The sequence below is a fragment of the Camelus bactrianus genome, chromosome 17 (assembly GCF_048773025.1).
Source record: "Camelus bactrianus isolate YW-2024 breed Bactrian camel chromosome 17, ASM4877302v1, whole genome shotgun sequence".
NCBI lineage: Eukaryota > Metazoa > Chordata > Mammalia > Artiodactyla > Camelidae > Camelus > Camelus bactrianus.
In genome coordinates, this window is record NC_133555.1 from 13,996,442 (window position 1) to 14,573,157 (window position 576,716).

At 36.5% G+C, this 576,716-nt stretch overlaps 1 protein-coding gene across 3 annotated transcripts; it reads left to right on the forward strand.

The window, feature by feature from the left end:
• Window positions 1-157,103: 157,103 nt before the first annotated feature.
• CNTN3 (contactin 3) lies at window positions 157,104-457,042 on the forward strand. 3 transcript variants are annotated; one of them, XM_010970589.3, is made up of 23 exons: window positions 157,105-157,308; window positions 232,546-232,680; window positions 256,915-257,041; window positions 268,885-269,060; window positions 320,952-321,047; window positions 365,107-365,310; window positions 366,753-366,855; window positions 367,387-367,571; window positions 369,983-370,119; window positions 371,272-371,401; window positions 374,226-374,376; window positions 395,003-395,130; window positions 397,885-398,060; window positions 422,333-422,450; window positions 423,683-423,841; window positions 423,940-424,089; window positions 425,567-425,637; window positions 426,620-426,854; window positions 430,168-430,283; window positions 441,336-441,519; window positions 452,347-452,459; window positions 453,092-453,260; window positions 455,061-457,042. In XM_010970589.3, exons 2-23 carry the CDS (start codon window positions 232,626-232,628, stop codon window positions 455,159-455,161), a joined length of 3,084 nt encoding a protein of 1,027 aa, XP_010968891.1. In that variant the 5' UTR covers window positions 157,105-157,308; window positions 232,546-232,625; the 3' UTR covers window positions 455,162-457,042. The 3 variants fall into 3 exon arrangements, with proteins under 3 accessions (XP_045363024.1, XP_045363025.1, XP_010968891.1); XM_045507068.2 differs by having other exon boundaries at window positions 157,104-157,308; window positions 453,092-457,042; XM_045507069.2 differs by lacking the exon at window positions 453,092-453,260 and having other exon boundaries at window positions 157,104-157,308.
• Window positions 457,043-576,716: the final 119,674 nt, after the last annotated feature.

Genomic DNA, 576,716 nt, shown 5'->3' on the forward strand with positions numbered 1-576,716 from the left:
CATTCTAGAATGTGAGGTCCATGAGGACAGGACCTCAGCCAATGTCTGGCATATCACAGGCGCTGTAGTCATTCTACAAATACTGACTTCTGTCTATCTTTGTTTTCCATGAGTCAGATGTAGTAGTGCAGACTCTGATTAGAGTCAGGTGGAGTAAAAGGCAACCAGGTTACTTGTGTGACTCACCACTTGGGCTGAGTGGTTTTGGAGCTGGCAGTAAGGACAACACCTTCCTGTCAGGGCTCAGGTGCAACAGCTACTTTTGGGACTCAGTACTATAATGACTTTTGAGAATCACTCCCGGAAGCTCAGAATACAGTTTGTTTCTTCAATCTTCCCGCTCATTGTATCAGCTACTGAAGCCCCGTAATGAATCCCTGGGTGCTTAATCTAGTAAGAATGTATGGATTCTGTTTCTTCAAATGAGAAGCTTGATTGATATAGTGTGATACAGGTGAAGAAAATCCTGAAGTTATTCTGTATTCACTTTAACAAGCTGTCCTACTGTTCAGTCAGGCAAATATCTAATATCTCAGGAGTGCTTACTTCTAAATATATATGTATGTATATATATATAAAATATACATATAAATTAAATACATACATATATTTATATGTAATATACACTAATAATAAGTAACAGCAAACAACAAGTTATATACATACAATTATATATTTTATAGAGAGATATAAAATTTGATATAGAGTATTTATGCTCCCAGCACCCCTAGGTGCCTTTTTAAAAAGTGTGCTAAATTTTTAAATCATGTATCCCCCAAAATGAGTAATTTACTTGTTTGTGCTAAATAACAGAATTGCTACCCGTGAGCAGCACTATTTAGTTAGTTCCAAATATCCTCTTCCTTGATTTCTGTACTAATTACCCATTGTTGCTTAACCAAGAACTATAGAATATTGTTGGTGACAATAAGCAATTATTTACTACATGTCTCTGGGTCCACTGGTTGGTGGGTGACTGATCTAAAGAGAGATTGAGTGACTCTACAACAAGCTGCAGGTCACATTGAATTTGACTCCTTACTTATGTCAACTCTTTATGAAGGGGCAACAGTTTCCCAGGGAAAGATACTTTCATCTGATTGTAGAAAAGCCAGTGGAAATATACAGGGCTTCTTAAGGCCTAGGTTCAGAACTGACCACTGTCACTTTTCCACATTCTGCTGGCTAAAGCAAGTCTCATGCTATGTACAAAGGCCAGGAAGTGGAAAGCACACCTCACCTGTTTTTGAAAGAATTGCAAAGTTTCATGGCAAAGAGCAAGAATTTGGGAAGGGATAGAAAACTGGGCCCAAAGACTCTATCATACCATCTCTAGCTTTCATATTAGGAGATTCAGAGCCATCAGAAATCAGGCTCTAATTTTATTATTAGTTTTATTACTATTAATTTTAAATAATTGATGAGATAAATAGGAACTACTGAACACCATCAGAGAGTACATTTCCCTTTTGTTTAATGAACGAATACCTTTACCTGGCATGTAGGTCAAGTCAAATTCTAAGTCTTTCAACTTCAGGAAGGCACAGAAGATGACCATACATTTATAAAATGTGACATTTTAATCAAGCCCCAAGCTGTTGGCTAATTACATTCCACTGCACTTCAAGGAAAAACAGGAGATGTCAGTTTGGTGTAGAGATGAGCACAGAATTGTCCTTAGTACTTCACTGATCATTATGAATACCACGATATCAAATTACCCAGAAAAGAGAGAGTAGTAAATCCTTCTAAAAGTCATATTTCCAATTTTCTTTTCAATTTCATTTTGGAGCAAATTTGGATACAGGTTTATTCAAAAGCTGGCATTTTCTTTCAGTACATCTTTTCTGTGCAAAAAAATATGTGTAACAGATCTACTAGTAGCATTGGAGACCATTAAGCTATGGAAGCATGAAATCAACTAGAAATTATTATTTTAATTCTATGCACTTGTGCATAACAGGATGAACACTGCCAAATAAACCTTCATCAGGACTCTACCTAGTATTCTACATGCTAATGGAGCTTGAAGTTTCGAATACAGATGTTGGGAATGCAGTCAGGGAGATGCACTCAAAATCAAGAGATTATTTGCCTATTTCCAGAGAATTATCCCTACTGAACTAAGAGCTGAGGCAAAACATATGCCACTCCTCTGTGGTCACTTGGCTTTTCTTCTTGGTGATGTAACTGAAGTAACCTGACCTGGTTTTCTAAGGACATAATATATGAAAAACTCTTTACCCTGTTCTATTAAAAGATAGTTTCACACACACACACACACACACAAAGCTGGTGATATTTACTATGTCCAAACATGCAAAGATAACTGACCAAAGATACTAGGCATTCTTTCAGCTCAAGAAAGCAAGAGATGAGTTTTTTTTTTTTTTTTCTAACATCATTCCGTTCTACATTTTTCCCACAAGGTAATCTCACTTTCCGATGAGCTATTTGCTTATATAAGTAACGATTTAAAGGGAGAAGATGGTAAAGAGCAGCAAAGTTATTATGTATTTTACTACTTTTTTGCCTCCTGGAAAGAGGGGGGGGGGAGCAGTGTAGATAGCAATGAGAATTGATAGTAAAATAAAATCACTGTGGCACTTACCACAAAGCACCTGTTAAAAGCAGGGCACGTTTATCTTCTTTAGACTTGTATCACATCCGAAAATGAAAAAATATCACAGGACTGAAAAAGGCTTTAGAAGATACCATGTCCATTCTTTTATTCTAAGACTAGACCACAAAGAAACGAGCAGGAGAGTGATTAAGACTTGAATTACAATTGGGCATCATTTTTCTCCTACATTCTAGATAGCCCTTGGATAAAGAAGTCAAATCCTGGCATTTTGTGTCACTTAAGAACTTAATGTCTCAGGAAATCTGCATCTCTAATGTCCTCAGCTTTATATCTAAAATCTGGTCACAAAGAAGATGGATTAAGAATATAAGATTATGAGATAATTATTCATCCTTTTCTTTTTCTTTTCTAGGTAGGGACTCCAGTTAACTCCTTCTTAGGGATGACAGATAGATAAACAGAAAGAAAGAAAGAAAAATATGTTTAAAATATTGCAATCAATAATTTTGATTTAAAAAACACTATTTTTTCTTTAGCCAATTGTAGCTCTTAGGATTGCCAACATACGTTCTAAAAAAGAAAATAACCTGAGAATACATGCATTTCCCAGCTCAAGGTTCTTCAAGAATGTGTGAATTTTTCCAAAAGTATGTATCTTGCTAAGACTTTTTCCTGAATGATTTTATTTAGAGAAGTAAGAGATTGCAGTGCTGTGGTTCTAGGTCCTCTAGAAAAGATGTTCAATGACCTTCTGCCTCATTTTCCAATATTTCAAGTAACATTTCTCAGCAGAAGCATTAAATTAAGATTAAAATCCTGTATATGTTGCCAACTAGCAACAAATAGGTGTGTGACCATCCTGTTAATGATAGCATGCTTTATTAAGTTACCACCAGAATTGAAGTGAGTCATGTGGGAAGGGCTACAATGAATTAAAAACGTGATTCTAAACAATAAACTTTTCCAAAGTTATAATACAGAGGACTATGAAAGTAATCTCCCAAGCTATAATTTGAGGAATTAAATTACATAGTTGCAGAATATCATTACAAATGTTATAGCAAAATAAGCTTTTACTTCCGTATCTTTGAATTCACTAATAAAACATTCTTTTTTTCCTAGAATATATGTCAGTGGTGTACGTTTGTCTAAAAATACATCAAGCTGGTATTTGTTAATTTTTTTCAGCTTTAGATTTTTATCCAATTGTTAAAGAAAACCTGTGTATTTTGCCTTAGCAATCAAATTTATTTATACTACTACTCATTATGTACTAAAAGCTACCTAAATCATGCTTAAGACTTTCAAATATCTGATCTAAAATGGAAACTGCAATTAGAGACACAAAAGAAAATTGCTGTGTTTTTAAAAATAATTTACTAAACTAAGAAAACCCAATGACCAAAACCCTTGGATACATCCTGTAAACTCAATGTGTCAAATATCAGGGGAGTTTTCTATTTCCATTTGCAAATAAATGATGCAGATCACAGTTAATCCTTGCTGTAATGACTGCATCCTTGACTTCATCAGTTATTAAAAAGCTAGGAAGACAACCAAAAGGCAGCAGTGAAAGAGCCTGGAATTATTTGGAAGAGATCTTCCATGTCATAGTCTTAGAATAAAGGCTGAATTATAAATGAACCTGTAAAACTTTGCAAGGTACTGCCTTTAAGTCCCTTGCTGTGCATAGTATGCCTGTGCAAAGGAAAGTCCCCTTTGAAGGGATTAGCAGAGGTGGTTTCTGTGTGATCACAGCAGCTGAGATGATGTGTGACTCTTCCCTAGCTTAAAGTGGATTAGTAGGATTTAAAAGATGGAAAATTGTTTTGTGCAAAGCTCACCAGCTTTTGAAAACATAAATGAAATCACAGTCTTAGGAACTTAAATCTGATTTCTAGCAGTTCAGTATGGTGAGAATTCCCTTCTAAAAGTTTAAACAAAAAAGGGATTGCAGCTTGCTAATATTCACATTGGCTAATGATTGTTACATATTTGAAAACAATTTATAAGGATTTTTAAATAGGGTTTGGGTTCATCCATGGTGATGTCTCTTTTTATGTTCTGGGAGATAGTTCTGTGAAATAGAACATTGGGTAAAAAATAAAATAATCAAATTTGGTTCCCAACTAGGCACTGTCTATCTGGGTGACCCTGACTAACACACTGAGCCTTTCTTCGCTTTTGCATTCTTATCTATTAAATAGGAGAATGTACACCCCACAGCTTTCATAGTTGTGCAGGGTATATCAATCATACTGTGTATCTAAAAGAGTTTTTAAAACAATGAAATATTCTTTAAGTTTTAGGTATTACTGTTTTTCACATCTTTGGTTGAAACTATTGACAACTTCTATTTATCACGTCATAAACCTATGAATCAAAGTATTATTTCTCTGAAAACCCTCTAATTCCATAACAAAAAAGAGGAAGATAAAGAATGAGTTATATAGGACAAAATGGATTATTAGTTGAATATTATTTTACTCCCCTTCTTCCACCAGCAAAATTTATCATTCCATCTCACCAGATAATTTAGGTTGCTTGTAAGCTATCAGACCTCACTTCATTTTTCATAGATATAAAAAATAAAAGCCATAGTGCATGTTTAAAAGTGACCCATGGACTATGTATCTTTTCATAAGAAACCCACAGTATCCCAAAAAGGCAACAGAGTCCACAAGGGACATTTATCTTCCTTTATTTTTATTTGACCTCCAGATAACCAGCATTTGGTGTTCTCTTTTTTGTCAGTTTTTTCCAAGAGCAAGATACTTTTCAGCAAATTATCAAAGCCATTAAGATTATAAATATTATAAATATGAGTCAGCCATCTGTTTTTATATCCTATTTTTCTTCATTGACTTTTGACAGGTGCTTAGAGAAAGAAATATTTCAGAGCCCTGACAGTTTTGTGAAAAATAAAGAGCCCTACTGACCAAGTACCTAGGGCACTCTGGTAAAAGATTAATCTCAGCATTTAGAATTTGGAGATTCCAAAAAATAGCACCTGGTCTGTTCTGCTCTTACTTTCCAACCACAAGTCTTTCGACCTAGAAGAAGAATCCTCAATTAAAAGCAAAATCAAATAAAAAACAAAACAAAATGCACTGCAAAGGAAGTTTAATAGAAGACAGTTACCTGTGGTGAAGAAGAATATGAGAATGAATGTATGTATGTTCCTATGTGATTGAAGTATTGTGATGTACACCAGAAATTGACACAACTTTATAAACTGACTGTATTTCAATAAAAATATGTTAAAAAAAAACTGTGAATCAAAAAAAAAAACTTTAAGAAAACACAGATGACAGCAAATAACGAGAAAAACACACGTCACTCAACCACCAACATTGTTCTAAAATTATAAACTTTTTGACCTGGTTCAGATTTGTACCTCAGATATCTGTATCAGTTACAAAGTGGACACTGAAGAATTGATACAAAGTAGAGGAATGGGCACTGGGAAGTATGGCACAAAATCTAAGCCAGAAATGAATACATATCACATTAATCCTTTTCATTCACTGTCTCAATTAGTGATTTAATCCCAATAATTTTATGTCCATTTTTCTGACAGATGATAGACAGATTTATAGGGAAATTAAGTAACAGACTAGAATTTGACTCCCAAAAGTCTGAATCCAAAGATATTTGGACTCTCATAGAATATAACATGATGAAAGAAACTAGTTGATTATTTTTACCAATCAAGATAGCTTGCAATTGTCATTAATATTTTAAACACATTTATGACATATTAAATCCAAAAATATAAGACCATAATGAAAAAAGCATGTTATTATGATGTACACATGGCAATCCTGAAATATTAGAATACAGTATATTATAGTATATAATGCTATACTTATATGATAAATGCCATAGAATAAATATATTTGCTCTTGGAAGCAAATCTCAGATGATTTAAAGAAAAAGAACGTAAGATGGTAGGAAGAGTATAGATACAATATATTATCATGAGAATAGAGGCAAAAGGAAATACAAAAATATTTTTGAAAAAAAGCAGTGGGTCGCAGGAAGAAACAGATTAATAATGATTAATTTTTCGCACATTTAGGATTAAACACTTCATCTTTGTAGCTGAAGAGAATAGGACTAAAAGGGAAAAATTCAAGGAGTAAACTTGATAGCTGTCAGAATAGTAAAACTTCCAGTCAAAATGATGCATGCCATTCTAATGTTATGTAAAAAATATTCAAATATAATCAGTCTTTAGGCCAGCTCCAGATGGAAAGAACAGAACTGGATACCCTGTATAGTGTTTTCTGCTTTGCTCCCAAGCCCCTTTCTCAGTTGTTGTGGGTTCTCACAATGATATCATCGAGGACAGACTGCTGGCCAGCAAATGCTAGAGTCTAAAGTGATTCGATGTGAATTATATCCCATGCCATTGCTGTCAAGACACATTGAAGACTAAATCTGACTCCCCATCCCCCCAAAAAACAAGTTTTTCACAAAGATTAATAAGCTCCAAATTTAGAGCTTCCTAAATGTACTTACCTGAAATCATATTCATCTTATATTGCCACATCCATTCAGTTTGCAAATTGAGCCCTCACATTTGTCTGCCAGGTTTTATCCTGCCATTTGCTATTCCATTGATGCCTCATGGTAAACCTCAAAACCCCCAAATTCTTGATAATTGTATACCAGGAAGGGAAACAGTCTTATTCTTCACTCTTCCCACTCAGTTACAACCATCATTTACTAATGGCTAAAACTGAAACTAAAGGTCTGAAATAGTGTTTACTAAACAGAAACATCAAAGTCAAATTGTTGAGGGAAAAAATTATAAACAAACTTCTTTTTATCACATCATAAACCTTATGGTGTCATCCAGACGGACATGCAGAAGCTATCCTGCATCAAGATAAAAAGCGTTTGCACTCTTGGAAATAACTTCTAATGCTATTTATCATCATTATCATATAATGATCATAATAGCCTCACATTGAACTCTGATGGCTACTGGGCACTGCTTTTAGCATTTTACATGTATTAACTTGTTAAATCTTCACAACAACCCTGTGGAGAAGTACTGGTATTATTTCTAGTTTAAAAAAGAGGAATAGTTATAGACAGATTATAAATCTTGTTAATGGTAACACAGCTATACTTCCAGTTCTGTAGCTGAACAGATCTACCATTACTCCCAAGTACCGACAAATACTCATGCAATAGGTCTCCTGGGCTCTGTGATTAGAATCCATGTGTTTTATTCAGGCTAATTCCATGTTGTATGTAGCCAGTGACCTTGATGGTAGGAACCTGAATATATCCTTTGGGCTTAGAATTGTTTAAAAAAAGAACTAAAATAAAAATTAGAGGCCAGTGTACCATATATTGAATGCTATTAATTTAGTCAGTTAAAAGTAATATCTGAAACATCATTTATATGCCAAGGTTTGTGTTTGTTTTTTTCTCTTATTAGCAACAGCCCCATTGAGCTTCTGAATACATCTCATTGTTTTTGCAAGTTACAGCCCTTGTCTATTTATGAAATCATTCTCTGTGTTGAAAGAAAAATATACATTCTCAAAAAAAGTACATATTCATAGTAGATTTAGTATAAAGGTTTGGGGCAGCTAACAGTCACATGTCTGATAACATCCAGAACACAAACCCTGATGTTGTTTTGAGCTGCCTTTACTTCTATTGGTAAAATTCTGTTATTTATAGAGACATATGAATATATGTATTTAATATATGTGAAGAAAAATTGAGTTCCAAGCAAAAGACATGTTTTTTGACTATTTAACAGTAAGCTGATAAAATTAGTCATAAACATCACTTAAATTTCAGTGTTACATGATTGAAACTGAACTGTTCCTTCTCTAAAAGCAGATAGAGAAAACTCATGCCTGCGGAAGGTTATTTGTTATAATACAGGCACTGACTTATCAACTAATTGCATATGTAACTAGTGGATATGACGATTTTGGTTTAGGAATCAATGCCTGGTGCTTCAAAAATGCTTTCTCTCATTCATTCATTCAGTGTTTACCGAGTGCCTACTATATGTCTGGTACTCATCTGGGGCTGGTGATACAACTGTGAACATAGCATTCCCAGCCAAGAGACAGGTAATTAAACAGGAGACTAACCCCCACAAGTGGAGACTGTGTTAAATGTTAAGAAGCAGAGGATGGAATGATGTGTCCACCTGCCAAGGAATGTCCAAGATTGCCAACAACCACCATAAGCTAGGAAGAAGCTAGGAAGGACCCTCGCCTGACCCTTCAAAGAGAGCCTTGCCCTGCCATCACTTGATTTGTGACTTCTACATTCCAGAACTGTGAGAGTACAAATTTCTGTTGTTTTAAGCCACTGTTTTTAGTATTTTTTAAAAGGCAGCTGTGGGAAGCTGATACAGAAGGCATGAAGGAAATAAATAGATGCATGTAACAGAAAACAGTGTGGCAGGAGCTGTTAGGACAGAGTGGTCAGGGGAAATGCATCTGCCAGAGGGTGACTTAATTAGAGATTTGAAGTATGAGTCAGCCTTGTCAAAAAACAGAGGGGAAAAGCATGCCAGCCACAGGGAATAGCAAGAACAAAGGTCAAGAATCAGAAAAGAGCTGAAGGAAGTGAAAGGAGGGCAGTGGAGCCTGGAGGACAGGCAGGTAAAGAGAGAGTTCAAAAGACTGAGATGCATGAAAAGAAGAGGAAGAAGATGTGAACATGGGATGGATGTTACCATTTCCTAGTCTCAAGGAGCACCCGTCCAGTGAGGAGCAAAACCACATTACTGATAGCTCTCATTCACAATAGGAAATAATAAAACTCTAAGGGATGTACAAGATTCACAGAGAGAAAGTGACTTTTTCCTTCTATGAGATTAGTGAAAGATTTGCTGACAAAGTCCCATTTGTCCTGGGTTTTAAACATACAACTACAATTTGTGTATTGTCTTAGGTCAGATTCCCTAAAAAGAAAGCCTGAGATGGGGATTCTCACTCTAGAAATTCATTAAAGGAGTGCTCTCTGGAGAAAGGGAAAATGTAAGTAAGGATGTGATTTCAGGTATGTCTAGCCTCAGTCTGATCCCACAAAGGAGTACGAATTGCATAGGAAATCTCTTTTGCCTAGAAGCAAATAGCTGAGCTTTTGTACATCCTGCTGAAAAGTCATTGGCTTAGGGTCAGTGAGGGGGCTTCATTCCCATGCTTCTCCCAGGGAAGCAGCTTGTCTACCTAATGACAATTCTGTAAACAAGGATCTGAGAGGGATCCTGGAAATTTGAGCAGAACAAAAGGGGCGTTAGTTAGAGACGTGCAAATATGCTCTGGTCACAGGGAGTTCAGGGAGTTAGAGTTATTAGAGGGGGAAGAATAATAAGGGCCAAGACTCTTCTATGCAAATCAACTCCAGCCGACCACTCTCATACAATGAATAAGGAAGGGACTGGCCAGACCCAGAACTGGGAGTCTCTGTAGGCAGTCCTAACTTTCCTCATCCCTGCATCACCTTCGCTACATTCAGCTTCTGTTAAAGGATAACAGGAGAAGGAGAGAGAAGAAAAGTTTCACTTCTTCCTGCAAGGTCTCAGAAGGAGGAAATCAATGACAAGATTTTAAAGGGTTTTTTTTTTGTATATATATTTTTTATTGATGTATAGTCAGTTTACAGTGTTGTGTCAATTTATAGTGTACAGCATAATGCTTCAGTCGTACATGAATATACATATATTAGTTTTCAAATACTTTTCACAAGTTACTACAAGATATTGAATATAGTTCCTTGTGCTATACAGTATGAACTTGTTGTTTCTCTATTTTATGTGTATTAGTTAGTATCTGCAAATCTCAAACTCCCAATTTATCCCTTCCTACCCCATTCCCCCTTTGTAATCGTAAGTTTGTTTTCTATGTCTGTGAGTCTGTTTCTGTTTCATTAATAAGTTAATTTGTCTTTTTTTAAGATTCTACATATAAGTGATATCATATGGTATTTTTCTTTCTCTTTCTGGCTTACTTCACTTAGAATGACAATCTCCAGGTGCATCCATGTTGCTGTAAATAGCAAAAATAAAATAGCATAAATAGCATTATTTTATTCTTTTTTATGGTTGAGTAGTATTTTATTGTATAAATATACCACAACTTCTTTATCCAGTCATCTGTTGATGGACATTTAGGTTGTTTCATGTCTTGACTATTGTAAATGGTGCTGCTATGAACATAGGGGTGCATGTATCTTTTTGAATTAAGGTTCCCTCTGGATATATGCCCAGGAGTGGGATAGCTGGATCACATGGTAAGTCTATTTTTAGTCTTTTGAAGATTCTCCATACTGTTTTCCATAATGGCCGCACCAGACTACATTCCCACCAACAGTGTAGAAGGGTTCCCTTTTCTCCACACCCTCTCCAGCATTTATCATTTGTGGACCTTTGAATGATGGCCATTCTGATTGGTGTGAGGTGATAACTCATTGTAGTTTTGATTTACATTTCTCTGATAATTAGCAATATTGAGCATTTTTTCATTTGCCTATTGGCCATTTGTATATCTTCATTGGAGAATTGCTTGTTTAGGCCTTCTGCCCATTTTTGGATTGGCTTGTTTTTCTTTGTTTTTTTTTTTTTTTTTTTATTAAGTTGTATGAGCTATTAATACATTCTGGAAATTAAGCCCTTGTCAGTCTCATCTTTTGTAAATATTTTCTCCCCTTCTGTAGGTTGTCTTTTTGTTTTGCTTATGGTTTCTTTTGCTGTGCAAAAGCTTGTAAGTTTAATTACATCCCATTTGTTTATGTTTGCTTTTATTTCTATTGCCTGCCCTCGGAGAAAACTGCTGAGATTTATGTCAGATAATGTTTTGCCTGTGTTTTCTTCTAAGAGGTTTATAGTGCCTTGTCTTACATTTAAGTCTTTAAGCCAATCTCACTTTATTTTTGTGTATAGTGTGAGGGAGTATTCTATTTTCATTAATTTACATTCAGCGGTCCAATTTTCCAAACACCATTTGCTGAAGAGACTGTCTTTATTCCATTGTATGTTCTTGCCTCCTTTGTCAAAGATTAACTGACCAAAAGTTTGTAGGTTTATTTCTGGGTCTCTATCCTGTTCCATTGATCCGTATGTTTGTTTTAATGTTGAGAGTAGATGCTGGATCAATTAACATAGTGGTTATTTCCAGACAAAATACCTACAAGAAGAAAAAGAAAAGGCAGGACACACTGTCTCTTTGTTTTGTCTCTGTCCCAAGAGACAGATGACTGATTAGTCATTCCATCCTTAGGGACTGTAATACTTGTCCCAATTTCCCTCCAATGAATCCTTGAAGTATCTATTTTTTCACTTAACTCATGGTCATTGCAATCTATTTACCACCCAGCAGACATCATCAATCCCGGGGAAGTGAGTTGCAGGAAAGTAAAGATAATTTCATTGTAGTGTTTTGCTAGCATAAGAATCTGAGTAACATTAGTCCTGATAAGAAACCAAGTCTATAATATAATGAAATAAAAATATGCCATTTTGTTTGAAGTTTTTAGCTTCCTGATATATTAATGTAGTCAAGGACATATTGAAATAACTTAGCAGTGGAATATATGATATGTGTACATATATAAACACACAGATATGTAATATATTCTATTAGCAATAATAAGATGATAGGGCTAGTTCAATTCTCAGAGATAATGACAGAAATATGTTGATTGTCAGCGTAAATACTGGTTGTTCACTAAACCCAAGAAGACTTCTGGGTTTAGATCAATAGCAAATTGGGGGAAAATCAGAATTAAGGGATTGGTTTCTTAAAGTCCCATTAGCTGTTACTGCCTTCAATGATTGCAGGGGATTGTCTGTAGCTCATGTGCTTCTTTTCCCCCATATAATGGGAGGAAACTCTCAGTGGAATAGCCAGTTATTCTTATCTTTGCATTAATATCAACAGTGATCACTGTGCTATCACTGTTGGCAGTTTTCACCTTCTAATAAATAATTTATTCTTAGTTTTATAAAAGCAGTTATAAATAACTTCTTACAGTTGAAAACTTAACAAATTATTTTAGTTTATTTTAGAATGTTCTTCAGAATAAAAAATACGATTGTAATGTTAGTGCTAACAAATCTTTTGCTAATGCATCCAGTTTTATTGGCTCTGTGTCTTTTTATGCTCCTAGCCATACATTTCAAAAATCAGTTGTAGATTATATGGAGACTTCAATAGTTTGCTTTAGTTGCAAAAAATTATTGAAGAGTATTAATAATATATCTTATATATTTCAGATGTATCCTTATAAAAATCATTTGGTGGGAGTACACCAAAATGTACATACTGAGAACATGTATAGACATAAAACACTTTCCCTGAAAACTAGGCTATTAATTCTGTAGCAAGCTAGAGAAATATGGAAATTTGGTAAATTACGTTAAATCATTATTCAAATATGTAATTCGTTTTCTTATTCTCTTCATAAAATATGTAGCACTAATCAGATAAATGTTATTTTTCAGTTTTAGAGAAACACTGGGAATATTCTGTAGCTTTACCCATATTCTTGAAGATCTTTTCAGCTCTAGCTATTCTGTTCTGGCTCAGGCTGAACTAAAAATTATACTAGTTTAATTCTCTAAAATTCATACGTAGTCTAGTCATGTAAACACTTACAATGCAGGTGTTTGTATGGCCTATCTCTCAGGTCATATAAAGAAGTCTTTAATAAATAAACTATGTAAACATTTTTCAGTTTAATTCTTCTGTTAAACCAATATTAATGAGTTTATTCAGCATCTGTTGAGAGCCAGAGTAACAGTTAAGATAGTGAGGCTAGAACCCTCAATTTCAGTTCAATTTAGTGCTCCATTACTTATTCATTCTGTCAGCTTCTTCAGGATATTTAAGTTCTCAACTTAAGCATCCTTATTCATAAGATGATGAAAATAACAGTGCCAAGTGTACATGGTTGTTATGGAGATTAAATGAAATATTGCATGTAAGGTATTTGGCCCAATACCTGGCACACAGTAAGTGCTCATTTAATGATGGCCTGTAATACAGAGCTTAACCAGTGTCTAAATACAGAACAATAAACATCTGTCTCATTAGTTAACAATCAGAAGAATGTACCTAAGTTAATAGTTTGAAAATATAAATGATCATTTTCCAGTTAAAACAATATAACAAAATAGAAATGATTCAAAATGTAAATAGCTTACTCCATCTAGAACAATAACTTGTTTATTTTTCAAATATCTTAATCTTTAAGTCTCCTATAGTCTTTTCTTGACAAGATTACCTTAACACCTTCATAAATATCCTGACACTCCTTAGATAAAACCTGTTTTCTTATGATCACCAATTACATAAGGTCTTGAAATTATCTACAGTCATGCAATTTATACATTAAACTTTTTAGTAAAGTATAACAAACATATAGACAATAGACACAGTGATGAATGTTCAACTCATTGATTTTTCTACAGAGTGAATACCTACATGTAATTACCATTCAGATCCAGAAACAGAATTTTACCAGCAGCTATCACACCACCTCCTGGTCAGTAGTCCCTTAACGTTAATCACTATTCTGACTCCTACTGTAAGAAATTAGTTTTGCATGTTTTTTAAATTTCTATAATTGGAAGCCCATATTGTTTCTGGCTTCTCTTGCTTAACATTATGCTCATGAGATTCATCCACTTTGGTTATCTTCATTTTTGTCATGAGTGGTATTTCAGTGCATGAATCCATCATGATTTATTTATTCATTCTGTTCCTCATGCAAATTTGGGCTATTTTCTGAACTTAGTATAATAATGCTGCTATGAACATTGTTACACATATTGACTAGGGGACATATATATGTACTTCTGTTGAGTTTATACCTAGGAGTGGAATTCCTGAGTTAGAGGGTCTAGGGGAATTCCTGAGTCAAACTGCATATATTTAGCTTAAGCAGATATTGTCAAAAGGAATATATTTTAACAGAAATGGGACTTAGTTATTACCCATTTTATAGATGGGAAAACAATAACATATAGTTAAGGGACTTATCAATGGGTCTAAGAAGTACCAGTCGTAAACATGGGAACAAAAGCAGAACAAATAACACGTGCCGGGGTGTTGCCAGGTGTTGGGGATAAAATGGCAAAAGAAAGCAGCCATGACCTCTGCTTTCATGGCGCGCAAAAGCCAGTTGAGGAGACAAATATTTTTTTAAAAAGTCAGAATGACAGATTTTTAATTATAGACAAGTTGAGTGCTTTAAATAAAATAAACATGATCCTGGGACATCATATAACACATAATATTATATGTTCTAAACTAGATTCCCTCAGGAAGCAGGTTGAAGGTAATTTTCAAGGAAAAAATAACAGTCATGCAGGGAAAGAGGAGGCATAAGAGAGCCTTCCAGACAAAAGAAACGGTATGTGTACAGAACCCATAAGGGTGAGGAGAATGGCTCTTATGACAAGACCTGGGAGGGAAAGTGAGCAGTAAGTCTGCAGAGACGGGAAGCGATAAGAACACACTTGACCTTTAGCCATTATTAAGGATTTGAGATTGTTTCCTAAGAATGAGAAGTTATAGAAATATTTGAATTTGGGAATGGGGAGAGGTACAGAAAAGACGATGCTGGCTGTTATTTGGCGAATAGGGCCAGCAGGAATGCAGGGTACAAAATTACAGAAGAGATGATGTTTCAAACAAGGGTGAGGCAGTGCAGATGATAAGCTGACTAATTACAGTGATATATGTAAAACCAACAGCACTGGGTAAGGAGATGGATGGGGCCATGTTGGTAAAGTACACATCAAGAATAACTCATAGCTTTCTGGTTTGCTCAGCTGGATAAATAGATAACTATTTAATTCTGGGAATAAAATCATCCTAGCCGTTGATGTCACTAAATCTAATGTAGTGTTTTTGTTTTTTTTTAAACTACATTTAAATCCTGGAATTAAATCCAAGAACAGATTGACTGAACTGTTTTTTGTCACCTTTGGAAATGCTGATTCTCCTCCTGACATGGCCCCAGATGCTGCCAGCAGCTTTCTGTCCCTGGCATCCATCTCAAGTCTTCAGTCTTTTTGAAGCTATTGATTATGGATTTCAGCAAGCAACATATTTTTGGAGGTGTTTAAAGATAACATCTGTTGTATGTGCATATGAAGTAGATCAATGGTAATCACCCACTCGCTATCTACTGATCAGTTTGAATGCTGTTGTTATGAATTTCTTCTCATTTTATCTGCTACCATTATACATACGCTATGAATTTGTTCTGAACTTAGTTTATTATCATAAGCCTAATGAAAACATTTCACCTACATGGAACTGTCACAGGGATGTCTATGCTTGTTTTATTTCAATATAACAGTAGGTAAGGGAAGTGCTTAAATGCGTATATCTTCATAAGCAAAAAAGTCTCTAAATCATACATCTGCAGTTTGGGGTTCGTTTATTACACCCTTGTCATATTTAAACTTTGAGTGATTCATATATTGCTCTAGTCAGAAATTATGTTTTGGATGACTAAAGAGTGTTTTTAAAAGCTAGACATTCTTAAGAAAAGAAGTAGGCATATATATTTTTATTTTCCTCTCCCTAACTCCATTTTTGCTTTTAAATTAATTCTGCATATCAATGCCGTATTCATTTTTGTAAAAAATACATTTTGCATCATGTCACTGAGTTACTTAAAGGCAAAAGATGCTTCCTATTACATACTACATATGATGGTTTCACTTTTAAGGTCTTCCATAAACTTTTCTTACCCTAAAAACACCACTTCATTTCTCTCTACTTCTCAGAAGGCTGGCTCTACCATATTTAACCAACTTTCTTTAATTTCCCTTTAACCTTTGAAGTTTCAACTTCTGTGCATTGCTTCCTCCCTTCCCACCCTCACCAGCTCCTGAAAAAGCTATCACCTCTCCAAATACTACCCATGCCTTAAAGCTGAGATTAAACCTAACTCTTGCATTAAAGTTTCCATCATTTTTCCATCTTACAGCAGTCATTCATTTTTTAGTTACATTGATTATACTTATAATTAGTGCTAATTGGCTTAAGCAATTAATTAATTGGCTTGCAGGGTAGCATTTACCAATAATAGATATATTCTCTAAAGGAAGGGACTTTCCTTTATATATTTTTGTTTCTTTATAAAAATGCTGCCCACATAGGGTCTCAATAAAGAGATAGTAAATTAATTAATTAATTAATTAACTGATTGAATAGAACACTCTGAGCTGTTTATTAAACACAATTTAAATACTTTTTGTACATTATTATTTTCAAAATTATAAGTACCCAGGGGATGGAAAACATCCCACTTATGTTGTCCAATCTTTCCTTGTAATTCTGACTTGTAATTTTATGATAATTGGAGAGAAAGCCAAAAATGAAACCTAAAATGAAAGTAACTGAACCATTTGGAAATTCAAAGTTATTGAAAGAAAAAGCTGCAGAGATTAGTCACACTCTTACTGCAATTCTGAAGCAGCATATGGCTGAATATTTCCTCATGAAGTTTGTTCACTGAACTCTGTAACTGAATATAAGCCCCAGAAATTCACATCAAGATGACATCCAGCAATTACCATTAACAATTTAATTGCAGGAATACATACAACTAACTTTTCAAAACTAAATATCAATTTGGAAATGTGTGTATATAAATATACATGATACACATCTTAGAAAGTGTTTATATATGATTGATACTAAGATATACATGAGATAGCCATCTATATAATATATTCATTTACTGTTTAATAATTATATATTGAGCACCTGCCATGTGACAGGAATTATACTAGTTGCTAAAGATACAATAGTGACCAAGAAAGAAAGGCATGAACTCTGGCATGATGGAGCTTACAGTACAAATGTGCAGAAAGATGAATAGTAAAGAAATACATACAAGAACGATAAATCTGGATTATTTCATTTATAGGAAGTAAACAAGTGTCATCATAGAAAGTGACAAGCAGAACCTGCAGAAAGGCCTCTGTGAGGAAATGAAATTTAACTTGATCCCTGAGGGATGGAAAGGAGCTGGCTGTGCAAAGACACCAATTTGTTATTTTCTGTACTAAATATATTACTAGTAGTTATGGTGAGATATGAAACAAAATTTTTGTTTTATGAAATCTTAACCTGCTCTTGTGGTCCCAGAGCAAAATCTGTTCAACAAGGAGATTCTATGATATGGGCAACTGATTGTTCATTATTTATCAAAGCAATTATAGATACAATTTTAAGAAGAAATGGAAGATTTTAAGAACAAGATACAAGTCATTATCCTCATAATTCTCTTTTTCTACTCAAATGGGATGTACTTTTCATTTCCTTCTGGCATGCATCTTATTTTTCTAAAAATGACCTAATGATAAAAAGATCACATTAACATGTAATAAGATTTATCAAAAATATCCAAGCTTGGAGTGAAGGTGTTTGTATTCTGGTTCAATCTTTATCATTCAATGGCTGTTGGCTCTTGAAAATCTCACTTCTTGGAAGAACTGGACCTCCTCCCTGATGAGTACCTTGTTCCTCTGAAGTCTTTCACCCACATTCCTGAAGATCCTAGTATTTCGTAGACTGCCTCAGTGACCACCCAACTGGGGAAAGAGAGAGGGGATAAGAGGGATATTGAAGTGGCACTTTGTGCCCCTTTCTCCTACTTCAATACATACAAATAATGCAATACATAAGTTCTGGTGTTATGTATTTTACCTTTTGGGATGCTGAGTGAGGTGTAATAAGAAGAATGGGTTCTGTGTCTCAAATGACTCTGTAAACCACTGGACTAGTTGATTTGAAGACTCAAAACAGCAATTTAAGAAACCGTGTTCTTCAAAACTAAGATTTTGAAGTATCAACGTTTTCTTAAGATGAGATAAAAATAAACTGGTAATGATAATCTCCAGATGGTCTAGGATGACTTGTTTAAACCACTGGTTAAATTATTTTAGTTAAATCATTAGTTTCAATCATTTTTAAGTTAATAATGTTAAATTCATTTTAAATAAATAAATTTATCTGAAAAAAAGGGGAACAATAAGGTAGAGAAAGTTCAGTTCACAAATGACTGCATATATTAAGTTATGTTTCCCGCAGGGCCTTTGTGCACCACCTACCAATTACTTCCATGCAGTGATTCTTGATGTTTTAATTGAGGCATAGTTGTTTAACAATGTTGTGTTAATTTCTGGCGTACAGCACAGTCATTCATTTATACATAGATATATATTCCTTTTCATTTTTTTTCATTATAAGCTATTACAAAGTATTGAATATAGTTCCCTGTGCTGTACAGCAGGACCTATTATTTAGCTATTAGTAGTCAGTATCTGCAAACCCCAAACTTCCAATTTATCCCTCTCCATACCCTTTCCCCCATAACCATAAGTTTGTTTTCTATGTCTGTGAGTCTGTCTCTGTTTTGTAAGTAAGTTCATTAGTGTCCTCTTTTTTTAGATTCCACATGGAAGCTATATCATATGGTATTTTTCTTTCTCCTTCTGGCTTACTTCACTTAGTATGACTGTCTCCAGGTCCATGAATGCTGCTGCAAATGGCATTTTTATGGCTGAGTAGTATTCCATTTTATACACACACACACATACATACACACACACACACACACACACACACACACACACACATACATACAACAACTTTATCCAATCATCTGCTGATGGACATTTAAGTTGCTTCCGTGTCTTGACTACTGCAAATGGTCCATGCAGTAATCCTGTTTCCATCCTGGCCATCCTAGGTATCCTTCAGGTCACCAATACCACCTCTTCAGAACACAATATTGACCCTAAACAGATCTGAAACGTAGAGTTTCACTTTGCCATTTCCATTCTCACATTTTAAAGGCTCACTCACATGAACTGTATGGTTATTTTATTTGCCATTCATGTGATGAATTAAATCTAGTTACCAAGTTGTGCACAGATTCTATGAGAACTCACTTTTTGTCAGGTATACTATAGCAGAATAGAGCAGAAATGTATCTACTTCTGATTGGAGAATTTCCGTCAGAAACAACGGAAACAGTTTGAAAGGAACCATTTCATAGCAATGAATTCTTTTCAGCAATATTAAAAATGTATACATATTTCCAATAAAATTCTTGTAAAGCAAGATTAATAGAACTTTTGAAATAAAGCAACTTTCATTCACTTTCTTTCATATCTGCTGTGAAGAATGTCTTAGTGTTACACAATGTTGAAAAGGAAGGAGGGAATAAGATAGATAGGAAAGAAAACAGGAACTGCGTATTTAAAAACTGAATTACTAAAAATGCTCTATGCCAGTTTATTCTCTGGAAAATATAGAGAAGGTACATTTTCTCTCTACCTCAAGTTATAAAATGTTCATCTGAAAAATCAGAAATGTTTTCATATTTTACATGAGCCCTTAAGAAACATTTTTTCTTCGAATGAACTCTTTCCCTGTTGGCTTTAATTAAGTTTAGAATAGTGTACCTAGATACTAAAAAATGAATGCAAATCAAATTACTATCTAGACCAACAAGTTCTAATATTCCCCTATGGCTGTATCCTGCTTTCAATGTGTTCATGAGAAGTTTCTTTTAAATCAAATTTCTGATAATCAATCATGCTTTAAATGTACTAGGAGAATTTGTTATTTAAAGGACTCTCCTTTAAGAGTGAACTGCAGAACTAATAATCCTTGGAGATAATACAAAATCTTTAGCTGCTTTATCTATTGTAGAAATTTGTCTTTACACCTGACAGATCTGCTTAAGGCACAGAGTATTTGGACAATGCTTATGGCTCAAATATCTTTAATTGTTAGCTAGGAAGATGACGTCAGTTAAAATTGTAAGAAGGGGAGGGTGTAGCTTGAGCAGTAGAGCACATGCTTAGCATACACAAGGTCCTGGATTCAATCCCCAGTACCTTCTCTAAAAATAAATGAATAAGTAAAACCGATGACCTACCCCTCCAAAAAAAAAAATTGTAAGAGAGTATTCACTCCTACCCTTATGACAAGCCAAAATCACTCACCAAAACTGACCCAAGGTATCTATCTCCTGCCAGTAGCCCCCAGCCAAAACTCACCAATATGACAGCTGCTGTTGAACAAATTAGGTTTATTATCCACAGCAATGAGAGACAATACTTACTGTGGGAACCATGGGATGACTCAGTAACAGAGTGTTAGAAAGGACTTGTTATAGAATTTGGGATTGTGTTAAGTGATTTGGGGGAGAGTTCAAGGAAGTGGGGTGTTGCTGTGGACTGGACACTCTCAGGAAGTGGGAGTAATTCTATGAATGGATATTTAATAAATCTAATGTAGAAGAAAGGAAGACAAAATCCTTCAGTTCTAATGGGTAAAAAGGCAATAGTCACTCATATCATATGGGAGAAAGAAAGTGTTTGGTATTTCACAGTTAGGACAATGCTCATGTTTAGTACATGTGTTCAGATGTGATTACAGAATGGTCTTATTTTTGTCTTGACCCATCATGTTCACGGAGTTGCAGTGTCTGATGCTGATGTTCTCTGAACCAGTTTGTGTTCAACAGGGAAACTCCAAGGCCTAACAGTGAGCATCAGAACACCATGCTCTACCTGGATGTCAGGGGGCTGCTGTTCTCTGTCTCTGTGTAAATGTGTTCAAACTTTAGCTTGTGATTTATTGTCACAATTTAAAGAAGCTTATTTTTCACCTCACCAGTCATCATAAGTAGATGACTGTTCAAAAGGAATTCCTCTCTAATCATTCTTGTTTTTCTCATTCTTAAAGTCAATCAATAAGAGAGGCATTTGGATTATTAATATGTCCTTCTTTCAAATTATAAATAACTCTGAGAACTTTATATAGAAACTGTTACTCCTATTTTTTAATATATAAATGTGTAAAGATGTACATTTTTCCTAATCAGAGATCCAAAGAGATCAGGAATTTAGATGTCTTGATCAAAATGAAAAACTTCTGTGACTCTTTTAATAATATCTTTAGTTTCTATTGCCTGTACTTGTAACATAAAGCCATTCAAAGTTGGTGTTTCTCCATTGTGGAACCTTGCGAAAGGTTTTTCTTAAGACTTTTTCCATTTCTGGATCCGGCTAGACTTAATCACCTAGTGGATACCAAATCAGTCACCTGTTTTAATTGAATCCAGCAACATAGTGTATCTAAAAGCAAGGACTCTTACCTCTGCTTCTCTCACATTCAAGTATTGAAACACTAGAGCATTATACTTGATAATACAAAAAGAGGAGCAGAATGGAATTTTAGTACACTTAGTCTGAGAGAAAAAATAGGAGACACTGGGAGACCAATGAGAATTGCCTTCCAACAGTTGCAGTAGTGTCTTCATTTCTGTTGCTTCATGAGGCAAAAACCACATGACAGTATTTTAGTTAGGCAATGGGTAGAATTCCTGCATTAGGAATTAGATTGGTGAGCTTAAATGTCTGTCCAGCGTAAGACTCTGGGTTATGGTCTGGAAACATAGATAGTGCCTAGTTTATGGCACAGTTATCCTAAGCCATTTGTGCACTCAATTCAAGCAAACATTTGTCAGGAGCTAGGCATTGTGCTAGATGCCAGTGGTGTACTAGAGACCACAATAGACAAAGTGTCTGTCCTTATGAAACCTATTTTATAGTAGACAGGCAACAGACTCTACTGGGGTAAACATATAAATTAACACAATTTAGTTATACATTGTGGTAAAAGTCATGAATGAAACAATGTGATTTAAGAAGAAGGGAAAATTAAGTCCATCATAATAATAATATTTAAACCCTCCCTGGTGGTCTAGTGGTTAGGATTCGGCACTCTCATGATCATAATAATATTTAAACCTTAACTTTGGATGGTTAGATCATAGTTTAATGAAGTAACAGGTAGATTTTCCTATTCATGTTTTGTTTTGGCTTATGTTTTGACTTTTATCTTTGATTTCTATATATAGGTCATTACCATTGTGAACCTGAGTAGAAAAGTATAGAGAAATCAATGTAAATAAGTCTTTCTTATTTAATAAAAACAGTTTAGATATCATATCTGCTGAAAAATTGTTTGATTTAGAGCATCCACTTCTAATTCAGTACAAATACTTATCACAGGATCATGATATTGCCTCCTCAGAGTTTTTTGTTTCTTAAATTCAAGAATTTTTTGCTGTTTTTTGGCAGAGAAGTTCTACTGATAATAATCATGTTTGATTCTGGTTTCTGAACAATTTCTTTCCATGGAACACCAAACAAATCTTTTACCGCATCTTTATATAATCTTAAATATGATACTTGCACCCAAAGTATAAAAGCAACTAAGCAAATTCCATATCACAAGGCAGCATGGGTAGTGGGATAAAGCAGAGGCAAATGGATAAGTCCTACTTTAATTAGGTTAAAAAATCCATCACATAAACAGGAGAGAAAAATAAAAACAGAAGAGAAAAAATATATATTATTTCTCACCAACACACAGAGGCTAGTTGTGAAATCAATTAAAAGGGGCATTTAGTCCTATGAGAACAAGATTCAACAACAACAACAACAACAAAAAACAAGATTCAACCAGAAAATCTCTGTTTTGCTTTAAATAAATGCCAATAGGATAAGGCAGGATTGTCCCATGAGTCAACCTAAGCCAAGAGCTTATGTTTAAATAACAACCATAAAAAATATTGTGCAATTTGAAGAATTCAGCTTCTCATGATGAAGCACACTAATGATATCTTCAAAAGATTCTTAGAGTTACCTCATGTAAATAACTTATAAATGTGCTTTTTTGTTATGCTTTGAAATTTCATGACCAGATTGTGCTTTTGAGAATAAGCAGTATCAAAAGAAACTGTTTACTTAAATCCTCATTATTCAAGCATCTGAATAGTTTTCATTTATTTACCTCCCACAACAAATCTAGATGAAAGGAACAGGATTTGTGGCTAATCCATGTATCTTAACAACATAAGTTCAACACTGTCATCTCAATTTATTTTACATCCAAATATTCTCATCTGCAAAATAAGTATAAATTATGTGTCCTTCCAATTGAAATATTTGCACTCAGACCAATTCACTTTTTGTTTATGTAGATTTCTTTCTCTTCATTCTAAGAGCATAATTTTCATCTTTTTTTTAAGTTTTTCTTTATTCCAGTTTATCAATATCTGTAAAATTCTTGTTGACCTTCTTTGCATTGCTGTGTATTATTTCACATCATAGAATATTTTTTCTCATCTAAAAATATTAATGACACTAAAAAGTCAGTGATATTTATCTGGAAAATGTTACATTAAGATGTGTGTCCCTGGACCATATCATGTGATCCTGAGAGCAGGGAACTTACTTATTGTTAAATCCTTAGAAATCAAGTTTCAAAATTTTGCTTCTGCAAATGAAAATGAGAGTGGATTTACAGAGGCCCATGTTAAGTTACTGATATTCTTAAAGCCTTACCTTCAGCCCTCTTTGCAATCACAGAATCTGTGTGAGTGGCTGTCTAGTATCTTCACAGAACAAGATGATGACATGCTAGAGGCTGCCAAAGCATCACTGGGCATCTACCTAAAGTTAATCAGAAAATGTGAAGCTTGACTCAAGAAAAAGCAATGTGGAGCCATCACACACAGGAAAATGGCTATAATCCACACTGCATTTTCTTATTCTTATTTAAAAATATAGGATCTGATTCTAAAAACGTATTGAAAAATATTACATTAAGATCTATTTAATTTCCTTGATACAGCCATAACTCTTTCCTAGAAAATAATTTCAACCATGTTTATCTTATGATATATATTAAAAACAGGAAGAATTTATATTATTAAAATGACTATCCTTCCAACAGAATTATTCCTATTTTAATTTAAATAACATATGGATAAAAATTATCCCACCTATTTTCTTAATGTTTAATAAAAAACATTTACTTTATATATAAAGAGTGCATACCTCAACAAATATAGAGAATCTGAATTTTACTATAGTAACTAAAAGAAAAAATAACCTACCTGTCTGTAATCATGAAATGAGAGCTCTCTTTAAGCCAAAAGATTCAAACTCATTATACTTTTCAGTTTCATGGTAAATAAGTTTAATTTGTTTTGTCACAAGGAAAGAAGGGAAAAAGGAAGGAAGAATGGAAGGAAGGAAGAATGGAAAGGAGGCTTCAACATAGTCAGCAGAGGAAGTAGAAAGGTTTTCAGACACAAAATCTTTATAGGAATATATTTAATGCAGTGTTTTTTAATATGTGTTACACATATTACTTATGCATGAACGTGAACATTTTTATTTTAATATTTGTTTATTATAATACCTATTACAAAAATGTAACTATGGGATCAAATTAGTGACTTAATATCTTTTACTTCTTACAGGGAAGCTAGAATGATTTAAGTAAAGCAAAGAGTCACATTAAGTTATTGAATAAATGATAGTTTAGTTGATATGAAAAAACATTAAGGTAGCTCACAAATGACTAAGATTTTAAAAACTTTCCTATAAATCTATTCTTCAGAACTGGAAAAAAGTAAACTGGAAAAAAATAGGGAGGAAATAGCTATCTTTGTACATTTCCAATACTACTCCTATAGTATAGGATTCACAGTGATGAGAAGAAACTACACAGTACCTACTTCTAGTTAACTGAAGGAAAGAGTTATTGTAAGTCAAATATTGTTAGAAGATAAAATGTACTGATTCTAATTCCTTGTCACCGGTGGAACTTAGGAACAATCCTGGCAAACATTTAACAGATATGTGTAGAGTAAGTTCAACAACTGAAAAGGTAGTGGGCTCAGAAGATCTTTTTCCAACCCAGAAACTGTGACTAAAACATGTATACAGTATTACTTCATTTTCCACATTTCCTAGAGATAATGATAGCAAAGGTAATTTTAATTCATAGAACTTTATTATCCAGTAAATTAAATCTTAATAAAAATAGAATGTGAGGAAACAATTTTGAGTTTTACTATTCATATTCTCTCAGATAGGAAAACTTCTAAGAATCAGCACAAATCATGGCCATTTAAGGCAAACCTTTCACAATGTTTTTTGACCCAAAAGTATAAATTTATGAAATTTGTCTTTCCATATTACAATAATCCATCATAACTTTTGGTAACAATCTCACGCCTTCTTAAACAGATGTTAAAATATTTCATGTACGTGAGCTCTATTTGTCAAGAGTTTGGGGAAGCACATTCTACCCAAAGTAATCTACAGATTTAATGTGATCCCTATCAAATTACTCAGGATATTTTTTACAGAACTAAAACAAAAAATGCTAAAATTTATATGGAATTACAAAAGACCCAGAATTGCAAAAGCAATCCTGAAGAAAAAGAACAAAGCTAGAGGCATACATTCCCAGACAATACTGCAAAGCTACAGTAATCAAAACAGTGTGGTGCCAGCACCAAAAAAGACATATGGATCACTGAAACAGAATAGAGAACCCAGAAATAAATCTACACACCTATGGTCAATTGATCTTCAACAAAGGAGGCAAGAATATACAATGGAGAAAAGACATTTGCTTTGGCAAATAGTGTTGGAAAAGCTGGACAGCCCCATGTAAATCAATGAAATTAGAACACTCTCTCACACCATACACAAAAATAAACTCAAAATGGCTTAAAGACTTAATAGGTCATGGCACCATAGAAGAGAACATAGGAAAAACATTCTCTGACACAAATCATAGCAATGTTTTCCTAGATTAGTCTAAAAAGGTAATAGGAATAAAAGCAAAAATAAACAAATGAGACCTAATTAAACGTATAAAATTTAGCAAAGCAAAGGAAACCATCAACAAAATGAAAAGACAAACTATGAGCTGGGAGAAAATATTTGCAAATGATGCACTGAAAAGGTCTTAACTTCCAGAATATACAAACAGCGCATACAACTCAGTAACAAAAAAACAAACAATCCAATCCAAAAATGGGCAGAAACCCTAAACACACATTTCTCTAATGAAGACATACGGATGGCCAATAGGCACATGTAAAGATGCTAAATATTGCTAATTATGAGACAAATGCAAATCAAGACTATTTTGAGGTATCACCTCACAAAGGTCAGAATGGCCATCATTAAAAAATCTGTAAATGATAAATGCTGGAGAGGGTGTGGAGAAAAGGGAACTCTCCACTGTTGGTGGGAATGGAATTTGGTGCAGCCACTATGGAAAACAGTATGGAGGTTCCTTAAAAAACTAAAAATAGACTTACCTTATGATCCACCAATCCCGTTCCTGGGCATCTATCCAGGGCAAACTCCCATTTGAAAAGATATATCCACTCCAGTGTTCATAGCAGCACTATTACCATAGCCAAGGCATGTAAGCAACCTAAGAGTCCATAGACAAATGACTGGATAAGGAAAATTTGGTTACTTTCTGTAATTTTTCTCTCAATTTTTAATCTCTCTGGCAGCCCCACACTGTGATAATCTAGCTATGCCGTCAAGTAAGACTGCATCTCTCACCTTAAACTCTTGTGTTCCCACACAAACTGGGGAATTCCCTCAGGGAAAAGTTGGTAAAATGTAAATCTCACCCAGTTTATTTCTCGTTTCAAGAGTTCCATTTCTTCCTATTTCTCTCTGCTTCCTCTTTAATGCCTTCAAACATTCTTTTGCTGGATAAAATCATAGGACTGCTCCTCTTTAGCCTTAGGAAAATAAATAATGTAGCTAAACTAGATCTTTATTTTTATTATATTTCCATGTAAAGAGGTGATCCAAATATCAGCTGAGTCAAAGACTTTCTAGCCAGATGTACACAGTTGATGTACTTTGGAATAAATTCCCTGAAGGTAAATATCACCAATGGATGGGCGCTCTAGGGACAAATTCAGTTCTCATTCAGAAAGTGGAAAGATATTTGAAGCAGTCAAATATGCAGCTCTGAAAACTGGAAAGAAATTTTTATGACATTTGTTTTGAAAACAAAAATTATCTGTATATCAAGAATTGTAATTTTCAAAACAGAATCAGGCCTGATTAAATAGTACTTAGGACTTACTGATAAAATTTTTAAAATGAAAATGGAATCTCTTCTGTCCTTAAAGAGATAGAAAATTATATTTTTTTCCTGTAATGTTAAAGGAAAGCCACCAGTATTTCACACACTGTTTCTTAAAATGTCATTTCTTCTGTCCATGTTCTGTCACTTTAAAACCAGTAAAATCTGTTCAATATATCAACTTCTACTAAGTGAAAGGATGCACTATTTATTGACTAAAAGATTATAAGTGAAGAAAAAGCTGAATGTTTCTAAAAAAAGATTAATTTACCCATAATGGGATCGTGCCCATTAAGTAGAAAGAAAAATAGACTGGGATTTCCTTAAAAACAAAAACAAAGCCCAATGTTTTAAAACATTCAATACATAATTTCTAATTTCAAAACATCATTAGAAATTCCTGTTCTATGTGTAGCAAGAGAAGGAATAGAAATTTGTTAGAAAAGGAGAGTGGATTCTGAACTACTTTGATTTAAATAACATCAACCTTACCAGTTGTTACCTTTCTTTCTTATTTAAAAAACTGATTGGCCAGGTTAAATCATAACCAGAATGAAAGTAAAAATAAGTCTCAACTCAGGTATGAGCATGATTCAGGACCACTATTTCTGCCTTACAGAGAGGACTTAGAGGTGATTTTCCCTCTTTTAAACTTATGCCCCCAAACTTATATACAGAAGGAACACATTCCAAAAGGAAAAACAACACAAAACCTCAGAACAAGAACTAAACAAAATGGAGATAAGCAATGTACTAGGAAAGAATCCAAAGTATTAGTCATAAAGATGCTAACCAAACTCAGGAGAAGAATGAATGGACTCAGTGAAAACGTTCACAATCAGACAGCTTCGCAGGTAATTTCTACCAGATATTTAAAAAAGATTGTACCTATCCTTCCCAAACTATTCCAAAAAGTAAAAGAGGAATGAATGCTTCCAAACTTATTTTACTAGGCCAATATTAAAACCAGATAAAGACACTACGGAAAAAGAACGTTACAGGCCAATATACCTGATGAACTAGATGCAAAAACCCTCAACAAAATACTATTTATTTTAAAAGCATACCTAGTGTGTGAAGGCCCATCTCAAGGGACAGCTTAAAAACAAATAGGAAAAAGTATAGAGCAGGGACAGGGCAGTTCTTTACACAAAGAAGTCATTCATCAATTAGTTGTTTGTAAGTTAAATAGTAACTTACTTACACACATATTTACACACACACATATACACATTCACACACGTACACACTTACATAAAGCCTCAACATGTACCTGTACACAAAAAAATTACTTCTTTTTTCCTGCATGTTTAAATATTATTCCAATATTTTAAATGTTATAAACATAGAAAATGCTTTATGTAAATATTAGTTATCTATAAATACTTATATTATTGTATAAAATTAGTACTTACCAAACAGTTTGAAAGAGAGAAAGAAAATAAATGTAAATCTCAGTATTTTATGTTGAGTAATTTTGGATACAAGATTTCTACTAGGAAAATGCATTTATCAGAAAATGGTATTGATTGTTCTTTGATAGTCTAAACAATTTGAAATAACCCTACTTTGGATACTTTAAACATTGTCATGAAACTTACACTATATTTTGGTGTTTTTTTGTTTTTGTTTTTGTTTTGTTTGTTTGTGTCCTCTTCAGAATCTTAAGTGTTGTCAAAAAGAATTAAGGCATGGTAACAACTTGATGGTAAATTGAAGGTAGATAAGTTCTATTCATTCAATTCTGCTGTGTTGAAAACACTCTAAGAAATACTTTTTTAAACTCTAAAAACAAAATAAAAGCAGACATGGCACAGACAAATCTAAAATCTAGAATATTAATTAAGGAAGACAGAAAGTGCCCAAGGCATAAATAGTTCAGTCAAAATATGTGGTTATCAACTCAAAGGTAAATCAGGATCATAGACTGGCAGGTCATTTTCCTAGTAAGAAAATATTTATTTCCCTTAGCATTCTTCATTTGTAAACAGCCTTATTTGAAGTAAGTTGCATTTTGAGGGATAACATGGATTAATGCAAAAGTCTGAAGAAAAGTTAGCACAACCTGGGCTCAGAAAGTCCAAGAGCTACATCGAGATCTAGAGAATGAGAGCTGATAGACTTTCTCAGATCAAGCTGGGGTATCTGGATTAACAGCCTCACGAAGGCTATGAGAAATGAGGAGGAACAGTTCCCTAAAGGAAAATGGAGTTGTAGCAACTGGAAAAAATGTGAAATGGATGCGTTAGAAAAAACTATTAGGTACCAGCATCAGTATTCCAAGACAGCAGGAGATCATTGCTAAGACTGTATTAAGAATAAAAAAAAGATTTTGCTTTAAAAAATACCAGCAATAGTTAAAGCAAAATATTCATCAGCATACTCATAATAGGGACAGGTAGGAAATGTCCAAATACCAGCCAATAGAAATGGATTTTCTCATCTGCTGCAACTGCAGTAAGTGGTTAACTTACTCAAGGTGGTAATATAAAGCAGGCAACATGTAGACATAGACGAAGAACAGAGAAAAATTCTACTCACCTCTGTAGCTGCGAGAAGACTCTTTTGAGTTGTCACACTTCTGAACTACAAATTGAGATTATTCTTCCTTTAATATCTTAGAGCCATTTTTCTTTGATGGTATCCAAAATAAAGGCCAAATTTCATTTCATGTTTGATGAGGTAATTTGGCCATGAAAGAAACACCACAGAAGAGTTCATTTAAACTCTTTAATTAAATATGCTAGAAATCAACTTGAGTTAACGTATAGAGATATAATGGAAATTAATTATGAGGATTCAGATGTCTTCTATATCCAAGGGAGAGGATGGAGCAAGGCCAGAGAGGATGGAAACAAGGAAGAGAAAGGTATCTGAAACACAGGAATTATTTAATCTGTATTTTAATTTCTTCTCTGAAAAAGTACCCATTCTTCCTTTTGCTTCTGATTGACAAATAAGGACTGCATCATAGCAACTTTGGAAAAAGAATATGATTGCCCAATTTAAGTCAGTCATCCTCTCGCTTGGATAGAGCCCAAAAGGCATTGTAAAAGTTACAGGTTACCTCATTCAACAGATATAAGCTGTATAGACATAAGCTAACCTCTGTCTGTATGTGTCTTTTTCATTCCCTCTTTTTTATCAGAAATTGAGTTTGAATTTAGAAAAATATAAAGAGAAAGAGAAGTGTTATAAATAGAAATATGTGATAATGGATCCCAAATTGAGAGTAGTGAGGTAAGGAACTGAAAGTCTGGCTGATGGAATTACCAGAAGAGAATCACCGTTATAAACAGTGTGGCCAGAGTGGCCTTGTAGCCATGAACAGTAAGGTTGGTCATTAAGGGTGAAGCTCAGAGGCAGTCATAACTGCCTTCAGGGTGGATTTGTAACACCAGCAATTAATGAGGTGGGGTGAAATCATCAAGACTGAGCTAAGAGACCAGACCCCAACATCACCAGCTTTAGACTATAAAAGAAGAAAGAGCTGGCTTCCCAGGAATAAAGCTCAGTTAACTGCACCTCAGCAGACACCACCAGATCCATCACCCTGGAAAGGAGACCAATAGCGGGTAAAACCCCAGACAGCTTTTCCTCCATGAAATAAAGTGAACACCTGTCACTTACATCCAGATACCATCTTGGGGAAGATTGCAGGAGAAAGGTGAGACAGCCCTGCTACAACTTTGAATTCTAACTTGACATTATTTAACAGAGAAGGTCAACTTAGAACTGAAAGGTGTCATTAAAACTGGAAGATGCTGAGTTAGTGCTGATGAACAACTTGTTTCTCCTCACTGCCTAGCAGAATAAGAGTCTATGAAAAGTTTAGGTTACTTGGATATAAAATAAGTCATAATTTTTTAGCACATCTGGCAATATGTACACTTTGACAACCCAGCTACATTGAAAAAAATCTAGCAACTTGGATCTAAAGTACAGAAAGTATGCATAATTTAAAAGAGGGGAAATTAAATAAAAGGAATAGGAAAGAACTATATAAATGTCATAGCAAAAATGAGATTTACAAGAGGAGATATGGCAGTGTCTTATATAAGAGAGACAGAGCTGAGTCCTGTCTTACATAGTCAGGTGAGATGAAAATGAAGTGTAGTCAAATTTACTCCTAAAAATCCTCAGGAAAACAACTGTGTGTTCCTGTTTTAACTCTCTATAAGGACAACCAAGGAAGTCTTACAAAGTCCTAGAATTCTTTCATCTAGAATTCCCATCCCATAGACTATCTAATACATTGTAAAGCACTCAATTTACATGCTAAATATCTTGTGATTTTTTTTTAAATGAGAAAATTTGCATTTTTTGCATTATGATAAGGTGTGGCTACAACTGACTAATTCAATTTAAATTTTTCTTTTTTTGGGTCATGCATACTCATGAATTGTTGCAAATAAAGAAAATATATTACAAAATTATTTTCAATTGTGCAAATCTATTACAAATACTAATTTTGTAGTTACAAAAGTTGAATTCATACACTTTTTAGACATTAATCCATTTGACCCATTTCAATTTTTCAACTGTCTGTAATTTGACATCAGTATATTTTATCTCAAGGGTTAAATATTTCTAGAGGGTTCTAAATAACTCCAAAGCCTGAAAACAGCTTGCTTCAACAATAAAACAGCATGGAGTCCAATGCAGCCAACATCAGGAATAAGAACAGTAACACCACCAAAATCACTGTTTTTCAGCGGAACATATCTTAAAACATTTGGTTGAGATTGCGAGCAATGCAGTAAATATATATATAATATATTCATGTACATGAAATATATGTCTTTACATGTATATCTTAAATATTGGATTACAAAGGGATGAGATGGTCAAACTAAGCTATGCATGTAAAAGACTGGGATCACCTTAGCAGCAACAGATAACCTACATCTCAGCTTACTTTGGGCTATAAATTTTGAACTGATATGGGATGACAATTTGCATACAGTCTGCCCTCTGCATCTGAAGGTTCTACGTTTGCTGATTCAACCAGTTGGATCCCCGGTTAGTTGAATTCTGAGGTCCACAGATGCAGGCCCCAGGAATCCAGAAGGAACACAAACTTGCTATGCCATTTTATATAAGGGACTTGAGCATTTGCATATTTTGGTATCTTGAGGGCATCCTGGAATCAATCCCCAACAGATTTGAAAGGACGTTTATAGTTGTGTTTTCTCCAACTTTTCTGTCATTTCTCTCTTTCCGTCTCTCCCCTATTGTATGCAATTATACTTTACACTTGGATTCCAAGGGACAATCTGAAGAGCTGTGAGAAAGGTGGGGGAAACACACACTCAAGTGGGAGATGTCAAGGACAGTTTATGAAGAAGCCACCTTTTGAGATTGGCATTAAAGGAAAAGTAAAATTTTAACAATATTGGTTTTCTTCCTAAGAGGGTTGGCATTCTTGGTGACAGAAGTGCATAAACAATGGACTAAAGGCAGCAAAGGGTAAGTATGTTAGAAGAGTAGGAGACATCAGAGTGTGTTCAGAAAAACAGCAGGAAATAATGTTAAAAAAAAAAAAAAGGAATATAACATGGAGAGGTTTTTCTAGGAAAGTCCACACTATTTGGAGGTGTGTTAAGGACAAATGTTCTTCATTACCTCTCCTGTTGTCTTCAAACCACCTCTGAATTCCTAACTTAAAGTTTGATGATTTTATTAAGGCCAGTAATTACTACTTTCTGCATTTGACATTTCACACTTCCTTTCCTTTATAGTTGCCTAATTCGTGCTAAGTCTCATTTCCACATGCCTTGCTGTACTCACTTGATGGTGTTTGCTCTAGGGCTCCTTACAACTTGCAACAGTGATGCTGGGAACTAGTAAAAATTAAGAAAAAGAGCTGTCCTTCATTGCCAGATATTTTAAAAGTAAAGTCTGAAGGCCATGTGCATACCAACAGCTGTAAATACCTCTTCAGTAATAGTGAGCCCTAAGTGTTCATCCTCATCCTTTCTAAACACCTTTACAAGGCAACATGTAATTTTATTTAGGAGGCAAGTTTCTTTTTTTTCTTTTTATAAAGTGTGTCGCTAATATTGAGTAAAATAGCAATAGTTTTTTATATTTTTCTTCTAAGCCATGTCTGCCTGGCTACTGTGTTAATGATATTTGCCTCTCTAGTCTTCCTCTCATTGAAGAAGCAGCAAAGGATCCCTTCTTACTTGACCTTTTACTTCTACAAGAACAAATAAGTATAACCTAACTTTTATTTATTGAGTCCTTATAGTGGGCCAATTGCTATATTAGATGTCTGTATGTTTAGTATTTTATTTAATCCTCATATCAACTTTATAGATTAAGTATTATTACCACCATTTTTTAAGGAGTATAGAGGTTGGGTAACTTGCCAAATGTCATACAGCTAGTAAATTTTAGAACTGTCACTCAAACTCATCATTTATAATCCCTATACTGCTGTTTATAAAAGATTCTATTCATATAAATAACAGCTGGTCTATTTTTTTTTTAATAGCACATGCATATGGCCCCATAGTCTTGTGGAAGTTCTGTGTACAATTTGTAGTGAACCTGGTATCCTGAGTAACCAATGCACACTATACCTTAATCACATTTCCAAAGACTTAGAACCATATTTTCATGAGTTTTCCCTCATCTTGGAGTTCTGAGTTTTGTATCTGCCTATCTAACAGGTTGTCGGATAAATTATGTTATGCCATACTGCATAATTATTTCTTGATTGGAACTCAAAGTCCAGTCATAATTAGTTCTAGGGAAAATTGTGATCTGCTCCATATTCATGTCTTCAAAGCATACCATAGTAAAAAATGCAGAATATATACAGAGGTGTGGCCTATGACATCTGGAACTTTACATTCATTTAATTTGGCCCAAAATTACACTTCAGTTAAATTCTCTGAGGATAGTTAATAGGTACATGTTGTGCAGATTAAAGTAAGATGGTAAAATAAAAAGAAAGAAGAATGTAGAACCAGACTGAATTCAAGGCTAAGCTTCACCATTGCTAGGTCACTTTGTGTAGATCACTTTATCCTCCTAGAGTTTGCCTCACCTATTTTGAGGATGATTTTAATGTCAGCCTCATAGATCACATCATTGACAAGTACCAAAATAATCCATTACATATGGAGTATTTTTTAAATCTGTTTTTTAACCTTAATTTTTAAAATAAAGATAATGGACTAACAACTCATCATTAACTTTCCAAATCTATTACTTTGATGAACGATTTGCTAATAAAATGCCATTAGGATATATTGTTAGTCATAAATATGCCAGTTAATTCAATGAGATATATCTGTCCTATATTGTTTAACAGAATCTTTCCCTTAAAAGGACTCCCAGAGAAAAAGATGTTTAATAACTCAGTGCTTTCTATGTATATTCAGAAAGCTTTGTATTCTGTAAAAACGTCTTTGCAAGTGGATAAAGCATATTTTGTTCCAGTACTTCATGATCTAAATTGTGTTCATTAAAAACACTGTGGAGCATCTATATATATAAAACACAGCCCCAGTGACACCCCGAAAGGTGTGCATTTAACTTTTAAAGAACTTACCACATTTGTTCTTTTTAACATTTGATTTGGCTACTGTTAGACAAGGCAAATTACTGGAAACCTGGGTTACTGTTCCTGTGAGGGGCAGTCCCCATTGTTTTACCTTGTCAGTCATCTCAGCAGTATTAGTCTGGTGGTGAGTGCTAACCAGTAGGGGAGTTAAGATCAGCATACCTTTGCAAAGCTTTAGATTGTGAATCCTGCGATGGAACTGCTCAGACAGAAAGGCCTGTTTCCAAGGCAACAGGAGCAGCTTCTATTGTTTCAGTTTGTCACTCATCACAGCAATGTTTGCCTAGGGAGACTGTGCTAAGCATTTCAAGCCACGCTTTGTTGTGGATTCAAGAGATTGGATGGAGATGCTGCTATGGTTACCAGGGTTTTTATTTTAGGGGAGATCCTAGAATAAAGTAATATTCCTCGTTCCAACAGAAATTTTAAATAACTAACTGTGGACTGAACAGAAAAGAAGTTATGATAACTAATTCCCTTCTGGGACAATGGTAACAGTCTGACAAATCTGACTTCCTTTTTGTTTCTTTTTTTTTTTTTTTTCTTTTTTTAGTGCTGTGGTGGTGGAGTAGTTGGAAATGAGAAAATGAGAAGTGAGAAAGGTTTAGGAAAATTAGAACAAGAAATAAGGAGAACATAAAATGATTATCATTTCTCTTAAAATAAAATTAAAAAACAGAAGGGCTCAAAGAAAAATGTACAGTAAATATTTATATATTCAAGGAATTTCTTTTTATCAGTCTCTATATAACTTAATTTAAATGAATTTCTCCTCAAATTTATAAAAAATAATTCATTTTTCCCAATCAGATCATGACCCCTTCTCCAGCACTGATCACTTAGGGTGATGAAGAGATGTACATAAAACAGAAAACCTTCAAGCTGACAACATTTTAAAAGATTTTATTTGTTCTTTATTCCCATTCTTCATGAGTCCCAAGATTGATGCAAGGAAAGAAACAGCCATTGAGAATTACAGAAAAGGCCACAACCAATACTGTCATCTTTTCCCATCTTATATGATTACTATTACATCCCCAGAGCATCAGACCACTGCAAACTTGACAACTATTAGCATGAATTTATTTTATAGAAAATTACTAAAAAGTACAGGAAACTATAATACAGACATTTAGAGATGAACACAATTTTTATCATTTTATTTTGATTTTATGATTTTATCTTAGTATTTTTCTTATATCAGATTCTACAATATGATAAGTATTGAATCCAAGCATTACTTGCATTGTTTCACTTCAATTTCACCAAATACTTTTTAGGAAATTATTACTATTCCTATTTTGAGAGGGATTACAGCTAGCTGGCAGAGTTTTTGAAATTAGACGCTGAATTCTACTACTATTTCTATCCTAGGATAGAACATCCTCATTTTTTAATCACCGCAAATCAGATCACACTATGTGTACTCCCTTGTTATTTCCTGAACATAAGTGACCTGCGAATTATTAAGATGTTGTCAATAGCTAGACATTATTTTAAATTTCTATAAAGAGTAATAACTTCTGCTTCATTTGTGGACTTTGACTAACCTTTTGTGTCACTAAGGTTATAGTGCATTCTTTGGATCTTAGCAAATATTTAATGAGCAACTAACTATTCTGTGATAAACTCTTTAATAGGTTATGAATGTATATAATATGCATTGTTTTCTTAGAACATTCTTTTGGAAAATACAGCATAAGATACTTGAACTATATTTAATATTTTGGCCTAGAAAGAGATGGATGCAGCCATGATTGACAGGACACAAAATACCTAGGAGACATTTGAATTCTGCCCATATGTCAGGGACTGACTGTTCACCCCAGTGAAATGGGAAGTCAGCTCTAACTCTCTAGGCACCTGTTCAACAGCGTATGTTCTCCATAACTTATATCTCTTTAATTCCAGTTCTGAAAATAAACAGTAGGAGTCTGTAAGAAAATTCAGCTTTCCTCTTTTTTATTTTCCTGCATTTTGGTCACATTGCAAGGAGGTATTTTTTAATGCTATTTTCTCCCATTAACTTTACTCCCTTCATAAGTATGTCTTGAGCTTTTAGAAGAGCTTAGCTTGAAATATAAGGCCGTTTTGCAAGATGTAGTCAAGGAATGTACAGGACAGGAGACATGGTAATTGTGGGTGTTGAAAAACAATTTCAGCCTGAATAGCTAGTTTTTTAGTTAAAGAAACTGAATGCAGGTATATGGATACATATGTGTATATACATAATTGTGTATGTGTATATGTGTGTGTAAATATACACACAGTTTATACTAAGATTTCAGAATTTAACTAGAAGTATAATGAGCCTGCATTAGTGCCTTCGTGTAAGTAGTATTCTGTAGCTCTTTTTTGAATACTTGAATGAATAAACATCAAGAGAAAAAGATGAGTATCACTGATTGCCTTACTTAAAATGGAAAGTTAATGTCTTAACTCAGAGTTTAGAATTTTCGTGATCGTTTTTCTCTATTTTATTTCTCATTTGCTTAATATTCTAGTTGCTTTTACATTTTATGATTAAAAGGTAATTATTTTGTTATACACAAGTAGTACTCAAGATCTATTTTATGCCTTACATACATACATTCTTGAGTTTGGCAAATTGTTTACTCTTTGCCTCCTATCTGGTGCCACCTTCTTGCAACATTCAGGATTTTTTATTAAAGAAATACTTGAGAGGACCTTCTCTGTACACTATGCTGAGTATTGATGGAGGGGAGAGGACGGGTGGAGTGGAGATGAATTAGTCATACATATATCTGTGAAAGTTCATCTAGAGCACAGTGATTAAAGGTCAGTGTATTTTAAATTCTTAATTGGTGAATATATTAAGATCAATCAGAAGTAAATGCCCACTTAAAAAAAATAGTCTAACTTGTAACTTCCCAGAATAAATTTGTGTCATCTGACCACCCACAAGCATTTACTAAGCATCAACTATCTGAGTGAAGCTTCACTGCAGAGAATAGAGACGAGTGAATGTCTTCCAGAACATGAATTGTTCCATGAACTGCCCAGTGCTCCATAGTCTTGAATTTTGACATTCCATCAGCATGGCAGATCATTCCTCCCCAACTCCTCTGTGTGATCTTTCCTCTATATTCAAGACCCAACTCAAAAATCACCGTCCCCTTGGTGTCTTCGGTGGCAGTTTGGTCTCCAGGAATAGGTATAGTACTCTTTCTGTGCATTTCCATAGAAATCTAACCATAACTGTATCATGGAACAGACTATGTTAGTTAATATTTTTAATTAAAATTTTATTTGTAGATAATATTAAATATATATACTGTTCTAAGAAATAATACAGAGAGAGAGATCCCATGTACCCTTTACTCAATTTCTTTCAATAATAATATCTTACTGTAGTACAGTATCACAACCAGAATACTGGCATTGATATAGTCAAGATACAGAACATTTCCATCAACAAAAGGATCACTCATATATACATCTGCACCCCTCCCACTTCTCCACTCCCCTTCTCCTTCTGTAACAACTGGCAAATACTAATCTTTTCTTCATTTCTGTAACTTTGTCTTTTCCATAATGTTATATAAACATATCATAAAGTATGTAATCTTTTGTTATTGTTTCTTACCTAAGCATAATTTCCTGAAAATTCATCCAGGTTGTTTTATGTATCAGTAATATGGATGTGTCACCATTAGTTTAATCAGTCACCTTTAATCATTCATCATTCAGATGTCAGAAGGACATCTGGGCTGGTTGTAGTTTTTGACTACTAGGAATAAAAGTGCTATAAACATTCATGTACAGGTGTTTGTGTGAACATAAATTTTCATTTCTCTGAAATAAATGCCCAAGAGTGCAATTGCTAGGTCATACAGTAGTTTTATATTTGGGCATTCAAAAACTTACCAAGTTATTTTCCAGAGTGACTGTACCATTTTACATCCCTAATAGCAAGGCATCAATGATCCATTTTCTTCCCATTCTCCCTAGCATTTGGTGTTGGTAGTTTGTTTCTTGTTTTAATCATTCTGACTAACAAATGTAAACAGGCTACCACAATACAGTACGAGAAATGCTTTAAGAAAACATGTAGAAAAAGCTCCAATCAATCTTAGGTGGAGATTTAAAGAAATCTGTTGATAGATGAAGCTAATTAAGGTAGAATATGAAGGATGAACTTTCCCCTTCCAGGAAAAAAAGGGGGAAAATCTTGTGAGAGGAAGAAGTCATATATGTCAACCCCAGGGATAAGAGAAAGCACCAGGCAAATTGGGAAAATGCAAATAGCTTGGGAGGATAACAGGCAATGAGGAATTTGAGGAAAAGTAGATGCAAAGTTAAGCAGAAATTAAACAACAAAGAGCCTTATATGCCACTGAGACTTGGCCTTCATACAGAGGATGAAGAGGATAAAGGCTTGAGAGAGAAAATGATAGTCCCATTTTGATAAACATCTGCTTCCTGCTCCCAAATGGCACTCTCTTAATTTATACAATTAATATGTGAGCAATGAAACAAAACTGAGTGAAGGATATAGAGGAGGAGTGATCAATGACAGGAGATGAGTCCTTTGTAGCCAGAAAACTAAAGGATATGGAATGAAATGGGAAGCTAATGTGGAGTTTAGAATAGGGATCACCAAATCCAGCCCACTGCTTGCTACTGTAAATAAAGTATTATTGGAACACAGCCACTTCATTCATTAATGTACTATCTATGACCATTTTTACATATGATGACAGAGTTGAGTAACTGAGACAGACACTATCTCACAAAATCAAAAATATTTACTGTCTGTCTCTTTAAAGAAAATGTTTGCCAGTTGTTTTTTTAAAGCAAGGAGTAGCTGATTAAGAAAAGCACTGCCAAGCATCCTTTGGATTTAACAGCAAGTAGGTTTTGGGTGACTCTGTGAGAGCAGTTTTTAGTAAAATGGTTGAAGTTAAATATATAAAAAAAAGTGGATAAAAAAGAAGTGGAGAGAGTAAATGCACCACGAACTCACTCCCAACCCAGTCCCACCAATAAAATGTATTATCTCAGTTGACAGGTGAGGAATCAGAGATTCAGAGATTTTGAGTAACTTAGCTAAAGTTGCACAGCAAGGACTTAGGAGTCAGAACAGAATCCAATTCTGTTTATCAAAACCCACTTTTTTTTTTTTGCTAGTTTGGATAGTCCCCTAGAATTTAAGTTTGAGGGACCAGAATTCAAGTCTCAAGAACTTATTTAGAATCTAGTAATTGAGAACTTGGAAGACAAAATATTTTGCAGAAAAAATGAAATCTTCAAGCCTTGTCTGTCATCCCTGCCAACAGGCACACTAAAGGAGTGACATAGTTTAATAACTATGTTCAATTAATCCAAAATCATTCTCTCTCCAAATGCAAAAACACTTATTCCCCAGGCCCATCTAATTTACAGAGAACACCTACTCAGAGTAGGTTTTCATAGACATAATGGGAACCACTTACAACAGCATCTATTCTAAAATATTCTGCACAGCAAAGAAAATGAATTAATGCAATCTTTTAAATTAATAGCCATTAAGGGAACAATAATAACAATGATAACAATGGGAGAGAGGCATTTCTAATGAAAGAGAAACCTGGTAGACCAGAACCTTATTATTCTATAAAGGTCTACATGAAAAACCTGAATAAGAGAATATAAACTTTTTTTTCCTAATATGTAATTTACTATTGTCCAAATTCATAGATGTATGCTAAATAACACACAGCTTCATTTTCCTCTCATTCCTTTATCAATTTTCAGGCCAACAGTTTTAAGTAAGATAGGTTAGAGGAGGGTTGCCATAGTATGTCACCATTCATTAGAAATCACTTTAAAGCAATATCACTCAAAGGGAGCAGATTTGCCCTTCTGGGGACATTTAGAAATGTCTGGAGACATTTTGGGTTGACACAACCTGGGGTAGGCAAAAGCACTACTGGCATCTAGTGGGTAGAGGCCAGGGATACTATTAAACATCCCTCAATGCACAAGACAGCCTCCCGCAACAAATAACCTTCTGGCCCAGAAGGTCAGTAGTGCCCAGGATGAGATATCCTGCTTCAGAGGACACCATGGTGGCACAATGGCATCTCAGTTAATGATACAGTCACCAACATTTCAAACACACTAGTTACACATAGGCAACTATTACTTGCAAAGTCATGAAATACAACCCTTAAACGTTCACAGTGGAAAGGATAGCCTAAAATGGAGAATTACATAGGTATAATTGAAATATTAAAAATAATGTATCAGTAATACCATGTATAAGTTTTAATAAGTATTGGCCTTCCTCTTCAGAGATGGTATTATACACATATGTAGCTGTATACATATACCCTTTGGACAAGCAGCCCATAGCTACATAAAAACAGTACAATAAAGACCTATATGAGGCATATTTCCAATAAATCTACAGAGAGAGAAATGTATGACTGAAAAAGTACTTGTTGAACACAAGCAGCTGTGTACAACTAACACCTAATTACTCAACTAGAACATATCCATCAGGCAGAACAAAGGTGGATAATTTGCTATCATCTACTGAGATGATTTACCAAATTACTGCATAAAAATACACTTAGCTCATATTAAAATTGTGACAGTAACCAATCAAACACAAGTATATTCAGAATTAATGGCTATTTGACCTAACTTTCCTTTGTGGGTTTTAGAAAATATACTCCAAGGGAATAAATCAAAGGTAGTATAAAAATCTCAACTGGAAACTTGAAATTGACTTCTGAATTCTTCCATAACTATTATAAAGATTTCAATAAAGTTTGGTACACAAAAACTAATAATAATATGAGATAATATAATATCAGAAATAATATAATAATATGGGAATAATTTAAAACAGTAATAGGAGATAATATAATATGGGAAAATGTCAGCAATGCTTAAAAATAAATTATATCTGTTATTGCTTTGGTTACTTATTTATTATAAAACAAATTATATAGAGATATTAGCATATAATTTAATTGAAACAGAAATGTGATGAATATTACCCTCTTGGATCTTAATAATAAATTCTACAAAGACCTGAATTGAAGAAAAATCTTCTGAGAGCTGACTTTGTCATCAAGTGAGCACTAGAAACATCCTCTGGTAAATTGGTTCATTGCTCACAATTTCTCACTCCTGTCCTGTATTAGAATTACAGACCCCATGCCCTTTGTCACATGACTTCGCATTACCTTCCACTAAGTGCAAAGAGTATGTTTTCTCACTCAGTTAATATTGAGTTTAGCCTCATGACATGTTTGCCCAATAGCATGTGGGCTGAAGTGATGGGCCCTAGACACAAGTTAACCTTCAGAGGCATTTCATAATTCTGCTTACCATTTTTTTGCTTTCATGTAATTTACCGTCAGAGTAGCATGTCTCATATGGCTATTAACAAATTAGAGAAATACAGTGATGACCCACAAATTCGTAGCAAGGAATATATTTGTCATTGGAAGCCAATGAGATTTTTGAGGCTGTTTGTTAAATAGCGAAAACTACTTTTCACTTACTATAGGCTTTTCCAATTATATTTATACTATGGATGCTTGATGTCTACCACCCCAGCACTTGTTCCCCTGGTTTTTAATTGAAGATCCACCTTCACTTCATATATTTAGGAAGATGTGCTGGAGTAAACCGAGTCTTGACATTCCTCTGGTCACAGTAATTTGATTTGTTTATGGACACAAGATTTCAGTTGGACCAATTATACTACATTTGAGGACTTCTGGAAAAACTACCAGAAAATAATTTCACTGTTTCCTCCTAGTCTCTTACTAGAAGAATGGGAAATTTAAGCTGCTACAGATATCTTCCTGACACAAAAATAAATCTAGCACTACCTAGACTTAAGCCAACAAAGTTGAAACTGGAGTTGAGAGATAGAAAGAAGACAATTCTGACAATGTGACCCAGTCTCTGAACCCAGCTAAACCTGAGAATTAATGTTGCTCTGAATTTGTATATGTGTGCTTACTTTCTTTCATTCCTTAATTTAATTTTAATTGAGTTATTGGTCATTATTGGTCACTGAGAACAGATAGATTCATAAGGGATACAACAGCTATGATGACAAGTTAAAGGATAGAAAATAGAGGAAATATTTTTTAGTCTGGCTTTTTAAAAATTAATTAATTAATTTGTATTGAAGTAACCTTGATTTATAACATTTATATGAGTTTCACTATAGCATTATTTTTCTATACCCTGAAATATGCTCACAAAACAAGAAATAAACATTGCTGAGGATGAGGTTGGTGTGAATGTAAATTGGTGCAGCCACGATGGAAGATAGTTTACTATTGATGACCCAGCTATCCCACTTGAGGGTATTTATCCAGAGAAAATATTCTTTTTAAACACTGTTTTCCTTTATTTGAACTGAAACTCAGTTATTCTGTAATGTGTATAGAAAGAATTTACTGCAGAAAGAGAACATTTATAAGAGCATATGCAAAATACATGCTTAAATCTCCTCCTATTCATATAATGTTCTTGTAAAAGTATCATTATGACATAATTATAGTTTAACCAAATTCTAATGTGAAATTAACATTTCAAAGATATAATAGAATTATAATATTTTTCCTAAAAGACAAAATATTTTATCAATTCAGACTAAATTTAAAATCTTCCAAACTTCACATGAAATATGGACTATCTAAAATTCTACTAAATTTAAAATGAGCAGGTTTAATCCCAGGTTTACAAGCAAGATACAAAAACACTTTTGATGACAGAAAGAATAAACTCTATCTATCCTAAAGTCAAGTCTGCATAAATCTATTTTTTTCTAGATAATACAGGTAAAGTGTTTTTTTTCCCCTGTAATTGAGTAAAGGAAACTTACTTCAATTAGTTAATCAGATTGCTTCCACTCAGTGAAAAGTTTTCCTAGGTGACCATCAGTAAAGTGACCAAGTATTTGATAATTATATTGTCAGATGTTAATTTTTCACTTCTGGTTGCTTAACTACCACCTATATTTTAGAAAATAATACTCTGTTTCTCTGACTATAAATGTGATAACATATTACTTTATATTATTTGGAAAATACTGAAATGTACAGAGGAAATAAAAGCCTGCCATGTTCCAAATACAAACTACTGTTCACTGCCCCTCCCACCAAAAGAAAACCAAAATACACTTAAACTTAGCCATCCTCTAGGACTACCTAGAACATGATTTCTCAAAGTAGAACTCACAGACAATATGTGTATCAGAGGTAGCTTGAGTGCTTGTTAAAAATGAGGACTGCTGTGCCCCATCCTAACATTTTAGTGATTTGAAATTTGAGGAGGCAGGACAAAGAAGTTTGCATTTTTAGCAAGTACCCCAGGTAATCCGTGTGTGTACTGACATGTACATCAAACATTACTCAGCAAACAAATGTTCAGCACCTACTCTGTGCCATTTCCTATGCTGATTCCTGGGAATATAGTGATAAACAGAAAGAGCTATAATCTCTGTCCTCACAGAATTTCAGCCTAGTAACGAGCCAGATATTACTAAATGACCACACAAACAAATACAGACTCCGAACTGGGACAAGGGCAATGATGGAGAGAAGTTCAGAAATATGGACATTTGGCCTTGCCAGGAATTTCAAGGAAAGCATCTCTGAACTGAAACCCAAAGCTAAGCATAAATGAATTAAGGAAGGAGGGGAGAGGAGGTTGTGTTCCAGGCAAAAGGAAAATGATGTCATAAATCACGTGGATGGAAAGGAGCAAGGAAAGAAAAGAAATAATTCACAAAGCCCATGATGTGATGGCGACAGGGCAGGGGGAGCAGATTGTGAGACGCTAGAGAGGCAGCAGCTGAGTCTTGTAGACTAACTCTGCCTTCACTCTACAAATGCATAGAATTTAATAGGGGAGAGGACACTGGCAGGGTTATAGTTGAGATAAGTCCTACTGATGCTAGAGCTATACTGTCCAGTAGGGTAACCACTAGCCGCATGTGGTTATTTACATTTAAACATAATAAAATTAGAAGTTCAATTCCTCAATCACACTAACTACATTTCAAGTGTGTAGTAGCCATATGTTGCTGATAGTTACCTATTAGACAGCATAGGTATAGAATATCCACTGTCACAGAAAGTTCTATTAGCAGAGCTGCTCAAAGTGTGGTCTGCAGACCATAGTACAGTGGACATTCCTTGAGAGCTAGTTAGAAATGCACAATGTCAAGTCCCAGCCTGCATTTGAAGATGATTCTTAGATGACCTATATGCATATTAAAGTCTAAGACGTATAATTCTAAAAACTAACTGACCTTTTAAATGGAATCCAATTAATAATTCGCTACTCTGAAAGGGGCAAAAAGCACCGAGAAAATTCCGATGTAGAGAATGACTGAAAAGATGGGGATATTGCCAAGTACCAATTTGGACATCAATTTCATGACATCTCCTCAAATCCCTTTAGGAACTCAGTGAAATATGCACACCACCTCGTTCCAATCAAATACTTCACATTGAGAAAAAAAAAGATTGCCTTACAGTTCTTTGCAAGCATGATTTCGAGGTATCCCCCCGCTGTCTTCCCTTCCCATCCAGTCCCCTGTTCTATCCCTCACTAATGTCTTACTGTTGTGAGCAGGATTGCTGCATATCATACCAATAGAATACAGGCTGTGACACAAACAGCTGAATTTTTTTTTTAGGGTTCCCAGTGGAAGGCTATAACGTATGAAATGTTATTTGTCGGATCGTTAAAAGAAACTAATGAACTCACTGACTTCCTGAAATGGTAGTTCTATTTTTCAGGAGTATGGTTGCCTATTTATTTTTAACTGTACTATTATCATAAAAATAGATCAACTTGTGGTTGTTACCCATTTCAGACACGCACTCCACTCCACTTTTATTGCACAGTCTGTTACATGACAAAATACCTGAGGAAGCTCACCAAACTCATAGACTTGTAAACAAAGCATTACAGCATATGTTAGGACAGGAAAAAAAAACTTCTAAATAGCTAACCTAGGCTAAGATTTAATTCTAAGCTAAAGAGAGAATATAATAACAAAATGATAATAATCTTAAAATGAACACTAATCTATAATGAACACTTACTAATCATTAAGGACTGAATGTTTGTATCCTTTCAAAATTCATATGTTGAAGCCCTAAACTTCAATGTAACAGTATTAGAATAGTGCTTTTGGGAGATATTAGGGTTAGATTAGTTCATGAGATTTGACAAAGTGCCTCTCTTTGATCCCACTTTAGTCAGGCTCCTCTGAGTCCTCTTCCCTCTTCCTCTTAGACCTCAACTTTTGTCCTACGCTTTCGCCCTCTGCATGGCAAGAGTCCTGCTAAGTCAATTTAGCCAGAATTCCCCACCCACAATATCTGGTCACCCTCAATATCTGGTCACCCTCAATATCTAATTGGGTTCCTTATCCCCCTCTCCCCGCAGGTGATATCTGATCTCCTGGGCCCCTTCGGCAAGAATACTTGTTGTGTTGATTTAATTAGAATCCCCTCTTATCCCTGATGTTTCTTCTTAGCAATTTCCCATCCACTGACCCTCATCCTGATCCTTCACTACAAATTTCCACCATTCCTTGCCATATTTGGATTTGAGCCCAGTCTCTCTTACTTCAAGAACCCCATTGCAGTAGCCCCTATACCTATCTGATAGTCCTGAAAAAAGTCTTCCTTACCCCTTTAACAAGTGTCATAATAATTTTTGTCTTTAATAGGGTGGGAGTCTCATAATGGAATTAGTGGTATAATGAGAAGATCTCTCTCTTGCGCGCGCACACGTGCATTCTTTCTCTCTCTACAGACGCATGGAGGAAAGGCCATGTGAGGACAGAGTGAGAAGACAGCCATCTTTAAGCCAGGAAGAAAGCTTTCACCAGAAACCAGTCTGACTGGCATCTTGATATTGGACTTTCCAGCCTGTAGAACTGAGAGAAATAAATTTCTGTTGTTTAAGCCACACCCGAGCAGACTAAGAAACTATGTGCCATGCCCAGTGCTACATACTTCACAGATTTTGTCTCATTTCATCTTTACTTACATTACCAAGCTAAAGTTACTAATATAAATACTTTGCAGATGAGGAAACTGAGGCTCACTGAGGTTAGTAACTTCCCAAGTTCACTCTTATTATTCCAAAGTCATCTCCTATTTACTTTTAGTCTGAGTCCAAAGATACCCAATGTAAAGCTTTAAGCAATACATATGTTAGAGTAGCAGCTCTAGAGCCATCCAAAGCACTCCAAGTCCTTGTAACCACTAACAAGTTTTGACAGCTATGTTAAGCTACTACTGCATTTAAACAGATGCTATTATTTTTACGGTACCATTAGGTTGTGTGTACAAAGCAAATACATCTGTATATATCCCTTGTTTTTAATCCAAGAAATTTTACTCATTTAGACTCATGTAACACAGACAAGCTGGCCTGCTAAACATACAAAAGCACATCAAAAGGGAAGTCCCATATGGATAGGAAACCTGAATTCTAATCCGTTTTTGTAACTAACTATGGTACCTTGGGCAGATCTCTTTAGGACAAATCTCTTAGGACAAAGTGTTCCCCTATGGGAAAAGGGGGCTGCTGATCTTTAACATTCTCCCCAGAGTTAACACCCTCTGCTTTTTGTTCTCAAAGAAAGTCTTATCAAGAAATCCATTATCTCAGCTGGCAAAATAAAATGTTTGATCTTTATAAAAGGTTTAGGTCTTGTCACTCGATTACTCTGAATTTTGATCTCTAGGGTCAAAAAATAAGAAAGAGGAAAGGATAAAAGGGAGGAAGGAAAGAAGGGAGGAAGATTAATCATATGTGCTAGTCTTAAAAAACAACTAAAAAAAAAGTTCAGCCATTGATTAGCTAATAGAATTTGTACTGCTAGCAAACGTAAAATAATTAGTTGTACTGGTTAGGACTCATTCAGTTACAAGTGACAGAAACCTATTTTAAAAAGGATAAAGCAAACAACAACAACAAAAGTTAATGACTCATACAAATACAAAGTTCATGTATAGTATGGCTTCAGGCAGATATTTTTTTGCCAGCAGCTCTAGGCTTACATACTCTCAACTTCTCTTTCTGAAAAAAGCCCCAGAATTAAACTTCATTGGCCAAAAATGGCCATGTATCATATCTGAATCAGTCCCATGGCCAAGATAGGTCATATGCCTATGCTTCAAACCAAAGATGAGGGCAGCCTCACTCCTAAGCACCTAGAAACCACAAGGCAAATCCAGTAAAATTACTGTAAAAATAGAGAATGAATACTTGGCAAGCAAAAATTAGTAGCCATCCACCTTCTCAAGAAAGATAATAGTAGTAAAGACATAATGGTGAGTACTGAGTGGTTTCCCCATCTAACTAAGGATAATATAATAATAGCTGTAAATTATTGAGCATTTTCTATACAGCAGGGATTGTACTAAATGTTTTATAAGGATTGTCTACTTTATCTTACATACAGATGAAGAAACAGAGGCTCAAAGAAGTTGTCATTTGCCCAGAATCCCAAAAGCTAGTAAGAGGCTGAGCTAAAATACAATATGGATTTATCTCATGTCCCAGTTCATGTTAAGAGTCTTAACCACTACGCTGCTTCCGTAAGAACTAACTTGATATCTTATTTTCAGAAAGTAGAAGAAAATAGGAGCTGCAAAGTAAAATAACTTCATTATGTGGTTTCAAAAAACAAAGGTTGTTTGTAACAACAAAAGAGTACAATAGAATTTAGTTTACTGACAATGTCCAGAACAGATCTGTGACATAATCAGTATCATAGTGTTTTAAATAATTCACTTACCTTACTTCCAAAATAGAATGGTGTTCCAAAAGTGATTTTCATAATATATGTGTATATGTATGGATGTATGTGTGTGTATACACAGAAAAGTAGAACTTAGTGTTCCTCAAAACGTTAACAATCAGGAGAACCAGCCACAACTTATACTAGTTATATAAAAATCACTAGTTATACCAGTTACTTACTAGTGATACCAGAATTATCCCAAGTCATACTGGGACATCACTAACCAGTCATTTGAAACTTGGTTGTTCATATGCCTGCAACCCAACAACCTCTATAGTCAGTCAGTAAGTTTCCACTAAACTAAACAATTTTCTATAATGATGGTTGGCAAATGATGGTCTATGGGTCAAATTCAGGCTGCTTCCTGTTTTTCTAAACGAAGTTTTATTAGAACATAACACAGCCAGGCACATAATGCATATTGCTTATCACTGTTTTTGCACGGCAATGGCAGAGTTAAACAATTGCTACAGGGACTGTTTCTCCCCAGAGGTTGAAAATATTTACTATGTAGTCCTTTACAGAAAGAGCTCTCAACCTGTGTTCTAGAACATGGCATATACATGGCATACTCCTTGAAGTATGTAAATAAAAATTCCTAAACCCTGAAATTTTTCTCCCATTTTTTTAAATCACCAGGAAGGAAACTAATCTTTTACAAATACATGTTACCAAGCCCAAACTCCTGCTCACTGCAGGACAGGCCAGTAAATTGGCAGACAAGGTGTTGGGGCAAGGAATGATGACTTTATTCAGAAGGTCAGCAGACCATGAAGATAGGGGACTAATGTCCTAGACAGCCACCTTACCTAAGTCAGCATTTAAGCTCCTTATATACTAAAAAGAGGAGGGGATGCGGTTGCTGTCAGAATCCTTTGTTCTTGCAGCTGTCTGCGTAGGTCAGGTCATGATGTTCCTGTAAACCTCCAACAAGACAAATGTTATTCTCTCTTTTTCAATTTTTATCTCTATATGTATGGAAAAGTATTATCTCCTCAAAGGTCAGAGCCTTGAAAATGGGCTATCCTGTCTATTTCAGGCTATACGCAACATTCTTTTACAAAAGATGCAGAACCAGCATGACTAAGCACAGAAAACAGAGCACAGGATTAAAGCTGAAGGAACAGATCTAATATGGAGTCAGATTTGTTCTTCCCTATTACATCCACATTGAATTTCTAATGCCATAATAAGAACATCATACCACACCTCAAACTGACCTTTGAAGATGCTGAAGTGTAAATGAAGTGTTTACCAGGCAAGCTGCTCTAGAACAATTGAGAGTTCACCCAGTAATACCAGGAGTGTCCTTGCCTGCTTTAGGGCATCTTACTTTGTACTATTTGTCTTTAAGCCTTTTTTAAAAAAGGGGGAGTTAAAGAACTGGAATCTCTACATTTGCTCTATTTGGGACAATTTGTCAGTTGAAGGCTGTGACACGACTTCTTTCTTGAAAAGTTTCCTTAAAATCTTAAACCTTAAAAGCTTCCTTAACAGTCTCCCTTGCATTGGTTTATACAAACCGTATCTTGTTTCCTTCCCACTAAATCATGTTGACCCTGCAGTCATATATAATTTAGACACATTGAACCCTTAACAGGCATTCACGCACAATGTGGCTACTGAGAGACTTGTCCTTTGAAAGATTAACTGGGTACTTGGCCTTTATTTGTCCGTACTTGGAATTATTGTATTTCATCTGCTTTCCTTAATTAAGCAGCTTGGGCTCTGGATGACCCACTTTCAATAAAGAAGGCTATTTGCTTAACCACAGAGCATACGGTATTTTCCCTGATTCTGAATTAAACTCTAGGGATAATATTTCCGTTTTCTACACACAGACTGATTACTCCAACTTCATCTGATTGAATGGGAAGAGGATATTTTAGATGTGAAAATCAAGTCCTGATCCTTTATCTTCAACTCTAGACTGCACAGGGAATCCCTGATCAAATTTTTAGCAGTTACATGCAATGTTTTAGGCATTAAGGTATACCACTGAGAAGTATATCTAATGGTTTGCAAGCTGCAGCAGACATTTCACTTGTGCTATTTAAATAAACTAGTCATGTTTCATTGTGCACCATGTTTCACTGTTGGCCACACAAATCTTAAGAATTTTCATATTTTCAACAAATTCAAGAGTAAAGACATGAATTTGAAAATGTGCAAGAAGTGTTCACCCCAAGCCTGAACAGAATATAATCCCCCTCAAAGGAAGAACACATTTTTGGTTGTAAAGAAACCATATGGCTACCAGAAAAGCAAAACAAACTACAATCCTTAGAATATTTTAAAATCAGCACAAGAAAGCTGTTGACAAGAAAAACAGGATTGCAATGTGGGTGAGAAAATCATATCTCCAAGTTAAAATCATACTAAGAACAATTCATTCATTGCTACATGCTGCTCCACTTACAGAAAATTGCCCCCCACTCTAAACTCCATCTACTCCAAAAGAGCATTTGCATCAGCCTTCCTATCTGTAAATTCCACTACTGAAATGTCAGTTCTCTGGTGCTGAAACTGCTAAAATGCAAATAGAAATGCTTTCACTAATCCTAAGGTTACATACATCTTGATACAACTGCCTTAAGACTTGTTTGAAAATACACTGTGTTCAATGTATGTTTTTTTTTCCCCCTACCAAGCATCCATCCAAGGAGAAGATTGTGTCAGCATGAGGTGGTGATCTGTTCTAGTAGTCAGCATGGGATCAAGAAACCAGCTGGACTCAAGAACCCCAGGTCTTTCTTTACAACTCTTAGAAGAGATGCAGTCTCTTTCCACTGAGGATGCCCAGCTGCTCACAGGTAACCCTGAAGCATTAAGCATACTTGCTCCAAAAAGGCAAAGTCTGTCTGAGAGTACAATCACCACAGAGAGCAGTTAGAGGACTCAGAAAGATAAATCCCAAATGGTACCATTTAATTCCAAGAGTGAATTGCTACATAATGGAAGAATTACCATAACTTTTCAGTTAGTTGAAATTAATAAATTAATGTTTTGCTTAAGCCATTTAGAGATGGGTTACTGTAGAGAATAGTCACAAATACAAAGTATTTTTTACAAATGCTCAAAACGTAATAAAAACTCTACTATGATATGTTTATCAGACAGAAATTTTGAAGAAATACACTACAGAGATTTGCAGTGAAAATTACAGTCAGTATAAAATAATATATGAAAATTATCGATGTGCCACCATAATACAGTAGGTACTAATTAAATTATAGTTGCTGTATTTTCTATAAACACATTTTACATTTGTTTGCTAATTACATTTGCATTTCTCTGTAAATGGAAATTAATTTTCCCCCCCAAAAAATACGTGAAACAATCTATAAAAGGAAAAGTCTTGGTTTTTCAGAATCCTATATTGTTGTCTTGTTTTAAATACTGGAGTTTCAGAAGAAAAATGCTTAGAATCATGTAAATATCTAATTAACTCATCCTCTTAATCTGGTAATTTATTATAAAGCAATTATTCACACTGAAATTATCAAATGGCATAGAACAAAATTGGATTTGAGCAACAATTTGAGGCAATGGTGCCTTTATGAGTAAATAATATGCATAAAGGAAACAGACTAATAATCTACTTAAATTATGGCTTTTTAAGAGCCTGTTTATGTCCTAATTTTGAAAATGTATATGTTAACCATGCTGTTTAACAGTGCAATCATAAAGGTCAGCGTACTTTACAAAAGCTGATGGGGTCTAACAGACTTGAGAAAGTTATTAGCCTCCCCAGAAAGCTAGCATTGGAAGTCAATGAAAAACCTGCAGAGTTGTGAAAGCGAATACAGAAAGAAGTGCAGGAGGGTAGCATTTGGAAGTTAATGAAAAACCTGCAAAGTTGTGAAAGCAAATACAGAAGGAAATGCCTATGCGTAAAATGTTCAGCAATAAGGTAATATGGCATTGGTCAACTTTAAAAAGTGTAATGCAGAGTGTATATGGAAGAGAAAAAAAAATTTCAGTGGGCTAAAGATTTGTGACTTTATTCTTTATCAATGAACAAAAGTATAAAGAAGATATCCTACTTTTCTGATAATGGAAATGGAGATTAAATATAAAGTCCATTCTTCTTGTCCAAGCCTCCTTTTCCTCTTTATCTCAAATCCACAGGACAACCTGTAACCTCTCTAGGTTATAATGCACTTTCTGAAATTGAAATAAAACATACAAACAGAAAAATGCACATATAAATTTATAATCATTTTTGAAGCTTATAAAAAAGGACTCACACATATGTATTCGTTCCTTTGGGTTTCTTTTACAAAATATTATGATTATGAGAATTTTTTCCTTGTTGTTACACGTAGTGGTAATTTTCATTGCTGTAATGTTATAGATCACAAGTTTTGCCATTAAAATAGTACTGTTATAAAGAGACTGGACCAGCCTTTTCTACTCACTTACTTTTGGAATATACCTAGGAGTGGAATTGCTGGGTCAAAGCTTTGTGAATCTCATCCTTTAGTTTTCCAAACTGGTAGTGCTAACTTATCTGATTGCAAGCACTGCTTGGATGTTTCCATGGGTTCATAAACCCTCAGTACTTAGTATTACCACGTTAACTTCGTTTTTAATTTTAGCCATTTTTATATGTAGTAACATCTTATTGAGTTTCTTTTTTATTCAGATATACTATACATGCAACAAAATGCACGTATCTTAAGTGTCAATGGGTTTTGACAAATTTGTTTACCCATACAACTACTACCCAGAGTAAAATACAGTCTGGGACATTTTCATCATCCCAGGAGGTATTCTCTTGCCTTTTTCCATTCAGTTCCATACTCCCACCTGAAGTATCACTGTCCTGATTTCTATCACTATAGTTCTCTTCCTGGACTTAAAATAAGTAAATTCCTACAGCATATAATCACTTATGTCTGGCTTCTTTTGCTCAATGTTGTATGTTCAACATTGTGTGTTCAACATTGTGTTTATAATATTCATCAGGGCATGTGTCAATATTATTAATTTCCTTTTTATTGTCAAGCAATATTGCATTGTATGAATATACCACAGATTGTTTATTCCATTCTCCTGGTAATGAGCATTTGAGTTATTTCAAATTAGGTTACAGTGAACATTTTCCAAATCTTTCTGTGGACATAGGTTTTTATTTATTTTGGGTAAATACCTAGAAAGGAATTTTCAGGGTGTGGGATAGAATGTACATTTAAATTTTAGAAGGAAATGCCAGACAAACAGTTATTCAAAGTATTTGTACAAGTTAACATTCTTACCAGTATTTAAGAGTTATAGTAGCTTCACATCTTTGCCAACAATTAGCACTGTCACTCTTAATTTTATCCACTGTAGTAGGTGTAAAAATGATATATGATTGTGGTTTTAATTTGCATTTCTCTAATGATTAATGGTGTTGAACTTTTTTTACGTGCTTGTGTTTATTGGTCATTCTTATATCTCCTTGTGGGACGTATGTTCAAAAGTTTTACCCTTTTTTATTGAGTCACTTGTCTTTATAACACTTATGAGTAGAAGTTCTTTATATATTCTAGAAAAAAGTCCTTTGTCAGATTTATGCGTTGTAAATATCTTGTTTCAGTCTGTGGCTTGCCTATTCATTTTCCTATTTTTTTGATAAGTAGAAACTTTATTTTTAATATTGATAAAGTCCATATTATCAATTTTTGTAATGACAAGTGCTTTTTTGTGTTTTGTCCAGTAAATCTTTGCCTACTGAAAATGAAAAAGACATTTTCCTATGGAAGATTTATTATGGTTGTAGATTTTATATGTAGGCCTTTGATCTGTCTTGAATTAATTTAATTTTGGAGTGGGATATGGAATTGATTCAGCATTATTTGTTTAAAAAGGCTTTCCTTTCCCATGGATTTCATTTAGCATCTTGGTTTCAAATAGTTGGATGAATATATAGGTCTATATCTCAACTCAGTTTGTCTTACTGATCTATTTGCCATTCCTTATACCAATACTACAGTCTTAATGCAGCTTTATAGTGGTTCTCAAAAGCAACTAATGTATGTCTTTCAACTCTGTTCATTAAGGTGTGTGTGTGTGTGTGTGTGTGTGTGTGTGTGTGTGTGTGTGTGCATCCTTTGCAATTGCATTTTAATTTCAGAATAAGTTCATGAATTTCTTCAAAAATTATTGCTGGACTTTTGATTGGGACTGAGCTGGATCTACAGATTTCTGACTGCTTTTGTGATTTATTATTTATCTTTTGTTTTCAGCAACATAATATATCTCAGTACATTTTTCTTTTATCTATGCTTCTTGGGTTTTACATTACCTCTTGATACTCTGCCTTGAATTTTCTAATTAGTTTTTTAACATTCTTAGTTGCAATATTCCCAACTATTGCTTCTGCTCAATTGACTCTTTGGTCCACTTTTAAGATTCCAGTTTCGTATTTGTTAGATATTTGTACTATAGTCTAAATATCCATTATATTCTCAACATTCTCTATCCTTTTGGAGCTCGTTACTTCAGTTTGAATATTTTCTTTTGACCTATTTTCCAAATTCTTTATTCAGCTGCATCTGATATGTGATGAAACCAACCACTTCGTTTAATAAAATCTCCACTGTTGACATTTAACCACTTATTTATTCTTAAGTTCTAGAATTTCTGTTTTAAAAAATTTTTCAGTTTTCTGCCAAAATTCTCCATCTTGTCACAATTTCTGAGCACATGAATTAAAGTTATGTGGTTATAACTAATTTCATATCTTAAAATCGATATTCTTCTAAACATTTTCCTAGCTTTTATTCATTGTTCTCAGCAAAAAGGCCATTTTGAAACCTCCTAGTTAGTCACTGCTAGAAACAGAATTTCTCTTAAAAGATAAATGTTTATGGAAGTTAATGGACCAGCTTTCAAAAAATATTATCCTCTCTGATAAATCTAAGAGACAAGGTTTTCCTAATGTAGAATCAGTTCACTGATACCCAAAAATTTTAGCTGAGATATGTCAGTCTTTAACTGGTAATTTATGATATTGCTTGATGATAAGGAAAAATGCAATTCATGAGTGTAACTTATTGAGAATAAAGCAAGATGCTCTAATTAAATCACGCTCAGCTTTACCTCTGAAACATGTATGCACGAAACACAACCAAAGCAGCATAGCAAAAGTTGAAAGAACTGAGCTGAAATTTAAACCACCACTAACAAAAGATAAAACCATATCTTACAGTCCAGATGTATCCAGATTGATAGTCTCCTAAAACAAATCCATCCACACTCCCAAGAGGATTATATAGAAACTAGAATGTATAACATATAACATTAATAATGACCAACATACAACCCAAAATTGACATGGAAAGACTTAGGAAAATGTGACTCTTTATAAGTGAAAAGACAACAGATGCCAAGTTCAAGATGACCCAGATTTTGTAATTATCAGACAAGAGCTTTATAGCAGCTATTGTAACTATTACTATTTGTTATAACTTTCATAACAAATACACTGAAATGAACATAAAGATGGGAAATATCAACAGAGAAATAAAACTATAAAAATAAATGAAAATTTTAAAAGTGAAAAAGTAAAGTATCTTACCAAAAATGTTCACTAGATAGTCTCAATAATAATATATATAACAGAGGAGAGTGTCAGTAATCTTGAATATAGATCAATAGAAATTAATCAGTCTTAAGAACAGAAAAGAAAAAAAGATTGATAAAGACTGAACAAGACTTAGGAACTTGTGCAACAATAGTGAAAAGTCTAAAATAAGTTGCATTGTTGTCCCAGAAGGAAAGGAAAAAGAGATTAGGGCAGAAGTGTATTTGAAGAAATAACATTTGAAAATATGCTAAATTTGGTGAGATACATAAATTAATAGAATCTAGAAGCTCAGTAAATTCCAAATAGGATAAATTCTAAGAAAACCATACATAGATACATAATAATCAAACTGCAAAAAAACAAAGACATTACAAAAATGTTAAATACAGAAGGGTAACAGTTTAACTCACTGGGTTTCTCTTCAGAAATCCATGAAGAAGAGTAGTTAGTGAAAAAATATCTTTAAAGTGCTGACAGGAAAAACAAAAACATAAGAACTTTCAACTCAGATTATATATCTAGCAAAGATATCCTTAAGGAATGAAAGAGAAATAAAGACATTGTCAAATCAAGGAACAACAGTTTGTTGCCAGCCAAGCTAAAGTGCAATAAAAAATTTAAAGAACTTTTTAAGGCTGATGGAAAATAATACTGGAGAAAACAATTACTCCAGGAATGAATGAATGACTGAGAAAATTGTAGCAAAATGTATATAAAAAAAAGAATTGGACACTCTGACTTTGATAGCTAGATACAAGTATCAAAGCCTTAAATTAAATTTTTGCCCCTAATTATTGAGATTAATCAAATGTTATTTTAATTTCAATTATAAATGAAACCATCAATTCACTAGATACATGTAGTAGAAGCTGTGTTGTGCTACCCTGATGCTTCCTTTTAGGACAAAAGTACTCATTTCCTCATTTGCCAGGACTTGTTGGCTACTAAAGCTCACAGGAGAGATGTGAGTCGTTCTCATTCACAGGGAGCTCCCTTATCCTCATTGAGTCTCTTTCCCAGGGGGCCCCCACAATCAGTGACTGGTCTGTTTTGGACATAAAAGTCCAACTGCCTTGCCCAATTCAAGACAAGTCTGAAAGTTCATTGCAGCTCCACAGCTTCTCACAGAATCAGCCTTCGTTCTCACCACATCACAGTACCCAATTTCTCTCTGCATGATCTTACTTCATCCCTCCCTTGTAGATGCTGTTTGAAAGGCACTCCCCAACAAACCTTGTGCGTGCAAACCTCTATCTCCTAGTCTGTTTCCTGGGCAACCTGACCTAAGAGAATTTACCATACACAGAACCCTTCTATAGTTGAGTCCTTTGGGAAAAAACCCCAGAAAACAAAAAACAACAACAAAAACAAACTGTGAAAGATGAGGGGTGAGAAAAGAACAAACATCACAGTAACTTTCAGTTGAATATAATTATTTAGGTTGTTTCTCTCACTGTGACTGGCTAAATAAAACATATTCATGGGACCCAGTTGAAAGGCAAATGACAGTGTTGAGACCCACTTTCCATCCAGGCTCTACCAACTCTAAGATCCATGTATCGGTTCCGTCTACCACCAGTCTGCAATGCCAAAGATAAAATAATAGAACACAATTAGAAATGTATGAAAAAATGAGAAAATGCTTTCTTAAGCCATAAAATGTGTAGAGAAATGGGTGTTCAGTTATCATAAGGAACCATAGTTATTCACTGGCATTCACAGCAAACAGACCAAATCTTCCTTAAGAGGCAATGACAGATTTATGCTGGAAAAACCATCTCACATTTTTTTTTCTTGGGTCATGCACATTTTAAAAAATTGCATAATCATTCTCAAAACTCTAAAATGCTGGGGATTAAAGGTGTTTTGGTTGAGATTTTTGCTTATCGTATTTCTTCCATTTGAAACAAGAAATCCAGTCATCTTAATAATCCCTTTCATTATATAGCTCCCTAGAGTTTACGGTACACTATTGTATATAGTACCTCATTTATATTTTTGTTATTGCCCACACAGTACATAATAATTGTAAAATTACTGAGAAATACAGAGAAGCAAAAAGTAGATAACAGAGTATAGGAAATCCTAGTAACAAGATAAAAAGTATGTTGCAGAAGGCATATTTTATTTTGCTTTCTTAGTATTCCATTCTCCCAGAGAGCCCACCATTTTTCTTCTAGGAAGCTCCAGTCTCTTCTCTGCAATTCAATCCAAGTGTGAGTCTGACTTTCCCTACCCTTTACTAAAAAAAAAAAAAAAAAAAAAAAAAAAAAAAAAAAAATGTGCTTGTCTCAGGCCTAACTAATCAAATCTCGAAATGATTGGTTCAGGGAACAGTACATGAGGCAAGACAGGCCAATGATTGCTGGGCCATTTGAGGGAGCAATTAAGGATTTTTTTTTTTTTTTCTAGCTGGGGATGCTACTCTGGTAGGAAATGGATTTGCATATGGCCATCTTGGCCAACATATGTGGTGGTCCTACCTGAGGCTAAAGCTAACACAATGGAAGCAGAGTAAAGGTGAAGCCTTAGAGCTCATGATGTTTAAGCCTTTGAATCTGGTTGCACTTGAATTTCTTTTGAACTTTTCAGTTTGTGGCAGCTAATATAGTCCCTTTTTTCTCAAGCCTATTTGAACTTCATTTGCATTACTTACAATTAATTGAAAGAGCTCTAGTAATACATAATACATAATTGTTCATGATTTGTTTATTATTTTTCCCTGGCTATATATAGGTAGATAAACAAGTTTAACAGATAACAAAAACAACAGAACTTGAAAGTATTCTGTTTTATACATAAAACCATCCAGCATGGCAGGCAAGGCAAATATTATTAGTTCCATTTTAAAGATAAATAAACAGGGAACAAAGGACAAAGTTCGTAAGTCAGATTTTGGACTAGAATCCGTGTCTTGTTAACATCTAGTATTTTTTTTAATATATATATATTAGATGGCATTGCCCTTCAACTGTCTCAAAATCCTAAAAGTTCATTTCCTGAATATTAATTACCTACCATGTGAGAATAAAAGTGCAGGCAGATAGTATGAGTTTATAAAGAACTTGATCCTTAAAATAAGAAGTCTAGAAAAATAATGACATTGCAAAGAGAGCTAGGACCTCCAAGATTATGGATGGAGGTTTCAAAATATCTATTCCTTCATTCAGCAGATGTATGTTCTGTGCCTTCTTCATGCCAGGGTTGGTGTCAGAACACTGGAAATGCAACTAAGATCAAACCCTAATTAGTCTCTGTCCTTACAGAGTTAACAGAAGGAGACAGAACACATCCAAGTATGTACACAAATGATATGAAAATTCCAACTCTGACATGTACTTTGTAAGGGAGATATTTTGCTGCTAAAAGAGTTCATCACAGGGCAATTTGATGTAATGAGAGTTAAGGAATGTACAAAGAGGGAATGATACTTGAATTGAGATCTTCAGGATAAGTAGACATAAAAGGTGATGGAAAAGTTTTCTAAATGGATGCAATAGCATGTGCAAATATCCTGTAAAGATGAGAGGGTCGATGAAGAATATATAGGATCAGGAGGAGGTCTGTGGGTCTGGACTAGTTAGAGTAAATGGTACCGTGACTAAAGCTATTGTCTGGCTTTCGTTTATTCAGGACTTAGATTTATAAGATTGGTTTATCAGTTTTTTAATGGATTTAGTCCATTCTCTCCCAACATCTGAGACAAATATTTTCTCCCACACAAATTAGCTTCCTATTGTTAAAAAAATCCATAAAGAAATTATTTCAGAAGAATATAACTGAGTTATCTTTTTTTTTTTTTTGCTTTGCAATGTGTAGCCTTTTTCTTTCTTCAATTTAAGCTATTTTAAGCTAATACCTTCTCTGTGCTAACGTTTCCTAGAATTACACAATTTAGATGTGGAAGAGATCTTACAGATATTCTAAAATAGTCCCTTAATTTCACGAATGGAGAAACTATACCCCCCAAATCTCCCAATGTGATTTACACAATGTCACCGTATTAAAATGGCACGAATTCCTCCAAAAATGATTTTTGCCAAACTAAATCCCAGTTTCTATACCCAACCATTATCTTGTCAATTCTTTAATCCTTTTCATTGACTCTCTATTTTCTTCATATCTTTTGTTAAGCTGTAGAGCTCAAAGCATGTCACATAGTACATAATAACAGCCAGCATACCAAAATGAAACACAGTAGGTTAGATTCCTGCAGTTTTTCACATTATATCCCTAAAATATTTTTGCCTAAATATTACAAATGTTTGATATCACTATCTGAATAAGTCTATAAACATTATTACAAATATGTAGAAAGCTCTGTCATAATACAACTACAACTGACTGCAGACTCGTATATTAGGAAGTATAGATTATTCCAATAATTTATTTTTAATAGGAAATTATCTAAACAGTACATTTGAAAAGAGATCATAAATAAGACAGCAGCAAAGATAAGATTTGTAACTAGAGCGTGAAAACCATCTGTTATTAAAGTTGTTTACTTTAGTAATATACAGTAAAGTATTGTTGAAATTTTATTTTTCTTCTAAATAAGTTAAATATTTCACAGTGAATTGCCTAATAATTAACAGATTTATTGGCAGCCTGGGAATTCACATTTGTTATAAACTTATTCAGTCATTTCCCCTTGCCCTTAAATATTTTTCACAATGAGTTTTAGAGTTTAAGTCTGCCTTGGTTTTTCCCTTTACCTTTTCATTATTTCTTTTGATAATAAAATGGATTAAAAATTTTGAGCAATTATAAATGGAGCCATCCTCCACCTATCATGAAATAATGATGCCTAGAAAAATGTTGCTTTTGAATAAAGTGTCACATAGCAGATAAAGTAACATAAAAAGCAAGCAATTGCTTCTCCATATCATACATAAATTAATGTATTCATTGTAGTAATACAGGGAAATGACAAAATTAAAGAGTACATAAAATGTATAATGAAAAACAACCACCCTCCAAACTACACGATTTATATCATTTTTTGGTAAATTTGAATAACATTTTTATAGCTCTATTTCTTGTGTCATTAACCTCAGTCAGTATAACAGTTCTGTGAAGGCAAGATGGAGACATCATCACCTTTGCCCTTCCATTCCATCTTCTGCCACTACTTTTCACCTTCTACTTTTCCTCAAATATTTCATTGTTTACATATTTTTAAGGTTAAAATTAACATTATATCCTATATTCTTAAATTTAGCTGAGCTTGTTTACAGATTTATTAATAAAGTTGAAAATCAATAGGCTTTATCAATATTATGAATGTCTTAATCTCATATAAGCCTTTGCCAGATTGATAACTTTTTACTTTACTGTATCTTATTTTGATCCTTGAGTAGCTCCAAGGAGTAAGCCAAATAAAATAACTTTTCTTTTACTCCTTTGCTTCAAAGCATTTCATGTATTAGTTTGCTTCATATTTGGATCATGATTTTCCTATATAAAATTTGATTTTTCCTGAACAATCTAATTCCTTTTCCTTTTTCTTCTTGACCAAAAGCTAAAACAACAAAAAGCTTCACCATAACTCCAATTTATCACATACCTATTGATAATAGTATCATATATTATATAAGGTCTTTTCCTCCAAATATACGAATTCTAAAGTGCTATCATCTTCTCCAATCTTTGAGTAACCTGGTCAAAAGCTGTTAACCTAGAACTTCTCCAATCTCCTATGTTATAGCTGTACTTTACTGGATCTCATAAGCTTCTTTTTTTCTTGGTTTTCTTCCTATTGTTGGTAGAGTATTTCAAGAAAATCCTAAGAAAAGATACACAAATGGTAAATGTTGAGAGTCTGGAACATTTTATATGCTTGAATTGATTGATATTTTGGATGAATACAGAATTGTGGGTTTAATATTTTTTGTCAGAACTTTAAAGGCATTGCCTCATTAACTTTTATCATTCCATGTTATTGATACCTGTCTGCTTATCTTTACTTTTTACATATCCTATCTTGTGTTTTAGTATTTTTCAACTTAGTTTCAGGATCTTCTCATCATTTATGATCTCACATAAATGTGACAAGGTGTAGCTCTTTTCACGTTCATCAATGAATCCTTTCATTTTAAAGATTCATAGTTCCCTTCCACTGCAGAAGATTTTCTTGTGTAATTTCTTTAACTATTTTCTCTTCTCTGTTTTCTTAACTCCTTTTCCAGGGCTATAATTCTGATGATGATTGTTCTATACTAGTTACTTGTTTTGCAAGTTTTTTCAGATATTTTCAAAGTCTGATTTTTTTGCTCTTCATCCTGGGATATTTTATTTACATTAATTTCCAAATCTTCAGCTGATTTAAAAAGTTTTTTGTAATCATATTTTAAATTTATAGCAGTTACTTTCATACTCCATAATGCTTTATATCACATAGCTTACTCTTCATGAATTTTATGAATGCAATCATTTACCACTCAGGAAGGGTAAATTTGGTTTTCTGGTTTTGTTTTATTCTGTTTTGAAGATACCTGTTTTATTTTTAAGAGATAATTTTAAAGATTTATTTCTGTATCTTAAGGGGGAGTCAGCTTTTCTTCAGTTTAGGCTTATCTTTTTCATACTGATAGCTTTCTTCATAATTCAGGTGATATTTAACAACCATTTCTTATTTAAGAATAAAGAGCTGAGATGACTTATCTTAGGGAGCTAGCAAGAGTTTCTTTCTTTTTTTTTTTTTTTTAATAAATTTGGCTTTTTTCTAGTAGATTTTTTCTCAGAGTGGCAAGCCAGATTAAGAAGTCTACTGTTAATTACAAAGCTTCATTTTAAGATGATCAGGCAAGAAAATGCTATCAGGCCAACCATGGTTCTATTAAAGGACAGAATTAAGGTTTTATTCCAAGGCACCATAACATGAACCAAATGTATTAGTTCTCCCAAGAGACCAACCTATCTGATTTCTTTATAGAAGATCCTCTTGGGTTGGTAGTAGCTGTTTATAGTGGGTTAATTGTTTCCTAGTTGAGAACAGATTGGCACGAATCTTTCCTTTACAGATCATCAGTTAATCCCCCAAATCCTACTTTCATTCTCATGACTTCTCTCTTTCCTTTCTTCCAATGCCAATTTGAGCATATTTCTGAAGTTTTATTTTGCATACCAAATCCTACCTCCGCAAGAGTTCTCTAGGGCCATATTCTGGGCAACAGCTTCCAAGAATCTGAAATACATTGATTGTTCAAACAACAGACTTTATAGCTTCCAGAAATGTGTTGAGATCTCACATGTGTTAATTCTTTTTGTCATTCTGGGTTTATAATTAGCTGCACTTCAACACCATGAACATAATGGGATCTCTGAGGAAAGAAAGGTAAACGATATGTATCCCAACCTCCAAAATTGCGCTAGAAGCTAAACTTAAGTTAATATGTTCAGTAAATTTTCATCCCTTTTGTAATGTTATAGCTGAATTTCTTCCTTCTGTATCATTGGCTGTGATTTCTGGAATGTGCTTTATCATATTGTTGTTACACATTACTCTTGAGTAGTTTGTTATAACCTTTGCATTTTAAGTGTCACTTGAGAGAAATAAAAGCACACATTAAGCCAAATACTTGAGTAAAATTGGTAAACCCTTATTATTTATAAATTAGTAGGTTTTTTTAGAATGTACTGGGGTTTACTATAAATTATGTGGGCATTAAAAATTTTTATTCTTTCCTGAGATATAGTATAATGATATGCTTTAACATATAATTTTAAAACTATTTATTTTTTTATTTGGCTACCATATTACTGTATCACCATTGCACATGACAGCAAATCAGTGGAAAATTAATCTGCCTGTAATAGATGCTGTCCAGGGCCCTGCCCATTTCACCACTACTAATTCAGTGTTCACTGGTGCATCTTCCAACTTCCAGCACCTATACATGAAAGTTTTCTCTGGCAGAAAGAAGCCTGCTTTTCTGACTGTGCAACAGGTTAAAAGTGCTGAGGATTAACAACCTCAGGAATAGCACTCAGAACAATAACTGGCAGCTGTTTCAGGTATAAATACCCCCTGCTCTCTCCTTTCTCAGGTGGTGTAACTGAGAAGTGGCTTTCAGAGCTTCTCCAACTAATAATGTGAATATCTGCCTTGAAAAGGAAGCACTGATAATGTCTTTCTCTGCTGATTTCTCCTCTTCTGCACCTGGAGTTACCTCTCCAATAAACTATCTGCAGTCAACTCTTGTCTCAAATTCTTCTAGGGGAACCCAAATTAAGACACTATGTGACACAGAAACAAAGTTTAATTGGTTCATGTATTAATAGTCTTTGGCAATTAATAGTGGCTACAAGAGACAAACCACTTGCTTTCTAACACTGATCTCATCTTCTAGAAGCACCACTAATGAATTAACAAAATCCCATTATTACTCGCTATTAATGACTCCAAAAATCTGGAATGAAGCACCTGAGTCAATATCCCCCTTATTTTTTCCTTTTTATACTGAGGAGTATCAGAGTCTGAAGGTAAACAGAAGGAATATAACAAAAGAAATGACTCAATCAACTAAAGTCTCCAGGACTACATATTAGGTTGAGGAAAAAGCCCAAGGGTAAGCCAGAAATCCCCGCCATGAGAAAAATATCAGCCCTCAAATTAGACAGAGTGAAACCTGCTCCAAGACCTTAACCGGAAGCTCAACAGTGTGAGAACTCCACTAAGTTCTCATGCGCCTCTCCTTCACATTCTTCATCCTACCATCCCATCTCAATCTGCAGAAACGTGGTTAATGTATACAATCCTCAGCCCCTACCTCTACCTTGGAAGGGAAAACAAACTAGTGTCAAGAGGAGAGTCAGGATTCATTCACTCTATACACAAGCAAAAGAACTTATAGGCAGAATAGCCTAAGCTTAAACAAGATGAAAGAAACAACATGACAGTGATGCAGATATACTGCAAAAGGGGGAAAGAAGGAAGCAGGGGAGAAGGGAAGGAAAGGATAGAGGAAGGGAAGAGGGAGAGAGAAATAAAAAAGAAAGAGGGGAAATAAGGTGTAACAGGAAAACAAGACATTCAAATCAGAAAAAATTAAAATGTGAAGGAAAAGAATATAATTCCTCAACTGCTTTTCACAACAGAGGGAAATCAATAAGAACAAGAATTTGGTCAAAACAACAATAAAATAAATAATAGTATGAAATGAAAATCAGATTGGAGACCCCCCCAAAAAAAAAAACACATTGAAGGACAAAATGGCATCATTACTACAGAGCTAAGAAATAAGTTAAAAAATTAGAAGGGACCAAATAGAAGCCACACTAAAAAATGAATTGCTGATATAAAAGGAAGACTTAAGACAAGCAAAGTGAATCCAAATGAAAAAGTCAAAAGGGTTAAAATTATACAGACCTGACTTGATATAAAACAAAACAAGCCAGAAATGTGATAGAATTAAATATTTTCCTTTAAATGAAGGAAAACTACAGGTTGAAATACCTATCCTGTTTCCAAAAAAAAAAGTTGATGTAGACCTTCCACACATAGAAATAACCTAGTTCGTACCTCAAAGATAAAGAAGAGATTATTTAAACACCAAGAAAGAAAAACAGAGAACTTGTACAGGAGAAATACCACACCCTGGCAGTCCTCACCTTCGTGGCAAGGTTCAATGCCAGAATATAACTGACATCTACTAATGTCTGAGAGAAAAAAATATAAATCGAGAATATTATCCACATTGGAAATGTCAATCAGTTACTTAAAACAAAAATAAAAACAAACGTGTTGTTGGGGAGGAGACCTGCGAGAATGCCCATATTTGAACTGTTCATGATAGAGAAATCCAAGCTAAAGAATATGAATCCAGCAACCTAGTGCATTTTATAATCACTTTTTTGAAACTAAAGGTCATTTATGAAATGTTTCTTGAAAACAAAGAAATATTTACTTGATGTTCATTCAAGTAAATTTAATTCAAAAATTAAATTTAATACTATCAAATTTTAAAATAGCAGTAATTATATGACCTCTTTTTATATGTCTGTGTGTCTACCTACCTATCATTCTATTTACCCTTCTACCACATGTAAATAGGAAATGATAATCACCTACCATTCATAGTGATGGGTGGGCTTTGGAGTTTATTTTATTGCCTTTTTTTGGTCTTAACAATAACTTTATAATTGTTGGATTATTTCATTATTTATTCTATGCAAATATAATTCTAACAAAATCAGTAGAGTAAGAAGTTGAGAGAGACAGAGAATGAGAGAGAGGTAGAAAGAGGGAGAGAGAGAAGAAGAAGAGGAGGAGGAGGGTTGGGGGATAAGGATGAAGAGAAGAAGAATGGAGGTAAAGAAGGCAAGCAAAGAGGCTTAGACTTTCACAGCAATGGAAAATATGGATGAGTACTATTTTATTTTATGTACTTTTCTTAATTTTGTAAATATTCAGAAATACTTTTTAATAAAATAAAATCAACATTTTGGAAACTCTACTTTCAGCAGCAAATTGTTCCTGCCATTAAGCCTTTAAGAAGTACAAGAACGAGTCACATATTTACAAAAATACAGTGTGTCACTGAGCTAACCTAATTTATAGCTAGGAAAGTAGTCAGAAGAAAGAAAAGGAATTTGCAATTTTGTCCTCCAAACATTTTCATCACAAAACTGATTAAGGATGTGTTGTATGTTAATTAAACAGCAATTTCCAATATCACAGACATGTCAGCCTTCTCACCTGCCCAGACTGAGTCTGGTTTGCCCTCACATGGACTAAGACATGGAATGCAGTCCCTTCAGTAGCTTCCATAAGAAGTCTAAAGATGTCAGATTGTTTTTGAGAATTTTATGGCCTTTACTGAGATTTGGGAGTGAGTACATATCCTCATATTACAGTGCAATATTTTGTTTGAAAAACAGCATTTCATCTTTTCTCCTCTCCAAAGTTCCTTCATCCCATGCTCTTGGCAGCAATTCTCTTTTGTTTTGTGTGTGTGTGTGTGTGTGTGTGTGTGTGTGTGTGTGTGTGTGTGGTTTGGGATGCATTTTATCTTTCTTTTTTTTTATTGAAGTATAGTCAGTTTACAAAGTGTCAGTTTCTGGTGTACAGCACAATGCTTCAGCCATATATGAACATACATATATTTGTTTTCATATTCTTTTTCACCATAAGTTACTACAAGATATTGAGTATAGTTCCCTATGCTATACAGTATGAACTTGTTGTTCATACTCTTTCTCATTATGGTTTACTACAAGATATTGAATACAGTTCCCTGTGCTATAGAGAAGAAATTTACTGTTTATTTATTTTATATATAGAAGTTAATATTTGCAAATCTCAAACTCCCAATTTATCCCTTCCCACCCTGTTTCTCTCCAGTAACCGTAAGTATGTTTACTTTGTCTGTGAATCTGTTTCTGTTTTGTAGATAAGTTCATTAGTACATAAAAGTAAACTCAAAATGGCTTAAAGACTTAAATATAAGAGAAGACACTAAAAACTCCTTAGAAGAAAACATAGGAAAAACACTTTCTGAATAAGCTTTAGCAATGTTCTCCTAGGGCAGTCTACCCAGGCAATAGAAATAAAAGCAAATGTAAACATATGGGGCCTAATTAAATTTATAAGCTCTTGCATAGCAAAGGAAACCATAAGCAAAACAAAAATACAACCTATGGTAGGGGAGAAAATATTTGCAAATGATGTGACTGACAAAAGCTTAATTTCCACAATATATAAACAGCTCATACAACTTAATAACAAAAACCAAACAACCCAATCCAAAAATGGGCAGAAGACCTAAACAAGCAATTCTCTGATGAAGACAAACAAATGGCCAATAGGCACATGAAAAAATGCTCAGTATCACTAATGATCAGAGAAATGCAAATCAAAACTACCATGAGGTATCACCTCACACCAGTCAGAATGGCCATCATTCAAACGTCCACAAATGAGAAATGCTGGAGAGGCTGTGGAGAAACGGGAACCCCCCTACACTGTTGGTGGGAAGGTAGTTTGGTGCAACCATTATGGAAAACAGTATGGAGAGTCTCCTCAAAAGACTGAAAATAGACTTACCATACGATCTAGCAATCCCACTCTTGGGCATATATCCAGAGCGAACCTTAATTCTGAAAGATACATGCACCCCAATGTTTGTAGCAATACTATTTACAATAGCCAAGATATAGAAACAACCTAAATGTCCATGGACATATGACTGGATAAGGCAATAATAGCAAACAATATCTAACAATATGTAAAAAGATAATAAATCATAAGCATGTAGACCTTATCCCAGGAATGTAAGGTTAATTTAACATTAGAAAATCAGCCAATATTAGAATGTTTACAGATAAAAGGAGAATGAAAAATATACCATCATTCTAATAACTGGATAATAAAAGCCTTTAGCAGACTAGAAACAGAAAGAAACTTCTTTGATATGATAAAAAAAAACACTGATAAAAAAACCCCTAAACTACTACTTAATGATGAAATGTTGAAGGCTTTGCCCCTGCATAACAAATGAGATAAGGATGCTTTCTCCCACCATTTCTATCAACATTGTACTAGAAGTCTTAATCACTTAAACACTTAAACAAGAAACAATAACAAAAAAAGAAAAAGCATATATAGTGGAATGAGAAATTAAAATTTTTATGATTTCTTGATGACATATAGTATATATAGAAAATATCAATAATTTTTAAAAAATACACTAGAATTAGTGAATTTTGGAGAGCCAAAGGATATAAAGTCAATAACCAAAATTCAATCCTACTTCTGTATCTTGTTAATGAACAGTGGGAAAGTAAAATTTTAACAAAACCATTTGCATGACAAAATACCAAATACCTAGGGATAAACAGGATAAGTTCTTTACAATAAAAACTGAAGAACAATGTTGAAAGAAACCAGAGATTATCTAAATAAATGGAAAAATGTACCATGATATGGATTAGAAGACATAAATATCTCCTCTCACCCAAACCAATAATTGGTGGAACTAAATCTCAATCAATATCCTAACAGAATTTTTAGAGAAACAGACAAACTGGTTCTAAAATTTAAAATGAAATGCCAACAATCTACTCTACTTAAAGTATCTTGAAAGAGAAAAATAAAGTTGAAAGCTTTACTATCTTACTTCAAGACTGTGTATAAAGCTACAATAATGAAGACAGCATTGTATTGGTTTTAAGTATAGGTAAATATATACATGAAACAAAATAGAGAGTATGAAGCTATCCACACATATTTTGCCAACTGACTGTTGGCAAAGTTCCAAATTCTTTTTTTTAAGAAAATAATCTTTTAAGGAATGTTGCGGAAAAGATGAATATCTGAATATCTGTTTCGATCTATTTAGGTTTTTAAAATTTTTTAAAAATAATTGCTCAAACTGAAAAAATTAAAAGTGGTTACCTCAAGGATGGTATGTTATATATATTTTTAGTATCATTATGATCTACCTGAATATGTTTTGCTTTATCATATGCAAGTTTTATTTTTAATTTTAAAATTGCATATATATATTTATAAATAGAACCTAAATATCAACTTTTTTTCCTTGAATGAGAAATCCACATTCATCTCAGAGTTGTCTTTACTCCAGAGGTTGGCATCAACAGTTACAATTGTACTCATTTAGTTATGAGCAATAATTACAGTTTTAATTTCCTGAGCAGTGGCTAGGTACCCCATTCTCTTCCAAGCCAGCACAATTTAGTATTATCTCAGGGTTTCCCCAAGTACAATAGTATGTGTATCATTGAAGATACATAAACATTTTTATATTAATATGTATGCATTTATTTCCATGTGAAATAGAGAAATACTGCTTCTATTTGTAGATTTCTTTTTAAATACAAAGGTCAAAATATGGGTACATTTATAGAAGCATTAAGTAAGTAATAGGTGATATGTAAATATGGCAACAATTTTCAAAGTATACAGGGGAAAATAATATTTGAGATAAACTGTTTTTTACCACTCAGTCATCAAAATAGTGCCATAATGAAGCAGCTGTTATCTCTGAGGGTCAGAGAATTTCTGTAACTCCCCTAAGACCCTACAGTTTGTATGTCCAGAGCTAACATTTAAACCCAGAGCTGATCCCTAAATCAGTGTCCTTAATCTTTTCTTATATTTTCTTCTGAATTTCTAGTTTTATACTTCCCCAAAAGATATACAGTTGACCTTTGAACAACACATGTTTGAACTGAATGGTTCACTCATGGATTTTTTTCAATATAAATATTATAGTAGACAAGATCCAAGGTTTGTTGAATCTGTGGATATGAGGAATCACGTATACGAAGGGCCAGATATAAGTTATACATGGATTTTTAGGCTGCATGGAGGGTCAGTGCTCCTAACCCCCATACTGTTCCAGGGTCAACCTTTCATGTGTATATGAAATATATTTTATATATATATATAGTTAATTATTATATATTTATATTATACATATATGCACACACACACATATCATTAACAGGATAATTTATAACTTTTCCAAATTTTAATCCATTTCAATCACATTACTTTGTACTCTGTGAATATTATTTTAAATATCCTTTCTATCATTATGCCTGGGTTAAACTTTTTGAAAAGCTTTTCATATTATAATGTATATTTCTATAAATTAGGATTGTGTCTGCTTACTTATGCTGTGAAATAAAATTAGTATATAATATGCTATATGCAGACAGTATTTGGTTTGGGCAGTATGTATATATATATACACACACATATACATATATACATATACATGTATATATATGTATAAGAATCCTTAAATAGGACCAAATTGGTGGCATATAGTGCTCTAGTAAGCCAAAAAAAAAAAAAAATACCAGATAGCATTTTCCTTGGGAGTGGGCAGTTTTTGATAAATGCATTGATTCTATTCATTGCAACCTAGGAATAAAGTGTTGGAAGAGAAAAATTATGTTTCCTGTCTATGAGGAGTTTTCCATTAGTGAAAGAGTAAATGAAAGTTATAACACAATTATAAGTAAACTGTGTGAGTAAATGTATGTGTGAGTGCTGCATGTGTGCCTGTGTTTTGTATGTATGTGCACATCTACTACTCAGAGAGATAAGGGTAAAGGGAAAAAGGGAGGAAAGAATGAATCAGTATTAGAATTTAGACTCTCTACGGAAGAGCAATAACTTGCTCACACTGTTAGTGATTTAGAGATGCAGAATTCTGTGGTGAGCAAAAAGAGTAAGTAATTGGCATAGTGAACTTGGAGAGCAGACATGGGACTTCAGGCTTTCATTACTTATTTATTGCATTTACTTGCTTATTCAACAAATGCATAATGAATACCACTACAGTATGTGCAAAGTGCATTGGGAAGTGCTAGAATATAAATAAATCCATGTCTAGAGTAAAACAGAACAGCTTGCAATGGTAGAAAGATCTTTGGAGAAATAGAAATGGTGGTGATCTTGATTACAAAGAAATACTGATATACAAAAGAATTAGAAACAGGGAAAATATCTGTCCCCACAAAATGTTGATGTCAGTAACTATGAAAGTGATAATAAATAAAAGATTGTGAGGTAAACTTCATATTTCTAATATGAGCCTTTGAAATCTCAAATGGACACTGAAAGTAATTTTAACAGAGAAATGTTTTTCACACTCCCAAATAAGCCTCTAGCTTTAGCTTTTAACGTTACTCTTTCAGGAATATCCTAAATCATACATATTAAATTCACAATTTTTTTTAAAGAGAAAGTAGCATTTATTTGTACTTTTCTGGGATGAACCTAAGTTCATATCCTTATAAGCATATAATCTTTCTAAGCATTTAGATCCTTATGTGAAGTGAGTATGATGATACTACCTACATTTTTTATCTTCTCATCAGTAATATCAGTACAATAATAACACCTGCCTTTAAAGACACCTTAGTTTCAATAAAATAAACTATATAAACAATCTAGCTCAGCACCTGACACATATTAAGGGCTCTATAAATATTAGCTAATGTTAGTGTTATCCCAGTTAACCTCAATTTATTTTTTTTTGTTAATTTTGAATGTATGCTGAGAAATTTGGGGGAAAGAAATTGATCCATTGCCAAGTAATTGAATAGTTAAAAAAACAGTATTATTATTTTAATGTGCATAGAATTAAGAAAATACCTTCAAGAACAACATTGAAAGGAAACGAAACTTCTTTACAACTTATCTAATAAAACCCTATAAAATTAAGGTTATTTTGTGATCCCAGAGTCTCCAATAATTTGGTAGTTTATATGACAGAAATTCAATGACATGGAAGTATAATTCAGAACTTTCGCTTCTGACTATGAAAGAGCAGCTGGTATGAAACTTGCCTTCTTGAAATAAATATTTAGAAAATTTGGCTGAATGTAGGAAACAATTGGTTCCATACATTTGAACAAGGAGTGCAGGACTGTGATCCCTGAAGAAAGAGAAAGAAGTTGTGCACCTTAAAAACTGCCACAGCTTCTAACCGGGAGCCAATTGCAGAACAATGGCACTGGAAGGACAAACTTGAGCAGAGAACAGAGATCTTGATAAGATGAAGAGACACTAATTGGAGTTTGGGGAAACTAAATCAGTTGTAATTTATGGGACAGAGTACTGAATGGGAGGGAGCTATTTAAAAAAAAAAAAAAAAAAAAAAAAGGAGGAGGCTCCAGTAGTCTGCATAGGGTTTGATGAGTTTTCAGCTGAATACTAGTCATCATTTTCAAAGGGAAGTATTTCATCAGCTGAAACAAAACAAAGCTGGAAATCTAAATGTGGAAACTTCCAAAACTCACTGGAAATGAGATCTTGAACACTGAAGCAATCAGTAGAGGTGCCACCTAAATAGTAAGACCAAACTAGCCTTAGTGTAAAGGTTACTGTAAATATGCTCTAACAAAGCTTAAAAAGAAGGCTTTTAAGAAGTAAAAGGAAAAAGATAAGCTGGCCAGTAAATAACTGAACTGCTTGACTAAAGAAACTTCTATAGTAGATGTACAAAAGAGTAACATACACCATGACCCGTATCACAAGGAAAACAGTCAATAAAAATAAACCACGAAATGGCAAAGAAAATGGAAACAGCAGAGAAGGAATTTGAAACAGCAATTTAAAGTAGCCTGTATAGCACAGGGAAATATATTCAAGATCTTGTAGTAGCTCATTCCAGAAAAAGAATATGAAAACGAATATATGTATATTCATGTATGACTGAAAAATTGTGCTGTACACCAGAAATTGACACAACATTGTAAACTGACTATAACTCAATTAAAAAAATGCAAAAAAAAAAAATTAAGTATCCTAAATATGCTCAAGGATGTAAATAAAAGTATTACCATAATGAGGAAAAAAAGAGAAGGTATAGTAAAGAACCAAATGGAAATTCTGCAAATGAAAAACACACTATTGTGTATTTAAAATGAAATAGGTAAATAACAAGTTTATACTGTATAGCACAGGGAACTATATTCAATATCTTGTAGTAACCTATGATGAAAAATAATATGAAAATAGAAAAACAAAAGTATTGGATAACATGTTACTCCTCAACTGAACCAGTTCTGAATACCTGTGTCTTTATATGTACTATGAACAATTAAATAATGTATTTAAATATCATAAATAAATAAACCATAGGATGGCTTAACATCATATAAAATACTAAAGAAGAGATAAACAGACTTGAAGTTAAAATCATAGAAACTACCTGAATAAAAATACAGACAGAAAAAGACTAAAAAATAAATGCACAGACTTTGTTTCAGTTCTGACATATAAAGAGCTTGGAGCTCATCACTCATGTCCTTATAATTAGAAAAAGCTAAAAACTGAAAATCAATGAATTTTCTTGGACTCATCGGTTAACCAAGCTTGAGAACAAACTACTACTCCTTAATCTAGAGAGAAAGGAGAGTAATAGGAATCACAGCCAAGATTTAACTGAGGCAGAAGACATAACCTAGTAGGAACACTTAAGTGATACATTTAAAGAATTGTTGGAGAAACTCCTGGGGCCTTACTCAGGGATCCCTGACACTTCAATGGGCTTTACCTCCAGGAACCCAACTGGTGAAGATCAGAGAAAGACTCTCTCATATTTCTGAAAAGCAGAAGGAAAGATAAATCACTGTAAAATGTGCCTAGAGCATTCTTCATAACAAATGCTGGTCGCCAAGGGAAAAGACCTTATCAGAGCCTCCTAGCTGGTAGAAAGTCATTCTGGCCCCCTCTAGTCTTCCTGCATCCCTCTAAAGGGAGGAAAAAGGCTATACCACTGGAGAAACACGTTTGAAGGTCAAAGTTCAACCCAGAAACACAGGTCCACTACAAGACACATTTAATCGTAAGATTATACAATGCTTCCCCTCCCCCCACATTACTACCACACCAGCAGGGCTCCATATAATAACTGGATTACAGTAGAAAGAACAGAAAGACACAGCGTCTCTGAGTAGTATGTAGAAAAGCCAGATAACAAAGGAGTCAAAAATAGCAGTGGAGAAATTTGAACCCTGTATAATCTATAGCTTCAGGTAACATTAAACACAGCCCATGTCCTAGCCAGATTAAAATAAATCCACATTAAAAGCCTGCTTATCTTTTTTAATTTTTTTTTTTTTGGTATCTATACAAAAGGATGGAATTTAATTAAATTTGTTGTGGTGATCATTTTGCAATATATGTAAGACAAGTCTTTATGCTGTAAACCTTAAACTTACATAGTGCTATATGTCAATTATATCTAAATAAAACTGAAAGAAAAAATCATTACACATGAAAAAAATCTGTTTACCTCACTTCTTATCATATGATAAAACATATCCAGTATTCAACAAAAAATTACAGATATGCAAAGAGGAAAACATAGTCTGAATAGACAAAGCAAACTACAGAATGAGACTCAAATACAACACACATGTTGGAATTATCAGAGGATAAATTTAAAATACTATGATTAATATGTCAAGGGCTCTACTGGAAAAGTGAACAACACGCAGAAACAGACAAGCAAGACTTTTGGGGTAACGTCAGCAAAAAAAAGTAAGGAACTTCAAATATTTGCCCCTATGTAAAAGCAACAACAACAACGAAAACTGGCAAAAGCTGTCAAAATCAGCTTTTTTTTCAGAACTCTCAAAATGAATGAAATGCTTGCAGTTTATTCAGGAGTGCTTATTTAACTCAGTGAATTTCAATAAGAACAGTCAACTTTGTAATGTTTTAACTTACCCTATTCCCACCTACCACTGGATCCCCCAAACCCACCCCAGTGCCCCAGCTCAGTAGTAACTTTAAAAATAGCTTGCATTCTAGGTACTAGAATGTTCCAAAGAGCAAAACTTTCTTCATTTGCAAAGATTGGTACTTGGTTGATCTGTCTGGTGGCTTCCTGGGAGACTGTCTCAAAGGTCTGTTTTATCTTACTTTAGTCAGAACTTGCTCAATGCTAAAGCCATCCAGAAGGCATCTGTGGAAAAATTTCTGGTAAATGTTTTAATATTTGTTGCCTGAAGCAAAAGATAACAGTGAGACAGAGAAACAACTAACTACCTAAACATAACATGAAGAAAAGCTGGGAAATGAGATGTTTGCAGAAGAAGGGCCTTGAAAATTTGAGGCAACAGGGAGACCAAATGCATTTTTAGGGCTGGGTGCACATTCAGAGAAGGCCTGAAAAAGCTTTTAAGTCTCATGTCTGGATGATGTTCAGGAACTGCACAAGCAGGAACTTAATGTTAATACAGAATTGGAAACTGCCTGAGTGTTCAAGATGTGCCCTTACACATATGGAGCAGATCTGCAAAACTGGAAGTTTTTTTTGACACCAGGAATTTAAAGAAATCCCTCTCCAAACATTAGCTGACTGGCAGGGTAACAGAACAGACTTGATTAGCTACAAAGAGCAAAAAACACAGACTTTAAAAATTCAGATTAGTCACTAAAACAAACTCCACCAACCAGAAGTGACAACAAATTTTGGGAAGGGGGAAGAAACTTATTTCAAGAATTACCACCTTATAATGTTCAAAATGTTCGGTTTTCAACAAAAAAAAAAAAAAAAAAATTGAGGCTTGTAAAGAACCTAGAAAGTATAGCCCATGCACAGGAAAAAAGTAATCAACAGAAACTCCTTGAGAAAATCCAGATGTTGTACTTATGAGACAAATAGTTTAAATCAGCTATTTAGAACACTTTCAAAAAGCTAAGAAAACTGTCAAAAGGACTGAAGGCATGAGAATTACAGCTCATTAAATAGAGAGTATCAATAAAGAGATTGAAATTTGAAAAAGAAAACACAGAAATTCTAGGATTGAAAAGTGTAATAACAGATGAAAAATTCACTAGAAGGACTCAAAAGCATTTCTGAGGAGACAAAAGAATCAGCAAACTTGAAGATGGACTGACTGAAATTATTCAGTTTGAGGAACAAAAGAGATAAAGATTAAAGATAAATGAACAGAGCCAAAGAGACCAGTGGACACAATTAAGTATACCAAGCTACACATTAACAGGAGCACCAGGAGAGAAAAATAAGGTGAAAGAAAGAATATTTGAAGAAATAATGACCAAAAATTCCAAAATTTGATGAAAATAGATACACATGAGCAGATTCAACAAAACCCAAGTAAATTAAACTCAAAGAGTCCACACTGAGACACATTATAATCAAATTGTCGAAAATCAAGGACAATGACAGAATACTGAGCAAAGCAAGAGGGAAACAATTCCTCTATAAAAGGAATCCTCAGATTAACAACAAATATTTATCAGAAACTATAGAGACCATGTATATAACTATATAGGTATACATGAAAGGCAGTATTAATGCATTCTGTATGTAACTCATATTTTTGATTTAAAATGATTTAAAACACAACTGCATAAATAAATACAACTATATATTGATGAACACAAAATATATAAAGATTAAATTTGTAACAGTAACACTATAAAAACGATGAGAAACAGAACCATAAGAGCTGATTTTGTATACTATTGAACTAAGTTTGTATTTGTCTTCACTAGAATGTTATAAATCAAGATGTCAGTTACAATCCTCAGACAACCATTAAGAAAGTAACTAAAAATATGATACAAGAAATGATAATAGAATTAAAATGGTACACTACAAAATAACTATTTTACACAAAAGAAGGCAATAGTGAAAGAACTGAGAAACAAAAATATGTAAGACTTACAGAAAACAAGTAACAAAGTAGCAGAAGTCCTTCCTTATCAGTAATTACGTTAAATGTACACGAATTAAACTAACTGATTAAAAAGCAGAAATTAAGATGATAGGTATAAAATAATGATACAACTATATGCTGTCTACAAGAGGTTCACTTTAGATTCAAAACATAAATATGCTGGAAGTAAATCAAAGGAAAAGATATTCCATGTAAACAGTAATCGAAAGAGTAGCGATATTAATATCAAACAAAAAAGAATTTAAGACAAAAATCATTGCAGGTATTCCTCATTTATCATGCTCTGCTCTATTGCACTTCACTTTATGGTGTTTCACAGATAATGTGTATTTCACAAATGAAAAGTTTGTGTTAACAATGACTTTGCAAGATTATGGTTATCATTTTAAGAAACAAAGTATTTTTAATTAAAATATGTACGTTGTGTTTTGCAGTCATAATGCTATTGCACAGTTAGACTGCAGTTTGGTGTAAACGTAACTTAACAGACTGCAGTATAGTGTAAACATAACTTTTATATGCACTGTGAAACCAAAAAAAAAAATTTTGCATGACTCCCTTTATTGCAATAATCACTTTATTGCAGTGTTCTGGAACGAAGACTGCAATATCTCTAAAGTATGCCTGTGCTTCTATTCAACACTGTACTAGAATTTCTAGCCAGAAGAACAATGCCAGAAGTCTACTATCTTCACTTCCAGTCAACATTGTACTAAAAGTCCTCGTCACTGCAAGAACACAAGAAAAAAAAATGTTTATAGACTAGAAAGGTTGAAAAAGGAAACAAAAATGTCATTTTTCCCAGAAGATATGATCATGTGCATAGAAAACCTGAAAGAATACACACAAAAAATTCATACTACTAGAAATAATAAGTAAATTCAGTATAGCTGCCAGATACAAGATCACTATACCGAAAAATCAAACTTTAATGTCTTATCAAGGAACTATTAGAAAATAGATTTTTGAATATCATTTATATATGCATTAAAAAAGACCAACTTCCTGGGAATGAATGTAATGGAAATTGAGCAATATCTCTACAATGAAAACTGCAACTTTTAGAGAAATTAAAGAAGACCTATATATATATATATATACATACATAGGTATACTTCTCATGTTTTAGAAGACTCAGTAATATTAAGATAGCAGTTTTTCCCAAACTGATGTCTAGTTTCAGTGCAGTCATTTTCAAAATGTTCCCATCTTTTTTAGTACAACTTGATAAATTACTGCTAAAATTTATATGGAAATATCAAAGATCTAGAATAGTCAAAAATTTTGGAAAAAAGTCAAGTTCAAAAGAAGAGCAAAATTCACACTTGACTGCAAGACCTTCTATAAAGCTATAGTAATCAAGACAGTGTAGTTTTGTCATGAGAGATTAGACAATTAAATCAAAGGAATAGAACAGAGAATCCTGAAATAGACCCATAGTATACAGCCAACTGAAATTTTGACAAAGGTGCCAATCTAGTTTAGTGTGAAAAGGGAAAAACTTTTTTAACAAATGACTCTGGAATAACTGAATATCCACATGAGAAAAAATCAACATATTTCACTTCATATCCTTTCTATACAAAGATAATTTTATGATAGCTTCTAAATCATATAAAAAAGTGAATTTGGCTGAATGTCAAAAATATTATGGAGAGCTAAATAAGCCAGATGCAAGAGTACAGACTGTGTGATTCCATTTATGTGAAGCTGTAAAAGAGGCAATACTGATCTACAGTGTCAGAATCCAAATAAGTGGCTGGCTGGAGGTGGAAACAAGAGAAACGCTGCAAACGGGTACCAGAAAACTTTGTAAAGTGATGGAGATGGTTTATACCTTTATTCATGGTAAATTAACAAGGGCACACATATGACAAATGTAATTAAGCTATCTATATAATTAGATAGGTTCATTTTATTGTATATAAATTATACCTTAATGAGGTTGTTAAAAAATATTATTCAGTGTCTAAAATTACAATAAAGTGGGTAAACAAATTATATTTCAATCATGAGTTACTATACAGACAACTCATTTTTTATTAAATCAGAGAGTTTCCAGGACATGGAGGAAAATTTTGATACAAATTTATCTCTTTGATACCTGAAAAACTGCCTTGTCTTCTCAGATGACCTACAAAAGTTCAATGCTAAAGATAGATGCACTTTCCAGTAGATTGACATGTTCAATCCTATACTGCAGATATGTATTTAAAGAGTTTATATAATATTTCAGTGATTCATCCTTACCATAGTCCAATTTATGAATGTTAATGCTGAAATTCATATATGGGCTGGTGTTAAAAGAGAGAAAAAAAGTGAGGGAGGGAGAAATAACACTTTAAAAAACAGTGGAAATTAGACATTACTACTGTATGTTGATTTTTAATCTCTGTCACAACTCAAGGTGAACGTAGCATTCTGTGTACTGATCTTTCATGTAATGTCCACCCTAAGTCTCAGGTATAGATTAAAGGAAACTAGCATTCAAAAGAAACTTTGGAGGAAGGGAGCTAATACGACATTTAAAAAAATTCCCAAGCACATTTGACTCATTCATTTAATAATGTCAATGCTTAGCCCTGAGTCTGGCATGTAGGAAGTGCTTAATTAATGTTAGCTCTGTGGTGATGGTAAAGATGGCAATATTATGTAGTATGGTACTCTTTCTACCTCTCAAAGAGGAAGATACAGACAAAACCAAACAACTTCTGTTTTCACTATAACTTACTCTCTAATAGCATGAAAATGGTGACAAGTTACAAAGAAAACAAAATTGCTTTGTTTTTAAAGGACAGTTAGACTTCACATGAAAGTATTTGTTTCTTTTCGGGGAGGAAGTTTGGAGAGTTTCAGAAAGTGGTGGCCTTTCAGCTGAAAACTAGACTTCTAAAATAGGGAAGAGAGACCTTCCCAGAAGATAGGAATAGTATGGATAAAAGCACTTCAGAGAGAGGACAGGATGCATCTAGAAAACATGAAGTACTGAACTTCGTCGGTGGCATGAGGTTCAAGAAAGATATTCCTGCTACTGTGATATCTGATAGCTACAAATTCCTGGCATCATTTATTAATTAAGTGCTTTACCTGCATTACTTCATTTGACCCCTTCTCTGTTAACTAACCCAAATTCTAAAGCAAGTAAGAAGCAGAGTTAGAATCTGATGTCTATATGACTTTAAACTCCCCATTGGAAGGCTTAAAATGTTAAAGAATGTCAAGGTTGGTGCGAACTCAAAGATTTGGGACAAAATTGAGGGTATGTTTATTTCTGGGCTAGATCATGCACAATTAAGTCAGTAAGAAATTGTGGCTTGTACCAGCTTTTAAGAGGGAAAACACAGAAAATTATGTTCTGTTTTAAGTAACTACTAATTTATATGCTATTTCAAAATGTATGTAATATTAAAGCACATGTGGTGGATGTAAAATCTTCCAAAGACAACTGAAAAGTCAAGGACTTTTTCTTACCACACCTGCCAATTAGCAGAAGTTTAACGTGTCCTTTGCTTTCTGACATTTAACTCTTGCCCTACAAAATGCCCCATTAGAGCTAAAAGTTGCTCCCTGATGGTAGTGGTCAAATTGTCCATTTAGACTCATGGTTCTTTTAAAATATTGGGTACCAAAATCCCTTTGAAGTTAATAGCTTTAAAATACAGGCTGTTAACCAGACTAGCATGCACTGCTGGTGGGAGTGTAAAATGACATAACCACTTTAGAAGTGAGCTCAGTGAATTTTCAAAAAATTAACTAGACACTAACTCTATAAGACATTGCTTATACTTCTTTTTAAGTATTTATCCCCTTCCAATAAAGAAAGCATACAGGAACAAAAATGACTTATATAAAAATGATTATAAATACTTACTCATAATAACCCCAAATTAGAACTAACACAAATATCCATCAAAGGGGGAATGGAGAAACAAACTGTAATATAGTCTGACAATCAAATATTAGTCAGCAATAAAAAGAAACGTAGTACTGATATGTGTAGAAGTTCAAAAACATATTGGTAAGCCAAAGAGACTAGATATGGTGTGCAAACAGTTTGAGTCTGTATGATGTCTTAGAACAGACAAAACTAACCTATGGTAAAAGAAATCAGAACAGTTGCCACAGGTATTCACTGAGAAAGGTCATAAGGGAAGTTTCTAGGAAGTTGAGAAAATTCTGTGTCTAGATAGGACTGTGGATCACATGTGTATGCATTTGTTGAGATCCACTGAATTTAAAATATATGCTTTGTGATTTATACATAAGTTTAAAATGTTTAAAATATTTGCTCTAACATCCCTTTGAAATTAACAACTTTAAAATGTTAACTACTTAAAAATCCCTCTGTAATATACTTTGCATGAGACGTATGCTTTAAAATTGGCCAAGTGAATTTGGATCTGGGCATAGTCTTACTGATGTTTCAAATATGTCTAAAATACTTAAGTGAAGATCAAGTTGCAAATTTCATGTGTGTGTATCTACTTTGTAAATTTACTCATTTATACCCAAAATCTTCAGTAAATGAATGAATAAAATCTGAAATGATACACAGCAAAGTACAAGTGTGAGCTTCCAATTGTGAAGTCTTATTTGAGCAGTGGATATTAGGAGGCAAGGACGGATAAGAAAGGAGCAAGTATTTTGTACTGTTCAAATATTTCTAAGAGATTGTACTTATTTGTATCAATATTAAAATTTTTAAGAAAGGGAACTTTTCAATGTTTATAGCAAACAGATTACACATTTTTAGATTACTTAGAAATAAGGATAAATATTTCTTCACTCACACACATACTCACACACTCACATGTAATCACCGAAATTTAATGACTTGGAACACTTTTGAACAATGCTGTCATATTTTACTTTCAGTTAATTTCACAGTTCTTCAGGAATTAATTCTTAACAAGACTTCTTTTGTTCTCAAATACATAGATGTACTACTGTTTCTTCAAAATATATACCAACTTTGTATTTTGGATATAGAAATGTTCCTTCTGCGTATAAGCAGGTAGTATTTAAAAATCACTTTTATTGAAATATAAATTACATACAATTTAATGCTCCCATTATATATGTACAATTAGCGAGTTTTGGCAAATATATGCATTCATGTAACTCCCATCAATTCAAGACATAGTATGCCCATCACCTCTAAAAGTCCTGTCTATCCCTTCCCAATCAATGCCCCACCCGACACCCAGCGCTATTCCACCACTATTGTTTTTTGTCACTATTATAGATCATGGACCTGAGTTTGCAATGTCCATAAAACACCAGGCATCTCTCATCTCCATTTTAATCAAGTTAAATGATTTCAACTGATAAGAGGTAAGATGTAATTCAGAAAAGACTTTCTTCTATTTCACCTTTTCAAGACACTAGTCCCATCTGTGTGTCCCTCCTCTATGCAGAAACGTAGCAAAGGAAAGGCACAGCAGCTGAATCTGCACACAGCATATATTAGTACACCTGCACACTCTTTACTCTGTTCACAGTTCTTCAGCCTGTGATGTATATCCAAATATACTATACACTTCTATGCATTCATCCAGAATGTACAAATAAAGTAAGCATTTTCATCTCCAGTTATTAGAAATGTCCTGTTGAGTTAGTTTGCTGTTGGATGGTAAAGACTCAGGAGGTGACAGAAGAGTTTAAGCTAATATTTAATTGTTACATTTTGTGCAGAGAGATTTGCTTGCAGCTTCACTGAAGATCTTTCAACAATCCAGACACACAAAAACATAAGGTTCTTTTCACCAATTCAATTCTCAAAAGCAGTTGATATAGAACCTAGGCAAACAAGAGAAACTGAAAATATTTTCTTAGCCCTTCAAAAAGTTAATGTCAGAATCCTGCTACATGGATGCTACATGGATCCTAAAGGATATGCAAGCAACTGATAGTACACACACATCATCACCACTTGTACTGACAGTCACTTGTTTTGAAAAGCCTACCGATTTACTTTGTACTGAATCTGCACTTTGCTCTGGGGATTCATCTCTGTTCTTAATCAAATATTTGTAAGGAAAAAAGCTTTCCTGAGTTAAGTAAGCAAATGACAGTTACTAACACATACAAGGCCAATGCATATGGTTGTAGAATTCTTCATGTGCACAACATTCTCCAGAGATCATAATATAAATGGTATCCATCAGAGTTGTGCAGTGCACAACTTGAACTACCACATGTGGTGACTATGTCCATATCATCAGCGTTTTGAAATAGAAAATGATCCACTAATGACTGCCGATTCTCCATTCTCCTTTATAGGGGCTACTATACTCTACATTGCCTTCACATTTCCCTTGGCTATACTACAACTTTATGCAGACACTGTATAGAATATAAAAAGCATTGTATATCCCATGAAGCCTTCCAAAGTAGGGTATTCACACATTCACTGTTGAAGCAATCTCTACCCATGTAGAGCAGACAATTGTGAGCTGCAGTGACATGGCATGACCTGGCTGGTGCAGCGGAAAAACTTCAAATATTAAGCCAGTTTCTATAGCTCTTCTGGTGATGCTGTGCTGCACTGTAAAGTGTCATGACTCACATGAAATGCTGACCACACTGTACATTTGTCTGTTATTTTAGAGTTCTTGAAAAATAGCATGTTTACTATTTTTCATTATGTTTTTATTTATGCCATATGCATATACTATTGCCCTCCCATTCAAGCTGTAAACTCCTTGAAAATATTTATTACACTTTTCAGAATTCCCTATAATTTCTAACTTCCCTGAGTACATTTTTGGATGACTAATTAATTGAGGCATGGATCAAAGTACCTATATTTTAGTACCCCATTGATTAAATGAGTCATTATCTTATTGTACTAAAATAATGCATTACTACAAAATGAATTACTAAATACCGTTCACCTCAAACTCACAAAATACTTCAACTCACTTTTAAAGGAGAGAGACAAATGTAGAAGCATGTGAAAAAATACTCTATTTTAGATCTGACAACTGAATTATTAATAACTTAAAACAGTCATTTCTGGAAAACAGCCTCAAAGCCTGTACTGCTTTTTGGTTTTGTGTATAAGGATACCAACAGACATTGAAAGTTCTATTACTTTTTAGCTTTCAAAATGTCCTGTATATTATCTTTGATATTAGACAGCATATGTCAGGGCAGGTAAGAGATTTAAAAATATTATGTTAAAATTAAAGTGGGTTACATGTAGTAATCAGAAGTAATGAAGATTTCCCTGCATGTAACTGAACCCTGCTCTACGCATCATTTTAAGTTCTAAAAGATAAACTTCTGTTTATACAAATTCATTTTAGACAGTAAGTTTCTAGATAGTAAAAAATCAAATCCATTCAATATCACTCCCAGTTTTTTCTCCAGCACAGTGGCAATACTCAGAGAAACAAAACCTAAGCCTCCTGGCTACATTCTGAAGATTTTTCCATATGGGGCTAAGTTAGTTTGCATAGTGTGGAAGATGGATTATTCAGAGAAATATATATAAAAGAAAAGATCATGCTGGTTTTTTCACTTGTGATTCTGACATGTAATCCTGACTTCTCCAAAAAATACATCTGTAAATTCCTGTTTGTTCCTACATTTCATATGTAAATATAACATAGCTACTCAGAAAATATATGTATAAGATCTAAACATTTATCAAGTGTTTCCTATAGGCCAGGTATATTTAAGTGCTTTAAATGCATTTCCTCATTCAATCTTCTCCGAAGGTCTATAAATATCCCCAACCCCTCTCATTTTATAGATGAGGAAAATGAAATCCAGGAATTAAGCTTGACTTGCCCTGTGACCCACAATTAAAGGCAAAGGCACTGAGGCTTGACCTAAGTTAGTGTAACTCCAGAGTCAGCCTTTTAGCCTTTACATTATACTGCTATTTGAAAGAGCTCATATATCCCATAACATTGTCTCTTGCTTTAAAAATATAAGTGCTTTGAAATTTTGTAGGAGATGGGAAGTCACAGAAAAAGAGAGACACAGGCCTGATTCATAACATTATTTTACATATTTTCACATCTCATAATTAGGAGATTCCAAAAATTATGTTTTAACTGGGAAATAAATGTGTAATTGGGAAGAAAGGCATACTTTAGCAATTACACAACAGGTAAAGCTTAAACAAAAGATGCATCGACTTGGTGACGTTATTTGGCCAGAATACACTTCACCATGAAACCTGGGTCCTTGTTATATTAGACACTAATGGTAAAACCTCTAAGTTATGGACTTTTTTATTATTTTGGTGACTTCACCCAAATAGATTGGGATAGTACAGAGATGTGTCAATCACACAGAAGATAAATTTCAAATTTTTAAGAAAGTGCTTTCAATTCCAACTTCTTATCTCCAGGAATCATGTAAATTATAATCTATAATAACTAACCATTTTCTTTCCAGATGAATGTCAGATTTGATTTTTTTATCTACTCATTAGCCATATTGTTGGCACAGCAGTCTCAGACATTAGATCAGATACAAACTTTGGCAACAACATATAGTATCCTTCATAAAATATTGTTATGTGTCCAAGTGCCATGTTATGTAAAATTGGAATAGAGAATTTGCATTTTGGTAAGCTAATAAAGTTGGTATCCAGAGGCTCTCATTTTTATTACAGGAACAATGTGTGTATTTAGCACTTGGACAGCAGGCATTGCCAGTATTCTGACACGGTTTCAAAAAAGAAGGAATAGAAAACCCTACCAATAAATTTAGACAAGAAGAACTAAAGAAGGGATGTTAATCCAAACAAGAATTTGCTTTTGTTGATAGCTATCAGTCCAATCTGGAATGTATGAAAGCCAGAATCTGAAAAAAAATAAGTAACAAAGATAAAAGAAAAGAAGATGGAGAAAGGAAAAAAAAAGATAAAAATAGAAAAAAAGAAGCCAATGGATGTAATAAATCTGATAGTCCTGGCCAGTAGAGATGTAGAGGGACTAGGAAAAAATGACTTGAATATAAAAGAGGTGAAAGAGATGGTCATAAGCAGAAAAAATTAATAAAAGTATTTTTATATGCTAATTAGCTTCCCCTTAATAGCTCCCCCTTAAATTCAATTATAATTGCCATTCAAGAATCAGTGTTACTAAAGATGACCCTGATTTTTGGGTCCTGTCAAATAAAGTTAAGTATGTTCTATGTCTTAAAGTAGACCAGAATATACTGCATTTAAAGAAAAAAAAATGCATCCAAGTGGATAAAATCTACAGTTATGCCAAATAAAGAGAAAATGCTCATTCATCTAAACTTTCATTTTTCTACAATACCTAGTAAATTTGGCACACCAAAGAACTAATACATCACAGTATAATCTTGTTGCTGAGATATGGGTCTCATATTGCATCATTTAGATTTTCTATAATTTCACCAATATCCTCGATGACAAAAGGAAATTATGTAATTTAAAATGAGAAATGTCTATCAATAACTTTAGAAAGAAATTACAGTGGAAATGTTAGTGATATCTTACCATTTGGTATGTAAACCATGTATTTTATCAATGATATTTTTAACACAAATAATAATGTACATAAATGATAGATTCTCATACATTTCCTAAAATGACATTAGCTCCCAAAGCAGAAAAGTACTACATTCTTAAATCAAAAAACAGTAATGGAAAGTCCAGATTTTATCTGATGTTTTAAATGACTTACCATCTGTCAATAGCTAAACTTTCTTTTTCACCAGAATTGATCAAAACTCTCTAAAAATAGTAGCCACTGGGTATTATGTGAGGAGCATCAGGAAGAATCCCAACATACCAAAAAATGTACAGCAAAAACCTGGCTGTTCCCTACCATTTTGTTTTTCAGATAAAAACATATTACTCACTGTGTATATGACTTGGCATGGAACAAAAGGAGGAAGTAGGGTAATAACCGAAGACCAGGAACCCAAAAGGTTGAAGAGAGATTGAAATTGTGATATTTACCAAACAGGAATTGAGGTGTGCACTCAATTCTGTACCACCTTGCCATTTATCTCCAAGCATGCTGTTAGACAATCAATTGTGCTTAATCCTCATGATAATAGTGGTTGAAAATTCTGAGGCTGCCTGCTAGGTATGCACAACAGAGCAACAGCTATACACACATAATTGAATTTACAAAGAATACTGCATCATTGTTATAAATCAACTTGAATACATTTTTAAAAAATCAGAGGGGTGGAGATGAAAAAATTCTAAATTATGCTAAAATGCATCTTTTGAAATATCCTGATCTTCAAAAACCTGACTGAATATTCTGAATGTCAAAAAGAGCTAATACATTGGCTTTTGATTTTCCTGCTGAGAGTTTATAGGGATTATTCAGTCATTTGAATGAAACTTTCCATGTTTAATTGCAGCAGATGGTCTCAGTCTTTTTTAACCTGCTGATCATGGAATGTTCATGTGTAAACATCCAAAGAGATGATCTTTTCTGTGATAGTTTTCAAATATAAGGAAAATTTTTTCCTCATTTGAGAATAATTACTTCCATGAATAAAAGTGAAAATCCAGCTATTGATTATACAATTATTATATCTGATAAAATTTGACACCATTAATAGTAAGATAAACCAATAACTTATGTTCCACAGAAAAAAAGAAAGAAGTTGCCAATTTGATGAATTATACATTCAAACAACCTGAAATTTCTATTTAAAAATACTGCAGAGATGTTTTAGACTTAGCTAACATCTTTAACATTACTGTGAGTATACATAAAAAGGGAAATATAAACCAAATAAATTGTATAGAGTGCTCTCAAAACATTTTCATATTCAAAGCACCATTCTCCTGAGTTCTTTTTTCACTCAGAGTCATATCTATGTCCATGTTCTTTTTTATTCCCACAATATCATCCCCTGTGCCATCGATACAGGGGTGATACAGCATTTCTCAAAAGACTGCTCCCCTGTTGTCTCCAGTTTTTCCTTCTAAGCTTCTGACATACCTTCTGTAAGTTTGTATTCAGCACTTTCTTGACTTTTCACAAAGAATTAATTGAAGGTGTCAGACCACAACTAGCAATCATATTCTTTCTTTAATGTGTTCTCACATGGTATGTTAATGGAAAGGTCAAGGGAGAGTTGTTTACCATCATGTCATCATGAATGCAATTCAGGTTGGTGCGTGTAGAGCACGTGACAATTTGCATTCCACCTGCTGCCCTTTGACAATGATTGTTACATCCTATTAACTGATACACTCCCTTTTTAGAGTCACGAACTATGTAAACATATGTGTATCTTAGCAGCAATAAGATGTGAAATTTGGGGAAGTCAACCTAGAAATTATTTCATATTTTTCTAATATACTTGAATATTCAACATGAATAATTTGAGTTAAATATTTTTAATTGTCCCAAAGATATCCCTTTACCAGGATGTAAGTTTATTTGCTTTGAAGAGGGAAAATGGATAATCAAGTATTGCATACTACGTAATTTACTTATTTATGATACTTTCAATTTGCTTTTCTTTTCTCCCACTAGCATGTTAGCCTCACCAGGAGAGGAATTTTATCTGTTTGTTCATTGGCGTATCTCCAGTGTTTTGAATAAGACCTGGTACATGGTAAGTACTCAAGAAATATGTGTTGAAAAAAAAGGATCACAAAGGATTTTGATGATTTGTTCTTTATTGGAATTCACAGTTGTGCCATTACTGCTTTCCTTTTTTATTCCTTCATCATGACTCTTATATTATAGATTGTGATTATTTGAATAAGAAGTTCTGAGGTCAGTAATGGTGTCTTCCTGGTATCTTTATAAACAAATTATCATAGTTTATTGAAATGCTATGCTAAATATTTTTTTAGTTGACCAAATTAAGAATTGATTTAGAGAAAACAGGATTCATCAATGAAACCAAGATATTAAACATGTAACTTTATCAAAAATTCAATATCTAGACTAGATTTTGAAAAAGTCTGAATCTCCACTACTGAATCATCCAATTACAGTGGGGACCCCCCCAGCCACCATACTGGAGTGATTCCAACTCAAAGGACATTCAGATGCACCATCTGGTATCTGCCAGTTTTTCCAACTGATTGGTTTCCTAGCCAGCACCTCCCTCCCGCCTTTCCCATAATTCATGACATCAAAACACCAGCTTTTCCCCTTTTTCCTTGAGACTCAGGAAGGCCAAAGCAACAGCCTTTTTTTTTCTCTCTCTCCCTTACCAAGGGTTGAAGGAAGGATCCAACCTTATTGTTCAGATTAATTTTGTGCACATTGGATTTTTACATTATAAACTCTTAGGTAACTATGTTTCATATTCAGAGAATTACTTTGTATGGTGTTAAATGGCAGGGAAGCAAATTTTCTATTTAAAAGAGTATATGTAGCTATGTATTGAACCTCCTGCAACAATAATAAAACAAAAACCGTAACAACAGCTCCAGAAATGAGTTTAGCCTGGCCAGCACATTAAGTTTTTTTTTTCAATGTTTATAGGCAACATGACTCATAGAAAAGTGTAAAACTATTACATTATAACTCTAAACATTCTTAAAAGATGTAAGACCTCTTTATAAAATTTTGCAATTAGTAATTACACAATTTTCTCTATTACACATAAAAGATTCCCAAGACTCTGTTACATATCAAAGATTCCCAAGGCTCAAGCTTCCCAGTCTTCTCCATAGCCACTTAGAAGGTAATGTTGATCCCTCCTGCTTATACCGTCCATCTGGATTTGCAAAGAGTATTTACTATATGATGCAAAGAGTGTGTTATTGAAGAGTGAAAAGGGCTAGTTAAAATAGAAAACACCAAATATTTATGCTTTAGACTCTGTTTCAGATAAGATACTCAGACAGTGTCTAAGAGGGAAGCATACTTGAGTTGTTTTAAATTATCCTCTAAAGAGGCAGTATGTGGTGAAGTTTGGCACATGATTTGCCTATAGGACCTGATCTTGAGGCACAGTGGTTATTAACAATGGAAAGAAATGCATTCCAGTATTGTAATTCCTCAAAGTGAAAGGAGACTAAATATATATATTTTGAACTGCATAATGTCAGTTTCAATTGAATAGCATGTTTAAAAATAAAGCTACCTCCTTCAGAATAGCTGCGTTTTATCAAAATGTTGCCTACAGCCAAAAGTGGTATAATTAGTTATATTAAATAATAATGTTTAAGAGCCATAGCTCCAGTAAAGAAAGCTAAAAATTGACAAGTGAGTGTTTCATTAGAACTTGTCAAAAAACTGCAATCGACTGAATATAATTATATACAGTACACAGGAAATATGTTGTACAGAATAGATGATCAGGATACAAAATATAACTTAAAATGTACAAAATGTGAGTTCCTGCAGTAACTATTTTTTTAATGATACAACTAAGTTGCACTTTGAAATTCAAAGGACAAGCACCAAAGGGTGAAACATTCTGGACTGCCTTTCTTTCATGGATGATCAGAAGTTTAGAAGATTGATTTAAGTGTATAAAATTTTGAAGGTTCTTTGCCACTTTCTAATACTGCTGAAACTTTACTCATTCTGAGGTGCAGAGAGTGAGAAGAAAGAATCAAATCAAAAAAGACTATATTAAAGAAAAAATTGTGATCATATTTGGCAGTGTATCAGCCCAATATAAAAGGAAGCAAAACTGCAATTTATGAAAATCTGTGCAGGAGAATGCAAATAGTCAGTGACTAGTTCAGTCAGGGATCATTGAAGGAAAACACAAACATTTTGTGCACTAAGTAGCTCTCAGATAGTCCAAGACCAAATTCTGCCGCCCTCCTTTCTTCCCACCTGGAGTGGTTAGCCTCTCTGTTCTGCCTACTGATAAATTATGAGTTTCCTGAGCTGACTAGAACCTGAAAAGAAAAATAAAAGTCTTGTATTCTTGAAGGCACAAGTAAAGCCCAGGTTCATTCCTTGAAAATGAATTCATCCACCCTCCTGTGCCTCTCATGTACTGTGCTTTGCCATAAATGTCTCAGATCCATTTTTGATACTGCAAAGCAGCATATTTTTATGAAACATGTGATAAGTTCACACATTTGAGATTAGAATTTGGCTGATTGTCCTTTCACACGCTAAATAAAAACCAGGTTGATTGCTATAGCACTTTGTCAAAGATAACAAATGAAATTCATATATCAAAATGGAACTAGGGCAAACTCATTCCAGATTCACTGTAAATATATAAATTAATTCTTCAAGAAACATCTTTCTGTAAAACACCATTAAAACCAGTGTCTTTCACAGTGTTAAAATCTCTTCTACAACATGATTTTCATAAAACATTTGAAAAATAGTTCCAGTAGCATGATCTAAAGGATTTAAATAGCATTTTCTATGTGTTTAATGGTACCAAACTTTTCATTTTAGATCATCCGTCTATAAAATATTTATAAAATAGCATCTAAAATGTGCAAAAAGTCTTCAGTGTTCTTGCCCTTTGTTAACTCTCTACAGAGTGATATAACTAACAGTAGTCAATAAAATGTGAGATAAATATAGCTGCACAAAATTTGTATTGCATCTAATCAGAGTTTGAAGAAAAATAAATTTAAGTGAAAAATAATTTATGGCATGGCAGTAAACTGTTGTAACTATCATACAATCATTCATATTGATATTCTTTCCTAAAATTAAGTTTAAAATGAATCGAAGTGGGGTTTTTTTGTTTTTTGTTGGTTTGTTTGGTTTTTGCTTTTGGGGCTTTTTTGGTAATGGCTTTTGAGAAGTTGTTGTAGACAGTTTATTTTTGTTTTTTGAGACTGAAAAAAAAGGCCTGTAAGAACACAAAAAGTGCATTGATGTTGAAAATCTCAGCAGCCAGACTTTTCCTGTTCAAGATTTGTCAAATCAAAGGACATCACTAAAGTATCTGATATACCTTTCTAGAAAAGTTATAACCTATCAGCAGTTATTCAAATAGGGTAGAAAGTGGTCTTTACCTGATTGGATAATATAAATCTTGAGATGATGGTAGAAAAATGACTGAGGAGTAGACATAAATCTTTCAGTGATCCCATAAATCATGCAGAAGAGCTTTGAACCCGTATGTTTCAGGGTTAAATTTACACATTTTAGCACACTTTAATATAATGTGTGGACAGAGATGAATATTACATAGAGGGTTGATTTATACTAGTTTTAGAAGTTTCTATAAAACTAATTTTGTGTTTCCTTATAAATTAGTATCACACACGTATTGGAATGAGTATTTAATGGAAAGTTTGCGTTAATATTTAAACTATAAGTGTACAATAAAATACAAAGACCTTCAAACAGCCACCATTTTCTACGTAAAATTTTGCCAATTCTTTTGAGTTTAATATCTCTCCCCAATAATAAATCAAGTATTAATGTCAAGGCATTTCTAAAAATAGATGTAGATGTCATGGAGAGTCTGACATTACTTAGTCCATAATGAAAAGTGAAAACACAAAGGAAAACAGACTATTTCTTATTCGATATCAGTTTAATTAATCAAGTAGTTAGACAGTAGTAGTACATAAATGCTGAAACAGAAGCTAAACATCCATTGGTTCAAGTTATGGAGGAAGGAAGCTGGTGAGATACACTGAAAGGCTTCATAAATCAAAGATTCTAAAATATCACGAGGATAATAATATGATTAAGGGCCAAAGAGTACTAAGTTGCCAAAAAGAAAAGGAAGAGTTTGGTTAAAAAAAAACTCACTGTAAACAATTTTTGTTATGCAGTTTCCCCACGTGAACTCATATTTGGTCATAAACCTGCCATATCAGAATGCAGTAGCTTCTGTCTTTGGGTGCCATAGACTCTCAACAGTTACCTTGTCACTCCAAGCTTCTTAATATTAACACCCAGAACTCTCAGCCTAAGGTCTTTATCTATACTCAGCCTGTGTGGAAGACAAGCCAGAAATCCTTGAGAGTTAAGACCCCTGCAAAAAGCCTTCAGCCAGTGACAAAAGGGAGTCAGTGGATATTTACCCCAGCATCCTTACCCCTCAGTCAGAATGACTTGGAGCTGTACTCTACCCCGTCTCCCAGAGTTCTCTAGAAGTATTTAGCTCAAGTTGCCCACAGTGGTAAATATTTTGAGGATGCTACACCACTGACTGACTTCCTATTTTCCCTACCTCAATCCCCTTCTTCCCACTGGTGTCTCAGAGGTCACCTCCCAATTAAACTACTTGTATAGGACTCCTTGCTGGTGTTGGACTGGCTTCTAGTGAAACCCAAACTCAAGGCAGACATTAACTCTAGAATGAATCACAGAACTTTATGTGTGAGACAGCCACACCAAAAAACAAATTAAAATCCCCAACTTGGTGGTTATTGAGTAAAAGGGCATTTTATAAAGCGTAAATAGAATATGTGAATGACCAAACACTGCTAGGTATTACAGCAGGGTTAGAGAGCCTTGCCACTGTTGACATTTTGAGATGGATAATTGTAAGATGTTTAGAAGCATCCCTGGCCTCTGCCCACTGGATGCCTGTAGCACCCTCCATCCTGTTGTGACAACTAAAAATCTCTCTAGACATTGACAAATGACCCAGGGAGGGCAGGACATGGAAAGACAAAATCATCTCCTATTATCTCCTTTTAAAACTACTGAATTATAGAAATGACTTAATTTAATGTACCCAATGAAATTCACTCATCCAACTACATATAGAATGAACACTATGTACCAGGAATTGTGTTAGGAGACAGTGAAAAACACATATAGTTTCTGATTTCACAGAGTTTATATTCTGGTCAGAGGAAAATAATTAAAACAAACTTACCTCATATTGAGAAACAGCCCATAATTCTGAGGCATTTTCCAATGGATACTGTAAAATGAATCATTTCTTTCCAAAATGAAAAGACATACATATATATATAATTTCAAGTGTGAGTGCATGTCTGCAAACTGTATATGATTTTAATTCTGATGAAGCAAAAGACTGTTAATTTTCACAGTACAAGTTCTGCCTGGTGGGAGTAAAGAATGAGAATTTGCCCTTGGTTCTCGCTTCATGCTGAAATACTGTGGGAGACTGAGCTGAAATACTGTGCTGAAATACTGTGGGAGACTGAGCACATTTTGCTTTCTTTCACTACTGCAATTTTACTCTTTCTTTCTTCATTACATGTACTTAGCCAGTACCTTCCACCTACCTTCTCCCTAATTTTTTTTTAACGGACATACACACTTCTGTTGAAGAAAATCTAAATGATTATGATAACAGCAAAAATGTAAGAAGCACTGGAAGATGATTTTTGTTTATTTTTAGTCTTGTTTTCTTAGAATTTCTATGAGATCTTCCCTCCTAACTTCATATAACTTCCTTTTTATGAATCATACAAAACTCATCTTAACCATGCCCTGATATGACAGTTGCAGGTAGCACAGTTGGTCTCCCCAGTAGATCTTTGTGTTCATCAGTCTTTGGGTGTGGAAGGCTATATCCTATGATCAGTGAGACTCTCTACCTGAGGGCTACTTCTTGTCCTGTTGAGCTGTGCATGAGATTAACAAAAAGTGGAAAGTGCAGAGGCATTAATGCCTCCAAAGCAGCCCAAGGTCAGTGACAGATGAGAGCTAGAGAATAATTATTCAAGCTTCTGGGCTGTTTCCCACCTTTTCTTCCAGAGTTTTCCAGAGGTAATGAGCCACTGCACCTACTTATTGGCTTTCTTCCCTTTATTGTCTCAATTCCTCTTGCCCCTATGATCACTTCACTAAGAAAGCATTCCAAAGCATCCTGCATTGGAATAATGGGCCAAAAGAAAGGTCAGCACTTTCTAGAGTTTACAATCTACAGTGAATAGTGGAAATTATTATTAATGTACAAAACACTACTATTCTCTTAGACACTAATAGGGTCAGGAGTTGAAGGAAGAAACCAGGATTGGGATATAAATTTACAATGTATCTGCATATTTTCTCCATATTGGCTTTAATTTTTTTTTCTTTTCTCCCATTTTCTTGTTTTGTTTTGCTGGGGTGGAGGACAATAATGTTACAATAGTGTTAAATAAATTCCTTTGATATTTTGACCTGTATTTTAATATCTTAGATATTTTCTAATGCCGTACTGGTCTCTTGAAAATCAGAATTCTGATAATCATTTCTCAGGGAGGCAGGTAAGAAAAAACATAATTTGTTCAGCAGGAACATAATCCTTCATATTCATGCTCTGATCTGATGAAAGCTACATTAGTACAGAATATCATTACACTGATAGTTCCAAAGACTCAGAGAAGCATCTGGTATATCTAGAGTGCTTGCATTTTTGCACAAACTCAGAGCTGACATTAAGATTAAAATGCTGCCTTCCTGGTACTCCAACATATAGAAGACATAAATTGGACAGTTGCAGCAAATAGCAACTATCTTTTATTGAAGTAATAGACTCTAAAAATCTGGATATTGTATTTAAAATCTTATAATTGAATGTTTTATCCAAGTTTTGAAAACTCCTATTGTGTGTGATTTATACAGTGCTATTTTGCTATTTTCAAGTCTATGTAAATATATTGGTGGGTGTAATAAATTCTTAATACATAATTTTAAAATGTTTTGTGCTCCTTTTAGCTAAGTGTGATAAAAGATAAAGTGTGCATACAATTTTGTTTGTGAGAAGGGTGTTTTTAAGAAAAGAAACATTGACTAGAGGAATAATTTTGCAATTGGAAGATAAATATTTCCAATATATTTTCTTCCACTAAAATTAAAAGATTATATGACAGCATAATATTGACATGTACATTGTTTTGAACTAATAAGTACTTTCTTTAGATAAAAGTACATTGTTTTAGAGTAATATTTGTTGTTTTTATTTCTTGTTTCCTTTTTCTTTCACCAAGATGGCTTTCAGAATAATTTGTTAACCTCATGAACTAAAATATACAGAATTACAAAGAAAACACATTATTCTGAAATACAATTATCAAAATGTTAATAGTACATATTTGGAATATACCAATACATGCACTTCTTTAATAACATATTAAATAACACAGTCTAGCAGTGGGTTTAACAATTACCATAATTTCGAAGTAAAGAGCAAAATTTCAAGATATCTGCAAAACATGTAATATGATACAAAAATTACCTATAATTTCTATTAGTTAATACTAATACTAGAGTGGTTTGTTCCCTACAATCATAATTAAAGGACATGCTAAAAGCAAAGATGCAATAGATTATATTTTCCCACTCAAATTCATAAACCTCCTGAGTTCTATCCAGGACCACTGGATGAGAATTCTTGTTTTTTAGTAACAATATGACATTGATAAATATTGCTAAAAGAACCCTGAGGATGTTCTAACCCAAACTTGTTTTAACAAAGAAATGACTAGAAGTTTCTAATGTTCCCACAAAAATAAGCTTTCATTTTTCAACTCTTAAGAGCTGTGGTAGCAACTCAAATATTTGCAGGAAATGCAAATTAATAAAATGGGTCAATAGGAACATAGCAGTTGTGAAGAATATGGTAAGCTGGAAGGCACAGGCTCTTTCTAAAAGAAATCACATATAAAGACAAATAAAATGTTTTAGGGGTCAATTAGTCCAAGGGCCAACAATCTGTAATCTCTGATAAAATGTGCAAAGCAAACAGATAGTTTTAAATATGTTTTATTTTTGAAAGTTATTTGCAAGTAGTGCCTTATAACTTTACTGTCTACCTATATTGCTCAGGTAAACAGATAATATTGTTTCTGTTTCAAAACAGAAAAGCAGATGAAGAACAACCTGTCATATAGCTAGTTAGAAAATCTATGCATAATAGCCAATATTCCACTTTCCTATAAAGAATAAGTCATTACTGAGACCTTGTGTTGGTGAGACATATTTAGAAAAAAAAAGTCAAATTTAACTTATGGCATTAGCAAACAGTATAACTTAGCTTGTAAATGAATGCATAAGATGGTAAGTCCCTGTGTGCTGAGCTGTCTACTACATGCATTGTGCCCAATTCTTGACACGTGTGTATTTCTAGTCTTCACGGCAATTCTGCAAAGTAGTTGTTGGCATCAATTTTAGATACCTGGATTAGGGTTAGACAAAAAGGGCGTTCAGTTAGGAAAATCTTAGGTGTCTGATGGCGTCACATAGGCGAAATAGCATCATAACTGTTCTCTCACATATCCACGTCCATACTGGCATAAACTGAATCTTCCAAAACAGATGCCAAGATGGAAAGAATCTTTTAATGAGAATGTTACTATATCCAGCTTTGTTGGGTCAACATTTCAGAGAATGTTTTAACCTCTGTATCTCTGTTGACTCTAAGAGTGTCAATTTGTATAGGTTAACTTTATGAATTTTTAAGTTGAAATTATGCAATCCATATTTTATGAAAGAGAAAAGCAAACCTATGACAAAACTCAATTTTGATAAAAAGGTTTGATTATTGTTTGTTTAGTCAACTGAACATAAAATTTAAATAGATACATCTAAACATCAATATCAATTGAAAAAAATCCCTAATTCTGTTAATAAACACTATTGGAAATTTTGATCCTGTTTTTACAGAAACAAATTTTTATTGATGATACAATTAGTACAACATTTCTAATTCTCTCTTTATATCAAAAAGTTTTCCAAAGTTTTCCATCTCCATATAGTTAGAATTGATGGTATACTATGTTTCATTCTTATTTAAACTCAGATTTAATGATAATATGTTTTATAGTAAATATTATGTCCCAGCATGTCTTTTCACTGGCCAGGGATTCCAGTACAACGTAGATCAGTAGTGGTGAGTGGACAACTATATTAATTGTATATTGCAACAAACAAATTGCTACAAACTAATAACCTGCTACGTTTCTGTGTGTCACGAGTCTAAGCGTGGCTTAACTAGGTTCTCTACAAGGGTCTCACAAGTCTGAAATCAAGATGTTAGCTGTGTTCTCTTCTGAAAATGTGAGGATCCTCTTCTAAGTTCATACAAATTATTGGCAAAATTCAGTTCTTTGCCCTTGTAGGATTCAGAGTAGGTCCCCATCTTCCTGCTAGCTGATGGCTGGGGTTGGTCTCAGAAACTAGAAGCCACTGGCATGGCAGCATACTTCATCAAAGCCAACAGGATGATCTCGGTGCAGCTTTTAAGACAGACTCTCATATACTCTACTATTATTTTGGAAGTTACAATTAACCTTTAACATTAACCTAATCAAGAGAGTGACTACCTAACTATGTTCACAAGTCCTGCCCGTCCTCAATGAATGGATCTCATATAGGATATTTACACTACAGTGTGGCAATTTTGGGACCGTCTCCAAATTCTGCCTACCACAAAATCCTTGCCTCGTCCTTAATCTTAGAGTGTAAGCTTTAAGTCTTTCAACATTAAGATATTTGCCGTAGGTTTGATTTAGATTCCTTTTGTTACGATGAGAACATTGTTCTAATTGCATCCTTTCATCCCACTGGTGAGGGAGGGATTCCTGCCCTTGGGTTATGAGAATAGCTGAACCCAGGATAGTCAACAATGGACAAATGAGATCAAGGGCAGTTTATTAGTCACGTATATTCACAGCATCAGGGAGAAGGACACTGTACACCATGCAGGGCCACAGGAATTTGAGCTTGGAAACAGTATAATCAAGAAGAGGCAGCGGGAGACAGGGTTTGTAGTAATAAGAGGGTGGAGTGACGGAAGAATGGTTCCCTTGAAGATAAGATTGCCTTGTTTGAATAATTCCATGAACTGGCAAGGAATTGAAACCCATTGCTCAGGGATAAGAAAGAAATGTCCCTAATCCCCTTGATAAAGACAAATGTTTGGCTGGGGGACTTTGTCCAGAAAAGCAAAGGAGAGAAGGAAACTTGTGCTTAGGCTACTCAAGGCCCTCCCAGTTTCACCAGATGACAAGGCAGCACATAACACTGGATCTTACTCAACAGAAGTTATAAGAATATTCTTAGTTTGCTAAGAGTTTCTTTTAAATGCATATTGAATTTTGTCAGTTGCTTTTTCTGCATCAACTGAAATACTCATGTAGCTTTTCTTCTTTTGACTATTACAGTATGATTAATTTTATTGATTGCTGTTCTAATATTTCAAAGCCTTGAAATTCTAGGAAAAATCTCACTTGGTCATGGTATAGTATTCATTTTATGTTGTTGGGTTTAATTTGCTAATGGGAAGGAGTTTTAATTCCAGGCTCATGAGGAATATAGGTCTGTAGTTTTCTTCCTCCATATTTTCTTTGTCTGGCTTTGGAATCAGGGTAATGCCAGCCTCAAAACACAAATTGGATGTATTCTGCATGTTCTATTTTCTGAAAGAGATTGTATAGAATTGGTGTTATTTCTTCTTTAACTGTTTGGTAGAATTCACCAGTAAAATTGTTTGAGCCTGGTTATTTCTTTTTTTAAAGGTAATAGCAACAAATTCAGCTTCTCTAATACATCTAGCAGTACTAAGGTTACCAAACCCATCTGGGATAAATTTTGGTAGTTTGTGATTTTTAAGAAATGGAACAATTTTATTGAAGTTGGAAAATTAATGTTCATAGTATTTTTGTAGTATTCCCTATTATCATTTTTATGTCTGTAGGGATGGTCTTTCTTTCCTGATATTACTAATTTGTGTCTTTTCTCCTTTTATAGTCTTGGGAGAGCTTTATTAATGTCATTGATCGTTTCAAAGAGTCATAGTTTGTTTATTGATTATTCTCTATTATTCTATTTTAAATTTCATTTATTTCTGCTTGTGTTCTGCTTGTGTTGATTTATTTTACTTTTTATTTCCTAGTTCCTTATGGTGGAATCCTACAGTGTTGAACTGAAATCTTTTTCTTTTGTAATATAAGCATTTAATGCTATAAATTTTCCACCAAGCACAGTAATAGCTGCATAACACAAAATTTTGGTATATGGTGCTTCAATTTCCATTCACTTTGAAATATTTTCTAAATTCCCTTGAAACTTCCTGTTTGACCCATGGGTTATTAGGAAGCGTATTGTTCAGTTTTCTTGTGGATTAAGAGTTTTCCTATTTTCTTTCTCTTAATGATGTCTAGTCTAATTCCATTATGATTTATGTATAGATTTTGTATATATAGTCTATTTTGATTATTTTGAATTTGCTTTATGATCCATGATTAGGGCTATCTTGGTGAATGTTACAGTGTATACTTCAAAAGAATTTGCATTCAGCTGATGATATAAATTAGGTATGTTAACTAGATCCAGCTGATTGATGCTGTTTTCTAGTTGTTCTCTAACTTTGTAATCTTTTGTCTACTAGCTTTATTGATTAATGAGAAAAAAATTAAAATCTACAAACATTTTTGTTCCTCCTTTCAGTTGTTAGTTTTTGCTTCATATGTTTTAATATACCATTGTTTGGTGCACATATATTTAGAATGCTATATCTTCTTAGTGAATAATAAATTGAACTTTATCATTATCTCTGCAAATTATTTTTGCTCTAAAGTAGCTTCAAAGCACTATAATCAGTCAGTTGAGCTTCCTTTGATTTCTGCTTGCATGGTGTATCTTTTTACTTTTAATTAATCTATATAACTATATTTAAAGTGAATTTCTTGTGGGCAGCATATACTTAGGTCATGTGTTTTATATATTCTGTGGTTTTTAATTATTGTGTTTAGAACGTTTATATATTATGTAATTGCTGATGTATTTGGATCTATCTCTACCATTATTAGTTTTTGATGGCTCTGTTTTTGTTTCCCCCTTTTTTTTTTCCTGCCATCTTTTGGGTTGTTTGAACATATTTTGGTATGTCATCTTAATATATCTATTTTGTTAAGTGGTTACTTAACTTTCCATAGTTTCCTTCTAATCAATAGTTTGCCCCTTCCAGAGAAAGTATACAAACCTTGCCATGATATAATTATCTTTATTTTTATCCCTTTTATGTTGTAGTTGTGTTATGTATTTTGTCTACAAATATTGAAAGTTTCATCAGAAAATCTTATTTTGTTTCCAGCCATCTAATATATTTTAGAGACTGTGATAATCGAATAACTGTCTATTACATTTACTCAGATATGCACCATTTATTTTCTTCTTTCCTCAATCTTGTATTATTTTTCTTTTGTCTGATAAATTTGCTTTAGCAATTTTGGGGGGAACAGATCTGCTGAGAAGTTCTATTTTCCATCAGCTGAGAATGTCTGTATTTCACCATCATTCCTGAAGGACACTTTGGCTGGATATAGCATTCTGTCTTGACAGTTCTTTCCTTTCATCACCTTAAATATGGTATGCCTCCGTAGTTTTTGATGAGAACTCAGCAAATTATAGTTATACTGCAAGCAGTGTGTAATTTATCAGTTTGCTCTCTCCAACTATTCAATAGTTTTAATAGTTAACTAATTTAATTAATACTTAGATTTTTATGCATTTGGAAGAAGATTTGTTTGGGTTTATCCTGTTTGAAGTATGTTTGTACTTCTGTAGGATTATGTCACCACATTTTGGAAGTTTTAGTTTTTTAATCTTTTTTTCTCCCTGCCACACTCTTTCTAATCTCCTTATGTAACAACAATGACATGTACATCTAGTCTCTTTAATACTATCTTACATGTTTCTGAGGATTGGCTCAATTTTTTAGAAATATTTATATTTTCTCTCTATTGTTCAGATTGGATCATCTTATTGATCTATCTTAAAGTTCAATGATTATTTTCTCTGGCATTTATATTATGTTTTGGGGCCTATTTAGTAAGTTTTAAATCTTTCTGTTATATTTTTTCATTTTTAAAATTTCAGTTTGTTTTTTCATATCCTTTATTTTCTAACTGACACTGTCATTCGATTTCTCTTAAAAGTATTCACGCTCAACTGTTGAAATATTTTTATAACAGCTGATTTAAAATCTTTGTCAGATAATATCAACATGTGTCTTCTTGTCATCAGCATTTATTAATTTTCTTTTCCAAATGAGTTGAAATTTTTCTCATTCTTCACATGACACACTGGATTATATCCTGGACATTTTTAATATATAGTATGAGACTCTGGGTGTTGTATAAATCCAATGGGGAATGTTTATAATTTTCTTTTGAAAGGTAATGTACCTGGTCAGGTTCAGTTTTCAATTTCCAAAGAGCCTTCTTTAGGATGTGGTTCCAGCGTCAGTTTTGCTTTCAAAGCTTTTGTTGTGCTATTTGGATCTGTCCATGTCTGCACTAATGAGTATTCATTCTGGGATCTGTGCAGCGATCTACCACATAGATAAGATCTCAAACTCTCTGTATGCTCTGTAGGGTCAAACCCAGACCTCCACGCTTAAGGATGAATGCAAGAGTCCACAAACAAGTTTAAGACTTTGCTTTCCCAATTTCTTCTCTCTTTGTAATCTCTGTAATGCTTCCAGGTTCCATGAGTCCTTTTTGATCTTGTCAGCAAAAACCTGGGCTTTCAGTTATCTTACTCTACCATGTGTTGACAATTCTTGCATCAGGCCAAGCAATGGGAAGGGAGTGAGAAAAAGGGAGAATCAACAGAGGTCTCCCCACCTCTTGAGGCACCATTTCCTCAGATTAAAGAGAGATATTACCATCCTTCAGAGTTTTGACTCCTGCAGGCTCCTGCTGCTGCTATTGCTTCTGTGGGCTCATAGGATTGTTTAGGGGTTGAACATATACATCAGAGACAAAGAATAAACATGGAGATTTTCCTTGCTTTGAGAGTTAGGATTTCCCTTTTCTGCTCCTTGAGCCAGAACTAGAAAACTTCTCCTAGAGCTCTGTCTCACTCTATCAATGCTCATTTTGGGTTGAGCTTCATGGAGTTCAAGTGAGAGAGATACCAGAAAGGGGAAAGATAGTAACTGTTCTTCTTTCCCAATCTGCCCAGTACTATTTACCTTTTCTTTAACAGCGTGGTAAAATACACACATAATTTACCATCTGCATTAGTCTGTGGGGGCTATCATAAATACTACAGACTTCATGGAGGCTGGAGATCCAAGATCAACACGTCAGCACATTTGGTTTCTCTGGAGGCCTTTTCCGTGGCTCTGTCTTCATTTGGCTTTTTCTGTTTACACACACAACTCTGGAGTCTGTTCTTTTTATAAGGACACCAGTCCTATTGGATTAGGGCCCCGTTTAACTTAAACTTCTTTTTTTAAAGACCCTATCATTTAATACAGTCATATTGTAAGGTACTGGTGATTAGGACTTCAACCTGTGAATGGGGGAGAGCATAATTCAGTCTATCATACCATTATAACCAAATTTAACTGTACTGTAACATAGTGTTAAGTGCATTTTAATTGTTTTAAAATCATCACAACCATCCATCTCCAGAACGCTTTTCATCTTGCAAAGCTGAAATTCTGAACCCATCTAATAATAACTCCCTATTCTCCCCTTGACAATTTTCTGCCTCTATGAATTTGATTATTCTAGATAATTTAAGTAGAATCCCATGACTTTCTGTAACTGACTAATTTCACTTAACATAATTTCTTCAAGATTCATCCATGTTACAGCATAGCACATGTCAGAATAATCTTCCTTTTTAAAGCTGAGCAATATTCCATTGCATGTGTTTATCCATTCATCCATCAATGGTAATTTGGGCTGTTTCCACCTTTTGACTATTGTAAATATGTTTACTTTTAAGAGACCTCAAAAAACTCATGAGTCATGTGTGCTGTCCAGGTTTTACAGTTACTTTCAATAGGAGACACTGAAACCCAAATAACGGTAGAGTGTCCTTATTCTGTATTATCCATAACTAGGGCCCACTAAATTTCATTTTAATATGCAACCAGGATACTCAATATAAGCATAACAGAAATTGTCCTTCAATATTTGAGTCGAAAGATAGCATTCATCCAAATACATCTCCCACTTGTACTACTATCTAGAGATGCTTTGTTTAAATTAAAATATCCCCACTTTTAGACATTGTGTTTGAAGATGGGAACAACCTTGGAAAGAATAATACAAAATTTGTTGTATAATATTAGTCACTGATATTTTAATATGATTTATTTTATGGGTTCTTTCTTCTTTATAATTAGTTGAAAAGTGGGGCGTTGAGCAGCTTATGAATAAATAACAACTCAATATGCAAAAACATAATGTTTCTACTCCCTCTCCTTATTGCCTCCCATTATCCTCCAATAACATGTATTAACTGTCTGTTTTATTTGAGATAATTATATATGATAATAAAAATTCCTTATGAAAAGAATATTTCTATCAAGAGAACCCCTTAACTCCCACCATCATGCTGAGGGAACTCAGAGAATCTTTTAGGTTTTCTTTAGGCCTTATTTAAATTTTCACAAAATAATCTCAAGCTAGAAATTTTCCATAGATGTTCCCTGATGATTCTGAATTGGCGATTACGCTCATAAGACCACAGACATGACTGACCATCCCAGTAAATGCATTCTAGTTACTAGTGAGTAGTCAATCCAATTACCTTGGACCTAAGAAGTTCAAATTAAGCCTCTTCTAATTTGGGGAAGGTTTCAATTGCTAATAGGATAATTGTACCTGATTTCAAAGTACAGGCTGTGGTTTTCCATTTTTAAAAACTTATTTTCAGAAATAGAGCAATTCCCTCAAAGGAAGGATGATGAAAACAGTAGCTGAGTTTTCCCTGATGCCTGAATTTACTGCTGTATCTCATACTGACATAATTAATAATAAACAGACAAGTCTTTTTTCTTTTTTTATTTTCATATGTTCCCATATTGTCTCACCATATTATGATTATATTAGCAATTAGTAAAGGAGGAATTAGCACTGCATCTACTTATTACCATCAACCTATTAATTTACATTGGAAATTCCCTCTATGCTTCGACATTCTGTGCTGTTCTGTGTTGAGCCATCTGAAATTTCAAAGAGAGCTCCCATTATCAAAGTAATTCTGAAAGAAGTGAGCTTTTGCCCTACCCACTTTTTTTCAGGAGAGACCTACTAACAGATGTTCTTTTATGTTATAAACATATCTCTGTTACTCACTTGATGGGGGGTGGGAGAGCGGCAGTGCATGATTATCTGCTTTGTATGATGCAAATGAAGTGAGAATTTGAAAAAATGGTGTCATGGACTTCTTTGTACTTACTTTCTTAACCTTTTAAATGTTAATAGAAAGTTACCTTTTTCTTATTTTATGTTTAATTAAATCTCCCCTACTCTCTAAAGAAAACCATTCTTTTTTCTCTTCATAAGGTAAACTTGAGACTGCTATTGAACCTTTCTTCTCAGTCAATAGTTCTCTAATATTCTTTTTTTCAATCAGCAAATATAGAGCCTGACAAAAAGCTGCATTTATTGGATAAATGCTTATCATGTGTTTAGTGTGAAAATGACTGTGTGAAAATATCAAAAGATATTCTATAAAGTTTATCTTCAGATTAAAAGTTTACATTTATTTAGATTTTATTTGAATATAAACTAGAGTACAATTTTAAAGAGATGAAATTTTTTTAAATCATTTTTAAATGGCTTCTGTAATTTAGACAAAATACTCCAATATAGAAAACAAAAGTTATTTGCTACTCTGGTTGAAAGAGTCCCGCTATTCTTTAAGGAATCAAAATCTGCCATTTATTTCAGATATGTAGCATTATGAAACTTTCACAACATTTCTGGTTCTGCTCAGAAAGCGTTTCAAAGATCTACAATTTTACTGATGTTAAAATGTTAGAATGTTTTTACTCCCATAAATACAATTCTCTAATAGTATTCGCTCCAAAGAATAAAGCAGGTGTTTCGAATTTTCTTATGATTTGAAGCTAACAACAGAAACTGAACTATCACATCACATTTTCAGTAACTAACCATAGTCCTCAGTAATCGTTTTACCCTCTTTGCCAGAGTCTACGCTTTACACCCTAACTTTTAAGGATAATTAAGAATATTTTGGGTATCTTTTATGGTATTGCTTTGCAATGGAGACAAATCTAACAGATCAAATAGGTCATGTAAAATCATTCACTCATTCAGCAAACATTTATTCAGCTCCTACTGTATCCCGAGCACTGTTCTAGGTAATTAAAATACATCCATGAGGCATTCAGAAAAATATTCCTGTCCTTATAGGGGTTACACTCTAGCACGGGAGTTAAGAAATATAGAGGAAGTATAATAAATAAGTAAATAATCTAGGGTATAGGGTGATGAGTGCTATGGGTAAAAGAAAAAGACAACTAGTATGAGAGGAACTAGGAGTTTGCGGTTGGGGCGGGAATGTATGTTCCAGAATTCAGTAATTGGTCAGGGTGGGTCTTTGAAGACATACTGGAAGGTGGTGAGGGAGTTAGCCCCGTAGATTCTTGGTAAGAGCATTCCAGGCATCAGATGGTTGAGGAGGATGTTAAGGAATGGTTGAGGAAGGGAAAAGAAGTCATAGGATTTAAGCAAGAAAAGCAAGAAGGGGAAAACATCAGGTCCCCCAGGAGGTTAAAGTGCTGAGAAAAGGGCTTGATTGCTGAGCAGAAAGTGCAAACTCCCCTCATTTCCAACTCTCAGCTTTAAAAAAATTTTCCATAAGTCTTTTGTAAATTAATACTAGAATTGAATATTTAGATTAACCAGAATTATTTATGACTCATTTAAGAAAATAAAATTGGGTAAGATTGCATCATTACAAAGTAATGAATCAGATATGTTCTTCCTATTTGGGGGGAAAAGAAGACATCTGCAACAATCATCCCCTTTTGATCGCAACACCTTATTGTGATAGATGCTGCCTTGGTGAAGAAGGCTCTGAGAGTCAATTAACATCTTAAGAGTTTTACTACTGAGAAAGTTACCCAAAGTGGGATCTGAAAGCCAAGCTCCAGCCCTAACATACAAATAATCATAGAAAGAAAGACTATATCAGATGTTTTTCTCCAATTTCTAATGAAAAGAAAGGAAGGAAATTAGGAAAGAGGAAGAGGGGGAGGGAAGGGATTCGGTGGGAAGCCTGCACAGCAGTTGAATAAGCCAGATGCAAAATGAAGTATGGTCTAAAATTTTGACAAGTTATGTGCACCATTTCAATATGGAAATTAGATCTATTAAGAAAAATAATATGAAATAAGCAACTGGAAAAAAACGCATTTGTTTCTTCCACAGTTTGACTAACTGCTCATAGTGTACTAGAAACTATTATGTTAAGATGAAACGCCCCTGGTGGTTTTCAGGCAATAGAGGGTATTTTAATTGATGACACATTTAAAAAGCACAACACACTGAACCTAGACGATTCAAACTAAAACCATTTACTTGCCAACATAGAAATGACCCAGTCAGCTATTCCTGTCCTACCATAACATCAATATATTTTGTAAAGAACTACACTTACCTGGTTTACTGTCATTTGAGAGTTTAACTGTTGTTACTCCTCTTTCATCAGGCCTAGGAAGAAGTCTACTTATTTTATATTAAAAATTATATAACCGTCCAAATTTTAACTAAGTGTTCTATTATTTGAAAAGCATCAACAGACTTGAATATAATCAAAACTTTGAATTATCTGAAGTTTGAAGTCAAATAGTTGAAACCTTTATCCTAATTAAACTCCTTCATTACTAACTTAGAAACATGCATCAAATTAAAACTATTAGAAACTAAAGAACGTTGTTCACCATCTGGTTCTACAAGTTACTGCAGTCACTAACCTGCAGTACACCCTGAAAGGACTCCAAGGGCAAAGATCAATAATGAGGCACTCCGTATTTTGGGAAAACAGACACAACAGACCCTCAGATAGTTTTTTAGCAGAAATTTTTATGAACCCAAATTCTTGCATCTTCTTATACTTAAAAAAAGCACTAAAACCATGAGCTGAGATATCTGTTCCTCCTGACTAACAGTAAATGCCTACCAAGAGTATGCTTGATTGCAGATACCCCTTTGCCAGTACCACATAAATACTGCCCCTCACCCTTTTGGAACAGTTCCTCAGAGCTATCTGAGAGGCTGTCTCCCACGCTTTAGTCCTCAGTAAGATACTGAATAAACTCAGCTCACAGCTCTTACATTGTGCGTTTTTTCCCCAGTCAACACTATTTTTATTGAATGTAATAAAACCACAAAACTTACCTACTATTATCCATAACAGATTATTCATAACAGCTCAGGTCCTCTATTATATAAACAGGGTATTTTTATTATATCAATATAATCTGTTTACTTACATTTAAACCTGTCAAAGAGAAAAATGTTTATATATTCGCTAAGCTTACACTTTGTTTGGCTTCCTACACAAAGATTAATTCTCATGCACAGAACTCCAAAGCACAACAAGTTCAAAAAAATCCATAACTCTAATCACTTATTACAACTTTTTAAAAAACTGCAATAAATACTACCCTTCAAGGACACTGATAATTATGGGGTTGAACAGGCTCATTGCTAAGAAGATGATTCTCACCTCTAATTATAGCAATGGCAAGTGTGTGCATAAATTAATATAGTTGTTTTATAGATTATCCTCTGCTTGATATCTGGGGTAATTCTCTTCCTTCTAGCTTCTACAATAAAGCACTGACCCTCTACTACAGTATATCCTGTGGCCTGTAAAAATCTCATCATTAGGAAAACATAGTGTCAAATCTACAAAAAAGCACTATCAATAGAGTTGGCTGCCCTGATTTGACAATTGTCCACAGTTGGCATTTCTGTAATTTCCCTACACTCTTTGTCATAATCAAGTGAAATCTGCATTTTTCTCTTCAGAAATTCAATATAAATCATAGGTTGAATCCACTAACACAAAAAGGTATTCCAAGTAACTGACAACTATTATCTTTCCAGAACAGAAATAAAGAAATTTTTTGCCAAAACAGCAAACATGACTTACTCTGTTTATCATAGAACCATGGCATTTACAGTACACTCTATTTTGTGATACTGATTTACCTCTGCAGATTTCACTATAAATCACATGCATTTAATAGGGACAATGAAAAAAAATACAAAAGATAGTTGTAGGTTTGAAAATCGGCAGGAAAGAGATATCTAGTGACATTCAGCATAGAAGCTGATACTCTCTCTTATCGATTTCTTTTCAACTCAGATGTTTATATATAGAAAAATTACATACATATATATATAGGAGATGACAAAATAAATATATTTGGTGGAGCTTGCAATGTAACAGAATTCAGGAAAATAAAAAGATAATTCAATGGTGAGAAAAGAAGAGAAGGAAGTGTGATGGAAGCAGATAGTAAATCTCAAGTTTACTAAATAATACAATACAGAAGATAAATTTTTTGGAAATAAATCAGTATCTTCTGGAACATTAAGAATTCTAACATTTAATAAATTACGATCTTAATAACCGCGATACAAGTTTCCACCCTGTTCCCTTCTCTGGAGACCTGTTCTACTCCTAACATATCTAGTTTATTGTCCCCTCAGATTCTCAGCTCTCTCAGCACTTTATCATTCCCGATATAGCTGTTCAGTCCACATTTTTCATGGGTATCACTTATAGTGAATGTAATGGGGTATTTTTGGACATTTACCAGAAGTAGGCAGTATAATCTTATTTACCTTTGCAATTTCCATTTGAAAGTTATGGCCAAAGCACATTATCACAATAGTCTGCCTTAACCATAATCCACAGATACTGGCGAAGTGAAGTCACAATAGCAATGATTCAACATTTCAGCTATTCCCTGTGATTCTATAAAAGAAGCAGTGGGCTACAGAATTCTGTGACTTGTGATCTCTATTCCCCTGAGTTAGCTACATTGGTGGTTGACACCAGAGATTATTAACAAGGGACTAAGTAGTTTCAGTCAGGGTATATAAAGGTGTGTAGGTATATTTACACACTATTAGACCTTATAAAGTTTATCACTGAAGCCCCAAGTTGTCCATGAACTTGAGGTTAAGAACCCTGCCAGCAAGAAATCCTTAAGAGCATTCTCTGCCTACTTCCTCTGCCATCAATCACCACTCAGAGCAGAAGCAGGCAGCTGTGGTGAGAGTTGCTTTTCACTGTGTCTACACAGAGAGAATAATTGGCTCCAGCCCTTTCAAGAAACTGGGAGGTGTTTTTGTTCTAGAAGTTTTTGTTTTTGTTTTGTTTTGTTCTGCTGTAAGTCAGTGAATAATATTTTCTCAATTTTTTTTAATGTATAAGAACTTAATGCTTACATTCAGGATTATGGAGAGAAATCAAAAATAAAAATAAGAATTCTGAAATATTTATATTCTCAGGAATGGGCTCAAAGCATAATTGCACATCAAAACCCCTGGTATCTCATACAAGTGAATAGTGTCTTTATAGACTGATTTCTACTGGAAGATTTGCACTTTTAAAATTGGGTTTATCATTAAAAGCATGTGTTTCCTAACCAAATATTCTGCATTGTGTTAGGAATTCCAAAGAGGAACCAAATAGACAGGAAACTAACCATATACAGACTTTCATTTTGCTGTATCAGCAGAACATATTATTTTGATATTGTGTCCTATATAGGAACATTTTTCTGCTTTTGCTACATTTGCTTTGGGATTTGAATTGTTCCTGTCTCCCAGTATTATAAAGCACTGTTATGCTTACAACAAAGTTAACACTTGTCAACTGACTGGAGAGTTGATGGCAAAAGGCACAATTTTCATCCCAAGTTAAAAACTATTCATTGCACAATGGCCTGGCCAAGCAGTCTTGAAAGTCACAACCAGCTGATGTGGTAGGAAGTACATTGAATCTGGAGTCCAAGGACAAGGTTCCTACCCTCCTTACAGGTGACTGTAGCTGAATGACCTTGGACAGTTAACTTAACCTATCTCAGGCTAGTTCTCATTTTTAAATTGACTATAATTATACCTGTCCTATATACCACACAGGGATATTTTGAAGCTCAAATTAAATGATGAGCTAGATCTCTTGTCCCAGATATGAAGGAAAGAAAGACAAGAATAAAAAGCATGGGAGAGCGGATAAGGTGAGTTAGAAATCTTTTCTCAATTACTACTTTTATGTTGGTTAGAGATTACCATTGGAGGAAATGAAGGCCAATGAATATTAAACGAGGTCATCAAGAATGCATCATTAAAGATGTGTGTTCTCTTTTACAAACTAATTCTGCTTCCTGCACCTCCATTCTCTGACCTACTTGATCGAGGGGAAAATTTGTTGTCTCTGAAATGCTACAGTCTAGACTATGACTCTACCCCATTTTTAAAAGTGCAACTAATTTCACTGTATGCATGGCAAATGATTTTAGCAGATTATATGTAGTCAGTTCACATTCTAAGAAATCTCCTCTCTAGTAATTTTGATAATTTTCAAAACTTACATAAATTTTTGTTTTGTTTCCAAGTAATAATAAGAGAATCACCACACTAATAGATACTGTACTATGTACCAGGTACTAAGCTAAGTTCTTCATATATTTTGTTATGAAACCCAATAGTTGTCTATGATCTTGGTATTTTTATTACTCGAAAAGTATACATGAAAAAAATGGAGCTTATTCTTAAGTATCAGAACCTAGATTTGAATTTATATGTGAACCCATGTCTTTCTGACCACAAAGCCTCATTAATTCTAAATGCTAATAGTCATTAGAAAACAAATGTAGGTGAGATAAAACCTTTGTTCCTTAGAAGGCTTACAATATAGATGAGGAAATTAAATGAGTACACAACTGATAAAACAAAAACAACCCTAAAAGGAGAGTAATACAAGCTAATACTTATTTTTCCAGCTTTATTCAGATATAATTAACATACAACATTGTATAAGTTGAAGATAAATAATGTGATGGTTTGATTCACGTTATCTTTTGTGAAATATTTACCACAATGAGATTAGTTAACACATACTTTACTTCATATAATTGCCAATTTGCTGTTTTGTTGTTATGGTGAAAACATTAAACTTTCCCATGGCAACTTTCAAGTGCACAATACAGTATTGTTACCTGTAGTCACCATGCTATCCATTAGATCCCTGGACCTTCTTCAGCTTTTAACTGAAAATTTATACTCTTTGACTAGCATCACCCTTCAGTCTTTGGCAACCGCCATTCTACTCTGTTTATATGAGTTAAATGGTCTAGATTCTATATAAAAGTGAGATCATACCATATTTATATTTCTCTGTCTGACTTATTTCACTTAGCATAAGGTCCTCAAGGTCCACCCTTGATGCAAATGGCAGGATTTCCTTCTTTCTTATGGCTAAATTATATATATATATGTGTATACACACACACACACACACACACACACACACACACACACACACACACACACACTACATTTTCTTTAAGAGTTAATATGTAATGACTGTTCACATGATGTCAGTCCTGTACTAGGCACTCAACATCTCTCAGAAATCCTATGAGATCAGTGTAATTACTGTCTCCATTTTACAGATGGCAAGAATGAAATTTCAGAAAGGTTATGTAATTTGTTCTAAATCACACATCTAGGGAATAACAGTTTGGGGAAAATTGCAGGCAAAAAGACTCCAGGGGCACCTTGCTAACTAATAAAAGTAGCACAAAGTCAATGGAAAGCAGATAGTGTGAGTTAATGAATGTCCATTTAGGGAGGTAGAGACATAAAAAATATATTATTTAAATGTATATAGATATACATATTCATTGTGATATTGTGATATAATACAAAATAGATATTTTGGTGTTCATCACCAACTCCTGACCAGAGTTCCTAAAATCTTTATAATTTCCTAGGTGATAAAGGTGCTGAAAGCTGCTTTTGTTCTAGTATTTCATCTTTGACCCCAATTTCTGACACAGAGCTCCTAAATCCCTTGGAATTTCCTTGGTGGTAGGAACATATTTTGTTCTAATGAGGCAACTCTTGGTGAGCTCCTGGGTAGATTCAGAATGCAGGCTGGTCACCAAAAAGCCCAAGCCACAATTAGAAGCTTGGAACTTCAAGTTTCATCCCCCATCCTCTGGGGAGGAAATGGAGATTGAATTAATTATCAATCATACTTATGTGATGAAGCCTCCAAAAAATCCCTGAGCTAGGAAGTCCAGAAGGCTTCCAGGTTGGTGAACGCGTCCATATCTGGGAGGCTGTTGCTCCCCAACTCTGAGAGGATAGAGGCTCTGGTGCTTGGACCCTTCTAGACCTTGCCCCACATACCTCTTTATCAGGCTGTTGATTTGTGTCCTTTAAAATACCTTTTGTAATAAGTCAGCAATATATAAGTAAACTGTATTTCCTGGGTTCTGTGAGCTGCTCTAACAAATTATCAAACTTTAGAAGGGGGTTAGGGGGACCTCCCATTTGTTGCCAAGTCAGACAGAAATTGTGGGTGACCTTGGGACCTGCTACTTATGACTGGTGTCTGAAGTAGGGGGCAGTCTTGTGGGACTGATCCTTAATTGTGGGGTCTACCCTAACTTCAGGCAGTTAATGTCAGGATTGTTTGATCTAGAAAACCCACACATCTGGTGTCAGAAGTGTTTAAGTATGAGAGTAAAGGAAAAAAAACTGAGTTTGTTCTACAGATGCACATTCACGCATAATAACATAGGCATATGTATAAAAATAACTTGAAATTTTGACTTCTTATCTGGGAATTATCTATCCAAAACTCCTGAAGAGATGTCAAAGAAATCATTGACTTTAAGCTGCCAAAATCTTAAGTCTGGATTTTGTAAACAGGAAATGAGTTAGAAAACATGACTAAAACATGAACCACAGCTCATAGTACTTGATCCTCCCACAAATACCAAATCATCATTCAGACCTCCTGGCACTGTCAATCTGTAAGAAACAGGGTCAGTTTTCTTTTGTTCAAATTTACTTTATACCTCTGACTTCATACACGCACCATCAGTGCTTTGATCTCTACTAAGTCTTGAGAATTAAAGGTCAATGCCATCAAGGATAAAGGAAAATGAGCTAGCCCTAATTTGGAAGGTTTTCAGAACCAAGTTTAGGATATTAAAACATTCAGTCATGCCATATTAAAATGAAGTTGCTGAAGTCTTACAAAAATGATCCATATTAAAGAAAATTCAGAGAAGCATGGAAGGTATGTGAACATGGACATGTGTGCTTACTGAGGCTGCAAGCAACAGGTTGCAGTGTTACAGTTAATGATTTTTAACAATATCAGACATAAATTTAGGTCCAACTGAGTCCAAGAATACACACATACAACATAAGCAAATTAAACCTGAAGAAGTCAGCAAAAACAAGAAACAATTCCTTTATTTGCCACCTGCACCTACCACCTTCAACCTCTTCCTCAGGGCACATGTTAGCCTCCAATAACCCAGATCGTAAATGCAGAGAAACAAAACAAGCTAGTTTACAATTCTTAAACCTTGACAGCCCTGGTCCTAGCCATTCAGTTATTTAGTGCTAACTTACTCCCTAAGTAAGCTATAGCTCCATTGTACATATATTCATACTTTTCATGATTCCAAAACTTCCATCATAGTATGTCACTACTGTGTAAAAACAATTAGACTCCCCTTAGGATGCTATATCTGGATATAAGTTCAAATATCTTCATTAGTTACATAATTTCTATTTATGCTGAATAATCTAAGCAACAATGGGATGGTTGGACTAAAATAATTTAAGGCTCCTTCCAAACCTTGTTTTCGGTGATGCTAACAGAGGTGATATTTATAAATCAGCATGTACCTAAGAGAAGTTATTTGTCTCTCAATTTAGTTATTCAAAGTCTAATAGGAATGGAATCTTACAGAGATAAATCGGATGTGTAGGGCATTTTATTTTTATAAACTCTATTAACATACGGTTTCCTTTTGTTCTTATCCTATGAAGGAAATAATACAGATATTGCAAGAACCCTTCCATGTAGAGCCTCTTTCCTGTTCATAAAGGTGATTAATGGTGGACAGGAGAGAAACCCCCATACTTCCTAAATACAATTTATATATTCTTCTTTTAGAATATGCTGTCATTCTCATCTGTGCTACTATCAGCAACTTTATGATCTCAGTCATCTCTCTGTGACACATTAATCAAAGACAAAGAAAGAAGCCACTCAGAGGAGAGAAGACTATGAGGGTGGAATATTGGGTAAAGTTAGAATAAAAAAGAAAGTAGGAGTTGAATTCTGTGGCTATACCCATAAGGTACAAAGTGAAATGATCAGACGTTGGTCCTCTCAATGTGACCATTATAGTCAGCCAAAGTCAGTGCCTTCCTGTGGAAGGTAACCTTGACCAGACAGCAATACCTGGGTTCCAGTCCAGTCTCCAGGACCTCTAGCCTGTGTCTGTCTACAAATCATTTCTCTTCTTATCCAAGGCCAAACACCAAATGAGTTACAATACATATCTCTTGACTCCCCATCTATGGCCATTGCCATTATTTAACACAGGATTCTTAGTTTAGATGTGGGGTCAATTAAGTGGATCTGTGGAATACATTGTGATGCTTACATCACAAGTGACCTTACCCCATGGCTCCTTCTACTCTGTATCCCTTAATTTCTCCAGCTATTAAATGAGGAAAATAATTAATAACTGCAAAGTATCTGAAAGCCCTACATTGTTTTTCCCCATCATGACAAGCTAAGCCTTAGTAACTTCAGCAGTCATGTGTTTATCAGACTTGTTCCTCTTATGTCATGGTTTTTGTTGAGGTGATTTGTCCTAATGACTGAAGGTACTGTGTAAATTACGGAGCACTCTATTAACTATTTTCAGAACTTAGGGATTTGATTTGGCTGTTGATATTGACTTTAAAATCTGAATAATCTTCAAATTTATGCTTCTGTTCACGCACCTGTTGCCAACATTTACCTCACTCCAAAAAAATTAAAAATTGACTAGCTATCTCTCAGTCTCCTATTTTAACACACTCATGTTTAAAGGCATTCTAAGGGTTATATTCAAATTATGGATTTGAGCAGTGGTGATTTCAAAGGCATTGATGAAAAGTGGTTCATGTGTTTTAATGAATTCAGTGGATTCAACAAGTTGAATTGATTAAATTTAATGAATTATACCTTGTTCCTCTTCATAGACTTCAATTTGCTTCTGAGAAATAACTGAAGTTATATTTTTAATTTGTACCTAAATTACAGGTATATATGTTAATAAAATAGACTGACAATTTATTATTTTAAGATGTATATGAATATTCCTTATGGCAATTAGCAGAAAAAAACTAAATTTAAACTTATTAATGTCAAGTAACTAGATTCATAAAAAGGAGTATGTTAAAATAAAGTAATATTTTTCTATAAGAATCAAGGATCAAAATTTATGATCTCCCCAAAACTTTGTAGCCTTATTTTTTATTGCCCTCAACTTAAAAAGCAGTATTTCTTTCCTATAAGAATGAAAGGAATGTGATGTTAATGTTCTTCTGGGTATATCACCTACCTTAATGACAAGAAGACTCTTTGAAATGTTTGCAAACAAAGCTTTAATTTTAACTGTCTTTCCTGATGGTACTATATTTAGTTTAAATTTCCATTCAGTAAATATATCAATAGACTTATGCCCATAAATTATTACCTGATACAGATCTATTTAACTAGAAATTAAAAGATTAATTCTGAAATAAAAAAGAATCATCTTTTAATATAATTAAAAGATTTGTTTTTTTTATTTTTGCCATAGAGGCTTAAGTCTATTTTCTCTCCTTTTCTGCTGCTTATATCTGCCATCTTTCTCTTCATCTCTCCTAAACAGCAGCCTGCTTCCCTCTGATAAGCACTCTCCTCTAATAAATCCCATATCAACTTCTCCATGTGATACTGAATGTCATGTGTCCTACAAGCCTGGAAATGCATGATGGTGAGATTACTCCCAGGATTCAAAGTAGAGGTAGCCATGGGTTAAGGCCACTTGTGATGTAAGCATCACAATGTGTTCCACAGATCCACTTAATTGACCTCACATCTAAACTAAGAATCACGTGTTATATAATAGGAATGGCCATGGATTGAGAGTCAAGAGAGAGTCATTACAACTCATTCAGTGTGTGACCTTGGATAAGTCATCTAGCCTCTCTGTACTTCTATTTGTCTGTCTACTGTTTAGCACTCCTTCTTTCTTAAATTTCAGACCACTAAAGCGTCACTTGTTCAAAATAGAGATTTTTCGGGCTCTACTCCCAAAATAATCTAACTCAAAATACTTGATATAGCCGGCTAAATTAACAAGCAGGTAATTCTGGTGCAGGGAGTACAGTGGGTGTTTTTGTTTGTTTGTTTGTTTTTAAATTGATATATAAATGTATAATGGCCTGCCCTTGGCTTCTTATAAACAGAATCACTCACATAATTGGTGGGGGAGGGGGAGTCTAACTTCTTGCACTCAACACAACAGTTTTAGTATAGGTCCATGATATTATACTGATAGTTATTTTTGTTCAAATCCTGTTTTATTATATGTAAAGTCTGTTTCTTATAAACAGCACAGAGTTGAATCTTGCTTTTTCATCCAGTCAGAGAATACCAGATTTTTAATTGGGAGTGTTAGACCATAACATTTTGAACCAAACAAAATTTAAAAGTTGTGTCCCTGTAATCAAATTTTGGTAAATGTATGAAAATATGCCAAGACCACATCCAGTTGCCTGTACATTCTCCACCTTTTCTGACCATATTTACACGTCAACTTAGCAGTCTTTGCAGCTGTTAAGAAGACATCACTAATGTGTAAATATAAATTGGGGTTGACTTTACACTATGGTTTCATAGGTGTCACTATGAAGTGCAAACACATAAAAACTTCAAAACATTTTTTTAAAAGAATAGAAAACACTCACCAAACTACAAAGTGTGTAAGTCAAATGAATAGAACAGTTGTCAAACTAAACTCTAAGTATTTTATTAAAAAAGAAAACAGAAAAAGATTTTAATAAACTAAAACAGCACAAGGTAAGAGATCCAAATGAAGAGAGAAGAGAAAAGAATTAAGTTATTGCCAGTGGAAAAGTTTTAACTAAGAGGAAAAGGTAATGGTTGGGGTAACACAACAGAAATGACTTTTGGGAAGTTATGATAACAGACTCTATTTTCTTGGAGTAGTTATTAACTATCTACCAGAATTAGTGATTAATTATACATATAGGATTATGTTTAAATCCTTTGTCTAATATGTTAAATCTTTAGTCTGAAAATGGAAATATTCCATTTTCTTTAGGAGTCTAATTTACTAAGTATCAGTACGAGACTTCTATTATCCAGTATGTTCAATAATATTTGCAAACTGTTTTTCTAAATCCTCAATATCTTTGGTTGTTATAAACAAAGAAAGCCTTTGACGGGGATTAGAAATATATGAGGGAATTACCATTTAAATAAAGTTGATTCAGCCCAGAAGGGACAATAGAAAAGCTTTCAGTCTCAGTAAATCCACTTTAATGTCAGTAAACAAATGGCCCAAAGTAGTTTTATCTGGTTCCGGCTGTTAAGGGTGACATGCAAGAGGCAAGACTGGGAAAACAGTCTTTTCTGTATTGCAGCCAGCAAGAGAGAACTGCCTTTGATTCTTTGATTGTGTGCCAGTGTGCTCTCAGCTCCTTAGTTTAAATGTAATCTGTTTATATAATCTCATAATAATTTGTCCATCTATTTTAATGTCTTTAAATGTAGTTTTCACACATGGCCTCAATTTCTCTTTAAGATGGTCATAATAAACATCCCCAAACTGGTATTACAAATAACTACCATGGAAGTTTAAATCGTTATGATTTCAAGATCCAAAATATATTACTCTTCTTAATGATTTATGTTCTAGCAAATGATCACACTGTTGAATGATTTGTACAGTGGCAGGACCATGCAACATTTTTCCTTCAAATATCCCAAAGTTTCACCTCTGCAGAAAGACAAACTGAAATTTATTTATTTTGAAATATAAAGGTTATGAGACCGAAGTTATATATATGTACACATGTGTGAATATATGTTAAAATTTACAGTTGATATAATTAATGCAAGGGTAGTTGTAGTAGTGCTAATAATACCAAATTGATGTGTCTGATCCTTATAATAACAACATAATACCTAACATGTGTTTCATCATGTGGCTCATGGCCATGTGTCGACTGTTGAATGTAAACTGTCACCTTACTTTCCACAACTCTATAAAGCTAATTACTATTCTTATCATGCACATTTTACAGTGAAATAAGCTAAGGTACAAAAATAGTTCAATTATTTGAAGAAAATTGATTATTTGAGCTCAGATAGCCAGTCTCTAGAGCACATACTATATATAATGTAGGTGTATGGCTATTTATTTCTAGCTCCTGACACAAAGTGGGACCTCAAAAATTATTTTGTATGATTAAAATATTTTAAAAGTTTTTTTTCCCTTAATTTCCAAGTTAATCTAGTATTTCTCATTTTGGAGCATCTAGACTAAAGTCAGCCAATTGTATCTAGGATTATTCCATTACATTGGTTCTGCTACTTTCAGTTAATCATTGACTTTTGGATATAAAAGTGTCTGCCCTGAGGCAATGTTTCTCTCTTTATTTAATAAAACTTTTTTATGTTGGAATAATTTTAGATTTACAGGAAATTTGCAAAGATAGTACAGAGAATTCCCATACACCCTTTGTCCTGTTTCCCCAAGACCATCTCACGTAACCTTGGTGCACTTGTCAAAACTAAGGTTCAACATTGAGCCTTAACGTTGGTTCAACACTATTAACTGAATAACATCCATTACTTAGATGTCATAGTGTTTTCATGAATACCCTCTTTGTGCACTAGGATCCAATCCAGAATACCACATTGCCTTGTTATTCTTTGATCTGTGATCATTTGTCAATCTGTTCTCTTTTCCATGGCCTTGATATTTTTTTAAAGATACTGATCAGGTATGTTGTAGTATGTTCTTCAATTTGGTTTGTCTGATGTCTTGTCAGGATTAGACTAGGGTTATGGGTTTGAGGGGAGAATAACAGAGAAGTGACGTGCCCTACACATGACACCAAATCAAAGGGTACGTGATAACAACATGAGTTGTCAGGAAAGATGTTAACCTTGGTTAAGGTCGCGTCTGCTAAGTTTCTCCACTGCAAAGGTATTTTTCCCTGTCCATACCCTATTCTTTGGAGGTAAGACACTAAGTCTAGTCTGTACTCAAGTGAAGTAGAATTAATTTCTCCTTCCTGAAAGGGAGAATATCTATATACATTATATAAAATTCTTCTGCAAGGAAGATTTCTCATTTTTAAAGAATGCTTCATTTACATCTGAAAGAGAATGAGAGAAATCAAGACAATAGAAGAGGAAATCATTATTGGTCATGAATATATAAATCTAATCCATCACTAGGATCAATTTGGAAATTTGGCCTTGCTCTTGAAGTAGCCCTTTCCATCATTTAGCCATTGAGCAGATTTTCCACTCAGCTCTCTGTCCCCAAGAACCTGAAAAAAAAAAATCTATCATGTCACCCTCCTCCAGATTATTTATTGCCTTCTAAGATCAATTATAAAGGAAAGCCTTCCTAAAAGCCTTGCATCTCTGATATGGGTAAGATATGTAAAGGAGAGAAGCAAGAATAGGGCAGAGAAAGGAGATAAGCAAGGATGTGGGATATTGCTTTATTTAAGTCTAACCTTGTCTGATTCACAGGGGACTTGGGAACATAAGTTGTACCACAGAGATGAATCACCTTGAGGTAAGGTGATGGTCCATGAGACCCCAAGTTCAGTGATTCACTGTGTGACTTTTTGGGTGACATGTCTCCTATCAGCTGAAGCTAACTCTTTGAAGAAGGGGTGCCAATTCCTGGGAGTAGCAAGCCACTAGCTGCCGTCATTCACAACAGCTGATGAATGGCCACAATGGGCTGGAAAAGCAGGATCTGGGAGGGGAACCAACAGTGTCTATTACATTGTATACCTTACCTCTCCATTCAAATGACCAAATATTTATGAAGAATAAATTACAGTCCATATACAAGATTATAATGGCTATTGTGCATGTGCTTTTAAAACGTCATTGATGCATGGTTTCAAAACTAAAGAAGGGATATGCTTGATATACTACACATTAATAAGAGCCTTCCTTTTCTTTGTTTTTTCAAAAAAACTTAGATTTTAGTTTGGAGAATAGTTTGCTTTTTTTTTTTTTTTTTAACCTTGCAGAAGACAGGCAGATATCTATTTTGAATAGCTATGGTCAAAATAATAAGACAGCATCTTAGAAAGTAGATTAAGATTTAATGATTTCCAGAGAAAAAGCCTCCAAAGCAATAGGGTACATTTTCACAATCTCTGGAGCACTAAGAACAATATGTAATTCTTTATGTGAAAAGCAAATGCCATGCTTTTCCTGTGTAAATGGCATGAAATTACCCTTATAAATAGGGTATATGAGAGTAAAAGGGAGTCAAGTTTGCTTAAACCGAGCATTCAAGATAGATGGCTCCGCATTAAAAGAATTCAGAAAGCAAGGTCTTCAAACAACAAGTGCATGAACAGCCACCAGTGCATATCTTGTGACTGAAGAAATGTATAAAGATCTGTTGTGCAATAATAAATCAACCCTCTGGAGAAAAAGAGGAGGTGTCAGAGACTGTAACTGGGTCAGATATGGAATATAAAGTATATCACTTCTGTGTTAGTGGTTCAAGTCCAGAAAACCCTACAACACAGAAATGGGCAGAGGGTCTCAGAAGACTTGCTAAGAGTAAAATGTTAAGCAGCCTAACAAAACTGTAGTGACACTGTCCATCCTAAAGAAGCATTTGTGGTCTTCTGAGCACAGAGAAAAAAAAAAACAATTTTATAGAAGAAAGGTGCTAGCATCAACTAGCATTTATTTTAAAGTCTCCAAAGCTTCAAGGATAGAAAATGTGTCAACGTTTTAAAAAGGAAATTTATGCCACAGTTAATAACATTCCCCATAAGTGTAGAGACCATATCTGGTTAGAGTCATGTCCTTATGACCTATCCAAGGACTAGAAATGTAGCATATTCTCCACTATATGCTGAGCAAATTAATGTGTGAATAAATGAATGAAAATATATCAGGTAGCTGTAGAATCATCATCCTTTCCCCTGCCCCTGTAAATGTAAACAGCCAGTGCTCAGCAGGCCTGGGTCTCCATCCGGCCACTGCTAATAGCTACCTGTGTGACCTTAATCAACAGCCTTAACCTCATGTAGCCATCTTGTTCCATCTGTAAGATGTTATTCAGAAAGAGATTAAAGGTCTTCAGCAAATCTCACTTTCTAAAAATTTCCTCCTTAATTATAGCCATTATCTTAGTGCCTAGAAGGGAAAACATAAGGAAGCAATGAAGAACAGTATTCTGAAGTCACCAAGTACATGGACTTGGAATTCAGATGGTGAGACAGACATGATTTCAGCCTCATTCATGTCCACCACCTTCTAGCCTTATGATCTTCGGCCAGCTATTTAACAGCTCTATCTGTAAAATTCTGATGTGATGAAAATTAAATAATTTAATTATAACAGACTTACTAGTATACCAGGCATATAGTGAGCATTCTCAACTATTGTTAGTATAGCTGTTGTCAGAGTTTAAAAAATCAAGTCTTTTTCCTCAACAGCATTATTGTCCCCCTTGTCTTCCTAAGACCAGATTATTTTTCCTTTTATCTTATCAAACTGTTATTGTCATATGAAATCAGTGTTCTGAGAGCAAAAACAAATCATTTACTGTCCTCAAGTAAAATTACACACAAGTAACAAAGCCCACCAATTCTTGTCACCAACCCCCTGCCACCCCAGCATCATTTCTATCTGTCTTTCTCACATGCACACACACAAGAAAAGTTTGTTACCTTCTTGGATGGTGTGACCATTCCAGATCAAAAATGATGACTTTTATGTCCAAGAAAAAAGGAGAAATCACAAATATTTTACTTTTACCAAGGGGAAAACATTTTAACTATTACACGGTTTTTAATTTTGCTTTTATAGAAAAGGCCTGTTGGTTGGTGTGGCTGTCGTTAGTCTAGTTCACCAAATATTTCTTGGTTTCTACTTCTAATCATATAGTACGTTTATTAGTCAGTGTTCTCTAGAGAAACAGAATCAGTAAGACATATAGATACATTTATAAAAGACATAAATATACATGTACAGAAGAATATTTATTATAAGGTATTGACTCACATGATTATAAAAGAAGTCCTTCAATCTGCCTTCTGCAAATTGGAGCCCCAGGAAAGCCAGTGGTGTAGCATAAGGCTTGAGGACCAGAGAGCGGAGGGTAGATTCCAGTCCAGAACTGAAGGCCTGAGAGCCAGGAGCACCAACGGCAAGAGAAGACCAGTGTGGTCAGGTAGAGGGCAAATTCAGCCTGCCTCTATTACCTTCTTGTTTTATGCAGGCCCTCAGTGGATTGTATGTGGCCCTCCCACAGTGGGGAGAGCTCTGTGCTTTACTCAGTCCACCAATTGAAATGCTAATTTCTTCCAGAAACACCCTCACAGACACACCCAGAAATAATGTTTAACCATATATTTGGGCATCTTATGGCCCAGTCAAACTGACATAAAACTAGCCATCAGAGCAGTCTTAAATCTCCTGACCCTCTTGAGGCTGGGTGGGACCATGAAATTTGGTAGGGTCATTATTGTTGGCAGAGGAGATTGATGTATGTCACTTCTCAGTTACAGCGTTTAATTGCCAGCTTAAGACACCTCAGAGCTCTCTTTTCTTCTGCCATAGTGATCAGCAATAGATCAGTACTGTCTAGCAGAATTTTTTGCCAAGATGGAAATGTTCTCTGTATTGTCCAATATATTACCCGTTAGCCACAGTACACTGGGCTACTGAGTACTTAAAACATGGCTGGTGTTACTGAGGAGCTATATACTTTATTTTATTTTGTTTTATTTTATTTTACTTTAACTAAGTTAAAGTTAAACAGCCACATATGGCCAAATGGTATTATATTGGACAGCAAATTGCTAAGTACCGAGTACATTGCTAAGCAATGTCCCAGCATTGGCCCTAGAGCTGGGACAATGCAGAGCAGAGCCTCTAGGCGGTCAGCAATGGATGTGATGAAAGCAAGAAGCAAGTCTTGTTTGAGTCACTGGGACTTTGGAGTTGTTACCACTGCATCACTTAGCTTTTTCTGATAAATGTGGGTGGTCTTCCAGCTCTTTCAGCTGCTATAAGCCACTTAAGCTACCCACCAGGGTAGACTCTCAGCAAACATGCTACTTAATGAGTGATACTACCTTTGGCTATGGCTGATTGGTCCAAAGGGAGATAACAAATCCAAACTGGGCTAACTAGATTCTCCTTCCTGAAAATTTAAAGACAGAGAGACTGGGCACTATTGGCAGCTAAATCATTATGTGGAAGCTCTTGAAGTTGGTCTTATTCTTGTCCTTCCTTGTCGATTTTTCCCCCTTCGGATTCAGTGAGTTAAGCTAGTATCTTTCTAATAGACTCTCCTCTTTCTACCCTAAAAATAATAATTAACACCAAGGAGCACAGATTTATATGTCTGCAATGAGGAAAACAATCACTGGGAAATAAATTAGAAAAAAGATTTGCTAATGTTTCTCAGAATGTTAAGAAAAGAAGAGGGGAGCAGAAGCTTCACAATGGCCTAGTGATTTAATGTCCTCTCTGATATATATATATATTTTTTTTTTAATTCAGTAAATATATATTTAGTGTTTGTTATATTCTGGACTCTATGCTAGATACTAGAGATTCAGTGGAAAACAGAACAGATATGGTCTCAGTCCCCATGGCATGTATATAATACAAATAGGTTTGAGTACTTCATTGGAGTCAGATGTCTTTCACATCTAAAGTCTGTGTGTGGAGCTCCACTGATGGGTTGGGAGCTACTCTATTAGAGTCCAGGTGGTTGAAATAACAGCAAATGCTACCTTCCCCCATCGCCCCCACCCACTCTCATTTTCTGTGCTTAAGAAAATGCCAGCGAGTTCTACTGGAGGTTGGGATTTAGAATTTGCTTATAAAAATGAAAATCTGCTAATATACTTTGTTCTTACTAGCTTCCACCAGGCATTCACAGGTAACTAATTATTATCTTAAAAGATCAAAATGGTGTCATTCCCTGATTAAGAAACCATCTTACCAGCAGGAGACAACAACAGTAACAACTACAACACAGTAACAGCAGTACCATTAACTGTTCCCTGATTTTTAGCCAGACAGTATACTAAGGGCTTGGATATATTTGTCATTTAATCCTTACAACAACCCTATGGAGTAGCTATTACTGTCTCCATTCTATAAATCAGGACATTGATCAAGGCTAGAAGGAGGGGGACACAGGACCCAAACTTAATTATATCTGACATCAAAGCCTCTGCTTCTAATCACAGTATCCCTCCTGAAAAAGAAAGGCTCAACAATCAAAGGGTAATGACACCACATAGACCTCCAACTTCTAGTATGCGGGAGGCTTTAAACTTTTTGAAATAAAAATTTTCCAGTTTTTCATGCTGATTCTGTAATTGATGTTCTTTAACATATTGATGTGTTTTTAAGGTTGCTAAACACAGAAGTTTTACTATAATCAGTCCTCTTTCTTGGTATTTTCACTGAAGCCTGGGATTGATCTAGAATCAATACTTGAAAACCAAATTACTTCAGTGGTTATACTCACAGAGAAAAGTTTTGGGTAGAATGGAAAATAATCAACCACCACAATCTCCAAAGTGTTTGCTTGTTTTTATCTATTTAAAGCATGGTCAAAGCCTGTAAAAGCAGCTTCCTATATGTTACCAGTTTCAGCTCAGTAAGTTAACTTTAAATAGTTAGAAATAAAATTCCAGATGGAAAATATTAGAGAACGTGACATAGAAATAGAAACACAAATGCTACCCAATGACTGGAAATAGTGTCAACCATTGCCTTCTTTTATAGATGATAAGTACAGTGTGCTATTAAACATTAGTGAAAATAATTAAGTCTTTCTGAAGACTTACTATAAAATTCACCCCTTAGAAAATAATAAGTACATAATCAATTGGGAGGATTATAATGTGGAAAATTATAATATGGAAGAAATTAATTTGCCCACATTACTGACAGCTGATCAAAACTTGGGACATTTTACTGCTTAGACAAAATAAAGAATACCCTTTCTGGTAAAGCAAATATAGAAATGTTAGTTGAAAAAAGATACTTAAAAACTCCAATGGAGTATAATACCACTAATAGTACATGATGCCGTCTTCTCAAAGATGAATTCAGAATCAGTAAATTCTTTTGACTTGAAGAAAATTATACTTTTAATGAATAAATGGAAAAATAAAATTAATTTCCATATTATTCTGATAATTATCTGTTTGTTAGGTACACATGGAAACAGGTTTAAATTTGAAAAGTTTTCCAGAAAACTCTTTAAGAATTCAATATTATAAAGTAGAAAAAAGTAAATGAAACTAGTTTCCTTTAAAACCATAAGGGACATTGTATGATAACATATTTTTACTGTTAAAATCTGTATCTAAATATCCATAACCCTATACAATACAATATACTTTCATTCTGTCAAATTCACTAATATATTTGAAAGTATATATTTATATCTAGCTTCAAAAACACTTCAAAGTTGCTTGTATGTTACTCTAATAAGATTGTATTTTGCCTTAAGAAGATTCAGCCTAATCTTGAACACTGTTTTTAATCGCTTCCAAGTACCCCATCTCTTATCATAGCAACATTTCAATGATGAAGAAATACCCCCTAGAGTGGTAAAAATCTCTTGATGGAGTAGGAACCTGGTTAAAATGTGATCAATCTCATTTAGGTAACATTTAGAGAAATGTCAGTCATGACAAGACTAACCACACTAGATAATGTCTTCCTATGGAATATATCAAATAAAATATGCTTTATTAGATGAATATATTCACTTTTAAAAACATACATTCACTATGCACAGCAGTCCAGTAGAGTTCAAAAGAATGATGGATTTCTGAGAACATTTCTCAAATATGCCAGCAAAAAATCCTCTGCTTTAAGCCACCCTAATCACTGCCACTCTACTCTCTCATTAAATCACACTCAAAATATTCAGAAGGGAACCATCACAAAAAGTAATGGAAAATATATGAAAATATTTTCAGAAAATAAAAATCCTCCATCTAGTATATTGCACCAATAAGTTGCAATATGTTGTTGGAGAGAGAAGAGTTTACGTTTTTTCTTTATGGCCATTCTTTAAATCTTATTCTAAAATACTGCTTGGCAGTGAAAGTAAAAATGATTGCTCTTGTCATATATGTCCTACATAAAAAGTTTACTATCATAACAATAAGAGGTTGGCCTTTGCTAGGGAACCAGCTAAGTGTGGTAAAACACAGACCTGAGGAAGGGTACCCATCCCTACCTTTTTTCTGATGCTAAGTTGTGTAGCTGGATTCCTGTTTTGTTTGTTTTGTTTTGCTTTTTATCCCCTCATTGTTCTCAGGTGAGTTTTATTGTGATTTGGAATCTATTTTTTAAAAAATAGTCTAGGCACACAGAATAAAGAAAGATTGGGTTTTCTGGAGGAAAAGGAATTGATCATCCAAAAGATGCCATCAGTCTTGATTCTGATAAAAAGAAACATTCACTTCTGATGTTTCCATCAAAAAAAGTGTGTGTGTGTGTGTATGTGTGTGTGTGTGTGTGTGTGTGTGGTTAAAGAACAAAGCAAGTAAATTTAAGATGTTTCAAACTAATATATTCAAGTTATATCTCACTTTCCTTAATCTTTCAGCAATATCCTATATTCCTGAAGACCTGAACATCTCTGTATTTGTTCCCTGCTTTTAAACCAAAGTGTTTTTCAGAAACTTACCTGAAAACTAGGAGGTGGAAAAAACAAATGACCTCCCTGAGGTGGATTCATTTAATATCTCATTTTTGATGCTTTCTTTATTCTAACAATCTCATTGACACAGAGAAAGGAAGTCAGTTCTACCACTGGGCTTCCCAAGACATTAATCAATAAATTCTTTTTTTTTTTTTTTTTTTTACTTAAGATAATTTGAGTTAGGTCTGTCACTAAGGAAAGTATCCTAAATAATATATACTCATTCTGAAAGCTAAGTAGGATAAAGACAGAACTCAAGTTGGATGAACTCAATATATATTGGCTCGGCACAGAAATTCTCTGGCATCAGGAGTCGAGGATGGTAACAGGAGAGAGTTACTATTGACGATGACCCTGCAGATGGCACAGCAAAAAGTAGGCATTCACTGGTCAGAGGCTTTGCAAAAATATCTGGGTCCTGAGTAAGGCTAGAAGACAGAGCCTGTATTAGGAGAGCCTGGAGAGTAGCAATCAGGTTTTGTTCCGGTTGGTATGACCGAGCCTTCTTAGCATTGTGTCTTTGAAACAGTAAGGGGATGAATATGTTCTTTTAAGTGCCCATGATAATATGCATATCTGGGAGAAAACTATCTTTGCCCAGAAACATTCCCAAATGGGTACAATTACTTAAGAAGGGAAGTCTCCTGGGTTCTGGCTGGACAGCTTTGAGGTAGAAAAGGTGATCAGTAAACTGTTCTCCACAGAAGACTAAGGTTTGGGTTAGTGGGGGCGTGAGTGAGGAGAAACAGAAGAAATGAGACTCCAGCATAGAGAGAGAAGGATTGCGGGTCTAAGAAGCACATCAGCAAGAGAAAGCAAGGCAATGAGACGTGCCTGGCGTGTAGCAACTTAAAAACGGGGATGGCTCATAGTTCATTTCTTATTCAGTTCATAAATTCATAATTTATAAATGTCACTTGCTAGGCAGAACTGGGGTGGAAACTCTAATTCCCTCCCACAATGCTCCGTTACACACAGCACTGAACTGTAGGAATGATGTCAGGAGTGTGGTCACAGGGATGGGAGTCCACAGGTGCAGTGTGAGAGGGGGAAGTGTGGATGGAGCAAGAAATCAGAATAGAAGAGTAACCACAAAGCTGTGTTCCTTGAGTTTCAGACAGCTCAGAGGGAATGTTACATTTCCCAGAGACAGCAAGGGAGGTTTGAACTAATTTTATTTGCATCTCAAAGGACACAGTGAGTGACCTTAGTTGTTATCTGAGTTATACCTAGAACATAACCAGCCCTCAGGAATTTTTCCTGAATGACCTACTTGTAAATGGATACTATGAAAGTTTGAAAATCTACTTGCTTTTTACACTAAAAATTTGCCCAGAGTATTCTGTCAGGCACTTCAAGTGTCACTAAATGTGGAATCTGAGAGACAGAAGGATATCATTTTGCACCCATCATTTGGGGAACCTTTCATGATAATGAAATTTATTTTAATTACCTAGTTTTATCTGGGGTAAGAGAAAATAGTTTCCTTATTAAACTGGCATGGTGAAAACTTTCTGGAAGGCAGTTCTACAAAATCTATCAAAATCCTTCAAAATATGAGTTCTTACCAAGAAATTTCACTTCTAAGGATTTGCTATTAAAAAAAATGCTCAGATATATATATACTGCAAAAATTCCTGTGATGGCTTGGGAAAAATTTTTATACAGTATGATCAAAAAGCCATAATGTATATTATGACCTTTATTTTGTAAACATATACATAGTCATATGTAAGAACAAGAAATATATAAATATGTATATATAACTTTAATTTTTAAAATATCTCTAAAAGACTATACCTAATAATTTTTAACATTAGCTACCTGTAAGTGATGCAATAGTGAGTGATCTTTGTGCTTTTTTTTGCAATTAATGTATGAAGTATGTGTGCACAGTAGCTTTGTCATCAGAATTTCCTCACATGTAATATGTAATGCACATAAAATGAAATAAAAATAACATAAAAGTTAGAAATAAGTACATCATTTTAAAGTGGAGAGGTAATAAGTTCCCAAAACCTGGACTTGAGTTCAGGTGATATTCCAGGTTCCTGAGTTAGCAAAGACCTTGTTAAGCCCAAGACTCAGCACCCTCTTTGTTTGAAAATGAAATGAACTCCCTTTTATCTCATTAATTTAAGTATGTTTTCATTACAAAGTAAGAAAAAAATTTTTTTTTGATGCTGAAGAGCTGTGTTTAATAAACTGAGAAACAACTGAGAAACAACAGCCTGTCTATCCAGGTTGACAAACCAACAGATTTCACCAATAAATGTCATGCAGTAACATCTGTAAAGTTTTAAATGATAGTGAATTTCAAGAATAACTTCTCTGCTGCCAAAAAAAAAAAAAAAAAAAAAAAACAAAACCTGCCACAAACAAGCAAAGAGCAGGACATTTAAGGTGGTATCATCATATCTGGAAACAAGGATCTGTCTTGGAGGAACTGTGATGGTATCCTCAACTGATGTGCCCCATCAATGACTAGCTCAGTAGGTTTTACCTCTCTTGATGTATATACAGATTCTGATTCTAAAGCATTAACAAAACATAGAAATATAACAGATTCTAATGTGAATGTCTCAATTCTACCTAATCTTCTAACCCATCTCCTTAATACACACACTAACACATACACCACCTTTTCTCCTCCTCTGAGATAATCAATGCTATTGACATGTATGAATTTAACTTTCTATGTATATTTAATTATGTGTATGCAATTAATTTAAAATATAAATTGAAAATGCTATTTTTTCAGTGACTTAATCTTAGTCTGTATTCATATATAGAGACCATCTTATTGTAAAATGTCTGCATTTATTTAATGTAAGTTTTATGTGACATGAGAGCCTTCAATAGGAAATTAAGATCCTAAGTAACAGTTGCACCTGAGTAGGTTTGATGAAGTTGTGGCGGAATATGACAGGTAAAAGAGTATAAGGTTACGTGTAGTAAACAGGTGAAACAGCAAAGGCCTGCTTATTAGAGTTCTTCTTGGTGTCCATTTGTCTTTAAAGATAAGGATGCTCCTTTCTTCTGGGTATAGGGAGGGTAGCTCTCATATGAGAGTTTGATGGCCTGTTTCAAGGGAGATGGGTGGCAGAGAGATCAAAGCAAACTTCCTACTTCTGCCATTTTCTCAAACTCGTTCAACTTAAAATATTCAATATGCCCAGGGATTATATTTTAGGGTGGTGTCTCTTTAAACAAACGACAGAAACCTTTTATCACATTTTCTTATCTGTGGCCTTTGCCTTTTTCTTCCCCAAAATATTGTCTGGAAACTTGTGCATTTTGGCTAGATAGCATTCACTTATTTTTACGTCTCTTCTATACAATTTATGTCCCCCATTTCCTTCCTGTTTTTTATTCCTGTCTTTTCTTCTTTTTCTATCTCAGACCTGACTTTCATGTTCACATGTATGTAAAATTTTTCCTGTGCAGCAATATTTAGATTTAACTGTAAGGAAGTTTTTACTGGGCTCTTTGCCTATCACAATTTCCTGTAACCAAGCTTCTATTTTCTTTTTCTTTTTTTCTTTTATCTATCTATTTATTGGTGTTACATATCCTGAGTAATTCTTTTAGACAAAGACATAAAGATAAAATTCAAAGTCCTTCCAAGATAAAAATGATTATACACTTGAATCCAGAGGAAATTCTGGATTTTAAATTATTTTCTTCTCACTGTTCTCTTACATTCATTGTTACTGAAAATAACCCTGATGTCATCTGAATTTTCATTTACTTGTAGGTAATTTGTTCTACTTTGTACTGGTTCTTATTACTCATTGTGTGCCTTTTTTTCCTCCTTGGAATTTCACTGAAGTGGCTGAAAAATGAATTGTTTTTTGTTTCATTCATTCTGTTTGCTGCCCGTTAAGGAATTTTTCCTTCATTATTTTCTCTCATCATCTCTTCATCTCATGGAAGCTTCCAGATGCATCCTCTCATTCCTACTACCTTTTAGTCCTTGCTACCCATCTCTTCCATCTTTTGCAGTCTGAAAATCCCTGGGCTTCCTTTTCTAAATTTCCTAAATTTCCTCTGTAGTTGTATCCATTCATATTCAGCAAAACTTTATTATTATTAATCATTTCACAAGAGTTTCTTAAAAAATTTTTTTAAAGTCTTCAATAGGTTACTTTTCCAGCCTGTGGTTGAGATTAGGATGCTAATCCTCCCTGATGACTCGGAGACCACTTAATATAAAGCACTTCCTGAATCCTCTGCTAACTCTTCCCCCGAAACCCCTCAGCCCAGCGCTAGTGCCTCTCTCCCCTTGTGTTGAGTTTTCCTTAGATACGTGAAAATTGTCTGTTATCACACTGTAACTGAGAAGCTGACTGTGATTACAAGTGTGTGCCCTTGGCAGTCTGGAGAAAGGAGCAGAACATGCTATATATGTGTGTGTGTATATATAAATATATACACACGCACATACACATATAGACATATTTTTCTCTTATTTCAAGGGATTTGGAACAGAAGGGAATGTTAGCGACACGTGTTCGTCTTGTCATCTGAATCCAAATTTCTCAGTATTTTGCATATATTTTCACCCTGGGATTATTGCCAAGATTGCCTCACTTACTTCTCTGTTTCTAAATGATACAATGGGTATCATTTTAAAACCATTACAATTCATTCCCAGAAACAGATGTAATAGAAAGAAATACATAATATTAAACATATGAAACATAGGCCCACATCCTCCTCACAAGGTATTTAATGAGCATTAAATAGGACAGTGTATAAAAGAATCGTATAAAATATAGAATGCTATATAAATATTATGATTAAAATAATAACAATCATTTTGAGTTTTTAGGAAACATGAACCATGTTTTAATTCCCTATTTTACAGTAAGCCCCTATCTATTCAATTGATTGATGAATCACATTTTGCTGAATGAATAAACTTGTCCATATCACATTTCATTTCCAAAACATATCATGAGAAGAATATCATACTTTATATGCACACTAAAAGCACCTATCTATGAAAACAGAAAATACACACCAGTTTACATTTAGTCTACACTTAAGATCATATGAGATAATTGTTCTAGGCTAAAGTGTGGCCCCTCACGTTCATCTGTTGAAGCCTTAACTCCCGGTACCTCAGAATGTAACCTTATTCGGAGGTAAGGTCTTTCAAGATGTAATTAAGTTAAATGAGGTATTTAAAAGGGTGGGCTCTTTCATGACTCATATCCTTAGAAGAAGAGGAAATCTGGACATAGACCTGTGCACAGAAGAAAAACCACATGAGGACACAGGAAGAAGGTGGCATCTATAAGCCACGGAGGGAGGCCTCAGAAAAAAACCCAAAATTGCCAACACCTTGATCTTGGACTTCTAGCCTCTAGAACTCTGAGAAAATAAGTTTTTTTTTTTTTAAGCTTCCCAGTCTTTGTTATTTTGTTATGACAGCCCTAGCAAATGAATACAGATACCCTGCTGTGCTTGAAGAACAAGATCTCTTTGAAACATCAAAACAGCACGACTGAAGTAGATGCATTGATCCCACCCGATTTATAGATGCAGTAACTCAAGTTTAGAGTTACTTACTCCAGAGTTAGGAGTGCCCTGGGGTACGTAATTGAGCAAGGTTTGTCTGACACCCCTGTCAGCACTTTTAAATACTATGCTATGCTTTTCAACTTTATATAGCTTTAGAATGGTCAAAAACAATTTGACCTTTTTAAGAAAATTGTGGTAAAACAAAACACACATAACAAAAAATTTACCATCTTAACCATGCATAAGTGTACAGTTTAGTAGTGTGAAGTACATTCACATTGTTATGCAATCAACCTCCAGAACTCTTTTCATCTTGAAAAACTGAAATGCGATACTCACTGAAAATTGTCTGCCCACTGCCTCCTACCCTAAGTCTGTAGAAACCTCTATTCTACCTCATGTCTCTATAAATCTGACTACCTTAGCTACCTCACATAAGTGAAATCAAGCAGTACTTATCTTTTTGTGACTGATTTATTTCACTTAGCATTATGTGCTCAGGCTTTATCTATGTTGTAGCATGTGTCAGAATTTCTTTCCTTTTTAAGGCTGAATGATATCCCATTGTACATATATATTTAATTTTATTTATCCATTCATTTGTCAGTGGATACTTAGGTTGCTTCCACCTCTTGGCTATTGTGAATAATGCTTCTGTGAACATGGATGTACAAATATCTCTTTGAGACCCTGTTTTCAATTATTTTAAATATACACCCAGAAGTGGGTTTGCTAGATCATATGGTAATTCTGTTTAATCTTTTTGAGGAAATATCATACTGTCTTCCATAGCAGCTGGACCATTTACATTCCCCAACAGTGCACAAGGGTTATAACTTCTATACATCCTCACCAATGCTTGTTATTTTTCTGTTTTTTACCAGCAAGTTGGTGGGATGTGAGTCACTTTCGTGGTAACAATTTACATTTAGATATGTTCTACTATTTACAATATTATTATTTTTTCCTTCTTTAAATCTTCACTATAAATCTATGGGTATATTACTATCCTCAGGTTATAAACAAGGAAACTGACATTCTTCAGTATAACTAACTAACCCAAGACTTTGTGACCAATGAGCAGAAAAACTGGACTGTGATTCCAAGATTCAAACTGCAATGTATCATCTTTTCCCATGACTCTATGTTGCCACCTTCACTATTTATTCAGGCTTTTAAAATGAAGAAAACATTTTATAACAATGTAATACTTGAAAGTAGGCAGAAAACATAAAAAGTAAGAGTATGAAGCCTTTCGTCATAAGTGTGATAACAAAATGCCAAAAACTTACATATTAATGTAAGGCCCTGATGTCAGGTTTGAAGAACAGTTAAAGAACAATAACAACAAAACTACACAGTAAAAGATTTAAAACAAAAAGGTTGACCAGAAATTGACACAACACTGTAAACTGACTATAACTCAATTAAAAAAAAAGGTTGAAAATATTTGATGCATTAATTAAGATGGATGACTTAAAAATGTCAAAATTCATAATCCATATGCCCCAGGAACCTAAACTGAGGCCAAGATAACATATCTATTTAGGCTTATTATTAAGGTTCAAATAGGGTAATTAAGGAGTTGTGTTTATAATAGGTAGATGCTAAATAATTGTCCTGCTGTTCCAGAACAGGCATCTGAGATTGGCCAGTGAATATTCACATTATGGTGGCCCTGCATTAGTATCAGTAATAGTAATAGTAAAGAAAAAAATTTATTAAGCAATGAATATATATCATTAGAGCAACTCTCTGATCAAGGTTATGGTCCACATTTTAAAGATGAGAAAATGAGGCTTAGATAGTTGCCCAAGCTCACAGATGCAGGAATTAAACAGTTAAGATTAGGGTCACCTGGTGAGACACAAAACTGTGTCATTAACCATTGTACCACAACACATACGACGTGATGGAGGATGACCAAACCATCATACAAACCCAGCACACATCCTATCAGACTATCCAAGTCATTTTTCATTGATCATGACTCCAGGTGCAATGTAAAAGTGATGTTATTAAACTGCCTCTCTCCTTGAATAGATTTAGATGCAGATATTGTGTCATGTACTAGTTAGTATTGACAAAGTCTAAAGGGAGAAAAGAGTGATAATTCCATTATTAAAAAATATATGCCTAAGTTATGTGAATATCATTCAGAATGACTCATTTTGATAGGACTAATAGTATTTGTTTTTTTTTAATAACTTTCAAAGAGCTATTTGTCTGTAGGAGAAAATTAAGAAAAAAGTTGCTTCAAAAATTCATTACTAAATCTTATGATTAATTGGAAGAAGGTGTTTACATTATGCTAATGAAAATATGATCCTTTTGTGTGGTATCTTACTGAAAATCAGCTCCCCAATTCTGCTAGTGGAAAAAAAAAAGAGATTGAAACAGAATATATTCTCATGAAAGAAAAAAGGGAAAAAGTGTAAGATCAACAGAATAAGAAATAAAGGCAGATGGGAACTAAATTAACCTTCAGGTTCATTGCAGCATGATAAAGGGAGATAGAACTGAAAGTTGCATTCAACATTTCATTCCAGATGTGAGGAAACATTCTAGCTGTAACCACTCTTAAGGTGATTTGTTACCAGTAATGAAATGATTATATTTAGACTCTAGGTTTGAGGTAGAATAAATCATTGTTCCACAGTTAATCAGTGAAATGTTCATTCATGTAAGATTTCACAAGGGGAGGTTCAAAACATATCTTGCAGAATATTAAATAACTACATTTATTTAGAAGTTTCATCTATTTTTTTAAAATGAGTTTATTGGCAATCTGGCTACAACATCTGTAATATTAAAGGATACATTTAAGAAAAAATGATGTTGGCCCTTTAGTCAGTCTTCTAAAGAATCTTAAACAGAAGGGCACATTTTGGGAAAAATTAGCTCAGTTGTGATTTCATATTAATAAACAAACTACCTCCTTCTAAATTCCCTCTTTAAGTCAAAAGTTCCAGGAACAGAATGTGAAGGACTGATGTGGGTCAAATTACACACACACACACACACAAAACAGTCCTCTCCTTTCACGCACAATTGAAGCATTTGCTTCACCAAAGCCCACCAAATTGCAGCAAGTGTGCTGCTGTTTTTGGCCCTTTCCCCTGCAAAATCCCTCTGATTCCCCAGGTTTTAGGAGATACTTCCTTCCTTCCAGGGAGTTCCTGTTGCAATGACCTGAATAAAATCCCATGCCCTTACAGTGTAAGTCTCAGAGAATTTTGAGAGTTCAAAACAAATTATTAAAAATGACATCTTTTTAAAGAAATAAAATGTCATAATGTCCAATATTTCATATTATTGAAATGAGTCCTTAGATCTCTATGTATTTTAATATAGCATTACTATGAAAAATAGAAACTAGAGGAATTGGAATATCTTAGAAAAAAATGCATTTATGGTAGAGATACTTGGCATCTGTACTTCTCTATGGCAAAACAGAGAAAGCTTCCCCAGTAGTATATAATAAAACTAGTGTTTATTTGATTTTAACACTATAAATTCAAGATGAAAAATCCACTCATATAGAATAGAAGTTCTTTTTTTGCAAAGTAATGTATTATTATCCCTATGAAAGTAATCAAATGATATTTTTGCACCTAGTCACAGATGGTAACCAAACATTAATAATATTCTCATATGTTCTTCCTCATTAAAAATCACACTAAAAGTTAATGTGACTGTATTCAGTCAAATCTCTAGCTTAAAATCTTTAAAAGGCGAAATCATATTTTTTCCATTATTTCCTCCGAATTGTTGAGGAGTTAAAAAACATAGTGTTAGGTCTGGGAATTGATTTTTACACTGCTTACAAGCTAGTGTGACCCTGTTACTGTTCCTGGATGCTGGGTAAGACACAAGCTTCCTGGCTCAGAGACAAATTACTTTATTGCTCACAGGACAGCCAGCAGCATGAACATCAACATATCTGCCTTAGTTACCCCTGCTCCCAAGTCCTGCAGGGGGCATTGTGTTTGATGCTACACACACAGTGGATCTGTGTCATAGCTGAGTGCTGGGGAAATCCGTCATTTTTATAGCAAACCATAAGCAAGCCTGCTCTTTGTCCAGACAAGATGCAAGCTCATCTCTCAAGGTTACTGGCTGAATAAATAACACTGAGAAATACCTGAGAAGGGCTGTAAAAGCTTGTAGTTTTTGCACAGCCAGCCAGAAACAGAGGAGATCAAGAGGCCCAAGGAGGCTAGGCCTCCTCAAACACAGACCTGATAATAAAGAAGAATCAAGGAAGAGAAAGAAAACTCTTCTTGGTAAAAACAAGCCTAATCTTTATCCTCAAAACATTAGTTGCTCTCCCCAATGTCCCTGCTCACTGCATTCCACTGCAGCCATTCTGGCTTCCATTCACTACATCTTGATGTTTTTAACTTCTTATTCAGGGTCTTTGTATATTCTTTTTTTTCTTTTTTTTTTTTTTTTTTGGTGGAATGTTCTTCTCTTAAATCTCTGAATATCTCCCTTTCATCATTCAGGTCACAGCCTAAATGTAACCTCTGAGAATACACTCCTCACCTCTCTATTTCAATTGGTTGGCCCATATTTCTTCCATATCCCTCAATTTAAAAGACTTCTGAAGATATATCCTTTTATAGGCTCCTAAATAAATAAACACTCATTTTCTAATACAGAATAGTGACTTTGTATAAGAAGATATAAAACATTTCAGAATATGGTTCTCAATTAGTTAAGAACTGGGTATGAAATGCTTAGTATGTTAAGAAATTTAGCATATGAAACATGATCATTATGAGTAAAATCCACTTTAGTATAAGAAAAAAATATATATATATATATAAATTTATATATATGAATTTACTCACAGCACAGCCAGCAGCATGAACATCATCTATATATACATATATAAACACACACATATAACTGCCTCTACCATTCTAATTAAGACTACCAGAGCCTTTCAGATGCTTGGAAATAGAACTGGTGACCTGCAAAATAACTTCATATTTGAAAAGATCAGATTTGAAAAGATCAGGTTTGTGTTGCTCCAGGTGTATTTCCATGGTTCAAGTCCTCATATAATAAAGATTATATTACTGGCCTTAAGTTGTTGAAATATATAAAATATTTTATTGGAGCTATATAGTAACTGATTTTTCAGCTCTCTGGTCATTTTCTCATCCTTCTTCAGTTCACAGTAAAAGCCCACCTCACCCCAAGGGTAGCCTGTGACCCTGGCCTGATCATTTTTCAGTTGAACCATAAGAAACTGCCCATACTTGACTATTTAGAACCCACAGAAACAGAAATTATATGTGATTCATAGTTTTTTAAACTCACGCAACTGTGATTAGTTCAAGAGGTGAACATGTGAATCAAAGCAGGGCCCATCGATGCCTTCCCCAGATGACCAGACAGTGAGAACCTGGATCTTTGTTGGTTTTGAAATTGGTGTTTTAAGCAGCCATGATCTTCACTACATGGAAAGAGCTTTGCTGAGCTATACAGGAAGAGGCCCATATAGAGAGATGCAGATATGGAAGATACACATACAGACAGTATCTGGGAAGCACTGAGATTCGTTTTCAGTACCTAAGTCCTTAGATCTCTTCCTTTCATTCTGAGAACTACTCTGTATCATTCCCTGCTACATCATGAATAAATCAACTCCTTTTTTTTTCTTTTTGTCTTGATCTAGTTTGACTGTGTTTTCTGTTACATGCAACTGAAAGAGTCCTCAGTTTCACAGGGGGTGGGAGTGTTCATGGAAAAGCACTAGTGCAAGAATGAAGATGAGACAGACTCTAAAGTCTTTCTCTACGTAGTAAGAAAATGGATTGAGAAATCAACACAACGAGTGTTACTGATGGACCGAAGTGTTTTCCCCACCTCAGGAGAAAACTGCAATGGGGATCTGGATCCAAAAGCATAAAGGTTCATCAACTCTATCCAAATTTGTGTTGAAAGGACATATATGTGACATAATTAATTAATTAATTGGAATTCATTAAATAATTCATTAGATCAGTCCTAGCCTTAGGAAAAAATATCACTTTATGCTGACATTTTTGAAAAAGATTTTTATGGTTAATTATTGTAGATAAGCTGGAGATAATGTGAAGAAGTAGAAATGAAAAGGGAAGATACTCTGGAAAGGTTATAACACATGAATAACTGAACAAGGATAGCATTTTGAAAATGCTATTAAGGGCACAGGGTCTACTAAAACAGCATTATGTTGCAAAACATGAAAGAGAAAGCTGAAAAGGAAAGACTGGGTTATATGAAATCTTTACATAACATCAACCTGTGGAAAATACAATTAAGTGAACTTTAAGCTTCTTTTCCCCGTATTCCCATACATGGCACAGTTTAGAAGGGCTGTATTTACAAAGGTTACTTGTATGCCTCCTGTACCACTTAAAGACTAGCAACAAAATCAGGACTTGTCATTTTACTCATATTACTATTTTACATTTTGATATATGATTTCAATTTTTTTGTAAGTGTGTGGCTTTATGAAAAAGACAGAAATAGAGAGATGGAGAGAGAAATAAGAGAGAGAGGAAGGAAGAGAAAGGCTGTGATCAGAATTTACCATTTTGCCCTCAAGGTCGCTTCCTGGGAAGTAAACCATTCTATTTTTGATTTACAATCTAAGAATACATGTTTTACTTATCAAATGATGTCAGACTGGCTTACTAAGTGCTAGTAGATGTGATTCAGAGAGCAACAGACAAGGTCTCTGAAAACCTGCTTACGAACTTGTTACAAGTTGAGGCGAAAATTGAAGTCATAAAGATAATGATCAATAGATGTGCTACCATTCTAATTAAGAACACCAAGGACTGTCAGATATTTGGAAATAGAATTGATGACCAAAAAAAATAACCTCAGATTAGAAAACACCAGGTTTGTGTTGCTCCAGAGGCTACTGAGACAGCCGTGTCAGCTGAAATAGTCTTTCAAGAGTGAATTATAGAAGGGTGGGAAATGGATAGTTCTGACCACTTTCAACAATACATTAGTGCATTCAGCATAAACTGGGAGAGTCACACAGATGTGTGTACAGGTATAAGGCTTTATAAAGAAATAGATCCGTCAGAATCTCATATATTTCCATTTAAAACATTTGTCATTCTAAGTGATCATTTCACTCTGATGAAACTGTTCACCTGTTAAGAATAAGAGGTGGCGAATGGTTCAGACATAGCTACTTTCTTCCATCTTATGAAAGACTTTATGACATTCAGATTTATTTTATGTTTAAAACTAACAGGAAGAAATTTTAGGCTGTCTTTGCCATTATGTGGAGACCTTTAAATTAAAGTTCATGCCGGTGGATGTTGCCATTAGCATTCTTAGTAATTCACTGTAAGAGGTTACAGCATTTAAACTTACTTCTGAAACAAAAAGGTATTTGTTTCCTTATAATTCAAGTACTGCATAAGCTGACAACCTCTTTTGTGGAATGCAGAACAGAAAATTACTAGCTTGTGGATTTCTTAATGGAAAGTACCATTTAAGTCTCAGTTTTTCAGATATTTAGTATTTCCTTTTCTTGATAGTTTGGGCTTTATCAATGGGATTTAACCTCAATATATTCCAAAATGCACCCATAGGGAAGGCTTGAAAGGGGTTTTTTCAGATCTCTGCATCCCATAAATCATAAGCTTGGATATTTTTAGGTTAATGTTCATGAATTTAAATTTCATAATATATTGTTTATGCAAGGAGAGTTATAGAAACATATTCTCAAACTAATTACAAAATGAAAGACTTTTATGGGCCAAGGGTTCTTCTAATCCAAGGCTTTTACTTCATGTTCTAAATCACTTGCTTTTCCACATCTGCTATAATTCTCTTTGTGTTTTTTTTTCCCCAGCAGAGGGTGCAAAATATTAAACCTTGAAACTACTGCATAAACTTGTATTAAAATCATACTCATTTACAAATTCAAAAAAATCCTTAACTGTTAATGGAGTCTGACTTGATTATGAGGAAGAAAGCAATTAAATAACATTGTCTCTCTGAAGAGAGGGTCATGATTGTTAGTAATCATTAAGGAGGTGACTTCACTGAGGTGGGGGTGGATTTCAAAACTTCAAAACGAAGGTCATAATAAGGACAAAAATCTAGTCATGATAGAAACTAACCTTCGATTTAGTAGGCACAGAACAGCAACATTTTGATATCCATAAATGTATACAATTTGTATTGTGAATGCAGTAAAGACAACTCTATGCATCAACTCAGGAGATCTTCAAATATGACTTAAAGTAGAATCATCCTTAGGTATCTTGGATGGCAACCATAGATAAATCCCAGAACAGCAATGGCTAAATTAAACTATCCACTCTAGGGTATTTCTTTCATGAATCTTCTTTATAACCTGAGATGCCAGATGGGAATGTTGGCCACAGTTCTTCACCCCTGCCTGTACTTACTCATGCCCCTTGCTCCAAGATTGTTGAGTTCTTCTCGTAGACTCAAAGTGTACTCACTCACCCATTGGCTTTAGGCTTTGCCATTTCTTTTTTTTTTTTTTTTTTTTTTTTTACCAACGTGATACTATTATTTTTAATTGAAGTATAAATGATTTACAATATTACATTAGTCTCAGGTGTACAATATAGTGATTCAATATTTTTAAAGATTATACTCCATTTAATGTTATTACAAAATAATGGCTATATTTCCCAATGCTGTACAATATATCCTTGTTTCTTACTATTACCAACTTGGTATCAGTATCATGATGCAAGCAAAGGTTTGGAATGATTATGCAGTAGGACTTCTTCCTCTGCACTATTGCCGGCACCAGGAGAAGGGTTTCCCTGGGTAAACATATGTGGTATAGACTGAGCCCAGTCTGTGGTGAGGAGCCTAGTCCAGCTGGACCCACACTTGGAAGCACAGATAGATCAGCCAAACCACAGACACATGGGCAGGAATAAATGACTGTTATCATAAGCCACCAAATCTTGGGATAGTTTGTTATGAAGTATTATCATGTCGACAGTTAACTGTTACACCTCTGAAGGAATTATCTTAATTGTCTTATGTTCATTAGGTCATCCTATTTAATATAACATGAAAAATAATTATAGACCAAAACTTATGATTTAGGTGCTGAGGATACAGAAATGAAAAAAAAAAAACATAGTTCTTGTCTTTTGAAGGGCTCACAGAATAAGAAAGTGCGACAAACACATCAACTAATACATGCAACATGATAGAAGCAAACACATGGTGAAGTGGAAGATCTATGGAATGAGCCAAAGGTAAGTGATCAGTTCTGTCTGATTGAGAGTTAGCAGTGTTGGTAAGAACTACTTCTCAGAGGGACAACCCTTTATAAATTCACAGGAGCAAGACAAATATGGATTTCATTACCAGCTACAATCTAGAGAATGAGGATACAAGGAGATAGAGACCTTTCTAATGTAAATGTGGACTGAGATGCATGGCATCTCAATGACTATGAATTGTGTACTGACTCTGTATACAGAGTCCTGGGCCAGGCTCTTACTAGATACATACATAAATGGAACACAGGTTCTGTCCTCCAGGTGACCATGACACTATTGGAAGACTTGAATAAGTACATCATAAAAAATATAAATATCGCATAGGCAAGGTACAAACAGGCCTTGAACTCAAAAGGTTACTATCTAGGGCTTGGACACAACAACTAATTCAAAGCAGAGAATAATGAAGACTCAGTGAAAAGTTTAGAACTTGCTATGAGGGTTTAGAGGAAAGTGGCATCTGGAAAGTTTATATAAAAAGAGTGTATAATTTTAAAGGTGTTTGGAACAGAAGGCCAGAGGCTGCTTCCCTTTTTTGAGGCTCCCAGGACATTAAAAAAAATGTAATGCCAAAAGTAGGTTACGAAATTTGTGGTAATTTTTTTATGTTTTAATGTTTTTGTATCCTATTTACTATTGGGGATCTACTGCCTAGCAGACTTACACCTTTCAGAAATGGCCTCTGGATAGACCAATGGGGAGGTAACTGGAGGGATTCACTGAGATAACAATTTGACCACTACACTACTGCGAGAGTCTGAGGGGCTTAATTCAATTTTGGAGGTCCCAGGTGTCTGAACAATTAACCTACCATCCTCGCTATGCAATGTGCAGTAAATGACTCAACCTATATTGACTGTATAATTAAACATCTCAAAGAGGTTACCACCATGAAAACTCTGAGCCAAATTTAAGCCTTTGTCTTAACAGAGACCCAGTTTGGGAACGAGGCATGGTTTCAAGGCTAGGTTTTGGATTAAGAACTGGTAGAAAGATTTCCTGGAAATCTTATATGGCTGACTGCAGCCTCTTGGGAAGAAGACTATAGCTTCCTAAGACCATGCCTGGTACTCATGGCCTCCAGTGAGACAAAGAATCTCCACTGCCATCCCCCTCTGCAGTAGCTGAGACAACCAGGAAGGTCTCCACAACATGTTGTTTTAAGGAAATAGATGAAGATAAGAAATGTAGGCTGTGGTTTCTGATAAATGCCTATTGTTAGTTCGTGCCCAGACTCAATTCTCCATTCATCTGTCTACAGGACCTTACTTCTCCTATGAGAATCACAGTCCATGTGGTTGAGGGGAACTGACACTCTGTCTAGTTCCAAGGGTGGGAATACAACTCAAGCCCATCAATCAGAGCATCATCTCCTCTGGTCCAGAGACTGGATTAAGGATAAGCAAGAAACCTAAGCTAGGCCAGTAAGTGCAGTGAGACTTCATTCTATCTAGGGCTTGCACACAACAACAGTTCTTTTGTAACTGTTAGGATGAAGAGCGGTCGTATTCAGATGGACTCAAACTGTAAGGATGTAGGCCTGGAGCTGCCAGGAATCGCCAAATGGTGAAAACAGGTTTGACACTGAATTTAATGCTAAGGATAGTACAGGCCAAAGGAAACAGAGAGCCTGAGTGCTGGGGAGATGATTTAAGGCTCTGGATCTAGCTTAGTCTAAAGCTAGCCCTGGATTTTTTAGTTCTATGAACAAACATATTTTCCTTTTCATTTGAGTATCTGTTATTTGGTACCCAAAGCATGGTAGAGAGTACCAATGAGAAGAAGCAGGATGTAAAGTTGAGGAATTTATATTTAATTTAATAGGCAGTTGCAAGTTTCTTGAATTGAAGGTAGAGATGGTTGAGGAAAAGATGACAGATTATGAAATTAATTTGCTCTAAGTCAGTTTATTTAAAAAAAAAGAAAAAGACAGAGAGAGGTGGATAATAAGAGTGTTAAATAGTCCGTGGGCTTACTTCACGTATATATTAAAATACTTAGAGTCTTCTGAGTCTCTCTTAGAGTTTAATCCTGTAGATACATGGCGTGTGTGGAGAGGGCAAGTACATCACACAAGCAGAGGTGCCCTGTTTGTAGTACATACCTACAAAATCGTTTATATTTGCATGGGTTTCAGAACAGAGAGCTGATCACATTTAAGACAGATTCAGAAACACAACACTGCTTTCCAAATATCTAATCTACAAAACACTGCAACAGATGCAGGAGGTTGGAGGCTTGGACAATTCTATTTAACAAGCAGTAAAGGGAGAAATAAGGAAGGAGAGACACATATCCCCCCCGCTATCCCAGATTTAATGTCCAGGATACTTTCTGACTCATTGTAGCCCATATGCCTCTACCCACTCTATGTTTTAAGTCCAAATAGTTTATTCTCAAATTGAGGGTAGTTGAACCAAGTGGTTTTCCAGTTTTTAGGATGAAATGTTTACCACAAGCCAGAAAACATTTAAAAAAATCACCTACTGCCTTCCCATGAGTCCTGCAAGCCAACAGATGTGCTATACAGAGAAAATGCATGTATCTTACTGCCGTCTGTGGCATCTGAACACACAATTATCCAAGTAGAAGAGAAAACAATGGTATATGGGGACAATAGGTGTTTGAAACAGATAAATATATATTTAAAAATCGATATTTAATCAGGAAGGGAGAAAATAAGTGATATGTGGAATATAACAGAGACATCTCTAAACTGAAATAATTGTTCTCATAATACTACTCTTAGCTGTATTTTACAAACATGTTTCATTTATTTTGTTTTTGGAAATGGGGTTTTGTTTTTGCATTGATGGGTCTCAGTCAATGATGAGATTCCCTATGACTATTCATTACTTGTTACAGCTCAGTCTCTGGTGAGGTGTGAATATTTATGAAGGCTGTTCCTTTTTTGATTGGCTCTGATCCTTTTAGCCTTATTAAGAATAAGGTTTTCAGTAGATTTGCACTCTTGGTAAGCAGGCCAGCATACCAAATACAGCGTAGAGTTGGAGTGTTTTCAACAAAAGCAGCACCTGGGAGTGTTAAAACTTGGAAGAGTATGTGTAGCCCCCAGGCTGCTTTCCTGTAACGTATGCCAGTTTTGAGATTCTGCTATTTCTTGCTTAAAGTTAATGATCTAAATTTTAAATGCAAGAACTCTCTAAAAAGGAGTGGTGGCAAAAATAGATGAACAATGCAGAAAACGCAGATTTACCCTCAAAGGCTCTACCAATGAATCACAAAGCCACACATCTAAGAAATCTATCATCACTTTTTAAACGTGAAGGTATAAAAGTTATTCCCTAAGAAAAAGACACCAGAATCAATGATTATACTAATTTAAAAAACCCAAAAAACTCAATACATATAAATGTGTGCAGAAGAGGAAGGGTGTGACTGCTTGTGGAATTACATTGTTCTCTACTAAATACTAACTGCCTGTGCCTTGTTAGATCACTTGGAGCTCCAGAGTATTGAGTGTGGGTAGTTCCTAGCAGCAAATTTCCAACATAAGTCCAGGAAAGGACATTAGCAAAATAAAGAAAAAGAGAGGGAGGGAAGGAGGAAGGGAGGAAGGGAAGAATATACTCAGGGACCTAGTGCTTAGCTATTTCATACAAGGAAATAATCGATTTTTAATGAGTCTAAATTTCAATAGGAGAGCTAAAAAATAAACTTATTTTTTAATACAGCTCATGTAACCTATTGGATTGAATGTCTTTAGCTACTACCCCAAACTTACATATAAATCCAGAATGTTATATGCTAGTGGAAGGACACAGTTAAATTTGAAAATTATAATTTTAGACTTAATAATAGCTTTGCCCAGGGGGTTTCATGGTGATGTGACCTGTGTAGTTGTCCTGCTCTTGGTTTAATGCTATGTCATGCTTGCTTTGAAATTCTTAACAATAATTTTATCTTTGGACTTGTGTATTGTTAATGAAATCCATTGGACAACAGAGTATGTGCTTAAGCAGGGGAGACAAGTACAGTCCTCGCATCTGACAGTCCTTGTGCCATTCATAAAGAGCGTTCTGGAAGGTCTATCAGCACAGACTTCCAGTGCACTCATCCTGCCTGGGAATTCAGCAAGATTCAAACTGAGTAAAAAGTAAGCTGGTTACATCCACAACTGAGTAAGCAAGGTGTTGATAGCCCTGAGAGGCCACATTTTCCATTGGAATCAGAATTTTGCTTCCAATGCAGAAAGAGGGCAATGGCATGCTGAGAAATAGTAACAACCGAAGAACCCTATTACATCCTTTCTTATTCACTGTTATTCTGTGGACTAGTCCACCATGAATGTGAAAATTGTGGCACAGAAGGAAACTGAAAGAGCAATCCATGTTTCCTTTTCCTTCCAGTCCTTCCTCATTCATCAGTAAGCCCAAAATAGGCAGTATTGGTAGAACGCGTGTGTATCAGATATACTAACAACAGCTGAGTTGGCTTTCTCCAGCATTTCCATTGTGCTGGGAAGAACAAAATTCATACGCAAGTAGAAGCTACAAACTACAAATTGTGTAATTTCGGTGATACCACATATGAGTTAAATGCTCTTATATTTGCATTTAAAATCAGCATTACACAACATAAATATGCATGGTAAAATTCATGCTAAAATTTAACATTTTTAATTCTCCTTTACTTAGAACATTAAACAGCAAATAAAAAACATCACGACAACACTTTTTTCTTGTGTTTTGAACAAGGGGTCCCAGATTTTTACTTCACACTGGGTGCCACAAATTATTTTGTAGGCCATCAGCTCTGTATGAAATACATCAGCGGTCACAGGGAGAGAGATCGTTCCTCTCCAGTCATGTGAGTAGTATTACTGTAATCCTCCACCTTCCTTTTATTATGCATGTTTTCCCTGCTAAGGATCCTGAGGATGTAAAAGCCAGAAATAGCCCCAGAGAAATTTGCCTAGTGGTCAAAATAGGACTAGCCGAAATACCAGGAATGCTTATTTCAAGAAACTTGCAATCTTTGATAACAGGAGTCAGAAGCCCTCTCTCTCCACCAGCGGTATTTCTATTCATGGGACTCACCAAACCTTAATTGTTAAGTTACCTCTATTTTGTGTATTTAACTCTCGTAAAACATCTCACTTGATAACTCTCCCAATGCTTTTGTAATTGCATAACTGCATTTGTAGATCTAGTTTGTGTTGGCCGGGTGTCAGATACATAACAATCATCTTAGGGATTATCATTTATAAGCTTCCAGACCTGCTCTGAAGTTTTACACACATTCATGCTATAACCAGAATATCACCTCATTAGCAGGAGTCACACTGGCAGTTACTTATTTAATCATCTAGAACAGCTGAGTGGGAAGACGGTTGCTTTATCAGCTTTTAATTACTAGGTTGTTTGCACTCATGTCCAAAACATGCCTATACTTATCTTCCCCATGATTGAGATAATTGTGATAATAGTTTGAAAATGATTGCGAGTCAGCTAAAGTCTCTTTGAATCACATCTTTAAAATAGTTTGTGGCGTAGGGTCATTTCATAATTAATGAATAAACAATTAGAAGAGATGATTTTATGGGAAAATATATTTGGGAACCTATCACCTTGGCCAAGAGATTCTAGAAGAAGAAAGCCATTTCCTTTCCATAGTTTTCAAATTATAAAATGTTTCGGTTATACTGATGGAATCCTGCAACCCTAGACTTGGCTAAAAGAGAGGACACTGGAGTCACTTGACTCACACGGTATTTTATGGACCATGTTAGAAAGCGTGTAAGCAAACAAATGCCTGGACTAACAAGTGGCAAAGCCGAATCCCTAAAACTATAATGATCCAAAGAAATGATGTTTCATCCAAATAAGTGCTTTGAATTTTCCTGCCTGGCTTAATGGCCAAGGTGGGGCGCGAGGGGGGAACAGGAGGAGGCAGAATATCTGCTCTGGCACAGTCAGTGAAAACACCTCTCCATTTAGAACCCGCCCACCAATTCAGCTGGATGACTAAGTGAGATGAAAAGGAGGAATCACAAACTGCAAGCCAGCCTCGTCCTTGGATCCACTAAGAAGCGCTGTATTCATTTGCTAGGGCCGCCAAATTACTACAACCTCAGTAGCTTAAAATAATAGAAATGTATTCTCTCACAGTTCAGGAGGCTAACTGTCCAAAATCGCAGTTATCAGCAGTGTCAGTTCCTTCTTGGTGGCTCAGATGGAGCAACTGTCCCAAGCCTCTCTTCTTACTTCCTGTGGTTTCTGGAAATCCTTGGTGTTTCATGGCTTACAGCTATACAATGCCAATCTCAGCCTCCACCTTCACATGGCTGTCTTCCTTCTGTCCTTGTCTGTCTCTGTGTCTTTTCAGGGCATTCTCCTGTCCCTGTATGTCTAAATACCCCTCCTCGTAAAAGGACACCAGTCATTGGATTAGGGCCCACCCTAATTCTGTTAAACCTCCTTTTAATTTAACTAATTCCCTTTGCAAAAAAAACTGTTTCCAAATAAGGTCATATTCACAGGTACCTGGGGTTAGGACTTCAACACATCTTTTGAGGGGACACATTTCAACCCACAGTGCTTCTCAGACTTGGCTGCACAGTTGAATTATGTGGGCGGTTAAAAAAATACTGATACCTGGGTATTGCACCCCAGAGATTTCAAACTAATCAGTAAAAGGTGAAACCAGGGCACCCAGATTTTAAGTTCCCTAAGTGATTCTAATATGTAGCAAAAGTCTCAGAACCACTAGGCTAAAAGACTGTAGTTATCAGTTTCTGGAAAGTATATTTTAGCATAATGAAGTGTGTGTTTCAATGAGGAAAATCTCTTTCCCTTTAATCATATTGACAAAAATAAAAAAAAATCGAAAAGAGGTCATCAAAATAAATAGCATGTAATCAAGAAGAATTTTAGAAATTTACCACTTAACACATACTCATTCAGTGAAGATTTTACTCTATGCTGTGTGGTGAGCCATGGGAGAGGTCCAAATGTGGTCATTAGAGTGTTAGAAATCAGCTGCTTTTCCTCCAACCTCTGGAGGAAAGAAATGGTTCTTTGTGTTTCAGCCAGTTGTGACCAAGTATAGAAATTATTCCTTCCCCAAGACACTGCTAGGTTATTAGCAAATAGTGGAAACAGGTCTCTTTTTATTTTTATAGCTCAAGTGGCTACAGTGAGACGTTCCACAATTAGGACAGAATTAATTACTTAGTGCTGATTTATACCTATGGTTACCCGTATTAATGCTACATTAAGTTATTTTAAATAAAGCATTTCAGTGGGGTAAACTGGCTAAAATGTAAAATTGTTTCTTATGTTCCTTTTTTCATAACTAAAAGATCCATTTTGTAGAGATGTCTATAAATCTTGTGAAAATATTTTTCATCATTCTACCTTGTAGACTCATTAGGATCTGATGATGGCAATCAAACCAACAAACTTGTTCTCCTTTCTTGTCTCTTGGTCTTCCTTTCAGTGTTTTTTATCTAGCATAGTATTTACCTCAACTTACTTTGTGTCATTGTTATGGACTGAATGTGTCCCCCCAAAATTCATATGTTGAAATCCTAACCCCCAATGTGATGGTATTGTGGAACTAAAGCAACCTCAGCTAAAATTGGAGTCTGGGCAGGCCTGTTGGGGTAGCTCTCATGTCTGCCATGCAAAGTCATTTACTACAAATAGGAAGAGACATCTCATCTCAGACAGGAAGGCCTTGCCTACTTTATTATCTACGAGCAGGGAGGAGAAAACATTAGTCTGCCCTATGACAGCCCAGCCAATCAGACTGCAGCAGCTCAACCAGTGAGAAACCTCCATGCTTTGTACTCTCAGCTTCCTTCAGTGGACTCTTTGGTTATTACAGCCCCTAGAACCAAACCCAAACCACCACCACCCCCGCCCTGCCCCATAAAAGCAAGTCCTCCTTCCTTGTTCTCTGGACTTGCCTATGCTCCATCATAGTTTGCGTATCCTGAATTACAGTTCCTCTGGCTATTCCTGAATAAACTCACTTTCATTGGTAAAATAACTGGCTATAATATGATTAAATTCAACAGTATTAAGAGGTAGAGCCTTTGGGAGGTGTTTAGGTCATGAGGGTGGCACTCTCATGAATGGGATTTGTGTCCGTGCATGAACTGACCAGAGAACTTGCTCTCTCTTTCTCTGCTGTCTTCCATATAAAGATACAAGAAAAAGCTATCTGCAAACCACGAAGAGGGCTTTCACCAGAACCGAACCAGTCTAGCCATGCTGGCACGCTCATCTCACATTTCCAGCATCCAGAAGTCTAAGAAATAAATGTCAGTTGCTTAAGCCAGCCAGTCTATGGTAATTTGTTTTAGCAGCCAGAGCTGACTAAACCAATCTTTCTTTTCATTCTTTATCCCTCATCCAAGATACTTTTTCAGCTAATACTAGTCATCCTCTATTCATAAAGAAACAGCTTTTGTTTTTCATTCTCAAACTCCCCTGTGAAGAACTTTATTTTGCCTTCAGTTTAGAAAAACACCTTTTGCCTCAACATATCAGCTAAGATTTTTTTTAGACACATAAAGCATTTCAAAGACACACACAGAACAGAAGCTCAATTTTAACAACAATATATTTACTACTGTCAAAAAATTTGCATCCTAATAACAGTATGAGCAGAATTAAAATATAAATATATAAAGAATATTTTATATTAAATAAAGTAATCTTCATTTTTTCCCAAGAAATTTTGGCAGTCTTGGGGAAAACATTTTAGAGAGACAGACTGATAAGATATTTGTTGAGACCAAATGTAAAAAAAGAAATTGTTGAGGTAACTTAATGAAAGGCAGTCACTTTGTGCAAAAGCCCATATTTTCAATGAAGTGATGTATGTATATAACCTTTTTTCCAAAACATGATCATATTTAAGTATGAAAGACAGTGTTAGTCTCATTTATATTGGGGCAAAAAAAAAAGAATCCCATAAATAGAATTACTGAATGGGAAACTTCCACTTGTGTATACTCACACACCCGGGGGAAGGACTGTTATACACAGTAGTCTTTAGCATGCTATGTAATAGGTTCTCAATTCAAGAGCTCTGAACTTCAAAAGGCCTCATTTCTTCCTCAGTTTGCAACAGTCTCATCCCTATCAAAGTTCAGTTGCTAACTACACATGGGCATACCCTGTTTACCAACTCTCTTAACCTTGTCAGTCTGTTGCCATTTCAAATTTCCATGAAATCTACTTTTAAAACACTGATCTATAGGAGCCAGTGCTTTCTGATCAAAAAGAGGACAGGTATCAGGTGGTCACCATCTCAGCTCTGCCAGCAATTAACTGGGAAAAGTTATGTAATCTTTCTGTGCCTCAGTTTCTTCTTTTGTAGAGGAAATTAATATTTATTAACATTTTACCTTGAACTAGTCACTATAAACATAGAAGAAATAATTCTAAGTCGAATTCTATGATTTCATAACTGTATAAGTGATTCCAATATTGTTTTTAACTTCCATTAATTTCCATCCCTGAAGTTTGGGATGTGCCAGCTGGACTGTATGTTAGCATGAAAACATAGTTCGTCCAAGTCTGATTTCTGGACCAGCAGCACCAGCCAGCATCATCTGGGAGCTTGCTAGAGATGCAGAGCCTCACCCCAGAGCTGCTAAATCAGAATCTGCATTTTAACCGCATTCCCAGTTGCAGGCACATTAAAGTTTTACAAGTGCTGGACTACCTAGGGAGCAAAGTCCACTTAACCTCACAGAGGATGTACAGAGAGCAGAGTCTAACATTAGACCCCGAATTCAAGACCAAGCCTTGCTCTTACAGTTTCTGTCAAAGAGTAGAGCTTCCAAATAGCTGAGTTCACTTCTCTCTGTCTTAGTTCCTTCATCTATAAAAAGATGGTAAGACAATAGCTACCTTGTAGAATAGTTTTAAGAGTTGCAGAGTACTGGGTATAAGCAATGAACACAGTGCCTGACACATTGAAATGGAAGCTCTTTCAATCATTAAACAACCATTTACAGTACAGGTATCAGGTGTGGGTCAGATATGTGCTAGGGGCTGTGAATGCAGCAATAAACAAACAAGCAAAAAATGTCCCTAGTTTCCTGAAGCTTACATTCTAGTGAGAGATTCTGGCAACAAAAAACATATGTAAAAAAAGTATCACATAGGGAAGTATCACATCTGTGAAGTAAAGAGAATGACAGCAGGGCTATTCCAGGCAGTAAGTTTGGCAGTCATCTTCAGAGGAGAAAACAAGTGAGTAGATGCCTGATTTAGTTATAGTTGATTGGTACCCAAAGCTAAGTTCCAGGCACAGTGCTAAGCATTTCGTATGCCTTCATGTTTCCAGAATCCTCCAGTCTGACCCTCTTACTAGAAAAATGGAGAACTTGCTTGAATAGGGTATTCAATGGACAGACATTTATGGTAAAAGTTTCATGGAAGAATTTTTGCCACTATTATCCAGTTATTATAAAAATCTCAATTTTTACTCCAGTTTGGATGCTGAAACCTTACTATTACTCCTTAGTCAGACTCACGGAACCTCTCAGAACCACCCACCCCAGCAGGAGAGATGACCATTCTGCAATCTCTACAGCTAGATACACACTTGGGGACGGTAACACAGCAAAGTCCATTAGGACTTGTCTTTCCACCCACAGGAACTACAAGACTCCTCACCAAAGCCTTTTTCTAGAAATGGGTATGTTTAACTTAGTAACTTGGCTACAGTCCAATTTATACTTTAACCTAAGAATGTCAGTCTGTGGGTTTAGCAGGTATTTTTCTCCATTTCCTTCTGCTACACAATAAACAGGCAAACAAATAACTGTTATGTGGTGTCAGTGGCATGAAATAGCTTCTATATTCCAACACAGATGGGGTCTCTTAATAATGGGAAGATGATCTCACACTTTAAAGTGCTTTGATATAAAAGGTGCCATATAAAAAGGAAGTTATTCTTCTTAGTTATAATACCCTAAAAAAAAAAAAAAAGGATTTGCCATCTAAATGGCTGCTGAAACTTAACTGCAGAATTGCTTATAATGCTACAATCAGTTGAGGCCAAATTCAATAAAAACTCCATCCGGCATTCACACTGAGAAGACCCACATGTGCCTTTAATTTTTTTTTTTTAATTTCCTGGGCTTCCGGCCCAGAAATTGGATGGAAATTTTATTTAAACCTGCTCTTGTGTATCAACTTTCAGTAAATATCAGGTTTTCAGTTGACTCACATTATGCTTTACATTTGGAGCAAAGGGAGAAAATAAAATGATGCATATCTCTCCATATACATATATTTACACAGCTCTTACCTGTTCTAGGAAACTGGGGCTCACACTAAAGTCTCATCATTACTCCTACAAATTTAGGATGTCCCCCCTTCTGCTGCAACCATAGATTTGAAATTCCATTAAATCCCTTTCCAGCACTAATCAGCTTTTGCTAGCACGGGCAATGTAATCTGAGTTTGAAAATGACTAATTATTTGGAGATGGCAGTGGGAGGTTCAGGTTAAGATTTCTCTCCCTCTAATTTAAGGAAACTTCTCTCCTGTCTTTTCTCTGTCATTTTGCTGCCTGGGGCTGGCTCCCCCTCCTCGATGAAAATGCTCTTTCCTTTCCCATTACACAGGGTCTATATGTATGTGTGTATTAGAAGGAGCATACATTATGAGACATCAACCTGAAAATATTAAGAGAAGAGGCACTCCTGTGATGGATGTGGGCCTGGCAGTAATTGCACCTGCTAGGTGCAAGGCATATGCATAATTTGCATGGAAAGTTTTCTCAGCTCCTTCCAGAATACAACAGTTCTACCCAATAAAACATTTTGTCACACTCAGGGGGTTTGCCAACATGTTCCCAGATTGCAAGCAAAAAGAATATTTACAGTAACCAATAACAATGGAAACGATCATAAACAACCTTTCGTACCTGTGCTTTTTTTTTTTTTTTTGCTAAGTAGAGAGACTGTAAGGAGCCCAAATTTACTGCAATTTAATTCTGGTGGGAAAAAGCACATTATTTTTATTTAAAGTAGTGAGCTCTATCTATCCTTGTCTCCCCCGTTTTAAAACATAAATAACCCCAGCTTTTTTTTTTTTTTAATCCAGCAATTACTTTTACAGGGAAGAACAGTTTCCTGATAAAATGGGAGACAGGGACGAAAGTGGCCAAGATGAGACATTTACCCAGCATGTAAGCCAGGCCCCTGCCCTGTGCTTCTGGGAAAAGAAGGCATCACTGCTGAAATAGTTCTGGTGGGAACCCCTCCTCACCCGAACCTTTGAAGCAGTTTCTTTCTGCCAGCAGGACAGACTGGGGCCCTATATGTGGGCTTCACCATAGGGAGCAGAGCCCTGCCTCTTATTGGCCTGGATTCTACCTGTGGTCTTTTAAACCTCCTGAAGGGGAGTTTTTTCAAAAGTTTAAATTCCATTCTGAGATGTAGGAGACTAAGCAGGTGAACTTATTTCTGGGAAAAATGAGCAAAAATGAGAAAGAACAGTCATTTCCCTTAAACTCCCTTTCAGGTCTTTTCAGTCCAGGATGCTGCCCCAGATGAGGCAGATGAGGTTGTGTACCTCTGACAGTAGGGATTAGAGAGAGGAAAGAGAAGAGGGGGCAGGTCTGAAACACTTGTTGAAGTCTAATTAAACAAACATGAGTAGTTTTTCACTATAAAGGGAAAGCAAACTTATGCTACATTCTAAAAACAGTGTCAAAAAATTATAAAATGCAGTCCCAATTTCAGTTTTACTCACAAGGACTATCGTTAACAGTATCCTTGGACATCCTTCTAGAAATGGTGAATGCATAAATCTGCATGCACACATGTATACAAGCACAAAAACTGTAAATCCTTTTCCTGAATTTTCTTTCTCCTAATAATACCTCTTGAAGGTCATTTCATGCCAGTGCTAGTAGATGTCCTCCCTCTCTGTAGCGGCTGCATTATGTTCCACCGTATGTCTCCACCATATTTTAATCATCTACTCTCCTAATGATGGACAGATAGACTGTTTCCAATTGTTTTTCGATTAGAAATAAAGGCTCACTGAAAGACCTTTGCAAGGTACGGGAAGGAAGTCTAGCCGACGTATTCAAAGCATGGAGTTAGGATTTCAAAAGGCTTTCATTCAAGGCCAGCTTCTCCAACCAACCATTGCCTGTATGTATTTAAGAAAATAAAGGTGATAAAATCTACCTCATAGGGTCCTTGTAAAAAGAAAAAAAAAATGTGATTATTCTCATACCTGACTCATTGAGGCCTTAGGCAAATTGATTTCTTCATCACTAAATCAGGGAATAATAAGAGATCCGGGGTGCTCTGGGGACAATCAAGAACTAATTCACTTAAATTGCGCAGTCCACTACCTGCACATAGCAAACCCTTAATAAATACCAGCTTTAATACGAAAATTGTCTATCTTTGCGCACTTGTGGGAGCGCAGGTGCAGGAAGCTTTCCTAAAAGTGAAATCCCTACCTTTAACCCCGTGCTCCCCGGGGGCCAACTGTGCGCGCACGAGGCCACCCAGCGGTGACACGCTGACCGCCGCCCCACTCTGACGCCGCGCCCGGGGCCCTGCGGAGGCCGGACGCACGTGGGCGCACGCGGCCTGAGCGCAGGGCTACGCGGGGTCCGGCCGGGCGCGGAGGCGTGGGGGGGGGGCGGCCGAGGCGCGAGGCGCAGAGCCCTGTTGGCTGCTCCGTCGCGCTCTCCGCCCCTCCCTTCAGCCCGCCCGCCCGCCTCCCCTCCCTCCGGTGCCCGCGCGGGAGCGGCAGAGGCGCAGGCATCGCTCGCTCGGCGCCGGCAGCGGCCACAGCAGCTTGGCGCGCGGCGGCGGCGGCGGCGGCGGCGGCTGGCCGGCGGGCGGGCGTTGCAGGCTCGGCCGGGAACGGCGCGGACCAGGACGCTGTGGACGCGGCGGCTCGCGCGGGCGCGCACGGCTGCCCAGCGAGTCCCGGCGATCAGGGGCTGGCCGGCCGGTGGAGTGGGCACTTGGTGAGCTCGCTGCAGGGACCAGGTAGGTCGGGGATGTCTGGCTTGTCGCGCTGGCCCGGTTACTGGGATAAGCCATCTGCCAGGGCAAACTTTCTGCAGTGGCTTCACGGCTCCTCAGCCCCAAAGTTTGTTTGCGGGTAAATGCACCCGAAGGGTGGAGAAAAAAAACTGCCTTTCCGGGTCGATTTGCTTCGGGAAGATTATTTTTTTCCCTTCACGGGCAAGGATTGGCTTCTGGGTGGGGAGGCTCCACATCCTCGGTAGAAGCGTGGGGAAATGCGAGGTGGGTTTCGCTGGCTTGTCCTTAGCGCAGCGGATTTGTGCAATGAAAGTTGGGGGAGGGGGGCGGGGAGGAAAGTTGTGAACTGCAAGGGTATAGAGGAAGAATCCCAGGTCTATGGTGCTGAAGGTGGAAATGGGATAGCTTTTATTTTTTTAAATGTTTTGTCAGAAACCTCTTTCCTGGCCTCAGCTCTGAGGAAGCCAGTGTAGAGGATGCTTAGATTAGCGATCAAGTTTTCCGAGCTGCATTTTCTCTCCACTTTCAAACCTGCATTCTTGGATGAAATCCCCGGTCACGTTTATTTGCCAGGATTGTATCTGATGGACTGTGGTCCAGGTTTATTGAAATCGCCGGACCCTAGTCTTGGCTGCTTCTTGGTTCTCTAAGGAGCCCTGCAAAACAACCAAGCAGGTACCAGAATGTTGAGATCAGAAAACCAAAAGTGACAACTGGGCACTCCAAGTTACAGCACCTTGGAGAATATTTTTTGGTTTGCTTGAAATGAACGATCAGCTTCTGGTCTCTGCTTGTGCGGAGCTCCCCACGGCTCGCCAGTCCTTGTGTCCTTCCCTGTATTGCATTTGCTTATTGATTTACAGCACGGAGATGAGCCCAGAGGAATGATTTAATAACAAACGGTGCCCGCTGTGGTGAGGAGAGCAAATCTCTGTTCTGAGCCAAAGGGAGGGGAACAGAGATCTGCGAAAGGGGTAGCCAGTCTGTTCACCTCAAACCAAGATATGGGGGAAGCAGAGCTAGAGAAAGCAACGGACAAGAGATGTGTGATGTGCAGGGAGGGAGGTCAGAAACCCCAGTTCCTATGAAGACTAGGTAAATCCAGAAATAATTTTAAAATGATTAAGCAAGAATAACTGAAAAAAAAAGTAGGAAGACTGTACGTGTTGCTGTTTCTGTCTGCCCCCACAGAGATGAATATCACACCAGCTGAAAAAGAATCTTGATCTGTAAATAGATTAAAAATGGGAATTAACCAGAACAATGAATCAGAGCCCTTCAGAGATTGAAAGGGGGAGTAATTGCTTTTGAAAGAGCTATTACGTCTCAATATTGAAGTCAAATATGTTACTTTTGCCTTGTTAACTGTGTTTACTAACTGTAACAGGACTTTGGCTGGGATAACCTGGCATCTGACTCTGTGGTTTTAACCCTTTGTGGGCTATAGTAGTAGGGAAGAAATTGACTGCAGGTTAATATTCATATCCAGTTGAGCAGCATCAGCAAGGTGCTTAATGTGCTCCAGTCACTGGGTGCAGTAAGACGGGTTCTTGTAAGTCTTGTTCATAAAACATGTCTGATAGGATTCCACCTCCTTCATGCAGAGACTATGCAAATTATAAAAGTAGTGGCTTCAGGAATTACTGGTGTTTGAATGCTTGCTTGAAGTTAGTTGAGAGCCAACATGTGGTTTGAGTATCCCGGAAAGGATCCATATCCACTAGGGAAATAGAGCAAATTGGTGCACATTGTTTTAGATGAATGGTGAGGCTGAATACACATGTGTGGCCCTCCTGTCTAAAGATGGGATATCAGAGGGAGGCACTGAGTGGCTAATTGATTTTCGGGGGAATAGATTCAGGCAGTGGCTGCCTCAGACAATAACATTCAGCTCCATGTCCTACTTGCTGTCTGTATATCATTAATGTCAGCCTGAAGACACGAAGGCATTAAGTTTATTTCTCCAGGAGAACTCTAACTTTGAAATATCCTTTTCAACACAGCCAGATAGCCCAAGTGTTCCTTAAAATGACAACAAAACATTTAATAGGACCAAAGTGCTGAGCAATTTCAACTGGAGCAAATATTAGCTGCGGACAAGCTGCAGCCTTTCCATTGCTGATTTATGCTCAATTTTATCACTGTCACATTTCATATATGCCTAGTTATTACAAACTAATAGCCTCTTTGCTCTGCTAGCAAAATATGTCTTTCTCTTTTATAAGTTCCTAATTCTTCATACATTCAGCACACATCTTCCAGCTTTGTTTTTACTGCATAATTTAAGTGTCCAAGTTGAAGTTCTCATTAACTCTTAATATGTTTTGTGCTGAAATAGTACATAAATATAATTGCCCCTTTCAAACTGCCAGATCTGTATATATCACTATATTGTTGCAGAGCCACCAAACAGAGAAGCATATGACTGGTTCAGTGTTCTGTGTTTTCCAGTCACTGTTTAGTAAGTTGTTAGCTGTAAAATAATGTTGATTTTATGCACTGGGAGATGTTCAGATGGCAAGAGGATTTGTTGATGCTGTGCATGATTGCTTGCCATCTCTGATTTAGCCATCACCACCAAAAGGCTTTAATAAGCCTTTTGATCTTAGGGAGTTACTTTGTCTCTCTGAAGGTGAGCTTCTCTCAGGCTCTCCTGTGGTTTTAATTAGCATGTATTAGTCAGTTTGTGCTGGTGGGCTGTTTCCTTTCTCATGCTATGTAATAGTGCATTAGATAATACCCTTTTTGCAAAGATGTTTGGCAATAATTAGCATGTTGGGGCCACAGAATATTTTAAGGTAAAACATTTCTTTGAAGTTGATGGATTACATATCTCAGAGAGGAGAGAGAAGAGAGCTAATTTATATAAAAAATTCAGAATGGATCATGTGTACTAAATGGTTTTTGTGTCCCTTCCCCTCAAGTGTCCTTCCCCCAAGTACCCTTCCCCACCACTGTCTGTCTCCTGAACACTATGGGACATTCCTTTTGGAAATTTGCTGTAGGAGAAATGCACTTTCTTGTTGAAACTTTGTATGCCAAGTTTCAATCCATAGTATGGTTTTATTTCCCCCCTTTTTATGTACATGTTATAAACAAGAAATAAAGGTTTGTAATAGAAGTGCTGGCAGAACTTTATAGCATCTCAAACAGCTCTGCTACTTGGAATGTAAATATTTGTAGAATCTTTACTGTGCAAGAAGCTGCCTTGCAAAAAAGTGAGAAAAAATGACTATTTTGTTAAGTAGGATAAAATAATTCAGAAGGTATGAGTATTCCTTATTGCAAATATATTGACATTTTAAGAAATAGATTATGTATGGTACAGCAATTCCATAGCACTCTCTTAGGTGCCTTTGGAACACAGACTGTAAATTTTCTATGTTCTAAAACAAGAGAACGAATTTGCCCCGTTTGTTTTTCTATCTTGACTTTGAGTGCCTTTCAAATGTTAACTGATGAGCTCTGTCATTCCAAAACCACTTTGATTATATTGCTGATAAATGAGCCTGACAGAATACTATTTTTAATAGGATAAAGAATTCTTGGGCTCATTATAATACTTTAAAAACTCTTATTTGGGGAACTAGTGCAACTCGTATTTCATGTGTCCTTTTGATTCTGACTCTGAAATGTGTGTCACATTTGCCCACTTCTCTCCAAATCCACTGACATCATCCTACTCCAGGTTACCATCTTCTCTCCTGGGACCACTGCACTGGCTTCCCTGCCTCCTTTCTTGTTTCTTTCCCCAAATCATTCTCTGCACAGCAGTCAGGGCAGTATTTTTCTTTTCTTTAATGTAGGTTAAGTTAGTACTCCTCCCATCAAAGCACTTAAATGGCTTTATGTTGCATTCAGAACTATTAAATATTACCTGGACAGCCATGTAAGATTTAAACCCTGCCTTTTACTCCAGCATCATTTCGTGTCATGCTTTTGGGAACAAGAACTTACTAGGCTTTTTTTTCATGTCTATGGTATGGTTAACCTCTTTCCTACCTTAGGGCTTATTCTGTCCCTTTGCTTGGTAGCTCCCTTCACTCTTTACCCCCAAACACACATACATACAGGCACAAGCTTGTGCGCATCTGCTTACAGACAGACACACACAAATGTTGACTGCTGTTCATTGCTTAGTTGATAATTTAAATATGATTTACTAAGAGAGGGATGGCTCTCATTTCCTTTCTCCTCTAAATTAGGGCACCTCCGTTAGGCTCTTTTTTGTTCATATCTTCCAAAGCATTTACCATACCTTGGAATTATTTCCTTATTTGATTCTTTGTTTACTATTCTCTAAGCCATCTTGTAAGCAGTTACCACATCTGTTTTGCTCACTACTGCAAAGCAGCTCCTATCCCAGTACCTGGTTTGCAGTGGAGTTTGGTACACCCATGAGAACTATGCTTTTGGGGGTGCTGAGTTTGCAATATGTGACTGAGCACCCTTGTGACCAGAAATTCCCGTCAGGAATGCCCTGTTCAGCAGAAGTCTGCAGCTGACTTCACAGACTGCCCTTCCTGTTGGATTCCCCACAGTCTCTTAGATTGCTTGAATATCTGCTGCTTCAAACCTAATTTGTCAAAATGGGGTTCATCATTTTTCTCCCAAGCTGGTTCTGGCTTAGATGATCTCTTCTTTCTTTGACTCTCATCGTGATCCTCAAGGCGTGTGGCACCGGTGGTCTTTGGCACCATCCTCTTTCTTTGTCCCTATAACCAGTCAACTGATTAGAAATACAAGAACGTTGAGTCGGGTTATTATGCACCAGCTTAGGGTTCAAGCACTTTATCCCCTTTACACTTCTTACCTAAATGTGGCAGATTAAGAAATGGTCTTCCTCCCTCCGCTCCCTTTCTTATCCCAGTCTTTCTAACACATGGTGCTGTATTAATCCATGAGCCAGACATTTTGGGTCACTGAATACCCACTGGCTAAAGAAAAAGTGCCACTGATGCAGCCTATCTGTATAAGACTTCTTCCTCCTAATTCTCCTACAGGTGCCATCTTTAACTTTCTTGACAACTTTGTATGACACTTACAGCTTCAGGGTCCTTGCACCCATGGCTTCCACCCCAAACCCCCAGTCCTATTTTAGCGCATCTCCACCCTTAATTAGCTGTTACTTCTGCCAGGAAAGCTCTTTACTTCCATTTGTCCATTGATACCCATGCTTCTATTCCTCCAAGAAGCCTTTATTGTCCTCCCAGACTAGGTTTGAGCCCCAAGCTGTCTCTTTCTTTAGAGGGAGAATGGATTAGAATTAAATTAATACTGTACAGTTGTTTAATATCTGCCTTTCCTGATAGTGTCCAGGTGGAGTGAAACACAGGTATTAGGATTTTGGTCAAAGTTTGTGGAATAAAAGATAGTCTGATCTATTTTATTCACATGAAATTCCACCTAGTTATGTTGGGCTTCTTTTTTGGACTTAAAATTGTTTTAGTGTATATTTAAAGATTTTATTTTATTTTGCATAACTTCTGGGTGACAAATCATTCATTGATAACAAATGAGTATCTTGATATGATCTGAATTTAGAAAATTCTGTGACAGACCTATGCCCTAAAAGAAGCATAAGCTAAAGGTTGTCAGTATCAAGGATACATCTTTGTTGTAATCGTTTTTGTTTTTTTTTTTTAGTGCAAGGGGGGTAATTTGGAATTCTCAAAATTCATCATTTTATTAGAATAAAACATTGGCATATTAAAGAAATAAGTGAATGACTCTATCACAGCAAATTAAAAGCACATATTCCTTAACTACAAATAATTACTTTAAAATGGAGGAAAGCCTTATGGGCATTAAACAATTTTACTAACCATTCTTCAAACAGAAAGCCCCTCTTATAGTGCTGAAAATACTCTATTTCTCTTTCACTGATTTGCAATTTATAATTTTTCTAGAAATATGAACAGTTCTCTTGAAATAATGGAAATTCCTTGGCCCTTATAGGACTTGCTGAGTTATCTGTGAGAGTGAGACTTAGTAACTTACATTTAAAAAAATTTTTTGTTTAAAAATAATTATACTCACCGGAAGTTACAAAAATAGTAGAGAGAATTCTGTATACCCTTCATCCAGCCTTCCCCGATAGTGACATTGCATATAGCTATAGTATAATTCCACAACCAGGAAATTGATCCTGGAGCATGACTTAACTAGACAACAGATCTTATTAGGGTGTCACTGTTTTTTTTTTAACCTGATTGCAAGAATATGTGTATAGCTCCATGTCGTTTTATCGCATATATAGATCCATATGTTTAGATTTTTAATTTAAAGAACAGTTATCCTGAGAGCTTTAGTTTCCTTGTAAGCATACACTGATGTAATATTTTTGCAAGTGTCTTTGAGGTTTCAGAAGTTCCACTTCCATAGACCTTTTTTCCTACAAATCTTTGTCTTGTTCTTAAATATCATGCCCTTCTTTACTTTGGAGTTACCTGTATGTAAAAGTTGCTCTGGAAATGCAAGTCTTGGCATTTTATAAACCAGGATTTGACATTTGGGTAGTTCTCTGTGGTCATCAGCTTGGGAAACTATGTTGACTTTCCATACTACTTTTAAAAAGTTCTGCAGGTAAGCATTTGTTTATCAGTGTAATGAGTCTTCTGCAGTATTTTTATGGCACCAGGACAAAGACTCAACTGAATACTTCCGTGTATTTTCTAACAGAAACATAGTCCATTTTTATCTCTTACATAGAAATAGTCACTCTTTAAAATAACTTAACACATTGCAGAAAACGGTAATGACCCTTTTCAGGCGATTAAAATCATCCCGAACAATATAGCTAGTGATCTAATCTGATGCCTGCTACTCAATCGGGCTGGCCGCCTCTGTGAATGTAAAGCAGCAGAAAGTTGCTGATTACCATTCCTTGTTACTAATTCCGATGATTGTTCTGAAGGCTCTGAATACAGATAAGGCACATTTATACTGAAATCGGTACATGCAACGTTAGACAGTACCTACCTTACCCCTGCCCATTCCCTCTAACTACAAAGGCTTTTTTATATTTGTATATATTAGACAATTTGTTGTTTTTCTCAGCTCTTCTTAGTGACGCTTTAGTAGGACTTGTTTTAATTTTGCTGAGGAAGACCAGCTAAGAACTGTGTGTATCTGCTGTGCAATTTGGAAATTTGAGCCTTGTGGGTCAAAGGTTTTCTCATACCATTACTTAAAAATTTTCTCATATGCAGTGGGAAGATATACATGTTTATATTTAGTACTAATTTACTGGACAGTTATTTTACCAATAGTAAGCAGCAATTGCCCCTGAGGATTTGGTTCTTTAGTACTTAGTAGCAATATTAGTTAAAAAAAAAAGTGTCTCAATATATGGGTTTTGTTATATCATGAAAGAAACCACGTATTCTGTGAAGATGCTTATAAAGTGGAGGGCATATTTCCATCTAATAGGAAATTCTAGAATATAAGCATTATCTTTTTAATCTAATAGGGTCATAATTGTCTGTTGCTGTAAATAATTTGGCATTATGATTTGCTTAGAAATAACTTTTGTCATTTTTCTAGAAATTTCTTTGAGGTTTTCCTCCTGAATCTTGATATTTTATTCTTCCATCTGATTATTAATAATCTGACTATTCCTTTGTTATTCTTCCCACCCACTTTGATCTCTCCCTCATTCTTACACACACACACACACAAAACACAGTACCCAAGACAGATTAAAATAGGGAATAGAATTAAAACCAAATCATAAAATTTATAGGGTAAGGAGTACAGACATTTTGTAAGCATTGAAGCAGAAGAGAATACAATCAAATGATGGGGAGGCATTTGCAATTGGAGATAGAATTAACGTGCTCCTGTTATTTTAAAAAAAAATTTTTGAGATGGAAGTAATTAGGTTTATTTATTTAACTTCTTTATTTTTTAATGGAGGTACTGGGGACTGACCCCAGGACCTTGTGCATACTAAGCATGCACCCCACCATTGAGCTATACCCTCCCCCCTCCTCCTGTTATTTAAAGTTAGTTTCTTCTTCCACCTCCTGCTCTTTTTTATCTCTCTTCTTCCTCTCTCCTCTTCCTTTTCTTAGTTTTCTTTCTTTAGGGTCGTATTTTTGAATTGACTCTTCTGTACTGACCCCTAGTGGGTAAATGTTTTCAATTGCCTCTAATTGAAAAGATTACACATATTTGTTTGCAGGGTTCTTCCCCTCAACCTCCTCCAGGGGTGGGAAAGGCAGCTCTAAAAATGTATCAGGTTTGATCTTCAGAGAAAAAAAACTTCAAGTAAAGGTAAAGCACACATCAGCCCAGTGGGAGACTGATTGCAAAGATGGCTGCAAGAACACCGTTCTTGGTGCTCTGCCCAGTAACTTGCTCTTTCTTCCCTTTAAGCAATGAATCTGTTTCCCTGGGAATCTAGGCTAGCCTATGGAATTTGAGCATTAAAATACGGATGGAGCGAAGCAGTGTTGTGAATGCTGAGCCTTAGCCTTAAGCCACTGGAGAGGTTCCATTCTTATACTCATCCTGCCCTGAGACCAGCACATAAAGAAGCCCAGGCAAGCCTTTTTAAGAGTGAGAGGCCAGGTAAAGACAGAGACAAAGCCAAAGCCAGCCAATAGCCAGAACTGGTAGTCATGTGAGTGAGGCCATCCAGTATCAGTTAAGCCATCAGAAGACTGGCAATACAAGAGTGACCCCAGGCAGAACTGGCAAATAAACTGCTCAGCTGAGCTCAGGTCAAATGCAGACTCATCAGCAAATAAATGGTGGTTAAGTGGTTCCATTTAGGGGTAGTTTATGGAGCAGTAACACACACAAACACATAATCTAATTTAAAAGGTGTATTTTAAAGAGTATAAGTAAATATTTTTAAAATGTGAGGTCTTACATCTTTTTTTGTTATTTTGTAACTATATTAGTAAGCGTTTCTTTGGTAACAAACAATCTGAAAATCTCAGGGACTCCTAACGACAGATTATCTTCAACTGTATTACCTGTAAGCCCAGGCTTGACTCTAGGACAGCATGGTTCCCGTCCACGCTGTAGACTGACTGTGCACCTGCTCCATGTGACTTGTCATTCTGGGGTCCAGGTGGAAAGCACAGCTGTGTAGTGGATTCTGTAGCTCCGTCTAGCTCCACTAATTTAGGGCTGACATATCTACCCATGTCCGTGTGGAATCTCAGCTGCCTGTGGCCCGTAGGTTCATCCCTCACCTGAGAATTTCCTTTTGTGTGGGGAAATGTCTCAGCCAAGGTTATACCTTTCCTCGGGGGTGGCTCAGGCCAGTGACTGGCTGATACGTGGCAAAGAAACCTGGTCCCCTGGCCTTAATTTAGGACAACTCTGAAGGGTCATTCCAGCCCCAGAAGCCCTTTAAGACAAACTGATCTTTCAGTTACAACTACTTTTAAGTTTCAGGGTCCCCGTCTTCCTGTCCATGCTTTTTTTTTTTTAATACTTCTTTGTACCTGTTTTTTTCCAAGAACATTTCTCTATAAACCTTCTTTAGCACAGATTTTGTTTCTAGAGAGTCCAAGTTAAAAAAAGTCCCTTATATGGGACACGTTCTCATGGCAGAGGGTAGGAACCCACACACAAAGTACAGTTTTACTCACATGTACACAAATTCCTCCCTCCACGAGAACTACACCTCAGAAGTTTTATCTGAACATGTCATCAGGCCAGAAGTCTGAGATTTTATTAAAGTCTCAACATCTCATGGCCAAAGGGCCGAAAGCTGAACCAAGCCATTGCTAGCACGTTATAGTTTCTGCCAGGTCCTGGCGTATGTCTGGTATCTCGGTCCACTGTTGACAAGCTGCGCACCCGAGACAGTGGGCAGAAACGTAGTCTGTGTGTAGGTCTAGGGGTGAAGGAGGAATATTTGTGAATAAGAATACAGTTTATCTGTAGGATTTAGCTGTTACCACAGTGCTTCTACAAAGAAAGCAACTAGAAATTTTCAAGAGCCTCAAACAAGAGGAATTTCTCTAGTTCTCGCTATTACAGATCTACTGGAGTAACTGCTGAGCTCGGCTGGGTGAACTGAATTGGCCGTTCTTGACTGGGCCTGGCTGGGGTGCTTTGCTCAAGCTGCAGGTCTGTCTGGTTCAGGTATTTCCACCTCGTGTTCTGGGGTGTAGGCTGAAGGAGAAGCTCCCGGGTGGAAACTCTTCTTATGCCAGTTGCACTGGTGCAAAAGGATAAGTGGAAACTTTTAAGGCCTGTTATGATCTTGGCTTGCACCTGTCATGGTATCACTTCTGTGTAGCATTCTGTGGGCCATAACAAGAACCATGGACAAATTCAAAGTCAGGAGAGGGGAACTATCCAATGCCACTTCAGTGAGAGGAACTGTAAAGTCACATGGCCAAGGGCATAGTTACAGGAAGGGGTGAAGAATTTGGGCCAATGAGGCAGTCTGTCATACCACAAGACCCCATATCCATTAAGCATTGTAAATGCTCTCTAGATTTTAGTTGCCTTTCAAATAAGAAACAGGAAATGTAAATGTCACTTTATTGCCTATGAATGAATTATAACTCTCTAATTGCTGCCTAAGTAGAGGAGTCTTATAGGAGGCCCAGTAATCCAGAGAGACAGAAAATATAATGAAAGCTCTCAGCAAATGTACTGTCTAATGGGAAGAACTGACAGGGGTTTAGAAACCTAGTGAACAGTACTATGAAGTTGTGCCTAGTCGTCAAGTCTGTGCTTTTTAATCTGGCACACTTTGTCTACCCCATAATAGTTTGCGGCCTTGGCTACATTAATTGACTTTCTTCAGCCTCAGTTTCTTCTGTAAAGTTGGAGTAATGGTTCCTACTGTGTAGATTTGTTGTAATACATGCATGAAGTGAGGCCAGGCCTTTAGGAAAACTCAATAGTTTTGCTACCTATTGATGTTTGTGTTCATATTAGTGTTGGGTGTCCTTATTACTCACTATTACATTTTACATATATTCATAGAATAGTGGAGATAGTGATATATGCTAAAAGATGAGAGGGTTGAGAAGAAAAGGAAACTGAGGAAACTCAGAAGATGATCAGGGAAGGCTTCATGTGAATCTAGGATTGAGCTGAATCTTTAGTGCTTGGAGGGCAGAAGTCAAAGCATAGGATTTCTGGTTGATAAGAGCCGCCCTGCAAGTTCTTGAACCAGTGAGTCATTTCCATGCTTGTTGTAGGTGAGAGCATGTTGAGGGGTTACTTGACAAGTGGCCCGTTGTGACAATAAAAGACCTTGCTTTGGGCGGGGTGTCAGATTTAGAGCATCGAGGTAGATTGGAGGCCGTGTCCTATTGTGAATCTAAGGTAATAGGAGACCGAAGATGGTGTGGACTTAGGTAAAATCTTTCTATAAGTAGCTTTTATTTTTTGTCCAAAAATCCTTATAAAGCATAGCATCTTAGAGTACATTCTACTGGTGAGGCTAAAAAGATTCATAGAATACCTTAGGTCAAATAACAGGTTAATGACCTAACCAGAAATGGAAACCGTATTTCCCATGTCTGGAAGCAATATATTTTTTCACTCCAGAACAACCTCCACTTATAAGAAAAAATTTATATAACTGTAAATGGGAGCTATTGCCTTGTCTTCCATAGTGATTGTGAATGAACTTTTCTACTCATCTCAGACCCCAAGTGGACCCATTTTTCTCTCTCTATATATATGTAGGATTTCATCTCTAGGACTGAAATGACTACTTTTCAGAACCTCTTTCAGCTTCCCTTTCCAGCTTAACCCTCTCTCTTCCCTTCTTTGCACAGTTGTCCCCACTCTGCTCTTTTGGTCATGGAGTCTTTAATTGGCTATTTTGCCTTCTCCCTCCTATGAATCATTATTCATTTTTGCCTTCTTTTCCTCTTCATCTCAAAGAGAGGAACACAGAATCTCACAAAAAACTTCCATCTACCAGCGTTGCTTTCCTTTCCCTTGTCGCATGTTAACATCTGGGATCCTCTCAGTGGTTTTTCTTCACATCTGTCAAAATCATACCCATCTTTTAAAAAATTCAACTGAACACCTCTTTTCTCTCTTTAGATATAGACAGCTTTCTTCAAAGATCTAAACCTGTTGGTCCTTTTTTTTTTTTCCACTTTATTACTGTTCAGAAACTATTGATACTCACTTACCCCTCCTTGGGAGAGGGTGATTCTTTCCCATCCCTTTGCTGATGGCAGGCTTAGTCATTTGACTTGCTTTGGCCACTGGAATGTGAGCATTTCACATTTAGTCACTTCCTGCTGGGGCTCTAGGAGCCATTACATGGTTCTGTGTGTTCTCATCTGCTTCTGCAGCTGCAGAAGCCCATGTTAAAATGGAGTTGCCATGAGCCTGGGACCTGAGTCGCTGACGTGAGCAGAACCCTCTGTTGACCGGCAGTAGACATCAGATAATGAAAGTGAGGTAAACTTCATTGTCTCCATCCCCAGAGAGTTACAAGTTGTTATTTAGTACTGCATAATCTGGCTTATGCTGACCAATATATACCTTCTCCTTGGTTGTTTCAAAGCCCTTCAGCTTTAATATGGATAGAACAGAGCTCATCAACATCTTTGCCAAAGTTACCTTTCTACCAGCATTCTCCACTCTCTCCACAAGAAAGCAACACCAGGACCAAATCAGTTCCTCAACCCATAAACCTGAGATTTCTTGCTGACTTCTTCCTTTCAGGTCCATATTGAATTAGGAACAAGTCTTGTCTTTCCTACATCCAAAATATCTGCTGAAACTGCCCAGTTCTCTCTGCCTTTAATTCCAACAGCTTCAACTAAACCACCGTCACTGTTTTTCTCAATTATTATAGAAGCATCCAGTCTGGTTTCTCCTGTCTCTGATATCTATTCTTGACTATTTCAGTTCTATTTCCACTCTGCAGCCAGTGTTTTCTTTTAAATATGCAACCCTGTTGAAATCATTACAAAACTTGAGTAAACTTCAGTTGACCATAGAGTCAAGTCCAGGTTACTTGACATGGCTCCTAAGGGCTCTTTGTGGTCTCATCCCCACTGCCCTCAGTGGCCTCCCCATGGGGAACACCTACCTGTGTTTTCTGATTCTAGCAATGATGAACGTCTTCCTTGAGCAGGACTTTGCATATGCTGTGACCCCTGGCTGGGGTGCACTCCCCCACCCCTGTCATGCACGCGTTCATACGCACATTCACCCAGCAGCCATGGTCTGGCTCACTCCTGCTCCTCTTACAAGGGTTAAATAGCACTTCCTGAACAGATGACAGTCTTTTGCTCTACCTTTCCGTATCTCTCATCATTCTTATTTGATGTCTGTTTTCCAGATTGAGTAGTTGAGGGAAGGAAACTTGTCTTTCTTGGCTTCTCCTGTTGTAGCCCCAGCACCTGGCAGAGAGTAGGGTTTCAAATACATTGAACCAATTAGATAAAATCTCCCCTCAAAATCTGCAAAGCACTCATGAGCTTTCCCTGTTTGAATTCTTGTTAACTCTTTGTATGGTTGAAGTTTTCCAGCATCATTTAATGTGGATTAATTGTGTGCCAAGTGCTGTGCTGACCACTTCACTGAATCCTGACAACAAATGAGGAGTGCAGCTACTTTCTTTCTTTTTGTTTTCCCCTGGAGATTCAACACAGATTTTTAAAAAAATTTAACACATTTATTATAGTATGGTTCCTGCACAGTAAACTACACATATTTTAGGTGTACAATTTGATGAATTTTGATAGAAGTACACATCCATGAAACCACCACCACAATCAAGATAGCTAACACTTCCATCGTTCCCCCAAGTGATGGAATTCGCAGTTTATCCCTTCTCACCCTCTTTATCCCCTGGTAACCATAATCTTGTTCTCTATGTCTGTGAGTCTGTTTCTGTTTTGTAGGTAAGTTCATTTGTGCCCTTTTTTTTTGTAGATTCCACATATGAGTGATATCATATGGCATTTTTTTCTTTCTCCTCTGGCTTACTTCACTTAGAATGACAATCTCCAGGTCTGTCCATGTTGCTGTAAATGGCATCATTTGCAGTGAGCTACTTTCTTATGATGCTTCTTATACTGTTTTGACAGATTTATTTCTAGATTTAGAAAAAAATTCCACATCTAGATTTTTAACTCTTTGTTATGATAGCAGTTATTATACTATATTGTAATTGCCTTTTACTTACCTTTATAACGCCTCTTAACTGTACAGTTTTTTCTGAGTGCTGGTCACCTGTGCCTAGCATACTACCTGTATCTTAGTAGGCATTCTATATTCATTTGATGAATTAATAATCATGCTTAAACTCAAGTTAACCTGTTGATATTACTATTATTAATTTTATCTCTGTGCCTTACAACTAGTAGATGCCTCCCTGGAAGAAAGTATTTGTTCATGGATTTTTTATAGGATTAATCCGAGTTGCTTACAGTATTAAGGAAAGTTGTATAACTATGGAGACCACATGACATTGAGTTCAACTATGAATGTGTTGGTTACTTTTTGTAGGGTAACAAACCGTCCCCAAATTCAATGGTAAAAAAACATTCATCTTATCTTTTACAGTTCTGTGGGTGTGGGTTAGGAATTTGAACAGGACTATTCAGGGGCAGCACATCTTTAATCCATGTGATGTTGGCTGGGATGGCTTGACTGAGCCTGGAAAATTCGGAGACACCTTCACAAGCTTGGGCCTCTGCTGCGGTTACTGGAGTGAGTGCAACGGGGAAGGTGCCCCCGCTCACTTGTCATCGTTCGGTAAACTGGGCTTGCTCCGCTTTCCGTCCTTCACAGTCCATGAGAGTCTAAGCCTGCAATTGACAGACCCTCCCTCTGCTGCATCCTGTTGGGGAAAGCGTGTCACAAGGCCAGTCCGGAATCAGGTGTTGGGGAAACAGACTTGATGGGAGGAAGCAGCATGCTGGATAGCAGGAAGAGGGATTGTTGACTGCTGTATTTACACTCTTCCAGTCTAAGGGAGCTCTATATTTTAGAAGTTTTCTTCTAGAGGTTTCCAGGATACCCTTAATTGATATGAGGAGTAGGAAGTCTATTCTGTTAAATCTAATGTCTTGTGATTTACTAATAGTTAACATGATTTGTAAAACTTGAAGTAATTTCTAAAACTCCTAAATGACTTACCCATCCTGTTTTCCTCATCATTACCACATTTATTTTTAATATTGCTAGAGGTATCTAATTTTTATGATTAAGAACAATAAACAAATTAATGCTAATGAGTGAATTAGTCTGAAAAGTGTCACCTGCAAGGATGGCTTTTAGCATTGTAAGCGTGTTTGAAACAGGTTGTGATGATATTTGATTGGCTTTAAAATTTACATATGCCAAGTACAAATCCTTGAAAAAGAAACTCCTAGGTCCACAGGAATGCACGTTTGCAAGAAGTTTTCTTCCCCTCTGAGTGCTGCTCTAACTTTATCTGTTTTTAAAAATAAATGTGCTGATCAATGTCATGAATAATTAAGTGAAAGGAGTTGTGGGATTTCGGGCTGTTTTCTTTTTAGTAATTGTAAATTCCATTTCACAAAGCCACAGTTCAGTTGCTAGGAGGAACAAAGTCTGGATTATTCCTTATTCATAAAAAAAAAAATCTCCCTGATAAAATGTAGTTCTAGAAAGATTTTTGCTTAAGAGTACAGAGATTTTTCATATATGGTATTAAGTCATATGAAGAGGTTTAAATATCTAATGAAATCATTCTTCCAAGGATAATGATAAAGTCTTTCTTTCTGAAATGATTATAAAGGGTGGTTTTCTGGTTCAGGACCAAACCTAGCCTAAGTCTGATTTACGGAAGCTTGTCTACAATCAATCTACATTGACGGATTCCTGTGTCAAACCTCTGAACTGATGGAATGGTGGATGGAACACTTTCCCCCTTCCCATTACTTTGCTGCCTTAGAATGTTATGTAAATGGAGTGGATGGTGTATTGAAATTGCCTGCTTCTCCTGCCAGTGTACTCAGGAGGTTGGGAGGGAGCTCAGTTCCAGGGCAACTGGTCATGCTTCACTCTAAGGGAAAAAGATTAATCCCAGCTCATTTGCTGTCCTCAAGGCACATGTTGATGCCATGCTGAAGACATTGAACTCTACCTCACAAACCATAATACCCTCTAGTGACAGAATTAGACCCTTTCTAACTAGAAGGACCCTTGGTGCACAAGTCCATCACACTTTTTTATTTTACACTCATTGATTTGCTCAGGGAATAAGATCCATAGATTTCAATGGTAATACATTGTGGTTTGTTTCTGGTTTTGTATACATTGTTTAATAGGAAATAGGAAATGCTGTTTGGAATATGTAACTGTAATACTATGTGTTTAATGTAAGTGCAAGGACTGATGGAATTGTCCCCTGCAAACAGCCCTATAGTCTCACACACCCACGTGGAGTGCACTAGGAAATTTCCAACAAACTGGCTCCTTACCAACTATTGAGAATCTGCCTACTTGCTCAGCTCACCCTTATCCACTGGGCATGTAACTTGGAGAATAAAATGTTCCCTTTGGAGTTTCATCTCTCCTCTTACAGGTTCTGTAGGTCTTTTCTCCTCTCTCTCCCAGTCAAAGTGTCATCTCTCTGTCTCCTCTAGAGAGTGAGTTGTCAGCCATTCTCTTCCGAGTTACTCAGCTACTGTGGCTTGGTGGTGGGAGGGGTTTGGGGGAAGAGATATATATTTGATCATTCTATTCTGTAAGAATTTTTAGGTCAGTTATATGTCCCTTACTCTCAAGGGCTTCTTAGCAGATGCTAAAAAATCACAGAAGCAGCAGCTAATATCGATCCCATTTTAAAAACAAGACCAACCAGTGAACAGGGCTAAAGTGAGGTTTTTACATAGCTTCATACACACACACACACACACACACACACACACACACACACACACACAACATATAACACATATAACACACATATAACATACACACACACACAAAAACAAAAACCCAATGTATTTTATATATATATATGTATATATACACATAACTACATACATACACACATTGAAAGTTAAACTGAGCTTGTTTTCTCATGCATAAAGTCAACTTGTCAAAATCAAAAATGATAGTTTCTGGCACAGAGATACTCAGTCATTGGTAGTTGTAATTATTTTTGCAAATAGCAGTAGTGCTTTCTTAGCCTTTATGAAAATATTTTCTCTTCCTGTGAGCACATAGAGTTTATAACACTATTGTGGATTCTAGGCTAGGATGATGTATTTTTGGAAATTTAAAGTCACATATAGTAATCTTTCAGCCTTCCATGTCTATCTTTGATGTTCAATAGCAAATCTCCTTTGCACCAGAAAGTTACTACAAAAAAGAAGAGAAAATACAGTTTCTATTCTTTCAACTACATACATGCATTGAAATTTGAGAGAGATGATTCAGTAGAATCTGAGGTGAAGCTATCACAGAGCTCATGTTTTATGCATGTCAGACCACAGAAAAGTCATTAATTACCCACAATGCGTTTTAGGCTCCTTATCATAAATTGTTCTAAAGTGAAAACAAATTTGCCAAGCTATAAAACTCTCAGCTGACCTGTTAGTCAGAATTTGTGTGACATCTTCTAAAAAAAAAATGAAAACAGAAACTCAGCATCTAATGGTAAATGTTAGAATTTGAGTCAGTTTACATGTTTATTTACATTTTAGAAAGTTAAATTTATTTTAAAGCTATATTTGTACCAAAAACATACTAGCTACTCAATGGCTGCTAGTTTTAGAAAGTAATCAAAGGTAACGATTGTTGCCTTAGTAAATTGTATATATTTTATTCTGTAATCTTACCGAAAAAAGAGATTTCCTGGAGAGAATTATGATCAGTGAGACATATAGATCCAGAGTTTTGCTTAAGCTCCTTAAAAAATAAGTTGGTTAAGAACACTAGAGGTGAATCTCCAGTTAGATGTGACCCACAGTCGTTTGTTGTGAAGAAAATTTATATTAAGAATCTGTGGTTTATCCTCATTTTCATTTGGGAAAACAGTGACCCAGCACATCAGCTTCATAGCCAAGCTACATGGGATGGCCACACCCTAAAGTCTAGGGACTTAGAGAAAGTATGTGTGTTACTTTCTTTAATTTCTTAAAGTAAGAATCCTTGGATGCAGTACACACACACACACACACACACGTATATAATTTGTTTTTCTTTTTGCCAAGTGATGTGTTGTGGAGTAGATATATATTTTTCCCCAGCTCTCAATTCTAGTTTAAAATCCCTGTCTGTACGAATCAAGGTATCTTTTCATGTTCCATAGAGGAGTCAGTAGTCAGTGACATGTGGTTTCTAACTGTTGCCCTCTCTTCCGTGGCTGAGCTTCTCCAACAGATGGCCTATACCTGCCCCCTTGATTTCATATCCTCTCTTGGTTTGGGTGGCCTTCCTGCCTGCCTGATCTCACCCCTGTATAAGTGGCATTCCTGAGATCACAAGCAGCTTCCTCAGGTCAAGTTCAGTGGTTGTGTCTCAGGCCTTGTTCCCAAGCTCTTAATGCATTAATCTTTGCTGCCGCTCTCCACCATCGCTTTACCCCATTTGACTTTCATACCACTGAACTTCTGGGGTTCCTTTATATATCTGCTCTGTCTGGCTGATTATGATCCTTCTCCCCTTACTGGAGTATAGATGTTTTTTGAGCTGCAGCCCTTGACTGTCTTTTCTTTTTCTTGCCCTCTTTCTTCCATTAGAGGGTTCCTCCATCCTTTCTAGAACTCTGTTACTTCTGAGTCCTGACTATGTAACTTGTCAGACTAGTCCTAGTTTGCCAACCGCTGTCCACCATTTCCATCTGAATATCTTACTGTTGGTTGAAACTCGAGTATGTCTGAACTTGAACCCTTGGGTATGGCTTCTTGACTCCCACTTCCCTGTTGCTATCTCTGGACTATCAGCCTTCCCTGTCGGGGGAAGCTGAACTCTTGGAGTTCTTGCTGATTCTTTCCTCACATCCCAAACCAGGCACTTCCCTTGCTGGCATCTTCTTTGCATTGCTCCTCAGGTCCATCTCCCCAGCCACTCCTCTGGTTCAGGCCTTAGTATCATGTTACCATGGTCACGGCTGCTGTGTCCCCATTTCTACTCTCCTCCTGCCCCCTCATAGTACCACATCAGTTAGCTTCAAACACAGCTTTCTTACTGCATGACTTTAAATCTTCCTGCTGCTCGTAGGAACTTTTTTTAAAGCTGTTAACCTGTCATTCAAGGCTTCCTACCTTTTAACAGTAGTGTTATTCTCTCAGTCACATTCCTCAAAGTCAGTGGTTCTTGAAGATCATGCATATAAACTAGTATTTTGTAACATCCCCTTTATATACTGAAATGTCATGTATCATTAATACAACAAAATTATTCACATGATTTCAAAAAGACCCACATAAGACCTTAAGTATAATAAAAGGAGAACTACAAGGAAATTAATTCATAATTTAATAAGTTGTTTTAATCTTTTAATGCTTAGTTATGACCATCCCAGAAGATGAGTTTGCTTGTGCTTATATATACTTAAGATAATTAAGTTTGGATCAAAGAGAAATTGGACGGTAGTTAACTAAACATTAGAATCAGTTTTCTTCTGTTTGACATTGAACATGTTAGCGAAGCATGTCTATGTGAATATATTCATAAAATCACTGTGGATGTGGTGGCTATGGCTGCAGACCAGTTTCCTGTGAGTTAAGATTTTTGGCCGGGTTCCCATTATGGGTGTCGCCAGTGGTGATGTAATTTTTCTGACAAGATGGACAGCTCATGGTATCATCTGAACATTCATTGCAAATTCAGTCTCCCTTAGATTTGCATAGGAGTTTCATCCTTATATATTAAGACCATGTAGATAATTATTTGTGATCTCAGATAATGATAAATGGATTTTTTCCTCACTTAACCTTCCCAGTTGAAAGCCCTGCGGGAATTGCTTTGCAGGAAATCGAGCCTCCAGGGCCTCTGCTTTCTAAAGACGCTGCTATTCCCCAGTGAGCAAAGTAACATGTCCCCAGATATTTCCCCCAGTGTCCACACAGTAGGGCAGGGGACAGCTCCAAGAGCCACTGCTATGAGCGCTGCAGAGGCATGACTGCCTCTGTGCTGTGCACTCCCCTTAACTGTTCACACCCTTCTTCTCCCCGGGAAAGTCCAAACTCATCTGGTTGTTTCTCAAACTAGAATCTATGGCTCAAGCTTACCCTTTGATTTCCATCTGCTTAAAAGTATCCTGTGGTAACTTAGCAGCTGTATTGTAGTTGTATATGTTCATTTTTTCCCTGCATGAGTATTAACCCTTTTTGTAGTGAAAGGTATACTTTTGGTTTCATATGTCAGATATGCAACTCAAACTGGCTCAAGCCTCTCTCCTCTTCTCCACCTAAGTGCGTTGGCTCTCTTTACTGAAAAGTCCAGGAGAGTTTCACTGGGCAGAGTGAGACTAGTTCATCAGTGGTTATTGGCCAGCTCTGCCTGTATCTTCCTCTTTTCTTTTTGCTCATGTATCTGTCAGGCAGGCTAAGACCTCAAAATCACTGTAGCTTAATACAATTACAGCTTATTTCTTGCTCATGCTATAGATCAAACCTATGTGGCGGGTAGAGTCTGCTCATCCTAGTTGTTCAGGGACCCAGGTTTTGACGGGCGACTCCATTTTCGCAGTGATGTGGAAAATCGAACACGGCGAAATGTGCCGTTGTCTCCGAGCTTCTGCCCGCAGGAGACACAAGCCACTTCCGCTCACATCTCATTGACCAGAAACAGTCAGGTGGCCAACCTCATGTCCATAGAGGGATGAGTCCTATCCTCTGCCTGAACTGAAAGGAGAAACGTGACATCTTTGAACAAATGAGCCCTGATGTTGAACACACTTGGGTTTCCTTTGTGTCATCATTATCTGCCAGCGCTATCCCAGCACCCATGCCCCCTCCCCTGTGCTTTACCTGACTCCATGATTATGTGTTTAATGCTTTTTGATTCCTCCATGGAAAAAGAGATCATTTTCTTGCTGATAGAGACCCAGTTCTGAAATTGATTTTTTTAGTCCAGGTCTGGGCCATGTACGTATCCTTGAATCTTTGAGAGAACAGGGAGGAGTGCGAAATGCCCACCTGAATTATGTGAGGGGAGCGTAGCTGAGCAGGGTAGTTCCTCCCAGTCAACTCAAGGCAGAACAGATGTGAGGCAGAGGCAAGCAGATGTCACAGACACTCCTATGTTCCCTATTAGATGAGACACTACTTGAGAAAAGAGACCTAGTACTTTTTTTGTATGCCATAGGGAGTATTTAAGAGCATCTTGCTTGAGTTGTTTCTTTATTCATTCATTCATTTATAATACAATTATACTATTATTAAGTAACCTGTATTGTAATATTTATTGCAGTATGTATCATGTACTTTTTAAATGCCTTACACATATGAATTATTTGAATCCCACACACACCCCATCAAATAGACACTATTATTAACCCATTTAATCAGAGGGGAAGGAAAAGGCTCAGAGAAGTGAAATAATTCAGCCGACTTCTCAGGACTACAGAGTTTTGTGCCAGGGATTTGAATCCATCTGATCCAGCCCTGTGCTCCAGCATGATAATTATTTACCAAGCAGTAAATATATTGAAATATTTTCTTAATACGTTTTGCTTCTCACTGCACAGTATACCCCTCACTGGTAATGTGGGTTGACAGACAGGGAAGGGGTGTTAATTCCACAAGAACCAGGAGAGTGTTGCTGGCTGTCAGTCCAGGTGGAGTCCAGGTAAGGAAGTCAATGGGGGGATATATTTTAGCATTCTCCCTCCAGTCTCCCACTTTATTAATGACTTTATGTGTTTTCTTGATGAAATACCCATTATGTGTTTGATTGAAAACCTCCTCTATCACTGTAGAAGAACAAATATTTTGGTAAGTGCTTTTCTCAGATCTGGAATCTCTATAGAGAAATCATAGCCCAAGGCTACACGCCCTACTTTGTTTGCTGTCTTGTCCTTTGCCAGCCAAGATAAGGATATTTTGCTTTTCTTTGTAGTTTGAAGACATCTAGCAGCTTGTCACAACTCCCAAAATCTTTGAGGAAATGAAGTCTGAATACCAAGACAGTAATTTTACCATTATCCCAGTGGGTCGGTATTCTACTTGATACATTGTAATTTTAACAAGGAAGTTACAAGAAAAGAATTTCATACTGTGCCTCTGTAGAAAGGTGAAATAAAATAGAATGCAATTCCCGTTTGTTCTCCTGTATCTCATTTTGACAGCTAAGGAGACTCTTAAATGGACGCAATAGATTCCTTTTTAATCTGTGTTTATCTGACATTAAAATTACATTTTTAATGTTGTTTATTTGAAAGGATACAATCATTAGATTTTGTTAAGATAGCCATTTCGTATTTCAAGATGATAGACTCAAAGATTTTGCAAGGTTAAGAGTTTTAATTTTCCAATGTGCTTTAAAATGTACATATACTTAATATTTAATGATCAAGTTAGCATGAAATTTTTTTCGTATGTTCTACAAAAAGCCAATATTTTTCCATAAGAGACTTTGGGTCAATTGCATATACAACATTTAATTCAGTTTATTATACTATAAAGGATGTTCAGTTATTTGTAGTGTTCTTCTTGTCTAAAACCTGATTTCAAAATAAGAAATCTAATGCAATTTAAACCCACACATGTCAGTAAATGATTAATTCTGTAGTTTGCAAGGACTAGATTCCCACAGTTCTTTTGCAGAAAATCCATAGAGTTTAAACTTATATACCATTATTCTTTAGCATTGAAAGTCATGTGAATTAGATACTCCAGCTTCTGTTTCAATCATACATAAAAGCAGTCCGGAATTTACAACTTCTGATTTGATTCTCCCAGTCTCTCTAGCTTGGATTCATTTGTACAGGTCCCGGCTTGTGACTTGTGAATACTGACCCATCAGAATCCTTCAGTCTAATGACTCTCCATGCCTGTAAAAATCTCGGCTACAATTTTTCATTAAAGCAAGATATGTCACTTCCTCCTTTTTTTTCAAAGGAATTTTAAAAGAGAAGAAACACTCCTTGTATCAGTTATTCAACTTGTTGGATTAAAAAGGGACAAAGCAGAAGTACCCTCCTTTTTCCTCCTGGACTTTGGGCTCTCTGTAGATGTGATGCCTGATCAAGGAAGACCTTGTAGTCAGGAGGGGATTAGCTGATTTACTGAGGCCATCAGGATGGAATGATGGAAAGAACCAGAGTTCTTAATGATTAGGTTGAAATCCTGGCTCTATGCCTTATTCATCTGCCATCTTTGAACTTGGTGCTTGTCTAAGCCTAAATTTCCTCAGCTGTCAAGTGGGAATAATAATAGTATCTATTTAATAGGCATGCAGTGAGGATCATACGCAATAATATATGTAGAGCACATTGTAAGTGCAATGCCACAGTTCACACCTTTTGAGAAAAAGGATTATATAATGAGATGTTAATTTCCTATATATTATCTCACTTGGGTGTCAACAACTGTATGAGATATCACATTTTATTGTAAAGAATAAAATGAAAAAATTTACGTATTACATATAACAATTATATGTTACAATTATATTACATATAATTGTCCATCTTGGAGACCTGTTTGATGTAGATTTTAACCATAGAATCATTCATTTTAGTTTTGCTGTGATTACTGTTATGGATACATGGCTCACCTATATTGTGATGTTGCCAGAAAGTTTATGTAAGTAAGAAGTAGGTATTGTTAGCCCCATTTTTTTCAGGTGAAAAAGTTGAGGCTTTGAGAGGATAAGTACCTGGGTAAAAGTCACAAGGATTTTGGGATGAGAACCAAGGACAAGAGATAGGACTGTAAGTTAGGACTGTCTGTAAAACCTGTGCTTAGAGTGACTAATTAATTGTCAGTTGTCTCTTATTGGACTCTTGAGTAAAGGATAAATGTGAAAAGTGAGCAGAAAAAATAAAAATAGCATTTCTGTGCTTCACATGTATAATCTTCCTTAACATCTTTTTCATTGTAAAAAGTTGAAATATAGTTAATGTACAAGTGAATGCACAGATACATGTTCAGTTTGATGCATTTTGACAATTGATTACCAGATAGCCTCAGATGGGCACCCACAACAAGCTGTAAAACATTTCCATTCCCCTGGAAATTTCCCTCCTGGCCTTTTCCAGTCAATCCCAGCCCCCTAACCCCCAAGGCAACCACTTCTAATCCCCCCCCCCTTTTTTTTTAATTGCTAGGAAGTATTCTTTTATTACAGGGGTATACCACAGATCTTTTATTCATTTGTCTCCTGAAGGACATTTGGGTTGTTTTCCACTCTTGGGCTGTTCTTATTCTAATTGTGTTTTCTTAGATTCTGTGTTTGTCTCTTTGGCATCCATTAATTACAGGGCCAAACTACTGGCCAGAGTTGTTTTCATCTCCCCTGTGATCTGGAGTCCGTACTCTGAACCAGCTCCGTTATCTCCCTCTCACACACCAAGCCAGTGTTTCCCCTGCCCTAGATCAATCCAGAACCAGGGACCAGACAGCTGGGAAAAGCCCTTATGCTCCAGAGCCCTCTGTAATTATTCACAGCAGCCACCCCTAAGCTGTTTATGCAGCCCTGCCTTGCCTTTTCTCCAGTAAAGGCTTTGGCTTATGCCTTCCCCTCCCTCCTACTTCTGCTTCGTCTCCCAAACTGTGCTTCCCCACGTGGCCCTGTGTGGCTGGCATGGCATGCCCCCTTCTCTTAGGAATGCGAGCAGTGACTCCCTTTTCAGTAGTGTTACCCTTTCCATGTCATCACTCAGTCACCTCCATGATTTAAATCCCACAGGTACAGATGAGACAATTATCAATATGGATTATATAAACATTTGTTTACCATTCATTTTATGGACATGCTTTTACTTCTCTGGGCTAAATGCCTAAGAATACAGCTTCTGTATCCTAGGGTCTCACACACACACACACACACACACAGTAGTTATCTAAATGGCTGTACCATTTTACATTCCCACCAGCAATGTTTGGAGGTTTCTTTACAATTCTTGTGTGGAGATATCTCTGCTAACATTTGTCAGTCTTTTTTATTTTAAGGCAATTTTTGAAAGTTAAGGTATAATCAGTTCACAATGCGTCAATTTTGGGGGTACAGCACAATTTTTCAGTCGTATATGAATATACATATATTCATTTTCATATTCTTTTTCACTGTGAGCTACTACAAGATATTGAATATATTTCCCTGTGCCATACAGTATAAGCTTGTTTATCTTATTTTAGCCATTCTAGTAAGTGAGAAAGTGTATAGTAATATGGTTTTAATTTGCATGACTAATGCAACTAAGCCTCTTTTCGTATGTTAATTTATCATTTATACATCTTTTGGGATGTGTTTGTTCAAGTCTTTTGCCCATTTTTATAGCTTTATATTGTTTACTTTCAGATTCAACATTCATGTGTACTGTTATTAGTTTTCCTAGACAGGCTTGTCTATTTATATTCTTAATGATACTTTTGATGAGAAATTTTTAATTTTGGAGAGATTCAGTTTATCATTTTTGAACTTGTCAAATATTTTGTGTGTCTTGCTTACGATAACAAAAAATATTCTATATGATCTTCTGGAAGTTTTCTGGTTTGCTATTTTACATTTAGGTCTATAAGCCATGTCAAATAAGTGTTTGTTGATATTTTTACATAGGTATTGGGGGTTTTTTTTAATATGTAGTTATCCAGATTTACAGTAACATTTATTAAAAACACTTACCCCCCCCATGAACCACCTTGGTGCCTTGGTTTAAAAACAAAAAACATGTACACCAGAGCTTGACACAGCATTGTAAACTGACTATAACTCAGTAAATTTAAAAAAATAAATAAAAACGAAAAACAAAAACATTGACATAATATTTGCTATTTCTGAACTCTATCTTCTGTTCCAATGATCTGTTTGTCTACTATCTCTGCAAATCCATCACTATCTTAATTGTTGTAGGTTGAAATCAATTAGTGTCTTTTAAATGTGTTCTTTCAAATTTATTTTGACACTTCTAGATCCTTTGCAGTTCTGTGTAAATTTTAGGGTCATCTTATCTATTTCTTCAAAAGGGCCTGCTGGAATTTTAAAAGGAATTGTATTGAATCTATAAGGCAATTTAGAATGAATGGACCTCTTAATGATATTGAATCTTTGAATTATTGAGCATTGCATAGCCTTTTATTTATGTCATCTTTATTTAACTCACCGATATTGTGGTTTCCAGTGTAGAAATATTGCACATGTTAGATTTCTTCCCAGACATTTTATGTTTTTACATGCTATCATAAGTATAATTTTAAACTTTCATTTCGAATTTGTCATTGTTATATTTAGAAATTCAACTGATTTTACTGTATTGATCTTGTATTCTGCAACATTGCTAATTCACGTTATAATCTAAGCAGTTGTGTGTGATTTTTTTTTTTGGTAGATTTTATGGAGTTTTATAATACATAATCATATCATCTGTGAATAATGAGCTTTTCATTTTTTCCATGTGAATGCCTTTTATTTTTTATTTTCTCTGCTTGCCTTATTACACTATCCAGGATCTCTAGTACAATGGCGAATAGAAGTAGTGACAGGACTTCCTTGCCTTCTTCCTGATGGTACTGGGAATAGGTTTACTTTTTACCATTAAGAAAGATGTTAGCTATTGGATTTTTTTGTTGTTTTTTTGTGTGTGTGTGTTTTTTGTTTGTTTTAGGGCAGGGAAGTAATTAGGTTTATTTACTTATTTTAATGGTGGTCTTGGGGATTGAACCCAGGACCTTGGGCATGCTAGGCACAAACTCTACCACTGAGCTATACCCTCCCTGCCCCTGGATTTTTTTGTTGTTGATACTTCTTAGCATGTTGAAGCAGTTTCTTTGTATTCCTACTTTGTTGAGAGTTTTACCATGAAGGTCATGACTCTTGTCATATGCATTTTCTTCATCTATTCAGAATGATTATGTTTTCATTCTCTTATGTTTTGTTAACAGGGCATATTACACTGATTGGTATTTTGAATGTGAAACCAATCCTTATATTCTGATATAAACCAAATTTTTTATGATGTATTACATTTTTTATGTTTTGGTTTCTTTGACTTACTAATACTTTTAAGGATTTTTTTATTAGGATTTTAAGTGATTTTTAATTTTTTCATGAGAAAATGTTGGTCTGTAATTTCTTGTAATATTTGTCAGATATTTTTAGTATCATGATAATGCTGCCTCAAAATGATAATATAATAATAGTATCATGATAATGCTGCCTCATAATAATCTTCCCCTATATTCTTAAACAGTTTGTGTAAAATAAGTATTATTTTCTTGATATTGGAATTCACTAATGAAGTTATCAGGCCTGAAGCCTACTTTATGGGAAGAGTTTTGATTTCAAGTTCGGTTTCTTTAATACATATAGGGTAACTTTGATTTTCCACTTCACCTTGCATCAACTATGGTAATTTCTGTTTTTGAAGCAATGTGCCCTTTTCATCAAATTTCATCAAATTCTATGAATTTATGGCATTAATGTTGTTTACTATATATATATATATATATACACATATATATGTATTTTTACTTTTTTATGGAAGTACAGTCAGTTTACAATGTGTCAATTTCTGGTGTACAGCACAATGCTTCAGTCATACGTGAATATACAATACATTTTCTTATTATCATTTTAATGTTTGCTGTGTCTGCTGTAATCTGTTCTTTTCATTTCCTGATGTTAGATTTTGTATTTTCTCTCTTTTTTTCCCCTGTGCAGAATTGTTAGTGGTTGATCAATTTTATTCATATATTTAAAGAAATAACACTTAAGTTTGTTGATGTTTCCAGTTGTTTATGCTTTAAAATTTCTTCTATTTATTCTCTTTTAAAAATACTTTTGTTACATTTATTTTGAACTTCAATTGCTCATCTATTTTTGCTTCTTAAAGTAGGATCTCAGATCATTAATTTTAAACCTTTCTTCTTCTCTAATCAGATTTAAAACTGTTAACTTATAAGAACTGCATTCTCTGCAATGCACAATTTTAATAGGTTGGTTTTCATTTTTATTTCAAAATATTTTTATTTATATTTAATTTCTTATTTAATGTTTGATTTCTTTAAAAGTATATTGTCTTTTCTAGTGTCTAGATTTATCAATTTGTCCTTTGTTATATCAATTTCTAATTTAATACTTTTATTTTCAAAGAAGATACTATGTATTATTTCAATTCTTTGATGTTTTCAAAACTTACTTTACAGAGCAACATGTAGTCTGTCTCCATAAATGTTCAAAGTGCTCTTGAAAATAATGTGTTTTCTGTTGTTATTCTATTAGTGGTATATACATGCTGGTTAGGTACAATGGGCTGATTCTGGTTTTCAAATATTCTATATCTCTACTGAATTTGGAGCGGGGCGGTGGGGGTGGTTATGGCAGGGTCTACTTGTTCTATCCATAACTGAGAAAGTGCATTTAAAATCTTCAACTATTATTATAGATTTTTCTATTTCTCTCTTTGATTTGTCAGTTTGTGCTTTTTGTAGTTTGAACCTCTGTTGTTAAATGTTTATATATTTAGGATTGTTATCTGTTTCTAATGATATGACCCTTTAACATTATGAAAATGTTCTTTCTATTTTTAGTCATGTTCTTTGACTTAAAGTCTATTTTGTTTGCTATTGGTATATAACACTAGCTTTCGTACATTTAGAGTTTGCATGGTAAATATTTTTTAACCTATTTCCTTTCAACCTATTACCTGTATTTAAAGTGTATTTCTCATAGGGAGTATATAGTTGCTTTTTTTTTAATTTAGTTGATAGTCTCTGCCTCTTAATTGCAGCAAGTAGTCTGTTTACCTTTAATTCAGCTGTTGATGTGTTAAGGTGTAAGTGTCACATATTGATATACATGACTTCACTCTTGACCCCTGCTGATGAAGGGAACAAGTTCACTGTTTTAATTTTTATTTATTTACTTATTCAAGATAATCAACAAACATGGGATTTTTCTGTTAATGCCAGGTAAAATTTTTAAGTCTTTTGTAACTAGTGATTAAAACATTGTGATTTTGTCCCCTTCCCTACATCCTTTCCAGAACACATGGTAAATGTAATAAGTCATGGAGCTGTTTATGTCACTTCAGCCTTTCTGGAACATGCCACTTTAGCCAACTATAAATTGTTCATGATTCTTGATTTCTTGATGGAATACTCTAAGGGTTAATGAATGTACTTGTAAATGAATTTGCAGCACGGGCTTGTCGAGAACAGATGTCCATATTTCACTGTATGGAAGAGCAGTCCTTTTATTTAACTCTAGGTGATCTAGCAGTATTTCACAGAACGTGATTTTATTAACTCACTAATGGAAGTGATACACTGCATGAAGATCTCCTTAAGTTTTGTGTTATTTGTAATTTTTTTACATGAATTTCTGACAATGGAGAAACTCTTGACTGTGGCATCTGTTAGTATATTGCTAGATTTTATTTTATGCAACTCTTTACTGTAGTGTTTTTATAGTTTCAACTTTTTCTTTTACATTTTAAAACCAGAGTCTGGTTCCAGGGTTGTTTAATATTCCACTTCTGTTGATAACTTATTTTAAAAAAAGGTAATTCTAAGTATAGTCATTTAAGCTTTCTTTAATAGGGAGTTAATAAAAAACATTAACTTAACCTTGTAAGCAAGTCGATATTTTCAATGTTTAATTTGCAAATTGGTAAGTAATTAACAGAAGTTTATTGTAATGGAACTATGGAACATTTAGAATAAATATACCTTTCTTTAAAATCTAAAATGAAATTTCCATCAGTTAGACATTCATGAGTTCATTTAACAAGTATGTATAGAATGCCTGCCTTGTGCCAGACACGTTTCAAGATTCTGTAAACTGCATATGTATCAGTAATGTAATTAATATTAAAGTATCTAATCATAGGTTTCTGTCAGTGATATCCATCATTGTTTCAAGAAAAAACTTTTGGCTAAAATTAATGCTAGTATGTGACCCAAGTTTTTAGCTTTTGCCAATATTACAATGATTATGTTTTGAAATACTCAACCTTCTTTCATTTTAAATAAAGGTGATAGGTTGCAAATGCTACTAATCAAAAATGGAAATGGCTTTTCTTTTTTGGGTGAGTGAGAACATATGGATGTTACTGGGAAGGAGTGATCATGAATAATTTAGAATAACTTGATACCTTGTGTGGTAGTAAAAATGAAATATGCATTGGTTAAATGAGAGAGAACTATGTTATTTGGGTTTGAGGTCATTTCAGTAACATACACGTACTATCATTCTTTTTTTTTTCCTTCACTCTTGAAAACGTATAATAGAATAAGTAATGCTGTGAAGCCAATCGAGGAATGAAGCCAGATGCATTTTAATGCAATCACTTGGGAAGTCTGAGCAGTTAGAAATCACAACTTTCAGGAAAGAAACTGCTGATATCATTTGGATTAATGACCTGTTTTAGTGAAGTATCTCTTCATTTTTATAGCACATGAAAGCATTTGATACTCATTTGATTTTAGTTTATCCATTCATCTAAAACATTTTTGGCATGGCTCCCTGAGCAGTGTTTCCCCTGACTTTAGATCTTGAGGACTTGACTTTGTATCTGGGTATAGAAACTGGATCATTCTCTAGGGAGAGGTGTATGTTTTGTTTTCTTTCCTGAATGAAGCACAGATACCATAAACTCTGGGGAGGTGTTTATTAACATTACTCAGATGTAGTAGGAAGACTGCTTATAAATTCTCTGCTGCGTTTCCTTAGAAGGCCAAGAATGATCACTAAGATTCTTCAGGAATCATTGATTAATCTGAGAAGTAAAATCAGCTTAAAAGTGGAAATGTGAGTCCAGAAAATAAACACTGTATGTTTCCAGTAGGGAACTAGGATTTAAGGCTTTCTTTGAATTTGTTTCTCTAAGAACATGCAGTTTTTTTTTTTAAGTACATAGGAGCACTTCTTGTCTTCTCTAAATAGAAAAAAAAATTATTAGGCATCAGGGTATGTGTTCCATCCCCCATTTTTCACTTAGTATAATTTTTAAATTATAATATGAGAAACGTAGTAACTTTTCTAAAGAATAGATACAATTTAAGGTTATTTTTTAAAAGAATAATGTGCGATCACTCTGATTCTTATCTCAGCCATAAAAAGAACTTCTTTGTAGTTTACATATAAATGATTAATGTAATTTCAATTTTAATCGATTTCTGAAATTATTTCCTCCTTGCTTGTGACTAGGTTAAGGATTATTTTTATCTACACAAGAAATTGTGTGTAGCCTCGTCAGGTTTGGGGAATTAATTTCTCTTGTTCCATTTTAACTGGACATATTATATATAATATTGATTTTTTTTTCTTTTGTAATGGAAAGGAAGGGGCTAGGGAGAGTAGCTCTCCAACTTCTTTCTTTTATCAATAAAAATATTGGAAGTTTATTTAATATGCTCAGATAAAAGACCTGTATTTGTTTTCACATGAATGCATGACAGGAGAGTTTCTGAAGATACAAATCTGTGTGATTTCCTACTGTATTCCTTTGTACTATCTTCCAGAGAATATTTGAGACTCTAAATTTAAGAGAAGAAAAGAAGAATGGGAGGGGGATGAGGAGGGAGGGGAATATGTTGATAAGAGGCAAAAAAAAACCCCAAACATTAGAAGGAGGTGAAGTTCTGGGATGTTGGAAGGAGCAGTGTCTGCGGGCAACCCTCCACAGGTGGTAGAATCTTCCTGGGCAGTGGGGAAGGTTTGGTTGGGCAGGAGGATGTATGGGGGACCTAGGGAAGTTGAGCCCTGGATACTAGAGTGGGCAACTAGGAACAGTTTACCCAGGCTTGGCTCTGAAAAAGTAGAGGTGCTGGGTTCCCAGAACCTCTTCCATATTTCCATAGTAACTCAATGAGCTGAGAAACCTCTCAGAAGGATTTCACGTGATTTTAGATAGGGATACCCAAAAATGAATGAGATTTAGGGGGGAAAAGCCAGATGTTGAGATATGCCCCCCTAAATCAGGGAACCACAAAAGATTTGGTTATACATTTTGAAACATTGTGTGTGTGTGTGTTTGTGTATGTGTTGTGGCAGAGACTGAAGAAGCAGTGAATCACAATTATGTATCTTAAAAATCAATCATTTTATTTTTTGAGAAAAGCATGTATTTTCTTTTCCATCACAATGAGCAGTATGCTCTTAAATCTCATATTCACTTTCTCACCAACAGGTTTAATGTTTTCAGGGGTAGGACAAAGTATAAGGAGGTAATATAGATCCTTAAGGAAATATCTGATAGAAGCTGATTTTTCCAAGAATCTTACAAAGATAGATTAATTCAGTTTGGTAACATCTTATTCCAAAGGTGATTGGTGCAATTTGAAGGATTGAAAACATAGGTATGACAGTGGGGGAAAAAAAAAGCTAGTTAGAAAAAATAACATGAATTCTATGGGAAAATCCTTAAATTTGAAAGCAAACCTAAATGGCTTTGGTTTAGTCATAATGAGGCATAGTCAGAGATTGAAGAAGTTCAATTTAATTTTTTAAAAAAAATGTTCTAAGTAGTTTCTTTTCTTTTAGGGTGATTAAAATATTCTGGAATTGTATAGTAGTAACAGTTGCACAACTTTTTGAATATACTGAAACCCACTGAATTGTATATTTTAAAATAGTGAATTAAATGATGTTAAAATATATCTGTCACATATATTCAAACCATTTGCTATTCAGTGATCCATGTGGCATAGTAAATAGCATGATATTTTAAGTAAGATAAATATTTTATTCTCATTTAATGTAGATATAAACATTATTAACATTTGACAGATGAGGAAAACTGAGGTACAGAGAAGTTAAGTAAATTTCCCAAAGTCACATAGCTAAAAAGTAGCCAAGCCAGAGATTGAACATTAATGATCTGGCTTGAAAGTCCATGCTCCTAACAACTGTGCTATTCAAATAAGCAAAGGGAGGAAATAAAAAGTACGCAATAACAGTAGTTGGTTTGTCTTTTCCGTTGTTTCTCTATCGTTGAATTTTGATACATACATACATATATGGTTTTGTGTATATGAGCTATTTCTGTATCAGCATAGATTATGTATAAGTCTACATACTTTTTCAAAATTGGAAAATGTTCCACTGACTTGAGCTTTTTCTGCCATTTAATGGCAGTTCTTGAATAATGGTAATATTAATAAAAACTGTTGTTGTTTATTGAGCACTCACTAAGTCCCAAGTACCCTTTCAAGGGGTGTGTGTATGTGTGTATGTCTGTATAAATTTAATTCTCACAAGTCCCTATAAGTCAGATGCTTTATAGTACTGAGACACAGCTTAAAAGCCTTGCTAAAGTCTTATCTAAGAGTCTTGGTAGCAGACGTGCTAAAGCTTCCACAGATCACAAATGATACATCCTAGGCTCAATCCCAGAATGTCTGCTCCAGGTCACCCCTTCTTGCCTCTGTTGGGCAGTTTCCTATGTTGAGCAAGGTATTTCTGCACTACCCCTTTAATAGGAGCGTGATCCAGAAGTAGGCATACCATATCAGTTCCTAGTGGTTGGATATTTGGGTTGGGTATAATTTTAATGTGTCCTGAACCTATGAAAACGTTTTCATGTATAGGTAGACCATGACTGCTTGGCTTTAATATGATTATATAGAACACTGACTGCTCTAAACTTTCACTCCTACAGTAACTTACGTTCTATGATCAGAATACCAGTGGTGATTGTGAATTATCATATAGATTCTGAAATACGAATGCAGAGGAAATGCATTGAGCTTACTCTGTGGCAGCCTGGTGTTTTGGAGCTGGTGCTCATGAGGCTAGCACAATTAAAGAGTCTTTCCTTTCTTAAACCTGTGCCATCTCTCACCCCATCTCATGCCACACAGAGACACAGTCTGCTGAGACAGTCTATTTCCTTCCCCTGAGGCTTGCGGTATCCTTCAAGTTGAGTATGTCCTTCCCAGCTCACTGGGATCATGTTGATCCCTTCTGTTGATTTGGGTACAAGGCATGCAGCTCTGGGCTTCGGACATATAGGCAGGGCATCAGGTGCCCTGTGGAAACTTCCATCCCACTTGCTTCAGTTGCACTGGCTTTGAAGACAAAAAAGTGACTTCCATTGTCTTCACCGCATCCAATCACTAACTATATCCCAACATGGTGAATTAAAGATGGCACTTGCGGTCCCTTCAGGTACTCGCATAGAACTACATGAAAGATGGGTGAATTCAGACCTTCCTCATTTTCTAGATTACAGTTATCCTCCCATGCAGGCAGGCAGGGCTTCTGCTGGTTTCTCGTAAAACTTCTCATTTATTACCAGGTTGTCTGCTGCAAGGGGAGGAGCAAAATAGATTTCAGCTCTTCTTATTTTAGAAATTGGAATTTTATAAACAAATATTTAATTGCATAAGTAATTAATAAATGTATCCTTCAATAAAATGCAAATAGTATAGGTAAGATTTCCCACTATTCTAGAGAGAGTCAAATTTAAGAGTTTCAATTGTGTGTTGTGGGCCCTTTACACACACACATGTACACACACACACAGAAAGTGTTGCGTATTGTTTTACAAAAGTAATATTGTAATGTATGATTTTGCATCATCTTTTTATCACTTAACTTTTTGTTGTAAATAGATTAAACTCTTTTTTTATCCCATGGTGGGATATCACAGTTTGATTAGCCTTTCCCCTTCTGATAAATGTTTTTATTGGTCCCAGATTTTTGTTATTAGACAAGGCTGCATTGAATAGCATGGGCTATGCCTCCTTCTTCAAACGTGGGAAGATTTCTTCCAAATCAGATATTCAGTGTTAATTGTCGGTTCATCAGTAAGCGTATGGAGCCCCAAGATAAGTCCATTTTAAGTGTTGATAATTTCCAGTTGCCTTCCAAAGTGGTAGCGCTAATTTCATTCCCTCCAGCAGTGCAGGAGAGTACTCATTTGCCTACTTTCTACCAATGTTTGATGTTATCAGGTTTTACAGTGTTTGTTAACCTGATGGGTAAAGAGTGGCATTTTTTTTTCTTTTAACTTACTTATCCTTGAAGACCCAGAGAACTGAAATGTGTTATGTGCACACACTGATGACCTTTGGGTGTAAGCAGTTCTTAGTGAGGGTAGATTAAAAGCAAGGCAGGCTGCTTTATTTTATTCAGAATTAACTCAGAAACATAGAAGAAGCTGACAAGAAGATTTTCAAAGGCTTGGAGCCTGTGGCAGGTGGAGGGCAGATGGTGGGACAGTTAAGACGAAGGTCAGTATGTGACCAAAAGCCACCAATGAAACATCTGATATTATACCCTAATTGACAGCTGTGAAAGATTGAAAAGCCAAAAAGAGAAAAGGTGAGCTTGGGCAACTAATAGTTGAACAGGAAGAAAGTTACAAAATATGTTAACATGCAGTTCATAACTGATGTTAATCAAAGGCAGACCTCAAATTCTAAGTTTTGTTTCCTAGTTTCAGAGTGTAAAATGATGGTTTCTAAGAAATGTTATCTAGATAAATGACACGATTATTTTGACAAAAACAATCAATAAACATTAGTCCATGTTTCCTGTTGTTGCAGGGTTTTAATATGTCTGAATAATAGCTACCACTTTGTGAACAATTAGGACAGGCACTTGGCTAAGTGCTTTATATATACTGAGCCATTGAAGCCTCTTAGTAATCCTATGAAAGCAGGCAATAAAATAATTCCCATATTACAGATGTGGGGGGCTGAAGTCCTGAAAAGTGAAGTGACTTGTCCAGGGTGACACAACAGTGAAAGACCGAGTTGTAGGTCTGTATCACTAAGCTAATCACCATCTTCATAAAAGCCCAGGCCTCATCCCGGGCCGATCACTTTAGAATCTGGGCATGTAGGGTTGGGGTGAGGAGGTAAGCATCCTCAGATTGTTTAGTATTCCCCAGATGATCCAGTATTCAACCCAGGGTGAGAGCTACTGATGATAGGAACACTGTTTAAAATACAGTGATATTTATCATGTGCCAAAGACCACATTAAACACTTCCAATATGTGAAATGGTTTTCAAGCTGCTTTTATGGCAATCTACAGTTTGAAATATATTTTATATTGTAACCAAGTACAAATATACAGACATATGTAATTCAGAAATTACAATTTCATGTAAAAGCACTTATCTAGGCAGATGTGACACACTATGATTCTGTTCTGTTGTGTTCTGTATTGTATTATGTTAGAAATGCCTTAAACTAAATATGAATAATGAATAGTCCATTATTGTATACCCAAGGAAAATATACAGTCTAAAAAGTAGATTTCTCCTCAGAAGTTAACTAGCAAATACATTCAAGCTCAAAGAAATTAAAGCCTGCTGTCCAATTCCTTGTCTTTCCATTACAACTTCAGAAGTTTAAGTAGCAGTAGAAGTCTGTTCCCTCCAGTTTATTCTAAGTGATGCCTCAGGAATTGGTGATCCTGGAGCCCCTGCTGTCTAAGAAAGACCTCAGAAATTGAGGCCAAGACTCTGATGCCTTTTACTTTTAAAGAGCCAAAGAGTTAATAGGACACAGGATTATCACACAACATTGGCTCCACTACAACATAATCTGAGTTTTGTTGTTTTTTGTTTTTTTTTTTTAAGCCTGTGTTTACTCTCCAGAGCAGTTGTCCCAGGCAGTATTGCATTCGCAGAACCAAGCATTTAATGTTGCCAGAGACCCAGTGCTATAGACCAAGGGGAGTTGATACAGGGCATCTTGATTTCAGCTTCACTTGCAGAATCCTACCCATGAAGAGAAGCTCTGTCTCTTAATGAGACGTTAAAGCTGACACTGGCCAGTTGACCTGGTAGAAAAATCCACCTTTGCATTACTGTTTTTCTAACTCAGAGAATGGTATTTGAGGTAGCACTGTTGCTCTGCTGAGCATGATAAGCAGGATTGTATGGTGGCCCCAAGACTCCTGAGCACCTGGTATACATGTCTTGTCTAATCTAACTGAATATGAGTGGAACTCTGTGCATGTAATGAGATCTCACTCTACTTATACCCGTACCTTAGATGACAAAAGAGATTATCCAGGGAGGCTGATTTAATCAGATACGACTTCTAAAAGCAGAGTGTTTTCCCCTCTGGTTGCAGAGGAGGATGTTGGAGGGATGAGTTTCCTTTGGCTTCAGAGTTGTGGACTGCCTTGGGTGCCTGTGTGGTAAGGACATGCGTCTGAACTCGTAAGATAATGTGGACCCAGACCTACAGCTTCAAGGAGCCAAATTCTGCCAATAACCCGAGTCACCGTGGAAGAAGACCTCGAGTCTCAAGTGAGATCAACTCCCCCGCTGATGACTTGATGTCCACCCAGTGAGACTGAGCAGAGGATGCAGCCAAGATGTGCCCAGGCTCCTGGCCCACAGAAACTGTGAGAGCGTAAATGTGTGTGGTTTTCACCATTGAGTGTGTAGTAATTTGTTATACAGCAACAAAAAAATTAATATGCAAAATTAAAAAAACTGCAGTGGGCGTAGCTCTAATTAGCAGGTCTTATTTAAATTATTTTTCTATCTTGTCTGGTAGCTCCCTTTCCATTTTCACTCCATCCAGCTCTGAGTTGAGTGTGGGCTTTCTCTTCTGAGGCAGCACTTCTCCTGGCACTGGACATTTTCACTTCTGTGCCCCAACAGCCGTCCTGCTCCCTTTCTGTCTCCTGGGGAATGTTTCTCCCACATCTTCTCCTGTGCTTCAGCTGCAGACTCCCTCTTGGCTCATCCTGGGACTGGAGGCTGCTGTTGGTGTGACTGAAGCTTCTGTCCCAGGAACTATTGAAGACCAGAGCTTCTGTTTTAGGACTCATTTGAACTCAGTTTATTTCCCCATCATGTTCCCTCAGGGCCCAGACCTATTCCCCTGCCTTTCAGATCATACTTTAAAGTCACTGAGTAATTTCTGAGCTTTCCAATCTTGAACCCATGGACAAGCAAAAGGACTTCAGCATTAGTCTAACCTCATCTTCCTGCCTTTAACCTGGAAGGTAGAATTGCTCCTAGGGCTCTTGACTGAGCTTTCTTAGACCTGGTGCTCCAGTTCTGAGTGGCAAGAGGAGAAACGCTATTAAAAGCAGCAAAAATGCTTATGCCTACCAAAGCCTACAAATGCTCTCTTTCTCTGCAACAAAATCTTGTCCCTAGTCTTGTCTGCCCAGGAACAGCGGTGTCTCCTTAGTCAACTGCAGCAGCCGATCCTTGACCTGGTTGGAGCTGTCCTGCATCCTCCTCAGCCCCTTCCCTCCTGCCTGGCTTGGGCTTCCCTGCCTTTTCCCTTGTGCTTCAGGCCCGAGTTGTGCTTTAGTTCCTGTCTCTGTAAAAACAGCTTCTCACCTGGGGCAGAGCTCTAGTGTCTCTCTCTTGGGTTGGATTCTCCCATCGTGGCCCCTGGGGAGGGGGGACGTTTGTGCTAGGGAGTCCTCGAGGAAGCGGTCTTAGGAGAGACTGGTAGGAAAGCAGGGGCAGGACAGGAAAGAGGAAGAAGCTGAGCAGTGGGCAGATTCGGGCCAAGTCCTGGCTGATCTTGATCCTGCAGGCAGCTCTGGAATATAAATTACCCCCCGGGTCTGTTCCACTTTAAGGGAAGGGAGCTGATCTTTCATCCTCCTGCACCATTCAGCTGTTGGGTCTGGGTCACACCAGGAAATGTAGTTCCAGGCATTTTCTGTTTTGTGCTTGTAAAGGTGATGCATCTCCAGTCATACAAGACAGGCCTTTAATAGAGGTTACAGGTAACAGGTATGAATGTTTAGATGCTAAGCGTATATAAACTGGGAGCCAGACATACAGAACCTGTCAAATGGATCCCCATGGACTTTGGTTGAATAACAACAGTAGTCACTACTAATGAGACTTTTGTCCTCCAAGTTCAGAATATGATGGCCCCAGGCTTGAATCCTCTTGCTCGAGGCAGGGCTGTTAAACCCTCCTGGCCTCATGTAAGGTTTATCTGTCACCGTTCATTTCCTTTGCCCACACACTGAAGTCCAGGACTAGAAGCCACAGATCTTAGTGTGATAAGAGCACCATTTGCTTCACCAGTTTTGACACTTTGATGTGTATTTCATACACCATGAGATGGCTCACTAAAGCTTAAAGCCTTTGAGAGGGCACCAAATCAGTAGAACCCCTTTGCCCACTTAAATTCTAAATCAGTGGAAAATAAAGCAGAGAAGAGGCTATGGAAGCCAAATTGTTACCTTTGTTACTGCTAGAGGCCAAGTTCAAGAGGAGAGTTTTAGTTCTTTTGGCTAAGTGGACTTGTTAAAGCTGAACTCTAGAATAAGCAGTTGCGTCTACCCTCTTACAGGCAGAGATGCACAAGGTAGGCCTCACTGTACAATCTCTGTTCCAGAAGAGCAGTGGAGCAAGATTAGAATCAAGGCAGAGAAGTGTGGCTGGCGGGCGCGGTTCATTGTTTCCAACTGTACCAGGGAGTTAGTCCTCCCACATCCCCTGGAGCAGAGGAAGAAGAAGGTGCAGTCCTAAGCTAAAGAGGTTTTGTCCACATGGAAGGAGTGAAGGAAATTGTTTTCTCCAAACACATACACACATGCTCACATTCAAGTGCAAACACGTGTATTTAGAGTCGGCATTAAGCTTTCTTTACATACAAATGAGAACATTTCCATTTACCTTCATTAAATCATTTAGGAATCCCTGCTCAAATGTCATATGCAATTTTTAAGATGTTATTAAACACATGAGTTTCTATTTGAACAGCACCAGTATAATGTTATCTTTCAAAAGTAGGCAGTCGACATTGATGACTTCTAAAATGCTTAAGAATTTCTTTCTATTCTGGATTAGGAACTTTAGGGACTGCCATTAGGAATGTTTTTGAAAATAATCTCCAAGTGGACCTCACTTAGTAACCCAGTTTACAGAGAACAATCCACAGTTGTTCCAGTCTCACTAACTCAGATATTCCTGTAGTTACTTTTCATAGATTACCAATTTTTCAAGGAGAAGGAACCCGGGAAATTGTAAACAACAGTGTATTGAACCCAGCTAACTGCTCCCTCGTTTGCATTCTCTTAGCTCTTTTACATACTCTTAAAACTCTCATCAAATTGTTTTTGTTTAGCTATGTGTTTCCTCTGTACAACTCTGAGCATCTTGAAAACAAATACCCAGAAGCAGTCATCAGGTTGTCAGCAAAGGAAATGATCATGTGAAAGAGGCCTTCACCCATTATCTTCTCAAGATTAAGAAGGTCCTCCCTCTTGGAAGATAACACGGGTGCCTTCTGTTCCCCACCAGCTAAGTCACTGTAGGTGCCGTATTTCAGGTTTTGTAGTTGCCCTAGTGCTCAACCTGATATGTATTGCACAGCAGGAACTCAGACATGTTGAATTGATTTCTCCTGTCTGATGTTCATCTATCAAGGATTCAGAAGCCAGTTGAGGTGTCGTGTTCATGAGGATCCCTGTGGCAGGGACATTAAGTGTCCCCTAGTGTGGATTCTGTTTTCATTTCCACGTCAGTTCTCCAGCCCTCTCCATCCAGCCTGCTCTGTGCCATAGGAGGCTGACTTCTGTAGATTTCTATAATAGACTTGCTTGCTGCTCAGCCCCCAATTCTAGCTGAGATCAGCCAGTGGATGGCAGGATGTCTGAGGGTGAGGAGCCTGCAATCACAGTAGTTATTCCATCAGCTGCTTCCAAGCTGGGTTGTCGTAAATAGGCAGTGGGCTGGTACTGGAGGCCCCAGCTTCTCATAAGCAGTCCTCTCTTAAGCTAGAACCCCTGTCCAGTGCCTGGCAACCTCTCCTTATGTTGTGGGTTGGATTATGTTCCCCTGAAAGGTATATTAAAGTCCTCATTCCCTGTACCTGTGAATGTGACCTTATTAGGAAATAGGATCTTTGCAGAATCAAGTTAAGATGAGGTCATACTGGGTTAGGGTGGGCCCTAAATAAACCTGGTAGCTGACGTCCAGTGTCCTTATAAGGACAGAGAGAGATTTAAAGGCCAGAGGAGACGCAGGAAAGAGGACCTGGTGATCGTGGAGGCAGGGATTGCAGTTAGGCTGCCACAAACCAAAGAAGGCCAAGGATTGCCAGCAGCAAGCAGAAGCTGGAAGAGGCAAGGGGGGATTCTTCCCTGGAGCCTTTGGAGGGAGGCTGGCCCTGCCAACACCATCATTTTAGACTTCTCTCCTCCAAAACAATGACAGGATAAATTTGTTTTAAGTCACCTGGTTCATGGTACTTTGTTATGGCAACGGTAGGAGACAGATATACCTCCCCCTGCCCCTCTGGGCCTATGAGTGGTCAGAGCTCTTGGCTGCTGATAATTTAAGATAATATCTGATGATAATTTCCCTTAACCTTATGCATACATTTTGTGAATAGTCCCTTTATTGAACTCACCTCAGCTACCCCGTTTGAATGTGCCATCTGTTTCCTGATGGGGCAGCCCCAATGGACACCCCCAGTTTCCATTCTTCTCGTCTTCCTTTCAGTTACAGAAAACTTTGCCCTTTACCATTGTCTTTGAGTTTTGGCCAAGCACATGTTCACAAGGTTGTCTGAAATTCCCAGGCTCCCTTGTGGCTGGGGTAGCTATGTGGTTAATTTCAGGTTGGTGAGACATGAGTGAAAATGATAGGTTCTGCTTCTGGGTTCCATTCTGTGGTTGATTGAATGATGGTCCCTCATGTATGTCCATGTCTTCATCACTGGAACCCATGAATGTGTGTGCTACCTTCTGTGGTAAAAGAGACTTTCTATAGCCAATTAATTTTAGGATCTTTCAGAGGCATCCTGGATTATCCAGGTGGTCCCAGTGTAACGACAAAAATCCCTCTAAGTGGGAGGCAGAGAATCAGGGTCCTGGAGATGTGTTGATGGAGGCAAAGATTAGAGTGTTGGCTTTGAAGGTGGAGGAAGGGGCTATAAGCCAAGGAATGAAGGCAGTCTCCAGAAACTGGAAAAAGCATGGGAAAAAAATTCTCACCTAGAGCCTCCAAAAGAAACACTTTGGACACCTTGATTTTAGCTCATAAGATCCACTTTAGATGTCTGACCTCCAGAATTGCAAGATAATAAATTTATAATGTTCTAAGCCACAAAGCTTGTGGATTTTTTTTTTACTACAGCAGCAGTAGGAAAAATGCAAAAGAGAAAACTGCTTGTACTCCACTCAACTTTTTCTTTTTCCTCTGAGTTGAAATGTGAAAATGGGGATGCTAAATTGGACCTTGCAGAAGAGGACAATGGAAGAAGCTCTAAGGAACCTAGATCCAAGTCTGGATTATTAAGCAAGAGAAAAATCAGCTCCTGTCTTATTTGGGTCGGTGTATGATGTGTTCCTTTGTTCCAGCCTATAACAGTCACATATCATTGTTCTATTCTGGCCGTATTTGTGAGGACTCTTAATTTCTAAGAAATAGAAACTGACTCTATCTGTTTCATCACAGAGGGCATTTATTTTAAAAATGTTTAATAAATCAAGGAGAAAATACCTATGAAGGTCAGAGAGCCAAGCCCAGAATTTATACAGCCAAGAATACCAAAACCATGATGGACCTCACAGCTTGTGTCATGAATACCATGGCCAACATAAGATCCAAGTGCTAGAGTCACTCTGTGTGTCCTCTGGGAAACGAATGGCATTGCCACCGTTGCTGTTCCTCTCCTCCGAGCTGAATGCTGTCAGTCCCTGGGAGTCTGTGCTGTAAGCGTCCCAAAGTCTGAGGAGGGTGCATTTACTTGTCAGAGCCTAGCTGTTGGGCTGCCTTATAGCTGCAAGGGAGCATGGGAAGAAAGGTTTCTGGTAACTGGGAGATTGCTGCCTCAGAATTTGGAGGGAGTACTCATGTAGGGGATGAGGATGGTGGCTGCCCAGACCAAAGAGCAAAAGTCCACTCCCCCTGCCACTCCCTGCTGTGACGGGAACGTGAGGGTGACTGTAAAATAGATTCCATTATTACTCAGCAGTAGCATCAGGGCACTTGGCGCTTGCAGATGTAACCTTTTCAGTAGGCAGTGATATGTCTTTTTAGCTCCCACAATTTAAGGAGCTAATGTGGATTTCTTTTTTCCTCATTGAGTTTATTTGGTTTCAAATGAAAAAGGTATTTTGAAGAGGGGAAATGAGAAGGCAGAAACATCTGCAGCTTGGCAACCAAAAGAAGCAGGAGGAAGAGGTGGGCTGAGTAGTGGAATGTGTAGAAACGAATCGTTGGGTACCCAGCAGCTGTAGTGGTTGTGCTGTTTAAAGACATTCCCCCAGAAGAGGAACAGGGGGGCAGCCGGTTATTGAGTTGCATGAGGCATTGGAACTTGGAGCTAATCAGGCGATCTAATTGACTGAACATCTGCAGCCGCTTTATCCTTATTCTCAAATGCACATTCCCTCTTTGCGTGCCCGGGATGCCTCCTTGTCTCCTAGCCGTTCTAATAGAAGCTCACTGTGGGGTTTACATTTTGACTGCTTTTAGTTGCACTGAAATTCAAGTGATCAGCTTTGAAGTCAAAAATAGTAAATTTTTCCCCCTCTCCTTTCTTTTCTCTAAATTGCTTTGAAGGAGAGGGTTGGAAAAGTGTCTAAGAGGGCGAGGTACTCCAGGTGACATGAGTGACAGTGCTCTGAGACTGTGTTCACTTAGACCGTCCAGGCCAAGTTCAGTGCTGAGCTGGGGTTGCAAAGGGAGAGACAGAGAGGAAAAACCATGTGCAGCCGGTGTTTCCAAGAGCATAGGTGCCTTCACCAGCTTACCTTGAACTCATTTCCAAGCAAAAGGCTTTACCTTCACAGGCCCATCGTTTTCCGTTTTGAGTTTATTACCTGGATATAATTTGCATTAGTGCCTAAGTCCTAATTATTGTCAATAATCATTTTCTAGCTGCTGTTGCCATAGCATCTAATTCTTTGGCAAATAGAGAAGAAATAACAATGAGGTGTGTGCTTTCCCTTTAGACACTGAAAGAAAGATTTAGAAGGGGAAGAAAACACACAAAAATGAAACATTTAAAAGGAAAGAAAACAGTATTGTTTGGGGAAGTTATGAAAATAACACCAGATGCAACAAAAGCAGGTCTTAATTTACTTTTACTTGGATCTGACTGTGTAAAACTCTGAATGTGTTTATTTTCACAGCTAGTCATATATGCTAGAATCCATTACCTGCAAATATGTTAACAATTTTTTGTTTTGTGTGTCAGTCGTTTCTGCTGGGAATGAGAATAAAAAATGATGTAGCTGGTAGAAATATGGGGAAAATGCCAAGAGGCTTATAGGATCTCAGTCCCATGGGTTTCGGTGAATTACTGTCCTGGATGAGTCAGGTTTGTGAAAATAGCTATTTTGTGTCTTCTGGGACCGTTTTCTAAGGATCATGCAGAGCGACATTTTGAATGCTAAATCCAGTTCAGTCTTTCTTATTCGTGAAATGTGTGGTCAGTAGAAATAACAATGAAATGTATTTCTGTAAAAAATATGATTATATGTTCTCCTGGCACATGAGAATTCATTTCTTCTGTAAAAAAAAAGATTTCAAGAAATCATTCATTTCCAAAAATAAAGGAAGAAATGATTCATTTACGAAGTACCTAGTGAGTTTTAACTGCACCTGAAGTCTTATAGAACGTGCCAAGGATGTGATGGCCATGCCCAACCCCTTTCTCATGGAGCTCTCAGGCTGGTGGGAAGCAGATGGGCACTAAATGTAAAAATAAATGAAGATCATAAATCCAGGGAGTGCAAATGGATATAAAGACAGTACAACAAGGCTTCATAAAGGGCGAGGCAAGGGAAGGAGAACTCTTCTGTAAGGAGGGTTCTCCTGAGTAAAGACCAGAAACGTGAGAAGAAAAGCCAGCCATGGGAGGTTGGGGCAGAAGGAAGATTTGCAGACCACCTTTGGCAAGTGCAAATGCCCTGAGGTAAGGATAAACTGGATTTATTAAAAGAACAGAAAGGAGGCCACTGTGACTGGAGTACAGTGCAGGAGCCTGAGGGTCAAAGAAGAGGTGAGAGGGAGAGAGAGGGAACAGACATGGAAGGCTTGTGGCCCATGATCAGGAGTCTGGATTTTATTCCATGGACAATGGGAAACCATTAGTGAGTTTTAAAAAGGGGACTAGGTATTGATTTAGGTTTTGGACTTTGGCTCCTGGGAAGAAAATGAGAAGGAGGAGGTTGAGGGTAGAAGTTGACTAGTTAAATGTCAATTTCAGTAATCCTGTTAAGAGATGAAGATAGTTTGGACTGGGGTGATAGAGAGCCTGGAGATGAGAGGCATTGATAGATTATATCTCAGTTTCAATAAATATGTGTTTGCATGTAAGTGTACACATAAATGTGTGTATGCACATATAAATCTCATTATAAATATTGTTTCAAATGTAAAATTTTAACTTGTAAGGCATTAATAGGAAAATAAGGCTGTGAGTCATGTATAAATAGTATCTGAGTTCTGTTGAGGTTATCATCATAACATCATCCATAATAAGCATTAACCCTTATGAGGCAATCACCCTTCACTAGCCACTTTAGTGCTAGTAGGTACTAGTGCTTTGTAGGTACTAGCTTGTCTAATTCTAAAGATGAACCAGTTAATACCTTTGTGATTTTTCCTGTTCTAGAGGAGGAACTGATGGTAGCTGGCCAGTAAGGGCACTGCTGGGATTTGTACCCCAGGTTTTCCGGCTTCAGAGCCTGGGTGGTGCTGACACTGTGTCCTGGCATCCAGTCCACTTGGGTGGCAAGAAAAATAACATGCCTGTTGAGTTGTCTCTCTTTGAATGAATGATACGAAATCTTACTCCCCTTGGAGATACATGTTCTGGACTAGGAGAATTAGTTTGGACTTACAGATAATTCTAGTGCCCCGGTGTCTCAGACATTAAATTCCCTCAGAACTGAGCAGTTGGCTCCATGATTCTGGTAATGGGTCCCTGAAATCCACTTTGGGGAGCCACAGAGTCTGTGTATTATTATATTAAGCAATTGTGTAGTGTGGTCAGGAAGCCATCTAAAGAGAAGGAAAAAATCAAAGTGAGATAGGGTGGCTGCACCTTCACTTTCTCTAAGGAGGCAGACTTTGTTCTTCCTTTTCTTTATGCTCCTTCGAGCGCTGCACAAGTGCTAAAATATTGCTGTGTTGATTCCCCCCATCCTGGTCCAGGTTGGTTGTGAGTGTCTTTGTTTATTTCAGTCTTCTGTGTTTACCCTCCAGTTCTGTCAGGACTGACTGCCAGCCACAAAGCTTCCTGCTGGTTGAGATAGGCTGAGTAACAACCACACAAGGTACCCACAGCGTCGGCCACACACCGAAGTCCCTGATAACATGGAATTCTCGGAGCTGCTGGGGAGCAGGGCTCTAATGAGGCCCCAGAGGAGCAGGGGTGGCCAGTGCCTCTCCTCGCTGCCAAGGAATCAGAAGCATCCCTGGGGTTGTTAATACCAGAAAACCCACTGGTGCAAATCATTTGGGTCCCTGTATCTAAAGAATCAGGTTTTTTTGAGCAAAAAATCAACTTAGCCACTTTTCACCTGCTTTATTCATTTTGCTGGTGAGGAAACTGAGGTGTAGGCTAGTCAGCGAAACTTGGTAAAGTTTTAGCAGTGTCAGAACTGGGGCTTCAACCCACTTCTATGAGTTTTTTTTCTAGTAGTTTCAATTATGAAAATAATAGCTACTGTTTGTTTAGCTCTGTGCTTGACTTTTTGTGCCTTAGGTTATTTAGTTCTTAAGATGACTCACCAAACACAGTTCCTATTACTTAACCCCATATGGCAGATGAAGAAGATAGTGTATATATGAGATGTTAAGTATTTACTTAAAGTCAAGGAGACCATAAATAGAAGATAAAGGACTCACATCCAAATGCATCATACAGGAGACTACACATATTATCTCTATGCTATTCTTTTCTTCATTTGACTCTTGATATGATATGTATCTTTTTTTTTTAAGCATGAGGGCTCTTCATGCCACTGATTATCATTTTTAATATATGGCCTAGGGATACACGGATGTCTCATGAACAGTTGTTGAGGAGTGTTGCAAAGATTCACTCCTAAAAGTGGAAGGTATCTTAGATTGTATTCTTTGGGAGACCAACTTTGAGACAACTTTGAGAGCGCTGTATATAGGAAGTTCATTTTAGAGTTCTCTCAGGATCAACTCTGGTGAGAGAGTAAAAGAAAGAGGACTGGACCAAGGAAGGCGTTCAGCTGTGATGCAGTTACATCAAAGGCCCAGCCCCTCTTATGGGGAGATCTGGGCTGGGCTGGCCCTTAATGATTGCCTCTTTGGCTCCATAAAGGCATGAGACTGGATCTTTCAGGCTGTCCCTAAGGAGGGAGGAACAGCTTTGAATAAGGTGATTCTTTTAAGCTGAAGGCAGTTCCTGTAAGAGGACTTAGTCAACTGCATTTCCAGCAGGTGGAGTCATGAATGCCTCATTCTGAAGGGATCACTGCAATCCAGTCCTTGTGTTGAACACATCTACTTGCTTTGTGTAATAGGTTTTGGAAACAGCTTCTTCAAGATTCTCATTGGCCACTCTCTCTCTCTCTCTCTCTTTTTTTTTTTTTTTTTTTGAGAAACTTACCAAAATATTTTGTCCTATTAGGGAACAGCTAATAGGACAAAATATGTTATTCACCTCTGCATTTGGTTTCCAGGTGCAAAATCTGTATATCATTATACAGATAGCATATAAAAAATACTGTATAAATAAGTGTTTGTCACAACACTTACTGTCTTTCTACTTTACTATCCATTCTAGATTCTCTTTGGCTGGAACTTCCTTTCCCCCTTTATTTGTTTATTGCTCTTCTAGCATGAGGACCCTGGAGTGACAGACAAGGTACACACTATAACTTAAAGTTCAATGGGACTCTGGCTGTGTCCCCTGGTGGAAATGTTCTGTCTCTGGGAACAAATATTAAATTAACAGTTTCAGCAAATATAAAGGAGAAAATTGCAGTGCAGATCAATGAGAGTCATAAGTGAGGCCACTTCTGCTTTTACTCCCTGGTTCCTGAAAGTATGTGTTCTACTTGGTCATTAATTGAGGGTATGTTCTATGCACTAGAGATGGGTACCTCATTCTTACAGGGAATCCTCTCCAAGATGATGCCTCACTATTCCTTTGAAATGTCATTACAATGCTGGGATAGCTGGGTATCCACACACAAAAGAAGTTAGACCACTTCCTCTCACAACAGGCCAAGTTATTTCAAAATAGGTGATATGCATAACTATAAGAGCTTAAATTATAAAACTCCTAGAAGAAAAGTGTAAATCTTTGTGACTTTGGACTAGGCAATGGTTTGTTAGATACATCATCTAAGTGTCAAAAAAAAGAGTCACAAATTGGACTTTGTCAAAATGATGCATATTTGGGCTTCAAAGGACACCAATGAGAAAGTGAAAAGACAGCCAATAGAATAATATAAAATATTTTAAAGTCACATGCCTGATAAGAGACATGTATCCATGTGTAAATAACTTTTAGAAGGCAACAATAAGAAGACAGATAACCCAGTTTTTTAAATGGGCAAAGGATTTGAACAGACAGTTCTCTAAAGATATAGAAATGTCCACTAAGCACATGAAAACATACTCGAGATAATTAGAAGATAAGCCACAGACTTGGAGAAAATATTATAAAAGACATTTCTGATAAAGGACTGTTATCCAAAATATACAAAGAGCTCTTAAAATTCAACAATAAGAAAACAAAAAATCTGACTGAAAAATGAGCCAAAGATCTTAACAGATACCTCACCAAAGAAGATATACAGATGGCAAATAAGTATATAAAAAGATGTTCCAGATGATATGTCATCAGGGAAATGCAAATAAAAATAATGAAATACCACTCCACACCTAGCAGAATGGTCAAAATCCAGAACACTAACAACAAATACTGGTCAGGATGTGGGACAACAATAACTCTCATTTATTCCTAGTGGGCATACAAAATGCTGTACAGTTGGGAGCCAGTTTGACAGTTTATTACAAAAATAAGCATATTCTTACCATACTATCTAGCAGCCATACTCCTTGATCTTTACCCAAAGGACTTGAAAACTTATGGCCACACAAACACCTGCGCGTGGATGTTTATGGCAGCTTTATTAATAACTGCCAAAACACGAAGTCAACTGACTCGATTATTTGGTGCCTGTCTGGTATGTGTTAACTTGTAATACTAAGGTCTTCGCATTGTGTTCTCACTCCTGTATCCCTGTTCAGGTATGTTCAGGTACGTATTCCTGTACAGGTACATGCCTGTTCCCCAGGTTACCCTGTCCCTGATCTACCAGTCTTATTTTAGACTCCTGACCAACTAGCCAAGCTATTTACTGCCACCCGTCAGTCCATTTATTTATTCTTATCTTGGGATACTTCTCTTGTAACAGAAAACTGATGCTCTGCCCATTGTGAAGGTTTACCTGCACTGCTGTCTCTCAGGGTCATCTCTGAAGATGTGGTGCAGTGGTTTATTTTTGATTTACACCCACATACACGGTTGGCTACTCTGGCCCTGCTCGTGCCTGATCCCAGAAATACCATTTTCATGTTATGATGGATTTCTGAGGCCTGCCTGATCATATGATTTGGAAGGTCTAACTGAACCTGGGTTACGATGGATGGTTCTGTCTGGATGGTCATAAAATGCCCCATATAATGTCAGGCATCTCCCTTTACCAGGGTTCAGTAGCACTACAGAGGCTGTTTTTCAAGTGGTATACTTCTCTGCAGAGGCATGTACTTGCTCCAGAACCCTGAGAGGGTCTCTGTGATTCTCTTATTGGGCTTGCCAGAAACTTTACCCACCACTGAAACCTCTAAAACCCTAGGATCTGCCTGGTCATATGGCACTAGGAGAAAGGCCACTTGCATTCCCGCCTTGGTCTGCTGCAGAGTCTTTTCCTGCTATGGACCCACTCAACACTGGCAGCCTTTGTACCACATGATGAACAGCCCAGGGAAGTATTCAGAAAAGGAAGAGGCCTAAGTTGTGGTGGGAGGTATAATGTGCAGTAGTTTGTCCTTCACTTTGGTAAGAATGTCGCCATGTGCCCCCAATCATGAGACCATCAGAAAAAAAAAAAGTTCAGCTATGAGGCAGACCACTGGATGTTGGTTGGATTTTCCTCCCACCTTCTGGAACACATGTATCGTATCAGGCCTTCTAAAATCCTTGATATACTATATTGCTCATTTGGTCTGACTAACATGGTGCTATTGCTATAGCATCATCTTCTGCAGAGTGTACACACTGTCTAGTTCCCTTGAAATTATATCGTATCAATGAGTGGAAGTTGCCGTATCCTCAGGGCAAGGCCATAAATGTGTACTGTTGTTTATCCCAAGCAAATGCCCTAGAAAAATATAGAAAGTTCAACAATTCATATTATGAATCCTACATAATTTTAATGTCAAAAGCTGATATGGTATATAAAAAGGAAATGACCAATATACATGTGATTTTAGGAAAAATAATTCTAACTAAAATGTAAAAATTTAACTAAAATATGAATAGTTGGCATTCAGGAATGTATTAAGAGGATAATAATTTTGACCAAGAAAGGTTTGTGCCCAGGAATTAAGAGTATTTTACTACATCATCAGAGGCAACAAGTCATTTTGGAAAAACCATATGACCATAAGTAAATACACGCTGAAAAACCGTCTGATCAGGTTCAGTTGCTATTTCTCATTTAATACATAGATAAAACAGCAACAGAGAGTATTTAGAGGTGATACGATCTGTGTAGCAAAAACTATCAAAGCCACATGTGTCAGGCTAAATGGCCAACCACTAATATTGAACTAAGAAATAGATGAACATGCCATTATTTCCAAAAACATGTTATAACCAAATCTACATCATTTGGCATAAGAATAGACAAATAGATTGGTAGACTAGAATATAGAAGCAGAAATACATTCTAGTATGTGTAGGAACTTAATGTGTACCAAAGATGGCATTTCAATTTAATGGTAAATGGATGATTCATTTAAGAAGTGGTGCTGACACAAATGAATATTCATGCAGAGTAAAATTAAGGTGGGGCCCTTCCCTTACTCTATCTAAATAACTATAATATGGTTTCTATATGGATTTAGGATTTAAATGTGAACAAATGAAATTTTAGAAGGACGTTTAAGAGGCAACATACTTAATTTAGTGGTGAAAAAACTATTCTAAATCAAGATAGCAACCCAGAAAATATGAGTAAAATATGGACATATTTTCTGTGTATAACTTAGTGGAAACTAACTCCATGGAAAATATTAGCATAAAGAGAATCAGTGGAAAATATATTGAAGAAAATTTCCAAAGTAGATGACAGGCACAACGGGTTAATGTCCATGATATACAAAGGGTTCCTACAAATTGACATCTGTAAATTTTATGTCTTTATAAGCAGTTCAATAGAAAAATGAACAAAGAAACAAACCCGCAATGCATTGAATAGTAAAACCAAGGAGCTGGCAAATAATATAAAAAGATGCTTAAATTCATGAGAGGTCAGAAGTGAAAAAGTGACAGCATTTGCTTGCCTGGTAGAATTATGGATTTTTTCACACTTTTAGTAAAGCAATCTGGTATTGCCTATTAAAATTTTTTAAATTACATTTTACATGTATTTTTATTTTTGGTAGTCTATTTCATGTAAATGAAAGTGTGTGTGTGTGGGTGTGTTACATGAGGGCTCTCAAAGTGTGGAAAAGGGTTGAAAACATTTTGATAACATCTCATTGTATACTACATAACTATTAAAAATGATATGTTAGAGCTATGCCACTGACTTGGAGAAATTTTTATGAGGTGTTACTAAGAATAGCAAGTTGAGGAAAAAACAATATAAATTTTACAAATCAATGACAAATGCTTAATGTGTAAGTATATATGTGTGCATAAATATGTATATATGAATGTATACACGTATGTTTAAATAAAATTAAATTAATAAATATGAGGGAAACTATGGAAGAATACCTGTTCTGCTGGCTTTTAACCTGAAAGTAGTGAGGTGGGAATGACAGAGTTATGTGTGTGGATCAAGAAAGGAGTGAAATGGAGAAAAGAAGTAATGAAAGAAAAAGTAATTTTATTAAATTAACAAAATTTAAACAAATAAAATAAACAGAATAAACAGAAATTTTAAAATTGTTTTGGATGCTTGTGAATGTAGGTATTTATTGACTGACTGCTTGAAGTATCAAGGAATAAAACCAGATCAAGAAGAACTTTACTAAGAGGCAGTGCAGTTGAGTGATTAAGGACAGAGATTGGACCCAGTTCTCAACTCTGTCCTTTACCTCCTGTGGATGGTGTGTAAAGTACAGGCTACAGTAAAATCAAGACAGCTTTATTGATGTTGTGATTTAAGTGGTTCTTTTTTGTTTGTTTGTTTGATTATTTTTGGTTATCAGGGTTTTTTTGGTAGCAGATCACACCCTGAATTTGTATTTATTTGCTTTATCACTTGGTATCCCTAAAGAGTTGAATTTCATGTTTAAAGGTTCTATATGTTTTGTCAGGAAAAAAGAAAAATAAAAAACTTGACCTTGAAATGCAATTTAAATAAAAGAGCTTTCCCTTGAGCTTAATGAATTTGTAGTATAAATTAATACAGCTACCAAATCTGTGAATGTATAAATAAAATAATTACATTGGTGCCTCTGAATAGACAGGTGGGGTTTTATGGACACTTCAGATGTGCTGGTGGCATCTGAATCTCGGAAAACATACCAAATAGATTTCAAGTTATTGAAGTAGGATAGAGGGGATTCCAAAAGGATGGTTTTCACAAAGCCTCAACTGAGTAAGGCGGTGGTCAGATAGCATCCACATCTTCAGAAAATTACTTTGACAAGATTGAAGAGTCTAAACTGAAAGCCCATCAGAGAGTAGATAAATGTTTAGGACAGCTTGCTGTTCAGAAAATTTATAGCAAATAATAGGCATTCTAGTTTTAGTTTGGGGTAATAGCCACTAATTGCTATGAGTTAACTAGTGGGTATTTGAAACAGTAGCCCTGCAGGACAGACAACCCAACACTTCTCTTGGAACTTTCATCATATTGTATATGGTGTTTTGGAAAAATGTTGAGGTTTTTAAGATTGCTTGTTCTTTATGTAAAATTGTTTTTTGAAGATTGAGTTTTCCATTACTTCTCAACCACATTGTACCAGAGAATCACCTAGGCTATACGTATAAAATATGCCTCTCTTGATCTCACATTGGTGTCTTCCTTCAATTAATCTAAGAGTAGGGAGCTGGCTGTATAATTGCTTTTTAAAATAAGCACCCACAGGATTCTGGAGATGGTTCAAGCCATATCTTTCTAGCACTCATAGAGGCTTTATTTTAGAGTAGAATATTGTCTGTATTCATCCTCTAAACTTTAGGAAGTTTGTTATGGACTTTTAAATAGCAGTTCTTAGACAAAATGAAGATAACTGTTTATCATTAAATGACTTTTAGTGTTCATGAAACTGTACTGCAAATGTTAGATTGGAACCAAACATTCTGACATATGTCCAGTGAAGAATGATCTGAAAAAATGATCTGGAAATAGATAAAGACTTCTTAAACGACCAAGTTTCTCAAAGTCAGCCAAGTTATGCTCTTGAACTAGTCAATGTATATTGTTATATCATAAGGTTGTGAGTTCATATCATAATTTATGAAGAAGAAATTCTCATAATGCTTTTCCCCTTTCCATGCCAGCCTGACCTCCATGTCAGTTTCTCCAATTTATTTCCTACCTTGTGGTCTGTGATCAATATAGAAAAATCAGCTGGTGTTCTTTCTGATTCTCGCATTCCTGGAGTTGCTGATTAATCTATCCTCAATGACTCTACAAAATCCAGCACTGCAAGTTGAAAGTTTAACTTGAACTTGTCAGTCAAATATGATGAAAAACCATTTTCAAAGAAGTGATAATGTTCTTTTGTGTTCTTTGAGCTATCTTTGTACTTGACCTTCCTTTCCAACGGAAAAACTCTTAATTTGAGGACTTGGTTGGATGATTACCACATCGCTGGCCTGTCCAGTTTCATTTTCCATACTGTCTCAGTTATTCTGCCCAACTTTGGCATTTTTGTGATCTTCTGATTGGAAAAGTGGGGCTATCAAGTTTATGTCTATGGTCCACTCACAAGTTTGACTCTACATTGCCCATGCTTGTGCAGTTGCTATGATGAAAGTGTCCCTCTGTTGTTTTGTTTTGAGAGAAGGTGGAGGAGAAAAATTAATATCTCTGCATAAGATACGACTGTTAAAAATATGTTGTAGATAACATTAGGTAACAGTATTAAAGGTCTAATATGTGATACCTGTGACCTTCTGCTGAATTAATTTATATCATTAGACCTGGAAAATACTTTAGCTTATTCATATTAATTCACATTTTCTATGAATGAATATTTTTATTTTTCTACATTTGGATCTCAGAGTATTATCATTTTAATATCCTTTTTGTAGAAAAACAATGTGTCATAAACCAACACTCTGCCAGGAGCATTTAATCCAAAAAGCCTTAGCTTGGCTACATCTTTTTTGAAATGTTCTTAGAAGATCTGTTACCACCAGAGATTATTGTTCCCAAGCAGTAAAATATATATGCTAATTTTAAACCTTTTCTCTGGTCATATTATCTTCTTAAATGCCCATCTATTCTCTTTTATCTTGAAGACTGTGTTCCAGTTTTCCACACATTCCATGTATTTTCTGCCTGTTGAATACTCTGAAACTTAACACACTATTTTTAACTATTAGGTCACTTTGGGTAACCCTGGAACTGTATTCTTTTTATCAGTACTTTTTATGTTATAAAGAAAATATATAAAGTCATAAGATAACTTTTTGATTGTAAAGTAGAAATATATAAACAGAATCAAACTTAGCGCATCTTTTGAACACTGTTTAGACAGTATGTATGATTGACAAATTTATGCTGTTAACTGTAGTCAAGGCTGTGTGATTACTGCTGATTCACGTCAGATTGGAACAATCATTGTTTCTGATTCATCCAGCTATCTAATACCACTTAGTGCATTTTAGCGGAATAATCAATGACTGACTTAGTGATTCTCAAATAGCTGTGTGGATCAGAATTGCATTAAGAACTTTTTCAAATATGTACATTCCCAAGCCTCAGATTTTTCTTGGATAGAGCAAAGACACACAGGTTTTGAAAACTCTCCCTCACAGTAATCCACAGTTTTAATGATCTGGTTTATCTTATTATAATTTTGTAAGTTGCTACCAGGCAAATTTCCCTACATCATTTCTTTACATACATCTTTATTCCAAAACCTGATGCTTCCTCATATTTCTAAAATGAAATTCACATCTTTTAGCGTCTCATTAAGTACTCATCACCCTACAGAAGGCTGGGACATGCTACAAAAACAGCCTTAATTCTAACTTACATCCTGCACCAGAAGTCCGTATCACAAAGCACTAGAGTCAAGGTGGGTTCCTCTTGAACCTATGGCGGGCATTGGCAGTCAAGCATGATATTCCTTCCAGGTGAACTCAGTTTGGTCTGAGCACGCTTATTTAACATAGTTTTTCAGGAAGCTACAACCAGTGAGCTGACATGTAAAGTAAAACCAATTTGCCGTCATATTCTGCCTGAACTCTTTGTTCTTGTCTCCCTCTTTATAGTACTTAGGGAAAAAAAACCCTATACTGTTTGCTTTCATAGTGAGACATTTCACACATAAAAAAGAGTATATGTTGCATATATATATATATATATACACACAATTTATAAAGGACAAAATAAACTCTCGTGGGCTCACTACACAATTTAAGAAATAGAACATTATCAGTGGCTTTGAAGGCTATTTCACGTTCCTTTCTAACCCAGCCTCTCTCCTTATTTTAGAGGTTGGCACCATTTGAATTTTGCATTTATCATGTTCTTGCCTTTTTAGTTTTACTAGGTATTCATGTACCTCTGTACAATTGTTAAATTTTTTTTTGATTTCACATACATGGAATTCTACTCTAGTCTTCTGCAGTGTGCTTTTTCAAAAATTCATTATATTGTTGAGATTTGGTTATGTGGATGTGTGTAAGTATACTTCAATTAATTCTCTCTGCCCTGGAGTATTCCATCGATTAAATCTACCATAGTTCATTTATCCAATACTTGTTGAAGGACATTGGTTTGTTTTATGTTTTTGCTATTACCCATAATGCTACTGGAATCATCTTTGTACATCTTGAATGGTGTACGCTCACAGGAGTGTCTATAGCGTTTACACCCAGGAGAGGAACTTCTGTCCTTCGATTTACCAAATGATGTCTCCTTATTGTCCAGAGTGGTCAGTATGTACCTTCACTCCCACAGTCAGGGTATAAGAGTTCTTTTTGTTTCATCAGCTTACCGACACTTGATATTCTCCAACTTCTTAATTTTAGCCCGTGGTTTTATCTAGATTATGTGATTTTTGGTAATGTTTGATACTCTTCTTTTTGACTTTTTGTACTTTACACAGTAAATGTATATTACTTATTAAATGAAATCAAAAGTTTATAAAATTTGAATGTAAAAAATAGACTGTAGAACAATGTGTATGTATGATTGCAAACATGTAAATAAAATACACCAGCTGTGTGTATGTGTGTATACATGTATATATGTGTAGAAAATCAATGAATGATTGCTTAGTTTAAATTACTTGGTTCAGTGAGACCACTTGGAAGTGTCATTTTTCTTTTTTTGTATATTTGTTGACTTAGGAATTAATGATGTAGTTGGGTAGTGAGAAGCAGAAGAAAGTTTAGCAGGTAGGAGGCAGTATAGAGGAGTGGGGGTAGGGAGGTAGAGATTGGGGGGTCTTCTATCCACCATGTCACTACTTAGTTAAGTGAAAACAGCTTCATCTCTCCAACTCAAATTCCTCGAAACACAAACTCAAATTCCTTAGTGTAAGAGCAGTGCCTACACTCTGTGTTTGTGTGAAGTTTAGTTGGTATAACCCATGTAAAACATTATGTATAGAACATGGCATTTAATAAGTGCTCAGCAAACTTGAGTAGCCATCTGCTTGGAGAAACAGGACTACAGAAAAAAAATAGCAATATAGGAAACATGTGCTAAATGCCAAAGTCAGCCCAGTGCATCATTTATAATCAAATCAATGTTCACATAAACTTGATAAACTTGTCTTGTTTTAAGGATAGAAATAACTGGCCGATAAGCAGTACATGTGGGAAATCCCCCAAACCTGAGCATCTAAAACTGTTCCTTATTATGTGTCTATCCAAACTTCTCCACATTCCCTACCCCTTTTATTGAAGAACAGATGAGGGGAATCTATGAAGAAAATCTGAGAAAAAAAGTATGAACAAAAATAAACAAACAACAAGGTCCTACTTTATAGCACAAGGAACTATATTCAATAGCTTGTAATAACGTATAATGAAAAAGAACATGAAAAAGATTATATATAAATGTATAACTGAATCACTACACTATACACAGAAACTAGCATGGTACTGTAAAGCAACAATATTTCAGTAAAATAATAAAGAAAGCAATAAAAGTATAAACAGAAATAGAAACCAGAGAGGAGTCACGATGTTCAGAGACCTGGCTTTCTATTTCAAGAATATACTTCTTTGAACGTGGATGGCTGCCAGCCCTCCAAGAGGGAAGTGTTTTGCTAGCCATGCACTTTCCTAGTTCTTAGAAACATCATCCCCTGGAGTGGTAACCTTGTAGAAGGTGAGCTACCCTAATAGATTGTGCTTGCATGACAGGCCATGCAGGTCTGAATTTTGTGTGTGAGGTTCTGGAAGGCTCTCTGCCAGGTCATTCTGTCATCTCTTATAGCACACAGAGCCTACTTTCTGAACAAATCCAGTGCAGATGTGGGGAGTGAAGCCTTGATGTTCAGACTGTTGTGAGGGACTTTGCGTTGTATCCACACATTCCTTTCTTCCTACTCACTTCCAGCCTTAGTTCTTTACCCACCTACTCCATCCCTTCCTCAGAGTCTCAAAGGAGCAAGGAAAGTACAAATATGTTGGTCAACTCAAATGTAAAAATAAAAAGAAGTAATAGCCAGTAACTAACAGAAAAGCAGCCCCGGAATTCTGTGGTGGAATTATCCTTGTAGGGGCTGCCTGGATGATGTGTTACATGACCATTTTGTTGTTGTTCTATCCCAGAAGGAATGGATGTTTTGAACTGATGAAAGAGACACATGGATATTTCAGGAGGTGGAGATACAGCAGCTCCAGTCCTCAGATTCCATTGTAATGGACTCTAAACCACTGTTCAGTAGCTGGGTGATGACATATTACTTCACTTTTTTAAGCCTTAGTTTCCTCCTCCAGAAATGGGAGTAGTCAGAGTACTTCCCTCAGAGGGCTGTTGGGAGGATTTTGATAAGCTCAGTGCTAGGCACAAGACAGTCAGTAAATGACAGGAATTACCATTACTATTTGCCCTTAATACTTAGAAACATTTCTGAGCACCACTGTTCGGTACTAAATACTTGCAGTAAATCGAATCCTGAAGTTTCAAAGTGACAGTCCTTCCCCCAGGGGCACATTAAATAGTTGGATCTCATTGCCATCATCCATCCTGTGCTAGATATGTGTTCTTTTATGTCATGCCTGTGTCCACAGGAGACCACGTGCTGAGAGGAAGATATCTTAGCACACATTGAAATTAATGGGCAGCTTTCTTTTTAAAGCACTAGAAAAAAAGGTCATTTATAAACTCCTGTATAATGTGAAAAAATCCACTAAAGTATTATTCTCAAGGTACCAAGGGTGATCGTCAAAATATTAGGAAGGACACAGCATTGCCCAATTAGAATGGATGACCGCTGTGCATAATTGCCCTGGCTCTGCCATGTACACTTGAACTAAGTATCAACCTTGAGTGTGGCTAAGAGAATTTGGGTTGTGGCTGCAAATCTTCAGCCATTTCCCACCTTTTAGTGGTTAGTCCCTACAGAGCCAGCAGCTTTGTTTTTGATTTCTTTCCTCTGTTCCTGCACCAAGGAAGTGTATCTCACAAAAAACACACCACCTCCCAATGACCTGAATATCCACATGTCCTTTGTATCCTCTATATTATAAAATATGAAGTTTTCAAAATGCCCAGATGACAATAAACTATCTATTCAAATACACATGCTCTAATAAAATAGAGCATCTCTCAAATGAACATTAAACAGGAAGATTTCATTATGATAAACCAGAATCGGTCTTTTTTGTTGTTTCTTGAAAATACATTTCAAAGCACCAGTTTTGCTAAATAAAATAATTGATGTCTGACCCTACAATTAATTGGGCTCAGGAGAAATTCATGGGGAGACAATTTTTCACTGAAGTTCAGCATTCTCGGCTTTCTTGTGATAAAACCTTCAGTCAGCTTTCAAAGTGCAAAATTTGTAGATTATGTAACCAAAATAGGGAACATTCTTATTGTACCCACCAAAGTGTTTCACAGTTACTAATTAATCTGCACAAAATCCTTTCAAGTAAGTATCACCTCCAAGTTTATATAAAAAGCCTTACTGTAAATGGGGGCTAGGGGGTGGAATTGGGACCCTTCCCACATTCAGATGGCACAAGAAATTCCGATTCCTATACTTCTATAACTCTGCTTAGGTCTTTTTGTTTGTTTGTTTTTTATGGCAAATCTTCTTTCTGCCTCCTCATGTCCTATTTTATTTCCCAGAGTCTTCACAGAGCCTGTGAATTGTAAAGCAAGTGGTAATCAGCAAGGCTTGGAGGGATGGATCACAGACCATTTATCCATCCAGATTATCTCTATCCATGTGCCCTTCCAGTCAGGCTACCTGTCCTGGCTTCTGTTTCTTGGAATCTGTTCCAAGTCCATCTCCCTGAGAACTCTAGGTAACCATTCTTCTCTTCAGTCTGGTCACCCCTCTGGACATCCAGACCCTTCTCTGTTAATCTGTTTCCAGCTGAGGCCTTTGTTGAATCTCCTCAGTGTTTTCTTGGAAACAACCTGTGCTTTTGGAAGCAGCTCATTAGGGGAATAACTAACTTTCCATTCTGCCTCGTCCTTCCCTGTTACAAGGAATCACAGAGCTAGCAAAACGGGAATATTCAGGGAAAACTTAACCAAGTTAAAAATGTTTAAAAAAAAAAAAAAAGCCACAGAGGTGAAGATGCCTTTAGGCTTATCACCGACAGCTGGGACTAGAATTTGGCGGCTCACTGTGTCCTTAGCCAGCGGTTCCCATGTGCATCAATGACTCTGCAGCAGAATTACTTTGGAAAGTTTAAAAAAAAAAAAAAAAAAGGAACAATTCTGGGCTTGGTGCCTGGAAGTTCTGATGTGGTGAGGCCAGGGGATCAGTGTTTCTGCATTACTCCCCCAGATGGTCTTCTGTGGAGCCAAGTGTGGCAGCTATGGCCCTAAATCTGATGTTCATTAATTCCACACATATTGTTTTGAGTGTCAACTGTGGGCCGAGCACCACAGTAGGCTTTTGGGCATACAGTGGAGATGTGCACGGAAATGTCTAGGCAGAAAGTGAGCACAGCAGCAGAGCTTATGTCTATTTGAAGAAGAGTATCTCCCTACAGAGGATTTTTGTTATTGTTATTGTTCTGTTCTCGTTTGTACGTATATATTCAGAGACCTCAAATTCCTGGCCCATAGGCCACATTGTGTCTACAAGCAAGTTTTGTTATGCCAGCCCTGTGTTTAAAAAAAAAAAGAATTGCCAACATGAAAAACAAAAAGACATACTAACAACTTTTAATTTTCTAAAATGGAGAAGTGGCTGTCCCTTTTGATAGGAGAGCCATTCTGCAGCGCCATGCCATCCCCACCTGGCACTCTTGATATGATGTCTGCTTGGTTCTTTAATATCCTCCTATTCTGAGTGTATTAAGAAATACATACTGTGTATGTATTCATGAAACATGTGACTGTTCGCAAAAACTATCACTTGTTTTTGTTATTTTGAAATGTGAAGGTCCAACAATCAGAACTTATTCTGGATCTACAAAATGAAATATGTCTTCAAGTGTTACTTTGTCTGGAGAGTCTTGAGCAGGAGGAAGTAAGCAGAATCTGTGCTCTGAACAGGCCAGAAATCTCAGAAGTCCATTCCCAGAAGCATATGTATCATAAATGTGTTCATCCAGGCAAAGTTCTAGGTGCTGGAGAAGCAGCCCTGGTATTTAGAATTGGACCTTTACCTACAAATCTGCAGGTAGCTTTTTGGTAAATTCACTTTCATCCCCTAAATCAGTCTAACTATGAAGAAGTGAAACCAAATTGATTACTGTTGTGTGAACTGAAATGTATCAGCTCGTAGCTGCACCTCAAAGTCTTCATTAAGGTCTTCAAACTTCTCCTGCCAGTAGTTACAAATGCTCTCCTAATATTTCGCACCCGGATGGCATGCACAGAGATGTTAATATCTGTATGGTGTGCCTGGGTAGAGACAGGAGGCTCTTTGTGGCGCAAAGCAGCCTGTGTGCACAGAGCTGAGGAAATCTCCAGTCTGGGCACAGTCTTTGGAACCCTCTGAACTTGGCTTGAAAAGTTTTGGTTCTTAGGCATGAGCTCATTAGTGGATGAATGAGGACTATTTCATTGAATAAAATGTAGTAACTTCTACATAATAAAGATCTCCTCTGATGAAAAGTAGAGGGGATGCATCCTCTCCTCCACTGTTACCCTTCCCCCAGTGGAAAGATGAAACAAAATTTGAAAAAATTGTATTCCTGATTAGAAAAGTTACTGAAGTGGTTTTAGGATGCAATGTTGTCAATTTCTCTAGGAGCAACAGAGTGATCAGTTACGCTTTTCAGAATTTTAAGCAGGAGGATGCATTTTGGTCAGTGGTTTCAAGATGGATTGTACCTAAATTGCAGGCATATTTTGTTTGGTCCACACAAATGTTTTGATGTTGTGGTTTTAAATAGTGGCTTGCTAACATGTGAAAGCTAGGAGATCCCATCTCAAACTCTGTAGGTCCAGGGCTCTCAGAGCATCATGTGGACAAGCCCCAGAGGCTGTTAGATGGGCAGACAGGCTGCTGTTATCAGGCTCCAGGCCTCCATGTAGTTCTGTGTCCGAACATTTCAGAGTATTCCGTACAGGCAGGCAGTTTGATGTCCGCCGCCACCACCATTGTGGATTACGGGCTTCGTCTGAACCATTATATATTTGTATGAAAAACAGAGGTTTGTTGCAGTAGGGGAGGGGACCCAGGGTACTCTTCTCTCTCTGTCTTCTCTGTTGAATTTTATACTGTGGATATAAATTCAAGCTGCTATCACAGTTTGCCTCAATTTAGATTTACACTTCTGTGTTGATAGAGTGAATGTTTTATACACCTAGATATAGCTCCTAATAGGTGTGAATGCTAAGCAGATAACTATTCATAGCCACGATTAACATTTCCAAAGGGTGTCAAAATCGCTCCCATTCATTGTGATAAAGCAACTTTAAAAAACACAGTTAAGCAGAACAAGTGTTTTAGTTTAAAAAAAGATGTAAGCAGTCTCTGAGCTGTTAATGTCTCTTTAAAATGAGTTAGAGATGTATGTTTGAGTTAGTACTTAGGTCTTTGGTTTATGAATTTTTTTGAAATAATAGTAACTGTCATGTCCTGGATACCAGAGAGTTAGCTCATCAAATAATCACAATCATATTAAATTCTTACAGTCAATGAATTGCATATACACTTACCAGCCCCATTTTACAGATGCAAAATTCAAGGGCAAAAGGGATTTAAGTAACAAGTAACTTCCCCAAGGAGATACAATTGTGTGTGTGTATACATGTACCCATATGTTTATGCCACATATATAAGTGTGCACATGCTTCATATACATATATACCGTGTTTAACCACAGTTCATTCTGCTTCTCATGTTTTTAAACTATTTTTGCCCACTCTTCATAGTAAGAAATACTAGTTATTTCAGGGCTTAATACTTAATATGCTAGCACTTCTATAGTATCAGCATAGAAACCAGTACTAAACCTCAGTTAAATTTGGTACATTTTGATCATTTCTATTCTATTTGATTTCATTCTGTTCTATTCTGTTATTTCACTTGCCCCCCTAAACACAAGTAAATTAAAAAAAAAAAAACCCTATGCATTGCCCTCTAAATAGGGCACAACCTGAAGTATGAAAAAAACACTGACTTAGAAGCTGGATGTCAGAGAAACCATTTCTGGTGGAGCGTGTGGGAGAGACTGAGGAGGCGAGGTACTTCCAAAATGAGACCACAACACAAGGGCATTGGCTGTCCAGAAATTGATGAAGACAACCTTTGTCTTTGTATTCATGTTTTCCTTGCAATAGAAAGATCTTTGTTTTACAATAAAAATGATTCTTCAAAATTTTGTATTAAAAATTACACAGTGGTTTTCATGTATGCAAATTATACCTTAAATAATTAAAAAATAATAATCAGGTGGGAAGTGGGATAAATGGAGCTATAAAAAAAAAAACAAGAATGGCAGATATTTGATATCTGCTGAAGTCAGTGGCAGGGATATGGGAGACCATTATCTTGTTCTGTTCACTTTGTCTGTGATTGGAATTTTTTTGTAACAAAAAGTTATTTTTAAAAAGTAGGAGGGCCACCATGATCTTTTGTTCTTTTTTTCCCACAAGGCTGGGGTGGTCTGAGAGCAGGACATGTGAAGGCTGAAGTGTGGCCTTTCTTCTGTGAGGTTGTGGACAATAAGTAGCCTACACAGACAGGAGCTGCTTTTAGAGTCTTCTGATTCCAAATTGCTCTGAAGTCAGGTTTCCTACTTCAACACAATTGACATTCGGGGGTGGATAATTCTTTGTTGTGGGGGAATGTGCTGTGCATTGTCGAATTGTAGTGCACCACCCCCATCTGCCTCCATTCTCTAGATGCCACTGGTACATCCACGTCCCTTTCCTCCCCAGTTGTGACTACCAAAAACCTCCTCAGACATGGACACATGTCCCCTGAGGAGCAGAATCTCTCCTGGTTGAGAACCACTGCCCTGGAGACTGCGTACATTACCTCACCTTGTGTGTTAAGTCTAGCTAAGCTTTGAACAGAGATATGGGCTTCAGAGAAGCACATTCTACTTGTGTTTTAGGGTAAATGAAGGCTAGATCAGGCAGAATAATCATAACTAGGGACTGACTTAGAAATACCAGACTCAGGGAGGGTCACCTGTGTGAAATCGGGTACGTTGGTTAACTTTTCTCTACCTTAGTTACTGCATGTGTAATGCTGAAAAATGGGAATGGTGGCATTACCTTTTTTGGGACATTGCATGGGTTTGTATTTATAAAGCACTTCAAATCTTGCCTGGCACACATTAAGTACTCAGGGTTTGCTATTATAACCTACCTAGAACCTGTTGTGCCGGATTTGTGGTTTGGATACTTGAGGGATACAGCGGTTCTCTAAAGTACTATATTAGTATCATGTTTAGTTATTAGTGTTCTCAATGTATCTGAGTGCTTTGAGAATGTTTAGTCTTGAGTATGCTGACTGAGTAATTCCAGATTTTTTTTATCGAAGTAGGGTTAGTTACAGTGTGTCAATTTCTGGTGCACAGCACAATGTCCCCGTCATGCATATACATACATATATTCATTTTCATAGTCTTTTTCATTAAAGGTTATTATAAGATATTGAATATAATTCCCTGTGCTATGCAGAAGAAGTTTTTAAAAATCTGTTTTTATATATAGTGACTAACATTTACAAATCTCAAACTCCCAAATTTATCCCCTCCCACCCACTTTTCTCCAGTAACCATAAGATTGTTTGCTATGTCTATGAGTCTGTTTCTGTTTTGTAAATGAGTTCATTAGTGTCCACTTTTTTCTTTTTTTAGATTCCACATATGAGTGATATCATATGGCATTTTTATTTCTCTTTTTCTGAGCTTACTTCACTTAGAATGAAGGTCTCTAGGGCCATCCATGTTGCTGCAAATGACATTATTTTATTCTGTTTTATGGCTGAATATTCCATTGTATAAATATACCACAGCAGTTTTATCTAGTCATCTGTCAGTAGACATTTAGTTTGCTTCCAGGTCTTAGCTATTGTATATAGTGCTTCTATGAACATTAGGGTACATGTATCTTTTTGAATTAGAGTTTCCTCCAAATAGTTCCAGATTTAAAAGGAGAAAGTATGGTGGATTCCAGAGCTCCTCAAAATGGAGTGACTCCATAAGATGAAATCATGGTTTCTAAATTAATTTAGCTCTGAAAATAAAAATAAAACAGGCAGACAGGACATGCTGAGACTCTGGTCCCTGGCCAGGTATCAATGTTTCTGTGATCCACTGGAGACACTCAGAAGGAGCCACAGAGACCAGTCTGAAATACTCCAGAAAGAGACCAGCCTGAGAGAATTCCAGAAAAGGTCTCCACCCCCAGAGTCCATCTTTTCTCTTTTACATTGAATAGTAGTGAATCACAGCTGTTTCCTTTTCAGCTCATACTTTTAATCTTGCTCCTGTGATTTTGCCTGAGGCATAGTCATTACCATACCAGTTCCCTCCAGGAAGATTGTCTCCTCTATTAAAATATACCTTTTGTTTCCTGGAGTTTGAGTTCTTCCCTTTAGTCTATAAATATGCCCAAGAAGTTTCCAACTTAAAAATACCCTTCATTGACTCTGTATCGACCGTCCACCCATCTCTAACCACGATCCCATCACTCTCATTCTGAATTATTGAAAGAGTATCTGACTCTAGCTGTTCCCACTTCCTCACCCTCTATTCACACTTCCACCCACCACAATGAGGCTGATGCCTCCCAGCAATTCCACTGAAACGGCATGATGACATCACCAAAGGCATTTGCACGCCTTAATTTACAGTCTGTCTTTCTTTTTTTTTTTTCCTTTCTCTCCTTCTTGTTCTTTGTTGCTCTCCTTCTCTTCTTCCTTCTTTCTCTCTTTATTTCTGCCATTTTAAAAAGGTAGCTCTCTTGAGGTAAAATTTACATAACATAAAATACCTTCCTATTAGTGTACAACTCAGCGATTTCAGTAAGTTTGCAGAGTTGTGCAACCATCCTCACAGCCCAATTTTAGAATACTTTGATCACCTGGAAAGAGCCCTCCTGCCCATGTTCAGTCACTCCCCATTCCCACTCCCAGCCCCAAGCAGTCTCCATCACCCCCTTGCAAGACTAAACCCTCTACATGTACCCTTACTTTTCATAACCTGGTCACACATGAGTGGCACTGGACCCCTAGGCATGTTCATTTTCTGTCATCCTCAAGGAGTGGATCTTCCTTTGCTCACACCCTAGACACTGGGCTTCTCCATCCTTCTGTCTCAGCGCAGGGCTCTCTGGACTTTCTGTGAGTCATTTCACTCACTCCCATGAATCACCTGTGGTGCTAGATTTTGCCAGTATTGTTGGCTCCTTTGTTTTCTCCTGGGTACATCTTCCGCTTTTAAGAATTACCCCGGATGCCATCTGTACTAGAATGTTCAATGGAGTGTCCCCATTTTCTAACCACTGTTCATGCTTCTTGTCTTCAACTGTACGTTAAAGAGATGCAGCTCTTGAGCTGTGACCCTCAGGCAATGTCGTTGCCTCTCTTTGCCCCTTTGTATTCTTTCTGTGAATTTGTTCTCTTAGTCCTCTCCTGCCCCTGGAAGAAAACCCAAGTAGCCCTGTCCACTGCATATTTGATGATACTTAGGTCATCAAATCCAATCTCATTTCAATCAACAAATTAAAATACTCTGTCCTGTGTAATAGTTTAAAATTAGAACTTGATTTAAAGAGAAGACAAATCTCCCTCCCCAGTGCTAAGCTGCTGCAGCGGGGAAGTCTGCAATCAGAGAAAGGGTATCTTGGCTTTTTTTCTGCTTAGCATGTCTACACCTCTTCCCGCTAGTTGGCTATTTCCAGTTCAGCGACCGTGTTGCACAGGAAGAGAAGAGAGGGGCCAGCAAGTTTTACGTGGTTAGTTCCATTGTAGTGATTTAGGATCATGGCACTTTGATCTTACCAGGAGTGTTAGAAGTGGTATTTTCTTTCAGCAGTTCTTTCACGGGTTCATTAGATACCCTACCTTTTCTCTGGAAAGTCGTCCCCTGCCCCAGCCTGGTGGTTCTCCTGCTCTGGGTTTTGACAGTTACGTTCCCCTAGGCACTCCTCAGGGTGTGTCTGAAACACTATGAATTCTGTGCCTCTAACACCTCTGAGGATCCATTCCCTTCATAAATTGCAGTCTTCTATTCTGCTCAGCCTACTCTATTTCCTTAGTGTGGTCCTAGACCACCACACCCCTCTAAATACAGCTCTCCGGGGGCTCCTTAAAGCCCACGCTCACCCAGGGGTTTCAAGAAATATCTACCTTCCTCCCCGAGTGGGTGGAAGTCAGCAGAATTTTCTCCAAAAAGGAGCTTTTCTCAAATCCTCTGCTCAGGTTCCAGACACCTCTGATGTGAGCAAGGGTCTCAGAGGCAGACAAATGGTTTTGCGGTCTCTCCTTTGAAAATGTGTTCCTTTCTGTTCTGGCACTTCCCTTACCTTTAGGATATAACACCTGCTGTGTCTTGTGACTGAAGAAGGAACTTCATATTAACAACCTGTTACAGACCTCTCTCCTCCGGTCTGGAATCTTACATTACAATGTTTCTGGGTCAGAATGCTTCTTGAGAGTGTAAGTACCTGGAGGTCAAAGATGATGATTTATTTTAAAATATTCTCTCTGTGCCTGTACCTGGCGTGCCGTAGGCGCTCAGCGATGGGCGTTTTCTCACCAGGATCATTCTCCTTCATCCAAAATTACAAGGTTAAAAAAAAAAAAAAAAGAATGGCCTTGCTTAGTGTGCGAAGCTAGTCTTCCTGCTGAGTCCTGTTTAATCCAGGCTGAAAAGCACTTTTTAGCATTTTTCAACCTCTTTGTCCTGTTCTACTTGACTCTCACAGCACAATTATTTACATGTTTTTGAACCTATGATCCTGTTAGCAATGAAGTGGGACTTTTTTTCCCTTTTTCAAAGCATTGGTAATATGAGAAATCAATATGTGTACATTGTAGAAAATTGAAAATATAGAAAAGAATGTAGAGAGAAAAGGGTTTTATCTCAATTTTCTGTTCCTAAGAGCACAGGTCTTCTCCCCATAGACAACGGCTTTCTCCAGTTCTTGTATATTCTTTCAGACAACTCTGTGCGCTGGTAAATGTATATAGGTGTCTGTTTCTTTTTTGTCTCCACACAAAAAGCATCACACTTCACACATTGTGTTGGACCTTAACTTTGTGGGTTAGTGTGTCTTCGAGATATCTTGATTTAATCCCAAGTAGAGTTGCTTCATTCTTCCTAATTCTTGCCTACGAGAGAGGTGGTGCGTTATCACAATGTATATGCTTGAAATCCAGCAGGACAGTTATTTATTTAAATAATCCAGGACTTTCCCTTTATAAAAGAAGTTTAATTTGTTTATAATGTAGTGAAATTCAGTGCATTTTCACTGCTATAACTAGTTTCAATTGCCAACTATATGAATACAAACCTTTACAAATCTATAAAAGATCAGGTTATATTATACAGTTCCCTAACAGTCTGACTGCTTAAGCATCCCACTTGACACATACTGTGTGAAAAAACAGTGAAAATACGGAGCTTCTGTCTTTATTTCTCTTGGACAAATGTTTTACCCCCTGTGCATCTCTGTTTCTGTATCTGAAAGGGGGGTGATAATGGGGTGAGCCTCGTGGTTTGTTGTGAGGATGAAGTGGGTTAATGTACGAAGCAGTACCCGGCAAATAAACACTCAGTAGCAGGCATGGTTAGTATATCATGATTCATTTTCCCTACTAATATTTGGAAAATTGTCTTTGTAAGAAAAGATTTTCATCATATGAATTAAGCTTTTTTTTTTTTAAGCTTTTAAAAAAAATTCTAAATAAACTGTAGTGGCAAGGACTGTTGTGATGCAGACTTAGGAAAGGTACATTGCTTGTCCTCACCATGGCATGAGGTCTGCAGTCATTTCCCATTTGGTAAGAAGGAAGGAAAACCCATGCAGCATTTATAATTATAGAAATTTGTTCATTTTGTTCTTTGTTTAATTTGGGAAATGTCAAGGATAAGTGTGTGACACAGATCTTGCTTATCGTTTAGTTTTCCTCTTGTCATTAAATGTTGTAGGACCTAAAAGTCTTAAAAACCTTACTTAGGGCAAGGTTCTTTTCACTGGAAGCATTTAAAAAAGAAAAAAAAAAAAGAGCACTTCCGCTCTCACCACCTCGGAAAAACATTAGACACTGCCAGTCTTTTTTAGGAATGAAGATTCCGTTAGAAAATCCTGTAAGTTTACTGAAACTTGGACTTGCTACAAAACACAACCTGCTACCAGGGCCATTGCTGCATGCCAAGTAGTAGTCACCCATGATTGGAGAGGTGTTTGTAAAACATTGTGGCCTGGAAATGGACACATTTAGTTTGAGGCTTAAAGTAAGGCAAGAAAACGGAAGTACACCCTCTGTCAAATATACTTAAAGTACTGACATTTTGTCTAATATTCTGAAGCAGGAAATAAGTTGGCGTGATTTGGTAGCTGTGTCTTATCTCTCCAGCTTGCACTTGGATGGAACTAGGGGAACCAATTGAAAAAATGGAATTGTCATTTTTTTCTGAGGTGGTTTCAGTGAAAATGTCTTTGAATTGAGGACAGAGAGAGCTCTTAAGTTACAAGAGATGACCTCTTTGAGTTGAGGACCAAGTAAAAGAGGCTCTGAAATCCATGGAAGGCATCTCAGAGAGTTCTGGCAATATTTTTATGTGGCTGATTCAACAACTGCCACGTATACCCACCGAGAGCTCCCATTCATTCTCTTTGCTGCTGCCTGTGTACACTACTTGCTAAAAGATCAAAAGAAAAAACCTAACTGGATGTCAGAAATGACATTCCTCCCCATACCAAAAACAGTCTCATAGTTTCAACTTCTTTGTCAGGCCTTTCAACAGTAGCCTTCTCAGGAACATTTATTTTTTTAAATAAATTTATTTATTTAACAGAATTATTTTTCTTTTCAATCTGCGTAATTTATATTTAATTCCATCTTGGTGAAGTTCTCATTAATTTCTGCGTGAAAAAAGAAAGAAGAAATAAATCTCCAAATACACAAACAGATGCATATATATAAACACACACATATATATAATATACACACACATATATATATAATATCAACATGAAAAATTATTTTGCAGTGTAATAAAACAAATAGTTTACAAGAAAGAAGTTAGCTTATGTCACTCTGTGTATTTTGGAGTAGAGAGGTAAGTGGGTCCATAGATTTGGCTGATTCTCAAAAGGGACCTCAACCCCTGAAAGGTTATGAGTCTCTGTTTTGTTTTGCTTTTGCAGATTGTACTCAAGTTGGAGAGAAACGCCATGGTCTAAATAACCGTAATGAAAGGTGTTGAAAGTGTTGAGGGTCGGAGGAAGGATGATGAAGGGCTGTAGGTCTCCGCAGGAGTGTGAGATGACTGCTAGCTGGCATTTGCCTTATTTGCTGACTGTGCTGCTGTAAACACAGAACCGTTGGTGTGAAGATCACATCAAACAGGGCATATTACATTCCTCCCTCTTCTTAGCTGCCGAACACTTGTAAACTGTAGGAAGGATGCGTGTGGAGCTGTCAAGCCCAGTGTTCATGTAAATTTCATCCCCTGCCCATTCAGTTTCAGCAGGAAAGGAACAGGTTTAGTATGCAGAGTGGATCAGCTCCATTTCTGGAGGATGTGCAGATCCTGAATGAAGGAATGATTATAATTATGATATGACTGAAAACAGAGTGGGTATATGATGCCTGATTTCTGAACTGACAGGATGTGCAGTCTCATCAAGCCATTCAACTCATTTATTCATTGACTACCATGGTATTTTGGTTGCATACCATGATGGTGAGTTAATATAGGCTCCAGAAGACTCAAAATACAATACCCGTAGGCATTGAACTTTCATGCTTTAATGATTAAAAATTTTACTATACTGGAAGTCTCTAATCTGTTCAAGTTTTATGTGGGGACTTTTGGTAGGGGTTGGGAACAAAGTATATTCATGAGTAGGATTTGTTGCTCAGATATCGAAGTTGGGGGTGACTTTTTTTGGATGTGAGAGATGTGTTAAACCATCCTGCTCAACAAAGTTGCTGTAGGGTTTGTCTCTTCAAAAAAGAGAATGCTCGTTTGGTACTTGTTACTCTGATAGAAATGAAGCCAAATTATTCTCACATCTAAATTTTCCTCTGCGTAAAGAAACTTAACTCTGAGCATTTGCCAAGACTGCATTCAAAGTTGTCTATAAACATTTAATATTATAAATATATATCAATATTTCATGATCCACAATTTTGGAAAGTATATGACAAAAGCCACAAATGGTCTCTTCTTTTAGAAAGCAACCAGGAACAACTATTTACAGCATTTTTGGTTTTGAGTCCGAGGTCTAGCATTTTTTTAGTTCAGCTGACATTAAGAATAGATAGTACAGTTGTCAATATGTACTAAATTTGGGGGCTATTTAAAGAATAGCCATGAGAAACGTGCTGTGAATATATTAAGCTTTAGCCCCCAAATGCAAACGTCTATTAGCAGAGAAAATTCTAAAGGGCATGCAGTTTTTCTTTGATTTAAAACGTTTTCTGTGAATAGTAGGATATTTTTATTGTAGCAGATGACATTTTGATTTGTATTTGTCTTGTTTCAGTAGCTTCCTTTGTATTTATTTTAGCTTGGTGATTTCAGAAGTGGGGTGAGCTTTTATATGTCCCTTCATTCTGTAACAATACTTGGCAGTGCTGAGAAGTCAGGTCATGATTGTATTAATTACTTTCACTATTTATAAAGTCAGTGCTTTACTTTAGCATGGATTAAAAATGAGCGGCATGATTTTTAAAAATAACATTCCTGAATGTGGTTTCCTTTTATCTTCAAACTTTAGACAGTGTATTCCTGTGTGTGTGCATATATAAGAATATTACAATGGACATATTTCTTCTCTTAAATCAGATAGTTTGGTTAATATTGTCTAACCTCTGGTTTCTGTGAATTTGAAGGCAAGAATGAAATTAGTGTGTTGCAAAATGTGTTGCCTTTTCATCCTTTTAAGCCTAATACAGATTAAAATATATCTGATTTGAATGTTCATTGCAAATCAGGTCAAAAAGACTTTAGAACTTCTTTGAATACATTTACACTTTGTGATTGTAACTGATATGCATGTTACTTTGAGAATGCATTATTGGGAAGATAACATTTTTTTTAAGTTGTCATCTTCTTAACGCCTCCTTACACATTTTCCTGAAATAATTTTCAAATGGTGGCTGGATATCATGCTATAACTTACCTTTTCTTTGCACTAGAAATGCTTCTCACTCACTTGATGTCCAATGAAATCATTTAATTTCCCAAATTGACTTATTCCTGTTCTTAAAGCTCAGTAAGAAAAATTACTTGAAAGCCTAAAATTATGTACAGAGTGTTGGGAACATTGGAGCAACCAGTGATGGAGAAGATGTGGTCCCACCTTCAGAGGTATATTGGTCTAGTAATTTTCTCCTTATCCTATTTGTGTTTATAATATTTTGTTTCCCTCTTGCAGTATTGGAACATAGACCGTTTATTTTGCTTTCTGTATGGCATAGAGCAAAGCCTCTCACATATTTATTTGGGTGCTTTTTAATGATTGTGATGATGTGACTACTGGACCTTTTGCTAAAGTTTGTCCTTTTTACCTGAAAATTCCAGCAACCTGTGGTTTTTAAGTTTATTATTTTGTTACTACCAAATTCTTTCCAAGTATATTTAATGTATAAACTGGGTTGCTTTTACTCTTCAAAGAAAGAGATGCCAGTTCGATCAGTGTTATACTCCTCAAGCCTTTCCTGTGTTTGAGACTCACCCAATGTCTTCAGACTTTAATATACCTTCTTAACTTTTCATGAATATTGGACACTTTGTGTATCATACCATTGCATTTGATGCTTCCAGTGCTTTTTATGACTAATTATCATTGTATTTTATTTGGAAAGTTTTTTTTAAATGTTTGCTTTTCTACTATGTGTGTGTGTTGTGTGTGTGTGTATGTCATTCTCATGATTTCTGGACTACCGTTTCCTCACATGCATGATTAGAGGGAAGTTATGGTGGTTATGGCTGTCAGATTGAAGTTTAATCAGAGTGATTTCAGTTATCATTCAAGTTACTAGTTGAAAATAATAATGGACACAAAATATCTCACAGATTGAGCAGAAATACAGCAAGGAAGGCTAGGTATCAGAAGCCTTTGGTCCAAGTGGAGGAAATCAAGTACTGGGAAGGCTTGAGAAGTATAATGATTGAATGAGGTAGAAGGTGTGTCCTCCCTTGTATACTTAAAGCATTTCATGTTTCTGGCCATAAGTCTCCTGGGACCTGATGCTATTGAAATAGCTTCAAACAGTCTCAGTTTCATATGCACAGTGTAACAAACACTACATGCGCCTCATTCATATCCTCTTGCCTTTGTTACTTCAGTGCACGATTGAAGCAATTGTCACCATATGCAATTTTGGCCTCAGGAGACACTTTGTTGCACCAGTGAGAGGCTAGAAGCGCTGGGTAATTAATATTCACTGAAAAAAGCCTCCAAACAATGACTAATGGAAGTTGATATATAAATACTCCAGCTCCCTTACCTCTTGGTAAGGATAAGTGGACAACTCAAGGATAACTCAAGGATCACCCTGAGGCATACCTTCCACACAGACTGGACTTCCAGGGTTTCCCCAGCAGGAGTAAGTTCTGCGTACACACAGGGGTTGATGGATTTATATCTTACCCTTCATTGGCTGCCTTCCTTTCTCCCTCTCACCTCCCCACACCCTGTGTTTTGTTTTGTTTGTTCATCTCTCAAATAACCTGCTTTCACTTGAATTCATTTTGCTGTATTTGCATTAAGGGGAACCCAAACTAAGACACATGCAGTTTGTAGTAATGAGGCTAGTGAGAAATGGTCGCAGACCCCTTGGTGGTGTAAGTTGCTAACCTGCAGTTCTTAGAGGAGTAGTTCTTAACTGTATTTCCACCTGTTCCAGATTCCCATGGACCAAGTCCGAGTTATGCCTAAATCCTGGAATTCTAGCTGCAATTCCATCTCTTACTCCTCCCCTTGACAAAAACATATTATATTGCAAGTGAACAGGAACAACATTACTGTAAGAATATCTGATTTAATATATTAGGTACTTAGTTTGCAAGATGTTGCATTTTCACTCTTGAAATTATTATTATTTGGGACACACTTAATTCTAATTTAATACCTCACATCACATGACAGGACTCCATAGCTGAGAACCACTGAGATTTCTTTCCTTTGCTCAAGGACAGGTAAGACAGCCTAGTCCACAGCAGCTGCTGACTGACACCTTCTCTGCCAAAATGGCTGATGGTAAAGTCGTTAATCCCCTGTGTGGAACCAGCAATCAAAAAAAGATTCTATGATTTTAGGTGTGTGCATCTAGCCTACTTTGATTACTAACCTTACAGTTTAACTAGTTTCAAATGGCCACTGAAAATGACACAGAATATTCACACAATTATTTACTCATTCAAGTCGATGAAAACTCAAGAAAGCAAAAAACAAAATAGTTTCATTTGCAAGATTCTCAGACTGCACAGTTTCATCATTAGCATTTTTTATCTGTTTGATGCAACATATGTAATTGGATGCTTTCTGCAATTTGTCTCTGAAAAAATAGGTTTAAGATGAACATTGATAATGCTGTTTATTGTGTATATGCCTTATGAGGGATTCAGAGACTATGAAAAGTGGTGCTTCAAGATATCTGCTGATTTGACCCTTTTAGTTTTATTAAAATGTTATCACGAGAGGAAATGAGAAAAGTTAGAATTTCAGGGTAATATTTTATTTGTTGTAATTACTATCTAGCAGTACTTCATTATTTAATATACTAATATTGAGTATTTTAGTATTGTTCAACATTTCTGATTTTGTGAAGTTGCTTCCACCTGCATATTAGTTACATAAAGCATTTTTTAAAGTGTGTACATTTCATACATCCTTTTTGCATCAAAAATATTCACTTTGAGGGTTTTGAGTGGCTGTGAATGGTAGTTTATGAAAAGAACACAATCTACTTTTTAAAGCAGTTTGTTTTTTCAAGTCTGACTTCTTTGTAAATATATTTTACAGATTAAAGGATTTACCTGAAGACAAAGCAGTCTATTCATCAGAGACTGGACAAGAGTTACTCTTGCTTTTGGCAATTAAAGATGATGTTGTCATGGAAACAGCTGATCCTGCTTTCATTCATTGGCTGCCTAGGAGGTAACAATAGGCTGTATTTTCTAAGTTGAGGTTAGAACTATACTTGAGTCATATGTTAAGTAATTTTTAAATGTTGAAGTTATACTCTACCAGTAGCAAAGACAATTTTTTCCCAGAAAGAAAATTCTAGTGTTATCTTCTGCTAATTGGATTCTCATTTCACTCCTAAATTTTTGCAAGCCATTTTATTTTCATAGCAAATATAATGGAACTTAATATTACAGAACTACTGTAGTATTACGAATTTAACAATTAATCAGAATTTAAGAATGTTAATCTGTGACTTTTTTCCAAAATGGCTAAATGTTGTAATCTTTAGTGTAAATGGAGAATATAAATTTTAAAGAATGTTGATATTTTCATGTCTAATCTTAAAAACAATACTATTTCTCTTTAAGCAAATAATTTATTTAAGGGACCAAAAATAAAGATAGGATTTTTTTTTAATTTGAAAGTTTGAAGTTTAGAACAAAACAAAGATAAAGGAATAATTCGCGCATATCCATCATACAAAAGCAACTCTAAAAAATTATTTGATGTATTTCCTTTTGTTCATTTTGTTTTGTTTCCTGGAGGAGTGGAAGAGTAAGATAAGGATTCTTATAAATGAAATAGTTTATTTTATCTTACTGTTTTCTTTCTGTTTATTTTAAAAAATTCTCTGGCACCTAAAAAGTTGAAAGAATAGCACAATGAATATTCACATATGCACCATTTAGATTTAACTATTGTACAGTTTTACTATATTTGTTCTGTCTATTTACATATGGGTATGTATTGTTTTTGATTGATTGACTATACCACTTGAAAGTACATTATAGAAGTTATCATCTTTTACCCCTAAAAATTTCAGCATCCATCTCCTGAGAAGACCAATTTTCTAGATAATCATGAGTTCTTTATGATACATAAGAAAATTAACAAAAAATGTGGCCTGTCATTTTTCTTTATATGAGGAGGAAATTGGTGTCGAATAAGGCCAAATACACTGTCAGGTAAAACACATGTTATTTGAAGACATGTTTATGTTGGAGTAGACGTCTAAGCCCTTAAGTCAAACTTTAAACAGCCTTCAAATATTTAAATGATATTAAAACCGTCAACTGTTTTTAAAACCGTCAACAATTTTTCAAAAAGCATGAAAAATTATTTAATGACAGTACTCTTGAAATTACACGTCTGTAAAGAGTATCACAGTAATATCATGATGAATTTTGTTTCTGGGGAACAATCTAACACAGAAAGACTCACTTGATAAGCAGTTGGAGAAAAACCTCCAACTTTGAAAATAAAGTTTTTTGAAACAGGTTTTCCCCTGTGATGCCTCAGTTTTGTTTCCTAAAATATTTTCTTTGCTACTAACCTAGCACTGAGGGAAAAACGAGTAATTATTTATAAATGCCTGCCTTTTTAAATAGTCTTGCAGAAAGACCAATATGGATATCAAAATACATTTGTTTTTCTTGGTTTATTTTATTCATTTACAAAATTTTAAATTTGAGTTTTGTTGTTGTAGAGGGAGCAAAATGAAGAGAATATACTACAGCAGTATTATTATTCACAATACCAATTTTCATAGAAACAACCCTGAAATTTTCCAATTAATTGGAAACAGGGAGAAACACTCAGAAAGTAGATATGCAGCTAAAGAAAATGAGATTAGTTTTTCAAAAGTTTAAAATTTTAAGTTGTAATTTTACACTATGTGCGAATTGTGTTGATTGTTCTTCAGCATTTATTAGAAATGCTCTACATATTTATGAACAGACTTATGGAAAAAGCAGTATCCATTTTTCTAAAATGTTAAGACATTATTAAAAATTGTAAAAGTCAACCTGATTTTCTGGATATGTTGGTGAAAAAGCTGTAAGGGTTGATAAAGGAGAATTGGATTAATTGATATATGATAAACTATATGTAGGATATTACTTAGAGATTTGGTCATCTTTACAAGTAAAATATGGAAAAGAATTTGGCTCTAGTCAATTTGCTAAGGAGTATTAATTGTATACAATTCTTCATATACTGAATGTTGGTACTGCTTTTGGATTGATATCAAATTTAGATTAAAAGATCCGCTTGTAAATGTTATATTCTGTTACCCAATATTGGGTCATTTTTAAGTAAAGTTAAAAATCTGTTCATAATATAAGGAAGATCTCTAAATAAATGCCAAGTAAAAACACATTGTTTGAATTCACTTGCTTTGAGTTTAGCCACAGACGTAAACTCAATAAATGCAGTAAATGCTTGATAATTTGTGTTTTCTATTTTCTCAAGTTTAAGGTTTTTGTTATTCATTATTCTGTGCATTTTTCTCCATGCTCTTCTGTTGTTGTGTCTCTGCATGTTTCTCTCTGCAGCAGAGAGGCAAATAGTCATTTTTAGCCGGGAGTTTTTCCTAAGATGAACTTGATTTTGTTTTTCCTCAAAAAAAAATTTAAGATTCATTCATTCTTTAAAAAATATTTTTTAAGCATCTATTATGTGTCATGCGTTGTTTCTGATGAAGAAAATGGACAGGGACCTGTGTCTCTATGGTATTTAAATTCCATCATGTTGGGTTGAAAATGACTTAGAGTTAGTTGATATAGAAATGATAGTGTTATGAAGGAAAAAAAGCAGAATAAGATGAGAGTGTGGGGGGCTGGCATGTGGGTTACCATTTTAAGTGACGTCATCCAGTTCATCTTCATTGAGAAGGTGACATTTGAGCAAAGACTTACAGGCGAATGAGTTGATCTTGTGGCTATTTAGGGAAGAGAGCTCTGGGCAGAGTCGGCAATCCATGCAAGGTTTTAATATATGACATGCTGAGTATTTCTAGAAACAGCAGAAAAGTTAGCATGGTTGAACAGGGAGGTATTATAGGAAAGAAGTAGTAGATGAAAGCCAAGAGGTAAGATGGAGTTGGTTGCAGCGAAGAATGGAAGGCCTTGTGTATCACTGAAAATATTTAGAGCTTATACCCTGAATGTCTTAAGGAGCATTGGTTTGGTCAGAGACTTTTTTTTTTTCCCTCAAGAATCTCACTGGATGTCACGTTGTGGATTGATTGTAAAGGGGCAGGTGAGCAGGCAGGGGCACCTGTGAGAAGTTAATGCAATACTCAGGCAAGGGCTCATGGTGACGACTCCAGGGGGCAAGCAGGGATGGTGGTCAAATTTGGGTTATTATTTTGAAGGTAGATCCATGAGGATTTGTGGATGGAATGTATGTGATGTATGTGGGGTATGAGAGAGAAGGAAGGGTCGAGGATCACCTCAAGGCTCTGTGTCACCTTATGTATACATCACCCTTGTGTGTGAAATGAAAACTCAGCACAAAAAAGGGATGAGAGTTTTCCAAACTGAAGTTCACTACCAAATAGTGGATTAAAAAATCAATTCTGTGGATCATAGCCAGCATTTTTTATTAGAATAAATGAATTAAAATTAAAATAAGAATAGAGTATACTATATCAGCATGTATTGCCCGCTTGGTAAATATTGTCTACTGGGCACTTCTGGGCATTTGGGATATAGCAGTGAACAAAACAATGTCCCAGGCCTCATGAGCTGTCCTTTCAGTACATGTGTATTGGGTCGTGATCTTACATACATTTCTTACTGAGCTGCTGTGAAAAAAGTTTAAGAGCCACAGACCTAGGTAGAGAATAGAGAGCTAGAGACAAGAACTCTCCAGAATTCTGAGAAGAAACCAGGAAAAGAAGGGAGACTCAAATCAGGAAAACAATAGTGATAACAGTAAAATTAATAATACCAGCAATATTAATAAAGGGAAGCTCAGTCACTGTATACCAGGCACAATGAAAATGCTTTACTTAGGTCACCTAATTAACAAAAATACAATAAGATAGATATTATTTCTATTTTGGAGACAAGGAAACTGTCTCTAAGAGTTTAAGTAATTTGTCTAGTCTATTTAGTCGTCTCAAAATTTCTGTTTATGTCTAAAATCAAAGTAGAGCTCCCTAGTCACTAGTATTTACCACTTCGATGGTTTCTCTTCTGGAATAAAGTCAGAGGTATAGGCCATGGGCTAAAAGTCATCAGGGATCCCAGGAGATTGTCGTCTTGCTTCTTAATTACCTATCAGTTCGTTGCTTAACTGCATTCGATACTTCAGATGTTCACTATCCTGTATGGGAGCCACTAGCCACACGTGGCTGTGGAGTTTTTGGAACGCAGCTAGTCCTAGTTGAGATGTGCTGTAATTGTAAAATGCACAGAGAATTTTAAAGAAGTTACCAAAAATATTGAGTTTAAATAAATTATTTAAATATCTCAGTAATTTTATATTGATTAGATGCTGCACTGATAAAAATTTAGTTATATTTGTTCAAGTAAAAATGTTGTTAAAATTAATTTTGCTTGTTTCTTTTAACCTTTTTTAACATAGTTACTAGAATTTTTAAAATATATGTGTGACTTGGATTATATTTCTCTTGGGTGGCATGACTCTAGATATTTATGAAATAGAAAGCTGTAATTTTGCAGAGGTTTTCTAATATTTAATAGCCCAAAGGGGATCCAAATTGTGGAAGCTAATGAGAACTTTTTGATTTCATATGAAAATTTGTAAATATTTCCTGAATGTGTATTAGCAGCAAATCCTGACTCCTCTGTCAGATGAGTTCATGTTTCAGGCATCATTGCTTAATGAATGTTGACAAATTCTCAATCAATGCAAGTGTTTTGGTTTTAGTTTTAATCTTTTGGTGGTACCAGCAAGGTAAATGTAAGTCTTTTGGAAAGAGAAATTTCTTTGGATAGCTAAAATGGTTGTCAAAGCCTAGTTAAAAACATCATCATGGAAAATATCCTACTTCTGTAAAAGTTCTAAAGTTTTCTTATTTTATCAAATTATTTTCTTAAAGTTGTAGTGAACAATCAACATATTGGAATCTATTGTTATTTTGGTAGTACCCAGAAATTACTTGTGAATGTAGGTAGCCATTGATTTTGGAAGGGATTAGTCCTCAGAGGGAAGATGATTCTTAGTTGTCCTTAACTTTCTTTTTGTGTATATTGTGTTGGTATCTCCAGTGTCTACTGTTTACCGCAGCCATGAAGCAGCCGTGAGGCCTGAGAGAGGCTGACCCTGGGCAGAGCTCCACAGATGGATTCATCTCCTTTGTCCCAGTGATTGGTCTAAGCCAGTGAGCTCATGGCTTTTTTCCTTTTTTTTTTTTTTTTGGCCTTAAGATTTAATTGATTCAAAGACTTTTGTTCAAACTTTGTGGAAAATGTCCTTTCTCCTAGTGCATCTGAATGAGGAATCTCAGAACCCTGGTTGCTGTAGGTGGCCAGCCTACAATCATCAGGGAAGCTAGCCTGAGGGAAAAGCTGATTCAGTGCATTCAGGTCAGAGAAATAAGAAGACACCAGCTCCTCCCTGATGTCATGTTGACATGCCCCCTTCTGGCTTAAACTCTTCAAAAGCAGTAAATACCTCACCTGTAGATCCTGTGACCTGTCATCCTTATTCCACAGAGCTTCAGTGACCTATGAAATTTACCTTTGCCTCTTTGGGGAGTTACCAAGGCAGTAAAGGCCTGTGTCCTCTCATAGGTATCTCTAAATGTATTATAACCGTGACCACAGGTCAGCTTTAGGAGATGATTTAGATCACCTTGATAAAATCATTTAAAAATTCTTAGTATTATAATTAAGGATAAAATGTGTGATCACCAAACATGAACCTTGGCTTCCTTTAACAGTGTAGATTTAGTGATAGACAACATGGACAAACAGAATCACTTGCTTGGGCTGCATTTGCAAATCATAAACTCTGCTTGTTTTAAAGCCATTAGTTTGTGTGCGAATAGAACCAAACCTACTAATGCACCTTCGAGTGCCTTCCATTATAGCCTCTGTCCTATATTTTGTCATCTTAATGTGAATAACTTTCCATGCTAGGCTTTCATCCAAATAGTGATTAAGGAAAGCTTTGAAAGCAAAATAAACTTTCCAAGTTCTCCCTGAGATAATTGAGGAATATTTTTCAATTGGTTTTAATCCTGCCACCCTTGTAATCACTGAGAAAATGAGTTTGTGGCATTGGATGTGGCACTTGAAGTAAATGGTTGCTATAAACTCAAATGACTGTCATTTTTTCTGTGGTATTTGTGTGCAGTGTGATATGACTTGATAACATTCGTACTGGTGAAATGGAGATGTCGCTGATCTCTCCTTATAAATCTTGACATCCTCCATGTTTTTACCAGTAAACTTATTTCAAATCATTTCCTCAATTGCAACACCCTAAATCTTGAATTGCTTTTCATTTATTCCATTTAAATCTTGACAGTTTATCAGAGTATGCATGTAAAACTCAGGGGGGGGGGGAAAGCAAACATTGTTAGTGTGTTTTGTTCCTATAACCTTGATCTCCTCATATCTGATTTTTCTAAGCTTGATGGAGGCTTTTGGGGGACTTAAAAAATAATATGTATTGGAAATGCTGTTAGAGTTCAACAAAAATAGAAGGCTAAATAAAACCCACAATTTTATTTAGCTCTTTAAATAGCTATTATTGTCTCAAAAGTATCTGTTGATCAGTTCACTGACTCCTGCAAATAAGGTGCTCATTCAAACCAGTTTCATAGACTATTGCCTAAGTGTTCAGCGGTCTTAAAGCACTCATCATATAAAAGTGTTTTTAAGTACCCCTGTGCAATTATGTTTTCCCACGAATTGTGGTAGCAGAGCTAAATGGACTGGGTTCTTGGTATGTAAGGGTGCATTCCTAAGTATTAACTCATGACTCGTGGTGAACTTTGAGTATAAGATACACACACACACATTTATGCATGCATTTATTCAAGCCACAACAAAAGGAACCTTGATGCTAGTCATCAACATATATTTTACATGTGTTTTGCATGCAATGTATATTTAATACATGCTAACATGTATTTTGCAAATACTCTTGTAAGCAAGGAGAAGGCAGTAGTTACACTGTTATGGTTTATACTTCCTCATCATTGTCCCCTATTCTCACCCCATCCCTGTTCCCACTTCCAGGATACCATTCCATAGGCAGCTCAGGTCTTTAGTATCTCTTATCTTCACTCGTGCCCCAGCCTTGCTCCTCCTCCCTCTGCCTGCTCTTCCTTCCTCTCTGCAGTGCATCTTATATGTTGCAACCAGAGTTCTCTTTTTGAGCAGCCATTCAGCAGGCATTTACGGAGCATCTGCTTTGTGTGAGGCATTGTCATAAGTGCCATGGAGGAGTCCAAGATGAATCAGCTGTCTGTCTAGGAAGGAAAGAGGGCATGTGCAAACAATGGCAGGAAGAAAAAGGCTAAGATTTAAGATCCTATGTAAGAAAAATATGAAAAGACTGGCATTAAGTTCTAAGAGAGATCTTATAGAAAGGAAGATAGAAAATATTTGTGGCAAGAAGCACATTTGAGCCGGGTCTTAAAATAATAATAATTAAAGTGAACATGCAGTGAGTGCTTACTTTATACCAAGCACAGAGCTAAGGGCCTTGCCTGAATTCTGTCCTCTGAGCCTTGTGTTATTGTGACCCCTATTTTATAAATGAGGGCTGGAGGTCCTGACAGTTTAAGGACTTTTCTAAAATTCACACAGTTAATAAGGGAATTCAAACAGCAGTATTTAAAACAGCCTCACTCCACTGCCCATGGAAATAACCATTTTGTTAAAATTGGACATAATCTAAGAGAACATAATCAAGAGAAGCAGGTTTTAGTCTGCTCAGATTGCTATAACAAAATACCATTGACTGGGTGGCTTAAACAACAGAAATTTACTTCTCATAATTCTGGAGACTGAAAAGTCCAAGGTCAAGGTGCTGACTGATTCGGTTCCTGGTGGGGACACCCTTCGTAATTTTCAGATGGCTGTCTTCTTGCTGTGTCCTCATGTGGCAGGAAAAGAGGAAAAGCAAGCTGTCTGGTCCCTTCTTTAAGGGCTCTAATCCCAACATGAGGACTGCACCTTCATGATTTCATTTAATCCTAATTACCTCCCAAAGGCCCTTCCTCTTATTCTCATCATGTTGGGGGTTGAAGCTTTAACATACGAGTTTTGTGGGGGACACAGACATTCAGTCTATAACAGACAGGAGCAGTCATTCAAGTTTAGAGAAAAGTGTAACATAGAGTTGGTTCCTAGTTTTATATTTATATTTATATTTATATTTATATTTATATTTATATTTATATTTATATTTATATTTATATTTATATTTATATTTATATGGCATGCATGGAATAGCTTTGATAATGTCAACCCCAGCTTGAGCAATCTATTTGTGTTAATTTATTTAATATAATTCTCCCAGTAACTTTAGATATTAATTTACATGAGGAAACTGAGGTACAGAGAGATTATTACTTTGCTTAAAGTCACAGGCAGTTAAGTGGAGCCAGGTTTCAAACCCAGACTGTATTTCTCTAGATGTGCACTATCCAGTCTGGTGGCTACATGTGCCTGTGGATCGCTTGAAGCATGGCTAATCCAAGGCAAGAGTTGTCATAAGTTTAAAATATACACTGGATTACAAAGGCATAAGAAAGGACAGAAAATATTCCATTTATAGTTATATTTATTGCATATTAGAATAATATTTTGATATATTGGGATATACACAATATATGAATAGATTAATTTTACCTGCTTCATCTTCCTTTTTTATTACTAGAAAATGTAGACTTATGTATGTGTTGTGTATCTTTATTTTGTGAGAACATGTAAGTTCTGCTCTCTTAGCAGACTTCCCTTGTACAATACAGTGTTATAAACTATAGTTTTAGTTCCATTGGAAATTACAGGTCTAAACTATATGCCTGTCACACACTTGAAGACAAGTGGTAGGGAGAAGACTAGGGGAAAAAAAGGTTGTGTCTAGAGGTTGTCAAGTGAGGAATGTTGGCATCTTAGTTTTGCTGTATAAGACCTTTGAGCCCATAGGAGGTTTGTAGGGTAGCTTGGAAGGAATAAAAACAAAGAAAGAAGATCTGCTTGGAGGATATTGTAATACATCAAGTGAGGGGTAACTTATGCTCAAACTAGGACAATGGGAGTAAAAAAAGATAAGATTGGAGATGAGAAGAGGGGCAGGTATAGTTCAGTGGTAGAGCACGTACTTAGCATGCCCAAGGTCCTGGGTTCAATCCCCAGTACCTCTTCTAAAAATAAATAAATAAATAAAAATCTAATTACCTACCCCTACCCCCCAAAAGAAAGATTGGAGATAAGAGAAATGACAGATCCATGATTGAAAGGATGGTGGGTGTGACAGGTGAGAGAGAGGAGATTGTGAACAGGGACTTTCAGGCTTCTGAATTTGAGTGGGAAGATAATGAGGCAATTAACAGAAATAAGAAACATAGAAGGAGGCAGGGATTTTGGTGTTTGGGGCATATGGAGTTTTGAGGTGTTTGAAGAGCGTCTGGGTGGTATGAGCCGGTAGTCTGTTGAAACCAAAGGATTAGAACTCAGTGTGTGGGGCTGAGGTAGGTTTCAGAGCAAGAGATCAAGATTAAGGGGAGGTGTCTTCAGAGTGATACCACCCAGTGAGACTGTTCAAGGATAAAACGTGGAGAGTTCAATGCAAGGGGGTAGACCTGCACCCAGGGCCGGGGTGTGACAGGTGAAGGCAGAGCGGAGATGTGTAAGGTTCTCCAAGCCAGCAGGATATGGTGAACATTGAGGAAGCATTTCAGGGAAAAGGAGATGGGGAAGCAGATGTGGTCTGAGGAAAAACTCCTGAGGCTTGTGAACAGGAAGTGCAAATTGTGAAGGAAGTAATCTTTGGTAAGAAAGGAAGAAAATACACTGGTAACAGTCATCTTTGGTAAAACTGAGTTGTATTTTATGCACATGCACATCCATATGCTTTTGTACATATTTTTGTGTATTTCAGACTTTCCTCACACTATAAATGAGAACAGGGTGGTTTAGAGCATTTCTGGGACTTGCTCACTGTCACACAGCCGGTTATTGAGTTACTGGCCGAGGGAGTGCCTGAATTTCTGTCTGTGGAGCCTCCAGCTGAACTGAGACTTTGCTGAGTATGATGGGTTGTAGATCCTTTTAAGAACCAGATGGTTCCTCCTTGAGGCTGGGTAAGGGACAATTTTGATCCTTACCCCAATGTTTGAGAGACAGATGTGTATGAGGCTGGGTGTGCACTGACAGGAGTTGTGTCCTGAGAACATCTTCATGTGTTTTCAACTTCTTCTACTTGCTCTCCAGGTGAATAGCCTCAAGTGAATGTGCATAAACCATTGTCCCAGGGAGGCTGGACTCCTGCAAGGAAAATGGTTCCTGTGAGATAGAGCCGCCTCTAAGTCAGAAAACGTGAGGTTCAGTTGGTATTAAGTGACTCGAAATTACCTTGGTGAACCAAGTGGCTTAGGGATCAGATTTCCATTCATAGTACAATGGGCTTGGTGTTTGGTAAATTCTAGTCCTAGCATCTGTGTTTATCTGCTTTGTCTTTCCCTCTTGAGGACTGAAAAGTGCTTTCCTGGAAGGAATTGTGTGTTTCAAGCCTCTCTCATTCCCTACCCCGGTCTCCATTTCTGCAAATTCACAGCTGAGACATAGAAAAATGTCCATTCACAAGGGCCATTTCAGCATCCATATGACTTTCAAAGGGAAACTCTTACTTGAGAATGGCTGCGTATGTTAATTTGAGAAGTGGCAGGGCTCCCTCTTCTTGTTTTGCTAGTGAGCCCGAAGGTGCCACATGCCTTTTTCTTCCACATAAGTGAGACATGCAGGTACAATTGTGTTCACTTCTGCATGTTCCTTTTTTTGAACATTAACCCAGCCTTTAAGGTTGAGACAATGACAAGTGACAGAACTCTGAGATTAGATACGCAACACTGGATGCTATTTTAGAGAAAGATATTTTAAATTTAAAATTATTTTATGAGAATAACATGCAATAGGGAATAATCAAATTATGTATGCATCATTACATATTTAAGTATCTGTGTGTCTAATTTGAAGAAACTAGGAGAAGATAGTCATTTTCTCTGTTGTGATATGGCTTTCCTTAATTTTAAAGCAGTATCACATTATTGAACAACTTTCAGAGTTTTTATTTGCTAACCGTGGCAAGGAGGGATTTAACCAAGGTATTTTACTATGGTTATTAGTTGTCCAGTGATTGGCAGTTTTCTTTTGTTTTCTTCTGAAGCCTAACTAATAATGCCCACAAGAAACTCCATATTAATTTCTTTGAAGTGTGTCAGAGAAAATGAAAAGGCACATGACTTCTAGAAAGAGATGAAATGTTAGAATTCATTTGTCTATCAGTAAATAAATACATAAATGAAAATTATCCAACATTTTATTTATTATATTTTTTGTCTTTCAAATCAATGACATGATATTTGGAGCCTGAAATAACCACCACTGCATTAGAAATTCAATTGTGCAATTTTGCATCATGGTGATACTACTACTTATAAAATTCCATGTTAGATGGTTAAGATTCAAATATCGCTGATAATAGAATGTTTACTCAACATTGTGCTCATTGTGAAAAGCATCTTTTGAGTGTGAACACTGCTTTTTGGCCATGCTGCATCATTGGCAATTATTGCTTAAAAAGAAGAAAAACAACAAACTTTATCTCGGCAAAAAAAAGACAAAAACCTGTACCCCTACCTGGCCACTGGATTTATCCATGTGCTTCCTCTTTCAACTTCTGCTTGGCAGCTGAGTAAGCTCTTATCTTGGTATTTGACTTACTACTATCTCTTTATACAACTTGGGTTTACTTGTCTTATTTATAAGACTGCTGGAGACAAAGGTAATATTCCCACCTGTCACTTAAACAGGAGGCAATTTGTTCCTTTTAACTAAAAAAAACAGTTTAAAAAACAAAAAAAGGAGTACTGCTTCAGGTAGACCTGAGACCCAGCTTGTGACAAGTGACCTTGGGAGACTGTTTCAAGGAAGAAGCAGCTCTTTTCTTGGACCTATTGAGTAGTCATGGAAAATCTATCATTGGTTGTGGAAGATAGTCAAGAAAGAAAACTCAAGGGATGGTGTGTGATGGTGTAGTGACTCACAAATCCATGTTCTTTAAATCTATAATTATTCAGTTTTTTTTTTTTAACATAAACATCTTTGTGGTATCTGTTGACCTGAGAGAGTAGAATTTGTAGGCTGCCATTTTCAATGGTTCTGGTGACTTATTCATTGTTTATTCCAACCACAGAGGGGTGGTGAAGGCTGCCATTGCCTGGACTTAACACCTCCAGGCAACTCTGGGATCGGGTGTTGCCATTGTGACATTGATTGGTGTCACCCATGAACCTGACACTAGCAAGTTTCAGCAGCTATTCAAGGGACACTTGAATTCTGGTTCATGAATAGGGTTTCCCTGTTCTACCTTGTTCATGGTGGCATCATACACTCTCTTGTTCTGAGAACCTGTACAACTTAAGGGCCTATCTGATGTGCCACCCAGGGATTTTTAGGACAGATGGCAATTTGCATGTCTTTTGTGTGTTTTTATATTAGCCTTAGGTTTTTGTAGCAGGGCTCCTGGAATTTTAGTCTCTGAGTAAGATTTTTCACTACTAAGTGTTCTTTTGTAGGATTTTAAAATACTTTGTATGATTTTAGACCATAGGAAAACAGCTTTTCATTCTAATCCCACGAGTATGTGTGTGCGTGTTTGTGTGCACTCCCACACATACTTGTGCATGGTATTTAAACTGGAACATATGTACTGGAAATATAGAGAAGTCATATTCAGAGCATAATTGTGTAGATAATTATGAAGTATTGGCTGTTGAATGATGTACCACATGTGTTTCTGGGTGACCATCCATCTTTTAGTTAAGAAATAATATTTACTGCAGCATACACAATGCTGCAAATGCCTTTTTGTGTGTGCTTGATTACACAGCAGAGTAAATTGAGAATCCTCAGTGCTCTGGCTATTATTCCTATTACGGAAGAATAGGGAAAATAAACATTCAGCTAATGACAGTATAAAAGAATCTCATGTTTTTTCTGCTTCATGGGGTTTTTGAAAGCTCTTTGCTGCTTATTTTGAGTTTTCCATTGATACTGCTTTGGTGAGTAATTATTGGAAGAGAGAGTGGAGAGTAAATACTTGGAGAATTGTTTCCTTAAAGAGCTGAGTGGGCCGTAGAGAAGACCCCCCCCCTTTTTTTTTAGCTATTTGAAGTTATCACTCTCCACAGATTAATAAGCACCTTTTGTCTTAGACATAATACTTGAAATTATTTGCTCAAACCAGATAAGTGAACACAGGTGTCAGTGTTCACAACCACTATGAAGATTAGGACAGTTCCATCCTATTTTTCATGCCATGTAGATATGAGGTTCTAATGAATGAAGTCATTAGACTACCTTCTCATAAATTAGTAGTCCTCAGTCACATGTAATTAAAAGTTTGATACAAGGGCAAAGCAAAAATATGCAATAATAATGCCATTTGTGGCACTGCTGCTGTATTAAAATTTTTTTGCCTATCCTTGTATCAAAACTGTATATATAGTGTTGGTATCATTTCCATATAACAGTAGAGAACTCAGGGGCTCTGAGAGCCTAAATGACTTGCCTAAAGCTTGATGAAGGTATTAGAGAAAAAATCTTCTTCATCACAAGGCAGAGTCATTGTTCTGCTAGTAGGCATGCTTCTTCCTAAAGCAGCAATCAGCAAACTTTTCCATAAAGTATTCAGATAGTAAATGTTTTTTGCTTGGCCCCCCCCATATGGTCTCTGTCATAACTACCCATCTCTGCCATTGTGATGCTAAAGCAGCCATGGACAGTACATTAACAAGTGAGATTGACTGTGTTCTAATGGAACTTTATTCATGGACACTGAATTTGAATTTCATGTAATTTTCATGTGTCATAGAATAATATGTTTTTGATTCATGGGTCATGCAAAAACAGGTGTCAGTCGAATTTGGCCCATGGGCCATAGTTCTCTGATTCCTGTCCTACAGCATAAATAAGGGTTTTTTTAGATCATGTTTTATCAAACCCTTATCATGCTATCATGTGCAAGGTCTTTTTCAGTGTGCTGTATGGGAATCAAAAAAGGCCAGAGGTTGAAGGAAAAAGAGGAAACATACACACAAATTACTGAAATACAGATGCTTTGGGAGAGGTATAATCCATACACTAAACTGAATTGCTGAGAAAGTGGGAATTCATTTTGGCTAGACTATCAAAAGAGACTCAATGTCTTGAAAGATCAACTGGGAAAGCCTTCCAGGAAGAAGAATGGCATCAGTCAGTTTGAGGGAACTTCTCTGGCAAACAGTTATTTCGTACATAATTACAGGTGAAGTTCTTACTGACAGCCCAGCAGTCTCACTCCCTGTAGGGCTGCCTTCTGGGAAAACTAAGAATGTGCTCTCTCTGTATGACGGTGCCCAGATGAAGGATTGCCAGAGGGAAAGAAAGCTCAGTATTGCTAGACTTAGTGATTTTTAAAGGTGAAGTTTCACTTGATGCCTAGTACATTTGGATTTTTAAACGAGGCCAACCCAGAGTTTCCAAATATATATGATAGGTCACGTCATACACGTTTCATATAATTTAAGAATCTCTTTTCACAGTCCTAGAAAGACAGCCTAGTTCAGGTTCTATCTGAAAAGTGAACACAGCGTCCTAAGTAGAGCTCAAATCCTGTGGTAAAGAGTTCAGGCAGTCAACAGGTGCCTGACACATCCTAACATTACAGCCTAACCTTAAAAGATTTAGACTAAAGTAAGAATTGCACGCTGGTTACATTGGTAAGTAAATTCATGGTTCACATAAATGATTTATCATGATTTGGGGATATTTTGCAAAGAGAGCCATTCCATGTAATGATAAGACCTGATGTTTTGAAACCCTCTTGAAAACCCTCTCGAAGATAACTTTGAGCCCAGTCAACTTTCTTAGAGGTCTGTTTAGTAAGCAGCCCACCAAAAGCGCAACTTTTTTTTTTAAATGACTTTGGTGGCTGTTACATTCAGGCAAGTCATTAAAATCCAGAAATGGGGCTTGGCTTCAGCGCTCATAGTTATGCAAGAGACTACTAATAAAGCACTGTTGCTTTTCAAAAGTGCTGTTCATATGTGGCTTTAGGGAAGCAACTCCTGTATAGTACCTGTATTTTCAGTGGCCAGAGAGTGTGGCTGAAGTGTAGTGGCCAAGCTCCTGCAAATTACCCAGATAGAAAAAGCCCCCAAATAATAGCAAATACCTCTACTGTGAGAACACAGCAGGGTATTGTTAGTCATCGATGCAGTTATTCAGTTAGCTTCTATAAGTTCATATGTTCATATAATAAATGATTTTGTCATTGGACATACATATTCCAGTTGGAGATAGAATATCTGCTTATGGTGTTCTGAAATGACCAATTTTTTTCTTTTGATCAGCTGTAAGATTTTGTGAATTAAAATCATTTGCAGTGAAGCATGAATGCATGCATTTCCATTCAAATGTTAATGTACCAAGTTTTCTAGTATATACAGTAAGAGAGGTATGCCTAGGTGGTAGAAATGTGTGTTACATGTAGTCACTATCTTCTATAAGTTTAAAGACTGGGGATGAAGGAGGTATCAGTTAAAAACAAGTAAAGATAATGTATAATATACAAAAATTGTTTTAAGAATTCAGAATGGGGAAAGATTGCTACTAAATGGTTATATAGAGGGAGAACTAATGAAATAATCTATCAGAGTTTCTTTAGACTTCCAGCATGACTATAGCTTCTCTTATATACCACCAAAAAGTTCTCCAGAATGGTGGTACCAAACAGAGAGAGAGAGCATCCACTGTAACTCATCCTCACCAGTCCTGAGGATTATTATTTTTAACATGTGCCAGTATTAGCTAAAGCAGTACCATTCAAATGAGTACCATTTTTTATTCAGTTTTAATATTCACTTAGAACTAAGTGACTTGGTGGATGCATAGCATCTAGTACAGGGCCTGGTAGTGAATGTTTATTTTTTCTGAGTTGACATTTGAGACTGTGCATGTGTTTGTAAAGTATGTATAATGAGTGATGTTGCTCCATACTGTACAGAACTGGGGAACAATGTTTTTCAGAATAGAAGAAAATGTTTCCTTAATTGCCAAAGCTACAAGTAGTACACAATATTATTTGTTCTCCCCAAGACTACAGAGGATATAGCAGTTCATCTGATTTGGGGATGGCTCTCTTGTCATCAGTAGATCTTGGGACCACAAATACTCTTTCTATTTTGAATATGGTTGGTTCTTCTCCTTCATTGCCAAGGTTGGTATTATTGCTAAGTGAAGGAAATGAAAGAAATACCTTACATTCCTTGCAGTTCTACCCCTCTTCAAAAAATAATAATCTAAGACATCGGGATCAAGGAAGGATGCTACTAGACCATGGATTATCAAATTAGAGGTAGAAAATCATTGATGGGTAATGATATTAATAGAATAGTTTATGCTTACATATGCAAAAATGAGTAGGACAAAACAGATTGAATGGAATGGAATAGAATAGAATAAAATAGAATAGAATAGAAAAGAAAAATATTATGATTCAGCATGCTGTAAGAATTTTTAATCAGTTGTATGTGTGAGTGTGCACACTGTGTCTATAATAGATCATGGGGAAAAATAAATCTTAATTGTGGATCAAATGAAAAATAATTAAAAAAATTTTTTAACTATTCAAGTTTCTGCAACTCTGAAACTCCCCCATCCACAAATCATAGTTCCAGATACAGTTTGGGGAGTGGTTGTTCTTTGTCCTATTTCCTCTGACCTGCATACCTACCCCACAACCCAGCTTAGTTCCCCTCAATGGTCTAGAGATATAAAAGCAGGATCCTTGTTTGGGAAAAGTGGGAAGAGGGAGCTAGATGGTATCTTACATACTCAGGTATCTACAAACACAATGCTGGCTTCTGCTTACCGAGGTGCAGGTGGGAAAGATTATGCTCTCTTCTACATTATGAGATTACAGCTACAAAAATACGACAAAATGCTATCACCAGTTCACATTATTTCTTAATAGCTTCTCCATTACAACCATTTTATAATAGGAATTCTTTATTGTATAATTTTTTTTCATAGAAACAATAGCCTTCAACTAGAGTTTGATAGAAAATACTCTTATGAAAATACACGAAGGGAATCATGCCTGAGCCCCAGAAAACCTTGACCAAGTCTCTCTGGTAAAGAATAGAAACCACAAATATAATCAACTCTATTAAAATCTTTGAGAGAAGAAATGCTAAAGAAATGTTTTTAAAAGAGTTGATTAATGAAGTCTTTTCAATTCAATATCATTGGTGAGAACCTTGTGAATTTACACCCTTCAAAGATGTTCAGTGAAAGTTGGTAGAATGGAAAGTGAGGATGTTAGGTGTTTTTTCTTTTCAAATAAATGTCATGGGTTGGATTGTATTGTAGCACTGCACACTGCATCTAACAATAGCATTGTAATATTTTTTTAATCATGTGGAGTTGCTATTAAACCATCTAGCAAGAAAGGTAACGTTACGGGCTGGGAATTATGGTATGGAAAGATGTCAGGCAGGTTCAAAAGCACTAGATAGAACTCACCTTCATAAAAAGACAATAACATGGGTTTAAATAAAGAAATTGACAAGGTATTATGAAAATGTTTTAATCTACAAAACTTCATCCCATCTCCTCTCAGCTTGTTTTCCCTCCAGTACATTATTTCCTGCAATATGTAAATTGGTTGAACACACTCAATTGTAAAGAATATTTCACAAATAAGAAGTACAGCTGTTGGATTAAACACACCAAGACGATATATTAGGCACCCTCAGAATTACTCCCAAGTTTTCTTATTTTACTCAGCTATAGTACAAATTAAATATTAATCAATCCAGTTAAGTAAATGATAACTTTTATCAAAATCTGTAATCGGTTTACCAAAGTGCTAAAATCCAGAGATACAACCATAGACACGAATGTTGTGTACATAACGTGTGTATGGGTGTGAGCATTCTTGTGCTTTTTTTAAGCAGGTTACAATGAGAGGAAAAATAGAATTCTTGGTTAAAAAAAAAAATTATCATGCTTTGAAAGAGCTTGGCCACTCCAGGGAAAACTTAAACAGACCCTTTCTGGTCTAATTCCCTAGCTATTGAATATTTCTTTCTATGAAGTTACTCTATTTCTATTTATGGACAAAGTATGAAGTAAAGATGGAGCAAATCATGTAGTGGACTATCAATTTAGCAATTTAAAGAATTTTTATCACTTTTTATGGGCCTTTGTCATGCTTTGACAGAGGTGTTTGTCACACTTCAACACTTTTTCTTTTAACCTCATGGCTTGATAAGATTTCCAAATGCGGGAAATGGATAAATTAGTTATTCCTGGTAAGCATTTTATTTTTTTCTCATCTAAAGTATGCTATATTGTCTTTTCCCTTTTTTAGCATGTAGGTTACAGTAGATTCAGCTGCAGGTAACAACAATGTATTAGAGGGTATTTTTCTAACATACGATGTTTAGAGTTAATGTAGTTCATGTTGATTTAAGAACTCAAAGATGTGAGGGCTCTGGGCTTGCTTTTCTGTGACATGTGTGTGTGTATATATGTGTGTGTATGTATACCTGTATATTTATTCCATCTCATGGTGTCTAGATGACCCCAGTATGTCCCAGCATTCCTTCCTTCTTCACATGACAATTTCCATATCATAAAGGAAGAGAAGCAAGATCAACATTTCCTTCATTTTCCCCCTAAAATCCAGGTAGAGGCTCTTTCCCAGAAGCTCCTAGCAGATTTTCCCATGCTTCTTGTAATGAGTTGAATTGTATCTCCTCGATATTTGTGTTTCAGTGTCCCAATCCCCAGGACCTCAGATTGTGACCTTGTTTGGACATAGGGTCATTGCAGATGTAATTAGTTCAGATGAGGTCATTAGGGCGGTGTCCTCATTAAAAGGGGAAACTTGGACATAAAGACGCACGTATAAGGTGGATGAGGTGAAGAGACATAGGGAGAAGACAGCCATTTACAAGTTAGGGAGACAAGCCTGGAATAGATCCTTACCTCAGAGCCCTCAGGAGAAATCAGCCATGCCCACACCTTGTTTTGAGAATTCTAGCTCCCAAACTGTGAGACAAGTTAGGTTCTGTTGCTTAAACAGCCCAGTTTGTGGTACTCTATTATGGCAGAGCTAGCAAACTAAAACACTTGTCTTTGGGTGTGGTTGGTCTCATAACCCAGGCTCCCCTGTCTACACTATTGCCCAGTAAAAACCCTTTAACAAAGAGTTCTCGAAGGGTAATACATCTGGTGCTTTCAGTACCTCTGGTGAGAGGCAAGTTCTGAAGGCAAGGCGAACAATCAGAAGAACTGTTGAGCAGACAACCAGCAGTGTCTGCCAGGGCTTATTTTTCACATGCTGCATGTGTCTGGCATTCAAATATCTGTTAAAGAAATGAATTATCTTAAGATTGAATTCTTCAGCCTCTCCTGACTTTGGAGGAATATAAATGGAATTTTATTTTAGCTGTTCCTTGTCTCTTTTAGCATTTTCTAGCTGTAAACCGTCAATGCCAAAAAAGAAAAAAAAAAAAAAAAGATGACGTCCCACTGCTTCAAAATGTTTCCATCTTAAATTGTCTTTCCTGTGGAGTAATACAGCCTAGAATACAGATCTCACCTCATCAGCGACATGCTATTTTACATTCTCTGGCCCTGAGATAGAGATCATTCTGTTTGGATTGGATATCTCTTAATTAAATACATTAAGAGAACGTTGAGTATCTTTCTAGATTTCACCTTCTCTTCAGTTCTGCCTGAAATAGTGCTGCCCACCTTAGCTGTCTTTTGGGATTTACATTCTTCGTTTTAAAATCTGCTCCTGTTTTGTGTCTTGTAGATAGGATGTAAATCAGCAAGGGAAAATGGGATATGCTTTCCTTTACTGTAGGAATTTCAGAGATAACGTTGTCTTTTAGGAATTTCATTTATTTTAGTAAAAGTAACACAACTGCCTGTAATCCTTTGTCTGTTTCTCTTTGTCATTCTTCATAAAAATTGTATAGAGTACGACCATTAGAATTGATTGGCCACAGTTTGATCTTTTAGTGACATTACCTTAGGAGCTCATAAAGCTTGTACTTACATTCCAAGGCAGTTACTCCTAGTAGCCTCTGGGTGTTTGGAGGGGGAAAATCACCTCAGGATTGGACTTTTGGACTTATTAATCCTGTTCGGAAATGTTATATGCCCTTTATTTTAGGTTGTAAACTTAAAATTGAGCTCAGGAGCCAGGCCAGCATATCAAAAAAATACCCCTGTCACAAAAAGTAAAGTTTAGCATCAATCTAAATGTTACATTGAATCCATTTAGTTAAGCGTATCCCCTTCTGTTTTCTGCCAAGCTGCTTTTTCACTAGTTATGAATATCTTTGTGAATAGTAAAGGTTTTGTCCTTTGGAGGATCAAAATGTGTTTTGAAGAAACTGTTGGATAATTTCCTTTAGATTAGTGAAGACTTCAGAATTTTTTTCCTTTTAAGCTTATATTGCTAGCAGGAGACTAGAATTTTATACCCTAGAATCTCTCATCACCTGTTTCATTCCAGGGAAACAAGATTGAGTGGCCTTTGTCCCTTTTTCTGAGGAGGAAGCATGGATCAACCTGTCATGTTTGATTATTAATTCGTACTTATATTTTAAGAGTCGTAGGGCTGCTGATGTTCTGAAAAGCCTTTAGGAGCCTTAAATTTCAGAAATGGTGGGTATATGTCTCACAGGCTGTTAACTCCAGTGTCATCAGGAAATACTGAAGTTGAAAAAAACAAGCTGATGGTTAATTTTCACCTTTGATCATATTTAGAACAGCGTGGTTTAATGGAAAGGGAAACAAACCAAGAATATGAGCAACAGGGTCTGATCCTAAAAGTTTTTGGTCTCTCACCAAAAAACGGTTTTAGTATGATTGGTTATTTAACTTCTCTGGGTCTCATTTCTTCTGGGGAGGCCAGACAACTACAAGGTAATAATATAAGCTCTGAAATTAAAATCATACCTTTATCAATCACCAGCTGTAGAGTAGTATCTGCCTTTATATTGAATTATTGTGAGAATTTTTTCATTCATCTTAATCATCCATTCAGCAGACAGATATTGAATATCTGCCTTGTTCCAGGAGTTGAGGATGCAGCAATGAATTAGGTAGAAATAAATAACAAACATATATATAAACATGTATAATGTTTATTGATAGCAAGTTACAGTGAGATGTGCTTTGATATATCTGTGACTTGTGAAAGTGAGGGGTAATGATTTTAGATGGTGGGAGGGGAAGTCACATTTAAGCTGAGAAGGTGGCATTTATGCTGAGTTCTGAATGACAAAAGGAAACAAGAGCACAAGAATATCAAAGAAGTCAGCCCAAAACTCAGCATGTCTGAGAGTCAAGGACAGTGGTGCAGCTGGACCTCAGAAGGTAGGGGCTGGGTCAGAGGCAGCTTGGGAATAAGGGAAGAAAGGCTTGTAAATGGCTAACTATAGTGCCTGGTACATAAATGTTAGCAAATTAGCTATTATCATCACTCAAAAGGGTCTCAGAAAAATGTGCTTCTAGCTTTTTAATACCGGCATCTGAAATTAATAGTGGTCTCTAGAGAAGAGTTAGAACAGCATTTGGGATTTGACTTTTCTTAGATGATGATGGATATTTGACTTTTCATGGTGGTCACTTGTAAGAAAGTTTTCAAAACACCTCTCTGAGTCTTTTTTATTGAAATCATTCTCTTCTAATCTAGACCTAATTTTCTTCTGTTGTTTCCTTCTCCAACTTACCTGTTATTTTCAAACATATACCATTATGTTATTATATTATTGCTTTCAAGCGCTACATACATCAGTTTGTCAGGACAGTGATGCTATACCATCTCATAAATGAGTGAAATGTGTTTAAGTCACTCAAAATAAATCAGAAGCCATAGCACTAGGAAGAATGCTATGAAATATCCACCCTCTTAGCCAGTGTTTACAAACAGACATTAGAAGTATATTCAAATTTCTAAGACAATAAATTTGATTAATGAAACACTGCTGTTTTTGTATTTATTTTTATGCAGTAAACTATTTGAAGGGAAAAAATTCAAGAAAATGACAAAATTGGTTCTTTTTGATTAGAGGCTGTTTGATTAGTAGCTATTTCAAAATCCCTTTCTCCCAGAGGTTGTCCTTTTTAGCAAAGGAAAAGTGAGATTTTTTTCCTTGTGACATTTTCCCCTTGTAGGTAAATAAAAACCAGGGATGATGGAGGATATCACGCTGCTTTCTTAAATCATGATCGGCAGTATAAGGGTTAATTGAGTGGTGATGTGTTAGTGGAAAGTGCCCAGAGTTAGCCAAACATTGAAGTTTGAGTGCACATTCCCAGACTGCCCTCATTTCTAACACGAACTGCAAGTTCTGGGTTTGACAATTCACTGGAAGGACTGACAGTAGTCACTGGAAGCTGTTATACTCATGATTATGGCTTATTACAGGGAAAAGAGCCATATTAAAATCATCCAAAGGAAGAGAAGCATAGGGCAGAATCTGGAAGAGTCCTAAATGCTAAGCTTTTATTGTTCTTTGGATGTACTTCCCTTCTGGTGTTGACATGTGATGATACATGAGTAGTGTCGCCAACCCGAAAGCTCATCACGCCTCAGCGTCCAGAGTTTTCTTGATGCTTTATTATCAGTCATGGTGGACTGAGTGCACACGTGGCTGAGCTCAGTTTCCAAGTCAGCTCGTACCATGTGACCCAGATCTCCCACTGTCAGTCAGGTGGTTGGTCTTTCTGGTGTGGACAGCCCCCATCCAAGCTGATCAGGTGTTGACAGTCCCACCATCAGACCCAGGGTGGCAGTCCTCACAGTAAACAAATTACCTGTCAGTCTGGACACAGATTACCTGTCAAAGGCCAGATCCAGTGGCAAGGCCAAGTTCATTGGGCAAAAGGTCGTAGGGTGTCTGGCCCCTAGAGCCAAATCATCTACAGCGTATCCATTTCAGAATGGACAGCATTCTAAAATGCTCTGTGAACTTGTTCACGTCACCTCACAGCTCTTAGACTCAACACTTCACTTCTGCACATTGGGAATAGTTATGGTACTTACCTCTCAGGGCAGTGAAGATTAGAGAACAGATGTGGGCACGTAGGATTCACATGGTGGCTTTAGCTGTTGCATTTCTCATCATTTCAATGATTATTCTCAGTATTGTGTCTGCCCTATTACTATGGGAAATATTTTTTATTAATGTTATAATGTTATTACTACTTCAGTAGCAGGTTAGTTTCTGGGCTTTTGGGGTGCTTTTCCATGTCATTTTCTTTGTCATCTGTCCGTGGTTCCTCTTTGTGTCTTAGTCTGGTTATTCATGAAGTTTTACTCAGCATTTCAAGATGGGAGAGTAAAGAGGTGTTTTTTTTTTCCCCCTGTGAATATGTTTGTTTTCCGAAATGCTCTGGCAATGATTATACAATTGCAGTAGCTTAAGCAGTTGGTGATGGCATTATCTCATTCCTTTTTACATTCATAGTACAAAGACACAGTTTTTAGTTTTTTGTGTGCATATGTGGAAATTCTCAGAACGTTCAAGTTCTCTTAACCAAATTGCAAACACTTTCTAAAAGACATTTATTCAGTGCTGTATCCTTCTCTTCAATTTGCTAGTAATAAAATAGAAATCCCACCAACTATTGAGCGTTTTGGGGTCAAAAGACAAAATAACATTGTCAGCCTTCAGATTTGTAGACATGGCAGATTTCATGAGAAAGACAGTACTCAGGGTTTCCACTGATTTTACAGCTTTGGTTTTGTAAAGAGACTTAGGACAGAAGGACTTCCTGGAGTAGATAATTCACCAGTGATAATTTTGGTAGAGCTTATGTTATAAAATGTAATTAGTACAGCCTTATTTGTTCTTTTAAGTAATCTTATTAATATGGCAGTGGTTTTGATAGTAATTTTCATTCTCTGAGAAGTGTTACTAGGCTGTTAAGGACAGCTTAATTGATGCTCATAAACAAAGCAGGATCTACAGAGCATCTTTGTGGACAAGGGAAGAAGCAATGCTGCTTTTTCTTTCCTTTTTTTTTTTTTTTTAAAGAGCAGACACTAGTTGCTTGCTTTTATTCTTCAATTCTAGAGTACAGCTTATGCAGTACCTTTCACTTATGATGGTTATTTTTTGGATGTCTCCCACCCATATAGGTGAGCTGCTCTTACAAGGCCCAGTGTTTATCAAAGAGCCCAGCAACAGCATTTTTCCTGTTGATTCAGAGGATAAAAAAATAACTTTAAATTGTGAAGCACGAGGCAACCCTTCACCTCATTACAGGTACAGTGGAAAGTTTGAAAATCCAAATTAAGAAAAAATGATGTGGCAATTGTGAATTTTTTTTTTTGCTTCAGTGTATTTATACCATCAGTAAGGAATAATACATGAAGCTAAAGTTGTCTGCTATATTCAACAGAGCTAATCTGTACACATTTGGATCCATATTGTGTATGTTTGATTATTCACTTTACAGGAAGGTTTATTGATTAATGAAAAACATAGTAGAGTCTCTTAAGCAATGTTTTTTCATTGTTTTGTGGTAGAACTTAATGTATAAACTTGGATTTACATGCATTCATTGAGAACATATCCATTGTGGGGATGAAATTACATTTGTTGTAAAGGTATGTAGCAATCATAGTTTTAGAAAAAGATACTTCAGCATCTGTCCTTCCTTTTTTATTTTACTGGGTACATGTTAGAAGGTTCATTAAATATAGAAGAATAAAATACATTCTTACTAAAGTCATTTTAATTATTCTTGAAGAGAAAATAAATGTATTAGATTTTTTTCACGTAAAGGTATGTAATTTTCAGGTTATATAAATAATACTTGTTCACTGAAAACCTTCAAACAACACAGAGAGGTATAAGGAAGAAAGAAAAAAAAATACCTCGACTTCCATCACCTTAAAAAAAAATTAGCATTTGGAGGAGGATGGTGGATTATTTGGATAGGATGGATATTTACTTTATTAAATAATACAAGATTAACAATTTTTTTTACTCTTAGGGGTGCTTAGGAGACCCACTTAAATGAAGAGATGAATTATTTATAAATAGCATATGCTGCTTTCATATAAATGGTGATGAGAAGGTACTTGAAGCACCTTGAAGGCAACATGCTCTATTGAGTACTGTGAGCATTTGTCTCGAAAACTCTGTTTACAATATTAGTTCGCTTGGCAAAACCTTCTCTATAACTCGCAGAACAAGCCGACTTTAGCCTGTTATTAATGACATTCTAAATTTTTTGATGTAGCAATGTAGATCTTACTGAACTTCTGTTGTTCTCTTAACCCGTGCAGATAATAGAAGCCAACAGGCCAACAGTCAGTTAAATTGAGTCAGTGTTAGGTAAGAAGGTAGACCTTTGTATTTTTGCATCTAGAAGTCATCAAGGTCTATCTCTTTCAACATTGTTCAACAACATATTTATTGAACACCTGCTGTGTGTTTTCAGCAAAATAAATGTAATGATTCCAGGTTACTGGTCAGAATTGGCACAGGTGATAGGAAGTTTTCTCTCTGCCTCTTCCTCACCCCATAGAAATAAGAGAACTATAACATGATTAAAAAAAAAAAAAACTAAAACCTACGTTTTATGAGCCTGTTCAAATTAATCAGATATTAGCACATACAACATTTGGAAATATTTTCTCCTTTTGGGGAAAGAGGAACAGATAAACTTAAGATATTATTTTGTAAACATTTATTTTCCCAGCATTTTTGTAGGACTTTCTCACACTTTCTTAGTGCATCTGTTTGTTTCTCCCTGAAATGGAAAATCATCCTTTTACATATTACTGTAAATATTATAAAGAATCCATGTGAATGACTCATGGGTGGGCTGCTTTTTTTGTTGTTGCTGTCAGTAAATTTATTTCCTGGCATTTATCTTGTGAATAATTTGGTGATAAATGTGTTTAGCTGAAAAACTATCAAGATACAAGATACAGTCATACAGGAGTGTGTGTCTAAATGAATAGATTAATTACGTTTGTAAGGTTTAATCAAACAGCAAGAAGTCTTGAGCTTAGAAATCCAGAAATAGCTTTTTGTTGTAATTATTTCTTTATATATCAGGTACTTATTTTAATACTAGAGTAATACATTTAAAATAATACCAGATATTTACACAATACCATTTTATAAACACAATGTATGTGTTTAAACATACTGATAACCTGTATAACATTTTGATAAAGTTCTGCAATTTGTAGAGTAGTTCCTATGTTTTATTTTGTGTCCTGACATAGTATATGTTGCAATTTTTACAAAAATCTGTACCTGAGACTGAGAATTGTGTGAATTAAGTTGATTTACTCCTTTTAGTTCTGATAAATGAAAAAATTTAACACGCTAGGTATTGTTTCAAAGTATTTGGTTTGTAGCCAAACAGAGCAGATGCTTTCACTATAGCTCCAAAGATTTTCTAAAGTTGAGACTCCTAACTAGCGTAAAATGTCACTTTATAGTGACTGGAAATTGAGACCTTGTAAAAGCACGAGGGAACCTCTTTTCATTGTGAAAATATTAGGCTTTCCTATAATAAGAAACAACTCCCCATTGTCCGTGTTATCTGTGTAAGTGATGGATGATGGTGATGGAGTAAGTGAGGGTATAGACTCATGTGAGTTGTGACCATAACTACCTACTTAGACAACATCTTCATCTATGGCCTGATTTTTTTCCCATAGCTTTTGACTTTAATAGTCAACCAGGTAATATTCCATATTATTCTTTAAATGTTCTAGAAGAAACTATGCTTGTTTATTCTTATTTGTCTTGCTCTCACTTAAAAATTACAAATAGTGTAAGTATGTAGTTACATTGCTGACATAAAAAATAACATAATTAAAAAAATTAAGTCTGAGGAAGAATAGGTTTTTATCAGTATTTTTAAACATAAGTGGACAGATAAATAGTTAAGCAGGTGAAAGAAAGAAAGAAAAGAAAACAACAAGGAGAAAAATTAACAGTCCATGTGAATCTGTAAGTTAAAAGCAACCCAAACATATTTCTCAAGATACAGATTAAAGTTGAAGAGTCTTGTAAAAGTATGTTCTTTGAAAGCCCGGGGCCTGTCTTGTAGACTGAGGCAAACTCGTCTGATGAGAGATCTTGTCTTTGTTATTATCCCACTGGGTAAAAAGAACTCTTAATTGGCCATATTAGAAATCCAAAAGTTCAGAAATTCTCAAGAGAAATAACACGTCTTAGGATTTAACTGAGAATTTTATTCTTTCTTTTGCATCTCCCTGCCTGAGCCCCAAAGCCTGTATTTAAAGGTTAATTAATATTCGGTCTCATCGTAATTGCTGACAATGCTAAAAGAGGTTACCCTGAGGAAGTATTAATAACTTTTTTTAAATGGGAAGGATTTCCTCTGACTTTTCGTAGGGTTAGAAATACCCAGCATTTGCTAAGATGAAAGACCCCCAAATCGGAGGTTCCCTGGTCGCTTCTACTGCTGCTGTTCAGCCTTACAAGAGACCACATGTTTGGACTAGCCTGGGGCATAATATGCAAATACCAGTGGGCACTGGGCAAATAACAAAACTGAAAAAGGTGGCCCTTACAAACATGTGGGCACATTCAATAATTCCTGAAAACTGTCCCACATGCAGCTGTAGGTACATCCAGTGATCACGACTGCATCTCAGCACTGGCCAGTTGTCACCAGCCAGGACTCCTGGTCTCATATTACAAAACCTTTTCAAGAGATGTTTAAAGCTGAGAAATTTTCTTTTTGGAATCTCTCTATTTCTCGGGTTGACTCTGTTTTTGTTTTTTGTTTTTTTTTAAACGTAATGTAGGCTAAAGGAGATAAATCTTAAAGGTGCATGTGGTCCATGTGGGCTTTGGGTTTTCAACGTTTCGTCTGGCCCCAGATTTACTTGTGCTTGTCCAGTATGGTAGCCAATAGCCAAATGTGACCATGTACGTTTAAATGAGTTCAATTAAAACTTCACTTCCGCCGTCAAAGCGGCCTCATTTCAAGTGCTCATAGCCGCATGTAGCTGGCAGCTACCACATTGGACAGCACAGATGAACAGTTCTGTGCTTGCAGGAAATTCTCTTGGACAGCACTGCTCTACTCTGACCCTTGGATCCACAACTCTTTTCTATAATGCTCTTTTCTATAAATGCTCTTCTGTTTTTCTGTTTTTTTGTTTTTCTCATTACAAGGAAGCAAGCAGAACATCATTCTCTCCCAGCTTTATATAACAAGTAAACAATTTTAATAAAGTTCAGTGTCTGGCATCTTGGATATACACATTGTAAGGACTACGTATCTTTGCAAAATGCAGCTCTCTCCTGGTGACTATTCTCCCTTTTAAGTATGCTTTCCTATCATGGAGTTACATCCTACATGTTTAATTTACTCAAAGTTCACTAAATTCATTCAGTATAAGAAAGAGGAAAAAATAATGGACCAATTTCTGCTCACCATTTATTCAAGGAGCAAAATTCTCTTGGCCCTAAGGAAATATAGTCCATTATGCTACATTACTAGGCCCAATTCTCTCTGTTTATCCTCAAATTCAACTCCTTTTAACACCCTGACTTTTCTAGCTGATGAGCTGTGGTCCCCACTCCCACAGTCAGCCATTGAGAGCAATGAAATGTTTACATAGTTGGAATCATTGCAAACTATAAAAAAGAAAGAATATCTATAGTGCCTGAGGCAAGTAGAGGCAGACAACATCTCTTACAGGGCATTTTAGACTTGGCTGCACTGCTGTCTCTCCCAGAGGCTTCTTTGTATTCTCAGTGCTGGTTCCGTCCTCCAACCATGTACTTACTGCTCATTGCACCCATACCTTCCTGAATGCTTCTCACAGTGAGGCGTGACTGCCCTGGTTAGATGTAAGTCCCATAAAGGATACATTCAAAATGCTTAGCAAAAAGCTAAATGCTTAGTGAAAGCTGAATTGGTGACATGAAAAAAAAATGGACTGAAGTTAACAGAGGGGAAAATCAAACAGAGGAAATCTGGTATTAGATCATGATTCGGGAGTCAGGAGTGTCATGAAGGATCTTGGGATCAGAAGTGATCCAGAGTTTATTCTATAAGATATTATTGAGTTTGGATTGAGTCCCCTTTTTTGGCTCTTATTTCAAGACAGATTGCCCTTGAGGTGACAAAGATGACTGCTTAGAATGCCAGGTCCACTTATATCCTCCCCAGAATATTACCTGGAGAAAGAGGGCATCTTTCCTATTCATGTCATCAAAAGCTCCAAATGGTGTCAGAAAAACATGAAATGAAAACATAGCGAATACTGCCAGCAATCAAAACCCAGGTGAAATGTGGAGGTTAGAGTTGAGATATTAAAGATGGCAGTTTAAAAAAAATGAACATCTTTTGGTTGTTGTTGTCCTTCTAATATTTTTGCAGTGGGGTAAGGAGGAAGGAGAACACATACTGATCAGACACAAGATAAATAAATTGGGTCACAGTTGTGCTCTTAACCAATCACTAAGCCCTGAGACATGGACTGTTCTCAGTGGCCAGGCCTGGGTCCTGGGAGGGGTGCCCTGTTCAAAGGAGGATGAGAAAGACGGTACCAGAAAAAGCTAAAATGGGTGCAGGGAAGGCAGAAATAGTAGCCGTCTTCTATGATGCTCCTCAGAATGATTTTGAGACAATCACAGATCAATCTGGACTAGGCTATAACAATGTAAACTGAACAGTTGTTTTTAATGCCAGTGTAGCTCTATTCTCTGTTGCTTTTTTTTTTTTAATATATATGCTTAAAATTCATCAGTGAGTGAAAAATGGGAATCTGTGTAATAAAACACATTAAAAAAACTTGATTTCTAAAAACATAGCATCACAATTTAACTCATTTGTATCTTCAGCAATTATTGCTGAAGCCTAACTAGTTATTTTTGGATAAAGTATTGAATATGCAAATTCAGACATTCATTCTTTCAAGGGCTGCAATTATTCTCATCACTTCAGTAAACATATTAACAAACATTGCATTTGAACACAAATGTATTTGCTTATTAACTTGAAAGCTGCATCTAAAACCACAAATTGCTTCTGTGATTAAATTCCTAATTTTCCTGTCAGACCCCAAGTAAAGTATTGCCTATTGATTTAACAAATATTTAGTATGAGCATATTTTCCAAACCCTGGCCCATCCCCCTTAAGATTTTAGTAAATTATTTTGTTCTTTTTGCTTGGTTTTGTATCAAAGTCTAACACATGACATTTGTTTTTCTTCAGAATATTGTTTATATTTCCATTTTCCTGACCAGATTTTAGCTATCTTGAAGGAAAATAACTTTGTACAATCAACCATGAAGTGAATTACATCCTGGGATTATTTTGAGACAACCTGATGTCACTCAATTTATTGTCACTCAGTTTTGTTAGTTTCAACTTCAAAAGGTGACACTCCCTAACCTTGTTAAAGAATTCTAGTGGAAGACCAGTTTAGGACTGGGTGCCTTAATTATACTGACAACACGATATATCTATGTTTATCTTCATTATTCTCATTCCATTGTAGTGCCGTTTTGCGTGAGAGATCATCATATCCAGTAATAGCTAATATGGTCGATAAATTATAGCTGGTATGGTAAATGAAAATATCTATGCATTTATTCCCCATCTTTGAGACGCTTGTTAATAACATGGAGAGTTGGGGTTAGGGTTAGGGATGACTATATGGAGGTTAATAATAGCTAGATTAGAGGCTAAAGTAAAATTATTCAGGAAACTTCTATGAGTACCTACCATGCATCCTGTATTATAGCTGATGGTGGGAATTCAACAGTGATTGAAACAGTCATCATCCAATGCTTTTTATGTTTTAAAAAGCACCTTTCAACACTGAGGATATAGGCTTTTAAAATGGATTTAACTCATTATTATATAAATTTGTGTTTACCCAGAGACACACACACACAATCATATACAGAGTTTGTTCTTTGTATTGGAAGGCAGTGATGCATATACTCTTAATTATTGAAAACAATGATAGTTTTCATCATTTAGAAGTAATAACTACCAGTTGAAATATCTCTCATGTCAGACACCTTATATTTTCTGTTCAAGATTCAAAAACTGTTAACCTGAGGGCCTGCACAATATTTTAAAGAAACTGTATTCAAATTTTTTAGCGGAAAATTGCCATAGACTTCACCATTCTGTTGTGGTGGGGTTGGCCTTGTTTTTCTCAGTCACTTTACCTGCCTAGCCTCTCTCCAGTGAGGTTCAAACCAGTGTCCTGTTCTGTAGAAGGTGTAAAGGAGGTTTAGAAGTGGATTGATCAGATTGCTGCCTCGGGTCACCCAGCAGGCTGAGCAGCCCAGGACTGCTTCCTACACCCCATCCTCTAGTTATTGGCCTACAAACCAATTCACATATAGCCTCCACACCAAGCAGTTAGAGAGGATGAGAGCTCATTGCTGGAGAATGTGACTTGTAAAATGTGAATAATGAACCGTTTCTCACTTGGGGATTCTGAAAGCAAATCCTAATTCATGTAGAATGAACGTTTGAACACTGAAAGCTGACACTGAACTTACAAGATCATTCAAGAGTGTTAGAAGATGGTGATTATGCAGAGGCGCTTAATCTTGCGACATTTACCACTAACCTAAAGCTACAAGCTTAGTCTGTTTCTAGAGTGCAATGTAAATGTTATATGATTGAAATGCTGGTGTATGTAGCCCCAAGAGCCACAGGGCTGTCGTCTTTTGCTCCAGATCACTGCATTAAGCCTTTTTGGAATGGAATTTGGGTATGCAAATGTTACTTTTATGAAGTTTTCAATAATTTCCATATTGCAAAAAGATTTCATCCTGAGACATGAGAGTTCCTCAAAAATTTCAGAATTTCTTCATAAGAGTAGACATCTGTAACTTTTACAAAGGATTGTAAATGTGCAAAACTAAAAGGCAGTGTCTACTTCTAAAAGCTTCCTGAATTTATGACCTGAATGTGCCATTTTCATGTCACAGTCATACTACTATGCAGTCTGTTCATGAACTCTGAATAGTGGGATTACAAGTTACTGCAAAGGAAATTAGTCTAATTTGTAAATTTACTGGAAGGAGTATGTGTGTGTGCCTTCAGTTTTCCTGAATATTTCTTACACTGAAGAAAATATTGTAAATATTTAGAAATCAGGCCCAAACATGAATATTTTGCATTAGGAGCTTAACTACACACTTTTCTCAGGGTAAAATCACGTTTGGATGCTTAGGCCCAGATATTGCTTACACATTGCTGAGTATAAACCAAGACAACTCTTCTGAATTCACGTATTTTCAGCAAAAGGGAGAACAATCAATATTTAGTAAGATATTAAGAAATTTTATATCACTTGGGGATGAGTTCCATTTAATGATGAATAGTGTTAAGAAGGAGAGAAATAATTATATTGCTTTGACAAAACATTCTTCACTGTATCTCAAGTGTATCTTCGCTCTGAAGAGTTTGCTAAAACAAATGCTCTCATACTTTTGGTGTAGCAGACAAGTGTAAAAGAGAATAATTTTTGCTTCTTCGCATAGTGAAATAATCTCGAGATTGTGTCTGTATGACAAAGACTGAGCTAAAAGAAATAAGAAACATTTATGCATGATAGAAATCTTTTCCACTTTTGAGTCTTCAGTCAGAACTTTGAGATGAAAGCTTTTAGATCTTAGATGCTTACTGAAATAAGGGATTTTCCCACATACTTTATGGTCTCTTAAATATCTCCAACTATTAAATAGGCAAGAAGAAGTGCTTCTCCATATTTTTATTTATCTTTACAATTTTCCAGATAGCCATTGTACCTGTATTATTCATCAGTTAAATACAAAAACAGAATTTTCAAATGAAACCATCAGTCATGCCTTGTCAGGCCATAAACATTCCAGATTCCAGAACTGAAATCTTTTCTTCCCATATGAACTGTTCTTTGTAGGTAACAAAGCCACAAGGACCCTTTGTCATGAGAGTCTTCTATTCAAAAAGAACGTGAAAGTCACAGCATCTTTCCTCCTTTGCATTTAGAGGTGTTTTCCCCCCAGGCAAGCATTAAGTCACTTAGTAACTGACAAACCCTTTGCAGCTTAAAAATTCAATCCACCCACTTGTGAATTACTGTCAGATTCATCCTTTGAAGATCAAGCCCAGCATGTGTCTCGTCCCATGTTCCACTGACTTCTCAGGCAGGTACAAATGCAGACAGACCATTTGTGGAAGACACAGTCCGTTCCACATGAGAGATGACCAAAAGCACTGAGTCAAATAGGTTACGTATAACCAACATCTACTTGAAGAGGATGGAAGGAAAACAAAGCAGACAGGTCTGCAGCCTTTATGGAGTCTCTTCCCACACTAACAGTGGCGCTCACCCATTTGTTTGATGGCTGCCATAAGCTGCAAGCTGCAAGCTTTCCATACAGTGTCTGAATAACTTGATAGAAAAGCCCAGTGGGAAAGATGGCATTCTCTTTATTTTGCATGTTAAAAACTTAGGTCTAAAGGAGTTAAACAGTTGGCCCCTGGTCACACTGCTGGTGAGAGATGAGTCCAACCCACTCACCAAGGAGCACTTGGTTCTGAATCTCATTTCTGTTCATTCTGCTGTTACATGGTAGGATCTGCTAGGACCCGGAGACTAGACAAGGATGCAGAGACAAGACCTAGGAAACAGTAAAAATGTCTCCACAAAAAAGTAAGGTCCATGAAGGCAGGAACCTTTTTCTCCATATCCTTAGAACCTAGAAAATTGCTTGACATTTAGGGACTTAATAAATTTTTTTTTCCCCACAAGGAAGGCAGGAAGAGAGGAAGGGAGGAAGGAAGGAAGGAAAGTAGGTTGACTTTTCTAATTCTAATTGTTGAATATAAAATATGCTAAGTCAAGAGCAAGGAATTCTTATCTGCTATGCCTCTATGGTTGCTTCTTGGGGATAGTATATAGACCAGTTCTTCTCAAATTTAAATGTGCATATTAAGCACTTGCAGATCTATTTTAAGATGCTGATTCTGGTTCAGTAGATCTTGGCTAGAGCCCAGGATTCTGCATTCCCAGCGAACTCTCAGATGATGAGGAGGATGATCTTGGTCTGCAGACCACCTCGTGTATCAGGAGTGCAGAGTATTCAAACAGGATGTTGATGGACAGTTGTCCTTGATTTCATTGCCTTTTGTGAACTTCTGTAGTTCTAGGATTTGAGCAGGAATAGGATGAAGGAGTCTTAATAAGTGTTCATGTTTTGACTTAACAAACTCCAAGGGCAAGATTAAAGTCTGAACAGAAGAAAGTGACCTCAACTGCACATGCAAATATGCACTTGCCCTGAGAAGGATCAAAAAAAGGTTACTCTACAAACAAAGCAAAATCAAACCAATAGCTGAAATCTGCCCCAAGTGAGAAAACAGTTACAGCCTTTTCTATTTCTTTGTAATTTTGCTCTTTTAAGTTCAAAAGAAAAGACATGAGGCCTCCAGTTTTTCCTCTTAATTTTATTTTGGTTTTTCAGAAGAAGTGTTGCTTTAGACCTGGGAGACTTGTGTGGGAAGATGGAAAAAACTCAATAAAGTCTTGATTTTGAAAATGAGCAAATGATAAAATATTACTTTAAGCAATAGGAACTGGACTTCTAAATTTATTCGTTTTCTGTGGCCTCTGTCATTACAATTATGTTATTCATTATTTCAAATATAGAAAATGAAGTAAACATACAATCAAGTATAATGACGAACATCCATATACCCACTACTCACTTTAATAAAACCAAGAAAGCTAAATTTCCCAATGTTTGCCCCAAAATGTATCCCTCTTTCCTCTCCATGCGAGCTTTAAAGTCTCTTAAACTTGAGGTTTTTTTATTTTCATACATTTTAAAAGATGTTTAATACATTCCTAATACTGCTTTATGTGTTTTAAACTTTTATACATGGTATCAAACTGCATTTAAAAATGTTTTTATCATTATTGGCAAGATTTTTCCATGTTTACAAAAGTTCATACATTTTCACAGCTGTATAGTATTTCATTTAACTTTACGCACTTTCATTTGTGATAATGCTCACATTTCCTCTCTTTGTATGCTTTCACAGTGTATACCATTTCCAGGTTAAATATTTGACATATGAATACAACAATTTTTATATGGCCCATGACAGGATGAAAGATCTCTGGACTAGAATTCAAATGGATACTGTTTCTGATCCAGCAATTAATAGTTTGGGAAGAGTTGACATCCTCATCTATAAAATGGGCATTTTATTACTCATTTTCTCAAACTTACTATAAAGAGAAGTCACAATACCCTAAAGTTTATAGAACTGATAGCAGTGTAATTTTAATATAAAAACCAAATCTTCTGGGAGGTAGCTGGCTTGATTTATACAGTGGATGTGTTCTTGATATTTTGGGATATTTAATAAGTTTTTAAAGGCGATACCTACTTTGATGTCAGGTGTACTTTCTATTAAAAATATTCTGATTTTTCCATTTAAAAACCAGCTTTCTTTTTTTTTTTTTCTTCTTTTTATTTTGGCTTCCCAGTGATAAATATGGCTCTGGGGTTAGTGTCTTTACTGTTTCAGACCCCCTAGGTGGCATTTAGGGTCTTTTACCACAGTGTACCATTTAGGAAATAACACTGTGATGGCTTGGAAGAGTGGAGAGAGCCTCTGGGACAGGTATTTACCCAGACAAATTGAAATGGATAGTTGAGCACTTTGCCAATTAATTTATTAAATGTGCTCAGTCAGTCTGGATAAATCAAAGAAATGAGGTTTTTCTCACCTTGATCGGCAATATGAGATTGGCCTGAAGTGCATGAGATAATTACCTCAATTTTCTACTTCGCCTATACAGACCTAGCCTAATTTTTCCCCTAGTGAACAAACTGAATTATTCTCACCTCTTCACAAAATCTTTAACTTTTAGATGCTCTTCTGTTCTGCTTTCTAGTATAATTTAACCTTTTGTTTCTGTTAAAAAAAACTTGGGCATATTTGATCTTCAGTTATGTAACAATTCAGTGATATATTCGTTGCCTTTCATTGATAAGAGAGCTGATGTTTAAAATGGATAAAAATTTTTTAATATACTGAAAAGGGGAAAAATCCTGGATATTTGTTTTACAGATGGCAGCTGAATGGAAGCGATATTAACCTGAGTATGGAGTATCGTTACAAGTTAAACGGAGGAAATCTTGTGGTCATTAACCCCAACAGAAATTGGGATACAGGAAGTTATCAATGTTTTGCAACAAATTCACTTGGAACAATTGTCAGCAGAGAAGCTAAACTCCAGTTTGCTTGTAAGTGTCATGTTCACACATCTAGCCAGTCCAAGATTTAAAAATATATTACTGATTTTATAGTCATTTTGGATTTCAGAAACTAGACATAGATTTTATTAAGTAAGTTGAGAAAACAATTCAGTATGATTTTTTGGAACTCTAACGACTGTGCAAATCAGAGCTTAAAATGTGTGTATGTATGTGCGGGTGGGTGTATGTGTGTGTGCATGTTTTCTGTTTTACTATTTTGTAAGGATTCTGTTGAGGGGAGGAGGAAGAATATAGTTAAGGATGTGTTTATTCATTAGTTACTCTGTGCTTTGTTCTGTGTTGGAACTGAAAAGAATACGAACGAATTGTCAGGCATGACCTTTGCTCAGGAAGAGCATGAAGATTAGAGTATTACATCTAACAAATCTGAAAATATTAAGGCACAAAGAGTGTGAGAAAGAAAAGAATGTGACATACCTTTGACCTCCATTGCCTGGCTCAGGATGACCTTCAGCACAACCCTCATGGAGGCCTGGCTCTGGGAGCCAAGTTTGTATTAATTGGAGCAGGGTGAATCCATGTCCCAACCTGAGAAAATCACATGCTTTCAGCAGGGAATTTAGAATTGGGACCAGAGATTGCATTTAGTGTTTGTCTTCCTATTTTGTACGTTTTGTTTCTTCTCTCTAGTCTCTCTTCCTTTATTTTTTGGTGCGTATTTCATATACAGTGAGTATCAGCGTTACCTTGGTTCTGCAGTTTCTTTTAGTTCTTTACACCTCAATAATTCTAAAATTAGATTGCATGTGTTCTTATAATGGTAGCAGTCTCCCCCCCCCGCCATTGCCACAAACCATTTATAAATTGATGAGGTGTCATTTAATGCATGGCTTATTCTATTGCTTTCTGTTTTTGATAATGGCAATGGTTGGTTTTATTCCTGCCATTATATTCTGTGTGTTCTGCCTTTCATACTTCCTTGCTCTTCCTTTTGATTCTCTGTTTTTTTTCTTTTTTCCCCCCTCTATGAACATTTTTTTTTACCCTGAATTTTCCCTGAGTATTTTAAAAGCTATATATCATATTTATATTACATAAGGTTAAGTTTACCTTTTAATTTATGGAAGTACCTTTTAGTTTATAAAAGTTTGCTTTTCTAGTAGCCAGAATTTTAAATTTAAATTATTTTTTCAAAGTCTCCTCCTTTTGAACAATGAGTTTAGCTCCTTTTTTTGTCCTACTGTACACTTTACATTCATAGTGACTCACATATTAGTGATTTACATTGGTATGATGTCATTTTAATATATATATAAAATCTGTGTGAACATATATGATACTATTTATATATGCAAATATGTGTTTATATATAGTAAATATAAATGATATTCTCCTTACAAATAATTTTATATGTATATATTATCTTTAACTAGGATTTTGCCAAAATTTATGATACATCTATGTTTTACCTGGCTGCAGTGTCAGCCACAAGATTTTCCTGTCTTTTCAGAATTTCTCAATTTTTAGATATTTGGAATATTTCATAAATTACATTGAAAAACATAACTATATTTCATCGTATTGCATTTTAAAGAATTTTATTATATTGCTTTAAATATGAAGACACCTGATTGGTACAAATGTTGGATGTAAAAACTGTTTATCAGAGAATCCTAAGTGTGTTGTTCTGTTGCCTTCTGGAATTTGTGTTACTGAACAGAAGTCCAGGACTAATTTCTGTTTCTTGGGAACTTACTGCTATCTCCTTTTTTGTTGTTATTTTTTTTGTTTGTTTCAGCTGGTTGTATTTTTTGCTTCAATTGGTTTTATCAGTGAGATAATTTTTTCTCCATCCTTTTAGTTAAAAAACAAATACATATATGGAAATACATATATGTGTTTGTGTATGTGTGTGTGTGTATATATATCTCCAGCATATAGCTAGGTTTAGATCTCTTAATTTACTTTACTTAGAACTTGAAAAAATTATTATTATTCTTACACATCTTATACACAATTCAGGAAATTTTCCTATATCTTTTAGTTGTATGTTTGATTTGATTATATTTTTAAAGGATTTATTTTTTTGTCCCATTTCTTGAAATACTTTTTATTTCAGGCTGTGCTTTCCTATGAATTTCTGTTTCTGATTTATTATATTATTCTGAGGATAGAGTCAGTGTTCTGAAATGCTGTTTTGGATCTTAGAGGCAGTCTTCTCTTGTACTTCCATTTGATGTTTCCATTCTTAGGTTTAATATCTTGAATAGGTTGTGAAGCAAATTTTGTCCAATCTAAGGCTTTATCAACAGATGTTAATGGACTGCCCTGGCTCTGCTGTCTTTGCCACATGCAGTGACCAGATTCTCTTCTCTGATCCACAGGGGAATACGCAGTTCCCAGTCTAATTCCCTATTTCCAGGAATCTTTCACAAAACACATTATTCCTCTTAATATTTTTCTACTGCAGGTTCTTGATACCCCATAATAACTGAAGAAGTATTATTGACTTACAAGTTTTTCCCCCTGTACAGTCTATCCTTCCTAAAGAGTGTGGCTTGTTTGGAAACACTTCTAAAATTATATCATGTCTCTTGCAGTCTGCCTCTACTCCCTGGCCAGTACTTTATCAGCAAACTAGGATAAAATTATTGAGTCTGAGATTTTATTGTACCGTACTTTCAAACTAATAAGCTAGCCTGCTACTATTCAATGGATGGTGGCAGATGATGTGATATTCCTGGGTCAGTAACAAATTATTACTCACAGCATAGCAAGCAGTGTGCTCTTGCTGTCAACCCCGAGTCCCATGGAGGTGATACGATTTGGGCAGGACAGATGCTGCAAGTGCAGCTGAGGAACACTGAGATTAGAGAATCCACCTCTTTTCTAGCAAGCAGTAAGCAAGCCTGCTCTTTGTCCTAGTGGGAGAGTTTGTCTTACCCCTCCTGGTTGCTCTCTGAAAACACATCCCTGAGAGTCACTGGGCCTTTCATTCTTGGCACACCCAAAAAACTTTCAAAGAAGCTAAGAGCACATAGTGAGTGGATTGCCTCTCCCAACAAGTTTTTTTTTTTTTTTTTTTTTTTTGGTACTATCCTTGAGTTTCTACATTGGGTGCACCCTATGAGGATACATGTGGTGGGTAAGGTACACAATGTCTTCCTACCTTTGCTGTAAATTTTCTCTTTCATAAGGAAAACCTAGAATGTACCATTTAGTCCCTTGGGTTTCCCCACAGTCTATCCACATCGGCCTGATAAGTTTTATTTACTCCTGTGCTTGCTGTTAGATTGCTTTTGCAGTCTTGATGACAGTGAGATTCTATTGTTTTGTTTGTCATTTTTTTTTTTTTTTGGTGTTGTCTTAAGTGGTTTTTGGAAGTTACAAAAAGCAATATGGGGTATTCTTAACTTGATGCCACATTGGACTAGAAAGGTAAAAAATGAACTTTTGAATTCATATGGTTGAGATAAAGGTTTCTGGTAAAGAAACCAAAGAAGTTGACAGAAGTGGAGGATATTTAATACATCAGGGATTCCAAATTACTAGGTATAAGAGAGCATTGCTTTTACTTGACAGCCGTGAAGGGAAGTAATACAGTAACTGAAAGAAGGGGCTAGCTAATAAGGAGACCCTTGTACTACTACATGCAAGTCCTATGATCCTCTTGACTCCAGTTCAGGGGAATCGTGACTGCCTTTGCCGCAGGTAAATGGTCAGTAAAGTGTCACTGAAAAATGTTCTGATTATTCTATAGTTAGTTACACTATAGTTACATCTCCTCTTGACTATATTGTATGTTTGCATGCTTAGTAATACTTGTTTCTGTCAGCCATGCAGAAAGTACTAAAAATGTGCTTCCTGGAGAAATGAGTAAATGATAGTATTCTCAATGCACCACTTTTTTTTAAATCTATTTTTATATATCGTGGCTAACTAACATTTGTAAATCTCAAACTCCCAAGCGCACCACTTTTAACACTAGTGAAAACACAATGAAATTTTGTTAATTTTCAAGTTGGTTAAAAATAATATTTGTAATAAAATGAAAATGAAAAGCCTATTTGTAGTTTAAGAAGCCTGCTTTCGGTAGGTATTCTCTATTTTTTTTAATAGATTCTTTGTGGAGCAGTCACAAAACTTAGGGAGGGGAAAAAATACCTAAAACGATGCAGTGTTTGAGTTGCAGACATTTTCACAATTATTTGCTGTTACGTTATATGTGTATAATTCTTGAAGCTTGTTTAATACATTTGAAAATCTTTTTTTTAGATTCTTAATTCTAACCCCAAAAGGTCAGGATAGTACCTCCAAAACCCCAAATATTTTTGCTTAATTAATACTTAGTTTTACTTTTCTTATTCTTGAATTTCTTGTCAGTCTTTATAAAAATTTTTTCTTTTAACCATTTTTGAGGTACAGTATATTTTTCATCATAAATTAGACATACAAGTGGTTTTGGAGGAAAGTCTGTCTGTGTAGCCACAACTTAAGATTTAAAGATTCAAAGTATAATTAAACCTACCTGATAAGTCACCTGATGACTTTTCCTTCTCTCTTAAGCCCCCTCTGCATTAGGTATTCACTGTTTGGAATTGAATGTGTTTTCTTTATCCTTTGAATACATATGTATGTGCTTCTATACAATGTGGAAACCTGGTTTACCTTCTTAATTTCTTAAACTTTTATATAACGGCATCATACTGTACTCCTACATCTACAACTTTTTTTCCCTCAACATTATATTTGTATCTGTTGATCTGCATACTTGCCAACCCTTGTTATTGTTCTGTATTTTAATTTGTGCAAATCTGGTGAATTTCAAGTTGTATTTTACTTTTTAATTTGCATGTTCATTTTTAACTTAAAATTTAATTTTGGTTTTAATTTGCATTTCTATAATTATAGTGAAATTAAGCTCTTTTTTCTTTTTCATATATTTGTTGACCATTTATGTTTCTGTTATCTAGATACTTTTCACTGTATGGTAGTCTTTTTTTTTTTTTTTAAACTTACAGTTCTTTGTATACTCTGAATTAATCCTGTCAGATATAAGAATATTTTCTTTTTAGTGGCTACTTTTTTTCCTGATGCTGTCAAATGATGAACAGATGTTCTTAATTTTACATAAAGTATTGATTTTTCTTGTAGCTTATGTTCTCTCATGAGTTGTTTAAAGTTTTTTTCTTCCTTGTCCTGAATGGTAAAGACATTCTCCTAAATGTACTTATAAAAACTTAATATTCTCCTGTTTACATGTAAGTCTCTAATTACCTGGAGTTGACTTTGTATATCATGTGAGGTAGAGGTACCCATTTATTTTATCCCAGGATGGGAAGTCAATTCTACTAGTTCAATTATATGGAGGCCAATTATCAAGCAGCCAAAATGCAGTGTCTGATCATCACCTCTGGTTTCTCTGGGCTTTTGTGTTTGGAGAATCATATTATCTGCAAACAATGAGAGTTTTGTTTGCTCCTTTAGTGTCTTCTATATGAGCGCACTTTCTCTTGTCCAATACAGTGTTGAATAGGTGTTTTGAGCTTGGATAACTTCATCCCTATCTTGCTCCTGATTTTAAAGAATGAATAAGATTAACATTTCACCATTTGATATGATGTTTTCTGTAGATTTTATAGATACTTTTAAACAAGTTAAGGTAGTTCTTCTCTAAGTTAGTTTGTATCACGAATACTTTATTTTTGTACTTTTCCTGGGATGGTCATGCTGTTTTTCTCCTTGAACCTGTTAATGCCGTGAACAATTTTTAGTATTAGCCAACTTTCTAGTCCTGAATTAGTTTCAACTTGGCTTTTATGTAAGTTTTTTAATACTTAGATGTTATCTGTCAGTTTTTTAGCATTTTGCATGTATATCAATATAGAAGATTTTATTTTCTGTTCTCATACTATCCTTTTTTTGACTTTAGTATCAAAGTTATATTCATCTCTATAAATAAGATGGAGAGTACTCTTTATTTTTATATTCCCTATAAAATCTATAAAATTTTGAGAAATATTGGAATTATCTACTCCTTGAATAAGAAGTAACACTTATAAATAAAACTGTCTGGACCTGGAGTTTTCAGTAGGGAAGTATTTTAAATATTGATTGAATAATTTGAATCATTATAGGACTAACCATATTGACTCCTTCTTTATGGTCAATTTTATTTTTTTTAGGAATTCCATCCATTTTGTTTATGTTTTCTAATGCATTAGCAGAAAGTTGTTTCAGAACATTTTCTTTTATTATCCTTCTTGTCTGTGCTTTATCTACACGTACATTCCTATTTCATTCAAAGTTTTATTTTAGTATCAAACTTGTCAGAACTTGATGTTGTTATTCCTTACTTTTGAATCTTTATATTATATTTCATTCATTTTACTCTTACGTTTATTGTTCTTTCCAGCTTCTTGGATTATTTTCTTGTTCTGTTTTTAACCACTTAGTTGTATGGTCAACTCATTACCTTTCGACCTTTCTTCTGTTCTAATTTAAATATGTATGGATTTAAATTTCCTCAAAAGCACAGTTTTAGCTGTAAACCAGGGTTTTGACATAGAGCATATTTATTATGGTTCAGTTCTATAAATGTTATGATTTCATCATAATTTTCTCTTGGACCCATGAGTTATCAAAATATGTTTCTAAAATTTCCAAACATAGGAATTTTTCTAGTCATCTTTGGTTACTGATTTCTAACCTAGTGGTCCAATGACCAGAGAGGTTTCCTCCATATGTTCTTTGGGTCAAGGTTGGTAATTGTGTTGCTCACATCATATATTTTCATTAATGATACTTTGTCCAATTAACCTATCAATTTCTGTCATGGTGATGGTGAATTTCTCAGTTTATCCTGGTATTTTTGACTAATTTTCTTTATTAATTTACCAATTACAAATTATTTATAATTAGTAAATTATTGATATCTAAGAATTGATAATGGGTATACTTTTGGTCAATATGAGGTGACACCCTGTCTCTAATAAAGCATTTTGCCTTACTGTTTGGATATTAATATAGTAATATAAAAATGTTCGTATTTGTGTTCTTCTCTTTGGACTGATTGAAAATTTATTTCCACCTCAGTAACATTGAAAGTTATACACTCTATTTATTTTCTTATATTAATTGCCCTAGAAATTTTAGTACACATCTTTAACAAAGTCTAAAGTTAGTATCTCCAACAGTAGAGGACTTGGCAATATTTTAAACTTTTTTCCCTCCTCCAGGATACTGTGTTATTGTTGTCCAGTAATTTTGTTGAATTTTTTAACACCATGTATTAGGTATTATTGCCACTGTTCCTTTAATTTTCTAGTTTTCCTTTTATGTATAAAATAATGTAAACATATGCAAAGTTCTACATAGTTTTGGGGTTTTTTGTTTGTTTTTAGAAAAAGTTTTCAAGACTTCTGCCCAATCCTTTTTATTTCTCCTTTCCTAGAGGAACCAACTTCCAACTTTTGGACTGGCTCTTGATGTTTATCTCAGCATTTTTTGTGTTTTTTTTTTTAATTACTTGCTTATACTGCTGCTGCTTGATTTTTTCTGTTTTAAGCATTACTGTTGGCCATCAAACATTCTGGTACCCTTGGCACCTCAGAAATGTGAGGTTGCCTTTTTATGAGGTTTATGGGAAAAAAAAAAGCATTTTTAGTCGTAGCTTTTACAAAAGCATAAAATTAAAAATAGGGAAGTCCACACTATATTTTCACTTCTTGTACTCTGGATAGAGTCCAAGTGATCACAAGCCAGTTAGTTTCCCAACCCTGTCCCCATCCAAACCTCCACAGAGAGTAAACATTTTCACCTGCCTCTGTTTGACACTGGGGGGCTGGGAAGAAGCCAGTTGCCAATTGATTAATATTTGAATATGCATTAATTCTGGGCATGTTATTGCAGGATTTTATTGGGTCAAAATTTGAATTAGGTCAACATTCAGTGTTTACATTATTATGACTTTGTAAATGATATTCAGAGCTGACTTTGTGGCAGACCATAATAATGATTGTTTTTTCCTTCTTTGCCTAATTTTTCTTTTCCTGCAATTCAGTAATCTTATTTTTTGATTTCTTAATTTTCTGTGATCTTATGTCAGCCAAAGTTTTGGCCAGTTTTCTTGATGTCCTCTCAGATTGTGAGAGGTGTCAGATGTTCTGTCAGTTTTACCTTCGGGGAGAAATCTGTCTTGAAAGTTTTTGTATGTTTCAGTTTACACTGATTTTCCTGAACATCGGGGGCAAAACTGTCTTCCCAGGATCTCCCTTCAGCAGTATTCCACCTCCACCTCTTCCTCGATCTTGATGTTCGTTGTTTTAAAGAACCATGTCCTCAAGTTTTCTAGCTTCCAAAATTTTATTGCACTTGGCTTTTTCTGTTTTCCTGTCTTCATGGGTTTGTGTCTCAAAAAGTATCTGTTTACTTCAAGCAAGTCTTAGTTTGGGGAACATCTCATAGAAAGAGAAAAAGTATATGTGTGTGTTTTGCCTAGGAGATTTACTCTTATTTCATATAATCAGTATTTTTTCAGATTTACCTACATGTTTACTGTTTCCTTTGTGCACCCTCCTTCTTGAATCCTGTCGGGGGTTGGAGATCTGCATCTTTTAGAAATCCATTTAGTAAGTTTTTCTTTATAGTCAGTACTGTTTTGTTTTTCTTCTCTTTTCTCCTTTGGTCTGAGAGTGTGTTACTTGCCCTTATTCTTCAAAAAATAATTCTGCTGTAAAATGTACTGTTCAAGACACAGAGACTCGAGCCAGGCTGCCTGGGTTTGAACCCCACCTCCACCACTTAGCAGCCATGTGACTTTGGACAAATCCTGAACCTCTCTTTGTTTCCAACTCTTCATCTGTAAATCAAAGATAACAGTAGAACTTACTTCATCAGGTGTGAGAATCAAATGAGCTAAAACACGTCAAGCATCTGGACCAGTGCCTGGTACACAGTGTGTGCTGTGCAAGGGTAAGCTGTTATCTTTTATTAAACCATTCTAGAATATGATTCCTAAGTCTTGAAATATACATCTTATGGAAATTCTGAAAATTTTACAGCTGTTACCTCTTCCAGGGTTGTTTATCCCCATGCCTGCTGTTTACTCCTTCTGCATGTAATTTTAAATGTCTCATTCTCACGATCTCTGTCAACCTGTCTGTCATGTTTTCTGTCTCCACTTACTTAGTTCTAGTCTGTAATTCACTAATTTCGTTTCATCTCCGTCTCATTTACTATTAAACTATCCTTTACATTGTTAATTCCATTGACTATTTTTTCATGTCTAGACATTCTCGCTGGCTCTTTTTTCATGTATTCCTGTTCTCACTTCAGAGCATCCTATTTTTTCTGGTGGTTTGACACCAACCACATTTAAAAAAAAATTTAATTGTTTAAAGTCTTCAGTATTGAGATATTCTTTCATAATGCTGTTCTGTTAGCTCAGGATATTGTTGATGTTAACCTATCATTTGTTGGTCTGTTGGCTCTCATTTGTAGTAAGTATTACCTTTTTTGGGGGGTAATTTTTCAGGTGAATTTGATCTTTTGGAGAATTTCCCCCTCCCATGCCAACATAAGATTCTTGTTAGCCTTGGTTTAAGAAATGCCCATACCCAGCAGTTTTCATTGCTTTTGCCTGGAATCTCAGGGATATACCCAACTTGGGAGCTGTTTTGTGTTAATGTATTGGCTTAATGTAGCCCACTGTGTATAGTCAATTTTTATTATTCATGGTCATTATCTTCTATAAAGTCACTGATAAACCTGAATTAGCAAATACTGCACCATCACTTCTAGAAAATACAGGATTAGATTCCTACAAACCTTGGTCGTAACGTCTTCGTCAACCAGTTGGTACATAACCTTGTTTTATGAATGTTTCTATTTAAAGGCATCTTATGTAATATACATTGTTGATTCACTAACATTAAACTAATAGTCAAGAGCTCTCAAAATTATACCTGAACGAAGCTTATCTAACACATGTTTTCTTCAGAAGGCACAGCTTCCTGGTGCCTGAGAAAATTAGATAGCATTTCTATGCTTGGGGTCTGCTTTAAATAGCGAAGTTCACAAAAAGCACAAAAATGCAACAGCAACAAAAAGCACTAAATACATAGCAAAAAGGTCCCTAATTTGCAGTCTGAGAGCTGAAACAAGAAGGCAGAGCATTGCTTTATTCAACTTCTGCTGGGAACATGTGCGTGGATTGAGTCAAATTTTTCACCACTTTGAGCGTATCTGAAAATGACCTTTTATCTGCCCCATATATGGATTAGGTGCTTTACAAATAGTTTAGGGAGTAGGTAAATTCACAAATAAATTCACAAATAATGAAGATCAATTATCTGTTAAATACATGTGAAGCCCCAAATCCTGTGAAGTATAGACCCCACCTAGTGAATCCTTTATTAGAATATCTGCTCCCTCCAAGCCCTCTGACTTCACCACAACCTCAGTCCAAGGAGGAAAAGATGGACAGGTTACTCCCTAGTCCTCTCCCTGGGTCCATGGGTGGGTTTAAATGTGAGTGCAGCCCTTCAAGCATGCAGCTGGGTGCAAAAGGGCTCATTTCTAAATGGCCAGTTCCTGAGTTCCTCATCATCTACTGTTTCCACGTGGACAATTCAGCCTCAGCTACCAGATTGCCAAGACTGATTCTCCCATTCCCTATGCCCTCATTCTGCTACCCCAGCAGCTGCAGCACCAGCTCTAGAATTATTGCTCTGCTTTTCAGCCTACTTTGCTTGCTTAGCTATGCATTCAACTTAATTTGTATTTTAACCAACATTGCAGAACAATTTGTAGCACTAGAAGTCTTCTACCATTTCTTGTGCTTCTTTATATTTCTATTTGGTTTGATTACTTAGGAAGATAACGTTAATAAGCAAAGCCACTCTGTGTAAGCCGTAAGGAGCAATGAGATCTGGGGTGGACCAGATGGCATGATCTTCCTGTAGGGGGCACCCACTCTCAGCTGCCCAATATTTACTCCTAGAAGTCACTCTTGCAGCTTTGAGCTATCCCCGAAACTTAAGGTTCAAATAACCACCTGCCAGTTCTCCTCTGGATATCAGTAGACATCTCACACTTAGATTTCGAAACCATGATCTTAATTTTCCCCGTAAATCTGCTTCTCTCCAGAGGCATCCTTGAACGCAGTCTCTCTCATATTCACTCCCCACGTCTATCCACCAGTCAGTCCTGTTCGTTCCACCTTCAAAATGTACCAAGAAGCAGATCCGTTCTCAGCCCCTCCACTGCTACCATTTGAATGGGAATCGCATTCAAGCCTCATCTCACATACTGCAACAGCCTAATGTAGCCTTTTTTTTTTTTTTAATGGGAGGTACTAGGGATGGAACCCAGGACCTCACGCATGCTAAGCATGCACTCTACCACTGAGCTATACCCTCTCCCCAACATAGTCTTTTTAAAATTTATTTCTTTTATTTTTTATTTGTGTTGAAGTGTAATTGATTTACAATGTTCTGTTAGTTTCTGATGTATAGCGTAGTGATTCAATTATACATATATAGATTATTTTTCATATTCTTTTTCACTATAGGTTATTATAAGATACTGAATATAGTTCCTTGCACTATACAGGAGGCCCTTGTTATGTCTCTATTTATATACAGTAGTTCGTATATGCTAATCCCAAATTCCTAATTTACCCTTCCCCCCTTATCCCCTTTGGTAACCATAAGTTTGTTTTCTATAACATAGACTTTTAATTCTTCTCTTTTCCTAGTACCACTCCCCACCTTTCTCCTCCTCTCCCTGGCACTGCCCACAATTTTCTGTTCTCCACTCAACAAGCAGAATGATTCCTTGAATTTTATACTTGCCAGATCAGTCCCTTTCTGCTCAAAACCTCCAGTGGTTTCCATAAGAATAAGAACAAATCTCACTCATTACATTCGCTTCTGGTTCTCAACCTGTCCTGCCTCCCGTACATGGTCTCCTCACACTTCCCCTTCCTCTTTCCTCACCACCAGCCCCACTGACCTAGCCTTTTCTCACTCTGCGAGGAAGGCCTTCACCTCGGGGCCTTCTGTCAGATCTGTACAGCTTGCTTACTTCATCCAGGTCACTGCTTTAATGAAGTCCTAAAAAAGACAAGTGAGAAGCAGATCACTATCCTCTATATCTTTCCCGTAGCCTTGGTCCTTACCTGACATTTTACATCTTTTTACTTGTGTATTTTTACTTGTGTCTCTCTTATGCAACTGATAGATTGTGTTGTTCACTGTTTCAATAGTTATTCAATGAGTGAAATGATGAATGAGAAAATTCAGGAGTAGTGTTACCAAAGCTAAAGCTAATCACTTTCAGGATAAACCAAAATCCATTCTTTACATGCAATGTCTTGACGTTTTTACTAAATTTAATTTTTATGAAAACACTGTGTGGGCCAACCCTGTTGGCATCAAACAAGTCTGAAGGCCAGGTATCGCCCATGGGTCATCATTAGTGACCTCTAACCTAGATGTTGAGAGCACATAGACTATGAATTTAAAAGGATTTCATTGGATATGAATGGTCCTACCTCCTTCTCTCAAAAAAGATATGTAAGGCAGCACATCTGTTGAGCCCAAAGTTGCTTTTTCTTTTTTTGTTCCTTCCTTTTTTGCTGCTGTCCATTTGCAATCTTCATGTAAAGCAGAAGTTGACCATGTTGCCCCTACAAAGGGTTACTCCCTCCTTTACCAGCAGAGGGGGTAGAACATTATTCACTTTAATTAGATTATAATCTTTAAAAGAACATAGAGACTTAGAAAAATAAGTTTGACGAAAGATTAAAGAAATACAGAAATTTCTTTGGATGAATCCCGGAGTGGCTGGTTGTATCTGAAAATAAAAATGTTAAAGACTAATTAACTAAAATTGTTGTGTTATAATTAGTAGGAGCTTAGTTTGCTGTGAGTTATAGGCAGTCCTGTTTCTCATAACTAAATAATACAGCTAAAACCACAAATTTCATCTTTGAATATAATGACTTTGATGAAGTTCAAAGCTGCTTTGCTCTGATGGTCTAAAAACAAGTTGACTTTCAAACAAAAGGTTATAACTTTATCAGTACACTATTCATTCCATATAAATTTGAAAAACAAAACCAAACTTTTCAGTCAAACACAATACTTTTTTAACCCAGTCACATAAGAAGGTTGTGATATTTAAAGCTAAGATTCTATAGAAGACAACATTGTTTTAGTAACTTCTCAGTATGTGTTTTTTTTTTGCTTTTCAGTATAAGTGGAATATATTTGTTGCTTGCCTTTTGAATCATAAAAATGTTTTAGTTTGTAAAATGTCTGCAATTATCTTAAGATATTCATTATATGACAATATTATTTTAGCTCTGCCTTTTGGGGAAAAAGTTGATGGTGGAGATTCCATTGACAAGTATCTTAGTCTAAATTTCCATTGAGTTTGCTGTGTTTACCCACTGATTTTCTTGTTTTTGAAATGTTTATATGTGAATGAGTGGGATGGAGCTGGCGGAACACATATGACAAACATACCTGATTTAATCAAAATGTTGCCCTGTCCATTTTCTCCTAAAAACATTGATATGAATTTCCATCCCAGGACATTCCATTGTGTTGGAATACTGGAGAGTACAGTATTATCTACACCTTTGAGGTTGAGTTGCAGTTGAAATCTTCATCATCAAGATCTGCATTGTATAAGCATACCGTGATTCAATTAGTTGGCCCAATCATGATAACATAGTTTCCAAATATAAACAAAGCTTTTTCACTGTAAAGTTTATCATGGTAAGAGTCAGTCACCAAAGGAAGTAACAGACTCCACAGCTGGAGTTCTTCATTTATTCAGTAAGCATTTATTGAGTATTTGCTGTTAATGAGACATTTTACAGGAGGCTGGGCATTCAGGGAAAGATCTTATTTTCATGGAACTGAGGGTCTCGTGGAGAATAGAATGTCATCAAATTAATGCAAAAATACGTACTAACCACCTAATATGAAGGAAAACAAAAGCCTACCTTTTCCCATAATCTTTGTTTGTTACCTGAAATTCTCCACTTCAGTCTTCATTCTTTAGCTTCAAAGAACATAAGGTGGGAAAGAGCTCAGTATGATCTAGACTTGAATGAAGGTCAGTTCAGTGTAGCCAGTGAAGGGAAGAATGGCATGAGATGATGCACAGAAGTATTCACAGGCTAGATCATTCAAGTTCACGTAAACTATCCTAGTCCAAGCATTAGAGGCTGATAAACAGGGTGACATGTTTTGATTTATAAGGATCAAATTGCTGGCTGTTCTGTGGCAGTAGATCAAAGGGTATCAAGAATGCAAACAAGGAGACCCATAGGAAACGAGTCCCTGTGTTTAGACAGCTGATGAGTATTAAAGGGGAGATAACATTTTGAAAGCTTGAGACAAAAATGATATAACTTGGTAAGCAGTTGGACATGGGGACTGTGGAATATTTTTCTCATAGACGTGAATGGAGGGTGGAACAGTTCATGAAGATAAGCAACATTAGAGGACCAGTATATTTTGTGGGGTAGGGGTTGATAGGAGGAGTTGTCGGCTCCGTGGAAATCATGTATTTGTTATTAAGCAGACTAATCTGATGACATCATATATAAGTAACCTGAAAAGCATCTCTTCCATCTGGTTTGTTAATAACAGAGGGATATATCAGTCAGCACCACCATGTGTGTTTGTTCAGGCTCCTTGATGAGTTCCAGCCAAGAGTTCTTTTTCTGCCTGCCCTGGTTCTAGCTGGGTCGGCATGGAGAAGGAGGTGACTTTCTAATTGTCTTGCCCAGAGAAAGCAGCTTTGTATAATTTTCACACAGGCACTATATGTGCTAACAATGGTTCTGCCAATAACTAGGGGCATAGTGAGTCGAGACAAGGGACAGGTTCAGATGATATTCTTTTATGACAGCTTGATTGAGATATAATGCACATTACCATATGATTCCCCATGTAAAGAATGTAACTCAGTGATTTATAGTATATTCACAGAGTTGTAAGTATACTAATGCACTCTTGTATATTGCATATAATTTACAACTCCACCACCAGCGCAGCCAATTTTAGAACATTTTCATCATCCCCCGAAGAAACTCTACCCCATTAGCAGTCATTCTCCATTTCCTCCCAAGCGTCCCCTCACCTCAGCTACTGGAAATCAGTAATACAGTTTCTATCTCCATGGTTTTTTCTGTTTTGAACTTTTCATATAAGTGGAATAAGATAATATATAGCCATTTTTGATTGACTTATTATGCATAATGTTTTGGAGATTCATCTATAATGTCATATATCAATATTTCATTACTTTTTTATTGCTGAATAATATTCCATTATATGGTTATACCAAGTGCTGTTTATTTCTTCATTAGTTGATGGTCATTAGGGTTGTTTTCACTTTTTGACTATTATGAATAATGCTGCTATAAACATTTGTGTACAAGTGTTCACGTAGACCTAGGTTTTCATTTCTGCTCGGTTTATACCTAAGACTGAAATTGCTGGGTTATGTGAGAACTCTATATTTAACTTTTTGAGGAAATGCCATACTGTTTTACAAAGTCACTGCAGCACTTAACAGTTCCACCAGCAGTACATGAGGGTTCAAATTTTTCCCTTGTTAGACAACATTTGTTATTATTTGTCCTTTTGATTACAACCATCCTAGTGGGTATGCAGTGATATCTCATTGTGGTTTTGATTTGCATCTCCCTGATGGCTAATGATGTTGAACATGCTTTGAAGTATTTATCGACTATTTTTCTCTCTGCTTGGGAGAAAGGTCTATTTATATCCTTTGCTCATTTTCTATTTAGGTTATTTGTCTTTTTTTGATTAAGTTGTAAGAATTCTTTATACAGTATAGATACAAGTCCTTTGCCAGATACATGCAAATGTTTCCTAACATTCTGTCAGATGAGTTTTTGAATCACCTCTTTAAATCTGTGGGGTCAGTGGTAGAAATCTGTGATTAGTAGGCTGAAAAGCCTGAGAGTCAATTACAGGGTTAAAATGAAAATACTCTCCTTTTTACCATTGTATTATTCTAAGTTTAAAAATAAAGCTGAATTGAATGAACCTAGGTTTCCTTTCAAGGCAAAGATCCTAACTTCAAGACTTTGAAACAACTAAGAGCTTTGGATGGAATATTTCCCCTTTTGTTTTTGCTGAAAATTCTCCAGATATCAGAGGACAATGGTCCTTAGAATCCTCTCACCTTTTTCTCTTCAAGGGAGTACTTGTTGAAACTAACAACTAAATGGCAGGTTTATAAATTCTGTTTCTAGAAAATGATGTAATTCAGTTTGGAGAGTAAAAACTCCTCAAAAATCTCATCTGAAAGAGGTTCATCTGTCACATGGATGGTGATCACTGAAAGTGGCTCTCATTTGCTATAACCACACGGTTGTTACTCTGGAGAGTCTAGAAGCCTCCTTATTCCAGTGTTGAAATGTGGTAGCATTCATGGAAACCCAGTTAATTGTTAATGTGTTTGTTTGTTTTTGGTTTTTTGAGGTTGTTTTGTTTGTTTATTTATGTATTTATTTATTTTGCTTTTTATCTGGCTGTAGTTTGTGTTATCCAATTAGGCTTGGCTAATTCTATCATTAAAATTGATTAATTTTAAGAATTCAATTAGGGCATCTCACTCAGACATGTTGGTATTAGAATGGAATCGCCTCCATCAATATGGGCCAAACACAGGGTATTATATGAAATTCATTAAGTTAGACTCTTTGGTAATGATGACAGTATGTCTCAGGTCTGAGCATCTAAAAGATTTCTGATCTCTTAATTACATGTACATTTTAGTGTTTACTCCATTTCATTAAAAAAAAAATTAGATCTCCTTTGATGTTAAACCTTGGCTGGATTTTAGCTCCCTCCCCTTTTCTGTCAGTTAGCAGTCATGGGAAACTTCTAGACCCAAGATTTCACTTGAGCAGTAATAATATCTTATTAACTTCCTATAAATATTCTTTAATACAAAACATGTGTATATCACTGTAGGGATCAAAGAAAAGTGCTGGGGGAAGATATAGCTCAAGTGGTAGAGCACATGCTTAGCATACACGAGGTCCTAGGTTCAACCCCCAGTACCTCCTCTAAAAATAAATAAATAAACGTAATTACCTGCCCCCCCAAAAAAAAGTAAAAAAATGCTGCTTATTCTTTTATGAAACTGATTCTGACTGCTTTCAAATTGAATGCAATTATATACATATATAATGCACATGAAATCCTGTCTAATCAAAATCCAGTGTCTGAGACTTGAAAATTTCCCAAAGTTGGCAACATCATCAGCCTTTTTTGGCCCTTTGATTAACTGGCGTTCTTCCATATGGATTTTCTTCTGTTCCAATACAATGCCATTACAGTAGTAGATTGGATACTTCTCAGGATAGATCAGTTTTATTTCCTTGAACCTCAGAAAAGTTCTTGCCTCGAAATCATCTGCCTGTTGTTTTGTTTTACTTTCCCTCTTTGGTCACTGTAGGAGTGTTCCTTTATTGATGCTCTCCTGGGATTTTTTTCTTTTTTATCATTTCTTCTTAAGAACTCTAAAAGCAATTTCTTGTCTATAGGAGAACTGTTATGGCTTGTCTGTGAAAGAAAGTGTTGCCTGGTGAAGGAAGCAGCTGCTTGGGTGGTATATTTAAAGTTAAAACCAAATGGCCTGTGAAAAGGCTGGAATTGAACTCAACCCTTTAATTTAGGCTAAGGCACTATTATACGTATGGTATTTTATAGTGTATCATGTACCATAATTTTTAGGCTGTTGTGTTCTCCTGCTGCAGCATGCTAAAAATATTCTGTAATTTCTTCTACGGGAGCATCTATTTAATTGAGTCCTGGTTTAAAGCTCATCCATTATATTGCAGTGATTCCATTTTGCAAATGTTGGAAAATGTCTTTAAAATCATACCTGAAATCCTATAACTTTCAGAGTAATGATCTCTTTCAGAGGATTTTTTTCTCTCTCTCTCTTCTTCCCCTTCTCCCTTATTTGTGTTCAATTTGGAGTTATGGCTTTAAAAATCAAAATAGCTTTTATATGCTTTACATCTTTTCACATATACACTGTACATCTTTTCATAGTTCTACATTTGGCAAGGTATGTTTTGTTTGTCAGTTTTAGAATGATGTGATTTGCAAAAGACATATGAATACTACCGTTTCTTTTCCTTTTGTGAATTGTCTGCCCTGATCCTTCTGTGATAAAGCCAAGAATTTGCTACTCAAGAGTACAGTATGTCTTTTTAAAAAAATTCTTTTTTACTATAAATTATTCTTCAGAACTTCAATTTCAAAATCTCAAAGGACAGTGCTTTATAAAATAGAATATTTCATTACTTTGGTTATTTGATTTGGTAAACTTAATGATAAAAATTTTGTACCATGAACACTAATCAGTTTTTCTTCTATATATGTACAGACTATAACTAACAATGTTGTCACTTTCCCACTAAATTTGTATTCCTTTCTTCTCAAATACACTTACATAATGATTTTAAATCAATAGACAACATTTATTTCTTTCACATTTCTTTTTTTATCCTAATATCTTGATTATGACTTTGATGATCAAATTCACATTTTTTGTGGTAACTGCCTTCTCAAATTATTAAGTTTGTTTTAATGTGTACACTGGAAATGTTTCCTAAAAATCTATCTTTAGCTCCAGGTTGTCTAGTAGACAATTTATTAATAAAATGTCTCACTCAACCCAGAGTTTGTAGACAAATTTTCCTCCGTGACAACTAGTCTTCAAGCTCCTATTAGAATAGATATTAATGATAAGGCATATAATTATACATATTCTTATTTTTCTTACTATCAAAATAGTTATGTCTCCTAATGCATAATAGTAGTTTTTACAGCATAAGTTTTAGGAATTGATCTCAATTTCATTATTTTTCTTTCTTTTTTGACTATGAATAGCTTTGTTATTAATATTTTAATCATTTTTTTTTCTAAGACTGTTTTGTTGCTGTCAGCAATTCAAAATCCTTTTGTCTCGACCATGCCCTGAGTTCCTTTGCAAGGAATTCAGTGTCCAGTAAGACTAGTATTATGCCACCTAACATTTTTATCTTCTCCCATTTCTATTACTACCTCCTACCTGGCCTCTGCTCCAGCTGGGAGTCACTCGCCCTCCCACCAAGCTCCCTGGTGTTCATCTTTCTTTCCTGCTGGTAGCATCTTTCCGTATTTGTGCAGGCGCCACTTCTTTTAGTTTAGACTCTTTCAGTGACAAGTGATAGAAACTCAAGTAAGAACTGGCTTAAGCGCCAAAGAGAATTTTTAGCTCCTGCAGCTGAAAGGTCCTAGGTAAACTGGCTATAGTCAAGACTGTATCCAAGGGTTCCAGTGATGCCCCAGGCCTTGGTTTCTCTGATCCCTATTTTCCTCTCTGTCGGCCTTACTCTGGGTCATCCTCTGTCTGCTCCTTATCAGGATCACTGCCAAAATCCCAAGCTTAGCAATCTCAGGAGAAAGGAACTTGCTTCTCCTTTAGGGCTCAGACATGGCTCCCAGGTGTAAGCCTTACCACCTGGAATAGGAGACCTACCTTTCCTGGACCAACTCTGACCAAGTAGCTGGAATACAGCAATTGGTAAGCTTCATTCAGTCTTTTTACACTGAGGGATGTTGGGCAGGGTTAAATGACCTGAAAGGAAATTAAAGTTTCTGTTACCAAAAGTGATGGATCCTACCTGAACAAAAATAAGTATTCCACCGTAACCATTTTCTTGGCCAGAGAGATATATTTTGTGTATGCAAAGATGACTCCTGGACAAGGATAAGGAAGTATTTAATGCCCTTGGAAACAAGCGCTACTTTACAGTGCTTTCTAGATTCTTTCTTTTAGAGAAGCAGCAGGGGAAACCATTTCAGAGGTAGTTGGCTAATTGAGGTTGTGGTCCAACTGTTTGCTTTTATTTTTTTACTATTACAACTTTTTACTATCTGGTTATATTTTTTTCTTTATTAAATGGTGTACCAATCACCATCCCCCTTAACTGACTTGTGAGCCTAATAATAATGTTAATGACCTTTATTTTTTGTGCTTTTTGTCTATATGTACAATACCTAGCACCCTTTGTGGGATCATTTTATATACTTTCTGTCCCCAGAATGGTACACAGTGCGTGACAGAAAATATTTTTGGTAGCTAGCTGTTACCTATAGCCTCCTATATACCAGCTGCTTTCCTGAGTATTTTGGAAAGCATTTAAGGATCAGCTGGGTTTAATAGGTAACTGAGATTGTCAGGGGATTCTTAGAGAATATCTGTTTACTAATTTCATGTGAATTACAGAATCACATGTAATAAAAACAGTAAAACCTGTTACCTATAGTCTTGGCTGGAAATCACCATTTCTTTTCTTTGTGGATTTTGTTTAATATGGATTTACTATATAAAATAGTTTTTTTTACCTGAGTTGGCACATTTCACATGCTGTCCCCTGGGTTCAGTAGCTCTTCAGTAAGTGTTTTTGATAGGCCTCCTCTGGACTGGGATGTAAGTACTATGGTCTTTGGCAGCTAGTTTTTAAGCTGTCAGCATGTTCTACTGTCATTCTCTCCTTTAAATCCCTCTTCTTAGGTCTGTCTTAGCACTGTTTTTCTACACTCTTGCTCTTATATCTGCATATACTGTCAAGTATTTCAGCAAAGAAGAAATCAGACTACATCAGCTTGGGTCCTATAACCAAGTTTATCTGGAGGTCAATACATTCACCTGAGAATTTTAAGTGCTGCTTAAAAGAAGCACAGATTTTATGATTTTTTGCATGTATATATTTGAGATCTAGAAATGATAAATACTATCTGTTAAGCATTTATTATGGCCCTGCACAGTGCTAATAAAGTCATATATGTAGTCATCTCATTTAATCTTTATAACAGTTCCATGAAGTCACACAGCTTCACCCACACTGAAGCATAATATTTTTCATCCAAAGTCCATGCTTTAACCACTACTTAGATTTTGACTCTAGAGGAAAAGAATTATGGAAAACATTTAAGGCCCAGGTAGATTTAATGGGAAACTGACATTGTCAAGGGATTCTTAGAGAACATTTATTTACAAATTTCAATTGGATCAAATGTAATAAAAACAAAACAAAAAAAAAAAACAGGCATCTCCACCCTTGTCTGGGAACCACTGTTTCATGTCCCTGTGGATTTTTGGTTTTAGACTCAACAGTTGTGTAATATGGAATGATTTAAAGATGCTGGTAGACACGACAGAAGATTATTTAGACAACAGCATCATTTCATTTGAGAGAAAGTGAAGGGTGTGAGTAAGATGCGCTGGCCCCCCAGGAGAAGTTGACCTGAGAACAGAACAACAACACAGACATGTTTTTCAGGTTTCCCTAAATGACTGACCAGGAAACCAGCCAGAACAGTGTTAAACTGAAAACATGTAATGTTTCTGAGGTAGTCTGGTCCCTGCTGTGAGATATGTCTGCACGAGGTGCAAACTCATTTGACATCTTGTGGAGGAAATCTGGAATCCAGAAAACCAATTAGTTCCTCATCGTGGCATTCACGAAGGGAGTCGGCTTCATAATGAGAGAAAGAACCATGGATTCTAACAGCAGGAGGCTAGAGTAGGTATGCCTCACTCCCTCTCCAGGCTGCCCAGAATCCTACATAGCAAGCTTTTAACCATCTACTTTTACTTACTAACTAAATTTGTGTCTATTCATATTGATGTTATCGATTATTTGCAGATATTCGTAGCTATTAAGCATTATGGGAGAGAAAAGAGGGACAGGCTCATGTGGTTTCCAGTCTTTTGCAGAAAAGAGACATACACAAAATGCAAACTTAGCTGAGTCTAGACATCGTAGAATCAAACACTTAATGGATCAAAGCTTTTACAGACCTTCATTGAACCAGTGATTACTTGAGCACATTTAATGCTTTATTTAAATTAATATTCTTTATTAGCAAGTTCTATGTGCCAGTCTTTATGCTAAATATGGGAGATATAAAGACATACTCCCATGCCTTTAATTAACCCATAGCTTACCAGGAAAGACAGACTGATTTACAGATAACAATTTGAAGAAATCATTGAAGTGCAAGGTAGGGAGAGATTAGATTAACAACTTCAGGAAGGATATGAAAAATTGTACTTTGGAGATGCCAATTACTCTTGAACTTCAAAAACTTATAGGTCTTACTTAGATAAATAAAAGAATGGCTTTATTCTAGGTAGAGTAAGGACATTAAAGATGAACCTGGGAGCTCTGGACCTCAGGAAGTTTACAGACTAAAAGGGGAAATGACATATGCTATTACTATTGAAAAGGAACTGATTTGGTCCTTACTTTAACATCTAAACAGGACTACTGGAGTGCAGAGGAATCAATAGAAATATTGCAAAGGAAGGAGCCTAGCACATACTTTTCTAAAGAAAGCTAAGGCTTTGTAATAGGACTGCTGTAAAACCTGTACCGACTAGTAAGATTTATCGGCTGATAGTCTATTTGTTGGTACCCATGTCATATAGCTCATCAAAAACTTTGAATATTGACACTGTTTTCAATTTTTAGAGATGATATTCTAGGCAGTCATCCTTTTAAACAAAATAAAGACGTATGGCCACAAAGGAATAGTTTTTTTGTTGAGTACACAAAGGAGAGTGGTGAGAAATAAGATTGGATGACATAGGTCTCATATGATATTGTGTGGAATTAGAAACCTACCTTCTGGGATATGGAGAGATATTAAAAGTCAGAGTTGACATGGTGACCAGATTTGTGTTTTAGGATGTTTAATCTGGCAGGATTGTATGATGGTTTGGATGTGAAGTAATTAGAAAAAGAAAAGCTAATTAGAGGATGTGGATAGAGGCAATAGGAAAAGAATAAACATGTTCAACATAGTCTTGAGTAGACTTGGGTAATGAATAAATAAGCAAGATGACTCTGAAAATGATTCTTAGCTTTTTTTTAATTTTAATTCTTAGCTTTCTGTAAGATTGAATAGTGCTGTGATAGAGAAGACTGGGTTAAAAAGGGTTTTGTTCTTTGAGAAGTTTACTATATAATTCAACAGCCAATATTTTAGTTGTTATGTACTAGGGGAGAGAAAAGTTTACATGTAGTATAAGGAAAGGACACGTTGTTGCCTGCCTCAGTATATTCTAAATTAGAAGGATGAATTATAATGGAGGAGCATGGGAGATAGGTCATTTAAGGGATAAGATGCCTTCTTAATATACAAGTAGTCATTATCTGATTCCTTATAGTTGTGAAGTACAATTGGGTAACAAAGTGATTTTTGACAAGAAAATATTCATTAATGAATTGACCATTTATAAAAGCATTTCACATTGAAATATCCCTCCTTAGTAATATCCCTAGTGTCAACTATGTCCACTCCTAATTTTTTTTGTCAAGCCATCTCAGTGATTGATAATTTAAGTATCCAATAATATGATGCAAGTTAGATGCAAATAAATTGAAAAGTGAAATTGCAACTTTACCAAAACTCCAAATTAATGGAGCTTAATGTGCCCAGGTGGGGAAACATAATACTTCAACCTGGTAGTCAATTTTAACATCACCAAGAAAGAGGCAACCAGAATTAGATGCCTCTTGATTTGATGCCATAGAAAATATACAGCAACACCTATGAACAATGGTTAATGTAAATAAATAAATAAATAATAACTTTAATCAAGTATATAAGGCAAACTCCAGTTTAGGAGATAAAAGTTCAAATTTAAAAAACCACAGAGATGTGGTTAGTTCATATTGTAATCAGTTCAACAGCACAAATGACTGATTTTATTCAGCAAATAAATGACATGAAAAAAGAGAAGGAGTAGGAAGAGTAGGAAAAAAAACATCAGTTTTTGTTTTTTGGTTTTTTTTTTGGAAACAAAAAGCTTGTTGTCTTGGTCCATTTGGGTCAATTTGGGTTGCTATAGCAAATATCACAGACTGGGAGCTTGTAAACAACAGATATTTATTTCTCACAGTTCTGGTGGCTGAAAGTTGAAGATCTGAGAGCTGGCATGGTAAGATGAGGGCTCATTTCTGGGTCACAGACTTCTCCTTACATCCTTATATGGGGGAAGGGGTGAAACCAATCAGTATAGTACATCATACCTACATGCTACAGAAGAAAAATCATATGGCCATGTCAATTGACACAGAAAAAGCATTTAAAACAAATATAGCACTTATACATGATAAAATCTCAAGTCATGCATAATAAAAATCTCAAGGATACAAGGGTATTATTACCTCACTAGTAGGTAACATTATATTTAATGGTGAGACTCTATGCTTTCCCCATAAAATCAGAAATAAGGCAAAGATGTCCATTCTCACCTTTCTTATTCAACATAGTACTGGAAATGTAGCCACTGCAATAAGGCATGGAAAAGAAATAAAAAGTATACATATTGGAAAGTAAAAAGAAAAAACTGTATTTGCAGATATATCTAAAATCTGAAGGAATCTCTAAAAATCTTAGAACTAAGTTCAGCAAGATCAGAGAAAACAAGTCTGCCCCAAAAATAATAATGTTTTTACATGATAACAAGTGAACTCACTGAAACCAAAATTACAAACACAATATCAGTTGCAGGTGCCCCAAAGAAAATGAAATCCTACGGTATACACTTTACAAAATATATTCATCACCTTTATGGTGAAAGTTGATGAAAGAAAACAAAGAATATCTAAATTAATGGAGTGACTTACCATGTTCATAAACTGGAATACCAACATTATGAAGATGTCAGTTCTCCTCAAATTGATAAGTTTAATGTAATTCCAAACAAAATCCCAACAAGGTTTACTTTGGTTTGTTTTGTTATACTAGGCACAGACTCTAAAATATGTAAAGTAATCTTGACATAGAAGAATAAAGTGTGAGGAATCACTGTACCTGATATTAAGGATTACTATTTAGCTATAGTAATGAAGACTGTTACATTGGAGGATGGATAGACACAAAGATCAAGGAATAGAATAGAAGATCCAGATATAGACCCACACATATATTCTAAACTGATTTTTGACCAAGATGCAGAGGCAATTCAAGAGAGAGAGGATAGCTTTTTCAACAAATGGTGTTAGAGCAATTGGATATGCATAAGAAAAACAATGAATCTTGACCTGAACCTCGTACTTTATACAAAAGTTGACTCAAAATTAATCATGAACTTAAATGTGAAATATGAAACTGTAAAACTTCTAAAAACTAGGAAAAAATTCATGAGAACTAAGACTAGATAAAGTGTCCCTAGACTGGACCCCAGAAGTATTATTCATAAAAGGGAAAAATCTATAAATTCGGCCTCATCAAAATTAAGAAAAAAAATTTGGTTTTTTTTGCTCCATGAAACAACATGGGAAGAGGATGAAAAGATATCCTACAGACTGGAAGAGAACATTGCAAACACTGTGTGGTAGTGGCAAAGCTGTTTTGTTAAGTGAATTTAAAAAAGGTCCTAGCTATCAGAAATAACACTGCAGTTCAATTGTCCCTCTGTATCCCAAGGGGACTGTTTCCAAGACACTACCCCAAAATACCCCCTTTCCAACCCAAATGCTCAAGTCTCTTATATAAAACAGGGTAGTATTTGGGTATAACCTATGCACACCCTCTTGTATACTTTAAATCACCTCTAGATTACTTATAATACCTAATACAGTATAAAATGCTATGTAAATAGTTGCCAGCTCGAGGCAACTTCAAGTTTTGCTTTTTGGAACTTTGTAGACCTTCTTTTTTTTTTTTTTTTTTAATATTCTTCATCTGTGCTTGGTTGTATCCCAGGATGCAGATCCCATGGATACAGAGAGCTGACTTTATTTAAAGTAAAATAATGAGCTGTTTGGATTTGCTTTAAAGTACTACAGGAAAAATATAAAAGTAGAATTTATAAAACCTACTAAAAGTCTGATTGGAAGTAGTGAAAGACAGGTATAATTATGTTTGGGAACATTCAGGCAAGCTACTTTCAAGGTTAAAGACAGCTTTAAAGTGAGAACTCATGGATGAGTAGGGGCTGGAAGAGGAAAGTGAAAAGGTGAGGAAGAGTCAAGCAGAGGGAGCAGCACGTGTAAAGGTTTAGTGGTTGTGAAAGCGGCAAGCATAGGACATTCAAGGACATGAGGGAAGTTTGATGGTTGAACCCTATTATTTACAGAGATTAGTGGAAAAGATGAGGCTGAGGAAGCAGGCAGGTAGAAATCTTGCAAGCCTTGTCAAGAAGTCAGGTCAGTGAGAAGAAATTGGAAAGATTTAAGCCGGGCATTAGGGGAGCGAGATTTGCCCTTGGATGATTGTGGGGACTCTTTGGTAGAATGCATTGATCATGGTGGCCTACATAAGGATTTTAGCCCTGGAAATGAAGAGGAAAGGCTCAGGAGGTATTTAGAGATAGAAGTATCACAACTTTTTGATAGATTGTTAGAAGGATGAGTCAGCAGTGCTAGTGAGATCCCCCTGGGTCTGGGAGAACGAGGAGAGCATGAAGAGGTAACAGGGAGTAAAGACAGCCAGCACCCTGGAGGAAACTTTGCACAAACATCCTGATACAAGCTGACGATCCAAGGAGCCCTGAGGAGTCCAGTCAGTGTAGGATTTATGGAGCATTAGATCAGTCAAGTGGAGAAAGGCTTTGGCTCATCTTCACACAAGGCAGATGAGTTTAGCAATGTTGAACTGAATAAAATACAGCTCCTGTATTGAAAGATACCTGAATTGAGACAGGAGATTTTCAGCTGGTCAGTAGCTTCCAGCTGGTAGAAAACAGCACTGGTAAGAGACAAAGCTGTGCTCTATTGAGTGTGCATTGAGTGTCTATTGAGTGTGTCCAGCCAAATGTTTGTCTTCTTGATGATTTTTAGAAAGCTCAGAATGAAATTTAAGACTCTAGTTTAAGGAAGTGGGACTTTATAGCAGTTCCTGGCTCTATTTTATATGTTGTATATCACTGCTTTTACTTTTTAAGTTTCTTAGATCCTTCTGGTTTGCATGTTGTCATGCTTTATCTGCCCTTCTGAGTCTTGCAAAATGTTTTCTTAAACAAGGCAAGGCATTAAAAAGTTAATGAATTTTATGTTCTATCAGACTTTCTTTATAAACATTGAAAGTAAAAGATTTATTGTTTTTAATAATGAGTAAAAGGAGCAATGTTTTTTAATTAACCTAATTATTTTAAAAGGGCAATAGGAATAATTCCACAACATCTCTTACCCTCTATGCTGCAAATAATGTTTTAAATTTGAATAGTAGGTGTTTTTTGTTGTTGTTGTTGTTGTTTTTGGTTGGGGTTGTTTCTGGGAGGGGTATCTTACTTAATTTGGTTGAAATAAATGATATTATTCTATTATTCCTCTTTTACTGATGAGAATACTGAGACTCAAAAGAGTTTAGGTGATCTGCCTTAGGCACACAGTTGATGATGAAGTAGAAATGCAAACCTTGGCTACTTACCTGTAAATGAAAGCCTGTTAATCTATGCATATCTGACTTGTAAAATTCTGTCCTAATGCCGAGTTATTTTCTGAAAACTATTACCCATTTGGAATACATTAAACATTTGCAAACAATCAAAACACTTTTTAATTTTTTCACTCTTACGTTAAATGGTGACTTTTTTCCCACCTAAGTGAATTATATAATCTTGTTTATCACAGACTTCTACAAAATAATCAGATTTTAATAATCATAAAATTAAATAGATTATTACCTCCTGGAATATTAATGTCATCATAGAAATTTACAAAATATAGTATTTAATAACATTAAAACAAATTCTGTCACTAACATGTAACATGTTTGTAGAAGGAGTTTTAAAACTTTAGTGTTTATTGGCCCTAACAATTATTTGCTCTATTTATGTAGTATGCAAAGTACATAAAAAAATTTCTTGGTACATTTTATTTTTCCTTTGCATGTACTCTGAGTAATTTGCTATTTCAACACAAAAGGAACATTTTAAACTCTCAGCTAGAAATGAACACCACATGTTCATCTGCCAGAAAAGTTTAACCTAAGTCATAACAAGGAAAATTCGGAAAGTTTTGTGTTTCTTTAAATTGCCAATGCAAAATTACCTGCAATGAAACTTCCTACCAGTCGTTGGCTTCCTTTTAGAGAAATGTTCAATAACCCAACTGTTTTTGACAATTTACTTTCCACCTCTGAAACCTGTATGAATATCAGGTGCTTTTACCAGCACATACCGCCTAATGGTAAATGAGCAGATTATCTCTTTCTGTGTTTTCATCTGTTCCTACATGCTGACATTGTGTTACTATTTTAGTATTGTGCTTTACTGCTCTAAAAGAAACACATCATTTTTCATATTCATACCCCTCATTCTGAGCCCATTAATGCAACATGATTCTAATACGTTGCCAAGAAAATGTATAAGTGGAGCTAGCTTTAGGATTCTCTAGATTTCAAATTTTATGCTACTGCAGTACTTTTGAAGTAAGACGCTCCTGGGCAGGGAAGGTGATATGGGGTTTTGTAAGTCAGTTGAGAAGTAATTAAAGTTGAACATTGTTAAGTCGCTTTTTGTTCAGTAAATAGATTTTCATTTAAAAAATAATATATATGCATATAAAAATGGAAACTGACTCACAGACAAGGAAGACAAACTTATGGTTACAGGGGAGGGTGAAGGGGATGGTAAGGGATAAATTGGGAGTTCAAGATTTACAAATACTAACATATATATATATATAAAATAGTTAAACAACAAGTTTATACTGTATAGCACAGGGAATATATTCAATATCTTGTAACTTATAATGAAAAAGAATATGAAAATAAATATATGTATGTATATGTATGACTGAAACATTATGCTGTACACCAGAAATTTATACATTTTTAAACTGATTATATGTAAATAAAAAATAAAAAAATAATTGATTGAAGAAAAAATGTTACTAAGACCAATGTAAAAAATAGTATATGTGCATGTAAATCTTTAAAGATACATAATGAAGAGGATGCTTCCTTCCCACCCCCATTCACTTGGTTGCCAGGCAGCAATTCCTATTTACTATTCAAGCATATATAGGTATATAGAGTCTTTAAAGCAGTAACACCAAACAGGCTGTTCAGCACCTTACAATTCCCATTCATTATATTTTGGACATTGTTCCATATCAGAATATATAGCTCTTTTCTCTCCCCCACAGCTGTGTGTGTCCATACCCTAGACCAGAAGATTCCAAGGGTGGTTACTTAAAATCAGTAGCATCAGCTTCACCTGGGAACTTATTACAAATCCAGATTCTTAGGCCCTACCTCAGACCTACTGCATCATACACTTTTGGGTGGGACCTAAGAACCAGTGTTTAAACAAAGATCTTAGGTGATTCTGATGTCCACTATAGCTTGAGAATCAGGACTTCAGATGAAACCATCTTCTTTATAATCATGTCTGTTAAGAATCATTTATATTTTCTTCTAACCTTTTTCTTTTATAAGTAGTGCTACAATGAAGATCTTTGTATGTAGACCTTATAAAGAGATTGATGGAAATTTGTCAAACTGCTTTCTCAAGTTATACCAATTTAACAGTTCCATCAGTGATATGTGAGATTTTCTGTAGTATTCCTGAAGTAATGTTTCTTGATTTCTTCTATTTTTTGTAGCTTTTAAAAATTAATGTTTGTAAGAAGTGGATGGCAAAGAAGACTAGATTGAGGATCTGTGAGGGAGAAAAAAACCTTCAAAAAAGACTGGGCAGAAATGATCCTAGAGGTAGGTAGGTGATTACAGTAGGAGAGAATTAAAAGGGGGCTGTGGTAGGTTGTGTTTTTCAGGATGGCCATCGTACAATGTGATGTTGAGAATCCTCCCATAGAGAGGTTGGGGTCTGTGCTCCCTTCTTGAATCTGGGCAGGCCCATAACTATGGCAGAAGGGACTCGATATGATTTCCAAAGATGAGGTCAGGAAAGGCAACACTCCTGATCTTCGTTTGAAACCCCCTCTTGGAACCCAGCAACTATGGCAAGAGGAAGCCTAAGCCACCCATTGAGAGAACCAAGGCTGCTGGCTCTCAGGTCTGGCTGTACTCCCTGCTGACAGTTGGCCTCAACTTACTCTCTTGGAAGAAAACCTTCCAGTCCCAAGTAGCCGCTCCACCTGATGTCACCTGGAGCGGAGATTAGATTTCCCTGCTGAGCTCTGTCTGCATTGCATATTTGTGAAGAAAAATATATTGTTTTAATTTTAAGCCATTAATTTATTGGGGTTGGTTGTTACGCAGTAGTGGACAACTAAAACAAGGGCTGATCAAGATCTATTAGGCATCTAGCACTCGCAAAGCAGTGGAGGTAGAGACAGTTGCTTAAGAATAATAAGTTTAAAGTTAAGTATTTTGTGTTCTGAGTTCTCCAGTCAAACCAACTGGGAACTGAGCTACTTAGAATGAGCAAGTCCTCACATTCAGGATAATTTATAGACTGCACATGTGTGTAATTAGTCTAAAATATTAAGTCCCTGGTGTGCTCAGAAAATTGAATACCTGGGGTATGTCTATATTCTTATAACTGAAAGATTCAAAGCCTTTCTTTTAAATTTTAACTGTTTCAAAAAACTGTATATATGTAAACTGTATTTCAAATAATTACAAAGCATAATATAAAACCCTCCCTACCAAAGCACAAGATGCTTATAGCTACTATTTACTAAAAGTCTGTACTATGTTTTAGAAACTTGGGTCACTCAATTTTCATGAGCTTGCAAGCAAAGGACTATTTTCATCTTTTAGATAAGGGGTGAGGGGAATAGACTCAGTGTAATTCATTCTCTTGGCACTAAATGATTATGTAACTACATATGATCACAAAAAATTATTATAAAAATAGCAAATGTACTTTAACATGCTCTTTTCAGAAACATGAAATTATATTGCCTTATGTCCAGAATTTTCAAACTACTTCTCTTGTTTAATGACAGTTTTCCAAGGATATTCCTCTGGATCTTAGGGTCCTGGGTAAATATGTTTTTTACTTACTCTGTAATGGAGTGGGCAGCTATTCTCCTGAATATTTGGGAAAAGACCAATTAATGCTAAATGGCTTTTGGTAAATGTTAGAATCAAAATGACTTCAGTCAACACAAGCTTACCTTTTAATGAAGGATAAAGTATGTCAGATGGTTTTACAGCCTATCAGGTAGACTACCCCTTGGTGCGAAATATTAAAATGTGTAGGCCTCAGATCATTAGCCAGACTTATCTATTCTATATTTGTATTTTATGTGTGTTTCATATCTAATAAGTCCAAAGCCCTTCCCCCACCTGCAGAATCAGAATCTTTAGAGTTGGGGCGTAGAAATGTTCACTTTAAATGTGCTTCCCTGCTGATTTACAAACCAAAGTGGATTTTATTCTTCTCGCTATTAAAAATGATGGCTGGCTTTCTTTTTAATTGAGCAAAGATGACTAAAGAGATTAGTGTTCTAAAAGAGCATATAAATAATTCAGATTTAAACTCTTTACTATAATGGTGTGATTTACTTAAGACTCAGAACCTCATCTGAAATGATTAATTTAATTTTCAGCCCTTTTCTCTTACTTTGTCTTTCTTGTGGTAGGATGTCAGCTGGCAGCGAAATGGCCCCAGAGCAGGCACAATAAGAAGCCACAGTGAATCTCCATTAGATTTTATTATATAATACATAGATATTTCTTTATGATTTATACTTAATGGCTTCTGAAAAGACTTGAATTGGCTTACAGAAGGAAATTAATATAATATAGGTCAGTCACAGATAAAAATTGAAGGAGGCCATTTAAAAGAATTAGAGGCACCGGGGAGATGTTGATTCTAACAGCTGGGAAGTATCCTGATAGCTACAACCAAATGAAGCATGTTGGTTTATAAATTTTTCATCTTTGATATAGAATTTACATATGATGATCAGAAGAGGCTACATTTTTTCCTTGAACTAAGTAAGCAAGGATGAATGTGGGATGTCTAGTGGATGGATATTGCAAAACAAAGAAAATGAGGAATGTTTTGCCAAAGATAGAGAAAAATGTTTGTGTACCATTCTGGTAGACTCTGAGGGCCTTTCATTAAATGTAGCCATGAAAGACACTTCTGGTTGGGCTGATACCTTATAATAACCGGTAGTATTTATGTTTGTCCTGCCCCTGTATTTGGTATCTCATTTAATCTTCACCAGAAAATCCAGAAATGTATTCCTTGTTTTACAGCTGAGAACCTTAAGTGTGTATAGGAAAGTTAAGCAACTTGCGTTGCTCAGGTCAGCAAGTGGCACCTTGACTTCAGAGCCTGTTATTACATTTTATACTTTCATACTTGTCGGATTCGTCCACGTGGTTTGCTTGCTGATGCCCTAAACTAACATGATAAATTGCACAGAAGGGACAAAAAGGATGACTAGAGAGTTAGCAGTTACATTATCGCAGTCTTTAATTTTCTAGGTCAAGGCAAATGTCTTAATCTGTTTATCTAGTGTCTTGAGATGAAACTAGTATCTAGTGGTTGTGTGGTTATTCTGTGTTGTTGGTTAAAAGAAGCCTGTCTGCTTATTTGTCTTACATGGCCATGTACACAGCAAAAATGTGGGTTTGGAAGGCATATAAACAACAAGGAAGGAAGACGAAGTTTCCTCTTATTCTCACCTAGATACTGGGCTATCGCACGTCAGTGTGGATGTGTATGATGGAATTCCTGAAATAGCATACAAAGGTTCTCTGTCCATAGAAGATCCATGAATCATATTAAGCATGTGGTTAATGAAGTTGGTTAAAAACTCTAGAGTTCTGTCCCATGTAGCATCAAAGACAAGGCTTAATGCAGGTATTCCCAGCTGAGCGCCTTGTCCCTAAAATGAGATCAGGCAGCCGGCTATAGTGGATCATTGAGTTTTAAGCTGGGCTGTGTCCTGACCGATCTGCCAGAATGAGTTATTCCCCAGGGAGCTGAAAAAATTCACCGATAGAGATTATTTTCACCTCTTCATTTTAAAAGGGTTCATGTTTTTCAAATAGAGCAATTTAATTTGGGGTCCAAAACATCCATTCTCTTGCTTTGAGAAACTTGGAGCTGTGTAATGTCTTATGAAATCTTCACCTAAGGGATAATAACGTCCATAACACCAGATCATTCATTCTGAAAGAGAAAGTCGATGGTAAATCTGGAACTTGAACATAGGACAGATGGTGAGAATATTATGACATCACTGGAGACAAAAGTGCCAGTTTCTTCAACTAAATTCAGTTAAAAATGGGGAAGTTTCTTAGTATGTCTTCTTTTCCATGTAATTACTGATCCCTTTATTCACTTCACTGACAAGAAAACAATGAAAAAGATAAGCTGTGCTCGATGTCTTCCATCTGTCCTTCCAGATCTGCCTTCCACCATGTTGGTCGGCCCCCGGAGACCCACATAGAGTGCGTCCGAGGGTTCTCTTGCCGTCTGGCTTTTGGGTGGTTTTGGCAATGAGAGGCAATGGTAGGCGGTTGTGGAGTGGGAAGAGGAAAGGTCAGGGAATTTACTTGCCCAGCTCTCTGCCTTCCAGGTCACGATGTTGTCTGGGAGTCCTCCTACCACAGGCCACCACTCCTGACAGCACCCTCTCCTTAATAGCTCCCTTCTCTGGGTTCTGGAAACCTCCTGTCCCCTCACCCTTCAGGCCCAAGTACATTCTGGTTCCCCACTGTCACTAGCCCCGCAGTCCTGCTCCATCCTTTGTTGGCTTCCTTGTCCCCTGCTCTTTGTCATTCTCTCCTCCAGTTACCCCACTGAGGTGTGCCGCCTGCATCCTGCTAGAAGCCTTGTAAATACACATTTATGAAATAATTGTAAATGGAACAAATGAAGGAAAAAAATGTCTTTGGAACTTTCTAACTCCTTGAATTATATTCACTTATAGTATGACCTGGTATGGAATATTTGTACAGAAGATATTAGAGTGAAATTTATCAGCATGCCCTATAATGCAAATCTTTCTGTCTAAAGGTCAAAACCATACCTTCTGACCCCCAGTCTCTGGAAAGGTATGTACTAGAATTTTGGCTTCCAGAGGCAAAATACTCTTAAGACAACACCATCCAGTAAAAATATAACTTATGTCACATTTGTAGTTTAAAATGTTCTGATAGCCACATTTATAAAAACAAAAAAAAAGGTGAAATTAATTTTAATAACATATTTTATTTAACACGGGATATCCTAAGTTTTGTTTTCAACATGTCTTCAGTATAAAAATTATTAGTGAAATATTTTACATTTTTTACACCAAGTCTTTGAAATCCAGTTGCACCACATCCCGATCCAGAGCAGTCACATTTCTAAGGCGCAGTAGCCACATGTGGGGAGTGGCTATGGTATTGGATTGCATTAGTTCATGCTTGTGAAACACTTAGAGCAGTGCCTGGTGCATGGTAAAACTTCACATATGTTATTTTTGTTGCTGGTTGTCATACAGACTTTCTGAAGTAGTCCAGGTGAGAATTCCTATTCTACAGATGAGGAAACTGAGTCACAGAAAGAATAAGCAGCTAGCCCAGAGGTACAGAGCTGTTAAGTAACAGATCATGGACTCATATCCAGTCCTTCTGGCTCTAAAACCAATGCACTAGAAGTCAGAGATGAGTCCTATAGGTCTGACAGGGAGGGGCGGGGGTTGACCCTTAGGGGTTGACGGTAGGAAGGAGAGAAATTCAGATCTGGCATTTACTTGCCTTTGCCCTAGGCCACAGCACTGTGAGTTGGTGCAGTGTGGTGTAAAGATCAGGACCGTGGAGACTTGGCATTTAAGCAGAACTTCTTTGTGTGATTGACAGTTGAGCCCAGCACACACCCTCAGGGCGCCAGTCACATCATATCCATGTGAAAGATGCTCACTTGAGTTACACAGTACACAACCATAGGTGGCATAGGTGGCAGCCCTGACCTCAGGTCCATGTGGGCCCCAGACCAGTAAGCACAGGCAAATTACTAAACTCTCTCCTGCTTTTTTCTAACCTACGTGAAGAATATATGCTGATGCCATCACAGAGGCCCTGTCTTGTCCTGTGATTCCTAATGGCAGGGAGCACATCTTTCTCCACGAGCTTTGCTCATTTTTGGTACCCTTGCTTTGGCAGTACACATTAAGAAGCTGCATAAAATGTACTGCTTTCCAAGTGCATGCCTTACTAGCGCTACTTTTGCTTGCTGTCATAGTTAAATACATATCTTATTAAAGCATTTCTCTTTAATTTCATTGAGCCTAGTAGAAGGCACTCATAAAACAAGAGTAGTTTTTAATGTTCCCGTACGTTACTGTCAGAAGACTGTGACATTCTATAAAGTGTTGCATTGCAAACATCAGTTAACCTCGTAACTAACATAAATCATTAGTGCATTAAATATTATGAATGCCATTTGTGGCATCAAGCATGCTGAAAGGCAGTATTTATCATGGAGTAATAATGCAGTAGACATTTAAACACTACATACTTTATTGAAGCTATTCTGTTTGCCGACTTCAGGAAAGATAACTGTATTTAATTCCTTCTGTGTGTAGTTTTCTATCATCTTTCTGTGTTAGCCTATGTGGCATCATGAGTAAGATATCTTGGTAGTATGTAAAAATATTCAGAATCATTTATGTTCGACATTACCTAGTTTTAACCATTTGTGGATTTCAATTAAGATTAATTTTTTATGTTGGCAGTGTCCCTTAATTGAGCAGTAAAGAAACAGGTCATATTCAGCTAGTTCTTCACAGGTTTTATATATATGAATATATATATATATGTATATATATATTATAATTGAGAAAATTTATTTTTTTGCTAAAAGTACCTGAATTAAAATGGTTTTCTTAGAAGTATATCAAGATTTAGTTAAAGTGGTAATTAAAAATAATTTAAGAGAAGATATGACGCATTTAGTTTTAAAATGCCCATTGGGTTGGTAGTAGGTGACACCAAGAAAAAGAATATTTACTGAAAACTCAGATATACCTCTGCTGGATGTAAGAAGAATCTAAAGAAATATGTCATGATCTTGCATGTGAATAAACAGGCTCAGTTGTCTGCAGGTGAAAATTTCTGGGACAAGATGTAGGAAGTGTGACTTTCAGTAGGATGCTGCTCAGCATTCTGTCACCCATGTAGGTAGTGTGAGAAATGCTTGAGTTTGTATTCTTAAATTTGCCTTTTGCCCCAGACATGACACTTTCACTTGCTTTATTCATACTATTATTCGCTACCTGTTGTGGGTTGAATTGTGTCCTCCCAAAAATGACATGTGAAAGTCCTAACCCAGTACTTCAGAATATGCCCTTTTGTGGAAATAGGGTCGTTGTAGGTGTAAATAGTTAAGATGAGGTCATGTTGGAGTAAAGTAGGCCCCTAATCCAATGTGAGCAGTGTACTTATAAGAAGACGTCCATATAAAGATGGAGACACACAGGGAGAGTGCATGTGACAACAAAGGTAGAGATTGGAGTGATGTGTGTACAAGCCAAGAAATGCCACAGATGGCCATTAGGAACATGAAAAGATGCTCAGCATCACTAATTATTAAAGAAATGCAAATCAAATCCACAATGAGGTATCACTTCATACCAGTCAGAATATCCATTATCAAAAAGTCCACAAATAATAAATGCTAGAGAGAATGTGGAGGAAAGGAAACCTCCTACACTGTTGGTGCGAATGTAAACTTGTGCAGCAACTGTGAAGAACAATATGGATGTTTCTTTAAAAACTAAAAATAGAATTACTCTATGATCCAGCAATCCCACTCCTGGGCATACCTCTGGAGAAAACTCTGATTTTAAAGATATATGCACCCCAGAGTTCATAGCAGCACTATTTATGATAGCCAAAACGTGGAAGCAGCCTAAATGTCCACCAACAGATGACTCAGTAAAGAAGATGTGGTATATATATACAAAGGAATACTACTCAGCCATTAAAAAGAATTAAATAATGCCATGTACTGCAACATGGATGGACCTAGGGATTATCATACTAAGTGAAATAAGTCAGACAGAGAAAGACACATAGCATATGATATCACTTATATGTGGAATCTAAAAAAATGACACAAATGAGTTTATTTACAAAATAGAAACAGACTCACAGACATAGAAAATAAACTTATATTTACCAAAGTGGAAAGAGGGGTGGGAGGGATAAATTTGGAATTTGGTATTAACAGATACACACTACTATATATAAAATAGACAATAAACAAGGACCTACTGTATAGCACAGGGAACTATATTCATTCTCTTATAATAACCAATAATGGAAAAGAATCTAGAAAAGAACATATTTGTGACTGTGTGTGTGTGTGTGTGTGTGTGTGTGTAAGTGAGTCACTTTGCTGTACAACTGAAACACTGTAGGTCAACTATACTTCAATAAAAAAAAATTCTTTTTAAAAAGAAATATTGCCAGCAAGCCGCCAGAGCTAGGAAGAGGCAAGGGAGGACTCCCCTACAGATGTCAAAGGGAACATGGCCCTGCCAACACTTTGATCTTAGACTTCAAACCTCCACAACTGTGAGACAATAAGTTTCTGTGGTTTTAAGCCACCCAATTGGTGGTATTTTTTAGGACAGCCCTGGGAAACGAATACAGCACCTATTAAGTGCTGAGTCTTGACCAAGAGTTCCCTCCCTCCTGAAGCTGACATGGTACATAGTAGGTCAAACCCTTATGATAAGGAACCTGTAACAAAGACCTCCTGGGTGGGGCACAGTGTCTCAGCGGAGACTGAGGGGGTGAATGGTAGTTAGCCACGGGGAGGGAGTAGAAGGAAGGCTTGATCAGGAGGAAGTCATGTGCCTTCCACTTAGAGAAAGGAATTCCATCTGTCTAAAGTGTGGAGTGGGCCGCGGGCAGTGGGGCGGCGGTGCAGGAGACCAACAGGGTTCAGGTGCCCCTGGCCCACAGAAGCCACGCAGAGGAATTTGGGTTTTCCTCTAGCACTTTTTTTTGGTTTCAGTATTTCCACACAGTATCAATTATCTAACTTTACCTCTCAGAGGTGTTCCTGAAATTTCTCTTTCTATCTAGTTTCTACAGTCTTAATTTGGACCTGTTTGCCAACTCATCTGTTTTACTGTCACAGCCTCCTACCTGCTTATGTAATCATGAAGCAAGAAATGCAATTGAATAGGAGTATCGAAGTCTTGTGTTGAAAAATTCAAGCTTATAGAATATATACTTAGGGGAAGTATTTTCTGTGAGAACAGTAGCCTAATTTACTGTGTCAGTTAAAAGCAAAAGAGAATGTATTTATGGAAAGAAACATCATACGCGGGTTTTTTTTTTTTTTAACATTTTTTTATTGCGTTATAGTCAGTTTACAATGTTGTGTGTAATACGCAGAGTTGATGGAGTACGTCTCCTACCAGCTTCATGAGTTCTGCCACTTTGAATAAACAGGTCCAAAGGATAATATAACCCATTTGATAAGTTGGCACATTTATTCTAACAATAATATATTTACATTTGTTCCATTTTCACTTTATTTTACCCTTTGCCTCAGAACATTTGCCCTAATTGCTTTCTAATTTGTATACATGCTTGTGCTTAAAAAATTTAAACCAAGAAACATTTTACAAAGGCTCTTTAAGTACTGGAGTGTGGGGAGTCTACAAGACTAATGGAGCCGCGTGTCACCTAGCATCATGTGTAATGCATTTCCGTAGCACAAAATCGCACTCTTGTTCTTTGCTTATTCAGGAACTCAGATATAACTTATAAAGAAAACAAGTAGTGTGAATTTGTGCTTATTTTCTTAGCCAGAGAAACACAGGCAAATACATGTTCAGAGGTCTACTGATGGTGATGTTTCCATGGCAACAAACAGGCTATCATAACATTTATAACCATCTATTACATGTTAGTTTATTTTAGGGTATGGTGTTAAAATGACAAAATAATATACACGTTTATCTTCTTAAATAATTTTACCTTAGGTTGATTTTTTTTCTGGGTTAAATATTTTTAAAGACCTCATAAAATGTAGACTTTTATTGTTCTCCATTGGTTTTAAGTTATTTACATGTGTTTGTTTGTTTATAAAAGTTTTGAAATTGATGTACATGACACAGTAAGTCTCACCAAGTATTAAAGTTGGGGAGAAATACACTCATACACATTTCTTTAGATTTCACAATTATATTTTGTGGGAGATTTTTTTTTCTATAGCTGTTTTGCTTTGTAAGCTTTAAGTTCATAATTCAAGAGATCTGCAGCAGAACTACAGAAATCAACTGTGCACAAGGTAGTGATCTAAGATATTACCAATCTTCCACCAAAAGACAGAAATTAGTTGTTTTGTGTTGTTAATATAGGGGCAGAAGAGAGTGATCTTTTACTGAAATCATGGTAACATCTGTTTATATACTTAACAGATAATGTATGTAAAACACTGTTCTGTGTTCCCAGGATGTAAGAGTGAAGCAGAAGAAAGACTATAATCTTATGAAGCTTACTTCTAGTGAGGATGGGGTGTGGGTGGGTACTAAATCAATAAACAGTAAACACATTCTGCAATATTGTATCATGACTAGGAAGAAACATAAAACTGCATAAGACTGTAGAGAATGATGACAAATAGGAGCCTTCATGACTAAATGTGGTATTGTCGTGTATACTTTGAAAGCTCTGTTTCACTGATCATTGCCTTTGATCGTTATATCAAATCCTAAGGGATTCCTGGGCAGGTGTTATCCTTCCTGGTTGAGAAAGAGGAAGCCAAGGCACCGTGTGGTTAAGGAACGCATAGGCAAATTTCAGAAGGGCAAACACATCCTCTCACTCAGGCTTGTTGGCACTTAGTAACATTTGTTGAATAATTGAATGAATGATTGAAAGAATGAACAGATACCTTAAATATGACTTGCAAATTATTCGTTTCAGTTTTCTAAGGTAGAATGTCTAAAGACTGAGAAGGTGTCAGAAGCTTAAACTTTAATTTGGATGTGATGTTTTTCCTTTTTCTCCAAGTTAGAAATCAAAGAATGTCATCAACCTGGCTCTGACACTTAATTAACAGTGTGATTTTGGGCAAAATATAACCTCTCGTGAACCTGGTTTAGCTCTTGTTAAAATTACGAATAATAATATATATCTACTAATATATATAGCCTATCTCACAGATTGTTTTTGAGAATCATATGAGATAAAATATGACAATCTCAAGATGTTCTTACATATATAAATTATTTTGATGCTTTAGAAAGTAACCTCCATTTAACTTGCATTAGGTAAGTATTTTTTTCATGCAATCCATAAATAATCTTTGATATCTCTCTTTGTCTTTCACACACATATTTTGATGAAAATTTTCAGTATGAAGTGGTCATGTAATTAAAGAAAAATAAAACTAATTTGCTTCTTTCTGTGTGACAAGGGTGATCTTTGAATGCCAGACCATAGGAGTTCTCATCACCTGTGAGCCAGGCTGTTAGTCTACAAGTGTGCTGCTGAGTGAGTCATTAAAATTAAACTATTTGTAAGTAAGGATAAGGATTCAATATTTGGTATTTCTTTTTGTAGTGTGGAGGATTATTGCATTATGCTAATTTATTTTTATTTTTCATTATTTCTATGTTAGATAGAAGTAAGCATATAGTTAACACCATATATTCATTGCTAAAATTATGTGTCTTAGTGACAACTCTCCTATGAAATTTATAAACAGCCTCAGTGACTGATACACTCAACCAGTGTAGCAAATATCAGGGGCTTTGAAAACTCCCTTCATGTGTTGAATTTCAACAAATGTTACTTAGAAACTACTCTACTAATTGCAGGGGGAAAACAAGAGGAATTATGATGTTCCTGGGAAGAGAGACATGTCTATAAAAAGCAAGAGGCTAAATATAAATAAACTGGAGTAGTTATTGAAGGCTTCGAAGGAGAAAGAAAACTCAGCTGGTCTTGAATGACACAGCTCCAGATAGATGAAGATAGAGAGACATGTGAGCTTATCCTTGCCCGGGAGAGGGGAAAGCTTCCCAATACTTACTGAGCACCTAATACCGTCAAGAATGCTGCATTTATATTCTCGTGGAATCCTCTCAGCGGGTTTCTGACGCAAGTCATATTATGTGCGTTTTTCAGAAGAATCTGCATATCAAAGAGTCGGAGAAAATTGTCTAAAACCATAGAGCTAGTTTTAGAAGCAGGTACTCTCACTACAATCTAACTTCAGATTCTTTGCTCAAGAAGCCACTGGGACATTTTAATCTAGATTTTTAAAAGCTTTTTTAAAATGTTTGAGAGTATAATTAAGATAACTGCATTGAAGTGGTATGATTTGTTAACATATCCAGAATATTGTCAGTTTGTGTGATCTTTTTATTTCCAAATTGGCAAGTAGATGTTTCTAAGTAAAAAGACTTAAGTATATCTTTGTATAATTCATCATTAGAACTTTGTGACATACCTAGTGAAGGTTAGTTTTTGAAATATAATGTCCTTAAATAGTCTTGAAAAAGATTTTCTATATTTGGTAGTATTTGGTATAAGAATGCTTGCTCTTTCCATGGCCGTATTTAATCAAATTGACTTTTAAAATTTGGTTTTCATGCAGATTTGCTGAATTATCTCAAACTTCTGGTATACCTGGAGATCCTAATTTCAAAGAAAAGGAAAATGATTTGTAGTATTGCCACATCCATTTTTTTAAATGTGGTTTTAATGACAAAACTAGCTTTTTTAAAATATACATGAAGTATAAGAGGAAAAAGTTCTCAGAAAGATTTATATTACTCTTCAGTTTACATTAAACTGTTCATGTTTTGAAATTTAATGTTACAGATGAAATTATCAAATGGGAAGATTTTGTGTTCGTTTCTTTTTCCTAGACTTAACATGCTAGGAGAGCAAATCTGCCAGTATCAGAAACCTTATTCTTAATTTACCTTGTTTGAATCCTGTATTTATTTTTTCCAAATATGTAAGGGAATTTTTTTTTTGAAATAGTCTGGACCAGCAATAATAACTGAAAAATTTTCTAAAAACAGGTAATAATTTTTTAAAAAAGTACCTATGTATTCTAAAAATTTTATTTTTGCTTCAGATATGAAACTGTATGTGTCTTCTGCTTTTTGTGTTTTTTTTGTTGTTGTTGTTTTTCAGTGTAGGGCCAAGCACTCTTTTTTGAGGGAAGGTTATTATATATTTTTTTTAAATTTGAATGATAATTTGAAAATATTTCTGGAGCAACCTGGGTACAGAAATAGTCTAGAGATTTTTATTTTTGTGTTTGTAAGCCTTTATGATATGTTGCCCTGTCTGTCCCACCTATTTTAGCCTTAGTTTTGGGGAAAGAGTGAATTTCCTTTACTGAGGTTTTCAAAAATCTTCAAATTTATCTTTTATAAACAACTGTTCCCTTTCTTATCATACACATATTTCATCAACTTTTTTAGTATTTCTCTAGTAATTTAATTTTAACAAAAACATGTAACAGGAGTGTTCAGTTCTGTTAACAAACACAAGGAATTCAACTGATGGAAGCTGAAGGAGGTGCTGGAGAGTGGCCAGGAGGCACAAGCTTTCTGGGTGCTCTGGAAGCTTACGGCATCTTTTATAGAGGAATGAATCATATTGCTTGAGTTGAAGCCATTTGTACTGGAGAGGTGTTTTTTGAGGTCTGTGGAGGGCAAAAAGAGGAGATGGAGGTGGGCCCAGCTCTCAGCCTTGGTCTTGTGATACAGCCTAATCTAAAACACAGTGACCATACAGTTCAGAATTATCGGAGAATTTTTCCTTCAAAAAAGATGACCGTTTTTAACTAGTCCTTGAGATATGTGAACTTAAGTTGAAAGGGGAAGGGTGAAGCGTAAGTAAAGTTTTAGAAGCAGAAATACTCAAAATGACAGTCCATACTCTCTTGTCCCAATACTTGGAACCAGAGGTACATATATCACACATATATGCATGTGCATGTGCATGTACAAATACATACACAGCTGTTGAATGAATGACTTAATGTTAGGACAAGAAAGTGGACTTCATCATCTAGAAAATGAGAAATTCTTGTAAATTTTTGATCAGGCATTGAAAACTAGAAGTGTGTTTTATGGGGAAAAAAAACTGAACTCAACTTTATGGGTACAGAATAGATGGATTGGATGGGAGTGGGGAGACCACAGGTGGAGAGACCAGCCCAAAGGCTGGATGGACTTAGCACATAGTATAAAGATAAAAAGAGCTGGACTTGAAATCAGTGGAACTGACACCATCACTTACTGTGTCACTTTTATCAAAGTCCATAATTGCATTGAGCCACAGCTTTCTTGGAAAATGGAAAAAATATTACCTCTATAAGAGAGCTTTTATGAACATTAAATGAGATAAATTCCAGGAAATTCTATCACAGAGCCTAGCAAATCCATTCATCCATTAAGTCCTGCATATATCAATTTAGTCAGTGTTGATAAAGCATATTCTTATGACACTGGGGATGCTGAGATATAAAGACAGACAAGCATACTGGAGCCATATGCTTAATACATGCCAGATGAATTTGCATCATAAAATTGTTCCAGTAAAATTAAAATGGTGGTAGTGAGAAATCAGAGAGAAATGGAGAGAGAGAGGCTGAACTTCGCAAAGCAATTAACATGATACAATTGAATGAAATGAACAAATGCAGGAATGAGAAGTGACAGATTAGACATGGGAATCTTGGAGATGAACATCACAACAATGGAAATGGTAGGGCTTTGTAAGGGCCACTGTAAGCGTACGAAAATGAAATACTGAGTATGAGATGGCAACTGGAAATCCAAAATACATTCAGAAGGCATGCAGAAAATGCATATATTGAATCAGAATTTTGATGGATACATCATTGGTATAGACACAGTGGTAGAAGCTCCAGACTTGGCGAGGTTTCTTAGAGAATGTAAAGAAAAATGATAACTGTGTTTATTGAACACTTATAGATTAGACACTGTTTTAAGTAATGGTGTAGATTATCTTATTTCTTCCTCACAACAGTAGCAAAGATAATTGATATTATTATCCTGAATTGACAGATGATGAAACTGTGGATCAACAAGTGAAGTATCTGCCCTGGGTCTGATAGTTAGTGTCATGAAGGGGATTTGTAGCTGGGTTTGTCTGACTCCAGAGGACAGAGACATGAGCTCAACCCAGGTTAAAAAGTGGAGTGAAACAGAGGTGGTCGGGGGGAGGGGATGCTGGTTTAAGAAAAGTGGAGCCTGCAAGTTATTGGAAGTTGTGTTTTACTTTTTAGATGAGGTGATCTCTGCATGTTTCAAACCATAAAGGACAGATGAGAGAGACTGAAGGAGAGTTGTAAAATCAGAGATTCAGAAGAAATAAAGGACCTTGTGCGCCTATAATTCTTATTTTTCAAAGGGCTTGTAGATCTGTGATGCTAGAGCTCCTCTCTCAGAAACTCCTGTGAGGCTCAGAGGGCAGGGGTTGTCCTCACTTTCCAAATGAAAAGCAGGGAGGCACAAACCAATCAAGTGGTATCTCCTCCACTCGTGCAGGTCTGGATTATTGTGGAGCAAAGATGGGACTCCTGGTATGCCCATTCCTGTGTTCTTTTCCTAAATCTCACTGGTAGGAAGTTAGGAAATCTGCAACCCAGGCACAGAGGATTTAACTTTGGTGGGGAAACCCACTATAGAAATTCCAAGGAAAATGATAGGATGGTTGCAAAGATAATTTAACTCATTTCAGACGTCTATTGATGACCCCTGCAATGCCAAAAAATATGTTATAATATAGAAATATAAAGATGGAAATGACAATGCTGTAATCTTGGTGGAGCCCTCAGATTAGAAGAAAAATGGAAAAATATGAAAGTATAGAAAACACAGACGTGAAAGGATGGAGGTAATTTCAAGAATTTTAAGAAGGAGCTGTGGATGGAGCTGGTTTGGAAGATGAATAAGAGTGTGCAGTGTCATTGAAGGAGTGGGAACACTGTTGCATGATTGGACCAGCTGGAGGGAATCCAAGTGTTTGTTATTGTTTGAGTGTGTGTGGCTGAGAGTTGGGGGTGCTAGAGCAACAGGGTGATGGGAGACAGGGAGGAAGCAGAACTGTGGGTTACTCATGTGGAAGGGCCTTGTCAAGTATGCTTAGATGCTCAGAGGTCACCTATTGCACCCATATTTCAAATGTGTTTAAAGAACAAAAACAAAAACAGTTCCTGTAGATGTTAACATACTAAATGCTTCCCTGTTTCCTAAATAATTTTAGAAAATACAGAATACTTAACTCTGCTTGGAAGCTTCCAATACAAACCTGTTTTAAAACCTTGAAAAAGACCAGGTTTTAAGTAGGATATCTGTTTGCAGTAGACATTTTTGGTACCCCCCAAATTTATTATATCCCCTCTGCCCACCTCTGATTGATGTGCAGTGGAGGGTACACAGTTCCAGGAAAGTTCACAGTCAGGGCACTGGTGAGTATGGAGGTATTGTTGCCTCCAGGGAAAACCCTCCACTGTTAAGGTTGGGAGCCTGGATACAAATGCCCCAGAGTCCCATCTTTGCTGATTCTGTACACTTATCGGAGGTTCATGCAGAGTCTAGCCCTCATTGGCCACAGTAGCAGCTTCAGTAATGCACGCAGATGATGGTTTTTCTTCCATCCCTCTTTTACTTGCCTCAGCCCCTCCCTCCTACCTCCTGAGATCACCTGCCGTATAAACTAAGTCACCCAAGTCCTTTCTGAGGCTCTGCATTTGGGGAAAAAAAACTAAGATACCGTTGACCTTTGTTGAACAAGCCGTTGTTTTTACATAAGGGGACATTCTAATTTTCCTAAGATGCACCTATTGCCTGCCATGGTAGAACTTTCCGTTAGAAACTACATTGTTGATTAAATGTTTTGAGAACTGGACTGACATGTTAAGTAGGAAAAGGAACAAAATAAGAGGAGACAGTTTGAATTTGGGGGTTGGAATATAGAGCAGGAAATGATAGTTAAATTTAAGTCTTGCTGATACTGAAGATGATTAAGACTCAACTGGCTATGTGTTATATTCCAATTCGAGATAACCTTCCAGAAGCTTCAGCTGTGTCAGAAAAAAGGAAAAGCTATGATCATCCACTGAACCAAAGTTTTGTTTTTGTTTTCTTTTTGTAGTAGGACATGCTTTAATGTGCAACTAATTGAAATTTTACCTCTTGATCATGGTAGCTGGATCACTGTGTGGGATTCTTTTTTTTTTTAATAACATCTGGTCTGAGGGAGATTCAGATGAAAACCTTAACCAAACTGCAGTCTTGATTTTTATGGTCTTTTTGGGTGTGTTCATTGGGGTTTTTTTCTAACCTTTTTTTTATAGAAGTGCACAAGTTTCTGTTACTGGAAGCTCTCTGATTTGTTCAGAGTCAGTCTTGTCATTTACACTATTTGGATAATGATTTAATTTGCTAACTACAAACCACTAAGCATTTTAACATTAAACATTAAAGACACTTAAGGCATGATGCATGGGAGACTATTACATTGCTTATTTCTGGGTCCATTTACAGTATATTTACTATCTCTAGTGGGCAATACTTTGCATTTTAACTGAAAAGGTAGCACATCACCTCACAGCATGAAACAGGGTTGTGTTACCAAAGTAGTAAAGCTTACATGCAATTTTCAGTGATAATGATTTTATTAGTTCCTCAGTCGAATTGTAAGTGATCTCAAGGTGTTTTTAGACTGAGCTCTAAATTTTTAAACTTTGGGACCATTTAGTCAGCTGACCACAATTTCAGACCTATTGCCACTTTTGTGTGCCATTTTAATTCTCTTAGGGGTATATTTTTATTTTACTTTGCAAACTCTTATTGTCATCTTTTTTATATTTATGACATACCCAATTGCACATGTGTACCAAATCCAACATATGCCCATTGCCAGCATTTCTTATAAAATGACCTACACAGAATTCTTTGGTCAAAAATGTTCAGGCCATTTTGGAACATCCATCCCACCTTAGTAGACCTTATCAGCATGTGTTATATTTTGGGTCTCTGGCCTATTCTACATAAAGACTCTCACTTTGCTTAGCTTAACACAGTGTTTCCCAAACTGACTTGTTGGGAAATAGTAGTCGTTCTTTGGCTGATTTTAAGTCATACAGAGTAGACTTGTGCGTGACAGCTCTGCAGCTATACTGCGTGACATTTCACACCCCCTGCTTGATAGCCTACCTGGATCAATCCACATGGAGAAACCAATGCCAGCAATATGTAGCCAGTGGAATCAGATTCCCAACTGAGCACGTGAGCGTCAGAGGGAATCAGGCTCCTGTCTCTTTACTCTGTGTGCAGTGCTACATTCTTATCCTCATTCTTCCCCCTGGGGGAGGTAATAGTGCTGCACTCTTATTTACTTATAAGGACAGTCTTCCCATCTGTGGGGTTACATGCTTGGATTTGGGTTACATACATAATCTGCCAGGATATTTCAGTAATGTGAGACTTTCAAGATATTGATACCTGAAAGTGATGTGCTTGAACAGCCCATAGAAACTTGGCCCAATATGGAAAAATCAACAGACAAGTGTCAAGGTAGAGTGTTTTATACACCAGGAATGGTCCATGTTTATGTTCACAGGGAAAACAGTCAGAATAAGTAATGTATTTCTCTCTTAGCTCTTTATGCCTCTCTTTGATGTCACTTTGGGAAATCCTGTCCCCCAGATGTGGCTAGTGTTCTGGGATATCTTAGAGGATCACAGCATAGCTGGTGGCCAGAAGGGCAGTAGGGGGTGTGGAGGAAGAGGAAGGAAAGTAAAAGCGTGTGGAGAGCTGGATTTTATCTTTGTTTTTTAATTCAGATTTCCCCAGTTGTATATGTACTTATTTGTGTGTGTGTGTGTGTGTGTGTGTGTGTGTGTATTTAGTTCTATACAAGTGTATTACGTGTATCCACCCTATGGTCAAGACCCCTCCAAGTGCCCTTTTATAACCACACCTCTATGCCTGCTGCCAAATTCCCTAAACACTGGCAACCACTAATTTATTCTCTATTTCTGAAATTCTGTAATTTAAAATCTATTATATACATGGAGTCATGAAGCATGGAAGCTTCCAGGATTGCTTTTTTCATGTAGCATCATTTCCTGAAGTTTCCTCAGGTTGTGGGGTGTATCACTAGTCCACTGCTTTTGATTGCTGAGTGGCATTCAACAGTATATAAACTCCACTGTTGGTTAACTGTTCATCCACTGAAGGACAGCTTGGTTGTTCCCAGTCCAGGGCTATTATGAATAAAGCTGTACAGACTTTTTGTACAGGTTTTCTTGACAGTATATGTTTTCATTTCCCTGGGATGCATACCCAAGCATGCAGTTGCTGGGACGGATGTGTATTTGTGTGTTTAAAGCAGTTTAAAGAAACTGCTCAACTGGTTTCCAGAGTGGCTGTAAAATGCTGTACACTCCCACAGCCACCAACAAGGTGTGAGTGACCATATTTCTCCATATCCTTCCTTTCCCGGCTTTAGTGTTGTCCCTGTATTTTACTTTAAAAACTACTCTAATGGGGGTACAGTGATACCTGGTTGCAGTTTTAATTTGCATTTCCCTATTGGCTAATGACATTCAACATCTTTTTATGTCTTTATTTGCCATCTCTGTATCTTCTTAAGTGAAATGCCTGGTTTTTTTTTGTTTGTTTGTTTGTTTTTTTGCCCAATTTCAAAATGGATAGTTTTGGTTTTTACTATTGAGTTTTAAGAGTACTTATTCCAGATTCTCTTCCTTTACTGGGTAGGTGGATTGAAAATATTTTCTCCTGATCTGTTGCCTGTCTTTACATTGTCTTCCATGGACTTTCATAAGGCAAAAGTTTTAAATTTTGATGAGGTCCAATTTATTATTGTTAAGCCTAATAACTTTTTGCCTAACCCTAGATCCCAAAGATGTGCTCCTATCTTTTTCTCTTAAAGTTCTATAATATTTCTTTATTTTTATGTTTTGCACTTAAGTTCATGATCCATTTCTGAGTTAATTTTCATATAGGAGTGAGGTTGAGGACAGGGTTCCTTTTTTTTTTTTTTTTGCCTATGGTTGCCCAACTGCTCTGGTACCATTTCTTGAAAGACTGTCTTTCTTCTATTGAATTGCTTTTTGCACATCTGTCAAAGACCAGTTGAGCATTTTTGTGTAGGGCTGTTTCTGGGTTCTCTGTTTTGTTCCACTGATCTCTGTGTCTGTCCTTCTACCAGTCCCACGCTGTCTCACTCACTGTGACTACATAATAAGCCTTAATATTAGGCAGAGTGATTCTCCCACTTTTTTCTTCTTAGTCAAGATTATCTTAGCTATTCTAGGGTCTGTGCTTTTATTTATAAATTTTCGGATAAGCCTGTCTGTATCTACAAAAAACCAAAAAACGAAACAGAACAAAAAACCCGCTGCTCTCTCCCTACAGGACCAATCCCGCACCGATTTTTTCTTTTTTCTTTCTTTTTTTTTCTCTTACCGGGTTTTGTGAGGACCCTCCTGCATTTTGAAGCAAGAGACACCCTGCCAGAGTTCAGTAGGTGTTCTGTGCAATTCATTGGGTTTGTAGATGTAATTCTTGGTGTACTTGTGGGAGAGGGCGAGCTGTGAGTGTCTCTACTCCGTCATCTTGGCACCTCCCCTTTTGTGTTTTTAATTTTGGTTTCTGCATGTGTTGTTGCTATCTAGAAATTGTATCCTGTGACCTTTTTAACTCACTTTGTAGTGGAAGTTCTTTCTTTGCTTTTTGTTTTTTGTAGATTCTCTCTGATTTTCTGTTTAAACAATCATATCATCAGCAAACAATGATATATGGGTAGTCTTATTTTCTTCCTTTCAGAACTGTATGCTTCTTATTTTGTTTTCTTTCATTATTGCAGTGATTAGAACTTCTGTTGTGATGTTGAGTATCAGTGGCAGGAATGAACATCGCTGTATTCCTGATGTTGGGGGATGCAGTCAGTCTTTCACCATCAAACGGTACTAGTTGTAGTTCTTTGTAGATGCTCTTCATCACATTGTTTTTTTTTTTTCCTAACGTCTGACTAATTAGAGGTTCCAGAATAATATCAGAGCTTGCAAGAATCAGAGAGGAGACAGAAAAATCTGAGAAGTTTCTACCAAATAATACCTGGAATGACTTCTTAATTATTTTGACTCCTAAACAGGGCTTGTTCTAATATAGTTCTTACCAAGATTGGACCATGTGCAGTGTTGACTTGGATTTGGGTTACATGTATAATCTGCCAGGGTATGTCGGTAATCTGAAACTTTTTAGATATTGATACTACTTTCATCTCTGTTGTCCTTAGTGTTCAACAGAAAAAGCCCTGAAAAACACTTAAGTCCACTACAGTGATTTTTCTTTGCTATTCCTGATTCGTATGTTCTATAAACTGGCCACATTGTATATCCAAAAAAGAATGTTCCTTGCCCTTATATACTGTAGAGACAGTATCAATGCAAGTGTCTTGAGCAGTGGGCAAACCTGTGACCGACAATATTAGTGTTTGGACAAAAGAGATTTGCATCTCTGGAAGAGAGGAGACATTATTAGTTTCCTTAGAAATTATTTTTATCCTTTTTTTGCATATTCTAGGTAAAATCAATGATAAGTATCTTCTATGGTGTGAAGTTATGTAATGGGAGAAAACAAGGAATTGGATAGGAAATCAGTAATTATGATATGTACTTGGTTGTCAAAAAATACTAATTTCAAATTAATTTTTCCATGGATGGGCTACATTCTGATATAATGTACTCCTCCATTTAGTCTTTGGGAAACATTTGGATGATATAGTTTGCAGTTCCGACTCAGTTGCCCTTCAAGGGCCTTAATGTTTTGATAATGTTCATTTTGGTTACAGATTGAAGATGTTATAATGCTATGTTGTATCATTTTGGTCGGGTAACTTGTGGATAAAATAATAAGCACAACTTTTTTTTCTTTTGCAGTTGCACATTTGTGAGTTTTGCTGATTTGCTTTTACTCCATGCTTATAACCTAACAATTTAATACTATTTTTCAGTAACTATAAAATGAAACATGTAGACCTTCTTATTTCCCTCTGATGTATTGATTTATGGTGCTTAGAATGTTCTTGTGTCTGCAGTTTGTAGTTTTATGAATCTGAAGATGATGATTTTGGTTTTTGCATTTTTCAAAGCAAACTTGAAATTTTTCAAGTTGTCTTCTAAAATGCATACACTGCCTTCGCTTTTTACAGGCAATTTGTATCAACCCTTAAAAGCTATGAAATGAGTATATCCTTTCACAAAATGACAGTGCAATTGTTCTGATATGGAAAGTGACACCACTCAGTATTTTAACTATGGAATTTACAATATTTTTTTTAAAATCAGAGTTCAGAGAAACAGTAGATTTTTCTTTTTTCTTTCCCCATAGTCTTAAGCTTTGTTCAAAATGAAGCCAATAGAATTTTCCCCATGCTAAATTTAAGCTGGAGAGTGTGAATTGTAATTAGCTGTCCTGGGATTGTTATTGGAAGAAATTAAATTTTTTTTAAGTAAGTATCGGTGATCAAAATCGTGTTTGCCTTGATTACTTTATCAAACACTTGAAAAAATTTGGGGGGCAAAAATAAAAGCAGTTTGTATTTTTTCACAGCTACAGATAAAAAAGAATATGTAGATTTAATTTACCAGATTAGTGTGTGTGTATTTTAATTCTATTGCTGAATTTCTAGAAGCCTTCATAAAGAAGTCAAAATTCTACTTTTCCTTCTCAAAACAAATGTTGAATATTCTCCCCCTGAAGTTCCTGAGAAGGGATTTTAAGAAAATTGTTCTACAAAATAATGTCTCTGTGTGAACATTTTAAATGTATGGTCCTTTCTGAAATTCTGTTTTGTTTTGTTTTTGAATCAGATCTTGAAAATTTTAAGACCAAAATGAGAAGTACAGTGTCAGTCCGTGAAGGCCAGGGAGTCGTCCTGCTCTGCGGCCCCCCACCACACTCTGGAGGTAAAAAGTGCTCTGTTTTGGCTTTTTGTATTTATTAAATAAGTTTCAGGGCAAGAGCCACAGCATATATACTGTTATTGCTTCCATAAATTACCCCGAGAAACTTGATAACCCAAGCATTGGATTCTGTCAGCTGAGCTGCAATATGAGAAACTCTACAAAAAATAGTCTATCCAGAGAAATATATAAACATAATTTACCCATTCCAACAAGGAAGGTTCTAAAGGCAGGCAAGTTCAAGTTCATTTCAATTACCTAATGGTGCTAAACAATGCTTTATCCTTACATTGTTATCATTTATCATTTAGTTGTAGGCTATGACATAGGATGGAGTCTTTGTGGCTTCTCTCTCACTCTCTCTCCCCCTCCCTCTCTCATACACACAATCTTACACATGCTTATTGCTATATGCTGTTGGACCCCTTGATATATGTATAATATATATTGAAAATTATATATGTATGTATATTCCATCATTTTTATTGAGTTTTTGGAATTGCAAATTTTGTGCCTCATTGGTATAAATTGAAATATGGCTGGAAATTCAGAAGCTTAACAAAATAGCTACTAAGAGTGAAAATGAACTTCTGCACACATGAAAATAATTTAATAAGCGCCACTCCCCAGGAAGAGCCTGGAGTGCTGGTTTGATTTTCCTCTCATGCTCAGTATTGTGAACTTCATCACTTGTAGGAACAAAGAGGGGCGTTATTAGTGTACGAATCACTGTTCTCAGAGAAGCAAAATCATTCTGTTATGGAGAGGATGAGAATTACTGAGAGATAAGTAGGTTAGAGAGGATCCTTCTGACCAGAGGCAAAACTGAGTTTTCTTCCCACCATAGTAAAGTTTATTCAGATGAAAATGTGCTGGACTTTATTTGTTCTCTGGACAAACCAGAATCCTTTTCCCCCAGAGACTTGGTAGTTTTAATCACAAAGCCCTCAGCCCAGTAAAATCAACATTTCCCATCTTCAGTATCTGATCACTTGGAATGTCTGAGCCAGCTGCACACTGCAGATTTGGGACTGGATCATCAGCCATGATTGCCCTTGTGTTGGTGGGTATGGGTATAAATTGGGATCCCCAGTCTACTTCAGTAGTGCATGTGTTGCTGAAATCTTAAAGTTCCAGAGGAACTTTCACTTTGAAGGGAACCATAGACTCTCTTGATTAGAAATTAAAATAACTGAGCTCAAACTGGCTTGAAGAAAACAGGGAGTTTCTAGGCTCACATAGCTGGGGTGATCACGTGGTTTCTACTAGAGCTGTATGGTGGACACAGAGATGTGCCACCCAGGGGGACTCGCCACCTCACTGTGGGTACAGGGTCAGAAGGTGGCCTGCAGCCCCCAACTCGTTCCCCATTTGCCTTGGCTGCAGAGAGCCACTTGCCTGTGGTCTTACCCTTCCAGGGGCTGCCCACATCTGGTGACTGAGCAAGGTGGTGACATAAGGGACCAGCCCTTTTTCTCCAACACTGGACAGTTCTGGTGGACAGTACTCAGTCCAGAGCTTCCTGCCAGGATGACCAAGGCTTTGTTGGATCACATCACATTTTGACTTCTTTTTTGTCTCAAATCCTGCTTCTGCCTCCTTGCTTTCACAGGTTTTGATCATAATCATTGATAAAATCTTTGATTCTAAACTCTAATATTTTCTCCCTGAGAACCCTGTCTACTGGACTCAGTGGTTCAACCAATTTCATAAGCAACTGGTCTTTCTTGGTGTTTCTTGGCTCTGCTTCCCACCTTGTTGATTCCACTGTCTTGTGGACTCCTGTGGTGGCACAGGTGGCCCCTGGCAACTCCAGGCTCTTATGGTCCTTAGTCCTAAAGATCCTAATGGACCTGTTGCTTAGTGGCTCCTGATTTTAATTGGATCAGCTTTGCTTATGAGGTTTTCCCTGCAGCAAAGGACGAGAGTCAGCTCCATCTACAGACAAGCACTGGGATGAGAAAGACGGAGTTTCCAAAAGAAAAGAAGGGTTTTTATTATGAGGGAAAAAAAGAGGGAGTGATATATTAGATAGAAACTAGTAATGGTTAGAACTACACCTAGTAGGAGGCATCAAAATAACTAATATTTTACAAATCAACATAAAATAATAGCTGGACAGTCTTGTCTATGATGAGTTTTGAAAATGTTGATCCAATTTAAGAGTCTGACTAAGGGATCTTCTTTAAACATTTTTATGATTAGATTTATTCACTGGACCTTTTAGTTGACTGGACATGCACACAGTGAGAATGCTTAAAAAGCTGTCAGATAAAACATGTTCCAAAAGATTAATCTTTTCTATTCTCATGAAATTGGAGAACTGTTGGCCAATCACAGCTTTCCTAAGTAATGACATCCTGATCTACCTCTGCCCTTGGGGACTTCATATAGTTCTCTTTTCATTTTTAAAGCTCATAGTATGGGTTGACCATGGAAGTCAAGTAGAATTATAGGTGAAGAAGGGAAGAAATCTCCCCAGATATGGCACGTTAGCTTTTAAGAACGTGGTGCATGCACCGGAGAGCAAATAACTGAACAAAAGCATCCTTTCCTTAGTGCCAGATTGTGCAAGAAAATGATCAGGGCCAGAACATCAGGCTGAGATGCTGAAGATATGATTCTCATTGATCCAAGTCTACCTAGAGAGAGTCAAAATTTACATCCTCTGCCCTGACTCCTTGGCTTGGGAGCTTCTTGAGGATAGAGCCTAGGTCCCTGTTTGCTCTGCACCCAAGTGCCCAGCACAAAGCTGATTTGTAGCAAGCAGTCGGTAAATATCAGTTGAACAAATGAACACATTCATGAAGTGAATAAAGGAATCCTTTTTAGATTTGACCAGTTATAAATGCTTTTTGAGAATGCACTGCAAACTCTGTTTCTGGAGGTAGAAGCATTTAACAGCCAGTATGCCCTGGATGCCAAGCAAACAGGTGCAGATACTGACAGATCACAGTGAACTCTGACCACAGCAGCTGGTACCAACCCTGCTTCAACCCCTTGTTGACTGAAGAACTTTTAAATCAGTGGAGGATGTGGGTCACAGAGCAGGTGAAGCCGTGACTGCAGGGTTTATTGGTACGTGCGATATGTGGCACTCCCAACCCACGCTGTGATCCGTTTTGTCCTCTTCTCACAAAGTCCCACCATCCCTGCAGGACATGACCTGTCCTTCTCTATCTTCACCACTGTATTTCTTTTATTCACTTTGTCACGTTTCTCCAGTTCTACTTCGTCCCTTCTCAGTGGTTGGAAATTTTTAATTTTGTTTTTATTTTCTGATTATTGAAGACACCATCATGTGTCATTCATCCAGCATATTTTTGAACAAAGTCACAGAGTAGACACAAGGGCAAAATAATAATAATAATAGCAAATAATAATAATAGTGCCTTCTATTTATTGAGTGTTGCTTAGATGCTAAGCAGTGGGCTGGCAGAAATAAATCATCTGCTAGGAGATTCTTTCAATTAAAAGTATGGGAGGGAACTGATAAGTGACAAGGGGGACGTGCAAGGAAAGAGTCTATATAGAAGTCCCAAGCATGAAAACTGCCTATGTTATCCATACTCCCTTAACTAACTTGTCTATGCAGATTATTTATAAGGAAGTAGCAGCAACCTGGGGCTGCTTTGCTTAAGAGCAGTCGCCATTTATTTGATGCTGTAAAACAGAAAAATTGTTTCATGGTGGGTGACAATTAGAAATGTTTCCTGGGAGTCCCAATAACTCCTAAGCAAAACAGGTTGTTGTCATCGGAGAGCAGTCTTGTCTCCCACTCATTCTGTGACATTTTCTGCCTCTTCCTTTTCATCGTCTTCCCTGCAGAATAATCCAGCACCTCTCTAAGGCAAAAGGAATTAGCATCCTCTTGAAAATTAGCTGGAAAACCAGAAATTGACAAGCCAAAAATAAGGTACCAGGCACGGATTCTCTGTAGCTTAATTATTAATCGAATTACCAGTAGTGTGGAAATCTGGGAATTTGAGTAATTACCACACAGTTGGTGACATCACTACAAGATCGTTAGAAATCAAGGTGCACAAGAAAAATTACCGCATATAAATAAGGACACAAGACTAGTCTGTGGGCCCTGCGTGATAGATACTAATTAGATAGGGATTCGTAAATGAATCAGGTTATTGAAGACACACATGATAATAGATTTGGTTTTTGTCCAAGGATGGCTGCTGAGATTCACTCTGAGTAAGAATGGTCCTGAGTGTTTCCCAGTGCCTCATAAGCCAACAACTTTAGTCTCAGCTCCTGTGCATACTCTTCTGGCAATGACAGCCCTGGACACGGCCATCCACTTAGAACAACATAGCCTTTGGGATGTGGAAAGGAGAATGTGAGAGGCCAAACAGCAGGTAGTAGAGGAGGAAGCGACTTCATGCTAAAAATTGCTTTGTAAATCCCGGTGTGACAAAGGTGAGAACTGTTAGCATCATAACCAGATGGCATGGGATTTACACCCACTGTATCAACATCTTTTTTGTTTGTTTTTTTTCCTTTCCCTAAGACCAAAAAACAAAAGTCATCTCAGGTAGCCAAGATGGGGGAACCTGAAGAAAAGGTGCTAAGTAGGAATGTTCTAGAAAGACTTGTCCAGTTGCTAGACCTTTCGTCAAGGTGACGAGACATTAGCTAGTGTTCTTGGATGTGGTTTTGACTCAAAACAATAATTTCCCCAAATAATGTATAAGCTTAGTACCGTCTTGTCTTAGGCACTCATTTTTACTTGAACTACACTCCTCTCCTGTTCACGTTTGTAATTTGGTCAAACCTAAAACAGTAGCTTTTTACAATACTTCAAAGTAAAGAATACGTAATGTGTTCATGGGCAGAATGTGCTTTATGGCTCTCATGATACTTGCACCACTGGTTTCCCCTTCCCTAAAGCAGAGTATCTGAAATTTGCATCGTAGCAGGAGTTTATATCATCACAAATTGTAAGAAAGGTAAAGCGGGTGGGTTGCTGAGGAATAAGCATCCCTCTGCACTACAGGATTTTGCTCCTAATTTATCGCTCCTAATTTATTGCTCCTGACCTTAGGAGTCGGGGGTATGTTAACATGTCGTGGCAGAGAGTTAGAGAATCCATCTACAGACTCAATGAATAATATATCACAATTGTAAAACTTTTTTTTTGAATACATGCCGGTGCTGATATGACTGTTGACATTTACAAGACTCCAGAATATTAACAGATTCATAGTAGCATTCAGACAGGTATGTTCTGAATCAATTGACACATACACCTCAGCTGCTACTGTGTGGATAACATCAAAATATTTTGATCTCTAAAGGAAGTATCTGTTGGAGTGAATAATCTTAATTGTTGAACATCCATTTTGTAGTTGGAAATGGAAATGAAGAATTCAAAGTTTCTCCAAAGTCCTTGAATGTGGAAACCATGAATTTAAAATATTTACTGAGTTGAGTTTGCCCTCCTTCCTTCCTTGCTTTCTTCTTTCATCCATCCATCCATCCTTTGATCCACCCACTTTATTCCTGTTTTGATTTACTCATGCATCCATCAAATATCAGTTGATGTGTAGAAGATGTTTTACATCTTATAATTCTATTTCACTGTAATATAAGCATGGCCCTTTACTTGCATGATCTTAGTATTTAATAGAGAAAAAACTGAGAACATTGCTGATAAACTTGATAGGAATGTATTCAAATCATTATTTTTTAAACCCCACCCAAAGTGCTCCCCAAGTGAAATGCACTTCCCTCAGGGTGCAGGAGATAGAAAGGTAAATAGGAATCCCTCTGTCCTCAGGGGCGTGGTCCCACAGGAAGTGAGAAAGGAGGGCTTGCAGGTGAGTGGTTAACCCTGTGATGTGCCATTATTCATCTGGACACTGGGTTTATTACTCATACCATCATGGAAGGGAGTATCATTCTCATTCAGCCTTGACAAGCTGAGGCTCAGAGTGGTTAGGTAATTTGTCCAAAGACACACATGCACCAGTAAACTTGGGCTTTAGACCTAGATCTGTTGCTTTTTGATGAAAAATTTTCTCTTGCTTACAAAAATTATAGGCTTCAGTTTTTTGATTTACACATTTTCTGCATTCTAGGACAGTGTTCTCCAAATCCTCTGGTAGATGCACTGGTACAGTTAAAACATTTTTAAGCACCAGCACCCTACACACACCCAGGTGCACACACTCAAACATACCTGGGAGGCATAGTGAGTATAAGCCAGGCATCTAGGAACTAGACTGAGTTCCAGTTCTAAATGACAGTACTGCAAACTTTGGGCAAGTTGCCTAACCTCTGAATCTCTATTTCTTATGTGTAAATAGGGAATATCACAGAACTTATCCCTAAAGGATGGTTGTGAGGATTTAAGAAGGTAATATATGTGAATTGTCTGAAATGTTTGATTTTTATATAGATAAAAATATATGTTCCTAATATGTTTACTAGGTAGAAAAATTTTAAATACATAAATAAATCTGTAAGGAGGGTTTATTATATTTTCTTCATGTACCCAAGGGTACAATTTGTCCATTTGCCTGGAATATTTGTACCCCATTTTAGAAAACATGGTTCTAAAAAACATTTGGGTTTCCTTCCTCCAACCATAATGGTTGAATTATCTGTGATTGGGGATTTAAGAACTTGACTACTTTTTGTTTAACAACAGTTAACAACAGTTACCCTTAGAGATAGAGGTGCCGGTCCTGTACAAGCATCAGTGATGGCCTGTCCTTGGGAAAATCCCTCCCCTCCACAGGCGGGACCCACACACGTAGGCAGTTCCAGCTGGCCTCAGCTGATTGGCCCAAGGAGGGCCCCTGACATGAGCTGGTCCAATGAGATGCTCTCTATGGGAAATTTGCTAATTGACCTGACAGGCTACATTTTCGAGTTTGGGAGTTTGAGGTAGACCCCTTCTGTCATGCCAAGAAAGCTGGTGCGCGTGGAGCAGAGAAATGGCCCTGCAGAGACTGAAAACAGACCGGGCAGAGAGTAACGACTGATGACTGCCCGGCCGCAGGCTCTCCACCCTTCTCCCTTGGCAGCTGCTTTCTTGCCCTTGGGTGCTATGCAACAGCCCTAGGATGTGGATGTATATTCTGTAACCTTCTTTATTTTAAACTGAATCTGGTGGTTTCTGTTTCCAACAACCAAAGCCTCATAGCTACTGCAAAGGACTTTATTGTTAGAGCTACACCAGTAGGGGTGGGTGGTGGGGTCAGGGGGAAAGTAACATAACTGATGTAAGGAGAATAGGAAATTTAATATAAAAAAGTAAAGGAACAGAGGCTGCAGGTCTCAACAAGTGTCCCTGGGCTGTTCCGGCATCTTTTTATGATTGGAGTCAGCAATGAACACGGCACAAATAGCCCTGCAAGGAGGTAGGGTCACAGAAGACAATTTGAAGAAACTGTGCATTCATGACTACTTACATATTCAGCCTGGGAGTGTGAGTTACTCCAGAATTTCAAGGCTACCACCGACCACCCCACAAATATTTCATCCCAGCGGTGTGGCTTCCTGCTCACCCCTCCCATTTTCTCCTCAGATCCCATAAATGGTCTGCCGTAGTTTGGTGAGAAAATCATTTTCTCCCACTCTAAAGACCGCCGAGTTTTCCTTGCTGTGATTCCATCCACCCACAGACAGAAGTCAGAAGGAGCCTTAGGCTCATCCAAAAAAAAAAAAACATTTATATGCGTAAGCTGAAAGTTTAAATCCACTGTTACAGCAATAGTACTTCAACAAGAGTTGACTTAAACATAGCAGAGCTCTAACTGATGTTTTCTGCTGTAAGTAAAAATTGCATTGTTAATTTAGTACAAATTAAGGGTGGTAAAGGCTTTGATTCCTAACATCTTAAACAGAAATTAAGGATGATTATTAGTTGGTGCTTTTTATTTGGGAAAAAACAAAACACCATAGTAGCACTAGGTGAAACCTAAGAATCAATTCCTCCGCTTGCAAGAGGAACAGTTAAACATTCATTGCTTTGCCATACAAATGCATTTACGTATTCTTAGTTTTAATTAAGATTGCATGAGCTACTGTAACAAAGAAACCTGAAAATATATTAGCTTAAACCAAACTGTGTTTCTTGCTCAAAGTCCAAACTAAGTGTTTTTGATCATAGGTCTTGGCTCCATCCATGAAAATGCCTCTTCATTTCAGCATCTAAAATCCATGGTCACTGCCTCTGTCTTAGTCAAGCTGGCCGAGAAAAAAGGGGGAGAGAAGTCACCTGGGTGGTTTTCATGGACTTGTCACCTTTGTGCACACTCTGCTGATTGGTCATCAGTCGCATGTCACACCAAGAGCAGAGGAGGTCCACTCTGTGCCAAGGGAGAAGTGGGGGGATGGACTGGGAGTATAGCTGGCGTGCTCTGCCATGCTTAGGTAGACCTTTGCTTTTGAAAATAAGCACAAGCACGTTAGGACCGGAGACTTAAGACAGTGTGTCTAAAGGGGCAATGTTTGTGAGCAACTGGACTTGTTAGAAATGTATATTCCACAATCTCACTCTCAGAGACTCTGGTTCTGTAGTGTGGGGTTTTTCCTGGGAATCCACACTCTTTATAGATGAACCAGGGGATTTTCAACCCAGCTGGGCCTCGAGCCACACTTTGATACACACTGTCATCAAGTGATATAAATTTAAATGTGTTAAAGAAATGTTTCAAGGAATAGAGAAATGTCACTTATTATGGAGCCAGTATAAGTGTTCAAATATTTCAGTGTTGCATTTTATTAAGTAGGACATTTGGGTCTGTAACAGGGAAGTGGAACTCAGCTTCTGTGGGACATTGATGTTCATTTATTTACAAGCCAGGCAGTTCCTATCTCCACTGAATTTTTTCTTCATTAACATTAGCTGCCCTAGGGGGCATGGTTGCTGGTGTTCCTAGGTGTACAGCTCAGTTCCTGGTGCTCACCCACCCTCCCAGGTGTCGAGTAGTTAGTTTGATGGGTTCTTGGCAGTCAGCTGGGCTTGTGGATAATCACAGGGACTGAGCACGGGTTACGTTTGTACAGCTTTTAATCCTCCGGGCACTGCTTGACATCTCATCCCTGAGTAGTTTGGACTTGTTTATTGTTGTCACTGTGTCTGTGTGCTTGTGTGTGTGTTCATCTCAAGAGGGTGTGCCTCTCTGGAGTAAAACACAGATGGATCGCGTAGATGGGAGTTTCAAAACCCATCACTTTCTCTTTTCCCTTTGAGTCCTCGCTCTTGTTTAAAATCTCCTTTTCCCTATTAACTTTAGGAAGTTGGGCTTTGAAATGATACCAGGATTTAAAACTAAGACATTATGAAATGAATCATCTGAAGTTTTCAGTAAGATTACAGGAATCAGTTTCTAAACGCATCCATGGATTCATCCCAGTGATCACCTTTCCATTTCCTCCGAGGTCTGCAGAGGCCAGCCAAGTGATTCAGAGAAATGAGCAGGGCCAGTTTTGAGACGGGCAATTTATTCTCCCAGTAACATAGTTAAAGCGCTTAACAGCATCATTTACTTTGTATGCATTTTTTAAAACATAGAAAATACAGTTCTTTACTGAGTTTATTAAGAGTTTTGTCACACATATTTTCCATTTGCTGGTTACAGTTCTTACTGTGGCTTTTTTCCTGTTGTCCTCTTAAGTTAAACTCATTAGATGCAGACACATTCTGCATATTAAACACACAGAGCTATTTTTCACTATTTATATGAAATTTGCTCCTTATCAGTCAGATTTTACTAGGTTCTGTTGCGGTAACAAATGACTCCAAAGTCTCAATGGCTTTTAATAATGAGGATTTATTTCCAATTTGGTAGGCTCTAGGCTATGGGTTGGCTGCAGCTATATTCCACATGACTTCTTTATTTGGGGAAAAAGCAGCCCCTCTCTGGGATATGCCATTTGCACGGCAGGAAGGAAATTGTCGGAACCATTCAGTCTTTTCACAGGTGGTATATACATCATTTCTGCTTTCATTCTATTTTGCAAAGCATGCTTTACAGCCAGCGCTGATCAGATGGCCAGAAACCATTATGTCACGGAGAGGAGCAACAAAGGATCTTAATAATTAAGATGACTGACTCTATATTCTCTCTCATTTTTCTCTTTAGCCATTTGGCCTTTGTAGTCTTTCTTTGGATTTCCCCATTTTGATAGAAATCTGGATGCAATAAGTAGTTTACATTATCTCAACTCTTCCAACAAGAAAACATGAGAACGACAATATATCATGATGAAAAATGGTACTCCCAAAGTGCTACCACCTAAAGGGTTCAAATGCTACTCAGTCCCTGCTGATTATACCATGGAGAAAGCAAGAAAAGCTAGAAACTACGTGTTGTCAAAATCTTCCAAAATGTTAACAATGTGGGTCAAACAGAACATGGTTTGAGGGTGACCTTTAGCCTGTGGGCCATAGTTAGAAGTTTCTTCTTCAAGGACATTTAATTAATGCTAATCTGAAAAAAAAAAAGCCTCATTCACTCAACAGTCTAAGTGAATACAAATCTGAGAGACAGTTAAGAGTATTGTTTATAGCCTTTAAAAGTTCACGTTTATTAAGTTCAGGAATACATAAAATAATTCTAATCAAACCTAATTAAAACCGCTAGTTGTGGGCTTCTGGAGGCCTGCAGTTTTTGAAAGTGGCATCTCAATCCTTCTGGAAACAGTTTTCCAAATACATTTTACATCTGTTTTCTGAAGTAATTAAGCATGCTCCCTTTCTTGTCCAGTTTACATTATTACTTTTCTTAGCAAATGTTTTATGCCCCCAAAGCCAGAGTAAACCAATCAACTAAACACAACAAAGTCATGTGGGTGTCTCACGTGTGAGATTTTATTATATGTTAGTACAAACTCCCTAATTTTTGAGACCGCATTCGATTTTATCTGGAAAAGAATGGACTCAGAAGGTCAGTGATAGGTGTCAGCTAAAGCCCGATTCCCATGAAGAAGCATTGCATTCCCAAGAGGAAGGAAGCGCAGTAATTAGACAGAAACATAACCGATTCTTTTATTGTAGCTGTAAGTAAATAATTTGTTGTTCCTAATGTAAATTTTTATGTAAATCTAGAAATTCAAGGATTTTTTTCTTATTTTCCTAACATAATCTTAATTTGTTCAGTGACATTATTATATTTGGAAGTATTATGCATTTTGCAACCCACTGCTGTTATTCCTTTTAATTTCCCCTTCGATTTTCACACAACATGCCTCGTACTCTCTGCACTGGCTAGTAATGATCACTGTCCACCAATAAGGGACCTTACTGTGCACTGTCTCCCTGCCAAGACCGGCTAATACATGGGTTAGTACATTAAATATAGTTGGTAAAGGTAAAGTCTGTGTTCCTACCACAGACTCCTGATTTTCCCTTTTACTTTTACTCACAGACCATTTGTGTGACACTGAGCAACATTTTTCACTATGTGTTCTTTTGAAATAGTAATAGGCATCATGCAAAAGAGTTAGATTTTGTTTTGTTTTGTTTTGTTTTGTTTTGTTTTGTTTTGTTTTGTTTTTTAAGCAAAACACTTTTTCAAAAATGCTGGGTAAAGCCAAAAAAAGCATCTTTTTTTTTTTTTAAATTTCTCAGAGCTTTGACTAGTACAGTATTAGTTTTATGTATCCTAGAGGAGGGGTCTAATGTGCAGCTTTCTCCCAAATTTACCTGACAAGAGGACCCTTTGTCTCTGTCTCATCTTGCAGGACCAAGTGTTCTGAGAAGTACACTTCAGGAAATGCTAACCTAGGTTGAAAATCATGCACACCAGTAATTTTCAAAAAATCCTCTACCATATGGTCCAAGAGTTTGTGATAGGGGACAGCTTAGTGTACAGACCTTGAATTTCCCCAACTTCCTCTTCAAGTAGAACAGTTCTGTTTTTACATAATTTAAATGTTGTCATCCTATATGAATATTCTTTAAAGATAGGATTCTGTACTGACAAATTATAAAGATAAAGGAAGGAAAGGAAGGAGGGAGGAAGGGGAAGAGATAGAGGACAAGTATATCTTATTTTGTCAGTGAACAAGTGGAGTCATTTCCATGAATTTGCTCAGATTCATCTTGGCTGTAGAATTCTGGATGTGTTAGGGAGTGGTTTCTTCATTATATCACCATGAAAACTGGGGAAGAAAATTAAGGGATGCTTTGACTAGTTAATATACTTCTGGCATTTTATAAATTCAATTAATTATGTGTGGATCACATTACATCTGTTATAGTAATAACAACAGGCTGGTGTTTTCTGGTAAGGAAACTAGTCCATCAATCAGCTTACAATCATTGATCTTCAGACAAGGGACCCATGGTGCCTGGCTTATAGTAACCAGAGTATGCTTTCAACACTGTTGCCAAAATATATCATATTCCACACATCTCTTAAGAAGGCCTCTTCTGTTTCCACTTGAGATGTGAAATGACAGCTGAAGTGGTGATATATGTAGACTTAAAGCAATCTTTTTCAATCATTATAACCTTTAAGCACCACTAGCATCTCCCAGGATTCTTTGACCTTTTCTCTCTGTATTATGCTTTTTGACAGCCCAGAGAGAGGAGTGGTATGCCTGACATCTGGTATAAACATGAAATGTTAATTCTTGGCACATACTTAATATTGCCAACCCCTTACAGATGCTCATGTGATATATTTTGTATTTCCCATGGCTATAACACAGAATCTTTATGAGTTTTCTTAATCCAGTGCAGGTAAGCAGGATAAATTGTTTTGTGGTTTTCCATAACTGTGGTTGTGAATCTTGGATTCCTCACCATAGATTAGGCAGGAGATCAAGTTTCAACAGTCCTTAGCCACGCAGTGAGACGATTTTGTCCTCTATAGTACCAGAGTAGAGAATAAGGAAAGTTAAAGGACTATTAGAACAAGATACAAACACATAAGGAGAATTGTAACATCCAGAGGGTAAAATTAAGGCTTTATTAATCTTTCTATTATTGAAGAATAGCAGAAGCAGAATCCCGTATCTCCAAAAGGCGTTGGAAGGTATCAAAACATCCATGACTTCTTTCTGATTCTTAGTGAAGTTATATTTGGAGGTATGTATTCCAAGCTATGAGACATCATTAAGAATTCTCAACTAAATTGAAAGAAATGCTGGCTTGCTAAAACCAAGTCATTATGATCAGAACATCATAATACAGTGAAGGAAATCTCCAGGAAGTAAAAGGAGTCGATGAAATGCAAGACTTGCTGGATATGCAGATATCTCCAAGTTGGGAGAACTTGAAAACAAGTCTAGAATTGACTTCCTCATCAAAGGAAGCAAGCCTTAAACAGACAGGCTGGAAATTTCAGTTGAGAGGATTATGTAGAGAAAATGTGGAACCGAAAATGTGGGAGGGTTCTGCCCAAAGAACAGGATCTACGTATATCTTTTCGTTACATTTGTGAACCTCCAGGTCTTACGCGCATGATTAGAAACTGATTCCTTGAATCTATTTTAATAGGAATTGGGACAGCTAGTAATGGGGTTATTAGGGCTTTGATAAGACATCCTGATAGGAGACATAACATACAACCCTTACACATATGCAAAATTCTTGAACTATTTGTGTCATGGAAAACTGCTGCTTCTAAGCTGTGTGTAGTATGTTGGCAGAAGGACTTGAGAACCTTTCCATTTGGAATTGAATAAAATATAATAGAGTTGATAAGTGTATAGACAATCATTATTCTATTTTAGTGCTAGCAGAATACTAGTAAGACTTAAGGAAGCAACCTTCAAATGATCTCTGGAACAGTGGGAGGCTTCACTGGGAGACAGAAGGGCAGGCGAATTCTATGAACATTCTTTTGGAATTACAGGGTAATTTTCCTGAAGAAGAGAAAGGAATTCTTGAACAAAGTTGCATAAAGATTCCACATGGAAAACAGGGGACATTTTCTGAAGAATTCCAAGTCAGTTTACAAAGTTTCAGCATAATCTCTGCTAAGATTGAGGGGGTTGGATGTGAATGAATATGAGAATGTCTCCAGCAATCTGGTCCAGTTTGGAAATACATCAAGAGACATTCAAATTGCAAGCCAGCTTCAGGCCTCAGTCATGTCCTTTCCAAGAACAGGGACAACTTCCAAATCCAAGTGCAGTTGAAGGAATCAAAACATGTACTGCCCCCTGAGTATGCCCTATTCTTGTCTTTCTTATTTCCGTGATACCTTTTAAAAACCAACCAGTTACTGTACTAGGGAGATAATCCAGGGATAAGATTTACTCAGCACAAACCTTTTATTAAAGGCCTACAGTGCTGTGTTCTGGAGAATTTTGTTTTCCTTTGTTTAAACGCCAGTTAGATCAGATTTTCAAAAGCACATCAGAAATATTCCTAGTCTTAAATCCAGGGATTTATACAACACAGAGTTGCAAGACCAATGGGAAATTAATTTCCTTTGAAGCACATGAGCTTGAAGTTTGCAGCCTCCCACCGTGGAGCAGAATTTGTTCAAGCATTTCTAATGACCTCTTAAGGTCCTTTCTACCCCAAGTTATAAGTTGACTGCAGGAAATCAGTGATTGCCTGGACCATTCTGGCTAAGCTGGAAAATACCTGATCAAAGAAAGATTAGCTAGAGGCTCATCATGTTGCTCACGACCATCAACCTTCATTGGAGAACATCCCATGTTTGTATGGCCTCTGTGATATGCGCCTTCTCCAAACAGGACAGAGAAAATGGTTTCTTTAAATGTCAACAAGGTGTTATATTTTATCACACTGAGGTATCGTTGCATGCCTGCAATGTAGTGTGATGTTTTACCATCAAGTATTTATTTACCAGTACATTCTAAACTTGCTGTTTAAGATGCTTCTGTAGGGGCAAAAATAAAACAAAACAAAAAAAATGCTGGATCTTCTGCGAAGAACATTTGCCACACTTATATTTCACTCCCACCTTTATATTTTCTCAGTTATGATTCTTCTACTACCACTAAGATTATGTATTCCTCAGTTCATTGTGTCTCTAAAGTTCCACATTGCTTTCTCTTGGACATTACATAGAAAAATACAACAAATCCCAGTTGAATACTAAAACCAAAAGACAACTTCAGTGTTCACTTGTCAGGGAGAATACAGGACCCCTTCGATTCTGCCACATCACTCTTCCAAACCTCTGGTCTAAGAATTGGATGCTGAGAAAGAGAACTTTCATTGTTCTTTTAGTCCTTTGTATAGTTTTAAAGATACAGTGTAACAAATGAGGTGGTGGTGTCATTTTAGCCCTGAAAAGAATGAATAAGTACATGTTCACAGCTGAAAGTCTCCTGTGTATCTTTCCTTTATTGCCTTCTTCCTCTGGCAGAAACAAATAATTATTAGCAATGAGGAATAATGTAGCTGTTGTATTTTAGGAATTTATTTCCAATGCACATATATGCACAAGTGTAGCTTCTTTTGCTTTTGGCAAAATTATAGATTTACTAAGGAAGACAACTGTTTGGACGTAGGAGAATTGCACACATGGAGAAAGGAGGTATTTATTGGCACACAGTCTCCGTATATAGTTAAACTGAGGAACATATAAAAAGTTAAGATTTCAAAATGAAGCCAAGCTTTTCCCTTGAAGGTACTTTAAAATAAAAAAGAATTTGTGGTGTTTTGCTTTTTTTTTTTTTTTACAGATGATAAAAGCAATGATGCTTATTATAGAGCATGTAGAAAACTTAGCTGGTTTAACTCACAAAGGTAGAATCACCCATAGTACCACTTTGCCAAACTAGCCATCATTTTAGTCTGTGTATTCTGCCCGATTTTTTGGTTACTCATTCTTTTTTTTTTCATAATTGATAGCTACTCTACAGACAGATTTGTCTTTTTTTTTCTATTAATGTTACAGTGTAAGCATCTCCCTGTTAATAAAGACCCCAGAAATAATCTTTTTTGTAAGAAAAAAGAACTTTAACTATAAAAACAGTGCCTTTAAATCATTCCTTATATTTTTAAGATGGTTAGCATTTTGTTTGTTATACATGGCACATTTTTTTTCTAATTTGTTACCTTTTGTTACTTTATTTAGTGGACTTCATTTATGTTAGTTTATTTTGCCTTATTAGAGAATTAAAATTTTATATAGTAAAATCTCTGATTTTTATATATACTTTTCTGCCTGGTCATTATTAAAAAAGTCTTCAATTAAAAATATGTTCAACTGTATTTTTCTTTTAGTATCTCTGTGATATTTTTAAATTTTAATTTTAATTCATCTGGAGTTTGATGTAAAATGCAAGATAGGGATATGACATCATTTTTGTCATATGGATACCTAGTTATCCCAACACTCTTGAGTGGATAATCCATTCTTTCCCTACTTCTTTGAAATGCCACCTCAATCATATATTAATCATACAGATTTATTCATATAAACATAAATACATACATATATACACGCATGGGTCAGTTTATGAACTCTTTATCTTGTGTTATTCTTCTATTCCTACAGTGCCACTATGATACTTTAAATGCTATACCGAGTTTAATTCCATAATGTTTTAACAATTTGTAGGACAAGTCCCCCATTATACAACTCATTTTGCCAAAAAAGAAAAATGTATGTATTTTTTCAAATACACTCATTCTTCTGAATGCACATCAAAATCTCAGAGTCTTCACATTTTAAAAAAATTTAAGAATTTGATTGAAATTATCTGACATTTGCATGTTATTTTGAGAAAACTGATATCTTTAAAATATTGAGATTTCACATTTACAAATATGTTATATATCTTCAGCATTGCAAATCACAGTGTTTTGCAGTATATTTCTGTTTCTTTCTGCACAAATGAACTCCACATATCTTTTTAAATTGTGTTGCTGTTTAGCCATTTACATATTATTTTTTAAACATGGTGATTAGATACAAGAATACCTAGTTTTCTACATTTATTTGCAAGTTTTCTAGTGTCAGTAGATTCTTGGGTGACACTCAAGTGTTCCCAGAAGATATATAATCACAAGAGCCATTTTTGAAATACACCTGAGGAGAATTTCATTGGTCTCGTGGAACTAAAGTTACTATTCTCTGTAGTTCTGATAGGTAATCATTATCATGTTGAAGGAAGAACCCCTTTATTCTTCGTTATTTTTTCCTTTGGTCGTTTAGATTGCTTGGACTAATGCTGTTAAAATGCTATGATGAATGTCTTTGAGTGTAGAGTTCAGTTCATTGCTGGGTTATCGTGAAAGGCTTTTCTCTGTTTGAAATCTCTTTTAAGAGCACAGACAAGTAGTGTGGACTATTGATAACATTTCTGTAGTTGGAATATGACTTTTATCTAACTCATCTTTTTTCCGGTTGTTTTCCCCTACTTTAAAAATGTTCCTACAGAAAATAAACAAAATCAGTATCTTGGGCAAACTCCATTGTTTTATAACTGTGTCAGTGTTTTGCAGTAGTGTGCTGGGCATGAAACACACTGTGGAGAAATCTAATTTCATTTCTTTATTTTACAGATGAGGAAACTGAGACCTCAAAGTCTGATTTGAGCAAAATCATGTGGTATACGGCAGGACTGTACTGAGACCAGGTTTCCTAGTGACTCTAATCCTTCTTTTCACTAGAGCATGCTATTTTCTAGGTTATTTTAAGAACATGTTGAGTTCTGCAAGGAAAATACTTTTTTAAAGCTCTTCTTAAAAAGAAGCAGACTTCAGTTTCAGTTGGGAAGAAGAGGTGAGGTTATAGTCAAAGAAAGACAGATGTGGAAATGATTTATCATATTCAAGGCCTCCTAGTTTGAGAAACCTGAGTAACGGACATTGAGAAGACTTGGCCATCCTCTTTTTCTCCTATTTGTCCAATGTGTACAACACCCCTAACACATTTGGAAAGGCTTATAAATAGTTATTGAATTAACAAATGTTTATAACTTCACTTTCACCAAATAGAAATTAAAAAGAAAATCCCTGATTCCTTGGCATCTTTTCTAAAGTAGAATGTTCACCTTAGCCTCACAGTTTAGGTAATTGTTCATTTTGTATAGATTTATTTTATACCTGCTGTACTAGGGGTGGGGGTTCTATCAAAGAGGTAAATCAGAAGCAGTTTGTGGTGTGTAAGACTAGACTTTGATCTAAATAAGGAAAGAATAGAGAATGGTGAATCCCACAAGAGCCAAATGAATGAAAGTATTATAAACGTAGAAAAGGGAAGACTTCATGGAGGAGGCAGCTTGTGAAAGATTGTTTTACATAATAAATAGGAGTTTCCTGGCAGAGGAAACCTCTAAAGTCAGAGTATGGAGTATCAATAAATCTAGAGAAAAGAAAATCAGAGGAGAACTAATTTAACTCCCTTTATTAATGAGTTTTATGGCCACACAATGGATAAGGAGGTCAGAATGTTTCTAAACGTCCAGAAAGTTCTGTTTGGTTTCATGATCACCTTGAACAGGCCCCAGTTTCCTGTAGCATTTTTATGAGTATATACTCTTGAAAACAAACAAACAAAAAACTGAAATTTTAAAATATTGTGGTGGGGGAATGTTGTAGAGGGGCATCAAACACCCGGTTAGGCAGGTCAGATTCAACCTTCAGCCTCTTACGTTTCGCCTTGCCTTTCTGAAGTACTGGAGTTCCCTAAGCGATCAGTTGACATTGCAGAGTTTGTGGGGTGGAGTCCAGATTCTGGTCTCCGTCCTGATACTAAGTGTGCCCCTGAGTCCTCAGGCTGTAAGGAAGAGCGCAGGTGGGAATGCGTGTGAGGCAAGCTGTGTTCTTCGCTTTCCTTTGTTTTCTGTCAGCAGCTCCACTCAGCAAACTCTCCCACAGTTTTGCAATTCTCTAAATCTTGTCCCGGTCATGGTGCTTTCCCAGTTCCTCTCTAGCCTCTCCCTACAATCATTGTCCCCATCCTAGCCAGTTATGGCTTTAAAATGTATGTTCCATCACCTCACTCCCTTGCTTAAAGCACTTTAGCAGTTGCTTATCACAGATAAAATCAAATCCAAATTCCTGATCCTGCTCCCGAGTCCCAGAGCATCTGGCATCAGCCCAGCTCAGGATCCCCCCTCATTCCACTCTCCCAGCCTCTCCTTCCCCAAGACTTGTTGTCCTCTTGCTCCTCCCAGAAGCCCTAGCACTTAGGGCAGTGGCACTGCTGTCCTGTCTGCCTCAAGTGTTCCCCCCCGAATCTTTTCATGGCTGACATCTTATTTCTATTGACAACTTTGCTGAGGTGACCTCTGTCCTGACCACTGCATCTAAAGCAACCTCCTCTCCCTGTCACTCTCATATCACCCAGATTTATTTTCTTCATAACATTTATCATTGTCTTCCATTTTACTGCTCATTTATTTTGTATATTTAAAAAATTGTTTCCCCTTTGCCAAAACAGTGAGAATCTACTTCCAAGGGAGTTAGGACTTCGCTAAGTTTTTTCACCCTGTACCCTCAGAGCCAAGAATAAAACTTAGTATATAGCACGCCCCCAATAAACAGGTACCCAATACTGCTGGGGCACTGGAAATGTTATTTACCACCTACTAATTCAAGGTCATGTGCTCTAGGAAGTTTGTATCACACAGATTAACCAGATACAGTTTGTGATATAAAAGAAGGAGAAACAAGCGTGGCTCTAAATAAGGCAGGGTAGAAAGTGGTCAGTTCCAAACATTTTTCTGAACTTAGATGAGGCTTCCTTTGGTGCGCTGTTATTTAAAAAAGTAAAAAGTCATCATTAAAGACCCCACCCAGCTAGATTACCAGAAACTTCATCTTATGATACAATTCCGTATCCATGCCTTCAGCAGTGCCTCTGTATTTTTTTTCCCGGGAATTGGAGAGAAAAATCACAGACCTCTGGGGTTCTGGGACATAACCATGGGAGACTAACTATCAGCCCAAGAACCCTTTGAAGTTTTCACATGTTACTTTGAAGATTCTTGCAGTTGGCGCCTTCTACCCCATAGCACGTGCACGTGGTAAAATGAATGGCCTTGAAAGATGTGTGCTGTGCACCCCAGGGCCTCACGTATCCTCAGCACCCAGGCTTCTGCTCTGGGGAAGCATACCCTCCAGTCCAAGAAACATGAAAGAGCTGGTATCTTTTACAAAGTTTACTCTTAGGAGAAGATGGGCTTCTTTCCTAAGAGCTTCCCAGCCAAAGCCTATTGCTTAAAGCTAGGTATAAAATCTTGCCGCTGTAAAAGCTTAGTTATTGGAGAGAGATGAGGGTGGTTGGAAGACTGGGCTGTTCTGGAAAAATGACTCGCTGAGGAGCAGAGACCTAGGGTATGTGGAGGGAACAGAATGAGGGAGAGAAGGGATTGGGGAGCAGTCATCACAGAATCGTCATCTTCATCCCTGTGGCTTCCCTGGATTATCTCTTGGCATCAGTTTATTAACTTACGTTGCCTCATGCTGCTTATGCTGAAAATGTTAAATTATGTTTCTCAGATACAATGTATTAAGAGATAGAAGTGTCATACATTTTAGAATGGTTCTTATGAATACCATTTTTTAATGTTTAACGAGACCCCTAAATCAACTTGTTTCAGATAACTGGGAAGGGGCGTGGTGGGGGGAAGGATGCATGAAAATATGAATAAAGCATTCAAATTCACCTAGAGGGATTGAAGACCTGCAGTTTAGAAGTGAATTGGCTAAAAAAAAAAAAGTTTCTGTAAATACTGACTTCCTATTATCTTTTTTATCTTGAGTTCATGCTTTTATGAAAACTAATTTGGTTACAGTAAGGACAGTTTGAATTTCTTTTTTAGTATGAACAATTAAGAAGTTGTGGTTAAAGAAAAACTCGTCTTGTGTAATGATTGAGCTTCAAGAGTAAATTAAGTTGAATCTTTTTACATAGTAGAACTTGTTGATGAAAAATTAATCAATGTAAGAAAGAAATGGAAATTTCTATTTGAGCCAAATTTGAGGATTGTAACCCGTAAAGAGCCTCTCAGAAAGCTCTGAGAACTGTTCCACCGGTTATAAATCAAGGCAAAGTTTTTTGAGACAGAGGTCTGTACATCAAATGAAGTATTATTGACAGTTTACATAATCCAGATCTAAGCATCATCCTGGTGGGCCATGTGACCCCTTACGAGATCAAGAAGGACTGTTATCTTTTAAGGAGTTGCTTTGTGGTTGCTGGGAGAATGATGCTCTTTACGGCTGAGCAGGTATCCCTGCTGATGAGGGAGGTTTGGTTGATGCATAATGCAGATAAACACTGCACAGTCAGGGGACAAAGTAGGCCAAAGGGCAGAGAGAATTTTTTTATGTTTAAGTTTTTCTTACCTTGTCATAAAATATGAATTTTATTTCACAAGCCAAATGTATTAAACTGTTTTTTTGATATTTTCATTAATAATTAAGTTGAGTCTCCTCGTATTCCCGCACGTATAACTTGTCGGTTAAGATGCATTTTTCTATTACAAGGTCACCAGTTAATCCCTCTTGAGTTTTTCTTTCCTCCCCTTCTTACATAAACATTAATTTATCTTTGAAAGAAGTAGTGAAAGTCATGAATGTCTTTTTATTTGGAAATTCAAGTTAGAGGGAATCCTTCACTTTGATCTCAGTACTGATATTAAACACTGGTCCACAAACTTAGGGAAACAAATACTGCATTAAAGTTTCCTTGGGTATGCAAACCAGTTCTTAAAATGTCATAATTGTTGCTGGATTCCCATAAATGGTTCCCAGGAGCTGAAATGTTCATGTACACCCACGTAGCCCAAAGTAATCACCAGCACTCATTAACCAAGCTGAGTACCCAGAGCTTTTATCTTATCCTTTGTAAAGGTCACCCAGTACAGGCTGCCTGGTAATCTTAATTCTCTAATTCCTTAAAAGTAAACAGCTAGAAAGGGGCACATTGTGTTGCCATGGTTGCAGAGAATTGTTGATCACAATTACACTTTTAAACCTGAAATGGCATGGTGATTTTCACAATGGTCTGCAATTGCAAGTTCGTATAAAACTTGCCAAAATAAGTCTCTCTCAAATAGAAATTTTCCACACTGGAGCTCTACAAAGGATGATTATTTTGCAGGCTAAAGAAAATGTGTTAATTACTAGGAAGCAGATTCTAATTGAAAGAGTAATGGAGGATGCAGGACTTCTATCATGACCCCAGCTGGGATGGTGGTCTTATTTGAGAAAGCAATTTCACAGCAGCTCTGAACTTCAGTGTTCCCATCTGTTAAATGGAGATGATCATGAGCACCTCCTGTTTGAAGATAAACAAATGGGAGAGTTAAAAGAAAAAGTAATGGGGTCTTTGAAGGAGAAAAGAAGAGCCTTATGTTAATTTGGAGAGTCTTTTCTTTGTGTAAAATTTGCTGACAAATTTTAATTAGACACATCTTTCAGAAATTTATTTTTAACCATTTAAGACCCAGTTATACATCTCTATCCAAAGCGGTTGAACTTTTTGATTTATATGACACAGCCAGGCACAAGCAGACTGGTCATGAGTTTTTGAGATTCTTCCAGTGAAACTTGTTCATTTAACTCAGCAAGCGTTTATTTTACTCCATGCTGTGCTCAAAGGATATTAAAATAAATAAGACATCTCTGTTGCATTGATACTGCTCATGGTCTGTTGAGGGAGAAGCATATAATAGGCCATAAGCCATATGATAAGCAATAAATGGAGGCTTATACAAACTGCTCTGGGGGTAAACAGGTGGGAACCACAGGTTAGCAAGGTACTTCACCTTTACTTAACAATCTCTCACACCTTTCTTTTTGTATGTCTTTGCATCATCAAAACTTACTATATCAAAAGTAAGCTATTTAAGAATAAAGTTTGAGACACACATTAAAACAGTTGAGCTAAATCAGTTTTAAATGTGTAGACCAGAGCGTGGAGAAAATGAAGTAAGGTTTTTTGAACACCTGCGTGCTAAATACTTTTCTATTCATTTTCACATTTACTCCTGACAAAGACCCTGTGAAACAGGAAGTATTCTATTTTTCAGATAAAGAAACCCAGGCTCAGAGCAGTAAAGTAAGTTTTCCAGGATTGACAAGGTAATAGCCAGCATAGATATGACCTAGATTGGTTTTTGGGTTTTGTTTTTAATAAATCGAGCACTTACGTAACCCTTAGTAAATGCCAGACACTGTCATAAATGTTTCATAAATATGTACTTATTAGGATTGAGACTCAAGTCTGTCTTGCTCTAATTTCACGGTTTTTCTAACGTGTGTGTGTGTGTGTGTGTGTGTGTGTGTGTAAAGATACAGCAGGCAATGGTGAATGCTTAGCACACTGATGGTTACAGATGACCTGAATCAAGCCAATCTATTACCCAAAAGCTGGGTTTCCCTCTTGGTGGGTGTTGAGCCAAAAGACACAACCAAGCCAATGATCAAGAGAAGGAGGAGTTATTATTGGCAGCAAATACGGGGAATGCTGGGGCTCTTTCCCAAAACAATATCTCCCCATCAGCAAAACGGAAAATTTTAAGCTAAGGGTACACGCACAGTTATGAAGGGGCTTGGGTGGTCCACAGAGTCCAAGCTTTACTTGAGTGACATCACGAGGGTCAGAAAAGGTCAACATCATCATCCTTTAGGTTCCATTTGATCTAGTGGTTGAGCTAATCTTTACCATTGATACAGAACTGGAGGTCTTTACAACTGATGTATTATTTGCTATTTTTACTCTTCCTGCCTGATAACAATGTTTCTGCATTCTTTTGTTCCCTTAAAATCATTTATTACTGAGACCTGTTCAAGAACAAGCATTTTTGCCAGACTTAGATCACAAAATTGCTGAGGCCAAAATTGGCTTCTCTTATGTCAGGAAAGCCATGCCTGATTCTTTTTCTCTGGGGACCCCCTACCCCTTTTGCTTACAAAGCTTGATTTTTATTCGCTGAAGCATGTGGGTTTCCCATGGTTGCTGATTAGGTGTGGTGGTTCAGGTACATGGATTCATACATTTCCTGACCTATTACACCATCCCACACTCTGGAGACACAGAGGTGAAATTATATTCCTGCTGTGAGATGCTTACAGTCCAGTAGGAGAAACAAAAAAGAATATAAACAGTTTTCAGGGAAACAGTGAACATTATAGGTGTGTGCAAGCAAGTCTGTCTAATCGAGACTTCTCAGGTGACTCAGTGAATTACAGTTGTTTTAATCATTGTATCAATTTTTATTATTTGCACTTTTATCTTAATACTTTAACATATATTTCATTTTCATTGCACATTAAACATTTCCATATATTTATTTATTTTAAAGAATGAGAGTTCTTTATATACAGACTATTTCTTTCTATGAGTTCAAAGTCCTTCCATGCATATCAAATTTCTTATCAACACAGCCGAGTACCAAGGAGTGATTTAAATGAGAACTTCTTTTAAAATTAGAAGCCACTGATACAGAATAGAGGGGAATCAAAGGTTTTCTTAATTGCGATGGTTATTTTAACAGTTCTTGCAAAAGCTTGGAAACTAGCTTCACCCTTGCTTTGTTATTCTACACCATCTTTTCAAATCATGACTGAAAAAAGAGATTAATTTTCCTTTTAATGTTTGAAAAACCTTATTTATCTCTAGATAAATATAAATACACTTTCCTCAGTGTTTACTGTTCTTTTTTTTTTTTTTTTTAACCACACTCATTATCATTTTCTTGATGACTTTTTACTGTTGGCCAAACAGACAAATTGAAGTTGGGTATCATGTGTCACAATCAAATGCACACCATGGTGCCACTCAAACAAGAGATCCTTTGTCATTTTGCTCTGTACTGGTTTAAAACACTACGTCTTCTATTTCTGTTCTCCAAGAGCCTTAAAATATATTGCTTTAGAATCACATTATTTTTGTATTGCTACATACTTAATTAACATCTGAAAAGTTTATGTATTTTATTAAAACTCTCTATATAATGTTCCCTTTAATCAGCTGCAGGCTTTTTTTTTTTCTTTCTTTCTATTTTATAGCTATTAACTGACTACCTTTTGACTATTTACTTAATAAATGAGAACAGTTTGTCCTTAAATTTAAATTGTAAAATTCCTTACCTTGTGTAGACTCATTTCTATAGTAATTTGGGATGAACATCTCCACAGACTGGTCTAATGAAACAAGTATATTACTATTATTATCCTTTTTGGTTTTTCCCATGAGGAGTAAGCAATCTTCTGAGCTCTCTCAGTGATGTGTCTTATTCTGCTGCACAAATTCTCCTCTAGTATGTAATCTTTTACCTCTTTGTTATTGAATTTTTTTATAGAATGTACTTTTATGATATTCTAAGTGCTTTGAATCACAATTGTTGATCTACTTTCATTACTGTTAAACTCTCAGAGGCATATCAGCTACAATTGTGCTTGTCATTCTCCATTCATTGATGGCTGGTAAGAGGTCAGGTTCAACGTTAAAAATTCTGTAGATCGAACAGGAAGACTCTGCACTGCCTGGCAGATTTTGAACCACAGAGTTGTTTCCAGCCCTTCCTCCCTCTCTGACCTCATCTGTACTTTTGCCCTCTTTCACACCATGTTGCAGCCACACTGGTGGTCTACACACAGCCTCCATCCTGCCTGGGGGCCATTGTCCTGGCTGTTCCATCTGCCTGGTACTCCGTGATCTTTGCAAGGTCTGCTCCTTTCTCTTAATCACATCTCAGCTTCTGTTACCTCCTTAACAACACTCCTCTTGCAAGTGATCAAGAAAGGGACAGCCATTCACTTTGAAAAATGTGCCGAGGGAAGGACCAGTGAATATAAGAAAAAGAAATTCAGAAGTTAGAATTGTGTGAAAAGATTTCCTGAAGTATGAGATGTCAGAGCATGTGAATTTAAACAACAGTCAGAAGTGCACTGCTGGGGGGACCACAGAGCGGTGCACGTTCTGGAAAGCAGTCTGTAAGTCAAATTAATTTTCTCATAGACTCAAATGATGACTTTCTGCTTCTACATGTGAACTGAAAAAAAAAGAAGTCATATAGCTCAGTAAGGATTCATGTTTGAGGATGTTCGTTTCAGCATTCTTTAGACCTCTAGGATGTTGGAAGCAACCTTAGAGCCTTTGCTAGATTAGAGGATAAGTAAAAATGTGGGTGATGCACATTGCAGGGTATGTGCAGAGGTTGGAAGCCATGTTTTAAATTAGTGCCTGGTGAAAAAAATTAAGAGAATTAAATATATAACACAGTGTCATTTAGGAAAAAGTAAAATGCATGAACCAAATCTCTGGGAACATTCTAGACTTTCATCTGGGTGATAATTTGCACAGGTATAGACGTATGTCAGAACTCACCAAGTTGTGTGCTTAAAATGTTGCACTCTGTGTATGAATTGCACAATTTAATTCTAGAATTAGAGAAATAAGCCCTGTTTCTGACTACCCTGCGCAATGGAGTGCTCTCAAATCCATGTCTACTGCATCATCCTTCTAACACTTTCTTCATGGCAGCTCCCATCAAATGATATTATTCTGACAGAGTTACTGAGAACAGAGAATTCCTCTAACTTGTTAGTGACTGTCCACTCACACGTGTTCATGCTGAATTCTATCTTGATAAGCTGTGCAGTATCCTCTCTCCCTGACATCTAATCTTTTGACTTTTGTCATTGGGGTTTATATGGTAGAATGCACTTTTATGATGTTCTAAGTGTTTAATGATTCCTGAATAAATGTTTGTTGGATGAAAGAAGGAAGGAGATAAGGAAGGAGAGAAGGAGTGTGGGGGGGGAGGGTAGGATAGAAGCAGAAAGGAAAAAAGGAAAGAACAAATAAGAAAGGAGGAAAAGGAAGCAGAGGGCGAAGGGGGAGAAGGAAAGTGAAGGAGAACAAGTGGAGCCCTGGACCTCCTCCCTCGCTTTGTCACCTCTAATTCTATCCACCAATAACCCTCCTTTGCCTAAGCATAGCCCCTCTACTGGGGTAATGGTCTTTAGTGAATCCCCCTTAATTAATACTCTCTATTCCTAGACCCTGGTTTAGACTCTGCCCTTTTTCCTCCCTCCTCTCCTTCCTTCACTTCCCCCTTCCTCTTCCTGCCTCTTCATCTCCTTGTCCATTCCTTCTCATCTTTCTTTGTCATTTCACCTCCAGTCTCTACTTACATGAGTAAAGTCACATAACAACCCTCACTGAAATTAGAAGGCACTGTCTTACGAATCTAAGTATGAGATTATGCAAAAAAATACAGTAACAAACTATACTGATAACCAACATTTATTGAGCTTTTAATATGTGCCACAGAGATCATATTAAGTTATTTAATCTTTCCAAGGACCTCATATAGGTCAAGGGTATTATTTTCTCCATTTCACAGTGAGGACAGTGGAGCTGTAAGTAACTTGCTCACGGTCATGTTGTTGATGGGCAATAGAGTCAGACCAGCGTTGATGCTCTTGAGCACAACTTAATACTGCCTCCCATCCAAGGAAACAAATATTTACTGTTTACGGAATGTCCGCCTTCTTAGCGGTTTTATGTCTATGATATGACCTGCCTTCCTGTCTTCTTTAATCTGAACCCGTATCATGGTAAGGAGGAAGCATGCAGTTAGGCAAGCGTAGATTACTCACATGGAGCCTGTTTCCATTAAGCAGGGCTGCTAACTTCAGCGTAAATCCCAAGATGATCATAATGTTTTATTGGGCTGCCAAACTCAAAGTTATTAAAACACCTTCATTCATATCACAGGCTGTTACGTGTTTAATTCCTCTGGTAAGACCCATCTCCGGTAATTCATGACCATGAATGGGTTCTTATTATCCTTTGATAAATAGAGTCGTGGCAGAGAGACTAATAAATGGGAGAGAAAATACTTTCAGAGCATACACAGTGCCTTTATAATTCTACCTTTTCGCCTAAATTAACCTTTGTATCATAACTCTGATTGCTTAGTGACGTTTACCCATTTGTCTGAATACCTAAATCTGACTTTTATTGTTATTCCATTACCACCTGTATAATGGTGTAATTTGTATTGGGAAAGCATCTGCCGGTGTTAAGTAGTACCTGAAGAATGTGTGAGTGTGTGGATGCTGTAGATGAGGAGGAGAAGCTTTGGGCTGGGCTTACCCGGCCTCCTGTCAGGCTTAGGCTGCTTGGATCATTGCAAGGATCCTGTGCAGTTCTCTGAGGAAGGACTCCTTTCCTTCTGTGACTTCTGCTTTGCTTCCCATGTGCCTAACTTTCAGACGGTGCTATGGGGCTCCTAGAATGGGCTGAGTCTATTTCCTGATTTTTATTTTTTTTCCCCAACGCAGCTCAAAGCTTTCTGGGGCCTCATGGAAGGAAGAACATTGACATAGAAAACTGTGGAATCAGAAACAATTATTCTGTCATGAAATAGCCTTTTCTTCAAAAAGAACAGACTCTCAGCAGAGAGATAAAGTATAAAACGGCACCTTTTTAGGGCTGTTTAACATTTTTCTATTTAGTCAAAGCCGTTAACAAAAGCGGGCGTTCTGGGTCTCAGTCCCCCCAGGTCAAATACTGCAGGATTTGGGAATCCAGCTCTGTTAGAGCTCGAAGCCCACGGTCGGAGTAATGCCCCTTAATGAGATTGCTTGGCTAATAAATGACAGTTTTGTTCTCAGTACCTCACAGAGTACTTTTTGAAGATCATTGCATGTAATTCCCAGCATTGTTTGGCTACAGGGAGAGGTGAGGGAGACATGGGGCTGGGGAATCCATTTAAAAGAAGACATTGAAGAAAGGCAGGGGTGGGTGTGGACTCCTACGAGTTATTATCATGCTTATTCCCCAGAATCTTAATTATATCTGTCAGCAGCTCATTATTTATTTCAGAGAGAATAATAAGGCTTCCTTCCAAGTTGTTAGGCCTGGGATCTAAATTTTAAGCCTTCAGTTTCTCTCTTTTATCTCCAGCATATGGAACAGATCTTGTGTTAAAGAGTGGGGAGGCAGTAATAATGGCAAGTCTGAGTTGGTGGGGTCGAAACTGCTTAGTCAGAGCCAGGACTTAGGAACTAGGCTAGATTCAGCTTTGCTTCCTCTCTTCCTACATATGTGAGATCTCAGTTAACCTTAATGGGCCTCAATACTCCCATCAGTAAAATGGGACTGAAATTATTGTAAGATACTCTTCTCACAGATACCATACTTCTCAAAGTGAACATAAAGCACAGAAATAATGCCATGGTCCTTTTGTGAGTTATTTTTATCTATTAAAAAATTTATAACTGTGAGTTTGTAAAAAGTTTTTAAATAGACTTTGTAAGAGGCAGACATATGCTTCCCATGAGAAAGGGGTGATACCTATTTTCTCTCAGGGAGCTTGCAAATCCTTACTTTATTGAGCAGTGTGTGAATTTCCAAAATTAATCTAACCTGTTAATTCAGTGACAGCATCAGGGTGATTTGCTGTCGTTTAGTCTTTCTACAAATACAGAAAGCCAGTGTAACTGCGTAAGTTTGTCTGTAAATTATCTACTCTAACTTATAGGATTTGAGTGATAAGGGTCTTTAGTTTTAATAACTAAAATTATATTTTAAATGCCTTCATTTCTTCTGTCAGTAACTTGCGTACAAAGTTGGTTGAAGCTGCATGTTGACAGAGTGAATCCAAAGTAAAAAACTATTCGGTTGTTTGGGACAAATGTCTGGAGTACATATAGTGATCTCTAAAAAGGAAAACAGTGGAAATTAGCTTTGGTAATTGAATTAAAACTTGGTAACCAACCTAAGAGATGAAAAAAAGAAGATGAGTTGGACTTGCCATCCTTTTCTCTGAAGTAAGTCTAAGTAAAGGATAAATCCTTATAAACTCTGATTTCCCTGATTTTATCCAGGACTTTATACCATGTGGCCTACAAGAGTGCTTTCTTTGTTTAGTTGGAAAGGACACTCTTCTCTTGCCTGTGGGCCTGTGGGCAATTTTGTGAGATGTTCTGTGAGGAAAAATGGGTAGACGTCTTTGTGTATCCAAAGACGATTTTAGCTGCCCCTTAGAATGTAACTTATCAAGAAATACTTGTCAAAATGAGTGTGATGATTAAAATTTATTTTATAGCTTTTTGGGGAGTAGGAAAGTTTTTAATAAACTTTTTATTAACTGTAAAAACTATTTTCTGGGTACCTTTGCTTCTTTTTTTAACAATTACAAAACATCTCTGAGTATTCATATGTTATAATTTTTCTGGCACTGATTGTTTGAGTCATATTTAAAATACTTGAAATTCTAAAATCAATGATTTGACAGCTGCTGAATTTGAGTGTATCTGATCATAAAAATTATGGAATTATACTTCCAAGGTGCTTTATATACTTAATAAACTTCTAACATGTGAAGTTTTCATAAATATTTGCAGCATCGACTTTTATTTAGATTCATATTCCTTTTTGAATTTGTCAGTATTATTTGTTTTTACAGTCTGTTAGGTGCCCACCTTTTGAGAAACACAATGATAATTTTAATTCACTGAATTGGTTTTTATCACAAACTCCTGGCCCTGGGATGAACTATTTTCTGGCTGTTCAGGGAGCCTGGAATAAACCTTTCTGACTCAGCCATCAGCCAGGACAGCTACTTTGGGCTGATCATCTGCATTTAAACATTCTCCTTTTAACCCTAGGATGACAACTTATCAACTAAAGAAAAGTAGAGAACATTCTTAATTACCAGGGTTCCATTTTATGTGTATGATATTAGAATGTTGAATATAAATTAAGTTTCTTTTCCTACCTCTTGTCATTATGTCATCATTAAGGTTCAGAAGTTAAGTGGGATGGGAATCTGTTCTTCTTTTCGTTTAATATCTGTATACCTCCCAAAACAATGGCACAGAGGTGAGCATTTAATTAACAGCCCTTCTGATTTTAAAGGCAATGCCTTCTCTCAATATACTCATAGAGATATGGGAGTTATTTCTGTGCCTTAAGATCACAGATAGTCAAATGACATTTAGAAATGATTATTCCAATTTGGAAACATTTCCAAGAGCAAGTTAGAAATAGAACTCCAAATCATTGCTAGCTTTCAGCTCTGTGTGGAGCCTCATACCCAACTCCCCAGCATGCTTGGCACCACATGTACTGTGAACCCCTGCTTTTGTGCAAACTTCAGCTCATCTGATTAATTTAGCCAGAAGGATGCTGCGTTTTGTCATGCCCGCATTTTGAATATTTCTCAGAGTCATTGTTCGGTCCTATTAGCTTTCTGTTCAAGTGAGACCAGATGATTTGTTTCAGAACACTTTTCTTGACTTACATTTTCTCATAAGAATAGAATTTTAATCCTAGTTGTGCTATATAATGATTTTGTTCTGCCCTGTTCAGTTCTCTCAGTTGTTTTTGTTTAAGGAAAACATACTCTTGCCAAGTTTCCCTTCTGTTTTGTATATATAATTGTCATTATATATCCAGAAGTATATATCTCAGTATCTCCTGATAGTACACCAAAACCCTGTCAAAAAGCATCGCCCACCACTCAGCTGAGCTGGTTTTAGGAGTCAAATGTCTTCATGCACATCATTCCTTCTCACAGTCAACAAAGCATGGAAACCTGTTTGACGCCTGTTTGCCATGCCCTCCGCTACCAGCATCTTAAGCTCCTCCAGTTGGTTTGGTCTTCTCCGCAGATCAGCCAGTGAAAAGTGTATCTTTACTACTTGAATCAAGGTGGGCTGGTTCACTGCAGTGTCTGTATCATGCAGCCCTGCTTCTGCTTCCTCCACAAAATCTGCATTTCACATATTTAACGTCTTTGTAGCACAGAGGACAGAGGACAATCAAACAAGAGCAAAACAACAGAAACAATGACCAGACCACAAATATTTACTGAACACTCACTAATTGTCATGCATGCCTGTAAATACTTTGCATGTATGTATTATGTAATCCACACACCAAACCTAAGGGGAAGGTACTATTAATATCTTTATTTTACAAATGAGGAAACTGAGGCATGAAAACAACCTTGCCCGAGGTTACATAACTGTAGGTACCAGGACCAGGGATGGATCCTAGTCAAGGCTGATTGTTGATGTTTATTTCCTTTTTACCAGTCATTTTTGTTTTTAACCACTACCCGAGGCTGTCTTTTGTTAAGAAGTGAAACTTGTAAAAGAGAGTCAGTATTTTTAGGGATAAAAGAATCTGACCCACCAGTATTCTTCAACGCTTTTGAATTTGTGGATTCATCTTAACTGTCGAAATTTTACTATCGCTCACGTAATTGAGAAGCTACACAGAGAAGGCAGCCCTGTGTCATGGGTTAGGCTCTGTTCCACATTGCCTGCATTCCAATCCTTTGCACACTCTTTGTTACTTCGGACTTCCTTAATTGTCTTTGTTGTCTTGTCTGTGTAAAAGGTATGAAAATAGCACCTGCCTCATAGACTTTTGTGAGGATTAAATCAGGTAATACGTTTAAGTTTCTGAGATCAGTGTCTGGCTCACAGTACGAACTCAGTCGTTTTGATTGCTTTTTGTATTTTTGAGAGAGAAAATACATGATGTCCAAGAGTCACGGTGAATTCAGTAACACTTCTGAATTGAATATATAGTTTTGTTCATCACAGTGTAGCTCACATTTTAAATAGTAGGACCTGTGTATACATTTTGTAACATAAATTATACAGTCTCTCCATCAAGTAGAGCCTGCAGATGGATTCTAATCTTAACGGCGATCTCACAATCCCAGAGAATGTACATCCTATAGATTAGCAACCAGGGCAATCTCATACAGCCCACAGGTCAGCAACTAGGGCCATCTTATGCAATTCTCTTATTTTTCAGGTAAGAGAAGCTGTGACCAGAGATTTTCAAATTCACTTTAAGTGAATTTACCCAAAACACATACCTAGAATGAGACAGAGTCAACTTTAAATCTCAAAACCCATGAGTCCAGTGCAGAAATCCTTCTTCTTTCCAAAGATGCCCCCAAAAGCTTATTCCAGGTTGTTTTTACAGTCAGAGCTTGGTCCAACACTGTTCTATCCTTAAACAGTACTTCAAGCCCTCCTAGTTTCTGTTATCCACATTATCTTTGCTGTTTCTCCCTGTTAAGTGGTAGAGAAGCTTCTCTTTGTATCTTCATATATCAGAGGCTGAAAGGAAATTTGGAGAAAGGATGCAACAGGTTCCATGTTCTGTCTGACTGCCACTGTGAGAAGTCATCTGGCACCGAGGGGTCAATGACCAAATCTTTAATGCTAAGACTGATCTCACTGCCTTTTTGCATTCCCTTTGGTGAACAAGTAGCGCAAAAACAGCTTCTCTAACTGGAATTCGAACATCTTTCTCTAAAGAGAAGTGATAAAATGTATTAATTCTGCCAGAGCCCAAATATAGTGTCTGTGAGTGACAGAAATAAAATATAGCTGTGAGGTTGCTCCATCTGAAACATGGCACGCTAAACACTCTTTGATTTAACACATTCAAATGGGAAGCTAGAAAATCCCTTCCTTGCATGCCTGCTGAAGGTCAGCTAATTGAATTAATAAAATAAAGGGATGAAAAAAGGAAACATGCTTGTAAATTTCCCAGATGTGTTGTTGGAATAAAATGTGGCATAAAACAAATCTGAGCAGTTTCAGTAATTCCCAGAGCCTTATACAACATATGGCCTCAAAAAAGATAGAAAAACTGTAGAAACGGAGGACTAGAGTCCCACAGGGTAGCTAAAATAGATGCATTACTTTTGCTTATAACAGAATATTAACTGCTGAAATGTATTTGACAGACGAGATCTTTCTATCACCCCAGGTAATGTGAAGGGAACAGAATCAAAATAAGCAGGGTAAATCGGCAGGACAACTTGTTTAATATGAATCTATTCTGAAAATAAAAGTGCAATAGTGTTACTGAGAATAAATAGAAGATGTAATATTGAATTAGAAGTTGAAGGAACGAAGTTCAGTATCCCTCCTGTTGAAAGAGGATCAATGAGCATTTATATCAGACAGATTAAAATTTCTACATAAGTTTATTCTTGATTTTGATCAGGGCCCGATCTGGTGCTTGCATACTGCAGATCTACATATTAGCTTCTTGGGAAGAAAAGCTTTTCATCATGTTGACTGAAGAATACTCATGTGATTGCTGTTACTTTTCAAAAGGAAACCCATCTCCTTTATTATAGAGCTTTATAGAGAAATGGTTGAAAGAGTGAGCAGGTGGTGGCTTTGTTTTGCATTTCTTTGTATTATTTCGGGGATAAATACATTTGGAGCCAAAAAACAAGAGCCCGTGCTCTTAAAGTTTACATTATAACTGTTTATTGTTTGAAAAAATGCAAAAGGAAAGAAAGAAATTAAAGGAGTAAACATAAAATTTACTAAATTTTAGGGACAACTGTCAGTCAGTAGATTGTCATAGAGGCAGACCTCAGAGATATTGTGGGTTTGGTCCAAACCACCACAGTAAAGCAGCTATTGTAATAAAGCAAATCACACCATTTTTTTTGGTTTCCCAGTGCATATAAAAGTTATGTTTACACTAGACTGTCATTTATTAAGTGTGCAATAGCATTATTTCTTTAAAAAAAGTTTAACCTTAATTTTAAAATATTTTACTGCTGAAAAAATACTAACCATCAACATCACCTTCAGCAAGCTGCAGTCTTTTTGCTGGTGGGGTGCCTTGCCTTGATATTTATGGCTACTGATTGATCACAGTGGTGGTTGCTAAGGGTTGGGGTGGCTGTGGCAATTTCTTTAAATAAGGCAACAATGACTTTTGCCCCATCGATTGGCTTTTCCTTTCAAAGATGATTTCTCTGTAGCATGCAATGCTGTTTGATAGCATTTTTACCCACAGTAGAACTTCTTTCGAAATTAGAGTCAATCTTCTCAAAGATTATTTTATCAACTAAGTTTATATAATATTCTAAATCTTTTGCTGTTGTTTCAACAATTTCACAGTATCTTCACCAGGAGTAGATTTCATCTCAAGAAACCACTTTCTTTGCTCATCCCTAAGATAAAGTTTCCCGTCTGTTAAAGCTTTATCATGAGATCACAGCAGTTCAGCTCCACTTCTAATTCTAGTTCTCTTGCTGTTTGCACCACATCTGCTTACTTCCTTCACTGAAGTCTTGAATCCCTCCAAGTCATCCATGAGGTTGGGATCCCCGTCTTCCCAACTTTTGTTTATGTTGATGTTTTGACCTCTTCACATGAATCATGAGTGTTCTTAATGACATCTAGAATGGTGAATTCTTTACAGAAAGTTTTCAGTGGACTTTGTCCAGATCCATCAGAGACATCTCTATTATGGAAACTGTAGCATTACAGAATATATTTCTGAAATAATAAAACTTGAAAGTTGAAATTACTCCTTGATCCATGGGCTGCAGAATGAACATTGTGTTATTAGGCATGAAAACAACCTGAATCTCGTTGTCCATCTCTATCAGATCTCCTGAATGTATTGTCGATGAGTGGTACTATTTTGAAAGGAATCTTTGTTTCTGAGCAGTAGGTCTCAACCATGGGCTTGAAATATTCAGTCAACCATGTTGTAAACAGATGTGCTGTCATCCAGGCTTTGTTGTCCCATTTATAAAGCATAAGCAGAGTAGACTGAGTATAATTATTAAGGGCCGTAGGATTTCAAAATGGTAAATGAGCCCTGCCTTCAACCTAATGTCACCAGATGCATTAGCCCCTCACAAGAGGGTCAGCTTGTCCTATGAAAATTTGAAGCCAGGCGTTGACTTCTCCTCTCTAACTGTGAAAGTCCTAGATGGCATGTTCTTCTAATATAAGGCTGTTTCATCTACACTGAAAATCTGTTCTTTGGTGGAGCCACCTTCATTCGTTACCCTGGCGAGATCTTCTGGAGAACTTGCTGCAACTTTTACATCAGCACTTGCTGCTTCACTTTGCACTTTTGTGCTATGGAGACACCTTCTTTTATTAAACTTCCTGGAACAACCTGTGCTACCTTCAGACTTCTTCTGCAGCCTCCTCACCTAAATGGGACCTAAGAAGTGGCCAAAGTGGGCAGCTTTCATACTTTTTAGAAAAAGAAACCATACGTTTGTGAGGAATTGACAGGACAAAGAAACTTTGGCTTGGATGGTTAATTAATGAAGGATCTAAACAAAGTTTGGGCTTGGGGTAGTAAAATAAAGAAGTTGCACGGTTTCTGTATGTAGGCTTCTTGGCCTGACTTCCCTCTCTCCAGCGATAGGGTGTACTTCTACCTCCAGATGCAGGGGGTGTATCTTTCACATGAGAAATTGATTTCTTGCTTTCAGGAGAAAGAAAGGAGGGCCAGAGTACACCTCTTGCCTTGGCCATTTAGGTAACTAACTGGAAATAATCAATATGCTATTGAGGTGTATTTTGGGATGAACTGCCCTGGGCCCCAACAGTTTGTCATCTTATATATGTGCCCCAAAACAATGATAGTAATGACACCAATGATCACAGATCATGATAGTAAATATAATAGTAATAAAAAGTTTGAAATGTTGTAAGAATTACTGAAATGTGACACAGAGACATGAAGTGAAGAGATGCTACTAGAAAAATGGCACCAGTAGACTCAAGGTAGGGTTGCCACAGACTTTCAATTTGGAAAAAATGGAATATCTGTGAAACAAAATAAAGAGAAACTAAATAAAATGATGTATGCCTTTATATATGTGTTATTAGCATAGCAAGCAGGGCAATGTGAGTTAGTCTAAAAGCTATTTTTCTGACTCTATGATCTATCACTTTTCAAAAAGCCTGCAAACTACTCTCTATACTTGACTTGCACCTGAGGCTGCCATGAAATCTCCAGAGCATATCGTTCAGCACCTAAAGAAATCGGCACGTGTAGAGCCCTTCAGATTTGAAGGAAGGGAATTACTTTTGATGATTAGTTTCTTTGGGCATTGTTTTTTGTTATCATGTTTATTTCAGATATTCAGGCATAACTGCACATCCTGCCATAACCAAATATTTATTTGATTTGGATTCATTTGATTTTGGTTTGATTTATTTGATTTGTTTTTTCAGTCAGGTGAGTTAGGCTATTTTAATAGTATAATTTATAACAAAATCATCCCTTTTTAAAATCTGTTGTTCAGAAAAGCTAAATCAGAAAGGGTAAAGATTTGTTTTAAAAGAAGTTTTTAAATGATGTTTAACTCTATTTTGATGAACAGTTACATTTGTTACTAATGGTAAGTAATAGTACTGTGTGTGTGTGTGTGTGTGTGTGTGTATGTGATTAAGTGTGAGTTTGAGTGTGTATTTGAGAGACAGAGAGAGAGAAACATTAATTTCTCCAGCTTCCTGAGAATTCATTTATTGTCCCCAGTAAGAATACCCTTGTGATTTGATAGGATGACTTCATCTTCTGCTAATAACCTCGTTTCTATTTACCAGTGAAAATGAACATTTATTCTGCTTTAGAAAATCACCCACGTGGCAAGAAGAGAAATATCAAGTCCCCAGTGACTTTCCTTAAGGAAATAATTTTAATTTTCAAAAAAGCAAATGAGACCTAATGAGGAATGGACACTTATTGTGATGCTGCTCCTTTATTCACTAGCCCTTAATTATTTCATGTATTTTATTGCACGTTTTCCCCATCCATAGTCTTCTTTTGTATCATTTGCAACTCAGTGAAGTCCCTCTCTGGAATTAGCTTCTGAGAGTTGATGTGGGAAGTATAACCCAAAAGCACCACCTTTAGATTCATTAAAGGGTGGGCCTCCTGTAGTTAGCTCATACTGAAGAAAATTTCCATTTTGCAAGGGCAGTGTAAATTTTGCGTATCATTTTAATAAGCAAGGCAGGTCAATCAAATTATAATTGGCTCCAATTAGCACTCCCATGAGCTATAGGATTCTCTGTCTTCTCCTGACTGCACTTGAAAAGAAAATGTTATTTACTGTCACTGAAGTCATAAAAAAGGTCCATTATTCTGTGTAAGTGATGAAGGAAGTACAAATCTGGCCAGAGGGATTTGGCATATATTTAAGATCTGTGCACCAAAATGTACATTGTATCAAGCATAGCATTGTGCAAAATGTGCTTGTTACAAAGCACTTTCTTCTAGATGCAGGTCTTGGCATTGAAGCTTCTAGTGTTGGCTGCATTGGAGTTTTGAGCTAATCTGAAAGTTCCTTTCTAACATTTTCAGGGTCTCTGAACTCCTTTGAAAAAGTACATCTTTATAATAAAAACAAGGAAGCCTAGGAGAAATGTGTTGTATTTCCAAAGTCTCTTCTGTCTTAAGTTCTGACTCTGCCATTTTGGGGCCCTCTTCCTGAGCCTCATCACTACACCAGCAGGTCCATATACAATACTGGGGGATGAGTAACTGCCATTTGGGTCTGTGGCATGAAGTTCTTGTCATGTCTTCATAAAACATCACAGTAACTCCATTCTGTCCTCATTAGAGCTCATCTTTTCTAGTGAAATTCGGAACCACTTTCTGTGGCAATGTTCTGCTCTGTACCCCCCTTGCAAAGGAAGTATGGCGATAAATGCCTTGCCAGTGTTTTTGCTAGTCTGCCTCCTGCATTACCCCAAATCATTGCAGGGCATCGGGTATTGAGTGTCATTGAAATCAGCGCCCATCTGTATTTCCTCATCCTGAGATTTCCTTGCAGCAAGGAGACAATCCCACTAAAATAACTCAAACTAAGATTGGGAGAGGGGAGGTTCATTGGAAAAATAAATAAAAGTTCTTCTTGAGAAAAAGGAAGAATGCATATATACTAGTGAAAATACAACATAACCTCTAGAGGGTGCTCTGCATTTCTGCATCAACAAATACGGAAGAAAGAACTTCACTTTGGCCCCATGTCAGTTTTAGCAGCCAAGGTACCAGGAAAGAGGTGAAGGCACTTGTGAGGAGAGGGGCTGCCCTGGCAGAAGCACTAAAAATGAAGACAAGGATGGCAGTGCCTAGTCAATTCCGAATGTGATGGAAGATGCAGGTGCCCACTAAAGATAGTCCAGTTTCTGAAAGAAAATAGTAGAACCAAAAGGGGTGGTCACAGAGCTGCATTATTTCTTGGACACTTCTATTAGGCAATGGGAGTGGCTCACATGTGCTCCCTAATGGTAGTGAATAAAGGGAGAGAAACAAAGAAATGCGGAGTATGGAAGGCTAACGGGCTCGTGTAAGCTTTATGAAATATTTTTTCACAAAGGCAGGACAGCATGACAGCCCTATAAACAAGAGTCTAAATAAGTAAGATGGCTAAGGGATCACCAAACTTGTAATTCGGTCTAGAGATAATACTAACCTAGACCAGGAGTCAACAAACTTTTTCTTGAAAAGGTCAGATAAACATTTCAGGTTTCTGGAGCCCTGTAGTCTTTGTTGCAGCTGCTCAGTCTGCTCTTACAGCGTGAAAATGGCCGAAGACAAGAGCAGTTGAGTGGGCATGAGTCTGTTCCAAAAGATGTAGTTTGCAAAGCAGGCAGCAGTCTGGGCTTGACCCCTTAACCATTCCTTGCTGATCCCTGGCCCTTCAAGTCTAAAAGGAGGAAATAAATGTCCTCTTTAGTGTTTTCCCTCCCTGATCACTGGTCTCTTAATCTTAGGACCTTCACAAGCCAGGCATGTTAGGATTCCACATCAGGAGAGATTAGGCAGACACGTATGGGCTAAACGAGGAAACTTACATAAGTAATGTTGTCACCAAAGCAACAACTTACAAAATAGCTTTTGAAAGACAAGACGCTGAAATGTTGGAGGTGGTGATAGATGCCTTCTGCTCTGAGGTACAGACTTTTCAATCTTAACCATTGATCTGTTATTCTTTGAAAACTTAAATTGTCTTCAGTTTTCTACATTACTTTAGATTTTTGAATATGTACTGTGTCCCAGACCCTCCATCAACGTGGTGTCATGTGTAAACCCCATAGCAAAACCTCCTTCCCAACTGTATGAATCAGTGATAAAAATCTTGAGTGACATCAGGCAAGCTCTCACACCCTTTTAAATATGTTTCATTTTAAAGTAGATCAAACTTTCCACTTGGCACCACAGAAAGTCACCAAAGTTACTTGCACAAATTTGCCCAACTGCTATTTTCTTTGACAGAATTTCTTCTAGAAAAAGCCTATACAAAGGATTAAATCTCCCTCATAATAGAATTTTATACTGGAACTAGAAATAAACCCTTAAATGTCAGTAGTATGTGTATTAATGTATCTCCAGGTAAACACTAAAGTGACATATTTCATATTAAATTGACTGGCCTTGCACTGAAGTGACCCAGGAAAGGGATGTGGCTGGAGGAGTGATGTCATTTATCAAACATTATTTTTTAGAAAGCAGAGTTTCAGGACTCCATTTTGTTAATTTATAGCTTTGATTGGCAAAACCTCTTTGTTCTTTAATAAAAAATATTTCACATTCTTAATGTTCACATAGCATTGTTAATAGAAAGCCCAACAGCGAAGAAATTTTGGCATAATATGCTTGTGATTTATACAAGAGGCTGTGAAAGGTTTTGTAAAGCCTAGCTCGTTTGAGTATATAAAATTATCATTTTATTATAGCTTTGTATTTATCATCATGCATAACATGATGTTGAATAATCTCCAAAGAATGCTGATTTGATATATATTTTACTTGGCAGTATGCAATTAACATTTATTGCAAATGCAGATTTTTATGGTGAAGAAACTCTGATAGTATTACAGCAGGTATTTTTTACTTTATTCAGAATGTGATAAATCACATAATTCTCTAATGTTTTCAATCAGAGTGATGCTGTATATATTTTAACATAGACATGCAGGCAATAAATGAAATAATGCAAATCTTTTCTCTCCTCTCCCTAAGACGTAAAAGTTATATTTTGTTCCATCTCAACGAGAAAGTCTGTAAAGAAAGTTAGATCAGTACTACAAAATTCTGTGTACCCCTCATGACAGCATATACCATAGTAAATACAGTTTGATTTCTTTCCTTGAGTCTTTTGTACAAAACAATCAAACGCTGATTCATTTGCTTTGGGGTTTTGGTTGTTGTTTGACATCTCTTTTGGAATTACCCCTCCCTGAAACTGTATTGATCTTATAAACAGATTATATAAAATCTGATTCTTCCTTAGGCATTCTAAGTGCAGGCTTTCTCCACTTCTGTCTCTGGATGTTTGTTTTTCTTTGAAAATTGTGTCTACAGTACTTAGTACTGTTACCGAACTCAGGTTTGCCTACTCACCACTCAAAAGCCAATACCCCAGAGGCTGCTGTTGGTTGGAAAGAAAAGGTTGCTTTATTCAGGAGGCCAGCAACCTGGGGAGAAAGCCAACTCATGTCTAAAAACCAACTCCAATGATTCTGCTCACTGGCGAAAGTTTTTAAAGGGAGAATCATTTGGGGAAAGTCAGGGTCTTCCTTATCTTCCACTGTGTGCAGACTTTCTTCTGATTGGCTGGTGGTGAGGTAACAGGGTGGTGCTACAGGAATCTTGTGCTCAGCCTGAAGTTGCCATCCTCCACCTGCATGGGAGGCCTTAGTTCCTGCAGAAGAACTCAAAAGTATTGTCATGTATGTTCCTTGAGGAGGAACCAGGACCCTGTCCCATTGCTGCACTATTGTTTTGTGACTGCTCCTCCTTTGTTTATGCATTTCCTCCCTTCCCTGATTACCCACTGTTTGAATCTGCTCTTTGGAACTCAGGGAAGGTCAAAGAGACTGAATGAAGCCAATTTCCTACAAACAAGAAATGGGGAGTGTGGGAAGGATTTATACTCACTTGGGCGGGGGGAGGCACAGTGTCCTGCTAGATTGCAGTTTTGTACCTGACATATAGTGAACCCTTCACTGTTAGCTGTCATCATCATTTGTATTAGTTTCCTGTTGCCACTGTGACAAATCACCTCAAATTTAGTGCCTCAAAACAACACAAAAATATTGTCTTCCAGTTTTCAGGTCAGAAGTCTATGGAGGAGGAAAAATAATGTTCCCTCTACCCTTCCAGGCTCTTGGCTGAGACCTCTCCTGTAATAAAAGACAGATTAACAGGAGAAAAACAAACAGAATTTGAATAACATTTATATCTCATATATACATAGCAGATACCCAGGAAAACAGCTTAACTCCCTGAAATGTCCCAAGGCACCACCTTAAATAACATCTCCAGCTAAAGAGAAGAAAATGTTGGGTTTGAGGGAGGGGGCCCATGTGCGAGGGCTGTTGTGGGAGCTGATCAGGAAAAGTACAGTAAACCAGGGTAAGGTGATTGTGGAGATTTAAGACCTTGTCTTCCTCACTGATAAGAGTTTGTAGAGTTTTAGTCATCCTTAGCCTGAAGGACTATTGTTTCAATAGCTGTCAGTTTTAACAACTGCAGAACAAAGTAACCTTTCCATATCAGCATTCTTTAACTGTGTGCTTTATTTAATACTAGTGCTGTTGCACCATCAGGGTAGGCATGAGGCCACATGTGGAGTGGATGTTTGAGATACATATTTTTCATAGCATCCAACAAGCAACTTTATAGACTTCACGACCTATCAAATGACTGACTGGAATGTCATGAAATGCTCTACCTTTATAAGCATGACAAACATCAGTTTGACATTACAAATCAATGTTTTTGAACGTCTGCACAATATGCCGTGGACTTGCTAACCTTGGAATCATCAGACATTCGCATTTGCTTTGAAGGTGAAAGGAAGAGTCACGTTTCATTTCCACCAGGTGCTTAGCATGCTCTTCACTCCACCTGGAGTACTCATCCCTGTGTGTCAGAATGACCTCCTGTCCCTTAAGGCTTGTTCTTCAGTCATGAGAATATCCCCTCTCCTTCTTCTGAAACCTGTAGTCACTCTCACCCAGTCCTGACACATTGTCCATTGTTATTTGGAGACTGACTTACTGTCCCCCTCTACTGAATGGAGAGACCCTTCACTATTGGAATTGTGCCTTAAGTATAATATTGAACTTGTTATTCATTAAATTGATCTTTATTACCTATGTTTTCTAAAAATTCTTTTGGAGAAGCATTATGAGATGAATCAGTGCAATAAGATTATTGAAAATGTAAAAAAAAAAATAAGAAAGCCACAGAAAGAGGAAATCAAATACACCACAGTAACTATATGTAAATAACAAGTTGCTTCTGAAAAATACATGCATCTAGAACAAAGCAGCATAATCGTACTTAGCCATCATTATCACAGAGGAGAACAACAACAATTCCTTGGGGAAAGTTGATTTACTTGGATCCTTGGATCCTAAAGTTCAAGAAAACACTAATATTAGAATTTACATAGAAGATAGCATAATTTTATCTTAATTAACTCAATAAATATTTATCTAGGGCTATTAAATGTTCTTGGATGTTTCAGTTTACTAATTTAGGGAGGGGCAGACAGGCAGGATAAAAAAAATGACATCACTTGTTTACCAAGTGGTGGGAGGACAGGTAAGTAAATGGATCATTACATAAAAAGTGCTAAGTATGTTAAGTAATGTAAGTGTAGACTTGCTTATATAGAAGCTCTTACTCAGTAGACAGGGTTAAGAAAGACTTCTCTGAGGAGGTAATTCCTGGTTTTCAAACCAAGCTTTGAGAAACATTTGGAAGTTATTATGACAGAATGGGGTTTGATGTTGAAAGGGGAAGAACCAATGAGTGGACAGAGTAAAATGGACATTGCAAGCTCTAAAAGCAGCATATGGTAAGTCCCAGATGCAAAAGAGAGGATTGGGCTTCTCAGATGCTAAAACTCTTTTAAACTGGGGTTTAACCACGCAAGGTTTCATTTTCAAGTTAGTCAGTTTTGCATCATTCCAGAGGCTACGGAGAATTGCTGGAAGTGTTATGTCGGGAGTTGACATGATGAGATTGGTAATTTTGAAAGATCGTAGACCATGTAGTATGGAGATACAAATTAAAAGGGAGCAAGACTGAAACCAGAGAGACTTATTAGGAGGTATCTGGAGTAGTGATAATGATGACAGTAATAATATTACTCCCACAAGAGGGCTAATCAGCAGTGTCCTCCATAATAATGCAGAATGAACACAGAGTCATTTCACACAGCCATTTCTCTTCATGACCTGCAATAAAAACACCCAGCATTGCTTTGCACTGAAGGTGATTTTGTATATTTTAATATACTGTGGAAAACTTTCCTTCATGATGGAATTTCTTTTCTCTAAAAATTTTATTAGAACTATCATATGCTTGGATCTTCAATGAGTATCCATCCTTTGTGGAAGAAGATAGTCGGAGATTTGTCTCTCAAGAGACCGGCCACCTCTACATAGCGAAGGTGGAGCCATCTGATGTGGGAAATTACACTTGTGTGGTGACAAGTACGGTGACAAACGCCAGAGTACTGGGCTCCCCAACTCCTTTGGTGCTACGTTCTGATGGTAGGAAATGTTTCAAGGGGCAATTCTAAGTGGACATGGTGTTGTGAATACAAGAAGAAAGAAACAGGGGGAAGTGAAAAGTATATCCTGAAGAATTACCATTTTTTTTCAGAACAAGAAATATTTATAAGTATGGTAACTAAAATGATTCCATCAACTATAGGTCCATGTACATAATTCTTACTCAAGACCGGCTTCATAATTTGTAGGAACCAGTGCAAAATGAAAATGAGGAGCCACTTGTTCAAAAAGTATGCAGAATTTCAAGATGGTGGCCATAGGCCATTAAAGCAAGCGTGAAGCCCTCTGACCCTGGGGTTCTCGTTGCCTTCCCATGAAGTCACCTGTCCTGACTTTTGCCAGCTTGAGGTTATTAAAGTTCTGGATATTTTGTTATAGGCTATAAAGCATTTCTAAATAAAATATTCATCTTATAATTGAAAGCTTGTGTAATTTGACCAACATTCTCCCCTTTTCCCCTACCCCCACCAGCATGGTAATTATAGTAACACTATGTTGTATACTTGAAACTTGCTTAGAGAATAAATTTTAAGTGTCCACGCTACGAAACAAACTTAATTTAAAAATTAAAAATGGTAACAATATTAGATATCAGATATGTTAACTTGACTAATGTAATCATTTCACAATGTGTGTGCGTGTTTAATCATCACACTGTTCACCCTAAAAAAGTCACATTGTACAACCTAAATATATGCAATTTTTATTTATCACTCATATCTCAATAAAGCTGGAAGGGGAAAAAAAGGGAAAATACCTGTTTCTTCAGCCCCTTGATGGCTGTTTCAAGGGAGCCCATGAACTGCAGAGGAAGCATATTTGTCAGCCAGGGTAACTGTCCCACTTACACAAAACCATGTCTGATACAACACAATGCCATGAATGCACAGTATCTAAGCACTGCTTTCCAGTCAGTTGTAATTGAATTTGTCCTCTCCCATTTATTAAGTTAGCATTTCTTGTCTCCAGGGAGCCATTTAATAAGTTTGAGATTGGTGTCTGTGCTACCAGGATACCATTAAGTAAATTTCCTCCCATAATTTTTGCTCTTTAGGATATTTTAAGAAATCATAATACATTGTATATTTCAATATGACTAGAAATGTCCAAATTGAATACAGAATAAAAAAGGCTCCCATTTTATATAATGTAAAAGGCCTAGTGGTTTTCTCAGAACTGCTCTGTAAGCGGTAAGTTATGAATCCCGGAATCCAAATTTCTTGAATGTTTATTAATGTTGCATGTTTGGCCCAAGGTAGCACTACTCCTAAAAGTACCTACCAAATGGCTAGTTAGTAATTTAAATCATTAGGACGAGCTAGTTCAAAATGGAACAAAGGAAAAAAAAGTTTTATTTAAAAAAAATGGAGCAATTCCAAAGGAAACGTTGAAATTATTAATTTTGTATTGTGGATTTACAGGTGTGATGGGTGAATACGAACCGAAAATAGAAGTTCAGTTTCCAGAAACTCTTCCAGCAGCTAAAGGTTCAACTGTGAAATTGGAATGTTTTGCCCTTGGAAAGTACGTTTCATAACGTTTACTCCAATGTGCTGAAATATTAGGTTGCCGTAAGAGATCAAGATAGCTTTTGACAGACTCTTCTTTTCCTTATTTTCTAAAATTTTCTTTCAGTTAGAAGCAAAAGAAAAGTAAAATACAGGGGAAATGCACATATATAATTTAGTTTGAAACTTTAAAGGCAATTTGCAGAAAATGACTGTGCCTGCCTAATTTCATAAACTAAATTGGTGCTATTCTTTTGTTTGTTCGTTTGTTGTGCTATAATATGGTGGGTATGATTCAGAGTTCTTTCTCTAAATCATGAATTAACTCGAGAAAATGCATAGTTTATTTTATTAAAATACCAACTTCAAGAGATGAATCTTTGCATCAGGTTTATGTAATAAACAGACAAGTAGAGGTATTGTTCTGCATGTGAAAACTTGTGCCCTTTTTGCTCCATCCTAACAAAAGTTTCATTTTTTTTTCAAGCCTAAAAGGCTTCCAGACATCTGTTTACATGAGCAAATAACTTGGCAGTTTTCTTCTTAGTCCTGTACCTCAGATTAATTGGAGAAGAAGTGATGGACTGCCTTTCTCCAGTAAAATTAAATTGAGGAAGTTCAGTGGTGTGCTTGAAATCCCCACCTTCCAACAGGAAGATGCCGGTTCCTATGAATGCATCGCTGAGAATTCACGAGGAAGAAATGTCGCCAGGGGGCGTCTTACCTACTATGGTGAGCCTTCACTTTGGGTATATTGGATTTTTTACTTACTTTTTTTACAAAGTAAAAAATAAATTATTGTTACAATAAATTATTGTTACGCTCTCTATAAATTATTGTTACTGGGGTTGGGGAAGTGGTTAGAAGATTTTTAGCAGAATTCCAATGTCTGACTTGTTCTGTTCTACATTTTGTTAAATGAAGATAAATAATTATCATAAAAGGAATAAAAAAATACAATTTTACAATGAAGTTGGAGGCATAATCTATTCTTCCTGCATTTTAAGCTGATTCATATGATAATGAAATATTTCACTTTTTTCCCCTCTAAGAATGCACTTACCCACTTAATCATATCAAGGAGAGATCTCCTTTCTGTCTGCCCACACCTCTAGAAAATGGGATTTTGTATCTTTCTTTATGATCTTTATTAAGCAGAAGGAAACTTGTCTACTGGGAAAATTTGCAATTACTTCATTAGACAAACCACATAAACTCAGGCTCAGTTGACTTCTTCAGTGTTATTCTTCCTTTCCAATAATGTAAGTGTACTGTGTCTGCTGTCTCTAATTTGTAATCATATTTATTTGATGGATGCTCAATTCGGATAAGGAGAGATTAATAACTTTACCTTTGTTTACAGTCTATTTGTAGGAAATTTAGGTTATCTCTTCTTTCAAAATTTGTTTTCAGATCCCTTTTATTTAAAAAATTAGGTTTTTAAAGCATGATTTAGAAAGTATAAATAAATGGTTTTACAAAATGTACTATAAAGTATGTCAAGATGTAAGCCCAGTAAATATATATTTGCAGTTTCATCATGAGAAACATTGTAAGATAAGTGGGAATTGGCCACTTGTGAAAGGCAAATTGCAACATATTCTATTTATTTTAGAAACTGGAAATGGAAGTATTTGGCAATGCAAACTTGAAGAGCATACATCAATGTTGCAGGGAGGAAAACGTTTGCAAAGACAAATATTAAAATTATAAAGCTTATTATGATCCCCCTCAAAAAAAGGTGAAGTTTACGAATGCGTTGCCTTTGATTAAATTAACACTTACTTTGTTGGAAGGTTATAAGATCTGTTAGGAACAAAGTGGAGGCCTGGCTTAATAGCATGAGTCATTCTGTGTTGTAACTCTCCCCATCTGGTTACATTATTAGGTTAGAATACGTAACACCAAGTTGAAGTTTCCCGGCCAGTGGACATTTTTTGCTAGAAACTTGAGTCTCAGTCAAGGGATCATGTGTGAGACTGTTTGCGGTCTCATTGCACCTAGGCTGATAATTACTGAAAGAAGAAAAAAATCTGTTTTGATAGAGAGAGAAGTGATTTTGGACTGAACTACACTTCAGACTGGGCAGGTTGCTGATGTTTTTTAAAAAAACGAAATAAGGTAAAACTTAGTTGGGTGTATTTTCTCTAAAAGCTAAATAGCTATATTTTCATTTCAATTTCATTTATTTAAAAAAAGCAATTTTGTGAAATAGAAAGGGAGAGACAAATCTTCCCATGGCTGAAATTAAATAGAAATAGATCAACTGTTTCTCCATATGGAGGATGCAAATGTGAGCCCCGCGGTACACATCACATGCATAATGCAATGTGAAGCTAGGAAGACATCTCACCTCTTAGTCTCAGATCTAAAACACAAGCTGAGACTCGGCCAAATACACTGCGAGCTTTGAGTGTCTTTCGTTGTAAGTGGTATGTTGCTTTCATCTGTAAAAGAACTTTCCAAGTATCTTCTAAAATGTAAGTGAAAATGGTAAGTCTACTTGATGCAACTGATTTGCATGCATAATTTAAGGTTGCCTGAGTTACTTCTTTTTCATAAAAAATCATATGATTCAAATTGAACCAATTTATCCATCTTTTGCTGCTTTCATTTTAATTCGCACAGAGGTTTATAAGATGCTCACTGGTTTGTATTTAATTAAGAGTTATTTCTAACTTGAAGGAAATATTTTTTTCCTCTGCTATAGAAGTTTCTCTTCTATGGATGGTAAGTTTTAGTGCATAATTAAGACTAGTATTTGCTGTCATTCACTTATTAGGTTATCATCAATTGTGATCTTATAATTCAAAAATGCACTTGGACAAGAAAACCTATTTTGTGTACCTGCATTCCTCTCTACTAATAGACATCTGAAGAATGAAATACAGTGCCCAGAAATTTGAAAACAGAGAAAACGTAATGAGTTTGGCTTAGGAAAGGGCAGATTGCAACATCCATCCTCAAATCTAGAAATGTTTCATATATCCACTTAGTAAATGTTTAGGGAATTAAATACAATTTTAGCCACTATGCTTATATTAATCTATTGCTCATAGTCATATCCATTTATATTTATGTGGATAAAGTATTTGTTTTTTACTTGTGGAGTGGTTTGATTTTTTTTTTTTTTTTTATTGTAGCAAAGCCTCATTGGGTTCAACTCATAAAAGATGTGGAAATAGCAGTGGAGGACAATCTTTATTGGGAATGCCGGGCCAGCGGTAAGCCCAAACCCTCCTACCGATGGTTGAAAAACGGAGAAGCCCTTGTGCTGGAGGTGAGATAGTGTGCCTGATTTATTTAGCCTCCCTCTCCCCACTTTGTGGTAAATAAATGCCTTCCGTAGTACCTAGAGCCAAAGTAAACTGTTGCATTTGCACACAGTCATCTGAACAGTTCATACCACATTCATCTAAGAAGTGGTAAGGAAGAAAAAGGCATAAGTTTGCCAAGGAGGAAGTATTTTCATCATTGAATTTCATTGGGAAAAGGTGATTTTATGAATTTAGTCCATAAAATTATATACAATTAACCCTTGAACAATGCAGGAGTTAATTGTCATATAATTTACAGTCAGTCCTCTGTGTCCTGGGTTCTTCTGCATCCTTGGATGCTGCCAATCAGGGACTGTGTAGTACTTTAGTATTTGCTATTGAAAAACTATCTGCAAATAAGTGTACCCCAGCAGCAGTTTGAACCTGTATTGTGTAAGGGTCATCTGAACTTTTTTTTTTTTTTTTTTTTGAAATTAGAGAAGGCCTTACTTTAATTTAAATTTTAAAAGATAATTTCCTTTTTCCTGTTCGATAGCTTGGATGGCCTCTGGAGGATACATGTATTGATTACCTGTTTACCTTGTTATTTGAGTACTTATTTTCTCAATCACTTCTCTTCTTCAGCCATGTGATTTTGGCTCTTTTTAAAAATTGTGTACTGAGTCAATTATGTTCCTTCAAATTTCTACACATAACCTTTCGTACTATCTACAAACCCTTAATAAATGTGTGTTTCCCAGAACCCTTTTTAATACACAGAATTTATAATGTCTTTAATTTACATGATTTTTAGAAATGGTGAAAACCCCTTTCTAGTTCATGGTGGGGAAAGCATAGTACATCTTTTTTTAAGTCTACAAATTTATCTACAGCAAAAAATGCAATGGTTGCAGAAAGTACATCTTGCTTTGTTATTTATTTTACAGATATACTTTTTGACTGAAGGGTGTTTATTAGCATTTCCAATGTCTTTTATGTAGAATCAGTCTCATAGTTGCAAATAAGGGAAAAGTTTAAATTTTAAGTTAGATTGCCTAATATGTAGAGGGAAACTAAGAAGGTTTGTGTATGTTTGAAATAACATTCAGTGGTTATCACTTGTCTTCTGAAATGGTATGTATGTTTATATGCAAGACGTTTTTGTTATCATCTAGGAGAGAATACAGATAGAAAATGGAGCCCTTACAATATCAAACCTAAATGTGACTGATTCTGGCATGTTCCAGTGCATAGCAGAAAACAAACATGGTCTTGTCTATTCCAGTGCTGAGCTCAAGGTTGTGGGTAAGACTCACTTTCTCCTTTTAATTTTTTATTTTCTTAAATCCCCCACTTTTTCCAGAAGCTGAAATATTTACTTTTTATATTAGATTCCTACATCTAATAACATCTACAGTATTACAGCAGAATCATGCAAGGTTTCTAATCAAGGCATACATATGAATGATTTCTAAGGAAAGGCAAGAATTATGGCCAGAATTCAGCCCCAGAGTTTGAAGTAGAGAAATCATAGGGAGAAAGTGTTGACCTAAGACATCCTCATCCAACTCCAATAGTACAAACCAAGCAATACCATTTAAGAGAATAAGTGACTCTGCTGTTCTCTTTTGCTGGTCTATGAAAGTGAATATCAGAATTCAAATCAATAGTTTATTGATCCAAAAGGAGTTGTCTTTGTCTTAAATAACCCTGCAAGCACCCAGCACTGGACACACTGAAGCTCTAATTAACCAAGGCTCAACTCCTTGAAATTATTAATTATCTTCTTCTTTTTGTACTTTAGGTATAGGAGAAGAAAGAAAATGTTATATCATGTTCAGGGCAATTGTCCAGAAAAACACTTTAAGGAGCAAGTGACTGAAAGTCCAACCAAAATTGTCAGAGTATAACATAATATATAGAAAGAAAGAGAGGGAGGGAGGGAGGGAGGAAGGAAGGAAGGAAGAAAGAAAGAAAGAGGAAGGATGGAAGGAAGGAAGAAAGGAAGGAAGGAGGAAGGGAAGGATGTAAGAAGAGAGGGAAAGAAGAGAGAAGGGGAGGAAATTTATTGCTCAATGTAATTAAAATGGAAAATTTGGATTTCAGTCTGACCTGACCCAGGGTTCAAACATCATCACCACCATGAGGCGTGATATGATGGTCCCAGCACATTCAGTTTTCATGACCACTGTCAACATAGTGCAGGAAGGATGGCTTTCTTATTTGCTCAAATAGAAGTCACAGTCCTACATGTCATTGGTCCCATGTAGCCTGATTTGGGTCACATACCCATGGCTCATCCAACCCAAATGGCCAGAAGGATGAAAGGCCGTGATTGTTCTAACTCAGTGTTCCTCAACTGAGGACAATTTTGCCCCCAGGAAATAGTGGGAAATGTCTGGAAACATTTTTGGCTGTCATAGTCTAAGGAGAGGAAGGGGAAGGAGTAAGCCAGCATGTGCTCCTGGCATCTTGTGGGCAGATACCAGGGAGCTGCTAAATTTCCTGCAGTGCAAAAGAGAGCCTGTCAGGACAAATGACCATCTAGCTCAAAATGTCAAGTGTTCTAATCAGAAAACACTGATGTAAGTAAAAGAGGTCTCTCTTGGTGCATGGAAGTTAGAGACACATCATCTGCACTAGGAAGACTGAACCTTTGGGAGGGTAGATCATTGGCTGAAAATCTGATTAGTATTTTCCAAGACAGAGTAGTAGGGTGTTTTGACCGAGAGGAGTGGAATTTGCATATATATTAAGTTAAAGCACTGCTGTACTTGTATTAAATTACCCTTACGAGCCATTATTAATTTTTAGAATGGATGGATCGCTACCCCATGTTTCATGGGGTGTTTGTATGGAAGAAAATTTGACTTACATTTAAAAAAATTTTTGTTCAAATATAAACCTATTTTGGGGATTAACAGATACACCTTACTATATAGACAACAGATAAACATCAAGGACCTACTGTATAGCACAGGGAACTATATTCAATTTCTTGTAATAACATAATGGAAAATAATCTGAAATGTATATTTATATATATACATACACATACACACACACATATATACATATATACATATATATATCAATCACATTGCTGTACACCTGAAACTAACATTGTAAATTAACTACATTTCAATTAAAAAACTTAAAAAATTAAAATATACATATATATGAACTTTTTTTATATTTCTTTTAGTAAGAATTATTCTCTTAGGATCTTAATTCTTCAGACCAGCAACCTCTGGACACCGTGTCTTCTTTATCTTCAATTATATATGTAGTCTAACTCATTGTACGACCTCCACTGATAAAAAAAAATTATATTCACTGGGATATGCCAAAAGACAGAGGATTAGATATTTGGGGAAATGCACTCAATTCTTACCTTTTTTCCACATTTGTAGTGAAAAGAAGGATAATTTTCAGATTAATATATAGTTTCATTCAAAGCATACATTATTACGTATCTTGAATATCAACTACTGTTTCAAGATCAGCGTTCCATGCATTATTAGCAAACATAGTGTTTTCTACATATTATATTTTATGTAATATTGTAACAGTGTAATAATGCATGTTATAATATATTTGGCCAACTTGGAAGTTAAACCTAACCACATGAAAATTTTATAATAGATCTTGATCACTTTTATACAAGCAAATAAGAATTCAATACTCAGCCTTTATTCTAAAAACGTCACTGAGCACGTACTGAGTGCCAGGCACGTGCCAGCTGCAGTGTCCTAGAAGTCACAAGAGAGACTGGCTCTACTATTCCTTCATGGAACTAACTTTCAAGAACATTCTATGATAAATATTTTTAGTTTTAATAATCTCATGATTGAGCTATTTTAAAACTTCATAGTAAACTTTTTAAATCCCTGTATAAATTGTCTCGAGAATTAGAACTTGGCAGAAAACACAGTAAGTAGGGATTACTTTTTGGGCATTGAAGTCGTCCTGTATGTGGTGCCCAGTCAATGGAATAAATCAAATACTGATACCTTATGTGTCAAGAAACTTAAAAAAAAATCATTATAAAGTCAACCTTTGAAATTTATGGGAATTTAAAGAAAATGAAATGTCTATTTCTCATTCTTTATCCTTTCTTTCCTTTCAGCTTCTCCTCCGGATTTTTCAAAGACTCCAATGAAAAGGTTGATTCAGGTGCAGGTGGGCAGCAACGTCAGCTTGGATTGTAAACCCAGAGCCTCCCCCAGGGCGCTCTCTTCCTGGAAGAAAGGAGATATGCTCGTTCAGGAGAATGAAAGGTACTGTGTTGTCCAAAAAGGTGGTGATTTATTTGCTCTTGCTTTCTATAGTGATGCCGAAGTAGGTTTTCGGTATGAAATGAAAATGCAGTTGCATTTCAATAAAATGCAAGGTGTTCAAAGACCACAATAGCAGTGTTTTTGTTCTGTAATACTCTCAAAATGATATTAAAAATAGGGATATGTTTCGCCTCTTCCAACATAGAATACTTTATTTGAGGAAAGATTTTCCTCCCCACTTGCCTGGTAAGCCTCCCACTGGAATGATAAAGGAAAGTCAGCCCTGGACTTCGTCAGCACCTGGTGGCCCAGCATCTCAGTGCAGAGAGAAGATGTGATGACAGCATTTGCCAGATGAATACCAACACTGCTGTCGCCCTCTATTGAAATAATTTAGCATTACTGGTATTAGCTTAAGCAAAAGCTTTCTTGATTTCCTGGCTGTTATAATAACATTTAAAATGAAGCAGTAGAATGGGGCCTAGCAGCAGATTCTGGAGCCAGGCTGCCTAGGTTCAAATCTTTATTCTTCTACAGCTCAATGAAGTGACTTACTCTTTGTGTGTTTCCTGTCCTCATTTGTTAATGAGGATGATGGTACTAGCACACGCTTCATGTGATGAAGGTTGGTATGTGGATAAAACATAGAACTGCTTCTACAGCAGTAGGTCAGTACCTGGCAGAGAGTAAACATAAGTATTGGCTGTTCTTGTTATTTATTGAGTACTTACCACGTGCTGGGACACTGTGCTGAGAGCTCGTGGTAAGCAGAATCATGGCCCCAAAGATGTCCCTGTCCTTGTTCTGGAGACATATGACATGTTATGTTACATGACAGAAGGTAATTAAAGTTGGAGATGAAACTGAGATTGCTACCCAGCTAACCCTGAAATAGGGAGATTATCCTGGATTATTTGGAGGGACTGAAAGAATCACCTGAGCACTTGGAAGGGGAAGATAAAGAGGAGGACAGAAGTGTTTGAAAGGTGTCTGAGAATGAAAGAGGAGGCAGGAGGGATTTCAAGCATGAGGGGGACCCTGATCTGGATTGCTGGCTTTGAAGATGGTGGAAGGGGGCCAGTGAGCGAAGGAATTTCAGACTCCTCTCCACAGTGGAAAAATCTTCACCTGACAGTCAGCAAGGAAATAGAGACATCAGTCCCGTAACTGCAATGAACTAATTCTTCCAACAACCTGAAGGAGCAGGAAATGATTCTAGAGCCTTCCAAAGGAACACAAGCCTGACTACACCTTGGTATCAACCCACTGAGACCTATACTGGACTTCTGACCTTCAGATTTGTAAGATAATACATTTGTGTTATTTTAGGCCACTAATTTTATAGTAATTTGTTATTAAAGAAAAATTAAACTAATACAGGGCTCTACACGCATTATCTCCTTTAAAGGTCTCCACAACTCTGTGTTGTTTAGATCATATTATTATCTCCATTTTACTAATGAGAAAACTAAAGCTTAGAGGAATTATGTAATTTGCCTAAAATCACATAGCCAGAATTAGTCACATAGCGAGGGCATGACCATGAAGCTTTTTCAATGCCACATTTTACAGGGAGCCTAGAATCTGAGGGTGGTCTCAGCCTTTGAAGTCATGGAATTCAAATTATTCTTTTTGGAGGTGGAGGGAAAACAAAACAAACAATAAAACCTTAGACCAAGAAATGTGGATTTCCTGTTCCAAAATTTCAAAGTCTTATTGCAGATCGACAACCAGTTGAACTGCTTTTAGGTTATAGGCCCAAAGTTATTTTTATGAGTTGTTTATAACAACACAATCTATTCCTCCAAAATTGTACAGGAGATACCTCCTTAAAAGGCATCCACAGCAAGGTGACAACGCAACGTTGTGGACTGAGTGGTTGCAAAACACAATCCAACCAAGTGCTAGGCCACACAGAATAGGTTTCTGGAACAAGAAATAAATCAGTGATTTGGAGTTTAATTGTGGAAGCCAGTTTAAAGAAGTATAGTTAATTTTGTCTATGCTGGAAGTTAAATCTTCCTATTTAACTGCTGACTCCTTTGTTGTCAAAAACATTTTAAGTAGTTTTGTTTGTATATGTAAATTAAACAGTGATTATATTCCAAGGACTTCAGTGCTTTGCACAATAATAAGCCCACTTGGCCTCACAGTAGTTCCTATAGTAGGCAGAGGTTTTTAATCTTAATTTTAAAAGGGAATAAAAGATTAAGAGATTAGGTGAAGGCACACAAGGAGAGATTTACTCCCACATTAGAGAGTGGTTGGGGTAATACAGGAAAAAAATTTAAATTGTAGATTCTCACCCGGGATTTCTGACTTGGCCACATACTACCTTGTTATCATTAGGTCAGTTACGTAACCCCTCTGAACATTAGTTTCCTCATCTGTGAAACAGAGATAATAATTCCTACCTTCTACAGTTGCTATGAAGTAAGCAATTTACATGAGTGAAGTAATTTACATGATGTCTGATATTTGTAGAAGTGCTGTTCTGTAAGAATGAGGTTATGTTATAAATAAAATGTTGGAAGTAACAGTGACTAGAAGAGACAGAAGCCTTTTGTCTGTTGGTTGGGTGGCTCATTGGCTGGTTGGTCTCTCTGAAGGTAGGCAGTCAAGGTTGCCTGGAGTCCACAATCATCAGGGACACAGACCCCTTTTACCTTTCTGCTCCTCTGTCCTCACATTATGAAGCAGGATGATTGCTAGGGCTTCAGCCTCGCAAAGACATCCTTCCCAATGTGACTGCAATGTCATCTACCGATTGCGGGAAGGAGGAAGGTAAAAATCAGGGTACACTTCCTCCCTTTTAAGAAACTTCCCAGAAGTCCTATACAGTGATTTTCCTTATACCTTACTGGTCAGAAATTAGTTAGTTCCCCACTCAACTCAGCGGAAAGAGAGGTTGGGAATATGGACTTTTTTCGTAGGTGAAAATGCGCCCAATGAGAAATTGGGATTATGTTTTAAGAAGAAAGGGGGAAAAATGGTTGTTACTCCAGCAATGTCTCATGTTCATAAATGATATTTCTTTAACCCTTTCAATCCTACTGATCCTCTACTTTGTATTAAATATTTCTAGCATCTCCCCTATGAATAAGGAAGCTTTCGAGTATAAAAATAGGGTTAAGAAGAGAAAGCATATTTAAGGAGAGGGTCCACAGAGTTACAGTCCTTCCTAGGTATCTTAGTTCAAGGTTTTATAACAAAATACCATAAACCGCGTGGCTTAACCAGTAGAAATTTATTTCATGCTGTTCTGTATCGTGGAAACCTGGGATCAGGATGCCAGCATGGCTGAGTTCTGCTTAAGGCCCTCTTCTGAGTTGCAGACAACTGCCTTCTCATTATATTCTCTACATGGTAGAAAGAGAGATGGCTCTCCAGGGTCTCTTCTGTAAGGCACTAATTCCCTTCATGAAGGTCCTACCCTCATGACCTAATCACTTCCTAAAGGCTCTTCCTCCAAATGCCTTCACATGGGGGATTAGGACTTCACATATAAATTTGGGAGGGCTCAGATATTCAGTACATGGCACCAAGTCTGGTGGTTTGGATTTTGCTTTTATCTCTTTGGACAGTCAAAGCACTGATGAGCCAGGGCCTTGATGCTTAGGGGAAAATCTGCTAGAAGCAATTACAGAGCAAGTTACAGAGTTGAATCTTCTCCAAGTTCATGTGAAATCAGAGTGGGTCTGAGCCATCACTTGGCAACAAAAGCCCCATGTCTGTCCCTCTCGGTCTGCAGACTTAAGCCAAATTGGGAAAGCACTTTAAATGATAGATTTATTGTGGTTGTTCGATCATCAGCTATTCCAACTTAAAACATGCAGATTCAAATCTCATCTTGGGGACAAGTGAATTCATTGATGCATTTGAAAACATAAGAGAAGGCAAACATTTTTCATGGGGTATTTATGGCAAGATTTAAAATCTATAATTTTTTTCATTAGTTTTTTTTTGTTTGTGTTTTGGTTTTTGTTTTATTTTGTTTGTTTTTGGTAGATCAATGTGGGTTTGTCATTGAATAAGAAACATGACAAACAGGAAAACTTTCTCTAGCCTAGCATAGGGGTTGTTGATGGTTGCACTTTTGATTAAGCCTATATGTATAGTAGGCTATAGATACAGATGTAATACATAGATATCTGTATGTAATACATAGATATCTTATATATTTACATAAATTATATAGTGTCATTCAAAGCCTAAAATAGAAAAACAAATTCAAAAATTAAGTATGTCTTTTAAAAATTACGTAAGTTGATAAATATGTCTACTATGTAAACCACACGGTACATTTGAGTGGTCTTAGTCTACCTGATTTGTAAGTTTTTATATCAGCACAATTACAGTTTTGTAATTTTGCATCAGCAATAGTCATGTGGCTCTAAGTCAGTGAGACACCTCAATTACAGAAAAGTTTTGAAGACATCAGTGTTACTGCTTTCAAGCAGAGAGAGCATTTCAAGCTAAGGTAATAAAAGGATTACTTTCCGACAAAGGTCTTAGGAAAGCTGCTCTGAAGAGATAACAAGGGCTTCCAATGCAAATAGTATTCCTGGGCTCTTAAAATGACGTGCTCATTCGTTCATTTAAAAATATTTTGTACACCTACTATGTGCTAGGCATTAGGTATTTAATTTTCATCAGAGAAGCCCATCCCGTTATTTGTAACTTTTCATGGTATACAGACAGGTAACATAAGACAGTTATAATAAAACCCAACTGGCAAAGTACAGGATGTTGCGTGATTACCTGAGCAGACCCCATCTGCAGATTAGGGTGCAGAGCAGGCTTCCTAGAGAATGTAGTATCTATAGCAAGACTTGAAGGATGACTAGGATTCACTGGAAAAGAGAGCTCCAGGCAGAGGAACAGCATGTGCAAGGGCACAGAGGCAAGGACAGTGCAGGCATTTGAGTAACTAAATGTTCAGTGCATTTCATGTGTAAAGTACCTTAGGAGGAAGGGTTGCTAAGAGAGTTGGGCCATAGAGGTATACTGTGAATGACTTGGTAAGCCAAATTAAATGAAGAGTTTGGACTTAATTCTACAGGCGCTGGAAAGCAACAAAATAAAGTAGCAGAGTTAAAAGATCAAATTGATGTTTAACAAAAAAAATCATAATGGTGACTGTCAAGCCCATGAATTGGAGTGGTCGGAACTTGAGGCAAGACCCCCAGTCTGCACAAGAGAGGGTTATTGTCCAAACAAAACAAATAGCAATGAGAATAGAGAGAAGTAGTGAGGGGTTTGTGAAAAAGTTTAATCAGCAAGACAGAGTTGATTAAAGATTTGAAGAGAAGATGCAAGTCAAGGCAGAATCCTAAATTTCCCGTTCAGGCATCAGGAGTGTGGTAGACCTGTCCTGTGAGATGGGGAACATTACAGAAGGAGCAGGGATCAGGGCACGTATGTTAAGTTCCGTTTGGAATTGTTTCAGTGTGAAGAACTTGTTGACAAACCAACTGGATATATCTGTGTATATATAGAGGTTGACTCTATGAATCTAGAAATCAGGAGAAAGGCCTGAGCTACAGATAGAAATGTAATGTGGGTGTTATGAGTATATATATATGGAAGCTGAAACTGTAACAGTGCATGAAATTCTCTAGAAAGGTATATATCATTAAATGGCAAATCACTGAATTAAAAAGAGGTCTGTATCTTATCTCTGAAGCTGATGGAAACTTAAATGTAAGTAGAGGGTGCCTTTTTGTACAGTATCATTTAAGTGACTGACAGTCACAATGAATAAGTAATTGATTTATTAAGTAAAAGTCAACTCAAGTCACCTGGAATACAGATACTTTAACCTTTGAAATTACTAGCATTCATGTTGAGTAAAGGTTTTTTTTTCCTTTTTTTGTTTTATCTTTGTATCAGGCACTGAATGTAGAGAACAATTGTGCTTTCCCTCCTGCAGAAATTAGGTGTTTCTGTTTCAACAGAAATGCTCTACCCTTTTGAGCATCCAATGGCATTTCACTAAGTGTCAACATTTTAGTGCTGTTGCATTCATTCACTTAAACCCACATGTTTTCAAAGGACTTGAATTAAAGTGAGATATTTTGTCTCCTTTAAGCCAAGGAAAATTCTTTAAAATCCTAGAGAATGGAGTCAGGCATGGTATGCAAAAAAAAAAAAAAAAAGGTAGTTGGCATATTTTAAAGAATGTTTAGCTTTTCTGTAACACTTAGTGGTACTTAAAATGCATTAGCCAATTATCTTTAAAAATGGGGCTTTCACTGGAATGCTACTGCTTGTAATAGTAAATATTTTATTACAATAGCCTCAATTCAGAAGAGAGTCAAAGAATGGCCCATTACTTCTAATTAAACACATTAAAATTGTTTCAGAGATTCTATGCAGCATTTAATGCTATAGAAATTTAAATGCTTTTTAAAGAAGTAAAGATTTTTTCCCCAAATGTTAATAGTCATAACCCAGACGATCTTTTTAAAGTGTAGTAACCAATTCTTAATGTATTTTTTTTTGCATACAGTTAGAAGCTGGCTTTAAAGTGCAATAGGCATTGTGTGCTGAAAGATTCCATTTATAATAACAACATGCATGATAAAGGCACGCTTTCCTGACATAAAACATTGATCGCTGTTTGCTAGGGGCTGGGAGTAGGTGGAGAAGTTGACTATTTAGGGACATGGAGGAGTTCTGGAAGGTGAGAGAATTGTTCTAGATCATAATTATGACAGTGGTTACATGACTACATTTACTTACTAAAACCTGAAGAACTGTACCCAGAAATGTGAATTATTCTGTCTATGAATTATACCTTAACTTTTTAAACAAAATTTTACATGCAATGTTACATTCATCTCCTACTTTCATGAGTAGCTTCATAGAGGAGTTCAAAAGCTCAAGAAATGCCCCCCAACAGGTCATTTTTGCCTCTTCTGGAGCACTGAGTAATTTGACGACAGTACTTTGAAGCAGAATCTAAAGTTTGGCCAGTGAACAGGGTAACTCTGTCTGAGCAGGAACCACTTGGCATTTCTGCCATTGCTGCTGCTAGCCTCCGCAGTCTTGCTTTGTAAAGATGTGTCTGGGAACTCTTGCTAACCGGCAAATCTGTTAGGTGGTATTTCCCTTGGCTTGAGCTCTTAGAGGAAGAACAAAGATTCCTTCGCCAAAATGTTTCTGTCTCCATCCCTTCCCCATTTCCTCACATTTCTTGGCTCCTCTCTCTCTTCTCACTGTGAAGTTGATTTTTCTTCATACTGTTCAAACTGCTGCTCTCTCCCTGCCTACCCTGGTTCCTTTCACCAAAAAGCCAGGTTGGATTATCTTCCCCGTCCTCCGTGGTCTCTGCGTCTCCACAACTGTCCCCTGGCCACGATTGGATAGGCATGGAAGCTCAGAGTTTCAGTTCATCTCCCCTTGGGCACACAGTCCAGATCTCTGCTAATCCTCTACTCCTGTACCCTTCACTCCAAATTAATCTCTCACTGGTATATTTACAAGAACAAAGGAGAATTTTATTTAATAAGTATGATGTTGCCAAATTCAGGACCTGAATATTAGTTGCATAGAGATTGATGTCCTGGCTTTCTGGCTGCAGGGAAGGTACTCAGGCTGTTCACTGGTTTATTATCTTTATTCCACACTGGGGGCTGTGCCCAGGAATACATAGATGAATACGAAACAGCAGGAGCCCTCAAGGAGTCCACACATTCTGTTTAGAATGTGGAAAACCTAGCCATCAATTACTCTGGGATAGACAGTATGATTAAGGTGACCATATATAATTTATTCTATAATTTGAGATATTTTGAAAGAGAAAGGGGACACCGTTAGTAATTCCCACCAAGACAGCACGTATAAACCAAGACCAGCCCAAGGAAATGGGACATTGCTGCCCTGTCTATCATGGAAGTGTTTATACACCAGTAAGAAGCACAGAGAAGTGATGCTGTCTCAGCCCTGAGGTGAAGAAGATGCATTTTGAAGAATCTGTGAAACCAAGCAAAGCAAAAAAGTAGGGAAAGCACCATCTAAGCAAAATGATTGCATAGACAGGAGATGAAACTGGTTATGTATTCTGGTTGTGTCCATGGTAAAGGTCCCATATGATCAGGAAAATAAGAGTGTCTAACCTGAGTTCTTCCCCAGGTAGAGAACCATCTCTCCCCTTTAAAGGAGGTGAACACTGGAGGAAGATCATTTTCCTTGAAGGGGAGATTGAGATACCTAGATAAATACTCAAGAATCTCAGAGAAAACAGACGCCTTCTCCATCTGCATCCCCCATACCTGTGCCTCCATTTCTCTCATGCTTCTGGCTGGAAAGAGAAGAGGAAAGGGTGCACTTGCCCCATAATCCCAACACCTTGTGAGAGGATTCAGCTAATATTTAAGAGAAGAGTGAAGATAATCAAGAGAGGTGTCAATGCAGTTCAAGACTTCAGGTTTGGAACGGGCTCATGGGAGATCATGATAATCACTTCTCCTCCATTCTCCATTCTCTAGCCACCAACACATACGTACAGATCTTCCCCTCTTAACCACAGGCCACTTAAGTTTCTGCATATTTGTATCATTATCTCCATGTGTCACTTACACCGGATGGACATGCAGTATCCTCATTACTGTGCACTTTATTCACTGTGTCAGATGAAGTTAAATGAGAGTTTTATTTACTTCTTGATTTAATCTTAGCACATGGAAAGAGCAGAGCATCCAAGTTAAAAAGATGGGTTAAATCTTGGCTCTGCCAGTTACCATCTAGGTGCGATGTTAGGCAAGTTACTTAGTCCCTGAATCTTGGATTCTTTATTTATGCAACAGGGCCAGAAATTCTCACCTTGCAGGGTTAAGTGGCATTTGGTTAGTGGCATAGCCAATTCTTAGAAAGAGGTTGGCTAAAGAAAACTGGTCTTCCCTGACAGGCAGAGAAGCCACAAAGTTTCCTTTGGACAAATTCCTTCCATCTCTGTCCTGTCCCATTTCTCTCACCTTCTGAAATGCCTTTCTTTCTCTCAGTAGACCCCGAGTTGCAAAGGTAAAAATAATAAAGTGTATGAAGCATTTACTATGGGAGGTTCTACGTAGCCTCTCAGAAGAAGGTACCTGCTGCTGTCTGCTTTGAATGTTAATTTCTTTCATGATGTTGCTCATATACATTAAGAGTAACAAGACTGCTTACTCTTTACTGGGTTAAAAAGAAAGGTGAGTAAAAACCTTTCTTACGATAATCAGTTGAGTTTTACCTTATTTAAACTTTCTTAAATCAATAAATTCTACCCAAATATTATTAAAGAATTTGCAGCTTTTGAATGATTTCTAAAATTAAATCAACTAGATTTTGCAAATGACCATGTGGTTCTTAAATGCATATTTTAAATTTGATTTTTTTATGGGTTATAAAAGTTAAGACCCCTTTAAAAATGATTTGTTAAGTGTTAGGATTTTGGTAGGGAAACCAGGTGAATGAATTTGAGTGTGCTGGGCACTGGAATCCACTTCAAGCCAGTTCCATGTTAGAACTGGATACATTAATTCACATCCACGCTCAACATCACTGTTTTATTTACTGGGTGTTGCTCCCCATACCACACCCGTTTGATCATATAGAATTTCTCAGTCAAGCCCAAAAAACCCATGTGGATTATCATGTAGCCCAATCAATGCTCTGTACCACTGCTCTCATTGAAAAGTCAAAGAAAAAAAATTCTATTATAGATTTTGTAACGTCATTACACACTGCCTTAGCACTTCTTCTGGCAGTAATGTTGAAGGTAGGAAAAAACAGGAGCTTTCTCTCAAAGTAAGAATACTGATTCCCTTAGCATTATCTGCTGTATGTACCTTTGCCTTTTGAGTAATTCCTTAAAAAGAGGAGAACGAAACCAAATTCTCATTGCGCTCTGCATTTATTCTCTTGTGATTTCCTCTGGCCGAAATACCGTTTCTTCTCAACCAAGAAAACCCCTACTGATCACTCAAGGTCCAGTTTATTGTTAGTCACCGAGGGAAGCCTTCCCCAAGCCCAGCAGGCGAGATTAATTGCTCTTTCTTCTGCTTTGCCCTTGTGGTTTCTTTAGGCCCAACTCTTATCATTTAACACAGAGTATTCCGGCTAGTTGTGCAGAAGGCCATCTGACCTGGATTCTCACCATATTGATCTTTGCAGCCTTGGTCTCTGTTCCAGACATGGTATTTATTTCACCATTCATTTACTTATCACATGTTGATTCAGCACCTACTCTTCCCATTGACCAATTCTGCATAACAGATCACCCTAAAACTTAACAGTGTAGAACAAACCAATCACTTTATTATCTCTCATGGTTTCCATGGGTCCAGAATTGGGGAGAGGGTTGGCTGGACACCATTTGCTCAGAGTGTCTTGTGTAATTGCAGTCAGACAGGTGCTGGGGCTGGAGCAGCTGGGAGCTGTCTGTCACTCCTTTCTCTTTGACAGTCCCATGACCTCTCCATGTGGTCTCTCCATATGGGATGGTTTGGGTTCCCTTAAAACATGGTGGCCTCAGGGGGAGTTGAATTGCTTATATGGCAGCTAAAGGCTTTAGGAGGAAATATTCAAGCAAGGAAGGTGTAAGTTGAAATGCTAGACTCAGAAGACACAAGACCTTACTTTCCTTGGATTCTTTTTTTACCAGTGAATCACTCACCCAACCAGATTCAGGAGGAGGAGAGTCTGACTCTGTGTCTCAATGGGAGAGGCAAGGTTCTAGGGGCGCATTTGGGATGGGAAATCTTATTGTGGCCACCCTTGGGAAATGTGGTCTGACACCCCACTCCACATGCCCTGCATTATGCTGGGCTCAGAAGAAACCACAGTGAACAGACAGATGTGGTCCTTTCCTTGTGGAGCTTGCAGAAGAGAGAGACAGAATACAAATAAATTGAAAAGATAATTTGTTTAGCCACAAAAGAAAAAAAAGGATAATTATATAAGGAATTTCAAGGAAGGCCTCATTAAGGAAGTAACTTTTGAACAGAGAATTGAATAGTAAGAAGCAGTGGGTCATGCCAAGAATGGGAAGATGTGCCTTCCAGGATTTGGCCCCAATAAGAACAAGGTCTTGGAGATGGGGATAAAATTGACTTATTTGAGAATCGGGAGCAAAGCCCATGTGACTGAAGTGTCATGCTTAGAAAGGGACCATAATAAAATATGAGGTCCTAGAGATGGGCCAAGTCCAGAAACGGGGTCCTTGAAGATCGGGATAAAAATGTTGGATTTTCTTTTAAATGGAATAAGAAGTCATTGGGTATTTTAAAGCAAGGGTGTGACATAATCTGGTTAAAAGATAACTCTTGACTGTCATGTGGTTAGTGGGTGGAGGAGAGAAAGAAGGAAAACAATGAATCTGGTTAGGAGGCAGCTTGGAGTTGTTAGGGCCAGATTTGCTGGATGCTTGACATAGAGCAACAGTGGACAAAATGGAGAAAAGGATACTGTGTCTTTTGAGGTAGAGCTGGATGAATTTGTACCCCAGATACAAAATTCCATACCAGATCATCACATTTTATCATGAGTTGTGCATGAAGTTTATGAATCCCCCTTGGCCATTAGACTGTTAAGTCTCTGAAGGCTGGGGGCTAGTTCTTACTCATACTTATATTTTTCAAGACTGTTAGTGCATAGTAAGTACTCAACAAATCTTTATGGAAGTGAATTTCATTCTTTTTTGGATGGTTTTCCATGTCTTACAAGTACCTATAATATTCTTATTTAATGTATTGCACCAATTTCTTAGAAATGTATAAAATTGATTTTTTTATAGATTTCTACTTGAGGCTTCCTATTAAAATATGAAAAGTGCTATATTTTAGTTTATTCTTCACCCTCCCTGAAGCCTTTAACAGAAATAGGAGTGGATGGATGGATGGATGGTTGACTGGGTGATCAGGTGAGGTGCTACTGAACTTCTGTGAAAAAGGAATAAAAATGTGCATTGCTGTTGATGATTGCTGCCTCCCACATTGTGATGGTGGAAAGGAATTATTCATAATTTATGATCTGTTATATTCTTTCTAATGAGTCAGTACACTGAATTAAATTTCTTTCTGCCTAACAAACTAAAAAAAAAATCATTTTGTACTTTCACCTGTTTTCTACTTCCTAATCTTATTTGTGATATTTTATCATTCTGACTTAATGCAGATTTTCATTGCTAGAACAGTTTCTGTTGGGGGACGAGAGTGTTTGATCCTTTGTGAGTCTTGTAATCCTGAAAAAAAAAATCTATAATGGAGGTTGAATATATGAAAGTCTTATCTTGTTTGGGAGAAAAAGGATGTTCTGATTTTTTACACTCAAATGCTAAAGAAGGAAGTACCTCTAACTTAAAGATTTTCTTAGGTGTTTAATTTTCTGCAGTATTTATAATTTACTTAACTGAGAAAATCGTAGTTTGTGAAGCTTGATATAAATTACACATTTTCCTAGTTTAAGTCCTTGAAACACCATATAGCTCGCTAAATGTATTATTTATTATTTTCTTATTACTCTAGCCTCATTTTAATAACTTTGTATCTTTTAGTTTATTTCATTTAGTTACATCATGCCTCATTCCAAAAGGAACTTGAAGACAGTTAACCAAAGGCACACCAGGTTAACACTGAAGCAAAAAAAAAATACGCCAGAGTTCCAATTGCCTAGAATGTAATTTTCATTAGCACAGAATAAATTCTTACCAGTGAATCCTTTTTGCTTATTACAGAGCATGGTTTATAGTACATGTTCCATAAATACTTGTAGAATGATTGTCTTAAGTTACTTTACAAAATATACACCAACAGATCCATTCACTTAGTTGTCCACAGTTTTGGTTCAGAGCTTTCAACAAATGAGCAGAGAAAAATACTGCTAATTACACAGTCCACACTGCCTATAAGATTAAATGAAGCCATTTGATAAAGAGCTGTGCAACTCTTCCTGAGCAAAAGTATGCAAATAGGTATGTCCAAATTCAATTGATTGTGATGGCTAACAGTCAGTGTCCTTAAAATAAAGTATGAGTGTTAATGTTTTATTCTTTCCCTTAATCCAAGGGTAACTTTGAATTTAAGACTTAAGACTTTTGAGGAATAGATAGGCATTGTTTTTAGCTAATCTTCCATGAATATCATTTCTCACATGTATGTTTTAATAAGCTTGGAAATAGAAACTATTTTGAGGTTATGTTCGGTGTCAAGAATTTGGGGTAAAGAGAAGGCACTGTTATGAAAATGCAGAGTCAAATGCTTAAAGAGTCAAATGAAGTAGTGTTTAAGTATATATCATCTTATTAAAGGGGCGGTGCATCACCAGACTCTGTGTCTGAATAGATGATGATAATTACATGTCTGCATGGAGATGGGACAAGAAAGTTCATATTATTGGGGCTGAGTTTTTTTCTCAGAAAACCATGGGACTCACTCCAGGGTATGGATGAATGTATCAACTAAGACTCTACATTCTTGAGCTATGCAATATCACCACTCAATTTTTGTGCAAAATAATTTTTAAGGAGCCAGTCATCAAATGTACACAGTCATCATAAAAGAAAACTCAATAAAGCATGTCTGAAAAGGCTCATCCTGAAGCATCCAAGACAGTGAGATTCCAGACGCACTCCTGTGTCATCGGATGAGTTAATTGCTAGCAGGAGTTGCTAACCTGGTGTCCACAGAACCTTAGATAATTCATCTTGAATCGTATCAGATCTCTTGTTATTGTCATGGGTGTCTGTGTGTGTATTTGTTCTGCACACATAGTCCTCATACTTTTCAAATATTCAAAGAGCTTCATGACACAGAAAAGTTAGAAACACTGCCTAAGGTTGCAGTTGAGCCATTTAAATATTGACAGACATCTGTCAAAGAGGATGACCTGGGGTTGGAGTAGTGGGCCCCAAACCATTCTATTTTGCAAGACTCTACCATCAGGGCAGGTGTGTTTTGGGCCATTCTTGATCTGCAGTAAAACCTTGTCCTCTCTATATAGAAAACTGTCTCTGAACCCTTCATACTGATTGAGACAACAAATATTTATTGAACAAATACTATGTACAAGGTACCAGCTTTTAGTAGCTTGTATCCTATAGGGGTTGGGGCCCTCTCGTTGAGAAGAAATTCAAGGATATTGCACAAACTTACTACATGAGCTGCAGAAACTGACTTAGGAAAGGACGGGACTGGAGGGCTTCTGGAATCCCAGCAGCAGGATTGCACCATCTTGTCAGGGCAAGTGCTGAAATGAATGAACTAACCATTATTTCCGTCCTTGTGTCACTGATCAAAGTCTGAAGAGGGAGAATCCAAAGGACGTAGCTTAATTACTGATTTTCGAAGTGTAATCTCTGTATCAGCGGCATCAGAATCACCTGGGAACTTGTTAGAACTGTAAGTCCTTGGGCCCCATCCCAGACGTAATCTGGTGGTGGGCCCAGCAACGGGTATTTGAGGAAGTGAGTCCTCCCGGGAACTGGTGCACAGAACAGCTGGAGAAACACTGCCCTGTGTCCCGTATTTCCTCCTCGTCTAGGATAGGATGGGGGCCTAGACTCATATGCTTACCAAGACCGCATCCAGTAGTGCAAGAGAATTCTCCAAAGGAAGGTCAATGTTGGGTACCGAAGAAATGGAGGTAGATTGTGGGCAGCTAAAAAATCCAGCACCTTCTACGTCTCTTGAGTGAATGAAATTTCCCTTTTGCAGACAAAGTAAGTATCTGGCTCTTTAGCGCTATTGTTGGAGGTGAGCCCCAATCCAGGCCTGTTAGTCTCTAGGAAGAAGGTGCCCATTTGGGTAACACTGTGTCTCTCTTCAGCCCCTCCCCGGAGGAAGAGTCTGACCTCTGGAATTGGCTGGAAGACCTTGGCATTGTAGCTCAGCCCTCTCCCTTTTTCTCTTCAATGTCTGCCCGCCTACAGAGAAGGAATGTGTTCTGCTGTTCTGCCTTTCAGTAAGGGAGCTTGTGCTTGTCGACCTGTGCCAGGAGGCTTAGGTCTGCCTAATTCTGGGATGAAGTGTCAGGAAATCATTATTGCTTCACCTGTGCAGTTTTGCATCACCTTTCCCTGTAATATAAGTAATAGAACAGGCATCTTGATTTTCACTGATTTGACTCGTGAGTCTATGTCTCAGGCAGAGGAGAAGAATGTCAAGTGCGAGGCCCCTTTGCATTTTATTAAGTATTCCTTTCGAGGAGTTCTTTGACTCCACGAGCCATCAGAGAATTGTTGATTTGTCATATTCACTTGTTTGTTTTACTGACTCACTCATCTGAACACTTACAATTTTTGCAGATACTGTATTGTATGAGGATTTAACTGTTTCAAATGGATGCTTGTCTGGGCTTCATGAATTACTTAAGTAGTTTTATATAATCGTTCAAACAGGAAACCTACTTTTAAGGGCCTTTTTGTTCTATAGATTTGAGTCTATTTTAGAAGGAAAGACTGTTGAGTCCCCGTCATAACAGTAAATGTAGCTCTAGATATATTTGTCATGGTGGATATGCATTTGAAAAGGTATTATAAATGTGATGAAAATGTTCCTTTATTGTTGATTCTCTTCTTATGAATATGAGGAAATATAAATTGATATGAAAAATGTGTATTTATCTTGGCGGTAAAGTGGAGCCACACCCTATTTCACTAGGACCTCAGGTGCCTGTTTCATGTATTCTGTGTCCAACAAAATAATGGAGCCACATAGTATTAGCCTGGTGCTTAGTCAAAGATATGATAATTAACTGCTGAATCTTCTCTAACTCTGCCTCTCTTATCCTTGGAGATTTTCTAACCAATAAATCACTAAGCTAACACTGTTGAATTTATAAGATGAAAGTTCAAAATGATAAAGCTGAAAGAATGAAAATTCTAATATTATTTTCCCAAATACTATTTGTAGGTTATCTTTGAACTCAAGGGGGAGAAGTTATTTCACCAAGCATATGGGAGATTGCTTGTAAATGAAAACATACAATATATGCTCTTTGTCTCTGACATTTATTTCCTCATGCATTTTCATCAATTTATATTTGCTTTTCTTCACCATCATTATTTATCCTGTAATATATGCATTGTGAGTACTTTTTCTTACAGCTAATTGTGAGCATCCATCTCTTACAATATGTACTCGGAAAGTGAAGTCCAAAATAGCCTTGTTATTTTCTATAGAACAGTTTAATCATTACAGTCTCATGTGATCTCATCTCCACTGAGATGAGCTTCCTGAGAAAATGTAGAGTTGGCAGTGTGTTTGTTAAAATTCAAACTTGAATAAATTACTGTGATATTCGGGGCATAGGCAGGGGAAAAACAATGTTTTCAGAAATTCTACCTTGCATGCATAATACTCCACACTTCCCCCATTCTAAAACACAGTGTGTTATTATGGATGCTTAAATGTCATCATACAGTACAGGTCAATGTTGCCTAGACAACAGTCTACTTTCTGAGCAAAGAGTTGTAAATTCAATGCCATCTCTGAATTACAGCATAGACCATTAGAGCAGCTTAGAGCAATTAAGTTATTCATCCCAAACTAACCATAGACTGCACAAAGTTAAGTGAAATAATTAACCTCTTTTACTACAAAAGGCAAAACCAGTAAGAGGGTACATATAAAGGTGTATTTATACAACAAATCGAGGAGTTTAAAATGCCACAGTGATTAAAATTGCACATTTCTCAAAGCAAAATGGAGCACCACATTTCTGAATGCTAATCTCATAAATCTTCATTTAATTTTTTGTGCCAAGACTAAAGTCACCCATTGTTATCTACATTTTCAGCTCTACCTATTTGCAGAAGAATGTGTTCCCAGAAAGTGCAGAAAGCAATTTCATTTATGGTGAAGTGGTATAAAATTTTCACTTCGGATCTCTGTAGGGAAGCATAGGTTATTGAAGGTTTTCTGTTGAGAAACAATTACTCCATCCATTTGCTGAATATTGTTTATTTTTATGTTGTGTGAAATGCCCTGTGGGCATCTTAGAACTTACTGGAAGAACCAATTTAGGAAGAAAATATCCAATTAGCTCAAAATTTTACAGTGTACAGAGTTTGCATTCTTTGAGCGTCACTATGTTTGTTTTGGCGTCTTTGTGTGATTCCTGAGGTGTTAGCTTTGCCTTTGAAACTTATCCTATGCCTTATGCCTTATCTCAACTTAGTCATGAGGTTAGGCCTGCTCTTTTAGAATCATTAAACTTCAGGCACTAAAGGATTTCTAGTTCTTCCAACATTCTTAATAGTTTTATGTTTTAGTGAAAGGTTAGCTGTTACACTAATTCATACCTTGGGAAGATATCTGAAATTGCCCGCTTCTGCTTTGTGGCCCCCAGATCAGAAGCTCTAAGCTTAAACTGAGTATTTGTTCCGTCAACAAGAGACATTTTCACTGTGTTTTATTGCTTACTAATCTCAGAAGTGGCTGATTGCACAGCCTCCTGGAGTTTCCAATTCTATTTCCACCTGATAACGCAGAGCAGATAAGGTTGCCTCACCATTTAAATGTCTTCAAGACCTTTGGTTACCATCTTCCAGCTTGCTTTCTTTACATATGAAAACCCCCAGCAAACCTGCACTTCTTTTTAACAGCAGTGGTAGGTAAAATTTACTGAGCAATAATGCTGTGGGTCAAGGACTATGTTCTTTGGGGATCAGGACCAAAAATTTTACAAGTAGTATTAGCAATCAGAATGGGTCAGGAGCTCTGCCCTTGTCTGTACCCTTCCTCCTCTGAGACTTCCCTCAACCAGTTTTCTCTGTTAGTCTCTTTCCCTCCCTCCCTCCACTCCTCTCTCTGTCCCTTATCTTCATTTCCTCCCCATCACTGACTTCTTCCTTACTAGTACGAATGTACTTGCAGTCCTCTTATCCTAGGAATTTCTAAATTCTCTTCGAGTCCTCTACTGCCTCATCTTTCTTTGTTCCACATATATATTAATGTACATATGTATTTAAATATGTGGAAATACAGAGTGATCTGCACACTTTCTGAATTTACTTCCTTATAATTTGTAAAGTGCCTTGCAACCTTCCTTCACCAACCCGATCTCGTCTATAGTGACTCTCTAGGGCGTACGATCATTTACTCATTCAACAAGCATTATTTTTTTTAGCATCTCCTCTATGCTAGGATCTGTTGAAGGCTTCAGGAATTTAGTGGTGAGTAATCCAGACACTATCCAGACACTCTCCCTGCCTTTCCAGAGAGCTCACAGTCTCTGAGCTTACTAGAGGAAAAAAGTATTATCAGATAAGCAAAAATAGGGTACATAATCAGCCAGTTGGCACATGCTATGACAGAAGCAAAGATCTTGTAAAATCAGTTCAGGAAGACATAATCCAACCCATGGGTTCAGGGAAGTGACCAAAATCTGAAAGTGGAGTAGACATAGAAAAACAGGTTTAATAAAGGCCCTAAGATAGGAAGAAGCATAAAAGCAATTAAAAGAAGGCTTGTATGATCAGAGAAAAGGAAACGAAGGGTAGAATTCAGGAGACCTCGTGTAGTTAGAGAGGCAAGGTCCTGATGGGAGAATGTGGCTAAGGCTTAGGATACAGGCTTTGTCCTCCAGGTAGTGCTAGGGAAGGGGGTCTAAGCACAGGATGGGCAGGAGGGAGTGAGCAGGATTAGTGATCAAATTTCTGTTTCTTTACACTAACTCCCCATGTTTCTGAAAAGCGTCTTCATCTCCTAAGTTCTCATTCATGTGCACCTCTCTGCAGGCTTTCCTCTTTTGTTTATCATCACACACGATTAGAGAAAAATCTCTGTTCTCTGATAAGGTAAGATCTAAAGAGATTTTTTTTTTTTGATCATCTATTTGTGAAAAGTGATCAGATTACATTTCACACCCAACAAAGTAGTCAGGGTTCCATGAAGGAAACCAGGCATAACACCTTTTTTTCTTTTTTTTTTTTTACATCTTCCTAGGAAAGTTCTTAGGCTTTTTAACCCTTCAGCTTAGTTCCTCAAGTTGAAATACAGTGGTGTGTTTTCTTATTAGCTGTCTAGGACATTGTTCTCAAACCCTTGTGTTTTAAATATACTTTGACATGTTAGAAAAAAACACACACATGAGCAGCTAACATTCATGGATAGCTCTGTCTAGCATCATGAACAGGTCCCTGTGTGCTAGCTCTCATTCCACTGCAACTTTCTCACTCAAGGAAACGTAACCAGGATGCATGTGAAAGTGGATGGATCACAAGCTATGGAAAACCCGCACGCGTGCACACACACACACACACACATTCACACATATACATGTAACATAAAATTCATATCTTCTGTATTGTTGATACATAAACTTGTACTAGTAATCACATTTTTGACACACACCTAAAAATCTTGTAGCATATAGGATAGTATTTAGAGACTGAGTCGAGATCCTCCAAGTCTATTCTGATGTCCTCAGCATCTTTTCTGTCTCCTCTACCATACGGCCCAAAAGTTGGAGGCATTTATTGACACATGTCATGTCATGCTGACCCTGGAGTTGCAAACATTTTCAGAAGTTTACCATCCATTTAGATAGATGCTAAACTCACCTGTCAAACATATGAACCATAAAAGATAAAAGGCATCCTAAGCATTAAATGCATGGTATGGATAATGAAGATTTTAGGAATTCGAAGAAAAGAGAAATAATGCTGAGTAGACAAGAATGGCAGTCACGATTCCTGTATCAGACTAAGGACAGGCCAACTCTTTCTCATTCTTCTTTCTCAGTTCAAATGGCACCTTTTCTAAGAGGCAACTTTTTTGAAGCACCTCATCATGGAGGCACTCCCTGTAGCCTTTGCTTTTGTTGTATTACCTTGTCTGTATCCTTCTAATTACTTCTCAAAAATCTGAACTTATTGTATTTACCTACTTAATCACTTACTGTCTGTGCCACTCACTACACCATCCTTTTCACGAAGGTGGGGACTTTCTTGCTCACCCAGTACTCTCAAGGACTCTACTAGCGTCTAGCACATATAAGACACTCATTTGTATTCCCCTTAGTTAATTAGTTAGATGCAAAAGCTTTAAGTACTTTTGATGTATGTTTAGAAACTCTAATATGATGTGCATTTGTGTTGCCCAGATTCTTTGCTGTAGCTCATGGGTGACCATGCGTACGTTCTGTTGCAAACTTTGGATTTATGCTACGTTAAATGTGACTCTCTCTGGTTCATAATGAGAGGCCAGTGAGTTTCTTATTTCTCATATGCTGTTTCAGATTTAGGGGAAACAGTGTCATGTCTGCTTTTTTTTTTCCTCCAAATTGATAAGGCTAACCCATGAGTAATCTACTTCACCATGTGCTTTTGGAAGACATTTCACAGTTATTTGATAAAGGCATCTCCCGTATCAGGTGTACTGTTAAGTAATGCTGTGAAGTAAAGCTGTGTGAAAATGTCAAGAAGCATTAGTAAATTGGTAAAGCGTCTTATTTAAGTCAGCTATGTGCATGTGTGTACAAGTTTTCTTTTAATTTGCTCTATTCCCAAGAAGTCTAAGGGCTGGTTTATCTAGCCTTAAAAATAAAAGCTTAAGGCAATACTTCTGTTAATTTTTTTCTATGCATTTTGAAAAAAAAAAAGTGATGACTCTACATTTATTAGTCCCATTTGTATTTCCTTTAGGATTTCTTTTTTAAAAGATGGTGGATTCAAAATTACCAATGTGACCAAAGCTGATGCTGGAATTTATACCTGCATAGCAGAAAACCAGTTTGGGAAAGCAAATGGTACAACACACCTGGTGGTTACAGGTAGGTGCAGCTCTTAAAGATTGCCTTACGTAGGGATGCACTGGGTGCTATGTTCCTAACATCACAAAGCAAAATATTTTTCACAACATGCAGTGCACCAAGAAGGTAGGACTTGTATTTACACTTGTGTTATTTTTAACAAGTGAAAGTCAAGAGACGATTCTTGATATTTCTTTATATACCACAGTGTGCACCAGGGAACACACGAGTTAAACCTCTGCAGGCCTAACGGGCAATAGAATTACAAATAGTACATGCTGCTGGTCTGCTTTTAGCTTATGCTATTCTTTTATGTCACATCTTTTGGGTACACTTTTTTCTTATTTCTTGTCTTTGCTATTTCCTGGAGATGTTTAAGCCCATGGAATAATCCTTGCTACTATAAGAGTCACTTAGAGTTGTGGATATATTTTGTTCATTCGTTCATTCAAAGAAATTGAGCACCTACCACGTGCCAGGTACTTGGGTTAATCAGTAAACAGAGGTACAAAGATGCTGTCTATGTGAAGCTTACCTTCTACCAGAGGTAGAAGGGAAATAAGCAGTAGGAATAAAAAGCAAGGAAACTATTAGGAGGGAAAAAGTTGCCAATAATTAGAAAATACAGAGGAGTGTATGGGAGACATAAACATGAAACAGAGTGATGAGAATCAGCCTTGTTGAGAAGGAGAGGTGTGAACAAAAACTTCTCAGACATGAAGGAGTTAATAGATTCCTTGGGGACAGTCCTGTAGAGGTTTCGTAGACCTTATTAGGACTTCAGGTTTTAGCTGAAGTAGAAGCTGGTGCCAAGTTTTAAGCAGAGGAGTGAAAAGATGGGAAATACATTTTTAAAGGATTGCTCTGGCTGCTCTGTTTAGAAGAGACTGTGGAGAGTCAAGGGTGGAAGCAGGGCGATCTCAGGAGACCATCACAGTAACCCAGGCAGGAGTGCTAATGGCGTGAATGCGGGTGGCAGCAGAGCAGTTGTTGGGAAGGTATATGATCCTGCATCTGTTCTGCAGGCAGAGTCAGTGGGAGTTGCTAACAAATTGGATGTGAGGTCAGAGAGACTGAAAGAGAGGGATGCCTGCAGGGAAGAATAACAGTCAAAACAACTGAGATGGGCAAGGCCGAAGTTGTACAGGTTTGGGAGGTGGAGGAGGGTCAGATTTGTCTGCATGTGTTGCATGTAAAGTTTTTATTAGCCTCTATCTGTAAGTCGGACCACAGTATTCGGCAATAGTAAATAAATCCAAGATAGTGGGTTAAAATAGCAAAGATTTACTTTTTGCTAATGCTCCAAGTCCATGGGGGATCAGCTCTGCTGTCTTTATTCAGGAAAGAAGTGTCCCAGTGCCTCCACCATCTGGCACCTTGCCCATCATCATGGAAGAGGAGAGAAGATGTGTCAAATTGCCCATTAGTCCTTCCAGGCTTCTGCCTACCAGTGCCAAATAGCACTCTACTTACATTTCATTGGCCAAAGCATAGCATTTGGCTATGCCTGAGTTCAGAAGCATTGAGAATTTAATCCTACTGTGTGCTCTGAAAGGAATAATGGTGAACAGTAAGGTCTATCATAACACCTGAGTGAAGGTGCCAAGTAGCTAGTTGGATAAATGAATCTGAATCTGGGGAGAGAGATGGAGGATGGATGTATATATTTGGGTGCTGTTAGCATATGGTTAGGTACTTGACTTGAAGAGACTCGGTAACATCACCAAGACAGTGAGTGAAGTTAAAGAATATGAAAAATCAAGGGCTGAGCTTGAGACAGTCCAACACTGAGAGATTTAGGAAAAGAAAAGGGACTCAAGAAGAGACAGAAATGGAGAGTCCTGCATGGTAGGAGAAATTGAAGAGAGTTTGGTGTCCCAGAGACCAAGCAAAGATAGTGTACCAAGGAGAAGATAATGAAAAACGGTCGCAGATGCTGCTAAAAGGTCAGTAAAGTAAGAGGAGGTCAAAACATTTACCACTGGATTTCGCAGCAAAGTGATCACTGAGGACCTTGATGAAAGCAGACGGGATGGGGGTACTAAAGCCTGCCAAGAATGAGTTAAAGAAGAAATTAAGTAGAGAAACTGTAGACAACATAAAAAATGACTTTTTTTGAAGACCTTGTTGCAACATGGAGCAAAGAAATGGGGAGTAGCAATGGAGAAGAGGAATCAAGAGAAGTTTAACTCACAAAGGATGGAAGGGCTGTGGTGATGATGGGGAAAGAAATGGGCATGTGGACATTTGCATTGGGGGAAAAAACAAGTCAATTTACATTCTAACTTACCATTCCTCTCATTGTACCTATTCTAAACGTCTTCCATGTAGTCTTTCAGAAGTCTGAGTCTATTTAAATTTTGGTAGTGATGCACTTTCCAGTCATTCAAAGTTGGTGAAAATATGGTGGTTTCTATTTCTACTCCTGTATTTCATGATGCAGTAACACTAACATGAAATTGATTTTGTAGTGGTATTATAACTCTTGTTTACAGGTGACTTCAAGTTTTAGACTTATATATCCCATAAATTTAGATAACCTAATTCTTTTAACAAGAATTTGTGGATCCAATGAAATATGTTATGGGTCTGCATCAAAATGTCTTTTTTAATCTTGAAGGCCTTTAATTATGTAGAGGTATATATATACACACACATATAGATATCTCTACAAACTTAAAATACTGTAATTTAGATGAACAATCTGTGAAAATTGCTTTCATCGAAATAAAAAATGCTGAAGTTGTGCTTAAAACTTTGTTATTTCCCCAATAGAACCAACGAGAATAACTTTGGCACCATCTAATATGGATGTATCGGTGGGCGAAAGTGTCATTTTGCCCTGTCAGGTGCAACACGACCCCCTTTTAGACATCATGTTTACCTGGTACTTCAATGGTGCCCTCACAGATTTTAAGAAAGATGGATCTCACTTTGAGAAAGTCGGTGGGGTAAGTTGTGACGCTTTCCTCATGCTTTTCACACGTGTCTTTGATATATTGTCCCTAAAGAAACATCTGGCACGTATGTGATACTCTAGTAATGTTTGTTCTATGAGTGAATCGAGGTTTTTGATTCTGTTGTGATCTAATTTTATTATCGTAATTACCAGAAAAAGCACATTTACTTCAACCTATAAATTACAATTTTATTTAAAATTGATGTTTGCTGTGTTTATATTAAATATTTTGCACAATATTTTTGTTGTTAGGATTCCATAGAAGGAAAATATTCTCTACAGGTGGTTATTTTCAACATGACGTGTTAATGAAGTTGAATGAAGTCACATTTGCTAAGTGCCTCCTATGTGTCAGGCCAGGCCCTTCATCCTAGTTAATCCTTACAATTGCCCAGGATGTTAGTGGTAAGAATTGTCATTTTCCATGTGCATAAACTAAGGATTTGTAGAGTTTGTTAACTCGCCCAGGGTTGCTGAGCTAGTTAGTGATGGAATTTACATTCAAACTGAGATCTGTGAGTCCTCAAATAAATACTTCCTATTGTTCCATTCTGTCTCCTCATTAGTGATGGTTCCACGTGAGGAAGAATTACATATTTGAAGGAAAAGTGGACACCTTGAGGAGAACTGTTAAGAAGTGACACTCAATGACCACACAGACTAACAGTAGGCCTCAGACCTGGTCACATGTCTGTGACCCCAGAATCACAGGGCCAGTTTCCCTTGTAGGCCTGTTTGCACTGATGCAGAGTTAGCTTCATTCATTTTGGCTAAGATGTCAGTGGTGCATCACAGGAGAGTCTGGGTTTTCTTCTTAAGGACACAGTGGCGTGATGGTCAACTCTGCTATATTCATTTGATACATATTTCTTATTAAATGTATGTATGTGTATACATAGGGCTATCAATGTACAAGGAATGTGTGCAGCTTAAAAGGGTGGTGTCAGAACTTGAATGATGTCCCCTCAAAAGATATGTTCAAATCCAAATGCCTAGTTGTGAAATATTAGACTCTATTAGTCTCTGCTTCTGGTACCTGGCAGAGCGTTCCTAAAACCCTTGGAGTTTCCTGGGTGATAAAATATCTTTTGTTCTAATGGGCTCCTGGATAGCTTCAGGATGCTCACGGGAATGACCAAGCCAAGATAGGAGGTTGGAGGCTTCAGCACCGCCCATCCTACCCCATCCTCCAGGAAGAGGAGAGCAACTGGGGACTGAGTTAACTCGGATGAGGCCTCTGTGATGAATCTTCCATAAAAATCCCCAAAATAGAGAACTTTTCATCACGAGAGCTTTCGGTTTGGTGAACACATCTACGTGCTGGATGAGTGATGCACCCAACTTAGAAGCACTTGGATCCCTAGCCACAAATAAGTGCACTTTCAGTGCCAGCTCTATTTTCTGTCATCTAGCTTATTCCACTTTCAAAATTCTAGTTTTCTGTGTTGTTCTCACTGATGGAAGGCTTTCAAGAACTTCACCAATTGCTACAACCCATTAACATTTCTTTCACTATTGCTTTAAATGTTTGGTTTTTTTTTAAGTCACTTATTTCTTCTATCAGAACAGGCTAGGGCATATGCCAGTATTCTCAGCCAACTCTTTTCTCCATACTTAGGGTTTATCATTTGCCTTTCCTTGGAGAGAAAGCAAGGGAAGGCAGAAAAGTCTAGAACGTTACTTTCATAAACGATTCTTATCCCATCGGGGAAAGACTCCTTCTGTAACCCAGCTCTTGTCCCAACTTTAATCCATGAGGAATTTGATTTGAAACATTAGTTACCTTTGCTGTTAAATGTAGATAACTGTATCTCATTGATCTCCTGGATTTTAAATTCTTGATAGTATCTAATCCAATACAATGTCCTCACTCTGAGCTAATGCTAAAGAAATATATGTTGAAAGACTGAAAACCCAAAGTAGTTTGATTTTAGTATGCATTAAACATCCTTAAAGAAACATTAGTTAAAACTGAGCTAGATGGCTGCTTTCTGTAAGAGGATCTTGGAATTAAGAATATTCAGGATTATAATGTAACTTAACTGCTTCTGCACTACTGATAGGTTCTACATAAGGTCAGTCATCTCTACGGAAGTCACATATTGCAACATGAAATTTCATGAATTAACCCTGTCACTTGCCAATTCTGTTCTTTTTCTAACATGCTGTTTCATGGCCTATGAATTTTTTTATTGACTTGTGTCATGAGTAACAATATTCTCTCATCAGTATGAAACAGTAAGCCATGCAAGATGACATTACCCTTAAGCACAGGCAATTAAGTAAATTGGTTTTCTGTTGCATAAGGAGGGAATCTTAGAACAACTCTTATCCTCTGATTGTGTATTCATTGCAGCATTCACTTGATACCTAGAGAGTCTGCGTTTCTTTTATCCCAGGATGTTCATAGATGTAGCCCCTGATTTCAAAAGCAGCAAAATGTGAGGAGGAGCCAGGAAGTGGGCAAGTTGCCTAGAAAGCTGGGTAGTGTAAGAGCCAGGTTTAAAGGGGGAGGGGTAGTTCAGAAAATGGAAAATCCGACTTACAGCTTTCAGCTGTTTCAGCCACTTGTCATTGAGAGTACTCTGCATATTCAGTACTCATTCATTCATTGAAAAAACGTTTTGGGGGGAAAATCCAAAAAGCTCAAGAAGCTCCAACAATTTAGATCAGATCTATTGTGAGGACCTGTACATCACGCCAGGAGTGTGGCGGCAGTGTTACAGGAGGGGGAAATGTCACATCCCAGGACCCGTGCAAGTCCGCTACCAAGGGACACACTACCAAGTCAGGGGCCTTGGCTTCACACAGGAAGGAATTCAAGAGCGAGCCAAGGTAAAGTGAGAGCAAGTTTATTTAGAGAGAGAAACATTAAGTGGGGTGAATGCGGACCTTCTTAGATAAAGTGGGCGTGGCCCCAGGACATGGGGTTGTTGGTTTTAATGAGCTGAGTAATTTCATACGCTAAGGAGTAGGAGGAATATTCTTGCTATTTCAGGAAAGGGTGGGCGTCTTCAGGAATTGGGCCACTGCCCACTTTTTGGCCTTTTATGGTTCGCCCCGGAGCTGTCATGGCATAAGGGGGAGTGATTTTTAGTATTATAATGAGGGTGTAAGGAGCTAAGGGTCAATGACCAGACTGTTCTCAGTGTTCTTGGTTTCAGCCAGTTCCAGCCATTTTTTATCACATCCTCACGGCTGAGCCCCTTCTTCATTTATCTGACAGTTGTGTCCTGCCCTTTTCCCTCCTGTCTCAACAGCAGTTACAGGTTTCTGCCCAGTCAGAACGCGTAACATTCAGAAAAGCTTATTAAACCAACTGTCTAAAGCAAATTGACACATCACAGAGGCGAAGTGTGGGTCAGACAGGCCGGTTTCCGTGGGACAAATCAAAGTTGTTTAAATAAGGCAGCAGTAAAAGGCTTCCACTTAGGTCTACTGTCAAGCAAATCATGCTTATAGGCACCGTGTGGTTTAATCAGAGAAGCAGGGGATTTGTGTTCAGATACACATGAGCTCTAGATTCTCTTGTTTGCTAGATGATGTCCTCGTGTGAGTCACTGCACTTTCTGTTCCCCATTTTCTGGTTTCTTTTCACCTCAGTTTCTAGTATTTGCCATGTTCCCTCTCACCACAAGATTCTGCCCGTACTGGTCCCTCTTCCAGGAACAGTATTCTCTTTCCTTTCGGCCTGTGTCTAGATATCTTCATATGTAGTTGTGCATATGTAGGTAAGAATGTATGTACTTACATGTATGCACTTTTATTTCAAACATGCACAGTAATAGGAAGTGACACAGTCCCAATAATACATATACAGTGGCATTCTAACATAGCCTTATTTAACCGACAGAATTCCACTCCATGCACTCAGCCAAAAAAAAAAAAAAAAGAGAGAGAGAGACAGAGAAAGAGATTGCATCACTCACCTGGTACCCAATATAACATCTTTCTCTGCTTTTAAATATACCTAAGCTTCCACTGACAGGAAAGAGGAGATAATAGCCCAAAATTCAAGAGAAATGAAAGAACATTATGATTTGGTACCTGAGGATCTAAGGGCTTGGCAGTTGAAGTATGCTTTTAAGAACATTCAGGAATAATTTGACTTGCCTTGATGAGCTAACTTTTGGACTTAGACATATTATATAATGGAGAGTCAGTGTAGATAAAAACTTTTGAACCAAAACACACCAGGTGTTCCCTGTATATTGTAAGGTTGTTTAAATGGATATGCTTTGATAAGCCTAATGTGGGGCAGATACTTTAGAAATGAAGCATGTATAGAGCCAAGCTGAACAGCTTCACAGACGTTTTATGGAATTGGATCTATGATGAATTAGAATGTGTGTGGATAAAAGTCACAGGAAGCAGTAAGAGGTTTAGCAGTGACAACCAATCTGCTATTCATTGGACTGGCTGACTTCAGCATGATTTATCTCCCACAGGCCACAATCTCACTCCAGCTACAGCAGCTACATGTGAGCTTGAGGCTTGATGTCTTTCCCAGCTCTTTGTGGTGGAAAAGAATATCTTTGAAAGAAATCGTTTGTGTGTAATAATACAATCTGGTCACTTTGATTGGATTTATTTCGTAGAATTATTTGGATATGAGGACTAAAAGTCTGAAAATAACAGCTATTTTTACAGCACAAAATTCTGTAAAAGTTCTTTATGTGCATTTTAAATACAGATCTGGGGTGAAAGCAGTCTCCAAACACTACATGCGGCGATACGCCACCTTTCTAAACAGCTCCCACTTACAGTGTCTTATAAATGTTATATCTTGTCCAAATTCAAAACATCAACTGATTTCGAAGGATCATTAAGAGAGTATATCCAGTAATAAGCCCATAAAAATTAGGGATTAGACCAGAAGAATTATTATTCATCTTGTGCCTACATCCCTGAAGCCCAGCCCCTCCCAAAAGCTATTTGGAGATTAAAAAAACAAGGATACTCCAATGTCTGTTGGAAAAAGGGAAATGCACAAAGTAGTTGAAGTAGAGTTTATTTCCCTAACTGATTATTTGCTCAGCCAGGCATAGAGAGGCTCGGTTCCTACTTAAAGTATGATTGGTATCCCAGGGCTGTGTTTATTAAATACAATGTTTATTAAGATAAATGGGCCAGATCCACCCCTAATGGAAACCCTGTAAGCTTTAAATTTATAAGACTAGCAGAAGTCAAACCAAGTAACACATAACTTGAACTAAAACCCATAAAACAACAGAGCTACAATAAAAACTGAGGCTGTAAATGAAAAGATGTGCAAGTATTTATCAGTCAAATTCAATAAAAAGAAAGAGTGGCAATTGTTAATTAAAAAAATTTAATTCAAGACAAACATCAAAAGTAAAAAGGGTAAATTTATTTTGGAAAAGTTTGCTCTGCCATGAAGGTAAAACAATCATATAATACTCTAATTGGTGTACCATTAAAATATATTAAGTCAAAAGCAGAGAAAAATGAGAAACAAAATTGTCATGTAGTCTGAGACCTCCTCTTTCAACCATCAACAGATTAGTTTACCAAAAATTAGAAAAAGACAATTTTAGTACTATATTGTAATGGAAGTAAAAGATACACACAAAAATTTTGCCCTAAAAATAGAAACTACCTTTCTTTTTTATTCTTTTCACACTCTTATGAATTTTAGGAAAGAAAAATAACAAAACATGATATAGAAAGGAGATGGAAAAAGAAATAGATGGATGGATGGAATGTCCAAAAGTAAAAGAAAAGCTCTGGGAATTATTAAGCAAGAATAAAAGTTAAAATAACTAAAATTAGAAGTGAGAAAGAGAGTATAACAGATAACAAAGAATTAAAAAAAAAATAAGGAGTATACCATGTTAAGTCATATATATGAAAATTTGGGGGTTAAAATAAATTATCAAGATTAACAAGCATCAGGAAACCTTAGTAGATCCATAAGTATGAGAAACTATAAATCAAACCACCTTCCCCCAAAAGAGGATTCTAGGGTTAGAATTTTACTGGTAAATTTTTTCAAGTTTTTAGGAAACAAATAAGTTGTTATATAAACTATCTGATGATATAAAAAGTTAAAAATATTTTAACTTATTTTGTAAGTCAAACAGATTCCTGAGAAGAAAACCTGGCAAGATAGCAAATAATTAGTAAATCTAAATCGATATCATGAATATTGTATGAAAACCTAAATTAAATTTTAGCAAAAATGACTGAACATCATATTAAAAGGATAACCTTTCATAAGTACTAGGTGATATTCTGGGAAATATGCATGCACCATACCAATAAATATAATAAAATAGACCACTATATTCTCTCTGGGCACTTAAAAAACATTCGGTAAAATTAATGACCAACTGCAGGAACAGAAAACTACTTCCACCATGTCTCAAAAATATCTTTAAAGGGAATACCAAGAATATTTTTAATCAGCAACAAGACAGGATACAAACAAGTACCATTACGGTAAAACCATTTGGAGGTGTTTGAGCCATTTCAGTAAGGTATGAACAAGAATAAAAAGTCTAGTTTTAGAAATGGGAAACAGAATTACCATTACTTGAGGATGAAATGGTATTAGGGCTACTCAAAACCCAGGAGTATCAACTCTAAATTTTTTTTTTTAAATATCAGTGTTAAGGCAACTGCTTGGGTACAAGATAAATTTAAATAAAGTAATAACTTACTTATATATCAAAAGTAACCAATAGAAAAGTATAATGGGGCAAAAAGATTCCTCAAAAGATAGGTAAAATACATGTTAATAATTTGCACAAGTACGTATGGCTTAATAAAGACAACTACAGTACTCTCAGGATGGATGGGTGAATGGATGGATGGAAGGGTGGGTAGATGGAGAGAGAGAAGGGGAAAGATTATAAAAATTCAGTGCTCCTAAATGAAATAAAACAGCTGTATATTGTAAGACTTTTAATTTTTCTTATATTTTTTCCATGGTTTTAAAATGACTCACAATCTGATTCCACTTCAAACAGTTCTGAGAGTGCTTAGAGTAAGAAACCAGGTAAGGAAAAGGTTAGGTAAAAGTATTTTGAAAAAAGAATAATGACACCTTGTCATTAATTCTGAGGGAGTTTTCTGGGGATATTGCTCAGGTATGGAATTGCTGGATAAGATTTCAATTACACATATAGTTGCAGCATTAAAACATCTGAACTCAGAATTTCAGCTTTTGAAAGCTGTTTCATTCTCTTATGCACTGTTGATGTTTATCTCTTTGTCTCAGTTTTCTTATCTGTAAAACTGACACAATCATAGTACTTTATTCTGAGGTATATATAAAATAATTAGAACAGCACATGTTAGCTGCTGCTGTTTTTGTTGTTATTATTATTACGGTTACTCCTACTGTCACTAGTGGTAGGGTTGTTTCTAAAGTGTTCTCCAGGAAAGCTGCAGCAATTTATGTGCCCATCCACAGAACAGGAGGGCGTCTGTTTCTTTGGAAATTCTTTTCCACACATTATTTTTTTTAAAATACTTTGTCAAACAGATGGTTGAGAAGTGGTATCTCATAATCACCAGTTTCTCATTTCTCAGATTAATAGTAAAATGACAATCTCTCCATTTTGCTTATTAATAAATTAGATACTTAAGAAATGAGTCAGAATTATAACTGACTCCTCCAAATCAAGAAAATTAGGGGCTTAATACTGACTTATGAAATGCAAGATTACTTTTGTAGAAAATAGAAAAAAATTGCCTAATTTCTACCTAGAGAAATTCACAAAAGCCCAGCTGCCTGTATTGTTGTACAGAAGGATATTCAACAAATTATTTTAAATCTGCCAATAGAGAATGACTTCAAAAAGCTTCAGTGACAAAGCACACACAGCTTCAAGACAGCCATTGGCCAGATAAGACCTATTTTATTTTTTCTAGAAACAACGTAATGAAATTTACATTTACGTATAGTAGATTTTCATCTCATCTATTTCTTGTGTCCGTTGGACAGTATTCTCCTTAAGATCACAACTTGAAATCCATCACTTACATACAAATTCACATTGTGTACTGGCCATATCCAGCAAATGCAAATTTGTATTCTCTGCTCATTTCTTCCATCAGAATTCAGAACTTTGTATTGCTTTACAGATTTACAGTAGATCTTTATGTAGTCAAGCTATTAATTATATCTTAGTTAATTCGCTGGAAATATCTTCTTTTAATATGTCACTTTTGTGTTAACTGGTCTATTATATCATTCGTAGAATAAAAGTTTTCATTTTCACATAGTCAAAAAAATCTATCTTCTTTTCCTAAGAGTTTTCATAACTTTGGTTGAATGGGATATTCAAGCTGTGGGAATTTTAAGAGAGTTACGGAGATTTTAGAACTAGTGTTCCAGGGGGTTACATAAGAACATTTGGAAATGTTAGAGAGGCTGGTGCCACTGGGAAAGAAACTTTGGGAGAGATGCAGATATTTAAGGAGAAATTCAGGGAGATTTTGCCATGAATTTCATCTTCTTTTCCCACAAAACTTCCATAAAATTATATCACTCCAGTTCTTAGGAGTTGACTTTTTTCCTGAGGTGGGGGTGTCAGTTGTTTGCTGTTGATCTTAGGACATGCTGGGATTCCACCATTGCAGCCACCCTCCTGTTAGCCAGTTGAAAACTGTAAGCTACCTCGAAAGAGACATTAACATGTATGTTTGTGTACCTGACAATATGTTTGTATGCATACCAGCACATGAAAATCCACAGTTACTTGCACAGATACTTGAAAAAAAATCTCTAAAGAAAGTTCTGAGAGTCACTAATAATTCATTCGGTATTGCTTACAATTCCTTCAGATCCTCCACACTATTAATTTCCATAACACATACTTACCTGCATCTGTGATTTGCAGATTTGAAACGTCTCATCTCTGGAGGGGGAGGAAAGAACTAGCAGCTTTTAATTTCGGTTTTGTTTTGTTTGGCAAAGGAGGGTGGGGCTAAGGCTCATGAATACATTCTGAAAAAGAGGACTTGTCAAAAAGAGGCTTAAATCTAGTAAGTCCAATAAATGAACAAACCAATCAAACCAAATGAAGCAAATGGTATCTGCTAATCATAGCATTATTTTTACTCATGACGGCTAATTTTTAACAACTTGATTGTGAAATAATTTACATAATTCAATTATTTCAAGTGTAAAATTAAATAGCTTTTAGTATGTTCAAAGAGATATGCATCCATCAACATCATCAATTTTAAAATATTTTAATTACTTCAAAAAGAGACCTCATACCCACTAGCCATAATCCCCCAACTCCTCTACCTCCCCCACTCCCAGCCATAGGCAACCACTAATCCACTTTCTGTCTCTCTGTATTTGCTTAACCTGGACATTTTATATAATGGAATTATGCAGTGTGTGGTCCTTTGTGACTTTTAAAATTTATATTAATTTATTTTTATCTGTTATTAATTATTCATAATAAGTATTTAATTAACTTATTTTTATTAATGCATTTTATGTTTAGAGGAGTTTTACACTCACAGAAAATTTGAGTGGAAAGTACAAAAAGTTGTTCCCATTCAAACCCTGTCTTCACACATGCACAATCTACCCCCTTATCAGCATCCTGCATCTCAGTGGTAGATTTGTTACAATCCATGAACCTACACTGACACAACTTTATCACCCAGGGTTCATAGTTTACATTAGGGTTCTCTAGGTGTTGTACGTTCATTGGGTTTTGACAAATGTATGATGACATGTATCCACCATTTCAGTATCGTACAGAATAGTTTTACTGCCCTAAAAATCCTCTGTACCCCACCTATTCATTTCTTCTCCCCCCCTAGCCTTGGGAGCCAGTTATCTTTACTAGCTGCATAGCTTTGCCTTTTCCCATAATGTCCTATAGTTGGAATCATGTAGTACATTGCCATATAGCCTTTTCAGATTGGCTTCTTTCACTTAGAACTATACAATTACGTTTCCTCCATATCTTTTAATGACTTGATAGCTCAGTTTTTTTTTAAGCACTGAAAACTGTTCCGTTGACCAGATGTAGTATAATTTGTCCACTGACCTACTGAAGGCCACTTTGGTTATTTCCCATATTTTGCAATGATGACTAAAGCTACTGTAAACATCTATGTGCAGGTTTTGTGTGGACATGTTTTCAATTAATTTGAGTAGATATCAAGGAGTGAGGGTGCTGGGTCATATGGCTAGAGTATTTTTAATTTTGTAAGAAACCACCAAACTGTCTTCTAATGTGATTGTACTATTTTGCTTTCCTCTAGCAGTGAATGAGAATTCCTAGTGTTCCACATCCTTGTAAGTACTTGGTGGTGTCACTATTCTGGATTTTGGCCAGTCTAGTAGGTGTGAAGTTATTTCATCATTGTTTTAATTTGAAATGCTCTAATGACACATGATGTTGAACATATTTTTCATTTACTTATTTGTGAGCTATGTATCTTCTTTCACGAGGTGTCTGTTCAGGTCTTCTGTCCTGTTTTCTAATAACCTGATTTCTAGTCAGGTTATTAATTTTCTTACTGTTGAGTTTTAAAAGTTCCTTATGTATTTTGGATAATAATCCTTAATCAGTTGTGTCTTTTGCAAATATTTTCTCCCAGCCTGTGGCATGTCTTCTCAGTCTCTTGACCTTGGTTTTTACAGAGTAGACATTTTTAATGGTTTCTTTCATGGAATGTACCTTTGATGTTGTAATCTAAAAAGCCATTGCTGTATCCAAGGCCATCCAGATTTTCTCCTATGTTATCTTCTAGAAGTTTTATATCTTGCTGTGTACATTTTGGCCTATGATCCATTTGAAGTATTATTTGTGAAGGGTGTAAAGTTTGTGTCTAGATTTTTTTTCTTTTTTGTTTGGTGATGACTAGTTCCAGGAAAATTTGTAGAAAAGTCCATCTTTGTTCCATTGAATCATTTTTATATCACTGTCAGTTGACTATATTGATTTGCATGTTTCTGGCTTCTCTATTCTGACCTGTTTGTCTGTCCTTTCGTCAATAGCACACTGTCTTGATTACTATGCCTTTATAGTAAATCTTCAGTGAGAAAGTGCCAGTCTAAGTTTGTTCTTCTCCTTCAGTATTGAGTTAGATATTCTGGGTCTTTTGCCTCTCTTTGTAAATTTTAGATTCAGTTTGTCAGTATTCATGAACTAACTTGCTGGGATTTTGACTGGGATTGCATTGACTCTTGTACATCATGTTGGGAAGAACTGACATCTTGACAGTACTGAGTCATTATATCCGTCAATATGGACTCTCCATTTATTTAGTTCTTTGATATCTTTCATCAGAGTTTTGTGGGGTTTTTTCACATAGTTCTTATATGTATTTTGTTGGATTTACACCAAATTATTTCATTTTGGATGATGTTAATGTAAATAGCAATGTGTTTTGAATTTCAAATTCCACTTGTTTATGGCTGGCATATAGGAAAGCCATTGGCTTCTACGACCTTGCTATAATCATTTATTAGGAACTATTTTGTTGATTCAGATTTTCTAAGTAGATGATCATATTGTCTGAGAAAAAAAGGACAGTTTTATTTCCTTTTCTCTTCCATTGTAGTATAATTGACCTACAGCACTGTGTTAGTTCCAGGTGCACAACGTAGTGATTTGACACTCCTATACATTATGAGATGATAACCATAATAAGTCTAGTTACCATCTGTTGATGTACAAAGTTATTCCAATATTTTTGACTATATTCCCCATGCTGTACATTTCATCCCCATGACTCATTTATTTTATAACTGGAAGTTTTTACCTTCTAATTTTTGTCATCTATTTCCTTTACCACCACACACTACCCTCCTCCCCTCTGGCAACCACCTGTTTGTTCTCTGTATTTATGAGTCTATTTATATTTTGTTCTGTTTGTTCATTTGTTTTATTTTTTAAATTTCACATATGAGAGAAATCATATGATTTCTTTCTCGATCTGACTTCTTTCACTTAGCATGATACACTCTAGATCCATCCATGTTGTCCACAAATGGCAAGATTCCATTCTTTTTTTATGGCTGAGTAATATCTATTGTATGTGTACCACATCTTTGTATCCATTTACCCATCAGTGACCACTTAGGTTGTTTACATATCTTGGCTATTGTAAATAATACTGCAACGAAGGTGGGGGTGTGTATATCTTTTTAAATTAGTGTTTTTGTTTTCTTTGAGAAAATACCCAGAAGTGGAATTGCTGGATCATATGGTAGTTCTATTTTTAATTTTTTGAGGAACCTCAATACTGTTTACCATAGTGGCTGTAGCAATTTTCATTCCTACCAACAGTGTACAAGTGTTCTCTTTTCTCCACATCCTCACCAACACCTGTTTTTTATTGTCTTTTTGAGCATAGCCATTCTAACAGGTGTGAACTTGTATCGCGTTGTGGTTGTATTTGCATTTCCCTGATGATTAGTGATTCTGAGCATCTTTTCATGTACTTATTGCCCATCTTTATGTCTTTGGAAAAATGTCTATTCAGATCTTCTGCCCAATTTTTAATTGGGTGGTTTATTTATTTTTGCTATTGAGTTGTATGAGTTCTTTATATATTTTAGATATTAACCCCTAATCAGATATGATTTGCAGTTATTTGCTCCCATTTAGTGAATTGCCTTTTCATTTTGTTGATGGGTTCCTTTGCTGTGCGGAAACTTTTTACGTGGATGTAGTTCCACTTGTTAATTTTTGCTTTCATTACTTTTTGCATGTTTTGCCACTTTGTGTTAGGTATGTATACATTAAGGATTTTTATGTCTTCTTAGACCTAAAAAGGTCCCTTTATCATTGAATAATGCTTCCTTTATCCTCAATAGTTTTCTTTATTTTAAAATCAGATCTGTCTGAAATTAATATAGCTACTCATACTTTCTTTTGTTTTTTGTTAGCATGGTACCTTTCTCCATCCATTTACTTTTAATCTATATATGCTCTTATATTTATGTGTGTCTTTTGTAGATTATATATAGTTCTTATTTTCTGATCAACAATGATAATCTCTTTTTAATTGGTGTATTTACCATTGACATTTAAGATGATTACTGATGTAGTTGGATTAATACCTACCATATTTCTTCTCTTTTTTATTTGTTGCCCTTCTTTGTTCCTGTTTTTGCTTCCCTACATTATTTTGCCTTTTATGGTTTTAACTGAGCCTTTTTTTATAATTCTGTCTTTCTTTCTTAGCATATCATTTTTTAAAGCTTTTTAGTAGTTACCCTAGAGTTCACAGTATATTTTTACAGCTAATCCAAGTCCACTTTCAGATATCCCTGTACTGTTTTACAGGTAGTGTGAGTACAACATAATAACAAAATATTAGTAATTTCTCCCTCTCATCCTTTGTATAATTGTTGTCTTTCATTTCATTTACATGTATCCATACACACACACACACACACACACACATAATAAAATACATTGTTGATGTTTTAAACAAACTGTAATTTATTAGAAGAATAAGAAAGATAAAAGTTTTTATTTTACTTTGACTTATTTATTTTCTGATGCTCTTCCTTTCTTTATGCAAATCCATGTTTCTGACCTGTATCATGTTCCTTCTCTCTGGAGAACTTCTAACATGTCTTGCAAGGCATGTCTGCTGGAAACAAATTTCCTTAATAGTTTTAAGAATGTGTGTATTTCTCTTTCACTTTTGAAGGACAGTTTCTCAGGGTACAGAATTCTAGATTAGTGGGATTTTTTTCTCACACCACTTTAAATATTTTATCCTGCATGATTTCTGCGAAGTCAAATGTAATTCTGATCTTTGTTCCTCTATAAGTAAGGTGTTTTATCCCCTGCCTCTGGCTTATTTCAGGAGGTTTTCTTTACCTTAGATTTTTTGAAGTTTGACTGTGATGTACCTGGGTATAATTTTTATGGCATTTATTCTGCTTGTCTTTTTTATGAGCTTATTGGACCTGTGGTGTCATTTCTGATATAAATTTGGAGAAATTCTTGGTCACTACTGCTTCAGATAATACTTCGGTTCCCTTTTTCTCTTTCTCCTTGTTCTCATATCACTATTACATAGTTCTTAGGTATTTTGTTCTTTAAGTCTTTTCATCTCTGATTTTCACCTTCGGAAGTTTTGATTGTCATATGTTCACACTTAGAGATTGTTTTCTCAGCATGTCTAGTCTACTAATGAGCCCATCAAAGCCATTATTTACCTTTTTTTTCCTTTAGAATTTCCATCCCTCTGCTTACATTACCCTCTATTTTTGTAAATTGTCTACATTTTCCATTAAATCCCTTAGCCTATTAATCGTAGTTCTTTCAAATTTCTGATCTGATAATTCTTGTCATATCTGATGCCTTTTCTGATGTGTATTCAGCATCTTAACACTGTGCTTTTTGCCTTTTAGTATGCCTTATCATTCTTCTGCTGAAGGACAGACAGGACATACCAGGTGAAAAGAACGGGCCTTTACTAGTACGGTGGTAAGGTGTCGGGGTGGGGGAGTATTCTCTAGTCCACTAACGAGGTCTCGTTGTTGTGGTGAGCCTCTGCCTCTGGACTGTGAAACTCACCCATGCTTCCGTGTCTCCCCCTTACCAGTCTGGTGAGACAGGATGACTGGAGGTACTGGAGCTGTAAGTTTTCCTTCCTCCATGTGTGAAGCTAGAGGGATCTGGATTGGGGTATTTTTCCTTGGAAGAAGTGTTAGGCTCTTATAAAACCCCAGCAGGTTAGACAATAGTGAAACAGTTTCTCCTGAAGGCAACCTTTGTTAAAAAGAAAAGAATGCTCTGCCTTATTTCATAATGGTTCCTTTTCTCGTCCCCTGCCAGAAAAATGAGGGGATTTTCGTCTACCATTCACAGTGAGGGCCTGGTAGAGGTGCTGGATGTGAAACTCACAAAAGTGTGGGGGGCTACCTATGTCTGAAGTCCCTGGAGTGTTCACTCTCAGACTTGTCCACTCTGAGCCTCCGACAATTCATCACTCACGGTTCAGGTTTCTCTACCCCTGGACTGGCTCCCCTGGAAGTTTCTGCAGGTGGGTTTCTGCTCTAGTAAGCTGTGGCCCTCTGTATTTACCTGTTTGTGTCTCCAATTTTGGAAGCAGTCGGTTTCTCTGGGATCCCACTTCTCTGTCAGATCTAAGAAGAGTCGTTTATTTTTCAGTTTGTTCAGCTTTTTGCTTGTTGTCAGAACGGAATGGTGACAGCTAAAATTCTTAAACACAGACCAAAAACCAGAAGTCAGAGTGAATGGCCCATTTTTAACTTGGTTATATGCCTTTTTATTATTAGTTGTAATTGTCCATAGTCACTTAGATTTTATGCTCTAGTTTCAGAAAGAAAATTATTCTACTTTACAAGACATGATATTTAATTATACCATTTAATTGAGCTGGACATGAATAAGTAAGTGAAGAATAAATGGGTCATTTAGGACAATTTAAAATTTTAGACCTGAAACTCACGAATTTCAGCTGTTTTTATTATTATTATTACTACTATTATTATTTTTTATTATTATTACAGTAAACACTCTGATTTTATAAACCATTTTTTAGCACTGACTTTAAAATTTTATATCATGCTCTTGACCAGAAAAATAGTCTAATGGTAGTCACATTTGACGTCCAGCATACTGTTTTTGGCAACTTCTTTTAATAAGATTTTGAGATTTAAAAAAAAAAAATCTGTGCTTCTGGAATGTCAGGAAAAGTGTTGAAATACATTGGTCTGCAGCTGTAATAAAGTTAGTGTGATCTCCTTGGGAGCTTATACTGTCCTGGGAGAGAGTATAATTTTATTCTCTCAGACTGCTTGTGTGTCCCTTCTCTGGTTCACATACAAACTACTGGTATGAAAGAAAGGGTGATCTAGACCAGAGTTACTGGGGTTTTTAAAAATCTACATTGGGTTCTTGGCACAGTCAGCTTAAAATAATCCTACAAAGGTGCATCTTGATTACTAAATACCGCAGACTGTTCTCCCTCTCTCCCTCCTGATGGGAGGAACCCGAGGAAAAGATAGAAGGGAAGGAAACCCATTGTGTATAGTTCATATGGGTCAGCTACCCACAAAAGAGACAGTGTGACAGGAACAGGATGGATCTGGAGGGCTGTGGCGCCTGCTGTTTTCCAAAGACGGCTGCAACAACACGCTTTGCCCAACATGCTCTTCTTTCAGTATGACTGACACTCTTCTCCATCAAGTGGAAAAATGTATGCCTCTCCCTTTGACCCTAGTAGGCCTTTGTGACGGCCCTGACCAGTGAAGACCAGCAGGAGTGATGCTCTGTGATTGCTGAGGCTAGCTCATAAAAATGCCTGCACTTCCACCTTGTTCCACTGGTGCAATTTCTCTTCGAATCCAGCCACCATAACATGAAGAAGCCCAAGTAGACTGTGCAGAGGTCTACCTCCAGAGGAACTAAGGTCCCCAGCCCGTAGGTGTGGCTGAACTCCCAGTCAGTAGCCAACACTGCTCTCCAGTCATGTAGATTGGCTGGCTTGTCCCAAATCACGCTGCACCAGCTGATGACGTTCACAACAGAGATGAGCTGTTCTCCCTGAGCTCTGCTCAGATTGTGCATTCCTGAGCAGAATAAATGATCATCATTTTTTTAAGCTACGAAGTCTTGGAGTAATTTGTTACATACCAAGAGTAATTGGGACTAAAAGTAAACATAAGACATTTAGGACAACTTGGTCAAGTTTCAACAAGGCTTTTTATTCCTTTGTATCAGTGGACTTTCTTTTTCATATACTAGCCTTATCATTCTACAAGGGACAAATCTACCCCAGGTATATTTTAAACCTCTAGTATGAGGGTAAAAACAAAACAAAACAAAATTACATTTGATCTATGAGTTAAATTGTTACTCGGGATAGGTTCTTGGGACTTGAAATAGTTTCATTCTATGTCAGAATTGTTAGATCAATTCAGAATAACCCTTGGGTGATTCACATTGACTAATGATGAATCTATATGAACCTATAGAAATCTATCACCATGTTGAATTATTTCAATGACTATTGTTTTTAAATGACAAGTACATCAGGGCCGTCTAATATCACGGAAATGAGCCTTGTGCTTGACATGTAGTACCTGTTTCCCAAATATTAGTTTTCTTACACATCTTCGAGAATGAAAATATACACAGGAGTGCTGTTCTCAGCTTATAAAGCCAGCACTAAACAGCCTAACTTAATGATAATGTTATGCATTTATTAACTGCAGAATTTTAGAGTTAGGGAAGATCTGAGTGATTATCTTGAACCTTGTATTTTCAAGAGTGAAGATGAAGAATATAAAATCTCAGAAGGTTTAAAGATTTTTATTCCTAATTGATCATTAGTATCAGCTAAAGGGTCTCCTCTTTCTAGTCCATTCTGATTTAATTGTTCTGTGAAGCAAACTAGGCATTTCTGGTTTGTTTGTTTTTTTTAAAGACTCTCCAGCTGAATTTGCTGTACAGTGAACACTCAGAGCTACTGGGTTTAGTGAACTGGGTCACCTTGCGTTTTTCAAAGCACTGACTAGGTATTCAATAGGCAGTATTAAATAAGGCAGAATGAGACCTATTCTATTTCCAATTTTGTTTCAGTCTTTTAGGTTAAATCAAGGAGAGTAATTCAGTATGGTGTTAGGTTTATCACTAATGATTCTCTAATTATTGCTAATCTCCTTTTTTAATTAAAAGAAGGCAAAGGTTCCAGTCTCAGAGACTTTGACAGCATCCAGCTAGTGTCCATTTATGTTATTTTGGACAGTGTCCATTTGCATTATTTTTTACTCACTGTATTCATTCTGACAGTTAACAGTTAGCAGTTTTCTGTGCTAGGTAAAAGTACACATTTTCTGTATTGACTTACATATAATTTAAGTTTAAGAAAGTTAATCAGCTTAGGAAAGAATTAAGTAAATAATAGAGCATTTAGTACTGGAATATAGCAAAAAAAAAAAAAATACAGAGGTGTATCTCTAATGACTGATGTTTAGAAAACACTGAGGTCCCATCACTGTGGAAACAAGCACTGGGTATCCTGAAATCACCAGCTTCCAGTAAGATGCTCCACAAACACTGCACTGGCTGGAAAAAAATAAATCCCAAAGTTGTTAATATGAACTTGATGTTAAAATAGAAAAGCTCATACCTTTAAGGTAACTTGGGCATTTGATACAATTTTAAATATGCATGAAGGATCTTTGACCAAATTTTTATCTTTCATGCATCACTTTCGAAACAGTTATGGCAAAACAAGCTGGGCCCTAAATCTTGTAGTGGAACAGTTATTCCAGCTTGTTGGGATCAAAGAAAGTCAAAAACTTTTGATGTGAACAGGTTACATATAAACTGTGTTAGCCATCACCTGTTCGGACAACTAGGCCTCAGACAGTTTCAGATAAAATTATTATTTTTTTTACATTTTTTATTGATTTATAATCATTTTACAATGTTGTGTCAAATTCCAGTGTAGAGCACAATTTTTCAGTTATACACGAACATATATATATTCATTATCACATTTTTTTCTCTGTGAGCTACCATAAGATCTTGTATATATTTCCCTGTGCTATACAGTATAATCTTGTTTATCTATTCTACAATTTTGAAATCCCATCTATCTCTTCCCACCCCCCCCACCCCATTGGCAACCACAAGTTCGTGTTCTATGTCTGTGAGTCTATTTCTGTTTTGTATTTATGCTTTGTTTGTTTGTTTTTTTAGATTCCACATATGAGCGATCTCATGTGGTATTTTTCTTTCTCTTTCTGGCTTACTTCACTTAGAATGACATTCTCCAGGAGCATCCATGTTGCTGCAAATGGCATTATGTTGTTGGTTTTTATGGCTGAGTAGTATTCCATTGTATAAATATACCACATCTTCTTTATCTAGTCTTCTGTTGATGGGCATTTAGGCTGTTTCCATATCTTGGCTATTGTAAATAATGCTGCTATGAACATTGGGGTGCAGGTGTCATCCTGAAGTAGGGTTCCTTCTGGATATATGCCCAGGAGCGGGATTCCTGGGTCATACGGTAAGTCTATTCCTAGTCTTTTGAGGAATCTCCATACTGTTTTCCACAGTGGCTGCACCAAACTGCATTCCCACCAGCAGTGCAGGAGGGTTCCCTTTTCTCCACAGCCTCTCCAGCATTTGTCATTTGTGGATTTTTGAATGATGGCCATTCTGACTGGTGTGAGGTGATACCTCATTGTAGTTTTGATAAAATTATTGATCAGTCAGAAAAATTAAAACTGTTCCCAAGGTGAGGTCCCATTTTCATGTTTCAGCGGTTGCCAGTCATTTCTGTTGCTTGGGCACGCTGTGTACATTTGTAACATAGGTGGTCTTGTTGCAGCCATTTGCATTTGGTGGGGGGCAAGGTTTCACTTGGTTGGTCAGAAATACAGAGGTGAGTCATGTCTACCACCAGTTTCTTCAGGAAACTTCACAGAGAAAAACACCACTCAGGTTCCAGAAGTTACCTGTGTGTTCGACTGTTTGCAAGGCTGTGTATGATTTACATGCAGTGTCAGGGCTTGGAAGGCAACCTGGTGTTGGGATGAATAATTAATATTGGAATCTATACAATAACAGGCTGTGAAAAGTGATTTTAAAAAAAAGGGGGGGAGAACCTTCTGTTCTACCTTGCCTTCCAAATAGTTGTCAAAATGTCTCCACCCCCCCTTAAACTGGAAAAATGATGCTTCTTGGCAGCCCAGCAGTAGCATTTACATCAAGAGTGCTTCCTAGGAAACTGGTTTCTGCCAGTGGTTTGTGATATTGAACGTTCATGCTACATTTGCACTGTTCAAGAAGTTTCTGTGGGTTCCAGGGTTTATGTTATACCTTGATTTTTAGCATATTGTAGATATCACTTGTGCTTTCTTCTTACCTGTAATTAGTAATGATCCATCTGCTTACTGATTTTCACCTGGCTTGGGTTAGCACATCATGTAGTGTTTTTCTTTCAATGCACAGCGGTTTTTAAATTACATCAAAAATTCTATTAGCATCATCACCTAAGAAAATACAGGGAAAAGCTAATAAGCTCCTCTTCTATTTCATTTCATGCACACTGGATTTTCCTTTGCCATTTTTTCAAATCTGGATTTGATTTACAAATCCATATACTGTTTATACCTGTAACATGGTCTGGAAATGTGATCTTTTCTAGGAGAAATCTATATGATTAGATGAAAAAATAATTAGACAATTAAGTAATTCTAGCAAAGCTTAAAAATATTTTCAAATATAAGAGAAATTACTGTTGTGAAGATGTGAATATGAACCTCTAGTGTAGACCATTTTCTTCTTACCCTCTGTTGCTCAGTAGCTTATACCCATATTGCAAATCTTAGCGCAACTATCAATACATTGAGATGCCAGAAAATCATAGATTCCTCTATGTACTCTGAACTTGCATTACATTGTAATTTTACTTTGATTTGTTGTAGTCATTTGATTAATGGCTGTCTTTCAGCTGTAAGATCCATGAACATAAAGACGGTTTTCTTCCAACACCATTGTATCCCCAGATATAGCCGTTGCTTAAAAAAATAATTTTGAATGAATGATCCTATTTAAAAAGATAGCACTACTTTTGAGAAAGAGCTAAAATTCATACGACATAGGGAATGTCTTCCTCTTCTTAAACCTGTGTTTAAGTCATAGGAATAGGCTTCTCCCACTGCCAAAAGCTCTATTTTCAAATAATTCTGTGAACAGAAATAGAATAGAATAGAAATAGAATAGAAGAAAGCCTTTCTTTCTGGAAAGACTGGGAATTACTCTGCTGCACTTTGAGGGGGACTTTTTAAGAGAAAGGGAGACAGGGAAGTACAGAAAACGAAGCTTTGCCTCTGCGTCTTCCCAGTTCTAGTCTGTTGTATTTGAGGGAACAGGGAGAAAGGTGGATGTAGGAAAACAGTACAAAGACTAACTAGTTTAATGGACAATAAAGTAGAAGCTATTTTTATTCAGAGTTATTAGTGTTCCTAAGAATTTATTCGAAGATTATTCATGTTGGTAATGTCCATACATTTTTTTATGTGAATTCTGTTTATACTGTAAACAATGACAAGCATGCCTCTAATTATATGTAAATAATAGATGCAATTTTACTGATAAATGTATTGAAAAATTATCAAGTACTGTTTACCACATTTAGACTAATTTTACTTGTATTTTTTTTGGACATTCCTGTCCTATCCCCTTTATCATAATTAATCAGTAATGAACTATTTTCTAACCTTTAACAGTGAAAATTGATGGGGACAGAAACTGGTTTGATGTAAGTGAAAATTCCCTCTGGAATTTCCTTTTCATTTTTTTAACTTTTATTAAATGCTTAGGCTTAATCAATTGCATCTTAATAAGAAATTATAGAATGTTCTAATTAATAGCACTTCTATTGTTATTAAACATTTAATTCTTCTGGAAGAAATTGAAGTTTATAACCACAGTCGCGTTATTTGATCACTTCAGCCTACGGTCCTATTTAAAGAGAAGCAGTTAGAGCTATAGTTGTAAAGAATAATGACTGCATTTTGAGAGTCATTATATCCTACCAAACAACACAAATCATAAGTCTACAGCCCAGTGAATTTTCACAAAATGAACACACTCAAGTAACCAACACTAAATCAGAAGCAACATGACCCATATTCCAGAAGTCCCCAATGTGCCTCATTGCAGGGCACTGTCCGTCCAAAGGTAGCTACAGTCTAGGTTTGTTGTATAATCGATTAGTATCATTGTACTGTTTTCTATCTGATTTATATCTTTTATGTTGCGACTTAGCCATGTTGACATATGTAGTTATAGTACATTGATTTTCATGGCCTAACAGTATTTCCTTAAGTGAGTGTTCCACTACTTATTAATCTATTGTGATGGACATTAGGCTGTTTCCATTCAGTAGCTATTATGGACAGTCCTGCTATAAACGTTCTTGTAAATGTCTTTGATAAATGCATGCACATATCTCTGCAAAGTATATACTTAGGAATGGAATTGCCAGGTTGTAGATTATACATATCCTGCCTTAGTAGGTATTTTTTAAACAAGATTCTAAGGTAGTTGCGCCAGTCTACACTGGCATTAGAATGATAAGAGTTCGGTTGTTACATGTCCTCATCAGGACTGGAAATTTCCTGCTTCTTTCATTGTATACATATGGTGTGTGCCATGTGATTTTATTTAACCTTTATTAAATAAACTTATTTTAAATTTGTAAAAATAACTTGTTCCCCATGTATATCTATTACCCTGACGGGTATACATCGAAAGAGCAGAGATCGTGTATAAAACACTTCTCTACGCTCAAGTGAATCTCATACGGCAAGTGTTCAATGACCTTTTGTTAAGATGCATCTTGATTCTATATATTGTTCCATTAAACAGCAGTAGATAGGGTGAGAGCAAAAAAGCACTTAGAAGAGAAACAACATGAATATATTCTATTGAGAGAGACAATAATTAAGGACAAGTTCCTTCTTAATTTTTGTTATTTTCCTTAAATGTATTGATCCACTCTACTTCATGTTGGTACAGAAAAAAAATCAGTGGTTCCTACTGTCTACATGTTCATTGCTTCCTTTTTCACCCTACAGTGTAAAAAATAATTAAAAATTATATTTCCCCTGATGGTGAGCCTAGCTGCATTCCTTCAGGAAGATGGTTTGGTTATTACACAGTGTAGCTAAGTTATGTCTCTCTTCACCCATCAATACCAGAGTGAACAGAAGTAACAAGTCCAACATTAATCTCTTCCTCACCCCTTCAGGAGGCAAAAACCAGCTTATATGCCTAAAAGCTATATGCATGTGTCTAAGGACATAAAGAAAGTCCAGGTTCCAATTCTCTTTTTTACCCAACTGCTTTCAGAATAAGCAAATAAATGCAGGGAAGGATAATAACTCACCCCACTGCCTTGATGGAATTTAATAGTAACCATTCTTACTTCACTGAAAATAAGAGATTTCTATAGAAATGATAATCAACCTCCTGTGAGTATATGGAGCTCATAAAACCTGAAGAGTTTCTAAAGGTCAGCGAGCATTGAAGGTTTTGTCCTGGGGATAAATTTGTAAATAGCCCTGAGGAAAAAGAGAGAGAGGGAGGGGAAGGAAAAAGTTTAACTTGATGAAAGTAAAATGTGCAAGCTTAACAGTTTCTGGATTATCATTTAATTACAGCCATCAATCACCTCACATCTGCCTTTTCCCAGTACACAGGAAGTTTAAGCTAAAGCCATACAATCCAACCAACAGAGAATAGATACCCCATTAAGAATCCTATGGATGGGAAGCAATATTTAAGAAATTACCCTATAGGAGATCTTAGGAAATGACCTAAAAGCATGATAGGAGAATCTATCTTTCAACAAATACTTGGAAAACCCAAGACTAAAACTATCCTTTTAATTAATAAAACAAATCACTGATCACTTCCTCTGCTGTACCAGTTTAGAGATTTTCCAGTAAGTGATCATTTCCCAAGGGCTTTGCTTTCCAAATCATTTTATTTCAATCCATACTTTTACTAATGCATGACACTGGCCTGCAGTTAGTCATTTTATGAGTGTGATTTTACATTCTTTTAAAACGAGGACCATTTGAAGTTGAGCTTTTAGAAATACATTTGCTTCATTAATTGGCTTTGTGGAGCACCCACCAATGTCTTTATGGACAGCTATTATTTTTTGGTTTAAAATGTTTTAATTTATTTTTTATTGAGGGGTTCATACTGACTGTCCCTAAATTCTATAGCAAAGGAATTAAATAGCATTAGTCTTTTTAAATGCTCCAGTGTGTTCAGAAAAGTGTTTCAACCGTGATAATCCCCTTGTCGGGCCGCGTTTATCTCCCAGCAGATACCTAAATGCTTCCCTCTTCTTCTCAGGCAGATAATTGCAAGGAGGTTGGAACCAGAGAAAAAAGTCGAGCTGGTGCTGAGCAGTGGATATAAAAAGAACTGTCACCCTGGTGGAAGTAAATGACTCTGAGACTGTAATCTCTGCCCTTATTTATTTTTGAAACCATAAATGCCCAGGGGAAAGCGTGCCATTTATTTAGCTACAGAAGTCCGTGTCTGCAGTCATGTATGGCTTTTAATGTGTTTCTGTGTCTGTCCTTTCCATTGTTGCAGTCTTCTGCCTTATAACCACCTTGGTCTTCTCTCTAAATATAGCTTTTATCCCAATGGTGTTATTGGCCATAGCCTTCAAGATTTTTTGTATTTTCAATATAGTGATATGTTCATTACCTGTTTTTTCCAACAGAGTTCATCAGGCGATTTAATGATCAGAAACATTCAGTTGAAACACAGTGGAAAATATGTTTGTATGGTGCAGACGGGGGTAGACAGTGTTTCATCTGCCGCCGACCTCATAGTTAGAGGTAAATATTAACGGCTTGATGTGTTTTTTTTTTTAATTTTGCATCTTAACTGATCATTTCTTACGGAAGGAAAGACCATGATGAGATAGCTTATGAGCATGCGAGTTACAGTATTGCTTTGATTCCCATCCCCCACTATAGACCAGAAGACGTGACAATACGGATGGCTAATTCAAAGAAATAAAAATCTCAACTTTGCCATTCAAATAGCTCACACTGTAATAAGCATCCCACAGCTGCTGCCAAGCTCATGTGTTTTTGAGCATGCCATTAATTCAGCGATGTTTAGTATGAAGGAGAATTGTGATATTGTGTGTGTGTGTCTCCTTCCAAAGAAACCAGAATCATCCAGGATGCCTGAGAAAATTTGCCAATCTGAGCTCCTGTCCAGAGTACTGATTTGCTGCTGGGCTGAAAAATGACCAGAGTGCATCATAGAATAAAACAGCTTTAGATAACAGAATAGGAACTACAGAGATGTACCAGTATATGAATGCAAAAGGCATCAAGCCAAAAGTAAAGCATGTTGAATTTGGAAAGGTGCAGGAATCCTGCTGAACAGAGGACTCAAAAAGCAGATGTCATTTGCAATTGTGGAGTATTAGGATTTTGGAATCCCTGACTCACATCCAGGTTTAATATCTAACAACAGAAATGTGAAAGTTAAAAAGTAGTAGCTTTCTTGCAGGGTAAATGTCCTTTTTTTCCTAAGTTTTTTTTCCTGTGTTTTAGTCTCCTCTAACTATATTCAAGTGCCTAAAAGTAAGACTGTACAAATCTCAAATTTATTTTTACGTCATTGTGTAATCCTAACGAAAGGGCTGCCCCTCGTCTCTTCCTCTTGGCTCATGTTGATAAAGAGCCTCCATTCACCTGCTGGCCAGGTTTCCCTGTGTCAGGCACCCTGCACAGCTGTGCCCAGTGGCCCTCACCAAGGTCAGAACTTGACTGTGGTGGTGGTTTCACTGGGGTATCCATCTATCAAAATTCATCAAATTGTACAAAAAAAAATTTATTAAACACTATAGGCTATGGTTTTATTTTCTGTACTATTTCAGACACACTTTTTTATTTCTTTGAGCTCTGGCTTTAAATCTGGATTTGTTCCCTAAGTGTTTTTGAAATTGGGATCCATTGGCGATGTTAAAGTGTCACGTGACTTGTTCTCCACTTTGATAGAGGATGACATTTATGGCATTGCTCACCGTGGTTTGCATTATCACCTTTCTCAGGTTCACCTGGACCACCGGAAAACGTGAAGGTAGATGAAATTACAGATACAACAGCTCAACTATCTTGGAAAGAAGGTACAGACAACCATAGCCCGGTTATCGCCTATTCTGTCCAGGCGCGGACACCCTTCTCTGTGGGTTGGCAGACGGCCTCAACAGGTAAAGGGGGAGATACAGATGCCACCAGTACTATAAACGGATTTCAGGTCAGTGCTCAGACATACAGACTTTCACCTCTGTGAAATACTCCTTTGTAGTGCCTGAGGTCATTGATGGGAAAACGCACACAGCTACGGTGGTCGAGTTAAATCCGTGGGTGGAATATGAATTTCGAATTGTGGCCAGTAACAAAATCGGAGGTGGAGAACCCAGTTTACCCTCAGAAAAAGTAAGGACTGAAGAGGCAGGTTAGTGTTTTTGTTTCCTGAGTAATGGTTTCATAGGTTTTCCTGAGTATGTGTTTCCACTTCCCCTGGCCTTGGTCTCCAGGTCAGCAGGGGTTCAGCCTCAAATGACCCACTGTTGCAATTATCTGACCCATCTAATGGCAGACTGGCCATCTGGCATTTGTCAACAGACTCATATGTAAGTGATTCTGATGTAGCAGGACATTTGCAGGAGTTCAGTGTATCATCAGCATTCATTAGTGCATGTGGAGTGAATATGTTTTTGTCACTTAAGGTTATAATTACTCTCTGACATAGTCACCCTGTTAACAGGGGAAGCGTTGTTTTCATTTACAACAAGCATTGACAGATTGGTAGGATAATGACATTTGGGAGTTCTACTGCTAGGAAATCTCATTCTGCTACCAAGCACAGTGAACGAGCTTCAGCGATTGATGAATAGGTATATTTTGGCCCCTCACATATTAAAATAGGAGAGAATCATTGTTGAAACTTTCCGTGTGGGGCAACTATTAATATTAACCATTAGAGTCTTTGTAATGCTAAAAATATCCTAATGTTAAAACTGAAAAGTAGAAAGTATACATGCTATCACATTATTGAGGTATCAGAGAAGATCTGAAGACTTTCCTTTTCAGAATCTGTAGTATCAACTAAGTGACTAGAATTGTGTTTGAAATACAGCCAGTACGTCACTTTAGGAATGAAGCCAAGATAGAGTTATGGAGTACATTTCAATAACTTTAGTGATGCTTTTACTCAGGACCATGCATATAATGCCTATGTCAGGTATTGTGAGAAGTTGGAGAACCATGTCTGTCTTGGTTCTTTGCTCATTTATTCACAGAACACATATTTAGGGAGCATCTGCTGTGTGCTGAGCACTTTCTAGGTGTGATGGATACAGCTGTGAATACAACAAAGACCAGCCTTCAGGGAACATGTCTTCTAGGTGTGCCGTGGGATTTACCTAGCATAAAGTTCTCAGTGTCAGTGAGAAGTCTGATGCCTCTGCAAGATTCATAGAGAATATCTCATAACAGGACTTGAAGATTTGAGTCTGGGTCATTTTTATATACAGTCAATAATGTTCTGAGATTTAGATCTCTACTTGGAATAATCACAAGTTACATGTTCATGCTGGCTTGATTTACCATCACTTCTGGTGACTCGCTTTTTCTTATTTTATTAACCTTCGTACTGAGTCATTTTTTTCTTACTATTTGAGATACTTTGAATCTTTAAAAATTTTATGCAAATAGAAATGTGATGATCTCCCCAAAAGATATATATATATATATACACACACATATATATTGCATATATATGTACCTGTGCACACACACACTTAACACATGTGTAATCTGCCAATGATCAAATTACTTCAGATTTTAAAAGTAAGCCGCACTGAGTCTTCTTTCAGACAAGCATTACCAAATGCAAATCGGGTTTCATCTCTTCTCTCTAACCTATACAGTTCCAGAAGTGCCTCCTTCAGAAGTCAGTGGAGGAGGTGGAAGCCGGTCTGAACTGGTGATAACCTGGGATGTAAGTGTCTGGGCAGAGTCTTCCCCCTCAGGGTGATGCTCTTCCCACAGTCTTGGCTTCCTGTTGGTGCTAGTGGTGCTGACGGTGGTGGCGGTACCAGAGGCTAATATTTTGGAACGTTCACTCTGTGTTAATCACTGTTCCCAGCATTTTGCTTATTTTTTTCACTTCATTCTTGCAACATTTTTTAGATGAAAACGTTAAGGCATAGAGATATTAAATAATTCACCCAAGTTCATGTAAATAATAAACGTGGGGTGAGAGTCAAGTCCTGGCTCTTTACTCGGGAGCTGCCCTCAGGGCTCTCCCTGCAGCTGCACCCCCGCTGATGGTGTACACCCCTCTTTTCCAGCAGGTGCTGTTTCCTGGCCATTGTTTCAGCCCTTGCTTTACATCATAATTAGGAAGAATGTTAATTAACACAGTCAGAAGGCACTGGTTTTATTTATTTTATCTGAAAATGTCGAGGAAAAAAATTTAAAAATCAATAGATCATGATGGTGGGTCAGTAGTAATTTCTGACACGATGCAAATACAGTTTTGAGTTTAATACATTGTTTTTACTTCCTCTTTTTAAGTTTCACTCTTTTGCACTTAATCATCATATCAATGTGTGATTTTTTGCCCCATGAAGTCAACACTAGGGATTAGATGATTTTTATTTGATTTAGAGATGCAATATATTCAACTGAAAGTGTATCTTTATTACTCACAACTCAAATGGGGGCTGCAGGACGCTCAAAAAATCTGAATAATTTTGGAGAATTTCAGTTAGTTATCTGGATGGCTATGAAAGAGTGCCATGTGTCTATTTAAAAGCAGCTGACTGTTCCTCTGACCTTTTTCTCTTTTTTTAATCTAACCACTTAATAAAACATAGACTGTTATTCGATGGCTTTTACAAAAGATTTTGTTTTACAGCTGCATTTATTTTGGTCTTTCCTCAGGGGTAAGCGTGATTTAATGTATCTTTGCTTTACAGCCAGTCCCTGAAGAACTACAGAATGGTGAAGGTTTTGGTTATGTTGTTGCTTTCCGCCCACTTGGAGTTACCAACTGGATCCAGACAGTGGTCACATCTCCTGAGACCCCGAGATATGTCTTCAGGAATGAAAGCATCCTGCCCTTTTCACTGTATGAAGTTAAAGTGGGTGTTTATAACAACAAAGGTGAAGGACCGTTTAGCCCAGTGACCACAGTATTCTCTGCAGAAGAAGGTACAGAAACGTTACAATTATACAGATGGTCTTCGACTTAAGATTTTTCAACTTTACAGTGACGCGCACGTGACCCACCCATTCACAAGAAACTGTACTTCGAGTTTTGAATTTTAATCTTGTCCTAGCGACATGTAGTAAAATAATCTCTCGTGATGCTGGTAGCAGCAGCCACAGCTCCGAGTCAGGCAGGCAATCACAAGGGTAAATGATGGATACACTTAGGACCATTCTGTACCATTCAGCTATTCTGCTTTTCACCTTCAATACAGTATTCAGTAAATTATAGGAGATATTCAACACTTTATTGTAAAATAAACCTTGTATTGGATGATTTCACCCCACTGTAGGCCAATGCCAATGTTCAGAGCATGTGTAAGGTAAGCTAGGCTAAGCTATGCTGTTTTGGTAAGTTAGATTTTTTAGCATTTTTGACTTATGCTATTTCCAACTTATGATGGGCTTATCGAGCTGTAACCCCTTCATAAGTTGAGGAAGATCTGTATATCAGCTCCAAACTAATAAGCCCATTGGGCTCCAAAAACCAATTTGGAAGTTCTTTGTGACTTCAGATACATTTCTTCAAAAGAAGAATGAAGTCATAGTTAGATTCCTTGTCCAGGTAATGAAGATCAACCATGCCTGCTTGAGACTCAGTGGATAGTTGAAGGACATAACAATTAGTTAAAAAGCTGTTTGTGAGGAACACATTGAGTCCCAGCCTGTGAAGCAGGGACAACATGGCCTTCCACAGCTTTCTTCTTGGAGATAAGATTAAGATATCTTTGAAGTGCCCTAGTCTCAAGCTTTATCATGGTTTCTATCCCTGAGTAAATGGTTGTAACAGGATGGAGAGGGAGGACTAGAAGTGTGACACTGGAGAATGTGGAATGTGCATGTTTGAGAATGTGTCTTCCCAGTTCCAGATGCTGTAAATTCGTACCAACTCCACTCTGGACTCTCTCCATTTCTCTGCCTTTTTTTTTATACCTCTCCCAGATATTGTATTTCTTTATTTTATTTTATTTTTAAAAAATTTGTATTGATTTATAATCATTTTACAATGTTGTATCAAATTCCAGTGTAGAGCACAATTTTTCAGTCATACATGATCATATATATATTCACTGAGACATTTTTTTCTCTGTGAGCTACCATAAGATCTTGTGCATATTTCCCTGTGCTATACAGTATAATCTTGTTTATCTATTCTACAATTTTGAAATCTCATCTATCCCTTCCCACCCTCCACCCCCTTGGCAACCACAAGTTTGTATTCTATGTCTATGAGTCTATTTCTGTTTTGTATTTATGCTTTGTTTTTGTTGTTTTTGTTTTTCGATTCCACATATGAGCGATCTCATATATTTTTCTTTCTCTTTCTGGCTTACTTCACTTAGAATGACATTCTCCAGGTGCATCCATGTTGCATTTCTTTATAAGATAACAACGTTAGGACAATCCTATGAAACTGCCGTTTTCTAGCTCAAGAGCAGCTGAATATCGGCTATCTCATGTGGTTCTACCTAATTAGAATGGCAGGAGCTAACATGTATTGAATGCTTACGATCAGCCAGACATTACCTAATATGAATCTTCCAAGGAGGAGTGCCATAGAGATACTATTGTTATTTCCCATTTACACAAATGGAAAGAAAATGGAAGCTTGATGAAAAAAAATTAATGAACTTGCCAAAATCCATACAGACTCATATTGAGCTAGTATTTTTAACGCAGGGCCTTTGCTCTTGACACATTTGAGCTCATGAAATATGACCTCACAGTATCTCCTCTACCCTCCAAACCTTACAGGAAATTGCAAACACTGGCATACAATTCTCATTCCTAAAAACAACGAGACTCAGTTTTTCTTATTACCCTCTCCCTCTATTTCTATTCTTTTTCCACTGAGTTCTGAGAGAAAAAGGAACAGGCATTATAAAAATTTTTGCAAAAGAAAGAACTTTTATATTCATAGCCAGACGCCATTTGCAAGAGTTGCCAGGCAGATTTTCATTACACAGGCAGTTCAGGGGTCTGGGGAGTGATCGCAATTAACCAAGGAGTTTTCAGGCACTGCCTTCACTGTGCATCCTGAATGCGGAGGACCGGCAGTGGGGGAGGGAGGGACAGCCAGAGCCTTTTACTCTTCTTGCCTCCTGCACTTTCCTTCTCCTGTTGCCATTCCTGCCTCCACTGATGAGTTGGTTAAAGGTCTTTCTGTTCCAAATGTCAAAAAATGATTTGACTTGTCTTTGAAAAAAGTGAGGGCATTATTGGAAATGTACTCAGACCTTTTGTTGAATCAAAGGAGAAGTAAACAACGAACCTCATGAAGAGCCTTAGTCAGAGAAGCTCTGGGCCCTCAGAAACCTAGAGCCTCTCTAGGGCAGCAGAGCTGGACTGACTGGCCCCAAGTCTTCCTTGTTTCTCCAAACCAATTGCCAAATTCTCAGGAGAAAAAAAAATCTAATAGACCCATCCTTGGAGCTGGCGTCAATCAGCCATGGCTAGGGCATCATTTATCACAGAGATGGATAATAGGGGAGGAGGCATCTCTGCTCAGAGCAGTGCCCTGAGAGGGGAGAATCACTGTGAGCCCCAAGAGTTGTCCATTACAAAGGGGATCTTTTTAAAATTTGTTGTTGTTGTTGTTGTTGTTGTTGTTGTTGGGGGAGGTAATTAGATTGATTTATTGATTGATTGAATGAAGGCACTGGGGACTGAACCCAGGACTCGTACATGCTAGGCATGCACTCTACCACTGAGCTATACCCTCCCCCGGCAAAGGGGATCTTTTTACTGTGCAGAAAGCTATGTGCATGATTATCTACTTCACAAGAGTACAGGGTCTCATTTAACCTTGCCCCTCCTGTGGCCCTAGCTAGACAGGATAATCACTAAATGCTTATTGAATAAATGAACTCTGTAGACCTTGACCTTTGTTTGGCAAGACAAAAAAAGTAGCATTTGTGGGCATAGGATTTCCCATGGGGCTGTGGGAAGGAGAGGAGAGAAATAATGATAGGGAGGAAAGAACAAAGGGAAAAAGAGAGGGAAAGTGGGAGTCCCAGAAGGAAGTGCAGGAGAGGGAAGTAGAGTTGCTCTGACTGTTCACAAGTAAACGCTCATGGCTGTGATACCGTCTCTTCCTGAGAAATGGAAAGTGACCGAGACATGGTTCATGATGTCAAATACTTTTACAGAATATCTTATAATACTTTCAAATGTGTTAAAATGCTTTTTTAAACAATAAAATTTTTTAATTAACTGTAAAAATTATAATTGTATTTCACTTTCTGTTCCCAAATAGAGCCTACAGTAGCTCCATCTCAAGTCTCCGCAAATAGCCTGTCTTCCTCAGAAATTGAGGTTTCCTGGAACGCCGTTCCTTGGAAGTTGAGCAATGGACGTTTACTTGGCTATGAGGTGATTTCTTCTGCAATTAATTGACTCATGTTTCTATGTTGCTGTGATGCCTTTTCTCTTAAAAGTCTTTTTAACAATGATATCCTAGCTGAAGTCTGACTTCAGTTCTTAGGATATTTCTGCCAGTAGTGCCAATAGTAAATCACTTTCTTCCTGCTTTGTCTTATTTTTTTGGTGGCCTTGTTACTTCGAGACTCTGGAGAAGTCAGCTGTGTCTAATGTAATTCTTGCCTTCCAAGAATTCTCTTTGGTGACATAAGATGAAAGATCTAAAACAGGATAACACAAGACCAAATGTAACGAAGGTCAAAATTGGTCACACAGATAATGGTTAAAGGATGAGCGATCTTGAAAGGTGTCATAAGGGTAGTAAGGCTTAACAGGACTTTAAATAAAAAGTACGTAAATGTAGAGAACGTGGAAACATTGCAGATGGGACATGGTACATTGGAGGAGTAGAAGGAGTAGAATCCAGCTGCAGAAGGTGGTTCCTGTAGGAGAGGTGACGGCAGAAAGGTACAGCAGGGCAGGTCACAGGCAGCTTTGAATGTTACAAAGAACCATTTGACTGGACCTCATGTTTCATAGGGAGCAGTCGGAGAGAACTGGGAGCAGCTGAGCTGAGAACTGACAAGATAAAAAGTAGAGTCTTAAGAAGATTCCTCTGATGATGATATTGTAGTAGCCAGAGGTGTGATTTCACCCCCACCCACAGCCATGTTCTTAGGAAACTCCCCTCCTGACTCAGTGGCAGGCTTGCACAGGCACATTTGCAATGTGGGACCCTGTACCCCGCCACGTGTCAACATAACCTCCAGTGACTGCACCAGGGTGGCCACTGGAGCAAAGGCAGCTGACTCATGGACAGTTAAATTGAGCAAGTCAGATTCTTGTTTGTTGTGTTGAAGTAAGCAATATAGAGAGTGTATTTAGTGAGTGCAGTGCCATTATATGTCAAATGTAGGATTTATTTCAGACTTCGCAAGCAAAGGCTGTGGGCGGACAGGACAAAGCTCGTCTGCAGAGATGAGAATGGAGGGGACATACTCTCATGCAGCCCTGAAGAATGGAGGAGACAAGGCCATGGAGTCTTTAACGAGCAAAACAGAACAGCTCTTCAACTGTTGCCCTATTCTCAAGTGGACTGTCTATGTTCTTTATGTTACCTTGTCTTCCTTTTCAGTCAACTCTCTTTACATTTGAACTTAAGAGTGTTTCTGGTCTTTGTAACCAAATAAGCAGAGACTTGAATAAATATTAATGACAAAATAAAGAAAGGATAAGATAGAGCAGTGATGCTCAAAGGATGCACCATGGGCCACGTTCCCCACAATTACCTGAATTTTTGCTAAAGATGAGCCCTCAGAATCCTCCCTGGACCCACTGAACCCAAACATCTAGATGTGGGTGTTGTTAACACACGTTTTCACTGAGTACCTATAGAGAAACGTCTTCCTGCACACTGATGTATAGGTAGCACTGGTCTTGACACAGAGACACTTGATCATGGACAGAGCTGTCCAGACATAAGGAAAGCGAAGTGGTATTGAAGGAGTGAAACACCACATACATAAAGCAGAGCCAATTGATCAGCATCTCAAAGGAAGCCAAGCCCATTTGGATGGAAAATGCCTTTAATTCTATGCCAGTGAATGAAAGCAATGAAAGATGGTAGGCAACCCATAGTAGTTTCCCAGTCATTGGAGAAACACAGGTGGGATAGGAGGAACACAGATGTGAAGGAGCCTAGTTCTGAAGTCAAACCTAGGCCACATCTCAACTCTGCCACCCACTATGCTGGACAAGTTACATCAATTTTGTGAGCCTCATTTTCCTCACCTGCAGAGTGGGAACACTTAGAGGGCTAAGTGAATTAGGATTTTGAAAGGATTGAATGAGATTAGATACTTAATGTGCTTCTCACAGTTTCTGGCTCATAATAATAAGCAATGAATAAGGGTGAGCCGTGTCTCCAAAGAATTTTTGAGATATTAGTTTATAGATTTCTCCCTAGGAAATATTTTCAAGCACTTCCTCATCTTCAAGCTCCTTTGCCTCACAAGAGCTGGTGACAGCTATCAAAGGGAGTCATCTGCAGGATCCCTTCCTTCCTCATTTTGTTTCCAAAACTTAAGCCTTTGTTCCATGTATCCTGGAGGGTAAGAACAGAGAAAAGGCCACAGAGGAAAAAATAAAAGAGAAACTTCGGGTGACATTGGAGGAAACAAAGATTTGAGGCTGACAAAATTCTCCTGGACCCCACACCTTTCTCCCTGGCAGTGCCCAGGTTGGGGGCAAGACCGCAGATGGGGACAGCAGTGCTTCCTATGCTCAGCAGTGACGTCTCCTTCCCCAAGTGTGGCAGAATGGCCCAGACCAAAGGGATTAGATCAGTGTCAAAGTGAATTCCTTCAGCAGGGCTTTGGGAAGGGAGCCCCAGGAGTGACTCAAGTCATATTTTCCCATTAGGTGAGCAGTATATGGAATTTAATGCTAAATCAAATTCGCTGAATAAAAATGAATGAACACATTTTGCATTCCTCAGACAGTAGAGTGAGATCAGCTCCTCCCCCATTCATAACTTGGTCCTTTACAAACCATGTGACAGGATCATAATTCCTGGCCTGGTTGTAGCTTGTGACGTAGGTAAGAGAAATAAACAAGAGGCTGTGTACGAATGGGCTTTGTGGGTTCCAGGTACCACAGGAAGATTGCCAGTCACTGCACTGGTGATTGTTTGAAAACACGAGGGTGGGTAGATGTTGATTTTAGAATGTAACAGTTTAAGCCAATAAGGAGTCATCCACATAAGCACACTGTTTAAGAAAGTAGAATTACACCCCTCTGGGAAAGAGACGTTGATTGAATAAGAGAGACAACCAAAGAATCTAAGTAGAATTAAGCCAGCATAATGTCTAGTTTAGTCCACACCATTTTTGAATTAAACAAACCTGTCCTCAAATCCACTAGGATAGAATATAAGCTCCACCAGGGACAGGGACTCTGCCTGTTTGTTTATTGATGTCTCCCCAGTGCCAAAAGCAGTATCTGGCACACTGGAGGCACGCCAAAAATACATGATTGAATAAATGCAGCTTTGGCTCCATTTTCTTACTGCTGTGTGGCCTTGAGCATGTTCTGAAAGCTGTCCAAGGCTCAGTTAAAATAAAAACGATAGCAGTAAATAACTCACAGCATCACTGGAGAATTAAGTGAGATAAGGCAGCCATTGTCAAAATGGCCCAGAGAGACTTTGGGAGCTTCTATTTGTCTCTATTTTGAATATTGGTCGTTGGGAAGAGATTTCGTTGGAAGGAAAATTGTGAAATCCAGTGAAGAAATGTAGAAACAACACAATCTGAGTATGTGACTCAGCATTTTGTTTGTGTTGCTGTTGATGTTGCCATTAGGTGAGAGGCAAAAAGATGAGGGGGCAGTGAGCAAATGGGACTTTCCTTGAAATTAATTGTGGTTTAGAATGCATGGTATCTTGCCTATCTATGAAAGGAGTGGCAAACTTCACATCCAAAGGGAGCCTGAATACAGTATTGAAAGGAAGCAGCTAGTGAAAATTTCTTACACGAGTGCTTCGTAAGCATGAAGAGAAGGAAAACAAGGGAATATTACTGATTTGGTAGTCTGGCCCCACACCAGGGTCCTAGCCCAGAGCCCCAGACTGGAACAGCACAAGCTTTATTCAATGGCCAAAGAATGGAGAAGTGGGAACTCAGTTCACCAACCAACTTCTCACCCTGCCTCTGGCTGAGACACCATATATATAAGAGGGTGGAGGTACAAGGGAGGGAAAGAGTAAAGAGAGGGAGGAATATTCATGGCTTATCCAAGAACTAGAGTGTGGTTTGGACTTAGAACAAGTTAACACTCCTTTTCAGTCCTTGTAGGGCCCTTCTGGTTGTTGCCATGACAACTATCAAGGGACCAGGCATCGGTGGGTGTGTCATTTAGCATGGTAATGTATTAAAGTGAGCTTATAATAAGGCTCAAGGTCTACTGGAGGTCAGGTTCTCAGCCACCTTGGACTCAGCTAATTCTAACCCGTTCTTGTCTCTTTGCAGCTTCCTCCTTCTGTGACTGAGCCTAAAACTCAGAAAAGGGCAGTTGGTTTCCATTCAGGGGAGGGGCAGGAGTATGATTCTGGGGTAATTGCCTTGGTAACATTAAGAAAAGATGTGCTAATTGGAGCAATCTTAAGAAATAATTTATATGATTATACCAAAATAAAAATACATGTTTTCATGATTTAAACACTAACCTGGAAGAATAAATGACTGAGCAGAGAATTTAATTAGCAGTCTTGTGGCTAACTTTCAGGGTTGCAGTTTCCCCAACATGGCTTTAAAATTGTTAATAGCTTCTGCTTTTCTCTTATCTCAGTGAGGGTTGAACAGGTGCCACGTGGCGTGCTGAGCACGCATCATCATTAGCATCTCGACTAATTTCCTTTCTGATTTGACCAAGGAGTCGTCAAGGAGCTCATGTCCCTGGGCTCCAATTTATTTCATCTTCTCAGCCATTAACGCTCAGGCTCAGATCTTTTCTTGTGCCCTTTGAATAGGAACAAGAGATACAGACAAGATGAAGAGGCTGCAGATGGCTTAAGTTCGTGGGTAGTGAGTCTAAAGCTCCAAAGTTCTAGTATGGGACATACAGTTTCTTTAAAGTCTTTATGTGTCTTGAGAAAATTAAACTTAGGAGAATGACCTTGATAAGTGATGGAAACAAAAATCTGTACTTGTGAAATAATACCAATTAGCATATGGGGGGATTCTGGATTTTTTTTCATGTTTGGCAGGGGAACGTAACTAAAAATGTGTATGGAAGAAGGATATGAAAATGAATATGTGTATGTGTGTGTGTCTATATATATATATATATGAATGACTGGGACATGATGCTGTCCCAGTCACCAGAAATTGACACGTTGTAACTGACTGTACTTCAATTAAAAAAAAAAAAGCAGAAAAAAATGTGTACAGGAGGCCAGACTACATCTTCATTGGTATCTTCTTCCAGCCTCCTGTTCTAAACAGCTGTACAGCATGTGTGTAGTTTCTCACATTTTAGTTAGAATGGAAAAAGATGTCAAATATTTGAATACTGTTTTTGAGAATATGAAAATTCTACTGGAAAAAGACAAAGACACGGAGAGAGAGAATCAAAATCCTTACTCTCAGGCAAAGAATTAACTTCATTCTACCACAAGTCGCATATACATAGGAAAATTGGATAGAGGCAGTTCAGGCACATGCAAATACATAGAAAGCAGGTAAAAATGAATTGAGTGAATAAAATGCAGACTTTTTAGAGGTGGAAGCATCTGTTCTGCTGGAGACAGCAGTGAGTATGTGTGTGAGTGAGAGTTGCCCAAACAAAGATGTCGTTTGTTGTTAAGCAAAGATAGTCCCCACCAGACCGTGGCTCAGCTTTGAGGGATACAGGGCAAGACATACCCCAGCCTCTCTCTCCACCCACTGGCACATCTCCTGGCTTCTCCATCCAGTGTGAAGCCAGAGGCTCAGGGAGCCTGGCATGGAGTTCACACGGCTCAGCCCTCCCGGGATGAGAGCCCAGTAAAGAAGAGGAGAAGGTAGATCTGGTTGTTTTCCAAAACACCGTTGAATGCATTTGCTTGCCTGATGTTTATTAAGATGTGTTTCGTCTAGCAGCTAAGGTGAAATATTTGCCTCCCTGAAAACGTCTAAGTATAAATGAAATTATCTTCGTCTATTAAAATAGCATTTCTGACTTAATACCTGTACTTTAATGGCTTAAAAAGGTGCCATTTTTCAGTACGCTGTTTTTACAAACTGCGTTACGTTTTAAGGTTAAGTGAAATCTGTGAAGCTGTGATATTAAGGACTCCTCACAGCAGGGACATTAGTTTTTGGAATAACCAAGTTACTGGCAGAAATGGAGATAGCATTTTAAATCCTGACATTCCTCAAGTTTGTTTTCTGTTTACTTGCCAAGATAAAAAATATATTGGCTTGTGAAATGGTGTTATGGTTCTGAAGGAAAAAAAAATTATATTACCTCATCAAGAAATTGGAGTTCCAGTGTTTTAGAGACACATAGAATATTATGACCTGATTAACTAGCTTGGTGAATAAAAGGAAAAAAAATTTTTCTTCCTCTCTATGCTATCCATAAAACACTTTTGACATCAAACTTGTGGGGGTTTTTTCTCTACATGGACCAGTTCTCGGACACTAGGTGGGTGTCCTAAAGTTCAGTTCAATTCTGACACTCTATACCTGGAGTTCAGTTCAGATCCTACAAATTAAGTGTTCAGTCCCACAAGACTGCCTCCCTACCACACGCACGCGCACACACACACACTCACACACAATTCAGATGTCAGTCACAAGTCCAGGCCTCCCGTACTCCGATCAATTGGCTGTACATCAGAAGTTCCCACAACCCCCTTCTTGGTTTTGATTATTTACTAGAATGGCTCACAAAACTCAGGCAAGCACTTTACTTACTATTATCCATTTGTTATAAAGGATACAACTAAAGAGCAGCTAAGCAAAAGAGATGCATAGAGCAAAGTACATGAGAAGGGGCACAGAGCTTCGATGCCCTCTCCGGCGCCCCCACTCTCCTGATCACCTACTTGGAAGCCCTTCAGACCTCTCCAGGTGGAGTTTTCTATGGAGGTTTCATTGCATAGGCAGGATTGATTAAATCCACCTCCAGCCTTTTGTCAGAAGGTGGAGCTGAAGATTCCAACCCTCTAATCACCTGGTTGGTTACCCTGGCAACCAGCCCCCATCCGGAAGCTACGCAGATGCCACCAGATGTCTCATTAGCATGCAAAAGATTCCAGGGTCTTGGAGGCGCTGTATGTTAGGAAACCCTGGGAGAGACCAAATATTTGTGTCTTATTACGTCACAGGGAACCTCTGTGGTGGGAAGGAGGGAGGCATTTTTAAACAGTGTGTGTTTGAGTCATTCAAGAATTCAGCAGCACTGGGTGCTTAGTGTGTACAGGCTTTGTCCTGAGTGGCAGAGCCCTGATGGTGACCAAGACAGACCCACGTCAGGGGTGTGATTCCACCTTAGCATCTGCCCCTCCTGCTCTCTGCTGGGCCAATGAATGCAGTTGATTTCACAGGTGCACCCGCCACCACTCTAGCAAACCAAGCCTAGTGACCCACTACTGATGGAGGGAGTGGCCTGTATCTTTCAGGAGATGAAAAAATGTTGAGAGCCACAAATTAGTCTTAATCACCCTCTCCTTTGGATTTGCATTTTATCCCCCCCCCACCCCAACCTCAGAGTGAATCTACAACATGAACATTTCTGTGTTTCTTCCATACTGGAAAATTCTCAGGCGTTTTCACTTTTACTGTTGCCTTTTTCTTATTATCGTGTTGTTACCTCTTCTTCTGGAACTGGTTGGAAAATTTCATTTCATCCTCAGTGTTTCTTAACTTGGCTTCCATAATTTTTATGTCTTCCTGCATGTTCTGGATTTATTAATTCTCTCTTCTCCCTTCCAGCCTTCACCTTAATTCTGTCTCTGATTTCTTATTTTTTAATATTGTATTTTTCACGTGTCGGAATTCTGCTTGATATTTTTCAGAATCGCCCCATCTTTTTTCTTTATCTCCTATTCTCGCATTATAAATTCAGTCCCTTCTTTAGTAAAGGTGGACATTTTAAATAGACTTATTTTAAGATCCATTGCAGATAAGTGTATTTTACCTAGTCTCCTGTGGTCCAGTCTGCTGACTCTTTCTTGTTAGCGGGGTTCTTCTTGTGCTTTGTAATATTTCTCTCTCTGCTCACCTTGTGTAGATGCTGCCTTCATGTTCTGTCAATGTGGTATGAACTCTTCTCTGCACAATTATACTTTCAGAGTTTGTTCCTTCTGTCTAGACACATTTCCTTTCTTCATCCTTGTTTTGTGGTTGTGCCTATAAAATCCAAATTAGTGTGGAGTTATATTCTGTTCTCTCAGGTGGGGAACTTTTACCATTTAAACCCAGAGCACAGCTGAGAGGAAAAATGGTGTCTTTTTATTCTTAACTTTCCCATCATTTTTTTTAATATCCTTATGTAAATATTTTTGAGCAAAATTTTATAGAACATAACTGATATTACATATAGAAAATAACTGATTCATTACTTGTAGAAAATTGGAACTATTCATGTCACTGCTTTGTTACCTTATGTTTTAGGTATATGCATATTTATTCAATTTTTTTAAAGAAAGTTATTTTAAAAGATTACACAATCCATTCTAAGTAATATCATGCTCAATTTTGGCACAAATTTTCTCTATGTTTACATACTTTTAATATCTGTGAGCAATGGATAGCTAAAAATAAATCTCTCATTCTGATACATGGAGATTGATTAGAGTACTTCAGAAACAAACTGCTAGCAAGAACCTTCAAGCACCTTCTGTGAAATGATTTATACAAGATAATCCGTATGCCAATCAAAAGTTATTTTTATTTCTTCTTTAAATCAGTCTCCTAAGGAATGATTTCTTAGGCAACTTATATTGAGGTGATTTGGATACAAAAGGAATGACACCTGGATTGGAACCTAGCAAGAGGCCAGTGTGTATCACAGATGATCCTGAGTTACTTAACTACCCCCTGCCTCTGTCACTCCCTCTGCTAAGTGACAGTTACTATAACTTGTAATGATGTGATCTTTTCCCCAATCTCTGCTATATCCCAGGCCACAAGTTTTCAGGTTGTCTATAACATTTTATTGTAATTATTGATTATGTGTCATTCTTTGTTAATACCTAGACAGTGCTTTCAAGGGCAGGGAGAGTGTCATCATTTTTGAGTCATCTAAACCTAGCAGCAACTGCCCCTCCATGTTTACAACTGGTGAATTTAAAATATATATGTGAGTTTTTCAGTATCCAGTAACAATTTGCTTAGCTGTGGCTTTATAAAAGACAATTTGGCATTTTAATCTTTAGTTAATGAATAAAATCTATGTGGTTTTTTTTGATAATACTAAATGGAGTCTGTCGGTTATATGGATTTTTTTTTTTTGCTAAAATGTTATCAAGTTTTAGTGTTAATTTGATGCTTTAAAGCTGTAGGGCCTGCATATTTAATTTGTCCTAATAATTTGAGTTCACATCCTCCTTTTGAGGTTCTATAAAAACCAATCCGTTTTTATAAAAAATTAGTAACTCTCCTCCAGGAAAAATGCACATCCACACATATATGAATCCAGCATTTTGCATGAACTTAAAGGGGCCTATATGTAAGTATAAATATATGTAAATGTACATGCATACACATATATATGTACATATAGAGGGAAAATATTGATCTGGTATAATATTAGTGCACTAATTTCAGATCATTATGCAAAAATCTGAGATTTTACATTTTGCTACTTATTTTTTTTAAAGAAATAATTTTATAGTTGCTCATTTTCCCCAAAAAACAGTAATTTCTAGTGTATTTTTCTCAGACGACTGAAGCAGGTTGACCTGGTGCATCCCATGAACACATTTTGTTTGGCCCACACATTGTCTTTAAAAAATGAAACCAACTCTAAATTTGGGGCATTTCACATTAAAATCAGGGTTTCTTCTTTCTTCTTAAAAAAGACCTGTAATTGCTGGGTCCACCTTCCCCGCCGTCAACAAGAGCTGAACAGAGGCGCCATTACTAAGATGGAACTTGGCCGTCTACTTTGCTGCAGTCCCCACAAGTCTCTGTGGTCTTCCTGACTCTGAAGGCTAAGGACTGGTTGCCATTTTCATTGTGCTCAAGCAGCTATTTACTTAACACAAACTATAGAAATGGTTTCCTGATTTGTATTTTGCTATCAAAGTACAAAAATGAAAGTCAAATCAGGGTGGAGAGGGAGGGCATAGCTCAAGTGGTAGAGCATATGCTTAGCATGCACAAGGTCTGGGGTTCAATCCCCAGTACTTCCTCTGAAAATAAATAAACCAAATACCACCCCCACCAAAAAAGGGCTAAAAGTAAAAAAAAAAAAAAGAAAGTGAAACTAAAAGGGCACATGTTACCAGGAAAACAGGAAAATGCCTATTTATTTATTAAAGTAAAAAATATATACTCAGTCTCCTTTACATATTTATGTTAGTGTCTAACTCCTGTTTTGGATGGTCAGATGGTGATACCTGGTCCCAACACAAGAAACAGTTGGACTTCTCATGAGCCATTTTTGTTTGGTTGTTTTGTTGCTCATGTTGGTTTTGTTTCTGTTTTTACTTTATGAACAATCCAAACTTTCTAGTGAAGTGTAGCAGAACTTTATACCGTAAATTGGAGTTCATTGGTGAACATGTCTTATTATTGCATTTTTTCTACCCTTATTTCTTTTTATTATCAAATACTATCTTATTTTTATATTTTAAACTGTGTATGTATATATCTTTATAAGAAGTCTCAGATCATTTTGCACGATTTGTATGAAATACAAATAAAACATTTCAATATGTAGGTATATTTACCCATGTTACCTGCTTTCCTGTTCTGTGCAGCAGCTGTGCGTGCACAGGTGGGCTTGGTGACACTTGGCCATCGCTGTAGGACAGCCCAGTGGCTAGCTGGCTTTTTGATGGTCCTTGCTCTGACAGCTCACTTTCTTCACAGGAGGAATCTTCACGATCCATCCGTGTTTGAGCATTGCTGCCAGCCTCCTGGATTTGAGCTTGGGCTGCGAGATTAGAATCTGAGAAGGAGGGAGCAGATCACTTCATTAGATATGCAGATTTCTCCTTCATTTTCCCATTTAGAAGACCATGGTCTAGTAGCATTTAGCACTTAGTCTCTTTGAGTTCATCTGATTTATTTATATACTTGTCTATTATCTCTTTTTTCCTGGAGTCCATTTTCTTTCACCTCTGTGGCACAGAGCCTAATGTAGCACCCAGCACACAGTGGGTCCTTAAGAATTACTTGTTGAAGAAATCAGATAAATAAAAATTACAGTGCCCATCTCAAAGAAAATCACTTAATGTAGAGGATGCTATTTTGTCAGCCCTTTGCATCTTTTATGTTTTCTGTCCACCAGGTACGGTACTGGACTAATGGAGAAGAGGAATCATCCAGCAAAGTGAAAGTGGCAGGAAATGTGACGTCGGCCAGACTCCGCAGCTTGAAGAGCAACTTGGCCTATTTCACTGCTGTCCGGGCTTACAACAGCGCTGGTGCTGGTCCCTTTAGCGCCACGGTTAATGCAACCACCAAGAAAACTCGTATGTATATTCTGATATTTTAAATGGCAAAAAGAAAAAAAAAAGCTTTGCATTGAAAATAATGGCCTTCTTTATCATTTTAAGTGGGCAACCCAAGTCATTAAGCCCACGATTGACGTAAATCCAACTCCAAACCCTCATAAACTCAGAGGCAAACATACATGTCTTCCCAACGTCTCTGAATTTTTAGGTAGAAACCCCATGTGAAAATGGGCACCATTTGAAAAATCTTAGTGTGGGGTGTTTAAGTCAATTCTATCCACTTGGCTTTTAAATGTGATCAACTTAATTGGTTTATTTTGTGTATTTTTAGTTCTCCAAACCTTGACAGTTTTTGATAAGCATGAGAAAGTTAAAGTTCAGGCCAATGAATCAAGAGGGTTTTTTTTCTTCTTTTATTTCCTACATTATTCAAAAGAAGGCCATGTACAATAAAACATTACCATCCAAAGATGTTTGTCCACAGTAATATATTGATACTTTAAAAAATCTGACCAGAGATGTCAGTCAGTGTTGCCTTCAAAGCAGAGTCTTTGCTTAAATAAATAATAATAAATTCACAAGCACCAGTTATGAGCTAAGCATTCCTATACATTCACTTGGCTTTTAAATTTGCCTACAAGAAAAATCAGTGATTTGCCATTTTGTTGTCTCTTACGTATATTTCCATGAAACTGATAGGACCAGTATATATTTAGCCATTGTGTTGTGTTGCTGCCTTCTTACAGTGCAGTCATTTGAATTGGCATTGTCATGGTCATTATCATAGCTAGTAGCATACCTGTCTCATATGCTGTATGTGTTTTCCCACATTCAAATTTCATAACTTCTGCATGACGTAGGTACCATTCTTATTTCTTTTCTGAAAGTGAAGAATGTGGGAGCGTGAAGGGATTAGCTTTAATTTTAATATAATGATGCATTACTTTGACTTGCAGAAAATTTTTCTTCTTATTTTCAAAATTAATTCAATAATAATGTTTTCTTAACTGGCTTTATATGGAAATGAGACAGTTATTTTGCTTGATTTCCAGTTTCATTAATGCCTTTCTATTTCCGTGTATAATCCCCAAATTTTTATGAAAACATACATTGGCTGTGTAAAATTCCTAAGAACAACAATAGTATAAAATTGAATATTGTTGGCTAGTGTTGTGGGTAAGTTAAAGTCTCTATAAAACATAATTCTACCATTTTGGATTTTAATTAACCAGTGTTAGTTTGATCAGGGAATTTCCCATGTTTACCTTTTCATTATCTATAGAAAAGAGAGTTTGGTTACCAACTTAGTAGTGTAATAAGTTGGCGGAGCAAACTTTTAACAATGAACTATTTTAATCCCTTTAGTAGTACACATTTACAAGCAACCAACTAATGTGGTAATTAGATTTTATCCTTCACTAATTAGTAGAGGAAGCTTGACCCAATCTCTTTTTCATAACACTTGTTTGGGGTTAGACCAAGGAGCATGTAGGTTTGGCAATAAACTGAAAATATTCTGTATTTAGAACTTCTGACTAAATGTCTCTGGTATTCCCAGTAACAATTCTGAATTAATAAGATTTAATTATGCATCATTATTTATATATTCAAAGCACAGCATCAATCAAAATTTCTGATTGCAGAAGTATATGCAAACGTGAATCTGGCTTTTTCCTCTGACTTAATAATTGATGTGATTACTTGCTAGGAAGTTATGATTGTAGAAGCCCCTGTGACATCATCATGGAATCAGTGAAGGACTCAGTGAATTGGTTAAGTGGAAGGGAGAGATTGATTAGAAGTCAATAGGAGTATTGTAGTAATGTCAACTAAAATAAAATTTTAAAAAGCAGCAAAACCCCTTTATAATTTAGGGATAGCATATCAATGCCCAATCTAAAGTAGAAATTTGAGGTTACGATGATGATGGTGATTTTAATGGATAACATACTTATGGAGCAATTTCCAGTCACTGTTCTAAGTGTGTTTCATGTATTGATTCTTTTTTAAAAAAATTTTATTGAGGCATAGTTGATTTACAATGTGTTAATTTCTGGTGCACAGCGTAGTGATTCATTTATATATACGTTTTTTTGTATTCTTTTTCATTATAGGTTACTACAAGGTATTGAATATAGTTCCCTGTGCTGTACAGTAGGACCGTGTTGTTTATCTGTTTTATATATAGTAGTTAGTATTTACAAATCCCAAACTCCCAATTTATCCCTTCACACCCTATTTCCCCCTGTAACCATAAGTTTGTTTTCTATGTCTGAGTTTGTCTCTATTTTGTAAATAAGTTCATTTCTGTCCTCTTTTTTTGGATTCCACATATAAGTGATATCACATGGAATTTTTCTTTTTCTTTCTGGCTTACTTCACTTAGTATGACCATCTCCAGGGCCATCCATGTTGCTGCAAATGGCATTACTTTCTTTTTTATGGCTGAATAGTATTCCATTTTATAAATATACCACAGCTTCTTTATCCAGTCATCTGTCCATGGACATTTAGGTTGATTCTTAATTCTCACAGCAACACCATGACTTGGAAGCTATTAGTAGTCTCACTTTAGAGATAAGAATGCTGAGGCACATGGAAGTTCCCTGAGATTACAGAGTAAGTAGCAAGAGAGCTGTACAAACCCAGACATTGTCTGAACCACTGTACTAGCCTCACTTTCACCCATATAATTAGAATATTCATGTTTTATTTAACACCAGTATTTACTGGGTTTTACTCTGTGTTTAGGAACCAAGTAAGATTGTTCAAGACGGAAAGGATCTCTGTGCTCAGAGAGCCAGAGTGATGGGAATCCCCAAAATTGAATAAAATCCCCCTGAAAATGATGCATTTCTTTTGCCATGATTTAACTGGAGTCTGTATGTGGGGCTGTACGTGTTACTGAAGAAAGGTTTCCTACGTTAATTGGAAAATTCACAAAAAAAATTAAAACCCCTAATTATTCAAACATTGTATATAAAGAACATTGTTAATTTTTAAATTTTTAATAGTTTTTCAAACATACCAAAATACAAGTAAGATAGTCTTTTAAGACTATTTCTAATATTTTTCCTGGCAGCTCTTAATAGTCATCCTAACCTTTAACGTGGTGTTAGCTTCAAATCCTATTTAGGAATTTTGATAAGGCTTTTGTGATTATAGCTTCAAAGAGAATTATTGTCGTGCCTCAGACATAAAGACCTAAAATAACATCTCTGAATCCTTCCTTGCTATCTTTCTTCCCCTCTAGATTATAATCTTTATGGGGAAGAAGTTCTTCTGTGTCTTGTTCACCCAGCCCCTGTGCCCAGCATGGCACTGGGAGCCCCTCATTAAATATTGAGAGGGTAGCTAAATGGATGAATGAAAGCTAAAGGAGCAGGCCAGCCTGAAGAACTGTATTAATCAGGTGTACTGCCTCTTGACTGAACATGGTGAATTCAGAACACTTACTGTAGTCCTTCACCATCTTGCTTAAAATGCGCCAGTTTCATGTACTTATAATCATGAAATTCTGTATGCAAGTCTTTGCATCCATACAGATCTTGGGTGATATTTTTGATTAATGTAAATAATACAAGGATTCTCAAGTTAAGTACTGTAGCTTCCATTAAACACTTAATTTTTGATATCTAAATACTTGTGTTTTTTTTAAAGCATTTCGAAGTTAAACACTAATTAGCCTCTTGAAATAATCTAAGATGGATTTTTGTTACTTTCAACCCAAAGAGAGCTAATTCTTAAGAACATCTTTTATCTAAAGGCACTGATGAGGAAAAATTGCAGATGGCATTTAATGACGAAATGTGATGGCTTCTAAAAGGAAATATGTTGAGACGTTTATGTTCGGAGACTGCAAAAAAGAATGTAGAAGGCAAATATTCTGCTTTGTATAACTGAAAAGTCAAGTGGTAATTCGGGCTTTCAATATAGATAGATTTAGCACTCAACATCCTCAAGAATCATCTAACATCTTGAATTGAATATTTCTAAGACTAAAGTTCTTGATTGCCTTATCTACCCCATTTAAAACCCATCTCAGTAAATTTAATCCCATTATTTCACTTGCTTAGGCCCCAAAATCTTGGGGTCACCCTCAACTCCTCTCTCTTATACCCTCCACCTGATCCAGAATCTGACTTCTCCAAGAATCTCCCTCTTCTTGCAGCATTCACTGCAGTCGCCCTGGTACAAGCTGGTACAACCCTCACATGGGTCAGGTCAGTGGCCTTTTATCCTTCAGCCCATCAGCCTTTGCCTCCCTTAGGCCAGAGTGGTTCTAATGATGTCACTTCTCTGCTCAGAACCTTCCAGTCACTTCTCATTTCACTCCAGATAAATGCTAAGTCCTTAAAATGCCTAGCAAAGCCTATACAATCCATCCTCCAAATCCCACTTAGACTACTTTCCTACTATTTTCATTCCACTTTCCTTTTAGGGTGTGTACCTGGGCTGTTCCTTCTACACAGAAGGGTCTTCCTCCAGACGTCCATGTGGCACACTCCCCCATGCTCAGATATGACCTCAACACCACCTGACCGCCATATTTAAAAGTACAACACCTCATCCCCCTACACTCCGTCTCCTTCCCTGCTTTATTCTGGGGCCTTGCACTTGGAGCCACCACATATGCTTTATATAACATGTTCTTATTTATTTTATTGTTGTCTCACCAGCCTGCTTTGACTGGAGGACAGACTCCTTTAGGGCAGAGATGTTGCCTCTTCTGATCATTACTCTATCTCCAGAGCTCTGTCTTCAGTGTCTGAGTCATCAGAGTTGGTGCCATACAAGTATTTGTTGAGCAAGGAAGACTCTCGCCATCTCATGGCTCTGTCCTTGGCAGCATTGTGCTCACCAGCTTCTGTCTTCACAAGTAGCAGTATTGCCATGAAGCACCTCATGGCCTCCTTCTCTCAACCAAACTTGCTGGGAAAACTTGCTCCTTCCTGCTTACTCCACTCAGAGCCAAGTAGGGTTCTTGGCTCATCCAGAACCAATTGTTATGGCCAGTTGGTGGAAAACGTTGATTTGCCTGGCCTGAATCCCATGCCAAGACTCTCCCCTAGAACAAGGGATCCTATTTTTTTTGTGCCTTCACATATGATTTTACATGTGTGTCTGTTGAGAAAACAGTAATACTGAACAGTGAAATCAGTTTCTCACTGGATTATTTGCTTTTCCAAATTGAATGCTCATGCATGTATGGTGAGCCAACATTAATTACCTGAGTTTAAGGAAACCAGTTAAGCATATCCTCCGGAAAAGACAAGGAAATGTGAGTAAAATAAGCACTAGAGAATATTTCAGAGGTTTTCAATAAAATGAATATTCCTGCTTCAAACACATAATTTGGAAGTTCTAGGTTTTTCATATGTACAATTTAATTAAATTATCATCCACTCTAACTTATAACTCAGGATACATACTAATGCATGGTTTCCCAAATTTTATGTGATCTGCCTTCTCAGTTTTTGCCATCTCTGTGAGCCTTCTCTAGTAATACATACCTAATTTTTTTTTCTTAAAAGCTAACTTACTACTTCTACTTAAATCAACTTAGAAAAAATGGAAACTGATTTTCAGAGTATGGAAACCATTATCATTGAGATAAATAGCTGTTAACAAAATAGTAAACAGTTAACAATGACAACAGTAATAAATACAATGAAAAAATAAGCTATTCTCCATTTTAAATACTACCAACATAGTCTTGTCTGTTCAAACATCTGAACCTGCTCCCTCTTCGTGCTGTTAGCATTGAAGGGATATTAAAGACCTAGTAGCCCCCGTATCCAGCTATAGCTTCAAACTAATGGGAAGACTGAAAGGGAATTCCTTCCTAGGTGACTGAATGTTATTTGTTACCTTTTCTGTGTGTCACATATCACATTATGTATGCCACCTACTCCTATCTGGCTATGATATGCCGCAAATCACACAATCAACACTAGAATACACTGTTTATTAATAATGTGCATTTCTTAGATTTAGGGTTTTTTTTTTTTTCCCTGTCTATGGGCTTCAACAAAGTAACTCCTGATTTTGTAAGCTCTGAAGCAAGATAGCAATATAATATTAAATTTGACCAGAATTCAATCAGGAAGTTTCAGCTAATATAGAATCAAGTAATTCCTCTTGCCAAATGTATAACTCTGATGAACTTTACTTGTAGGAGCTTTGGCACTTTTTTGAAAATCTGTCCAACTTACCCATGAGTTCTCTAGAAACTTGTAAGTGTTCTGATTATAGTTTATGAATTTTCATAGTTTTATTACCCCAAGTAGGAGAGATTTTGGTCAAGGAAATTACCAGGCACTTAAAGCAAAGAAAGACTTTTTTCACTGACATTCTAGATTAGACTGTCAAGTACAGTCTTTTCCTGAGTTTCTGATGAGTTAAGAAGCAGGCTTTTTTGCTGTGTTTTTTAAAACTTTGAGTCAATTTCCTATAATGAATTAATTTACTTATAATAATTACAGTGATACCAAGACATATATATCTCATTATTTGGGAGAAACTGGCTTTTGGTGACTTGTTTTCTACACAGTGTCACATGTTTAAGCAGTTTAATTATAAATGCCGATGTCTGACTCAAGTGAAGTCCAGATGGAAAGTCTACCTTCATGCTACCACTTATCACATGAGTCATCTCATTACCATCATGTAGTCAAGAAATCTGTTGAGTTTTGCATAATTAGTCACAGCAAGATTGTATTCCTAAAATTCCGTATTTTGAAAGTAAATGCCAATTTCACCATCACCACTCTGAAGATATCATCACTGAAAATTCTGGACGGTAATATTCTCAATTTTATCAATCTCTATTTTTTATATATAAAGGAAAATATATTTATTGTTGAAACTTTGGGGGGCAAATAGAAGAAAGTAAAAAGTGCCCATAATCCTATGATTCAGAAATGCCATCATTAAAATTGTTGGTCTTTCTTTCTAGATTTATGTTCTATAAAATGTTTCTCTTAGACAGTGGAGGTTATGCCGTATATTTAGTTACCTGATGTCAAAACTTTCCCTAATGACATTTAATCATGATTAAATATTATTAATAATTTTTCATAAATGTGTTAGTGTAGATATAACATTCTGTTGTGATAATGCACCATAATTTAGCCATTTTCCTATCAGTAGACATGTCTTATAGTCCCAACTTTGTCCAATCAACAGCCTTTGGGTAAACACTTATTTGCAGTCAAGTGGCTGTGGACTTCACAGAGTCTATAAAGCTGATGTTCAGGAGTCTTATAATCAAATACACAGAGCATATCAGGATAGGTGCTGAAAGAACGATAATAATAATAAAAACCTTTGATGTAATATTATTTTTGCCACATAACATTTGAAATTGTTGAAATAATGTTATAGCCTGTCAGTTAGTGTTGTGCCATTAATACAGTGATATACCACTATTCCACTGGAATTAAATTAGTTTTTATCTTTTTTTTTTCTGTTTTAGCATACTGTCAATACAGCAGAAGTTGAGTTGACAGAGAAAAAAATCTGTAGGGTATGAAAGTTGAGATATGATTTACAAAAAACTTCACAATGTAGACCAAATATTAAGTTAGTTCTAATAAAGTGTGGAAGTCAGTCAGCATTCCCTGTTGGGTTTCCAACAGGATAGAACATGAAAAATGAAATCGGAAATCCTAAGAGATAAGCTATCAACTCTCTCCTGCCCATTTCCACTCCAGTACTTGACCCAGTGCTTTTATAAAAATGTATTGTATTGCATAAGAGCTATTTAGGCTGCTGGTTAAAAGCTGTATCAGTCAGATTGGGCCAGCTTGGGCTAGAGTAGAGTAGAGGCCAAAGTATCCAAAACCTCCAAACCTCAGAGGAGAGAGCTACGAGTGTTTCCTTCTCATTCACACTTCGTGTCCATCATGAGTGAGACTCGGTTTGATCTAGTCCGTCTTCACTCCAGGACCCAGAATGAAGCAGCAGCCACTCTCATACATGGAAAGAGGCCCTGTTGCACTTTAGTTTGAGAAGTCAGGAAAAGCATTCCTGGGAAAGTGAAAGTTGAATTTATTTTGAGATGTACATGTTTCTTACTCATTTTTATGACATGTACAAATTTGTTGTCAACTGTTCAAGAGTTAAATAAGGTCACAGGTAGTTAGCACAATGTAACCGGAGCTGGTTTGAATCCACATGATACCTCTTACCAGTTGTGCATCTTAGCACGTTCTTTGCTTTTAATTTTTAATTGTGATAAAAATACACATGACATATTTCCATCTTACCCATTTTTAAATGTAAAATTCAACAGTGTTAAGATTTATTATTCTGCAGCCAATCAACCAAACCCTTTCCACCTTACAGAACTGAAACTCTGTACCTATTAAATGACATCTTCCCAATCCCCCCTCCCCTACCCCTGGCAACCACCATTCTACCTTCTATCTTTATGGTTTTGACTATTCTAGCTACCTCATATAAGTGGAATCATATAAATTTTTCTTTCTATGACTAGCTTATTTCACTTTGCATAACTTCCTCAAGGTACACCCATGGTATAGCATATGTCAGAATTTCCTTCCTATTTAAGGCTGAATAGTGTTCCAGTGTATGGATATACCACATTCTGATTACCCATTCATCTGCTGATGGACCCTTGAGTTGCTTCCACCTTTTGTCTATTGTGAATGATGCTGCTATGAATATGAGTGTACAATCTTTTTTTTTAAGTTCTGTATCTAGATTACCCATGTACCAAAATGGGCATTATAAATAAAGTGTAATGAGGATTAAGTAAATTCTATTATATAAAAGCACATTCTCCCATGCCTGACATATTATAGGTTTTAATAAGCATTTGTTGCTAACAATAATAGAATTTTGAATGTGGAAGGAAGGTTTATCTGGTCTAGGATTTTCCAGATGTTATTTTTACCAGTAGTAGTAAAGGATGATTTTAGAGTGGTCCACAAATATATATATTTTTAATTTTTAATGCTTCGTTTATTATAGAGTATCATAAGAATGTTAACTAGCACATCAAGCTCATGACTGTATGAATATTAGTGTTTAGGACAAGACTAAAGTTGATGTTTGTGTGTGTGTGTGTATATATATATATAAACAGATATATAAAAACATATATATATGTTTTTAAATCCAGTTCATTTTGTTTTTAATATGAAAAATGGTGAAAATGGGACGTGACTATCTGATGCTTGGAAACACCGATGAGGAAAATGAGTGTAATCAGCCCCTGGAACAAAGCTTTTATTTTCCCCTTCTTTCTCTTTTCCAGTTTTTTTTTTCTTTCTTTTTCTCCATTCTAAAAGTATTCAATTCAGCCTGGACTCATTCAACTCATCTATTTTGGGACTCATACAAAATAAACCCCAGTGTTAAACTTGCAGTCACTGCTTCTGTGGAACTAATGTTGGAATAAATGATTCAACCAAAATCACTCAAATTTTCTATAATCTACAAGCGCACATCTTTTGGCAGGACAAACCATGCTGAAGTATGTCATCTGAGCTGCATCAAATGGAACCTGTCCTTTTATAGTGCTGCCAGGCCACAGGAAATCACAGACTTTGGGACAATGTTCTAACGATTTTGCATTTATAGCATTTGGATTGAGCCACCAGCACATGGTCATTAGTATTTCACCCCTAAGCAATGGCTGTTATATATTTTTGGTTATCAAAGCATTGCAGCTTGAAGGCTTTGAGCTGACCTAAACTCGTTGTTAATACCAGATCACAAATGTTAAAGGCAATGTAGAATCGTATTAAAGACCAAACAGTGAGCAAAAGAATCTGCAGGGAACACAGTCTTGTTTAGTGTCATTAGTCACATAAGTGTTATCTGAGAGCTCTTCCCATCTGTAAGTCCAGCCGTCTTTCCCTCATGGCAACAGTCAGTCAATAATGTTTAGAAATTTCGCAGCATAGCCAATCTTTAATATCATTTTCCCGTTACCAATTCAGTTAGCCACATCACATTCTGTGGCTAACTCTGCAAGTGCAACATATTTCAGCACTGTTTTGGGCAATTGTAATGCTGTTGCCAAATGGATAGTATTATGTCTGTTGTTTTGGGATTGATGAGAAACTGAATTTTCTGTGTCCGATGTTGCTACTGATAAATGCTATTGAACCCCCTTCCTCCAGCATCCAGTGTTCATGAGAAGTAAACCATGAATCCAAGTATTTAAACCTCAGAGGGATTCATTAATTATCTAATGGAATTCTCATTAACGTTTTAGTGTTTTGCTTGATTTTTCTCAAAAATTGATTTAAACTTGCAAAACGAAGACTAAAATATAGACTCTCTGCTGCAATTTTTCATGTGCGTAGCTATTACTTCATGGGAATACATCAAAGTAATCCTTATTTTTGACTGCCTCCCATTTTGCTCATCTCATCATACATGGCTGGCTTAAAAATCATCTACACTTCATTTCCTGCCACTCTGATCTGCTCAGTTGGCAATTTATCTGTATGTGTCAAAACAGGGCATGCTGCCTGCCTTTCCTGGTCCATCAACAGTTATTCCTCTAGTGGTGGAGAAAGGAATTTCTTTCTCTCCACTATCAACTTGTTTTCCAAACCATTGTAATAAGTAAGAAATGCCCTAATGTATGTGATGAATACGATAAATTCTCACAATGTAATGGAAAAGCCTTTTTCAAAGCAAATTTAGCTACTGGGTTATTTTTTCTGATTCAACCTATAGACTACGTGTTACCAAAGAGATTCCTTTTTCTATTTCTGCTGCTTTCTATGATCCTCCTTTATCTGTTCTATGTAAAATATCGCTCCACGCTCAAATCTATTTTAATTTCTCATTTTGCATCTCAAGCTCCCAGTCAGCCACCAGGAAATGTTGTTTGGAATGCTACAGACACGAAAGTGTTACTTAATTGGGAGCAAGTTAAAGCCATGGAGAATGAATCAGAAGTAACAGGATATAAAGTAAGTTGTATCATTTGCAGTGCTTTCTTTTCCTACTTCTGGCAGTACTTTTCAAGGGAAGCTAGATTTGAACAGCTTCTCTAAACACTGATGACGTGGTTTCTATAAACTACATTTGACATACAGATATCAAGCTATTTACAAAAAGGGTGTTTTTTTCCCAAAATGTCTGATGCCTTAAATATAAATTGAAGTGAAATAATTCTGCTCATGTGAGAATTTTAGACAAAATGTTGGTAAATTGTTCTATATGTTAGTTTCTGATTTCCAATATTCACCTGTATACCACGTAAAAAACAACTCACAGTATTGGCTCTGATTCTTTGGTCTGGTTCAAGATCCGTACAGTAGGGCCTCGCCCCATTTCTCCAGCCTTATGAATTTCTAACCAGCTGAACCCTTCCATGGAAGAAGTTCACTCTTTCCCATGTCCTTGATTTTAAGAACCTGACGATTGTACCATGTGCTGATCCCCAGCCTAGTCTCAGATCTATGAGAAAGCTATGCATGCAGCATACATTCTAGTGGGTACAGGAAACCAAATGATAGACATGAAGTAACATCAGAATAATAAGTTCCATGAAAAAATAAAAGGGCGATATAAAACAAATTTATTTGTTCATGCATTTTAGGTTTTTTATAGGACTAGCAGTCAAAATAATGTGCAAGTGCTGAACACAAATAAAACTTCAGCTGAACTTTTGCTGCCCATTAAAGAGGACTACATTATTGAAGTTAAGGCCACAACGGATGGAGGGGATGGGACCAGTAGTGAACAGATCAGGATTCCAAGAATAACCAGTAAGTTGGTTGAAGTCCACACTTTCCTTAATTCCCAGCATCGGTGTGATGAGCCCCCAAGAGGGAGTCAATCAGTGACGCCTCTCCACTGTTTTTTTCCCACCATATCTTTCATCTGAATGCTGAGAAGGTTTTAGAGTCTGAGAGATGAGGGCAGGAGGGATTCCTCACTAGTGGTGCAAAATAAGGAGACTGGTAAGAGCTGAAAAGACCAAAAAGACATGGAGAAATATTTAGCAAACTTCATTAATTTTATTTTTTCCTCCTTCTGAGCTATGCATAAATTTGCCTTTAGATTGTCATAAAAACAGAATTCCTTAAGCATTTCTCAAGGGCAGTATTGAACCCACAAACTGTTTTTAAGATCTCTACTATTCCAGTTGTTTGCCTCTTAGAAATTTTAGATGAATCTTAACAATTCTTTACCAAGTAGAAAATTTAACACTATTAAGGTCATAACCCAATTGGCCAAACTAAAAGAAAATGTAAAATATATGTATCTTATTTTCTGATTTCAAAGGAGGTTCACACTAACTTTTCCTTTCAAAATCCAAATGAAGCCTATTTCATGATAGAAATTTTACTTTTAGAGTTAAGGAAAACAGATTTTTCATACATATTTTATCAGTGACTCTGGTAGAAAAAACTTTATCTTTTCTTTTAAATCTCAAGTCTGGAGTTTTAGGGCCTCAATTTAAGTACTACAAAAGCAATCTTGTCTTCATATTCTAATGTCTGGTTTAGGTTATTTAAAACCTAAGTAACTTTGTTTCCTGTTTCTTTTCATTGAGCTTGGCCTAGTCTACAGTCCTGGGCAGTCAAGATTAAACATTTTATCAGTAATCTTGGGAAACAAAATGAGGGACATCATTAGCAAGTAAAGAGAAGGGGAGATGTGGAAACTTGGGGGAATTTTATCTTTTCATAAAATCGTCAAGATGGCAATACTTAGAAAGTATCTGTATGGAGAAAATTGGAAATAGTTATCTCCTAACTGAGTACTACAATGTAAAAATCTATAACAGCCATTCAGGGCTACAGACATAACTGTATGCACTTAAATAAAGCAAAACCAGGAGTTAATTGAAACATTATTATTATTATTATTATTTAGGTTTTAAAATTGACATGCTGTCTTGTTCCTACGGTAGTGCAAGGTACAGAGTTAACATTACAATATGGCCAAAATGGAGCTGTTAAAAGGAGTACTATGCTTTTGCGGAAGCAGACACAATTTTAATATTTGAGGGCTGCTGAATCTAGAGTAGCCTTTTCCTCTGACATCTGTCGTCTTGCTGAGCTTGCAAAGATTGTTGCAGACAAGTCCACCTCTAGGAAGATGGAGCTTTTACTGATTGCTTTTTTAGGATGATGTGTTATATTATGCATAATAATTTGTATCTAGAAATGCACAAAAGAGAAACAAACACAGATTTCCTGAGTCTGTCTCCAATGAAGCTTTCTTTAATTAAGCCATTGAATTATCTCAAAGTTCTCTGTAATGGAATATAATTGTTCTGAGAATGATTAAGTTGTTTTTCCAATTTCAATTAATGTTAAATAGTACTAGATGAACAAGGCCCAGAATTACTTAAGAAGCCTAAGTACATCAGAGTTTTTATAGACCCTCTTGGCACATAATATATGCTACACTGATAAATAAAATGAGGGCTGATGGTAACTTGAGATAGTGGGTTAGGCTCATGAGATGATTTGATGGTGATAAAGAAACGTTGCTTTTGCCCTGATTACTGAAAGTGGTACCATCCTTACTAACAAGCTGTTTATCATCTTTGACAGATGTGGATGCAAGAGGTTGCACTTCCGCCCTCCCCAATGTCCACCCTGTGTCAAGTTATATCTCTATAGTACTGTTCTTTATTGTAAACGCCCTGTGGTGATACTAACTTTTTTTTTATTATTATTTACTAGAAAATCAATGGGTTACAAAAAAAGTGCTTTCATGAAATGCAGTGATTATGCATGTTTTTTTCCAACTCTGTATTTTTAACTTTCTACGTAGGTGAAATATGAATAGAATTTAAAAAACCCATAAATCCTTTTAGGAGACTCTGAAATGCCTTAATATTTACTTGATAAACCAAAGGAATTTACATATTACATACTTCAGATTTTTGATATAGACATTCTTAAGCTATGGTTTTAAGCACTGCCTATGGATAAAGACTCACATGGTCCCACATGTACACACTCACACACACGTGCACATGTACTTTTCTTTTTGTTAATGCAGAAAAACTCATTTAATCTAAATGCTGTGTTCCCATTAGAACATCACTGTTTGGAAGACGCAAGGAGTATTATTTTGAAATGTTCATTTGAAATCCTCAAGGGTGAAAAATACATTTTGAAAATTACCCTGTTTGAGAGAGAGTGCATGTGATTCAAAAGAGTGTTGTTGGAAGATGTTACACTGGAGTTGGGAAGAGGCCGTTTTGTTCAGACAAACTGCTGAATCGTTGTGAGGTTCTTGACAAATCACTTTGCTCCCTCTACTTCTCAATTATTCGTCCATAAAATGTGGACATAATAATACCCGTCTCATCTGCCTCAGCCCCAGGAATTACTTGCTAAAAGTTAAAGAAGGAAACATGAAAGTCCTTTGTTACCCCCAGTGTGCTCGATCTGTACAAAATAATAGTATGGATTTATTTAATATAAAAGTCCTGAGGATCACCATGTTTTTAAAGTTTCCACTCCATTCTAGGGAATGCTTTCTTTTTCATTCAATGATATTATATCATTGAAACGATCACGTTTTATCCCTTCTCAAAAGTTTTAAAAAGGAAAGTAACATAAAAAGGAATAGTTTTCTTCAAACCTATGAACGAGCATTCAGGTTTTATTAAGACATGGTGGAGAAAGTAAAGAACAACCTGAATCTTAACCCAAATTCACATGATCCTTCATTTCCAATTTCTGATTCTATTAAGTGACTGGCTCTTTTTCGGATGGGGGAGATGGGTTTTTAATGAAATCCACCTGTCAATCAGAGTGAGGCTGGCAGGCTTTTCCGTTCCTGAGTTATATCTGGAGAAGAATCATGGTGATGCTGCTGACTTCGATATGTATGACTCATTCTCTCCGTGTGTGCTGTTCAAAGAGTTGCCCAAGACATGACTTCATAGCAATATGTAAAGAATGTATGAAAACTGGCAGATTGAGTGTTACAGACATTGCAAAATCCATTTTTTAACCTCTTTCCTCCCAATTTCACATTTTGCAGGAACTTGTTCTTCTTTGCCAAGATATCTGAATTTGAAACCAACAGTTCAGATATCAAAGAAGAATACATTAGCAAAATTCTGATAATCACCATAAAGTGTTACTTTACATTGAGAGATTACTTTTAAGATCAAGTCATTAGACACAAAGGAGAAAAATATTTATAACTTTCTCTGCAAGGACTGTACATACTGTATATATATATATAGAAAAATTCTGAATGACAAGTAGATTTCATATGACCATTGTTATTTCTGGTCAAAAATTGGAGAAACATTTTCTCCAAAACCTGTATTTTATGCTACATGTAATGGAGTGGTACCTTTTTATGATTTAGTGATTCCTATAATATGTTCCTATACTTTTTATTTTCAAGACAATTACTCTATTGTTTCATGGCATTTCTAAAAATATATCTCCATGAGATATGTACTTTGTTTCATATTGAAAAGTATAAAATTTATCTTTAAATTCCTGTGTGTGTATCCTATGGTTATCTGTATGTATTATTTTTTATTATTCTAATAAAATGTATAAAAATCAAATGCCTATGCACGATTAATTGTGTTATGGTCAAAAAGAATATTTTAAGGGGGAAATAAGAGGGCACCATCATAGTTTTCCTGATGCTATTATTTCTTATATACTTCAGCCTACTTTCAGTCTTTCCAATTCTTACCCTATGATTTTTTTATACCCTACTGACTGAAGACTGAGTAAAATGAGCAGTTTGAGGCAATGTCCTTTATATTAAAGATATTTCATGTCTGGGGAGTGGGGGGGCAGGAAAGAGGGGCAGAAAATTCCCTTTATAGAATTATGGTATCTAGTTTCTTCTGACTTTATTTGGTTGCTCTGGCTACTCCCACATTTTTGACACGTATTTTCTGAAGATTAATATCGACTTAACTCTTTCATTGACTTTCTCCTTGGTACCAATGTTAGAGACTCGCTTTTAAACAATCCTTGTGGTATGATATAGCCTAAATATTTGCAAACATATGCTATAAAAAGACTAGTTTTTAATTTGTAAAGAGTTTTAAATGTTATTGTTGGTGTAAGGAAAATTAGAGCTAAAATAGTAATTCATTTTCTTACATGAAAATTCACAGATACATTTAGAGGCAGGAGAATTAAGTGGGAAAAGTGTGTGTAGGGGTTGCACCAGCAGGTGTGAATGTGTGTGTGGGGGTAATGTGAAATTTAAGTACAGTCGTACGAGGTGCAGCAGTGTGCCCTAATGAAGGACAAAGAGCTGCAAATACGCGGAAACTGATTATACCACCCAAACCAGCCCAGTGTCCTCTCCCCAAGAGCCAGGGCTATTTGACATGGCAGAATCAGGTCAGCCATGACGCTCTGCCTTGATCTGAATAGCACCTTCACCAATTAGTGGTCATGTGGTCTTGCTCAAGTTCCATAACTTCTCTTAAGTCTCTGTTTCTCTGTCTGTGGAATGGGACCATGGTGGTATTTCCCTCATAGAGCTGTCAGATCTTCAGTGACTGCTAAACTCCCCTGTGCTGATGTTTCCTCTTCTATGGACATTGAGGTAATTGGTGCTTCTCACTTAAAGGACTGGCAGTTAGTATATAAGCTGATGTGTGTGAGTGCGTAGAACCCTGCTCTTGGCATTAGTCTTCCCATCAGTAGGTAAGTATATGACACTGGACAACAGAAGACAATATCTGAAGGTGGCTTTGCTTTGTATGTTTAGATCTCCACTTTGATCTTATTCTACTAACAAGAAAGGTAAATGATTCTCAAAGTTCCTAGAGGAGAGGGTAAAATGATCCTGGTATCAGATTATGTTTCATAGGAAAGTAACATAATTTTACCCTCCATGTGCCAGACTCTGAGTTAAGCACTTTGCCTTTGCTAAATTAATCTTCACAGCAGTCATTATTAGTTGGGTACTATTATCAAGCCCATTCTACAGATGAGGAAACCAAGGCTCAGGAAGATAAGGACACTATACAAGGTCACCCTAGCAAGGGTATAGTCAAAGGGTATTCTAACACAGGCAATCTGGATGCAGCTTCTGAGTCTGAGGCAGGATTGGGTTTTTAATCCCTCTCAAAATCAGATCCATTAGACTTAGAGATTGTGAATAAGCATCTCTAATGGCAATTTGTAGTATCATTTGTTCTACCTCTATTATTGGTCATAATTCAAATTGGAGAACCAAACACCTGAGAAGCCTTTTGGCTATGGTAAATTTTGATACTCTCTAATTCTTACATGGGAAGCTTTCTAAGTTAAAACTGACCCAGCTTCAGAGTTCTTTATGTAAAAATTATAAAAGTATTTGTTTTGAAAATATTTTTTAGGCTTTATGCTTGATTTTCACCATACCTTTTTTTTTTTTTAACTTTGAAGATGGTTTCTGTTGATTTTCAGTGATGTTACCAGGTTTCTGTTGATTTTCAGTGATTTTACCACGTTCAATGAAAACCTAACAGTATAATTCAATTAAAAAAAGAAAAATGATTAGAACATCACTAGTTCTTTTTTTCCAATTAAAATCACCCCTGCCATTTCATGTTCTTATAATGCCATCTCTTTTTAAGTTTAAAATTAATCTTAATTGAATTCATTTTTTTCAGAAGTATTTTACCCTTTTCAAAAATGAAAATTGTACTGATATTCATTATAATTTGGATACACTTCAGTAAATATTGTAGGTAAAAATCACAGCAGCAATTACAAATTTGGCAATTAGTAAATGGTACCATTCTTTTGGAAGAAAATATGTAAATAGGAATATGATTCATTTACATAGTTAGGTTTTTCTGCTGTTGTTTACATTTGAACCCTGTGCCCTAATTTAATATCTTGCTTTACATACTGGTGATAATTACCTCTTGAGCTCACACAAGAAATAAATGCAATTATACAGATTTAAATTTGTAAGAAAGGGTGTTTCTATTATTTGTCAATGTTTATTCTTATTCTTTACTCCTAACCTGCCTGCTGAAATTATTTTAGAGCCTGATGATTCTACCCTGATCATCATTAATACTATGGGGAAGAGAAAGAATTATATCCTGTATAATTGGATGTTACCTGGAAAAAAACAGGGGGAAAAAAAACCAAAACAGGAATGAATGATAAGAACAGCAAATTAGCAGTTAGTTTGCCATCTGACAGTAGAATGGGAGAGACTACTGTAAATGACAATACTGATGTAAAATATCTATCTAGACTGGCTAATACGGAAGTGACAGGTCCATTCAGGGTGATCATGGTATTAGCCTTTCCAAAGCATCCCAAGGATGGCTGCCCTTCCAAGACTACATTTCAAGATTACATATGGAAATGCTCATTGGGACCATAAACTCTGGCACAGTAAGTACACTTACTCTGTGTGGCTCCTGTGTATCTGTTCAGTACATATTTGTCGAAAGAAAGCTATGAATTATTCACCATTTTGTCTTACCCTCTCCTATTTTGCTTGCTTACTTTTTGCTCCTGTGCTGCCTCTAGAGATTTTAAGATATGATAGTTAGGAGAATAATGGATATTTCAAAATGTGTTTGAAATAATCATAAGCAGTAGGTCATCTGTATTGGGAAAGTTCACCAAATTGGGAAGAAGACAGTATAGCGTAGTGGTTAAGGATGTTTGTTCCCAGTCATGGATCTGGGTTGGAATTCTAGCCATATCCCTAAATAACAGTGTAACCTTGGACAAGCAGGTTAATCCTTCTAAGACACAGTGCGTATCTCTAACAAGGCACCCATGTAAGGACCTGTCTTGAAAGATTGTCATGGTAGAGGACATGATATAATCATAGAAAGCTTTTATCATAGTTTGGCTAATGGGTACTCAATAACAGAGACTAATAAATTATTATTATTATTATTATGTTTTAAATGCTGAATTATTCTTCAAGGGTTATGTGTAAAATACACATACATAATAATAGTATTAAACCTCAAAGGGTCGTTCATTAATTCATCCAGTTTCAGATGCTGATCTTGGGGCAAGAGATAGAAGACAAGATGTCTCCTCTCAAGGAGCTGAGAGGCAAGTAGTGAAGCAAAGGAAGGGACTAGAGAGTAATTTGAGGATGAAAAAGATGTTTTAGAATATATGCTCAAGTAACTGTGAGAACCAAGGTCACGCCTATAGAGCTTGCAGCACAATACTGGGCACACTCAAGGCCCTCAGCCTCTGCTGGTTGCAATCCTTATTCTCTCAAAACAAGATCCATCCACATGGCAAATAGCTCAGAGCGTCACCGCAATCAAAGCCAGAAATACTATTCAGAGGGTGTTATTCAGAAAGATAGTAAATCTCAGACTAACAGCTTTACAGCTTCTGCCATAAGTCAGTATAGCCTATTTATAACTTCACACTTGTTCCTCATGAATTAACGGTAATTAAGTTGAAACCAGTGTCCCTTGATTTGGTAGAGCTCGTCTGGGCTACAGAGAAGGTTCTAGACGTTAGTCTGAAGAACATGAGGGGCTGAGGAATTTTTAGAGCGCCTGGGCAGAGAAATGTGTTGAGTAAAAGGAAAGAAACCATGTTAAGAGTGTCCAAGAGCCCCGTTTCGAGAACAGTACTTAGTTTAGCGTTCTTATCTAGAGCAGGTTACCACCAACTGCCACGACCGCTGCTCCTGAGTGACAATCCAAGTCCTGCTGGGGCTGGAAGCGCCAAAGGAGATTTCTCTCGCTATTGCTACACGTGAAGAAAAGCTTTCTTCCTCCAAGAAGGAAGCACGTTGTTCTTCATTTGTAACCCGGGACTGGGCCCTTTCAGTAGGAAAGAAAGCCACTCTCTGGGTTTCCCCACTTCTGTTAAGAGCAGATGCTAAGCAATGCAGAACCGGGAAACAATAAATTCTACTTGCCTCATGCCATAGCTCGGGAGATGCATCGTGTAGTAATGAAATAATCTTTAAGAGAGAGAAAACAGTAGATGTAGGTCAAGATTTGAGTCTAAACAGAGGGCAAAGGGGAGAGTCAGTGGTGGGTATATTTTCCAATGTAATGCCAGCTGAAAACATTTTAACTTACTTTGACGGACATGCACCTTTCCCTGAAAGATCGTTCAATACCTCAATGAGAATTTTCTTTAAAATGACACATACCCATACTTGCACCCAGAGATGTGTTAAGCTCTGTGGCCAGCGTTCTGCCTATGGCGCCCGTACTGAGGAATAGGCAACAGCTGCGTTTCAATGCGCATGAGCCCCAGCTGTTGAGGAAACAAGCAGGAGCTTAGAACCTTCGCGAGAAACCGGAAGTGGCTCGGGCGGCGGGGGGCGGAGCCCGAGGCTGCGCGGGCCGCTGGCGGGAAGGGAGCGACGCAGCGCTGCGAGCTGAGGCGCTGAGGGGAGACGTGCCTTCCGCCCGTGGGCGAGAACTAAGCGAAATAGTAATAGTATGTGGTGAGGACGCCACCTCAGGAAGGAAGCCCTCAACACGCCAGACTCCAAAACTCTGCTCTTCTCCCGTCCCAGACACGGCAGGAATGAGGTGAGTGGCCATTTCTTAATTCTTGAAATTTTATCCCATGGTTGATAGTGTTCATGGATCCCGTTTGAAGGCTTGTTTGCCGCTCAAGGCGAAAACTGACGACGAAAACGCCATGTTGAAAGGAGATGCCGTAGCGTTTTCTTGCGTTCAAAAGGAAGCCCCAAAAGGGAAGAGTGGCCTTCTTTCCTCTACTGGTTCAGCACACTTTCCCAATATGTAAATAATTTGAGGGCCCGGTGTCCCTAGGCATTCGACTTCAATTATGTTTCTTGAAACTGAGTGGTATTTTTAAGGGAAAAATTACCTCAAAAATATCAATTTTTTTCCCTCTTCTCTAATAGCGTATTTCCACCTCAGTGTTTTGGTTGTCTTAAAGCCTTCCTATCAAGTTTAAAAAACAAACAAACAAACAAAAAAACAAGATAAAACAAAACAAAAAAACCGACTCTTAGATACCTTCAGATATTTATGAGTTTAACGTGCGTGACATCCTGGACTATCTTTGGCCTCAGTCATATTTATGGGATGTTTTTAAGAATTTGAATAAGACTCTAACATGAAAACCAATGAGTTTGGGTGATTTTAAGAAGTCTCTTAATTAAACCTATTAAGATGGATATTTTTCTTTTTCATCGACAAATCACTTGTCGCTTCCTAAAAGATTAGTCACTTTCCTCAGAGCAGAAAAATCCCAGGAAGTTTTTCAGCCACTAAACTTGGGATAGAAAATCTTGGAGGGCCTTCACTTCAGTATCTACTAGGGATTCTCTTCTTGGCTTTTTCTTGAAAACATCGTGTTTCTTAGGCCGAGATAGACGCTGTGCACAGCTGTTTGTGATTTGTAGATAATCTTGATACGGAGTTTTAGAGATACCAGCATGCCTCGCAGTTTTCCGTACTGGAACATCAGAGGTTATTTTCTAGATGCTGCTGCCATGGTAGAGCATGGGGTATGCATGGAAATAATGTATCCTGAGAATTTTCTTTAAGAAAAATTTAATTGAAGAAGGAGGAGTTTGTTTTTAGGTCTTCTTTCTCTATTAGAGTTTTTCAAACCGAAGTATCAAAATTGGGCTTCTCCCCAGCTGTCTTGAGTCAGTCTCTCAGGATGAGGCAAGTAATCTACAGATTTTCATCTGATGAACTGATTAAAACGAACAATCAGATTTCGTATCCAATGTTCTAAAGTATGAAAGAATAAAAAATAACTGCTGCAGGACAAAACCATTTCTTAGTAAGATAAATAAGGTGTAAAGTAAAATCAGACATCATGATTAAGACCTATGAAAGAATGAATCTAATTAAAACACCATCTTTTAGACTTAAGAATTTATAAACTGAGATTTACATCAAAATTCTTTGTTCGTAGTGTAAGAAGGAATTGTTGTCTGTGAAGGAGAAAAATATTAAGAACAATTTAAATGTCCACCAGAGGAAAAGATTAAATATGATAAATAGATGCTAGGGATTAGCATGCAGTACTTGAAAAGAAATTTGCAAGTAAAAAATATGAAGGGCAGGTTGTTGCTTCAAAACCTCCCCAAGAGCTTCCTGGGTGTGATCTGAAACAGGTTCCTGTAAGTGGAGGGCAGGAGAGATCTAAGGAAAGGGCAGAGGACTCCAGGTTGCTAGATTGCAGGTTTAATGAGCAAGAGAATGTGCTTAGAGGAAGGTTGTCTTGGGCTGCTGCAAGAGGAGTGTATCTCCACTCCCACCAGCCAAAGGGAAAATGTTTATATAGAGCCCTTAACTGGACTTAGTCACGTACCCAGTCCAGATAGCCTGAACACCACATCCCCTTTCAAGGCTGTATCCTTGGTGCAGCTTCTCAGAGCAGGGAACGCAAGCTGAACACATACTCAAAGGACAGGGAGGTGAGAGGGTGGCAGGCGGGAGCCTTCAATTGCCTGGATTCATCTCAGCCTGGATCTAGCTGAAAGTTAACTGGCAGTCACTCTTTCTTGATTACCTCCTCCAACATGGGTTTTTGAATGTTACAGGCAAATATAACATGAGAAAATGAATTTGTTTCTATTTATTTGAAAATTTAAATTATATTTTTCATGGGTATACCTTCATTTTTAAAAGCCTAGGACTGGAAGAAAATGCGTTGAATCCGTGATAGTCGTTACTTCTGGAATAAAATGGCAGTGCTGGGATTAAGAGTTGTAGTCAGAGTTATATATAGCCTTTCCTATGCTATTTCTATTAAGATACTCACCTTAATTAAAGTAATGCATTGCGTACTTTATAATTTGCTGAGGTATATGTGAAAAACAAAGTGGTGAAATTGTGTAATTGTGTTGTAAAGTGGTGGATGAGCAAGCCTCAGGGGTTACAACTGTAAAGGATCTTCTTGTCTTACCATCTTTGTATTTTTTACCAGTTTTATTGAGATACAATTGACATAAAACACAGTGTATGTTTAAGGGGTACAGCACAATGATTTGACTCATTCCATGAAATGATTACAAGTTTAGTTAGCATTCATCATCTCATATAAATACCAAAAAAAAAAAAGAAAAATTTGTTTCTTATGATGAGTACTCTAAACAGCGTTCATATATACCATAGAGCAGTGTTAACTATAGTGATCATGTGGTACTTTACATCCCTAGTACTTATTTATCTTATACCTGAAGTTTGTGTCTTTTTACCACCTTTGTCCAATTTCTCTCCCCCACCCCCATACTTCATCTTCTCTAACCACAAATCTGGTCTCTTTCTTTTTTTCTTAGATTCTACATATAAGTGAGATCATACAGTATTTGTCTTTCTCTGACTTACGGCACATAGCATGATGCCCTCACGATCCACCCATGTTGTTGCAGATGGCAGGATTTCCTCGCTTTTTATAACTCAATATTTCATTGTGTGTGTGTGTGTATATATATACATACCACATTTTTATCCTTTCACCTGTTTATGGACACTTGGTTGTTTCTACATCTTGGCTACTGTGAGTAACACTGCTGTGAACATCTCTGCAACATGATGTTTTTGTTTCCTGTAGATTTATTACCAGAATTGAAATTGCTGAATCATATGGTAAATCGTATTTTTATTTCTTTGAAGAAATTCTGCACTGTTTCCTATAGTGGCTGCACCAGTTTGGAAACCCACTAATGAAACACAGTTTCCCTTTTCTCCAGATCCTCACATCATTTGCTGTCTCTTATCTTTCTGATGATAGCCGTTCTAATAGGCTCATCACCCTTTTAAGTATCTTATGATGCTGTTTTTTCCTCTACTCCTGAATATGATTTATATCAGGTCCAATGACATGTCAGAACATTTTCATGTTTTTTTTTTTAATTCTCTGTTCAGTAATTAACCTTTCCTGCCTAAATCAATCCAAACAAAACAATATAAAATTGTCCCCTTTCTTGTCTCCTGTCTACTGCAGCCTATCGGCTTCAAAGGAAGAAGTGGACACAGCTTCTCTCTTTCCTTTCCCTGGAACTTCTTTCTCTGCTTTCTCACGAACCATGGCCTCTGATCAGAGAAAAACCTAAGGAGGCAGGAAGGGACTTGGTGTGTCACCACCTACTTGGCGTTCATGTCCTCAGTTTGACTGTGGGTAGATTAAAGATGGCTGCAAATTTGTGACACACCCCCATCAGGAGATGGGGTCTCTTTCCCTTCCTCTTCCATCTGAATTGGCAGGTAACTGCTTTAACCAGTGGAATATAACAGACATGACACTGGGCCAATTCTGGGCCTTTACTGTAAGAGGACTGGCACTTTCCACTGTGGTTTCCTGGACCTTTGTATTCCCATCTAAGAAATGACTGTCCTCAGAGGCAGCATGCTGTGAGGATCCCAAGGTCCAAGAAGAGTTTATTGAGGTCACTTTCCTGGGTTTTTGGGAGACATTATTTCCACCCACCTCCCCATCCTCAGGAATCCTTAATAAATACCTTGACTAAGGAGCTTCAAGCCCCCATATTTCTCATAACACTAGACATTTTGGATCTGTTGCCAGCTTGTTTTTGCTGAGCTACGCTGGCTCCCCAGGTGGCATCTGGGGACAGGATTAAAGGCACCAAGTGTTCTCTCACATGCTGCACATCTTATCCAAGTAATTGTGAACACTTGGGCATTGACTGACCTGACAAACTCCAGATTTATGAGCTATACCAATGCAGCAGTGAAGTCTTTTATTTAATTCCAGCTCAGAAAGGCAGGCTGGACAACTTGCCCTTCACATAGTTGTGTATAGGAAACATGTTACCGAACCAAACTTGGTCCACTTGTCCATGCACAGTAAAGCCAATCTGCCAGCACCAGGTTGTGGTGAAGAAAAGTGCAGTGTTTATGGTAGGCACCATACAAGGCGTCCAGGCAGCTCATGCTCTAAAAACCTGAACTCCCCATTGGGTTTCAGGGCAGCATTTTTAAAAGCAAGGTGAAGGGAGAGGAGTCATAGGGTAAATTGTGCACAATTCTCTGATTGGTTGATGGTCATATAACAAGGTGGTATCACAGGGGTTAACATAATCTGGCTCCAGCCAGTTTGGGGGCTATGTGCTCATGGTCCTCAAGTAGTTAACTTCTTCCATTTGGTTGGGATTTTAGTGCCTTGAGTAAAACAACTCAAGAGTATGCATCAGATACAGTTCTCTGTGTATTTCAGGGAGGAAATAAAGATTCTGTGACGCCTTATGGCTAATTTAGTGTTTAAATTCTTACCATTTCCCTGGCCCAACTGCCAGGTCTCCTTGGAGCCTCTCTCATAAACTGAGATAAAGAGGAAGAAATCATTTTCTTCCCACTTCATGGGAATGAGTAGTTATGATAGTAAGACCCTAAACCCTCTTCAGAAAGTCTTGTAAGGACTTTTATGGAATGTACTCTATACAAATACTGAATTACTGTTTGCACACCTGAAACTTACATTGTAAGTCAGCTATAAATAAACTTAATTATTTGTGAAAAATCTTTCTCTGCTTCCCCCTCTAAACTTCCTATGTGTATTTGAGTCAGGGGTTTGAATCGTGAAACTTGTTTTGCCCCATTCTGTTTTGCAAGTCTCAAATGGTGGTTGAGCACCACACTCTAGAATGTGGCTTCTGTTGTCCTCAGGCCTCATCTCAGATTTATGTTTCAGATTCGGTTACCGTAGCATTGTCTTATCAAGGGTGGCTGGAGCGTGTATTCTTTTATGGGCTACAGGACTGGCAGTGGGTGCAATAACGCAAATCCATGCGAGAGTCTTAAGGGAGAACGCCCACTGTTCTCTCGTCCTGAGAGCCAGCAAGGTGGACTGAGCTAAGATTTAAAATGCAGGTTTTCCTCCTTGATTCACCCAGACAAATGTTTGAGGATGTAAGTGGAAAGTTTTCCTTTTCTAACCTTAAATCATTCTTGGAGCCAAATAAATAGGACAGTGATGGACTTGGAATCTGAATAACAATAAAGTGCAGGCCAAATTTGCATCTCTAGGCAAAGTTGGGGCAGGGAAGTGGCGAATGGAGGAGTTCCTCATGCAGAGATTGGGTGATTAATCAGAAGTAGTGAGAGAAGTTTGTGAATTGCTTGCTTGGGAAGAGGTTCTGAAATTAAATTAAGGTTACTAGATAGAGCCTGAGGTTAGGTGTGTTTTACAAAATCTCGGTGTTGTAGATACACCTTTCTGTTTTACTTTTCTTTCTCTAAAGAATATATAGATACATATAATATTATATAATATACATGGTATATATCTTATCATGTATGTATTATATAATATGTATATTCTTTAACCTTTAGAACTTTAATCTCTGAAAATCTAGAATAACATAAAAAATAGCATAGCTGGAAAAGAAGAGAATATTGCAAACTGAACATAGAGATTATAATAAAATTTGACTAAAATTTTTAAGTGTGGGAGTATATAATAATTAGTGTTACACAAATGTAAAGAAGAGAAATAGATATGAATAAAGGGTAAGAAAGGAAATAAACTGTAAATGTCTTAAGTAAAAACAAAAAATATTTCATGAATGGAAATGCTTTTGTCAAGTATTTGTGTTTACAATAATGTGTGTATACTTCCAGCAATGTCAATTTGAAAAGATGCTTTCAATTTGACTTGTCGGTGTACAGATATCACTTGGATTGCAAGACAATTGACTGTCAAAAATATTGCATAGATAAGCTGCATGTTTTACAGCTATCTCGTCTAAACACTAATTTTATACATAAGAATTATTGGAAATCAACTTTAGATAGTTTTCTTGAAAAGGGTAAACTTGAGGTCTCTTCATTGTGAGAATGGAAAAGTTGAAACCATCTGTTGGGCAGTGGCACTTAGGAATTAACTTCAGGCAATCAAGGATAAAGTTTTGCATGAGAGCATGCATTAATTTGACTGCTTTATGTCTAAAATAAAGAACAGTATGATTTGGGGGAGTGGGATAGGTTTATAAACAAACATTAAGAAAATATATTCTCTTATTTCACAGTAACATGAATTTTTCTATTTTCTCCTGAAAGAATTTTTTCTGTTATATGTCTATATACTAAGATGTGTATATACAGTTAATTATTTATTTAATGAATTTTGATTTCATTGTTTCTCTACTGTCTCAAAAGCATCTGACACTGGCTTGTCTGGCAGTTTCATTTACTCAGAAGTTAGCTATATATTTAACTCTTGAGGTTCCATAAATACCAACTATTAGAGAAGTTTTCACACTGTAGTTTCTTTACTGGTTTACTTCTCTACTCAGATGACAATAACTGGGTCTAAGGCAGGGAATGCGTTTATTCGTCTTTGTATATCGGGCATATAGCACTTTTCTGGGTAATTGATAGACAATCAATAAATAAAAGAATTCATGAAATAATTTAATAAAAGAGTTCTGGAACATTCTCTCTTGTCTTAAAGTCAGATGTAATCTTCCCATTCCTGTTGCTTCCTTTGCCAGTCTCTGATAACTGACATTTCTGCATGAACCATGGGGGAAAACATGAAATGTCTTTTCTCTTAATTAACTGAGCATTCCACAATCTCTCGATTCTTCAGCAAGAGACAGAAGTTAAACTAAGATTCATAAATGATTAAGCACAGCGGTAAAATCTGTAGTGCCTTTTTTCCTATAAGCCTTGCAGATGACTTGCTATTCTTATTTCTGTGGCCCGTTGAGATAAGAGATTCGAGATTCCCTACTCTGCAAAATGAGGATGGTGGTCCCAGCATCTCAATAAAGTTGTTGTGAGGATTGACCTAGGACACACTTAAAGCTCAGTGCATAGTCTGGTACAGTTAGGAATGTGATAAGTACCTGTCATTTACTGAGACTTGACATTTTGATAGAGGGATGCTTCAGGTCAGGCTCCTATTGAATTTTGGGACAGAAAATCAGTTGCATAAACAAAAGCATTCTGTTTTGAAGCTTTCTTGTTCTTTTTCAGCATAAACAAAAGGGTTTTTAAAATGTTCTGACCGTAACATTTTCCTACCTGGTCTATCCACATTTAATCTCCTATTGTAATTAGAATATTTTCAAGAAATGCCTAGTAAGGACTTGAGGCTTTAATGATAAAACATCTTGTATGTGTGTTTTACTTAAATTGTTATAATTTTATTCTTGAAGCTGCAGAACGTTCATGTTTCATGTTTGTCTCATTAATTAGTATCTGATTATCTGTTCTGAGTGGGCCTTCTTTTTAGATACTGGGATATCTAAAGATATTTATTTGGTGATGTATAAAAAATATGTAATTTAACAAAACTGCAGATGTTTCAAATCCCTGTTGTTTTCTTTAGATTATTTTTGTTCTAGAAAAAGATAGGCTTCATCAAATTAATTCTAAAATATTAATAGCTAATAATGATGCCACTCATGGAAATATTTTAGACATCTGCAATCATAGAGTAAAATGGAGGAAAAGCTTTATCTAAGATTGTCTATAGATGAGTCAGTTCTCCAGTTTTTGACAGAAAATCTACACTGGTTAATTGTTGAACCACCATTATATATAACAATTTTGGTCAAATCCTTGACATTTTTAATGCATACTTGAAAAGAAATATATCCATGACATTGACATTTTAGCAATAGTTTTATCTGGTGGTGTCTAGGAAGAAGGCCAGCTTATATTGTACTACATTCAGTTTTAACTTGGCTAAATACCACAAAAGCTCCCAGAGCTGGTGCTATAGTAAAAGTCAGCTTGTTGCCCTTTTACTTCTGCATACCACAATATCAACAACATTTTGTCTGCCAATATGTGATTCCAGTGACCTTTGACATTTTTGAGCATATCTTCTCATGCATCATTAGAAGTTTCGTGCCAAACCAATAACACACTTCTCTGTTGTTTTCAAATGTCTCCTAAAGCAAAAGGTTAATGATCAATAAAATGCACTGAAATGGTTCTTTTTGCTACCATACCTCATCTATTTCTCTTTTCACTCAATTGCCCCTTGCTTTTAATATTTCCTGAGTAGCTTTTGTTTTTTCATTTAATGAAGAGTAACTAATGTGCTATTCTCTCTTTATAAATTAAAACTCTCTCCAGTGGATTTCTATCCATGGGGACCAGTTCTATTCTAGATGCCTTTCATTTGCCCTACAACTGTGTTTAACTCATCATTCGACAGTTGTATGCCTTTAAAAATTAAAAGTCTGCCTGAAATCTCCAATTGGCATGAGTTTGCACAAGGTTATATAAATTCATGTAAATGCTGTCTGGGTTAGGGGGCTGGGAACTAGCATTGGATACTAAAAAGTGATCTGAAACAGGGCTCAGCAGACAGGACCCTTGGGTGAAGTCTGACCCACAGCCCGTTTTTGTCAATAAAGTTTTATTGGGACACATCCATTCCTATTTGTTTACATATTGCCTTGGGCTCCTTTCATGCTTCAGTGGCAGAGCTGAGTCATTGCCGCAGAGACCATATGGCCCTCAAAGTTAAAAATATCATCTGGCCCTATAGGGAGAAGATTGCTGACTTCTGATATAAATAAAATTGTCTCTTTTTGAAGCTATGTAATCACAAGAATATATACTAGTTGACCTTATGTACTTTGTTAAATTCAAGATGTTTGTCATATCATTTGAGGGGTTGTAGAAGGCACAGCTTGCAAAGCAAAACATGGACTGCTGTCCCTTTTAAAAATATAAAGCCTGCTCTTAGTCAGCAGTTGGATATACTTCAAAAAATACACCAAGCTTAATAAATGGTTATACTTGTGGAGGAAAGGAAGGAATTTTGACCTTTTAACTGTATTATTTCAGAATTTTTCTGTAATAAGCACGTGATATATTAGTATAGTTTTAAAAATAGATTTATTACTAGAGACTTTCTACTTTAATAGATAGCCCTGTCACAGTCCACTGTAATTATCATATTAGACACATACCTCAATGAAAAATTTTCAGGATTTCTGTTAAAATACAATTATTAAATAATACTACTTTATAATTATGTGAAACACAGAGGCTGTTGTTGCAAAATTTCCCTTGAGCTTCATTTCAACCCAATAAAATGGAGACACTATTTTAACTACTTCTTAGACGAGGATATGATGCTTGGAGTATATAACACCTATGTGCATATAGAGATGATGATGGTGATGACCATTCACTATGCCTCTGATGTTGGGATAATTGCTTAAAACAGTGGAATGAGGTTAGTGCTGTTATCCCTGATTTACAAAAAGAAACAAAAGAAAAGCAGGTTTGGCGTGGTTAAGAGTTTGCAGCCTAGATGAGAATCTGAATGTTTGACACAAACCACCAGTGCTGGCCCTCAACCACGACATTGTGGTGCTTCCCAGCAGGTTGTGTGAGTACATTTGGGGTAGAATGAATTGACCAAGGATACTTATTGAAGTTCTCTGTACAAGATGTTGTGTCAGGTTCTGTGCTTTTGAAAAATTCGTTAAACTGAATTTTATTTTGCTCCTGCTAGATACAGTTGACCCTAGATCAGTGTGGTTTTGAACTGCAGGGATCCATTTATACAGGGATTTTTTTCGATAGTAAATACTACAGTACTACACGATCCTCAGTTGGTTGAATCAGAACCTAAAATTCGGAGAAACTGAGGATCCAGAAGTACCTCCGTATTTGGTTAAAGGTTATACATGGATATTCAACTGGGTGGAGGGTAGGCGTCCCAACCCTTGTGTTATTCAAGTGTCAGCTGAATATCAAACCTGTCCTAGATTCTGGAACTAAAATTTTTAGAGAAACTTTTTGAATGGTCACTTCAGTGTAATCCTAAAAATGGAGTAAAGCTAGCCATTTGCTTTTTTCTCCTTATTACAAGTGTCACTTTTATAAGTATCCTGGCTAATTTGTGTGCGTGTTTATAGGCTTGTCTTGTAGAAATGAAAGTGTAAGTTCCAAAGATAAATATATTTAATAATAGAAGATACTGCCAAATGACCTACCAAAATGGTGTATCAAAATGTTCCCAGTAACATTTTACCAGGATAGCCATTTACCCACAGTTTAATTTTTCTTAGGGGGTTCCTTAGTTTGAATCACTAGCATATCAGTTAATAAATATTTCACCCATCAGTACATGCAAGACCTACATCTTAGTTCTTTACTACATGGATGGTTTTAACATGTTATAATATGTACTTTTATATGCAAAATTAAAATGTAGCTAATTAATGAATCCAGCTAACACTTATTCAGTAACCGTATTGGGGGACAGGTAGGTTCTCATTCTGTGAGGAATTGTCTTCTGAGATGGCTGTCAGAAAACGTGGGTGTCTATTCCAACTTCTGACTTCTTGCCTTACCTCTTTTAGTCCCAGACAAGCCAATTCACTTCTTTGGTCTTAGGTGTCTCATCTGTCAAATGAATGTTGAAATTAGGTCAACCCTAAGTGCTCTTCTAGGTTTAAGTTTTCATTGATATGTAAATATGGATATGCTGAATGATGTATTAATCACTGTTAGCTTTTTAATTTTTTTTGCTTTGTTTTATTTTGTTTAATTATCTAATTATTTGTGATTTAATCTTTTTAGAAGGAAACACTAATCAGAGGGCTGGATCTCTAATTTTCCCCTGCTTGAGTGAAAGCTCTTAAGGGCATGTAGCTTGTTCAGCAACACATTGTGCTTGCAGTTCACCCTAGGTTTTTTTTTTCCTCTTTTCTTTTTCTTTTTTCTTTTTTTTTTTTATTAAAGTATAGTTGATTTACATTAGTTTCAGATGTACAGCAAGGTGATTCAGTTATACACATACATAAATATTTTTTCAGATTCTTTTCCATTATATGTTACCACAAGAAATTGAGTATAATTCCCTGTGCTTTACAGTAGGTCCTTGTTGTTTATCTATTTTCTATATAGTAATGTGTATCTGTTAATCCCAAACTCCCAATTTATCCTTCTCCTGCCCTTTCCCCTTTGGTAACCACAGTTTGTTTTCTGTGTCTGTGAATCTATTTTTGCTTTGTAAATAAAATTTGTATCTTTGTTTTAGATTCCACATATAAGTAATATCATGTAATATTTGTCTTTCTCTGTCTGCCTTACTTAATATGATAATCACTAGGTCCATCCATGTTGCTGCAAATGGCATTTTTTCATTTTTTTAACAGCTGAGTAATGTTCCATTATCACTCTAGGTTTTGATGGATAAATGAAATAAATTGTGTGACTCAGCTTGGCTCTCACATCTGAAACCATTTCATAGAGCAAACCAGAAGATTATTATTTAAGTTTTGATTTCAAATCTGAATATAATATCACAGATACTATAAATAATTTTTCACTTGGCCACATTCTTCCTATTTTTTACTAAACACCAGCAAGATTTTCAAAAATTATGATAGGTCATTTAAAAATAACTTCAGGTATTTCTGAACTTAATTAGTAAGGGCCTTTTCAAAATCTGAGCACATAAAAGAACTCTCACATAAAATTTAAAATGTATATAACTTGGTATTTTTGAGGATACATTCTCTACTTTGAGTTTATTAATAATTATAATGATAGATCACTTAATTGTTGAAATAAAACCAATGTCTAGCTCTACTTTTTTTAAGAAAGCAATTTTTATTTGAATTTTAACTCATTTATTCAACAAACTTTGACCATCTTTTGTAATCCAAGTGCCACTCTAGAAATATATCCAGTGCACAAGGCAAAAAAAAAAAAAAAAAAAAATTCCTGCTCTTGAGGAGTTTACACTCCTGTGAGGTTTTGTTGTATCAGGAAGTGCAGTGATTGAACCTAATAATGCTTTTGTTCTTTTAAAATCCCAAGATGTGGCTACATCAGAGTATTTTTTTTTTTCCTGTTCTATTAAAAGAGCATTGTGTTGATTAGAGACATACCTTGATCCAAAATAATACATCCACTTCTGTATAAGATAGTGATATTGAACCTTTTTTCATTTTAGACAGTGTAAGGATCTTCTGGAAGCAGTGATCCTTTCCCCAGGAGGGAACAATACATTTAGGCCATTAACTCATAATTTTGCACATAATTTCCAAAAGCACTGGGACCCTCTTGAGTCCATCCATGGAGCTAAGAGCCCTGACTTAGACCAGCTATTTGACGAGTTGATAGGATTAATGGTAACGTGGTATTAGATATTTATGAGCAATTTTGAATATATAAATCTATTATACAGTTTATTCATTCAGTGATTGATTTATCCCACACATATTTTACCAAATACTAATGCTCCTTTGCACCAGACATTGTGCCAGGAAACACTATTATTCTAAAAACAATGTTTTTTGATATGATTACTTAACATGTGGGTTTTGTTGTAAAACCAATCAATCGAGCATCTTTGCTGAACCTACTTCAACAGTCATAAAATTCATAAGCAAACATTTGTGCATTCGCTAAGCATCACCCCTTCTAGTTTTTATCATAACTTAACAAGAGGAAAATTGTTTCTGACTTTTATCAGGACTGAAACAAGAGAATTTGCCTATGTGATTATTAAAAACCTATATTTCATAAAAAATAAGTAGATATAAAAATAAACTGAGATTCCAGTGTGCTTCGCTTGTGAAGAGATTGTACATAAGATGAGAAGAAGCAGCTTCACTCACTGAATTCTAAGACAAGTCATTGAAGCCCTTGTACACCTGTCAAGAATCTGTAATAATTGGAAGCACCGTATTAAATACTGCATATTTTAATTAACTAACATAGTTAAATTTTTCCAAGTGGCATTAACAAGTTTTAATGTAATAAGCATTACCAACTTTAGATCAGGTCTTGTGAGACCGTATGACACCAGAATTATAAGTAGAGAGTGTCTGATATGAAATTATACATTGATTTAAAATCAACACACTCAGGGATCTTATGGTTACAAATGAGATTTTAGTCCCAGAACAGCCCCTTTGTGACTTAATCTTTACATCCAGGTATTACTCTTGTCCATGATTAAGTACTGCAGGAAACACAAAACTTTCCTTTTGAGGTTACTAACTTTGCAACTGTAGTCTAGAGAGATTATGTCACTTACCAAATAATGCAGCTTTTTTAGTATGGAAGCTAGTGCAAGTCTCTGTGGGTGTGTCAGTAAATCATTATCACTTAAAATATTGAAAGAAAATTATTGATCTTCAATAAAAAGAAAAGCAATCCAGTAACGGGGAAGATTAAAATATGTCAATTTTTTGCTTTAAATTTAAAGTTGGGAGATAATCCATGTCATCTGAAATGGTTTTTCCCCCAGATGAATTTTAGCAGTACGTATCCTTGAACTCTGAAGTTTAAATAACTGAATAAATAATGAAAACCTTGCTCTCTGGGTTCTGTTTCTAGCAATGTAGCAGATGAGGATTTAAGACCAATCTTTCTTCTGAGAACAATAAACAAAATGGTGAAGAAAGAAATGTACATGTAGTCGAGCAAGAAAGTGAAGAATTTAGAGCAAGAGCTAAATAAGGCAAGAAATTGAAAATAATTGGCACAGTGCTGCCCACTTTGACCTTGAGGGCACATGAGAACCACAGTTTTACTGAGTACCATTTTTTGATATTTCCCAGGACTGGTGTAGGTGCTAGTACAGACAGAAATATCCTAAGGCTGAGCCAAAATGGGAAAGTCAAAGCAGGGGTCCTCTTTTCTTACAGCTGGGACTCACAAGTGCTATACTCGCCATCTAAAGGTGAGTTAGAAATAGCTGTGTACCAACATGAGAATGGGGAAGTTTCCTATCTGCAGACTTGGTACTGACTGAAGGAGTAAATTATCTCACCTGAAAATACGTAAGCAGAAGCTGACATTTGAACAAGTCCTCAATGTAAATTCATACTATGTGGTCAGTCCCAAAACACTTCAAGCCAGGAGTTTAGATACAAGTGTTTCCCATGTCCTAGTACATTTAAGACCTGTGCCAGAACCAGATGGCAGATCCTCCCAGGAGGTACCCACCTGTGGCTCAAAGAAGTTTCATATGTAAGTTTACAAATAAAATGGGTAGCAAGCAGTTAAAAAATCAATAAACACATAAGAAAATAAGGCACCATGAGTAAAGGCCAGTAGAAATAAGAGAAACAATAATTAAACTCGCCTTTCATATAAAATGTATAAATTGTCACCATTGGGATAAAATCAGTAAATCATTACCTTAGAAAACACTTAATTATCTTACAGCCATAAACATTTCATCACAATTTTCCCTTTAGAATATACAAGGCTAGTGTATACTGATAAGGTATTTATTGTAACATTTATTAAAGTTTGGGAATGATGCAACATCAGAAAGGCTACTGTATCTGGGAGAGGACTTTTCTTTTTAAGGTGGAAGTAAAAAGCTAAAAATATAGGCTCAAAATCGGACTAAGATCTTTGACCCATTAATATCCTTGCTCAAGGTCCCAACTAGCAGTATATTTAAATTTGAAGCTTTGCGCTGTTCATTTGCAAAATAGTCGTACAATATTCATAGTCCCAGTATTCATAGTGAGTTGAGAGAATTGAGATGAAACTTACAAAGCATGGATCATAGTTCAGCATATGCTAATGTCTTGGTTCCGGCATTACCCATTCCTCCTTTTCCTGCGCTGGTCCCAGGAGACCCACGGTAACTTGCTCTTCTATGTCTTATGGATGAGAAGCATCTCCTGTCCCCACCATTATCAAGTTTAAGGCTCCTCAGTCTCTAGGTGGGTAAATTGGACCCTTAATTCATGCCTTTAAGCCTATGATACATAATTATGCACTGGGTCTCAGGAAAGTCTAAGGATTCATCTGAGACTCATCTGTCAGCTAACAGTGTTGTTTCACTGACTCGAGTAATCAGATACCAGAACTTCTCAAGTGCTTCCTTATTGCCTTCTTAAAAAAGGGATTCCGTGGACACCCTCTTCGTCTCTATGGCATTTTGGTGTCTCCATTCTCTGACAAGGAGAACACCAGCTTCCATGTCCTTTAAAGGATTTACTTATTTGACCACTCTCCCTGAGTGTAACCAAGAGAGCACTGCCAACTAAAACACTCGCTGCACCTCCTCTCCCCGTCCGTGTCCCTGTACCTTGTACTGAGCGCAGCACCCCCCTCCACCACCTCACTTGTTCTCCCCCTGCAAGGATGCCTTCGTCACCCAGAAAAGGCCCTGACACCCTGAGCCAAGCTTCTTTCCCACATGCATGACACCTTCACTCTGCTTGAGCTCAGATAAAACTCTGTGATAAAGTCTTCCATGTGGATGACCTCTGAACCTGTCCTGGGCTCTCACACCCCACACCAGGTAGCCTGCCATTACCCTGCCTGTACTCTGACACACTACAGCAGGCTGCCTCCTCCATCCCATCCCACACTCACTCATGAAGACCCCTCCTCATCTCTGATCATCTTTTCTCTGGTTACCTCCCATCCATCCCCTGAACCCCACCTGGACACTTAGCCTGCTCACCCCCACCTAATGAGTTTAGGCCTGAATTGTTTGAGGAAGGAGTACCATGTTAACATTTAAACATGAGAAAAGTGAGACCATTCAGCAGATCTTGGAAACAAAATGAAAGGACCTTTGTATTTTGAATTCTAGAATATACCATCTTCTGTTTAAGTTTCCCAAATATTGCCCGAGTATTGAAGTCTCCTTTGTCTCTGTGGATGTTAGTAAAAGTCAGAATTTACAAAAGTGAATACAATACGATGTGCAGAGTTCATTCACACAAATACACATAAACCACACTCTTAAAATCCCAAATTTTTGAAAATTAATTTCCACTTCAGTGATATATACAATTTCTTATTAGAAAGAACTGCAAGGTGGAATTATAGGGTTCACTTAACAGTACTGATACTTGAGATTTGCTGGCTTATTTATCTGAGAAATGATTTACCTCATAACACTTTTCACTTGAGCAACACCCTAAGATCTAAAGATTATGTGAGTAATTAAGATTTTGCTAGACTATGTCCCTAGAATGAGCTTTGAAGATGAAGCTCTTTAGAACTTAAGTGGACAGTATTCTAGGTGGTGTAAGGAAGGACTTTTAAAATGTTTCAACATACTTACTTTGGGACATAGGATCAAGATTAAGTAAAGGAAGGTGACTCCCAAGAAGAAGGTGAAATCACTGTGTGTCAGACAAAATAAATGATACCCTTTAGGAATATTTCTGGTGTTTTACATAAAAAAGAAAAAAACCTAACCATCCTTAGCTTGTCCACATAAAGTAAGAAACAAATCTAAGTAAAAATATTATCTTCTCCCTCTTCCAACTTCTGAGAACAACATTTTAAACTAGACTGTATTTCTGTGAAATTTTCATTTGTAGCCAAGGCTGTTCAGTCCAGATATAGTAGCTGTTAATATCCAGGGTTTTAGTGAATTACATACTTCACTTCTTGGATAGAAAAGAAACCTTATACAAACCCAGTTCATTACATTACATAATTCTACTTGAAGTTTCTAGTATAATTCTCTTTTTATTACTTAGAACTCATTAAGGAAGACGTGTGCATTAAAACAATAGACATACAGCGAGTGGTATGGTTTTCAGATTAAAATAAGTAGACACCTACTTGAAACCTTTTATACCATTGGTTTAACATCCCCATTGGCTTACAAATATGTAAGTTAGACTCTTAATCAGTTTCATTTACATACCAAAAAAACTTCTTTTTGAATATTTCCTATTTTTGGAAATATAATTCCAGTACTTTAATGTAAGTTTTCAGCAGCTTTGCTATATTTTGGCTCAAAAGAAGAAGATGGAAATTTTTTCACATTCTCATGTCAATGTACTGTCTTGAGAAACAGTCCATAGGATTTATTAGAACTGCATAGGTGATACCTTTCCTAAATAATTTACAGTTGGAAAATGAACTGAATGTCTGGGAGAACTGATCATTTTTAAAGACAAGTATTTCACTGCTAGTAAATGCTGCTGCAGAAAAAGTGGCTGTAATTCTTCGTTGGATTTAGTCTGAGAAAATGATTCTTTCTTTGGAGACTCAGCTGTGTATGTCTCAAAACACTGAGGATCATACACAAAAGCTTTTGTGAAGGTGGTCTTGCAGCTTTTGGTATTTAACTCAAATCTTTAATTTCATTGAGATATGCAGTGCCATGAGTAGTGTGAAATCACACAAGTAAGTGAATTCTGAAAGTATGAGCTTTTTAGTGGTCAAGAACTCAGTCTCTTCAGCAAATGGTGTTGGGAAAACAGGACAGCTGCATGTAAATCAATGAAATTAGAACACTCCCTCGCACCATACACAAAAATAAACTCTAAATGGCTTAAAGACTTAAATATAAGACAAGACACGATAAACCTCTTAGAAGAAGACAGAGGCAAAACATTATCTTACATAAATCTCAGCCATGTTCTCCTAGAGCAGTCTATCCAGACATTAGAAATAAAAGCAAAAATAAACAAATGGGACTTAAACTTATAAGCTTTTGCACAGCAAAGGAAACCATAAGCAGAACAACAAAAACAACCTACAGAATGGGAAAAAAATTTTGCAAGAGACTGACAACAGCTTAATTTCCAGAATATATAAACAACTCATACAATTTAATAAGAAAAAAGTAAACAACCCAATCCAAAAATGGGCAGGAGACCTAAACAAGTAATTCTCCAATGAAGACATACAAATGGCAAACAGGCACATAAAAAATGCTGAATATTGCTAGTGTAGAGAAAAGGGAACCCTCCTACACTGCTGGTGGGAATGTAGTTTGGTGCAGCCATTAGGGGAAACAGTATGGAGATTCCTCAAAAGAATAGAAATATACTTACCATATGATCCAGCAATCCCACTCCTGGGCATATATCCACAGGGAACTCTAATTTGAAAAGATACATGCACTCCAATGTTCATAGCAGCAGTATTTACAGTAGCCAAGACATGGAAACAACCTAACTGTCCATCAACAGATGACTAGATAAAGAAGCTGTGGTATATTTATACAATGGAATACTACTCAGCCATAAAAAGAATAAAATAATGCTGTTTGCAGCAACATGGATGGACCTGGTGATTGTCATTCTAAGTTAAGTAAGCCAAAAAGAGAAAGAAAAATACCATATGATAGCACTTATATGTGGAATCTTAAAAAAAAGAAAGTTTGAGATTTGCAGATAATTAACTACTATATATAAAATAGATAAACAAGTTTATACTGTATATCACAGGGAACTTACTCAATATCTTGTAGTAACCTATAATGAAAAAGAATATGAAAACATGTATATATTTGTATGACTGAACTATTATGCTGTACACCAGAAATTGACACATTGTAAGCTGACTGTACATCAGTAGAAATAAATGAATAGTGCTTAAAAAAAAGAACAACTCATGAACCACACTTTCTAAGGTTCAATCTTAGAATTGCTATCTAATAAGCTGGATAACTGCAGCATTTCACTTGAGCATAAACTAACAGCTTGTTTGAGTGTAATAAATAAATTAAGTAAGTAAATGTATATTGGGTATGTTTGTAATATAAAAGTAATATATATGTCTATCTGTAGATATAGGTAGATATAAAATGTAGATATAGATATACCTTGCCTCCCCAAGTGTTTGAGGATTAAGTTGTAATGCACTGCAAAGAATGTACCATAATGGGTTGTAAATATAAAGTAATTTCTCAGTAAAGTGTAGGTCTGACAAGTGACAAGGCAGAAGACAGAGTGAGTTCTTCCAATCAGGGATTAAAGTAGAAGAAAAATTATCATGTTAGAGAAACTTTTTTTTTTTTTTTTTTTTTACTAATTATGGCCAATTTAGCAATTTCTATTAAGGTACTCTATTCTAAATGTGACTTTGCTATGAAATTATACTCTCCTTTAGCAAAGGGAGAGAATTTCCCAGGCTGGTACAGGGGAAAGCAAGATCTATCTACAAATATGAGACGTGTATTGATTTTCTTTGCTTAGAATGGATACTTTTGGGCGCTGAGTTAATATTCTGAGAATTTTGCTTATTGCTTCAGCCTGAAATGAAATGTATATTTCAGAAACAGGACTCACCAGCTCTGCTGATGACATCTGAGCAAACAGATTGGTGCAGGAATTATTACAGAGTTGATTGTTGCTAGAATCAGTGCTATTTGTCATAGAGTTTATAATCCCATAGAAATCACTAACTAGGGTGCCAAGCAATTAGAGTTAAAAAACAAAATATATAAAGAATTCTCCAGAGCAAGACAGAGCTACTGTTTGTTTTGATTATTGATCCCTTTGAGTTTACCCTCTTTAGCCAGCCTCTGGTCAGTCGGAGCAGAGCCAAATGGAAATCCATTATGTTTCTTTTGTTTTCAAGATAAAGACTAAGTCAACCATAAGATCAAATTTACTATTATTGTGTGGATAATCATGGATTGGAGCCAGAAAGCCATTAAAAAAAAAAATGCAGTTCCTAGACTAGCTCAAAGTCTTTTCTAGGAATTCAGGTTCTCTTTGGTTCTGCCCCCCAAGCCTCTGAACCCAAAGCCTAAACTAACCACTATGCTATATTGCTTCTACCGGTATTAATGACCAACATGATTAATTTTTCTGAACTCCAGACATATAATTAGATCCGCTTACCAGTGAGATCTCCTTGAGAATGCTGATAGGCATCTCAAACTGAGAATGAACCCTTGGTCTCCCCTGTCACTGAACATGGAGGAAGGGCCACCACTGTTCATAACCCTTATAATTCCCTCTGCCATAATTCCTCATATTCACATCGTCACAAAATTATCGTTTTTATATACATTAGATCTATGCACATTTTCCTGTACTCACTAACATCATTTTAGCTCAGGCCACCATCTTGTCTGGCATGAAATAACTTCAAAAGTTGGTTGTCTCCACACTGTTGCCCAAGATATCTTTTTTGACATGGAAACTGCTTATGACACCTCTAATGTGTAAGTCTTCAGATTATTTCTACTGTTCTTAAATCTTCACAAGCTCATGAATTCTGTGTCCTCAATGCCCTTCCCCCACCTTGCCCACTCTCCCCCAGCCACGCTGCCCCGCACCTCCATTACACAAAATAGTGTCCCAAGTCAAGGTTTTCTCATGCTTTTTTTCCCCCCATATGATTCTACAGTTCAAATCTGACCCACTCTTATGTCCTCTCCTGAATACCTGTCGTTTCCCACATATTTTGTGTTGGTCCTGAGGACAACAGGTATATTTCATTCATGTATAGCCCTGGCTCCCAGCCTAGTTCCTGCTATAGGTGCTTAATGATTTGAATAAGTGAGAAAGAAAAGAGAAGGTGATAGAAATGTGTAGATTACTAGCTTCAGATTTAGAAAGCTTTCTCTGAGGTACATCAGTTGTTGCTCTAAGGACCAAAGGAAGAAAGTGATTAAATTTAAACTAGAGTAGTTTACACATGAAGAACTTAGCCAACAGAGACAGGAGGAAAATATGTCAAAGATTTGACTAAGACATTCCCCTGGATATCTGTTTTAGTGCTGCTTCAGAACATCTTGAAACTCAATGATTATATAAAAACATATGGTGATGATAAATTCTTATGCATTCATGATTTTGTCGTATGTTTATGTATGAGACAACTTTCAAATTATCATTGACATTTTCATCTAGTTGAATCGCTCCATCCCATATCAGAATCCTAATCTGTCACCACTCCAGCTCTCTAAAGGTACAGAGAGCACCCTGGAATGTGAAGCACTCCTCTTACTGGTGGAGTTCTCTTAGATTCCTTTCTGGTCTTTGACACAATTGAACAAGCCTGGGTTATTTGAGAACTTCAAGAATTCACAGATACTTGAAATTATTCCATGGTAAAAAGCCGCCGTGACAGAACAAGTATAAACAAACTTGCCAACTCTTCTGTAATCAAAAAGAATTCATTGTATGTCTCCAAGTTGCCTACCTATCTCCTGAGAAGGTGAGGTCTGATTGGTTTTGGACAAAGGAAAGGTTCTGGTTCCTGTTACGTTTTGTTTTCTAAAACCAAGGGTGATAACCCATTGGAAGGTTTGAGGAGGTCTTCTGCGATGCTAGGTATTAACATCTGATTGCTAAGTTCATGGGTAGGTTGAAGGGAATAGTGTGTGTAGGGAAGGGAAGAACTTACACTTGCTTCAGTGAAGTGACTCTTTAACACCCCGTACAGAAGTGTTTTTATATTTTGCCAACCAGTATAGATAGTGTTACCAGCAAAATATCAGCTCTGACTCAGTTGTAATTATCTGGTATAACAAACTGTATTTATAAAACTACTGCTATTGGGGGGAAATTCAATTTAAACATTTTTTTCTTAGTGATAAAATGGATAATATCCTTTAGATCAATGGCATCACCTTGAAACTCTTGGAATGCATTAACAATGCACATTTTCAGTTGCCAACTTAGACATACTGGGGTGGCCAGAAATTTGTGTTTTAAGTCCTCTGGATGAGTCTTACGCATCCGATGTTTTGAGAGTCATTGTGTGAGATCATAAGCCCACTCCTCACATGTCAGAGTGCGGTCACCTCTGGCAGTTTTAAGCAGCTTGGATTAGGGTTTACATTAACGCAGATAGATGTTTGTGAGGTACTCAGCTGCTGGGCAGTGAGTCACTATCTAAGTGACTTGTTCTTGAGCATCTACCTCCTGGCAGGCAATTCAAATGCAGAACTCCAGAAAATTACAAATTACTCCATGTCATAGACATTGATAGTCACTGCTAATTGTCAAAATCATAAAATACAAATCTGGGAATACCAGTGGTCTACTGTATTCACTGTAACTGTTAAAATTTAGGATGGTGAAAATGGATTTTAGAGGTGTAATAATGAGTAAGATCTGTGATTACATTCATATTGAATTATTAAAAGTAGATAAAATGGTACTGCTCTATTTAAAGGCACTTTAGAAATCAGATTATTATTCTACCTGGGAAGGACATATCTACAAAAAAACCTCAGGGTCATTATATTGTCCTCAAAAGGTGCTTACTTGAAAAATTATACTTAGAGGGTAAAGATTAGATTCCAAATCCTTTTCAAAGAAGAAAGATAAATATAGTTTTTCAGATCATTTTTTAAATTCAGTGAGACTTGAACCATCTCTATCCAATGAGGGGTCCCAATTCAAACATCAACACTTGCAGCAGCAGAGAAACGTTCAGAGTGTTTGGTACTGATCCCTGCTCAAGCTCAAACTTTGTTTTGATGTAAAGCTCTTATTACATATTCCTTTGTCTTCTTGAAAGATATTCTGATTATATTTCACCTGTTCTTTAGTATGTGCATAGAAATTATGGTTTAGCAATAGAAATAGAAAGTTCAAGGCTAGAGATCCAAGCCTTTATTTGTTGAGAAAAAACAAGCAAGGACCAAGTTTTGGATAAATACTCTCATCTCAAGCTATTAATCGCACAGTCCAACTACACAATGGGTGTAAGAACTCTGGAGTGTTTTTAAAGAGCCTTTGTTCCTTTAAGCAATTTTCTTTTCACCTATAACTATATTCATCTCTATTGTGTTATGCCTTGGTGAATTTCTATCTTCGTGCCTGTTCACCTATTGCCTTCTGAAGGGAAACTGAAGAGTGTTCTGCCTTCTTCATTTTTGAGTAGATTCTGTTACTGCTTTTAACTAAAGGCCCAGTTCCAGCCCTGGATGCAGCCATTGCTGAATTCAGTCTGTGGCATTGGATGTGGACTCTGTATGTTGTCTGCCCAGAGCCTTACTATCTGCAGAAAATCACCCCCTTACTGTCTGCAGAAAATCACCTCCTCCTCCTTCCATGTGCTTTGCTAGCACTGTCACTCGAGGGCCTGGCCCACCCTTGTGGATTTGCAGTTTAGACAAGGGTGAAATGCAGCCTGAGCTCCTGGCTCCAAGCCCTGGCCCCATGGGCCTGTAGGAAGAGCAACCTTTTGAAGGCATTTGCCCAGAGAAGGAGCTTCCTTGTAATTATCTGCCCATAGAGAGGGCTTTTAAAATTATTATTATTATTTGCACCAAAGGACTTGGCAGGGCCTTCCTCCCTGTTAAAGCAACAGGACAAAAATGAAAACGTTAAGCCTTTAATCACTTTCTGTGATAGTAACAGTGGAAGCCTAAAACCAGAGGCAGCAGCCCCTCCCCCTGTTCCATTTCTCCTTGTGGAGCTGAGTACCCCTGAAAAGTCAGGCGATCAGCACCAAGGAGGGGTCGTGGGCCCTCTCCCTGCTGAGGGAGCCTGGAACCGAAGGCTCTGGCAGTTTTATGGACCCTGCAGTTGAGGGGAGTGGGAGACGGAAGATCTGGGAGTAGAAAAATGCTGGGGACTGAGTCTCAGGGAGCTGACCCGTCCATAAAATGGGGCCTCGGCAGGCGAGGTGCCTGAGGAAGGCTTGTGCATGAGACCTCAGCTGAAGAGACCCAGGAATGAAGGCTCTGGGACTAGAAGTAAAGAGCATGACCACCCAGGGATCTTGAGTCCTTGACTGCACCTCTTCGGAGACCTCATTGGCTCTGCCCAGATCTGCTGCCAGAGGGCAGCTTTCTGCTTGAGATCGGCCAGCGGAAGCCTCGCAATCTCCTGTCAGGCCTGAAAAATCACACTCGGGCTTTTAACCTTGAGCCAGACTCCTTGCTAATCCTGTCCTCTTCTTCCTGCCCCTTAATATTCTGTCATGCGTCTTGAAAGCTGCAATCTGATGGGCCACGCTTGAATTTTCATTTTAATTCATTCTTACCTCATTTTAGGTGTTCTTTAGGGAATCTTCCCGTTCCCTAAGGGAGGATAGCCTTTTTGTCAGTTATCACCGAAACATTCCTTTTTTTTTTTTTTTTTATCTTGCCGATTGATTGTGCTCCAGTCTTGGCTGCTGGTATTTTGTGAGAATAACCTCAGCATAAACCTATTGTGTTGTAGTGTCAGTGAGGAACCTGCCCTCCTCTGTTTCTGAGAGGAAGGCGCTGTCCAGGCTCCTTAGTTGGACGTGAGCACTGCTACTGCTGTTGTGCTGGGTGTGCATTATCTGGTCCAAAAATGTGTTGACTTAAATAAAGATGACTCCTTTAAAAAAAAAAAGAAGAAGCTGACATTTCAGAGTGGAGTAAAAGAAAGCTAGATGAAACACTAAGCTATACAGAAAAGTGTCATTACCTGTGCTGTAAGTTAGGAATCCACAGAGCGAACAAGAACATTATCAGACCCTGTTAGTAGTGAAACACCTTACGGAGCTGGCCATTAAGAAGGAGACACAGATGTAGTTTGTATTGTCCAGTGTCTTTACTTTCTTTTGTACACTAAGGGGGAGGTTACAGAAAGAAAACCACATGAAGGAGATAGTTGGATGTGAGGGGAAGAAGTGTGGGGAGGTAGGCAAAGACGAAGGGTTTCAAGCCTCATCTTAACTAGATGTTGATTCTGTTAATGTTGAACTCTTACTCTGCTACCAGTCATTGCTGTGCATAATGGAAACCAGCAAAGAAAGGAGTCTATGCACTGGAAATAGAGATTACACAGCTGGCATTCAGCATGCTAGATTTTAGGTCAAAGTGAGAAGTGGTGGAAACAGCCAACAGGCAGTTTGAGGTGTTTGTTCAAATTAAGAAGACAGTTCAGAGATGTTGATATGGGTGATTATCCATATAATGAGTATCATTAAATTGGTAAACACACACAATAAAACAACCACCACCACCAAAAAAAAAGAGATTAAATCAGTAGGGGGAAGTATCTATACAGTCCAATTTAACCTCCACATAAAAAGTGGAAGTATATCAGTAATAATGGGGACAATCATAGAGATACTGTTTCATAAGAATTCTACACTAACACTTAATCTACAGAGCAGTGCACTTAGATAAAGACTGTAAATATGTTTCTAATTTTGGCTTTGAGTCATGTGCAAATCTGACTTGCTATTACATCCTAAAACAGAGTCAATTTCCAAGGAAGGACAATATCAATGAGAAAACATAGTATTTGGAAGTAAGCACAATCAGGTAGAGGGGGGAAAAACAAGCTGTTATATTACAGACTGGCTATGTTTCACTGTCTTGTAAAAGAATATTTCACATTGGAGAATGCTTGGAATTTGTTGATTTAAGAGGGCAAACATAAAATTGAAAAGAAAAGTACTCTTTCTCTGTAATAGAAAATATATTCTCTTGATCATTTTGTTGCTGAAGGATAAACATACTCTTGTGTATTTCTTTCAGTTAAATACTAAGTTTGTTGCATTGAAGGTGTTTTAACCTCTTAGCTTTATGTGGAATTGATAGATTAAACTTGTGTCAGTACAGGTCATTGTGTCTCTGGGAGGGGTTAACTCCTCCCTCTACATACACACCCAAATTATGATGTCTTACCACTGAATCATTGCATCCCTTGTGGTCAGGAGAACTTACCACCTATGTCAACCAAATGTTATCCCTGCTCTCCCTGACATTATAAGCTTCACCCACTCAGATTGTAGGAACAATTATTTTTCTCTCTTTGGAATTTAGGTTGCTCCCCATACAGCCCAGGGGTGATTGATAGGTGTGATATGTGTTTATGGTACATCGTTTGAATCTTGAGTCTGTAAGTCTCCTTGTTTATCTCTTCTTTCTCATCGACCTGTGGTTTAGAGCTTTCATTAGAAGGGTCAAATGAAATGAACAACCTAGAGAATTCCCTTGGACTCACTTTCCTGTCTTCCAGAGAAGGATTGCTCGACTGTACTTAGGATATGATTGGCTTTCTAGAAACGGAGGATGTGGGGATATCAAGCCTCCACTTTTCATACTCTCTCTTTAACTTCTTTTCATCTCCAGTATGTCCTATCAGGCACAAGACTCCCCAGTCACTCATCAGTACCTGTTCTCAGGGTTGACGCCTATCACAGTCACACCAAAAGTTCACTGAAGTCAAGATGTAAACTCTTCCAAGGCTATTGAAATTTTAAGTCTTCTCTTCAAAGTAAAAATGAAAAATTTTGCCCCTCTCATGGGAATTTCCAGATTATGTGCTCCATAATGACATGGTAGTGTCATTAAACTTACATTTCAGGCACCAGAGAAGGGCCACAGAACTGCCTATAGAAAAGTTGAAATCCTCTCTCCTTCCTACTTGTCCTGGTTAAAAAAAAAAAAAAAAGGGGGAACATTGAAGGTTCATTCTTTGATATTCTCAAAGTACATCTCTTTGTGAAAAATGAATAATATTTCCAGCTATAGAGACTTAAATCTGCCTGTTTACAAGTTTTGAATGATCAACTGTAACAAAGAGATTCTGTATGCACAAAGCATCTTGTTTGTGTAATTATTATAATATAAAGGCGATACTTCAAGTATATTAGTACAGATGGATTTATTTTTAGAATAAATAATACTTGACCACTTGAGGGAAAAAAACAAGTTGAGATTTCTACTTCACGAAGTGTATCTAAGTGCCAAATGGAAAAAATACTAAATCATCAAATATATACTTTAACTATGTAGTATTTAATAATACATGAATAAGGAGAGAAATGTATGTAAATAGGTAACAGATATATGGAAAGAGTTTTTCCTAAGTAGAAAGACAAAAAAAGAAAAAGTTATATATATAACTATATAAAATATATATGTATCTTAGTAAAGGTTAACATCTTTTAATATGATAAATATTAGACAAAACCAGAAAAACTTTGGCATATATATTGTACAATAAAGTTAATATCTGTAATGTATAAAGAATTCTTAGTAATAATAACAAATGACTCTTGAAAAATGAGCCAAAGACATGAATAGAATATTTTCACAGGACTAATAAATGTAAAAGTAACAAGGCCAACTCCACTACTGTTCTGAGAAATATAAACTAAAAGAGAAAAATGCAGTGTTTTGCCTGTCAAGTTGGCAAGCTCTTTCCATCACCTGGTGCTTAACTAAAGAAAAAGATGGTCTATTTCAACCCAGTTGGAAAAACTCACTGGGTTTGAACTTCTAAAAAGATGACGTGTTAAGACTTTCTTCAGCTTACTTCCTAACGGAAGAGATTTTTAAGAACAGCTGTGTGTGTGTGTGTGTGTGTGTGTGTGTGTGTATAAATAAATAAATATATAAATATAAACATATATATATAAATATACGTATTTTACAGTTTTATTTCTTTTTTCCAACCTGTATATTTTTAACTACTCCATTAAGGTATTATTAGTATACAAAAAGATGTACCTATTTAATGTAGATAACTTGTTGAGTACTTTTAATAAAAGTTTTCAAGCATAAAAAATACAGAGATGAATACAGCGAATCTCTCTATATTCAATTAACTATATTCAACATTTATCAAGATTCGAAAGCAATTTTGATCAAAAACATTTTTTAAAAATTTTATGACCTAATCTTGGATATGACGCAAGTGTATGGTACGTATCAAAAGACTTATAATGTTCAAAAATTGAACCCTGCACTTCAGCCTGTAAGGTATTCTAAAACAGTAACCTAGGATTTGAATATGACTTATTTTTCAAATGTTAAGATCAACAGAAAATGGCATACAAATGTACTTTTGTTAAATGAACCTTTATACGAGTTATGAAATCAGGCAGAAAAGTTACTCTGCTTAAATGATTTGGATTCAGTCCAGATCATTAGACTCCGTAAGCCCTGCTCTTTTCACAACTTCTAGAAATTAACAGGTCTCAATCTCATAGATGAGTCAGACACAGCGCTCAGTGATTTAACACAAAAACTTGCATCCTTATGAAAGCTCTAAACTTGATCCTGTGGTCACTCCCCTTCTCCAGATGAGGATGAGTTAGTGGAAAATATTAACACATCGAGGTCACGTTAGCATCTGGGCTTCAAGGATCCAGAGCTTCCGTGTTAAAGCACTAAACAGTGACTACAATGCTAAAATTGGAAAATGGAACCACTTTAAAAAATGAGTCAATAACAGTTGAGTCCAAACTGATGAGTCCTAAAAACATATCCAATACTTATTTTTCTTTGTTTTTTAAATTAATGTATTCATTTTTCTTTTTAATTTGACTTTCATATTTTTCTGGTAAAGCAGATGCCTTAGATATGTTTGCAAAGAGCCTAGTGTGTAATAAAGCTAATATTTCAGCTCTTGGGTAGAACCAAAGTCTCCTACCAGACTTTTCCTTGTTGTAGTTTATATATTTTTATAGTAAAATAAAATACATTTACAGAAAATTCACACAAAGCAAGTGTATGCCTTGATGAAGTATTTGATGGCAACTACCACCAGGCTAAGAAATAGAACTTTGCCATCAACCCCAGTTCCTTCCCTGTACTTCTTCCCAATCACAACTCCTTGCCTCTCTCATAAGTAGCCATTACCTTGACTTCACAGTAAACATTTTTAATGGTTTTTTTTAATCACTCAGATGGGCAGCCTAGACACTTCAGTTAGTCTTGCCTCTTTATTTTAATACCATAAGTCTCTCTTAATCTATGGGTTCTCTCTCTGTCCTCCTTCTCCCTTACATTTTATCAGCACAGTATTATTTTTAAAGCCATCCTTTACAGGTAGTGACATGCTTTTCCTGCTAATAAATTCAGCCACTAAACAAGACTAGTGACCTGTTTTCTAAGATGCTGAATCACTCTTTCAACCTCCACAAATGATTCTTCAGGGTTTCCCAATGTGAATATTCCTCACTGTTTATTTTCATTCTACTTCAAGGAAGGAAATTGTTTAGAAATTAAAGTTTGTTTTAAGAAATAAAATTGAATAGGTAAAGTGGGGCTTTCTGGGGTCTGCTTGTAGCAGGTAGCGAAAGTCCACTCAGGTTAGCTGAAAGACAAAAGACAAAGGGTATAGGTTATAGTGACAGAAAAGTATTGCTGGGTATCAAAGTTTTGACTTATAGGCTGTCAGCGATAGGGTACTCTAAGGCCGTGTGTCAGAAATTACTGTGCATTTAAATAAATCATCTGAGGATTTTCTGGAAGTTCAGACTTTGATTTACGGTAGGGTAAGAGATTGTGGGTTTCTAATGATCTCTCAAATGAAGTCAATATCCTGGTCCATGGAACACTCCAGCAGCAGGAGCCCACTCACCAAGTATGGCCAGCTGGGTGCTGTCATGCTTATTAGCATGGAAGCTGCTACTGTACTTACGTGTCCAGGTAGAGGGAAATGAAGTCTGTATGCAGGTGAGCTGGCATGTGCATAACATACCAGGTACCCACTGCAGGACACCAAGACGGAAGCCCCAAAGATGCTTTGTTTCTGTTGAGCACAGGGAAATGGGCTTTCAGACCTCAGAAGAAATCATACCTGGAAATTATCAGCTTTTCCCTCCCGACTCCACATAGTGTCTTTCCTATATCCCTGTTCACCCTCTTCATCCCTAAATCTGCTCTGCCATTGTCTGAAATGTAGTTCATAATTGCCATTAGACTCTGCCTTGAGGGAACAGATAAATCTATTCTATGGCTTTCCCTGTAAATAGAATTATCATTCCTTAAATTTTGTGGATGAGGTAGAAAGTTAAAAGCATAGAGCATGCTGGGCTGTCTTGGGTTTATTATTTAATCTTAACTTGGTCTCCTAATTAAGCATGTATTGTTAAATGAAGTAACACCCAGGCTTAGAAATTACCAAGCAGGTGTTTAAAAGACATCAGTAAGCATTTCTGCAATAGTCTAATTATTGTTCTAATATATTTCCCACTGCACAGTCATCATTATTTCTTCTTCATTAGTTGCTGCTGTGTTGTATAATGCATCTTATAAAAATGTTTCAAACAAGTTTCAGAAAATATGACTACACCCAAGGAGGAAATGCTACAAATGTGTGTTCTTGTAAACACATAAATAAAATATATATATATTTTAAAAAGCTTATAATCTAGGCATAGTTACTTGTATATGATAAAATACACTTGTTAAATATTTATATTTGTGCAAGTCTATTTACTCTGTATTGCAAAACAGTACTTTATAGAATTAGGAGAATGAGCCATAGTCCTTGTCATTTTTACGTCAGAAACGACTGAGCAATTAAATGAGGTATTATCCTCTCTCTCTCTCCATCTTGCCCCGCTTCCTCCCAAACACACACCACCACACACCACCACCACATACACTGTCCTGGGTAAAAATTCAGCCATAATTAGCTATCCTCTAGCACATGTATTCTTTTTTTAAATGAGATACAAATTGCATCATGTAAGTTTAAGGGGTAGAATGTGATAATTCAATACACATACATTGCAAAATGATTACCACCGTAAGCTCAGTTAACACTTCCATCACCTCACATGATTACCATATATATAGGTTACATAGTATGTTTGTGTGTGTGTGGTGAGAACATTTAATGTTTACTTTTTTAGCAATATTCAAGAGTATAATACAGCATTGTTAACTGCTGTACCTTATATGCCTTGAGCTTAGTCCTCTTACAACTAGAAACTTACACTCTTTGACCAACATCTCTCAATTTCATTGCCTCCTCAGTCCCTGGCAACCTTCTTTGTACTCTGTTTCTACATATAAGTGAGGTCACAGAATATTTGTCTTTCTTTGACTGATTTCACTTAGCATAATGCCTTCAAGGTCCATCCATCTGTGTTGTCACAAATAACAAAATTTCATTCTTTTTTATGGGTCAATAATATCTCATTGTCTACATACACATGTTTTTTTTTTTAATCCATTTATCCTTCGTTGGTCACTTAGATTGCTTCCATGTCTTGGATATTGTGAATAACACTGCAGTGAACATGGGGGCTAGCTAGCGTATGTATTTTTAATGGAGATGGTGAAGATACTGCATTCAAAAGGACAATCTCACCTTAGGGAGAAATTAAATTGAAGTCAATTAAGTTAATCAATTTTAAATAAATTTAAATGTGATAAAATTTTTCTCTTGAAGTGGAGGGGGGAGTTGATAGTGAAAAAGATTTAGAAACACTGCTCTAGTAGATAATAGGTTTAAAGAGCTGAAATTGTGAGTTAAAATTGCAAATTGCAAATTTAGAAAGTTATTTGTTAGGTACCTGTCAAGTCTGGAGTAGTGTATTGAGTACGTGGGGAAGTCTTAAAGAGAATAGACTTGTCCTTCTAAATTATTTAGCATGCTTTGATTTTTCCTTATATAACTTTAATAAAAATTGGTTAAAAATAAGGACATTTATTACCACATCTCCAGTGATATGTCCAGTGATATGTCAGCTCCAAGTAAAACAGTTTCAGTAGATCAATAGCATCATCAAGGACCTAGGTTGTTCCATCTTTCTTTTCTTTCATGAGGCTTATCACTCTAATCCTGTAAACTCTGTTCTGTAATACAGATTAAGTTAATTGTAAACACATGAATAATCACAAGTTTATTTATCATAGTCAAATGAAGTTTGTGAGTTTTGGCTTTCACTGATCTCATATTTGCTGCTGCTGCCCAGATACTGGGGTAGAGAAAGGAAACCTGTACCTTTCCTAGTGCCTCTTTTTGAGCAGAGAAAAACCTTTCCCCAAGCCCCACTAGCCCCTCCCCACATGTTACCTTAGTCAAAAGTGGGATCACCAGTATTTTTCTGCATCAATCATTATCAAAGAGAGTGAAGTTTCCACAACTGAATTAAACAAATCATGTCAGGGATGCTCTCTGTTTTAATAGCTTTTAACTTTGTGGTTATATACCTAGTGAGATGACTTGACGGGTTTATGTACAAAAATTATAGAAGGAAAAATATTTGGGATTTTATCAAATAAATTATGTAACACATGGCTTATATTTGTCATCCAAAGAAGTAGTAATCAATAAAAATAGAAAATGTTTTAGATGACTCATAGGGAACATGTATGAAATGATCAGATTATATAATAAGAATAAAAAGCACCTGAATATTGTATTTTTTATTTTTTAGTTTGCCCTTCGTTCACTCATGAAATGAAGTGCTTTAATAGATGCTCAGACTCATACTGTTAATGATTTTATGTTTTTTTAAAGTATTTTATTCCAGGTTTTTACTTAGCTTATTTTGAAAAAAAATTTGCAATAAATTGTTGACATAAAGACAAAATCAAGGGAACAGAACAATGAACAAAGCTCATTTAGAGAAAGAAAGGAAATTAATTTTATTGGAAACCTGGGGTTATTTTTTCAGGAGCTAAAGTTTTATTTTTCAACTTCCTTGTAACTGATTTTAGCAGTGTCTAACAGTGGAATCATAGATGGTCCTGTGAGGTGAAAATTCCAAAATTAGTGGATTTTTAAACTGGAAACAGTAGAAACTTCAAAATTGTTGAGTTTTCAAGGATGGCCAAAAGCTTGTCATTTTTTAAAAAGTAATTTTTAATATATTACAACATACATAAGATAAAGTACACAGATTATCTCCTGCAGTTCAGTTTATTTTCCATAAAATGAGCCCAGCCATGTAACAAGCACCTAGAATATATCATCAGCTGCTAGTGACCTTGACACTCTGCTAGTCACAATGCTAATTACCCTTCTAACCTCCAACACCATAGATGATCTTTGTGTTTTGAACTTTGCATAAACAAAATTTGGTATCATATACTCTTTTGTTTCTGGCCTCTTTGATTTAGTATTATGTTTATGAGTTTCATCCTCGCACATTATTTAGTTTGCTTGTTCTCACTACTGTATAGTATTACATAAATGTGATGCATAATAAAACAGGTAAAGTATTATTTATTTAATGATGGGGAGTATTTGGGTTTTCAGTTTTTTGACTGTTCTGAAAAATGCTGCTATGAGTAATCTTGCACATATCTTTTGGAGAACATATGGACACATTTGCTTAGGTATGACCCTAGGTATGGATTCCTAGGTAGAAAGGAGGACATATATTCATCTCTCATTGATACTGTCAAGCAGTTTTCCTGAGTGGTTGAACAAATTTACAATCTAAACAATTTACAGTGAGAGATCCAGTTGCTCTGCATCCTCACCAACATTTGGTTTTGTCAAAGTTTTGCATTTTAGCCATTAGTCTCTCATCGTGGTTTTAATTTGTACTACCCTGATGGCTAATGAAGTTGAGTCTTGTTGCAGAGGTGTGTTGGCTATTTTCATACCCTCTTTTGTGAAGTGCCTGCTCAAGTCTTGGGTGACAATGAGTTTACATTTCATATCCTCAAAATAAACCCTTGTTTGCTCCTCTCTTGTGCCCTATCATTGAATGTATTTGTGAGATTTTGCTAGGATTCATTTGGAAAGAGGTCTAGATTAGACAGGCGATTTCTGCTCTTGGGTGGGTGAGAGAAGATGTCATGCGTTTGCAAATGTTAATATGGATTGTTAAAAAGAAAGAAGGAAAAAAATAATAATAAAAAAATACTTCCCATTGAAAGATTATTTAAAATTTTTAGAAAAGCATATTCAGTGATACTAAAAAGTTGAGATGATGTTAAAATTGGCCTCCTCGTGTTGCTTAAAAAGTGCTTTTTTGGCAGCCAATAGGACTGTGATTGCCCTTCCGTAATATTTTAATAGAAATATGCTGTCATAAAAGTATAGGGTAGAAACCGTGTCTTATTCATGTTTTTCCTACTCCCTGGTGTAGCATCTGGAAAATTTGTGGGTCCTCAGATATTTTTTGAATGAGTAAAATGCAGCAACAAGATATGGAATATTAAGGTCAGTTTACCTCCTGGGTAGAGAGTTTTAAATGACCAGAACAGTTCTGCCAATTTCTGTCAATTTGTTGATGTGTAACCTTTGGCCTTAACCTTAGCACCTTTTCAAAATGCATGACTCAGTTTTAATGCTAGAACGCTAAATGAGAATTATTATTCCAACAAATAATAATACACACTCAATTCTGAAGAAGAACTTTAAAAAGCATTCCCTGAAATGATGGTTGTCACATTAAAGTTATGAAGACAAATACCCAACCCATACATAAAACCTAAAATGTCCAGTAAGAAACTTTCATAAACCTCAGCCAACCTGCCTCCTCTCTTGAATTTCTCAGCTACACCTCTTTATTTCCTAATATAGATACTTTGGAATCAGTCTCTTGTCCTGTAATTCCTTTTCAACTTCACATTTAAGTAGCCACCAATTTCTTTCATGAAATTTCTTTCAAGTGTGTCCACTGTTTTCTGACCTAACGTCACTGTGTTCATTCATGGCTTTTTTCCAACTTACATAGATTTACACAAGTTCATTGTCATTTATTCTTAACATTGCTTTGTCCCTTCAGTGGGTTTTCCATAATATTGTTAAGAATAGTATTATATTATTAGAAGAACCTAGAGGTGCTTCTGTTGTACACAGGCTGTGCTGGCACGGCCCAGGCCTGAGACCTAGTGGCTGATGACATTGTTTCTGTTCATCATGATGCATGAAGCTGTTGGGACCTCAGATCACCCAATACATCCTGTATTTCCTTATTATCAGCTGACAGCATTCTCCATGCACTGCAGCACACCCTCTTCCCTGCCCACTGGCCTTCCCTTCTCCTCTTCTACTGCTCTCCCCATGCTCAGTCTCCATCTGCATTGAGCTTCTTGTGAGTCCTTTCCAAGCCAGTTACTCTATTATTCATTTGCTCTTGTTCCTAATATTCCCTTGGATATTGACATGGCTCCCTTCTGCATTATTTCCCAGTTTCTGCTGAAGTGTTACCTGGTCTAAAAGGCCTTCTCAAATGATCCCATATTGAACAGATCTCTGCATTCACTTTTTATTCTTACCTGTTATCAGCAGGCATCTGATATATCATGTGATTGTTTTCTCCTTTTTCCCATTAAAATAGAAGTTGAATGAGAGCAGGGTTTGTTATGTGCACTGCTGTATTTCTAGCATTTTTAAAAGGTCTGATCACATAGTAGTTATTCAACACATGTTTATCAGGTGAATGAACCAATGAATTTATTGGCCCTGATGGTGAAGATGAGATGCTCATTACAGTATTGATTACATGTTGGTAAGGTGATGAATGGCAGAATAAAGGAACGGAGTCCTCATATTTTAACTAGGTATTTAATAGTGTCTCACATCGATAAATCTAGAAATATCATTGTAAGTGTACTATTCAGGATTTGGTAGTAATCATTAAAATACCTAATATCAAATGTTTAGAAGTGGTTGATTTTGTGGTTGGAGATAGGGTGGAGAATGTGGTAGAGCTGGACACCTCAGCTTCATTTTTAATACTTTGATTTCTTAACATGTGAGTTGTTTTCACATGATTTTTTAAAGAATGTTCTCCAGAATTCATATACCCGCTTTTTCTCTTCTTAACACCTTGACCTACTTGCAAAAATAATATATAAGAAATATGGGGAAGGCAAAGACATTACCTAAAATATCCAAAAGACCCTATGTTAACAAAAGGGAGACTATAAAATCCTTAAAGGAAAAAAGGGAAATTTTGATGTAACTGAGTATCTTTCATATTAACTTTTGCAAAGTGCACTCCAAGAGAGAATAAATGAACACAGATATTCACACTAAATTGGTAAAGTAGTTTTGACTTACCCACTGTAAGGCTTTGGCATTGAAGTTGAGTGCCTGGCATAGATCCATCTATAATTCAGTTTTTGAATCTCTTCCTTTATAAGCCTCCACTCTGTCTATAAAGCAGTTTACAAGGATAACTTTTAAATAATCCCAGTTATTTTCAATTATCCCCAGACATAATCTTGTCAATGTATATTAACAATTCATAAAGCTGTAGCTATGGTGAAAAAAAAAAAAACAAGTTACATAGAAATATAAACTGAGGTTCATGAAAGCAGGAACTTGAAGACAGGGTCTAGTCTAGTACCAGTGGTGCAGAAGATAATAAAGCAATTTAGTAGATGAGGCATGACAGTCTGTCTTATGAAATTGTTTGGAATGGATCTCTGGGTTTGACAAGTTGTTAAAAATAGGCAGGGGAACAATGGAGCTAATATTCGGTCTTGAGGGTCATCATTCCAGGAAGCTAAGTCGATAAGTAAAAGCATGACACCATATAGAAATGTCACTCAGTGAAAACTAGAACTGAAATAGCCATTCATTTTGACATATGTTAGACACTAAAGAGTAACACTTGTTTGTTCAGTGTGCAACACGTTATTGAATGATGTCAAACAGTATAATATCAGAGTCGAATGCCAGCAAACCTCTTGACAGACTTTTGATTATCAGGGAAGGAATTCAAGTACGTTTATGTGGTGTAGTACATCTTTTTAAAAAAGAGCCACATTAACTTGAAACCAAAATAATATTGTGCTGTGGGGCAGTAGGAAAACAGTGCAGAAAAATGAGTGTTCCATATTGAGAATTAGCTCCCATAATAAACATATTTGAGAGGAAGGTTTAACTGGTTGGATATGCAAAATGACTTCTTACCCTCTGTCTCTCAAAATGTCAGAAGTGTCAAAACATTCTTAATGGGAACATTGTGACATGTAGACAGTCTCATATAGGTGATAATAGTTTAATGCGTGGACATTATTTTTGAGTTGACATTTTGGGCATCCCATATACAATTAGTTGTGTATGAGTTTCAGTTTGTGCTTATCTTGGATGTTGTTGACTCTGTAAAGGAAGCTGATTGACCTATTTATCAACTAAGTGTAGGAAAGCTATTATGCTTTATGACCTCTGAAGTGATGTCCATCCATGTTAATGAACCATGAAGGAAGGTTTAAAAACCCATTAAAGTTTCAGTGTATTGCATACCTGATGACTCCTGAATGACAAGGGCTATTCTGTAATAAATGACTAAGACCCCAGATATTGAAAATTCCTGTCTACAGTCCAAAATAGCTTGAAGATAAACTTTAGCTGTCATAAACAACCAGGTTAACATCTGAAGCTCATTATTTTATGCGAACTACTCTTACCAAATATTTAGAACTGCATGTTTTTAGATTTATAGATTACCCAGTTCAAGCCCATTCATTTTACCAAATTAAAACTCAGTAGAGTATGAGTAACTTTCTAAAGGTGGAACAGACACCCACCCCACAACCCTGCTCGAAACACCTCTCTCCTAGGGAGAGGTGAACATTACGTCATATCTTCTTTTCCTTACCCACCTTCTCTCAAGCCTCAGATGAAGCTGAGGCCTTCAATAGTCTTGGCCCCTTGGAACTCGTGTTGAGCTTTCTCTCTGCCATTAGTTATTTTACCTTCAGGATCTTTGATGAAACCTGAAGGTGCAGAGTGTAGTGATGAAGGAAGATTAGCATCGAGTTCTTAGCTAGGGTGTCCCCTACCCTTTATGAGAATTTTAGCAAGGTGAAAGTAACCCATGGTTCTGCTGCCCTCGTGGGAAGACTCACCTGGTATGTTCATTGCCTCTTTCAACCTAGAGAACATGTGTTTTGTTTTGTTTTGTTTTCACCACAAAAGAGGCATGCTTTTGCATTGAAAAATCAAGAAAAGTATAAAAACGCAAAATCAAGAATATCATTTCCTCTTAGAGAAAAGATGTAGGATAATGTCCCAGGCCTTGACTTCCCACTCCCAACCCCTAGAGTTGGCACTAACACTCAGATTCCTACTCTGAGACCTGGTCCCCTTGGTTACCATGCATTGCACCAGGATAGATATGTGACCCATAGTAGACCAATGAGATGCTCATATTATTTTGAATTCAGGGGTACTAGTCATCCATCCCTAGTTGCTTGAAGTGAGAATATGTGAACTTGGATAAGGTGGGGTGTTCAGCTTCTGCCATGTGCACACAGAAGCAAAGAAAGCCAGTCTAAAGAGGAAAATAAAACAGATGTTCAACGGAGCAGAAGATATTGACCAGGAAGTCTTGAGGAAAAAGAGAGATTCCAAGCAAGCCATTGCCTTGTTTTGCAACAGTTCTCCAGTGCTCAAATCCCATCTCTCCTGAAGCCCAACTGTACTTCTACCCTTGGTTTCATTTAGACGCCCCTGGATCCTTATGATAAATTCACCTTTTTCACTTAAGCTAGATCCAGTAGTTTTCTACTCCTTGCAATCACAACAGCCTTTGCAGAGAAATTCCCAGGATCCTTTTATTCGGTGATAACTGAAAATTTCCCTGTGTATATATTAAGATAGAACTAAAGAGTCACATTATACACAATGTTTAGTGTCTTGCTTTGTTTTGTATATTGTAGACATTTTTCATTTTGTTATATATTATTCTGTGAAAACATTTTTAATGGCTTCTAAGTATTGCATTGTGTAATGAAGCAATAATTGATTTACCCAATTCTCCTTTGGACATTCAGTTGCATTCCAATGTTTTACTATTCTAAGTTACATTGAAATGTAACAAATTGATCACATTCAGCCATCTAGAAAATATTCCTAGAATTAACCTTGCTCTTTTAAACAGTACAAGAACTTTTAAACCTTTGTGACACACTGTCACATGCTTTAGAAAAGTAGAATCTAGACACTGTTTTTGTTTGTTGGAGAGGGGACCTGATATGAGAGAGGTCAGTAATAAACTCTAAATATGTGAAACAGATTCAGTTTGAGCTTACAGATTTTTAAAAAACCCTCAGTATGAAAACTGAAATAATATGAATATAATCAAGATATATCGATAGGTAGGACAAGGGCTGGCAGTAGAAAAAAAAGATGTTGGTTTAACTCAGATGACTTAGATTTGAATCCAGCCCAGCAAATTAATGCTATACCTCTGCCTATTGACTTGAAAATGGGATTGGATTATGCCTACCTGAAAAAGTCCTTGTGGAGATTTAGTGAGAAAATTATGCAATAAGCCTAGAACAGAGACTGGCCCATTGTCAAAGTTCAATTGTAGAAGAATTTACATTTGTATGTATTATTGATAGTTATTTTATTTAGGGATTTAAATCTTCTTTAATAATTCTTGTGTTTTAGAACTCAACTTGTTACTTATATTCTAGTTAAATTTCATCCCTAGATTTAATTAAACAACAATTTTGCTAAAGATAAAAAAATTAAGAGGCTTAATAGAGACCCTCTCCAGAGAATCACCAAGATTGTAGTGGAAGTGGAGGCCTTCAGCTAGCTGATTTGGGCTTGGTTTTAAGTGAAGACCTTTTGTGAATTTAATTTCTGAGCAGTGTCAGGCATCATTTACTGAGCGTTCACTCTATTAAAATTGTATTAGTTATGAGGCTTATGAGCAAGTGTCTGACTTAGTTTTGCTACATTAGTTACTTTATCACACAATGGTTTTGTTGTCCATATGTCTATATATTCCCCTCAAATTTTTGCTAAATTTCAGTGATTTGCTTTCAGTGGTAATAAATTATTATAGTAACCCTGAAAATTCATCTTCTAGGGTTTATATTTGTAGTGGCAAGAATAAAAGTATTTCTTAGAAGTCTCAGAAGGGTGTTACTTATTGGGTTACATGCACATACTTAGACAGTTGCCAAGGCTAAGAAAATGTGATGCTCTGATTGGCTTAGGCCAGACTCACGTGATCTATGCTTGCGCTAAGTGAGGAAAGAGTTGGATACTGAGAGAAAAATCTAGGTACACTTACCAGAAGAAAATTGCATTAAAGCTGGAAAGGAGAAGCATATGCCCATTAGCTTGTACTACTTGGAATCCCAGAATTGCCCTGATTTATCTTTGTGTGGAGAAGTCATTCTTCTTTTGATTATGTGAATCATCCTATTTTCTTCCAATTTATGTATATGTGTGTGTGTATACATGTCCATGCACCTGTTGGCTGGAGTCTCCTGTTGTTTGCAGTCAAGTAAGTCACATGAATTTGTTTTCCTTCCAGTGACTGTTTATTCCTCAGTTCTTCCTGTATGATCAGCAACCCTTGTTTTTGCTCTTCTACATTTAAGTCAAAAACCAAAGGCAACAGAAAGGTCTGATAAAATACACAGGGATCCATCAAAATGACCTGGTTTTACTGTATATGTATTTTTTCCTAAATTTCAGATTCATTGTTCAAAAATACAAGGACCTATCTAGGGCATCTCTGATGTCTCAGGTGTAAATTTAGATTTTTAAATTTTGGAGCACGTGATGCTTTTCTTTCAGGTCATTGTCAATACACCATTCAGACTTTGAAAATCAAGTACAACATATTTAAAACTCGGTATGAAGTTGTTGATTTAAATCCTATTTAAAAAAAAATAAAGATGACACAAACCAAAATTCTCAGCTATAAAAGGAAAAGTTCTATCTTATGACTTCTAAAATTCTACTTCAGATACTAACTTAAAAATGCACTCATCAGAAAATAACACTACCACCTAGTGTGAAATACAGTTATGGTTTGGGGCCAGTTTTACTCTATGAAGTTTTAAGGTTTACAGCCTTCCTAGTGTGTGGCCATTTCTCCTGAGAATCAGTTATCAGATGCCTGTTCAGCTTATTTTGAAATAATAATTAAACAGGCATTTTTCCCTTGAAAGACAAATTTGACCCCCCCCCAACCATGATTTTGAAATATCCCTTTCCCTGGGTGGAGTTGTTTAACTAGAAAAACCAGTACCAGCAGTATAATCCTTAGAATCTAATAGAGATTCCATCAGTATAAAATTGTCATCCTTAGGCAGAAAGAGAGCCAATTCAGTTATGATGTTGGTTGAAAAATTGAAAGGCTTTTTACCTTGAGGGTGGAAAAGTTGTAGTACATATTAAAATGGTTAGTACAAAATTCGTGCATCTAGGCTAACAAATGCTGATATGTTCTTTTGTTACCCTCTAATTTATATGATTCATGTAAGCCTCCAGCCAGCGAAACTTGTACTAAATTTCATGTGCATTAAAAAATTAAAGCAATGAATTGTGAAGTTATTAACATTCGTGTCTACTTGCATTATTAAGCCGTACACATCAAATCTGGTAGTACAAGGAGAGAGAAATGTCATAATGAAGTACAACAGCATTTAATCAGAAGAATTTTTAAAGGTCATCAAAGCACCATATGATATCCATTCAAGCATAACTGCAATCTGAAACAAATATCCAGTAGAACCTGTTCGATGTCCTGTTCCTGTTAATGAAGGGATTTACCATTCTAATGTTGGAGATAAAACTGATTCTAGTCCCAAATCATATATGCTTCTCCCTTAATTAATTACAGATTAACAAGGAGATAAGTGAGCACAAACACAAAGGAGATTAGTCTACTTATTTATCTTCTACCAGTGAGTAGGTGACTGGCCAGCCCAACATAAGAGCCCTTTGACTTTCACCATCTAGGGGAACCACAAACTGCACAATTCAACTGATAATTTATTAATATTTTCTAACTTGTAATAATGCTCTATGTGCTTCAGGACAACTATTCACATTTTCATACTTAACAGCTGCAAACATGTGACCTTTCTAAATATTTTACATTACCATTCTATGGAAGGACTAATGTGCTTTCTCACTTTGTTATGAGCCATTAGTGGGGGAACAGAGCAAATACCCCTATAACTCCTGGGCTCTGGATAGTCGTATATCTAATTTTTAATATTTAGAGATTGTGCAGTGGCTTTAAAGGCAGTTATAGTTTGTGCAGTTGTAAAGACCAACAGGAACAGAACATGTTTAAGATGGTTACTGTGGATTTGTGCCTGGAACCACTGTTTACTGCAAGTGTCACTGTTTACTGCAAGTGTCACGTTTTATCACTGCCCTTCACACTTGAATTTGACCCCACAGTCATAGCAAAGACAGCCTCCTTCACTCCTTTATAGACTCATGCCTGAATGAGCTATCTTTATTTCTTGAGAGCCCGATAAGTAAATGGGCTCCAGAATTTTCTTATAGATGTTCATTTGGTATACCTGTTTCCTGCACCTCACTGCTCCCATCCCCCCAAAACATTGTCCTGTTTACTGATAAGACTGGCACATGTGTACTTTCTACCCTTTTCCCACATCCAAGCCAGAAAAGTGCAATTCTTAGCTTACTTTACTTAAAGATTATAAAATGTCAACTTAAATAATTGGAGAGCTAAATATATAAAGTTGGGTGTCCAAACCAGTGTTTTTGATGAAATAAGACAATGTTGAATTGTTGAATCCTTTTGATATATGTTTGTTGAATAGCTACTCTCTTCAGTGGTCAGTTCATTATATTATTCGATTTTTTCAAAAATTTTTTTCAAAGTGTAATATACATACAAAAAAGTGTACATATTATAAGTTAAGAACACAATGAGTTTTCTCAAAATAAAAACACCTGTGTGTTCAACACCCATAGTTTTTTTTAAAAAGAACATTTCAGTGTCCTTAAAAGCCTTCTCATTCTCTCTTCTAGTCACCTGGCAGACCAAGGATAAACACTAGTCTAACTGAACAGCTTAGATTGGTTTGCCTCTGTTTCTATTTATATGTGGATTCATACAGTACATACTCTTTTGTGTCTGATTTATTTTACAAACATATGGTGGATTCATCCACATTGTGTGTAGTTGTAGACCATTTATTCTCCTTGCTGTATACCATTCCATTATATGAGTCTACCACAGATTATATATCCATTTTAGTACAGAAAGGCATTTTGCTGTTTTCTAGTATGAAGGTGTTGTGAATGATGTTGCTGTGGACTTTTGACTATCCTTTTATTAAACGTGTTAACATGTGGATATAATGGGTGTAATCCTAAAAGTGGGATTCCTGAGTTGTGGGCTATGTGGTAGATACAAAGCAGAGATAACTTTAACAGAAGCATCTGGGCTAAGTCCCCTTAATGGCAATGTGATGTGTGAACTTATATAAAATGGCAACTGGGAAAATATCAAAGTAGAATGTAGTTACATTGTTTATTTCAATTGTTGGGAAATAGTCTGAGATTCTGGTAAAATTAGGTCTAGAATTAGACTGACTGGGTTCAAATCTTGGCCCTCCAAGTTTAGGAAAGTTATTGATTGCTCTGTGCTTCATTTTCCTTATTTACAAAATGGAAACAATTAGAGTTTACCTGATAAGCATGTTGTGAGGATTAAATAACATCTGTAAAGTGGTAGGAATAATTCTCGGGTTGTAGTAAGTGCTCAGATGTTGGCCATTATTCTTATTATAAATGTGAATTCCAAAAGGTTATTTCTCAGAACTTCAGACTCAAACAATACAAAACAAAAAAATTTAGTTATAATATAACTCATAATTATGGTGTGATATAATCTAATTACCAAATTCTCTAAGAATTATGTTATATCTGAGAAATGGTAGAATTACAGGTGAGTTAATCAAATTTCAGATGAGGAAGTAAAATCATATCTTTTGTTTCTGGATTAAATCTCCTTAGTATGTTCTACCTAAGTGACCTTATATATGCATCTTGGAAATCTCCTCTTCAGTGAATCCCTTGTTAAACCCTAGGCCCCCATCCCCACTTCCACTTCTTTTTTCTACATAATCTCTAACTTGTATCCAGTCTGTTGTTATTCTTATCTCACTTTATTGCAATTATTTATAGTTTTATTTGCTTCCTGTTTTAAGCTGTGATCAGCTAGAGTGTAGTATCCCTGTGTTCAAAATAGAGTAGGTATTTAATAAGTTTGAACTGAATTAAAAAGGTAACAAAACTTTTCAATATCCAGTAGCATGATCTTTTTCTACATTATGTTACTGGTGAAATTCTTGATTCCAGTTTTACCACTGAATTATCACCGTTAAGGAATTGAAGTCTTTCTCCCAAAAATTTTAAATATATTTGATAAAAGTTATACAATTAGTGGTTGATTATAGTTGAAATAATGCTGTGTAGTTTAGCTATATATAATATATATTATGAGTTAGAGCTGTATAGATTATAGAAAGAACCTATAATGATAAAGTGAAAAATGCATTTCAGCATACAGACAATTGCCTTAAAATTGAATATCTAGGATGTAATTTATTTATAACCATTTCTGATTGACTGTATGCGACCGAAAATAATCTTAATTTGAATGGAATTTGGGGAATAAATTTATATACGTTAGTGTTTTTGCTTGTTGATTGGTTTTGCTTTTTATATCACTTTATTTCAACCTGAGCACGTTAATATAAAACTGACTGGTGAACTGTTTTCCTTGCTAATTCTGAATTACTATAAATGTACAAGTTTCACTAGCAGTTCAACACTTAACTAGATTAATCATCTCTGACACATAGTAGATTTCATGTAATGAAAATACCTAAAACAATTAGTGCAGTACACTAAACTGATCAAAAGAAAATACAATTTAAGAAATAAACCTGAAAGATTGTTACTAAGATATTACAACAGTTAAATTGCAAGTTACTGGCACATTTTTTGTTGTGGTTCTAACTAGTGTAGGAACAACCGGAATCCTCTTCCTTTCAAAGGGGGAGAGGTGGAAAAAATTAGCTGTTTTATTACTGTGCACTTTGTATACTTTTAAGCAACTCTTAAATATTCCTAAAAAGCAACAAACACATATGAAGACTGCTATGCAGTTCCCTATACAGTATAGCTGAAGACTGAGTTTAAAATGACCAAACTTGAATATACATGATTGTTAGTGCATCACCTATAGTATTATGTCTGAAGGAACCAAAATTCCCCCTCTGCTCACAAAACAATAAAACTTATGTAATGGCCAGCAGTCATTAGACAGAAATGCCTGTTACCTGATTTATTTGACTCTTGTTGCAGACCTCACAAGTTTGAAGGGAGCATTATCCATTAAGATGCATTGATCAATCTTCATATTCCTACAGCATGGGGTTACATGTGATTTTTTTTTACCCCATTTAAAAAATAACATGACTGGCTATAATTTATGAAAATATGGTGAGATCCAAGATGTCTGAGAAAGGTGGTAAGCCATTACTCAGTAGTGTTTAATTTTTTGAGGTGGGCCTCTGCTGGTGTACCTGCATTTGTACACACTCTAGGCCCCAGAATGAGCAGACTCAGATCTCAGTCACTTTGGGTCAACAGTATTAAAGACAGTGGAACTGGCAGATTCAGCATGTTTGTAGTTGATTTACTCTGGGGCACTCAGTATGGATTAATGACATAATACATCTTTTTGAGACTAACTTTCCTCTGTGAACATACCATCGTGAAATGAGAGGTACAGGCATGAGTAGCAGTGATGAGATGTCTGTCAAATAAGATAAGTTGGTCTGGACTCATGACTGATGAAGAAGTGCTTTGGGGAAGTTGCCTACTTGCTTTCCCTCAACCTTACGCTATAAAATTTTCTTTCAAAACCACCCTTAGATGCTTCTATTAGTTTCTGTTGCATTTATTTAGATATGAAATTTTCTACTGTGTCTGTATAATCTTAGGCAACAAATTCAGAAGGTTGATACTGTAAATATATTTCTATTCATTCTAGGACTCTTAGTTTTAACTCCATGATATTAAAAGGATGAAAAGTATGGATGAAAATTTAGGAAGATAGACACTGAATTTTTGCTTCTGTCTTTTACCAAGTTGTGTGACTTTGAACCAAATCTTGGTTTTCTCATCTACAAAATGGGATTCTGCCACCATATGGTAACTAAGGGTTAATTGTTATAAGGTATAAGGTATCACGTACAGTGCCTAATACATGATAAAGTTTCATTGCTTAAGAGAGACGTTTACCCTTCTCAGTGAAGGGAACAATTTCTCCCACCAACATTCATTCATCTATCATTCCTGAAATAACCTTTCATATTCCGAACACTGAGGTAGCTACCAGATATATATGTGTTGAAGGGATATTGAAAGTGGAAAAACTCTTTTATTATAGACTGTAATATGTTAATTCTCTATAGTCTGTATATCAATTATTGCATAATAAAACAAATTGATTATAAAGTGTGTATTTATAGAAGGGCTTGAGGCCAGATAGTTGGAAGTTAAAAAACGACCTATGACCTACTCCTGTCCCTCAAAGAACTTAAGACTACAGCAGTAGTTCTTAATCAGACGTAATGTTCCCCCATGGGTACTTAGCAATGTTTGGTGACATTTTTGGTTGTCACACTAGGAGAGGGAATGTGCTCCAGATGTGTAGTAATCTGGAATGCCCATAAACATTCTACAGTGCAAAAGACAGCCACCAACAACCCAAAATTATCCATCCCAAAATGCTAGTAGTGCCTAGGTTGAGAAACCCTGGGCTACATGAGGGAATAAAGCAAATGCACTCAGAATTAGGCCACAAGGTACGTTAACGTTATGTAGCAGCTATTTACAAAGGCCCAGACAAGGTTCGGTTGTGACCATAGTGCTCTTATCTGCCTTTATGTCTTAACTCATTTAATTCTCTATATAACTCTGTCATGTGGGGGTATGATGATTATATTTATTCCACAGATGAGGAAACTGAGTTCCTGGGAGATGGAATTATGTTGAAGTTGCAAAGTTAGTATGAGGTAGAGCCATAATTTGTATCTGGAAGTCAGCCTCAAAAGTGTACCATCTTAACCATGGTGCGAGTTCCTGTTGCGACCTCTCTTAATAAGAACAGCAGTTTTTATCAGAGGAGGAGTTTGAGAATCTGGGTTATAGTTTCACTGTAGCTGTAATATCTCTGAGCTTCAACTTCCAAAAGCAGAGATTGAGATTTGGCCAATTGTACTGTCCTTTTAAGGTTCTTCTTTAGCTTAAAAATTGTATTCTTCTTTTGGTCAACTAATCTTCGACAAAGGAGGCAAGAACATACAATGGAATAAAGACAGTCTCTTCAGCAAATGGTGTTGGGAAAACTGGATGTCAGCATGTAAATCAGTGAAGCTAGAACACTCCCTTACACCATACACAAAAATAAACTCAAAATGGATCAAAGACTTAAACATAAGACAAGATACAATAAACCTCCTAGAAGAAAATATAGGCAAAACATCATCTCACATATATCTCAAAAATGTTTTCCTAGGGCAGTCTACTCAAGCAACAGAAATAAAAGCAAGAATAAACAAATGGAACCTAATGAAACTTACAAGCTCCTGTACAATAAAGGAAACTATAAGTAAAACAAAATGACAACCTGCAGAATGGGAGCAAAGTTTTGCAAATGAAACTGACAAAGGCTTCATCTCCAGAATATATAAGCAGCTCATACGACTTAATAAGAAAAAACCAAACAACTCAATCCAAAAATGGGCAGAAGACATACAACTAAATGATCAATAGGCACGTGAAAAAATGCTCAATATCACTAATTATCAGAGAAATGCAAATCAAAACTACAATGAGGTATCACCTCACACCAGTCAGAATGGCCGTCATTCAAAAATCCACAAATGACAAATGCTGGAGAGGCTGTGGAGAAAGGGGAACCCTCCTACACTGCTGGTGGGAATGCAGTTTGGTGCAGCCACTATGGAAAACAGTGTGGAGATTCCTCAAAAGACTAGGAATAGACTTACCATATGACCCAGGAATCCCACTCCTGGGCTTGTATCCAGAAGGAAATCTACTTCAGGATGACACCTGCACCCCAATGTTCATAGCAGCACTATTTACAATAGCCAAAATATGGAAACAGCCTAAATGTCCATCAACAGGTGACTGGATAAAGAAGGTGTGGTATATTTATACAATGGAATACTACTCAGCCATAAAAACCGACAACATAATGCCATTTGCAGCAACATGGATGCTCCTGGAGAATGTCATTCTAAGTGAAGTAAGCCAGAAAGAGAAAGAAAAATACCGTATGAGATCGCTCATATGTGGAATCTAAAAAACAAAAACAAACAAACAAAAACAAAGTGTAAATAAAGGACAGAAATAGACTCACAGACAGAGAATACAGACTTGTGGTTACCAGGGGGGTGGAGGGTGGGAAGGGATAGACTGGGATTTCAAAATTGTAGAATAGACCACTGTATAGCACAGGGAATTATACGCAAAATGTTATGATAACTCACAGAGAAAAAAATGTGACAATGAGTGTGTATATGTCCATGAATAACTGAAAAATTGTGCTGAACACTGGAATTTGACACAACGTTGTAAAATGATTATAAATCAATAAAAAATGTTAAAAAAATTAGTAAGAAAAAACCAAACAACTCAACCCAAAAATGGGCAGAAGACATACAACTAAATGATCAATAGGCACATGAAAAAATGCTCAATATCACTAATTATCAGAGAAATGCAAATCAAAACTACAATGAGGTATCACCTTACACCAGTCAGAATGGCTGTCATTCAAAAGTCCACAAATGACAAATGCTGGAGAGGCTGTGGAGAAAAGGGAACCCTCCTACACTGCTGGTGGGAATGCAGTTTGGTGCAGCCACTGTGGAAAACAGTATGGAGATTCATCAAAAGACTAGGAATAGACTTACCATATGACCCAGGAATCCCGCTCCTGGGCTTGTATCCAGAGGGAACCCTACTTCAAAGTGACACCTGCACCCCAGTGTTCATAGCAGCACTATTTGCAATAGCCAGGACGTGGAAACAGCCTAAATGTCCATCAGCAGATGACTGGATAAAGAAGGTGTGGTATATTTCTACAATGGAATACTACTCAGCCATAAAAACCGACAACATAATGCCATTTGCAGCAACATGGATGCTCCTGGAGAATGTCATTCTAAATGAAGTAAGCCAGAAAGAGGAAGAAAAATACCATATGAGATCACTCATATGTGGAATCTAAAACAAAACAAAACAAATACAAAACAGAAACAGACTCATAGACATAGAATACAAACTTGTGGTTGTCAAGGGGGCAGGGGATGGGAAGAGACAGACTGAGATTTCAAAATGTAGACTAGATAAACAAGATTATACTGTATAGCACAGGGAAATGTATACAAGCTCCTGTGGTAGCAGCAAAAAAAAAATGTGACAATGAATATGTATATGTTCATGTATAACTGAAAAATTGTGCTCTACACTGGAATTTGATACAACATTGTAAAATAACTATAACTCATTAAAAAATACTGTATTCCTCTGGGGGAAGGATATAGCTCAGTGGTAGAGTGCGCATCAAGGTCCAGGGGTCCTGGGTTCAATCCCCAGTACCTCCATTAAAGTAAATACAGCCTAATTACCTTCCCCTTCCCCCCAAAAAGTATACAGTGTAGTATGTCAATTATAGCTCAGTAAAACTAGAAAGGAAAAAAAATTTTTTAATTTGTATTATTCTTCTATTAAGCAAATAGTATCCTTTCTACAAAGTTTTGAATGCCTGATATGATATTGGCAATATCTGGGTGCTTGGAAAACACAGGAAAGATACTATTCTGTGTAAAAAGACAATAAAATAAGATTCCAAGACTTAGAGAGTTTACATACTCAATTAACAGTCTAAATTTCATCAGAGGTGTTTACACAAATTTCTGTGCACCCATAGAAAAATAGATTAGATTAGACTAAAATATGAAGTCCAATTTTACCAGTGAAAAAACTGAAGGCCACAGCATTTGAATGATATCAGCAATAACATAGATCGGATTTTAGTACAAATATATTATATTTTAAATAGTTTCAAAAGAAATTGTGCATTTACAGTTATGCCATTCTTTGTAGAGTCATATAACTCATATGAGGGAGCAATTCTAAGTCAGTGCCTACTGTGAAAATAATGCCAAATTGTGTCTAGTTCAGTTTACCATTGAAAATTCCTTATATTTCCCCCCAAGTATGGGATACTTAGTGTAATAGTTTCCTAAGGCGAAGTGTCACAAACTGGTGGCTTTAAATGATAGAAATTTATTCTTTCCCAGTTCTGGAGGGTAGAAGTCCAAAATGAACGTTTCTCTAGGCCATATTCCTTCTGAAGGTTCTGGAGAAGAATCTTTCCTGGCCCTTTGCTTGCTTCTAGTGGCTTCCAACAATCTGTGGAGTTTCTTAGCTTGCCGCTGCATGGCTCCAAACTCTGCTTTTGTCTTCCTATGGCCTTCTCTGTGTGTATCTCTGTAAGTCCTTTCCTCTTCTTATGAGGATAACAGTCACTGGATTTAGGGCCAACCCTCATGTTATATGACCTCATATTAACTAATTATACTTGCAAAGATGCTATTTCCAAATAAGGTCACGTTCTAAGGTTTCTCTTGGGCATGATTTTGAGGGAACTCTATTCAACTCACTACTTCTGGTATCATAGCTAAATATAACTCTGTATGAGAAAAGGAATATTTACATGTATGATGTGCACCCAAAAGAAAATGATCTCGCAGATGTAGTTTTCCACCGCTGTATCTTTAAACACTAGAATCAGATGCAACATAATGAGACACTTAAATTATTATAAGCTGTAAGACCTGAACCAACTCATATTAACAATCCCAACTCATGCATGTTGAGCAGAATTGCCCACACAGTTTTTTTTTTTCCACTTTCTTTGGTGCATGGTTAATTCCATTTAACTAAAATGACATTTGATGTGCATTTCCCTGAGAGAAAATGATGAATCATTGTAATTATTTTATCTTTTTGTGATTTTTCCTGTGTATCTAAATGATTCTTTTGAAATGAATATTACCCTTTTAGATAGATCAAAATGTTCTAACCTTTATTTTGCACATTTCAAAGTTCTTAACCCTGTGATTTATCATTATTCTTTTGTGAGGTACTTTTTTGGGTATTTACCATTATCACTGTAGAAAAATCGTTTATAATAAGCTCTATCAGAGTCATATAAAAATTTCATGGCATTCATATACATGGGAGTGTTTTTTAATAGTTTGAATTCATTGACTTCTATATCAAGTGATGGTGAAAGTATTAGTAGAATAGGGTGCTTCTAAAGAGCCATATTCTGAGAACAATGTAAAAAATTAATCTGATACAAAAATGAAAAAGGAAAACAGTAAAGTCATTTCTAGAATAGCACCATAAAGCCCTCTAAAAATTTGTTCCTACAGAAGGGTAATAAAAATACCTTAAAAATAGTTTAAAAAAAAAACTTTTTCAGTGCTCAGGAAATTAATCAAAGACTTCCAACAACAGGATGAGTTTATCCAAGAAAAAAATAGCTGAATCTTGTTAAGAACAGCACACTTTTAAGTTTGCACTGTTTATACCCCCTCTTCCCTAGGTCTTTGGTAGACTTGAAAATCAGCAACCTTGCAAACACAATATATGTGGAAAGTAGTGGCCTAGCAGTAACTGGACAGGCAGAATGGGTTCAGAGCTCCTGCCAAAATCATACACCTAGAGAACCTTCACTATTTGATCTGTCTGACAGCTCCTAGAAAAGCTTCATTTTCAGTATTTGTCTTTATTGGACTGACTTAGAGCTTACCCAACAGAAAAAGCTTTTTCCTCAAGGTGCTTGCTGAAAATAATTAGGAACAATTGTTTAACTTTAAAGCTTACTGAGGCAGTGATACTAGTTAGGGCAAATAAGAAGATGGCCAAAAAGACTTAAAAAGGAAAATTGAGTAATGTTATGTCAGAGGAGGCTTTGAAAAGCTCTGATATATTCTGGATAATATAGAAGGCCATACATACGTTTAAGCTTTTCACAGGCCCAGGAAAGACCAAAGAAAGCCGTGATTTTGCACCTCTGTCTGACATTGAAATTCTGCACAAGGGGGAAGTGAATGCTAAGACAGAACAGAATTACAAAACTGCCAAACTTCTAAAGGTTTGTCCCAGCACACACGGAGTTATTTGGCAAAGGATGAGAGACTTACTCATTTAGAGCTGTTAAGAAAGTCTTTGTCCACTGATTAGCTGACCACAAAACTAATTGAGCTGAGATTTCAGTGGCATGTGATAAAAAATACAAACTTTATGTAAGTTTGCTGCTGCAATAGTAACAACAACAAACCCTGGTGAGGAGAGTATGTAATTTCCAGAATTGTCCCATTAAATTATTTGAATCATTCATTGTTTAATAAAAGGTTGCAGAACACACAAACAAGGAAATATGTCCACCAAACAGGAAAAAAGCAGTCAATAGAAAATATCTATAAGTTTAGACATTGGAATAAACAAAGACATTAATCAGATATCATAAATATGTTCAAAGAAGTAAAGGAAGCTATGTCTAAAAAATTACAGGAAATAATTCCTCAGCAAATAAGAGCTTAAAATTATTTTTTAAAGAAATAGGAAATCTGGAATTGAAAATTACATTAAGTGAAATGAAACGTATACAACAGAGGCTCAACAGCAGATCTGAGTCGGCAAGTTCTGAATCAGCAAACTTAAAGATAGATCAATTGAGATTATCCAGTCTGAGAAAAAACAAAACAAAAATGAAAAAAAACGGTATCTCAGAGACCTGTGGTGTATCATCAAGTGGTCTAACATATGCATTATTGGAGTTCCAGAGTAGATGAGAAAGAGAAGGAGGCAGAAAAAATTTGAAGAAATAATGGCTCAAAAATCCTAAGTTTGATGAAGAACATAAATGTATTCATACAGGAAACTCAAGACATTCCAAGTGCAGTAAACTCAAAGAGATCAACAGCTAGACACATCATAGTGAAATTGTCAAAAGTCAAAAACAAAGTCCACAAAAATCTTGCACATAGAGGTATATAGCAAATTTATTCTTAATTGTCTAAACTTGGAAGCAATCAAATGCCATTCATTAGATGAGTGGATAAGTTAACAATGGTGCATTCAGATAATAGATTATTATTCAGCACTGAAAAGAAATGAGCTATAAAACCATGAAAACACATGGCGGAAACTTAAATACACATAACTACATTAAATAAACCAATCAGAAAAGGCTACGTACTGTATGATTCCAGCTCTATGACATTCTGGAAAAGTCAGAACTATGGGGATGGTAAAAAGATCACTTTTTCCTAGGGGTGGTTAGGAGGGGGATTTAATAGGCAAAGCACAAGACAGTGAAAATACTCTATGATATTTTAATGATGGCTAAATGTCATTGTACCTTTCTCCAAACCCACATACAACACCAAGAGTAAATGCTAAGTAAACTATAGGCCTTGAGTAATTAATTATGTGTCACTGTAGGTTCATCGATTGTAACAGATACACCATCTGGAGAGTGATAATGGGGGAAGCTATGCATGTGTAGAAGTATATGAGAAATCTCTGTACCTTCTTCATTTTGCTGTGAACATAAAACTGCTCTAAAAAAATAAAATCTTAAAAAAATTGCAAAACAAAACAAATCAAAGCAGCAAGGATTCATGAAGTACAAGAGATTCTCAGTAAGTTTAATAGTGGACTTCTCATCAGAAACCAAGGAAGCCCAAATTGCTGCTTCTGTCAGTAGAAAGTATAGAAATAAAAATGGAGTAAAAGTCAGGTTTCTGGCTGAAATTAAGAGAAGAAGTATTGGCTTTTACCATGACTTTGCTGACTGTAATTACAAGTAGCAGTGAGAGTGAGATTAATATGCCATCTAAAAAATAGAATCATCTAAAAGAATATTTTTTTCTGGCTTGTATGATTTCATAAATCATTTCCCCAGTATTCTTCAGTCCAAAATTAAGTCTAATCTATCATATTATATGCTTACTCTTAGTATAACATGTCAAATTAAGTCAAGTAGTTTATAAGTATATAATGACAGATGCCAGCTCTGTTGGAATTCCATGTGTATTAAGCATTTGACACAGGCTTTATAGATTATTACAATTTCAGAGTTTTATATCTGTCAGGCTCCAAACTATTTAAACTGATTATTTGTTGGAGTACATTGTTGCTATGTGTGATGAAAGAAAATCAATAGGCTGGATGCAAAACAAACAAACAAAAAACCAGAAAAGGTCTTTATAATTTGGGAAGTCCTGTGACAAAAGAACTTTTCTGAGATCAAGAATGGAGAATAGATACAAATCGTAACTAGTCAAGCTAGACCAGTTTAAAACCTTGCTTGACTTCAGTTAATTAATTCCATCCACATGAATAAGGAATAACCTTCATTTTGTACATATACAGTCAGCCACACTCTTACTTATGAGACAATAAAGCATCAGTGGTTTTGTTACTAATATGACATCTTCGTATAAATCCTGGTCTGGGTCTTACAATGGCACCCATCCTCTCAGCTTTTATGCAGTTCAGAAGGGCTTCCTGTCATACTTCATTTTGAAATCTGATTCCATTTTTGTGATTCCCATTTGGGCCTTTGGTCATTTTTTTTGAATTGCCTGTTTGAGAGTTTGGAACAAGTCCACTCAGACACTTACATGAGTATGTGAGTGGTCCCTCATCTCTGCACTGTTTCTTCTCATCTTAGTACACATTTTCTATTATTTTGACCATGATTGACAGTTATTTGAGGCCAGGGGCTGTCTTTCATCTCCTATTCCACCTAGCACCCAACAAAGTTTTTGGTGCAAAAAGCATGCTCAAAATTTACCTGAGTGAATGAATAACTAGACTTTGTATATAAAGAAAATCTAATTAGTTGTAGGAAGTTTGGCCATCTCTTTCCTGGGCTATAGTTTTTTATTTTCTAGATACATGTTAGAGCTGATTTCCAGTTACCAGTCAATATCCTCTCTGAATTTGGAAGTAAATGCATCACTTCCTTATCTGTAAAATGGAATAAAAATAGTATTTACCTCTTAGAGCTGCTAAAGAGATTAAGAAATTCAGTGTATGGAAAGTTACATTAACTTACTCATTCTACAAATTCAAGTGAATGCCTGTTGCTAGAGATGTATCAGTGAACAAAGCAGCTGACAAATTCCTACTCTTGTGTAACTTGTAGGCTCTTAACAAGTTGAACACATGGTACAGGGTATACAGGTGAACTTGCTACTTGACCAGATAAAATCCAAACTCATGTTGCATAAGGTTGACTTGTGAGCGGGTAGAAAAGGTAGTAACAATTGCTTAAAGTGATTGTAGATTCAATGAAAAGTTTCACAGATGACTCAACTCATTCCTTTTATATTTTTGAGGCCAGTAAACTATAACAGTGACAAATACAATGATCTGATCTGAAGGGAGGAGGGGGGAGAGAGGAGAGATACTGAGTCTAAATATTCCAGCTGTGCAGTGACATTTAGAATGGCACTGTGGTTTAAAACACCCTGTGTGGGAAGCCTTAAGGAGTGTAGTTAACCACAAGATCGGTATGAGAAGTAGTATGATAAGGATAGAAAAAATAAGAAGGAATTTCTTTTAAATTCTAAGGCTATTGTAGAAGTGTGTATTCCAGAACAAGTGTTGTAATAATCTGGCTCCATTCTGTGTTAAATATAGTATGACTCTTACAACTCTGGAAGAAGTATGAATAAACCAGAATGCTTCTGGCGAAGAACAATCAGTGTATGAATGGGTGAAGAATAACACTTTATGGTAAAAGAGGAGTTTTTATGGAATTTCCAGATCTGAGATACAGAGAAGATTCGAGGAGAAAATAAAAGGTGAAAAATTGTATGAAGGAAAGTAGTTTGGACAGAATTCAGATCAAATGAGTGAAGCTAAGGAAAGGCAGATTTAAACTAAATGTGAATAAGAGCAGAAGGAAGTTAAAGTCCACACACTTGTGAAATTTATGAATTCGGTCCCTAGAGAAGAGTTCCCACAGAGGCTGGATGAAGGCACTGGCCAGGTCCATCCCAGTCTGTTTCTTTTGAAAACATGGCCCCTTTTGACTTTGGTTTACTTGTCAAGATCTGATGGCTCATTTTTTGAGAAAGTTTACATAGACTCAAAAAGTTTTAAACAAATAAAAATAAATGTGGATAATCTTTAAAAGTGTAGGTTTTATTATTATTATTGCTAATAAAACTCTTTTCTTGGGAATCTACCAAGCATAGCAGTCATAAGTTGGTCAGTGAACTTTGAAATTCATTTTTCCTTTAAATGTCATGTCTTAAATCTTGATTAATTATTTCCCCAGCCTCTCTAAATCATAAAATCAATGAAGATTGAGATCAAGAGGTTAAGGGACGCTTATAAAAGGGCACCCCCTTTTTTTTTCTTTTTCTTTTTTAACTTTTATTGAGTAATAGTCATTTTACAATATTGTGTCAAATTCTAGTGTAGAGCACAATATTTCAGTTATATATGAACATATATATATTCAGTCACATTTTTTTTTAATATGAGCTACAACAAGATGTTGTTTATATTTCCCTGTGCTATACAGTATAATCTTGTTTATCTATTCTGCATTTTAAAATCCCAGTCTGTCCCTTCCCACCCCCCACCCCTCTGCTAACCACAAGTTTGTATTCTATGTCTATGAGTCTGTTTCTGTTTTGTATTTATGTTTTGTTTTTAGATTCCTCATATGAGCGATCTCATATGGTATTTTTCTTTCTCTTTCTGGCTTACTTCACTTAGAATGACATTCTCCAGGAACATCCATGTTGCTGCTAATGGCGTTATGTTGTCAGTTTTTATGGCTGAATAGTATTCCATTGTATAAATATACCGCATCTTCTTTACTCAGTCATCTGTTGATGGACATTTAAGCTGTTTCCATGTCTTGGCTATTGTAAATAGTGCTGCTATGAACTTTGGGGAGGGCACCCCTTTTTTGAATGCTGTGTTGATGCTAGAGATGGCAAATAGGTTTCTTCATTCAGCTCCACTTCATTGGAAATGACTACCTAGATATCTGTGAGAACAAGAGTTCTGAAGCAGAATCATTGATTATGAGGGAAAAAGTACCGTGGTGGGCATTGTCTGTCATTTGCAGAGCACTTTGTTACACACATGTCACACAGCAAGAAATTAAGAGAGTTACTTGGTCAATTATAATTCATCCTTTCAGCCTTGATGCTCTAGTTCATATCTAGCTTCCCCTGCCAGAGGCCAGCCTGTCTGACTGGTAGCTTGTGAGACCCAAAACCAGATGCAGAAGCCATGGCCTTGCATGGACCTCCCTATTACTTCCCACATTTGCATAATGCCATCTCCTCGTACATCGCTCATAGTGGTCCTACTGTGACCAAACCCTCACTGATATATTTGACTAAACTCATGCACAAGGATGGGAACAGATGTGAAAGGTTGAACCAAGTGTACAGTATTTTCTATTGGGTAATAGTCCCTAATAAGAACAAACACCTAATGGTTCTCTATATAAAATAAGTCGTTAAGCAACACAGAGGTTTACATAGGCTCTTGCTTCAGTCAAATGTTGAGTCAAATCTTAGTATGGATTACTGCTGTGTGACTAGGAAGAGGAAATTCTAACACTGCACTTCTTGTGTTCCATGTTGCTTGTTTCTTGGATTAAGTGGAAGTTAAATGCTTTGTGCCGCTTTATTTCCAAGACTTGATTTGGAAGTTCCTTTGAAGGATAATATCTGTGCCCTATACAGTGTTAAGAATGACTTTATTTTTTAAAATAAATGTATTTTTATTGAAATATAGTCAGTTTATAATATTGTGTCAATTTTTGGTGTACAGCATAATGCTTCAGTCATACATGAACATGCATATATTCGTTTTCATATTCTTTTTCATCATAAGTTACTACAAGACATCGAATATAGTTCCCTGTGCTATACAGTATGACCTTGTTTATCTGTTTTACATATATTAGTTAGTATCTGCAAATCTCAAACCTCCCGATTTATCCCTTTCCACCCACTTCTCCCCCTGGTAACCATAAGTTTGTTTTCTATGTCTGTGAGTCTGTTTCTGTTCTGTAAATAAGTTTGTTATTTTTGTAGATTCCACATAAGGGTGATATTATATGGTATTTTTCTTTTTCTTTCTGGCTTACTTCACGTAGAATGACCGTCTCCAGGTCCATCCATGTTGCTGCAAGAGAATGACTTTATTTTTAAAATGCCTTTATTTAGGCAGGGGAAGTGATCTGATCCTTTTGCCTTTTTGTTGTGACATGTGAGAAACATGTACTAAAATGTATAAGCATTAACTTTTTAAAACAGCCATGAAAAAGAAGTAGAAATATTACATTAAAGGATGCTTCCTCTTCTGATTTATTAATTAAAAGAAATAATAGATACACTTATAATGTTTTCCTTATGGCTTCCTAATAGAGATAGGCATCTGATTAAGCAAACCTTTCTCTGTTGCGCTCTCTCTCTCCCCGCCAGTCTCTAATCTATTATCTTCTACACAGAGAAAAATAGGGGAAAGCCCTTGAATTAACAAATTAAGGCAATTCTGTACATTTGGTAGGGTAAAAAATTTTTATAAATGCAGTCCCCCACTCCCCTCCTCTTCCTAATAGTGGTAGTTTATAATGTAGGAACTTTCATTTCTCATTTCTACCTAAAACCATTGTTAAAAAAAAATCGCTAAGAAATGGCAACATTTCTTCTCACCTATGTGCAACTCAATTTCTACAGCTAGTTTGAAGAAGATGCCAAAACCCATATCTAAAAAGAGATAAATAATAGTTTTCCTATTCCTGAAATATGTGCATAACCCAAACTCAATTTGACTAAGGGCCAAATATGGAATTCAGAGCGCACAGTGAGTTTATTTGAAGAATGCAGCAGCGTTTCCACATTTTCAATTGTATGCTCAATTTCCTACTTTAAAAATATCCAAAAGTTCATCAAGCATTCAGCCCCGCTGGGTAGTAGCAAGATGTGGGCACAGCAGAGCTCCCGAGAGTGCTTCAGTCTTTTCCTTAGGGGTATTCCTAATTAAAAACTGGCAGGGGCCTGCAGGTGCTTTGAATTGTTCTACACAGAGATCACCATGAGTTCCACATCTCTATAGAGGTGAAGATGAGGTCTGCTGAAAAAGGAAAAACCTACAGCAAAGAGAGAAAAGTGAACATGTCTCCTGGCTTGATCAGGTAAAAAGGGAATTCAAAGATTTCAAACTTAATATTCCTTTTCTTCTGCTCAGAATTCAGTTTTTGCTTGATCTTTCCAATTTAATGGTTTTTAAACATCAGGATGTGTCAGAATTACCTGGGAACCCTGGTTTTAAAAAAGCACAGGTTTTCCAGGGCTCCTTCCATTCATTCTTAACTGGATCCAGAATAAGTCCTGGGAATCTACTTTTATACCAGGGTCTTCAGAGATTATGACACATGATACTGTTTGAGCACAACAAATCACAGGGCAAAACATCCAATCAATAATATGAAACTTTAGAACAAAAACTACAGAGAACATCTAGTGAAGAATTAGTACAGTGTCATGCTAGAAACCCTCATGGTGTGACTCTGTCTGCTCTGCAGCTTAGTGACCATGAAGGAAGAGGGTCTTAGACCCTTCTGTGTGTGACCATCACCAGATGTCTGAGCAAAATGCATGTTCTCTGGCCTCAACGTTTTCCCCAGATATTTAATACATTTGACTTTGTACCCAGGAATGTCTGCTGTTAGCCTACAACCCGAATGGTCCTGCTGCACATGGGTTCACAGAGTGCACTTGACAAAATTCTGTTTACGGAATGCCATCCGCACAACCTCGGCACCAAAGCATGATTATAACAGTGATAACTCCATACAGTCACAAATGAATTGAGAAGAAATGACTCCACATTACACTACGAAGTACATAGAATTTTCTCATGAAGTACATGAGCATTGGGTATGTCAGTGAGGATTCTTTTTCTTTAGTAATAAAATTTTAAATCACTCCAAGTTTATTTTTATTAATGAAAAAAACCACTTGGCTTATGAATTTTAAAATCCACTGTTAAGTTCTGTCTTCAGCAGTTAAATGATGCCACCAGAACTGTGACTCCCTAGTTCCTGCCTCTGCTGTCTGCATGCTAACTAATTTCTCTGATGCCAGCCTCTCCACTTTGAGGAAAAAGTGGTTACCAGAGCTCCATTCTCACAACCCCTCGGGTTCAAATCTGATGGTAACAGCTAGAATGTTGTCTGCTAGTCCCTGCAAAATCTTGAGAGTTACTCTGATTGGGCAGGTTTAGGTTATGTGGTTGGTGGAATGTGATTGGTTTAGATTTGGTGTGTGTATAGGTGGATGTGAAAATCCCTAAGACCCTACTTCTGGAGAGAACCCACTAACTGGTTGCTATTGCAAGAAGGAGGGGGAAGGATCCGGGGAGAAAACTCCAGTAAACACATACTGTGACATTGTGTATGTATAGAAGCAGTGAGAAACAGCGTGCAGGGTTAGTGCATGTAGGATTGCCAGGTGACGGGTGTTGAAACAGACAAGCTAATATTGTGAGCTTTCTTGCTAGAAAACACAGCAAAGTACCAGAGCTATCAGTATTTAGGGTTTCTAATTAAGCCAGTTTAATTAATACCTTATTAGGATTGATGGTTGTTACTTGAACTCTTGGCTTCTCCTGTGCACGTGTCAGAAAGAACCTTTCAGAGTCTCTGTATATATGTGGGTAACCCTTTCTGGGGGTTCTTAACCTTTCTTATGCCATCGGCCCCTTTGGCAGTCTGAGGAAGCCCAAAAACCCCTTCTCAGAATAGTTTCTTAAAGCGTAAACTGCAAAGGGCTACAGAGCAAACCCATGATACTAAAAATTTCAGTATGTTATAAATAAATCTGTGATTTAGAAATATGTGCTTCTTGAATAACTCATTACACTGTAAAATATGTTGTTGTTGTTGTTATTATTATTTTTACTTTTACTATCCCAGTTCACAGACCCACTGGATTTCTAGAGGTGTCCATGGACTCCAGATTAAGAAATCCTACGCTGGTAGCCTTCTAGCAAAGGTGACCATGTAATTCTCCCATTTGAAGCCCTCTCCTTGCTCCCAACTTCGAGATAAAGTCTGAAGTCCTGAGCATGACACCCAGGCCCTATTGTAACCTGAGCAGGCTCAGGCTCTCCAGCTTCCCTGTCTTGTCCTTGAAGCTCAGACCATCGTGGACCACACGCAGTCCTCTGACTGAGAAGCATCTTCTCACCTCTGGGCATTTTCACACAGTGGGCACATGCCAGGAAGAGCTGTGTCTTGGTCTTGGCCGTTTTGCCTGTGGACTCTTAATCATCCTTTAGGATTCAGACTCACTTCCATCCCAGACTGAGCTAGCTGCCCCCCTCCTTGGGCTTCCACTGCACCCCCAACTCTTGTTACATACATCCTGGTAAAAAGCCAATAAACCGGAGGATCATTGTGCATAAGTAGCAGGAAAGTTCTCAGGCACATAGAACATTTACTCCCTTACTTACCCCTAGTGATAGCAAGTTTCCAGGCCGGGGTCTTCTTTAAAAACAGTAAGTGCCTGTATTGTTAAAACAATTTCAGTACTTTTTTCAGTTTTTGTGTCAAATGTTGGTATGAAGATAATTTGAGTATTCTATCTAATATGTAAATCTGAGATTGAAAAAGATAAACTCTGGAGTTAAGAGTCAATTTACGTATTTGTGTGTATTTTAAATTGCATCATCAAATGGCTAAGTGTTATGATTATTTTACCATTGATTTTGTTCTACGATGGTTTTCAGCACATTTTGTATATTCCTCATTTAATCCTCCCAGCAGCTGTGTAAGGTGACTACTATTATTATCTCTGTTCTGAGGAAATTGAAGCTTAGAGAAGTTGGAAAACTTGCCCACAGTTACATAATTGGTACAGGATTTGAGTCCAGAAGATAAAGCTTCAACTCCATCACTTATCAACTTGTGGTTTTGGAAAAAAAGATTTTATCTGTTTGTTTCCTCTTCTGTAAAGTGGGTATAATACTAGCAACAGCCTCTTAATATTTCTGGGAAGACTGCTTGCTTATCCTAGCATAATAAGTGTTTAATGAATTTTATTGATTGTTAAAAAAAGATGAAGCTTCAGATCTCTCATTCTTAACCACTAAGGCATAATAGAATGTTGATTTTTATCAGTGAACTCCCATGCCACATATGCATGTAACGGAAGTATATGTATTTATGCATACATATACGTATGTACATATAAATAATTTTTTTCACGCATCATTCTTGTATTTTTCTGGTTGAACATCTTGACTGCAGACTTGGTGTTAACAATTCTCTAGGAATTGGTTAAATTTCAGCTAGGAATAGCTAGTGAAGAATATATTCTAGTTGTACCTGAGACCTTTACCATTTTCCTATCCACACTGATTTTCTGCCTTATCAGATTTTTTCCAAAATGCCATCTGGAACTAGTGCTAGGGTAATGGTTACTGTGTCACCTGGAGGTAACAACCTGTGTTCAACCTTCACTCAGTGCTGCACACCTTTGGAATTAAGGTACTTACTCTGTACCTCAAACTCTTCGTAGGGAAAAATGGGGAGCATGACCCCTGCTCAAATAAAAATTTCAAAGAACTTAGCTGTATTTGGGGTTTTCTAACTATATCCATTTCTGTTTGGTAAAATTTTAGGTATTTGAGGGGTGGGCCTCCTTAGTGTAAAAATGTGTTTTGTCTCTTTTTAGTCTTTTGCCACATGGCCTCTTCTCTAGATTCCTAAGAAAGGAGACACTTAGACACGACTGTTTTCTAGATGCCTTTAATCTCATTCCACCCTTATAATTCTTGTCACATCTAAGTACCATCTAATTAAAATAATATTACTTATTCTGAATTGATCCACTTTTTCTTGTTAAGTGATTAATGTATAAAGGAAACTTAATGGTTTCTGTAAACTCATTGGGTACATATGTATATTTTCTCTTTACCACATTAAGGTAAATGAAGTGTGAAATGAAAGCATCTAGTAGCTATGGCCACTCAACTTACATCACCTGGCGCACCGGAGGTGGTACCTGTGCTTCCTTGTGGGAAATGCTGGCATGAGATTGTCACCTGAAAGAACCCTCTATCAAACCTCCCCTGATGAAAGTTCTGGCATGAAAAGGGGTCATCTGCTCACTCACTGAAGTTGACTGTTGACCTCTCCAGTTACACACACAGCTTTGATCCCACAGTGTTACATGAGTAGCCTTGGTCTCTGTCAGGCACTAAGGGCAAAGCAGGCTATTGACACAACTACACAACAGAAAAATTATTTAATTTCAGCATCCATCACTCTGCCTCTTCCTTCTCCATTTTTCTTACCTCTTCAAAAATTCTAGCTTCCCTTGTCCACCCTTTACTGAAAATCCACTTATGGCTTGTCTTCCAGAAGCAGACACCCTCCCTGGAAGGGAGCATTTTCTGTCCAAATTCATTACTTCTGTTCTTCCTTACACCTTCGGAACACAGCTTTCCTGGGTAATGTTCTTTGGGACACATCGTTGGTGATTCTCTGATACAATGTACTGATTGTTCATGAGGGCTAATAATGTGGCAAAATTTCTTAGTCTGTGCTAGAGAAGAATTTAAATTTTGATGGAGGGATGGCTTTGAATCGTTATCTTGTATTCTACAATGATGAGTGTCCGAGAGAGAGGTTTCATCCTCTTCCTGGGTGGATTTTTCCTGAGCAGAAAAATCTTTCCTGTGAAAGAATCTGGGCTCTTCAAAGAAGCAAAATTTTTCTTTAAATATTTTTAAGGATTTGGTAGTGTTCTCATTTGGGGTAAGTTTTACAACTATAAAGTAGAAGCAGAGTAGTTGAAAGTAAATTCTGTTGCATCTTGCTCATCATTTTTATGAAAGCTTAGTGTCTGGCTGGTTTGTGTCCATCACAGCCTGCGATAGAGATGATAGAGATGCTATTGGCTAGCAATGCCTAAGGCACTCACCTGGACCCGTGCTACCTGTGGTCAGCCCCACACTCGTTTCCCAACAGAAGCCAGTGTTGTGACTGGACCAGCCCTTATGATTCTTATTATGATTGCAAGACAGCTCAGCAACAACCATCAGGGAGACTTAAAAGAGCAAGATTGACTACTCACAAGTCCTGGGGCGTCAGGACACATCAGGGGTCACATAGCATGGTTATGGGTTTGGGGCGAGGGGAGAGGGCGGGAGGGAAAGGGAGAGAAAGAGAAAGAGAGAACCTGAGGTTCTGCCTTTGCTGGGGTCTGAAGGTGAAGTGCCTAAGATTTTGTGGATTCACTTTTTTTTTTTTTTTTTGGCAAATTTAAAACAATAGAGAGGGAAATTGGAGCACAAGATGTGAAAAGCAGGGTCACTCACTCAAGTGGTCAGTTAGCTAGGTCACCCAAGGGCAGGGCTTCCTAAAAGGAGAATTTTGTGGTTGGGAGCGGCCTGGTTCCTTATCTGGCTGTTGTGCTAGTAACTGTTTTATACACTTGGCAAGTACGTCTATTTGAGATGGATTATCTTTGAAATGAATACCTCAGCATCCAAAAACTTAATGTCAGGCACTTACACCACACTGACCTGCACTATTTTTGCCTCCACCGGTGGCTGCCAGTACGCAGCTGAGACGCACCAGTGGATGTGCAGCGTCGAACCTGCTATGATGCGAAGGAGGCTGAACTCAGCTGCAGGACTCTGTGTCCAGGGCCCCTCACGAGGTTTGGGGAATAGTCCAGCCAAGTGTTCACAATGCGTTGACCACCATGTGTTCTTGTAAAATTTGTAAAAATAAGACATTTTGACTTCAGTCATTTATACCCAGTCTCTCTCACCTCTGAATTGCTTCCCGTCACATTTCTTCTCCTGTTGAGTGACTTTGGCCACGACTGTATATAGGATCTGCTGAAGGAGGTGGACCTGAGGGTACACTCAGCTTCACTTGGGGGGATATACTAAATATGTGCCTCAAAGTCACTTCTGTGTATCTATGTTATGAAATTATGGCTAGCCATCCTGACTTAGAAATAGCTCTATGTATGGTATTCCAACTGCCACTTTCCCTGACATCTTGACAAAAAGGTGCAGGGTCAGATTTATATCAAAAATTCATCAGTGGGTGGATATAGCTCAGACGTAGAATGCATGATTAGCATGTACGGGGTCCTGGTTCAATTCCCAGTACCTCTATTTAAAAAATTATAAATAAATAAATAATATAAAAAGATTCATTAAATATTATGAGGGTTTTTTTTTCTGGATTTTATGATGTCTGTGTCATTTATTAGCTTTTTTAACAATCAGTTGTGATTTCTTTTGTCATTCCAAATAAGCATCCCCCATTGTACTAGCTTTTACTAGTAAGTTTTTATCATTTATTGAGGAGCCCCAAATTGTACATGCTTTCAGCTCTATGACTCTGTTTTCAGGCACTTGCTATAGGTTTTCCTCCAGTTGGGACTAGTGAGACCACTTCAGCAGTCTCTGTTCCTCATGAGATAGTTTGTAACTGTACTTGGTTTCAGATACTTGGTTTCTGGAATATAAATCGCTTCACTATTACGTTGGTAACTATTAGTAGAAATGTCCAGTATTACAACTTCTCCGACCACCTACTCCAGCAAGAATGTGGCCCACAGTGATAGTTATTTGCTTTCCATTTTTTTTCCCCAAGAAGTTTTCATTTTGGTTATTTCCTTCATCCTTAGGGCAGTCCTCTTAAACTAGTCCCTTTGATATTCGCTCTCTATCTTCCATGCCTTGGAACAATTTCTCAAAGATTTAATTAGCTCTCGCATCGCTGAAGCTTTTCTTTGCTCTGGTGCCTCTGTTTGTAAACAGGAAAGTCTTTCATCTTTGGCTGCCTAGAGAATTTGCTACTCAAAATCCATTTCCCCATCCAGTTTATTACTTCTTGAGTTGAGAATTATGCATACCTATATTTTTGCTCAAAGCTCCCTTACCTTAGGGTCTAAGACTCAATGACATATATGGCATCTTCCACTTCAATATTGGATTTATTGTTGGAAAGAATACCCAAAAGACTCCACATTTCAGCTCCAACTTTCATTACTTTGTGAATTCTGTAGCTAAAGTATCTTTAAAGGAGTGGGGAACTTTTCAAACTTTTTAAATAGTTCAAATGCAATTACATAGTGTACCTTTTACCAATTATTGTTTGTTCGCATTTCACACTACCAAAGTGCTATGCTAATATTTTTTATAAATAGTAAGTGCTTTATTTCATTATGTTGATCTTACTTGTTTTTCTTCACATCTCTTAAAGTGTTTCCATCTCTTTTTTTAGCTATTCCAGCAATTATAAACAATCGCTAGAGAGGATATAATCCAAAAATCTTTGCCTCTGAAATAAATCTCCGTAAATCCATATTTAATTAAAAACAGATTGTTTCATTTAACTCACTTAACCTGAAGTTTCTTTTAGTTTTAAGATTTATTGTGGAAAGTGATTTTAAAATACATTTTTCTATTTTCTTGCTTTATCATAATATATTTACATAATATAATTAAATCTTACCTAATGTTTGTGTATTTTATTGTGGCTAGGGTCATTATTCTGATCCTGATAAATTCCTATTGTACAACAGTTACAGAGACTGTGAATGTCAACAGGACAGGGTCCAGAGTTGATTGACTTCAAAATTGACTTGGAAAGTCAAAAAAAAAAAAAAAAGGAAACATATTACTTATCTCAGTTCCTTTCTTAGTAAATTCTATCAATTTAAGAAAATGGTAAGTATAAATTATTAACAGTGTGGGTCCCAGTTAGAACTCTTATTTTTGTGTATTAATTTTCAGTATGCCACATTTGCTGTCTAAATTACTTTGAGTCTAGTACTGATTTGAAATTGGGTGCTTTTTGAGCACATAGGTACTGAGAGGAAAAGGTAACTGAAAGTACTCTGGTTGGCCTTCACCAGCCTGTCTTTCATCCCTGGGGTCTTAGCCGCTAAGCTGTGCTACCTTCCCGTAAGCAACAGTTAGAAAATCATGAAAGCAGCACTGTACCTTTAGGTGATACTTCAGGTTTATATAAAATGCATTTGTATCCGGTGTTTGATTTAATTTCCACAGTGGCCCTGTGGAAGAAGGAGAGGCGGTATTACATCCTTTTTCCATGGAAGATAGAGTGGGTGCCTTGGGAAGTTGCTACATGGGAACAATGATTATTTCCAAAGGTAAATTCATTTATTATTGAAATGTGGTACGTTGTACAAGAATTCAAGATTATAAAGAGTTAGATGATGGAAAGTAAATCTGTTTCTTATCCTTCACGCATCTAGTTTATTTCCCCCAGAGGCAGCAGCTGCCCTGGGATCTTGTGGAGCCTTCCAGAGATGTAGAAGATGTCTTCTAGGGCCTGCCTTTGCCGGGGGCTGGAAAGCTACAGCCCTCAGGCCATATCTGGACTGCTGCCTATCATTCTAATAAAGCTTCACTAGGGCACAACCACGCCCATCCGTTTTTACATGGTCTATGGGTGCTTTTGTGTTCCATCAGAGTGGAGGGTTCACAACAGAAACCATCTGCCCCACAAATATTTATCTGTGCATTTATAGGAAAAGTTTGCCAAATTTAACTTTCAAGTGCTAAGTGTAAGGTAAGGAGTTTGGTCCCCCTGCCTCTCTTCCTCCAAGGCTTACACCCTGGTAGTGGGTAATTTGCATGCTATTGTTTGCACATTGACTGAATCAGAGAATAGTGCTCATTTTGATTTATCTACCCCTGTCCACATGGAGGTGAATGTCTTATACGTAAGTTATTGAATTGCTTTGCTAAGAAGGTGGCTGAATCTCAACAGATGACAATGGGTTTTAAACATGGATTTGGGCCTTTTCAGTGTTAATCTCTAGATTACTGTTTTCACTCTCTTGGTCATCATTCTCTGGAGAAACCCTCAGAGGATCTGCCAGGTGTCCACTAAAATACTTTTGCCCACCAGGAGGGAGAAATGATGTGTATATGAAACCTACTGTGATAATTAACATGCTCTCTTCAAACTTCTCAGATGCTCAGATTCTTTAATTAGATAGTAAAGAGAAAAGTATGCATTGTTAAAATTACCGTTGAAAATCCATTTGATTTCCCATAAAGCATGGTGTACAGGCATATTATTCATCAGTAGGTTCAACGTGTGTGTGTTCCCCTCAGTGCTGATTTGTTGGTTGAGAAATGGATGAAGATGTTGGTGGGTGTTTAGGAGGGCATGCTGTAAACAGGTACTTAACCTTCTTCACTAGAGTCTTTGTTAGGGCAGGAAGATGCTCACACTGGAAAGGTGTCCACCGAGAACTGAGACCAAGGGACAAGTACCTTAATTTCTTCAAACCCCTGACCATTTCAGCATATCATTTATTGAGTGGGAAGAGTGAGAAGGATTGCCAATTCTAACTAAAAATTTGTTCTCCTTTACTTTCTCATGCTTTTAGGTCTTTAGTTTGTCCAAGTAAACTGTGTGTATGATTCAACTTTACAGACAACTTTCTTTTGTAATTTTTCGTATTTGAAACACTTGCCACTGTATATATTTGCAGCCAATAAATATTAGAAGTTCACTTACTAATATTTAGGACTTCAAGAAGAGAGGGTTCTCCATGCTGAATGCCACTTGTCATGGACTGTTTGAAATGGCCTTTCTTGTTTTGAAATGGAATTCTGCTCATTTTCTAGGTTGCTCAAAATAGACAGCTAGAACCTCCTTTTAGGCACAAACAAAACATAAGACATCAAAATTCCTAAAATCTTCCCTTAGAGTCTAGAAAATACAGACTCCAAATAATATATAAATAGAATTATTTTTGAGGTCATTTTGTGACTATTAATAACATCATCTGGTGTTTGAGTCAGGAAAAACAAGCATTAGTTAAGGTACAGTGTAATATCATTCTAATGGAACTTTTGATAAACTTATTTCACAGTAAGAAATGCTTGGAATAATCTGGTGTAGGTGACTGGTTACAATGTTTTCTCCAGAGCTCATGATTTAGAACTATGTTAAAATAACCTCTCTTGTCCACTAGTGCATATGAGCAGTAGGCTGTATTTCATCACAATGAAATGGGGTTAACATATAAGAACATTAGGGAGAGTTACAAAACTCCCTTAGGCAATCTTTACTAATCAATGTGAGCAGAGTTGGAGGAGCTCTGCTTTGCAAAAATAATATTGTGCTTATAAAATACTTGAGCGATCCATGATGAATAACAAATTCAAATTACTACGAACTACAGTGCTGTCACTATTTTCTCAGGAACAGGACTAGAAGATACCATTCTAGCTTGCATGGCATTCATTTAAAAAACTTTTAAAGCTGAAAAACATTCATTTCCATATTTTACTGTAATGCTTTCTGCAGGATCCGTATTATCAAAGAAAAGAAAAATAGCTGGCTATTACTTTTATTCCATGTTTTCAGTTAGTATTTAAAAAAAACAACAAGAAAACAAAAAACCTGCAGTGTATACATGCAGAAAGCTTTTGGCACAAGCTGCTTTGGTTTTGTTGAAGACTTTGAGAAACAGAATTCATATCCAAAGAGGAAAAATATCATTCTTTATGAAAAGGACCTTAGTAAATCAAACCTGCCCCTACAAATATGCATCCCTACTTCTACTACTGTGCAAGCCTACTAAATCATCACATTTCAGGTAACTTCGTTTCAGCTGTGAATCATTTGAAGCTTAGAAAATAAATTTCTTAGGTAAACATTAAGAAATTCAAGCTCACAGCCACAAGATTGAGAATGTTATGATAATGTCTGCCACCACAATTCTTTCAGAAATGTCTTTTTATTTAAATGATAGCTGTGATGAACACAGCTGAAAAAAGAGCTCCATCAGTACAGGATGCCCAGGCATTAAAATCCTGGGTAAAATCTCTGGACTAGCTCTCAGGAATGTTGGGTGCCTGTTTTTGCTGTGAATGTAGCAGAAACAATGCTTATCAAATAGTCCTGTGTTTCCCTACCTTTCCCAGTCTTCCTTGTAGTTAGAGGCTGTGGTCACATGACTAGTTCCAGCCAGTGGACTATGGACAGAAGACATGTCAGCTGGGGCCGGGACAGTTAAGAGGATGTGTCTCCTGCCTCTTTTTCTTCATCCCTGAGTTTACAGCCTTAGAAGCTACAAGATAAAGAAGGCCACCCAACCCTCTTTAGACTTTATGACCTCATTATGTCAGAGGAAAGGATCTAGAAGCCACTATGGTTTTTAGAGGTTTGTCTGATGTGGTAGCTAATATTATCCACCAATACAGAGAACATAAATCATAGATCCTATTTCTATTCAGCTTTTATATGAAGGTAAACTACTTGCTTCGTTCAAAAATGGAAACATTCCTATGAAAATGTTAGGTAAAAACAAATGTTAGTAAATTGCCAGCCCAAGATCTTTGGAATAAGTTGGTCTAAACTGTAATAGGTAAAGAACTACATCTGTTCAAATGTGATCTCACAAAGAATTTAATACTGTATTTTCACAAACATTTGTTATTTGTTCTGGGTTTCTCCAGCCACAGTTTAAGGCCTTCACAATTTATCCAAGTTTTGGTAAAAGATGGGAAAATTCATTCACTCACTTCAACATAAAAAACCTTCAGGTGCTTGAAATAAATACTTCTAATTCCATAAAACTAATAATTTAGTACCACTTTTCTTTTTATCAAAATAATTAAATGGAGATACTGTGTTTCTTAAACCTTTCACTGTTTGCTCTCCTAACTGCTGGAGCTAAGAATTAAGTCTACAATTTATCAGTGATAGATTCAGTCAGTACCTGTGGTTTTGATGTTTCAGATATATCTTAAGAACATAATTAAGTTGGCTCTATATTAATGGTTTCTTTTCACCTTGTAGCCCTGAAACACTTGGATCTGTTTCTTCCCCTCCAAACAGAACAGGAATCTTATTTCAATTTATATTTTCCATTTATTTTTTTAAACCTTAAATTGAAATCAGACTATAGGGCAGGAAAGGATGAGAAACTGATTTGGTTTAACAGTATTTACCTACTGTTATATACATTATTTTATATATAAATATGTTTGTATGCAGTATTATACATATATAGATATAAAATATACACACTATCATACATTCTTTAGATGTAGTAAAATAAACTCAATTTGCAACATGGAACAAATGATTCAACTTTTTTTGTATTTCAATATAGATTGTTATAAGATTAAATTTATGCTAGTTGTGAGGGAGTGGAGGGTATGAGGGAAAAATCATTAAAGACTTAGATTATCTCCTCCAAGAGCTGGCAATAACTAGCAAAGAGATGTCTGTGCATGAAAAATGTTACATTACAAATCAGCATGTGATTGAGCTAGCACTGTGAAGGAGTCATTAAATGCCTTTTAAACGTGTCAGTTGTGGAGTCAGACTTAGGCTTAAATTCTGATTTCAACACCTAGCAAAACAGGGATACTGGTAATACTTACTTCAAAGAGCGTGTTAATGAGCTTAGCCATCAGCCTGGAGCAATTATTTGGTGAAAGCCTATAAATGTACTGATAACAACTGTATCAACACTACAGGATCAAAATGGGTTCATGAGTTCAGATAGTTCATTAATTCACTTATTTTGCCAACATATATTTAGCCCCTGTCTTACTGACCAGGGCTCTTGGATCCCTTAATCAATAGAAATCTGTAAGAGGCCAGAAGAGAAATTCAGACAAGCCTTTACTGGGACTCCTGCTGCAGTAGGAGGGAACAAAAACAAGGGAGCAAGCTGGTCCCTTAAATGGGGTGAAGGTAGGGGCGGATCCGTGGGCCCAGACAGAGGGGTGGCTTAGGTGGTCCGCCCACCCTGCTGGTGGTGCTGTGTGCAGGGGTCATGCTCTGTACCCTGCTTTTGCTCCTGACACATCAGAATTGGCAGTTGGTTTTTTGGTCTTTTTGTATCTTGTTCATAATTTGCCCTAACTACACATGTATGCTGTTATTTTTAGCCCCTTATAGTTTCTTTATATTCTTTTGTTCAAGGACACATTTGTCAGGTGCAGACACTGCAGCAGAGAATTCCAGGTCCCACATCCCAGCCTGCCTCACTTGCTACATTGAAAGGATGTGCCAGTCTCCCTGGGCAAACCACAGTTGTATAAGCATGCAGGGATGTTACTTATCTGCTTCAAATTCCTGCTCACACTTCCATTGTGTGATGTTTTTGCTAGCCTGCTGTATACCCTGGAATATCTCCTAACCTCGTTTTCACCTATGACATGTCCATGTGACTAGTTCTTGCCAGTGGAAAATCAGAGAAAATGTGACTTTTGGTCCCTTAAAGTATCTGGTTGGTATACTTTCTTCATTGTTTCTTGTTTCTTTCCTGTGCCTTGGCTGGTTGCATTGGACTCTCAGGCCCTAGGAAAGGGTAGAACCACAAAATGGACACAGCCTGGTTCCTTGAAGAATGACAAAGACAAAAGTGTCTCATATTGGACTGTTACATAAATAATAAATCAACATTTACTATTTTAAGCCATTGATATTTGTGGATTAATATGTTATAGTAGATAGTACTAATCCTAATTAATATAATCAAATAGGACTTGGCCCTAACTGACTTTAGGGTCTGTAAGAAAATACTTGTTGCTGCAGGTTGCCTTATTTTTAGGAGCTGGCAGGGGTGTCTGGGCAGGTCAAGCCTTTTGGGAATTTGGGAATTTGAGAATTTGCGGCCAGCATAAGACAGCTCTTACTTCCTTTCCCCATGTCCAGCCTTTATTTGCCCCTTGATTAGAGAGAAGTAAAATGAGATGAAGGTAAGAATTCTTGGGTTCAACTTTTGTTTCTTCTCCTTCTCTTCACCCTACTAATGGTGAAACTCAAGGCCAATTTGAGAATAGTTTGAGACCTGTTTACCTCTCTTTCTGTTCACTCTGCCCTGCGATTGTATTGTACACTGAAATTGCTTCAAGGTTTAAATAAAAATTTAATTAAAGAACAGAGTAGAACCAGGGAGTCAAGATTTATGTAGACTATGAATATAAAATGTCCAAATTAATGTTTAATCCTTGACTTAGAATGACTCAAGCCCTATCTTAAAATGGCCCTTGCAAAATACTTCTTATGTTTTGGTTTTAACTGATCCAAAAAAATCCTTGGAAACTGTAAATACCATTTCCAGGAAATGCCTGGCATCTGCCTCTAGTCAGCTATAAGTGCTTTGTGTTGTTACAAATGCTCCTCATGGTGACTTGGCAAAAGATATCCTATAATTTGCCTCCATGACTTTTACGTGACTTTTATTAGCAGTCAGGTGGCATACAAAAATAAACATTGATTTCTCTTGTGTCAGTGCAAGTCTTGGCTTGGTTTACTCAGAAATGCAGGAGTTGGCAGGAGGTCAGCCCTCCAGACTGGCTTTTGGACGGGGACACTCAGCTCTGCTCCATGTGTCTCTCATCCTCCCCTGGGAGTGATGGGCCAGTCCAGGAACATCCTTCTCTTGTCAGTGGTAGAAACACAAGAGCCTAAAACCAATCTCATGAATAATTTTCCAGCTTCTGCTCACATCATGACTGATAACACACTGTTCATCAGAGCAAGTCATATGATCAAATCCAGATTCAAAGGATTGAACAATATACTCATCCCTTTGTTGGGAGGACCTGCATAGTTAAATGGCAATAGCATGTCCTCGGAGAGTGAAGAATTGGTGTCACTAAGGCAACTTACCATAATCCTCCTACTTTCCCATTAGAAGACAGTACTTTCTTACTTCACACTCCCTTCTTAAACAAACATTTTCCATTTGAAGCTAAGATTTATTTTCATTAATTCATTAGGAAAAAAAATCTATGTCCTTAACTAGAACAAATTACTTAGGAGGCAGCAGAGCAATCTTTTTAAAGGAATTTTGAGTATTAAAATTTCCGCCAATAGCAAAATTTATCTTTCAAAGAGCATGTGTAAATATGTGTTCATAAATTTATTCATTCATTCAACAAATATTTGTGGCGCTGATAATTTACAGAAAGCCTAAGTGCTTTAAGGAACAAAATACTAATAAAATGATGTCTCTGCCTTTTAAAATGAGTCACAATTGGAAAAATGACCCCTCCCCGGACCCACCAAAATAACTCATAACAGTATAGAAGTCCAATAGGGAAATTAACTTTTTATATTTGTTTTGTGCTGTGTAATATAATTCTCATCACAACTTCCACTAAGGAGGGTGCATATTATTAGTTATGTTGCTTAATGTTAAAATACATTTGCTAACAATCAATGATACTGGATAAATGGAATTTCCCACAAGGTTCCATTACAATGGAAGAAAGGAATCAAATAGAAAAGTTGGGCAACACTGTATTTGTATGATGAGTTGAAATGAATCTTGTATAGAATATAGTAGCATAGCCATCCTGAGACTACTGTCCATAGAGAGAGCTGCTTGTGATGTTAACTCTTGTCTGACATCTGGGAACCGGGATTTTGAAAGAGTTCCCACCTTGCCTAGAGGTTATGATGGCTCACTGTGCCTAAACTGTTTATGCAAACAATGATTTTTGCTGAACATCTACTTTCCTTCAAGGAGTCTGGAATTTTGGTACATGCTAGGCAGCAGGTGCATATGCGACCGGCCCTTAGTTAAACCCTGGGCTGTGAGTCTGATGAGCTTCCCTGGGAGGCACGTTTCACATACATTGTCACAGCTGCTGAGGAATTAAACATGTCTTCATGACTCCATTGGGAAGGGTTTTTGGAAGCTTGTGCCCACTTTCCCAGGGTCTTCACCCCATGAGTCTGCTCTGTAGCCTTCATTGTAATAAATCATAACTGATTGTTCGCTGAGTCCTGTGAGTCCTCCTAGCAAGTCATGGAACCTAGATGTGGACTTTGGGAACCCTTGACCGAAGTATAATCTTCTGTACCTTTGTTCCTAGATTTCAGAGATGACCTTGTATGGCAGACTCATTCATCCTTTCCATAGATATTTACCGAACACTTACTATGCAGTAGGCACTGTGCTAGAATCTGAGAATAAATTTGTGACTAAGACCTACATGGCACTTCGTGGAGCTTGTGGATTCAACAAGGATTGAAATACAAAATTATTTTCAATATGCCCTTTCTTTTATATTTATTTTTTTTCTAAAGTGAAAAACATGCCAACTAGTTGTAAAAGAGTAAATAAATGACCCAACCCTTTAACAGAACACTTCACTAAAATTTAGTGCTTGGCTTTTCTGTTTCCCCTGGAAAAAGAAATTGAATATATTGTTAAGAGTAGCACATTATTTAAAAAGTCAATCAAGTTATAAAGGTGGTTGTTAGATAAGCCCTGTCCATTTACGTAGGATGATAATAAATGATGACTGTATATTTTCTTAGCAAAGTTTGCCAAAGTACTCCAGGACTTCACTTTGCAAGAGAAAATAGCAACGTCAGATATGTATTATAACTGGAAACTCTACTGCTATGAATTCTGACAGCAAGTTCAAATAATGAATTTGTAAGTGGAAACAAAACATACTGGGTATTGTAATTGATTTTTGAGAGCAACTTCAACATTCTTGAAATAATTAGGTCAGACGTAATATTTGAAGTGTAAGTGTGGGTTTCAAAAGGAATCAAATGATGAAGTGCAAATGGTAGCATTATTACCCCCTTGGAAGTTAAAAAAAAAATTGCAGTGACATATTGGAAATGTAAATTGCTTGCCTTCCTCTGCAGCTTTATGCACAGTTTTTCTTGGTGCAAAATCAGCCCCCAGTTTTTATTTTAAGATGTGCTTAGAACATATGAACCAGATTAAGCTAGCTTCCATCTGCACAAAAGTGGGAAGGTTTCACTGCCTTGTATATCAACCAGCAAATATTTCCTTTCCTTATACCAGCTTATGCTGGGAGATTGCAAAAGCTAGATGGAATAGAAAGAAGAACCACCATGATCTAATTTCTTTCAATTACTTTGGGTCTTACTGGAGACTGTGCCTTATATTTTGTGAACACCCATTCATCTCCTGTGCTTTGCTGTCTTTGTAATCTCATCATTAACAATATACGAGAAATAACCATGATTTGTTCATGGCGGCCAGCACAAGCCTGGTAGATTGGCTTTTGTTATGAATCGTTTGTGCACGTGATTTAATATATGTTTGGGCCATAAGTCTGGGCTTGATTAAACATTTGACAGGTTGAGTTAGTTTTGCATGAATATAAGTAAAATGCACTGTGCACTTAATATTATCTCCCTAAGCATGCATGGGTTTTTTTGGCATGTAATTATTGGAGGTCATGGCTGTTGTGCATTCATGATCATTTTAAATTAGAGAGTAACCTGTGTTTGTTGCCCAGAATCTTGAACAGAAAGAACCGTCAAGAGAGTTTGAAAAATAAATGAACTAAGAAGTGTTGAAAACATTAAATTTAGTGATAAAGAACATGCATTTCTCATCAGAAGGATCTGGGTTGAGACTTTTGGATTCTTTATGTTGTATAGAGTTGAGTAGTTTCATCAACCTTCAGGAACTTACTTCTTTATAAGATGAAGATAAAAACAGGATCTACCTCCTGAAATTGTTTTCAATGTTAAATGCCATAATGCTTGAAATGTGATTATCTCAGTGCCTCGATAACTATTACTGATAACATATAATGGAAATGTTTTTGTAGTTGAACATACCTAAAGAAAAGTATACAAACCTTAGTGTATAGCTCAGTACATTCTCAAAAAGTGAACATATCAGTTTAGATAGCACTGAGATCAAGAAACAAGATATTATTACATGGTCTTTCCACCTCCCTGGGAGTAATTGTTAACCTGACTTTTTATCACAGAAGAGTTTGGCTTTTTTTTTATTCCATCTATGGATGATTTCTGATTTTCTACAGGTATTCTCATATTGTCTGTGAATACAGATGTTTTCTTCCTTGCTAACTCTTTTTTCCCCCTTCCTTCATTGCACTGTAAAGGAGTTCCAGTTCAGTGTTGACTAGAAAGGTTAATAGCTGTCATCTTTGTTTCATTCTCTGTCTCAAGCAGAAAGCATTCAGTAATTTATTGTGTATGATCTTTGCTGCATTTAAAAAAGACGGTATCATATTAAGAAAATTCTTGTCTATCCCACTTTGGCTAAGGGTACTTGTATTTTTGTTTTTAATGAAGAGTGTGGAATTTTATCACAAGTTTTACTTGCATTCATACGGTTTGCCTCTCTTTTTGTGGCTAATGTGTCAAATTACACTTTTCCCCAAATGTTAACCAGCTTTGCATGGAGAAAATAAACCTCACTTAAATGTGGTGTATTCATTTCTGTATGTAACTGGATTTGATATAACATTTTATGGGGATTTTTACACATATGACGGTGAAATTGATTTGTCTATACTTTTTCTTTCTTGTAATGCCCTTATCAGGTTTTATATCAAATTTATGCTGATTTCATTAAACAAGGAGGTGGTGGCCCTTCTTTTTTGAAATTCACATTTTCTTCCTTCAATGTGTGGAAACACTCACTGCTGAAACCATCTGGACTTAGAGTTTCTTATGTTGGGTTTGGTAATAGTAGTTTTCAAGAAATATGTACTTTTCATCTAAATTGTCAAATATATCTTTTGTTCTTTGTTATATCCTTTTACTTTCTTAGCGTTAATTTACAGTATAGTTTTCTAGTTTGTTTAGATGGATGCTTAGTTTATTCTCAATCTTTTTTATTTTCTAATATCTGCATTTTAAAGCAATAGACATGCCTCTAAGTACTTGGTCAGCTGTGTCTCAGAAGATTTGATATATTATACCTTCATTAGCATTTAGTTCCATAGATTTCCTGATTTTCTTTGTGATTTATTTCTTGACCCACATTTTATTTAAAAATATATGACTTAATTTCTAAGAATCTGGAGGATAGTCTAGTTAATTTTTTCTTGGACTATTTAATTAATTAATCACCATATGTTCCAAAACCATATTTTGAATGAATTAAATTCTGTGCAATTTGTTTAGATTTATTTGATGACTTGTCACATACTTTATTTTGACAAATGTTCTCTGTGGACTCACAAAGAATGTATATTCTTTTTTTGTTTGGTGCAGTGATCTGTGAATGTCAAATTAGGTTTAAAGTGTCGCTCAGATCATCTGCATTACTGTTCTAGTTGTTTGGGGTGTGAGCTCTGGTATCCTGATAATGATTTTACTTTTGAGTGGAAGTCACTAATACATAGTTTGTCATGATGCTACTATTTAAGTTTGATTAAAAATAAGTCTTAATTTTGACAAAAATTGCCTTCCTATGTAAATGAATGCTTGAATATTGAATCTCAATATCAGTGAATGTTATTTAGAATTCATATGTAGAACATTACTTAGTTGAAAAGCCATCAGAATTCTTATTTTTTATTAACTCATGAATTTAATTTTTCTAGAAGATATTGTTGTCATAACATATTTTCTTCTTGGATACCTAACAGTTGTTGAGGGTGAAGTGTTAAATCTTATTTTATAAATCAGTGAATCAGTGGATAATACTAACGATGTGTAATTGTCCTGAAGTTGGCTAAGTTAAGCAGACCAGCTTATGCTGTAACAATTAGGGCTTCATTAACTTTAGGTAATTCAGCAACTGGTTTTCCCAAGTGGAACCCTCAGAGGTCTCTGAAAGGGTACATGAGTGAACTATCAGCCCAAGATCTCCAATTGGTAACAGTTTTTCATATAAATAAGCTGAATATTTCAGGCCAAAATATCGAAACATTTATTGTCAGTCAAGGTGCTGTATTGTGTCTAATAAGCTAATACCCTAACTATAAGGCTGAGATTCAATTTCAGACAAGTGATGGGATCCTGAAGGTAGCATTTATGAATGAGCCAATAGTATAGGTTTTCAGTTTCAGACCCTTAGCTATTGAAGAAACTACTTTGCTACATTCGATCTGAACTATCCTATCTGTAAGCAAATATATGGGACTAACATGATTGCCTTAGAGCTGGAAATTCATTTTTAACTTTTTAATCCATGTCTGTGGTACAATCATAGTTTGGGGGTTTTAAATTGTTATTGTGTAATCTAAAACTATCCATCCACTGAACGAATGCAAGGCATGCCAAAATGTTGCAATATTTCTTTGCCAATCTTTCTTTTTTGTAATTGCCTTGTCTTTGAAAGTCAAGAGCTAGAATGAATGAAATGTGTTTTTATCAGAGCATTATAAACAATTTCTGATAAATATGGATTGTACCCAAAGCCAGTGGCCTAACACTCTCCAAAAAATAAATGATTCCTAATTTACTCTAATCCATAAAGCAGACGTGTTCTCCTGTTTGCAGAATGGTAAAATGAAACTTTTCCGTTTCATTTTTAACTTGTCTTCTAAAAGCTGAAAGTGAAGCTGCTTAAGGAAATCTGGCTGTTGAGGACTGCAGTTCTCTGGAGCCAGTGTGGGAAAGGAACATGGTATCCATCTTCTAGCCACTTGCTTCTCTTTCTCTCTCTCTCTTTTTTTTTTTTTTTAACTTTTTTTTTTATTGAGTTATAGTCATTTTACAATGTTCTGTCAAATTCTAGTCTAGAGCAGAATTTTTCAGTTATACATGAACATACATATATTTGTTGTCACATTTTTTTTTTTTTCCGCTGTGAGGCCACTTGGTTCTCAGACTTGGAAACTTTGTGTTCAGATTGGCAGAATTGATATTGATTATAAAGCAGATTTGGACTATTGGGGAAGTAAAATTTTGAGGATATTCGTTTTTTCCCCCTGACTTTTGATTAAATATCCTTGTATTACTTTCTGCCCCATCCCATCTTACTGTGAAAAAACATTCTCCATCCATTGTCTCCCAAAGCAAGGTGTGGTTTGCTATTCAGAGATAAACTGCAAGATTTTCCATCAAACAAAAGAAGCTTAATATTCAAAGTCACCAGAACAGAGTGACCATATTCTTAATCTTTAAATAATTATTGTGAGTGCATATCATAGAATTAGTCACACTGCACATTTTTAATTCCTTCATTTTGGAAATGCTATGACTGGTATTCCTCCTACGCATATTACAGAAAGTAAATAAAATAGAATGCTCTTTAGAATTCTTTATAATGAAGCTAAAGCTTGTGTTTTAAGCATTAAACCATTGTGCTTTTTCTCTCTTGTTAAGGTAAAACTCGTAAAGAAGAAAAAGACAAATCTTTTAAAATTAGGAAGAAAATCCAGTGTGGGTTTAAAAAATTTTTATTTTCAAAATAGATTTTATATTAGCTCACAAATCCAAGGCTGGACATCATAATTAGTGTGTAGATTCTTACCTGAGATTTTCATCTTACACTTGTATACCCTAAATTGTAGCAGGTGACAAGAGTTGTTGGGGAAACTGATTCATTTTAGTTTGAAATCACTCATCTACTAGTGTTAGATTTGCTCACGTAGATTTTAACCATAGAATCTCTATGGCTTTGGATTCTTTATTTGATATTAAAATGCATAAGGATGGATGCCATGGTAATAAGATTAAATTGATATTTTTTTCATAACAATCTTTTAAAAATTCTGGGTGAAAAATTACTCTTATTTTTATGACATTTTGGATTATTTTCCTAGATGAGTATAATAAACATATATTTACATTTAAAAATTATTTTAAACTTATTCCAATGTATTATACCATGAAAAATAATGTATGGAATCCTTATGGTACATTTTTTTAAGTCATGATAAAATACAGATAACAAACTTTATCATTTTAAACATTTTAAGAGTGTAATTTAGTGGCCTTAAGTACATTCACTGTGTTGTACAATCAGCATTACTATCCGTTTCTATAAGTTTCTTATCATACCAAACAGAAACTTTATTTTTTAAACAACAAGCCCCCAACAGCTCTATTCCACTTTCTGTCTCTATTCATTTACTTATTCTAGATACTGCATATAAGCAGAATCATACAATATTTGTCCCTTTCTGATTTATTTCATGGAGCGTATTTCCAAGGTTCATCATGTTGTAGTATGTGTTAGAATTTCCTTCCTATTTAAGGCTGAGTAATATTTCATTGTACGTATTTATTGCATTTTGTCTGTCCATTCATTTGTCAATAAAACATTTGGGTTACTGCCACCTGTTGTCTATTTGAACAACGTTGTAATGAACATTGGAATACAAACATCTCATTGAATCCTTGTTTTCAAGTTTTTTGGGGGTATATACATAGAAGTGAGATTGCTGGATCATATGGTAATTCTGTTTAACTATTTGAAGAATCACCAAACTGTTTTCCATAGCGGCTGCACCATTTTATATTCCTACCAGCAACTTACAAGGATTCCAGTTTTTCCACATCCTCACCATTTTTTATTTTCTATCTTTTATTTATTAATTATTATTTTTTGATAATAGCGATCCTAATGGATGTGAAATTATATATCACTGTGGACTTGGTTTGCATGTCTTTAATGACTTAGTGATCTTAAGCATCTTTTCATGTGCTTGTTGGTCATTGTGAATCTTCTTTGGATAAATGTCTCTTCAAGTCCTTTGCTCATTTTTGAATTAGATTATTTGGTTTATTTTATACTTGTTGTGAGTTGTGGGAATTCTTTGTATGTTCTAGATATTAATCCCTCATCAGATATATGACTTGAAAATATTTTCTCCCATTCGTTGTGTTGCCTTTTACACTCTTAATAGAGTTTCCTTTGATGTACAAAAGTTTTAAAATTTTGATGTAGTCCAGTTTATCAGTTTTTCTATTGTCATCTGTGTTTCTGGTGTCATATTCAAGCAATCATTGCCCAGTTCATTCTCATGAAAAATTTCCCTGTGTATTCCTCTGCGAGTTCTATAGTTTTAGCTTTTAAGTTTAGGTCTTTGATCTACTTGGAATTAATTTTTGCATGTAGTGTTAGGAAAGGTTCAACTTTATTTTTTTGCATGTGGGTATCCAGTTTTCCCAGCACTGTTTAAGAGAGTACATTTTCCCGCTTATTATTCTTGATACTGTTGTTGTAAATCAGTTGACAATATATGTGAAAGTTTATTTCTGGGATTTTTTTCTACTGTTTTGGTCTGTATGTCTGTCCTTATGCCAAAACTATGATTACTGTAGCATTGTGGTAAGTTTTAAAATTAGAAATTGTGAGTCCTCCAACTTTGTTTTTCTTTTTCAAGATTGTTTGGCTATTTGGAGTCCCTTGAGATTCCATATGACTTTTCAGATGGGTTTTTCTATTTTTGCAAAAAAAACATGGAATTTTGATAGAGATTGCATTGAATCTATAGATTGTTTTTGGTTGTATTGTCATCTTAGCAATATTAAGTCTTCCAATCCATGATGCTAGGTGTCTTTGAGTGTGTTTTGGTCTTTAATTTCTTTCAGCAGTGTTTTGTAGTTTTCACTGTACAACTTTTGCCTCTGTAATTAGACATAGTCCAAATTATTTTATTCTTTTTGATGCTACTGTAAATGGAGTTTTCTTGATTTCCTTTTTTGCCTTGGTCATTGATAGTGTGTAAAAATGCAACTGATTTCTGTGTTTTCATTTTTTATTCTGCTACTTTGCTGAGTTTGCCTGTGAGCTCTAACAGTTTGTGCCTCTGTGTGTGTGTAGGCGGTGTGCACATGCGCGTATAATCTTTTGGAATTTCTACATACAAGATAATGTTACCTGTAGACAGATAATTTTACTCTTGGCCTTTCAATTTAGATGCCTTTTAATTACTGTCTCTTACCTAAAGTCTCTGACTAAAACTTCCAATACTGTGTTGATAGAAGTGGTAAGAGTGAACACTCCTTGTCTTGTTCCTAATCTCAAGAGAAAAGCTTTCAGTGTCTCGCCATTCAGAATAATGTTTGCTTTGGATGTTCTCACACATAGAGTATGTTTTCAAGATCTTATACTGCCTACTGAATTTGTAGAACTTAGATAACTTACACTATTCATTAATAAAATGAATTTGGGAATGTAGGTCCCCAAATGTTATTTTTAGAATGTCTTTATATATTCATAACATAAAACCTAAATATGGATGGCTTAAACAAGAACTGGGTGTATTTTTCTCCCGTGTCACAAGTCCAGAAGCTGAAGTCTGATATAGTCGTTACACAAAAACTTTAGGAGACAAGGCTCCAGATACTTGCTTTTCTGTATCTTTCGATAGAGATGTCTTCATGGTACTTAGGGAATGTAGGTAGCAAGACTGGGACAGGGGGCAAAGGCTTTTGCATAATAAATTCCTTCTCTATTTGTAAACAGCTTTTCTAGAGACCCCATCCAGTTACTTCCTCTTACATCTCATAGGCTAGAATCTATTTGCATGGTCACCCATATCGGCAGTGAATGCAAGACAATGCAGTTTTTAAGGTGGGCTATTGGTCAAATCAAGGAAGAAGGATAAAATGGTTATTGTGAAGATAATCTATTTTCTACATTATTTTGCCTCATCATAAAAAATAAGGGAGGAAATATCAGTTTATTAAATACATGTATGCATATATATGCCTGATATGCCCTGATATATAATACTAATTTCAATAAATATTTATGCAGAAATAAATAACTGCATATATTTGTATGAAATTCTTGAAGTGAAAATATCAGAACATTACTTTTAGATATACTTTCCATTTTGCTGTAAGAGTGATGGTGATAGTAACAGGATTTTTACATTCTTTACATTATTTAAATGTAAATGTTGTATTTGCCTGATTTGGATGCATGAAAAAATTTAAAAACCTTCCAGCATCCCTCTGTGATTCCATTATCATTTCATTCAAAATTAAACGATTAAACTTAATAGTGAAAGATAAATTCGGGGAGTTAGTTTTAAGAATATATAAATTACAGATATTTATTTAAGGCATCTGTATCTCCAAATTCTTTGGCTTTTAATGATCTATTGTCAGCTTACCCTATTTTCTCATTTCCTCTACAATTTCATTAATATACTCTAAGCCAAGAAGATTCTTAGAAGGCACTGCCTCACAAAGGCCAATCATATTTTTCACTTCAAAAATTAAAACGTTCTTTATTTACTCTTGCTTTCTCCATGCATTCATTAAGGGATGCAAATTACACAATTAGATGCTTTTTTTTTTTTGCTCAAATGAAAATTCCATATGCCAAAATCTCAGCTCAAGAGTGCCAATTGGTAAAACCCAACCTCAGACCCTTCACTGAATACTGATTTGTATTTTTGCTTAAATCTTTCCTTCTTGAAAGCTTAAAGTATCACTCTTCATTGTAAGTATAGTTTTCTTAGAATGATTTTGATTTCTAAGAGTGGTGAGTAATGGATTCAGATTAGATAGATTCACTGAGTGTTGAATGTTGTTTTCCTTCTACATCACAAGATAAAAATGAATCAAAATGAGAGATCGAGTAGAACATGAGAAATAGCACTACTTTAAATGAACCTCTCAGTACAAAACAAAATCTCTTTATAAATAGTTTTAAAAAAAAGTCCTATATAGAATAACAGGGTTGAAAATCTTTTTACTTTTTATTAAATTATTTCTAAAGTTCTATTATAATGGGCTCAAATGTTTTAAAATTATATTGCAATGGCTAACATTTATTGAAAATGCATTTACAGTAAGACCTCTGTTAAAAGCTTGTCAGATCACATTTAATCTTTACAAAAGCTCTATCTGATATGCAATTGTATTATCCCTATTTTATAAATGAATTTACTAAGCCACAGAATCACAGAGTTAAAAGATGGTGAGTCAGGGTTTTGCAATGCAGGTAACTTTTATTTAAACTCTTGATTTTAGCCATTAAGCTGTAGATATTCATTGGAATGCGTATTGCATTAATTGAAATATACATTTGCATGTCTAAACTTGTAGAAGTTTGTAAGTGTGTGTATAGCAAACTTAGGAACACTCTTCTCAACATCTATTAAGAAGCATAACTAATTAACAGAGAAAGGTTCAAAATAGTAATGTATTGCCATTTAGGTCACTTAAACCAGTGTATAAATTGCCATTCAAAAGAGACAAGTTGATGCATTTATTAAAAATTAGTATTTAGAGACCTAAAAGATACTGATTAGGATTCTTTTAAAACAAATTGAGTCTAAACGTATATGCCTTCATTCTTTAGTAATATGGGAAGTATTGCCCTAAGTAAAAGTAAGAATAAGATTTAGTAGAGGATAATTCTATCTATAAAATTCTAGATTCATATACATTGGGCAAAAGCATGGTTTGTAATGTGAAAGTTATTCCAAGTTACTGTATTAAAAATAAAATTATCTTACCATAATATTCTTTACAAAAAAGTTAAATCTTCAAGTACTTCTATTTAACAAGATCCATCTGTTACAATTATTAAACTGCTGTCAGATATTTTTCTCTCTAAACTGGTGCTGTTATTTGGGGTCTTAAGTTCTGCTGTGCAGGGTAAGGTATGATATAATTTTACGAGAACATAAATGCTTTCAAAAATTAGAAATTCACTAAGAGCTTTAAAGAAAACCAAAACAATGGGATTCTTAGTGGTTTCAAAGAATTACATGATAGAGGATATATTTTTGCATATAACCCATACTTTGCTTTGATTGTCTTGGTGTATTCAAAGTCTATAATTATGTTTTTTTTATTACTGATTAGGTTATATTTTAATTATACTAAAAGAATCATTACTTTGGACAGTAAAAATCTAAAATGTCAGAGAGAGTGCTGTCAACTTAGTATATTTCCTTAATGGAAAAACTAACCAAGAGGCAGTATGACCAAGAGCCACTCTCTGGTTTCCAGGCTTTGCACATCCTCATACCTGGGCAGTCTAGAGGAAATCACCTCCCAGCTCTGTGTCTCACTTTTCCTGTCTACAAAATGGGGATGGTACTAGTTGCCATTGTATGGAGCATATGTTAGTTAATGTATAACTTGTTTAGACAGTGCTTACAGTATGTGCTTTGATTGTTATCTGTAATTATTTTTACCTTTTTATCAGCAGCGCAATCTTAAAAATCTGCATTTTCATTTATCTGTCTGAATTTTATTTACTTTTGTCCTTAGAAACCCTGTAACAGAAATGTCATTGTTTCAAGGGTCTCAATACATTGTAAAGACAAAACATCAGGAGGATTTAAAAATAATGTTAAGGTATACCTATGGTGAAAGTCCTTAATTATTTGCTCATTCATGCATGCATTTGTTCAGTGAATACCTTTTGAGTGGCAGTCACCGAGGACAAGGCATTTAATAAGATCAGCATGGTTTCTACTCACATGGAGTTTAACAGCCATAATGAAGACAAACATTAGACAGTGATCACACCTGTTACAAATTGGGATACATCCTAAAAGGCATAAGGAACTAGTGAGAGACTTTAACAAAGAAACACAATTGAGATTGGAGGTGACATTTTCCTGAGAAAGTGACATCTAAGATGTCACCTAAAAGATCAGTGAGAATTTGACCAATAAAATTGATTCTAGAGGCTCGAGGTGGAAACTCACAGCTCAGGAGTTGTGAGTCAGGAAATCAGAGTGGAGCAAGGTGAATGGAGCGTCAAAAGCAGAGATGAGATTGGGGTGGATTTGTTGGGCATCTAGACAAGGCCAAGTCTTGGAGGCCTCATAGTTTGAGTTAAAAATGTCAGATTTTCCCCTATTTACATTAGGAAGCTGTTGCAAGGTTTTAAGCTGGGTAGAGATTGGATAGGATTTGCCTTTTACAAAGAAGCCTGGCTGTCATGTGGAGAATGAATTGCAAGGGTCAGAGTTGAATCCAACAAGGAGGCCATGATGGTTGCCAGATAAAAGATGACAAACTCTTGGATGCTTAGCTTGTGGTGCTGGCATTGTAGATGGAACAAGAGGCAGAATAGAGACACAGTCTGGGGCATGTTATTGTTGGTGGAATAAATGGATGCCACACCATTGTGTGGAACTCAACACGTGCATCTGTTTCTCACATATAGCCTGTTTCCTTCCCTTCTTTGATACATAGTGTTGCCACTACAAGCTCTTGCCTTTCTATTCCACTGATAATGATTCTTAAATCTTTGCTTCCTTGAAGACATTTTTCAAACGCTACCTTTCCCATAAAATCTGCTCTCAGTTAGAGGGAACTCTGTCCAGCATGCTGTTTTGTGCTGCATCTTAGGGTGAGCAAAATGTTACAGTGTGGTGTTGCCACCTTTGTAGTAGCCGACCTCCTCCCTCTGCCCCATTTCACAAGCATCTCAAATACCACAGCTGCATCTCGATCACACTACGTAGCAGATTGTATTACTTAGTATTCAACAAATGGTTCATCAATTGATTTTTGTTGAAAGGTTAAAATAAGAACTTTGGGGACACAAACCCAGACTGTGTATTTTAGAGGATGTTACGAATTTTTTAAATAGCATTAAAACCAGTGCCTAGTACAAGAATCAGTATATAGTTGATCAGTGTTCTGGCTGGCTCACGTTTTACAAATCAATCAGCCAGAGACATTCTTTAAAAATATCTTATATTTTAATTAAGCTTTGCTGATTTTAGTACTTAATCTTACCCCTGAACATTGTTGTTTAATTCTTTCACCTGTGTTAACTCTGCAAACACCAATGAGACTGCATATTTTTTGAGAACAGATAACTTACTTTTTTTCGTGTTTTCCAAGAGGTCTATTTAAATTCCTAATAGTGTTTTCTCTCTTTTCCGGGGTCACACCATGTTCCCACAGCTCAAGGCATTCTTCTTGGCCCCTACCCCCATTTCCTTTTTGGAGCCCCACACCCTAGCCTGATGGTAAGAGTATACATTCTCTATCCCATACCCTCAGACCAGGTTTCTTTCGCTCTGCCCACACTCCTTGAATTGGCAGTTGTCTGCTTAGTTGTTTCCTATTCACCAATTTCTGCTGGAGCCATTCATTGGTTAATTTTTATATCGCAAACGTGCTCTATTCACTGGAAAGTGAGTACTTCGGCCTTTGGCTGTCCTCATGGGGATTTTACATCTGAACCATCTCATGTGTGATACAGTTCTCAGCATATGCATGTAATTTTGTGGCTCAGTGATCTAGAAAGAAAGATAATGGAGAAATATCCAACAGTCAATTGATACAAAATTCACATTTTTACCTACATTAATGCTCATGGCAGAAAATGCTGGTTACCTCACATATCCATTCTATCCTTTAGTAATAGGACTCCCAAGTTGTTACTGGGCACAGGGCCATCCAGCTAAACATTATATTTACTAGCTGCTCTTTCAAAGAGACATGGTCATACAAAGAAATGCTGGCTCTGGTCTGCAAAACAAAGTGGGCTGAATGTTTGTGCTCCCTCCTAAAATTTATATGTTGAAATCCTAAGACCCAAAGATGGTGGTATTATAGGATGTGGGGCCTTTATGAGATGCTTAGATCATGAGACTTCATGAATGGGATTAGTGTTCTTATAAAAGAGACCCCACAGAGAGCATTATGAGGACACAGTGAGAAGATGCTAACCATGAACCAGGAAGAAAGCCTTCACTGGAACCTGACCTCACCAGAACTTGATCACCTTGATCTTGGACTTCCCAGCCTCCAGAACTGTAAGAAATAAGTTTTCTGTTGTATATGAGCTCCCAGCCTGTGGTGTTTTGTTATAGCAGTCCAAATGGGCTAAGAAAGAAAGTCATGGGTGCAACTTCTGAGTCGTGCCGTCAAGCAGAGGAACATGGCCCCTTCTTCCCGTTCTGCAAAGGTAAACATGGCAGTAGGATCTGGGCAGCCACTTCAGACCACAGGACAGAAACCGTCCATCAAAGCTGACAGAACATAAAGAAGTCTATATCACCCTCAACTGTGGAGTGCCACCAGTGCAGCCCTAGATTACTTCTGGTACGGTATTTGATTAATCCACTCTTATTTAGTTTTGGATAGAGCAGTCAGACTTCAGTACAAACATGATGTTGTTTCCAGTGATTTCTGAAGAATCCCCTACTTTTTGTTAGATATTTTATGTTATCTCATTTATCCCCACAATAACTCAGAAAGGTTGGTAGAGATGACCCATGTGATAATTCACAACATGTAGCTGGTAGAGGTCGACCTCAGACTTGAACCCATCCTCTCTTGTCTCCAGTTTGCATTTAATAATTGCACATTTCAAAGAGTATGTGATTAGAATTCATTATTAATTTCTTTGTAAAATTTTACTTACATATGAATAAAAACCCATCCATGCTCATTCACGTAGTGCTCAGCTCTATTACATTATGGTCCTACATCTATAGTCTTTTTATCATCAAACTGTAAGGAAAATTTTTCTTTCAACAAGTTCAGCTCAGCATAACACTTACCTGTGTGGCACAAGATGAGTTAGGTACATGTATTAATTTGTTATAACCATTTAACCTGTGCCCTAAGATACAATATAGGGTGTCCTAGTCCTGATAATACAGTGACTTAGACAAGCGAGCAATTACTTCTCTCCCTGATAACTGTATAGAAGTAGGCAGATTGTCCAGCAAGGAGAGGCAGTTTCCCTTCTGAGGCCATTCAGGATCCAGGTGATTTCTTTCTTGTTACTCCACCATCCTCTAGTGTAGGGGCTGGCAAATTTTTTCCATAAAGAACCAGAGAGTAAATTATTTTACACATCGAAGTCCTTATAGTGTATGATGCAATACTCAACTCTGAAGTTGTTAATACAAAAGCACCCGTAGGTAAATACTAAATGAATGGGTGTGGCTATGTTCTAATAAAACTTTATTTACAAAAACAGGTCGCAGGCCAGATTTGGTTCATGAGCCATAATTTGCCGGCCTATGCTTTAGAATATTGTCCTACTGTACATAGTTGATGCTGGCTTTCCACCACATTGATGTTCTTGCCCATTGAGAGGGGGAAGGAGGAAATGGAGGGCAGATAATTTTCTTTAAAGGAGGTGAGAGAGATGTTGCAAGTATCAGTTATCCTCACAATCCCTTGGTAACAACCTATTCACACTGGCTTAAAGGAAGTTTTAGAAATGTACTCTCTAGTTGGACAGCTTGGATCTTTCTGAAATGTAAGGGAGATAGTTCAGTCATGAAAAGGAAGCCGGAGAGAAAATTAGTCTTACTGCTACAGTGCAGATTTTTCCTTGACTGTATCACAGTTTAGCAAGGAATATAGTTAAATAAACAAATATTTGTAACATAGTATAATGCGTGTGTCGGTATGCACACAACACAGACAAACTCACATATGTACACACACTTCTAAGAGATACAGGTAAGAGGAACAAGAATTCTAGTTGTACAGTAGAAAAGACAAATCAGAGAAGGGTGATAGCATTTGAACAAGACTTTAAAGGCTAAATAGGCATTCACCAACCAGACACAGAGGAAAATTCCGTGTAGAGAGAACCACAGAATTGTGTCGGGATGGGCAAAGTTATGCTGTACTAGCAAACAACTGCAAAACTTTATTGGCTTAAAACTAGTAAGGTTTGTTTTTGATGATGATACAGGTCAGTCTCAGTTCTGCAAGGGCTCAAATTTCCTCAGGGATCTAAAGAAGGTAATGGTACATCCCCTGTCTGGAACATGAGCCTGTCACTGCAGCAGAAGAGGGGCTCATGCTAAATTGAGCACTGGCATACTTAACAGCCAAAAGCTGAAAGCCTTTCGTCTAAGATCAGAAACCAGACAAGTATGACCACTCTCCACTTGTGTTCAACATTGTATTAAAAGTTCCAGCAGAGCAATTAGGAAAGAAAAGGTACATAAAATGGAAAGGAAGAAGTAAAACTGTCACTATTTGTAGGTGATATGATATTATATATAGAGAATCCTGAAGACTTTATCAAAAAACTGTTAGAACTAATAAACAAATTTAATAAAGTTGCAGGATACAAAATCAATGCACAGAAATCTGTTGTGTTTCAATACACTCATAGCAAGCTATCAGAAAGAGAAGTAAAGAAAACAGTCCTCTTTACAATTGCATCAAAAAAATATGTATCTAGGAATAAATTTAACTAAGGAGGTGAAAGACCTGTAGAGTGAAAACTACAAGACATTAATGAAAAAAATTGAACCAAGATACAAATAAATGGAAAGATATTTTCTGTTCACCGATTGGAAGAATAAATATTGTTAAAATGTCAGAACTACCAGAAGTGATCTATAGATTCAGTGCAATTCCTATCAAAATTCCACTGCCATTTTTCAAAGAAATAAAATAAATAATCCTAAAATTTGTATGGAACCACAAATGATCCTGAATAACCAAAGCAATCTTAAAGGACAAAGCCAGAGGCATCACTTCCCCTGATTTTCAGCTATAGTACAAGGCTATACTAATCAAAACAGTATGATATTGTCATAAAAACAGACATATAGACCAATGGAAATGAATAGAGAGCCCAAAAATAAGCCCACGTATGTAGGAAACTTAATTTACAGCAAAGGATCCAACACTATACAGTGGAGAAAAGACAGTCTCTTCAATAATATTTGGAAAACTGTGCAGCCACATGCAAAAGAATGCAATTCGATCACTGTCTTACACCATACACAAAACTAACTCGAAATGGATTAAAGACTTGAACGTAAGAAATGCAATCATAAAACTCTTAGAAGAAAACATAGGTGGTAACTCCTTGATAAAGGTCTTACTGATTTTTTTGAGGCTGAGACCAAAAGCTAAAAAAAAAAAAAGCAAAAATAAACAACTGGAACTATATCATACTAAAAATGAATCCATCAACAAAGTGAGCAGGCAACCTACAGAATGGAAGAAAATGTTTGCAAATTATTTATCTGGTAAGGGGCTAATATCCAAAATACATAAATAACTCATAAAAGTCAGTAGTAAAGAAGCAAGCAATCTAATTTAAAAATGGTCAGATCTAAATAAACATTTTTCCAAAGAAGACATATAGGTGGGCAACAGAAACATGAAAAGGTGGTTAACATCTTTAATTGTCAGGAAGCTGCAAATCAAAAGCATGAGATATTACCTCATACCTGTTAGAGTGGCTATTATCAAAAGGACAAGAAATAACAAGTGTTAGAATATGGACAAAAGGGAACCCTTGTACACAACTGGTGAGAATGTAAGTTGGTACAGCCACTGTAAGTGTACTCAGAAAATTATAAATAGAACTACCATATGACCCAGGATTCCATATTTGGGTTTTTACCCTTTACAATAGCTAAGGCACGGAAACACTAAATATCCATTGATGGATGAATGAATAAAACGTGGTATGTATATGTGTACACAAACACACACACACACGTATGTATATATAAAATTCTGCCATAAAAAAGAGTGAAATCTTGCCATTTGTGACAATATGGATACACCTTGAGTGTATTGTGCTAAGTGAAATAAATCAGACAGAAAAACACAAATACCATGTTATCTCTTATATATGAAATCTGGAAGAAAAAAAAAGGGGGGGCTTGCTCATAGATAGTACAGATTAGTTGCCATAGGTGGGGGTTGGAAGGGGTGGGAGAAATGGGTGAATGGGGTATAAAATATAAATACATATATATATATACATATACATATATATATCTCACACCTCTATGTAGTAATATTCTTTACCCCCAAGTAACAAGCAGGGGCAATGGCTGTCTTTGGAAAAGCATAAATTGCTAAGGTAGAGTAGATCTTTCCATGAATTGGGTATCTAATTTTTTCTTCTTAATTTCTGTATATATAAAGGAAAAGAATTTAAAAAGAAAAAAAATCAGGGCGACACCATCTACTTTAGCATGATAATTCTTATTTTTGAGAATATCAGAGAACATTTTAAGCTAAGTCATTTAGAAGTATGATGGAGATGTTACATTTTGGCTTGGGTAAATATCCTGGCCCATTAAAATTAAACACTAGGTATGAGTATGTTCTGTGATTTATTTCAAAGTACTTTTCCTTTTTTTTTTTAAATACATACCTGCAATTCACATTTATTATATAAAAATATAAAAGAAGAAATAAAAAAGAAAACTGTGTCAACCCCTGAGCTGTAGACAACTACTGTTAACATATAGGTTTATATAGAAAATATTATAAACAATATTCTGTAGCCCATTTCAAAAAAATGGAAAGATTATAAGCTTTAGGTGCATAACTGGGATTAGCAAAGAAAGATGGAAAGTGGACACCACCAGAGCAGTTACCCTAACTTTCAATTCAGTAGTTAGTCAGTTGAGCACCTGGTGTATATAAGGTGCAGTCACAGTACCCAATCCATGGGAAGTCTTGAGTAAATGTTTGTTCAGGGAATGAGTAGGTGCTCAGGGATGGACCCTACATAAGATACCAAAATCAGGAGGGCACAGTATCTACTCTTAAGGATCACAACCTAGTGATCTCTTAAAACTTGTTGGCCACGTAACTCTTGGATAAATGGTACACTAAACACATTTTAACCTGAAAGTGTCAATTGAGAGAAAGTGCTGATCTGAGAAGTGTTTTTTGAAACTACTATTGTTTATATTATTGTAGGACTTTTATTTCATTTGTTCTTGAATAGCTGCAGACACACAAAAATAGTAGCTCATCTTTTGGGAGATTTTTTGGATAGCAGTCAGTCACAAATGCACATATCTAAGGCATTCTGATATGCAGATGGAATCATAGTTCATGCAAAGCCAGCATATTGCAGTTGTATGTGCAAGTCTGATGTCTGATCGTGAGTAATTCATTTGTGCTTATCAATTTTGGTCCCTAGCATCGTACAGTCTGAAAAGCATGTAGGAGAAAGAATGACTGCAAAGGAAGCTACTGAATGGGGATTATTAGTGGAATGGACTCAGGAATACAAAGTAGGAAAGGAACAGTCGATTCACTAGTTTTGTAACTGATAACCAACTTCCTCCTATAAAAGGTTGGAGGTCACTTACATTAAAAACACACAGATCCTTAAATCAAAGAGAAAAGTCAAACCCTAGAAGAGAAAAAGAGGAAAGATGACTTGAAAACCAAGTTATAGAACAGGGTATGGTAAGGAAACTGAAGAAAGACTGTCTGTGTCTTCATAGCTTTCTTACTGGGTAGCAACAGTCAAAATGTGAGCAGTTCCAGGACCCTATGGCTCTAAATGATGAGTGATAACTGGGACCCACAGACAGAGACACTCTGTACATAAACTCAGCAATGCTGTTTAACAGCCTCCTTGAAAGAGACAACAAAGAGAGATACAAGATAGAATGGCAGGTACTTGGGGAGCAGAGGTGAGAGGAGAGAGAAACATAAAGGGTCGCTGAATTTTCCATTGCTTTCCATTGGAGAAACCTTGGTAACAGAAAAAATAAAATAAAATAAATTTAGAACTGAGTCGTGAAGAGTTTTTTCCCAAATAGCATGTTTCACTTTTACTCATTTTATTGGTCAGAAAAGCCCCACAGGCTCACCTTCATTCAAGAAGCAGCAGAAGAGCATTCTTACCAGGATCTTAAGGAGACAGCTGTGAATATTTGTAAACACTAACGTAGAGATTAGTTAAGGACTCGAGCCAAGAATGTCTGAATGATAGGTGAACTGTGCTCTAGCCTAAATGAAACTATCAGGTGTGCTTAAAGAGGAGCTGCCTGGTGCAGACATCTCTGAAATGATAATGGGAAGGATGGATTCGAACAGGGAAAGATTAAAAATAGAGATCAGATAGGACACCTATGGCAGCTGAAGTGAGAATAGACAGAAGGCGGGTGCAAAAATTTTTTTTCTAAAGGTTAAATGGGTCTTAATGGTACAATTTTTGGAACATGAGGTTAAGGGCAAGAAAAGAGTCAAGAATGTTACACAAATCTATACATGTGATAAAGTAACATAGAAACACACACAGGGAAATAAAAAAACTGGTGGAATCTGAATAAGGCTTCTGGATTGTATCAATATCAATTTTGTGGTTTTGCTGTTAATGCTACAGTTATGTAAAGTGTTCTTTAGGGAAGCTAGGGTCAGAATTCAGGGAAACTCCTTGCGCTGTTATTACAACTTCCTGTGAGCCTACACTTACTTCAAAATTCAAAGATTTTTTTGTTTAATCAAATGATCTCAGTTCTTTAGAGGTAATTTTTTAAAGCTTCACTGCAATTTGCATTTGTGTAGTGCTTTATAATTTGGCATCAGCTTCACAGATATCATCTGACCCTCATATCTCAGAAATTTAAAAGAAAGTAATATTTGATACTGTTGTATGAAAAGACTTTAGTTGTCATATTTAAGTCCATGTAAGATTAAAAATAATTGAAATACAAGAGAAGCTTTTAAAGTCTAACTCCCCCTTTGACATATTTTCAAACAGGATATTTTCTTTGGTGACTCCTACTCCTGGCATCTAAAATACTGTCAGAGAGCAATATATTTCTAAGTCAACATATTTCTAAGTTACATATTGACATAGATGAGCCTGAAATGAAAATATTTCCTAGTTAACCACATAACATAAAGACCAAATTAAAAAAAAAAATGTAAGGCTCATTTCTGTTTTCTCCAAATGTAGAGTGGAGAAAGAGTGGATCTGAAAAAGAAATCTTTAAAAAAAATTTTTCACACAGCAAATGGTTAACACCTATTGCCAATATTAACTTTAGAATCAATACAAAATCTCTATTTAAATATGTGATATTTGCAGCACCATGGATTTTTGCATTAATTTTGATTTTTTAAAAATATTGCTTGAAAGCATTGTTTATCTTGATTACTGGCAATTTTGGCATCTTCTTAAACTTTTACTCAAGGCAGATGCCTCACTTGCCTCACCCTGTGTGAGAGAATATGACTTTCATTACTTAACCAGGAGGAAAACTCGTTTATCTACTGATTGACACCAAGTATCATTTTACCCAGTAGTTTCATCCTGGGCCTCATGCCTGACCCTGTATGTCAATATCAGATTGGTTATTTTATTAAAGAAACTAAATTAACTAATCTCTGATTAAAAGTGATTTTTTTCCTGTAAATGACTTAATAGTTTTCTCTTAGGAATTTTACAAACAGATTATTTGGCCTAGCATATCATTTTCTTTATGAAATAAATATGGGTCTGCATATTTTGGAACGCTAATTTCTGTTGTTCTCAAGATAATTTGTTCTGACCTTAGATGCTTTGTAAGACTCTGGATTCTTGTTTGTTTGTTTACTTATTTATATTTTGATTTTAAACTGCTGAACAACTGCTAAATCATTGAGATATGCATCTAAGTCAATTGTTAGCTTTAGAGTTATTGCAGTTTCCAAAGTTAACCTAAAGTTAATAGGGAACCAAATAAATATACATAAACGTATATTTGGCTTTTTAAAAATTCATCTATATATATGTGTCTTGTAATTTGACAAGAAAGTATCATTTTCCACATAACTAAATGTTCAGGAGTTTTTTTTGTATATATAACTGAATTTTATATAAAAGGGGAGATATTAACAAACGTTAAGTACTCTTCCATCTTTTTCATTTTTTTCATTCTGAACATGAAAGAGGAAATTAATTTGAAATTTCTGTAAAATTTATCTTTACAAATTCCTCAGGGGAAAAACTTTTCAAACCCACATCAGATTGCTGTCTGGTGGTAAGTGCCACAGGCTTACGTTACTCTTCCATCAAAGAGCATACTTCAGTATCCTTCTGTTCCATTAATTATTCCTCATCACACTTAGACCTCAGCCACTGAACTCTCACAAATTGCCTATGTCATTGTTGATCTTGGGGCTTAGGGGGCTTACTTTTATCACATATAAGAGGTAACTAACTTAGCACTTATATCAGCGTAGATGAAGATAATTTAAGGAAAAAACTGTGGGTCAGAATTCCAAAGAATCTATGCACATTAAAGAAGTAGCCAGAGTCTTCCATCATTTAAACCCTGGCTACTCCTTTAATATATATTTTAATATATATATATCTTAAACATAATACCCAGATTGCATTAATACAGATTTAAAAGTTTCTCTTTGCTTTGCATTTTTATTGAACTCTGTATTCCTTTTCAGTACATCCACATTTACAAAGTTACACTGAACCAAAAGACCGCAAATTAGTTAAAAAATTAAAGCTTAAAACCAATTCTAAGAAATACTTTTAGAATTATAAAAGCTAACCTGGAGAAAAAGGAACTCCAGTACTTTTTCAGTCATGTTTGAAGGGTAGTCATACAGCAGGGCAGGCACAGTCATAGCCTCTTTCATTTGCTGGGAAAGAATGGTCTTTAGATGCATGTGAGGGATTAAATTAGATATAAGAATAAACTACGTTCTTGAAAGGAATGGGTGAATTATAAATTTTGTCTTATTTTTTTTTCTTCTAAAATTATGGCATCACTTGCTTAAAATATCTTAAATTTGGTTCTACACAAAACTTAATCCATAGTTAGATATATTAAAGTCACCTTTAGAACTTTGAGTTTATGAGAGTAAGAAATTCAATTCCCAAGCTATATAGCAAAGTCTAAGAAAAGAAAGCTTTAAGCATCATTTTCTTTAATAGTTTGCAATGATAAAATTCAGGAAATAATATATCCCAAATAATGACTTTTAATCCCACTAGGAAACAATTCATTGTTTCTGTTTTGCACTCTGGGATTTTAATTTTGAAAGATATTTCTGGCTCTAAACATTATTCTAACTATATTTTTAAAACTTTGATAGAATAGAAAAGAAAAAACATCCCTTTGGAGAATAGTTTTTCTTTCCTTCAGTGATACTGTGCTAGTTCCTTACTTTAAACATATGAGTATTCCAGCCTATATTTAAATATCCAAAATTCTCTTCACTCACTATCATTGGACACATCATCATTCTACCTTATGGGCAAAAAAATCTCCAAGTGCTAAGGAAGGACACTATGTTAAGCTTGCCTGAGATTCAAGAGATCCAAAACTCCGAGGAGGCATTTGACAAAGTGATGCCTTAATGAAAATGTTTGAGGTTTTCCCACTTTCAGTCCCAAGGGTGTTCTTGAACTGAGTGTCACTCTTGGAATTGCCACAGCAAAGTGTCAACAACTTGGTGGTATAAGTGCACTCATTATGTTTCCCAGAGATTTGGGGGTTTTTGCTTTTTGCTTTGGTTATGTTGCTGATCTAGATTTAAATTGAACTTGTCATGCTGGAATGCATGTGTCCTGGTTCCAAATCTCTCCTCTTCTCGTTGCTATAGTGACCAGCAGAAATCAGAAGGGAAGTGGAAAGGAGGACTCTTCATTTAAACAAGCATGTCCATCTGGCACTGCTTTAAACAGCAGTTCTCTTTACTTTTACCTTTGAAGGTTAATGTGGTGAGGGGAGCTCAATTTTACAGTTTGAGATTTTATTCTCACAACTTTTAAAAAATAGGTCTGTGGTTGATTCCAAAGAAATAATTGTAACAATGCTGGAATTTAAGGGACGAGAAGAGACAAGGTATTTATATTCTGGTGTTGTTGGGGAAGGAAAACATTTTACTCTGTTTCTAGGTTCTTCTGGCTGGTCTAAGAAGTAAATTGACATGAGACAGATTAATAGGAGAAAACAAGTTTAATTACATGCCTGTGGGGCCCCTGTAAGAAAAATGAGACCCAAGGACAAGTTTGGCAATTGAGGCTTGTAGGTCATGTGAGAGAAGGAGGAGGGTGTATGTTTTCGACTTCAAGGGGGAGGAAGTCAATTCACGTGGAGATGGGAAATAAAATGTATTGTAAGCAAATGTTTGCTGTGCCAGAGACAATGGGACACAGAGCAAAGTTTGGTCTCCAGACCCTTCTGAGTTCCCTCTACCCACACCTAGCCCATACTCTTTGTAGGTATCTCTGGAGATAGTACTTTCCTGGACTGGGGCCTTTATATAAATTCTTATAGGCAGTTAAGAAGGAGGTAAAAAGAAAGACCTCCTGAGTTCTCCATTTTTTAAAAATAAACAGCCTAAAATAATCCTCCCATCAAGGGGACACATTTTGAGGTGGCAAGTTTTTCTCTCCTATAGTGGATTACAGCTTTCACATGATATTGATAAAAAAGTATTCTATCCATTTCACTCTTTTCATTTTAGATTGTAAGGCAGTATTTCTCAGGCAGAAACAGTTTTGCACCCCAGGGGACATTTGGCAATGTCTGAGATGTTTTTGGTTGTTACAAAAATGGAGTGGGGGCTCCTACTGGCATCTAGTAGGTAGAAATCAGGGATGCTGCTAATTATGCTCCAGGGCGTGAGAGTGTCCTGCACAGTGGTGAGCTGTCTGGCTCCAAATGTTCACGGTGCTGAGGTTGTGAGATGGTACTTTAAAGCAACTGTGGTCCAGTTTTAAAATGATAATACACTATGAATCTTCTAGGTTGACACATTGACAGGTCTGAATACTCTAATTCTTGGTGTGGGGTGGACAGAAGATAGACAAGATATTTAGACATCTATCTAGTATGTTACTCTGTACACCTGTAAGTCATCAAAAGATGTACATTCCACATCAGAATATTTGAATATTTCTTAACTATTTCAGTCCTCTTTATGTAATTCACTTAAGTCTTCTAAATGTTTTCCCTTTTTTACTTGTCTCACGAAAAAGCATGCCATGTAAGACTGAGAAATAGATAAGGTTTCTGTTTTAGTCATGCAACTGCTGTCTTTGGATTGTGAAAAGAACATCAAAATGATAGTATTGCTAAGAGAACCCCCTAAAATAGAGCTGGGAGGTCATTGAGGAAGTGAGACTTATGCAAGTCTCAGTCCTAGATGGAATCTGAACTTTTCATCACTTACTGTCTTTTTCATATTTTCATTATAGCCTATTATGAAATATTGAATATAGTTCCCTGGGCTATAGTAGGATCTTGTTGTTTATCCATTTTATATATAATAATTAGTATATGCAAATCCTGAATTCCCAATTTATCCCTCCCCATTGTTTCCCCACTGGTAACCATAAGTTTGTTTTCTATGTGAGTCTGTTGTGGTTTTGTAAGTAAGTTCATTTGTGTCATTTTTTTTAGATTCCACATATAAGTGATATCATACAGCATTTTTCTTTCTCTTTCTGGCTTACTTCACTTAGTATGACAGTCTCTAAGTCCATCTGTGTTGCTGCAAATTGCATTATTTCATTCTTTTCTGTGGCTGAATAGTATTCCATTGTGTATACATATTAAAACTTCCTTTATCCAGCCATCTGTTGATAGACATTTAGGTTGCTTCCATAGCTTGGCTATTGGACATAGTGCTGCTGTGAACATTGGGGTGCATGTATCTTTTCAAATTAAAGTTTCCTCCAGATAAATGTCTAGGAGGGGGATTGCTAGATCATATGGTAAGACTTTTTTTCAGTTTTTTTAAGGAATCTCCATACTGTTTTCCATATGACTGTCACGTATTATCTTAATGCAGGCACTCAGAATGTCTGCACGATATTGCAGAAACTCAAGATATTTTTCAGATCCTTATCCTAAATAATTTGTGACAGGCTATCCCTTAAGGACAAATATTTCCTTTTTGCTTCATAGCCAATCATAATTCCTGCAAGATAACTTCAGCAACTTTGTGGCTTTACCTTTACAAGCTCCTGACTCTTTCTCTTCCCCCAAGCATCCTTTCACTTTTACTTGAATTTATGTCTCCAGAATTGCAATTCCTAAGACTCCCACCCCACCTGAAATAAAGCTTCTGTTCTTTGTAGCCTTGATACTAATTATTGTTTGACTACTCTGAATTTCTGGGAGCTAGTGTTTATGCTGATAGAGAGCAGATAGCTGTTGAATCTTAGGAATCCACCTTGAATCCCTGAATGTATTGCATTTTGGAAAATAGAGTTTTTGTCCATAGGAAGCTGATTTTCTTTGTTCGAGTTACTTAAAAACCCTGAGTGTAAGTATCTTCACATCAACAATAGATGGGTAAAGGAGATAGTACATGTAAAAATTAGCACTTTGCCATGCTCAAAAGAGATGAATTTCACAATGTAGCAGCACAACCAATAAAATGAAGAAACACTTATTAATAGTGTGCCTGATTGCCCCACCCTCCCTTGTCCTTGGTTCCCTGTTTATGGACTATGGTACTTCCAGGATTCATGGTTGGGAACATCAGACACTTTTTCCTCACGTGAAGTTAATGCCACATACATATGTTGAAAGCCTGTGCCACAAAATACGAAGGTGAAGAAATTGATTATTCTCTAAGCCTATTTCTCCTGGAGTTCTTAAATATAATTGTCATATCATATATTTGTTCTAAAGGCAAATAATACCAGAGCCTTTATGGAGTATTATTTTTACCTCCCCAGAATTTGTGGTCCCTTTTCTGACATCAATCCTTTGGTTATCCTTCAGGGAACCTCCACCCTTATCTTAATCAGTTTTTGTAGTTTAAACATGGTTGGCCCCATCTCTGTCTCCATAGATTGAGCACAGAACCAAGGTATTTCCAAGAAGCATCTCTTTCACCAAGGAATCTGATTCAGGGATGCTCAACTGAAGCAAGAAAAGCCAGTGAAATACATACTGGGAATTTATTGACTATAATGGCCCACTATGCAGTGAAAACTTAACTAAAAATTAAGGTAGTACAGATAAAAAGTTTGGCCTGAAGATAGAGGAAGACTAACTCTGGCATACTCTGAGCATCTGGATACAGCCGTGCCTGAAGCTAGATATACCCTTGAATATTTTAGTTATGTGCACCCAGAAAAAATTCATCTTCTTTCTTTTAAAGTCAATTTAATTTCATTTTCTGCTTCTCATAAACAAAAGTGCTAAAAATGTAAGAAGGCAAAATTTGAAGTGTGAAATAGTTGAAAATCAGAAGATATTTGTGTGTTAGAAAATGATGTACTTATTCTTTTTTATCTTTCCTTTAATATATAAACTTAATTTTAAAGAGATATTTCAACCAATTTAGCCAATTTGTTTCTCATCTGACATTCTTCTTCTTTTTTTTTCTCCTAATGGATGGGTTACATTTTTGAAGATTGACTCTGATTCCCTGCAGAGTTGATTTTCTTTATTCTTAATATCACAAAATAGCCTTCCAATGAATAAAATCAAATTTTCTCTCAATGTCATCCATTGTACAGTGAAAAAATGATTGACTCACTAAACACCAACCATGAGACCAGTCAATCTTGTTGATTCAACAAAAGTATCACTTGCCATCGAGAAATCTTTTCAGCTCCTGAAGCTAACTTGTAAAACATTTATAATCATCATGCTTGGAAATATTGAGCATAGTTAGCATTCTTTATCTCTCTTATTAAGTAATGATTGGAGAAATAAGAAAGGGGAAATCATTACATCTGAAAACTGAACTATAAACAGCACGTAAAAACAGAATCATTAACATTTCTGGATGGAGAGACTCAGCAGTCTTTCTGGATTTCTCTGACCATTGGTCAGTTGTGGGTCTATTGCAAATTAAAATGAATGTCATCAGAATTTTAGAAATTAAATTTAATCATCAGAATTTGGAAATTTAAGCATGAATTTTATGTGTTAGGATTTATTGATATTTTTCGTATCTAAATCACCAGGAAAACCTAAGTGGTATTCAGTAACGCAAAGTTTGGGGCATATTCCATTTGAATGCACATATTGTTACCACCTTTAAGACCTTAATCCTCAAACTTGTCTGCATATCAGCATCACTTGCGGATTTAAAAAAAATACCAACAAGGGAAGGATATGATACTGAGGTACCACCTGCACATAGGGATATTTAAAAATATCTCTAGGTGAGTCTAAGGTGCACAGTTTGAGAGTAATTGCTGTAAGATGCTACTTCTATAATTTTAACGGTCATATAACTCACTTGAGGATGTTGTTGAAATCAGATTCTGACTCAGTAGGCCTGGGGTGCAATCCAAGACTCTGCATTTTTGAACTTTTCAGCTAATGCTGAGGTTGCTGGTGTGAGTTTCACACTGAGTAGCAGGGCTCGGGGGCATAGATTGTATTTTTGGAGTTACTGTGAATGAGGGAATTTTCTAGTGTCAGTCACTTCCCATCTGGAATTAAGAGTGGACGTCTCTTACACTGTGGATGTCTGTGATCATCAATTTGACCTGTGGAGGATGTTCTGTTATTATAATGAAGACTTGTTGAAAGTTGTTATCCCTGTGGATGGTCCCATCTTTGCAGAGTGGGAGAAAGAACTTGATGTACTTGAGTCTGCTGGTTTTCACAGCCTCTGGTCTCCATTTGGAAAGCCTTGGGCCAAATGGCAAAGCTTGACTTTCATACCTCCTCCCCCTCTTTTAGCACTTTCCCTCTCCTCCTTCTGGTCGGCTGGCCCAGCCATCCTCCTCCTCACTGCAGGCTGTCTCTACTTCTGGAACCTGGGCTTTAACTGATGGAGAATACAATTTTGAATATATTGGGTCTCAACATCGTCTTCCTCCAGTCACACCACAGCATGAGTCTCTTAATCAGCCCCTGGTGGGCAGATCTGTTGATGGCTATTTCAAGAATGTTCTAGTCTTCAGTTTGGAAGTGGAAATGAAACCTCCTTTTCTTTACCATATGTTCAGTGTTCTACTGCTGTTTCACCACTTCCCACAATGGTATTCTCTTCTGAAATAAAGTGTGAGGGCAAACACACCTTAGTCCGTGTACTAAATCAAATTTCAAACCCCATTTAGTGTATTTTAAAAATAGTCAGCATAACAGTAACAATATAGAGAAATTTTTATTTTCTTAGCAGCCAAACTATCCCAAAGGAAGGACCCGGTTTTCTTGGGTGAACATTTTGCTAAGTTTGGATGGAGTAAGGAGTGGATCCTTTCAAGCATGCTTGAGGGGAAAAAAAATCGAAGTTTGCCGTAAAGTTAAATAGAGAACATTTGTTTTGCCAAGTGAAGTACAGAAGCTGAAAACAAGAGCTGAGAACAGTAGGCAAGAGTTTTGGAGCTTTGTCAGGAAGAGGGGAGAGAGACGGTGTTACTAGCAGAGAGAATGATGTCTTTAGGGTGAGTGAAGATCAGCTCAGTGAAGGGAACTTAATAAATTTCCTCTACATGATAGGCAGGAGGAATCCTCTTGTCTCCTTATGGCACCTCTAATGGACTATCCATCTCTCAAGAACATGATGGAGTATTTGGTATCTCTTTTGTAGTTTAAAAATATAAGTTAGGTGATGCCACCCCTGCACTCAGGACTTTCTGGTGGCTCTCCAGGGCTAGCAGAGGAGAAGCAGATGGCTTGGCAGTGAACCAGAGGGTCCTACACGAGCTCCTCTCCTGCTCGTCCCTGACCTCATCTCTTTTTCCTTGGTTCCACACCTCACTGCTCTTGGAACACTTGGCCGTGTTTTCTTCCTTGTGGCCTTTGTCTTGGCTATTCCTCTCTCTAGAATGATGGGTCCTGAAGTGTCTACACAGCTTATTTCTCCCCCTGCTGCCAGCCTTTCTCCAATGCCTGTTTCTCAGCGGCTAGATTTAAAAATGTATATCCCCCTCCCTCCCTCTGAACCCATTGGTCATGCTCTGTTTCTTTCATAGCATGTCTCTCAGTATGCTAGAAAATGTATTTATTTGTGATCACTTCTCCACTCCCAAATGAAAGCTCCGTGAGGATAGGGGTTTATGTCTTTTTTCCCAATGATGGAGACTGAGCATCTAGAACATCCTCATTGAAGAAATGAATATACAGAAATTTTCCTTAAGACTTCCAAGTTGCCCATAAGAAGTCAATCATAGCCAACACTACTCAGTTACTAGCCACTGTGCTTCTTGCTAGTGGCTAGTAAATTTCCCAGATTGGAAATATGTGAATTATTTATCCATCATCCTCCTACCCCAGCTCTAATCTCCTTTGAGACATCAAATTTCTCTGCTTTCAATGTAAAACTAAATATACTTGAAGCAGTAACATTAAGTCCTTAGAGAAACTGAGGCTCTCCTGGCAAGGTTTTCTGCCGGTCCATCTCATACCTTTTCTCCTCGTCCCACACTCCCATGGACTGCCAGCCCTTCCCTCAAAGGCAGGTTCTGCAGCTCCTGCCTCCTCCTCCAAGGACTGCACCAGTTTCAGACTTCGTTTATCTCTTTGAATTTGTCTTACACTTGGTCTTAACAAAGATTCTTTGCTTGACCTAACTTGAGCCAGTTTCCTGAACCTTCTCCTAGGTCAGACTGTGCACTTCCTTGTAAAACCAAGTTTTGGCAAGAATGTGCTGAATCAGTTTAATCAGACCTTCCCAACCTTCATATCTGATCAGGTTCCTCACCCTCCACCAGCAATATCTGATTACCATGGCTGATCTTCAGCAAGACTTCTTTTAGGTCAGTTTAGCCAGAATTTCCTACCGCTGGAGTTTTCTCTTAGTAATTTCCCATCTATTGACCTCCACACTTGCTCCTTGGCTAGTCATCCCCATTTGACCATGCTGTGTTCAACACTGAGGCCAATCTCTAGCCCTGCAACTATAAAATCCCATTGCAGTGGTCCCCATACCTATCACGATGGTCTTGAATAAAGTCTGCCTTATCCTCTGTAACCAGCATCATTAAATATTCTTTTCTCTACAACAGTCACCTTTCTCTTTTCTAGTAGTTATATATTGACAGTTTTTCCTTCTGCTCAGTACCTCTTCTTAGAGTCAGAAAGATCCAAAGTTCAAGCCAAGGTTTGTTATTGTACAGCAGTGTGGTTGTTGGGCATATCATTTATATACTCTAAACCTCAGTTTTCATGTCTGTGAGATGAGTGTATTATTTCAGCTTTTTCTTGTACATAGGATGGAAATGATGATTTTGACCTACTAGACAGTCTTGATCTCATGGTGAGTATTCAGATGATACATAGCATTCTTAATTAGGAGGCTAGTAAATGTTTCTCCACCCTTCTCCTTCCTTTTATTAGCTTCTATTGAATCACAAAATCATAAAATCTTTAGTTTGAAAGGGACATTAAGGCCGTTCGGTGCAGCTGTTTATCCACAAAACCATTCTTTATCATCTTTGCAAGTCATTATCAAGCCTCTGGTTAAAGCTTTTATTTCTGCCAAAGCAGCCTGTAATTTATTTGGTGTAGATATTGCTAGTGTTTCTCATATATTGAGATTGAATTGCTTGCCCTGAAACTTCCGTTCTTAACCCTAACATCTAATACTGGGTGTTCTATAGAAAAATCTAAGCTAATTTTTACTGCGTGGTAGCCTTTCAGAAAGTTGAGAATAGTTACCCTGTCTTCCCATGTATTTAAACATCCAGACTAATTTCCCAGAGTAATACTGATTACTCAAAAAATGGTGTTTTGATTTCCCTCCCACTCCGATCATTTCTTTGAGAAAGCCTGTATCGTGAGGCAGTGGAGCAAAGTGGCTAAAGATGCCATTGGGGTTTCAGTCTGAGCTCAAGTTTCAATCTGAGCTCTGTCATTTATTAGCTGAGAAGCCTGGGTAAACATCTTCTGTGTATTGATATGTAAAATGGATGATAGTCATGAGAGGTATTCCATGCATTCCATGCAGGCAGGTGGGGAAATCAAGAGGATAATTTTTCAGCCCCCTTAGCACAGTGCCTCAGGCGTGGCTTGTGCTCTGGAAATGGAGGTCAGTAGTTTTGGAGCCCTGTGGCCAGATGCAGCCTGGGTGGGGCAAAAAGCTAGCTGGGTGGGGCAAAGCTAGATTCCACCTGTCCCCCTTTGCTCTGAAAACTAGTGTTACCCACGTAGGCTTAGAGAGAAGGGGTTCTGTTGGCACCTACATCAGTCAGCTCACACTCATTCCATTTGGAATCAATAATATTAAGGATATAAGTAACATGTATCTAATGAAGCATTTCAAATGCCAAGAAAATAAATAGAGATGCCTATAAAAATTTAAAAGGCTTTAAATATAAAAATTTATTCTATGACCAGGGAGAGCACATTAAGAAAATAGTTTCATGGGGCAGTAAGATTTCATTCATTTAGTCATTCATTTTTTTCCTACAACTAGTTACTATTTAGTCCCAGCTATAGTCCATTCACTGTGCTAGGAATAAGTGTCTTTTCTCACTTCTCTCACTATTGCATTTTTGGTAGTGGAGAGTACAGCCAAGAACAAAATTCAATTTTATTTAGATTTATTTGTCTCCATAAACGTAGATGATAAAATAAAATACAGTATGGTTTTATTTGTTCTGGTTTGGATTCTGACATTTAAAAGCATGTACCATGAAAATATTAATAAAGTCTAACTGTATTTCAAAAATTCAAGAAAGGTGAGTCTACAATTTTTAAATTTCTCACAACTGCAGAATGTCCATATTAAGTAACCTATTGACTGGGCAAAGGTTGTTGCCATGTGAGAGCAGCACTGGAGTCAAGAGGCCCAAGAACCAGCCAGCACTGCTCGGAGGGAGACTTGGATTATGTGAGTTTGTGCAAGGACTGTAGAATATCTCCTTAGCAAAAAAAAAAAAAAAAAAAAGTGACCCTCCCAATTTGTGATTATCAAAAATTATGATCACCTAAAGTTCTTAAAAGGTGGGATTTAATAAACAACCCAATCCAAAAATGGGCAGAAGACCTAAACAAGCAATTCTCCAAGGAAGACATACAAATGATGAAAAAGCACATGAAAAAATGCTCCATATCACTAATTATCAGAGAAATGCAAATCAAAACTACAATGAGGTATCACCTCACACCAGTCAGAATGGCCGTCATTCAAAAATCCACAAATGACAAATGCTGGAGAGGCTGTGGAGAAAGGGGAACCCTCCTACACTGCTGGTGGGAATGCAGTTTGGTGCAGCCACTATGGAAAACAGTGTGGAGATTCCTCAAAAGACTAGGAATAGACTTACCATATGACCCAGGAATCCCACTCCTGGGCTTGTATCCAGAAGGAAATCTACTTCAGGATGACACCTGCACCCCAATGTTCATAGCAGCACTATTTACAATAGCCAAAACATGGAAACAGCCTAAATGTCCATCAACAGGTGACTGGATAAAGAAGGTGTGGTATATTTATACAATGGAATACTACTCAGCCATAAAAACCGACAACATAATGCCATTTGCAGCAACATGGATGCTCCTGGAGAATGTCATTCTAAGTGAAGTAAGCCAGAAAGAGAAAGAAAAATACCGTATGAGATCGCTCATATGTGGAATCTAAAAAACAATAACAAACAAACAAAAACAAAGTGTAAATAAAGGACAGAAATAGACTCACAGACAGAGAATACAGACTTGTGGTTTCCAGGGGGGTGGAGGGTGGGAAGGGATAGACTGGGATTTCAAAATTGTAGAATAGACTGCACTGTATAGCACAGGGAAATATACACAAAATGTTATAACTCACAGAGAAAAAAATGTGACTATGAGTGTGTATATGTCCATGAATAACTGAAAAATTGTGCTGAACACTGGAATTTGACACAACATTGTAAAATGATTATAAATCAATAAAAAATGTTAAAAAAAAAAAAGGTGGGATTTATGACAGCAACAAAATAGCCCACAAAGTCAGTAAGACAGCCAAAGATGACATAGGATGAAGACTTTCAGTCATGAGCCATTAATGACAAAGCCAAATAGCACTAATGTCAACCTTGTGGCAGCCAGGAGTTGTCAACCTGCCGTAGAATGGTTTTAACTGTGAGAGTGATAACGTTTTGCGAGCATTCTAGAGACCAGGGAAAATAAATCTTTAGAGAGACACTTTCAGTTGAAGCAATCTGGAATAACAAAAGGATGTTGAGAGATTTGTCTCTCCTATCTGAATACTGACGGAGCTAATCCCAGGAAATACTTTTCTCTTGCATTTGAACTTAGTCCTTTGACGGTGAACATGTGGCAGGGAAAAGAATCTAAGCACATGCATGTGGAGAAAGAGAGAACTGAACTGTAAAATAAGTACACACAATTGTTAAAAGAACTTTGACCTGAGGACTGATGACTTCCATCCACTCTAAGGCCAAGGTGTCATTTCCTGAAGGAGAAAAACTGTTGGACTACAAACCGGTGACAGGTTAAAGAAAGGGAAATCATTGCAAATAAGAAATTTGATTTTTAGAGTAGACATTTTATATACGCCATGATAGAGGTTTTGGGTCTTGCCTTCTCTGCCCCTGATGTGCAGCATATCGAAATTGCAAGTTTCATTCTTTGACGTGTAAGGGAAAAACCTTCAATAGGCATGATTCAGAAAACATGAAGTCTCTCTAAATGCAAGGTAGGGTAGAAGACTGGTACAGAGTTTTGTTTTGTTGTTGTTGTTTTTTTACTTAATATTAAATTGGACAGGTTGAAGAAAACAAAGAATTATGTATGAATTTTATTTAAACATGAAGGATCTGGTCACAGTTTCCCCTAGTTGGAGACAGTGCATTTTGGTGATAAAAGCCCGGCCTCAGGAACCAAGTCTCTTGGGTGGGTGTCCCAGCTATAAAGTTGGGATAATAATAGTACCTCCCTTACAAAGCTGTTGTAAACTTACATTCGTACATATTTGGAGCTTAGAACAATTCCTGACACATAGTAGACACTCAGTGAATATTACCTATTATTGTTACATCCCCAAATGAAATAGAACCATCTCAAGTCTCTGAAAACATTATCTATCTTGACTTCTAGTTTCTGTCGAAAAGCTAAAAGAGGAATAAAATATGTAATGGTAAAGAATCAGTTTCAAATAATCAAAAACCAACTAGTTTTCTGGGTAAAGATGGTAAAATGAACACAGTAGCTTAAATCCTTTCCTTCTTTCTGTGCACCATCCCTAGTTGTCAGTGAAATGACTAAAAGAATAAACAAAGAGCAATAGAAAGTGAGTGAAGGGCCGGCCTAACCCTAACCCAAACCTAACCCTAACCTCAGCCCATCCCCCCCAATTTTATGGACTGTCAAAAAGGTAAAGCTTCATAGGAAGGACTGATCCATCCTAAATAAGGATGTATGTACAAGCATGTTGCTATAGATACCCTCTCTGAATAAGAAGGTCACGGGCTAGTGTAGGTGTGGTCCATAAAGGAATCAGTGAGAATCATCAGGTACTGGGCACCACCCAATGTAGAAATACTTCCTCAATACTTAAGAGCAACGAAGCCCAGCCGGAAAGGCTGCCTAGATGAAGACCAGCATCAAAGCAGCAAGGGTCATGTTGATCTCGATGGAATTTGCTTAAACAACAAGGAAAACAGTTCCCTCCACTTCAGAAAGGGAGCTTGCCACTCTTGCTATTCTTGGCTCTTTTTAGGAAATGACAGTTACTTCCCATGCTGTTTCTGACTAGACCTGTGTTTCCTTCTCTTATCTCTGATAGAAGTTAGTCTCCCTCACCTTTCAAATCTCAGCATCCTTCTGAGAACACTTACCTTCCCAGGCCAGCTCTCCTTGTAGCCTTCAAGGGAAAGTAGTTGACACTGTCTCTCTCTCTCTTCTGGAAATGTTTTAATATGGTGGAGGGGACCTAAAAAGGCAGTACTTTGGCTAAATGAGACTTGTAATATGTAATACACCCACCCTAGTTTCTGGATATAGGAGTTCTAGTGCAGACTCAAACACTCCAGCTGTAGCTTCAGTGAAGATTCTAGATAGAGGGACAGTTAATACCTTTCTCCTTCCTTCTCCATTGCTTTTCAAGCTGTTCATTTTCCTTTTTCTTTACTCCATCTCCCTAAGGAATAGTTATTTTTTCTAAGAAGATTATTTCTAGCAGTGGCCCTCCCCATTGGTCTTTCTGATTCAGCTCAGGGTTCGGAAATATTTTCAGGGTCCTTAGAGAAGGAGATGGTGCTACTATTATCTCTTGTTAAGTATGATTTTTGTTTGTTTGCCAGCTGCTGTTCACGGGTCTCTGACTTTGGCCCTTTAAAAAATTCCTCATACTGATGTTTGAATTTGGCTGGGGAAAGGTGCTTAAAATGTGCGGCAGGTGGTAGAAAGCCTAACTTGCCAGCGTTCTCCTGTGTATCAAAATTGATATTCTAGTCATGGACATTTTTTTAAATTTTATTGACAATTTACTGTGGTAGAATTTGGATCCATCAGCTAGAAAATATGGGACTGTGACATATTGAATGTCTTAAGCAGAAGGAGTTTGAGAAAATGGCAGAAGCAGGAAGGTCACTCTGATCACCCATACCCACCCTAAGCCCTTCTTCCCTGAAACAAGTCACAGAATCCCCATGTGAAAGGCATCCTCTCTGTACCAGGAGAGGATGTACCATTCTTGTCACTAGAGACTGGGAATCTGGAGTGAGAAGTCCATACCAATAAACCTTGTTAAACTAATCCTTAACTTCCTGGTCACCTCTTAGCCACAATCACCCCTGGCTCAAACCCTTTTGTTTTGTCAGTTCTTCACAAATGTATTGTTTCTCCGTCTAACAGGTGTAGAAGCTTCCTGCCCTGGTCACTTCTTCAGGCCCCTATTCTCTTGCGAAGGTTCCCATGTAGATGTAAAAATTCATAACATTTGCATGCTTTTCTCCTGTTCATCTGTCAATTTAACTTTCCAACCCAGCCTAAGAACGTCGAGGAAACTCTTTCCAATCCCTGCAGTTGAAAATAATATGCTCATTATAGAATAGTTGTTGGGTAGAACAAATTTTTCTCTATCCTTCTAAGTTCTTCTGGCTGGTCTAAGAGTTAAATGGACATGAGACAGAGTAACAGGAGAAAATTAAACCAACATTTAATAACATGTCTCCATGGGAGAGACCCTAGAAAACTGAGTAACTCACCGAAATGGCTGAAAAGCTCACCTTAAATACCATCTTCAGCTAAAGACAAAAGAGGATGTTGGGAGTAGGGCTTTGAGACTTCAAAGGAGAGGGGGGCAATTCACATGGAGATGAAAAAGCAAATGCATGGTTGGCCTTGCAGAGATAATGGAAAACATAGTGGACTCTGATCTCTAGGCTCCGCCCAGTTTTCCCTGTCACATCTAGCCTGTATTTGCAGATCTCTAGTGGTACCTCTGTTATGGGAACTGGCCTTCAGTCTAAATTCTTTCAGGCAGTTGATAGCTAACAAGAAGAACTTCATGAGTCTTCTGTTTTTTAAAGATAATCAGCGTAGATTCATCCTCATGACAAAGAAATAAATTTGGGGGTAACAAATTTTGCTCCCCTGCACAATGATTGTGCAATCACATAATTTTTTTCTTAAAATCTTTGAGTAGGAAAATCTTAGTGAAAAAAACAAGTCCCAATGCTCACACATAAGTCACAGAACTTACTGTTAATTTGAAGTTATTTAGGTCTAATAGGATAGGTTTTTAGTCCAACATTCATTTGAACTTGAAAATAAAAATAATATGTGCCAAGTGAAAGGAATGATTTTTCTTTCTCTCTCTTTTTAACGAGTCATCCTGGTTTTAAAACATGAGACACAAGTCATCAATTTCACTGTGACTTAGCAATTTATTTATACAGTTTTACTGCTTTGGACATAACACGGCTGAGTTTCGAGCTTGATGAAATATTGTTATCCACATAATGCATTTTCTGCTGCTTCAACAAGGTGTTTGGATTTGTGGGAGCTCCCATTTGAAGTTGAAATTGAATTGAAAATTCATGTGAAGGCTATACAGATGAGGCAAGTCTGAATATCAGGGAAGTGTCAATTAAATTTACTCTCTCGTCTCTGGCATAAAAACCTTCTCCTAAGGCCTTGAAAATAGCTCTCGTTATCATATGGATTGGAGTCAACAAGTATAATTCAGATCTAAGGTGAGCATAGGTTTATTTCTAGATATTTGTGAGAAATTTCCAATATATTTTTTTGTATATTGGTCTCATTGAGTTTAGTGTAAGTTATTAATACTTAGCATAACTTACTGGTTCTTTATGGGCAGTCCTCACTTATTAAAGATGTTATTGATGGTGTTGAAATTAACAATTCCCTATTAACTCATAATTCATCTTTTAGTAGTAGTCATAAAACACAACAAAGGCTGCATCAGTCATAAATTAATTTCAAAACAGATACAAAGGTAGAAAATAGCAGCAGATGTTTTCTCACAGGACCACCAAATAACTTCACAGCAGAAAAGAAATGTGAGTGGAGAAGAAATTACTCTTCTTCCCTCAAACAGTTTCCTTTTACTTAGAGAACTGGGAGGCAATTTTTTAGAGTCTGGAAAAAACAAAACAAAACAAAAACAAACAAAGGGCCACTCTCACAATCTGTGAAAGCCCAATAGCAAGTTCTTTAGAAAAGCTTTAGATTGTAGATTGCATTCCAACATTACAAATAGAAATACATTTTTTTCCCCAGAAAATGCCATTGAGTTAAGGGTTCCCAAAAAGGAATTTTTCGAGCTCTCCATTGGAACATCTTGTAGAACACAACTTTAAACTAAAAATGCCAACTTCTTACACCTTTAGGAAATAGGCGTGTGCGGCTGGGGAGGCTGGGCAGTGGTATTTCTGTTTGTTTTTTCTGCTGAAAATGTACTGTTGACCAAGGCTGTGAAATACATTCTGCTTTGGGGTGAACACTGCTTATTCAAGTATCCAAGTGCCTGCTATGCAGAACCACAGAGCAAAGATAAAGATAGATCATGAAGGATAGAGGTTCCTTTGGGTTAGCAGAAATGATACAGATGAAGGAGACACAGCCCATTCTCCCAGTGAACATATACCCTAGAACTTGCATTCTCCATGGAAGGATTTTACCTCCAAGAAGAGCTTAGGGATGGGATAATAAAAATATGCCTGAGAAACACTGCCCTGGCCTAAAGAATGAAAAAAAAATCATTGAATTAGATGCAGTAGAGCAGAGTATTTAAAAACATGGTTTCCCGATGTCTGACCAGGATGGACTGGAAACGTCATCACTTACTGTGTGATCTTGAGAGAGAAACTTAACCTCTCTGTGCTTCAGTTGCCTGATCCTTAAGGTGGAGGTAAAAATCATATCTACCTCATAGTGTTGTTAGGTTATGTAAAGTGCTTAAAACATAGTACAATTAAGTATTTTTAATAATTTTTATTTCTATTATTACTATTTTTATTAGTGAGTATGTATGAGTACCAACACAGGAAACCTGGGCTTCAGTTCTCATTTTGATGTTTATGAGCTTTGACCTTGGATAAATTACTTAAGTTTGACAAAAATCTCCATTTACACAAGCTTTAGAAAGTGAGTAAAGCTATCTTTTCAGATTTTTAATGGAAGTGTAGAAAGTGACATGATAGGTATAAAATGTGTGACCTTATCGAGCAATTAAAACGTAATTCCTCTCCCTTGTGACATAGGCGAAAAGTGAAGAAAAACAAAAGTCTCTATGAAGTCTCACAAAAGAAAATAAACAATTAAGATGTATCAACTTAAAACTTGAATTACTCAGTTAAATATGAGCATAGAAAATGAAAATGGCAGATAGAGAAAGGTGGCTATTTCAAGTATTAGGTAAAAGAAAATTATGAGCGAAATGTCTCCATTTTCCAGTCATAATTTGAAGATCTTCAAAGATCACTTCCTAACCTAAAAATCTCACCCTTCTTTGTGGTAATTTCAGTTGACTCTTTTCGGCCTTTTGAAGTTATACGTTCAAGGAAATGGGCCATGTGTCACTATCCATCTTAAGTAGTGGATAATAACATCACACATCTTCATGCCGTTTAATGTCACGTGTATTAATTAGTCAACTGCCAAAAACTTAAGTTCAAGCTGGCTGTAGTCCAAAAATGAGGTTAATGTGTGTAACAGCTTCAGGCGTGGTTGCATCTAGCTGATCAAATCCTGTCAGGACTCTGTCTCTTTTTCTTCACTTGAAAGGCAAAGATTGATGCTATAAAGTTCTGATAAGTCTATCAGACTTTCATATGTATTATAAATGGAAAGAAATACCAGAAATGTCATGAGGAAAGTGTCTCTTCCTACCTAGGTCTAGTAAAAGTTTCCAAGCTATATCCAGTTAATCAGTGAAGGTTCAGCATCCATTTCTGAGCCAATCAGTACAGTTAGTGCCAGAATTACTCTGAATTATAGATTAAGGGTGTTTAATTAAAGACAGATTCTGGAAAGGCTTCTGAGCATGGCTCCTTTTCCCAAATGGGAAAAACACTTTTGAATAGATGCTTGGCACTTTGTACAGTAACTGAATGTTATTGGAGTTAATAGGTGAGTAGGATGTTACTTTTTTTTTTTAATGTTACTTTTGGAGAAGTTGTAGTCATTTAAATGTTGTGCTTAGAAGCTTTTTAAAAACTTAGTTTCTACCATTATTAAACTGTACTGTGGAGAGAGCAAACATC

What these genes read in the sequence shown, in the direction of transcription:
- CNTN3 (XM_045507068.2), top strand. Translation starts at nt 232,626, where the DNA reads ATGATGTTGTCATGGAAACAGCTGATCCTGCTTTCATTCATTGGCTGC. An exon ending in CTCGTTCAGGAGAATGAAAG is followed by an intron (nt 374,377 to 395,002) that starts GTACTGTGTTGT and finishes TATTTCCTTTAG; the next exon opens with GATTTCTTTTTTAAAAGATG. An exon ending in AGTAAGGACTGAAGAGGCAG is followed by an intron (nt 424,090 to 425,566) that starts GTTAGTGTTTTT and finishes TAACCTATACAG; the next exon opens with TTCCAGAAGTGCCTCCTTCA.